Genomic DNA, 576,716 nt, shown 5'->3' on the forward strand with positions numbered 1-576,716 from the left:
TAGACTAATTTCTCTTTTTTTGATAGAAGGAAATTGCATAAACAGTTCTCCAGTTGGGGATAATTAGTAAGGGAGTAATATTATTTCTGGGAGAACACCTGATGGAAAGCATGATTTATTTACTTACTTTTTACATTAGAGGAGGGTGCAGACCTAGGGAGGAGGAAATGTATTCGTGCTTGACTTTCCCATTCATTCCTGGATGCCTGTTTCCCAAGTCTTCAGTTCCTTTCTTTTGTTTATTGTTTACTAGGGGCTCTGAGATCTGCTCTTTCATGTGCCTTGTCCTTTGTTCTTCTGCCACAGGGTGTGAAGCCATTTACTTATTTGTCCTTTGCTCGTGGCCACCTCTAAATGGCCATGTGCAAAAGAGAGAGGAAAAGCACATCTTGTCCATCAGCTCCTCACACATCCTTCAAAAACTGGGTCCTTGATATAAGGAGAAAAGGGCAGTCCCTGTTTGTTTCACAGAGGGGTGCAGTGATTCGTCCCAAACTGTTCTCTCAAAAGACATCATCTGCAAAACTGATCGTTGTTTTAATGTCAACGATTGGAAAGTATCTTTGTTTTTTAGAGCTTTGCTTTCAACTATTGGAACAGATTAACATGCCACTTTCTTGCGTCAAAACCATTCGCTCTTCAGTTTATTTAAGTGTCATTAGTGCGGATTGTTTAAAGTTGTTGTAAGCAGGAAAGAATGCCTCTGAAAAATACACGTGAATAGCATCAAGACAAAAATATATATGGTTTGTTTTTCTGGCTTGTTAAATTACGTGGAAATATTCACTGCTCATTGGGTCCTGAGTCTGTTTCCAAGTGAGAAAAAGCTATAAACATAAACATTAAAATCAAGACATGCTCGGTGTTTCTCTATTTTCAAGCCCTAAGTATCTATCTGCATCTTTAGATGAGTGTTCACTCACAACTTTGTCTCTTTAACTAGTAACACTGTCTTAAATTACAGCATCTCTTAGAAACAAAACTGGCACAAGTATTTTCGCCTCTGGTTGGATTTACATACTATCTAGATGTTGAAAGTTACAGTTTTGCAAGGGGTCTCCCTTCAGAACAGCACCGCGCGTTGGTGATGCCCATTGTATTGGACTCATTGCAAAGGCCAGGGCTGTCCCTTTCCCAAAGTGTCTTTATTTATTATGCTAATTACTCTCCCAGTGCAGCCCGGAGGGGATCAGCCCTTGTGAAATATTCTCGGTTGGGGAGGGGGGATGGGGGTTAGAAGCAAACCTGTTTTGTGCCTGAATAAAACCCCAAATCGATGTGTTTTTATTCAAAGGCAGGAGGGTCAATACCATGGTTGTTTTTGTCCCCGGACAGTTATGTAACCGTGGGGACTTGTTTCATGGCTTTCAGGATTTGCACAAAACACATCACAGCTAAACAATAGGCGGGAGTCCCAGGAGCAACCCTGGAGCTGTGTCTTGGAGTCTGTCCTCCTAGGTTTGGGAATCTCCCGTTAGTTCCTCGCGAGTGCTGACGGCGAGCGAGTGTGTGTGCGTGTGTGTGTGTGTGCGCGTGTGTGTGTGCGCGTGTGTGTGTTTAGTTAGCTGGCACGCAACACACTTCCCCAGGGTTGTGTTTCCTTTTTCCTGAGATTTGGCGAAGGGTAAAGGGTCGGAGTCACATGGATACAAAGCATTTGATTAATGTCCAAGTCACCGCCGGGGCTGCCGGAGCCGCCTCCCCCGCAGCCGGGGCCGCGTGAGGCGGGAGCGGCGGGGCCAGGCGCGCAGGTCCCGGGCCGCAGCCCCCGCTCCCGCGAGGTTCCTCCGCAGCGCCCCGCGCCTCCCGCGCCCCAGCTCCCGCGAGCGACCCCTGCCGCCCCCGCGCCCCAGCCGCGCCCGGGCATGTAAAGCCGCCCGTCCCTCCTCGGACTTCGCGGAGGCAGCAACTTTCCGCTCCCGCCGCAGCCGGGCCGCCGGCCCCGCGCCCCGCCGGCCACCATGAGCGAGGAGAGCCGCGGGGACCCCGAGCAGCAGCTCCGCCTGCGCGTGTGCGTGCTCAGCGAGCTGCAGAAGACCGAGCGCGACTATGTGGCCACGCTGGAGTTCCTGGTGTCGGTGAGCGACCGGCGGCGGGGCCGCGCTGTCCGCGGGGGACGGGGCGGGCCGGGGCCGGGCGGGGCGCGCCGGGGACGGTCCCGCACCCGGGATCCGAGCCCGCGCGCGGCGCTCACCGGCGCGTTGGCCCGCGGGGAAAGCTCGGTGCCTGGGGTCGCGCTGAGTTTCCGGGGCCTCGGGGAGCTGCGGGTCCGAGACGTTAGCGGGGAGGGGGGGGCGCTGGTCCCCATCTCTCTCCCCCAGTCTCCTTTGCCCCCCTGCCTGGCCTGCTCGGTTGCATTGTGCAGTTTTTTCCCTTCGCTTCCTGCCCTGGGGATTTTGTGTTAAGACTTCGGCTGGCTGATTAAAGTCGGTCTGCTACGTTCAAGTACATTTAGTTTTAAAAAGTACTGATTCTTCCAGAGCCGGGGTTCGTTACTCGGATTCCATGGCAGTGAAGGCTCTTTAGTTAGAATAATCTTTGAAGCAGGGGTCTGGTGGAGGGTAGGCTCAGAAAGAGCAGCGGGGTTACGATCTCTAACAGCTGTTTAATATTAAAGCCACACGTGGTGGTCACCCCGTCCTAGACCCACAGTCTCCACCCCCCACCCCCACCCCGGCTTTAAATCAGCTCCCGCTCAGGCCCGGGGGCTCCTTGTTTCCACTGAGCCCAGGAGAGGTGCATAATAAAACTCATGTCAAACAACCTCAGTACTTCCTAGAACTGGCAGGAACTTTGTTTCAAAGTTGCAGCTTGGCTCACTGGAAGTCGGCTTTGTCAACGGTTCATTCATTGTAGGACCAGGAGGGACAAAATTGAATGAAAAAAAACTTCTGAGACATCACTCAAAAGTTGAATTTTTTCTACTCACTGCTGCTAAGACAAAGAATTTGAGGATTGGCTGCTCTCCACCCAGATGCCTGGAGAGCATCTTCCAGACTCAGGAGCTGTAGCCTTTGCAGTGTCCCCCAAATCTAACCTCCTTCCACCGCCCTGTTGGGTAACCCCCTGGTCCAAAGGGAAATGTTTCATAGGCCAAACTTCCTGCTCAGTTTTCTGAAAGATGTAAACTTTATGCTTAGGGTTATGATAGAGGAAAAGGGAAAGAACAGTGTCTCAAGGGATGTGAGAGGCTGGCTTCTGGTTAATTTCTCAAGTTAAAATCAATCTACTTGAGCCCCCAGGGGCCATGTTCTTTGGAAATGTATGGATATTTGAGAATATAATGGTAATGGGTCATAAATGGAATTATACACTTCCATGCAGCAATGTCCAAAAAAAAAGAAAAAAGCATGTTTTTAAGGAGATTTGAGTTTTAATAGCATTAGATTTGGTTTTCATGAAACTTTGGTTGTGACAAAGGTCTTTGACTTATAAAAATAAGAGGCTCTTTAAAAAAAAAAATAAGAGGCTCTTAAATTGCATTCGTTACTCCTTTCTGGAGGTTTATCAAAAAGATACTGTGCAGAGTCCTGATTTAGAGAAATAGCTAACCTAAGCTACCTTAAAAACCAAGTTGTTGATCTTAATTTAAAATACCATTTTCCCCTCCAATCTTAACACCTGGTTATTAAAACTGTAAATGTATTGCTATATAGAGCTAGGTAAGGAATTATGGGAGGTATAAAGTAAATTATGTTTTCCTATTTACAAGTAGATCATCTTAAAATATTCTTTTCATCTCATGCAGGAATGATGGACTTTTTCTTTTGTCCACTATTTGTGCACATGTATGTTCACACACATGCACAGACATGCTTACTGGCCTGAAAGTCATCCTTAACAAAAGTTTACCCTGACTTCTTTATAGTCTTATAAATATCCAAGCCTAAGATCTACTTATAATACACGATTAGATTTTCTTTTCTGGGTATTGTTTATAGTAACATTTAACTTCCATGTATTTTATTTGGTAACCTTCAGTTGATGTAGTCAATCTAGTTTTAATTTTAGCCTAAGCTAATATGTACCAAGAGCTTTAAAAATATTTAAACCCTTTGCCCTAGCCAGTTTTGCTCAGTGGTTAGAGCGTTAGCCTGCTGACTGACCGATCCTGGGTTCGATTACGGCCAAGGGCACATACCTTGGTTGCAGGCTCAGCCCCTATCAGGGCTCATGCAGGAGGCAACCAATCGATGTGTCTTTCTCCCATTGATGGTTCTCTCTCTCTCTCTCTCCCCCCCACTTGCTCTGAAAAGCAATGGAAAAAATACCCTCAGGTGAGGGAGAAAAAAAAATTTAAACCTTTTGGCCTGGTAATTTATCTTCTAGAAGTCCATCCTAGTGGAATAATCAGAAATGCAGACAAACAATAAAGGTTATTTTTAAAAAGTAGCTGTAGTATTAAATAAGTACTGTGATAAATTTGTTGCAAAAATTTGATAGTGCATTCTTAAGTCAAATTTAAATATTTGTTTGATTAGTTATTTAGGTTTCTGTCATTGCTTCAGGCTGTTAACATGGATGAAGGGTAACTTACATCTTTATTATAAAGAGATAGAAAACATGTTTTTAGTTTTACTCCGAACGTATTTTTACTTGTGGGCCCATAAATAAGCCAACTAAAATGGTATTATTGCTTCTTGATTACATGATCGTATGGTCTGAGGGGATAACTTTCCTTACTAAGATTTTTACTTCTGTCTGATTCCTTTCTCTTCTCTTTTCTAACCCTTTGCCTTTAAAGTAGAGCGCACCTTTCCCCACCCCCACACCTAGATGGCCCATGAACATTGCCTTTTTTCAGTATACATAGACTCAATCTATATGTATCTTCTTTCTAGTTGCCACCAGGCACACACTTCTTGATTGAACAAGGGATTGTCCTTTAAGTTTGCTGCTGTCATTTAGAGTGGCTCTCTCTTCCCATGGGTGCCATGCTTTCTCAGGGCTCCTCTTTTGCTCCTCTCTAGTCCTTAGCTACCTGCTGCATTCCTGCTGGGCTTTCAAGGCTCAGTTCAAGTCCTTCAGAAAACCTTTCATGAACCCCTCTGCATCCCGCCAAGGCTTGAGTGCTCACTGCTTTGTACCTACTCTTCCCTGTGGCTACCTCTTCCTTAGCACCAAAGAAAGCTTATGCACTTACTTGTTTATCTTTGTTTCATTCTACTAGAATGTAAGCTTCTTGAGGGCTACATTTGATTCATCTGTGTTTCTCCAGAATTTTGAGACACTGTAGGTACTCAGTACAGGCTTAATGAATGAATGAATGAGAAAATGGGCTCATTTTCTAAACTCCCACTCATTTTTTAAGGACAGTTTTGAAATCATCCTTAAATTTCTGATTTTGTTTTTCTTCCATTTGGTCTGTATAGATAGTGGATTACTTAAGCACGGGCACATATGTATTTATGTAACAAAATATTTTAAATTAAACATTAGTGCCAGCAATTAAAACAGAGACATGATTTAAATTAGGCATTGAGGTATTCAAGACTTTGTAACACACTAGTATTTCAATTCATTGTATTCTAAATTATCATGTGAGACCATGGATAGATTATATTACCTAGATTAATTATTTTTAGGACAAAGATAAAATGGTTGGAGAATGAATGAATTTGCTTGAGCATATGTTCTTGTTTTACTTGGGACATGAAATTTTGTGGTTCATTAGAAATACTCTAAAACACTGCTTCTAAAGAAATGCTATCATGGGTCTAGTATTGAATGTCCAAAGTCTGGACCGTAGTAGGTTGCAGCTGGCTTCCTGTTTGCAACCCAGTCACAGGGCATGCCAAGATCACGATGGTTTCATAGACCCATTTGAGTGGAAGGAAAAAGACAGATCAAGGCCAGCCTCATGGGCCTCACTTCATAGCAGCCGCACAGGGCTTAACAGTCAGAAGGACCTTGAGCTAGATTTAATGCTCTGCCATCACTGTCTTGAAATTCTTGCTAATTTTTTAAAAAATTTATTGATTTGAGAGAGAAAGAGGGGCGAGAGGGAGAGGGAGAGAGAGCAAGAGAGAGATCAATTTGTTGTTCCGCTTATTTATGCATTCATTGGTTGATTCTCCTATGTGCTCTGACCAGGGTTTGAACCTTGGCATATTGGGAGGAAGCTCTAAGGAACTGAGTTACTTGGCCAGGGCAAAATTGTTGCTTATTTTATCTTTGAACTTGTCTTCTGCAAGTGAAGTCCAGTGGGACAATGGAGTGTGAGCAGAGTAAATACACGAAAGAAAGAAAAAGAAATCTTTGTATTTCATCACCTTTAATATTCCTTTTTTCTCTGCTTTTTGAACAAAAGGCCTCCCATTTTTGTTTTGCACTGGGCCTGGAAAATTGTGTAGACATGTTTCACTGTAGCAAGTGGCATTGAGGCCGGACGACCGTATACGTTTTTGTATAAACTGGGACACCTTTGAGAGTGAAAGAGAGTGAGTGCTATTAATAATTACAGTGGGAAAAAGATGAAACTGGGATTGCTCCTGGGAAATGAGAAAGTATGGTTATTCCACACTGTAGGCCATTAAGACAAAGTTATGTGTCTTGCCATAAACCAAAGATACTGAAATTTGTTATCTGTCCAAGCTTTGACCTCAAACACTCCAGAATCAGTCCTGTCTCTAACTTATTATGCAACTTTGGAGACATTCCTAAACTTTTCAAACTCTGTTTTCCTCATCTGTAAAATGGGGAAACAGATGTCTCAAGGTTGCTGTGAGGATGAGATGATGCATGCATTGGGCTCAGCCCAGAGTCTGGCTCACAGGAGGCCCTATAAATAGTCACTGTTATTTCCTCTGATGCTGCGGTGAAATAGGGAGCCACACATGCTGGTCATCCTTAGAGCATAATTTTGTCTCTGTATCTTCTCCCCTACCTTTTTGCTATGTTGCTGAGTCTCTGCTTCCCCCCCGTGTTTCCTTCTGTCAGTACACTCCATCCCATGGTATTCTATAAATGCTCAGTTGACTTTAAGACAGTAGTAACACTTCATACAATTATAGTTCGTATGGTGCTTTTAAATTTACCCTAAACAGTTGCATATTCAATATTTTATTTGGCCTAATAGATCTGTGTCTCTTAGCTCTTTCAAATGGTGCTCCCTGGAGCTCCAGGGTTCTGTGGTTTGGCTTCAGGGGCCTTGCAAAGGGTCAGAGGGGAGCTGGATTGTGTGGATTCAGGCTCTCCACCCTGGCTCCCAGCGTAGCCCCGCCTTCTTCTGATTTCTGTTTTTGCTAAAGCAGTGAGAAAAACCGCTTAACTAGTTGGTAAACCCCGGTGCATTTACTTCCTATGTTCGCTTTTTTTGGCCTAAATACAGCGCTTTGTAACTAGCAGGTGCTCAAGAAAACAAACAGGCAAATAAAACAAAGCAAACAAAACAGTTTGAACGAATCTGAAAACAACTTCTCAAGTTAGCCATGATCTAACTTTTCCAGGCAAAGATTAATTGATTTGAGACTTTATGTTAAGGCTTATGCTATGGTCTGCATTGTGCCCCCCACACCCAATTCATGTTGCAGCCCTAAACCTTAGTATACAAATAATCACAATATGGGGTGGCAGGTGCAACAGTAGAGTGATATGCAAAGTATCAGGGAGGCACCAAGGTGCTCCCTCACTCAGTCTGGGGTCAAGGGAAGTTGTGGGGAAGAGGTGATGATAAAGTTGGCTCCTGAAGGCTGAGGAGGAAGGTGCCAGACTGGGAAGAGAATTTTCCATCCCCCCAAAGTAGCATGTTCAGCGTGGCTTGGTATGTGTGGCATGCTGGGTGTGCTAGCATGACCTGGTATGCAGTGTGTGTGTGTGAAATATTCTTCATTAAAGGAGATAAAAAGCTCAGTGTGCTTTTTGGGTATTGACAGGAGATGAGGTGAGTTCAGTCCATTTTGAGTAGGATCCCATTCTTTAAAATTCTGACTTCAGCTGAAGGCAGTGGGAATGAATTGTGAGGGTATGCTTGATCTTTTTTTAAATAATAAACAAGTTTAGGACCTTCAGGTGCCAAGGTTGGCACGGGGAAGGGGTCTCCCATGGGAAGAAGGTGCCAGGCTAAGATTCCCCGAATCTGTGTCTCATGAGTGTCACCTTCGAATTTCTTCTCATTTCCTATTCCTGCCGCCTCACGGGCCCTCAGCATGCGCCACCTCTTCAACAATCCATACCACACAGAGAAGACCTGTCCTTGCTCCTCTTGATCTGGGTTAGGTTATAACCTTCAAAAAGCATTGTTGTTATTTGCTAAAGGAGAGCGTAGGCCAAACGACATGAAACATAAACATAGCCTAGCTTGTGCAATACAGAATTCTTCTCCTACCTGAGTGATCTTGCTTTCAGAGCCTGCAGACTCTGCCCTGTTTTTATCTTAACCCCCAGAGAGCTTCTGTTTGATCCCCCAGGCCAGCACTACTCCTGGGCTGATTTGACAGGGTTCTTTGTTTTCTAGTCATTAGCTTGAGTATATATGAGGATGGCTTCAGGAAGCTGCCTTTAAAATGTCTTAACTTTTGCAGTAAATATACCATGAACTAAATGGGGTTCATTCATAATTTTGATTTTTGGAGTATTAATCATGTGGCCAGAGCCTACTCCCTACACAGAGAGATGTGACTTTAGTCTACGGTTTCATTTGCATAATTATATCATATTGTAATATGATGACGTTAATGGAAAAAATGGTATCTGTTGACATTAGCTTTGTTTCTTAGTAAGATAATTCTGTCAAGGGGTTTGAGGAACAAAGACTGGAGTCTAGTTGCTCATTAAGAGTTTCTGCCGTTGCAGTGGTTCAGGTAGGAAATGTGGAATGTCTGGTCTAAGGTGGGAGCCATGAAAAAGGTACCAAACCAAACCACAACAAAACAAACGAACACCCGACAACTAGGAGACGTTTCTTGGGTAGAACCTTCAGTATTTGTGTTCACTCAGAAGTGAGGGTAAGTAGAATGCAGAACATAGGCTGGTGCGTAGGCCTCTAGTTTGAAGATGAGATGGGTAGTGTCCTTAATGAGAAGTGGAATGCAAGGGGCAGAAGGGCACTGGGAGGAGGGGAAGAGTGAACTTGGTTTTGGACACGCAGAGCTGCAAATTCTGCTGATTTTTGAAGATAGGAAATTAACTAATCATGTGTGCTGAAGCTGTCAAGTGGGTCAGATGACACGAGGGGAACAATCTGAGGAAGAAAACTTACAAACCACGGGTAGGATGTTGGAGAGCCCATGCTTAAAGGTTAGAGGAAGAGGCGAGTGCCCTGATGACTTGGTCTGAGCCCTCAGAGGCTGAAACAAAGAACCAGGATGGAGTGATCTCTTGAAAGACAAGGAAAGAGCTAGTTCTCAGAAGAAAGGTTTCTTTAAAGTGTCAACTTTGGAGTGTGAAGTAGGTAGTGTGAAGATGGAAGCTCTGGCAATCAGAGGGTCTCCGGGGTTTTGGCCTCAGTAGGGCATGTGAGCAGAGGCCTGAGAATGGGCTGAGACACGAGTGGAAGCTGATGAGGTAAAGACGTTGGAGAAGCTATTCAGGGAGCTTGGTGGTAAATGCAAGAGGGGACATAGGTTAGCATTGTAAGGGAATGGTTTTGCCCGGGATGTTTGAGGATGTTACAGCCAAGGAGGAGACAATGAAAGGGAACCAAAGCAGCTACAGCAGCGTGGCGGGAGTCCGATGCATCTTCTGGCAAACCGTGGCACGTGGCAAAATGGACTGAGCCATCGCGCCGTGGAACGGACCCACAGCAAAGTGTCATTGCAGAACTGAGGCTGAGCAGGCCGTCTCTCGTACACTTTCAAAATTCTGCTGCTTCTCCAGTCTGGAGCTGGTGGAGCTGCTGGGATGGGCTTTGTGCCTCCTTGTGAAAACTCACCAGCGCTCTGCCTCCCACCTGGGACAGTGGGGTGAAGTGCATGATACAGAGCATGGGTTTGGGGAGTCTGATGACCTGGGTTAAAGTCGTGGCATGAAATGTACGAACTGTATGACTTTGGGCGAATTACATAGCTTCTTAGCCCTGGCCAGTGTGGCTCAGTTGTTGGGGCGTCCTACTGTGCACCAAATGGTCAGGTCACAGGTTTGATTCATGGTCAGGGCACATACCCAGGTTGTGGGTTCGATCCCCGGTTGAGGCACATGCAGGAGGCAAAGGATCCATGTTTCTCACTTGCATCAATGTGTCTCTCTCCCTCTCTCCCTCTCCCTTCCTCTCTCTGTAAAGTCAATGAAAACATATCCTCAGGTGAGGATTGAAAAAAATACCAAAGCTTCTTTATGCCTAGATTCATAGTTGGAAAACACACTCGCTGTCTCACAGCGCCAGCCTGAAGTTCTAATCTGCTCCTGTAGGGCACGTCCTGGTGGGTAGGAAGCGTGTTCTTACCTCTCTCTTCTCTGTCTCTCCAACTCACAGACGGAGTCTGGAACTCTCTTAGGCCACCTAGCCTGTGCCTGACCCCTTTCTTTCCCAGCCCTAGAAGCGTACAGGAAGATTAAATAGATACAGAAAGTCCTGGAGGAGGCCAGAGGGGCTTCAGGAATGCAGAGAGGGGTGGTCTTAGAGCGACGGGAGGGGTGGTCTTAGAGCGACGGGAGGGGTGCTTTCCATTGGGAGGAGGGCAGGATGTGAGGCCAAGGGTCAGGTTAGGGGAGGAGGAATGTGGAGGCTTCTACCTGATGGCCTTTATTTCTCTGTGGAGTTGAACTCTTGTTTTCTTTGTGTTCTGTTTTTTTATTTTTTTTGTTTTTGTTTTCGTTTTGTTGTTTGTATTGGCTGAGAGTAATAAAGATTTGGAACATACACTTTCAGGAATAGCCAAGGGACTTGAACATAGGCTTTGTTGGGTGTCTGTGTAATATCTTTGTATAATTATTCTTTTAAATGTGACTTCCTTAAATGTAACATATAAATTTAAAAGTCAAAATAGAGAAATAACTTTTCCTGATTTAGAACATCTATTATGACTAGGTTCAAATCTTAGAAATAATGACGGAGTCATTTATTGAACCATGATACAAATTGTACAGAATTTCTATATTACATTTAATGCACAATCATTGTACATACTTTTTAAAAAGAAACATTGATTTTTCTGACAAGATTTTGGTGTGATTGCATTTTTCTCAGTGTTAGTCTTTTATCAGTGTTCTGCTGAGTGTTCTTTTACTCTATACCTGGTATTATATTTTAATACCAAATAAAATTATGTTTGTTTTGAGTACAATTAGTTTGACCTAAAAATAGTTCTTTTTTTACATGATTTCTTTGAAAGTATTATGTATAACATTTACTTGTCATAATAGATGACTTTTTATTATTCTCAACTTACTAAAATTTCACTAGCTATATTAAAATCAAGGTTTCTTTGATTTATGACATTATATAAACAATAAATATACAGGAAAAACAGCCTTTAGTAAAATTTTCTTTGCTTAAAAGATGGTTGGGTCACTTTTCCAATGGTATTGAGTGTAATCAATCAAATCCTGATGTCTAATAAAAACTTTTTTCCCTAATTTTTTTTCCATTCTTATGAACTATTTCATTTGATCCAGAAGTTCAATGATTGTAATTTTAAGAAAATTGATACATTAAGTTGAGGTAATGATTTTTAAACACTTCTAATTAGTATAGGTGATTTCAGATTCCTTGAATAAATTTGTTGTATTCTAGCCTTGCTGTATAGCTAAGTATAATGTACAAAAAAGGACCTGTTTCGTGGGAGAATATCTAAGCCAAGGACACTGTGTTCTGTCATTAATTCAAAATGCATATTTTCTATTAAAAGGCAAGTCCTTCATTTGAAAAGGTTAAATGGTATAATACTTAAGAAATGACTCCAGCTGCTTAAATTTAGTATACTGGTATAAAAATATTCTCTGGGTTTATAGCAAAAATATAACAATATCGAATATGAATGGATAAACATTTTTATTCATCTTAAAACTTTGTTTCTCTGAGACTGTCAAATAAGGGTTGATATCTGTGCCTGGCTTTGCTTTGCCACTTTTTGTTACTTTAATTATCTATTTAAATTGTCTTCTTGCCAGTAGCAGAGGCTTTATAGTTGGTGACACATTTTTAGTGATTGTGCAAGTAATGCTGATGTTTTCCTTTGATGCATTGAAATGCCTCAGCTTGGCCTTCCTCCCTTGGATTCTAGTTTTTTCTTATTTCCCCCAAAGAAATAAATTTCAGAAGTTTAGAAATTACATCTCCCATTCTGAAGTTTTATTTCTGTCAGTAGCACTAGGGGAGGAGCTATGAAAAGACATTATTTCACCTAAATGTTAGTCCCATACCCACATATTCCAAGATTACTTTAATAGTTCATTATTTTCCCAGAAGTGAAACTATGAGAGGAAAGGGGACTTTCATTTTTTTGGTACACTGTATATCTAGGTTGTGTTTGGCTTTAATATTTTATATAGAAATATTTTTGTATTTATATATTTACATTTCACAACATTTTTGAATATTCTAGACACAATTTTATCTCAATTTTTCTTGTACCTCTTAATAATGAGACCTCTGGCAGAGATTTCTAATTGCCCCCAATATCTAATATTCTTTCCTTCTATAGTGATAAAAGTTTTAGCTCAGTACTTGATTATCCAGTTTAAGATTACATTTCCCAACCTCCTTTGCAGTTAGGTGTGAGCATATGTATTGATTCTAGATGGTGGGATGAGCAGAAGTGCTAAGGTGTGTCCTTATAACAAAGGAGCATACACTCTCCCCCTTCTCCCTGGCTGGTATGAGGTTGTGATGGCAGGTGATGGGGCAGCCTTTTTGGACCACGAAATGTAAGTCACATGTCGAGGTTGACAGAGCAACAAAATAGGAGCCCATCTCTTTATTAAAGCAACCTAACCTGCAACCTATCAAAAATGGGCCTGTAAGATAAATCAGTATTTATTTAACTCTGTCCTAAATAATCTTTTTGAGATTTCACAATTGGCTTCCAAGTTCTCATTGAGTTATGCAAATTATTAATGAATTGGAAAACTTTAATATATTTTTTGTGCCTTTGTCTTGTCAAACTAGGTAGTCTTAATATTTTACATTTACTTTTAGTTTTTCTTTAATGAATCTTCTCTAGCTCACCAATGATTTCCCTGGCTTATGCTAAAACCACACTCTCTTTTTTTGCTATTGGTATACTTTAGTTTTTTCTTTAATGAAAGAACAATAATTTTTACTCATACTTATATATTCTTTCTTCTGAAGACCAGAATTTTTGTGTTTATTATGTATATTTACAAGGATACTCAGCTGCTTTCACTGAGGCCAGATATCAGTAGTTTGAATGACACAGAAGGCTTGTTTGTGAATACGAAAGGTGTATGTAACCAACATGGCTTTGTTTTGCATTCTCTCTTGGAGCTCTGGTTATTTAATTTATTTTTAAAAAATATATCTTTATTGATTTCGCAGAGAGGAAGGGAGAGGGAGAGAGAGACAGAAACATCAATGATGAAAGAGTCATTGATCAGCTGCCTCCTGCACACTCCCCCAACTGGGGACCAAGCCTGCAACCGGGGCATGTGCCCTGACCGGGAATCGAACTGCCATCTCCTGGATCCTAGGTCGACGCTCAACCACTGAGCTATGCCTGGCCGGGCGTGGTTATTTAATTTTTGATACTGTTGTCCAACAGTGTTCCTGCAGAGGGGTGAGCAGCTCAGCTCCATTAGGCCATTCATAGTCTCCCTTTCCTTCTACCTATTGCTCCACCATCCCCGAGGACCAGTTAAATCTGAGTCTGTAGGAGAGAGAGTCAGGCATCAGTATTTTATGAAGTTTCTCCAGGTGGTCCCATTGTGCGGAGAAGGTTGGGGAACCAATACTCTAGTGTCCTTGTCCATGTGGTTGAAGCCGGCTCCCTAGGGCCCCTTTCACATTCCAGCCCCAGGGGGCAGCGGGTATGACACAGATTTCACACATCACTGTCAAGCTCATCCTCTTGGTGAGAGCGTCATGACTTGGCTGAACCAGCTGCAGGGGGCACTGGGAAGTGTGTTGTGTAGTTGGGCAGCCGTGTATACAGCTTGGGAGGTTCTACAGTAAAATAAAGAATTGGAGAATTAACACAGAGGGGCAAAGTGTAGTCTCTGCCACATTTTGGGCGCCCGTGATACTTGAGGCTTGTGTCGTCAGAAAATCATGTATATTAATTCTTAAATTCCTTTACTGTAAGAATCTATTGTACTTAAAATATAATTTGGATTATTTTTCTCTTAAAATAATATATTCTTACTCACATAGAAATCCATGTAATATGTATCTATCTTTTCACATACGTTTGTAAGAGCACCTTATAGTCCATGCCCCCTCCCGTTGGCTTTCACTACAGGAAGAGCTTGGGGGAATTTAGATATTTTGTGTAATTTTTTTATTTTTCTGAAGTCGCCTAAAAATATCCCAGGATAATATTGAAATCTTCAATTATTATGTGTTTGTGTGTGTCAGGCACTGCATGTTCATGTAGACTTAATTACCTTAAGTCTTACATCATTGTAACTCACACCTGAGGACAAACTGGTCAGTTCCTAAGTGGGAGGGTGGGGATTCTGAGTAGATCCATTGCTCAGCTGTTCCAAGATTTAGCAGGTGATTTACTGGCCTGGGCATTTCTAGATTGTGGGAGCAGTGTGATTAATCAGGACTAGGAAAACCAAGGGAGATGTTGGAACCCGAACACAGAACTTGACTCCAGATGTACACAGAAGCTAGAAGCCAGGAAGAAACAGTAGTTCATTTCAGGCAAACTGTCAAGTGCAAGAAAGCAACAGACGCTAATGGTCAACCAAGACAGGCCAGAGCCGGGCAAGTACTCAGGAGCCAAAGATTATCCAGAAGTCAGGAGTTTCCCTCTCAGAAATGAGGATACACAATGAGCCTTTAAAAAGCAGACAACCTTAGTTCTCCTGCTGGTTATCTGTTAATATACATCATTCCTGACACTACTTTCAGCTTAATTTAATTCTTCTGGATCATTTCGGATCTCTCTGTACTTATTTACTTTAGTACTTCATAGCAGATTTGAACACTTGGTTTTATGTGTTAAATATAGCTCATTTTATCCTATACATACTTAAATTATAAGATATTTAAGGCAAGGGTTAATTTTACACACACACACACACACACCTTCTACTCTCCAAAATGTGTGTAACTGCTTTGTGTTCAGTGGATGTTGTATAGATTGCATTGGTAGAAAGCATTAATGTAATTTAAACGCAAATGAAGTGAATCCACAATTAAAATGATCGTTAGTCCTGGGATTCTGTTGACAGGCCTACTTCTTTTTTTTTTTTCTGTCAATAAATTTTATTTTTTAAATTTTTATTTATTGTTGTCAGTGTTAAAGATATTCCCCATTCTCCCCCCACCCCCCGAAGCCCCCACCCCTCCCCAGGCCTTTCCCACACTATTGTCTGTGTCCAGGGGCTATGCATATATGCATATATGTTCTTTGGTTAATCTCTTCCCTTTCCAACCCCTCCCCGCTGACATGACAGGCCTACTTCTTTTGATCTTTCAGATGAAACAGAGTAACTGGCATTCTGCTAGTCATGGAATGAAGTCTGATAAATAGGCGTGTTATGTAGACAGGGGTGTTCTCCTCAGTTTCTAGCAAGGACAATTAACACAACTACATATATTCTTAGAGTCCAAAAGGAATCATGCTGTGGAGAGATGAGTGTAGCTTTCAGTGAAAATATGAGAAGTTGATGTTTCTGCTGTAATTTTTCAGTGAGCTAATAATTCCCAGATATAAATTGTACCTTTTCTATATGGTGAAATTTTCGGGGGTAGCAAATATTCATTGAGATTTAGTTTTTTTCAAGTTTATGTTTGAGATTGACTTAATTATAGGAGCGTAAGTTCGACTGTAAGAAAATTTCAGACTTTAGTTGATACTTGAATGGATTCTTAATTTTAAACGTACACATTGCTATAGTTGAAGATTTGAGTCAGATTCAACTTTAATGGCATTATGAAAATACAAGCAAATGTTAATGAGAGATCCAAGTAGTTAGCCAGGATATGAGAGGGGGAGGCGAAGGGAGAGAGAGAAAGAGAAACATTCATGTGATAGAGGAACGTCAATCGAGGATTGAACCTGCGGCCTAGTATGTCCCCTGACTAGAGATCAGACCCGAAACCTTTTGGTATACCGGACAATGCTCCAACCAACTGAGCTACCTGGCCAGGGCTTGACTAATTAAAAAAAAAAAAAAAAAAGTGCTAACTAGATTGAAAGAGAAAAATATACAGTTGTCCATACTGTATTATATATCTTCCTTACGAATATTTCTTTTCCAGCCGGTCAGGATTCAAAGTTTCAACTCCTCTATGATGTTCTGGAGTTTTCTTTAGTATTTAACATGTGTTAAATAAAATTTTTAGTAATTTTTAAATAAAGACAACTAAAAAATTTGTAAAAATTACCACAAAATGGAATCAGCTTGATTTTTAATTCATTTCCAAAACCAACTTATTTAATTTGTGGAAAACCTTATTTTCAGCACAGTATAATTTATGAGTCCAGTCATTTAAAATAATAACCCAGCATGCTAAGCATTATGCTTTATCTTTCAATAATTGTTTTCAAAAACAAGGTCCAGATACTTTGATTCTTAATGTTCCAGGGCATATTTGTTGAGCACCTACTGTGTGCCAATCGCTGTTCTAGACTGAGGGGATGTATATATAAGAATAAAAATCCCTGCCTTCATGGAGCTCAGACTCTAAACCGGGATACTCAAGACAAAAGAATAAAATATATGATATGTTAGCTGGCTTAACCGGCAAGAAGAATGAAGGAAACAGAGACAGGAAATAAAAACCTGTGTATCTTTCGACATTTTATGGTATGAAAAAGCAGGAATTCACTCCTTTCAGTCATGCTTCTTTATCTGAGTATCTAAAGATATTTGAAAATAACGTTTATTTTTTTACTTTAACTCTTAACAGGCAGTATCCAAGAGGAAGCAGGTCTCTTGTTTAACTCTCCAGTATAATTATAATTTATAAATGAAATTAAACCCAGGTGAACATTGCTAATAAAGTTAATGGAACAGGTTAGCAAAAGCTTGGTGTCTAAGATGTAAAGTTTTCACCGGTTAATTATTTAGCTGTCATTTTTCAATACACTGGCTTCAACGTAATAGTCCTAAATTTTTTGGAGATGCCACCTGAAAATCCACTACCCTGTTCTGTTACATGTTTGGACCATTGAGGAACTTATTTTGTGGAGTGTTTGCCAGTAGGGTTCTGGTCACAGCAGCTTTGTGTCTAGTGGGCACTGTGGCCAGGTGGTCACCAGCATTGGTGGCACCTGCCGAGAAGCTTCTGCTGGAAATGGAATGTCCTTTAGCTTCAGTGGACTGGGGCACCTGACCAGGCTGGTGGGGGTTGGAGATCCGAATGCTCTGCAGCCTCTAAAGCCAGTTTTGTAACTGTCACCTTAGATAATCCCAGGTTGAGCCAAAAGCTAAGGTATGAAGCCCTCTCCTACGGTCTTTCCCCGAGAGGGGACAGGAAGGGTAAGCAAAGCTCCTGGCAGCCCCTCCTTGTCCCTCTGGTATTGTCTCCCTAATGTCCCTGTAGAAGTGACTCTCTTGAGAAGTGTGGACAGCTGGCTGCAGCCCCTTTGTGGCCTCTAAAGTGTTTTTGGGAGCCACTGCCAGACTGTGGGGGAGGGGAAAGGTCACTTCAGGACTGTGGAAAATATTCCCTTTCCCCTCCGCATCCTGAGGCCTTCCTGTTCATGGAGTTCAGGAGCTGGGATTCTGGGCTGAAGTTTTGTTCAGGGTTGGTTCGTTCTAGAAATGATATTTTTAAAGCAGCCTTTTGTGGACCTCATTCTTTAGTTCACTAAATGTGCGGCACAAAGGAGAGGAAATAGATTTATTACTATCGTCATTACCAGCTTCAGAATAGAAATTGGTGAATAATTATGCTTATATTAGATGTTAAAAAAAGTATAACCAAAGGGAAGGGATTTCGCTGCCTGTATTTTTTGATAAGGTTCTGTGCTTTCCCCTTCCGTTTCTCTTTAAAGACCATTCTATGGCTAATACATCATAAAAGTTAAAAGGAAGTCCAAACACAATTACCACAGAAAGTTGAAATCTTTTCCATTCACTTCTTTGTGCTATTTGTGACTTGTCTGCCTGATTGTTTCAAAGTGAAAAAAAAAAAAAGCTGGTATTCTTATCTCTGCTTTATCAGTGGCACTGGTTTTGAGAGTGTGGTTGGGACAAAATCAGCCCTAATGCCAACAGCCACTGTGCTACCTTAACCACAGGACTGGGTACAGAATATAGTCAGTGAGCCTTAAGGGTAAGTAGATTTGTCTAGTGAAATAACCTCAGAGGCAGTGTCGAGGAGGGAAGTCAGATGTAGAGCTTCCCTTTAATTCTGTAACACATGTTCAGTGCCATCAGTAGCTCTCACTTAGGGGCTTTGAGATTTTCTGCTTCACTCTGCTCAGGATCTCAGCACTCAGCCAGGTCATCAGTCCCAAAGCCCCAGGAGCGCTGATGGTGCTCATTAATCACGAGCACAGTGACTGCGATGGGGTCATCGCTGGGAAGCTTGGCTGGGTTTAGAAGCTGGTCTGAGATAACATCTGGACATTTCAGAGGGTCATGAAAGGAAATGGGGTCAAGGGTTAACACAGCTGAGTTCTCTGTGACACAGAGCCAACCGAGCAGCTTTTGGGGATCTCTGCCACCTTTTACTCTTGAGAAATGTAGTTAGTTCCTGCTGCTCAGCCCCTTCTCAGGCTCTCTGGTCCAGTCCCTCCCTTCACCCTTCACTTTCAGGATCCTTCAGCAGAGACACTTTTCCTGGACTGCTGGGGAGCTTAGAGTAAGGATTTTAGGCTGTGATAATGTCTGAGGGATGGATGCTCCCATAATAATAAAGATTAGGACCAATATTTGTAACAAGGAGAGGTAGATTTTAACTGCTTTTATTAAACTTATTTCCTGGGATGATTAGAATAATCATTTGAGCCAATTGGTTTATAGTTACCCCCTTAGTCGATTTTCCGCATAGGAAGGTTTATTAATGTTTTATGATTATTGCATAATTTATAACAATACTTACCAGACACAAGAACCTTCCTTAATAAATCAAGATTGGTCTGAACTAGAGACTGAGCCTTCAGGAAAAGCTTGAAAACATTCCCAACAGTTTGTCTAAAGGTCAGCAGGTTCCCTTTGCTACCCATGTGAACACTTAAAGGGTCTTCTTTCTGTTCACTTATGGTCCCGGGTGCACAGAGGTGAAGTGGGTTGCTCCAAACAAAAGGAACAGAGTCAGAGACTCTTTTGTCCATCACCTGAGCCTGACTCCAGTCTTAATGCCCTATAACACAAGCCTCTGTAGCTCGATTTATTCCCAGCACCTTAAATACTTCTTCCCCTTGATTGTTTATACTGGTGATATTATTAGTTTAGAGATTCAGGAAGTATGAAAAAATGACAGAAATCAGTTATCTCTTTCATTCTGGGAAACCACAGAGCAAAGTGGTTTTGTTGACTAACTTGATGTTTGAGTAACAGTTGCTGAGAGTGAGGTTAAAATCTGTTGTTAGGAGTCATAGTCTCTAAATTTTGTGTAAAACAGGATAAGGTCCAGATACAATTTAGTCTTCAAACTGCCACACCAAACTGAAAACAAAAAGGATTAAAAAACCCCAAGCCCCCAAATGAGAGCCATTCCTACTCATATGAAGAAATGCTATAAATGATCATCAGCCCCTCAGCGACGTGGGATTAATTATCCTGGCAAAATAACAATACCCCTAATCTATTTTCACCCTTCTATGTCTGATGGAATCAATTTACAAATAAAAGCTGACATTTTACTTTGAATTTTCAGCCACACCAACCTCCTACAGAGATTGGGCTGGGCTGCCAGTTTGGGAAAATACACCAAAGACACTTGGAGTTAAAGAGTTCTCACACTAGTAGCGACAAACTCATATTTTCTTAATCAAGGGGTAATCCCACTTTTGACTTCAGAGTAAGAAATGTGAAATAAATGAGAAGAAAATCATCATTCTCTTCTTCTGAGATTGTGATGCAATTGATGTCATCCATGAGGCTACTCAGAACCTTCTAGACTAGAGCCTGGAAGATCAGAACAGAGTCTGGTGGCGCAGGGCTCCTTTCCTCCACCTGCTGACCCAGGGCCTAGGCTATCTGAAGCTATTAAGCAAATACATTCTTATACTAATTTACTTAATGCAAACAGATTCTCTTCCATCTATCATTCAAGTGATAGAGTGAAGGCCTGTGATGTTTAAGTAGACTATACTTTTGATGGGAATTGTTAAGAAGACTGTCTCATTCTTTGGTTTTGCTTTTGTGGAACAGTGATTAAAATGGTCAGACTTAAGGGTTGGTGTAGAGGAAGAGTGGTGGGTGATCATGGTGGCCTGGGGTCAAATGGTGGGGGATAGCCTTTAATGCCAGAAGAAGAGGCTTAGAACTATCAGTAGACAGTGGAGAGCTAGGGGACGTTGTTGAGCCAGGGAGTCACAGAACTGAGCCTTGATTCAGGGGGACTGGCTTTAGATAGGCAATCGATTGTAAAAATGGCTCTATTGGGCACAGGTGGCTGGAAGAGACCAACCCATTAAGCCCAAGAGATGATGGAAAGACTTCGTCAGTGGGGAATATGATGATGGCCTCACTCCAGACCAATTTAATTAGAATCTCAGGATAAGGGGAAAGGGGGTGGAAACTCAGGAATCAATATTTTTAAAAAGCTCTCTAGCTCATTCTAATGTTAGGTAGAGTTGAGAAATACAGGGAAATAAATGAAATGGCATTAACATACATATCGATCAAGGATCGAGATAATGTTTCTCCAGTATGCCCCTAAAAATTTGATCAGTGTGGTTTAAATGGTGTGCCTGTTTCCTTGAAAAGTGAGAGAGCTCTGAGATGACAAAGAGGAAAACAGAACAACTTGAGAACTGGAGAGCATTTACGAAGTAGTTCAAAAATCACCAGCAGAAAGAAAGACATTACTGAGTTGATCAAAATGACTCGAAATAAGGCAGAGTGACCACGGTCATGGCCAGAACAGTCATTCTCTGCAGTTAAATGTGCTTAGGGATTTTCTGATGCCTCCTTTTCATACTTTACTCTAGTTCTCCAGATACACAAATCTCTAAGAAAATAAGAACTTTTCTTTTTTAAGTACTATGTTGTGGGAGAAGTACAGTGAGATTCGACTTCTAGACCTTCCATTGCTTGCGAGGAAAATGGGGAAAGTAACTGATATATGTCAAGTAGCTCCCATATGATGGGTATTTATTATATTACATTATCATGAGCCTGCACAACAGTCCTGTGATACTGGGATTAACCTCCCAATTTTATAGGAAATGAAAGGAGGCTCAGAGGGGTTCACTGGTTTGCGAGAGCGCACACCTACTTGCTCTCTCACTGCCAGCCTCATCCTCCTGAGACCTTACTGTCAGTAAATGACAACTTAATCTTTTCTTGCATCCCTCACCTAATACTGGCAAATCCTTTTAGTACTATCTTAAAAAAAATCTAGACTTTAATGACTTTTTACCATCTCTGTCTACTACTGTTGCCCTGATCCAGCAGCTTCCCACTTGGCTTCTTGCATCCCTATAACCAGGGATTTATACAGTAGCTGGAGTGATTCTGTAAGAACATGTCAGGTCATTTCACTTCTGTGCTCTAAACTCGCCAAATACTTCTCATATCCTTTAGAGCAAAAGCCAAAGTTGTTCTAGTGGCCTGTGAGACCTTATGACCTCCCCACACCCTCTTTTAATCAGTCTTCTCTGCTGATCCTGCAACATGCAGGGCTCACTTCTACCTCAGGGCCTTTGCACTATTGTTCCCTTTGCTTTGGAGCACTGTCCTTCCAGATACCTTGATAGCCAGCTCCTTTGCTTCCTTTAGGTCTCAGTGAGGCCTTCCTTGACCACCATATTCCAAAACTGCAACTCTTGTTAGTCTAACACTCCCCATTCACCTTTCCTGCTTTAATTTCTCTAAAGCACTTGCTAACATACTAAATAACCTTAATTATTTTCTTTGTTTATGTCTGCTGCTTCTCACACTAGAAAGTGAGCTTGTTAGGAAAGGGAAGGCATTCTTGACTATTAGTTTATTGCTCTTTGCTCAACCCCTAAAATGATGCCTAAGAACATAGTAGGTGCTCATAAATGTTTTGGAATGAATTGGTGTGAGCCATACTCAATACCATATTAAGGTATAGAAATATATTTTTTAAATCCTTTGTTGAGAAAAATTCTTGAAACATTTACCATATATTGAAAAGGTGTTGAAGGTCTAGTAATGAGCTACAAACTTGAGTCAGATTTATAAATGTTAAGAGTTTAACAAAGTAAATAATATTGATAATAAAATGAATGATGATGATAAAGGATACCCTGACAAAATTAACTTATAAAACTAAAGGGTCAGTAAACATTGAAGAAGAAGCTAAAGGTAAACGAAATTAGCTAGGAGACTGCATTTATAAGGAGATGTCATTCAGTGGTTATCCAACAATACTTTTCAAAAGTAATGAGAAATGTTGGTAGTATAAAAGATATTGTTAAAGTTTCGATTTAATTTAGGTAGAAAGAAGTCAACTAATTGTTTTCCATGTATCTGAGCAAAGCAATAAGACAGTGGTGATTAGTGGAAAGTACTTTTGGTGTGGGAAAGGAAGTATGCTACTTTGGGAAATAAGGATGTTGTAGAAATTAATATTTTAAAGTCTTTAGAAGATTCCCATAGGGGAGTGATGTATTTCCTAAAGTTCTTTGTTGTGATGAGATATGCAAGGTTATTTTCTAAGTGCCAGTTTGTGAATGTAAGTATCTGTATACCGAGGGAGATTTGAAATGCAAGGAAGCTACTAAGTTTGGTGGCAGGTTCTTAAAGGTTCTCTTTTGCTTTTGTCTCATCCCTCATGTCTAAAGGCATAATTAAAATTCACTGTTGTGAGAGGCTCAAGATGCCTTTGCTGTTGGCTGTAATAGCAATAGTTTGATTTCCAGTTGCAGTAATTCCTGTAATAAAGTCCATTGATGATCTCCTCAGAACTTAGGCTATTACTATTACTGTTCTTTTTTTTTAATCCTCACCTGAGGATATTTTTTCCATTGCTTTTCAGAGAGAATGGAAGGGGGGTGGAGAGAGAGAAACATCGATGTGAGAGAGACACATAGATTGGTTGCTTCCTGCACACGCCCCGACCGGGGCTGGGGATCAAGCCTGCAACCAAGGTACGGCAGTGCCCTTGGCCGGAATCAAACCAGAGACCTCTGCAATTACCCTACCCCACCCCTTGTTTTACAATTACCTTTACATAAATAAAATTTAATTCAAACATATTGCTCCAGTTAAGATCTTGAGTCCTAAGGTTGTGTCTTTTACTTACAGGACATTCCGCTGTATGTCTCACTTTCGCCTTCAACTCATCATTTCCCCCTAGAAGATTCTCATCCTCTCTTTCTCCCTACCTCCTTTCTGAAATTGGCATTCTCCCATCTCCCTGGACCAGAAGGTTCGGTGTCATCTTTGTCCCCTTACCTTTCATCCCTGCCTAACCAGTCTCGATGCCCTACTGATACCCCTTCCTAAATGTCCCCAGGCCTCTGCTGCTTATTCTATGAATTCAACTCCCTTTCTCTGGGACAGATGTAACAATGAGAGAGTAGCTAGAGGGATAGCCATCCAGCCAGCATGCCCAGATTCACCTTCCTAAAATAATCTTTTCACCTTTTTATTTCTTTTGTCATAGATTTCACCTTCTTGAATCTCATGCATCCTAATATCTCAACTTGATATTCTAGAGCCTTTATAAAAAAGTATTTACCATATTTGTCCAAACTTTCTTGCTTTACCCCTAAGAACTCCTCTTGTATGGTTAGCTTGGTTCTCAAGCAGTCCAAATAATTATGTTGCTGACCTACCTTTCTGCTTCTGCTTATACTATTCTTTCTGCTGGGGCAACTTTCTCTTATCCTTGAGAATCTATATTCCACTTGACTTTCAAGACCAAATTTGAACACATCTTTTTGTAATGACATCTCCTACTCTATCCCGTATCATCTCCTATATGTTTTATTACTCACTACACAAATTTCATCACTTCAGTATTGCTTGTCTTGCATCGCCATTTATATGGTGTTTCTAATAATTGTTTGCATGGATATCAATCACAGTTAACAAAGCATTATCATATTTGTGCCTGATAATAAAGCAAGTCAGACATTTTACAGTTGGGAAGTCTAATAGTAGAAAGAGTCTTGGAACACATGGGTAGTGAGATTAAAGATGAAATGGAAGTAGAACCTAAGCATTGACACCAGTGTTTTTTTTCCAATTGTTCCAACTTCCAAGGTACTTTCACTTATTGTAACATTTTACACATGTTTTCTTTATATGTCCCTCTTGCATAGTAGGTGTTAAGTATCTTGTTGGCTGATTGTAATATATATTATAAGTAATCAAGACAAGCTAGCATGTCCCTCTTGCATAGTAGGTGTTAAGTATCTTGTTGGCTGATTGTAATATATATTATAAGTAATCAAGACAATGTTCTCCGAATTATAAAACTGTACTTACATTTACACTTCTGCAACTTATATTGACAATTGGAGAAAGGTGAATTATTACTAAATTTTGCTTTGATGTGCTCTGATAAACAGCTTTCTTAAAATGAATTATAGGAACCTCATGTTTGAAAGCTCCTTTCTCTGTGTTGCTTTTGTGGTATTACTGTGGGATTAAACTGATGAAATATAATTTTGCTGGCATCTTGTTTAAGAAGAACAACGTGATTGTTAGACTGAAAAAGTAAAAATAAATGAAACTGTAGAGTTTTTAAAGCATTCTAATAGTTTTATGAGCATTTTATGCCATATTCTAAAAATATATTTGAGCAGATATATATTATCTCTTTCTATGTATAAATATCTAAAATCAGTAATTTAATACATATTAAACATGCCATGAGATAGTTAGCTAATATCCTACTGAGAAATATTCTACTTTATTAAGTTTTGGAATTAGTTTTTCTATATAAGGAATAACAAAAAGATGAATGAAAGGGAGTTATTTTTATTTATTTATTTTTATAGATTAAAATAATATTGTTAGCCAAGTATGAAGGTGAGAAAATGTTCCTACCATTAATCATGCAAATTCTGAGAATTCCTTTGGGACTGATTATACAAAACTAATACAAAGAAGTTACTCAGCCTTTACTGCAAGTGAATGGTTATGACAGGTTTCCTAACCTAGAGATAATATAATGATGTCATTTAAAAAATAATTGTGCTTCAAATCTATTTATTGCTTAGGTCTCTTTCAATTTTACACTCTTAACCACAAAAGGAGATAAATAATTGGATATTAAATTAGTCATAAAAATAGATACAAAAATGGACAGTTTTTGTGTTCATGTTTGATCTGGTTGTATCAGAACCAGCTCCCTCTTCTTCCCTCCTGTGTCTTTCTCCTACACTTGGGCGGGGCCCTTGAGCCTCTTTCTGGATCTCTCTGAACTGGTTTCTGCTTTTATTCTTGCAACCCTTCCTGCACTGCTAAGAAATTAAATTTCCTAGTGAATGTATGGTCATGGCTTTTACTTTATCCCTCCCTTTATGCCATCAGATTATGTGACACCATCAAACATGTGTAATGGCTCACCACGGTCCATTGAAAAGCAATCCAAACTCACAGTTTTCTCTGGTCAGGTTTTTCCAGTCTTTTCGACTATTACAAACACATGAATCAATGGATCTGATTCATATTACCTATGCGTAGCCTGTGCTTTTCTGTCTCTATGTTTTACTCGTGTTTTTCTCCAAGGATCTGCAAGCAGAAACTGCCTTTTTCAGGTTTTTCTCTCTCTAATTAGTGCTAGTCCTGTAGTGAACCTGGGAAATGACTAAATGAACAATGCACTTAAAGTAAAGCAAATAAATGTTAGTATATATCCTTTATAATCAATTACATTTCCAAGTGTATAGTAGTCTCTTAAGAAACTGAATATAGGAGAAAATGAGAGCAATGGAATTGAGCAAATACTTGGATGGATATTATGAATAGTGTGGCAGGGAAGCAGTGCCTAAGCTCACCTTTTTGCATGTGATTGTATCTTTTTAACACATCTTATATCATCTAGCATACTTAGTATTTATTAGGAATTCAGTGACTAGTCTTAGGTTACATGCATGATTTTTTTCTTATATATATTTTTAAGCTTTTGACTAAATAGTAATTTAATCAAAACACTATTGCAGCTTGTTTCTGTGGTTCTATCTTGTGAGCACCCTTTCTTTGATTCTGGGCTGGCCTTGGAAATTGCTGTTGACCAATGATCCCCAAAGCTGGGTCATAAGAAGCTTTGCAGCTTCTGTCCGGGTCTCTTGGGAGGAGATTTGCTTTTGGGATGCTCCCTTTTGAAGCCACTCACCAGGTAGGAAGGTAGGAAGGGTGATTATTCTGAGATTACCATACTATGAGAAGCCTGAGCCATATGGGGAGGCCCTGAAGTATGAAATATCTGGGGGTCGGGGAGAGACAGAGAGACAGACACAGGCCAAGGTTCACCAAGATGTAAAATAAAGGGTTAAGTCACTGAGTTTTGGCATACTTAGTTGTGTAGCAATAGATAACTGAAACATGACATACAGAAACTTGTAAATCATCAACAAATTTCACAAACTGAATACAATTGTGTCACTTGTACCAGAATCCAGAAACAGAATATTGCCAGCCCTGGGAGCTGTTTCATCTCCTTCCAGGATGCCCTTCTCCTTGAGCGACAACCCCTCTGCCACCCAGCACCCTAGATTAGTTTTGCTGGTTTTGAATTTTATGTAAATGAAATATATCCATTATATACTATTTTGTGTCTTGTATCTTTCCCTTATCATTATATATGTGTGATTTATCTGTAGTTGTAGTTTAAATCTTCTCATTGCTGTAGAGTATCCCGCTCTCTGCATGAATCGTAATATATCCATTCTACTGTTGATGGACATTGGGGTGGTTTCCCACTGTTGACTATTATGGACGGTCCTGCTATTAACAGTCTTAGATATGGCTTTGGTAAATGTATGTACACCTTTGTTTTGGGTGGTTTTTGGGTTGTTTTGTACTTATTAGTGTGAGCTCTGTAAGTAGTCCCTATGCCATTTGAGAGTACAGTGGCTAGGTTTTATGTTTTTTCTTTCTCATCACGATGCCTTGCTAGCAGAGTTCAAAAGAGCTGTTATTCAGTTGTAAGTATATGTTGATTGGTCTTTTAGAACTTTTAAAGCACAAATTCTTGACTTCTCCAAAAACAGTTCTAAATTAATCATAGAGTTTACACTCCAGTCTTTAAGTGAAAAAAAGAAGGAAATATCCTTTTAATTAGCCATTTCAGTTGAATTAATAACAGCTTATTGGAAAATATTTCGTTTACCCAGGGCTATTGTTTGTTGCTTTGCAAATAGCGTGAGAAAGAAAATCGCTTTGTTTCTTATAATGATAAAAGAAAGGATACTAATGAACAACGAAGTTTTCTGTGTACTGTTAGCATACCTAAGGGTTTTAAGCTTCAGTGAATCACTTGTTAGGAAAGCACTAATAAATTATATTGTTGTGTGTAACTTGAAAATAGTCTTAGAGTACATATTCTCTGTTTTGATGTGCTGTGTGTTTAGAGCTGTATCATAACATTTACTGTAATATAAATTAATGGGTACTAAATTTATAATATTTTTTTCTTCACATCTAATCAACTCCAGAAATTTCCTGGTTCTTTGCTGTAACATTTGAATTATCTACTTAAAGAGTTGCAATGATAAAACTATTTCAATATAAATTAATGGATACTAAAATTATATACATATATATATATGTTCACATCTAATCGGCTCCAGAAATTTCTTGGTTCTTTGCTGTAACATTTGGATTATTTACTTAAACAATTGCAATGATAAAACTATTTCAATATAAATTAATGGATACTAAAATTATAACATTTTTTTCTTCACATCTAATCAACTCCAGAAATTTCCTGGTTCTTTGTTGTAACATTTGGATTATTTACTTAAACAATTGCAATGATAAAACTATTTCAAATAAGCTAGGTCTGATTATTTTCAACCCTAGCACATTTATTCAAATTCCATATGGAAGAGTTTAACTCTAATATGCCAGAATTTTTTTTCTTTTTTCTTTTTTGGTAAAGTATAGCTTTTGGACAAAAAAGTGAGTGGCATAGATATTTAAATTAATGTCAGATGGTTTTAGAGCTTGTGTGGTTGCAAACTCTGAAGAATCTGGATATATAAAAAGATTAAAGAATCTTTTTAACTACCACACTTAAAATATATGTATTTACAAACAAATCCATGCATTGTATATCTTGGTTTATTCTTCTTCCTTTAATTGCTAGTATGTTTTCTTGCATCTTCCCATTCATTTATTTATTCAGCAAAGATTTTTTTGAGTGTTTTCTGTGGGGCAGATACTACTCTGGGTCCTTCTATTTTCATAGATGTGAAATACCTGGTATTTGCAATATGATATCTAATAGATGCATGAACAAGGTGTATCAGAGCAACTCATTCTGCCTAGGGGGGTGTGGGGAGTTTTAGAGAGCAGGTAAACTTGGGACTGAGACGTAAGGGACATATAGGAATTTGAACAAAGAAATGGAAGGAGAGATGTATGCAAAGGGAGTGGGGTGATCCAAAGCTGAGCTGAGAAAGGTCTGGCATGTTCAGGAAAATGCGGTAAGTTCCACTTGTTAGAGCTCAAAGCACTGGGGACTGAGGAGGAGAGAAGAAAAGTCCATGTTCTAAGACCAAGGTAAGTTACTGTTCCCACTGCCAGAAACGAAGAGCCCAGCCTCCCCCCAGGTGTCTTTCCTCCTTTTAACTTGGAATATGGTAGTAATCTGGGAACTTAAAACCCTTTCTGGAATTGGCAGGAATTGAAGGAAAGGTAAGCTTTTGATCGGCAAAGAGAACAGGATCGGGTGTTCCAACAAACAAACAAACAAAATAATGTGAAGAAGTGGAAGAATATTCTCAGAACAATAAGTAGATCAGCTGGCCATTCCTAAAATAGGGATGCTACAGATTAAATGGGCGCAGCATTTGGAGGGAAACCTCCATTAGAATACTACAGATACTGACCCTGGTTTTCTTTATTTGTCTCTATCTACTGATCTGGGTGAAATCACAGAGGGCAGCTGGATAGAATAGATGCTAATGTGGTCGATAACAGAGGCAAGCTACAAAAATGATTTTTGATAGGAAGATAGAATTGCCTAAAAACGGGAAAGTAAAATTTAAACAAATACCGAAAAGAACAGTATTATGAGACTGTTAAGGAAGCAGATGTCTTATCAGGAACATCTGGATAAAGGAGGAAGCGTCGACCTGTCCTCCACCCTTTAGTCTGGATGCCATATATTAAGAAATAATTGCAGAGAAAGGAATAGCTGGGGAAGGTAAACAGGGCAGTGAAAGGTCTGGGAACAATGTTACAGGTAATGAAACTGAGGCTAGAAACCCTCTATTTGAATGAAGGAGACAAGACAGTTGTTAAAAGCAAGAACTGTCTGGAGGGAAGATAGCAACCACTAAATGAATTCCAGGTAGCAGATTTAGTTCTAATATGAGACAGTCTTTCTAATGGTTTTCATTGTGAGTAGGGAAGTAAACAACGCTGTAATAAATACAGTACCTCCCTGAAGACTGGGAATGTTCTAGCTGTAAATGAGCACCAACCTGTCAGTAGCGCTGTGAACGCGGGAGTTTTACCTAATGACTGTCAGTGCCACTGGAAGATGTCTGAGAGTGTAAAATATGACACGCTTGATATCCTTAAGATGTGTGGGAACCAGATGGCCTCAGCTGAATGCATTTAGGGGCCCTGAAGCCAGAGAACCCTGAGCATAAGGTAGGGCTCTGTGCTGAGAAGTTTAATCTGAGGTTTGACTGGTGGGAAATGACTTAGTTGCAAAATTGAGATGCAGTCAGTAATCACAGCCACCAGGAAATGAGTGCCTCTTAGTGCCCAATTCTCAGCTGGGTACTTTATATACACTATCCGACTTAATCATCATAACAGACTTAGGTGGTGGGGTTTTTTATTCACCTTTCCTTTTACCAGTGAAAAATTGGGGTTAAACTAATCGAGTCCAGCTCTGGTATTTCCTAGCTGTGTCGCTTTGAGAGAGTGACATAATGTCTCCCTGCCTCAGTTCCACCATCTGAAAGCGTGGATGTTGTGAGGTATGTCATGGGGGTTAAATGTGTCTGGTACAGGGCAGATGCTTAATAAAAGTTTACTGTTATACTCTAATTTTTATTATGGCCCCAAACTCATGCTGTTTGCACTGTGGCATTTTAATTTTCCCTCGGGTAGCAAAGGAATGGAAGCGAATATGACAATTAGCAAAAGAAATATTGAAAAGTATTAGAATCTTCATTCTTTACTGGGAAAATATTAAAAATATATGCATTCCATTTAGGAATTTGGTCAGGAGCTGATGATCACATGAGTGGACTTACATTTTTATGTATAAAAACAGCTTACGGTATTTTCCCCTCTATATTTTTTCTCACGCCTATGACCTCTCAAAGCCATTCTAAAATGCTACCTATTTTATAAACTTTTTCTGATCTACAAAATGGGATGGGAGTATGTCTTCCTTTAACCCCATAGAATGTTCTTATTTGCTTATTTCCTGCCATAAATAGTAGTTATTTATGTACTTGTCTCATCTTTTCCAAAGGACCTAACGCTCAGTTTTGGCCTGGCCTTTGTCGTCGTCTATGTGGTATTTCTTGGAACACCTCAGTTTTGGTATGCAGATACTCAAGTCTTTATTTGAATTGAGCCACATTTTTAAGCTTTAATTTTTATTTCTTTTACCTGATCCCTTTAAATAATACTGAAAAGCATCTTCAGAACATTCACTTTATATAAACCACAGTGGTTTTTAAAAGCAGATAGGCTAATTCTGAAAATTTTATGTTTGTGTTCTTCAAAAACAAACATTTTTTTAATGAAAACAGACTCTGAATCTTTAGTGTCCGAATACTGAAAATTGTCAATCAGTGGTGAAGGAAACAAACCTTGTATCACTCTTACCTTACCCCAAAGGACTTCCTATGAGACAATATTGAATGCTCCTTTTAACTGACCCAACTCCAGGGACACATGGGTCCAGAGTCTCCCCTGCATTGCCCAGCCAGGCTGACTCAGTGATGCCTGAATGTACAACTGCTTTGCAGTATCTGCCATCTGTCCATCCTCACTGTCACTTAGTTTGTATTCTAAAATTCTCATACCTGAGTTATTATAATGGCTTCCTAATTTGAGATTCCTGCCTTCATTATTGACTCAAATAAGTCCCCACCCTCCATGAGAGTGAACTTTCTGTGCAGAGAGGTGACCGTGCTCATTCGCCTACGTCCACGGGAGTTCCATGGACTTAAGCCGGTCTAGGGCACCTTCCCAGGTTACTCCCCTTGGGAATTTCCAACAGCACCCTCTCCTGCCTTCTCCATTCTGCCAGAAATACAAATTAGTTTTTTCATTTGTTTACTCTTGGATTACCCATTAAATATTATTGTGTGCCTTGTAAGTAGTTATTAGGGATGTGGGCTCTGGATCCATATGGTCCAGATCAAAGCTTTGTGATCATAGAAGTGCCCCATGTCATAGATCGTTGTGCATGTTGAGTTAACACAGTGCCTGGCACATATTAGGTGCACATAATTTTCACTCTGTTCAGTCCTGGCCTGGGAGTTTGTATCATCACAATGCCTGTGTTCCTGCTTTTCTTCCTGTTCTCGAATGCTCTTCTCTGTCACCCTGAAGAATTTCTCTCCATTCTTTAGAACCCTCCTAAGGTACCAGCTTCTTAGTACAGCCTTTCTGTGTTACCCTTTCCATCCTCAGAAAGACCTCATCACTCCATCTTCTGTTCTACTTCTGAACCTTGAAAATAAATTTATACGCAACGCACTTTAATTAAAGTATTTTTGTACATATCAGTGTTCCCTACTGGATCACAAAGTCATGAGAACAAAGACTATGATTTATTTGTTATTGATTCCTTAGAAGCTAGCTCAGAGCCTGCCACATAGTATTTCACCAATAATTGTGGAACTGTATGTTTTGAATTGAACAGCAAAGCACTTCAAGACATAAAGTGGTGGTGGTGATATTGAATTTCAAGATGTTGGACTCAAACCCAGAGCACTTTGTCACTATGTCATGCATTTAATAGGGGAGCACATCTGTGTGTCTGTGTGTAGTTTGATTAGTACATGCCCAATCAAATAAAATAATGACTGCTAGTTGTTCATTTATTTAACTATTTTTGGTAGTTTATAAGAAGTCGATTTCTCTGACTTCCTATGTGGAAATGGAAGCCCACAGTTGTGGTGGTTCAGTGCCAAAGATGTGCTGCTGTTCGCCTGGAAGACTCCACGTCCGCTGGCTCGAGCTGTGCTTTAATAAACAGGAGCTCAGAGCACTTGATGATGGGAAATACAGCTGAGGACTCTTTCAAGTGCACAAGCTGATCGTGCTGAATGCTTTTCTGGGTCATGTTCATTTCATAAAAACAGTCAATTCCCAGCCTTCCCGGGAGAGGAAATGCTGAAGGTCCCCATCTGCAGTGTGGCGTGAGGGGGAAACCAAGGACTGGGAGCGGGAGGGGCCCACCGCCTGTCCTCTCCTTGGTGCATAACTGGCAGGCACCGAGCCCAGTCACACAGGTCCCCGCACAACAGCTTTCAGGCTAAATTTGTGCTGCCGCTTAAATGCAGAAGTTTTGGGGTTTTTTTTTCCCTTTTGTAGAGACCATGGTGTTCCAGGGACCAGAGCAACATGACATAGAAGCAGAAAAACACACCAAGTTCTTGCCAGTTGCTAGGCAGAGAAAACGCTTTTTTCTGGTTGAAGTATGCTTCCCATGTTGATTTCCTAATCATGACTTGTTTTCAAAGCCAAATACAATAGCTCCGTGAACACTCATCGGCATTTGGTCGGCTGTGCTGCCAAGCTAATTAACAGATTTCGATTTAGAGGGAGCAGAAGAAAGGGGATGCTTTTGGTAAAGAAGTAGCTTCGTGGGAAATTTGATTTTTCTGTATATAAGGATGGTTATGTCTAAATTTTTGACATGATGTTATACATGCTAATTCTATCGGCCATGTGTGTTTCAATTTTAGCACGCTCAGTCTTTAGATTATACTTAATGTTGATGCCTACATATTTGCAATGGATATTGCCCAAGTTAACTTTTAAAGAATCTGATGAATTATTGAAGAGGTACTTCACTTTGGGTCCAGATGTCACGATTAGAGCAGGCATCTGTGTGATGATTTACATGCGTTCCGATGAGGCTTCCTTTCCCTCACTGTCAGGGACGGGAGCATAGCTATTTGATCTGGGACACCGATGCTCTCCCTGTTAAGCAGCACACCCTCTGAATCCTGAAATAGGAGGCAAAGAATCCCCAGAAGGCTGTTGAGTGTGAGAGGTTGAAAGGGAAGCAGGATGGAGGCTCTTCCCTGGATGGCTTTAAACACATTTGGAAGGGACAGGAGCAGGGAGGCTGCAGCGGCCCGTTTGAGAGTGGTGCCAGGGCAGGGCATTTGGGCATGGCTGGTCCTGGGGCCAGCCATTTATCTGTGGGCGGTGGAGCTGCTCCATCCGTGCAGGCAGCCAAGGGCACCCAGCGGAGATATCCAGAGTTGATGTCTCTTTAATTCTGTTATCAGGAGGGTGAGGTTTTCAGCTGAGTACACAGCTCTGCTTGGGGTTGCAGGAAGCTTTGCGAATAGGAAGACACATGTGGTGGTGGAAAGAGCTCAGGCCCCTGTCGCTTGGGAGATGGAAGTTCAAGGTTAATTTCACTTAGTTGGCAAAAGAGTACTGAGAGAAAAGTTCATTTTCATAATGTTTCTTTTGGCTGGAGGCAGGGGAAATGGGGAAAAGATTAACGTATTTTTCTAGGATCTCTTCTGGGCTAATCAGGTTATACTAATGAAAATGATCAGTGTGCAAGGCACAGTACAAAGTGCACTGTGAATGTAAACTCTTAGTTCTCATAACAGCCCCATGAGATGGGAAATTGAGGTACAGAGAGATTAGCAATTGCCCAGAATCACCCAACTAGTAAGTGGCTGAGCTGGGATTTGAACCAAAGAAGCCTTGTGATAGAGTCCCTGCTCTCAGCCAGTGTGCTCTGCGTACTGCCTGGGCCTTCAGGGAGGTTACATATTACAGCTAGATTGGTCTCTGAGCGCTCAGTAATACTTCCATGGGGCATTTTTCTCAAGGGTTTAAGTCATTGATTTACATTGTATCACTTCTATCATTCTTCAGGGCTTTGACTTTGTTTCCTTGGCACCAATGTGGTGGCAGAGACCTTATGAAGTTGTGGGACACAGTGCCAGCAACCTGGGGCAGAGAGTGGCAGGAAGGTGGGAAGCGTCGAGTGACCTATGAGACCCTTCTCAGCTCTTGTCAGAGGAATAGAGATAGTGTCTTGTGTCTGAGTTTAGAATTCACTGAAATCAAACTTAAAGATGATTAAAGAAATAAAATCATCCATTTTTGATGTGTTTATGTTTGTTTTCTATCATCAATATTTCTGTCTTTCTAGAACTATGTGAAGCCAGTCAACTCTCCCTAAAACTTAAGCTAGCAAGGCCTTTGGCTAAAGGGATCAACTCAGAGCACTGCCTGCATCTTAAAACTTGATGCTTTTACTTTGTATTGTCTGGGCGCCTTGAGAATATTTATTATTCCTCTCCAGCTCGCTGTACTCTTGCAGGAATGCTGGGGTTATCTCTACATGGGGAGATATATGCATTGGGTGCAAAGTTTCAGTTACCGAGTGTGTCCAGAATGAAGTCACAGCCTGGCTCTGAGAGGCATCTGTAACTCCTCTGCAGGTACATTTTCAGGCTCATTTCCACCCCTCACCCCCACCCCCATCCATGCTTTCATCACATGCACTGGACTGATCACCTGTCTTCAAACAGACCTAGTAGCTTCTGCCCTGGGTCTGGCCTCACATGGTTCCCTTTGCTAGAAATGTCCTTTACCCTACATTCCCCTGCCTGCTGGAGCCCTTCTCTGTCTCTGAAACTCAGACTCCACCTCTTCTCAACAGCTGCCCGGGATCACTCCCTGCTCCCTGAATTTCAGGGTGTAGTCCCTTCCCTTCAATTCTAGCCCTCTCTCCTCAGCCTCCCTCACCTAGGTGTGGAATCAGGACCAGATATTGACCCTTTTAAAACACATTTTAGACAGTGTTTTCTAAGCAATTTTTAAGACACAGGTTTCTCCTTTAGTTTTCTAATATAGCATGTAATGGTTTAGGCATTCTTAAAACAGGGCAATATTTTGCAAGAAATATCATTGTTAATGGCATTATAACCTTAGGCTCTGAATAGCAGCACTTTGATTTAGAAGCTGTCAAATGCTTATTTTTCATAACCTCTCACAATGGTTCAGATTTCATTAGTTTGGGTTGCTCATCTGAACATAATAGGAACTGTCTTCTTGTTAGAGGAACCAAACAGTTCTTTTTAAGGTCTGGGGGGTCATAACTGGTACCTTAGAAAAACAGGGACAATGTAATTAATTATTCTTAAGGAAGAAGGTCCTTTGAACACATTTCAATGGTAAACTCTAAGGTTATGAATAAATTTCAGTGTTAACTTTAAAAAATAATCTTTGAAGATTGTGAACTATTTATTTCAGAAGATGAACTGGAACCTATCTTTGGCTTAAGTTTATAAGCAGATTTCAAAATATTTTGATTTTTTTTTAATGGTGAGGAAACAATTATTAAAAATGGTTGTAGACTTGTAAGTATTTATAGATGGATGTTCGTCTAAGAATTCTGGGGTTGTTTTGTTTTTTTAAATAGTGATAATTTCTCAAATTAATGCCTTGCTTTGGCTATTTTTTCTGACTGTGCTTTGTACTTAATTAACTGTGTCCCCTTTCTAGATAATCACATCCATTTGGAGTCGTATGATGATTGAGGATAAAATTTGTTTATAGTTCTAGTTTCTTAGAAAGAATAGCATGGCTTGCAACTACTTTTTGAAATTTTAGACTATTACTTCATTACCTACTTGAGGACCTTATATAGTGCCAATCACCATGGGGATGCTCAAATATAAGATTAAATGCCAAACAAGCATTTTATCCAATAAAGTCTATTGACAATCTATTAAAAAAAACATATGGGCCAAAAGATTTGAGGAAATCTTCATGGAGAAAGTGGGCTTTGATGTGTAGGTCCTGAAGGCTGGATTGAATTTAGCATATAATGGTTAATGAAGACACCTGCACACACTTGTGTGCAGGTGTCCTCATTAATAACACGTGATTGAAAGGAGAAGCAATTGGGGGTCACAGGATGACTTCAGAAAGATAAATGGCTGAGAGGTAATATTAAAATTGATAAATTAAGTTTTGTAGGAATGATGTATAGCAACTATATATAACTTTGAACTGATTATTGCTTATCTACTGTCATCTGGTCCTGGGTGATTCCATTGGTTAAAGCATGGCATCTATTGCAAGCCAGACCATGTTTTCTTTTTTTTCCCCTCATTATCTTTATTGTTGAGAGTTATTACAGGTGTCCCATTTTTCCCCCCAATTGACCCCCTCCACTTCGCTCCCACCCCCTCCCCAGGCCTTCGCCCTGTTATTGACTGTGTCCGTGGGCTATGCATATATGCATATAACTTCTTTGGTTAATGTCTTCCCACCCTCCACCCCCCTTCCCTCTTTCCTCTGAAATATGATCGTCTGTTGCATGCGTCAGTGTCTCTGGATCTATTTAGTTCGTCAGATTCTTTTGTTCATTAGCTTCTTCTTAAAGAAGACCTTTCGACATTTCCTGTAGTGCTGGTTTGGTGGTGATGAACTCCTTTAGCTTTTTCTTATCTGTGAAGCTCTTTATCTGACCTTCAGTTCTAAATGATAGCTTTGCCGGGTAGAGCAATCTTGGTTGTAGTTCCATGTTTTTCATCACTTTAAATATTTCTTGCCACTCCCTTCCGGCCTGCAAGGTTTCAGTTGAGAAATCAGCTGACAGTCCTATGGGGGCTCCCTTGTAAGTAACTAACTGCTTTTCTCTTGCTGCTTTTAAGATTTTCTCTTTGTCTTTAACCTTTGGCATTTGAATTATGATGTGTTTTGCTGTGGGCCTCTTTGGGTTCCTCTTGTTTGGGACTCTCTATGCTTCTTGGACTTGTAAGTCTTTCTTTCCCCAGGTAAGGGAAGTTTTCTGTCATTATTTTTTCAAATAGGTTTTCAATTTCTTGATCTCTTTCTTTCCCTTCTGGCACTCCAATACTATGAATGTTGGGCCTCTTGAAGTTGTCCCAGAGGCTCCTTATACTATCTTCATATTTGTGGATTCTTTTTTCCTTTTGCTCTTCTGGTTGGGTGTTCTTTGTTTCCTCATGCTCCAAATTGCTGATTGGATTCTCAGCGTCCTCTACTCTACTGTTGATTCCCTGTAAATTATTCTTCATTTCAATTCCTGTAGCCTTTATTTCAATTTGGTACATTATTATGTTATCGATTTTTTTCACTTATTTCCCTAATAATATGCTTAAACACCCTTATAAACAAAATTCTGGACTCTGTTAGCTTGCTTGGATCTATTTCACTTAGTTCCTCTTCTAGAGATTTCTTCTGTTCTTTCCTTTGTGACATGTTTCTTTGCCTCCACATTTTGGCTGCTTCCAGGTGTTTGTTTCTATGTCTTAGGTAGAACTGCTATGTTTCCGGGAATTTGTAGGGTGGCTTTGTGTAGTAGGTGTCCTATAGGGTCCAGTGGCTCAGCCTCCCCATTCACCTGAGCTGGGCCTTCTAGGTGCTCCCCTGTGTGGGCTGTGTGCACTGTCCTGTTGTAGCTGAGCCTTGGTTGCTGTTGGCATCACTGGGAGGAATTAACCCCCCCTCCCCGGGGGCCAATCAGCTGTGAGGACCAGCTGCTACTACAGCCAGAGAGCTGCTGTGCTGGAGACACCCCTATGAAGCAGGATTTACTTCAGTGGGGCTTTGGTGTTCACCAAGTGCGCCCCTTGAGTGTCACTCATGGACTTCTTGGGATGCTAATTTTAGATGTAGTCTTTAAAAGTTCCTAAAAGTTGAGCTCATTTCTCTGCGCTCTGACCTATAACAGATTTATATTCCTTCCACAGCTCCTCCAGGTAGGCAAACAGCATACCTGGTCATTTCTCACTTGTGAAGGGCTCACCACTATCTGAAATTTATTTCATTCAGATTTTTTTGCATCATTAACACTCTGAAAAATTATGATTTTTGTCACTTATCCATCTTGTTCTGCTTGATAGAGTGGAAGCAGTGGTGTCTTACAACTTTGTACATGCCAAACGAAACATAGAAGTTCTTTGTAAAGCTTTTAAAAATATTCACTTAAGATTCACGGACAAGAGACTAATTTTCTTCATATAACTGTCCCAGTGGCTCTTTGTTCTAATAGAGGCATTCAGTGTACTGTTTGCAATATATGAACTTACTGGAATATGTAAGCTTATTGGTAATATGTTTGTGATATGTGAATTTAGGAAATTGAGAATATTCTCAAATAGGTTTGTACCTCATCCAAATCCATTCTATTTAAAGTGTGTGTGGCACTTCCTAATTATAAGAAATTTGGAAAATGTCACTAATGCACCAACTGCATGTTGGAAAACAAAGTATGTTGAACCATTGGTTTGAGAAAAGTGGTAAATATTATAGTATGATAACTGTTTTTTATATGTTTTTAATGATTTCAGAAAGGGGAAGGGAGAGGGAGACAGATAGAAACATCATTGATGAGAGAGTATCATTGATCGGCTCCCTCCTGCACTCACCTTGCTGGGGATTGAGTCCGAAACCCAGGCATGTGCCCTGACTGGGAATCGAACCACAATCTTCTGGATCATAGGTTGATGCTCAACCGCTGAGCCACGCCGGCTGGGCTGATAACTGGTTAAATCTAGTTATGTGGCTTTTTGAGTTAGGAACTTGGGATCTATGATAGTGCTGGTTAACATCGTGCAGAGAACAGCTAGCTCTCTGGAGAATGAAGGTGTAGTATAATTGTTATACTGCACTCAACTCTAAAGGTCAGCTTCCAGGGAGATTTTTATACCACTTTTAATTCATTAGTACAGTGTTCTTAAAAGATGTCTGAAGATTATTTCAGGGTTTGGGATTTATCCTAACTATATCCTAAAGGCTTATAAGTCCCCTTATATTACTCTAAGTAGTAGTTTCTTAATACCGTAATTTCTGATTAAAACAAGGTGACCCTTTAAGTATCTAAATTCCTCAGATGGCAAAAGATCATTCAGATGGGGCCACCTTTGCTAAGTGAAACTAGTGAGCAGTATGTAACCAGGAAGACCCCCGCCTGCCCCTGGTGTCAGCTGGAACTTGTTAACTGAAAGTAGGTACTCAGTGGTATTGTGTTTTTAAATGTGGTCTTCTTAACTTACACGCTGCAATTAGAATAAGAAGAAAGGGTTTCTGGAGATTTTTCTCCTATAAGCAATATTCTGTTACAGAAATATAAGGTTACTCAAGTTCTGTGATTTTTACTCAGTTAAGAAATAAGGCAGTGCAATGAAAGTCAAGTAGCCTTAAACAGAAGAGACTTATCTAATTTCTCTGCTAAAAGATATGAAAACAGTGACATCCTTTCCTAGGCAGGAAGAGGAACTTTGGAAATTAAATTTAGAAACTGAGTGTCATTTGGTTTTATCTCTGCCTCTACATGAGGTCTCCTGGCCTGACATTCTGATATACCTGTGAGGAAGTGTGGGTCTAATCATCCAATCAGCAGTTGGAGCTCTGGTGCAGAGCCCAGCAGGGAATGAATCATGAAACCAAGCTTCTTCATTTCCTGGCTGTTTGACCTTGGGGAAGTTACAATGGGTCCTCCAATAATGTTGCTTTGTTTAATGTCATTTTATTAATACATTGATGAGAAAGAAAATCGATTCCGGGGCCACTGCTACCCGAAGTCTACTTGCTGAGGTGCTTGGGACTTCTAGACCTCCTCACTCCCAAACATCGGGCATAGTCCTGATCAAGTTTTAGTTTATCATTCAGTTTATCCTTTATGTTATTTACATTTTCAAGCTACAAGTCTTGCAAATAATTGCCCTAAACCATGTTAGTTATTCATTCTCAGCCCAGGGACAATTTCATTTACATCTCCCAAAGGCTGCTTCTTGGGTACCTGGGATAATGCAGGTCCTCTAATACCAAAAGCTATTGATAGTAGGAGATATTTGTCATTTTTCTGTAGTTGAGAAAATCTGTTGCATCTTTGTAATTATATAACAAATCTCATAGATAAAGTTTGAACACACATTAGCTTTTTCTTTGTTTGTTATTTTACATATCCCAGGCCAGAAAAAAGTGCATGAAATATTTTTTAGTAATCTTAGCTTTTTTTCCTGGAAGGTAAGTTTTCTTGTTTACCTGCATCCAGCTTGCCTCATGAATATTCAGCTGTTGACAGAGCTGTAAGCCAATATCCATGGAAATGAACTCATTAATAGGATTTTGCTTGCTCCTATTTGATTTATGAAGTATGCAGAAGTATTTATTATATTTCATTTTTTATTTTCTTCTTAGTTTTTGAAACTTAATGGAATTGTTGATAATTGTTACTCTAGTCTTGCAGTTGAGTTTATTTATTTATTTTTATCATTTTCTTGAATGTATAAGCAAATGCTTTCAGATATTTTCCTTCTTGCAGATTGTTGATATAATTTTTACATAGAACATTAGGAAGAAAAAGTATAAATGGCTTAAAAACAGTTTTAAATACTTTACATGCTTATATATACACAATACCTATTCCTCTTATTAATGCATTGATTATATAACTTGCTGTGTGGATTTTGTAAAAAAAAAAAAAAAAGATTCTCTTTGAAGGTCTTCTTTCAGAGATGAAGCGTGCAGTTATTTGAAAATAGCATCCGCCAAGTATATTTGATCTCCAATCAAATAGAAAAAAATAGTAATAATAGCAAATAGTTATATATTAGTTCTTGATATGCCAGCTGCTTTACATATATTAACTTATTTAATCTTTAGAGCAAGTCTGCAAGAGTAGATATCCTATTACTCTCATTTGACAAATATGGAGACTCTGCCTCAGAGAGGTAGTTACTTGTGAAATGTCACATGTTTAGTAATTGGCAGACTTGGGATTTGAACCCAGGCTGACAAGCTCCAGAATTCAACCTCTTAACCACTTCACATTCTTTCTTGTCTTCTTTTATATTTTGGCAGTCTATAAACTCGACTGCCTATTGTCTCAACACCTGCATATTCTTTCCTCACTTATTTGAAGTACCACTTGTTGAAAATACTAAATTCCCTTCTACTCAGGATGTTTTCTGGACTCTCTTCCGTTCCATTGATCTATTTGTCTGTATCAGCCCAACAGTAACTCTTTTCATTACTGCACATTAATTCCTTTTAGGAATAGAGTTTGAATAAAATAAAAAAAGGAAAAGAAACAAAACTACAGGCTAAGGATTGGATGGCATATTGAATATTTGGGCATGAGAAAAGGGGAGACGGGGGTCTGGTGAGTCAGAAGGGCAGTGGGATATTGATAGAAAAGTTGCATGTATTAAAGAGAAGGTGAAGTAGATATATAAATTTCTGAATAAAATGTTCCTTAAATTAGTTGAAACAAGTATGTATCATGAAGTGAATTTGAGAATGTTCTTTTCTGTACCTCTAGGGGTTGTATAGTGAGAAAAATTGTGAGAAAAAAGAGGGTAGTGGGTGCCAGGCAGAGACTGGAATCCTCAGTTCTTTCTCTAGGTTGTTTTCCAGCTTTAAATATATTTCCTCCCCCCACTGCTTACATTTCCTTTTCATGGGAACTGAACTCTCGAGTAACGACTTAAACAGGAATGGTGTTCTGCATGCTGAATTCGGGAAATGACCAGTTTCCTGTGCCAGAGAAAATTTTGTGCTTGGGAATATTATCTATATTATGTGCTTTGTACTTCCCGCTTAGCCTGCTCTCTCATTGTGCTGTGTTTTCTAAGTTATCTGATATCAATGTAAATTCCTGAGCAGCACAATATGAAGTATTATATTGGAGACACAATAACCTGCTGGCATCTCTGTATAAATATTTGTATAACATAAAAAATACAGCAATTTGCCAGACATCTTATTAAGGGAAATTTGCAAAAATATATTCATATAAGCTCATAAACTGCCTTCTAGAAATCCATTCTGTCCCATATTGGTCACTAACTGACACCATGAAACATTCTTTTATCTGAAATGCCACCAGAAATTGTGTGATAGTTGAAATAATTTTATATTTTTGTTCTAATTCTGAACTTCATCAAAAGTTTATTATTTTCATCTGACACTAAACTCTTTTACAAATATCATGATTTGTCAGATATAAGGAATAGATTTTAACTTAAGTTTTGCCACCTAGTCTAACATATTACCTTTGTTTAATGGTTCTATTGGTGCTATAAAGAATTGAGAGCATCCAGAAGAGCTAAGGCAACTTCCAGATATTAGTCCTTTTTTCTGCACCTGACTTTTTTTTTAAAGTCTTTTAAAAAAAATTTTTAAATTTTTTCTTTAATATATCTCCATTGATTTCAGAGAGAGGAAGGGAAATGGGGAGAGAGAGAGAGAGAAACGTCAATGATGAGAGTCATTGATCAGCTGCCTCCTGCACGCCCCAGACTGGGGATTGAGCCCGCAACCCGAGCATGTGCCCTGACCGGGAATCGAACCGTGATCTCCTGGATCCTAGGTCGATGCTCAACCGCTGAGCCACACCTGGCTGGGCTGCTCCTGACTTTTCAATAGAGATGTTCTCAGATTAACCTGTGTGATTCTTGTCCATGCCCAGATTTTGTCACAGCTCATTGAAATCAAAGCCATGGGCTGGCCATTACTCCACATACATTGTTCAGCTTTTATTAATACCTTGTTCTCCAAGTCCTCTCCAGAATTATGGAGATGGCCTCTAGTCTTTATTAGCACTTTATAGTTTGATCCTGAATTGATTTTTTTCTACTTGTGTAATTTGTTAATTTTTACATTTCTGGAATGTTTAGAAATATGAATAGAGAGATTGACATTTACCACATTTGGGCACCAGCCTGGAGTCCTGTGCAGAAAAGACCCAATACAATGTGGAAAAGATGTGTGTGTGTGTGTGTGTGTGTGTGTGTGTGTGTGTGTGTGTGTGTGTATAAGTAGGTTTACAGTTGTGAGTATGCAAAACACAGAATTTATTCTTTCCTGTATTATTATCAATTACTATATTATTTTCCATACAAACAACTGTAAATTTACTTTTGCCCCACCCTATGTATATATACATATACACATGTATATATGCATATATTTATATATATTTAAATAAACATAGTAGATTCCCTCCCCCCAAAAAAACCTTGGATTATTTTTTTGAAACAAAGGCATTTTTCAGAAGTTAGAGTCTATTGGATTGACTTACTGTTACTAGAGGAGCAGAAGGGGTTAGGCAGGAGCCTTATCCTTTAGTTCTGTTCTCTCTAGTGTTAGTAATAATTATAATCACAGTAGAGATAACAGAACTATTTCTGTAGATGTAGCAGTAACAGCAGAAATATCAGCTACCATTTACTTGGTCCTAATGTAGCACTGTACAAAGTGCCAACAAAAATGACCTCTGTGTAATTCTCTTCACCTCTTCCTGAGATAGCTATTGTTATTATTATTATTATTATTAACCCAATTAATGAGCAAGAAAGCTGAGGCTTTGAGCCTTGGGCTTCATACATGCTTATCACAGGGCTGAATCTCACCCCTACGAGACATCCTGTGTTTGGATAGGTGTGTGGGTAGGTGTTTCTAGGTGTGTTGGGGAGGTTTAATTTTTATATGTTTCAAAACAGCTGACTACCAAGATTGGGCACTTCTTAATCCTACTTAACTTTATTTAGTTGACTTTTCCCTAGAGTTTGGTGTATCCCTGACTATTCTGGAAAGAGACATCAATCATCCTAATCAATACTAGGAACACAAGATCATTGTGAATCAAATGATATGTGGAATATATAAGCTGGCATGGCTCAGCAGTTGAGCATTGACCTGTCACCCAAGAGATCTTGGTTCATTTCCCGGTCAGGGCACATTCCCGGGTTTCGGGCTTGATCCCCAGTAAGGGAGCGTGCTGGCATCTAGTAGGTGGAACTATTAAATCTCCTAAATGTACAGGACAGGCCCCACAGTTGATCTGGTCCCCAATATCAGTAGTGTCAATGTTGAGAAATACTGGTATATGGGGATAGAAAAGAGAAAGATTATATGATATCCTTATATTCCAAGTTGCTGACTATTTGGATTTGGGGGAAGATATTTAGGGAACTAATATACTATTTTGGAATATTTGGGAAAGTAATACACCAGGGAAATTAACACTATACAGTCTGGTGGTCTTTAGACACAAAAACCTAGTTAAGAAAAAATTCCCCGTTCATTCTACTGAAGTTTATTGAGAGCTGACAAAGTGCTAGGCAGTGCTGTGGGTGCTGGGGATACCCCAGTGAGCAAGAGACTGGCTCTGTCTCCACGGAGCTCCTGTCCCAGTGTGGGAGAGTAGTAAACAGACAAATACATAACATGGGATGTGGAGGAGTGGACAGTGCTGTGGGGTAGACAAAGAGTAATGTGATAGTTAGGACTGATAGGGGTTGGAGAAGGGATGTGTCATTCTGGATGGTCCTGCGAGACCTCTCAGAAGGTGGCAAACATGCTGAGAATTGAATGACAGCAGGAGACAGCCTGAAAAGAGTGGTCCAGGCAGAGGAAGCAGGTGGTGAAAAGGTGGGGGGAGCAGGAAGGCTGTGTGGTTAAGCAGTGGTCCAGAATGGGAAACTGGGGTATGACTACAAAAGAGGATGGGAGGAAGGGAGAGGCTAGAAGTCAGTAATGGGAGTCTGAAGCTCTAGACCAGGACCATCATTGTAAGATAATTATTAAAATGTCTATGATTCATAATTTCCCTGTGTTTCTAATTTTTCTTAGTTTCCTGGTCAAATGAGTCCCAAGAGCTTGGCAGTAAAAATAAAATGGAAGAATACTTGCTTCCTTACCTTTGGAGGTAACTGGGAACTGTAGAGGGAGTTACAGCATCCCATCCCACTGTTGGTCTCATGCAGAGTGGGTGCAGACTGTAATAGCTAAGGAAAGATAAATATGGAAGGAAAGAGAATGGACAGCTTTGGCTGGTGTAAGTGGTGCCATGGATATAACAGGAGAAAGGTCAAGTTTAATCAGATAACAGAGTCGAGTGGTATAGATTTATGGTGACGAATTTTGGGCCCTGAATCTTGGAGAGCCTGGGAATTATTGCAAGGTCTTATATGGGTTTTCAAATGCGTGTAGATACCTTTTTATTATTATAGTGAATTTATTACTCAGTTTTAGCACCTACCATCTAATATACCAAATATGTTTATTATGTTTATTGTATATTATATGTCTCCTTTCAATAGTATATTAGCAGGGATTTTTGACTATTTTGTTTATTTATATATTCTATATGCCTAGAACACTGGTTCCCAAAGTGTGGTTTGCAGACATTTGGAGTTTTGTGAAATCCTTTCAGGAGATTTGAAAGGTCAAAACTATTTTTATGGTATACTAAAACTTTATTTGCTTTTTTTCTATGTTGACATTTGCACTGATGGAACAAAGCAAAGGTGTGTAAAACTGTTGATGCTTTAGTGTGAATCAAGGTGCGGAACCAAACAGTCCTAGTGGTATACTTCACTGTCACCCACTCATGATGGGGGGCAGGTAGGAGGATGGCAGGTTCATTAAGAATGTTCTTGATAAAGCTGTAAAAGTGATTAATTTTGTTAAATCTTGACTCTTGAGCATGTCTTTTTAATATTCTGCATGATGAAATGGGAAGTAGACCTAAGTACTTCTGCATATTCGAGCATTACGGCTATCTCTAGGGAAAGGATTTGTGATTGTTTGAGTTGCTATGGAGCATCATATTTACTGAAGTAACTGTCAGGCAAACTGGTTTCAGCTTCAGGGCACTGAGGTATTTGGCAGATATTTTCTCCTAGGACAATGAAGTGAGCCTGTCACTTCAAGGAAAACAACTGAAAGTATTTGTTGATGATAAATTCAAGCTTGCAAGTGAATTTAGAGTTTTGGAGAATTTGTATCTATGACTGTGAGCTTGAAAATTTTCTAATAAAGACTTTCCTAATGAGTTGGATACTGATATTAACTAATGGGATGAGGTTTTTTGATAATGTATAATGAAATGTGTTGATATTTCAAATATTTGCATAACTCTTAGTTAATCAATGTTAAAAAAATTTACAGAATCACACATGGATAAAAGATCCCTTCAAATCACGAGATTGATCAATGGGTTTTAATGGAACAGAGTATGAAAAGTTCACTGATACGGTTTCAGACTCTACACCATGATTAACTTTTAAGAAACTACCACTTATTTAGTTTTAGTGTTGTATTAAAGAAGAAATTCCACAAATATGTGGAAATGTTATAGCAGTGAACACGTCTCCCTTTTCCAACTATCATTAGAAATATATGTTTCCGAACAACATATCACAACAAGTTGAATTATCTGAGAATTTAGCCATTTTCTATTTACCTAGACATGAAAGAAATTTGCAATTACATAAAACAGTACCACAAGTTATTTTGAAAAAGATAGCTATTTTTCATAAGGATATGTTTTATATAGCTAACATGTAATGGGTTTATTGATTTTTAATAAATTTATAAATGATTTATTGGATAACAAATATTAAAATTTTTTTTAGTTCTAACTCTAATATGTTAAACATTGATAGATATAATATATACAAATAAAAGTTGTTTGTGATTCTCCATAATTTTTAAGAGTATAAAGGAGTCCTGAAACTGAAACATTTAAAAACCACTGCCAAGAACAATGTCTGGCACATAGCGTAAACATTGTTGAATTATTTTCTAATGGTGTTTTCTAATAGTTCTAAATTTTTCTAATAGAATTTTTTTCTACCAATTCCACTGAGAACTGTTCTGGTCAAAATCACCAGTGACTGACCTCTGTGTTGTCAAGCCATGTATCTGTTATTTGATTTCTCAGCACTGTTCAAGCAGTTGACCACACCCCTCATTCTGAAAACTCTCTGCTGTTGGCTTTTGTGATACCACAGTCTCCTGGGTTTGCTCTTACCTTATGGCTTCTTTGGTTTCTCTTCTTTTGTTTGGCCTCTAAATGTTGGAGTGCCCCAAGTTTCTGTTGTGGGGCCTTTTGTCTTCTCCATCTGTATTCCCTCTCCAGTGGACTGGGGCCAGGCTGTCTCTTCTCTCTCTGTACACTTTTCCCGCATTATGTCTTTGTGTTGGGGATCCTCAACTCTACTTTCAGCTCCACTCTCTCCTCAGAACCTCAGATTGGCACAGTTAACTTTCTACTTGAGATCTCCACATTGGTGTCCAACAGGCATCTCAAGCTCAACATTGACTGAACACACTCTGATTCTTCCACCCCTAAACCACTGCTCCTTCAGACTTTTCCATTCCAATAAAACAGTACCACTATCAAGCAGATGCTCAGGATACACTCAAATGACGTCTTTTTTATTTATTAGGACTTTGTTTTTCTCTTGGGAAGACAAAAACAAACTTACCTTCTAAAGAAGTTTGATGTGATAATATTGTTTTAGGTTCAAGAGGTAAAAGGAAAATATTTACCTTTATTTTTTTCACTTATTTTCATGAAATGAGTATACAATTTCCTGCAATAGTGCAGCCTCTCTTAAATTTTTCCTTTTTACCTTTATATATAATATTTACCTATCTCTTTCCATGTGAGATAGCCACATTTTTAAGATGACAAGTTGCTAAGATCATTCTGAATATAGAATATTTATAGGAGTAATAAGGTTTACAGCCTATAGAATATTGTGAAATTCAGATTGGCATCAGGTATCTAGAATTAAAAGTACAGACTATTAAAATATGTGGAACTTTTGCGAGATCTACTGTGTGTGCCTGACAAATGAAAAGAGTGGAAGGACAAAAATGAGCTGAGAGATTATTGAGTACACTGAAATTAGGAAATTCACAGATGTATTCTGAGAATAAAACTCATCATGGACTTTAGTTTTGAGCTATCAGTGGCCCAGATGGGCAGACCAGGGGCAAGGGGATTGCTGTCATCTCCCTGTTGTACCTTAGTGAGTTTTCTTCTTTCTTTTGATTTTTTAGTAGCAAATTTGTGACATCTGTTGCTTTCTTAAACTTTAATTAATACATAGCATTTGACAAATTTTACTGAATACACGATAAGAGGAAAACACTATGTGCAGCAAGTTGAAGAGTTCTCTCTGAGCAGGAAAAAGGCAGCCATGACTGCAATGATATCTAGGAACACATTGTGCAGAATCAAGTTGGGGGCATGCAGGGGAGTGAGTGCCTGCTGACACACCTTCCCCCTGAAAGGTACCTGGAGGGGCCCCTGCGAGCCTCACTTCGTCCAAGTGTGATGTGGTCTCTTAACTGGCTCACCTGTCCCTACGCCTCCCCAGCATTCAGAGGTTATTGAGACCTGTTTACTCCCAGAGTGTGGTTTTCATTATTGGGGGGCAGGGTCCTCTGGTGGGGTATTAGCAATCCCAAGTGGCTGAATGAGAAGGTGTTGTACATAGAGGGAGTTTGACAGAGTTGAAAGTCAAGGTGAAATAAATGAACCCTTTTTTTTCCATTCAGGCTCACTTATTTTTTCTCGAAGTCTGTTTTTTCAGACTTTGGAAGACTAAACATAAAGGAATGGTCATCAACGTCTGGCCTGTAGACCAGCTGCATCAGAATGCAAATTTGCATTTTAGGGAGCTTGCTTAAAATGCAGATTTCTGGGTCCTGAACTAATCTGCTGAATCAGACCTGGGGATAGGCCAGGGAATCTGCATTTGGAAGAAACTTTCTAAGTCTTAGCACATAATAAAAAGTTTGAGAACCACTGGCACAAAAAGCTACTTTCCAGTACTTATTTTCAATATATTTGTATTAAAATGAAGATGATCTAATTCTGTTGAAATTCTGGACCAGTGAGAATGACTGGATGCAGAGATAAACAGCATATTAACCCCTCCCATGGTTCTATGACGGGTATTAATGCTGTCTCGACTGATATGAAACAGGTGAATGCCCCAGTCACCAAAGTCTGAGAGGACCCTATAGATACTGGTTGTTCCAGGATGATTCTGAACACACATTACTTATCTCTGTCTTCAAGAAAGAAAGCATACACATTTTGTAAAAAAAATGTCAACCAGTTTTTATAAGTTTGCACTCTCAACAAACTATCTAAAATCTGTCTTCACTGTTGTGTAAAATGAGGCTCTTGGGAAAAATAAATGCTTGGTCAGAAATGCTAATAAGTTCCAGGTTTTCTTTCGTATACAGTTAAGCAAATAGTTCCACATTGTCACAGAGGATAAGAAGATGGAAAATCAGATAAAGAGATTGTTTACTTTACTAGTTACTATTTCCCCTTCGAACTCATTTTGAATCATTTTGACTGCCTCCTTACTTTAATTTATTGGTTTCAGGACATGACTGAGTTCAGTTTACGAAGATAAGGTTTATAAGTCTAGACTTGAAGTTTAAGCTTTGCTTGCTCAAGAGGTTACCTGTTTACTGTGTGGTCAATATTGAAATGTAAACTAGGCAACTAAACCACCCATGTTATTTTAAGACTAAATGGAAAGATCTAAAGAGCATTTTTGGTATGAGGATGTGGAAAAATATTCAAGAAAAACAAAACTAAAATTAAACAGACTAATACTAATTAAATGGGCACTTAAAGTCAGAAAATCCAAAACCTGTGTTTCCATTGCCAATTAAATGTAAATTTAGAAAATAGTTCAAAAAATTGAAATAAAATAAAAATTAAGGTAATATCTATTATGTTTTTATTCGTTTTATTTAATTCAGCTGAATTATTTTATTCTATGTAAGCTATGTAGCTTTGTAGTTATGGAATATGAAACATGAGTTGGTTGACTCAGGAATAAAGATGGTGCTGAAGCTAATGTTAGGAGTAAGAGCTTGTGGCTCATTTGTTTTGTTTCTTTCAGATAGTTTTTTTATTTTAACAAAAGTTATAACATGCTCACAGTCAAATAGCCTAAAAATAAGGAAGTGTACAAAAGTTGCTTTCCCACTACCTGGAGGTAACCACTGTTTGTGTTTTGGCATGCACATGTGTATATAAGTATATATACTTCTATGTGTGTATATCTATGTATGTGTGTACATATATGTATGTACATATTAAATATGCCACTTTGTAAATTTTTTCACCAAACAATATCTTAGAGACAACTGTTTTAAACACAGATATGTATATATAATTTTATAACATTCCACTTATGATTGTATTTTTGTAATGTATTCTAAAATTTGAATGTATAAAAATATATTAAATGATTCCCTCATTGATGGCCACTTATGTTCCTTCCAGTATTTCCACATTTGTAGTCAATACACTGAAACCCCTTGTCTGCATATTTTCTTAGGATGAATTTCTAGAGTTAAATTTGCTGAGTTAAAGGAGATACCCATTTAACAACCTGAGTTATGCTCTCAAGTTCTCAGAGATGCTGTGCCATTTTAGACTCTTACTAGCAGTGTCCCGACGGTGCTCAAGGCATCGTGACCGATCCTGGTATGCCAGAAATGGGATTCTCACTGTAATTTGTTTGATACAGTGTCCAGAGCTTCCCTAGAGCGTCTCTGTGCCCTGGGGAGTTGGCGTCCTGTGGAGATGGTGCCCTGCTCAGCTATACCCTGACTTGGCAGGTAGTGGGAGAGTCCTTAAGACAGACAAGGGAAAGAATGGTCTCGCATGGGCATTGGGTACTTAAATGGACAATGTCTTGAGGACACAAATTAACTTTGCTAGATGGAAAGTCTCTTCTCCTTTTCCTTCTAAACTTTCTCTTTTGAAGCCCAATATAAATAACTCATACTTTTTTTTCCCCCTTTGCAAAAATAACGGCTTATTTAACCATGGGTCAAAGCTTAATGACCATCAAGAAGAATCCAGATTTTTGAAATGCTAATGAACTATTTGTCTACAATAGAGCTATGCAGAACCCTGAGCTGATCTCAGAAATATAAATTCTGGCTTCCTACAACTTGGGGGAGAGGGTAAAAGGGCAGGGACATCCTTCCATTTCTTCTTGAAGAATCACTTTCACTCCCTCCCTTTCTCAATCTCTCTCAGTTCTAATGGGGTTAATTCAGAATTTCTGGCCCTTTTGTTTTTCATTAGACTTTGGTCTTTTGTGCTTCATAAGACTTAGAAGTTTAGGAAACATCTGACTGTAAATGTTTACCAGAGAACTTTGAGACTCCAGTGGATAAATTTAATTAATATATACGTGATTCCATGTGGCCCTGACCCAAAACTATAAAGGAAATACAATTTTCAGTTAGGAGCAGCAATGCACAAGAGGTCCCCCCTTTATGATAAAACTATTCTACTCAACAATTACTGGATTTTTAAACTTTGGTTTCTTGTAAAAAACTATAATTTAAGTTTGATGAACACAGTTATTTTATAATATCTTTTTTTGTTCCATGCAGGCATTCTTACACCGAATGAACCAGTGTGCGGCATCAAAAGTTGACAAAAATGTCACAGAGGAAACAGTGAAGGTGAGGAGCGACAATAGGCCCTAGGCCCAAACACAAGTTCCCCCTAAAATTTCATCTGGGGGATGTTTCTTCAGGACTTTTCAACTTATCTCAGTCCCAGTATAAATTCTTGTGCCATTCACTTGTGTGGGTGATACTGAGAAAAAGGAAAACCAGGGTTTGGGAAAAGAAATGGGGATTAAGAGAATGGAGTAGAAGACGTAGTAGAGAAAATTTTTTTTTTCCTGAAACCTTGAGAAAATTCAAAAATAAAAATAAACCCAAGACCAGGAACTTAGTGTCTATGAGAGGGAGGGAAGTGAGCTATGTGTAAGGTGATTGCTAGAAGTGGCTCAGGGAGATAGGATGTGGGCAGATGCAGCTTCCAGTCTCTGATCACTAAAGAACAAACGATTTGGATGGTCCATTGGTGCAGAAAAGAAAGTCCGAATAATATCTGGAACTCAGAAATAAATGTATAAGCATTTCCTTTTAAACTGTAGGGAAGGATAATTTTGAAGAGCTTTGGGAACAAAAAAGGGATGGCAAATGAAAATGAATTGTGCTATAGTCATTATTAAGTTGTAGAAATCATCATTGATATTTATTTTTGATGCTAGCCTGCTGTTTTACTTTACTGAAAATAAAAAATTTCCAAAGATTTTATTGGCTCTCCTTACTCTATTTCCCCATAAATTAAATATTAGCTTTCCAATTCTCCTACCATGAGAGTATTTTAGTTTGCGTGCTTTTGCTTATAAAAGACGCCTATTACTCAAATTGACTTGAAGACACTTTGGCTCTCATATTAGGCCTCCAGACAGAAGAGAACCTTTAGGATTTGTGACTCAGGGAGGTTAATAAGATTGCCAGCTTCTCTCTAGCCCTTCCCTCTGCCATCTGGGTTATCAGCTTTGCGCCTGGACTGGCTCCACCCACAGCTGTAAAATGACCCTGGACCTGTCGAGACAAAGCACTTTTCTAGAGGTGGCAAAGGGCTGTCCATTCCAGGGTACCCTCCTTAGGATCAGCGAGCCTTCCAGCCAATCTGCCTCTACTGGTTTACCTGCAGCCCATTCTTACCCTTGTTAACGGGGTGGGACCATCATGCTTGGATTCAGTTACTCAGGCTATCTCTGAGAGCCAGAAATAGGCTCCTGGTTCCCAAAGCTGTGTGGGAGGAGAGGGGATGTCCAGACAGTTGGTAGTCTGCCCGCTGGGTGGGAGGAAGGAATGGATGTGGGACAGATAGCTATCCACTGAAGTTTTCAGCTTGGAAGAGGAAACTATATTTGCATAGACTTTTTTTTAAGAACTTGCTTCACTTTTGCACATTCTTACACATTTATTTATTTGCAGATTCTGTTCTCAAACATTGAGGATATCCTTGCGGTACATAAGGAATTCTTAAAAGTGGTGGAAGAATGCTTACATCCTGAACCTAACGCTCAGCAAGAAGTGGGAACCTGCTTTCTTCACTTCGTAGGATAACTTTCTGTTTATTTTAAATGCTCCTTTCCCCTACATTTTGAGGTTTAGCTTTTGGCCTAGTAGGATGTGGGAATTCAGCACTGGAAGTAAAATCTGACACCAGAAGTTTGGGGTCTTTCAAGGCCAATGAAATCTCCCACTTGCAGCCAGAAAAGGGGAGAGGGCTTCAGATCTCCCATTTTATTCAGTGAAGGGTAAACAGCCTTTTCATTTCACCAGCAAGTTAGTTCTTCACATCCTCTGGAGCTTTGAATTCTAATGAATATTCAAGCTGTTCATAATGAATGGATTTTTATGTTTCTTTCAAACATAGAGCATTTCTCTTTTGAGGCAGAAAAGTCTTACTCTTATAATGGCCTGAGGAGCCTTTGATTAGTCAGAATGTTCCCTTGTTCATCGACTGGTGACAAACCTGGAGGTGAACAAACCCGGTGACTCTAGGTATTTTTCTCAAGGATGGTTTCTCAGAAGGGTTTCCTGAGCAGTGCAGAAGGACAAGTCAGTGTTCAGCTATTTCAGATTGTACCTTGTGCTCGTATGAGCATTTTTATCCCTTTGGATACAATAGCTGAAGTAATCGATTTGCAAAGTGAAAAGCCACCTGTAGATTGAAATTGTTTTCAGAACTAAAAAGCATTTATTTTTAAAAAGTGCTATTTAGGCCATTCCACTGATTCTAACTTTCAGAATACTATTTTGAATCCATATTTTTTCAAAATGCTGTACAATTAATGTTTTATTAAGAAATGGATAAGAGTATTTTGCCATTGAAATCAATTTTTGTTTATTTTAAATTTCTATTTACTCTTTTATAAAAGTAACTATATGTAGTTTGCTTTTTTTGTTCCTTTTATTCATCAAATATTTTTAATTAAATTTCTTGATGCGACACTAATGATAGGTTCATATAGGTTTCAGGTGTACATTTCTTTGATACATGAGCTGTATAATGCATTGTGTGCCCCCCCAACCAAAGTCAAATCATTTTCCATCATTGTATATTTGGGCTCTTTACCCTTTACTACCCCCCACCCTACATGTAGTTTCTAAATCTGTATTTCTATATGTAGCGAGAAGACTCAGTATATGTTATTTTTGTAATCATAAAGATAATTATATTAAAGGGAGAGGCTCCTTGGGTGGAGGAAGATGAATGGCTGGAAGCCAAGCACGTTTGTGTCCACTTAACCCAGGCTGCTCCCCGTCATGAGAGAATTCTAGTCTCCTGCCAGCTGGAGGGGCTGCTGTCTCAGTTTAGTGCTGCACATGGGACTCTTCCCCCCTGACGTTTATTTCCTCTGTAACACACCATCCATCTGTCATCCACGCATTCGGCAAAACTATTTCTGAAGCTTGTTTTATTCTGGTTCAAACCATCTCTTGAAATAAGTAATTCAATACATTTCCCACTGGCTATATAAAATAGCACTCCTGTTTCTTTCAAAATGCGTGTCTTTAACATTTCACAGGACAAGCTTATTATTTTGTTGATATTTTTAAAAAATATTAATTTTTAGAGAGAGAGGAAGGGAGAGGGAGAGAGAGAAACATTGATGTGAGCGCGAACCATCAATCGGCTGCCTCCTGCACTCCCCCCACTGGGGATGAAGCCGGCAACCTAGGCCTGTGCCCTCGGGAAATCAAACCGGCGACCCTTTGGTGCACGGGAAGACACTCAACCAACTGAGCCACACCAGCCAAGGGGACACACTTCTTTTGTAGTATTTGATCAATACATTTTCTATCTTCTTTGATTGGTACTGCTTTGCTCATAGCCACTTAGAGAAAATCTTACAGATAGAGGAAAGCTTAGAGATCATGATGGTGAAATTCCTCCTTTTTTGAAAGTGTCCCGTCTCTAGCATCTGTGAAGGTTGTTTATTTGTTTTAACTTGATCTCTTTTAGTGACAGGTCTAATTGTTAGAAAATCTTTATATTAATCCCGAACCTACCAATCACTGCCCCTCATTCCCTTGCAATTTCCACCTAGTGGTCCTAGTTTTGTGTTTTGGAATTACACGAAGTTGTCAGTTCTTTGCAATATGACAGTATTTAAATGCAGCTACCATTTCCTTATTTTTTATACTAGCATATATCTTTCTGAAACAACCTCTCATATGTAGTGGCTTCCTGACCTTAGTCACTTGTGGCTGAATATTCTCCCACTTGTCAGTGTTCCTCTTAAGCACACAGCCCAGCTCAGTGCCTGTGCGTGTCTAGAGTCCTGTATGATCTGGCGTACACTTTCCCTCTCCCTGCAATACTGTCTTCCCTCTCCCTGCCTGGGAGTCGTGGATTCATGTCTCTGGACCTTTCTCTGATGTTACTTCCCTTTTAAAGCTGTATCTGAATCCTCTCAGCAGAACTAGGGACTCTCTTCTCTGTAAGTGGCTACCACTTGGTTCATTTCCCAATTTTTGCACACATGATATTGGACTGTAATTAATATGTCTAGCTCCTTCCCAAGGCTATTCTTCATGGATCAGGGAAAAGAAATAAATGAAATGTATTTCTACATACATACAGCATAACTCTTAAAACATAGCAGATGCTTCATAAAGTTTGTTCATAAACATCACACAGTTTAATATTTTAAAATGGATCATAAAATGGCTCTAACTTATTCTTACTTGAATTCACAGAAAGACAAGTTTCGTATCTATGATGAATATTGTAGTAACCATGAGAAGGCACAAAAATTGCTTCTTGAACTTAACAAAATTAGAACAATCCGGACATTTCTTTTGGTAAGTACATACTTATATTATTCATTGATAAGCCTACCAAGAGCTGAGGAATTGCATCAGTGTGGTGTAGATACGACTCCTGGGATAGCTCTTTTAAAATATCCAGTCTAGGAAGCTCGAGCCTTTTGATAAATGTAGGAGGTGAGAGTTGGGAGAGGCTAGTATATAGGGACCCACTGATAATGCCCTCTCCTGGTTGATTCTGAATTGTTTGGGAAACCCACAGGTTCCTAGTGAGAGAAGATATTTATATGAGTTCATCAATGCTTTTGTATCCCTCACTCCCTAGGGTTTCCTTTACTTCTGCTAAGAGAGCTCTAGGTTGCAAAGTAACAGGAAGGAAACAAATCGTGGGTATGGTAGAAAAGAAATTTAGAGATTTATCTTTCTTCTACACACTTTCCTTATTCAGTTTTTATAGAAAGAACAAAAATGCATATTTAATTTCTTTAGGATAACACAAATAAATGTGTATTTTGGCAGTTACTTGAACAATTTAATTGCCAATGAGAAACATACTCTAAGTGTAGACTTCAGTGATATTTAGCAAACTGAGGAGTGGAACAGCCATTCCCACAATCCAGTTTTAGAGCATTGTCATTACCCCCAAAAGTCCTCATGCCTGTTTATAGCTCATTTCCACTCCCACCATTAGCTCCAAGCAATCATTGATTTGCTTTCTGTCTCTGTAGATTTGCCTTTTCTAGAGGTTTTATATAAATGAAATCACACCCTGTAAACTTTTTATGCCTGACTTCTTTTACTGAGGAAAAGTTTTTGAGGTTCATCCTTGTTGTAATATGGAATCTAAATTCCACTCATATTTCTTGCTGAATAATATTCCATAGAATGGATATACCATTTTTGTTTATCCATTGCCAGTTATGAACATCGGGTCAACAAGTGACTATGATAATGATGGACTTTAAAGATACAACATGTAAAAAGGTCATTTCAGAGAGAGATTTGTTAATGTAGAAAAGTCAGGAAATGTTTAGTTTGGACTATTATAAATAATGTTTTTATGAACATTTATGTATAAGTTTTCATGTGGACATATATTTTCATTCTCTTGGGTAGATACTAAGAGTAAAATAGCTGAGTCATAGTAAGTCTATGTTTAACTTATTTAGAAACTACCAAGGTGGCTGTGCCATACCCACCAGCAGTGTATGGGGTTTGCAGATTCTCTGTATCTTTGCCAACACAGGACATTATCAGTTCCAATGATAACCATGCAGGTGGATGTGTAATTGTATCTCAAGGTGATTTTTATTTGCATTTCTCTAATGACCAGTGATATTAAGCATGATTCCATGTGTTTATTAGCCATTCATATATTCTTTTTGATGAAATGCTTATTCAAATCTTTTGCTATATTTAAATTGCAATGTTTATCTTATATTGAGCTATAACCTTATTTTGGATACAGTTCCTATACCAGACATATAATTTGCAAATATTTCTTCTCAGCGTGGTTTGTCTGTTCATTTTAAAATATTGTCTTTTGAAAATCAAATGTCTTAAATTTTGTTAAAGTCCAATTTAAAAATTTTTTTCCATGATGGCCGTGCTTTTGTTGTAATATTTAAGACATCTGTATTTAGGTCTTATTTTGTTACATTTATTCCTAAGTAGATTACTCTCTTTTCTGTTGCTGTGATTTGAATTGTCTTAATCTCAGTTTTTGGGTTGTTCATTGCTAGTATATAGAAATGTAATTGGCTTTTGTATATTCTCGTATCTTGTGTAGTCTATATTCTCGTATACTGTGATTTAAATTTATGTATTCTGGACAATTTTGGAGACTCTTTAGGATATTTTACATGTAAGATCACGGAATTTCACTTCTTCTTCTTCAATGTGGATGTCGTATTTTTTTTTTTTCTTGCCTTTTGCACTGGCTAGAACCAGTACAGTACATAGAAGTGGTAAGAACAGACGCTTCAGCCTTGTTTCTCATCTTCAGGGGAAATCATTTGGTTTTTCATCATTAAGTATGATGTTACCTGTAGGTTTTTTGCAGATGTTCTTTTTCAGGTTGAGGAAGTTCCATTATATTTATAGTTAGTTGAGTCTTTAAGACCTTTTTTCTTGTCTAATATAGGTGTTTAAAGCTATGAGTTATGCCTTATATGTGGTTTTAGTTGCATTCCATAAATTTTGACATGTGTTTTCATTTTCATTCAGTGTTTAAAAATGTCTAGTTTTCTTTGACCCATTGTTCATGTAGAAGTTTGTCTTGGGAGGCAATTCGCCATGGGTTTCTTGTGTTTCTGCGCATTTTCCTTTTGTTGTTGTTGTTGACACTATTACGGATGTCCCCCATTCCTCCCCCTTTGCCCTCCTTCACCCAGCCCCCCCTCCTGGCTGTCGCCACATTGCTGTCTGTATCCATGGGCTATGCATATATTCATACATGTTCTTTGGCTATTCTTTTCCAGTCCCCCATCCCCCCACCCCGAGCTCTGGCAGTCCTCCTGTACACCCCCCAACAGAGGATCGAACCTGCAACCTTTTGGTGTACAGGATGATGCCCCCACCAACCAAGCCACCTGGCCAGGGCTCCCTGCACATTTTCTGATTAGGGGAACTGACCGCCTTTGTGCTGCCCACCTTTTAAATAATGCTTGTGTCACAAACAGCCTGAGAGGTATATTGTCCCCCTCCTCTGCAGTGGTTAGACGTGCATGCTGCCTTTATAAAAGATTCATGTTTCCTAAACTCAGGTCTCCTTTCCTGTTGTACGTGAGCACGTGCCACCAGGCCCTCTTTGTGTTGTAATGTGGGAATTGGGGGTTGGGAAACTGGCCCCCAAATAAGGATACTCTGGCTATTGCTATTGCTGTGAGGGAAAAAGAAAAACTTTCCTATATCCCAACCCAGTTGCGTTATTAGTCAATGGCAGAGCATACATGGAACCCAGTTGTCTTTAGACCTGTTCTTCTTCAAAACAACACTTCCTCCCTTTATAAACAGGATGCATCTATGCATCTGTCTATTATTTACCCATCCATCGATCCATTCATCCATCCACCCACCCACCTACCCAACCATTCCAACCATTTCTTCCATTTATTGCATCTGTTCATCCATCCATCCATCCATCCATCCATCCATCCATCCATCCATCCATCCACTTATCCATCCTTCCATCTCTATTTCTGTTTCTATCTTTTTCCTCAGACTTCATACTCAGGAGAAGATATGTGAATTAATTTTCAAGAAATAGATCCAAAACACATTTTGGCTTCTTTAGTGAATAGGAAAGGCAAAAGTATTTCTCCTTCTCTCCCGTAAATGTTATTTGTGACTGAATGTGATCTTAGGGAAAGAAGCTATAAAGAGACATGCTTTTACAACTTTCCAGCAGAAAATTTTATGATAGAAGAAAGTTTTATAGTCACAGGTTTTGAAAATATAATTAGTTATGTCTCTGTTTCCTCCCCAGAACTGCATGCTCCTTTCAGGACGCAAGAACACAGATGTGCCCCTGGAAGGGTATTTAGTAACACCAATACAAAGAATATGCAAATACCCTCTCATCTTGAAGGTATGTTATGTGTTTATTTTATTGTAGCTTTTTCTTGTACCTGCATATTTTGCTTGTGATCTTTTCAAAATTTTCTTTTAAATAGTCTGACATTCTAAAGAAAGGGCATATTGTAGTCTTTGGGGGGAAATGCTGTTTTGTCACTAATTTATAAATGGAGTAGGAAACAAATATTTTAAGAAAAGACACAAAAAGTGCTCTTTGTAGAAAACATACTTGTTTGAATTTCATTTAGAGTAAATGCATTAGTTTCAAGATAGATCCCATTTAAGTACATTATGACCAGTTTATATTCCCTGTTGGTGCATTTTTTGATTTACTCTAACATTGGTGCTAATGAAAGGAAGGTCAAAGTTACATAATTTCAGAGCCTGGTTTTAAATCATTATTACAGGGAATGGAATGGGCCACGTGGGACAGTAAGTGATGAGCATAGAATGACAGTGTCGAGAAAACACTGCCTCTGGAAGATAAGAAATGCCTCAGTAATGGTCATAGGGACATTGACTCATTATAATGACCAACATTTCTATTATGAAACACGTGTTGTAAACTATGAATTACTGCTTGTACTGTGAGGGCCTGTGAATAGATTAGAATAGCAATTCTGGAAAGGGTGTTTTTTGGGAACTATTAATTCAGAATAGGCAGTTGGTGGTGGTGGTTGAGCACATGAGTTCTGAGTTCAAGATCAAAGTGTTCTGCTTACAGCTGTATGACTGAGCACATAATCTAATCTCTTAAAGCCTTGGGTTTTCACTTGTGAGTCAGAAAGGTTAATAATGAAATCATAGCATATACCTACAAGAATGTATACATGTATGCATATGTATATCTGTGTATATTTACATATATGTTCATATATAAATTATTACCTAATAATTAATTGGGCTATTTTAAATAAACCATTTAGCATAGTATATATATATATACCACAAAAGTTAGCCATTATTATTCATATATATTTGATTCTGATTTATTTAATATGTTAATTATTACTTGGTATCTAAATTTAAAAATACTCAGAAATGCTATGGACGTATTAACTGGTATTCTTATTGATTTACTTTTTGAGAATAAATGCTATAAATTTGAACTAAAAATACATTTTTACTATGACTTTTGGCAGCTGTATAAATTTGGCTTCTGTGTAAAATTTCTTCAGAAAGGATCTCTCCTTACTAAAAAAACAAGTAAAGGTGCTTGGGTAAGCCATGGAGAGGCGCTAACACTGGGATCCCCAGTTCTTCAGAGCTTTGGCACAGTCAAGATTGGTGCAGATGTGACTGCTGTCTTTGGGAGAGTCCCTTCAGACTTCCAAGTTGGTGACTCAGATTGACATGTCTACTCATCACTGCAGCTATTCCTGGCCCCGGTTTTGGTGTCCCAGGGATTTGTTTGTTTTGAGAGTCAGGAGGCATAGTGATATTAAGAGAAGTGCTTCATGCCAAGTGGTTGTCCTGAATCACTCATTTCTGAATAAGGGTAACTTCGGGTACTTGAACTGGCCTTTCGAAAGATAGGAAAATATGGGTTATTTCAAAGCACCTTCAAGCAGTGGAGAGATGACACCTTTTCCCGTGTTTGGAAGATTACCTTCACAAACACAAAAAAATGTTTACTTAGTAGATATTTTTCTTTTTGGTCCTTTCAGCTGAAAAATTGTGCTGATGTTCTCGATTCTGGATGGCTTTATTAACTCAGAGAAAAACATTAGGGGATTAGACTGGATGTTAAAGAAAAGATGCATTGGTCTTATTTGTGGAACTTGAAATTATTGGGTTGGCCAATTGGCACAAGGTTCATAGCAGGTAACTGAGAGAAGACTGTTACTAGTTGCTTCTCTCACTATTTCACATGATCTGAATTCAAGTCTTGACTCCTAGATACCCATTGGGTACAATTCCATTGGGCCCCAAATCTCATGTCCTTCAGACTGACTCCACCCCGTCACATAATTTACAATTATTTTTACCCTTCAGAATTTCTGGAGAAGGTTGCATATCTCTTTTATGTATTTGCAACTCAGCATAACATTTTAAACCTTGTCTTGGGAATAATGTAACGTGTGTTTCTTTGGTGCTTGCTCTGCATAACTGAGTGTGAACACATCGAATGCAAGGTCGAAGGTTATGGCAGATTGTTAAAAAATAACAGACCTCAAGAGAATATAGTAACTGCATATTTTCCCACTGTATGTTAAGAATTAAGAAAATCCTTTCAAAGACTTGCCTTAGGATTTCTGTAATTGTGTTAGTTACATGATGATGGCAACTGTAGTAAGGAAACAAATGACTAATTAAAAAGCAATGTGGTCACAACTGTCTAGACAGTGGGTGAAAATGTTTAATTTTGTGCTTCTAAACAACTAACAAGACCTTTTAATATATTTAAAAGATTAAAGTCACTCTAGTTCTGATATCCTGAGTGGGGAAAAACACACATGAATAAAAAGCTAAAAAACCCTCTCAAAAACAAAAATAAAAATAAAGCTATTGAGGAGCATATGGCAGTAGCAGAGAATTCATAGCAGAGAATGAGCCTGATTTATTGGTGAAAAAAGCATAAATTGTTCCTTTAATGATGGAGTATTATAAAATTTATAAGTTATTTTGCTAGAGTATAAGACATTATTTAAAAGTTTTACTTTATTTAGAACATGCTTTTATAGTATCTTCAAAAATTATTAGAAAATAGGGCACTTAAATTATTTTTGAAATTATGGGACATAGTCATTTGAAGATTTACTATTCTGTTAAGGACTCTAGGAAAATGAAATTAGCATATGAAGATGTACTTCTGTTGGAAAAAAAGTGAAACTTAAAAAAATTACATTCTGCAGGTGAGATATTTGACAATTTGAAAAGAGAAATCTAATTTTGTTTTTTAAAATGAAATAATTTTCAGGGAAAAATTAAAGTGACTGCAAAATGTGTTATCAGGGTAACACCTTTTGTTTTTGATCTTAATCTTAGTGGAGTTTGTAATGTCACTTCTGAAAGTAGCTCTCATGATCTTTATAGTTTTCATTTCCTGGTCAGCCTGAACCTGCTGTACCAGAAAGCTGCAGATCAAAGGGCAATTTGTTTTTGTGTATAAACAGGAGTTGCTGAAGCGGACTCCAAGGAAACACAGTGACTACGCAGCAGTGATGGAAGCCCTCCAAGCCATGAAAGCCGTCTGTTCCAACATCAACGAGGCCAAGAGACAGATGGAGAAGTTAGAAGTGCTGGAGGAATGGCAGTCTCACATTGAAGGCTGGGAGGTACATTCACTGTTCTCAACAATTGAGCTTAAAGGAGTTTTGCTGTTTCTCATGCTTATGTGTAGAATTGATTGCATTGGGTGGAACTGTAGATGGTCATTTTCCTAGATAATGAGAGGGGCCTGTAAGCATTTCTGAAAAGTACATTCATTTTTATTTTTAAATATCTTTAAAGTGGCAGTTAATTTGCTTAACCTCAAACTCTGTGATAGAGCTAGTCGACACTGCATGGGTTATAGGCTTTGATATTTCAGCATTTGAACACCATGGTTATCCTTTTTCCTGTCTTAACTTTGGTCGATAAGTACACAGCGTGAATTCTGGAGCAAGTCCAGAAGGGGCCTCAGGCTCCCTACACATGCTGTGGTATTGTCTTCAGACTGTAAATTAGGTGTTTGATGGTGCATTTTATTGTAAGCCCACTTAGTCTCTCTATATTTGAATTTCTTCATTTCTAAAATGAATGAAATAGCTGTGATGTGATTTCTTTCATGTTTCTTTGATTTTAGAGAGGAAGGGAGAGAGAGAGAAACATTGATGGGTTGCCTCCCATATGTACCCCGACCAGGGATGATGGAACCCGCAACCTAGGTATGTGCCCTGACCCAGAATAGAACCCGCAGCCTTTTTGGTGCATGGGATGACACTCAACCAACTGAACCACACCGGCCAGGACTGTGATATGATTTTTAAGGTCCATTAAAGATGAAAAATTTTATGGGTTCATGATTTATTAAAGAAAGAGTTTTTAAAAATGATAAACAAGCAAATGGAAAGTGATATTCAAAATCTGCAATGTGTATACAGCTATGGTAACTTAGAATCCATTACTTCATGGGGTTGGAGCCCTCTATTACTTTAGTGCTATATATAAAATAAACTAAAGTTTTCTGTCTTTCTATTGCCTTAGTTTAGGTAAACATGAGCTTTGAACTGGATAAATTTTTATTATTATAAAGTAAGCAATTATCATAATTTTTTTTAAGTGTAAAGAAACTTTTGAAGTGTTTCTAACCAAATGTTGTAGCTCACAAATCCAAGTGGATTGCTTTTATCTTTAGGCATTATAATTGACTCATTTGTTTCTTCAATATGTTGTTTTCCATTTAGATCTAAAGTGACGGCCACTTAGATTTGCAAAGAATCTCAAACATTGACCTCAGGGAATTCTATTTATCCATTCTTCCCCATGAATTTTTTAAAATGCTTACAGGGATCTGACTTAGCTTCCTCCTCATTTATATTCTTCCATTTCAAGTGTCCAGCGTGACCTCTCATTCAGTATGAACACTGCTTATTCCGATCCATTAAAATGGTTGTGTGTTTTTCAGTTATTCATGATGATAATTCTTTCCCCGAGGAGCGGTTGTCCTGCTGGGGTGAGAAAAAGGGACTCAGGTTTGCTTTTGCTCTTCTGTTGTCACTGAAACACTGGAAGAAAACTGAACTTGCTTTAAACTGCAGGATTTGTCAGTGACATCTGCCAGGCCTTTTACCAAAACAAAAACTTCAGTCTTCTGTTTGGCACTTTATGGAAATGGGATCTGTAATAATTTTGTTTTCTCCTTGTATAGATCCTAAAAATCGAGTCTACTGCAGAAATGAGTGATTATTTTAAAAATGTTGATATTTCTTGTACTGTACATGCCAGTTACTCCAAGGAAGAATGCATGGGGGCCATACTGTGTCATATGTGATCCACAGTGGTGGGTGCCTGGACCCCAGTAGCCTTGCTGGGTGTATAATGCTGGAGAGCAAGAGAAAAAAGGAGCATTGACACAGAGGAAATTGGCAGGAAGAAATCAGATAGGACTCCAGTTACAGCAGGAGATAATATGAATGTTGGGCTTCAAAAAGAGTGGCAACACAAATTCTACTTGAGGAGATTTGAAAATGATTGTGTAAGGCACAGCCATACAGTGATTTGGGAGTTTGGGGACTTTGAAGGACTGCAGTTTGGAGTAGGGGCCAGCCAATTAATTGGCTGACGACTTTTGATAAGAACCAGATTCCTCATCTCAGTCCACTACCTTGGGAGGGGTGGAAAAGCTGTTAGATTACTCAGCCTGGTCCTTTCTGGGAGGTTTAGGAGAAACTGCTATCTGATAGGACTCCAAAGGTCACAGGACGGAGAGACACAGTCATCCAGGATGAATTTCTGCCCTGGGAGAGAGTGGCAATGGTTCAAGAGCTTTCTTCGAACTGCTAACAGGGGTTATTGTTCAGTTTACAGACAGCTTTGCATATATTTAGAGTGACTCTTGTGGAGTTAGGACAGATGTCTGATGGCATGACAGTTACAGGATATGGAGTTTCTCAAAGACTTTTGGAGGTTAGGAGTCAAGCTAACGTTGGGAAACAGCTCCTTACCCAGCTCCTTCCACGAGCTCCAGGAACTAAAATTCTCTCGAATGGGATCTGAGTCTGAGATGCCATGAATTTGCCTTATTTTCACTTTAGGGGGATTATTATTTCAAATAAGTTACTTAATTATCTAGGGTCTTCTTTCCCCATTCATCAAAAGAAGTCTTTTTACAGTGAAATCTCTCAGATAAACTTGCCTATTATAAAAATTAGGTTTTTGTCAGCATTTATGCAGTAACTGCCCCCACAGAAGGTCTTCAGTTGCTTTAATTGCTCATATTTGAAGCTCTGCCTTTTATTAGTATAATTTATTATATCTCAGTCACATGTCTTATCCAACATTTGAAACATTCTACAAGATATTCTACTAAAGGTAATTGTAGAGCAATGATCAATGTGCTTGGAATCGAAGTTGATTAACTCTTTAATCAGAATCATTGATGTATTTCATAGAACAAGACCATTAGTCTTAGTCCACTCTTTGGTTGGTTGATAGTATTGTAACTATAACTGTAATCTTTGGAGCGATGCTGGCCAATATTGACAAAGGAGTATCAATAAACATTATATCATTTAGTAATTCAGCTCTATGTCCTTGATAGATTGATCTCTCAAAACGGGGGGAAAAATCACAACAAAAAGTAAGAGGGTGAATTATTAATATATGAAGATTTTGGAAAAAGTAAGATTCAAGATAAGTATTGTATTTTAGAAAGTAAAAGGAAACTAGAAATTTGATACTTCTTGGTTAGCTTTTACACGGAGACATACGATGACACCAAGACCATTTTAAAATCACCTCTTGTTGGTTTTGGAATCTGTTTGCTGCTTACATTTGATGAAGTTTGTGTCCTACAATGTATTGACTTCAAGTCATGTTCTCTTGTTGTTTCATGTCTGTGAATCTTGCCGAGATTATGGAGAGACCTGGGTTTTTTTTGGTCTCCTGTATGAGGGGTTTGGGTAGATAGTCTGCCTTGAGGTAGAATTGATTTATAGATAGTCTTTGTTGTTTAAGGATAAGTGGTTTGGGAAAAAGACCATTGAAAGTGAATTCACATAAAAGGGGGACCAAAATGTCACAATATGTGGGAGAGAGGAGAAGTTTGATTGGAACATTATCTTGGTAAAATGAAAATTCATATTGTTAGTTTGTTTAATCTAATATATAACCGAATTTAGGTGATAGTTTCAGTTAATAATTTGAATGTCAAAAAGAGTGACTGAAATGCTGAGTCTTTGGAGAGGCTTGCATTTTATGACAAAATCGTATAATAAAACAGTGTGATATGCTTCAGTTCATGTTTGACTTTCAGAGTAGTTTTAAAAGATTTTTTGAAAGAATATTCAATGCTTCATTAATTTTCTCAAGAAACTCCTTTGACATTGGAACTGTTCTCTTATGAAACACCCATCTACTTGTCCTTCTTGTCAATATTCTTTTCTTCCACTATGAATGGGTCCCCCTCTCTTAGATCTTTGTCTGGCAGTACATTATATATGAGGGAGGCAGTTTCAAGGTCTCTTTCATCTCTCATCTTTCTCCATATTATGGTTTCCTCTCCGCAGTCAGTTTGTATTTTTTGGATGCTGACATTCAACCTTCACTTGGCAAGATGAATGAGACAGCCCCTGGTGTTAAGCAGGGAGGGCTGATAATGAGGTCAGATAATAAGTGAATAGTTTCCTATTACAATGATTTTTGCCATCTCATAGCTGCAAAAATCAGCAAGGAACCCTTATGTAACTTATATTAAGATAACTTGTTAACATAAAAAAGAATTACCTTTTCAAACAGTCCAGATATGGTTTAGCAATATTATTTTTATTGTGTTTGTTGAGAAGAGATTTGTTTTATTATTGCAGTTCTTCATAAATTATAATTTTAATGTTTGAAGAGACTTGGAAATTAGAAAAGAAACCAAAAAATAAAATACACATGTTTCTGATTGCCTTTCCTGGCTCTTGTCATTTTCTGAAAGCATACTTTGGCACCTAACATGTGTCCACTCATGAAATTTATCATGCTTCCACATTAAATTCTGTAATGGTGCACTGAAACTTAATAGTTTCTCATGGATACTGACCATATAATTAATCGGCAGCCAATGATATATTTCAAATTATAGATTAAAAATTATTTAACTTCTTAACAAATTAGATTCTGAATTGTTACTATTTCCTTGCTGGATCCTGTGACATGACGCACACACAAGGGGAGATGCTGTTGGTGAGCAGTGGTGGCAACACCGGCTGCTCTGGGCCCCAGTCTATGACCGAAGTCATTGTTTGGTTCGTCCATTCAGGCTGATCTCAGCCACATTGGAAGGTGACATTTAAATGGTATACTTCATAAATTCAGCAAAGAAAATTACTTGAGAATGATTGAAACCTGAAACCACAGCATGGAATGAACTATATAATTAATGATAAACATACATGATCATAGACACATGTAGCCATCCCTGATATTCTTCGCTGTTCACTCACGCCCACTCTCATTTTATTAAATGTTCTGTACTTGCAATGATTGCATGGCACTTAACTGGGTTCACATTTCTGTTTCTCCCACTAGTGTATGTGTGTTTTGGGAGCTGGAGTCATGTCTCAAGCTCTCGGTCCCCAGCATCTAAGACATTGTCTGATACAGTGTGTCCTGAATGGTAATTGAATGCAGATATAATTGCATTGTAGTTATGTATTGTGAGTGGCTTCTTTCATTTTTTTTGGATACTGTTGGCTCTTTTGGTTAATGTTAGTGATTCTGACCTGGTTCTATTTAGAGTCCAATGTTTGTTTCATTCTTCAGCCACTTTGATGTTGTCTAATAATCTTTAGTACCCTGGGTTACGGTTCACAAATACACCTTGTGAGATTTTTGTCATTTCCTTGTTATTAGAGTTGAACACCCTGCAGTTGTTCGAAATTCAATCATTGTAAAGGTATTTCACCTGTACAGGTACCGTTTCTTTTGTCTAATGAACATATACGGGTGGGCTTCTCTCAGTGTATCTCACCCTTTGGGGTCGTGGTGATGGAAGAGGAATGAGATAGGTGTGCACAGCTTGGGGTAGAAAGAAGCTTTTGCAATGAGAGGGGCCTGGATGAATACGTCTCCCACCACTGGTCACAGATATTTATTTATGATTACTTCTTACCTTTCAGCCTTCCTTTCCTGATCTACTGAAAACAGTCGGGATTACAACTATCCATGTAACTTCCTAGTTGGTGTTTTACTATGTTTAATTCTGTGTATGTAATTCATTTCAAACAGGCAGTCTCTGATTTTACATCATAAAGGTAGTTTCCTAAAGGGAAATGTGCATTAAAAATAAATCATCTATGTGATAAAAGTACATTACTTTGGTTATATTTTAAGGAATCACTAAAAGACAGCAGGGTTCTGAATCATATGGGTAAACTCATTATTTAAAATTATCTGCATGAAATATGTGCATATGTATACTACATTATATGTAATGGCTTTTGGACAGTTCAAACTTAATGATTTATGCAAAGCCCTCTTATTTTTTAAGAGCAATTTTTTCATACCTTACCGCTCAGATGTTGGCTTATGATTGTGATATATCACCACACTGTTCAAGTAGCTTATTTTCATAAACAGTATTTTTTCATGGTGACAGTTTTTCCACAGGACAAGAGTCTGCTTCCTCGGACATCTGCATGGTGACCCATGAAACAGTTTAAAAGCTGATTTAATTCAATAACATTTCCCCAAAAAAGTTTTAGGGATAGAGAATCCATCTTGATAGAAATTTCTACCAGGAGAAAATACTTAACACATTGCCTGGCATGTTATAGAAATGTTAAAAACCTGACTTTAGCATTCATCTAGAGAGAAGTGTTTATTATACATGATTGTTCAGTGACTATGTATTTGTGAAAGAATATATTTAAAAAATTAACATCAGTGTTTAAAATGAAGACAAAATAACCAGGTAAAGTGACATTATGCAGATGTAAGTGAATATTCAGTGATGATGAAACATAACAGAGGGATGAAACACACTGGAGGTGTAACTATGACTGTGTAACATGGGATTAAACATCTCTTCTTCCCTGGGCACTGGGAAGCAGCTGGGACTGCCTCAGGCAGGGACCTGTGCTCACCTTTATCTCCATGTTAGCACGAATGCTGCACTGAGCTCTTGGGCACCTGAGCTCAGGTAATCAAGCCGCCAAAGCAGTATTACTTAAAGTATTGATGGGAGACCACAAACATCAGGACCTACTGGATGGTCAGGGACCTACCCCAGATTTATTCAGTTTCAATCTCTGAAGATAATTCCAACCAGAGTTTAACTAGCCCGTCAGATGTGTCTTCCAGACTCTAAAATTTGAGAACCGTTGCCCTAGAGGCTTCAGTCTCTTCTGTTGATCTGCCTGGCTTGTTTGATTTCTTAGCTCACTCATTTGACATTCTCCTTATGATAGACTTTAGCTCTCCTGACTGTTACCTAGCAGTCTAATGCTTGGAGGCATACCTTATTTCAATTTCTCCTGGGAATTTTGTAGCTTGGCTTTTTTATCCCTAACCCCAGAAACTCTCCTGGCATTTCTAGGTAAATGAAAAAAATGCACATAATTTTCAAAATATCATAAGCTTCATATATTTCAAAGATAAAGCTACAAGATTATTGTTTACTACAGAGAAAGGTAGAGCTTATCATTTAAGTGAGGGGAAAATATGAGAATAGAATATTTGCAGTAGCCATCCTTTCATAACATAACAAATTATCTTCCTGCCTTGGCTTTCCTGGGCTACTGTAAGAAATGGTCTAAGGTAAAGTATTTCGTACCTTCTGTAACATGGCTATTAATAAGGCCACTTCTCACAATGTCGTGTAGGTCTTGTGTAGAAATGAATATGATGTTTCCTTTTTTACATTTTAGATACTATTCTATCTTAGTTTTTTTTTGGAGAAAGAGATTGCACTCACTATAAGTAAGAAATCATTGCTACTGGAATTGGGATTTATATTCATATTTGATGACAGTTTTTGCTTAATTATCACATTACAAAGTATATGAAATGGTGTAAATGTTTGACACATCTCCATTTATATATCTACCCTTATGATGAAAGGAAAGAGGAGAGGGAACTATCTAAAATTTAAAATGTATTTGAAATATAGATACTCAAATTAGCACAATGACATCATCTTAGTTAGCTTCCCTCAGTTCACACACAAAGCCAATGCCTGTGTTCTACTCAGTGGGCAGTTTTCCTTTGTGAATGATTCAGGGACCCAGGCTCCTTCTCTCTTGTGGCTCCTTGCTGCTTCCAGTGATTTTTACTTGTGTTAAGGATCATTTTTGTCACTAACTCATATGGGCATTCAAGGCTTACTTAGTGAATGTGTGTGTCTGTGTCAACTTTTAATAACTACAGTGAAAAACTTTCTTTAAATACATAGATTTTTTTTTTCTTCTTTTCTTTTTCCTCTTTATCCTAGTGGTGGAGCTATAAACTGAGTCCTACTAAAAATTTAGACAGTTTCTCATACTTTGCCATGTGTCAATGGAGCTCTTTCCTCATATCAGGGAAAGAGAGGAGGAAGAAAGGAATTTTAAGGACATTAATGTTATGAACAAGTTTGAAATCATTTCCTTTCCAAAGAATAGAGGTAACATGTATCATAGATGTTTATGTATGCATATATATGTAAAATAGCTAAAAGAGACACAGAATCTCTTTTTTTCCTTTTTATTGAATTTATTGGGGTGACACTCTTTTTTAGAAAAAACTTTGTTGATTTCAGAGAGAGGAAGGGAGAGGGAGAGACAGAGATAGAAACATCAATGATGAGAGTGTCACTGATCGGCTACCTCCCACATGCCCCCCACTGGGGTTTGGGCCTGAAACCCAGGCATGTGCCCTGACCAGGAATCGAACCTCAATCTCCTGGCCGGCTGGGCTTGGGTGACACTCTTAATAGTAGTTGTGTCATCTCAGATCGACCAGGAGGAGACTGGAACGGAAGGAGGCCTCCATTCAGTGTATTAATATTTGCACTGTTTGAACTTTATCCTGTCTTTATATTGCATCTTCAAATAAAAACAAATATGCTTTTAAGGAAGAAAAGAATTACACATGAAAGTTTTTGTTAAGTAATCAGACATTATCTCCATTTTTCCTGACTCAGGGGTCCAACATTACTGATACCTGCACTGAAATGCTAATGTGTGGAGTCTTACTGAAAATTTCTTCTGGAAATATTCAAGAACGAGTGTTTTTTCTTTTTGATAATCTTTTGGTGTATTGCAAAAGAAAACACAGGTAAGAGGATAAACAGGTAACACTTCAGAAATTGTTTATCCCCCTCACAGGTTCAACTTTTCCTCTGTGGTCCTGGGAACTCACAATCTCATCGGTAAATGTCCACAGGCTCAGCCCATTCTATGCCTTTTCCCTTCATCTTCTTATAAAACCTAACTGAAATGTGACTGTCATTAGATGATACTCCTCCCCAGGAGCCTTCTGGAGGAAAAGTGGTTGTTGTTTCTAACCCCTACCTGGTATTTCCAGGACCCAGCTGGCACCATAGTTATTAGAGTGTTATTGAGTATACTCCCTGTGCTATACTTCACATCCTCGTGAGGAAATAAAGAGTATTATTTCTTCCATTTTGCTCTGGCTGTTTCTCCTTCTTGGCTGTTGCTCTTCCCTCCAAGGCTTGTGTGGCCCGGTTCTTCGTGTCTTTTAATCTTATTTAAATATCACTTTCTCAGAAATATCTTCCCTGACCACCCCATCCAAGGCAGCCTCTCAGCCACTCTATCAATATCTGGAAAGTACATGCTGATATTTTCTCCATTCTTTATTTGTTTATTTCTGCCACCTTTACAAGGTTAGACTGTAAGGTCCATGAGAACAAGGGTCTTGGTGCTTTTCATTGCTATTTAATTATCCATCCCCAGAGGCTGGAGCAGACCTACCATGTAATAGATACTCAAGAAACATTTGTTGAATAAGTGAATAAATGATTGAATGAATGAAACCCAAGCAAGTCCTTGGTATAGCTTAGCCATCACCCATGTAAACAATGTTATGTATTAATGTCAATTAATGCAATTGTTGTTTGTTTTAAAGCATAGGTATACTTTTTTTTCTTCAGAAGTTACTTGTTTGACTGCATGGTTTTCTTGAAATTTTTGCAGGTTGATTAAGCAAAATAGTAAAGTTGTACTTTATTGGGAAATTTCCTGAACCCATATGTCCTTCTTAACTGTATCTAGGAAACATTCATTTTAATGAAGTGGTACCATGTACCTTGATGAAAGAGAACAGGTTAGGATTCGAGCCAAAAGATAATTAAATTGTTGTCATCTTTGTCTTAGTGAGCTTTTTGAAAAATTGGTTTTGACCTCATGTGGAAATGACCTGTTTATTTTTTCTAGTATGCTCTTCTAAATTCTTTGTGTTTGGTAGCAAGATCGAGATTAATAAAAATAAGCTTTAGGAAGATGTAGGCTGTTAATTTTACTTGTATGTAACTCATTTAAAAATGGTAATGTGATTCAAGTTGTTTAGGTGTAATTATTTTTTCCAGCTTTATTGAGATATAATGGAGAAATAAAATCATAAGATTTTTAGAGTGTACAACATGCTGATTCAATATGTATAATACGTCGTGAAAGGATTTCCCCCATTGAGTTAATTAACATATCTGTCTAGGTGCAGTTATTAAAGGCATTCATTTGAGACTGATACTTTTTTTTAAAATTACAGTTGATCTCATTCCTATTTATATATATGTGCCTGCCTTTGAGCTCAAAGCTTTTGCAAATGAAGACTGTACAAATGATGATATTATTTATGGTCTCAAGGCCTTAATGTTTAAATAAGTTAAACAACAAGAAAGGTTTCATAAAATTAAAATCTCGGGTTTAGCAAATATCCTTAATGTATGTATAGCATGGACAAAGTACATAGTAATTAGAAATGGAAATCACTAAATAGGTCTGTGTCCATCCCTTCCTGAATGATGGGAGTGTGACTCTACCATCTGTTTCCTTCATTTTAGAATACTTCACTTCCTCTACCTTGTCCTGTCTAAGCTCTGATGATCCTTCAGAAAGTATGAGTAAACTAATCTTTTCCAAACGTCCAGAATGTTGTAATTGCAAGAACCAGGGCCCTGATGAATTTATTTTATTTTTAGATCTACATTCAATAAAGACAAGAGCGCTAATTATGTATCCCAGCTGTCCATATTTCTAACACTATTAATCTTAGAAGAAACTGGCATTGAAAAATAATATATTATGTAGTATTTGATACATATAACATGACTGCTTAGTTTGGCTTGTTGATGAGCTTTGTGTATGAGATGGTATCATCATGTATTTAGTTGTCTGCTACTTATATTTTGTATAAGATATGCTTTTTAAGCACTGTATTCATGTATGTAGCAATAGTTTATCTTAACTGCTGCATAATATTCCATTGGTTGGCTATAACACAATTTAATTAATAACATTTTATTTGTTCTCCTGTCTGTGGAGACAGGATAAATTTGTTCTTTCCAGTTTTTCTCTTACTGTGAACATTCCTGTACATGCATCCCAGTGACCATTGAAACACATAATTAGGAAGGAAAGTATAGACTCAAGATATGCTAGTACTCAATATTACAATATAGAGTAAACTTATTGTCAAACCATAGACTTTTTAATCTTTAAAATTCAATAGAGCCATTTTCTGAAGGGACCAAAGATCTATTTGAACGAGGTGTTGCAGTATTAACCACTTACTAGAATTTCATATTGATTCTTATCATCTGTAGGTCAAGAGGAATATAAAAAGCCTGTACAGGGCTAAGAGCCTGTACATTATCACAAAGAAAATTAATACTTTGGAAAATAAGACCCAATTTGAGATTCCATGCCTGTGACTAAAACTGTCATCAAGGATATTAAGCTTTTCAAAATAGGATTGGTTTTAAGTATGATGTTTGCACTTACAAGAAATTCTTTTTTGCAACACACCATGATACAATTTCCTACCTAAGGCATATTAGTTGGCTCTGCATTCTTTATCTTTGGCCTCCAATGATGCCAACTTTCATAGCTACCTGGCTCGAATCCCTAATTTATAGTATTTATTTAGGCTTATTAACGAAGGGTACTTAGAGGTTGCTTTCGGAATGGACATGAGAGTGTAAGATCGTGAAGGCCTGGGGCTGACAGACTCTCCGTCAGATTAATTAATCAATATAGCTAGTTTTCTTTACTAATGATGAAGGACTATAAGTTTGGAGAAAGGTTTAGACAGATAAGTAGGATATATACTATTTTCCAAAGAAGAAAGTCAGGGACTATGAAGACACCTTGTGACACCTCCCTGCACCCACTTCCTCCACTCCATGGCAGGTATCTAACCACAGAGGAGAAGGGGAGAGGGAACACTGGCATTGGTGTGCAATTACGGCTTAACCTTTGCTAGGTGTGTCTGTGTTACACAAGTGAGTAATTATTTCAGCATACAGAATTGTTAGGCAGACTTGTACTAGTAAGTATAGTTCAGGTCAATTGAGATCTCTTGAGGGACTAGGTATTCTTTAATCCTCTCAAATCATTCCTTATGATCTTTCCTTTTAAATTTAATTGAAAAAAACCCAGTTTTTAAAACAATCTCTCCTGAATGTTCAGTGATTCAACTACAAACATACATAATAACCCAATTCATTACTACAAATGTTCATCTGTAAACCTGGATTTTTTTTTACTTTGTGTTACATACTTCTAAAGATTAAAGGTCAATACTGGACACACTATATACAAAGTCTTGGAATGATTTAGACTATTTTGAAAATAACTAAGACCTTTATGAAGGATTCTACATGTGTTGAGAGACTTAACAAGTATACAGTTATCATGTCATAAAAACAATATAGGAAACATTTTCAGCTGGATAATGAACCTCCAGCAGAGTCAATTTTTTTGGTAGAGGGATTATAAGATCTAACTGAATTTTACCAAGGATTGGAAATTACCAGCTACTTACTGAAAATGAGAAATGAAGGTGAAAGAAATCAAATGAAATTTTAACCAACTCTTAGTGTCAGGTGTGATTGGGCACCTCTGATGTTCTATAATGAGCTAAAGCACATGTTTACCTTCCCACCTGTACATTTTCTTGAGCCCAGAGCTCCGGTTTATTTAAAAAACTATAAGTAAGTCACATCTCGCAGTGCACCAGTGCTGTTATGAATGGGAGGGAGGGCACAAGTAAAAAATACCAAGAGCCTAACATTTGATATCATTGATTGGATCGGTATCTCATTTGTCCTTTGCAAAGATCTGATTAAATTATAGTGCTTCAACACTGTCTTGCGTTAAGTAAAGCAGTAATGATTGTGTGGTTTCATCCCTTTATAAGACGGTTGAAGAACAGCAAGACGTCTGCAGATGGACATCGGTACCTTTTCCGTGGCCGGATCAATACAGAGGTGATGGAAGTGGAGAATGTGGACGATGGCACAGGTCAGTGACTGGCAGATGCAGAACGAAAACCCAGTGGTAAACTGCCTCACAGGACAGACTGCTCAGTTGAATAATTCAGTGCAGTGCAGTAGAGCTGAGAAATACTTTGTTAGGTAGAGCAGTCAGAGGAAAAAGGCGAAAGGGAGGGAAGGACTGTTTTAAAAATGAAAAATTATTTTTGGCTGAAACATATTGACATTAAACACAGATACAAAGAAATAGCTGAGTAGGAATGTCATAGACACTCACAGTTCCTAGTCTAGAGAGTGTGAATGCAGAAAATATTTAATGAATGAATTGATTTTAAGTTATGCTATGTGTTATAAGTATTTATGTGACATTGTGTTCCTATATATATTTAATGTAGAATATAGTAAACTTTAGATTTATTTCATCTATACACTGCTAGTAATATATGCAGGTTGTCAATTTGCTTGTACGGGGAAGTTGTGGATGGAGGTGCTTTGTGTAATTTAAGTTCTTTGTTTCACAAAGACAGTAAATTTTTGCTCTGTACAACTGAGGGTATGGACTTTTATAAGTAAGTTCATGAACTCGTGATTAGTCACAAATATTAAGTAAAATGAAGTTAAAATAAATTATTATTTGCTATTTGAAAAAAAGTTGTATATCATATGGATGTTTATTAAATTGAATCACTGTTTTTCCAAAGATTTTAATTAGAATTTCAAAAGTACACTTCTAAGAGGAAAGACAAGATAATATAAAATATATTAATGGTTGATTAATGACTTTTATTCCCATACAGAGAAATGTCTTTATAATATTCAGTTTAAATGTGGGATTGGGGCACAGATCAGCTCTCCTCCCACATACATTTGTTGTCATCCCTGGATCTCAGAGGGAAGAAGAATGTTTATAATCTGTAGGGAGCACAGGTTTTCAAATGCTCACCTGTGTGCCATATCTCCATCTTGTTTATTAGAATCCTAACAAATTATCCAGTACTTAAAATAGTGAACTGTGGTTGCCCCAGGCCAGAGAAAAAGACATGCAACGGGCAGAGTTCAGGTGGTGCCTGGGACAGGACACTTCCCTTGGGCACCAGGTCATGCTGTGGAGACGCTCCTCGCTGGCTGATGGTGGGATGGAGATGGGGAGCTGTCGGTCAGCAGGAGCAGGGAGCAGTCCCACATTTCTAATCCCTTTCTGTGCTGCAGAATATGGTACAGTTGCAGGTGCTCCCCTGATCACACTTGGGACATAGCAGCCTATCTTTCCATGACAGGGTGTGCACGTTAGTCTTTATAAGGTGGCAGAACTCTCTTTAAGGCTTTCTAAGGAGACCGTTTAGTGACAGCTTAGAAATGCTACCTGTCTAAAATGTGAGTATCTCTCTTGCTTCAGTAACCTGAATGCTCAAGAGAATGTCTTAAAGCCCACAGTTTGCTTGGGGTGGGAGGAAGGGAGACGGGGAAAGCACACTCAAGCCTTCACACTGCCCTTTACTGGCCCTGTCTCCCTCGGGGGACCTCCGCTCCCCTGTTGCCTGAGCACTGCCTTTGTTTTCTTCCCCGTGTCTCACTCCCTTCCTTTCCCTCAGTGATGTGGTTGTCAACATTTATACCATCTTCCCTGGTAGCCTAAGTGAATTTTGTATTGATTACCGTGGTTACTGTGCTGATGGGAAACCGGGGCACTAGATAGAGACATGTAAGAATCCAGGGCCTTTGGAGGGATGGGCATAAAATGCTGTCATCAGTGTATCTGTGTCAGATGTAGGGGAGTGAGAGTCTGTGAGAGGTGAGGTGAGAAATGTTCCCTTATCGAGCATTGACTGCATGCAATATATAAACATTTTGTTAATTTTATTTTTTGTGCTTCAACACACACATATAAAGCAAAGGTATTTTGAAGAATTCAGTGGTTTTGGAACTTCTATGAATCAAATGATTGCGTTGATATGGTATTATCTATAATACTTGTTGATTCACCTTTGCTCATTAATTTCCAGCTGACTTCCATAGCAGTGGACACATTGTGGTTAATGGATGGAAGATACATAACACAGCAAAAAATAAATGGTTTGTGTGTATGGCAAAAACACCTGAAGAGAAACACGAGTGGTTAGAAGCTATTTTGAAAGAAAGAGAAAGACGAAAAAGTGGGTATATGAATTGGGTACGAAAAAGTGGGTATATGAATTGTTATATTTGGTGAAGATCCTAACTTAGCAGAAAAGCTAAGATAATGGGCTAAAGTTGTGAAAGACTAAAAAGGAATATAATGTTCACTTGAATTTTCTATGTGATGTAAGCCCCATGCTAAAATACTTTTTGAATGCTTCCAATACTGTTACTTACCAAAAGAAAGAAGAGAGTGATCTTATGTAGTTAGCAAAATAATTGTATTGTGACTGGCAGTGTCTTTTAAATAGTGTCTTAGTGTGTTTGGGCTGCTGTAACCAGCTACCGTAGGCTGGGTGGCTCATAAAAAATAGACAGTTATTCCTCACTGTTCCAGAGGCTGGGAAGTCCCGGATTGTGACACCTACAGATTCTGTGCTTGCTGTCAGGCCACTGCCTCATACAAAGCCTTCTTGCTGTAACCTCACAAGGTGGAAGGAGTGAGAGGGCTCTCTCTGGGTCTCTTTTATAAGGGCACTAATCCCATTCATGAGGGTTCCATTCTCATGACCTGACCACCTCCCAAAGGCTCCACCTCCTCATGCCATTTTATCAGGGATTAGATTTCAACATGAATTTTGGGGGCACACGAACATTCGGTCTACAGCAAATGGTTTCACTTGCTTTAAAATTTGTTCAAGTTTCTTTGCGCTTTATTCTTGCCATTCCTAAAGCATCAGCAGAGTTTTCCTTTGAGACAAACTTCAGTAATGTGCAGCACCGTAGGGCCTCCAACAATTGTTTTCTGCATATTAGAGTGAAAATTCCTAGGTCAAATACGTTAGTGTCCTAATTATAGAATAAGGTGCTTTGGATATATATTAACTTTTTAAAAATGCTACAATGCCATTGAATTTAATGTAATATAACCCATAAGGAGCTTGTTCACATGAAGTGGTCTAGCTCAAATTTGCTTTGTGTTTTTAGCAAGATTTGCAGGAGGTATTTGGTCTGGCAATGTTCAGTTGTGTGGAGTTTGTCTACAAGTAGCCATATTTCTGTAATTCAGTTAAGAAATAGAAATGCTTGTATAACTTCTAGGTTCTTTATCAAATAATTGATAAGAAATATGACAGTGTTTGTTCCTTCCCCCAGAGATTTAGGAATAAAACATCTCATTGGTGATACATTTTAGAGCACAAAGAGCCCTTTCCATCTTCAGATATTTTCCCTTGGAGAATGTATACATTTTCTACCTTGGTTAAAATGTCCATAATACACAGTTGTGTTAAGAATTTCCAAAGCCTTTTCAAATACTTACTCCTTTGATTGATGTTGGATGAAGAACCAGATAGGAATTTTTAACACAAAGATTATGAATGCACAACAGACTCCTAAGTTTTGTTAAATCTAGCAATTAATTCAAATATAGAAAATCATATAAAAATAAATTGATTTTTTCATCAAATTGAAGCTTTATTTTTTCAGAATGGCTATGCATATAGATATGGCAAAGACCTCCCAGAAAGGTTGGAGGTGGGGAGAAAGACTGAAGAAAAGGAAGCACGTTCTATAAATCTGTGTATGTTAACAGGCTCAATTCTTAATGGGTTATTCACTATTACTAACAAATGTCAATGGCTCCTACATTGTAAAAAATAAAATGTTAGCAAGAAATTTTCTAGCTAGAAGACTAAAATAATTCAAGTATTTCTTCCTCTGCAACAGCTCTTCATGAAAGTCCCACTGATGAAGTGTCAGTGTTCCCAGGATTTCCGTCTCGGTACTGTCTCCACTAAACTGGATTCCTTGCCTGGGTCATCTTATTCCCACCATATCACCTTCCACTTCTACTTTGCCAAGTTCTCAATCATCATGTCTAGCCTTGTCCTGTCTCCTGAGCTTCATGCTTACATATTCCACTGACCCCTGAACTCCACCTGAATGACCAACGTCAACTTGCTCAGTGCTGGCCTTCCCCTTACCTGAAACCCTTTGCCCACTAGACCTCCCCATCCCCATTCAGTTGTGTCAAAAGCTTGGGAGGCATCCTGATTTTTCTCTTGCCTTCACATCTACAATCAACCTGGTGGGGTGTCCTCCCAATACCACCTCCTAGATATTTCTCAACAATAATCCTTCCTATTACTGTCTGTAGCGCCTCAAACTTGCCTGAACTTTTGCATTTCCATCCTAATGGTCTCCCTCTTTTTAACCCCCCCCCCTTTCAACTTGTCCTCTGAGCTTAGTTTTCAAAGCCACAAAACTTCCTTTCTTGCACTACCCTGCCTTCTCCCCCTCCGGTTAAAACAGACATTTCCCTAGTACCTAAGGAATGAAGGACCTTGAACTGCAGTTGAGCAAGCACCCTGCCTAACCCACCAGCACATCTCCTGTGCTCTCACCCAAACCCAGGGCTCCGTCTGTATTGTTTTACTTCACTTAGCTTTCTCTCTGCAAATCCTGTTCATACCTGTGCATTCATTCACACAGCGCTCTTCCATGGAGCCTTTCTGAATATTTCTCAGATGAGGGAGCTACTCAGAATGTGCCCCTGTTGTATGACAACTTTTCCTCTCAGGCTGTCTCTGGGACCACACTATCCAGTTGTGCTGAGTCCTGCAGAAGGGGCTCCTAAAGTGTGAGATAGAGCTGCTCTTCCTCTACGGGCCAAACCATGTACCTTTGAAGCTCAGCGTGCACCAAGGCGCCCAGTGGCCCTGGGCCTCTTGCCTCGACTGTCTCCCTGTATCGCAAGAGCTTCCTGAAAATCAGGCCCCTGTAGTCCAGAGCTCTGTGTCCACAGCTCCAGCACATGGTCGACATGGCAATAAATGTTTGTTTACTGAAGGCGTGAGTGAATGAAGAGACTTTTTCAGTTCCCTGTCCTTGGTTTTGTTCTTGATAGGTTTAAAATTGGGAATGGAGCAGGACACCTGGGTAATGATCTCCGAACAGGGTGAGAAACTCTATAAAATGATGTGCAAACAAGGAAATCTGATCAAAGACAGAAAAAGAAAGCTGACTACATTCCCTAAATGCTTCCTTGGAAGGTAGGGTTGGAAGTCTGGGTGCGAATATTGTTTTTACATATTTTCACTATCTTGTGTTAATTTTCTTTGTTTGTTTTTCTTTAAAAATATTCTCCTAAGCAGTTTTGAATATTTCTTTACTATCAAACTTTTCTGGACCACAGTGGGGTGAGGGAATGGGCATGCAGCTGGGAACCATGCAAACCTAAGGCATTTGTCCATTCATTCATGACTTTAGTAAGTTCTGGTGTACTGTGTTCCAAGGGCGAGGCAGAGGCTGGGCAGGCAGGTGGGTTTGCCTGTAGGGGACAGTCTGGCATTTACATGAGTACAGGGCCCGAAAGATAGAAAATGCTAGAGAACTAAAGAAACATAGTCTAAGTTACCAATTTAAAATTTTGACAGTCAGGCTCAGGATGAAGGGCTATAAATAAAGAGTCTGAAAAAGTGGGTCATGCGAGGGGGCAGGCACAAAGCAAGAGGAAGGGAAGTCGCTTGAGTGTTTAGCTTAGATGGACTGTATGTGTCCTTGGGTTTTTGCAGACAACTGTGCGTGGGGAATCCCTGCTGGGTTAAACAGGCAGGGCCACAGGGAAGGGCAGTGCCTCAGGTACATATAGGTAGTCCAGGCTTTGGGTTGGATTCTTCCTATACATTATATCTGATCCTCAAACACATACTTATATTTTATAAAGATTCAGGAACTAGGGATCAGGAAGTTCTGTCCTTTAGTTATCTTTAATATCTGTTGTATACTCTTTAGTCCTTTATGTGGATAGTAACCTTATAATTGAAGCTGCTGTAAGATTTTCCCTTTATGTTTTTAAAAGTCTCCACAAGTTAAATAGTTATTAAGTATGGTTTAGGTAAATCTGAATGTATGGACATGGGTTTTCTAGAGGAGTCCAATTTAAATAACTGCAGGCTTTGTGTATATGAAAAGTGTATGTTGCAATACACTGAAAATAGTCCCTTCTGTTTTGAGACTCCTTTCATAGCTGCTTGATGGATACATGGCACAGATAGACTTCCTGGGGGGAAAATTAACTGTTTAACCTTTTCATTGGGTTTCTGCTGCAGTGAATTTGTGTCATGGCTGTTGGAAATCGGAGAGATTCACAGGCCTGAAGAAGGTGTTCATTTGGGACAAGCTTTATTAGAAAATGGAATTATACACCATGGTAATTATTTTATTAACTGCTTATTTATTCTATTCATCCGTAGATTGCCTGTATCTTAGTTCCATTGATTAGTTTAGTTTATAATAATTCTCCACGTTATAGGATGCTTATGTTTTTTTCAACATTTTTGAATGGCTGATATGTACAGAACCATGTTTCAGGGAGTGAAGGTTTATGGTGATGTATTTGCTAACTTTAAAATGAACTACAACACAGGCAAGAATCAGAAATACAAATGTGTGTGTTGTGGGATCTCAAAGGAAGGGATGGCGAGTTCTAACTAGAGTCTTTAGGAATGCTTCACGAGGGAGCTGGGGTTAATGTTGGGCATTGTAGAATGAATAGAACTTGTCCAGGGACAGGGCAGAAGGACATTCCACCCCAAGGAATATTATATGGCGCTCGGGCATGGGAGTGGGGAAGTTCATGGCCGCGTCTTGGGGAACTAGCCCTGTCTCGTGTGGCAAGACAGTATACTTCCATGATGCATATACTAGGGGAGGGGGTGGGGTGAGAAAGGCAGGTGAACACCAGACCCAGATCTCACCTCCCTGGCTGTACTGTCTCTGGCTGATTCTGAATATGAGAAGCTGGTGGACACTTTTAAGCAAAGGAGTGAGCAGACTTGGTTTAGAGCTAACAGATGCAGCAGTGTGGAGCCTAGAGTAGACAGTAGAGATTTCAGGGAGCCCTTTGCATTGGGGCCCATCCCATCCCAGGAGTGAGTGGCCCAGGGCGTTGCCAGGGTGTGTCAGTGGGCACGAGGAGAAGGGCCCATGCAGAGATTCCGGTGAAGCTGAAACAGCCTATTTGATAGCTGGATGAGGGAGATGAAGAGTGAAGAGCAACATCAGATTATTCTGAGCTTTCTCTTTGGGTGACAGGAAAAGCTCATGAGGAGGAGGAACAGGTTGGGGAGAAAATAAAGATCTGCTGTGGGTTGGATATGAGACAGCCATGGGGAAGGGCACAGCCAAGGTTGAAAATGTGCGTAAAGCTCGGGGTGGAGAGAGAGAGAGATGGATTTGGGAATCATTTCGACAGAGTTATCAGATTGCTCAGAACATCAATACGAAACAACAAACAAACAAAAAACAAGAAAGCAATGATAGTGAGACTAAGAACAAAAGCCTGAAGAAAGTCTAATGCAAAACGTGGCAGAGGAGGAAAGGACCTGGAATTAGGGATAAATGTGGACATTTGGCTGTGTATTTTGATGTTTATTTCCTTTCTGACTTATAATGGGATGCGAGCAAACTAGGTCCTCCCAATCCCCCCCCCCCACACACACACACACTGGTGCTGCTGGTCATGTACAGCCATCTATCCAGATAGGCATCCTCTGGAATTCCTTTCCCTTCCTCTGAAAAGAAAACAAAGAAATCAACAACAGAAGATTTTTTGTTTGGAAGGAATATCAGAATGGGAGAATTTAGTCCTAATCAATTTATCTCCTCTATTTCAGACACCACATTTCTCCAACAATACAATTTTGAAAAAGAAATAGGAGATAAATTCTGGATCAAAATTTATTTTGAAATCTCAAATGCAAGAACCTTTTGATTATTTAACTTGTGAGAATTTAAATCTTTTTGAACAGTGGTATTTATAAGTGGAATAACTCTTTTACTCTCTATTAATACTGTTCTGTTCACCACAGTTTGATTTTAGTGGCCTATGCTGTTACTGTTTGTGGGATTTGATCAGTTGTAATGTCAGATTTGACATACAGGATTTTTGTCACTGGAAATAATATATATTTTTAAGTGTTTGAAACTAACAGATTCCCCCAAACTGGGGGTGCGAACATATTATGCAATTTCACATTAATAATTTTATTAGAATGAAGAAATATGAGCCACAGGTGCTAGTTTCATTAGTATGTGGTTCCAGTTGCATTTTAGTGAAACTAGAATTCCTAAAATAAAGTTGAATGAACCGTCTGTTTTAAGGAAAGCAACAAACAGAGGTAGAAAGTAGACTGTTGTTGCTGTCATTTGAGAACTTCACCTGAGGCAGAGCCCTGCTATACCAGGAATTCAGGGGTAGAAGCGCATGTGCTTTTTCTGTGATATGCTGATGATATTCTTCTTGCCTGGCACTACTATTTACATTGTAAATGCTAATATGAGAATTCAGAGACCTCATTCCTTCTATCCACGGGTGTGCTGAAGTTGGTTTGTATGAGCTCAAGAGAGTGGGTAATTAATTTTTTTTTAAAATTGCAAGGTGGTTGTTAACCATATCTATTATTAAAATAGAGGTTATAGAAACATATAAATACATAAATTATAAACAAAGGTAATACATTCTTAAAATGCATCACTTCCTAATTATTTTACATATATTATATAAACATATAACTACATAAATTGTAAACAAAGGTAATATATTCTTAGAACTCATCTCTTCCAAATTGTTTTACTGTTCACCATGCTCTTTGTGTTACTTATATCTATTATTTCTGTGTGGTGGTGGAAATACTAGATAATAATGTGTCAACACATGTCTAACTCTGTGTTCAGTGACTTTGTTTTAGTACCTTGCATTTGGCCATTTCAGGAGTATTTATACCACGGAAATCTGGCGAATGCTACAAATAAGAGCCCCTTCTTCCCTCCCACCTAGAAAGTCAGTTGTTCAATATTTACCAGTGCACCCTGGTAACATCACATGGTTGTTGAAAAGATGGCAATAAGCAGCCTTTCTCACAAGATGACCTGAACTCAGTCGGTTAATAAACCCTTTTTCCATGTTCAAGAAGTTGAGGGAGTAGGCTTGAATGCAGAACTATTTACTGTTTTTCCAGGGCAACAGCTAAGAGTTGCAGATTAACCCAAGATTAATTCTCGAAGTCACAGGAGTTTGCCTAATGGGCTAGCACTCCATTTTGAATAGGTTAAACCACCACTTGCTTTATTGTGGCAAGAGGCATTTGGGCCCAACATTTTCTTGAATTTTGGAATATCAAGACAATTTATTTCAGTGAATCTTAAGTGATAGAAGTGGGAGTAGGTAGATTGCATAAGAGAACTCAATAACTGGTCTTGAAAGACGCCATAGGAGTTAAAATATTTCTCTCGAATTTTTTTTTCCACACATGCTTTTTTATTTTGGGGTTTAATTTGGAAAAAAGGATGTCAAAAGCCTGTGTTGTTTATCTTTTATTGGGGGGCGGGGTCAGCAATCCTGTCTCAATTTTACGGCTACAAGCCATGCACATGGTTTGGAGAGTTTGGGATAAAATAGCCGAAACTTCGTGTGTGTGTGTGTGTGTGTGTGTGTGTGTGTGTGTGTGTGTGTGTGTTTACAAGCCTTTTGGCATTTTGTTTCTGGATTCACCAAATGTAGTTCATGTGATTTAATTCTAACAGCTTTTCCTCCCCCTTCAACATTGTTAGCAAAAAGTAAAGGTCAGAGTCTTCAACCTAATCATGAAAATAGAGGCCATTGCAGTAAATGATCTCTTCTGCAAATTTGCATTCCCTGTAAAGAAAACATTTACATGTAAACTCTGAACTTCAATTTTAAGTTTTTGCTTTCTAGAACAGTCATTTTAAAAAAACTTAACAGTCTGTAAAATAACTTCTGGAAAAAAGAATATTTGAGAGGAAGTTTAAGAGGAGTCTTTATTATGAAAATCTTATCATAAGGATGCGAGTGAAGAGTGACCACTGTCATTTTCCACTGAGAAAAATAAAAAATTGAGTGACATGAAAGAAAATTTCTAATTTCCTCATTTTTACATTTCTCAGTGTAAGAAAACTTAAAATGTTGGAATCATTTGCATAGCGAAATTATGCAATCTGCTCTGGAGATCTAAATACAGGGTAAATGGTCAAGACTGGTGTATGTGTGGTCTTGGCTTTATCACTGTGGGATAAAACAGATAAATGTTAAAATTCACTTCTAGAGCTAAAACTCAAACCATAACTCACTAATTGGAATAGTGAAGGGTACTTTTTGCTCGACTTTGTGGCATTGTAAAGAAATAGAAAACACACACTTGTATATTTATATAAATATATAAACACACTACACACAAATGCATATAATATGCTAGATCAATGTTAATAACCTCAATTTAGTTCTTAAGTCATTGTATGGAAATGGTAAATGTACTGTATAACCAAATCTTATCATGAATCTTACTGTCTAAATACTGGATTTGCATTACTGTGTTAGGAAAATAAAAGCTTTTGGTAAAACTAATGTTCAGTATTTGGGAATATGAGTTTCACAAATGTACTTGTTTTTAGCTGCCACTTTTTTAGGTTGGCAGTATTTTAATACATTGTTTTTATGTTCTTAGTTACTGATAAACATCAATTCAAACCAGAACAGATGTTATATAGATTTCGCTATGATGACGGAACATTTTATCCAAGAAATGAGATGCAGGATGTGATTTCAAAGGTAACAGCTTCTATAACCTTTTGTCGATAGCAGAATTCATGTGATATTTTAACAAGATAAAATGCTGTTGAGAGATTTAAAATATTCTTCTGGTACAGAAATTTTTTAAATGACATACATAAGCAAACCTCTCAATTTTGTCTTGCTAGTGTAAGAATTCTAATGTTAAATCATTATTCTCTTATCTAGTTCTAAATGGAAATAATGCAGCTGCATCATTCAGAAGTTTTTTATCATTGAAAGCTATTTCACACGTAGCAATAAGTGGTCATGATATGTGAATAAATGAAAACTACAAATATATAAAATTAATGTAACATTTTTTGTACACTTGACAAAATTTATATTACCATGCAATGAACCAGTAGTATGATATATTGCTGATGATAGATCTATTTTCTGTTTATTTTAATGTTTTAATTGATTTTAGAGAGAAAGGAAGGGGGAGAGAAAGAAAGGGGAGAGAGAAGGAGAGGGAAACATTGATGAGAGAGAAACATGGATTGGCTGTTTTCTGCATTAATCCCCACTGGGGATCGAGCCTGCAACTCCAGCATGTTCCCTGACCGGGAACTGAACCGGTGACCTCTTGGTGCATGGGAAAATGGTCAACCTACTGAGCCACACTGGCCAGGCAGATTTATTTTCTGTTTACATTCTATCTTTTTTATTTTCTATTTTAAGAAAAATAATTTGAAAAACCCTTTGTATATGTATATATCATACGTGTATGACAAATTCATGGCACAATTTAATCCTATTTTAATTATTTAAGTTACATTATTTTTATGAGTTACAACATATGCATTATATTGGAATGTAATATTTGAATAACTTTTATATTGATTGAGATTGTGTAATGATTCCAGAATGTCAGTGGTGGATAAATACATTTATTTCAGAATGTCATTTGTATATCCTTTTAGTGATCTTACTTGCTTTTGACATATCTTTATTTTACAATAGGGTGTAAGATTATATTGCCGTCTTCATAGTTTATTTACTCCAGTGATAAGGTGAGTCTGGTTTCTAATTTCTGGGCAACTTATATATCTGGAAATATTTGTATTGCATATTAAGTAAACATTATCTGGCTAGAAATTGTTGGTTTATTATTTTTTTTCCAAAAGTGAAAATTTTACTTTTAAAAATTATTTTAAGTAATAATTTATCTTAAAAATATTCCTAAATTTTCTGTGGCTCTAAATATATAGTTTCTGCCACTCTTTATTCTGACTTCTAAAATTACTTGCCATTAATTCACAGTAAATTATAAACTTGATAATGAAACGATCCATATTTAGTTAATATTTAATAAATAATAGTAGACTGGGAGATTTGGAGGTATGGTTTACTATAAATATTTACCATTATGATTACTTGTCTATTAATTTTTACATTAAATTGTGTAATCTGATCTTAGATGTGTATTTTATTTTACAGTATTTCTTTCTAATGGTCTTTAATTCAAAGAAAAGATTTTATACTTGAAAATGAAGAATCACTTTAGAGTTAATAAATACAATTTAATAATTTTATTCTTCACGGTGTTTTTCCTTCTGAAGAGATATGCTTTTTATTATTTTTAAAAAGAGAGCAATAATGCCTTTTATTTTTTAAGAGGAATCAGGATTAATTTTCAGTTTATCTCTTTAGAAAGACAACAGAAAACTTTGAGTTTTGTGTTATGGTTAAACATAGAGGAGACCATCCAGCAGTATTATTGTGCTTTGTAAAGTGCACTGATATACACTATATATGTAATATACTATATATGTAATATACACTAACTGATAGAGTGTAATGTAATGTTAAGCTAATTTCAAATGGCCAGATATCATACAGAGTTTATTGACTTAAACATATTTTTCACACAAAAATATGGATGTACTATTTCCAGAATGAATATAGAGGCTTTTCAGTTGTGGCTATAGAATCCACATGTTTGATGTACACTGTTGCTATTTTATTTTATTTTTTTTATAATATATCTTTATTGACTTCAGAGAGAGGAAAGGAGAGGGAGACAGAGATAGAAACATCAATGATGAGAGAGTCATTGATCGGCTGCAGCCCGCAACCCGGGCATGTGCCCTGACCGGGAATCGAACCCTGATCTCCTGGATCCTAGGTCGACGCTTAACCTCTGAGCCACGCCCGGCTGGGCGACTGTTTCTAGTTTTTATTGTGGTTTCCAATTCCAAGGAGATGCAGAGCTTAATTAAAAATAAAAACATTTCAGAAGTTAAGTGTATTGGAATGCCCGTTAACGCTTCATAGAGAACACACTGCAGGTTCTGGGGGAGAAGGCAGGATCTTACCCATCACTCCTGAAAGTGCCCCATCCACTTGCACAGGAAGGCTTCACAGCGTAAAAAAAGGGGAAAAGAACCAATATTTGTTGATTCTCTGGCAAAGATTACCTGCAAATACTTTGGATAATTTAATACTAAAAGATGTTTGCTTAACTCGATAGCAAGTGGGTGCTTATTTTTATTTTACTGCTAAACTAATAAAAAACAGTAATGGATAAATTTTTCATGTCACCTGTGTAAATGTAGAGTTTATATGTGAGAAAATGTGTTCTGAAAATATATTTTAGGCATATGGAACTCCTTATCGAGAAAGTTACAGTCAGTGAGAGCTGATAAGAAGGAATTGTTCTTTGGCTAGAAGTGACAATTGTTTATGCGTTGTCAAGGGAAATTTTATGGGAAAAAAGTCCCATAAAACAGATGGAATGTATGATAGTCATGCTTTTAATATGTGTGAACTCAGCTTATGAAAAGAAAAATTACTTGGGTGAAGAACACATGGTATTCAACCTTCTTCTTTCTCATAATGCTTCTGGGGACCAAGAAGAAATGGATTATGAGGTATCAACAAGGAGATAGCGTTAAGATTTTGAAAATCTGGCGTCGATGACTGGCTAACCTAGTGCATTTACTATTGAAATCTCAGAAATTTCAACCCTGTTTCAGGGAACTCTTTATGAGAGTGGGTAAAATGATGTAAATATTAATTGTAAATCTCTGACAGAGGCTAGAAAACTGAATTTAGTTTATCACTTCAAGTTGTTTACAATTTGGATTTTTTTGTCGTTTTGGAAAGACTGTCACTTTCTCATTCCCTTTTTAAATTTTTTAAAAATTTATTGATTTGAGAGAGAGAGAGAAAGAGAAACATCAACCTGTTGTTCCACTTACTTATGCATTCTTTGGTTGACTCTTGCCTGTGCTCCAACTCGGGTTTGAACTCACAACCTTGGTGCATCAAGATGACACTCAACCAACTGAGCTACCTGGCTAAGGCTCTCATTCCCTTTTGATCCAGGTCTACAAACTTAATGAATTGTTGATTTTTGTCTTTGGGGCCTTGTTCTGATCATTAGCACCTTGTTGTATCCAACTAAACTTAGACTAATTTCTCAGATCTAGGAAGTGTACTGAAAGGAGTCTGATGTGGAGATACTTGACTACCTTGATTCCCTGGGGATGTGGTGTCATTGTGACAAAATGAATGACCCGGTTATCAGTGTATTTACCATAGGATAGACCGGCGGTCTTCTAGTACAGCTGAGCCAAATGAGCACTCCTTCAGAGCAAGTCCAGTCTTCCCCGAGAAGTCAGGAGAGGGAATTAAATGGATTGCTTTCTTCTCCATATTTTGAGATGTTTTGTAGAATCTATCTTGATTTAAAGGGGAAAATTTTATTATTCTTTTATTAATGAGATATTATATTTCTAGGTAAGTTATTACCAGGTAATGTAAAGTAATAATCTATTTAGATATAAAAGAAATGTCCTATTTTGTTATCATTGTGGGTTTCTTCTATTGGTATGAGCTGATGAAGGAGTTTTCAGGTATTGTACAGACCATATAAACCTCTCTTATTTTCACATAATATGGGCAATCGATTCAGATTACATTGAGTAAATGTTCCTGTTGCACATATCAAATGAAATGTTTCCCTGTGCTCACTGATCTCCTTCCTTAATGTTTTTGGTTTCTTTTTTTCTTTATAGAGATAAAGATTACCATTTAAGGACCTATAAATCTGTAGTCATGGCCAACAAACTGATAGACTGGTTAATTGCACAGGTAAATAGACAAATAGGAGTTGCTGAGTTATGGTCACTGTTGATGTAAATTTAAGCACGTAATTTAGGTACTTTTTTTTTTTAATCCCCACCCACAGATACACAATGAAATAACTTGATTGATTCATACAACTAATGTGAAGCAGAGTTAGAATTTGAACCAAGATAATCTATTTGACTTCAGAGTCTTTAGCTTAATTTTTGTGCTACATTGTCTTTCAAGAAGATGTTCTTATTTTTAAATGATCAGATGAGATACTTAGTAAAAAAACCAAAAAAACATAATTTGAATATCACTGAAAAGAAGCAATCAATGGACATAGACTAAAATTTTTTGCATGTTTTTTTACTGTTTTAAAGTATCTGTTTATTAGTCTTAACAAGTTATTCTAATCTTCCTCGACTTTTTTCTCTGTTGGATAATAATTGTGCTTGAATACTATGAGCTTTAATAACCATCTCCATACATTTTAAGTAGGAAAGTACAAAATTTGTTGTTTAAAGTTTTGGAACATGAAATTTCTGTGTAATAAAGTTTAATTCTGTAATAGCGTATGTTGGAGAAAGTACCAAAAATTGTGATAATTTAGAAGTGAGATGAAGAAATACTAGATTAGAGTGTTCACACAGAAATGGCATTGACAGAGAGAAGATAGATTAGGGAGACTACCTAAGTGCTAAAAGGACTAGGAAAAATGAGATACTATGTGGAAAGCACTTCTTAAATTGTAAAACATACAACTCTAAGGTTATATACACACATACACATACACATACATATACACTTACATTTTCATACATATGGGTCTATACTTATATGAATAAAGTAGATCCCGTGACAAGAGGTTGCACTGGGCTTTCTCTACGGGTTTATATGCTCTGATTACTTTTTTGGGAATATAATGAAAGAGAAGCTTGCATTTGCTGGTTCAGCCAAAACTTTTACTCTAATAGTTTTACCAGTCACCCTACACTAGTAAGTTTCTTTAGGGGTGTTTAAAGAGCAAGACCATTTTTTGGAAGGGAAGTGATAGCTGAGATCATGCATAATGATTTACTTAGCTTTATTTTAAAGTGATTTCAATATATAGGATATTTCCTTGATGTATAATTAGGATACGAGATTGAAGGAGTAAGACAAAGGAGTCATTTTTGGTAGCCATAAATTTTAGCTACTTATATGTTTTCATATTTAATAAAGTATAGTTTTTCTCAAGAAATATTAAATCTTTGTTTTTCATTTAATATCAAAAGAAGATGTTTTCTTTATCAAGTGAATGATTTATAGCAATTAGACATATTGTAGGCTTATGCAAGCAATGAATACCATAATATATAAATGGCTTTGCCCGTTTAGTGCTGGGAATATCAAATGTAGTAAAGATGCAAGCCTTCGGTTGCCTATTAACCTGTCCACTGCTTTTACGGTTAACAGGGGGATTGCCGCACCAGAGAAGAGGCCATGATATTTGGGGTTGGACTCTGTGACAATGGATTTATGCACCATGGTAAGAATTTTTATTCTGGAAGCTTATATAGTTCACTGTTTTGTTTTTGTTAGGATACTGGGAATATGTCAGTTTTCCAGTGAAGTCATTCAGAGGTGAACCAGCAAGACTATCTGGGCCTTGCCATTGTCCATGTCTCAACATAAAGCCCCAAATTTCTACTGTGCTGTGGGACCACTGCCTCCCCCCCTCTAGCTCCTTGGCTTAATGAATCAACCTGTCCCAACAAAGTACTCTTCAAGGTACTAAGGAAAGATTAATGGAAATAGAAAAGATTTATCTTTTAACACATTTTCACTGCTGTCAAGATCTTGCAGAATACAAATTCTTTCTATTGGTATTTAGCCTTATTTTTAAAAGGCTTATAAAATATAAGCCTTGTATCATTAGGATATGTGAGCAATCTTAGGGATTTGGGGGAAATTATTAATGTTCATATGAAAGGGAAAGAACTGACCTTTGCAAAAATAAGGTTATTTGAGAATAATGCTTTGAAACAAATGAACTAAGAATTAATGGAAACTAAAATCACATTTCACCCAGAAGACATATTTCTGGTTTCAAGTGTTAGAACAAAGTGAGCACAATGGGAATTGCTCAGATACACAAAGACAACACTTAATCCATTTGAATTTTCCCATAATTGTGCACAATATTAAAAACATACTTAAAATGTTTACTACAAATTCAAAACATGGTAGTTTTCTATATTTTGGATTGTATACATTTTTACTCAATATGATCTTTTATTTAAATTTAGGCTTTAATCTGGAAAGTTAAAGACTTGGTTAACTACAAAACTAACACTGAAAAAAGTATACCTTGTATTAAAATAGTCAAAATCCTTTAGGTAACAGTAGCTTAAAGGAAATATTGGCTTGAAATTATAGAAAGAAATAGAAAAATATCTTATGGATATTAGTGAATGTAACTTGTTCTAGGCGTATAAAATTGAGGCCATGGCACAAGTATTACTTTAATGAATGTCTTTCAGTTTGGACAAAGAGTTTGATTTTTGGATTAATTGAAACAATTTGAATCTCTGATTCCTTAGTCCTTGAAAAAAGTGAATTCAAAGATGAACCTCTACTTTTCCGTTTTTTTGCGGATGAGGAAATGGAAGGATCCAATATGAAACATCGACTTATGAAACATGATTTAAAAGTTGTGGAAAATGTTATAGCTAAATCATTATTGGTAAGTTTATTAATATGTTATATACATTTTCTCCTCGGTTAGATATTAGCAGGAGGTTACATAAACATGTTTGGTGATATATATTATTTCATTCTGTTGGATTTACAAACTTTTTTCCTACTTGCCTTACTAATAATGTTAATATTTTGCATTTCAGATTAAATCCAATGAAGGAAGCTATGGTTTTGGGTTAGAAGACAAAAATAAAGTTCCAATAATTAAGTTGGTAGAAAAGGGGTCTAATGCTGAGGTAATGTAAATTAGCATTTTTATTTAAATTTGTTGCCCATGATATATAAATCCAAAATTTCTAAACTAATTGAAATTAGCCTTTTAGTAACCTTATTGAAAATAATGTTTCTGAGTAATTTGATTCTGAGGTTCTAACAAATACTCTTGAGATCTGTGAGAGGGGTCATGTCTGGGTACTCAGGTGTAGTTTTGGGGTGGGATTGGAGATATCTACAGCTGTCAACTTCTTGACCTCCTGGGAGGCCAAATGCCCTTAGGATTTCCCTGTTCACTGATTCTAGCCTGGAACCCTGTGGAAATTGTGTAGGTTGGGACTGTTACTCAAGAGAGAGGGTTCTTCCATTAATTCAAAGGCTCTGTCTTATATTTTCCTTTCGCTTTTGATTGTCATATAAATACAACTTCCATCAGTAAAGCACAATCTTTGATTTATTTTTTTCATTTTAATTCTGATTGATGTTCTCTCACCTCACCAGCCTTTTAAACCAAGACATCTGGTCATTTCATTCATTCTTTTGGATTTATTTATTTGGTACCTATTTTATGCTAGGTGGGGTTCTAGGCTATGGGAATACAGCAATGAACAAAACAGACAAAATTTCCTGTCCTCATGGAACCTACTTTCCAGTGTTATAAACCAAGTTTATCAGAGTTAAAGTTTTCTCACCTTGCTTCCTGACTTGTAAGATGCTTATTCCCCCAGCAAACTTTTCAATATTTCAATCTTTAATAAAGAATGTGATAATAAATGAAACATGGCTTTTAACTTTGAATCTGTTTAGTTAGTAGTAAACTGTCACCCATCCTCTCACCTGCTAATGCCCAAAGTCTCTTGTGCAAGACAAAGCTTCATGTGTAGCACATTAATGTCAAACAAAATAATTCTGGTCAACTCATACTCTGTTAGTGGGCCTGGTCATCAGATGACTATTTTTAGTAATTTTCTGTGAGAATTAAATGTTTCTCCCAGACATTTTTAGAGGATGTTCCTAGAGCACAGCTTCATCTGACTATGCCTCTGATAAAACACCTTCTCCCAGGTTTTCATCACTTATCTGGTAACTAAAAGAGCATATAGTTTATAGGCAGTAGGTTTGGTTAAGACGAGTGACCTGGTTGGCATGGAGAGATAATGTCTATCTATCATCTATCTCTATCTATCTATCTATCTATCTATCTATCTATCTATCTATCTATCTATCTATCTATCTATCTATCTATCTATCTATCATCTATCTATCTATCTATCATCTATCATCTATCTATCTATCTATCTATCTATCTATCTATCTATCTATCTATCATCTATCTATCATCTATCTATCATCTATCTATCATCTATCTATCTATCTATCTATCATCTATCATCTATCTATCATCTATCATCTATCTATCTAATCTATCATCTATCTATCTATCATCTATCTATCTATCATCTATCTATCTATCTATCTATCTATCTATCTATCTATCTATCTATCATCATCTATCTATCATCTATCTATCTATCTATCTATCTATCTATCTATCTATCTATCATCTATCTATCTATCATCTATCTATCTATCATCTATCTATCATCTATCTATCATCATCTATCTATCATCTATCTATCATCTATCATCATCTATCATCTATCTATCATCTATCTATCTATCTATCTATCATCTATCTATCATCTATCTATCATCTATCTATCTATCATCTATCTATCATCTATCTATCTATCTATCTATCTATCTATCTATCTATCTATCTATCTATCTATCATCTATCTATCTATCATCATCTATCTATCATCTATCTATCATCTATCTGATTGTTGGCAGTATTACAGATGTCCCCTAATTTCCCGTTAGCCCCCCTCCTCGCAGCCCCTGCCCCACCCCAGGCTTTCACCACACTATTTTCTGTTTCCATTGGTTATGCCTATATGTGTATAAGTTCTTTGGTTAACCTCTTCCCGTCTCCCGCCCCCCACTCTGAGATATGTCAGCCTGTTCCATGCAGCCATGCCTCTGGGACTGTTTTGTTCATCAGTCAGTTTATTATGTTCATTAGACTTCACATATAAGTGAGATCATGTGATATTTGCCTTTCTCTGACTGGCTTATTTCACTGAGCATAATATTCTCCAGGTCCCTCCATGCCATCGCAATGAGTAAGAAATCCTCCATTTTTACAGCTCAGCCACTGATGGGCATTTGGGCGGTTTCCAGATCTTAGCTATTGTAAATAATGCTGCTATGAACATAGGGTTGCATATATTCTTTCTGATTGGTGTTTTGGGAATCTTAGGATATATTCCTAGAAGTGGGATCACAGGGTCAAACAGCAGCTCCATCTTTAATTTTTTGAGGAACCTCCATGCTGTTTTCCACAGTGGCTGCACCAGGAAGATTGGGATAATGTCTCCTTTGTCGTCTTTTCAGCGTCTTGTAGTCTGTGCTTGTTAGAGCACACTTCCTTGGAGTCTAGGACATTTCTCTCTCCTCCCTGGAGACACTTACGCTTTCTCAGGCTAATGATGCATATTTGGTTGCCATTGATGTCTATATTGAAGTTGAAACTCTCTGAGTTAATTGGATATACATGGAAAAGAAATTAACCTGCGATTTGACTGTAGTTAAAAGGATGAAATGATATTTTTAAAAAACCATAAAATACAGCAGAAGAAAAGGTCATAAGAGGAGTACAATGTTAAGTCATGGAGGGAGGAGGGAGGGGAGAATTTCAGTAAAGACGGGTGATGAAATTTAAAACTAGGTCAGAGAGAATAACTCTGTCGTCTCTCCCACAGTTTTGTTTTTTGAAGTTGTATAAAAGCATTGTAGATATGTTAAAATGTCAAAATCAATGTTATAGACCTTTTTAGATTCTAATTCTGGGGGAAAATAGTTCCCTTATTAAAATATAAGTTGACTTTATTATTATTTTTTTTTATTTTTGTTATTTCTCTCTTAGATGGCTGGCATGGAAGTTGGAAAAAAGATTTTTGCTATTAATGGTGACCTAGTTTTTATGAGGCCTTTCAATGAAGTGGATTGCTTCCTGAAATCATGCTTAAACAGCAGAAAACCTCTAAGAGTTCTTGTGAGCACAAAGCCAAGGGAGTAAGTTGTACGATTTATGTGGGATTTAAAAAAATATATACATTAGGTGAATAAAATAGAAAAGTTAAGCAAATGTCTAGAATTAAACATGTCATTGCTTGAAACATTTAAACCTCACCAACATTGCTAATACTGGTCTTTAAATGATGGGAAAAGCTACATTATTTATGGTGACAAAATGCTTGCTACTTGAATCAGGTAGTTTCAGCAGAAATAATCCTTTCCTTTTGCTGCCTAAATTTTCCTGGTCTGAGTTGGGTTGAGTCTGTCTATGAGTGAAGAAAACCAATAAAACACTTGATAAGAACTGCATTTCCCCATGTTCAGCTCTAAGAATTTCAGGGGCTATGAGTTGATTCAACACACTTATATTTAAATGCTGAAAGGAGATGGGATCAAGACTGGGTGAAAACAAATTCCATGCTTGTGTGAATATAGAAATAGATCCATTCTTTAAAAATATATATCTGCCTATCTATATACCTATGATTAGAAAAAATTCATGTTTATCATAGTAAACTCAGAGTACAGACTTATTCATTGGAAATTCAGTGTTAGTTGAATTTCTTAAGTACTGACACACATGTGCACAATCATATATTTATAAAATGGGATATGCTTTATGATTTTTTCTTTTAGAAAAATTAATAAGATATTATGGATATACTTGGAAGACATTGTAAAGCATTGTTGGTCTCCTAGTCCTTATCAGGTTTCCATTTGTTTAACCAATGAAATAATAAAAATAATGTATATTAAGTACATATCATAATGTATTAGTGTATGTACGTACTATGGTTATATCAAAATTACTGTTTAAGACTTAATTATATTATTTGTCAGCAGTGATAAGCAACTTCATTAATTTTAAGATAAATGAAGGTTACCATGTCAAAAACAAAATGGTTTATTTTAACTACTTACAGGAAGATTTTGAGTATATATAATATAGTCTTCTTCCCTGCCTCAACATATTTATCCAGCAAGGCTTGGTACACTATTTATCTAAGACTTGAAGTGCAGTGTAATGGGCTAGATCATGTAGTGTTAATCAAGGTAGATGCTTCTACCAACAGCTTACCAAGGGTTCTGAAAGAGTAGACCTCATTAAAGTTACTCACTTAGAAGGACTTTGGGCTAGAGAGCAGCAAATAACCATAACAATGTCATCTCTCCAAAACTATGATCTAGTGACCCTCCCTTTCTCCAGGCCATCTAGGATAAGGCTAACCTAGTTGCCTACCTCTGGACACTTTGAGGACATTTAAGAAGAAAGGAATAAGGGAGTGGTATTCCAAAGCAATCACTGGTGACCATGAAGACTCTCCCAATGGCCCCGTGACCCCTAATTTAACCCTATAAATACTGGTCCACTGATCACAAACATTTCAAGAGGTAGAGGACTTTGAAGTCATCGGCTTGAAAACTAAATAGATAGGGCACATCCTCAGTCCTGGAAGTAGTTGTGAGATGAGCAGGGTTGGAACCTGGGGCTTCGGATTCTTCCCTCGGCATTCGTTGCACAGTGGCTGGAACTTGATATTTCTGGTTTAGGTTCAAGCCTCTCATCCACCACTTGCCGGCTAACTGCATTGCTTCAACATCCTAATCCATAAACAAACTGGGCTAGTAGGAGTGCCTATGTCACAGAGCTGCTAAGAACACTAAACAAATCTAGGCTTGGAAAGAACTTAGTGACACATTCAGCTCCCAGTATGTACTCCAGTAAGGTGACCTATGATGCTTTTCTGTTTTCTCATTTCATTTTTTCCGTTGCTTCTTGATTACATCAAGAGCATATTTTACATTGTATTTTAAAGCTATTTTGAGGATGGAGTACTCATTTTTTTCTTCTTATTCATTTGTTTGAAATTTATAACCTTTCCTTTATGTTTTCATTCTGATGTACAATTCCTAGAAATCACTCTCATATTTTCTTGCAATAGCTACTTACAATTTATGAAATATCTTGTTTGGGAGGAAAAAAAAGCAAAAATATGAGAAGTAAATACAACAGATTTTTTTTCTTTTGAATCTAGCTGTATTTTACAATAGATAACATCAGGGAATTTTTCAGCAGGCTTTGTAAAAGATAATTTAGGCATTTGTTTTCTGCACGAAGTAGAGCATCCTTCCTGTATAAATGTAATTCTTCTTTTAATAGGCAACATAGTGTCCCCACCAGGGAAACATATTTTCCAAACATCATTTTATGAATGGAGTCCCCAAATTACGACCAAATGCATCTCATGGTGTTCTATATAAATTTCGGTAAGAAAATTATAATCTCTAGATTAGGGTAGGGTCAAACTTCTGAGCAATATTAGAAAGATGGAAGACCTTGCTTAGAAAGGGTTGAGAGGCCCCTGAATTCTTCACCATCCTGAAGAACAATAATTCATCATGGCCTGAGAGCTTTAAGTTATTTCAGCAAAAGTGAACTCTCACTGATAATATAGAGAAGCATGAGCGACCTCTATTTTTTGTTTCATGCTCAGAAAATTTATTTATTCCCTTTTCTTTTCCTTAGTTATCTTCTATTTTCAAGTGTGTCTTTGGCAGATACTCTCAACAAGTTACTATTCACAGAAAGCAGATACAGCTTTATATACCAAAAATTATTTAATTAAGGATTAAAGACAAATTAGTTCTTTGACGTCCTTCCCACCAATGTGTAGATAACTTCGTAGTGTATAAACGGATTTATAACAAGACTCCCAAGGTTCCCTGGAACAGGCAATGTATATTTGTCGCCGAATGCCAGAGTGCCTGCCCGGGTTATATTTTAGGTTGCAGTGCCGGCCCCTGCCTCAGGCTTTCTCATGCTTTCTCACGTGTTCTAGGCACCAGGGCGCTCAAACTGGCCCAACAACTGTTTCATAAACTGCAAATAAGGCTCGAGACTGTTTAATGTGCCCTTGAAGTACTGCTGCATTTATTTCATGACTCGCTCATCAGCTTTTGGAAAACACTTCTGTTTCTTGGGCATCCAGGGCTATCCATCAACGTTTATTGCATCTTTGTTCATTTGTCCCCGCTCTGTACTGCAATTTATTATACTCAATTTTATTGTTATGAGGTTCCATCGTATCTCCTGTTCTTTGCTTTTCTGTTATATCTGGCTTCTGGCTTCCTTCTATGGAGTAGCTCATTTGTTGGTGCCAAATCCGACATCCCCCTCTGGTTTGCCGTGTCAGCTCCCTCTAGTTCTCCACCCCTTTGTCTTCTTTTCTGCGTGGATCCATTGAAAATTTATTTTTATTTATTCAGGTTTACCTTCTGATGTATTATTCTTTTAAAGTTCCACTGAATAAATGCTAATCATATTCTTAAATTACTTTGATACAGTGTTTGACACATCTGTTCTTTATAGCTACCTCTTTGTTGTGTTTTGATGGAGTTCACAACAGGTAGAAATGTATTCACTCTGTGTTTCTTTTATGTTAATGTTAACAACGAAATTTCACAGTGCCCCGATGCCTTCTTCGTAATAGTAAACGAAGGAGAGAAGCTTCCATTTGGTTAAGTACCTCATAGCAAAATGCAGGGCAGTTGACCAAAGGTATCTCTTTGCACCTCCACCGACACCTTGCGGAGTCAGCTTTACACCATCATCTTTCTGGAAACAGGCTCAGAGGAGTTGAGTTCATTCAAGGTATCCAACTCTCAGGTCCCTAAACGAGGATCCAGAGCAGTCCTCACTCCGGGTGCACTGTGCGGGCCACGGCGAGTGAGGGCGCTGCGGTGCGGCCTGCCCCGGGCCCTTGCCAGGCCACGCACCGGGCGGGGTGCCTGTTTCAAGGGTTTCGAACCCAGGGTTTTTGTCACACAGTCGACCTTCAATACGAATTCATTGAAAGAATAAATGAAGGTGCGGACAACTATTGTCCTGGCCAGTTGTGGTGTTTTAAAGTCAACTTACCCTATTTTTGGATTGATTTTAGGACCGTGAAAATCCCAGATTCAGCTGAGGGGCTTGGATTCCAGATCCGCGGCTACGGCCCATCCGTTGTGCACGCGGTAGGAAGAGGTGAGAAAGCCATCATCCTGCCACATTAACAGCTTTCCAGCATGTTTGCTATTCTTTGCTACACAAGAATATGTTTAAAATGTGCCTCTCATGTTATGAATTTTCTCGATTATATTTTTACTGCATTAACTCTATGGTAGTATATTTCTAAAATAATATTTTTGAAAACCTGTTAAAAATTGTAAGGCATGCCCCAGCTGAGTAGCTCGGTATCAGAGTGTCGTCCTGATACAATAAGATCAGGTTCAGTCCCCAGTCAGGGCACATACAAGAATCAACCAATGAATGCATAAATATTGGAACAAAAGAATCAGTGTTTCCCTCTCTTTCTCCCTTCCTCTCTCTCTAAAATCAATCAATAAAAAAAATTGTAGGGCATTTTTATCTCTAAAAATTTATAAGTGAATGATCCCTTCTAAAACCTGCATGCTTTTCTGCATGCTTCAGTTTAGCCAAAGGATATAATGATTCTTAAGGCCATCTATTTGTCTTTTTCTCTGACAGCAAATAGTTATATTTTTGTCAGTAATTCAGAGATGTGAGTTTTCAGGTTTAAGAATGATCTGTGTGCTTTATAGCCTGTCGCTATATGATTACTTCAAGTATTCCTATAAGCTATGCATTTTATAAACCTTAAAATGCATTTTAAATTAAAAAATTTTAGTGATTAAAAACTTTGTTTATATTTTATTCTCTTTTTGTTTGATGGACAAATTAGTTATTGATATCTCTTGTTATCATATGTATTTTTCTAAAAATTTTTTAAAGATTCTGGAAGTGAATTTTAGTGAGGACAATTCTTGAATATAAATTATGGTCTTCAAGATGTTTATTAATTCTTTCATAGGAGAAATTGCTTGTAAAGAAAGGCTCTTCTAACATACTTATGATAAATTTTATAGTAATTTATATTAATTATATTCATTGTTTTATTAATGGTGCTCTGATTTGCTCAGAATATCAAATAATAATGATTGGAGGGTTCTGAAAATCTTAACTCACTGGTTAGGATATGCCATTTCCATACTTAAGTCAATGTCTGTGCAAATAAATGATGGACAGTTAATGTTATCTGATTAATTTTATTCTTCAGTTCTCTGGTTCCTAACCCTTTGTGCATATCCTGAACTTATTTTTCTTAGCAAATCCAGTCCAATTGTAGTTGCTAACTGATTTTTTTTCCTTAAGAATTTCTTTAATTGTTGGCATTTAAAAAAGTAAAAGTGAATACTATTTTAATTTTTAGAGATTTTGTAAACTAAAGAAAGATAAATAAGGCACGTTTTTGGCTTTCTCATTTGCCATTATATATGCATACTTAGAAAATTAGATTGACATTTTAAAGGGAAAATAACTGATTAGCATTATAAAGGTTACTTTACAAATCTCTTCAAACTAATTCATAGGGAGGTGGGAAAATAATCTGTTAATCAGTTTGGCCTGTTAAGTTGCAGAAAAATTTTGAGAGGGTATTGCTATCAGAACCAAATTTATCAAAAAACATTAGCTAGATCTTTATTATACAGGGTGTCCCCCAAAAACCTATACACTACTAAAAGCTGATAGATCAATTGATGTTTCTTTCTTTTCAGATTTAACCCATTGGAATTAATAATTATTCAAAGTGTGTATACATTTTGGGGGAGACACCCAATATTTAAAAATTGCTTTCCTTATTGAATATGTGATAAAAACAAATCTTTTTCCTAAAATTAAGTTTTGGCAATTTTCTCATTTGTATTTAAAGGAACTGTGGCTGCAGCAGCCGGTCTTCACCCTGGACAGTGTATTATCAAAGTCAATGGGATCAATGTCAGCAAAGAGACACATGCCAGCGTTATTGCACATGTCACAGCCTGCAGGAAGTACAGGAGACCAACGAAGGTAAGCTGCCTCTCCGCTTCTCTAGATCTAATTGCATAGAAACCCCAGTGGACAACATAGGATGTGTCAGAGATGTTTGTGGTTTCCCCTTCTAGGTTCACACTTAAGCACAGCATTGTAAATCTCATCACGACTGCTTTATCAGCATAATGAGTTATGATCTCGATTATATTTAAATGGTTACGTTATATTGTTGCAATATTTTCACCTGTTTAAAAAGTATTCTGGGGCATTTTCATGGTGACTTGAGGTTTTAAGTTTATCAAATTGAAATCCAAATATTTAAAATGTTTTCTTGACCCTTGTGATAGCTTTAGAATATAGAATGGTCATCCTGTGTCTGTATATATGGACTATAAATGCTTACAATGTTTATTAGTAGAATTTTGTGAAAAACAAAAACTTGGGGATTTTTTGGGGTCTGCAGTTGAGTTTTTAATGTATTTATTAGGCAATTGAATTTAGCTCTGAAAAGAAAACACCAAAATGTACTCATTATTTAAAAATTTCAGTACTACCCTCTGATCCAAATTTCAAGTGTCATAGAAAAATAAAATTACAATCCTAATTTATAAGCAAATCTTATTATCTCATGAGGCACAAGTGAATTTTGGACTAAAAGAGAAAAATTCAACTTAATTAACTAAATACAAAAGGATTTTAAACACCAAAAAACTTCAAATGAGAGGATTTGTATTTTTTCTGTCATGTACGATGAAGTACTATCTTCTGAATTGGAGAAAACGACTGTGCAAACCAGAAAGACGAATGCCTATTTTCTCACACTTCAGGCCTGATACCTGCAACGTACTGAACATACAAGAAAATAGCTCATCAATTTTGCTTACTAATAAGGTCAAACTAGCATAGCAAATTAGAATTCACACATTGATGCATAGGTTATTCTGGTTGACAGTAAGTAGTTTAATACATATTTATTTGAACTGTATTATTGAATGAATTTTTAAAAAGGACTCTTCTGAAATTATCAAATCTTCCCCCTTCTATCAGAATTTTAATAAGTAGCTAAGTTGATTTCAGTTTCACTCCTTCTGATTTTCCCTGCCTGCCTTCTTGGAGAGGTGTTGCTGATCAATAACACGAAAAACAATATTTTAAACAAAAATAAAAAACAAAAACAAACAATAAATGGACAGAAAAATTTATGAAATGAATAACATGTTCTCTCAGGTATCCATTGTCACAAAACAGACTGTCCCACCATTTGGTGGCTTAAAACAATAGTGACTGATTATTTCCCTTGATTCTGAGGGTTGGCCGTGTGTTGTTTCCTGCGAGGGCACTGACGTCTTTGTTGTGTGGGGACTGACCGCGCACTATGGTTCCGCTGCTGGTGACCTTTCTCTCTAGACTCCTCCACATGGTCTCCTTTTCCTGTCTTTAGCAGGGTTTTCCTTTCTGCATGGTGTCTGGATTTCAAGAGGGGATATTACAATCCATCAACTCTCTTCTTACATCATGCTTGCTAATATACCTTTGGGGAAAAATCAGATCACATGACTAAGTCCAGGGACCGTGTGGGAAGGAATTACATAAAAGTGAGGATACTGGAGGAGGTGGGTCATTGGAGGCCACAACACGTTACCAAAATGTATTTAAATGATCAAATATTAGCTAGCATTTTAATGATGCATAGCAATAAATAATTAAAGACAATTGTGAAGTTAATAGTACAAGAGAAAAGTGGATAATTTAATTATATCACACCTCGGTAGTGCAATTCAATTTATCATCTTACCTAGGAAAAGTATAAACTTAAAGTAATGCAACTCTGAAAGCATTTACTTGGTAGCTGGTTTTCTCTCATTTATCTAAATAAGACTGAAACTGCTATTTCAATTAAAATAGAGGATGATTTATGATCGCAGAAGATTAAAAGATAGTTACATCACTTGAGAATCCTAATGAGATGAAAGATGTTCTTCCAATTTTTTTATAGTTTGATTCAAAAAAGCATTAAGTGTATTAAAATATATATGACTGTGAGGAGAGCATTTAAATGGTTTGTACAGTTATAGATGGTTGATTCTTTGGAAAACTGTTCATCTAAAATTTGTAATTTTATAATTCACTTTAAGATATACTTGCGGCATTTAAGTAAGACACTTGGGAAATATATCTTACTTAAAAGTATACCATTGGGGGATAAAATTTCAAGCTTTAAAAGGTCTGCTTGTTAAACAATAACAATAGTTGACATGGGCATTCTATTAGTTTCTGACATTGATTTTCTTTCCAAATTTTATTATTTTTAAACAAACTAGAAGGAAAATAAGGTTGTCAGCTCTCTTTCTGAAACAGGTTTATGGAATGGATATGCATTTTTAGGAAGCTCTAATACCTCATGTTTTTTCCCTTCCTGATTTCCAGCAAGATTCCATACAGTGGGTTTATAACAGCCTTGAGAGCGCTCAAGAAGACCTTCAAAAGTCTAACGCCAAACCCCCTGGAGATGAAGGAGGGGATGCTTTTGACTGCAAAGTAGAAGGTGGGTTCCTTCTTTCCTCCTTATTTGTTCATAGCATTTTTCAATGTGCCTGTGCCTAGTCCCAATTAATTGAAAATCTTATACGCTCAAGCCACTTTTTTCCCCCCATTCTGGAATATAAAGCTCTTTTTTTAAAAAAAAGATTTTAAATTAATTTTTAGAGAGAGAGAGGGAGAGAGAGAGAAACATTGATGGGAGAGTGGAATGTCGATTGGCTGCCTCCTGCATGCCCCATACTAGGATCAAGCAGGCAATGCAAGCATGTGCCCTGACTGGGAATCGAACCAGCAACCCCTGGTGTATGGGACAACACCCAACCAACTACTACACACTGGCCAGGGCTAAAGCTCTTTTTAATTATAGTTGACATAACAATATTATATTAGTTTCAGGTCAAATCACTGTGTTATACATTTGTATACCTTACAAAGTAATCACCATGAGAAGTGTAGTAACCATCTATCACTGTACAAAGTTCTTACAATATTATTGACCATTCCCTATGCTGTACATTATATCCCCATGACTTATTTATGTTATAAATAAGTCCCTCTTAATCTCCTTCACCTTTTTGCCCATCCCCCCATTCAAACCACTTCCTTAAGTCATTGTCACCAATAGATGTCATGTCATGTGCCTAAGTAATAACAGCTTATAGCTAACATGTAATAGCTACTGCACTTTGGTAGTCACTTTATTAAGTGTTTTATATCGATTATCTCATAAAGTCATCAAAGGAGAAAATCTTATAAGGTGTGATTATCACCATCCTCATTTTATAGGAGAAGAAATTGAGGCTAAGGGAGTTGCCCAAGCTAGTACGTGGTCGAATGAGGATTCAAACCCAAGTTATAGTGTGTTTCCTTGTCTTGAGTTTAGATGTTGTATGGACCTTCTTACTCTAATGTGGCTTGCAGACCAGCAGCAGCAGCACCTGGAGCAAGAGAGAGATGCGGAATCTCAGCCCCAGCCCAGATCTACTGACTCAGAATCTCCGTGTTAATAAGATCTGACCTGAATGCACACTAATATGCGAGAAGCCCTAGTTTAGAAGGTCCATGGTTTCTTTGGAAATAATTTCTTGATTCAAGCAACGTTTACTGTACTGTAACACTGATAGTAATGAAAGAGGCGAACCAATGTGAAAATGAGAGGAAGACCATTTGATAAGGACTCCTATCTTCCTGTTTTCCCAGTGAAGAGAACCAGCAGATTGCTGTATTGAGTGGCTTCTTTGCCAAGGACGAAGGGGCTGAGGCAATTACATTTGTGATTGCGTTTAACAAATGCCTCAAATTATTGTTTCAAACGTTTTTCACAGAAGTCCTTGAATCCTCTCTTCCATTGTCCTGGTATTTCTCCATTTTATATATTTGTTGGGTGTCTCTAAATATTTATTGTAGTTTTAGTTTCTTCCAAACCAGCACAGATGGAGAATTCACTCTACATACTGCTCCTATGTGGGAACTTAGGAAAAGCTGTTTTCCCTCCACTCGTGGAAGGCTACTTGTTAAGAGCCACTTAGTTCATGGACAGTATTATTAGTGCTCAACCTATTATAGTGCAAGCTTGTTATGATAAATCAGATCTCTTATTTATTTAAACCAGCTCTCTTATTTATTTAAGTCTCAGGGCCTCATCCTGCGGCTTTTATTTTTCATTTATAGTTAGTTTCTGCTAATCATCTTTTCTGTCGCAGTGAAAGGTTGATGAGATGCTTTGGAAATTGATCTCTAGCTATTCTGGGACTTAATTGTTTTAAATGAACTAATATTCCATTTTTGCTTATTTAGTATTTGCTATTAGGTTTCTCAGTATTTCTTATTTGAGATTTTAGGTGTGGGGTTTTGTGTGTGTGTTTTTGTTGTTGTTGTTTTTTACCAGCTGACTGACTGTAGGCCAAAACCTATAAGAAGACATTGCAGATGGAAATGGTATTATAGTGAATGATGACAAATTTTCTCAATGAGCTATCTCTGGAAGATGCTACTTGGGAGAATCCAGGCACCCTCTCTGCTGAAAGAAAAAAGTTTATTGCCTCTCCTTTCTGCTTCTTAAATATGACTTTATATATTTTCTCTGCTTTCAGAAAATATTCATCCAATGTTTAAGGCAGTTTTAAGAATGCTGATTTTAATTCATGCATGCTTTTAATGAGAAAATGTAAAATTGTGTGCATAATATTTATATTGGTGTAAATAGGCATACATATGGTCCATAGATCTAAATGGATATGCAAAGATAAAACGAGTTATGTTAGAGTGGTGAGATTTGGATCACTCAAACATATTTATAAAAAATGTTCTTTTTCTAGAAAAATGTTCACAAGGATAGATGCTTCATTTAGCACATCGGATTTAGCCATCCTTTAAAACACTCTTTAAAAATTATTCAGGGAGACTCAAATTATTTGAAAAGACTAACATAAATTTGCTGAATTAAAATTGTCTCTATCCCAGAGGTAATTGACAAGTTCAACACCATGGCCATCCTCGACGGGAAGAAGGAGCACGTGAGCCTGACGGTGGATAACGTGCACCTGGAGTACGGGGTCGTGTACGAGTACGATAGCACCGCCGGGGTCAAGTGCAACGTGGTCGAGAAGATGATCGAGCCCAAGGGCTTCTTCAGCCTCACTGCCAAGGTAGAGATGGTCCTGGGGACCCGGGATTGATTGTGTTTTCAATAAAGCAGCTGGAACCCTCGCCCACCCCCACCTTATGAGATGTAAATAGCTGTAATAACATAAATAATTCTCAGTTCATTGAACATATTCAGTGATCCAGAGTGTACACGTTTCTGCGCTTGCACACACACACACACACATGCGCGCGCACACACACCTGCCTTACTACTGATTCAAATAGCCAAAAGGATTTACTAATTGAACACGTAATAGGATGCTTTTATCTGCTGCTGTTATCAGATAAGGCTCACACACTGTAGATAACACTGATTGCTACTTTATCAAGAGAACTTATTTTTTTATTCTTTAAGTTAAATGCACTCTCACTACCAGACAAGTAATTTTTTTGTTCTTCTTTAAAATTGAGAAAAAATATGTTCTGAGTAGCATAGGCATTGTGTTCCCACATCAGTGTACTGATTTATCCAGCAAGGAGTCTAAAAGTCTACCCACCTTCTGGAATCCTTTTATAGCAGCAGAAGGCAAAGCCTGAGATGCGGGGCCCACAGGCCCACAGAAGCCAGGGCTTCACTGAACAGAAATACTAGGCAGCTCCAGTAAGACCACGGGCGGTCACTCAGTGTGTTGTGGAACTGCGAACATTTTATTTGGCTAATTTGGCAGGTTTCATTTTCTTGTTCTGTTTTGTGTTTTGTGTATATGCGTGTGTGTGTGTGACTACAGATTCTTGAAGCCCTGGCTAAAAGTGATGATCATTTTGTACAAAACTGCACCAGCCTTAACTCTTTGAATGAAGTGATTCCTACTGAACTTCAGAGTAAATTCAGTGCCATTTGCAGTGAAAAAGTTGAGCACATATGTCAGAGAATATCCAGTTACAAAAAGGTAAAAGTTCTATGTATGTATTTTACATGTAACTATTATTTAAAGTATTGTTTAAGTGTCAAATTTAATTCAATTCCTGGTATTTTCACTACTTATTTTTGTACCAGTTTATTGAAATGATAACATTTATAACATTTTAGAGTTTTGAAAATGCCTGTAAATCTACTACCTCATTTCATCTTTGCAAACCTGTAAGCTAGGTCATTATCCACATTTTCTAAATGTAATAACCAAGGCTTAAAGAATTATATTACCCACTAGCAAAAGATAGAGTTGAGATTTGAATCCCGACCACCTAATTCTGAAGTTAGATTTTAAAATTACGGTACAGTCCTTCTTTCCCTTTTCTCTCAACAGAGGGAACAGAGCTCTTAATCAGAAAGCATGCGGAGCATCGGCTGTTTTAAATTGATCAACTGTTTCATTTACTTGACATATTTTATCGAGCATCTTTTATATGCCAAGCTCTGTTCTTGCACCCAGGAATATGGGGCAAAAGAGAGAAGCTATTTTCTCTCGTGAGGCTTATGTCCGAGTGGGGGAAGCAGTAAAGAAGTAAATGTTTATCTTCAAGGGGGGGGAGTCAAATATTGAAAGGAGTTATGGGGAAATCAAAATAGGCAGCTATGGTGGGAAGTGCCCAGATGACAACTTTAGGCTGGGAGGCTTGAGAAAGCCTCTTTGAGAAAGCTTGTACTGAATGACAAGTTGGACTCTTCATTTAAACTGGAGTGGGGAAGCATCCAGGTAGAAAGAGCAGATGGTACAGAGGCACCCCCTTCAAAGAGGGCCAGGTGGAAGGGGGCCTGCCAAGCATAAGGTTGAAGGCATCGGCAGGAACCAGTATGAGGACTTGTGGAAGCTTTGTACCTTTTGCAAATTCGGAAAGCGTTTGGGTTTTCTTCTTTCATCAACGAGAAGCAACTGGAAGCTTTTAAACAAGGGAATAACTTCATCTGATTGAAGTTTTTGAAAGATCATGCTGACTCCTCTGTAGGAGTGGATTGTAAGGGGCAAGAACGGAGGCGTAGAGACAGATAGGAAGCTATTACAGCAGTCCTGCTGAGGGACAATGATGGGGAAACCAAGGCAATTAGATGGATTTGAGAATATACAGGGGTGGGCAAAGACAGGTTTACAGTTGTGAGTACACAAAACACAGTTAATAAAGCTGTTGTAATAATCATAACTTGCATGTGTTTTTCCATACAAACAACTCTAAATTTACATTTTCCCACCCCTGTATTTTAGAGGTAGAATGAATGGAAACTGATCTCCAAAACATATAGTAATTTTTTATTTTTTTCTATTTATCTCAATAGGAAACTAGCTGATTAAATTCTTTCTTTCAAAATGAGGCTGGTTGCTTAAAATTTGGTACAACCATTCTAGGAAATATAATTTATCTCAAAGTATATGAATATGAGTTAGCCCTATGTGTCTTATGTTCCTGACATAGTAAGTAAAAGATAAGCCCAGGCATGGCATATCCAGTATGTCCACATGAGAAGAAGGAAATGCGTGAATGGATATCGAAGGGATGTCAACCTTGGTTCCCTTAGGTGGAGTGGGAGAAGGGAAAGAGGTCGCTGTATTTTTCTTTAAGCGTTTCCTATAGTGTTTGCCTTGTTAAGTTGAATATGTATTGCTATTATAAGTTTTTATAAGCCTATTCACATGAAGACAATGATATTCAAGACCATTGCTTCACTGTCACGTCTGTTAACCCTCTTTCCATGATTGCTGAGCTCAGTTCATCTACAGTATTTGAGTTTTGGGAAGATTTCATGAACATACCTTGTTGAAGTTGAAGGGCAGATTTTCTTTTACTTCTCCTGTCTTTATAAAATTTGACAGTGCTTTGGAGTAAAATTTAAAAGCTCTAAATGAATGCAAAATAGTGTTCCCCTTTTGAACACATTTTGAAAAGAGAATCATTCTATTGCAGAGATGGATCTGTATAAGGTTTGGTAAGGGTTTGAGCAGATTCTGATTGTCAAACTTGTCACTGTGTGTTTGTTATTTTCTTTTTTACTTTTCTCCATTCATGAAACAAAAGCAGTGGAAGTAGCTTCAAGAAATATACATGGAAATAGGTACACTATATAAATTAAAATAAAACATTAGGGTCAGGGCATAGTAAGTAGGGTATCGATTCAGCTGCTTTAAGACGGACTGGGATAACACGGGCTAAAACAAGACAAAGTTTATTTCTCACTTATATGGAGGCCGAACCTGATAGGAGTCCCATGGGATGGGGCTTGACAGTCTTCTAGGGACCCTTCTATATTTTTGCTCTCTCTCCTAGGATGATGCCCTCTTCCACCATCGTGTAAACCCTCGATCCCCAGGAGGGAAAAGAGGAAGAGGAGAGGAGAGAGTTTCCTTTTGAGGGCATGGCCCAGACGACACTGTACACATGACTCCTGTGGGTCATTTAGTGAAAGAGGCTGGGAAGCCATGAGCCCTGGTCATCATGGCCTCAACTAAAACTCAGGAAATTTTATTACTAAAAGGAAGAAGGAGACGATAAGTACTGGAGGAAAATTAGGACATAAGTTTATAGAGAAAGCTATATTAGAATAGATAGTATAGATCACCAGGGAAAAGGGTCATAGACAAGCAGGTCCTAGCACTATTTAGTCACTAAAGTGGAATATTATATTTAGACTTCAGCTTCCTGATCGCCAAAATAAAAAAGGAAACACAGCCTATTACATACTTATCAGCATCCCTGTGATATATACAAGTTTCTTAAGAGAAGCAAAGCTTTTCTTGGACTGAGTCCTAAAAAAATCTCTCACACTGGATTTCAAAGAGGCGGCACCAGGAAATGGCAGGGCAGTGCCCGTAAACATGTCCATGCAAACGAAGCAGCGATTTGTTTTATGTGGCAGATATTTTTAATGCACTCTCTAATAAAAGCCAGTGACATAGGTCAAAACTCAAGTTCACAAAAGCCAGTTTGTTGCAGGATGGGGCAGGAAGAATAGGGAAATAGTGACTAAATGTGTACCTGTTATGTAGGCAACAGGGCTTAAATCATTTACTTGAGGATGCCCGCCCTGCCACACTTACAACCTACTTGGGAAGAAAAGTCAAAATACATGAAATAAGTAATAATAATACTGACTCCTTAGCCTCCTAGGAGGTGCGATTAAGAATAGTTAGACATGCTGGCACCCCACACCCTGATCTATATGAGGGTGTTCCCTGGAGTCGTGTGGCACACAACAGTTTGTCACAGTCTGCTCCAGGTGTCAGGCACTGCATGAGATATTTTATAGTTTGCATGTGTTATGTAATCTTACCAACAGAGTGATATGAGGCACATTATTTCATCGATGAAGCATCTGAAGCTCAGAGTGGTCCAGGAACTTGGCCAAAGGCACGTAGGTGGGGACGTCAGTGGAATTTGAGCCTTGCTCCCTTTATGCTGGAGCCGGCTGTGGCTCGTTTACGGGCACTGATGCTGAGCTACACGGCTTATGTGCTCAACAGTGTCGTGTAGACTCCAAGGGCCATGGCATTCAGAAACGGAGGAGGAATTGTGCATCAAGTAGTCAGGAGACGCGCGCTGCTGGTGGGGAGATTTGTCAGTGGAGAGGAGGGGAGGTGGCACTAAAGGGGGCGTCCTCAGTGAAGGCAGAGGTGGAGACAAGGCACTGACCTTCCCGGCGAGGACTGGCACCCTGCCTGGGCTAGGAAGGAGGGTTTGAGCTGGATGCAATGAAAGAAATAAACTGAAAAACATCTGATTTTCCTGGTGGTATCTGGAGTGGCATAATAATCAGATTTGTTTGTAAAAAGTGCCAGTGATGGTGACTTAGACTTGGGTGGAAGCCCTGGGGATGGAGAGAAAAGGATCCGTTCCAGCGTGTGCAGGAGGTAAAATATATTCAACTTTATGATGAGTTGGTTATGGCAGATGAAGGTGTTAGTCCCTGGTTTCTCACAAAAATATGGTTTGCGATAAACTGAGGAGTGTATCTTGTGGGGGGTTAGAAGCACAGGGTTTTCCCCCAAATGTTGGGGTTTCTCAAACACATTACTCTGGCGAGTGAAAAGAATAAATAAAAACACATCATTTTTACATTTTCTCAGGAGTCATTGGGATGATTTTAAAGCAGAGATGGAGTGGCTAATGGGCACCGATTTTAGATGACAAAACTGATAACATTGGATTATGGAAAGCTCTTGTATGTACATTATTACCGGAGCTTTGAAATAACCATGTGCACTGAATACGCTTATCACCCCGCTTCTTTCTCAGGGAGATTGAGAATTTTCTTAATGTCACGTAGCTGGCAAGTGGGAGACTAGGTATCAGTCCTGTGGAATGCTCTGCCTTATTTTTGCTTTTAATTTAGAAATAAAAAGAAACTTGTTGTCAAGTAGGGCTTTAAAAAAATGCAGCTATTTTTTTTCAGCATCCCTTCTTGACCACAACATATTTAGAATAATTGGCTATCTTTCTCGCTAGGTAGAGAACCCAGATTAGCAAGAAAATATTTCAAGAATCTTTTCTGTTTGAACAAAGTTTAGATACCTAAGATAATAGCCTTAATAGATCATGTAAGGTTAGTTCCATTTGCATGTCAACGAAAACAGTAGCATTTGTGAATATATATGTTTAACTTCCACATATTTACTTTTATAGTATTATTAGCAACGTACTTTTCTTCCAGATGAAAGCTTCAAACACCACTCTTTCTGTAAAATAAAATGTATCCATAGAAACCGAATTCTTAAAGAGGCTACCTTGCCTTAATTTTGACTATAAAATTTTTAGATTTTAAAAATAGAAAGTTGATTTCTATAGTCTCTGGATCTCAGCCGCTGCCATCATAATTGGTTTTCTGGCCAGTTGTACAGGCCATAGATGCTTTTCAGCCCACCCATGTATGAGAGAAGTTTGGACCTTACTGGAGACCTGGGTGAGTCCTCCACAGGCATTTAATCTCTGGAAGATGGTGGGTGAGCCAGGTGTCAAACCGACCCCTATTCTGCTACCTTGTGTCAGTGTGAAGATTGAGACCCTGTATTGGTGTCTTAGGACACTGATTTCTCTATCAGACTCTTGGCTGTTAGAAGTCTGTGCATTTGAGTCCTAGGAAGTGATATTGGTCACTTAAGTTAATTTCTTTTAGCACCTACCTTGCGAACAGAGTTTCAAAGGAATTATGTACATTTGCTGCCTATATTGCTTTGCTTTATTAAAAATGTGTGGATTTAAAAATAACAATTTAAATTCTAACAACTTATAATTTATTTCACTTGTTCCAGTTGATGTGATTTAATTTTCTTTTGATTTTGCTATGGATGATGGACGTGAAATGTTTGAGTTACCACTGTGCACTCAACTGCTGTTTATTTCTTCTTTAATTTTCAGTTTTCTCGTGTACTAAAGAATAGAGCCTGGCCCACCTTTAAACAAGCCAAATCTAAGCTATCTCCACTGCACAGCAGTGATTTCTGCCCTACCAACTGCCATGTCAATGTGATGGAGGTGTCTTATCCCAAAACGTCGACCTCCCTGGGGAGTGCATTTGGTGTTCAGTTGGATAGTAGGAAGCATAATTCTCACGATAAAGAAAACAAATCTGAACAAGGTATGTTAGTTTGAAACTTGATCAAATCATGAAAAGTAATTTAAGCAATCAATTATTCCCACATCCCTGACATTGGGCAGATTCTTGGTGTGTAAGCAAGTCTGAACTTTTGCAGAGAAAGATTCCTCATATAATCATTTGGATAATTATTTGTAACTATTTATAGAATGAAAATGGAGTATGCAGTTTTCTTATTTTATTATTTTTCCTTTAAGAAGAACTGTTCTTGCCTTTCTTACGCATTTTAGGCACAGCTCATCTTGCTGTGAAAACCATTAATTTGCAATGGCCCCTACAACTATGAGAAAATCAGATGCACAAAGTAATTCTCACCATCACAGCAGGATGTAGGATCAAATTCTACTCCTCCCCTTGAATCGCAATTCCCCATAAGCTTTAATTCCTGAATTAAATTCAGCATTGGGTTGGCATTTGATTTTATGTAAGCTTGGGCGTCTAAAATGAATTGCACTGGATGGTTACTGTTAGTTAAAGGTAGTAACAATTACTATGGGATGATTTCACCTCTCAGGGAAACTGAGCCCTATGGTGTACATTCAGCACACAATCACAACCATGGCGGCGCCTTCAGGCCTGTCTCTGGCCCAGCAGGACGGGCATGGGCTCCGGTATTTGTTAAAAGAAGAAGACTTAGAGACCCAAGACATCTACCTGAAGCTGCTGGGCAAACTCCAGACCGCACTGAAAGAGGTGGAGATGTGTGTTTGTCAAATAGATGAGTAAGTACTTTATTTACTGTATTTTTAATGTGTCTAATAAAACAGCTGTAGAAAATGAAACTTCTGAACATCCATCATTCCCTCTTTAGTTTTTGGAAATGAAGAGATTTTTGGTGACTGTATAAACCCTCTTCTTTCTAACAACTTAAAAATGATAAAATATGGCAAATATCTATAGATGTATCTTTCACAGAAGCTTTAATATCAGGAAAGAGAATGACAAAATTTTATTGTATGGAAAACATTGTTTCAGTGTGAAAATATTAAATTGAAAAATATGATTGAAAGAGTATTAACTGTGAGAGGGATTTCCTTGTAGCTTTTACAGAGCAGAGCACAATATTTGGTGTATATGCATGCGATAGATGTTTAGGAAAAATGTAAAATATAACAAATCCTTAACACACTTCTTAAACGAGTAAATCCAAAACTGTGTATCCTTTGGACCAATGACCAATACCTTTTTTCACTCCTGCTTGAATTAATGGTCTAGTAAGCAAAACCCAAATAGCTGTGCCAATAATTTGAAAGATTTTATCAAGTAACACAGAGGAAGTTAATTACAACTTTTCCAAAGAGATCAACTCTGGATCTTACTGAGGAGTGTGACAGTTGGAGGAAGGCCTGAGCGCCGCAGGACGATTTGCCCCAGCACGACGTGTGATTATGTCTCACATCTAGTCAGGGCAGCTCTGTGTGGACGGAACGCCATGGCATTCGGGGTAGCACAGCGTCTCGTATACAGCAGGGTGGATAATAATAACACATCACAAGTTTGTGGTGAGAGTTATACAAGGTAATACAAAAAGCAGTCAGTATAGTGAGTAGCATCATATCATTCAAGGGGTTGAAATTGTTGGGCGTTTCCAAAGTTGGTAGAACCTGAAAATGGTATAAACCCTGCTAATCCTCCTTTTATTGTACCTCTTTTTGAAGTTACACATTTACACTGCAATCGGGTGTGTGTTGCGTAGTCCACACACACAAACGTCTTCCCATACGTCCATAGATAATTTTGTTTTGACAGAATATTTAGAGCTTATTCTAAGCCTTTGTTGCAATTAGACATTATACTAATGAAGTCTTAACTGACATGGTCTCTGATTTTACACATCTTAGAAATTTAGAAATCACCATATTGGATGCATCGTTTCTATAAGATTATCTTTAAGTATTTACTGTTTACTATGCTATTTTTCCTGATGCTTTTCTGAGTTAATTTAGAATTACAATTCTGTTTTCCTATATCTAATACACTAGTTTTTAAAAAATGACTTACAATATTTGTATATTATATTGTGACTGTCCTATTTACAGATGAATTCAACTGTTTGAGGTTTCTGAGACCAGGAAGCTATTTTTAAACAATTGCAGACTCTTTTGAATTGTCTTAAAATGGCTATGTGGCCTTGTGACAGAGAAGTTTATATTTTAGGGCGTTATATTTTGCTTTACTTAATAAATCAGATTTTATTATATGATATGTTCTATATTAGAAATCAGTTTTTTCCCTCTGAAATATTTAAGAAATGCATACTGGGAGATTTGTAGGCAATCAGTCCATAAATAGAGGTATTGAATCATGTATCTTAGATCTCAAAGGGATTTAGGAGAACACCTGGACCAATCCCATACTTCCAATCAGGCCAAGAGTTATTATTCCTGCTTCTCAGATGAGTCCTTTGTCAGTGGCAGCATTATTGATGTGCCTGACAAGGCCTCAAATGTATTGACTACCCAGCACTTCCTGGCAATTGTCCAGGCTTCATCTGCCTGTGTTAATTTTTTGACTTTTTAGGTTCTAATATAGATTTACTTTTCAAGAAAATGGTTAGAGCGAAGGGGCTCCCTTTACTTGGTTTAAAATGTTTTATATTTAAAGCACTAGTTGCAGAAAGGAGTGATTTTCCTTATCCAAAACTACTTAAAATGATTGCTTATTTTTACTTAAAATTTCCCCACTCTGTTCTTCTAAAAGCCATTACCTAACTGGGCATATTTATTAGGAAAGTGACATGAAATGAGTACATGATTTGAGAAACTTCCTTGGTCTTCTCTGTGTGCACCATATAATTTAATTCTAAATATAAATATGTTCTACATAATTCAATGTGTGCTATAATCACTTTAAGACAGTACAGTTGTCCAAGAGCTCAGATTCCCCATTGCCCTTAAAATTCAGAGATGCTGCAGTGCAGTCGAGCTTGCCAAATTATTTGAAAAGCTAGTTACCGAACAATTTTCTTACCATGTAGTAATTATTCGTGATCACACATAGAAGTCTCTGCAGAGTGGAGAAGCAGATCTCAGATGCTTTGCCAAGTTTTAGGAGAAAATTTGCTAGCCTTTCTAAAAGTCATTCATTCCTGCGAAAGGGGCTGGTAGTGAACTTGTCTTACCCTGAAGCCTGGTTACCCTGTCACTTGGGAACACTTCTCCTAGAAATAAAATTTTATTTAACTTGTAGACATTCCACTAATTCCTCCTACTTCATTTAGGTCCAAGGATGGAACTAGAGGTGAATTTATTGTCTAGTATCATGAAATAAGGTGATGTCATGGATTTAATCAAGACTTTGTGATTCCTGTTTCATTGTGGAACGCTAAATACTTTTGCCTTTTAATGGGCTATTTTCTGATTAATGACACTTAGCTACTAGATGGAAGCAAAGGAGAAAATTATTTGTGGATAGTGTAGGATAGTCTAAAAGCTTTAATGGGATTTCAAAATACAGGGAGGAGATGAATAAAGAGCCTTGGGGGCTACTGAAGAAAGGAAATTTGAGGGCAGACTTCATTTTGCAGATGTCAGATGTCCCAGGATTGAGCCATGAACAAACTGCATTTTAGGATATTCAGTGAGCTGGGGATTCCCGGTAGGAATATGAGGGCTGGTGGTGGAATTATCTCTGAGGTCTCCTGAGCACTGTTCTGGTAAATGTATAAAAGAGGGCTCAGTGTCCCTATAGGCACCGACTTAATCGTTCTCACAGTCCCTCTGTCATGTGGCCTGTGAACCACTGGAATGTATCACAGACACATCAAACTTAAATTTGTTTCCAAAACTGAATTCTGGATTTTCTCATACTCAAATCCATTTCAGCCCCTCCATCGTCAAGGTCTCCCCGTTCTCAGTAAAGTATTTCCCATCCCTTCAGCTCATGAGGCCGGGCCCGGGGTCTCACCTTTGATTGGCCCCTTTCCTTCCCCTTCCCCTCCAGTATTTCATCCAGTCTGCCAGTCAGACCTCAGGATGTGCCCACCCTATCACCTTAGACTGGGTCCCCAGCCTCCAGCTTCCAGCTGTGCCTCTCCGATACATTCTGCATTCACCCGTGCCAAAGGGGTCCGTAAAGGTAAACCATGCTAGTTTCCTGCTTGAAACCATTTGATGGCATTGCAATGCAATTAAAAATAGTATCAAGTGGCTCGTTGTGGCCTGCACAGCTCTACAGGATCTGCTCCTGTTCCCTCTCCAACTAAGCTCATCTCACTGAGTTCCAAGACACTAGCCTCTTTGGCAAACTACCTGGTCTGCCCTGCTCCTGAGGCCTGCCTGGCTGGCCTTGCACACACTTAAATGTCAGGCTAATGGCCAATGTATAGAGAGACTCTGCCTCGTTCCCCAGTGTAGAGTAGATATTCCTGTGTTCTGGTCTCTCACGTTATATTTTCTTAGATCTACTTTTTATACAACTCTTTTTACCCCTTCATTGTTATGTTAACTCTAAAGCCCCACAACAAGGCTTCTTTCTTGCTTACTCTCCATGCCCATGGGTCACAGGATCTCTGCTTCACACTGACCTCCCTCAGAGAGTCTGGCTGACAGCCCTCATCAGCTGGGACTTCTGATTGTCACAGCAGGGAGAGGGAATGAGGCTGACCCTGCTGGCAGTAAAGATTTCCATCCAGAAGGGACCCATGTCACCTCTACTCACATTGAAAGCAAGTCACATGGTCATTTAAATCATGGGGTAAGGGAAGCCACCCAGTCATGTGCCCAGGAGAGCTGGGATGTGGTGGTTCCTCTCTCCAGAGTGTGTCAGTGATATCCAGGGAGGGGGTGTTCTGCTGAATTTGGAAAGTACATGTATACAGCTGTGTGTCTCACCCCATCTCTAAAATGAGGATAATAATAATAATAATAATATCAACTTCATAAGGTGGTTTTAGGGATTGAATGAATTAGTATCTGTTAAGTACTTAGCATAGTGACTGCAGGAAGAGCTCACCAAATGTTAGCTATGACGAAGATGATGGTGATGATATTTAAATGTCAGTGTAAAGAAAAACGCACAGGTCAGTGCATATCCAGTATACAAAACTATTAATCTAGGGCATCAGGAAAAGATTGACCTGGACTGGCAGGCTGCTCAGGATTTTAATTGGGAATTCATAGACCTACTGTAGGTAGCTTAATATTATATATGAGCAAAAGTAAAGGAAAATGTTTCTGCACACACGCATGTTAAGTGTTATGCCTTAGTTGCTTTTTAAAATCTAGAAATTTTATGCAAAAACATGGTGTCCAAAACTGTTTTTCTAACATTTGTTAGCATAACACTTGTTCCCACAGGGTCAATGTCAGCATAATTGCAGCTGTTTCAAATGAAAAGCAAATATGTGAATACAGTCCATATAGCTTTGAAAGAAATGTTTATGCTTAGCCCCATGGCTTCTAATTTAAAAGAAACATAGAGGGCAGAGGACTCCTTGCAGAGTGAGAACTCCTGCAAACTCTTTGGTATTCAGAGCTCATCTGTCTGTGCAGGTTGGAGCTTGGGTAACTGGGGTTAATCTAATGTTTCAATTTTGAGGGTGGAGGAAGTGAATACATATCCAGCCTGTCTTACAAGACATAAAAGTATCGTTCCAAATAGGAGAACTGTTTTTACAATGATATGCAGCCTCACAGGGCCTTGAGCCATGTACCACAGCTTCCTGATTGTCACTGGTGTCTAAAAACCACCAACTGGCAATGTTATTCCAGTGTCACCTCACAGGGAGACCTCGCCTGACTACACGATTTGAAATTCCAGCTTTGGCTTCCTTCCTGTCTTTGTTTTTCTCCCTAACATTTGTCACTATCTGATATACTAGACAGTTTACTTGTTTACTGTTTATTTCCTCCCAGGAGATTTTAAGCTCCAAGAGGTCAGGGAATTTTGCTTGTTTGTAAACTTTGAAATCCACACTGAGCATAGTGCATAGTACAATACATGTGTCTAATTAATTAGTAAAAATCACTTAACAAATCTTTACTCAATGCACTGGGTTTGATGTTATGGGAGATACGTTTCCTTTATCAGAGGTATAAGACATCTTCATGATCTTGAAATAAAACAAACGTGACATTGCTGTGGACAAATGAGTGTCAATAAATGTGCATGTGCTATCAGAATGTCACTGCTATCTGGTAAATGAGAAGATACTGGTTGGCTAGAGAAGCCAAATATGGACCCCTTTTTTCAGATGTGGTTTCATTCAAGTTTATAGCATGCTGTTTGGTAGTGAAGACCGATTCCATTTTTATGTAATTTTGAGTTAGACAGTTCTAACAGAAACCTTTTATAGCCAAGCTGTACATTTAAGGCTAGCGTGGTGGAATCAGTGCTTGTCAAGGTCCAAAATCAAATTTTATACCAATTCAGCATCTGAAGGTGGCGTTTTTAGCCTTAAGCCAAGTTGGAAGAGCCCTTCATTGGGGCAGATTTGTGACATTTCATCCTGACCGATTGCAGATGATGTGGGAGGGAGCCCCTACTTGCTTCCTAGCCTCACCTCGTGTGTGACTTTGTTTCATCTTATGATCACAAGGGCCAGGACTCCTGTTAGTCTGAGCAGTGAGAAAGGACTGACAAATGGAGAAAGCTGGGAGACGGCTGAGGCAGGCCTAGGTGGGTGGGTGGCTTTTTAATAGCTGAGGGTAAGCACATTTAGTGTTTGCTTTAATATTTGGCCAGCCCAAGTATTTTCATATGGTGGTGCTAGTGGCTGATGTCCAGGAGAGAGGTGACGCCCAGTATGTACCAGGAATGTGTTGCTCTCATTTCATTCTCACAGTGGCCCTGTGGGTTAGTCATTCTTACTATTCCCGTGGCATGGATGGCAAAGAGGCTGTCATAGTTTTGCTCCAATAGCAAAGGTAATAAGTGGAGAACCAGGATTTGAACACAGCTTTCTAGTCTAAACTGTGCTCTTCCTATTACTTACTGTGAGGAAAAAAGTAAACTTCGTATGACAGGCTTCTGATGTGGTAGGATACTTGCTTCTTGCGAAGCACAGGTGCATTCTCGGCATATCTGCAAGCCTGTCATAGCCGCCAGTAGGCAAAGAGCCAGTTTGAAAACGTGCGCTTCCTCTTTTTCTGTATCACAATGCAGCCTTCTGTCTTCGATAATGTATTCTCCTAAGTTAGAACGGAAGACGTCCGAGTGCATAGTCCCAACAGACAGTGACAACGAGAAGGCGGAAAGAAACAGCAAACGGGTCTGTTTCAATGTGGCAGGAGATGAGCAGGAAGATTCGGGCCATGACACCATCAGCAACAGAGACTCTTACAGGTAATGCGTCAGCTCCTTGAACTCATGTCATCAGCGAGGTCAAGTGGGATTCTGTGTTTTCCACAGAGGTCTTGAAAAAAAGTTTAATTATTGTTTTTGTTTATTACTCACAAAAGAACTGCTAGCTATGACCACACCCAGACAACATAACCTTTCACATTCTTCCCCTTTATAATTTGAGTAATTTGGAAAATATTTTCCTTTCCAGCTCTGTAGACCTAATGTGGGAAACTTGTTCTTTTTTGGATTGTGTAACATGTATGGCAAATAATCACATTGTGCCTATATTAATATTTTTCTTCAGATATCTGTTTTTGATTATTGGACAGTTGGCTAGTGAATAGGAGTTCTTTTTGTCTTGTTTCTCCCCTTTCTTTTTATATTTTATGTTCCAAGCTAATGGGACTAATCTCGCTTGCTCACCCCCATGACCAGCTTTTTGTATTTTTTCTCCTCTTGTGTGCCTTCTGTATAATTTTGGTAGGGCTGCTGGAACAAAGTACCAAGAACTGGGTGGCTTAAGCAACAGAAATTTGTTTATTTACTGTACTCAGCTCTGGCACTATAATTCCAAAATCAAGGTGTCAGCAGGGTGGGCTCCTTCTGAGGGCTGTGGGGGCAGGGTCTGTCCCAGGCCTCTCTCCTTGGCTTGTAGACGGACGTCCTCTCCTCTGTCTCTTCACATCTTTTTCCCTCCAATTGTGTCTCTCTGTCCAAATATTCTTTTCTTATAAGGACACCAGTTGTATTGGAGTAGAGCCCACCGTGATGACCTCATTTTAACTTGCTTACCGCTGTAAAGACCCGCACTCCAGATAAGGTCACCCTGGGTCTCTGAGGGTTAGACTTCAATGTACGGATTTGGGGAGGACCCAGTTCAACCCATCACACCACACAGCATCCCAGCTCTGTCATCTTCCTGCCAGGCTCTCAAACGTGGCTCCTCCAATGGACTTCCCTAACTGAGAGTGCTTTTTCTCCTTTGCGTCCTTGCACCAACTGAAACCTCACCAAGGACTGTTGCAACCTGCCGTCTATGCTATGTGCTCAGCTTCAGCATCTCTCGCTTTCTTTACATTAATTAAAGCAACAACTCCCTTATTCACTCTTTATTATAGTGTTTTACAATGAAAAGATATTAACTAATTATTGTTCAATCAAAGTTACTCCCACCAGAGATGTTTAGTATATACTAATGGCTATTAAAACATATTTTTACCAGACATGTGGAAGAACAGGATGATCTCACATAATTCCCACCACAATTCTATGTGGCTGGTTCTGATATTAGCTCCATTTTACAGATAAGGAAGCTGAGGCCCACAGAACTTCTCTATTTTACCTATGAGACCAGGTGGTCCGGCCCTCAGTGCTTCTCTCTTAACCACTATCCTATCCCAGTTTCTGTGTGAAAGGGATTTTAGCAAATACATAAGAGTTAACTATTCCTAGAGATTTAATAATATATCATGTTACCACTTTTACCATTTCATTTACTTTTAGCTTCTAAGGATACTAATATACTCTTCAATAGGAACCAGTGGTTTCCTCTCCAGTGGGAAATTACTTGTCTAAAAATACTTTCTCACCTCAAATTCTAGTTATCAAATAATTAAAATTACCCTCACAGTCTCCCACTAGGTGAAAATAGAAATTTTAAATGTAAATTTAAAGTTAAATAAGTCATTTTCATTTATTGTGAGAGGAAAAAATATTTAATCTCCTGCACTATTTTCAGATATGTGTAGTATATTCATATTCACGCACAACCATTTTAAACCTTCTTTCCTTTAACATTCCTGTGCTGAGCTCTGAGGTGGAGTGTCATTGGTAAGTTACAATTTAAGCTACCAGGAAGGGTTCAAAGGCAGAGAACTGAAACAGGACTTAATTTCTCTCTGTTAACAAATTAACTACAGGTATATACCATCAAAGAGATTATGAAGAATTTTAAGTTTGGTTTGACTCCTAGTTTTATAGCTATACATTTAAAAAAAATTTATAACTGTGCATTTAAGAGAATTCATTTAAGATTACATTATATGACAAGAAAATTTGAAATATTGAATTTAAGATACACTTTTTAAAAAAAGTTAGATAAACTGTTAGACAAGTTTATCTTTCTCTTCATTTTCTATAAAACATACTAATACATAAAACTGTGGCATAAAAGTTTCTCTCATAAGAAATTACAGGACAAGCGTAGCAAATGCAATATTAAAGTCCATGTAACTCCCTTTCAGCGACTGCAACAGCAACAGGAATTCCATCGCCTCCTTCACGAGCATTTGCAGCAGCCAGTGCAGCTCATATTTTCACAGTGATGAAATGGACTCAGGTGCGTTTGGTGAGGGCATTGCTGCTTTTCGATGCTAGTCTCATTGGTCATACTTTCCAGGGATTCACTTGCTTGATTCTTATGCATTTTACCTTTTATCTGTCATCCTTGGTGACTGCACATGTTGCATTTCAGTCTTGTATGCTCGATAAAGTCAATTTCTAGTCCCATCGTAAACAGTGAATTAAAAAGAAATGAAGGCAACGAGCTAATTTTTTAATTACCTTAATATATGTTTTGTGATCTTTCTATGGTACCATGAAGAATGATAGGTCCACAGGAGGCAAGTTTTACTAAAACATTAGGCATTGTTGATTGGATGTGCACGTAGGAAGGGCTTCGAAACCAAGAGCTTTAGGACAGCAGACACACCTGAAGTGGCCTTGACCTAGGTGACGGGAGTAATGAGAAAAACACTGGATGATATAAGTGCCTCGTAAATATCTTGTTTTGTGTGTGTTACAAACAAGACTGTAGCCAATTAGGATAAATCTTAATTTTAAAACCTGCAGTTTATTTCAGCTGTTTAACCTTCAGAAAAATGTACCACTTGAAAGAATTGGCATAGTGCAGTGTTCTTTCTTTGTGGCCCACTTTCACCCCACTTTCCAAGGATCAATAATCTGATGTCATCATCGTTATTAAATCTTTTGGAATTCATTTCCTGAACATGAGAAGTAGTGTATAGGAATAAGAGCTTATGTTTAAATATTTTTATTTTATTTATATTAAAATACTTTGGAATGTTAAAAATAAGATTAATGATTTTTTTTATATCTAGGTGATGAACTTCCACTAAGTGTTCGCATTTCTCATGAAAAACAGGATAAGATACATAGTTGCCTTGAGCATCTTTTCAGCCAGGTATGATTGGAACACTTGGGGGTATTTTTTTCTGTAGACTAAACTATAGGAATCCCATTTTCAGATGTAGTGAAAAGAGTTCAGAATTAGAATAGAAAGGCCTTAGTCTGTTCCTCCACCCACTTTAACTAATTTCCACAGTTTAAAATGGGAACAAATATTCCTTCAGCCAGCTAACTCAAAGGATTATTATAATGTCAAGTATTTTACAGTCTTGGGAAAATTATAAAGAGTTATATACACAGGAGTTATTATTGTTTAATGTTTTTATTGATTTTTTTTTTAGAAAGAGAGGAAGTGAGAGGGAGAGAGAGAGAGACAGAAACATCGATGAGAGAGAAACATTGATCAGCTGCCTCCTGCACTCCCCCACCTGGGGATCGAGTCCACAACCCGGGCATGTGTCCTGACCGGGAATCAAACCAGTGACCTCTTGGTGCATGAGACGATTCTCAAACAACTGAGCCACACCAGCCAGGACAGGAGTTATTTTTTAATTGTATGTTTCTTTTTTTTAAAAATCTATCTTTGTTGATTTCAGAGAGAGGAAGGGGGAGGGAGAGAGAGAGATAGAAGCATCAATGATGAGAGAGTCATTGATTGGCTGCTGGCTTCACGCCCGGGGTGAGCCCGCAACCTGGGCATGTGCCCTGACTGAGAATCAAACCACGATCTCCTGGATCCTAGGTCGATGCTCAGCCACTGAGCCACGCCCCACAGGCAATTGTTTATTTCTTTATGGGTTTTTAGAATACCTTATTTCTTGTTCAGTTTTATTCCTGATTTCAAAAAGCACAAGATTGTCTCAGGACCCATATTGGTGTTTTATAGTCTTAAAAATTTTATATCCATAACTAAAATTTATGGTGTAGAAGCTTTTACTACTTTGAAGAGGATTTTGATAACTTTTTTTTAAAATAACTCTAGAACCTTTACTTTTGTGAAGTGAATTTATATTTTGTATTACTATATGGTAGGATAGTAAGAAATGTCATTGCAAATGTTATCAGGTGAGTTTATTTCAACATTTTATTTAAAGGTAGATTTCACAAGAATCATGGGGTTTCAAAGAATGATAATTAATTTAAGAAAAAAATATGTTGCAAGATTTACTCTTGGAAATATATATGATGTGTTGTGAGAATACGAAACTCTCTGAATCTCTGCTATTGTCATAGGTGGATTCAATTACCAATCTCCTAAAAGGGCAAGCTGTGGTCAGAGCCTTTGAGCAAACCAAGTACTTCACCCCAGGTCGAGGATTACAGGGTAAGGTTTAAAAAAGAACTGTTAGAAGCAATGGGGAAACAAAGTGGTAGACTATAGTTATGAAGCAAAAGCATAGTACAAAAAGAAAAGTTCCGGTTGCTCATGTTTCATAATTCACTTAATACTGCTTCTATTTTTATAATTTTTGAATTTAAGTTAAAAAATTTCAGTATAAGATCTTCTAGGTTTCTTTGAAAGTTAAAATGTCTAATGCCTATCAGGGCCAGACTGAATAGAAATGAGTTAATTGAAGAGATGTAAGCGTTGAGTTGCTTGGGCTGAAACCAAGCCTAATACCTACTTGCTCTTTTCCCGTGGTGGGGAAGGGGGTTTGGGGATGTGGGTGGGCAAACAGAATGGGATCTAGACTTTCCACTTTCCAACATCTAGTTTAGGATGTTTAAAGTACCATTTTTCATCTAAATTTGCTCCTTTGTTTAAACAATTGTAAGAAAATAATATTATGGTTTGGCTTTCTGTATTTAACACATTTTCTCCTGTGATATAGCTAAAGAAATTACTACCATGATTATAATTTAGGACAACAGCAAGGCAAACAAGAAAATCCTGAAGCTTACAGTCTTGGTAACCGTTTGGTAAATGGTTGAGAATTAAGAGAGATTTTTTGTGTCTATTAGAATTTCAACAGGAAATGGAACCAAAGCTGAGTTGTCCAAAAAGGTTAAGACTCCACATCAAGCAAGATCCTTGGAATCTTCCCAGCAGTGTCCGGAGTCTTGCTCAGAACATCAGAAAGTTTGTTGAAGGTCAGGATGAAAAGCAAAGAATATCTCATGACATTAGCAATAATTATTTAAAAACCCATTAAAACCAAAAGTTCAGTAATGCTCTGATTACTATTTCAGTATTTCATGTTAAGAGGAAAATAAAAGGACTGTAAAGCATGATGTAAAAAGAGAGAAAGAAGGAAGAAGAGATTGTAGAACCTTATGTTCCAAGGATCTAAATGATCTGTATCATGGAGAATATTCTTAGTGAAGAAAATAAGGGCTTATACTTATGAAGACAAATGGAACACGGAGAGAGTTTCCATGTTTTATAATATGAAACAACATCAGAAAAATTTCTAAAGAATTCACAAAAGAGATGAAGCTAAATTTTATGGAAAGTCTAAAAAATCAAGTGTGCATCTGCATGAGAATCAAAATAATGACATTTGACATGTTTCATTTTTTAGAATTGTTTGTTTCAGTTGATGGTGTTATTATCTACCATGACCATGTTTCCTCAGTACCCTATAATTGGTACAACCTATAATTGGAGATAAAACTTCAAGACAACTCCAATAAGTGTGATGGCATGTTTAGAGTCAGAGTTATTAAGTAGAAAATTCTGAGAGTTTCCGACATGGCTATGGTGAAAAAGATGAAATGAGAAATTTGTTTAATTTTTTAAAATGTCTAGTTCAGTGATTTTATTCTTGATATTTGGCCAGTGGTTGGTGGTATCTGGAGATACATTTTGGTTGTCATAATTATGGATATACTACTGGCATCTAGTGGGTAGAGCCCAGGGATGCTACTGAACATTTTGCAATGTACAGGACAGTCCCTCACAGTAAAGATTTATTTGGCCCAAAATGTTAATAGTGCTAAGGTCAAGGAACCTGTACAATAAGTATTATGCCTGTGTTTAAATTTTTATTCCACAGTCATTTGTATGTCAGCTGGATGTGGTAAATAGTATCAGCATTACCCCAGTCATTGCCATCACTTTAGAGTAAATTAGAGAGTCATATATGGGGGATAGAGAGAGCCCACTCAACAGATTACCTTAGTGGTGCTTGACCAGAAAATTCCAGACTGTTGATAATGGTTATATTTCTAGGAAGGTTGAAACAGCAGTTAAGTCACGTATTAAATATAGGTTTGGTGTCGCGAGTTTTGGTAGCACAAGTGACGCCATTTGAGTTTTCTCTTTTATAATACTTTCCTGATAAAAGATAGCTCTTAAATTCAACAGAGTCTGAGCCTGCCACTTAATCCCTTTGCGCCTCAGTTTCTTCATTTTGGGGGCCTCTTTTCATAAATGACGGAGATGGTTTAAATGTTCTATGATTACTAAATCTTCTTCCTAGAAATATACTCAATATACCAGCTTAGGCATTGTTGAGAGATCAGTAGAAAAGTTTGTACAGATATGAAAAACTCCAAATAAATCACAGCAATTCTATTGTGTGATAAAATCTTTTGTTCTTGACAGCTGGATTTCTTGGCTTTATTTTTATTTTGTAGCTAAACATAATGGTTACTTGTAACATTTTATACTATCACACTTAAAACTCCCCAAAATAATGAATAGCAAAAATGATAATTATATTTTTTAAAGGCTTTCAGGCTTAAGGAATTTAGGCATGTACTTTACAAAGTAAAAGGTCTATTTTCACTGAATAGATGCCAGTATTGTAACACTCCTAAAATTTATAATTCATGGGTCTAAATAAAGTTGTTCTCATCATCCCTGAGTTTTTTACCTTATATTGATTTTAGAGTAAATGAAATATCGATTACGAACAGAGAAATCCTTAAACATTTTTTTGTTGCTCTGACTATTGTGAACCTATCTAGAATAGGATGCAGCCTAACTTTTATTTCCCATAATCTTGGGCATGTAAAAAACTCTGTGGGTTTTTATATTTATGTATTGCAAGTAAACTATTTGCCAATTGGAAGTAAATGGACACTTAACTCATTGAACACATAGCAATGAATATGAAGTTCATACATGTCATTTATGAAACATTTGTGATTGAGCCTGTTTGGAGATTGGGTGGGGAAATGAGTATTTGGAAACATTTAGTATTTTTCTGTTCTTTAGGGCACCATCTTGACTTATAGATAGAAAAGAGAGACCATATATATATGCATGTGTGTATATGTATATGTATATATATATATTTTACATAATCTATAAATATAATCTATATAATTATATATAAACTAGAATTCTAATATATATTGTGTAATATAATATATATAATTATATATAGGGTGTACCCAAATATATATATACCCACTTTGAATAATTATAAAGGCAGTGTTGATTAAAATACATTACATTTTCAAATTGAACTATCAGCTATTAAAGTGTGTATACATTTTTTTGGGACACCCTGTATTGTATATATGATCTTTAAAAATTTAAATAACTAAGAAAAATACTGTTTCATAGTTTATTGATCAAGACTATGACAACTGTAGGAGTTTAGAGAATTCCATGTAAGTTCTAGCAGCTAAGGAGGACCTATGGAGGCAGCAGGATTTGAATGATGTTTCATAGGCTCACATAATTCAGATCTAGGAGGCATTTCAGGGTCTTGAGGAATGGGTACAATTTAATTAGGCAGGTAGGAAAGAATAACATTTCAAGTGAATGGGATTTTTATTGTCTGATGTAATGAGATTATGCTAATTTTTACTATAATACAGTTAAAGTGTGGCAGGAAAAGACTGAACAACTAACTGATATGTTTTGTTGTTTTTTTTCTCTGCAGAGGTAAAGTGTAGGATACTTCTGGCACTTCTTGAATATTCAGGTAATATTTTTCATTATTTTTATTATTGAAAATTATTGTGGACCATGACCTTAGAAGTTTTCTGATATCAAGGCAATGCCTTCAGCAAAATAGATGGAAATGTGATCCCTACCTTCTCTAAAGTCTTGCAAAGATAGAAAAAAACTTAGTTTTAATAAAAACACAAAATGTATACTTATCTTTGATTACAAGTAGAAACATTAAAAAACAAAGTAACATTTATATAGAATATCATTTAGAGCCCTGGCCAGGTCACTCAGTTAGAGTGTCATCCTGGTATGCCAAGGTTGTGGGTTCTATCTCTGGTCAAGGCACATACAAGAAGCAACCAGTGCATGCATAAATGGGTGGAACAACAAGCCAGTGTTTCTCTCCCTTTCCCTCTCTCTCTCAAATCAATTTTTAAAAGAAGAATATATAGTAAAAAGAGAAGAGAAGCGGGTTTGGTACAGTTAGTTGTGCAAATGGGATATATTGTGAAACTGTATGTCTAACTTTTGTATATGAACAAAGATGTAGGTGGGCTCAGATTCAAGGGGTGGGGAAATGGACTGTGCTTTTGATGGGAGAAGTCTCAATCTCAAAATCATACCACTCGGGCATGAATATAGACAGGAGGATTTTATCACCACTTCTACAACCCACCACGACTGGAAAATTTAAATCATAAATAAATGAATGGAGAAGCCAAGTTAAGAAGTTTTGTCTGTTGGTTGTTCTTTGCCTTAAGCATAAATTTCTTACATTTTTTTAAGTTTCTTACATGTGGTTGTACTAATAACCACACAGTTGATGGACCTCATTTTTATGTATTTCATCAGGTCCTCACAATCATTCTGTGAGAATATAATTACCTTTCCACCATTTTAAAAGTGAAGAAATTAATCAGGAAGATCAATAATAATTAAAAATTTAAAATCAGGCAGATTATTAATAATAACTAGTAAGTGGTGTTTATTCAACATGTTTTTGAGCATCTGGATGATGCTTTATCGAGTTACATGAATGAGTAAATAGTAGGTGGCAGATTTGAAATTCAAACTTATGCCAGTTTCAGAAGTGGTCCTGGAATGTATTACTTTATTCATTAATATTCAAGTGGCTGTTCTTACAGATCCTTATTTTGATTTCAATTTTATTTTCTTATCCTTATCATGATCCTTCTGTTTCCTACTTTATTCCCTCAGTCTTTGTTCCCTCTTATATATTGCATGGCACCAAAACAGTAGCCAAATTACTCCATATGGTTGGCTGTGAAATTACTCTTCACTTGAAAAGGGTAGACTGTGTCTGCTGAATACTGTTCTTAACTTGCTTTAATTCCTGTCTCTCTCTGATCTTCTCTTTTTGTTTCCTTGTTTATTTGCCTTTCTTTTTCCTACCATCTCAGAACAATGACTGGGATTGCCTGTATGTCTAGAAACGATCTCATTCTTTTTAGACCAGCTAGCTAACTGTGGAACTTGACCTTTTAAAACTGTGAGATTAAATGAAGTGTTAATACTTCAAAACATCTTTGTAGAAAATGAGTTTAAGTAGGTACTTAAAAACTGAAATGAAACAGAAGCATTTGATATGTTTTTAAAAATCCATTTTTTTAGTCTATGTCCACCACAAGAGAATGCTTATTCTGCAAAAGAAATAAACAAGCTGTCACACACACAAAAAAACACTGCTCTCTGCTTTTCTTCTTTTGCTAGAAGCTGGAAGCAGCAATTGTGATTCTTGCTGACGTTCTTATTGATAAAAATGAGGAATGAGAATAGCTTTGGAAAAAGGTGGACACTTGTGAATTTTAAACAGCTGTATAATTAAAAAGAAAAAACCCTATATGTTTTTTCTGGGAGTTAGCTTATTTTGATTTCTTTCTTTATCACGTTGTTCCCTCTCCGTTCAGCAATAAAACTGAGCACCCACTTACTGCCGGGCACCATGCTAGATGCTAGAGAAAAGAAGAATCACCATAATAATACTGTCCAATTTCACTTTGTTAAATGCTCTAAGTGTTTATATCTCTATCTTTATTGCAGACCTCAGAAAATAGGAGTACCCCATTTTACATATAAGAATCTAATACTTAGGAGTATATGGTTTGAAATTGGTAGAATGGGTAGATGAGAGCAGAATAGATGCCTCTAAAGCCCATGAGCTTAATTCACACGTTATATGTTCTATGCCACTTTTCCTGGCCTTCTGTGCTGAAGGTCCCTGGGGTTCCCAAGCAAGTGAACAGGCTCTCACAAGGACAGGTCATTAGGCATCTAGTACAGGAATGCCCCCAGGCCTGGTGCACAATACAAGTGCACAGTACTTCCTGAAGGAGAGGGGAAATGTCACAGGGAAGATGACATTTTAACAGGCCACCATTTCAGCCATTCAATGAGGTTCAACGAGTTGACTCTTGACCAATGATTAAAAGTTTGCTAATGGAGAGGAGGTAAGCGCCCACAGCCAGAGGGCCAGTGGACCGAGGTGTGAGCTGTAGGGCATTTTGTGCTTGAGGAATGCCGAGCAGTCCTGTGTGGCTCAGGGAGACCTGTACAGCCACTGTTCTGGCTGTTCTCAAATACGTTGTTTTATTATATTCTACGACAATCTTGTGAAGATTTTTTTCTGATTGTCTGGGATGGATGGAGGGAAGTGATGTGTTGAGAAACTATAAATGTAAGTTGGCTATAGACAGAGATTCCTTTCTGCTACCCAGTTTTTCACCTTTGTTATTCTTGGGAGATAACACGTCAAAAGTCCCTTGAAAAGCTCTTAATATCTGATGCGCACTTTGAAGTCTATGCAAACTAGTTAATTACTCTCTGTTGAAAATAGGAAGGGAGCAATTGAAAATCACCCCATGAAGTAATACGCATTTATTAAGTGTTTTTCATTTGAAAATATGTTGGTTTAAGATTTCAATAGCAGTGTGTCTAAAGGCATCTTGCTTATCTACTCTCTCAATTTGCTGGGAGCATAGACATGGCCAAGTGCTCAACTTGGACTTCTTTATACCCCCAGTAATTGGTGCAATGTTTAATTCTTGTGGGGCATTCAGTGTTAAAGTTTGAATTAATGAATGAATGCAACTTTTGTGTGGTCAGTTCTGATTTCATAATGAGGCTGAATGAAAATTTTAATTTGGCTTAAAATGCATACAAAATTTAGTAGCAAAGAGTAGAAGAAGCATCTAAGTATTTATTTTAAGCTAAAAGAAGAAGAAATTTGAGGATTTCTTCTCAAAAGCAATTTGGAGATAATTATTTCTACTAGTAGCAAAGTTACTAACCCTTGTGATCTCTTCTAAAGCTCACAATGGAACCAGGTCCTTCTTTTTCCAGACCTTAGCCTTCCACTCCCGATAAAAGCAATTTCTTTCCACTTAGATTTTTATTAAGAAATTATTCTCAGTTTATAGGTGAGATTATTCCTGCCAAAGCTACTGAAGTATATTTTAAAATTGCCCCAGATGTTCTGTTTTTCTATAGGACAAAATAAAAGAAAAGCAACAATGCACAAGTAAGGTATAGGGCAATTTTTGCTTATTTAGTCTTGGTCTTGAACCTCAGTCCTCTAGCTGTACTTTTGGGCTGAAAGCTCTCTGAAGTCCCCTTTTAAGTCAAAAATAAATCCAGAAATCTCATGAAGCCAGAGAATGAGTTCAGACATTTTCATTTCATTTCATTTCATTTCATTTCATTTCATTTCATTTCATTTCATTTCATTTCATTTCATTTCATTCATTTGTCTGTTAGTTGCTCTACTGGTTTATTATTTTCATACATTAATTCAGTAAATATTTATTGAGTGTCCACATTCTGTTAGAAATTATGCACAACAACAATATAAGTGTTTTGCTTTTTTCTTAATTGAGAATTGGACAGAGTTCTTTCACAGTTTAGTCCTTTGACTTATAAAATGCTCTTTTCCATCTATTAGAACAGGGCACATGGTATAGAACTATTTAAGGAAAATGTCTAACATGCGTTGTTGATTAAATTAGTAAGTTGACCATATGGAATTGCCATATTCAATTATCTGACCTCCTGAAACAACAAGTTCTTATAGTTAAACCTAATAAATGAATATTTTCATTATAAAATTAAATATTTTTAATAATTGTTTTTCTAATAAAATTTTTAGGAGTAGTTTTTGCTAATAGTGAAACTGAGTAACACAGCAATTACATTATGTGTACCCATGCCTTTGATGGTTATTAAAAACAGGTGTTTTGTGTTCTTGGTAAACACCTTAAAAAGTATGTAACATTAATTTCAATAATGCAAAATTTCAATACTGAACAAAGGCAGCCTTTATACTATGTTATACACTGATATTGACAATACTTTTTCATTTCAAAAGATTCTGAGTCCTCAAAATATTAATTTGGCTTAAATAGACTTTTGGGAATATAGCTATTTTTACCTTTGTTGCTCTTTTAGTACAAGTGTTTTTTCAGTGTATATTAATATATGGCTGGTGTTTATAGTATTTATGTACTTTGCATATATCTCAGGCACAGCTTCTTTCCATTTGGAAAAACTGTGACCCAGGAGTGGCAGTTCACATAGTAAACATACCTTCAAAGTGGTTCAGTGGCAACACCAGTCAATTGCAGAATAAGAATCCTAGTAGGCATTTTTTTTTTTACTTTAGTATTAATGATAATGTATTTTATTTGCCAGCACAAACTGAAAAATTGGACTTTGAGTTTCCTTTAGGAAAGTTCTATGCATAACAAATGCAAATTGTCGACCATCAGAAAAAAAAAAAAAGTAAATAAATAAAGCCTTAGTTTTTTTCCCCTCGGACTTTATAAAGCAATTTAGGGATTACAAAATAAAGTCACGATATCAACTAAGAAAAAATTATTTTAATGTTTCTAACATTTTGGGGTGTTTCGTGTTTTCGAAGAAACCAATTTGCTAAAATGTACGTGCTCATTCGGAGCCTCAGCCCCGCACCCTCGCCTGGTGTGAGTCTAGTGCAAGGGCGAGGTGGCCGCGCGTGCGGGCTTGTGGGCTGGTTTGCTGCACCCCATTTCTCAAAACGCCTCTGTTCTCCCGGATCGCAGACAGTGAGCCACAGCTCCGAAGAGACATGGTTTTCTGCCAGAGTCTCGTGGCCACAGTCTGCGCCTTCTCTGAGCAGCTCCTGGCAGCCTTAAACCAGATGTTTGACAACAGCAAGGAGAATGAGATGGAGACGTGGGAGGCCAGCAGGAGGTGGCTGGACCAGATCGCCAACGCAGGTGTCCTTTTCCACTTCCAGTCGCTCCTGTCGCCAAACTTGGTAAGGAACCACGGTGTCTGTGGCAGCTGCAGCATCCGTTGTAACATATTCCCAAGTGACAAGTGGTTATTCGTGATCCTATCAGCAGTCATTCAGCTTCTTCGAAAGAATATATTTTTCCCCGGGCAAGTGTGGCTCTGATAGGCATGTAAAAGGAGCTCTTTCTTTCCTGATTTTGATCCAGTCTCAGAGGCTGCTAAAAGCTGAGAACCTCCATCTGTTATTAATCCTGCCTCCCTAAGCACTGACTGCTAAGGTCGTCGGGGGAATGAGGGCCTTCCTGCTACGGTTCGTTATTTCCAGCACAGGGAAGAGCCTGCTCTGAAACCTAGCCTCCCGCTGAGGCTGATATTCTGGAGCATTCTTGATAGAGAGCTCTGACAACTCGAATGTCACACAGTCTGACAATCTGTTTAAAATTTGCATGTGTTAAGTGATTCTATTTCCTTCCTTTGTAATCATGTTTGTCCTGTTAAATCTAAGAACATTGCCTTAATTATGGTAGAATGTTCCAATGTTTATGCATTAGTTTTCCACAGTGGGTGTGAAGAAAGCATCTCGAAATACATGATTGATAACACCGTGGTGAACTTAGATGTTTTTTACCCATACTTTCTGTGGTTCTGGGAGTTGTCATGGTGTTTAAAGGCAAATATATCCACTTCTAAGTATAAACTTAAGGTGCTAGCTAAATGGAATTGTGATTTTGAACATCACATGTTATTTTATCTGTTAAAGTACACAGAAAATATAGCTACATGGTTAAGATTTTAAATGCATGTATATGAGTTTATACATCAAAATAATGTTTTTCTTCAATGGCATTGAGGGTAGGGAGTCATTGCTGTATTGCATGGTCATAAAAGGTTCTGGAATGATAAGGTAAGGAAGCCCACCTCATTGTACTTCAGAGAAACAATTAGATTCTCCTGAAAAGACTCTATACTCCACATGGGTGATCAATTTCTTATTTGGTTGCTAATACAACCAAATAAGACATTTACTTAATGAAAATTTTTAAATATGGCACTTTTGAAAATGTGTTTAAAAATAAAAATTAATCATTGTCTATAAAATAGAAATTACATAAGACAGGAAGCCTACGTCCTAACATATGGTAGGCATTAAGTGTTGAATGAATGAATAAATGAATGAATAAGGCTCTATTTCTATTTTGTTCTTACTTTAACACTGACATTGTTTAATCAAGTGCTGGTACTTTAACTTTAAACTTAATTTTAGTTGAAATTTTATTTATTTATAATTCATATCTCTGATAAGTGACATATCCAAGTTATATAATGAATTCTTAAAACTAAACAATAAAAAGACAACTCAAAAAGTGGGCAAAGAACTTGAATGGTGGTTTTTCCAAAGAATATATGAAATTGCCAAAAAGCATAAAAAAGATGAACATCATTAGCCATTGGGGAAATGCAACTCAAAACTACAGTGAGATACTCTATCACATGTGATGTGGATGGCTATAGTCCAAAAGACTGTCAATTTTAAGTGTTGGTGAGGTGGTGGGGATGTAAAACAGTGGAGCAATTTTGTAACAGAATTTCCATATTACCCAGAAATTTTATTCCTAGGTAATACCCAAGAAAAATGAAAACTTACATTCACACAAAAACTTGTACACAAATGTTCTTAGAGAGATATTCACAATAACTAAAACATGGACATGACTGAATATCCATGAACTGATGAATGGATAAACAAGTTGTGGTATATCCATACAGTAGAACATTATTCAGCAATAAAAAGGAATGAGGTACCGATACCTCATTCAACATGGATGAAAGTTGAAAATGTTATGCAACATGAAATAAGCCAGTTACAAAAGACCACATATAATGCGACTCCATTATTATTCATTGTGTGAAATAGTCAAATCTTAGAGACTGAAAGTAGGCTAGTAGTTACCTGGGGCTAAGGATTGGGGGTTGGACTGTGGGGAGTGAATGCTTATGGGTACTGAGTTTCTTTTTAAGGTGGTGAAAATATTCTAAAATTAGATGGTAGTTATTTATATAGCTCTGAATATACTAGAAACCCCTGAGCTGTGCACTTTACATGGGTGAATTTTATAGTATGTGAATTACATCTCAAGAAAGCTGTATTTTTTTTAAATTGTTCTTGCAAAACATTTTTTGTTTATTACAGAATTGATTAAAAATCCAAAGGTTACAAGAAAAAAATGATACCCAGAGTCTTTCTGCCTCTAAAACAAGAGCATAAATGCCTCCCAGGACTGTGAAGGGCTCTCTGGGAGCTGCAGGCTCTGCGGCCTGTGTTCCTGAGCTCTGAGCACAGTCCTGGTTGCTTGGGTGTGGCTTTAGTCACATCAGTTGCAGCTTTGTGGCATGCACTTTAACAAGCAGAGTCCAGCCTCTTTGGAACTTTTCTTCCTGTGTGTATTCCTCTCAACTGGAAAAATGCTGATTCTTTAGTCCTGTCTTTCCATTTCCGTTCATGGCATTTTTCGACTGCCTCAAAGGACTTTAAAAAATAGCAGTTTAGGAAACATGTATCCAGCACTTACTGCATACCATACGCTATATTATGTACCACACCAACGTGCAAAGGTGACAATTCTCTTAACCTCTTGATTTCTACTCAGTGATTCTTTTTTACACAATGGAAATTCTTTACTGTCGCCTGCAGTTTCTACTAATGCTGCCCAAAATATATGGCTATAAACATAAAGCAACTTTTAAAACGTGTGTAAAGCATGTTAACGTTATTGCTTAAAAGTATCATTGACATTCTTAAGGAAACAAATGTCACCTTTAAAAGGTAAGCGATATATCATAACGCTCATTATTCTTTCATGAGAAAATTAGTAAAAGACTCTACGTAGTGCACTAAATTGCTCGTAGGAAGGCGAGAACCTAGCACTAGGAAGATGGTATTGCTGAGACAGGCACTGAACTTGTTACCACGCCTGGCCTTACCTGGCCCAGCTAGAAAATAACATGCTGTAAGAATAAAACAAGTGGCTAAAACAGATCAGATCTTACAGGATTCTAGGGTAAGGCCCCATAAGGGCAAGTGAGATGAAAATGGTTCTTATCCCCAAGCCCTTCGAAAGAAAAATCATTACACACATGCAGATTGCTTTGATCACAGTTTTGATAAATTCCAAAATGGATAATGCACAGGTTACCTTATTATAAAATAGGATGACCATTATGTATTTTGGTTTTTTAATAAAACAACATTTTTGCCTTTCAGTTGTTGCATTTATAAGATTATAGAAATTTAGAAGCAAATGGCATGCTGTTTTGGTACAGAGTTATTTGTAGGTAATAAAATAAATATGATTAGACTCTAGCTACAAAATAGGCTAAAGAGTTGTGTAGAACCATTTAGACAATTGAGAAAATTAAAAGTATAAAACTATAAAAGAAATTTGTAACTGAGAGATTTATTAATTTTATTTTAGATAGCAAACTTTTAGTTAAGTGTTGATAATTTGATTTGTATGTGAATAAAACAGGCGAAGTTAGCTTGGGCCTGGAGATGTTATGTTATGTAACGTTATGTAATGTTAAGCTACACAGTGTTATGCTCTGCTGTGTTATGTGGTCTACACAATCCTATTATATCACCCCTGTATTGTTGGTTTTTCTTTCTTTCCAGACAGATGAACAGGCCATGCTAGAAGATACACTGGTTGCACTATTTGATCTGGAAAAGGTTTCTTTTTACTTTAAACCATCAGAAGAGGAACCACTGGTTGCAAGTACGTAGTTAAATGTTTTATAGAATTTTTTGCCGTCAAACAATGTATAGTAGTACTTTGATATTAATATATTTAATATGAACTTCAAATTGTTTTATTTAAAATACAATATTTAGAGAAATTAATTAAGAACAGCAATTTGGAAAGGATAGAAAGTATATATAACTTAAATCTACAGATAATTCCAAACTTTTATATATTAGTTTGGCCTCCAGAACTCTTTGAGTGTGTGCATCAGATTTTGTGCTAGTCAAGATTTTCTTCCCTTCTTTTTAATTTTTGTTATTGTGGTAAAACATACATACCATAAAACTGACTAACCAATTTTCAGTGCAGAATTCAGTGGCATTAAGTATATTTACAATGTTGTGCAGTCATTTCCAACATTCATCTCCAGAATTCTTTTCAGTTTCCCCCTCCTTTAGTCCCTGGTAACCTCTTTTCAGCTTTCTGTCTCTATGAATTCGCCTATGCTAGGTAGCTCATAGAAGTAGGGTCATAGAATATTTGTTCTTTCTACTGCATTTTTATATCAAAAATTTTTTTAAATAAAACGACTGCCCTAATATTTCTGGCTGTGTGGATAAACTCTGTAGCTTCCAAAACTTTTTCTCAAATATGTAGCAAAATTGACTGAACTGAGTTTGCCCTCCGTATCTTCAGATGTTCCTATAGAGAATGTATTAGTGGGCAATGAAAACAAGTATTTAGAGCCAATAAGAAACAGAGGAATCCTATGTTATGCTCACATTGTATAAAATTTAGATCTAAACCAATGGAGAAAGACATTGTAATTATCTGATCTCACAATAATTGATAAAAGTTATAATTTTGAAGTAGACACAGATTCAATACTTTTTGCCAGCTTAAAAATGAAAATTGAAAATCATTTCATCTGAGTGTCAAGAATTTTAATGTGTGTAAATATAATCACAATAACTATCTTGATTCATTTATCTATCCTCTAAAATATTCAAGCTGGCAAAAGCTTTTTCTGTCTTGTTCACTGTTGTATCTCTAGCACCCAAGAGAGTGCCTAGAATGGAAAAGGCAACATTTTCCCCCAAGGAAATGAATGAACAAGCATCAGTTAAGTATATGTACTGCCACAAGCAAAAGGGCTTTACGATTATAAAAGTGGAAGGAAAAACAAATTTAGTGTGAAGAATGAAGTAGAGAACTTGCAACAGGACACAGTTTTATCTAATGTTGCAAAGAAGTTACTTAATGAAATGAGGGACTGAAAAGTATTCCTTTGATTTAGCAATTTGACATCATTAGACCTAATAAAGGCAGTAATTTAGAGATATACTTTCGGAGAAATAGCAATACCTAGGGTTTAATCTCTATTTCTTTTAGTTTCTGCAAGTTACCACTTAACTACTATTTCAACATTGTCATAAATAGGTTTAAAATTTATCTTTGAGTCCAAGAAATCTTTAGCAGTTTGCTATTTTTCTGTCTCTTATTTGTCATTAGTGTGAGGATCTTATGTATTATGGTAGATGTTAACTTCTCCGGAGCTGGGAAGGGTTCTTACTTATTTTCACACTTCTAGTACAATAAATAGAGACTCAATAAATATTCATTTAATCCATGATCTGATTTAAGAATGATAATCATTCATTCATTCATCAAAAATTTCTTAAATTCCTACTACGACCAAGCACTGTTTTAGGTGTTGGATATGGTAGAGAACCAGACAGCCCTCAGAGGGCTGATATTCAAGTGGGGACATATAAATAATACACAAGACAAAATGAGGTAATTTGATAATAAATTAGAAGATAATAATATGAATGTAAAAGGGAAATAGAAGAGAACACGGGATGAAAATTCAGGGGCAGATGGAAGGGTCCCGATGTTTAACAAGCTAGGGAGGGAAGCCTTCCTAAGGAGGAGAGCAGAGACCTGCAGGGGTGAAGGGAGCAAGTCAGCCAGGCATTTGGGAGGGGTGTTCCAGAGTTACTGGAGGCCTGGCATGCTCTCAGGATCGGAAGGAGCCCTGTGTGCCTGGAGCGGAGTGACTGAAGGGAAAAGAGTAGGAGATAAGGGAGAGGAGGCCAGACCATTGAAAGAACTTTGCCTTTCTAGTTAGGCCATGGGGCAGAGGAATGACATGCTCTGCCTTACCTATGGAAGGCTGCCTCCGACTGCTGTGTTGAATAGACCATTCCTGGGGCAGGGCAGAAGCAAGGAGAGCAGTTAGGAAGCTACTGCAGTGGCCCGGGTGCAAGATGAGGGTGACTTGACCTTGACAGTAGCTGTGGAGATGGTAAAAGCCATTGATTCTGTATGTATTAAATTATGAAGATAAGAGAACAGAATTTTATTAAATGTTCACCTTCACTGATAAATAAGAGAGAACAAGAAAATGAATTACAATGTTAGGAATATAGGTTATATTCAAGGGAGAATTTGTCTGCTAAAGGGAATTATTTGATAAGGATAATACTATTTGAACAAATTGTATGGCCTTCTGTGGGCATGTATAAAAATGGGATATATTTTCACTTACTTGAGTAATGTAGGCACAACTTTGCTGAAGGTAGATAAACTCTATTTTCACAATATAACTTAATGTGTTTTTTTCTTCTACATTTTGCCTGAGGAACTATAAACTCACAGGAGCACTGTTTTCCATGGTTTAAATATGACACTTCTGGTGAACAAGCAGAAGAGGAACCAGTATCATAAGCTTGATAAAGTATTTACTATTGAATATCCACTAGGAGAGATTTAACGTTGACATATTGAAAATATACTGTTAAAGATAATTAAGACCATTAAGTAACATTAGTATGTAAATGTAGATGAATCTGTGACAAACACAAAAACTGTGAGATCCATTTGACAATACATTTGTGAAACCTCATTTAGTGAAAGGTCAGATCCAATGCTTTATTATTAGATATTCCAAATAAAATAAAAATGATGATAGGTCCAGCCGGTGTGGTTCAGTGGTTGAACATCAGCCCATGCACCAAGAGGTCACCAGTTCGATTCCAGGTCAGGCCACATGCCCGGGTTGTAGGCTCGATCCCTGGGAGGGACGTGCAGGGGGCTGCTGATAGATGTTTCTCTCTCATTGATGTTTCTATCTTTCTCTCCCTCTCCGTTGCTCTCTCTCTAAAATCAATAAAAATATTAAAAAATAACAATGATGACAGGAACTAGTTATTCTAAGTTAATTTCAGGAAAGAAGAGAATTATTCAGTACCCAAGAGTCATCACATCTTATTTATGCGGTGTAAGGAAACCAGAGCTTTATCATTAATTGCATGTGATTTAATTTCTTTAAGCATAGAAGCAGAGGTGTCAGCTTGACTAATTAATATGTGTCACTATAATGAAAACTAGTTGGCTGCATGTCTATGCGAGAAGGACTTGAGTGCAGAAGGTGGAAGCATGAAGACATAAAGAGAACAAATAGAACATTGACCTTGAAGTCAGGAAACCTTAGTTCAGATCCTGGCTCTGTTCTTATCTGCAAACATGACAATATTAGCTTTCCCTGACTCACAGGGTTGTGAGGTTTATGTATTTGAAAGTCTCTAGCATTATATGAGGCTCATGGTAATATTTGGTAAATATTCAAATCCATCCTCCTTGCTTTATTACTCTGTATTCTTTTTTAAAAATGTTATTTGGCATTATTCATACTTATTTTTATATTAAAGAATAGTGAGAGTCTGAAATACGGCATGGCTAGCATGTAGAATTCGAACGTTTGGATTGAAGACAGTTCATTTGCTTGGAGGAAATAATCATTAAGTGTATGCAACATGCTAAGTGCTAAACTAAATTTTGGGGATATAATGGTGACTCAGTAAAACAAAGTCCCTGTTGTCATAAAGCTTAGAGACCAGTGAGAAATAGAAAGGAATAAATGGGTGATTTGACTCACTTCAGTATAGGGAAAGTGCAAGATGCTTCCCATCTCGTGCTATGTAATTGGTGGAGGAATAAAGGAGCTAAATGATCAGATAGTATATAATTAAATTTTGTGGGAAATCTATATGTTTTTGGAGAATAATATAATGACAGCAGATCTTCCGCTTTCAAATTGTGATACAGGTAATTTTACAGTAACTATTAGGGGAGTGACTATTTCTGAGCCCCCACTCTCTATGTGCCTGGAGCAGTGATGCCGTGTCCCTGTCTTCATGGAGCTCACAGCCTAGTTGGGAGACAAGGGAGGAACTTTGTCAACTTTGTTTTTCATAGTTGATAAATTTCCACAAATAAAAGGCAGCAATTTTCAACTCCACATTATTAAGCATTTTTCAGGCACACCAAATACTTTGAGAGAAATGGCTTTCCATTCTTTTGTGTAGTACTCTTAGTTTTTTACTTCATTTAAAATTCAGTGTACTTGATTATTTCCACTTTCAGTTTCTTAATTTCTGGTAAAGCATCTTTATTTGTTCTTTGTTAGTCCTATAATATGGAACTCAACTGTTGCATTACTATTTTCATTTCAATAACATTATTTGTTTGGTAATGCAGAGGTTGGATACATTGGTGCCAAAGAGTAAAGAGATGGAATTTAACAAAATTAAAATATATATGAAAGACATTATATGAAAAGGAGAGCTAGAAGATACCAGTATTTAAACTATATAAATCTGTATTTTCTTTGGTGTCCATGCATCTTTTTTCCTTTATTTTAGAAGCAGGAAAACAAAAACGGATTTTCCCAATCATTAAAATGCAGTTAATTTCCAACTCTGTAACTGAGAAGTTTATTTATTATTTTTTCTAAACCAAAATCCTTCATCTCTCTTAAAAAAAGTAAAAATAAAATGAGCATTATTAGTATATGCATAGCAGAGACTTGTACATGCTAATACAATGCTTCTATTGATTGCAGAATTACATACATTTAACAAGAAAATTGGAATTTTTATTAATGGTATTTAATCTTGAACTCTACTTTTTTACACAGTTTTATTTCAAAACAAAAAGGTTAGAAATAATAAATATTGAGTCAAGAACATATATTAAATGCTTACTAAATTCTGGCCTTATTTTTTAACTGGGTAATGTGACTATTCTAGGTTTTATGAAAGATTTTACATTCCTTTTTTTTTAATTATGTGGAAATTATTTGTCATGGCGAAGGATCATAAAATGAAGAAGATTTATGACAGCACTGTGAAATACTCCTGCAGCATTTCAGCTTTTCGAATTAGCTGGTTTGTGGTTTTCTTTGAGTAAGTAAATTTAGGATAGTTGGAAATAGCTAAAAGAATTTGGACAGATAATTTCTAATGACTGCTGGGCATCATAGAGATAATCCAATCTTAGCCTGGAGCTCAGGAAATGGAGCTTGCAGTGCCCGAGCTGATTTTGATAATGGCTGCTATCTACTCAATTTCTTGCACACTATTTAAGAAGTGTACCCCGTGGACTCATTTTGAGTAAAATATAAATGAGGCAGCTGGCCTAGGAGATTTCGATTCCAAACCACGTGTAGCTTAACTTCTCGTTTGGTTAAGTGAGACATCTGGTGCGTCAAAGTGTAACGAAGTTTCCTCTTACAGGGTTTTATACAGTAATGAACCTGTTGCTGTAGCTAATGAGAATCTGATTTATAGTCTTCCCCGAATAGCACCGTAAGGATGCCAAGCCTGAACTTGATAGACATGGGTGCTTTTAAGATATTAATATCTAGTAATTTTCAGGATTCGCTTTAAAGGTTAACAACTATGTTATTCAGCATATCCTGATTTTAGGAACTAATACAACATTAATTGTCATTTTAGATGTTCCCCTTACATACCAGGTGGAAGGAAGCCGGCAAGCCCTGAAAGTTTACTTCTACATTGATAGTTATCATTTTGAACAACTGCCCCAACGGTTGAAAAACGGAGGAGGGTTCAGAATTCATCCTGTTCTCTTTGCACAAGGTAAACTGCTTCCCGTTTCATACTTCATGCACCAAAGTTACTTTATCCTGGTCAATTCTTTTTTTAAAAATGAATTTCATTGTAATCATCATCATATTTTTTTTTTCATTAATTTAAACATTTCTGCATAATGCCTAAGTAATGTATTTACTTCTGGGGATGCTTATTAAGAAAAGAATCACATACGGTTTAAATATTTGTAAAGTAAAATTGCAGCATTATTTATCGTAGAGAAACAGGACCCAAGTGGTTGAAATAAAGATAAATTAATTTGGCTTAAATAAATGATGGTAGAGCCATTAAAGTTGTATGATTAAACATATTTTATGAGCCAGGTAGCTCAGTTGTTTAGAGCATCGTCCCTAAGCCAAGGTTGTAGGTTCGATCTCCAGTCAGGGCACATACAAGAAGCAATCAATGAATGCATAGATAGTGGAACACAAATCAGTGTTTCTCGCTCTCTCTCTCTCTCTCTCAAAAAAAAAAGGTTGACAATACACACATGCAGATTATAAAAAAGAATTTATATTACAGTTTCAATTATGTCATACATATATGTATATACTTATACATATGTAAAATGCTTTCAGTATAATTGGGTGATTAATGATTTGTTTATTCTTTGAGTTTTTCTGTATTATGTCAATTTGTTAATAAAAATGTGGGAGGGGGCGGACAATGAGTGCCAACCTCAGTAGAAGAAATTAAGATTAACATAAGAAGATTCTTGCAGTGAACTGGTTTCCAAAGGAAGGTCCCAGATCTGTTTTTATTTCTGAAGTCATAAATGCTGCCTAGAAAAGATCAGAAGTCCAGGTTATTGTGTAATATCCTCTAGTCTATGTCTTTTTTTCAAAAAATTTATGCTGTGGTGACAAGAGTATATCAATTTTTCTGAGTGGTACAGTAGAACATTTCATTTTTTCATCTTTTGAGTTTTCAAGAACTGCATTGGTTTTGCTATGGAATTTTTATATTCTAATACAAAATCAGAAAAGCAAAGAAATAAAATCAACCTCTGTAACTGAGGAGCAGACTGCATATGAAACTTAAATTCACTACCAAGTGAAAATTCTGCGGGTACCACCTGCATATTATGTTAATTCTAAAAACAATGACCACCACAAACCGATTCTTGGCAAGAATGTATTTTAGCAAAGGAAAATTGCAGGGAAGAGATCTTAGGAGTCATCAGAAGGCATTCCCTCCCTCCCTCCCTCCCTCCCTCCCTCCCTCCCTCCCTCCCTCCCTCCCTCCCTCTCCTACTTTCCTTCTTTTTGTGGACTATAGTAGGGTCCATAAAGGTAACACATGAATCTGTAATGAAAAGGAATAAAAAATTTTTTAAAAGCTCAGCAAAAATAGACCTTTGGAGCTATGTTAGGAGAATAGCTCAGCCTAAAAGCCATTTTCGAGACAAAGATTAGGAAGAGAGGGAAGGATGCTGGTCCAGAATATTAACTTTTACAGAGTTTAACCAGAGCTAACAGTTGTTAAACCCTCTTCTCTTCTTTCCTCTATTTGTTTCTTGTTAAAAAGTCTGTCTTTTAAATCATTACTGAGATAACAGATGGCATTAAGCATCTTTTCTTTAAAAAAAACCTTATTCCATGTGTGACAGATTAGCCATAAATAGCTGAACACTCATACCCAGCAGCAGATGTGCATAGGAGAAAGATTACTTCGCGAGTAACCTCTGTTTTATAACTGTGGCTGAAACACATTTTAAAAGAATCCCTAACTATATATTATTTCAGTAAGTACATTATCACTTTTAAGATGTAATTTAAAGAGAAACTACAGTTAGTATTAGCTTTAGTATTCACGCAGCAGTAAAGTAGGAAAAAATGAACCAAGTAAGCAGCAGTGGAAATACTTCTGCAGTTGAGGTCACAGATAGGTAAAGAAGACTGGGAAATAGTTTGTCTCATTAAGAATCTGTCGTTGACACGGTCGTTGACACGGTCGTTTATAGAAAGGGCTCGCAGGAGCTCCTTTGCATTCATAAACCTCCCATGAGGAACCCTTAGTAGCTCTCAGTATTCATCGGATTGAGGGAAGCACCATAAATCCAGCCCTAGTGTGAGTGGACATTTCCATCTGGTAACGGAAAGCGGTGGGAAACAGACGCGATTCCAAATGGGGTCTATTCTGGGATCAGCGTTTATTTGGAGGGTTTTAGTTTTGTGTATATACATGCATATGTGGGTCTTTGCTAGCAAATAAAAAAAATAGCAATATTCCATGAATTGAAAACTCCCTGGGAAATGTATTGATGTCAGCTGTCCAAAAGTTGTCGGAGGTGCTGGATACTTAGAACAGGCAGCGAATGAACTGCCTTCTTCCCAGTTTGTTGCCAAATGGATCCTGGGGCAGAGGAGGGCACTCTCATTGATGGGACACCCTGCAGAGATGGGACCAACAGTTAGATCGGGAATGCCAGGATTGGAGGCAAGGAGAGAACATGTTAGGGAACACATATCACTGAAGATCAGAGCTGAGGAGCAGGGCTGCAGGCAGGCAAAACGAGTGGTGCAGATTTCCAAGGTAAGGGACACAGTCAGGAAAGTCAGCACAGAGCACAACCAAAATGCTAGAAGGAGATCACGATAAAGCCATCTTCTGTAAGTACTTCCTACAGGTTAGAGAATTAATCCTGTTGGGATCCTCTAGCCCTTGCTGAAATAAAGGAAGTAAAAAATGTGAGTAAAGGAGGGTATTGAGGGTCACTTCCTCCCCACTGGCTTGTTTCCATGCTGTCTCCCAGCGATTCCCAGGATTGGCTGCATATTAGTCACCTTGGGAAGGTTTTAGAAAATACCCGTGTTTGGTGCCATACCAAACCAATGACATCAGAATCTCTGGGAGGTGGGGCGCAAATACCAGTATATTTTAGAAGCTTTCCAGGTGATTCTAAATGTCCACTGGGAGTGAGAAAGCACAGGTCTATGTGGAATATGAAACACTGCAATTATCTGGTTAATGTTTGCTTAACTAGTATAAGCCATGTCACAAATGTTGGGCAGCTGGGGCGAGAGGGTGGGTCTTGAGTGAGATAGTTTTCTAGCAAAGGCTGAAGATGCCTTAGAGAGCAGACAGCTGAGGATGTCTTCCGGCCATCCTAGCAGATGGGCAATAAATAAGCCCATCATTTCTGAAAGGGAATCTGAGTGGGTGACTCTCAGAGCATCTGCCATAGTCCACATCTCACACCCTCAGATCCATTCCTTTTTGTAAGGATTGGGAGTGTGTCCTTTATGACTGATGGGCCTCCTTTTCTGGGAGGATAATTGAGAAGAAACATGTTAATGGGGACAACCCATAGCCCTGTTGCTACAGCTGGTCTTGGGCTGCAAAAGATTTTCATTTTTCCATTAGCCTTGTTCCCAGCCTGAACCTCTGCTTGTCTCCATGGCATGGCTAAGACCTTCATCCCTGAGGGTCACTCTGCCCTTCTCAGGTCAGGGTCCATGCAGTTGCCCAATCACCATCAAAAGTGGGCAAGGGAGTACCAAGAGGGATCTGAATGGATTACCTGGATGCTAGACATCCCTCATTATGTAACAATAGCCCTACTTCCTTATGATGATCAGGGTCCGTTAGCCTTGCCAAGATGTTATTTGCTCTTCTTGGCTGCTGGTGCCCAGGTGGCAACCTCAGCTTACAGTTCAGTTCGACCCCTGCTTTGTCTCCTAGGGAAAGTGTGGCCCCTTTGGGAATCAGGACTTTTAAACCCACAGAGCCAGAGTTTCAGGGATAGAAGCAAACATTCCCTAAGTGAGGCATTGGAACTGAATTTGTAGGGCATTGAGTATATTGCTTAGTACATAAAACGTGCAGTGAATGATAAGAGTAGTCATAGGCTCTCTTAATACTATTATTTAACTTAATTCTTTCCCAAGAACCATAATTAGTAGGTATTCTTATTTCCCATTTCACAAATGAGGAACCTGAGGATCTCAGATATTAATTAACATGCCCAAGGTCACACAGCTACTATGGAATGGAAGATGTGGTTTCACTCTAAGGCAATGACTTTCATTATTAGCTTTACAATATATAAGAAGGATCCACATTGAAGTATGGCCATTGATAGATCAAATCCTCCTGAAATATTTGAAGATTGATTTTTTCAGGAAGACTTCTTTTTATTTCTTGTTTGTATTCAGGACCAGAAGCTTGCTGAACCAATGTAGATATTCTAATTACTGTGGAAGCCTTAAGCAATAAACAAAGAAACAATCATTGAAACAAGCTCCATGCTTTCCTTCCTGTACTGAGCTAAATGCAGTAGGCTTTCTCTCTAATTTTGCACAGATGCTTTTCTTGATTATAGGCCAATAATTCCATTTTTAAAATTTCAAATGCAGCAATACTCAAAATTTTGTTGTTTCTTCAATGCTCTAGAATTCTGACTAGTTTAGAAAATATAGCACAGCTAAAATTAGCAGTGACTTTCTTGGTTTTGCCCCCCAAATGGTGATAAGTTTCTGTCAATTTGAGGAAACATTATTATTAGATTTAGAAACTATTGCATTTAGAAGTTTTGAAAGAAGATTAATTTTTAATCAATTTTGACATAGTCGACTGACAAGTGAGGCTCTTCAGTGGCAATAATTTAATGGAGAAGTAATTTACATTGGACCAGATTAATTTCATTGCCATTCTTGTTGCTGGCAACCTCTCTATAGAAAATCTTGTACTTCTGGGCAGTTCTGTGTGATTCATTTCCTCTCCAAAAGGTGAAAAATATCACTGCATAAAGTTTAAAGGAAAAAGAACCACATAATCAAAAATGGTAGTTAAGAAGGAAATCTAAATCCTGGAGATTATTATGCTAAGTGAAATAAGCCAGTCAGAGAAAGATAAATACCATATGATTGCACTTATATGTAGAACCTAATGAACAAAATAAACTGACAAACAAAATAGAACCAGAGGCTTGGATACATGGGGCAGACTGACAGATCAGAGGTATGTGGGGGGGGAGGAGAGAGGAATGGATGAAAGAAGATGAAGAAAAGAAAAAGATGGGGGGGAAAAAGGAAGAAAATCTATACTAATCAAGACTTTTAAAATTGATAGTAGTTTTATATACATTTTATATATATTACATATATGTGTATTATATATAAGTATTTTGTGTATATATATATATATGTTTATTCTTATTCATTTTTAACTAAATTTACTGACCATTGGGGTAGAGGTAGTCTAAAATTTTACTTTATCTATATTTATTTATTACACTAATATTTCATAATTAAATTGCAGCTGTTAAAGAATGTGACTGTATATGGAGAGTGACAATTTTAATTTTTTCACTCATATATGTTAATATACATTTCTGCCTCTCATACATATATATGTGTGTATATATCTGTGTTTATATATTAATAATATATATGATTTTGAGTTTAGCTTCACAAAGAACATATACAAAATGTTTAAAAAAAATAGAAGACAGTTTAAATTCGAAATTACCTTTCCCTACTTAATGGAATTAGCAAATGTTTGCTATTTATTATGAGACAAGAAAAATGATTTTTATTCATTCTTGGTATGGTGAAAGAAAAATTCTTGCATGTATGGTCGTATTTGGTACTATTTAATACATTTACTAATAACTGATAAGATTACACTCAATATGGAGAAACTGAGTTATAAATCAGGTGAAAAGTACATTTACTTGTTTACACAGCACTGGAGAGCATGGAAGGATATTACTATAGAGACAATGTTTCCGTGGAAGAATTTCAAGCCCAAATAAATGCAGCCTCATTGGAAAAGGTCAAACAGTACAACCAGAGGCTCAGGTATGCAATCGTTCAAGTTTTTTTTTAAAGTTTCTCTATTTTGACAGGAGCAGATAGAGTTTTTGACATTATTCATTATATTAGATGATTCATGATATTTCTTTTGATATAAAGTCTTCTGTTTAGGGTTTAATGTTTCAAATATTCTAATGGGTACTCTTTTTCTAAATAAAATAGAAAAAAAATGTTTGTAAACTTTCGTGCTATTGTTTTAATTTCTGTTGAAGATCAAGAGATTAAATATTTATTAGACCATTTCCTGGGAAAAGCATTGATGTTTTACTGTGGCATCCCCTAGGAGGTTCAGTGGACTGAGGGTCAAACAGTTTTCTTTATGTGCCCTTAAGCAGCTTCCATCCTCACAAAGAAAGGAGAATGTGTTTAATATGGAAGGTACCGTAAAACATATACTTTTCATGATACCAAGAAAAATATCTACTTTCAAATACATATGAAGGTTTCAGGAGCGAATTATTTGAGGAAGTGTGACCTTTATGCAGAGATCTGAAGGGGGAGTTGAGGTGACAGTGTTTAGGGGACAGGGAATGGGAGGTAAAGGTGTTGGAAGCAAGTTTCTTAGCAGAGACAGGAGCAGGTGTGAAAATCCTACAGGGCAAAGAGGAAATAATAAAGTGGTGTGGAGGCTGGAATTCAAGAGGAAGAAATGGGTGTGTGAACAGAGTCACTGTGCCCACCTCTCCCTCCTTTGCTGTCAGGTCTTCCTCGGCTACTTTGAACCTAGCTGTCATCCAGGGCATGCTTCAGCTCCATTTCCATTTGAGGAAAGAGTATAATTATTTAAGATCCATCTCAAATTTATCTTTCTGCAGGAAACCTTCCGTTATTACAGCCTCAGCTGGAATTAATCACTTTCTTTAAAACTTAGCAACCTCTTGGATTTCATTTGTTTTATTTTGACTTGTGAGTTATCGGCCTTGCTCAGTACATAGGAGGGCAACCAGGTCCTAGTCGCCACTGTGCTTGGTAGGTAGTAAGCACCATAAAAATAGTTGAATTGGAAATCAGATTAATTGCAGTGTAATGGCCTTCTTTTTTGTGTGCTCTTATCATTTCATTGAATTTATTCTAGTATCCAGTCTACTTTTTATATCCAGAAAACTCTAGGCCATTTGAAGGGCACAGATGCTGGCTCTGTGGGAGACCTCTCTCAAGAAAATTCATCAGCATAGGCAAGGTTTATAAATTTCACATGAGACTAGAGCAGTTAAACTTGAAATGAGAGTGACACTCTTGAGAGCCACATCTTTTCTTTAATTGAAAAATACTATAATTCTGTTAAATGTTGCCACCATTGCTCCCTGAGACTATGCTATGCAGCATTTACATTTATGCATGTAGTCTTATTTAACTTATCCCACTCTACTTACTCTTGTCTGCATTCAGACTAATTCACTTGCCCTTGAAAAGTTGTAATTATATGTAATATTAATTTAACTTTTACATTAAAGGAATTTTTCATACAATCTTTAGATAAGAGCAGCAAATGAGATTTGAATTACTTTACTTTGTTTTCACATTTGGTGATAAGTCTTTATAGTGATAATATTTATCAAGGATGAATGACAAGCAGACGCAGATAAAATCATCTTCAAAAAGAAACCTTTGAATTATCTCTGTCTCTAAGCTAAGAAAGGGATTGTTTTCACCAAAGGGAAGATCAAAGTACTTTGTGCTTGGAATTTCCTCTGGGATAAATGAGAGCTGGAAGTGTTAGAGATTAAATAAGCCTTACCTGAAGATTCAGTTAAGGAAATATACTCTGTGAGGAAAAATTGTCAGTGTTTACGGAAGCAAGAGTGATTTTTATTTATAACTTTGCTTACTTTTTTAGCCCATCACAAGGACAATCAGTCTTTAAAAAATGTATTCAAGGCATCCTAGTCAAGTTCATTGAGTGAATTTTTCCCCTCTTGCTTTTGTTCAGTTCCTTTTGCTGACATATCAGACTTCTGTTTGGTGGATGTACCACGGAAGGTGAATGAATTATCCTCTCAAAGCTTTGCTCCTACACTAATCAGGAAATTTAGCTTGGTCTCAGAGCTTTTGATTTAAAAAATGTAATTGTAACTTGGGGAAATTAATACAGACTTACTAAAAATTATGATTTGTGTGAATGTTTCTAAAATTAGCTATAGTTACATGAACCTCACAACTTCAGTGGTGGGCAAAGTTCTATTTTATATAGATTCTCTATATTCACTCTCTTTACAAATACTTTGAACAAACACTGCATGTGCCAATATTTAAAGTTTTCAGTGTGAGAAATGAGCTGGTTTCTCCCTTAGGGACTAGTCTATATTGGAAAGGCAGCATGGCTTACAGGGCAAAATGTACCTCTAAACTCTTCCCATGCTGGGTTTTTTTTGTGTGTGTGTTTTTTTTATGTCTTTATTGATTTTAGAGTGAGGAAGGGAGAGGGAGAGAGAGGTAGAAACATCAATGATGAGAGAGTCATGCATTCTTTACCCATATGTGGGCTCAGATGGGACCTGTCTGGTGATACTCATTTGTACAAGAGATCAGTATCTTTTAATGAGATTTTATGTCGAATTATTTCCTAATTTAAGTGCTATAGTAGTCAATTGCAATTTAACAATAATACTCATGAGATGCCCAGCCACACCTATAGTCAACTGCTGCACCACTGTTATAATGATATATTAAATCATTTCTATGACTAATAGCCACAATTAACCAAACTTTGCTATAGGGTTGTTGTTTTTTTGAAATACAGAGTAAATACTAAAACCCAAAAGCTACCTGACACAGTTTAGAATATTTTAGGATAGAACATGATATTCGGAAAAGTATAGGTGAGTCTGGCCAAGTGAGAAATTTCCATAATTATTATAAATATAGAGATGATCTCATAAGCAATGATCTGGAAACAAAACAAGAATACAGCAGAGATCTGAGCTGAATACTATAGTTATTATTCCCTGTGTACAGAACAGCAGGGGCTCTTATGACCTTGTCTTCTCTGTTGGAAAATTGGATATACTCTAATGTGCCCAGAAAAGGGAGGGGGGAAGTGCCAAATGAGAAGAATGTCGCATTTGTCATTGATTTAACCTCTCTATCTCCAATGACAAAATTAATAAGTTTCAATATCTTACACCATGCTGTTGCACTGTCTCTCTTTGTGTGAAAACCTGACCATCGCTGGAGCACCAGCCCATCCCTATAAAGCTATGATCCTAAACCTTTAGCCATTTGAGAAAGCATTTTCCTGATTCTTCAGTTAGTATATTAACTTGCTTAACTCTACATAACTAATCTCTATGTTCCCCAAACTCTTTTTCTTTCTCTCATGGCAAACATCAGTTCCCCATTTCCATTAGCATAGTCTTGATATGAATGCTGAATGATGCTTTTCATTTCTAGGGTCTCTTGAAGCTCTAAATTCCCTAAATTTTCATAATTTATGTATCACATATTTCTTTCCATTTATTCTTACTTTTTTGCTGGTAGCTAAATGTTTATTGTGTAGTGCTTCCCCACTGCTTAACAAATTAATTACATTTTTTTAGTTTGCTGCTTAATTTTGTCATAGTATGGATCCAGCCTACTTGCCCACCATTCTCTCTCCCTACTTTGAAACATGAACCTTGTTTTCAACCAAACTGGCTCCATCCATTTTATATCTGGTCTGTTCTTTTTTTTTCTTTCTTCTTTTAAATATATCTTTATTGATTTCAGAGAGAGGAAGGGAAAGGGAGAGAGAGAGAGAAACATCATTGAGAGAGTCATTGATCGGCTGCCTCCTGCACGCCCCCGACTGGGGATCGAGCCCGAAACCCCGGCACGTGCCCTGGCCGGGAATCGAACCGCGATCTCCTGGATCCTAGGTCGATGCTCAGCCGCTGAGCCACGCTTGGCTGGGCCTGTTCTGTTCTTCATGGTGTTGCCTCTGCTTGAAATGTTTCTTTCTCATGTTGACCTGTCCAGAATCCCCTCCATGGGTCAAATTCCAACTTTTATGTCATAGTCTTATGTGGCCTTCTTTCTTCCTCATGCGGATACATCCCAGTGACTTTCTGCACCTTTTAACTTACCTGTCACTCTACCTTGCATTACAGGTACCTGTGCACTTGTCTTCACTATTAGATTGTCTGATATTAGTCTGCTCAAAATTAGCTTCATTGTAGTTATTTGATTTGGATATATTTATATCACTGCTGATGTAACTTATGACATTATTACCTCTTTCATTGGTATTTTAGGCTATAGAGAGTAAATGAAAAAATGTTATTATAATATATCCATTTTCTGTCGCAGAGTTAATTTATAGAATTGTGACAGTGAAGCCTGATGTAATCCAGCATGAAAGGAAGCTTACTGTTCAGCTTCTATAAAATGGAGCAGCACTTTCAAAAGGGTCTCAAGATTTGCTATATTGAGACAAAGGACCATGACTTCATTCTTACTAGTCTCAGAAGCATAATAAACTACAGTCAGTTTGGGCATTAATCCAATTTTACCATTAACTTTCTCATAAATTTTGATTAAGGGGCATTGTAAGACTTTCAATTAAGGGAAGTGCATTAGAAATTCATTTCCTGTCCACAGTTTGTCATATTCTGAAAAATACTGAAATTCTACCTGCAAACCTTGGGGATGGTAAAATATCTGGCTGCACAACCATTTGTTGTTTTGTGTTTCTTTTATGGGGAGTACCTAAAATTAGTTGCAGCCTCAAGTCCAAGTTTTTATTTTAAGAAGTAATTGACTAAAATATTTGTTGGCTATGTAAGTTTCATAAGAGTAAGGAGGTGGCTGTATTTCATGGTTATTTTCTCTAGACATCATCAGCTGATGGATGTATTCTATAATAATTGGTTGCTTTCTATAATCATGGATTCACAAATATTAACTACTTGCCCAGACTGGAACAGTAGTATATTTAACCTTGAATTTGTAGTTGGCCTTCTAAGAACATTTTCCAGGGCTCAGTTATGTCATTCCATGCTTTTCCTATTGTAGTTCTGCTCTATAACAGCTTAGGAAAGATGAGATTGTTTCTGAATAAGGTTTCACTTGATGTGGGCACTTATTCATTTTAAATCTATAAAAGTTATTTTTCTATTCGCTCTCTTCATCAAATATTTTTTTTTAAAGAGGATGCCCCATTAAAAAGTTGAAGATTTCTGCCAAGTCAATTTACATGAATGTAGCAGAACTAGATAGACATGATCCTGCTCTTGAATTTTTATTTTATTTTTTTAAGGAACATCTCTTTCAGAAATTAGGTAGCGTGCCCATCGTGGCCAGGTGTAGTGGCAGGTTTCAGTAGTGGAGTTTTCCTTGGGTGTACTAATGAGCCCTGGAGCACTTTTACAGAATATTTTTCTTCTCAAACTATTGAGAGTAGGATGGAGCTGCAGTTTTCACAACCAATGAGCCCGAGTAAGCCATTTAAATGACACTTTGTTTCTTCCACTCAAAAAAATGTCCTTTCCTTTTAGACCTGAACCTCTGTGCAATGATCTCAGAATGATGCAGATGTCAAACATCTACCTTAATTTTCATTTTTTACATGAATCATAAAATATTTTAGATAGCCTTAGGGGGAAGCAGGACATTTGGGCTTAGATTCCTCCTACTGTGTGCACTTGAATAATAGTTACTGCCTATTAAATGAGCCCATTACCACAGTACTGAGCACTTCAAATGCATTGATTAATCTTCAACATTATGCTGTTGATACATAGGGCAATTTTAATGTCCACTGTAAAAATTAGGTACTTGAGACTCTGGGAGGCTAAATAATTTGTTGACTTGTGTGCTCTTTTTCCAAGTACATGTGAGCATGAGGACATCTGATCAGGGTGTCTCTGTGGCTTCCGGCTTCGGAGAACCACCTACCTCTGTTCCTCACGTGTAGCACTGCTGGATAAAATGTGAAGGCAGAAAATGTAGAAGTCACAGCTGAGGTCATAATTTATCATCTCAATGACCGTGAAAGGAAACAAAATGTGAGCAATTTGTTGTAAGCTGTGCTGAGGCCTCTGGCCTGTTGGCCTCTGGTGATGGACAGAGGGTCTGTACAACTTGTTGAGGGAGATGAGAAATTAAAGTCATTCCACACTAGGTGGAGACCCAGAGCCACTCTCACAGTTTGAAAGCGGAGCATAGAGTCGGACACCTCCACTTCTGAGCAAAGGGTGAGCAATCGGCATGCTGTCTACCGCTGCCGGAGAAGAGACTGTAGCTTTGTGGACTTGAGATGGAGGAGGGAGCTGACATGGCCATTAAACCAGGAACTGAACCAATTCATTCACTGGCTTATGATGGGACTGGTAATAATCCAGATGGCCGCACAATGTGATACTCTAGTCTCCAATATGAAACTGATTACAGACCGGGGTTCTGGGCACCAAATGAGCACAGAATCGTTTGTAAGAGAAAAATAATGAGAGATAAGGGATGGAGCTGTATATAAAAACAACAACAACAACAAAAAACTAAATTAAAAGTCTTCCCCCTTCAAATGAACTTGCAAAACAAATTCCAAAGCACATGAGGAAGCCTAATACTAAGAAGAAGCCAATGAAATTGGCCACTGAAAATAAATTTGACTCAGAAGAAATTAAAATGTTGAAATAGCCTGACAAAGTGTATTTTAGATGCTCAAAGTATAAACAAAGTGTTGCCGTCCATTAAAAAGGTAGAAAGTCTTGAAATAAAAGAGCCAGTTATCCAATTATTTTCTTTTTGAAAAATTTTTTTGTTTTCTATATCTATTTCCTTTGTATTGAATTTATTGAGGTGACACTGGTTAATAAAATTATATAGGTTTCAGGTATACAAATCTATAATACATTATCTGCATATTATATTGTGTGTTCACCACCCCAGATCGAGTCTCCTTCCATCACCATTTGTCCCCCCTATATCCTGTTCCACACCCCCATTTCTCTCTGGTAATCACCATACTGTTATCTGCCTATGAGCTGTGTTTTTTGTTTTCTTAATCCCTTCACTTTTTTCACCCAATTATTTATTTTCAAATAGTTATGAAGATCATGCTATGTTCCACATACAGTTGTAGGTGCTAGAGAAGCAGCAATGAGCAAAAGTAAATGAAGTCCATATCCACACAGAGAGTTTACATTCTCATGCAGGAGTTTACCTTTCAGTGGTAGAAATGAAACAAGAATAGGCAGAAATCTTGGAAATGAAAAGATAATCATGGAAATAAAATTCTCAGTAGAAAGGATAAACTCTACACTTGACAGTTTTTTCATTTGGAAGATATTACAAATCACCTAAAGTGCAATAATGGAAAAATAAAATCTTAAAAGAAAGTGTGCACGTGTGTGTCTGTTAAATTGTCTGTGTATCTGTGGTGGGGGAGGGGGGAGAGAGAAAACACATGAGATTATAAAAAAGATAATAGCTGAGATTATTTTAGAATTGAAGACAAAATTCCCCAAGTTGAAAGTACACTTTGAGACTCTGTCCAGATAAATAAAAATAAATCAATGCCTAGACATTTTGCGGTAAAACTTTAGAATATCAAGGATAAAAAGAAAATCTCAACCTATCAGAGAAAAAATATAGACTAGACCCAAAACAAAGACAGCTAGCTTGAGAGCAGACTCAAAGCAGTACTGAGGGGGAAGATGTGCTGTCACTCTAATTCTAGAACTCTGTGCCCGAGCATGCCCCTGATGGACACTGCCAAAAATATTGAGTAATCAACTTCTTGGGGAAGCAAGCCGACAAAGAAGGTGTGGATTTAAAGGGAAAAAAATAGAAATATTTACCAAATATTCTTTGGTACCTCCACTAGGGCCAACCATATGGGTGACCTTGTAAAGCTTGGAAGTAATAAATGTAGCTTTGGGATGGTGTTTCCCTTGGGAAGGGAGAGTTTGGGACCAGATGGGAGTGGAGAAGGGTGAGCAGTGAAGAGCTTATCTGTATCTAATGATTCACTTTCTTTAAAAGGAGAAACAAAGTGCAAAATGCTAAGATTGTTAAAGAATGGTGGTGTGCGCATGGGTTTTCACAATATTAGCCTAAGTGAAGTGAAAAGGCACTCAGATCTTTCAGGAAAACATGAATTTTTATGCACAGCCATGAAATTTATAACAGCCCATCTTCTGGTGCTGGGACAAGTTAAAACCCAAGTCTTTATCAGGGCTTACACGGCCCTGCATGTAGAGCCTGCTCGTTTCGGCCTTTTTCTAAGCTGCTCATTCATTCATTCATTCATTCATTCATTCATTCATTCATTCTCACTGAGCTCCAGCGCATTGCATGGCTTTGGACCTCATGCAGTTCAAGCTCATTTCCTCTTCTCATAACAGCAATCCTCTCAGAGAGTTATGTCTTTCTGATGCTGGAGAAAGTGTAGAACATTTTAAAATAGCTCAGATCCCTTTGATTTTCCTCTCCATCCTGTGCTCTCATGGACATGGACTCAATCAAGTAAATGAAACTATTGGCACTTGATGGATGTTCCACTTTGCAGTGCTTCGTGTCCCGGTAACTCTGTCCTGAGCTGAACACTTCCCTGGGTTACTCTAGTCCCCACACTCCCGAAAGTGCTATGTGCTCAGGACCAATAGGCAGCTGTGGGATTCGGGCTGAGGGAATAATTTGCCCCTGGACGTGTGTACCAAGCACACTGGAGGAAAGGCATGGGGACATCTGACCAAGGAATCTATGGGTTCCAGCTTTGAGACACCACCTCTGTGCCAAGGTGAAACATGGACATCTGCGAGTTCAAAATGAATTGTAATGAGTAACAAAGACCTTTGGGTGCTAAACTATTGAAAAAATTTTGTTATTGTTTGAATTTGTATTTGAGAGATGAATAAACTAATTCTCAGTAAGAATGAAGATAATTTTCATTGTGGAAGTTCCTTTTTGAGTTAAAGCTGTCCTAATTTAAAGTGTAAAACTTGATTAATCTGTGTTACTTGATCTTAGACAAAAACCAAACAACATTACTACTAGCTAAGATTCCACTTCTTGTATTAAAATAGTTGGTGCCAATTCCATCTTGGTAACAAAAAAGAGCAGCGTATCCTTGAAGAGGTTTCACTTCCAATCTGAGTATATAGTTTAATGACTGAAATAAACCAACTCATTATTTTTTAAAATTAGCTTTTTGAGTATTGTTTCATAATCATACACTTACATAGTAATGAACACTGGAAAATGTTCTCCAATAGTCACAAGAAAATATATTTCTTCAACTTATATAATAATATTAATTATTGCAGATATTAGTGAACACTTACTCTGCTATGTACTGTTCTAAGCATTTTATTTGCATTAATTCATGTAATCTTAACATCCTTGTAAAGTAGATGCTAATGTTATCCTGAGCTTACAAAAGAGGAAACTGAGGCACAGACAAATTAGATAATCTCTCTAAGGCCACACAATATGTAGTGGAACTGGTGGTATCTTTAATCATTTCTTCAGAATTGAAAATTACTGACTTTTTTTGCAGTCCCACCCATCCTAGTGTTCAACACTTTTGGTATTTATTTGTTTTTATAAGTCAGTAAAACTTGTGTGTGTCTTCGTGCATTTTAATTTTTCTCACAATAAATGATAATTTATTCTTTGGATTCTTACAGAGCATTCTACTTGGACAAGTCAAATTCACCACCCAACTCTACATCCAAGGCTGCCTATGTTGATAAGGTAAAAATAGATGATAGCACTTATTTATGCTTTGACATTTACATACCTCCCTTAATTTTTCCACTGTTGTTCTTGAGCAATGTGTATGTAATTGTTAATATTTGTAGTCTCCAATTTTGTTACCTTCATAATAAAATATTTTAGATTATTCATCAAAAGTTATAACAGCTATGAATTATATTCCATCTAAAAAGATTTCTTAAAAAAGAGCCCAAGCAGTGTGGCTCAGTGGTTGAGCATCGACCTAGGGTCCAGGAGATCAAGGTTCGTTCCCAGTTGGGGCACGTGTCCGGGTTGTGGCTGGATCCCCAGTGGAGGGCGTGCAGGAGGCAGCTGATCACTGTCATCACTGATGTTTCTATCTCTCCCTCTCTGAAATCAATAAAATAAAATAAAAACTAAAACAAAGAAAGACTCATGGACACAGAAAACAGTATGGTGATTGCCAGAGGGAAGGGGAGTGGTGGGGGGTAGAAAAGGGTAAAGGGGGGATAAGTGGTGATAGAAGGAGACTTGACTTGGGGTGGTGAACACAGTATAATATACAGATGATGTCTTGTAGAATCGCATACCTGAAACCTATATAATTTTTTTAACCAACGTCACCCCAATAAATTCAAAATAAATAAATAATAAATAAGTAAAAGGATTTCTTCCCACTAAACATGTTGAACTTTACGTCCGTCCCTTCGTTCTGCAGCTCCTGAGGCCTCTCAATGCCTTGGATGAACTTTACCGACTCGTAGCCTCATTTATCGGGTCCAAGCGAACCGCCGCCTGTGCAAACACAGCGTGCAGCGCCTCGGGCGTGGGCCTGCTGTCGGTGTCCTCGGAGCTGTGCAGCAGGTTGGGCGCCTGCCACGTCATCATGTGCAACAGCGGCGTGCACCGGTAAGCGAGCGTCCCCGGGTGGCGGCTGAGCTGTGCCCAATTGCACTTAGTAGTTCTGGTTTACATTTTGGTGACGTGACATTATAACTGGAAACATTCAGAGGACTCAGATGTATTTGGAAGAGTTCAGAAATTAGGTAATTTTTACACAGTAATTTTCTGAGGCTATTCATACAAATGAATATAATCCCACATTTATATCATTGTAGCCCAGAATGTTATCACCTTTATATTTATATTACAATATTTATACTTCAGGTACAAAATCGTGCATTGAGCTTATGCACTGGAGGAACTTGCTTGGTAGGATGATTTTCATTGCATTTGGTGGACATTCCACTCTTCAGTGGTTTGGATCCCTATTACACAGTTGTGAGCTGGATACTGCCTTGGGGTTACTACTGTCTTCCCACTCCTGGCAAAATAATAGTCCAATAATATGTTGTTCCTGAAAATGCAGGGGCCCACCCAGATGGGTCCTATTCAGGTGGTTTGTTTTTGGCAACTGTACTCTGCTTGGGGCAGCTAAGGTAGGTGTATGAATTTGTATAGCTACATCAGATGCAGAAGGCGAGTGGACAGCCACAGCTCAAGTCCTTTTTTATAATTACGTGTTCCTCTTCTGCCATCTCTCCATTTTCACAAGGAAGCGAAACCATGTAGGTGGAAAAATAAGGAAGAATGTAGTCCTCATTGTCATCTGAGTGGGCAGAGAGCCTTCTGTCATCTGTCACTGTCTCTTCTTAGTTCCAAGCCAGTTAGATTTGAGGATGATGGTTAGTATTTATTCAAATGTACTTGGTACTTAACTCATGCAATGGATTGCAGTTGGTTCCATTGGCTGTGTAACAAAGTGGTGACACTCAGGTTAGACACATAAAGTATGAACAACACATGACAGAAAATAACAAAATTAATAATAAATAATAAATAGCAATAAGATAAAAACAATTAAAAAAACAAAATAAAACAAGTTCATCTAGACTAGAAGAAAATGTAAATGACCTAGGAAAGTTATCAATAAAAAATAAGATTCAGAGGTAAAATAGATCTCTGCAATGGTTAGAACTGGGAAGTTTCCATGGAGAAGCTGATGGTTGAACTGGGCTTTGCTGTGTCATATTGAAGAGGTAGAAAGGGGGAGAAAAATGATTCAGGGCAGCAGGTGCTCATGTGTGAAATTCCATTTGACTTGGTATGCCTGAATTCTAGTTTTCAAGTCCTACACAGCATGTTTTGGCTTATGCAATATGGCAAGACTTTATTTTTCTGAAAGTAGCATTACATTTTTTTTGTTGACAAAATATACAGAATTGCCCTCTTTATTTTTGTTGCCGTGTACTTTGTGCTCTATTGCAAGCTTACTAAGAGCTTAATTGAAAATATTGTCTGCAACTGAATATATAAAACTATTTCATATTTTTTATTAGCAGAAAAGTGATCTCTCCCTTATGATCAACTCATATTCATTCATTCTGGCCCTAATCATTCATTCATTCATTATTCATTCGCTCAATAAATATGCATCGAGCACCAGTTATGTGCCAGCTCCGTTCTAATGGCTGAGGATACGGCATTGAAAAAATAAAGTCCCTACTCTCATATAGTGTCCATTGTGTTGGGGGAAATAGATAATAATGTAAACAGATACATATGTGATGTGATAGGCGAAATAAATACAAAAAGATTGGGAGTCAGAGGGGGAAAGGTGAAAGATGGGAAGAATTGGTAGCGCCTTCTGAAGAGAGGATTTCATTAGAGACCTGTATGAAATGCAGAGTTATGCAGCTATTTCAGAGAAAGAACATTCGGTCATCATAGGAAGCAGCCGCGCACAGGTGGGAGCTCAAGTGACAGTGGGCCTGATGTGTTCCAGCAACGAATGATGGCCATGGTGGCCTCAACCAGATGTCATTGCCTTGAGCGTTTGTGTTCTCCTCTTACCCCTGGCGCAAGATCATAGTTTTCTGAGGACTGGATATACTGTGACAACCTCCACATTAATTTACTGAACGTTAATGCAATTAAATCTGCCATTTAATTCTAGGTCCATGACCAAGTTGTCCAAATTATTCTCAGATATTCCCTGAGCAATTTGAGAACTTGATTGTTGTATAAGAGAAAAAGATTGATGTCCCACAGCTGTTTTACGGTTGCTTTCCTTGAAAGGTGTGTTAGAATCACAAGTAACATTGGAATTTCAAAGTAGTTTGACCTTTTCCATTTCTGCGATTCAAAATAAATATAATTTTAGTTAGCTCATTTTGGAGACATTTACTGAGGTGTGGGCACAGATGCCATGACAGGTGCTGAATTGAAGGTTAAAACTATTTGAAAATGGTATGGTTTTGTTTTCCCATTATGCAGAATAAAATCTTTTAGTGAAGGCTATGGTTATATTTTTCATGATGGTACTGTGTGCCCTAATTTCTGTTGGAAACAAATTCCACATAAGACTGGTTCTAAAATGATTCCCTTAGTAATTGTAATTCAGGCAGCTAGAGAGGAACCCAGGTAGATGCACACCTGCACTAACATTAGATGTGGTTCCAACATAGGGGAGAAGTTCATAGTGTGAGAATAAATATTACACACACGATTTCTATTATTTGCTTTAAAAATCAAGATGAGAAGTAGTCAACAATATGATATCCATGTTAGATAGTCAATTTACTGCCTTTTCTGATTTTATTTGCAAGAAATGAATCCAAAATATTTTTAAAGGATTGCATTATGATATACCGCATATGTTTGATAATACAGAGAAGAATATGGTTTCTCAGAATGAACAGGCAGACTTAATTAGCATTAATGTCCAGGTGTTTTAATGCCAACTCAAATTAGATGGCAGAGCTGCATGCAACTCCGAATGTGAGATGAGTTGGAATAGAATTCAGGATGAATTATTAAAATCTGCTCATAGCATTTAGCCTAGCTTTGTTTTTATTAAATTCTCTTTCCTAGGGTAATCCTTTGTGTGAGTTACAATTCCACTGATGAACTTTCCTGCCCACACTCTTCAAACATTCACTTACATTAAATATCTTCATTGCTTTTGAATAATGAAAGAACAGGACTGTCTCTTTTTAAGATCAGGTTTTGCCTTTTAGTCAATATAAACATATTATTAAAAAGTAGTTTAGCCTGGGCCGCATGGCTCAGAGGTTAAGCGTCCACCTAGGATCCAGGAGGTGTCTGTTCGATTCCTGGTCAGGGCACATGCCCGGGTTGCGGGCTCGATCCCTGGTAGGGCGTGTGCAGGAGGCAGCCAATCAGTGATTCTCTCATCATTGATGTTTCACTCTCTCTCTCTTCCCCTCTCTCTTCCTCTCTCTGAAATAAATAAAGACTTTTTTTTTTTAAAAAAAGTGGTTTAAGCCTGGCTGGGTGTCAGGTGGTTGAGTGTCAGTCATCCCAGGCACCAGGAGGTAGCTGGTTCAATTCTAGGTCAGGGCACATGCCCAGGTTGTGGGCTCGATCCCCAGTAGGGGATCCTTTCCTTTCTCTGAAATCAATAAATAAAAATAATTTTTTTTTAAAACCTATAAAAAATAGTTTAATAGTGGAAAATTCCCCAAATTTCCTATCCTGACATGCCTTCTTTTATTTTCATTTTCTATCATCTCTCACAACTTCTATCAAACGACACACATTTGAACAGTTTTATTGGTATATATAGTTTAATCATCTGCTTCATGCTCATAGATCTATATGCATTTCCAAAATGTACACATCCACTTTCTCATCACTTTTATTTGTTACATAATATTCCAACTAGTTGTTATACCACAGCTCACTCAACCACTGTAGCAGTTTAGTGGTTCCTCTTCTTATCCTTTGCACTTAAGAGGCATCTTTCTTTATGTAGCTGTTTATATTTCAATTTTATTTTCCATTAAACTAAAAGAAAACAAAAATATCCTCCAGGTGGAATTATTGGAGTTTAAACCTCTTTGCTTTATATATTATAGTTCAGGTTCCTAAAAGGATTGTCCTCAAGCACAACACAGCCAGAAGCCGGGTGGTTGTGGGGAGCGTTTGGTTCGCCATTACCTTGTGCGCAGAGGGTGTTAAGACCCATTTCTGTGTATCGTGCTTCTCTTCTAAATGTGCATGGATATTGTAGCCATGTTTAAATATACACTTCTTTGCTTAACAAATACAAATATTGGAAGATCTTTTTGAATTTCATTGTCCGCCAAGATTTATGCTACATATTGTCTATCAACTTGCCTTAGAGACAACTTTACTTTTTGCCGAAGTGAATGTTTCTAACTTTTTGCCAAAGTGAATGTTTTTAAAGTATTGAATCAGCACTGTGGCTGGTAAAGTTCTCTTTTGTCCTCGTGCCAGTTATTTGTTACAGGCAGCCCGAAAGCATGCCAGCGGGATTTCTCAATTTCCCTTTGATTTCATACCACAGCAGCCTTCCACTCTACGTGGTATTTCATTCTGTTTTAGTTCTTTATTCCCACCCCTGCTTAATAGCCAACTGTTTTTCTTTAACCGATAAAAATCAGTATTCTGCAAATGTTATAAAACCTGGGGCATGAGTCCTACCGTGTCCAACAGCAAAGATGCCGTTTTCCTCCCACTCCGTCAGCTTCAGCTTCCTTTGCCATGGGATCAAGTGGGTGGAAATTTCCAAAGGCTACCTGAAAAGATATGTCATAGAAATTTCTATTGAGGGCAAGAAATCTGGAATCATTGTTTCTCTCTAAGGACTTACTCCAGAGGGATTTTGTCCACATACTCTCTGTATCTATTAATAATGGGGTTTTGGTGGTGTCAGAGCCCCTGGGATGGCCCTGAAGGAAGGGGGGTCATCTGAGGACAGGCCTCATGTTTCTGACTCACCTGCAATGTCTTCAAATTAAAACCTTGGAGCTCTGCGCATGTAAATTATCTTTTATCTTCATGCTTTGTTTTGAGGGAGAATTTCTTCCAGGAAATAAGGTCCTGCATTTTTTACTAACACCCAGTGGGACTTGTGAACAGCACCATTAGGAGGGGTCCCTGCATCAGGGACTCACCAGCACCAGTCAGTGTCACCACTACCTTCTGTTTAGAGCCATACACAGGTGTGAGAAAGAAACAGTCTGGCAACACCGGCTACTCTCATCATTAAAAACGTAATGATGAACATCAGGCTAGCCACCAGCTGTGCATTCAGGTGTTAGACTGCTTTTTCTTTCAGACATTGTATAAATTAATTTTAACATACATAAAGTTTTAGGAACTAAAGGGATATGGATATAGATATATGAAGTTTCTAACTTAGAAGGGGTCTATTTCTAAAATGCATTTCTCACTTTGTTATTTGGAAATTGAGATATATTTTCACATTTGACAGTATTATAAATGGTGGTTGAATTCTCAGAGTCGTCCTTCTTCCCCTTCTGTTACCGAACTCAAGGGGTTCACTGCTTAGGATTTCTATTCAAGAATTAGATATGGTTGTCACAAGGTAGTTTCTCAATTGCAGCAAGTGAAGGAGACAGGGGATTTCTAACCCAAGCTCTGTCTCCCCGCAGATTGATCGGCTCAGCCATTGCTTATATACACTGTTTGCTTAATTACACCTTGATTTCTTCTTTGGAGTCAGCTATACTTACCCAGTTGAGTTGCTGTCAAGCTAATCCTTTTATAGCTGCATCTGCAAAATACTGTGGTCCATTTTAACATTTAGCAAGAATAGCATTGAGTAAGAACTGCCTAGACCTTAAGACCCTTGTCCTATCTAACATTTTCCCAACTAGCTGAAGCTTATATAACCCAACATGTGACCATAGTATAGGACCCAAAGTATGATTATAAGCATTTGTTAGGAAAATGAAATCCCGGAGTTAAAATACAAAACAACTGAAGAAAACTATGTATTACCAATTCAGTTCATGAAACAGTTTTTTTTTTCCAAATGATGATAAACAATGTGATGACTCTCGATTCATAACAAGCAATTTTTTTTAAAATATTTTTTCAGGTAAATATCAACGAACAATTTTGAAAACCACTTTTGCTTGAACTTTAAAGGACTTTCTCTTAGCGATATTTCATTCTGTCTTCACTATGACATCGAAGGCTGAATTGACAAAATAGGCCCCGATTAAAAAAATGCAGAATCTTATAATAAAAGTGGGGCCCTCAGGGTAACCTGACTTAGGCAATCAAAGTCTAATAGGGCAGGTGATGAAGTGGCATCTTTCTCCACCTGCAGTGAGGTTTGCTCTGGGGATTTCCATATGTAGGTTAGGTTCTATGGGACAGAAAAAAATTTACTGCAATAAGCAAATGTAGGTTTCAAATATATCCATTTACTCTTTGTGCAAAAAAATGATTTGAGAGATTGGTAACAAGATTGGTAGAAATGCTTGAATTTTAAATCTCCAGAAAGATCGCTAAATAGAACAGAAGAAACACTTTTGCTTACTCAAAATACTGCACATTCCCAATAAGTTCTAAAATTATGCTCTGTAGTCAGGAATCTGAAACACATTGGTCTGAAACACTTCTTTTATATAAGGGTAGTAATAGCAATGACAGAGCTGACATTTAAAATTGTGATTAAATATAGCTATAATTAAAAAATATATATATATAGCTATAATTTTAATTGATTATTTTACTTTAACAGTTATAACTTGATTATGATTAAATCAACTGTTCTCATTTGTTTGATATCTAATAAAATCATTAATGAATCAAAACAAAAAAATGAAAAAATAAAATTGTGTTCTAGTCTTTAGAACAGGAAAAATAAAATGCTATAATGGGGCTCTGGGAGAAAGACAAAATATATCCTACTTACAATAGAATATAAGTATGTATATATCTTAATTACTCTGCCAAATTCATAGAAACAGAGCAAAATGGTGAAATGGGGAGATATCAGTCAATGGTACAACATTTCAGTTATCCAAGATGAATAAGTTCTGGAGATCTAATGTGACTATAGTTAACATAATAACATTTATGTGTTTTATTAAGAAAAGTGCCCTCTCTGTTACAGGGGATCAAGGACCCAAGAATTGGATTTTTGAAATCCCTGGGGACCTGTGACAATTTTCTCAAGCTTTTCATTTGTCACAAATGCATTGCTAAGCGTGACCAAGGTGGGAAAGACCAAATAGGTCAGCAGTGGTCTTTCCATATTAATGTCACAGACACTCTGCTTGTGTGTAGGCATAGCAGCCGCTCCAGGACCGATCGGTGCTTAACTGTCTGCATCAGCCCTCAGGTGTACCATTCTCCCTCCGTGTAAGGTAATAGAAGGGAGCAGGGGACGTACAACCGTGTGATATTAAACAATTAGTTTCTTCCATCAGCTGCTTCATTCTAGTTGACAGTGACTTTCACAGTGGTGCTCTGTGCTCAGTGGTTAACAGTAATTAGAAGCCAGAATAAATGAGATCACCGCAGGAATGAACACTCTCTGCACAGAACAGTGCATTTTATACCAAAAAATGCAAATCTGTCATAGAGAAGGAACACAGTCTCCCTTCAATTTATTTTTACTACTTGATTGCCTTACAATCATTATGCTTATTTAACATGCTTCACATCTAGTTCCTTTTTAATCATGATCACATTCATTTTAGTATGATGGGGTCTACATTCATAGTGAAGTGGTTTGGGCTGGCTGAATTAAACTCTCCCAAAACAATGCAGCTGAGCCAAGATTGTGATTGTTGAATTATAGATGTGGGGAGCTGGAATTCTCTAAAAGCTGTCATCTACGTGATACGATTTTGGAATAATGGAAAGGGACCTGGATTTTTAATCAGAAAACTGGTTTTGAATCCTGTGTCTTGCTATGTGACTGTGGTTACATCACCTGGTCCCTTAGAGACTTGTTGGTGAAATGTGAATAATGATTTTTTTCTGAAAAAAACAATTAACACACAAAAATGTGAGGATTTTAGTGAGCAATATATGTAAAAGCATCTACCACAGGACCTGCAATAGTGAATGCTCCATTTTCTCAACCTTAATCGGTATTTCTGATAGTGAATCAGTTAGAAATATGAAATGCAGCTGTTTAAACTGATAAATCCTACTTAGAGGAAATCTTGTGAGAACTGTTTTAAAAATCACAGTAGGTGCTAAAAGAGTAGGTCTTAAATGTTTGAACTACAAAAAAGGACGTGATAATTATGTGACTTCATGCAGGTGTTAGCTAATGCTATGGTATATTATCATTTTGCAATACAGTATATAAGTATCGAATCAACACATATGCACCTTAAACTTATACAATGTTATATGCCAATTATATCTCAGTAAGGCTGGGGAAAAAGTCACAGTAACAGGCCATGACAGTTTGAACAAGGAGTATGAAAAATACAAAAGTTAACTCGTCTGGTCTATAAGAAATAGACTACAGAAAACTCTGGACCCTGAGAGAGCTATTTTTTTTTTAATATAATGTGGTTTTCCCTATCTACTGATTTACATAAACTGTTTAAAACAGATAATATAGTATGTGATTTGTACTTTTACTCATTATACAATTTAGCAATATGAATAAAGAATTCAAAGCATTGCTGTGAATTGAATGCTAGATTATGATTCTTAACTGTGTTGTAAGATTATCCAGGCCCAAGTATGCTACAGCAAACTAAATAATGACAGTCAATCTCAAGTGGCTATGATATGCAGCACTGTGAGGTCAGCTAGAGTTATAGGGACAGATTGGAGCAATGAAAATATTTAGTAATCAGCTCACTATCTAAGAAGTCAGAAACAGAAATCATATGGAAACTGTGATGCAGAAAAGAAAATAAGCAGCAGGAAAGAGAAGGAAACACTGGCAGGTCCTCCAGCCACCCTGTGAGGGAGCAATATGGTTCCAGGGGACCTGGGTAAGTTGTTCTGAAGCTGTTCACAGCAAGAACACTGTTTCTTTTTAGATTCGGTGTCATTTGAGTTGGTACATCTATTGGGTGATAACCCTGTCCTGTAAGGAAATACTAAGCCTTATTTAACCTTTCCTGGAAATTACTCTCTTGTCTGCCTCTGTCTCCTATAATATACTTTAACTAGTTTAGGGTCATGGCTAGGTTATAAGAAGATTTTAAACAGTCCCATTCTACATGGAGCTTATTTTTAGAACCCTCCTTTGATAGCTTGTAGAAAGCCACTCAAGGGCGGCAGAACAGGCTCCCCTTGAATTCAAGGGTAGGAGGTTTTCTTTCCTAGTGTCAAACACCAAGAGTACAGTATATGTTAGAATAAAAACAGATATTTAGAACTTGAACAGAATTAGTTGCTGACATTTGTTTATTCATTCATTCACTGAGGGGGGAAAAAAACTATTTATGGAGCACTGACATGTGCCAAGCATGTGCTACACCAAACCAGAGAGACGAACGCTGCTCCCACCAAACTGTCAGGCGGAGGTCCTGACAAAGGAACCACAGGAGGAAGCCAGGCGGCCACACTGTGTGGCACTGTTTCCCTTTATAACGACGATAGGAGACAGTCAAAGGGTTAGGTTTTTAAGAGGGGTGGATGCAGACTTTTCAAAATACAGCGGAGAGGAAGAGCATATAGTGTTTCATTTTGACAGTGTGAAAGATCTGATTACGTTAGGGTGGCAGACGTATGCTTCTGAAGCTGGAAATACTGCTGAGTGATCAATGGATACCTGCCATCTGCCGTAAGAGCTTCTGTGTGGAGCAGTGGTGTGCGAATAGTGGTGGCAGCTGCTGAGGTGCAGTGTTTTCACCCACTTCGTCCTCTCGGGATTGGAATAGGTGGCCGTTATTCCTCCCACCACTGAATGCTGCCCAGGCAACTTCAGGGCTGCGGTCGTGAAGAAGACAGAGTTGATTCTTGTGTTATTATTTATTAACGATTGTATTATTTTTTTGTACAAACAACGGTAAACCTTCTCTTGTCCCACCCAGTGGGATCACAGGGAACTGCAGCTGATTAGATTTCTAACTTGTTTGTGACAGTCCCTTGAATAAGGGTAATGCACCTGGCTTTTAAGGAAAGGAGACAACTTCATAGAACGAGGGAAAATGACTTCATGTGTTTTAAGCTCTAAATCTGTAAGATTGCAAAATATACCTGTAACTATATAAAGGCATATCAATCGTGTGAGGAATATTATCAAAATAATAGGCTCCTCGGGCTGTCCTTATGCATATATATTCTGAGTGATGCATTTGCCCTGAGGGAACTTTCACACTCTTATTTTCATGACCAAAGGCAGCACCATCGTTAGAAAGGTTGGTGAAAATCTAGTACAAAATCAAACTAACCTTCATATTAATGCGGATGATTCCAGATGAGTTTCAATGTTTAGCCAGTTTATATAGATTGTTAAGGGGTCGTGTCTAATGCTGCCATTTCCACAGTTGATCAAAACTGTTGTGTGGCACATGGTCCCTTAAACTCAGAAAACCCCAGCACAGGCCTTTACACTTTGGGTGTGTGTTTTACATATATCATATTTTTTCCTCACAGGATATTATTTTGCTAATTATACTCAAATAGCACAAAAATATAACATACTTATGCAAGTGCCTAAATTCAATTTTTATTGCATAAAATAGTTAAAAATCACTGCTCAAGTAACTTTTGAAGTCACAACATGTATCCCTAAACCCAGTGACTCCAGTGACTCTTGTTTTTAGGGATAGTTTTCAGTTGTAATTCAATATGTAACATTATTGAGGAGTCCAGTAAAAATTTTGAAAGCAATGTTCAGGCTCATCCTCAATTTAAAAAAATATAGGGGTCATTATCAACAAGACAGGTAATAACCTGTGGGACAGGTTGTGGAGAAAAGGAACCCTCATTCCCTGCTGGTGGCAAGGTAAACTGCTAGGTACAGCCACTATGGAAAACAGTGTGGAGGTTCCTCAAAAAATTAAGAATAGAGTTACCATATGACCTAGCAATCCCTCTTCTGGGGATCTACCTGAATATTTTGAAAATATTTATTCACAAAGATATGCAGCCCCTATGGTCATTGTAGCATCCTTCAAGGTGGCCAAGACACGGACACAACTAACGTTTCCTTCAATAGAGGACTGGCTAAAGAAGATGTGGGACATATATACCATCGAATGCTACTCAGCCATAAGGAAAGATGAAATACTGCCATTTGTGACAGTATGGATGGACCTTGAGACTGTTATGCTAAGTGAAAGAAGTCAGTCAGAAAAAGCTAAGACTCATATGACTTCACTTATATGTGGAATATAAAACTGAAACTCATAGACCCAGACAATAGTATGGTGGTTACCAGAAGGAAAGGGCGTGAGGGGGTAGTAAAGGGTAAAGGGGGCCCAATATATGGTGACAGAAGATAATTTGACTTTGAACACTACAGAACATGACAGAGGGAAGCTGGGATATAAGAAGGCAGCAATGGTAACTGTTTGCAATGAAAACTTTTTGCTTTTGCAAGTTTTTAAAAGCATGTGACTATATAAATATGTTCCTAGGGATCTATACAAGTAAGGGACCCCGAAACTCAACCTTTATTATTTTGTTAGTAAATCCACTTCTAACAGCACCTAACAGCACTTGTAGGTACAAAAATATTTGTTGGATGGATGGATGGATGGATGGATGGATGGATGGAAGGAAAGAGACTTCTTTGTGACTCTTCCATAGTCAAATTAAGTTGGACCAATTAGCTGCAGGTCACATTTATCATAGTAAAACTATGCTAAATTTCTGAATGATGTGGAATCTGTTTTTAATATGAAATAGGTCAAGAAGATTTATTCATTATAAGCACTGATACATTGACCTTTTGCTTTTCCTTTCTATGGGAAATTCATGATCTCTGCATAATTTTGCAGCAATATGTCCTCAGCAGAACTACTACTTGGAATGTCTTATGACTAAAATTATGGAACAACCTTCTTCAATGTCTATGTTATATTTGCCTTTTTACAATGGACAGTTTCTACTATGACCTTGTGTGTGTGTGTATGACTCCCAAGAAAATAGTTGTCTAAAATATTTAAAGTGGTATGGCAGCTAGAAGGAGCTAAAAAATTGAAGGTCCATATTTTCCAGGTTGGCGTGAAAATATAGATTTATTAAAATTTTAATTGTCTAAGGTTAGAACAGAGATCGCAGTAGAAAGGAAAATGGTGGATCAGACAAGAAATCTAGTGCTTAATGGGACTTGCTTAGGATTCCAGCCTTTCATATGCTCCCTTCACTCTCATGGCCAGGGTTAGCAGATCGGTCTCACTGGTAACCAGAGAACTACCTACAAAAGCAGATGTTCTCCCATAAAACCCAACTCTGTGTATACATTCATACACCATTGAAAAACCATGTGCCACTCTTCAGGACCTGGAATATTTTAGACAATGCCAGAATTAAAATGCTTCTTGCAGATGCTGAGGTTTTTTCATTGGACATTCAGATTGAGATAGTTGAGAGAAGATAAAAAGTTATGAGGCCAATAATGGCATATTCACAGTGAAATTGTGGACTTGTGGCTAGGCTTTCTTTCACAAGCTTAATATAGGAAATGGACTTGTGATGCTGTGATGGAAAATCTGAGCCTTCACTGGAAACATCACCTCTTTCCAATATTTCCCACATTGACCTAGTTGTCCCTTTTAAAATGTCTCACTTTCAAACAATTGCAAATTAATCTTGGGACCTAATCGGAATACCTGATGGTTAGTATGAAAAACAAGTATAAATGAAGCTATCTTTTTTGGATATGCTGGAAAAATAAATTTCACACATTATTTCAGTGTGGTTAGAAAAATATAAAGGTTTTTTTTTAAAGCTTCATTTAGCTGATGTAATGAGCATTGTTGATTAAAATGTTAGGATCAATAAGGACTTAAAGCTGAAGTAGAAGAGACCCAAAAAAGGAGAATGACCTGTCAAGTGACCTAACAAATGCTTTGTAAAAATTGATGTTTACACATGAACTGTCGATGGTATTTCTTGCCTTTCATTAGCATACACTGTCCTGCAGCATGCAGGTGCATGGGAAACTACAGTCTGTATTGTTATCAGACTCATACACTAAAGGTTTGTAAACACTGTGCACTACTGGAAGCTAATTATAAAACTTTAGCCTTGGGAATATGTGTTACTAGTGCTTTCTAAAGAATTCTCTGTAATATTAATGAGGAAGCTGCTTTCCAAGTCATTTAACGGCCAATGGAACATAGCATGTTTCTCCTTAGAATACAATTATGTCTAATAATGCAATTGCACTTTGTCAGGTTCCTTCTGAAATTACAGCACTGATATTTTAAATACCTTACTTCTCTTTTTCTTAATCATCAGTATCAAAGTCCACCAAATATTCTAGTCTTTTGTAGTACAGCCTCATAACCTGGAGTAAGTGGGTTAGATATTCCTCACATATAAGCAATTGCATTATAGAACTTACTTTCATTTGTAGGGGAAAACTAGAGATCTAGAAATATACATGTGTAAAACCTCAAACCATAGGCAGGCAGGTAAATGCAGACATGGAGAAGAGATAATCAAAATACTAATAAATTGAAAAATGAAGTAAAAACAATATCCACTAATATTTTTAGGAAAAACATCTAAAATTAATGAGCATTTTAATTAAATGTGTACAATAATTACCACTGAAAAAACAATTCAGAGACCAGCAGCTGAAAATATTAACATATAGTTAAACATAGGCTCTAAGACCTGCTAGAGAGACAAATGTAAAAGAACATAAAAGAAATGCCTTAAAGGGAAAGAAAAGGAGGAAGGCTCCCCATCACTGAATTCAGGGACTGAATTCTGAATTTTCTCGGGGCTGTTCTGGGCACCACATTCCTGTATAACTAATTAAAGCTTCCTTTTGAAAATTTCACAGTGTGTAGATTAAGGCCAAGAAATACATTCTTTTTTCAAATCAATTCTTACCTTGGTGAATATTAATTTCACTGTTTATTTTCTAAGATATTGAGCATAAATCATTATAAGTCTATTATCAGTATGAATGAAAAATATTAGGAAGTCATTTTTTAAATTACATAAAATTTCAATAAAGAATAATATCTGGTAATAAAATTTATTATAATTCTGCTCACTTAGTTTTCTGTGTATAAACTTTCTCATACACATCGTTCATTATGGGTTTGTTTGAAATTTAAATACTTAATTTTGGACCCCGACGGTGTAGCTCTATAATGTATTTTTAAACAGGTATCATGTAGAAAGTCTAATGGTTCATTGTCTAGTTGTGTTGATTCTACCTGATGCATTTTCATTTTGAAATTAGTGTAGGGGAGGAAAATTTGATTTCCCCCTACCCTCCTGAGTTCTTAGCTGAGACCCCTGTAATAAAAGACAGATTAACAAGAGAAAAACAAACAAAAGTTTATTAACATGTATACGTCATGTAAACATCGATGCTACCCAAGAGTAAAGGAGGAGTTCTCCAAGGCGGCAGATTTGGGGGGCGGCAACAACCCCAGCTGTCGTGAAGTGCCTATCGGGGACCGGTGGGGTCCCTGCTCTGCTCGCAGGTGCACCCTGAGCGTGACGGTGGAGCAGGCCATCATCCTGGCCAGGAGCCACGGGCTGCCCCCGCGCTACATCATGCAGGCCACAGACGTGATGCGGAAGCAGGTGAGTCCCCCTCGCATTGCCGGCATTGCTCCATAGGACCTGGACTTGGGGCTCCTTTGTTCACCTGTGAGGTGTCTGACCGGTGCCTGGATGTGACAGGCACTTTCCCAGGCCCAGAGGGTAAGTCATGAACAAGAAACACTCCCGGGGGGGAGACAGCCCAGGTGTCTATCTGGGGTGCTCCAGGAAGCTTAGCCAGCCTGGTACAGGATGGCTGAGAGGCCACCCAAGGAGGAGAGGGGGTGGGCCCGGCACAGTGAGCAGGGGTGCCTCGGGGGCTTATGCAAAGGAGAAGCCACACGTCACTTTCTGGGAAATGCGAGGGACTGACTGGGGAACGGGGTGGGAAAGGGGGAAGAACCATGGGCCTGCGTGCTCCTGGAGACCTCCCAGGGGCTTGCACCCAGACTGAGGCCGTGTGCTATCCTGAGGATGAAGCACAGGCCTCGGATTTTCATGTAGAGGGTGAAGAGCCGCCGTGGGACTCTCTTTAGGTCTCTGAGGTACGTGTGGGTGAGAATAGACTCTTATAAAGAGAATGAACCTTCTCTACAATAATCCAAGAGTGCTCAAGTGTCGTGGCTTGGTTTTTAAAGCTTAGAATCCTTTAAAAACGATGACAGCAAAAATGCGCTAATCTCCAATTTAGTGATTACTAGGAAAATGCACTTAATCTAGTAGAAAAGACACGATGAGTAGAGAGACAAAAGAAGCTGAAAGACAGCAATTTTATATTTTCCTTTGGGCTACCACAGAAAATTGATTTAACCAATCGCTCTACTTACCGACTTGGTTTGAATTGCCCAGTGACAGTGAGTGACTTAATTTTTGAGATATGCTTTTGTAATTATAACTGCTTTATTTACTAAAGACTTAGTGTATAATTCTTAAACACAAAATTGTGTGAGTTTGTTTAAAAAAAATCCCAGAGGCAGCCGTAAGCGAGGCCAGCGCTGGCCTGGGGTCTGCAGTGCGGACGTGAGGTGCAGCGGGGCACATACATTGGTGCTTCAGGTTGTGAGCCCCAGACCCCAGGTCTTACAAGGTCCAAGAGGGATTTGTGACATGAGGGTTAGACCCATGAGAAGCATGTGACACACTGTGGTTCTGCTGGAAACGAGCAAATAGAGCTACAAAGGTAGCAGGACCAGGAGGAACTTTTTGGGATGGAAATACAGATTCAGTTTTAGAAAGTAGGTCAAGGTAAACTTGCGATTAGTCACATCTGGAGTGGGATTTGGGTGCTGAGACATGCAGAAAGAGACTGACCTTTCTGTCTCACTCTTGCTTTTAGATTAAATTTGCAATCAGACTTGCAGAAGCCATCTCAAAATTGTGGTTTATGGTGGACTATATTAACCTTTTTTATAATAATCTAGTGAGGGGGTGATGATGAGTTGGAGCCATATACATTCTAAGTATATAGATTTAAGCACTCAAAACCTTTAACTTCTTGTAACTGAAAATGGGATAAAGAAAATAGAAAACAAAAAAACAATATTTTGTAGGTCTTGATGACTTATTTAACTGGAATTCTATACATATTACATTTGTTCTAATACATGTTACTATATATCTGTAAAATACAATTTTAAAAGACTAAAAAGTTAATGAACTCCTTATAAAACCCCGAATGATTTTTCATTTGCACTGTTTTGTTTTTTGTTTTTTGTATTTATCACTCTGTCTTCCTCTTATTTTTTGGATAAATACATTTAGAACCCTAACCCTTCCTTTGCTGCTTGCTTCTCTGCTCCAAAGTTCTATGATCTCTCCGAGTGCTTGTGAGAGACAAAAATGGAGCTCTCCCTCTTTGTGAGAGATTGTAGAGCCTGGCCCTCTCTTTAGAGACACTGGGGTAGACTTTTGCCATATTCCTTCTGTTACTTTTTTCAGGGAGCAAGAGTCCAGAACACAGCAAAGAACTTGGGAGTCAGAGACCGGACCCCGCAGTCTGCTCCCAGGTAAGTGACTTCCCCTGTCTGCTCTTTCCCAAAGGGCTCTCCACCCCCTCCCAGGCAGTGTCACTCACAGCTAATGCAACTGCTTTTAGACTATGCCCACTGTAGAAGTGACTATAGTCATAGAAATTGGCCTTGTAAACATTTTGTGGCTAAATCTGACTAGGCATAAATGCTCTCAGGATGAAATGGAATTTTAGCTGAAGCAAGCTTAGAGGTAACAAGTGAAGTCTTGACATTATTTAAATTTTACAAGTTTCATTATGAACTCAAAAGTCCACACAGTTCCTGTGAAAATTTATATTCCAGCTGTGCCAACCTACCAAAATGCTATTTTCATTTCTACTGTTCTGACTGCACATGCTGTTTGTTCCCTCTGGCATGATTGCCTTTCTCATCTGTGTCTGTATGAAAAACTCCTATTTAACCACAAAACCCAGCTTAGATATAGTTTCCTCCTTGAAATCTTGGTAGAGTTTCCTTCCTCTTTATGCTTCGTCAGCATCTTGTATATTGATCTATTGTAGCATTGATTGTGTTATAATATATTGCTACATGTCTCTTTGCCCAACATGAATAATGAATTCTTTGGAGTCAGGGAATATGTTTTTTCGATTTTGTTTGTTGCTCTTCATAGTGCCTATGTACAAATATCTGAACTGATTTCAAGAATGTGTGAATAAATGAATGAATGAGCTTTTTGTTTGTTAGCAAACCAAATATTCACAGTTCACATATCATCATAGGAAAGGACTTTAATCCACCTTTAAAATAAATGAACATGGGAACAGCCATCAAAGAAATGTTAATTTGATTTCCCTGGTGACATTAGGATAGGTGGCCATCTGTCTTGAAGTAGGACAAAATTAAGTAATTTCTTTTACATTTGATTGTTTCTATACATTTGCATTTTAATAAAAAGTAGGCTCTTCTAAGCACTGTTGCAGTCAAGACACTCTTTATTTCTATGTACAAAGCAGTTACCAGAGTTAGAGTGATAATTGCAGTGTTTATGAAGTTACATTTCATTCTGGAAAACTATGTGGGCAGTGAAAGTACTTTCAAAAAACAAAACATATTTTCCCCTGAAAATGGATGAAGCACTCATGTTCTAATTCCATTTATTTTTAGGGCTGACTCCTATAGCTATTTAATCCTCAAGTCTTGTTAATGTTATCTTCCATGGTTGATTAGATTAGAATCTAAGACTTTCTTTGCTAAAGAATCATTCCTATAGGAATTCACTCTCTAGCACCAGGAACAGACATGGTACATTCGGATCATAGACCCAGGGCAGTGTTAAAATTACAATAAGAAAATGACATAATAGCTAAGCAAGGTTCTCTTAGCTAGAGTTTATAAACAATAATAAACAGTGAGAGTAGGATAAGACTTCAGCCTCCTAAATCAATAAACCAATAGCAGGCTGAACACAAGAAAAGAAACTGATGGACTCACTCTTTTCTTTATTGGGTTATGTTTTAAAATACTTGAAATGAAACACAATAAAATGTGCCAGCTGTAAAGTTGACATTTTTTTTACAAGGGAATAATGGCCCTGAGAGAGAGAGAGAGCTAGAGTAGTTTTTATATTTTATATTATTTATTCTTTCATTCACTCTACAAATATTTATTGAGGACCTAAGAAATACAAAGCACTCAGCTATCCACTATGCAGAAGGTAAATGTGAGATAGAAATCGTTTCATCTCTCAAGGAGCTTTCAGTTAAAGAGCTGAGATGAGCAAAATGTAACTATAAGGAGAAGTAGAAGGTGAGAGAGTGCTAAGGTCCATAGAGGGGCTGGGATTCCCTCCCAGCTGGGAACCAGAATTCCTTCCCCAAAGACATCGAATGAAGAACACATTCGGCGCTTATGGTCAGGGCATCTATAGGCAAATCTGGGGTAATGTTTCTGCAAATATCTTCATGGAGATAGTGTTTGCTACCTCTGCCTGAGATAATATTTGGTTCTAATGTCCAACCAATCTCTTCATAGTTTCCTAAAACCATTCACTTTCTTTTATTTTTAAAAATTCACTCAGCATATCTATATTGAATTTCAGCTATGTATTTGTAGGTGTCAGGTGCTTTGTTAAAAACTAGGGATACAGCCTCTTCCACCAGTCACAGATGTGCACAGTAGAGTGACAATTGAATACAATAAAAATAGTATTCCCAGTCAGCATGGGAATAGATGTCCTCTGCAGCTGATGCAGTGACACCAGTGCCTATGGACACATCACATTCTGAGATTGACACCTAAATCCCTGTGATTGTTGGTCGAATGTGCTTTAAGAATGGTGCAAAGTGTGGCTGGAGACATAGGCAGGGGCTGGGACAGGAAGAGACTTGGATGAGATATTGAAGGGTTTTGATTTTAGCTTGAAGACAATAGGGATGTATTAGTAAACAATCTTCCTATCTGGAAGATTGAAGTCTTAGAATTTATCTCTGGCAACATGAAGAGGATCCGTCAGAGGAGAGCTAAGACCGAAGGCAGGAACTTGGAAGGAGATTACTGTACTATTGAGGATGAAGATGAGAGGATAGATTAGAGAGGCATTTAGTAGACAGAATTAATAGTCTTTGGACACTAATTGGATGAAGAAGGTTGAGAAAAGGAAGATCCTAGAATGGCCACCAACTCTTTGGCTTGGATGACAAGGGGTAGATGATTGTAGTCATTGAGATAGTAGATCCAGGAAAAAGAGCACGTATAGGGAAAAGATGATGAACCCAGCCTGGTACTATTGAGACTAAGGACCAAGGGAGCATCCATGTGGAGATGTCCTTGTGGGCAGCACAGATGGGGCTCTTCCCCCTCCTTTCATACATTGGCTCTTCAGAGCAATAAGCGTATCTTCACCAAGAACCAAAGATTACATTTCAGTTGGAATGGCACACGAGTCTGTTTTTCTATTGCATTACAAAATCTATAAACGACTGTGTAAGGAAAGCTTGACTTTTCTTTATTTGTATAATTGGGAGGCAGCATACTATAGTGGTTAAAAGTGACAAGGTGGTTTAAGTCTCAGATCCTGGTACGTGACCTTATTTAGTCAGGTTATTTGTCCTCTGAGACAGCTTTCTCGTTTGTACATTGGGGAAATTGCTTTGTGACAAGTGTTATTGGACTTTAGCCTTGGAAGAGGCATTTGCTTTGTGGTTTTCTTTAACACAACTTGTATTTTGCCATGTACACAGTTGCTATAGACTGCAACTTGAAAGTCCTATTCTGCAGATTTAGGTTTGGGTTGGAAATACCAGCCCCAACAGGAAAAGAAGAAAGTGGAGCCAGGCCACTTTTGTGCAGGGCCACTGGTGTGCATGAGTGGAATGAGAAAAGCAAGGGCCCCCAAGTGTTGGGCAAAGACCTCCCATAACCTAACAATTTAGCTGCCAAAAACCAAATGCCTTGGTGTAGAGTAAAAGTCCAACTCTTACCCATTACATTTTATTTCCAAATTCATCTGCTTTCCTAAATTCCCAAAGCCCCACAATTTCCATTACAAATGTGTCTGAACTCAAAGAACCCTGAGTCGCTTCCAAGAAGCCTCACAGAAGCTGAATCTGCCCAGCTTTGCAGTACCCAGAGCTGTTATTTCACTAGGTGATCACAGGCAGTAGCCTGTTCACCAGTTTGCAAGGCAGACAGACATTTCAAAGACTTGCCTATCCAGTGGTATTACATCCTGTGGGAATGTGCAGTTCAAAGTAATGGAACGTGGTGGCTCAGCCCAGCACTCACCAGGTGGGACATGCCCACCCAACGCCGGGTATGCTCGGCGGGAGCACAGCCCCCGGGCCTTCTCACTCCTGGGGCAGTGCGGTTGGGAAATGAGAGGACAGGTGTACAGGGAGAAAAGAACTTTCTGATCAACCTGCTGTTCCAGCCCTGGGAATGCAATTTGAAGCAACACCATGTCTTTTCGCTGAAAAAAAGCAGCTTTGAAGACTATCAGCTCATTTTAAGGTTTTCTTTTCCCCAGGAAAGATGAAATCAGCTTTTCTGATATGCAATGTCCTTATTTCCGTACTCATTTTCTTCCATGGAGAGGGCACGTGGAGCAGTAACCGCCCTCCAGACTTGAAATACATTTTACAAACCTCTACGGCAATAACTGCTTGCATGTGTTTCCAGGCTAGGAAAGTTCATTTTGTTAACTAGGTTTCTACCTCAATATTAAATCCTTCTCATTCTTCCTCTTTGATTTAGAATTAGCATGGGATTAAGTGTTGAAGGGAGAGGAAATTGTTAATTTGCTAAATTTGTCAACAGCTCATTGAAGCTGCGTTCAGTTTAATCTGTAAAAGGGAGTGAATACCGCAGCTATCCCTGGGTTTGCAGTGCTTTTTAAAAGAAGCAAAGGAGAAACCTACACCTTATTTTTTACACCATCCAACTAAGCTCTGAAGGAGAACCAGCGTGGCCATGGATGGGCACAGCTGAGGACCACAGGCGGAGTCCAACATCCAGCCACCTTAGGCCAGCTAATGTTGTCTCAGACCATGCCTTCAAACATGAGTATGCCCTGTGCTGTCACTGTTGCAGCTCTGTCCCCCTTTCCTTTGTTCTGGAGTTAGGATTCTACCATTCAGGGGAATGTGGAGCACTAGAACTTTTGTAATCCGAGGTCAGTCCCCTCAACTTGGTCTCGAGGCTGTACGGTCTCAAACAACAAGACCTGGGATGCAGAGGGAGCATCTTCCCATCTCCCAGCACCTCCCCCAGTTCAGATGGGTTCCTAGACCCACGTGAATCTCCACCTAATTCGATTGACAGGGGAAGGGAGGAAAGGCAAAGCTGGACATATGTTTCCTAGGGAACACCAGCTAATTGCACCTTTGATGTTCAGTACTCGGGACTCTGCCACGGCAGCCATTCCACAGCCAACGGCCTGTACCACCAGATGGTTCCAAATGAGGCAAACTTCTAAAATTGGTCATAAAATCAGTAGATCCCTATGAGGTAGATGTTATTTTGGTACAAAGACAGTCATGATAGACATGATGACGATCATTATCATAATAATATCATCTCATGGGCACTGGAGCAGAGCAGCTGGTGTAAACAAGGCATCGTTGCTCAATCGGTCATCATACTTATGTGCACATTGGTGTTTTCTAAATAATAGAACCGAAATTTGGGAGTTTGCTAATTCATATGCTATTTTTAGTGAAACAGGCAATATGGTCATGCTTCCCAAACCAGTAAATTATTGTCAGTGTGTTTATTATACTAATGTGTTTGTGATACTAATGAAAACATCTCAAGTAACGTCAGTATGTAAGGCCACTCTCACACTATCTCATGCCCCCTCCAGGCTGTACAAGCTGTGCGAGCCGCCTCCCCCAGTTGGAGAAGCATGAAGAGAACCTCCAGGAACCAGGCGAGCAGAGCTCCTGAGCCTTGGACTAGACAAAAGACAGCCTGGCTAAACATTCTCCACCCGATGAAAAAATGATTTTTCCTTCTCTCAGAATCTTTCACCATGGCATAATAACTAATGATCAGCTCGTACTTAGATATTTGTGCTGGGAATGGATAGACCTGCATTCAGACAACTCAGTTTCACAAACTAATCCCTCTGTGTATTGACATGAACTATTCATTTTTAGGGTAAAAGTCATCCCTGGAAATTACAGGAAAAATGTCAGAGAAAAAAATTAACCGTCGTGCCTCATCTCTCATTTCTCAAAATTACTTCATTGTGTTTGGTTTCATCTTCTCCGAATGGGAACACATAATAATGGATCTTTCCATTGGAAGATGTCTGTCACTGAAGACACGTGGCCACATTTTTTCAACTGTGCAGAAATGTTACAGAAAACAGACTGGTGACCTAGTTCCCAGTCCATCATGTGCATCAGAGGAAGTAGTTTCTGGGTGAAAGGTGAAGAACATGCTTTCCTCTTTCAAGGGGTGTTTTGGTCAGTAGAGAAGAAGAGAGCCATTGAGGCCTCCAGCAAGACCTTCTTCCAGCTGCTTTCAGGTGTTCTTCATGTTCTTGGACACTTCCAATGGCCGGTGCTGTCCTGGGTCTCTGAAGTGGGCATGGCTTCCTTGGGCCATGTGTGCTGGTGCTGTTAGATGTGGCCAGGGCTGGGAAGAGGCAGGGATTGGGGAGGTAGAAAGGAAGACTAGGGTCAAGGAGGAAAAAAATAAGTCTATTTAAAAACTCAACCTTTAACTTAGAGAGATACCAAAAGCTCTTAAATTTATTAAGGCTTTCATATAAGATGTCAGACTCTCAAGAGAATACACCATGTCCAGTATTCTTCTATCAAGGTGTATGTATAAGGTTGAAAATAAAGCTTTATTTGTTTAACATTGAAAGGTCTATTTGAGACCTTGATAATCTATGGAAGCACAAGGCGTATTTTGTGCTCAATGTTTTCATTTTAACATTGATAAAATAACATCGTTTTTAGCATAGTGAATACAGTAATATTGAATTTAAGTTCACAGTTTTCAAAATAATTAAAATGCCTTTATTGTGATTGCTATAATTTTATGACTTTAGACTAATATAGTATGTGAAATGCTTTTCATAACTAAAGTATATACAAACCATTATTAAATTTTAATTTATAAAATTTGTTCATGGTTTTCAAGCTATCATTAAAAACCTTTATCACTAGCAGTTGTGTATTAAGTAACAAAAATACTGTGTTTACATATGTATGAGATAGTCATGTACTGGTCAAAGTAATAATTATTGTTATTTGACACAGAAGTTCTTAAGACTTTTGCAGTAATTTCGTAGTTATGATGAAAAATAAAGAAACTAATATCAGAGTTTTTGAAGAAAAAGTTGAACACTTTGAATGTAATAAAGAGATGACCTTAACATAAATATCTATATTAAGTATAGTCTTAACTTTTAGGGGTTTAACATTCTCAATACTATCAGCAAGTGATCCTAAAGGTCCATGATACTGGCAAATTGTGATTTTTCCCAGACTGAAAATTTGAGTATGTTCTATGTAGGGCTAATGAGTGAGCAAAACTGATTAACTAGCAGGTACTTTTCATATTGTCATTAGTGTTTACTAATCACTATCCTGGAAGCAGTAATCGCTTAGGGGGGTGAAAGGGTCGTTTAAACATTCCAGTCACACTTCGTTATATTTCACGGGGGAAATTACCCACTATTGTGGTATGTATAAGTTAGCATCTTTTTAAGGACTTACATTCTTTGTAATATAATGTTTTTAGTACTATTTTAAGGGTTAAACATAGTGTAAGGATACCATCAACTTTAATAAGTGCTTGGCATTTATTAATGCTCCAAAGTTAATAATGCTTTATATTATCATCAGTCATTGTTATTTTTTATTATATTAAAATTGTAGATAACAGTTAAGTAATTACTATGTGCCAACCACGTAGTAATTACTACGTCCAGGTGCTTTGCCCATACTTTTGTTACTGCTTCACTAATCCTCCTGATGCTGACTCGAGGTGATACTCTTTTCATAACCCACTTTTTACAGTTGAGGAATCGAAGCAGAGATTGGCCAGTGACTGGCCCAGGACTACATGACTGACAAGTGATAGAACCAGGATCTGAACCCAGGAAGCCTGCCTTCTTAATGCATTACGCTTCTTATTACCACCAGAACTGTTGTAATGTTACCAATTATTTGTTAGTAAAGTAGGAGTTATGTGGAGTGTGTTGTCATTCAATTATACATGTTATATTGAGAGAAAAACTGAATGGAAATATGTAAAATGCCTTTAACATGTAAAAATCTTAGGATTGCCGGGACTTTTACCATTCTGAATACACATCACATTTTCAGGTAACCCAATGCTGTTGCAGTTTGAAAAAACTAGGTATATTTTTAAAGTCTGGAATAGTACATCATATAAAATTTGACTATGGTTCCAAAGCAGTGGTAACAGTAAAAAATGTCTAATGAATGAATAAAAACAATTTTTCAATGCTATGGTATACCTCTGAGTGACAGTGGACAGCTAACTGGCCTTGAGTTTTTAGAACAGGTTTACATAAATGCTCATATACTCCTCTGTGACTAGTGCACCTTTAAGCGTTGCTAACACCTGCCAACAAGTCTTCCAAGTTCTGGGTTTGGACATCTGCCTCTCACCACCTAAAAAGGGAGGCCATGCATAGAAAATATGCTTCTTAACTGGGGACCAGATTCAAAAGTGCGTGTTAACTAGTAACTCCCAGTCAATACACCTTAAATATTTTATCTTACAAAGATTTCTAATTTCACGCATTACAAAATTTAATATAATATTAGAAGTATGAGCAATTTTAGGAGACTAGAATGTTACATATATTCCCGCTACTATTTAACAAGGGAAAAAGAATTGGAAGAAAGGAAACTTTTGTACTATTTTGCCTTATATTGTAGCACAGCGGTCCCTCGGTTTTCGGATGCAATCCGTTCCGGAGACTGTTTGGGTTCTGAAACGTTCGGAAACCGAGGGATCACCAGCCGACAGCTGGGCTTCAGGATCTTGCCCTCAGAGGAAGCCTCGTGGCGTGTTCGACTTCCGAGGCCTGTTCGAAAACCGAAGCATTTCCTGCCGGTTTACGGCGTTCATAAACCGAAGTGGTCATCAATGGAGATGTTCGAAAACCGAGGCACCACTGTGTATGTAATGATGACTTTAAAGTATAAACTTGATTGTATGAGCCAGTATCCCAGTCTTAGAAGTTTCATACTATTTTCTGTCTCTTTAAATAACATTATTCTAGTGGCTTAGATTTAGTGACCGCTTTTCTTCAGCAACAAAGTTCAATTTAAAATTAGTTTAAATTCTTGATACTATAATATGTAGTTGACCCTTGAACAGCACAGGCTTTTACTGCATAGGTCTACTGACACATGGATTTTTTTTCAGTAAGTGAGTATAGTGCTGTAAATGTATTTTTTCTTCCTTATGACTTTCTTAATAACATTTTATTTTCTCTAGCCTACTTTATTGTAAATACAGTATATGATACATATAACATACAAAGTGTGCATTAATAAACTGTTTATGTTCTCGGTAAGGCTATTAATAGTTAAATTTGGGGAGAGTCAAAAGTTACATGGGGATTTTTGACTGGGAGGTGAAGGAGGTATCTGCATTCCTATAGCCCCCCCCAATGTTGTTAAAGGGTCAATGTATATGATATTATAATGACATTGGTTCTAACTCTATACATTTAAATTTTGTAGTAAATTTAGAATGAAATAAAATTGACCTTGGCACTAACTGTAAAAACCAAGAAAATGGATGGGTAAATAAATCCTGAGGGGCATGTTAGCTAATTTAAGAAAACAAACTACTTTCCACCCTTTGGGCACATAGGAAAAATAATATTTATTGACATGGAAGCATTCAGTTGAGGGTTAGTTACTCCATGTATTTGAAAATAATATATTGGTACTTATAATACTAAAGTGTTCTCCCATTAGTTCATGTAGGTCTTTCACTATATAGCAGATTCTAGCACATATATTTATTCACTTGTGTTTTTGAAAAAACAATATTGGAATTTAAAATAAATAACCTTATTTCAAGTCATCTTACTTTACATTTTACTTAAGGTCATTTTTTAGAATTTCTTCAGTAATGGTGTTTACTAATACTGAAACTAACCTTTAGTATGTGACTAAATTGTTTCTGAACTTTTGTAAACTGTTTAACTTTTAGAGACATATTTTTAAGTGAATTATTGTACTAAATTATAGTTTAATTACTTTCTCAAAGCCATAGTAGTTATTTCAGTAACATGTAAATATATTAACCAGTTTTCTGAATGGTTAGTTGTTCTGCTTAAGTATAAAGGCAAAAGCTTTTGAAATGATTTAGGATGATCTGAATTTGATTAAGAAAAATATTCTGTACCCTACCAAGCTTTTTGGGTTTTAGTGATGAGCCTCAGAAAATTTCACCCTGCATGAAGCTGAAGTGGTCAGGAAAAGTTGCAAAGGAAGCCTGGACCAAGAATGGGCTCAGGCTGATTCCTTCAGTATAGTGGCCACAGTCTTAGGTGCTGCAATTCCATAACTGTTGTTAGACTTTGGTTTTAGAAAAATTTTACTGCTTCAAAGCTGCCTTGAACAGTGATCTCAGCATTCGTACTGCCAAGTTGCACATGCGTGGAAGACCTTACAGTATGGCCTGTGTGTCCTCTAGCTTGTTACATAAACACATGGCCTCCTTCACTCATGGCCTCACTCACTGAGAAGAGACCCCTGAAGTCTACTAAGATAGAGATATATATCTTTATATTTACTACTTTTTTTATAACACATTATAAAAATGAGATTCTTATATCTGTTTTGTATGAAGATTGATATATAGAGTTGTTCAATATATTGAATGTCTGTTTTGTAGACATCAGAGCTGTCTCCATATACAGTAAGCACACCTGGTAGAGCATTTTTTTGATTCCTAACATTAGTTTGCTACTCAATTTGGAATCAATTTACCTAACTTTGTTATCCAGAAGAAATACCGATTAAATAAAAGTGTTGAGTTTTTAAATGAGATTTCTACTAGAAATAGAAATCTCTGGATAGTTAAATTTGGGTGCAAATAAGTGAATAAATGCCATCCACTTGTGTATTCACTCAACAAATGTTCACTGTGTAGCAAGGCACAGCCCGTGGCCTCATTTATATATTGGATATGTTGATTGCCTGTGTCTTTTACTTGAAATAACATTATTTGTATTGCAAACCTATTCTAATATCATGGAGGTATATATACTGTATTAAGTCAAGAACACTAAGTTGATAAAATGCTTTAGGAAACATGCATTTAAATTTGAATACCTAATGCTTCAAGCAAATTTATTAGAGTTTCACGTGAATATATATTTTTGTTACTGCCAAGTAAACGAGTAGAAAATAGCTTTTGCTTAAAAAATATTTTTGTAAGTATTCATTTACACAATATTCATTATTTTAAATAGTAAAATTAGTTCTAAAATAGTAATTCTTTTGAATATATCCATATTTAACATTGTATAACATCCAATGTATAATGGCAAATTTCATCTGAAGGTGTTATTAAAATAGTCTATTCTTTACTTTGTAAAATATACTTGTAACATAGGTTCAATCACTCAGCATTTTGTGTATGTTAAAATGATCAAAGTGTGTTATGTATTTTATGTCATTTATTTTTGTTTACATAAAAGACTAGAATAGTAACATTGTATCATAAATGTCAATAACAATAAAGTATAACGTAGTATGACCATGTCAACTTCTTTCCATTTAAATTTAACCAATTCCTATTCTGTTCTCATGTGTTTGGGCTACAAAGCTTCATGGAAACAGATTTTTCACCCTTTAAGAATTCACAGGCTTTATAGAAGAAAATCGATCACATAGGAAACAAATCTAGAAATATGAGCCAAGGTGAATTGTAGAGACAGTAATTGCTAGGAAGGGGTCAGGAAACAAAGCTTAATATTGACCATGGCTTAGAAAAGCTTCGTGGGAGATAAGAGACTTTTGCTGTTCCTGGAATTAACTAGTCAGCACCTATTATATATAAGCCCTTGTCCTAGTTGCTCAGGGTGTTATCAATTCATATAATTCCCAAAGTTTGCACTTGAAGAGCTTGGTATATACAGATGATGAATGCAATGCACAAACCAAATGATAACTATTGACATAAGCAATACACACTACTACAAAATGAGATGTAAGGCAATGAAATATGTGTACTACAAAATTTCAGAATTTACATTTAATCCAACCTCTTTCTATTGAGCATCTAAGAATTACTAGGTACTGAGCTAAACTGGATATTTAGTAATTATAAACACATATATGGCTATTGTGTAGAGTTAACAGACTAAATGGGGGGAAACATTGACAAAATGATGAGAGAAGACTGGGTCAGCTTTCAGGATTTGTGAGATTAAGCAACAGAAGAAGGGAATGGGGACCTTGTCAAGAAGGGCAGCATGAACACACACACTGAGATACAAATGCACCAGGTATTTTGGTGGAATGGTGTGTGGCTCAGTCTGAATAGAGAATTAAGATTTGTGGATGTGATTAGAAAGAGCTGCAGATAGAAAAGGAGCTTGGGTCTGGATGGTGTAGGTCTCTGCGTGCCAGGCTAAGAAGTCTGGGCATGGTAAGCGTAAGGAAGCTGAGATACCTAGTGTATAACAATGATAAAGAATTATGAAATCCCAGGAAGGAGTTTGAAATTGTGTCTGTTATTGATTGTGTAAGCCAACTCGGAAAAGTCAAAAGAAATATCCATTGAAGGAAACAAAGATCAAGAACTAGATTTTACTTTTTGGAGATTGCTGGTATACACTGATATTGCAAATTTAATTACAGTAGCAAGGACAAAATGGAACCATCTTGCATAGGCTGTCCCATAACAGTATTCCAGATACTGGTGTTCTGGAGAGGCTTTTAGGTGAGACGCACATACAAAATACTTTATGGTCAAAATAAGTTTAAGAAACAGAATCAAACAGCTCTCTTTATTATAGAACTTCTCCAGCCTTTTAATGAACTTTGGAGAAGAGAGGTGGTATGTGGTATTTCCCAAACTTACTTGAAGATAGGCCATGCTTCATGGAAGATTCGTTAATATTTCCTTGGATTGCAAATACTCAGCAAAGCACAGTGGGGAAACTACTCTAGAAGTTTCATGATAACATGAAGGGTAAAAGGATAACTGCATTAATAAGAGGTGGCACAGCTTTTACCTGATGGAGTGGCCATTAGGGCTTAAAGGAAGGAATGACAAATAGTGACATAAATGAACAGTAACAGTGAATTAGAATTAAAAGCAGGTTGTAATAGTATATCTTTTATTCTCACTATTCATCTATGTTCAGGATATTAGGGGTGAGGAAGAGCTTCATCCACAGAAATGCCAATGTCTCCTCTCTAATCATATCAGCCCTATAATATAAGGAGATGTTGGAGTAGCGGACCCTTTATTATGTCAAAACTTGGCTCCAGCTTGCCATGTTTTCTGGACTAAATTTGTCATTGTTGATGGCCATGACCAGGGTGTCTTGAATTAGATGACTTGAAGGTAAAAGATTAATTTTGTCATTCCAGAAAATATTTAAAAATATGCTGAGTGTGGGAATTTTCCGGATTGACATTGGTCAGGCATTTGGACATAATCTGAACGTAGTAATACAAATATCACACTGATTTTTAATGCTAGGCTTTGATACTAGGAACCCCCTGTCCACATCTAAGATTTCTGGGGTTCAGGAATTTTCCAGATCTAAACATAGACCCCTTTGCTATTAATTAAAGTGAATGCCAAAGAAAAGGTTTCAGTACAGGATTGTCTAGAAATTCAGCAAGTCATGGAGTTCTTAGATTCTCTGCCCTTGACTCACTATGTCGCTTTTATTTAGGAGAGACCTGTGAACTCCTTGCCAAAAAAGTGATAAAATATGTTATTCCAGGGCTGTGCGCTCAGCGAAAAAGGCAGAGATCACCCCATGATATAGTAGAATGTTCTGTTTAGGGCACTTTAGTTCAGAAGGATGAAGACAAGTGAGGGTATAAATGATGGTCAAAGAACGACAAAGACATTCAGGGACTGAGGGCCAGGAAATATTAGGTCTACTAAAAACTCTAACTGCCCACATATTGACTCATTGTTAAAAATGTTCCCTTCAGAGGTTAGACATCAAGATGGTACCTAAACCAACAATGAGGGATCTGGAAACTATAACCAAATGCAGAGTAAAGAATAGGCTAGGTTATGATATGAAAAGAGGCTTTTACACACAGTCTTTGAAAACCTTATTTGAATTGTATAAAATATTAGTTGAACTCAACATCACATATGATACAAAAATTAACAAAATGGACCATGGGCTTAAATGTAAAATATAAAATTATAACATTTTAAGAAAAAATATAAAAGAACACCTTCAGGATAAAGGGCTAGGTAGAGTTTTTAGTCTTGACCTCCCCCCCCCCCCCAAAAAACACCGTGATCCATAAAAGAAAAAGTTGACAAATAAGACCTTATCAAAATTTAAAACTTTTTCTATTTTAAAGCAAGTGAAAAGATAAGTTACAGACTAGAAGAAAATAGTTGCAAATTACATATTTTACATGTAAATTAGAACATGTAAAGAACTCTGCAAAAAGAGCAGTTGTGAAAGGTTTCAAATTATTCTATTTATGTAGCATTCTTTAAATGGCAAAATTATGGAAATGGAGAACAAATGAGAAATGAACAGGGAGGACTCACTTGTAGTTGTACATGGGCCATGAGAGTGATCTTTGTGGCGATGGGAAGTTCTCCATCTTGCCAGTGTTATTGTTGACATCATGATTGTAAAACTGTATAACTGTTTTTTCAAGATGTTACTTTTCAGGGAAACTGAATAAGGGGTATGTGAGATTTCTCTGGATTATTTCTCACTACTGCATGTGAATCTACAATTATCTTAATAGTAGTCTCAAGTAAAATTATAGAACGAGTTTTAAATGCTTCTTAGAATGGTGGTTTTAAAGGATGTTTTATTAGTAAAGAAAATATCTACCTGAAAATGAAATCACATTTTGAGATAGAGGCTAATAAACATGATGACTTCTTTCTTTTTTTCCTTTGCCCCTTATAGTTATTCATTCATTCAGTAAGTCAACTGTACAAGTTGAGAACTCACTTAATGGAAAGCTTGGTGTTGGGAGTGAGTACCCTGCCCGCCTTTCAGAGGCCTTTGAGGAGCTCATATGTTAGAGATGCAGCAAGCCTGTAACCAGAGGTGCAGTCTAGTAGTCTGATTTAGAGGCCCACTCCAGCACTTAATAGCTACATGATCATGGACAAGTTATTTCTTTGACCCTCAGATCACCTGAGCTGTAAAATTGCAATAATAATGCCACTTACTTCATAGAGCTGTAACATGAATTAAATGAAATAATGCAGGTAAGAATTTAGCACTGAGCCTAGAACCTAGAAGCACCCTCTAATGATCAGTAGGTAATAGAATATTATGTTATTATGAAGTTCAACTAAGAAGTAGGAGGAAAGAACTCTCTCCAGAGACATTTTCTTTAGACAGATGGCTTATTTGGGGAATAGAGAAATGGGGTTGAAGGGGTTAGCTGCCATTTGAAAGCATGGCATGGCATGTAAAGGAGTTTGTAGTTTACCCTGTAGGTAGTGGTAACCCTTTGGAAGTTTTCAAGCAAGTAAACAAATGAAATAAAAATAGTTACATTCACAGCAATGCAGTTAGAAGGTTGTTGCAATAATCAAAAGAGCTTCTCAGAGTGGGATTCTCAGATTAAGTTCATCAGACTATCTTGAAGAATTAAGATCAGGAATTTAATTAAGCTTTCCAGGTGGTTCTCTTTTCATACTCGGGTTTGAGAATAACTGGTCTAAATGATAGATGATGGAATTCTTAGCAAAATAGTATCAGAGAGAATAGATAAAAAGGGAGTTTTGAGAAATATTTGGGAGGTAAATTAACAAGATTTCTTAACCTATAGGTTGTGGGAAAGTAGATGAAAGGAAATAATCAAGAATGTCACCAAAGTTTTTAGCTTGGACAACTGGCCCCCATAATAAAGATGAGTAGACTTTAGGGGAGAAACAAAAATATATGCACTTTTTGACCATGTTGAATTTGAGAGCATCCAGATGGAGGCATCCAATAGTCCAGTGAAAAAATCTGTCTGGACTTTTCCATTGTACAAGATGTGGACTGAAAATCTGGGAAATAGATGTGAACAATAAGGTCACCCACACATAACTGGAGAGCTGAGTGTGTAATTCTGGGACACTGCAATTTAAGTGAAAGAAAAGATGCTGTGAATGAAATCCAGAAGGGATATTTGAAGTTGTTGGGAGAAGATTCAGGAAATTAGATAATAATGGAAGTCAAGAAAATAGAATTCTCAGAGGAAATTATCAAGTGATTCAGTGATTGGAAGTAGAATGAGGTAAAAAGGATATTTGGCCTTTAAATTAATTTCTTGCATTTTCTTTAATTTTAGTGGCAAAAGTTTTACATGTTTTTATAAGATCATAAACAGTTTTTTCAAAAAAAGTCATAGCGTATAGTAATTTCACCAGAATGCCTATTGCCTGGCACATCTATATATCTAGTATATAGATTATAAAAAGTGATCGATAGAAACCAAAGTCTGAGTGGTTTTAACAAGTAAAACAAAACATTGAAAGATGTATTGAAGCTGTTTAATGTTATAGGTGGATTTCCTGGCCAGGACCAGCCCTCATGGTTAAAATGATGTCATCAGATATTTCTCTCCATCTCTTGACTTTGCTTCCCTCTGTTTTTCCCATTTTCTCAGGCAAGCTCTCTCTTAATGATAGCAAAGTGGCCACCAACATCACTTAGCATGTATTTTATGCAGTTTACCAACTTCAATGGAAAAAAACTTCCCCAAAGTTGTAGCAAAATCCCTGCATTGCCTTCTGATTGGCTAGTCTGAGTCATATGACTTCTCAAACCAATCACCAGAGCCAAGCTGCACTTTTTTTGGCAAGACCAGGAATACATTGCCTGTCTCTTGATTTCAAGAGATGGTGCTGTCAGAGATTCCTAAAAAAATAAAAAAGAATCAGGGTGCTATTACCAGAAGCAGGAATGGATTCTGGGCAGGCCAAAACAACAGATGGCCATGAAAATAGCACTAGAGTATTCATGTACCAATCTTACTTACATGCTTTATCTTTCATTGGCAAGTCTATTAGTACATTTCCTCTTCTGTGAACTTCCTGATTTTATCAAACTAGAACAGGAAAATTGTTAATCTTTACAAAGATACTTGGTTCAGAAGCCAGGTTACAGGGGGTTATATATTGAACAGAAAAAGGGGAAAACAAAGCAAATATAGGTCACTTTTCTTATGAAGTTGGTAGAAAAGGAAAGGAGAGAGCTGGGCTCTAGTTTAAATAAAAAGCAGTGTAAAATGGTTTTTGTTTTTTTAGTTCGTTGGCAATGGATCAATGGTTTATTTTTCTATGAAGAATGAAAATGCTTAGATATGTTTTCCATGTAGCTACTAGGTAAAATACTTTTCATGGTAAAGGTATATAAATATACATGTCTTGGATTTATTTTATTTGGCTTTGGCCCTTGGAGATATATTACTTAACTATAAGTCTTCAGTGTGATGTTACGTTGGTAGAGACCATGTTTTGAGGAAAAGTGGGTTGAGGAGTCCCGGTGCATAAGGGCAGTTTGATGATCCAAACATGAGCTCCAGGCTTTATATCAAGCTTCCTTCAAGAGTTGAAAAGTTGTCAGTATGGCTATCTAAACAGTGCAGGTTTTTACATTTAAATTGCACACAATATTGTCTGCAGAAGGAAAATATTCTTAAAAAGTAAACAGTCAAGAGGATTTGGCATACTATTTTTAATTCAGATCTAAACAATGGATGGAGGGTGTGATTCTGAATGTATTCCCCAACCATTCCTTGGTTTTAAAACAAAATTAAAAATCAGAGGTAGAAGAACTAGATGATTATTACCAGGGTAGCAGTCACTGCATAAGTTAATAAATAAATGTCAGTGGCCTTGAACTTTAACTTTAAAACTGAAATCCAAAAAGAAATGTATCTTGTGTCATTCTGACAAAAGGAGATAATGGAAAGCCATTTTATGGTGTTTTCCCATCTGATGTTATAAATCATGAAGACGTGTAAGAAGCATTGCCTTAGCTTTTCTCAAGCTTCCAGGATATATTTCAAGAATCTTTTGGAGTGACTTCAACCCACTGTCCCTCTATTTCTCAACCAGAGGAGAAAAAGGAAAAGACTGTGATGAAGTTTCATTTTTCCCAGGACCATTTCATCAAAGTCTATGACATAAACTAAACAGTTATCAGATGCCTGTGCCCAGAGTGACAGATGACAAATGATGCCAAAGTCACCTTTAGAGAAGAGGCAGAGTGAAAACTTATCCACACTATCTTACATTAACACTTATATTGACATTAGTTAAGGGAATGGTTGAAAAAAAATCAGTTGTTTCAGGAAACTTAAAAAACGGAGTCTTGATCTCAACTGCTGCTGGTGCTCATGGGAACACGTCATTTGAAATGTTAAAGTTGAATCACATCCCTGTTTCCAAATTCATAATTGTTATTATGTTAAATATAGAGACAGTGGAAAATGCCATGCCAGAGAGGAGGGAGATGTGTTTCTACGTATAAGGCAGTGCTAATTTTATGATTGGCACAAGGACTGCTTCTGACCCCGGCTGACTGAGGGTGGTGGGGCCAAGGGGGTTGTATGAACCGTGTCCTTTATTTTCTGTATTCTGATGCTTTGCCATCTGGGGCCTGGCTAACCCTGGAGTACTGCCCCTCCTGGGATTATTCAATACTTTGAGATATTAAACAATTCACCAGCCGGTGTGCTTTTCAAATACAAGCCAACCAATATAGAACCCACACCCCAATTGCTTTATTTGTCAGTCTGCCACACTCTAGGCCAGGACCCATCTGCCCTACCCACCCACAGCCTGTACACCCCAGGGCCTGCAGACATTATTTAAGCCAGCCAACCCTAAGCCCGCTCATCCTGCATTGCCCATTTCTTCCCGCAGAAACCACAGTAACCCCCCTTTTCCGTCCCCTTCCTCTGCTTCCCTTCCACCCCTGGGGCTTCCCCGTGTGGCCCCCATGTAGCATGGCATGGCCCCTCCTCTGGGGAACTGTGAGCAACACAATATCTTTTCAGTGGCAATCATCTCATGATTGGTTGGTCTCACCATACCTGAATAATAAAACCTTTTTAAAAATAGGGGTGAAGGTAAGAGAGGGGGCAGGAGTAAATTTCTTTTTAGAGTATCTGAAAAGCTGAAAATAAAGCTCTTTTGGCTGGTCAGATTGTCTCCAAAACCTTTTCTGTGACAGTCTTAGCCAGAGATTCTTATTTTCAGCTGTTTGATGGCACCTCCTTTGGGGCTACCAGGACTCTCCAGAGTCATCCGCTGTACTTCTGAGTCCACACTGGTTGTGCTGGTTCGGTAGTTACTTTTAGTTAGTTGATTGGTTAGTTTGTTGATAATATGCTCACAGCTTTGGGCATAAAACTGGATGACTATTTTTTCCAGAAGGGGAAGGACTCATTCTATTTTTAAATCATGTGGTAGGCTAATCTATGTTAAGGGAACAGGAGTCAGGTTGTGCTTCCTGAATCTGGCTTACCATCAGGATCACCCACGGAATCAAAAGACAAAAATACTCCTTCCCCAGGCCTTACTCCATTTTTACTAACTAATTCTAGTGATGTGTCAGGCTTGGGAATTTTGAGAAAATAAAGCTTAATCCAGTGTTTCTTGAACTTCGATGTGCCTTTGAATCCTCTGGGAATCTGGTTAAGACATGATTCAGATTCAGTAGTTATGAGTAGGGCCTGAGATTGCATTTCCAGCAAGCTCCCTGGTTCAATAACCACATTTTGAGTATCAAGGCCCAGCACACAGTGTACCCTGGGGGCCTTGTACAAAAATAAAGATTCCCTGGAATTAGGCTGGAGGTGATTCTGATTCAGCAGAATCATTTCAGATAATTTTATCATAAGATTATTTTATCACTTAAGACATACTAGCCTCAGGAAAAATATCTGTGTCACATAATAATGACAATAACAATAATGGAAAGAATTTATTCATTCAAATAGTTTGTATTAGTACCTACTACGCACCGGCACTGTTCCAGCTACTGTCATAAATTAGAACAGCAATTCTTAACTTCAATGAGGGAGATAGCAAGTGAAAGAATAAATTTACCAATAGGTAAAGCAATTCCCTGGAGTGGTCAGTGCTTTGAACACTATAAAGCATGGTAAGGAGACAGCGTCTTAGAGAATTACTGATGGGTCTGATAACAGCGAAAATAACAGCAACTGGGATCCTAAGGACGGTTAGGAGCAGACTTCACAAGTCAGGGGGTATTGAGGCTTCTACATGGATGACTGTTTCCTTCTCACATCACTCATGGAAGATCTAACACTGTCGTCATTTTAGAGGTAAAGCAACTGACACAGAGCTTTAATAACTGGTCTTTTAAGTTTTTTTATCTTTAATTGTGCTAAAATACACATAACATAAATTTTACCATCTTAACCATTTTAAGTGTACAGTTTGGTAGTGTTTTAGTACATTCACATTGTTGTGCAATTAATCTTCAGTTTTTTATCTTGTAAAACTAAGTGACATTCTATACCCATTAAACATTAACTCCCCATTGCCCCTCCCCAGCCCCTGGCAATCACCATGCTGTTTTCTATTTCTATGAATTTGACTACTTTTGGTATCTCATATAAATAAAGGCATATAGTGCTTGTCTTTTGGTGACTGCTTTAATTCACAGTACAATGACCTCAAGGCGTAGCATGAGACAGACTGTTCTTCCTTTTTAAGGCTGAATAATAGTAGTTCACTGTGTTATGCCACATTTGGCTTCTTCATTCATCTGCTGATGGACACTTGGGTTGCTTCCACCTTTTGACAGTTGCAAACATGCTGCTGTGAGCGTGGGTGTAACAACTGGTCTGCCCATCTGTTTTCAAACACACCAAGGTCACCAAGGTCCTTCTTGCCCTGGGTTATTGCTATTCTTCCAGAAGGCCCTTCCTCAGATAGTCTTGTGGTTCAGTCTGACATTTTACTCAAGTTTCTGCTCAAACATTACCTCCTAAGAGAAGTCTTCCTTGACAACCCCATCTAAAACGGCAGCTCCCTGGCCTTGGCTCTCTGTGCACTTATCTTGTTCTACTGCTCTTCAGAGAGCACTTGTCGGTACTTGGCATTATAAGATGTACTGTGTTTATTTGTTTATTGCCTGTCTCCCCCTATCCTCAAATATTACCTCCAAGAAGACAAACTTTGCTTGTTCCTATAATGCTCTAGCCCCACTGTCAAAGGACAGACCCTGGCACTGAGAAGGTGTAAATACTTATGAATGAATGAATGAATGATACAAGGAAAGAAGGAAGTGTTAAAATCTGCATTTGAATCTAGACCCTCTGCTTCCAAAGCCAGTCAGTGGTGAAAGGGGATAAAAGTGTTGTGAATTAGCTGATTTTGAAACTCTGACTAGAACTTGGATGTAAAGGTGTTTTCTGTTGAGGGAGACAGAAGCACCCAGTTGTGTCTGAGGCCACAGGACAATCTCTGCCTGTTGTGGAAAGGTGGGTATAGCAGGAGCTATGGGGACCTCATTCAGAGGCTTTGTCTGTGGAGATACAAACTGGTTTGTGAAAAAAGGAGTGGCCTCTTATTTAGAGATTACTAGGCAGGTTCAATGTTGGTGTTAACTGGATTGGTTGGAGTTAACAGGCTTGTCAGGGTTAGAATTCAGGGTTGGTCTTCATTCTCAGGACAGAACTGGAGTGGAAGCCAAGTGGACCAGTCAGTGGTGAAAGGGGAGTTGCGGGAATGTGGGAAGAGAATTTCATTGTCTGGCAGCTTGTTGCTCACACACTGGAACTCGGTCTAGCCCTGGAGAGCCATACATACAGCACCCAGGCCTCTGTCACTTTGGGCAAGAACTCTGTTAATTGCAGCATTCTTTACAATAGCCAAGATATGGAAGCAATCTAGGTGTCCATCAGTAGATGAGTGGATAAAGAAGCGGTGCATACCTGCAATGGAATAGGACTCAGCCATAAAGAAGAATGAAATCTTGTCATCTGCAACAATATGGATGGACCTAGAGGGCATTGCACTGAGTGAAATAAGTAAGACAGAGAAAGAGAAAGACAAATGCCAGATGATTTCACATATATGTGGGATCTTAAAAAACAAAATAAACACGCAAGCAGAACAGAAACAGACTCATAGATACAGAGAACATTTTGACAGTTGCCAGATGGGAGGTGGGGTGGGAGTATGAGTGAAAAAAGTGAAGGGATTAAGCAGTGCAAATTGGTAGTCACAGAATAGTCATGGGGAGGTAAGGGACAGCATAGGGAATGTAGTCAGTAATATTCTAATAACTATGTATGGTGTCAGGTGGGTAGTAGATGTATCGGGGTGATCACTGCATAAATCATATAAGTGTCTAATTACTGGGTTGTTCACCTGGAACTAGTATAATGTGGTATATCAACTGTAATTGAAAAATTAAAAAATATTTAAAATAAAAGAATTCCTAAAACATTTCCAAGTTGAGCTCTCTTGGATTGCATAATTGCGTGATACAATCATGACTGTGAACACGCTGAGAGCTAAACTCACTTGGGTTCAAGTCTTTTAAAAGTTACTTATTAGATAGTACATAAATATCAGTGACAGGTTATCGTACCTAACAAAGAAGAGCAAATTCATCCCCTCCTCTGGAAAGTGAAATCTGAAATGGATACATTTTACCTGTCCTCCTACCTACCTTAACAGAAATCTGAAGCATGGAGGTGAACGGCCAGAGATCTGAGCCACATCCTGAATCAGATGAGAACACACGCATGCTAGGTTTTTTTATTTTTTTAAAAAATATATCTTTATTGATTTCAGAGAGAGGAAGGGAGAGGGAGAGATGGAAACATCAAGGATGAGAGAGTCATTGATCGTCTCCCTCCTGCACGCACCTTGCTGGGGATGGAGCCCAAAACCTGGGCTTGGGCCCTGACCAGGAATCGAACCTCCATCTCCTGGGTCCTAGGTCAATGCTCAATGGCTGAGCCACCCTGGCCAGGCTGCATATTAGGTTTTTGACATGTAAATCATCAGGATCATCGAGACAAGTCTCTTGAAAGCATTCTTAGGATGGGTTTCCCACTCAGCATGGACTCCTTCAGAGTACAGCAAACCCAAAGTCCCAAACTGAATTCAAGAAAAGAGAAGAGGGGGAAGCTGGAAAAACCTAGGTCAAAATGGACCTTTTAGACCTAATAAAAGATGAATGTGCTGTATAAAGGCTAAATAGTAAGGATGCAAATAACAACCAAATGTTACCCTCTAGAGGACAATGGCATCATGACATTGATAAGACACACATCAGCCTGGGAACATAGGTCAGGTTTTCTTTGTGTGAAGTGATTTTTTTCTTGGCTTTCATAATGCAAGTTGAGTTAGTAATTCTGTTTCTCAGCAGTGGCTTTTCTTTCTGACTTATTAGTCACTTAAAGCCATCTGTTCGGGTACCAGTATTACTTACCCCAATAAGTAAAAGGTAGGTTTAAAAAATGTGATTGTAAAGCTATACTATTTGATGTCAGAATAAAGTTAACATTCCCTTTTTGGGGTATAGCTGTAGTTTTTTATTTCCATTCAAATTATAGCTGTGTGAAGCTCATTTTTTCAAACAAGAATAAATGTATGTAGAGTACTTAATGTTCTCTACTTTTTAGTGGAACCTGAAAGAGGAAAGGCTTAAGGAAAAGCGCTCAAGAGAGATGTTACCATGTCCCTGGGCCCCTACATCTTGTAAGTTAGCTGACACACACCTCCCCCCCCCACCCCCACCCCCACCCCACACTGCCTCTAACATGGGCTGTCACCAAATCAAACAAGATTTCAGTGAAATGAAATAAGGACCTGGGTCAGGAAAGGTCTTGGTTACCAAACAAGATGGATATCTGCTTTCAAAAGTTTCAATTTTAACCAAGAAAAAAAAAAAAAAGCTAAACTTCTGACCTGTTTTCAAACATTTCCATGGAACATACCTTATATATATTCATATAAAGTTAAATATACTTTATCTCATATAGTAATTATTCCTATACAGTCTTACGTCCCGTGATGACATTTTGGTCAATGGGGGGCCACATGTATGGTGGTGGTCCCATAAGATTATAATGGAGCTGAATACTCCTATCTCCCAATGACACAGTAGCTATCTTAACATCACAGCCATCATAGCATTGTAGCTGGCATTACGTCATGACCAGTGTAACATCTTGTCCTAACCAGTGTATCATCGTAGCTGGCATATCAGCGCATTAAAGTAACCAGCCTGACCAGCTTTGTAATGTCATAGCCCGGTGCATTATGGGACTGCCCCGGGCCTTTACCTTCACTCGCCACTCACCCACCTGCTCAGAGCAACTTGCAATCCTGCAAGCTCCATTCACAGTAAGTGCCCTGTGTGGACGTAGCATTTTTAATGTTTTACACTGTACCTTTTATACTGTACCTTTTCTACATTTAGATATGTTTATATCCACGAACACTTAACCAGTGTGTTGTATTTGCCTACAATATTCAGTACAGTAAGATGCTGTACAGGCTTGCAGCCTAGGAGCAACAGGCTACACCACCTAGCCTCGGTGTGTAGTAGGCTATAGCATCTAGGTTTGTGTAAGTGCACTCTCATGTTCTCACAATGTCAAAATTGCTTAAGGATGCGTTTCCCAGGACATATCCCCATCAGTTAGCAAAGCAAGACTGTTCTTAATTTACATATTTTATATATTTTCTTTCCATTATTCTTAATAATTTTAACCGAATTCTTCCAGATGCAGGTAAAGCCCATTTCCTCTGCTTTGGTAATTAGCGAAAAAGAAAACACCTGCCAATGTTTCCTTCCTAGACTATGCAGCTTTTAATTTTCAGTTTTTTAATATTGTGAGTTAAAATTCAAAAGGAAAATTTAGCAAACATGGATTATTATCATGTAAACCTCAGTTTATCTCCAATGCATTACTCAGTCTCTGTTTTTAAACTGTCAGTTAATTTAGGAACTTAATATAAAATAAATTCTAATTCCTATCAACTTGTAGCAAGGTGAAGTGTTAAGATCCATTGAAGCTAGAATTTTGACTACATAAATCCAAGTGTTATTGATTCTTATCAATCATTTTGATACCAGACATAAGATTTTATATAATCCATTTTCCTTTCCTACTGCCTCTTATAATGCTATTTATTTTAAAGACTTAGTAGGCCTCAGGCATATATTTTCCAGGCCCCAAAGCTAAGATATGCATGCTCCAGTGTTAATGTGCTTTTTGGAGACAATTTCTTGTAAAGTTTCATTTTTATGCAATAATTATTTTTTCCATAAGGCTGTAATTATGAAATACCTTTTCTGGTAAAAACCCTTCAGTAATATATCAGAAACTTTACAACAGTTTATTACTACAGAAAAAGGTCATTTAAATCCAATAAAGTACCATTCTCATTGAGCCTCTTTTATGAAGAGATGAGCTTAGCTATTATAAAACATCTTTCCAAGTTTGGCCTTAAAAATAATTATGCCAACAAATAAAGATTTGGCATTGGGTAAGAGTGTGGATTTTGCAGTCAGAAGGTTTGAATCTCTGCTCTTTCATTTACTAAGCTGCCTAAACTTGGGACAATTAACTCTTCCCCACCTGAGAAATGGAGGCCTCTTGAGCACTCAACAGCATTTGCTAGGAATAAATATATATGCCATAATATATATAAAACACCCTGTCCAGCAACACAGCAAGCATTCAATAGGTGATAACTCTTTCTTTCAACTGAGTTATATTCGTTTTCAGTTGCAACCTTTCCCCATTTTTAAATTTTAATTTTTTAAAAAATGTATCTTTATTGATTTCAGAGAGAGGATAGGAGAGGGAGAGAGCAGGATAGAAACATCAATGATGAGAGAGTCATTGATCAGCTGCCTCCTGCAAGCCCCCGACTGGGGATCGAGCCCGCAACCTGGGCATGTGCCCTGACCGGGAATCGAACCCCGATCACCTGGATCCTAGGTTGACGCTCAACCACTGAGCCACGCCCGGCTGGGCTTTCCCCCTTTTTTTCAATTTAATTTGTAAAAATAGCACCATGCAGTAAGAAGTTTAGGAATGAAAATAGGAAAGGATACTCTCTAAATTTATAAAAAAATTCAAAAGTTAGAATATTTATTAAATTATTTACTTTATTATGCGCCATAAATGATTATACTACAATTACATATTATACATATTATAAATTAATAAAATTGTATATTTCATCGTATATTTATACATGTAAATTATTTTATTTAGCTTACAGCAATGTATTAGTATTTAGTTAAATTCCAAGTTGTTTCTCATAAGTCAGATGACATCAGTTGGGAGTGTGGGGGTGTGGAGAGAGTTGATGGGGGAACAAGGGGGACATCTGTAATACTTTAAACAATAAAGATAATTTTTTTAAAATGCAAAACAAACAAACAAAACTTCCAATTCCTAATACATATGTTACAACATTTAAGGTTTTTCTGGACACAGAATACTAAAATAAAGTAATAACCATCTGTAACCAAGCTTATACAAATTTCACATAGGTGGTTGTTCAATATATTAATGAAGTTTTGTAGAACAATTGGAACTATTTGAATTTACCTAAAGTCTCATTGTTCTTGTGATCACCTGTGCTGCTGACGACCATCGATAGATTAGGAAGAAAACTGTAAAGTAGCTTTGAAGGCAGACACCTGGGGTGGCTCCTTCAGAGTTTTTTTCTGGATGCTAATTGCATGTTGTGTGGGCATGCTGGTCTGCTTTAAAGGAAAACACTGAAAAACTGGGCTTTATTCTGTTACAGTGTGGAGCAGGAGAACATCAGAAAAGAATTTCAGAAATGTTCACCTGGCAGTAAGGAGGAGGCTCAATTTAAGGTTGATCGATTAAAAGCAATAATTTTAGAGAGAAAGAGTCAAAGTCTGACTTGGAGAAATAAGCAAAGAAATGTGAAAGAAGGGGAAAAAAGGATATTTATCTTGGAAATAGATTGGGCATGGAACGTGGCAGCTGGTTCGATGAGATAAGCCTCCAATTAATCTATTTTTTTCATAATTCTTAAAGACATTCAATAATTGTGGAATATACTATAGAAAACCTTATGTCTATTACATGTTTTAACAAATGCCCTCTTTCCTGTTTTGGGCCAAGAGCCAAGATTCTAAATTTTATGATGTTGAACTATGACCAGGAATTGTGTAAGCCCCATCAGACACCATGAGCACAGAAAACTAGAAAGAATAATTTAAAAAAAAACATTAATATTGGCTCAACAGAGTATATATTTCCTTTGTTTTCCATTTCCCTTGCCACCACATTTTGGGTGTTGTGACCGGCTGTGACATCATTTGGGGTGCCTGAAGATGAGGGCCAGCCTTCCACTCAGCGTTTTCAACATTCCTGTTTACTGTCTATATTATAATGGACTCTGATCCCCACAATTCTTGAGACCCAGAGCTAGGCATGTTTTAACTGATTTTAGCAGTATTCCACAATACCTTAAACGTTACTGACTGGCTATTTCAAGCCAGAACTCGCCCTTGCGGCCGGCTACTTTGGTCAGCAAGGTGTTTAAAATGACTTAATGTATTAAGTGCAGACATGAGTTATCTCGTGACCTGTCAGCAAGGTTTAAGACACCACAGGAAGCCTTTGCCAGTTTCTAATGTTGTGAGCAAAAGAGGATCTCAGTTTTATTTTCTGATCATTGTCATCTTCCCCCAACTCTCTCCATGGCTTTTGAATCATTGCCATTTCCTTTTTACAGACTTTGCCCCCAGTTAAACTCTCAAATATTTCTCTACTCATAAGCTCCATTCCTGCTTCTGACCAACATGTATAATCTCTTACCACACTCCAGTGTAGTCATTTGTCCCTTCATAATAGTTTGTCAGATGTCATTTGCTCTGGGGCTTGGAGTACAGGCTGAAATCAATAGAAGACATTTCATGCTCCGTAGGGAAGTGGAATTTAATTCCAGGTTACTTAGGAATAGTAATCTGGAGAGCTGGCTGTCCCCCAGGAAAGGCAGAGATGCTGGAGACCAGAGGCAGCTGTCTGCAGTCCTGTTGGCACTTCCCTGGATGGTTCTGTTGTTGGCAGATGGTGGCTTGATAGATGCATGTTTACCGAGTTGTTGAAAACATTGTGGGCACTGAACCACAGGCAGGTTTTCAGTCCCCTTATTTCTGAAGCAACAAGAAAATATTTTCTGTGTCTTGGAACAGTGCTGCAGATCCCTTGAGACTAGTTTGAGAGTACAACTCTGGACATGTTAGATTTCCTCCCCTTCGAAGTATAATTACAGGATTCAAGAGACCACTGTATCTGTCTATCTACAGCGTGGGGCAAAATAGGTCTACAGTTGTTTGTATGGAAAATATACAATAATTAATAAATAATAATATAAGAATAAACTCTGTGTTTTTCATACACATGTGAACCTACTTTTGCCCCGCCCTGGTATGTATGCATGCATGTATGTATGTATGTATCTATCTATATCTATCTATATCTATATCTATATCTATATCTATATCTATATCTATATCTATATCTATATCTATATCTATCTATATCTATATCTATATCTATCATCTATATCTATATCTATCTATCCATCTATCTATCTATATCATCTCTCTATCATCTATCTATCATCATCTTACCTACCTACCTACCTGCCTACCTAGCTCTGTCATCTATCTGTCAATAGTTATTTGTTTTGGGAAGTCATCACCTAGTTCTGTCTATTTTTATTAGAACTTAGAACTGTGGGATATTTTATCTTTCTTGGCTGAATGAAAAAATAAGAAATAAGTAAATGCACAAATAAAGACTTGACTATTAGTAGTAATTGGTTTGAATTGAACTGTGATTACTATTGGCCAGGAGAAAACAATCCTCACCAAATTCTGCTCTAGCACAACTAGCCAGGAAAGCCTAAACAGGTGTGTGTTAAAAATAGAGAGGGCATGCCCGGCCAGTGTGGCTCAGCAGTTGAGCATTGACCTGGGATCCAGGAGATCGGGTTCGATTCCCGGTCGAGGCACATGCCCGGGTTGCGGGCTCCATCCCCAGTCGGGGGCGTGCAGGAGGCAGCCGATCAATGACTCTCATCATTGATGTTTCTCTCTCTCTTCCTCCCTCTCCTATCCTCTCTCTGAAATCAATAAAGATATATTTAAAAAACAAAAACAAAAAAACAAAAAACAAAACAAAAATAATACAGTAAGCCCGGCCTGCGTAGCTCAGCGGTTGGGCATCGACCTAGGATCCAGGAGATGGCTGTTCAATTCTCAATGTTCGATTCCTGGTCATGGCACATGCTGGGGTCACGGGCTCTATCCCCAGTCGGGGGCGTGCAGGAGGCAGCCGATCAATGACTCTCCTCATCATTAATGTTTCTATCTCTCTCTCCCTCTCCCTTCCTCTCTCTGAAATCAATAAAAATATTTTTTTTAAAAATAGTACAGTAAAACAGAAACTTCTGAATGTATTTTTCTATTGTTTCCCTTTTCATTGTTAGGTTCATTTAGCTTAATTTTTAGAAATTTATTTTTAAAACTCAAATGAATTATTAACTTTTAATAAGTAGTGTTTAAAATGTAATGATGGTACAAAATGTAGAAATTTCTTCATTTATTATAGCAATACTTCAATGCTCTCATAAAATCAAATGAAACCTGTTACTGATATTAAAAAATGGAAAGAAATTGGTCTATCCTGACCATGCTGCCCTTGGAGCTTGTATCTTTGATTATATCTTTTCTATAGGGGAGGCATAAAAACAACTTGTAAATTTTTCATGAGGATGCATAATCACGAGAGTGGAAGGGTCAGCTTAAGTGCCCTTAAGTAAATCATATTAAGGCTCCTTCATACGTCTTACAGCCCTCCTTGGCCCTATTCTGACCTAGGAGGCATTATCGAGAACAGCAAGTCGAAGCCATTATTTAGTTATACAGAAGAAAGGGCAAATAAATAGTAAACCCACCATTGGCCTCTCTTTTCTCTTTACATTTTCCTGGCACTACCAACTGGAACACAGACTGTCTTCTATTAGAATCTGGAAAAGTAAGAGATTTAGTCACTGATTAAAAAATATGTATCTAAGGAAATATCATTATTATAGAAACAGACAAAAAGCATACATTTTATTATTTGATTTGAACCTTGAATCTCAACATATACTGGCAAAGAATGCCTGTGATTAGCTGAGGTACCAGAATGCCATTCTGGCTTAAGCAATACACAAAAAGAGATTTCAGGATTGCACTATTGTGTTTTCTCTCATCCAATAGCACAAATGCTGTTTTCCAGGAAAATAAAAGATAAAGGGATGCCTCCATATGATGAAACTGCATATATAGTGTTAAGTCTTATATTATAGTAACCTAAATTCTTTTCTTTCTTTTAAATTGAGAAAATTTGACCCACCAACATGACACAAAGCACGCACCTTAAAACTGGTCTTACACCTTTAAAATATTAATCATTATCTCCTAACCCATCTAATTTCTCTCTCTGAAGGCCTATTACAATTTATTGAAGGAGCACACAGAAACATTGGAATCCTCTCCTTCATTAGTTTTAAAAGATGTTAATCTTAATGATCTCCACAGGTCGATTTGTCAAAAGAAAAATTAGTTTAATACTTGGTGAGTGGAACCTGAGAACCTAAATTAATCAATTCTGCACCAACATCATTATGGTGTTTGGCTAACTGCAATCACCTTCTTTTTCAAACCCTTGTCCCGTCTCCTGCATCTTCCCAAAGCTCTTTAGCATTCTGTCATTTTTCTCTATCACTTCGTTCTTTCTTACATCCTTATATCTGCCTACATGATATGTTACTATGATTTTCATGTCGTGATTATTTTTAGTTTACTATTTTATGTAACCAAATAAGTCCAAAATATTATTATTTCATAGTGCAATCCACATCAAAATGAATGATGGATTTTATATTCTTGATTTATACTGAGTGTTCAAAATTCAGTGTATATTTTTACACTTACAACACATCTTAATTTGAAAGTTAAATTTTATAAGATATATTTGTTCTGTATTTAGATTTTATAAGATTTATAGTTGAAAAAGAACATTCACATACCCAAGTTGTTCCAAATATATCTTAAAAATTTCCAGTTCTGAATTAAATATTAGTCTTTAGATTTAAATTTAAAACTAATTAAAATTAAATAAAATAAAAAGTCCATTGTTTTTAGTGCTGAGCAGTATTCCATTGTATGGATGGACCACAGTTTGATTGTCCTTTCATTCAGTGAAGGAAATTAGAGCTGTTTCCAGCTTTTGGCAATTATAACAGCACTGCTATAAATACTTGCATGTATGGTTTTGTGTGAACATAGTGTTTAATTCTTCTAGGGTGGATTTCAAAAAATCTATGTTTAACTTCATAAAAAACTACCAAATAGTTCTGCAGAATAGTTATATTATTTTGCATTCCCATCAGTAAGACACTAGTGTTCTGAACGCTCTGTATTCTCGACAGTCTCCATATGGAAATGTTCGCCTCTCTAACCTGTGTGGTGTGAGCATTTCCCTCTTATTTAGTGATGTCAAAACTTGTTTTGTGTGTTGAATTTCCTCTTAGATATCCTCTTTGATGAAGTCTCTGTTCAGGTATCTACAGGTATTTTAGAATTGATAGCCTGTATCCCTGTGGGAAATAACTTTGTTTACAAGAGTACAGAGGTTCCTTTGCCTTTGGTCTTATAGACTGTTAATATTCAGTGTCACTTAGGTCATCTTTCCTCCATCTCAGTTGTTTCATACATTTCATTCCTCCAGTGAGATGTTTCAAACAATTATAGAACTGTTAAAAGATAAACTGAGGTATGTAAAAATTTTGAGTTTATTTATTTGAGCAAAATCAGCTTAAATCAGGCAGTGCTAACCCACAAGTGGCAGACACTCCATAACAGAAGCTCAGGGACAGATTTCACAAAGAAGAGGAAGAAGCACAGGAAAGAAATGATTTGATGGGCCATAGCTTAAGCTGTTGCCGTATTTGGAAAAGCCTAGTAGGCTGTTTGTAGTTGGTTGTCCTTAGGTCTTGATTTCTTAACCTTGAAACATTTCAGGCTTAGGTCTGGGTTTGCTTACATAAGCTATTAAGCCATTAAAGACACCTCAGTCTAATGGCTTCCTTGTGTAATTAATTTAACAATTCATTTAGATTGTTTTGTCATCATCTGCAGTTTGTTCTGAGATCTCTGGACTGCCTAAATTACTTTCCAAAAATTGATTCATTCTTTGGGCTGTAAAGTTCTGTGGGTTTTGACCAACACATAGCATGATATATGCCCACCATTACAGTATATGAGACGCAATTTCATTTTCTGAAATAAATCCTTTGTGCTTCACCCATTCAATACTCCTTCCATCAACAGAAACACAACTACTGATCAATTTATTGTCTTCAATAGGGTATCCCCCAAAATGTACACATACACTTTGAATAATTACAAAGGCGGTGTTTATTAAAATACATTTCATGTTCAAAATTGAGCTATCAGCTTTTAAAGTATGTATACATTTTTTTGGGACACCCTGTAGCTTTACCTTTTCCAGAATATCATATACTAATCAGGATCATAAAGTGTGTAACCTTTTTAGATTAGCCTCTTTTAACTTAGCAATTTGTGTTTAAGATTCATCCAAGTCAGTTTTTGGCTTGATAGTACATTGCATTTTATCATCAAATAGCATTCTATTTTATGGCTGTACTATATTTTGTTTTTCCATTCATCTATTGAAGAACATCTTGGTCACTTCTAGTTTGGGACAATTATAAATGAACATGCTATAAACATTCGGATGAAGGTTTTCTGTGGACATACGTTTTCAGATCAGTTGGGTAAATACCTAGGAGTACAACTGCTGGATCATATGGTAAGACTATGTTTAGCTTTGAAAGAAACCGCCAAATGGTTTTTAGAATGGCTGAATCATTTCACATTCCCAGAAGAAATTGAGCTTCTACTGCTCTGCATCCTCACAGGCAATTGGTATTGTCAGTATTGGGGTTTTAAGGTGGAAATCTAATTTAATATGACCACTGTCCTTGTAAGAAGTGGGAAAGACACTAGGGATCCATGCACACAGAGAAAAGACCTTGTGAGGGCACAGTGAGAAGACAGCCATCTGCTAGCCAAGGAGAGAGGCTTCAGGAAAATGCAATCCTACCAACACCTGTTCTTGAACTTCCAGTTTCTAGAATCATGAGAAAATAAATTTTTGTCATTTAAACCACCCAGTCTGTAGTATTTTGCTTTGGCAGCCCTAGCAAACTAATAAACTAGGTTTCATAGGTTTTCTCCTAGTTTAATATTTTTGACTTTGATTTTTAGGCCTACAATCCATTTTGAGTAAATTTTTGTGGCAGGTGGAAGGTGTGTGTCTAGGTTCATCATTTTCCATATGGATGTGGAATTGTACCAACACCAGTTATTGAAATGACTGTTCTTTTCCCATTGAATTGCTTTTGCACCTTTGTCAAAGATCAATTGGTTATTTTTGTGTGGGGTCATTATGATTTTTATATTTAAATAAATAAATTTGAATTTAAACATTTAAACTATATACTACCTGCAAATATAGCAATGATCTACATAGCTCAATATCAACTATAAAGTATAGATTGATCTATATAACTTACTGAATCATTTATCTCCATATTAAATTTTTTTTAACAGATGAGGTCAGACTGAGCTATTCCTTAGAAGAGAACATTTCAATTTAAAGAAAATACCAATTATTTATATTGGCTCTTGGGAAGTCAGGCTCCAGGCCAAAACTTTATATGTGATCTTTCAGGTCCAATCATAGGCGATTACAAGTCCTTACCTGAGAGACGTCATGGGGGCAAACTGTCCTCCTCACACTGGACTCAGTGGGTGTACGACCAGTCATGCCAGTCATGCCGGACTCTGAAGGGGTTGCAGCCAAGGACTCCCAACCCCCAGCCTTGCCTCCTGGCCATGCATTTATCATATCTGCACGTGTGAACCAGTGCAAAACTTGGGCATGTTATAGTTGCTTTGATCGTATTTTACCCTTCCTGTTTCTTTGATTCTCCAGACTCCATCTGGTTAAGCAAACATTCTCATGGTTTTCAATTCATTTTCTTCATATTTGGGATGAAGAAATTTTTAAGAATTATCAGGAAATTAGTGGCACTTTTATTTTCAGAAATAAATTTAATTTGTATATTATGAAACTTACTCTAGGTACATTTAAAGTGCAAATAGATTGCTTTATAATTTCACTTTCACCTATATCCAGGATCTCTGGGGTTGCTGCTTAATGCAATCTTATGATATTTATAAGAACACTTGTATCTTTACCATGTCAAGTTTCTCATAGCTATGAGGTTTGCAACTACTTGCATTTTTCCCCAAAAAATTCTACAGAATTTTCGGCTAAATTTTCTTAGAGAATTTTTTTCCTAATGATTCAGCATATTCACACGCCAGCTGCTGGGCTCTTCTTCAATTGTATAGGAACAGTGAGGTCCAGAAAAAGTACTGTTCAGGGCTCACTCTATATAGCAGGCCCAGAGTTTGTCACTTACAATGAAAACATTAGCTTCCACAGGTTATAAGTGGATTCCATCATCATCATTGAGTAAAGTTTACAATACTTAAAAAGCTATTATATGTATTTATCCAGCTGGCACCTGCACACATGAACACATATTTCCAAGTGGAAACACATTTGCAGATTCATTACAGAATAATCATCTCTCTCATATTAAATTTCACAACAGAAATCACAGTAGATAAAAAGGCAACAGAGCCTGTGCTACCTATAATGCATGCAGTTGAGTTTATAGAATGAGGCTCTAAATTACCATAACTAACAATTTTAAATACTTGAATGTACAACAGCTTTAGCTAATACTTTTCTAAAATGTTGGTAATCACACACACACGTTTATTTTTAACTGAATGCTATACCATAATCCAAGTCTAAGCTTTCACTTGGGGCAATCTGACTCTTCTTGCAAATAGAGTAGGGAATGCAATTGGTATGGATCTCTTTGGTCATTACTGGAGGTGCTGCCTGTTGGTAAGATAGTTTCATAAAATAACATGAGTCCCTGACTCTATAGAATTCACAAATTAGTAAGAAAGATACAGAGGAAAATGTACTGTTTCAGTTAAGCACAGAAGGGATGAGTTAGAGTGAGTTTGCCTGACAAAGTCAGAGGCTCTCACAGAAGAGAAGAGCACTGTGCTGGGTATTTAAAGAAAGTGGAAGCTCTGTAGCCAAATAAAGAAAAGGGGGCATTTTAGGAAGAAATGATGTTCTGTGCACAGTCACAAAAGGGTGAAAGATTAAGATCTGTTTGACAGAATATAAGGAGTTGGGCGTGGCCATACGAGATACATGTGAGAAAGAAGCCGATCATACTGAGGGTGAAATAAGTTTGAAATGAGGTTGCAATGAAATTAAAGGTGATTGAAATATCATTCCATCACTTAGCATTTGAAACAAACTTTTAAGGTTTCGAGGAGGTTCTTATTTGCTTTTGTTTTGGTATTTAAACCAAAATATCTAATTCAGTCAATAGGCAAGTACTCTCTAAGAAAAGCACAGGAGAGTATAAACCAAGCCTACACAACGTAGATGAAGAAGGAATTTCACCAAAGCGCTATATCTATATGATTGACAACCACCTTAATGAACACTATCTTTTCAGTATGAAAATGATGTCAGGGGATATCTGACCATAGAACTAACCAGCCCGGAAGAAAGACCTGTAGGCCTGCACTCTGGAGGGTCCATCATCAAAATACCCAGAAAAATCTCAGCAAGATGACCCTTAAAAATAGTCAGCCACACTATCGCCATCAGTGTGGCCTTCTGATCTGCCTTCCCATGCATTGCGTTAAAAATGAAAGTGCACCCGGCCAGGCATGGCTCTGTGGTTGAGCATAGGTGGGGATCCAGGAGATGGTGGTTCAATTCCCAGTCAGAGCACATGCCAGGGTTGCAGGCTCGATCCCCAGTCAGGGGGCGTGCAGGAGGCAACCAGTCAATCACTCTGTCATCATTGATGTTTCTCTCTCTCTCTCCCTCTCCCTGAAATCAATAAAGATATATTAAAAAAAAAAGAAAAAAAAAATCCCAAAAAAAAATGAAAGTGCAAGGCTCATCAGACATTTAAGAAAAGCTTTTAACATGAAAGGAAGTGACCCAAACAAATAAATAGGAGAAAGCCTTTAGAGGAAACAAAGAATGCAGAGTAGCAGAAAACTACACTAATACATTACTGGGGTACCACTTTCAGTGTGGTGCCCAAGTAGTTTTTTATTTGGCTGATCTTCTTGTAGATTAGGCCTATAAACCTTGGATAAAATATTTTAAATGTCATATTGTCCATCCTGGGACTGAAAGAAAGACCATTATTAAATACTCATAGGTAATACAAAAACAAATGTTTAATATTCATTATTCCTTTTTATTTATCACATTACACAGTATGTGCTGTGTTTCAGATATAGTTTTAAGCATTTTAATGAATAGTAGCTCATTGGGTCCTTATATCCACCCTACAAGGTAGGTTCTATTATTTAAATCTTCATCTTAGAGGTGAAGAAACTATGGCCCAGAGAGATGAAGTAACTTGCCCAAGGTCGCACAGCTAGTAAGGAACTGAGTTGGGACTCAAACTAAGTAGGCTGTAGAGTTCCTATCATTAATTGCTATGCTATGTTGCAGCATGGTAATTAATAAATACAAGTGCAAAAAGTTTAATAGCTCGTCATAGTTGCTAATTTGATTTCACTTATTTTCTTTATGGTGTCGAACATCTGGGGAATGTTTCAAAATCACTCAGGTGCTGAAAAAGTTCTCAGGCATTTAAGGGTCTGGCAGTACAGATAACTTGAAAACCCTCCAGCTACAAACACCAAGAATTGATCAATAAATTATAACTAACAGCCTTATAAATGCATGGCTGAACTGCTGAGAAAGGCAGAGAGATTGCCTTGGGCCAGAAAAGAAGAATAAACTGAAAACTGGGACAGAGAACTGCAGAGCTGATACTGTGTCTGCAGGGTTAACAGTACAGGGCCTGGAATTTAACACCGGTGTAGGGTGAGGGGGAATGGGGACTGAGACCCACACATTTTCCGTGCTAACTTTTCAGTATGAGTGAGAATTCAGGGAAAGAGAACTCTCAAGTTGTGGGGAGGATTACACATTTATACAACCACTTTGGAGAGCAATGTGACAGTGTCTCATAAATCTGAATTTGTACATTTTTATGACCAAGCAATTCTTTTGCTAGGTTTATACCCTGAAGAAAGTCCAGGCCATGGGAAAAATCAAACAAGGATGAGTATTTTATTGCAACGTTGTTTGCATTAAGTAAAAACTTGGAAGAAAAGAGTGGATAAATGACTTGTGCTGCATTCGTGTAATGGAATATACAGAGCAGCGAAAATCAATGTACTGTAGGCATGGGTCGTCAGGGTTGATTCTCAAAAACTTCACTTTTGTGATAAAGAAAGACAAGTAACAGAGTATTTTTAGCATTACTTCTAAGTGCTAAAATGTAGAGAATTAGAAAGAAGTTTTTAAAATTAAAATTTTTAACCTAAAGAAAAAATAAAGCAAAGGACGTTTAATAATCTCTGTCACAAAAGCCAGTGACACAGGATTGCAGATATAAGTGGCTTCCCTTTGACATGGCACCTACCCTGCAGACAGACCCTCAAAACAAGTCTCTCTGCATAGCAAAAAAGATGGAATGGCTGTTTTATTGAATATTTCTCAAGTAGGAAATATTCTCCTATTCTCATTTATTTCACCAAAATTCAAATCAACTCAACAGAGCTGTAAATCTTCCTCTCCAAACTGCATCTTTGCCTCTTACAGGCCTCGCCAAGTGTCTCTCATTTCCGGAACCCACACAGTGCACATACTCTCAGTCTCAGGCAGTCATTTAATTCCCTTTCGCTTTTAATCTTGCATTTTTATCCCATCCTACTGCTCACCAAATAAAGACTCATGTTTAGGATCTGTTTATATCTCTGTGTGTGTTTTATAACAATATTTTTCTCTATCACAAGCAATTAAATAAATAGGAGTCTAGGAGAACTTTGGAACCAACAATTTAACAATTATTGTTATTTCTTAAAATAACACTTTTATTGAGATTTAATTCACATACCACACAATTCACCTATTTAAAGTGTACAACTGAATGGCCTTTAGTATGTTCATAGAGTTGTGCAATGTCAGCACAATACATTTTAGAACATTTTATCTCCCCTATAAGAGGCCCATTAGCAGTCACTATCCATCCCCTCACCCTCTTCTGCTCCTACATTTCACCCTTCCCACTGGCCCTCCTCTGCCTCCTGTTCACCCACCAGCTCTAAGAAACCACTAGTCTACTTTCTGTTCTATAGATTTGCTTATTGTGGCTACATCACATCAGTGGAAGCATACAATGTGTGGTATTTTGTGGTTTCTTTCATTTAGCTATAACGTATCAGTACTATTTATATTCCTTTTTATTACCAAATCATATTAAATGGACATGCCACATGCTATTAGTTTTCCATCAAGTAATGGATATTTTGATACTTGGATCATTTCCCCTTTTTGGCTTTTATGAGTATTGCTGCTATAAACATTCATGTATACATTTTTGTGTGCTCGTGTGTTTTCACTTTTCTTGAGTATGTACTTAGTAATGGAATTGCTGGGTAATATTATAACTTGATATTTAACCCTATGAAGAACTGCCAGACTTTTTCAAATTGGCTGCACCCTTTTACTTACACACCAGCAGTGTATGACGGTTCCAATTTTTACACATCTTTGCCAACACTTATTACCTATGTGTGTGTTTTTGTTGTTTGTTTGCTTTTATAGTATAGCTATTCTAGTGGGTATAAGTGGTATCTCATTGTGGTTTAAATTAAAATTTTTTTTTTATTAAAAAATATTTTCAGTTATAGTTTACCTTTAATATTATTTTGTAGTAGTTTCAGATATACAGCATAGTGGTTAGATAATAATATACTTTACAAAGTGTTCCCCACAATATTTCCAGTATCTACCTGGCACTATGCAGTTTTTACAATATTATTGACTGTGTTCCCTATGCTGTACTTTACATCCTGGTGACTACTTTGTAACTACCGATTTGTACTTCTTAATCCCCTCACCTCTTTCATCCAATCCCTTAACTTCCTACCCCTCTAGCTCCCACCAGTCTGCTTTCTGTGTCTGTTTCAATTTTGATTGATCGTATATTTTGTTCTTTAGGTTGCACATATATGTGAAATCATATGATATTTGTCTTTCTCTAACTGACTTATTCCATTTAGCATAATACCTTCTAGGTCCATTCATGCTGTCACAAATGGTAAGATTTTACTATTTTTTTATGACTGAGTAATATTCTATTGTGTGTGTGTATATATATATATATATATATATATATACACACCACAGCTTTTATTCCACGTGTCTATTGATGGGCACTTCAGTTGCTTCCATATCTTGGCTATTATAAATAATGCTGCAATGAACATTGGGGTGCATGTAGACTTTCAAATTAGCGGTAAAAATATATACACCCAGGAGTGGAATCACTGGGTTATAAGGCAGTTCTATTTTTAATTTTTTTTTCTGAGGACCCTCTATACTGTTTTCCAAAGTGGCTGCACCAATCTGCATTCCCATCAATAGTGTACAAGGTTCCCTTTCCCCCACATCCTTGCCAGAGTTTTTTGTTTTAGACTTATCCATGATAGCCATTCTAGCAGGTGTGAGATGATGTTTAATTGTGATTTTAATTTGCATTTCTCTGATAATTAGTGATGTTGAGCATCTTTTCATATGTCTATTGGCCTCGTGTATGTCCTCCTTGGTGAAGTGTCTATTCAGGTGCTTTGCCCATTTTTTAATTGGGTAGTTTGATTTTTGGTGTTGAGCAGTATGAGTTCTATATAAATTTTGGATATTAACCCCTTATGAGGTGTATGTATCATTGGAGACATGCTTGGATTTGAATTTTGGCTATATCACCAACTAGTATGGTATGTTACTGAACAGCTACTGGCCTTGGTTTCCTCATCTGTGAAATGCAGAGTGATAATGGTGGGTGATTGTGGGCACACTGTTGTCAGTAAGTTGCTGGCCTATAATTCAATCTCAGGTTTGACACCAAAGCCAGTTTAACTATCTTTGAGAAAATTACACTCTAAAGGAGACAAAAATGTCAAAGGACAGCTCTCGCCTATGTGGATCAGTTGGTTGGTGCCTCACTCATACACTAAAAGGTCACAGGTCCAATTCCCAGTCAGGGCACATACTCAGGTTGTGGGTTTGATGCCCCAGGTCAGGGTGTGTATGGGAGGCAACCGATGGATGTATATCAATGCTTCTCTCTCTCCCTATCCCTTCCCTGCTCTCTCTCAAATCAATTAAAAAAACATATTCTAAAACACCACCCTATTAAAAACAAACAAATAAAATGTCAAAGGACACTTAAATGTGTAGATAGCAACTCAAATACTGAACAAATACAAAGAGAGCGGATAGAACAGATATTAGAATAACTCAGTTTTGCACATTTGATTTTATAAAGTACCAGTCTGTTACTACCTATTAATTTTTTATTGGAAGAAAATTATTTTAAAATTAAATATCAGTGAAATATAGAAGGTTGACCATATTTCCTTGTTTCCTGCTTACATTTTAAAATATTCTTACTGTCATTGCTACATTAAGACAACTTTTTGATATAATGCCATTTTTTTAATGAAATGAAAATGAGAAAAATGGTTTTCTTTTGATAATGGTTTTGGCAAAGCAGAGTAATCAGGAATACTGAGTACAGAAGAATCATCCTAACATGTAGAAAATCTTGGGTTCAGTGACAATGACTTTATATTAAAATATGCATAGGGATATGACTGTCAAGATCAGCATTTATAGACAAAGGGATCTTACAATACATTTTAGAAAAGTGATGTAGCAGAAAACATCTGTCATCAATCCTAGTCCATTGGTTTTCACTGACCACTGACAACTGCATACTCATGTTTCAGGCTCAGGCTACAAGATGGGTAACCCTCTTTTTTAAAAAAGAAAAGAAAAGAAAAGAAAAAAGTAAGAGAGAAAGAAAAGTGGCAAATTGGAGAGGGTAGACTCAAGAAACACATAAAGACAAATCAATGCTGTTGTCTCATTGAAACAGTGTCTAAATACTTTATAAATACTTAGAAGAGTCTACTGAACAAAACCTATTAGACTTTATCATGCAAATGAAAACAAGAATTTAAACATAAGTGATTGAGAACTGGTTATTGGATATGCTTCACAGTTACCTAATGAATCACCAGCATTTTATTCATTTAGTCTTTCTTTAATTCTTTTATTCTACCATGTACCCACCTGTTCATTCATTCATTCATTCATTCATTCAATTTTTGGTTTCCATATCTTCCCAGGCAAAGTTAGCAAGTTTAGCTGCTATTACTCATGACCTCATCATAAATCTTTTGTGGCAGATATATAAGTCAGTGTGACTTCTTGACACATGTGGAAGCTTAGTATATGCTTAGACATCATGAAATTCTCTGTCCCCAAGGATCAAAACCACTTGAGGGAGGGATGATGGGTATTATCAATTGGGAATGGACCAACATTTGACTTAGGAAGGAGAGAATTTGCTAAATACTTGGGGTGCTATAGTATTCAGTGTTTTTGCAGAGAATAATCATCTTTTTTTTCTTTTAAAAAAATTTAAATTCCCTCTAGGGCAGTGGAGGTTCCACTCATTCTTCTAAGCTGTACATTTAACCTTTAGTGGGGGCTTATTGTGAGGGGCTGCATTGTGACTGAGCATTAGCTGGCATTGACAGTGATGCACGTTCAAGAACAGGTCCCACGTTACTTACTCCTTGGTAGCTGGACTGGAGCAGTAGCATGACCTGTCCGAGGCAGAGTGCCTGGAGCCCCACAGTGCACCCCAAGTAGAATTGTTTTTCCTTGCCAAGTCATCTTTTGTTTGCTCAGTCCCTCTTATTTTCTCCTTCCTTTCAATAAGTCCAGTATCACATTACAGTATTTTGTGACATTTTTCATCATCTAAGTTATTTTTCTTCTTAACAAAGACTCTCACTTTATTGGGATGAAAAATTAAGACAGTATTATTTTGGAAATTATAAGCAAAAAGTATGTCAGGCTTACCAATTTATTGATAACATCAAAGGTATCTACACAGTTTGACATCTGTAGATTTCCCTTAAGTGATTCATGATGTAATGCAAATAAACATGGTAGGAAGCTATTGACATAAAGTCTTTTAGATGATTATTGTTTATAAACATCCCACATATTAAAAATTAAATATTGAAACCTAATATTTAAATGTGGAAATTAAAGAGACGTGCCACTTGAGAAGGCAGCATCATTTGGGTTCATCTCAGTTTCAAGGAATTGATAGAGATGGTGGTGATAATTATTATGGTGTGATGACAATAATAGCACTACTAATAAAATATTAGCATTACCCTTTATTGAATATTTATTGTGTCCCTGGCCCTGTATTGAGTGCTTCCTGCACTCTCATGTAACCCTCATATTAAACTTAGGAACTAAGTGCTATTTGTCTTCACGTTACAGATGAGGACAGGATAAAGTTTGCGAAGATCGCCAGCTAGTTGCAAAGCCTAGACTCTGTCCTGGGCTAGAACTCCAAGGTCAGTGTTCTCAATAACTGTACTTGGTAGGCTCCCAAATAATGCGTCCATCCCTTTTAGCTGGACTGGAATCATTACCTAAGACTAAACAAGAAAACACTTTCTAAGTTTTCCTTAGGAGCTATTAAAAAGAGAGAATCAAATTCAGGGGAGACTTAATGGCCCTTCATGTTTCCTAACACAGGTAGGAGCCCTCATGTTAATCACACATCTAACAGTATGTTAGAATTGTCAGTATCTTTGTAACTGAAAAACACTCTAATATGTGAAATGATAACAAACATTCTTGCATTAGAGTTAAAATATGCCCAGGTATCTCTTGAATTGTTTCCTGAAACATATACTTTAAAGTTACCATATATAGACTATCCTACCACGTAAGAGTTTAATGTGGCTTAAATCCTAATCATCATTCATTTTCTGACAATTCAGAATGAAATAAAATGACATTAGGGAAGTTGTTCACTCAAAACTATTCCACATTTCCACTTTTATCTTTTCCAGATCCCCTTTATTTCTGTCTCGGATGCAGCTTCTCCACCTTACGGCTTAAAAATCAAAATCCTGATGATACCTTGAGTTCTTTGGGAAGATATTTTTCCCTGTTTGTTACAAAGGGGCAAGGTGAAAGAGATACAGGGAGGGGACAAGTATGCTTCAGGCTAGTAGCCTAATTCCAGGAGCCTGTATAGAACTTCTCTGCTCTCTGATTTCAATATTTAATTAATTTCAAGGGATTACATTGTTAATACTTCCTAATTAGGTCAACTGGCCTTCACCACTGTTCTCTTGTCTCTCATCAAAATTCATTTGTGTAAGGAGCTGTGCAAGGTGTCTTACAAATGAAGTTAGACAAGGGCTATCGTACGTCCTATAAACTGGATTCTGTATATTTGTAAATTATGCTGACAGGCAATCCTATAACACAATGAAGTCAAAACAGTCTCAGAGAAAATGGCCTTTACATGCTGTACTTAAGCCCTCCCCATGCCCCCCCAAAAGGGAAAGGATCATAAAGATACCATGTAATGCATGGGAATGGTTAAATTCAATCAAAGACAATGGTTACTTTTCAGATTATCTTAAGGGGACTAAACGAAATAAATTCTTAAAATGTACAGCAATAGGATATTAATAAAATTAAAGATATGTTTATGAAGAACCCACTGTATGAAAATATGCTGTTACATACTGTAAAGTATAAGAAAATCATTAAGATACAGTTCATGATTTTAGTGAGTTTGCAATTTAAAAGAGAGACCAAAATACGCATGTAATTAATTAAATGGAACAAAATAGAACATAACAGAACATAAATACCATCTGTCAGATGCAAAATTTTGCCTGAAAGAACATAGCTGGATTGAATTGATCTACTAAAATGTAATTAATTCATCCAACTGCAATTTATTGAGTGCCTACTGTGTGCCAGCATGAGACAGCCCTTCCCACTAAGGGAAAATGATATTTGCAAACTAAATTCTTGACTAATTTTCAGGATACAGGATAGAAGATTGAAATAGCTTCAGCTTTGGAGTTAGAGAAACCTGAATAAAACCCGGCCTTATCAATTATTCATTGGGTGGCTTGGGAAAATAATTTATAATCTCTTAGCTTTGCTGTAGAAATCAGAGGATCATCTTTGATTCCCTCTTCCAACTTCATTCCACAAATAGTTAATCAACATATTAGTCTTCAGATATTTCTTGAATACATAGCATTCTCTCTATCCACACTTCCAGTTCTAAGGCTGGCCCTCATGATTTGTTTATGGATTCTGTGACCCAAATTGGTTTTGCCATCCCCATATCATTCTTCAATTTGTCATAAATGTAATCAAAACAACCTTCTTTTACCTGACTATGTATAACACTCCTCTGCCCAAAACTATTTAGTCACTTCTCATTCCCCAGAATATGCAAGTCTAAACTTCTTAAGAAGGAAACAAAACTTAAGCAGCAAAAAGACTCAGATCATGGTGGCTCAAAAATTAAAAATGATCCAGAATATTTTTAACAAGGACATATAGGACCTGACTGCCTCCCATGTACCTGTTTTTTTGAGTACTAATAATTCAACCTTGAATGACATCTAATGGTCTTGCCCTGTCCCCAGTGGTCTACTCTGTTCAGCAAGACAAATGCTGACCCTGAGACTTCCTAGGAATGAGCCTTCCTAGCACCCTGGGACACTGTTATCCAACCAAAAGGTTGGTCACCAATGCATCCTTTGGATTGATTTATGACCAAAAGGGGAATGTGTGGATGAAAAAGGGCCATATGCTAAACCTGACAAGCTCAGGGAAGGCCTGCATGGTGGCCTTGCAAACTCAGAGACCTAAAATAACCACTAAGGATGGTCTGAAATTAAAACTTTTTAAACATAAGCAGTTTATGGTTGGTAGCCATGTTCTGAGGCAATATTTTTCCCTAACAAAGGTTAATTTTTAACTAAGACTGTCCATTGTCTTTTGCATCTGAGACAACACACCTGATTAACACAGGCCTTTGCAAAACAAAGTAATTTCCCCCTTTTCAGGGCCTTCAATGCACCAGGGCAGAGACCAGGAATCTTCTCATTGTTATTAATATCTCCTTAACTGTTGACCGTTAGCTATCCTGTACCCACCTATGTAAAAGTATGTATCATTTTACTTTTTATCCAATCCCAGAGGTTTCCCCGCTTTACTTTCTCCCGCCTCCCTAATGTATCACCAATGGATTTCACATAACCCACTTAGGCCTCCCCCTTTGATTGTAATCTATAAAGCAACACGCAAAACTGCCATTCTCCAGATCATTTTCTCAATCCCTTGAGCTCTTGGCTTCCTGGCAACAGTTTGGCTTAAATAAACTCATAAAAATTCTTCACAGGAAAAAAAAAAAGACCTTTAACGAGATGAACTCTGCCTATATTTTTGACCTCCTATGCCAGTCTTCCTCCATATACACCCTATGTTTCTCTAACCCCCAGTCTGTTTTGTCTCTGTGCATTTGCACGTCATTTTTTATGCCAAAGCCTGAAATATCCTCATCCTTACTCTACCACTCCTGATTGGAAAACTTTAAAATTTTACTCTTTGTTCAACACGTTGCTCAAACATCATCTCCTTTATGAACCATTCCTGGATGATCCCGGCACAGGTAATTTTCCATCTTTAGTATGTGCACAACATGTTTTATATATCTACTATATTAGCGCAGTGCACTATAATGTCGTTATGTGTGTCTGTGCCAATGATCTCAACAAGACTGAACACCAGAGAATAAAGACAGGCCTTTCACCTTTGCATCATCAGTCCTAACGTAATGTCTGCCACGGAGAGGCTGTGCAATAAATATTTAGTGTAGTGATGAAGTCAGGTTTGGGGGTAAATGGAAAGAACCAAGAAATGCTTTGTGGAGGAGTTGGTATTTGAGGTAGGCCTTGAAAAACTTCTAAAATATCTCCTGAATTTTAAAAATGTAATTTTGGGAGATGCAGTGTATTAACATACACGAATGTATATATCCTTATGATTCTCCCTTTAGTAAGTATTTTGCCAGTGAAGCTTTGTCTTTTATATTCAAGGCCCCAGGTGCAGTGCTTTGAGCATGGTGAAGAATCAGTATGTTAATTATCTGATTTTAAAAAGCATCTTGCTAATGCCTCCAAGAGGATGCCAACCCTTGACTTCAGAAAAGGTACCACTCTGATTCTCCAGTACTACATGGTATCAAAAATACTTGACTTTTCACCTGGGTCATAGATGGCTGCACACCATACCTTAGAGCAAAAATGTTTATATTCACTCTGTATATTTAATTTCTCCTGAACATGTTTAAAAAAATATAAGAAGGTACATCTGTGATCCACATGGGAAACACGTAACAACCCTGAGCACCTCACTGCTATTCAATTTAACTCTCCCTGGGCAGATCACTGAATCCGATTGTCAAAGTAATAACTTGGGCATCTTCTGGCTCCAAATCCTATTTCAGGTTATCAGTGATATAGCTATTAGGTATCCTAGTGGATTTCTTATCTGAATTATTTAAGTAGAATTAATGATTCTTTCTGGGATATTCCATTCTTATCTTAACTATTGCATGTTTCCACATAAGTATATAATTTAAAATACAGATGAAAAAACACTGACACCAATAAAGAAATTATGAATTACAGAAATCCAGAAGACAGGGAAGAAAGATAAATGTATACTGTGGCAGTCCGCTTCAAGGACAATTATTCCCTTCATTCTAAACCTTCATATTTATTAATATAAATCTTTTTATTTTGGTAGCATGTCATGGTTAGGGGCCAGGCATATCATCATTGGAAGCCTCAAAAGTTTTTTTTGTTTGGTTTTTTTTTTTTCCCCACAAGAAAGAGAGCTCCTGGAAGAAGCCTCTGTGTCTGTAGAGCTTCAACTTGAAAATCACTCCTTGATAAGGACGGTATTGGCTAAATTTGGGGAGGTCCTATAGTATCTAGAGGAACATCGTTAAGTGGAATAGGGTGGCATCTGAGATGTCGCTATATAATTAGACGGAGACATAATTATATGTGGATTCGGAAGGCAAACGTGGAAGGGAGGGCTGGCTTGCTTTTCTCTCTTCTTTCTGTCAAAAGCTGAAGAGTTGCTGCCAACCCTTGGGAATTTTCTGCTGGGTTCTCAGCCTGCAGTCCCTGCTGACTTGCTCCAAGTCAACCCAGATTTTCTTAAGAAAGGCAACCTCATTTTCGTGGCGAACCGTCCGACCCACGCACCTTTCCTCAGCTCCGCCCGCTGGGGCCCTGAACCAGTGTAGGGAGAGCGGGAGGTGGCGAGGGGGGGGCTCCCCCGGGGGAGCGGGGACGACCCCCTACGAACTGTATTTGCAGCTGCCAAAGAGTAGCCAACAAGCACCAGATTTATATGCACTTGGAAAGAAGCCCCTTCACCATTGGCTTTCTGAGCGGCGCTGTCGCTAGGGAGCGGCGGCGGGGCGAGCGCGGGCTGGGCGAAGCCGGGCGGCTGGCGGCTGCAACCTGGAGAGGGGCGCACGCGTCCGGCACGGCCACGCACGCTCCCGGCGGGCTCCCGCCCCGCAGCCCGGCCGGGCCGAGGGCGCCCCCCAGGTGCCGCTTGGGGCAGAGCAGCAGCTCCCCGCCCGCCTCCAGCCCCAGGTCCCCGCTGCTGCCCCCCAGAGTAGAAAGGCTCCGCTGCTCCCATTCCCGGGCGCCCGCGCCGCCGGCGGGGCGGCGCAGCAGGGGCGCGGGAGCGCGGGGAAGGAGTTCCCCCCTCGCCTCCGAGTTGTCTGAGTTGGCGGCGCCGGCGCCCTGCTGGGCTTCCGGCTGTGGGCGCCCCACGCGCTCGCCCTCGGTCCCGGGGGACCCGCCGCGCCGGCGGAGCCAGGCTCGCGAGCGCCCGTCCCGGCCCCGGTCCGGCGAGCAGGCGGGTGCCCCCGGCGGAGGCGCCTTCCGCCCGCCCCCCGCGCGGCCGCGGCTGTCTCCATGGCGTCGTATCAGCAGTCCCGGATCCAGGCTTACCTGGAGAAGAACAAGATCGGCCCCCTGTTTGAGGTAAGGCGCGGTGGAGGAAGGGGTGCCCAGATCAAAGCAGAGCACCCTGGGGGTGTGTGTGTGGGGGGATGGAGAACCTGCGCGCAGGAGGGGCGCCCCTGTGGCTCCGGGTCACCGGTGCTGCTCTCTCGGGGCCAGGGGTCCTGGAACGCGGCCGGGCGGGCACTTGCCTGGTTACCTGGGCGCAGACAGGTGAGCTCGGCGGGGCCCGGCCTCAGCCTGGCAGGGGAAGTTTGAGCCGCCCGGCTGTCCGGCACCTCGGAGCCACACGCCCAGGACCCCGACATACTGAGACGGGTGGGACACACATACACACACTCCCCCCCCCCCCCCCGAATTCACATTGGATTTTTTGTAATGTGGGCAGTAGTAGAACCCGAAAAGGCGGAGGGGTGCTCAGCAGTGGGAGGAGCGCGGTTAACCGGGAGGGAGCGGACCCGGCCAGGCGCGGGCTTCGGTGGGCGCGGGCGCGTTGGCTGCAATTGCTGAACGGAGGCGCCCGCCGACGCCGGCGTCCGGAGCGCGGAGAGCCCTTGGCGCCGCGGACCCACCTGGCCGGGGGGACGGGGCGGGGAGAGGTTCGGGGACCGCACACGCGCCTCCATGGGAAGGAGGCGTAGCTCTGTGCCGGGCTCCCTCGCCGGAGAAAAATGACAAAAATACAGTAGGAGAAAGGGAGAGCGGGAGGACCCGAGAGAATGAGAATGGGACACAGAAGCCCGGCGCGGGCCAAGTGTCCCAGCGGTTGCCAGGGCCCTGGGCAGATGCCCAGGCAGGTGGGAGGGGCGCCCACCGTCCCTCCTCCTCCCGGGCTAACCGCCCAGGTGGGCACCCGCGGGCAGCGAGGGGGTGGGGGGGGGGTGGGAGGGTCCTGATGCTCTCCCTAGCCCTCCTCCCAAAAAGCTGTTGTGGCCATTCTTGGGGGTTCCCTGCCCTGGCCTCTGAATGAGGCTGATGCGTAGCAGGGGCCAGAGATACCAAGAATGGAGAAGCTTCTCTAGGACCAGAGAGGGTGAGAACAGCCTAGAAAACAATAATGCGAACTAAAGCCCCAACACAAAAAGGGAGGGAGACCCGGGCGTGAGATCAGATAGGTCCTTTCTCTGGGGAACACGGGTTTGAAATAACCGAGACTGCATGATATCTTTAGTTTTCCTGCCCATCCTTAAGGGTGTACTGGCTTGAAAGACTGACGGTAGTTTCTACAGACACTCACTGTTGTGGAGTCAGAACTCCCTACATTGTATGCCTTGATTTTTGTTTCTGCTAAAAGTGTTAGCAAAGGAAGTCCACATCCAAAAGCAAAGTAGAATTGCTGGAGCTACAAGATTTCTTTTCTTTACCTTTAGGGAAATAATTGGAGACTATAGGCAATGCCTTATGTATATGTTTAAAAAGCAGAAGCATAATAACCCTTTGTGACACAGGGTATTAATTGCATCAAAAGAAACATAAAACCAAATACATTTAGTGTTTCTACTCTCATAGAATATACAGTACAATTTACCAGGGAGGATGAGTGGATTGTTTTTAATAGATACTGTTCTCATTTAACATATTTTAAAATTCCAGAAAGTCTCTCCAAGTGATAACAGAGTTTGAAATGTGAAGTGTATGTAAACTTTCTGCATAATTAGAAAATAAATCCAACTTGATATTTATCAAGTCCTCATTTTTTTTTTTTTTTTTTTTAAATACCAGCTAGTTCTGCACTGATGAATTTTAAGTGATGTCAAAATTTTCTCAGAAAATCATTAGACCTCCTCACTGAAAAATGACAAAATTATATGCTTTGTGGACAGGGACAACAGGGTGGTAATTGGGGGTAGGTGGAGGAGGATATGGGGGGATAAATGGTGATGGACAGAGACTTGGCTTGGGGTGATGAACACACAAACAGTGTACAGAAGAGGTGTTGTGCAATTGTGCACCTGAAACCTGTATAATTTTGTTAACCAGTGTCACCCAATACATTTAATAAAAAGGAAAAAATATATGCTTTGAATTTTAATGATTTCATTGATGATATATTACATACATCCCACATGCAGTGATGAGTAGTTTATTTTTAAGGATGGATGTGCACTTTAAATAATTGAAGGGAGAAAGTGAGTAAGCTCTCTTTTACGAAAAGCAGGTCCTTATACAAAAATTTTGATCTTTATAGAGCTTAGTTTTGAGAGTAGAATTACACATACTTCACAAAATTGGACAATCTCATCAGCTCGTGGTTGCCTGTCTCTTCTCACGCTAGAAAACCAGTGACACTGGTGTAACACGGGTATTGTTGACCTAATGTTCTCCTCAACCATCCTAGTGCTTTGGTGAATGGTTCTCATAAGAATTGCTCAGGAAACCAGAGGATAAGCCAGGAATCCAAATTTAGTAAGAAGAGGCATAAATGATTATTACATATTTAATTCCTGGACCACATTGAAAGAAACAGTGGCAGAGGCTAAAATCTCCTTTTATCAATCACACATTGAAGTGGTCAGGTGTCTCTAAGTTTTATTATCTGTGCTTTGTTATGATTTTTTATGTGTGTGCTGAGGTACTGCAGTTGGTGACATGGTTTTACTTTAGTTTTGAAAATATACAAGACCTGACATTATATCCCCTCTTACAGATGTTGTAAATTAGGAATGTTTTTTGAAAACATTTTGGAGGGAGTGACTTTAAAGAGAGCACGTGAGTGTTATTTAAAACAATAGCAAAGGTAACATAAAGTATTATTGTGAATACTTGTATACTGTTTTTCCACCTGCACATCTTATATACTTAGTTGTTATTTAGTTTATTTCTTACTTGATTTGTTTATTTCTAACATTTTATCATTTGAGAAGCTTATTGCTGCACACAATATGGCATTTCAAAAACTACTTTAAATTAAAATGAATCTTGTTTTTAGATGATTTAGTAGTATAAATTTATACTACCTTTAAATGCGATTGAAGATGTTTTGAAGCATTATAAAACCATGCCTAGAAATCATTGCACTAGAGTATTCTTGGGTAATAATGTGTGTGTGTGTGTGTGTATACACACACACACACACACACATAAATATATATATATATATATTTATTTATTTATTTATTTATTTCAGAAATGGCAATTGTAAAGAACTATTTATTCTTTTTAAAAAATCTTTATTGTTGAAAGTATTACAGATGTCCTCCCTGTTTTCTCCCCACTGCTCACCTCCACCAGGTTCCCACCTTGCCCCAGGCCTTCACCACCCTGTTGTCTGTTTCCATGGGCTATGCATATATGCAAATCAGTTCTTTAGTTAATCTCTTCCAGCCCTCCTTCCCTCTTCCCTCTGAGTTTTGTCAGTCTGTTCTGTTTCCATATCTCTGGTTTATTTTTCTTTTTTAATTTTTTGAAGCTTATTTATTTTTTTAATGTTTCTTTATCTCTATTGTTGAGACCATTACAGGTGTCCCCCTTTTAACCCTACTGATCCCCTCCACCCCACATCCATCCCACCCCTAGGCCCTCCCCACACCAATGTCCCTGTCCATGGGCCATGCCCATAAACATACAAGTTCCCTGATTAATCTCTCCCCACCCACACACCCCCACACACCTTCCCTCTGAGATCCCTCAGTGTGTTGCAAGCTTCTGTGTTACTGGATCCACTTTGTTCATCAGTTTATTTTGTTTATTATATTGCACACATAAGTAAGATCATTTGGTACTTGTCCTTCTCTGATTGGCTCATTTCACTTAGCATAATACTCTCTAGCTTCCTCCATGCTGTGCCAAAGGCCAAAAAGTCCTTCCTCTTCACAGCCGCATAGTACTCCATGGTGTAAATGTGCCACAGCTTTTTTATCCATTCATCTACTGATGGGCACTTGGGCTGTTTCCAAATCTTAGCTATTGTGAATTGTGCTGCTATGAACATAGGGGTGCATAAGTTCTTTGCGATTGGTGTTTGGGGTTCCTGAGGATATATTCCCAGAAGTGGGATCACTGGGTCAAATGGCAGGTCAATTTTTAATCTTTTGAGGAAACTCCATGCTGTTTTCCGTAGTGGCTGCCCCAGTCTGCATTCCCACCAGCAGTGCACCAGGGTGCCCTTTTCTCCACACCCTCACCAACACTTGTAGTTCCTTGACTTGTTGATGGTAGATATTCTGACAGGTGTGAAGTGCTACCTCATAGACACGTCTCCAAATAGGACATACAAATGGCTAAGAGACATATGAAAAAATGCTCAGCGTGGCTAATCATCAGAGAGATGCAAATTAGAACCACAATGAGGTATCACTTCACACCTGTATCAGGTAGGCACCTGGCAGGATCTGGAGGTTTGTTACATATGAGGTAGGGGAGTGTTGAGAAAATAGGTAAATGTATTGAAAATGACACAAGCCAGCTCCCTCACTGACGGAGATGGGATCACAGATGCCAAAAGGAAAAAAGGCGAATGGACCTTGTGGTGTTAGAATGAAACTGGAGGTTTTAACGTGATCTCATGACATTTAATGATAGAAATAGATGATGCAATAGAAATAGGTATAGATTTGTGTGTATTAACATATACATAAATGTATACATTTATTTCCTTACTCTGCCTTACTGCGAAGGCCTGAAAATAGCATCACCCAGTAGCAGTGACCAGATTTGGGATTATAAATACCATTTTCTGTCAAGTGGAACCAGGTATCCTTGGAGAAATGGTTGATGCCAGCTTTGGCGCCGGGAAAGTACAAGATGAACCTGGAGAATCTTATGCCAGAAAGTAAGAAAGTGGCCAAAGAAAAATAGGTACATGTCAAAAGAACATAGAAGGCGGCTTAAAGAAGCTCTTATTAACTAAGCCTGGGACAATGTAAGAATCCAAATAAAAAAATGATAGCAACAAATTGTCTTACTGTATAAAATAGGAATAATTTATTGCACAGAGATAATAATGAGCTACATGGATATATTCAATTTATAGGGAGAGGACAAAGCTTTATCATATAGTAGAATGCCAGTTAATAAAAATAGAAGGGATGGTGGAATAAGAAAATCACTGCTTGGCAACCTTTTTCTTAATAATTCAGGCTAGAAACATTGATCGATGCTAGAACAAATGGTTGAAAAGTGGATGAGGAATGAGATGTTACATCATCTCTAATATCTTTTCACAGAATAGTTTTAATTATAAAGGGAAAAAGTAACTTTATAGTGAAGAGACCTGGCAGATACTACTTTCCTTAAATAATAGGACAAACCAATACCCTGTCCTGTCTTATTTTTAATAATAGCCAACCTTATAGGTGTGTGTGACATCTCATTATGGTTTTATTTTACATATCTCTGATGCCTGATGTTGCTGACCATTTTTTTCATGTGGTTATTTGCCTTCCATATATCTTTGGTGAAGTGTCTACTCAAATATTTTGCCCATTTTTTAATTGGGTTGTTTGTATTTTTGTTTTTGAGTTTTAAGGGTTCTTTATAAATCCTAGATACTTTGCCTGTACCTCCCACCCCTGGCAACAATGAGGTATTTCTCTCCCTCCCCATTGGGTCATGTCTGAATGAGGCCTAAAGAAGAGGCAGGACTTTCACTATCACCTAGTGGCAAAAGCCATTCCTGCCATGATATCTATGCCAAGATTCATGAAAATAAAACTTCTGAAAAAAAGACAAGAAATATCTTGAAAGCAGCCATGGAAATGCAACTCTATACCTATAGAGCAGGGGTGGGGAATGGCCGGCCCACAGGCCATGTATATATATGGCCCCAGAAATCATTTGGTCTGGCCCTGACCAGGTAACTGCAGGTGGGACTCAAAATTCAATAAGTCTAGGAGCTTTTTTCACAGCTAATTTTTTAAGTTGATAATTTTGTACGGCTCCTGAATGATGTTATAAATATCCAAATGGCCCTTGGCAGATAAAAGGTTCCCCACCCCTGCTATAGAGAAAAAAAATTTCAAATGATAGCAAATTTCTCAATAAACCCATGGAGGTCAGATAGAATTGGCACAATATTTTTCCAGTGCTGAAAAGACAACAACCCAGAATTCTATATTCAGAGAAAATATCTTTCAGAAATGGAGGGGAAATCAAGAGAACTTGTTGTCAGCAGGCCTACTTTAAAGGTATGCTAAAGAAAGTTCTCTAAACTTAAAGAAATGATAAAAGAAGGAACTTTAGAATATTAGGAAGGAAGAACATGGAAAGAGCAAATCTACAGAGTAAATATGAAACATTTTTCCTCTTGAGTTTTCTAAATTATGTTTTGTTGAAGTGAAAATGTCTGGTGTAGTTTTAAATGGTGTAGTTTTAAATATTTAAGACAGTTATAAGCAGGGAAGAAGAGTAAAGGGCACAAAGATGGTCAGGTTTTATATACTCCACTTGAACTGGTAAAATGATGACATCTGTAGATGAATTGTGTACGTATAATGTAATACCTAGAGCATCCACTAAAATACACACACACACACACACACACACACGCGAGATGCCCTCAAAAACTGTAGATAAATCAAAATGGAATTCTAAAAATTGTTCAAGTAATGCACAGGAATAGGAAAAAGAAAACAAAAACACAGAGAACAAATAAAACAAGAAATAATATGACAGACTTTAGCCTAAATATATCAATAATTACATTAAATGCAGATGGTCTAAATATACCAATTAAAAGACTGAGATAGAGTGGATTAAAAACCATGATGCAACTCTGCTGTCTCTAAAAATCTCACTTCTAATACAAAGATATAAGCAAGCTAAAAGTGAAACAATGGAAAAAATATTATGCAAACATCAAAAGAAAGCAGGAGTGACTATGTTAATGTCAAATAAAGTAGACTTGAAAGGATAGAAAATTACCAGGGACAGAAATTGTCATTGTATAACAATGGAAAGGTCAATCCACCAAGAAAAACAGCAATCCTAACTGTGTTTGCACTGAACAGCAGAGCTGCAAAATCTGTGAGGCAGAAACTAATAGAACTAAAAAGAGAAACAGGCAAATCTACAACTACAGTTGGAGACTTCGGACCCCTCTTTGACAACTAATAGTACAACTAGACAGAAAATCAGAATGCTATAGAACTCAACAGCACATCAGCCAAGACAACCAAGTCAACATTTGTAGAGCATTCCATGTAACAGCAGTAGGATACACATTCTTTTTAAGTGGGGAAATGTATACAAAGATAGACCATTCCCTGAGCCACAAAACAGACCTCAGTTGAAACCATACAAGGTGTTTTCTCCATCACAGTGGAATAAAACCAGAAATCAATAACAAACAGGAAAATTTCCAAAACACTGGGAAAATATACAGCACACTTCTAAGTAATCTACTGGTCAAAGGAGAAATCTCAGGGAAATTTTGAAAGTGCATCAAACAACAAAATGGAAGATGTAACATATCAAAATACTTGGGTACAGCTCAAGCAGTACCGAGAAGGAATTTACAGCACTAAGATGCATATGTTAAAAAGAGTGGACTGATGTGACTGGTCTGAATAGGGGCCCTGCTTTCTATGCCTTTCCTCTGTGCCCTCCCTAGAGTGAAAGATGTGTTAGTATAGTAATCTGCTGACAGTAGGTATATATTTATGTATTATATCATGTCTTGTATCTAAAGGTAGATCTGAAGCTCCTGAAGGTTATAAAGCTCAGTAGATATCTGTTGTATTGAACAAAACATTGACTTGTATATGTTTTTTCCTTCTATGGAAAAAAAAAATCCCTGCATTAAAGACAGAACCAGCTAGCAAATAGCATCTTAATATTTATTTCTTTAGAGCCTAGAGCAAAACATCCCCTATCCCATTAATTAGCCTTTATGTATAGTGAATAACTTTTAATTATGTACTTAAGTGAATTAACCTAATTTAATTCACTTTCAGCCATATTTTTTTCTTTTTAATATCCTCTTTTTGGAGAGGGCTTGATAAATGAATTCACACGACTGTGCAAGGCTTCATGCCTAACTCCCCCAAGGGCATTTGCATTTAATAGAGAGGAAGGGGCATGACACAGTTATATGGGGTGGGGCTGGTGGCCTTTGGTGATAACTCCGACTTGCTGGTCTCTTACTGTCTGCTTGACCTTGAGCAAGTTACTTGATCCCTGTGAACATCTGTGTCTTCTTCTGTATAGTAATGCCTAAGGGGTATTTTATGAGGAATACGTGAGATGAAACAGTCTAAAGACCCCAGTTCAGCGCCTGCCACTTGGTGAGCACCCTGTCAGTTTTGGCTGCCATCACATTACATGCTACTATTATTTCTCTTTTCCACTGATATTAATAACCCAGTGACAGACCGTGTTGAGAGATGCTTTTGAAGATTAGGACAAACTCAGAGTGTGCATCTACTTTTTCTGGTCATAGCTTTGGTGTCTTTGAAAACACATTGCGGAGAAGGTAGAAATGTGACCAGCACTTAGCAGAGTAAAGTGTGTATGCAGGCTGTGTGTGTGTGTGTGTGTGTGTGTGTGTGTGTGTGTTCATTGGTGGAGGCAGGGGAGGCCTTGCTTGTTGCTGTATCTCAACACTGACAATATACTTTGGCAAAATTTGGAAATATTATATGAAATTAATAAACAACCCAGAATCTTTTATTGTTTCAGACACACTCCTCACTCCCCATCACTCTCTGTAATAGGATTTTGGTTTATTTTTCACATCCCTATTGTTATTTGATATTATTTCATTGGATTTTGTAAAAATCCAATTCAGTCTATGTTTTCTTCCTTCCACTAGAATATAACTTCTTAAAGGCAGATATGTGGTCAGTTTTAACTGCTTGTATCTTTGTGCATAGGACATGTCTGGCACATAGTAGGTAGTCTACTAAATAGTTGTCCATACATATATGAATGAAAAACAGTCAGGACCAGCCTGTCACATCTGAAAAGTATGGTTTGTGTAGAAATGATCATTTGCACTGGGAGTCTGGGAATATCCTCAGCAGTTTATGGGAGATTTCACCTTGAAAATTCATTATGACTTTATCATCTTTTCATACTAGATAGTAAATTATTTGGTGCATAATGTTTGCAACTTTATTTCCATTCCTTTGGTATATATTTGTTGAGTACTTACTGTATTACCTACTGAGAAATATAAATGTAAGTAAAACATTTCCTGTCCTCAAAAACTCATGTGTATTTAGAAAAGACTGATACACTTGGGATACTTTCCACTATTCTATTCTCATAATTTTACAAAAGCTACCTTGGTTTTCTGTTTACAAAAGCTACCTTGGTTTTCTGTCCATTTTCATAGTCACCAGTGCATTCCATCATTACAATATTAGAAGTAAGAAACTCGTATTTGCAATTCAGATTTGGAGATTAGTTTTCAAGAAATTTGCCATAGCATCAAGTGTGTAAACTGAATAAAGTCAAGGGCAGATTTGTTAAATAGTTTCTATTGTTGTAGTTTTTGTTCCTGGAAGTTCTTAGCAAAAATCAGACATTAAAACATGAATTATTAAAAATTTCTAAATGCTCTGATTGTTGGGTAGTCTTCTATATGAAACATTCTGATAGTGTTAGGTTGTAAGTTGTTCCTTTAACATAAAAAAGAGGAGGTTGTTTTTGAAGTACAGCCTGGAGCGTAGAGCAGTATATATCTCCTGCTATTTCTTCACTGTTTGATCGTATTCACAGAAATTCATGGTGACAAGCCATGAGTTGAGAATACATTTGGTTTATCTTGTACTTGAAATAGCATATCTATATGTGCGAAGTGAACTTTATTATATAATTTTTATTGTAGCTCTATGTTATTGAAATATTATTTTTAATTTAATGCTCTTTTACAAATTCTCTCTAGAGGACCTGATATTGTTTTGGTTATTTTATTTCTTTATTTTGTATTTTACTTACAAAATATAATAATCACCTTAGCATTATATAAATGGTAGTTAAAACCAGCTACAGTTTATTAAGCACAGAATATTATTTTATTCTGACTAAAAATATTTATTGAGACATTCCCTAGTATCTTTCCTCTTAGTGGCATAGCAAAGGAGTGAAAAAAAACACCGTTAAATTTACATAGAAAACAAATACTCTACTTTGTGGAAGCTCATACAGAGTCCCAGCTTTCACTTACTTTTTTTAACTTTAACCCTCACTTAACATTCTGTTAAGACATTGAAGTCTGTGTACAGTTGGCAACATCCCATTGCTACGACCTGCAGATTGGTAGAGAATCCAAGACAGAGATCAGTGCTACTAGGTTCATCAGTAATTCGGTTTTGAGAAATAATATTTAGGGAAGAATTCATGAGGGTCATATACATAGAGTTCTCAAGTTATTAAAAATGTATTTTGGATAAAGTTAGTTGAACAGTGACTTGGATACCTATTCTGCATGAGGCCGACCCATTGAAAACTTACTTTCGCTGAGTTGTACAGTGGAGTGATTTAAGGAGACTCTACTAAGAATCACTGAAAGAACTAGATGATGAAAACACAGTTTTTTCTCTTCAAGGATGCTGTATTCATTACACCAGGCAGCATCCTCTTACGGGAACTACTGCTTATTTCTATAATGACAAAAATAGTGTATGACTATTTGAAATTGTATAACTAATAGCATTCCCACCCTCCTTTCCCATCCATGCACCCCACCCCCAGGTTTCTGGAAAACTCATAGCCTAGTGATAGGCAGACTGTAGGCCGTTATCATGGGCAGTTACACCCTTATTCTTTCCCCCATGTTGTCTTCACTTGTTTTACTCTATCATTTCCCCTTCACTTTGTATTTATGCCATTTGATCATTTATACTTCAATGGAAAATATCTTAAATTCTTTCTTAAGTAAGAAATATAAACATGTTCTATAAATCATAAAGCCACCTACTCATAGTCCAAATAATTTAGGTACATTATAAGATATATTCAAATGATCTATTTCCTTTTGATACACACTATAGCTGGCTTTCTTTGTAAACATATTTGGCTCCTTCTGGCTTGTTGAGAATTTACTTGCAGGATGATGATTTCTCTCCCAGGATGAGTTTCGTGAGTAGCAGGGAAGAGGCTGCCTAACCCTGCCTGTGTCTCAGGGCCTTTGCATGGTCTGTTTCCCTGCCTGAAAGTTCTCCCAACACCTCACATGGCTGGCTCCTCTTGCCATTCAGATCTCAAGTTAAACTTCTCATCAGACAACTCACTCTCAGCAGCTTCCCAGTGAGCCTCCATCCTGCCGCATTGTTTCATTTCTACCACAGCACTCATCAGTCACTGGCATTTTCTTATCTATTTGCTCAGCATTTGGCTCCTCCCATAATACAACCTCCATGAGGAAAGGGGCTTGGTCACCCTGTGCTTTGAAGTATCTCCATGTCCTTCAGTAGCCCATTTCCTGTAATTGGCTACTCATTTTTATTCCTCTTACTTAACATTTTTCAAAAAGGGCTAAATAAACTTTTCCCTAGATGAGATATTATGGAGCCATTAAAAATATAGAAAAGATGAATTTTATATAATATATACAATATTGTGACAACTGTGTAAGATACACAAAAAGAATGGAAGATAAGAATGGTTTATAGCTTTTAGTTGAGGTACCAGGTTAATGGACTGTTTTTGCTCCCAGAACCCATACAGCTTTCCAAGCTCTGTATTACTGCTATATATTTTTTAGATGATTTGGTCTTCTAGGGGCCGAGCCATTCATTTTTGTGGTTAACCACATTGTTACTTAACTACTTTCTGAGTTATGACTTGTCTCTCTAACTATATTGTTGGCTTTTTCCCCAACATTTCTTCAAGGATCTATCTTGTACTACATACATCATAAGAATTTAACTGAATGCTTGTTGATTGAATAAGTGCATATAAAACAGCATGTTCTACAGAAATACAAAACAATTTTTGCTTTATACTCAAAGTAGGCTAAACCTTTCCTCTATTTCTAAGCCTCACAATGAAAATACACAAAGACTTCAAAGAAGGGTAAAAGATGATCCCTCAAAATAAAAAGAATTAAAGTCTATAGTCAGTTTTATGAGTCAACTGATCCCCTTTTTTGAGTGTGTAAACCAGACTAATTTGAATTTTCTATTATTTGTTACATGCCAGTCAGTTATCTGTGTAGTTAAAAATATTGTGATTTATATAAAAGAACTATTTTCATGATGCCATTCTGTCATACAAGCCTAAGAAAGGTGCAGCTAACATGAGATTCTTAAATAGGGGTTTTGTTATATTTCATGCTGGCTTGTATTGATTAGGTAATAAAGATTATTCAATAAAATCATACAGTTGGTACATATTAATTATGAATTCTATTTAATACCTAGCAGAGCCCACATTTGCTTTTCTTTAATGTAAAGCAAATGCATTACTGAGCTAACAATACATCAATTGGTCATTTTCACTCTACTCTGGACTAGTGAAGGTGCTACAGAATATCTATTAGTTTACTTTCTTCTGTATGTTAATATACTTAAAAATGTGATTTTGGAGGCTCATCAGTTCAATAAAGTCATGACTCTAAGTGTTTCCAAATGCCAACTCTGTGAAAGCAGCCTGAGGGGATTTTACCACAGTTTATTCTCTGGATTAGACTAGAAAGTTGATTTAATTATGATGCAAGACATTTTGGTTCTAAATGTGCATTTAGAAATATGCTATGTTAGTTTTTTTACTTAGCTTGAAATTGTTTTGAATTTTTCTTTGCAGAGAGCCATATTGTTGGTGAAAATGGCAGAGTTGTTTCTTTTTAGTCATTATAGCTTTTACTTCCTTTTTTTGGAGTCTCCATATGATTATATGATAGCTACTATTAGTGGAAAATAGGAAAAATGACAGTTTCTTTTCAGTCTCCGTGGCTTTTATGTCTTTTTTTGCTCTTACTCTCTTGGCTAAGACCTCTAATATAATGTTGAATAGAAGTGGTAATACATTGTATTTTTTGTGTGTGGGTCCTGATTTTAAGAGGAATGATTACTGTAATCTTATTAGTTTTTTTTGATAGAAACCTTTTATAAAATTGGGAAAGTTTACTTCTCTTAATAGTTTGCTAGGATTTTTAATTTAAAAGTTGAGTTCAATAATATTTAAAGGTGTTTCTTTGTATATTGAAATTATCATATGATTTTTGTCCTATATTCTGTTAATGGGAAAAAATATATTACTGAATTTTAAAAATGTTAAAACAACTTTGCATTTCTGGAAGAATTTGATTCTAATTAAAATGTATAATCTATTTTCTTACATTGCTGAATTTGGATTGCTAATAAGTTATTTAAGATATTTTTCCCTCTATTTTTTGGAAGTTTTAAACTTAATTTCTTTCTTTTGTGGTTATCTCAGAAATGATAGGGTGCATGTTCAGCTAAAAAATCTGAAGTTGATCAGCATCGTTATCTTCCTCCTGAACAATGCAAGGACTCTGAGCGCTTTGTTTACAGCCACCACTTTTTCCAGCTTATTTGCTGTTGTTCATTATTTCAGTTCTCTCTCCTTCTTTTTTTGGTTCAGACCCACAAAACAGACAAGAAACAAATACTTTTATACGCATTTTAAGGTGTTCTTTCCAACACCTTTCCCTAGGCATTCTTGAAAGCAATCTACCAGTTCTGTTCTTTTTAAATCTCTGAGTCATACCATTTTTCGCTTTCCATAAATCAGTAGATCCGTACTTCTGGCAGCAGATCTATTACGTGGACAAGTAAATATTCTTAAAGCTTGGATGCTTTTCTACCTGTCTTTTTAGGAGACTTATGAATGAACCTATAGTGCTGTAATAGTCCAACTGTCCACTTGATTTTATGCCACTATATCATGCAAGACCAGGTTTAAATCAGCCTCAAGTTTTTGTTTTTTTGTTTTTTTTTCTTTTTTTCTTCTTAGTCATGGGTCATGATGAATTCCCCATAAAGACATACGTATGGATTGAGGGAAAGGAGGCGATGTAGCAGGAGTATGCATTGAAGGAGTCAGAGAATACCTACTTCATAATGGGCATCTCAGGTCTCGTGGTCAGCTCATATTCCACAGCTAGGTGTTCTTACAGGGTCCGGTAACAAACCAAGGGGTGCATCTCAAAAGGAAACTGACTATCTGGAGAAGCAGGCAGGACCTCACGAAAACCCCCTAGGTCTGTGCTGTGATTCTCCTATGCAGGCTTGCCAGCCACTCAAAGCAGCATCTTGCTTGGCACAGGCACTTTCAGCATCATTGTATCTACTGGGGCGTGAGGATTGTGTGCTAGAGCCGCGTATACTACAGCTGGACCTGCTGCAGAGTCTTGTCTCGTTCTGGACTCGAGTCAGAAAGGGTAGCCCAATGGATTGCTCAGTATCTTGTGGTACATCATGCCTCCAAAATCCAAAGAGGGCTTGTTCCTTCGTAGAATTAGGTGGTGGGGGTGCAGCAACTTTGGAGAGGACATTATGTAGGATTAGTGCGCTTTCAGGTGCTTCACCTACTTGGTGCACCCACCCCTAAGTTTTCACGAGGCCAGACTCTTCATTGTGATAACCCAAGTCAGGTTCCAGCTTACCAGATCCAGTTTCTTTTTTCTGTTATATAGATTGTTGTATTTCCATAGGCTGCCCTTCTGTTTCACCTCCAGTGACACCATGCTTGATTACCAGGCAATATGAAAGATTACTGCTGGTCAAAATATTTTGCTTATCAGTTTGTCCCTCTTTCTTATTATGGCAAATATGTCCATCTTGTCATGGACGTTAAGCATTGCCACCTGGTCTTTGCTGGTCTGGAAGACATCACCCCATTTGGCTGCAGAGCCTATGTGGTTGACAGCTCTCACTGCCATCTCTGGCAGAGCTTATCAAGGGTATTCTCTTGGTAATGAAAAGAATGTCCTCTGGGCCTGTCTAGAGTTAGGAGTGAGTGAATGTACAGTTTGCACATGATAAATTCACTCTACTCTTCTTATTTTTCTAATCCTTTTGTAGTCTTTCCTTTATATCAAAAAATACTGGGACATCTCAACCTCATTGAATATAAGACTCTGTTGAGGCCAAGTGTCAGTCAACCACTCCAGTAAATTGTTAGAACATGAGAGCTAACACTTCACATAAGGAATCTCTAGCTTCTCTCATATCAATTGACTCACATGACTGTGGAGGCCGGGAAGTCCCATGATCTGCTTTCTGGAAGCTGGAGAGCCAGGGAAGTCATGGTGTAATTTATTGAGACCAAATGTTTTAGAACCAGGGCAGTACCAATGCCCAAATTTGGGAGAATATGGATGTTCCAGCTTTAGGAGAGAGAGCAAATTTGCCCTTCCTCAGCTGTTTTGTTCTGTTTAGGCCCTTAACAGATTGGATGACACCCATCTGCATTGTTGAGGGCAGTCTTCTTTACTCAGTCTATTGATTCAAATGCTAATCTTTTCTGGAACACCCTTGCAGACACACTCAGAAATATTTTATGTTATCTGGGCATGGCTTAGCCTAGTCAAGTTGACACATAAAATTAGCCGTTGCAATATTTACTTTTCACCCACTGTTCTCAACTTTAATGCTTTAGCCCAAAATTCTGAGGCAGCTGAAACTGTCTCATTTCACACCTTATTACATTGATTCATTTGGTAATATAATCTACTTCCTTATTTCATTTATAGTAGCATGTGGCTAAAACATTAAAATGCATTTTTCATACATTAATTTAGAAATAAATACTTTTCTTGTAGTTTAGTAATCTTGGTATATCACACAGTTAAAATAAATAGAGCCACAAGGCATTATTATTATTAGCAAAAATCAAAATGATATATTACAATTTTTTTTCTTAGTAAAATAATGGTTATACTTTAGAATTTTTGCTGTGAAGCTATATTAGAAACTTGCATTGAGAGGAGATATTTGTATCTCTTCTGGTGTGTTCTCAGTCAATCTACAGCAAACACAGGATGGGAGGTCATAATCTTTGATATTCAGGCTGTTATCTCATAAAAACCAATTTAAAATAAATGTTTTCTCCTATTTCTGACTATGGCACAGCAGGCTTGAATCTATTTTATTATTCACATTAGACAGGATTTGTTGTAGTTCAAAACTGACCAGATGTGAATATTCTTCAAGGGTCCAGCTAGCCACCAAAGAGATAAAAATATTTGAACTTCCTTGTAATTATTCAACACAAGCTTTGAGATTCAGAGAGTTAAGCCCAAAGGAACAAAATCATCACACTTACATGCACTTATACTATTTATATTAATAAACCACATATATTTATGTAACTCCATTAATGAAAATAGAATATTACACTGGTTTGTAAACAGTAGCCTATAACTAAGTTTGAAGAGTAATAAGATGGTGCACTGCTTAGGCCGTTCATGGGTGGTTGAGAATCAAAGACTTTGCACCTGCCGGAAATCCTAGTGTAACTTTAGTTGTCAATCCCTGGGCCAGCCCATTCCTGGTGGCAAGAATTCCACTCTCTTTTGAATGAAACTCCAGGGGGGACCCGCTTCCTTCCCCACAAAGGAAGAATGTCTGAGACAGTTTTCACATTCCTGCAGGTGGATTAGCCAAGCACGAAGTTTCTCTCCCTCTTTCTCTCCTTGCCCTCCTCCATAGCAGCGCTGACTTAGAGAAAATCTATCAGAATATCATTTTAACCATTGTTGGGACTCTTGCTTTTCTTTCTTTCGTCCCACTGGTGCTCTTGCTGCAACTGCATCCATTCCCTTTCCTCCCATTGCATCCAGGGCTGGGGCCTGCCCTTCATTTCTCTCTGCACCATTATCTGATTCCTTCCACCAGTCACTGATTCCTGTTCAAAGAAGCTCATGTGAAAAATCCAAATAAAATAAAACCTCAACAGTACAGGACACTTTCTAGCAAATAAGAGAAGTCACATTGCTGTCTTGAATACAGATCGGCCAGGACAGCCTTCTGTTCCTCACGGACACATACGTATCCACCTCCACCTTTTGTCTGGTTGTATGTTAATCCAAGGCTCTGCTTACGGTTAGAGAAAATATCTTTACAGTCATTGAGATTTGTAATATGTCCCAATGTGCCTTTAAAGTCACTTACTAAATTAAAAAAACAAAATGGTAGCCACATTTTTTCCCTGACAGGAACAAGATGTACTTGAAAGACATTGAGTTCAGCCCAGAAAAATACATCGTAGTGAATGAAAGAAGCTTGAAGAGAAATCTAGCATTTAATTATGTTTAATTGTCACTGTCCAAATTTCTGTTTACAGTATTGTCATTTCCAAAGATATATTTTCGGAAGTGACATTTCGGTTAGGATAATTTCCTGCTTTCAACATAGTGTGCTCTTAGCATTATTTGGTTCAGTGGCTGTAAAGGCAGCAAAAATGTTGTCAGGTTTTTAGAGTGGATGGATGCAGCCCGAGGTCTCAGTTCTCACTGGGGCTTATTGAGTGCACCACTATTTCATTGATATCAAAAACACTTTTGCCACACTGACTGAATTCAGTCATCCTGCTTGGGAAATAGATATACATCAGGCAATGATGAGTTCAGCAAACATTTTACCTGTGCAGATAATTTGGAAAGAAACTCAGGGTTGAAACCCAGAGTTGGAAGAATACATATATGTATAATTCCATTCAAGGCAATAAGATTTACAACACATGGACTGTCTTCAGAAGATTCTTTTGGGAAAACATTAACTCCTTTTTATGTGTTAAAATATGCCTTGAGGCTAAATTCCAATGAGAGTCCATATTTAGTAAATTAGATAATAAAATGCAAGCAGAAAGATGAAAGCTAGTACGTTAAGTTGTCCTAGGAAAAAGACTTTGAGGTGACAGAATTACAATTAGGAATTCTACAAAAAATTATGAATAAAGTGTGAAGGATTTCTGTTATTTAGTACAAGAACAGGTTAATGAATATTTTAAGAAGTGCAACAAGAAGCTTGACTATATGACTAGTTTAATGGTCATATTATCTGAAGGAGGAAGATCAGGCTGTAATTCTCTAACAAGAAGGGAAAATAATAAACTTCATAAATCTGTATTCAAAAGTCTGCTCTAACTTTAAATCTTCCAAAGAGCCTTTGTAGATTAACTATCCAGGCTCTAATTAATCCACTAAATCTCAGCCTTTCATATACAGTCGGTATTACATTTTCAGATTTGTAAATGTTGCTTTTGGAATATGCTATTATCTTTGGGACATCTGCACCATTTCTATCCTATGTTTAAAATACTAAAGCATTTAAAATAGGCACAATAAATGAGTGACAAATTATGTGTCTTGAACATGGTGTATGGGTGTTCCATTTTTTTCCTCTTAAAATTATCTAAAACAATAAAGAAAATGATTTAAGTAACCACTGGTTAAAAACAGAAAGTAAAAATAGTAAAAATAAATATAAAAGTCCTCAATAACCCCATCATCAGAAATCACTTTTGTTAAAATACTAATACATATTTTCCAATAATTTTGTGTGTGTATATATATTCATTATTTAACAAATTTGAATCATACTATACAGACTGTCAACTTGAAAATTTAAATGAGAAACATATCTCACATAAAAATTCGATTGATAAATTTAATGGCATTTCATATAAACACATTGTAAGGTATTTAACAAATTTCCCATTTTGGGCAGCATTTGTTTTCCCATCTTTGCAATTATAACTATTGCTGTCATGGTTTCATATATAGATCTGATTACTTCCTGTGGGAAATTCATATGAATAGATTTGCCATATAAAGATGTGCTCAGTTTAAGGCATTTTTCTTATATTGCCAAATTGCTTTCCAGAGAGATTTTTACAGGTTATGGTCTCAGCAATGTTGTAGGTTACCCTGTTCTCCATATTTTTGCCTCTATTTTCTCATTTGTAAAACAAGAATAATGGTGATAACAGAATTCTGTCCTTTCTAGGCTTGTTGGAAAAACATTTGCAACCACATGTGAAAATGGTTTATGTAAGGAATTAGAATTCCAGGGTCCTGGTGGAGTTCTCTCCAATAACCCGCAGTTCTCTGTCTCACTGTGGTTTCATTCAGTCCCTTTTGTGGTAGCTGATTCATTCTCCACCCCCCACCCCTCTCTGTTTCTTAGGTATTAGACACTAAGCCAATCACTTTACATTCAGTACAAATAAGATAATAAGTCTGAAAAGATGATATTGTGACCCACTCAACAAGTCAGTTAGTGCAATTTATCTCTTATTAATCTGCCTAATCCTTAAAGGCTGCATGCCTGATAAGTTGGAAATAACAGATCTCCTTCCCAAATTTTCTAGCCTGCTCTGGGTAAGGCCCAGGAAAACCTAAAGGGTTATATAATTTAAAGGATGGGAGAGGGTCAGGCCATCTCTTCGTGTACTCTACGTACAAAGGGCTTGATTTATAGACCCATCAGTTTTTCCTTCTGAGAGAGACCATTCTTTTTGCCTCTGTGTTGTTTACTCTTCTGTGTAAAATACCATATATGATCCCAAGGAATGTTCCCATCTGCCCATCTAAGGGAGATGATCTTTCATAATTCTAGCTGGTCTTTTAATTTCACACAATTTCTGAAATACCGTAAAACTTTTGTGTTTAAGAAAACATATAGGTATAATCTCTGGCAGGGAAGACTGCCAGTAGAGTACCTGCTACAGGTAGATAGATGGCAATCATCAGAGAATATCATTTTAGGAAAAGTCATTGCAATCGGAGCCTTGGCGTGTAAAGCCCAGAGACTGGTTCTTGATATCCTGCATGGGTGACCAACCCCTGAAAAAAATAACTCAATCCTACCAAAATGCATACCAGCCAGAGGGGGATAGCAGAATGCCAAGTGTACGTTACAGAAGGAGCTTGATAACTGTGTCCTGGACCAGCAATACTGGTGGCATGAACAGAAGGATTTTGTCTTGGAGTCAAGCTTTATGAGAAGAAAGCTGTTATTATTCAAAAACAATTTTATTGATGTAAGAAATCTTCATTACTGGGACTAAAAATAGGCAAACTATGTATTTTCCAGGATTTTCTCTCCATATGAATATCTCTTTGTGAGACTCAGGAGATTCCTTAGGAACATTGATTGGCCCAGTGGGTCCTAGATGTGCTGGCATCAGGCTAAGGTGGCATTAGGAGACATTATATATATATATTTGTGGTGGGAACATTGAAGTCTACTTTGTTAGCAAGTTTCAAGTCTATAGTATAGTATTATTACCTATAATCACCATGCTATACATTAGAAGCCCAGAAATTCATCTTATAACTGAAAGTTCATACCCTTTGACCATCTCCCCACTTCCCCATGAAATGAGCTTGGGAGTTTTCCCTCCTCTTGAATTTTTTGGAGTAGTTTGAGAAGGATAGGTGTTGGTTCTTCTTTGGTAAAACTCACCTGTAAAGCCATCTGGTCCAGGACTTATGTTTGCTGGGAGTTTTTTCATTACTGCTTCAATTTCATTAATTGTAATCAGTCTGCTCAGGTTTTCCGATTCTCCCTGATTCAGTTCTGGAAGAATTGTATGTTGTAGGAATTTCTCCATTTTTCCAGGTTGTCCATTTTGTTGGCATATAGTTGTTCGTAATGGAGGCATTTCTGCTCTTCGCCCTTGCTGGCCCCCCAAATATTTTGCACAGTGAGCTGCTGGTCTCTGGGCTCCTGTGCCCCCGCACTCTCCCGGCTTTCCTCCCTGTTCTTTAGGCAGTTTCTTCTCACTCACCTTAAGGAACTCCACCCATGTCTGCTCTTGAATTGTTGAATATTCTCAGGGCTGAGTCCCAGAGCTCATCCACTTCTGTGGATTCCAGTGTTTTATATTTGCTGACAGTTCTGAATTCATACTTTTACTTCGTATCATGTCTTCTGATATGTCTACTTACATCCTTGCCACTTGAATTCATTGTCAGCTCCATCTTCCTGGGAAAGAGGAGTCTCCTTAGAAAAGAATTAGAAAATGAGAGGATCACTCCAGTGATCAGAAGAAGGGTTATCTTCCCCTTTGGACTAGACATTGGGTTTGTATACCTGTGAGGCTATTCAGCACAGCAGAGGTTAAGGACAGCGTCAGGCTAAAATCAGGAAAGGCAAAAGACAGACTAGATGTAATGGTCATCCCGGTACCCACTTGAAAGGAAAATTATCTGAGGTCATTATCACAACTATTCATATTCTTTTTCTTGCTTCCTAGTCTTTAGTAAAATTTTATTGAAAATTCTGAACTTATTTCAATTGCACTGAAATATTGGAGCACATTAAGGAGAGAACATTTGCCTAAATTTGTCAAGAGTGTTAACCATGAAACTGTTCTTCATCCCTCCATTGCTGCTGCAGACCAGTGTGGTGGTGATTGATCATTCATGAGCTTCTCCAAAGGTCTGTATCTTGCCTGCGTGGTTCTGATCTTTGCCCATCATGAAAAGCTCCTTCCAGTGTTAACAATGCAGTTTAATTTTTATGTTACTAAAAGTGAACATTTCCTTCAAGCTGCCTATTGAGCGGAAATATATTTGGGTCTAGAATGTTCCTTTGAGGTTTCAGGTGTAATATATACATCTACACTTGCAATGTGAGAATGGTGAATATGCTTCTCAGTTACCGTGTTAGATTTATGCTTCAAGCTGTAGAGTGTGCAACAACGCATCTTTCTGGAAAAAAAAAAAAAGGAACAAAACTCCCTCCGTCTGATCTTCACTGCAACCTACCCTGATTCTTTAATTTATGGTGAGAATTGCTCATATTCTCTCTGGAGTCACTGGTATCTCCATAAATATTTTGCAGCATTGTGCCCAGGAGAATATTCTGGCAGTAACTAGGTGCTGGAAGAATATTGACTGATTGAGATAATTCAAGTTTGTATCATTACCAGTCTATGTAGTATATGGAGCTGGCTTCTGTTTCTGGTTGCCTTTGTTGCCAATGTATCATTTTACTTTTTAAGCGAAAGAAGACAAGATTAATTAGTCAATATTTAAGTTCTAAGATTTATGGTTAAATATTATATAATAAAAAAAAATTGAGGCTAAGAGAGCAAAAAAAAAAAAAAGAAAGAAAGATACTTCCTGGAAGCCAGTATGAGTTTACTATATAAAGGCACAATTTATCCTCTGCTCTTGCTGCTTATTACCAGATTAATAGGCTAAAGCTGGTTGTTAAGAATATAATAATACTTTGATAATAAAATTGATTCAGTCTTTATATGTAGGCATAACTGTTATATCCACTCAGCCAAAGGTGGTGTTCTCTCTCTTTGCATAAAGTTTAAAGAAATGGAAATGTAGGTTCTAATAATATCATGATGAAATGAAGCCCATGGTGTGAGCAGATGGTGAGATTTTAACAGATGACATGGAAAAAGTGAAATCCTTCAACCTTTATTTTGCTGATATATTTTCTATCAAAGAGGATTATTTTTAAATACAACAAAATAGTGTGTTCTTGGTTAAGAGAAAGCTGAAGACCAAGGAATGATAGAAAAATAATGCACTATACTTTTACTCAGTTAAAAGTCTCTAGTTCTAGAGCATTGTATCCTTGTGAATTTAAACAACTTGGATTGAGGTCATAGAATCACAGTGTTTTCTTTAATTCATAATAGGACATCTAACCACAATTACTATCTGTCAGTGACTGTCAAAAACACTAGGATATTACTCATCCAATTATTATACAGAGATTTATGAAATCACCCCTTCCTAGAAAACGGAGATAGATTAGTGAGCAAAATATTGTCTTCATGGAGCCTGCAATGTATCAAGGAAAAAGAATAGTGAGTAGGCAATTATAAAATTCAAAGACATAGTTTCCATCTCAGTGGCTCAGAGTCATCCATGATCTTGGGATACTTCTCAGTTTTCACATCTGTGATGATGAAAATCTTTGCATAGTTGCCATGAATTAGATGAGGTATCATAAGTGCCTTGTATGATATCAAACGCTACTTAGATGTAAGATATTATGCTTCTGGTGCATGTGGGATAGACCATGATAGCTAGAAAGAAATAGATGACTATAAGGCATTGTGATGATGACTTATAAGCTCATTTTGAGCACATCCAACACCTAGGTATACTTGCTGTCCACATTGTTGTCCATGGCACACAAGCCTCCCTTTTTAAAGGCATGGCTTTATTTTGTAATTATTGTATTGTAAAGGGCCTAGGGATTATCGTCTTCTTAAATTGTTGCTTAGGAACTCAGAATTTATCAGGCACTTGGAGACTTATTCATCTAAGGAGTTATATATTAAAAATCTAAAGGTGAGACCAAATAAAAGAAAATGATCTTTTGATATATGGAAGAGATGATTTGATGATTTCATTTCTATTTATTTTCCAGAAGTCTTGGTGAACTTATGTGGTGAGAAATATATTTACTTTTCACATAAGAAGAAAATCTAGTTCAAGGACAGTTTCTTCAGATGAAAAATATTCTTAGGCTTACATAATCCTAATGATGACCACTTTTAACCTCTTTTCTAAGATGCTTATGTATTAAGGCATATGAGTAAGCATTTTGTGAGCTAGTTCCTCTCAAAGTGATCACCGCCACCGTTACTATTAGTAAAAAGGCAACTCCTCCTTTTTCCAGATTAGTGTATCCTATTTAAAACCTGAGTGTGTTTTGTCTTTTCCTTACTGTGGCATCTCTCCTTTTGGTGATGGTTGTTTTGCTGTGGAAGGAAGCAAAATGCAATGAGCATACACTTGACTGAGGATGCCGGTTATGGGTTCTGCTTCTGAGTATGCTAGTCTGTGTCCTAGACCAGTGTCCTAAAACTTTAGCACCTTGAGTTCTGGGTCCAAGAGTTAAGAACCATGAACTGAGTTTCTTCTTCCTGGAAAGAAAAGTCTGAGGTAGCCAAATTTGACTGATTAAATCTTGGAAAATATTTGAACTTAAAGGTGTAGCTCCTTGCTCTCTACCTAACCCATAAGTGGATCAATAAGAAATAGCTAACAATAAGACAGTGTACACGAAGGCAGATGCTCTGGTAGAAGTTAATACAAATCAGAAGGGATTATGGATGGAGACCGCTTCACATAGAAATCTTTAAAAGGAGGACACACTCTTCCCTCCCCCCCCGCCCTATTCTTTCATTTCTTTCTTTTTCTTCCTTTTTTTGTGTGATAGAACTTTTACCAAGTTTTGAAAATTCAGTTTCTGTACCTCCCCCAGGCCATGAGCTTTGGAACCAGGGGATCCGAGTTTGAATTCACCTCTACCACTTGTCAGCTCAGGTTTTTGTCTGTGAAATGGAGATGAAGGTTACCTGTGAGTGTAGCTGTAGTCTGGATCAGTTAGGCTTCTCCAGAGAAACAGATCCAACAGAGATTTATCTTAAGGAATGAGCTCGGGCAATTGTAGAGGCTGGCAAGTCTGAAATCTCTAGGGCGGGCTGGAGTTAGTGCTGCAGCCTGGAGACAGAATTTGTCCTTCGGGAAACCTCAGTTTTTGTTCTTAAGGCCTTTGACTGATTGGATGAGGCCCACCCACATCAGCAAGGGGTAATCTCCTTTTCTTAAAGTCCACTGATTGTAGATGTTAACCATACATGCAGGGGACCTTTACAGATGCACCTCAATTAGCATTAGACTAAATAACTGAGTATTTATCTGTCTAGCTAAGTTGACAGATAAAACTAACCACCAGAGTCAGCATATTAATAATAGCTAGTATATACTTTACTATATACTAAGTGTTCACGTGGAATATTTCCTTTCATTCTGATAAAAACCACAGGAGAGGTTATTGTAATCCTAGAGAGGGTAAAACTTGCCATTGTCCCACAGTAATTTGCACAGACACCAGAGCCAGGCCATGTCCGGGTCAACCAGAGTTCTGTCACAAAAGTTTTCAAATTCAAATTACAAAAGAGAATTTTTTTACCATCTCAAAACTCAGGACTGTCCTGATGTGCTGGTGGCCATCCCCCCCACCCCCCACGCTGTGGAGCAGGCTGGTTGAAGAGCATGGGCCAGCGTGCTCAGAAAAGTGATGATGAGAGTCAGAGAAAGGTAACCATGGATGTTCCAAGAGATCTTTCCTCTTCTACAATTTGACCTTGTTAACTAATTGTTGCTTTTCCTTTCTTCTGCAACTTTGAGTTGGGTTTCTGTCACTTGCTATCAGAGTCTGGCATGAAACTGTCATATCACTGTCAAACTGACAGGTACCAAACAACCATAGAATCTCAGTGGCTTGAACCACAAAGGTTTATTTTTCACTCGTACTCAGTTTTCATCTCGGGTCAGTGTTAGGTCTGGTCTCCATCATCTTTATTCAAGAACCTCCACTGTCTGAAATAAAGCTGGCACCACAGCAGAGGGACAGAGCATGGCAGATAGTGCACTGGCTCTCAGAGCTTCTGCCCAGAGTGATGTCAGTAACTTCTGCTCCCATTGCATTGTCCACAGCAAATCCAAAGCCCCCTCGAACTGGGAAAGTGTAATCTTACCATGTGCCCAGAAGAGGAAGACCAGGAAAACTGATGAACATCACTAATAAATACTGAATAGCTCATATAACTTTTCACTCATGTAAAACACATTGGCTGGTTTTACTGGTAATAAGGGTAACTGATTTGAAGAGAATATAAATTCCAATTTCAAAATTATGATTTTTTCCCCAATTTTTTGCCACAATTTTTGTTTCTTATCTGTAAAATATTTTCCTTCATTGAGGCCACAAAGATTTTTCTCTTACATTTTCTGTGTGGGTTTGTTGTTTTTTTTCACTTAGGCTTTTGTATTTGGTTTCAATTAGGAATCTAATTTTAAAGATTTTAAAATAAATATATAGAAAGCAAATTGTCCCAATACCCTTATAATATAGTCCATTTTTCTCCTCTGATATATAAGGTCATCTCTAAGATATATTAAGTTCTCCTGTTTACTTGGGTGCATAGAGGATTTTAATTTTTCAAAAACTGGAAACAAAAATAATGTGTGGGACTTCTGAGTTTTGAGTACAAGAATGATTGCTGAATTGGTCTTTGTAACTTTTTGTATGTTTTCCCAAAATATAAAAATATAATGTTTTGCCAAATCTATTTTTCTTTGAAAGATTTTGAAGATATTACAGATAAAATTTTGTTAGAAATTAACTTTGCTTACCAAATACTTTTTATCCTCAATTATGCTTTACTTTAAACAATACTGAATATGAGTGTGCTAATTAAATGTATAAAACTGGATAGCCTCTGAGAATCCACTTTAAAGGAGACTCACCCCAGTTCATCCTCAGTTTCTTCTTGGTTTGAAGACTGTGCCTGTGTTAGGGATTTCAGTCTTATTTTCTCTCATAGGTTATTATGATTTTGAAAAGTGATAACATTGTGTTCTTGGCTTCAGGGAATAAAGACAGCTTTGGAAAAGGCCCAATGGTTGAATGTTGACCTTGGAAAGGTTTCCTAAGGGAATATATTAGAGAAACACATTACTTTTTAAATTTTGTTTAATCCATTAATCAAAATTTTATTTTATTTGTAAAACAAAGCGTGCTCACTCATGCTTTAAACTAATTATTTGGTGCTGGTTAAAGAAGGACATACTGAAGACTGAAATTGATGTATATCCACGTATTTAGTGATTTTCCTACAACTGAATAACCTTTTTGAGAGTGACATGAGTTGAATTCAGGAATTAGTGGGTGCTGGCCAAGTCTAGTCCTTCTGAAACTGAGGGGTAGTCTCACAATAATTCCATTAAATACAAGGAATGCTGGCTTTAGTAATATGACGATCAAAAATAAAAATGTGGGGAATTGATGCATTCTTCTTGGCAGAATTGTTCATTGTTGCAAAAAATAAAGACAGGCTATCCTGAAGCAAGATAAAATACACCAATATCTTACATTTTGGTAGAACAAAACACGGGAATGTGAGCAGATCAGTGAAAATGAGGAATTTTGCAGCGAACGTAAGCTGCAGCGACAAATTGGAAGCTATTTCACAGCCTAAAAGTCAGGTTTCTGCATGACTTTTGCTCTCACTTGGCTTCCAAAGGATGGCATAGGGGAAGAAAATGAACATAATGGCAAATAATAGAGGAAGGACAACCTTTCAAAGAAGATTTACCAAAGGGAACAAGTTATTTCAGTGTCGAGATTGAGAAGAGAGAATTAGCAAGAGATGAAATTAGGGAATCCAGCAGCAATCAGTTCCTGCAGGTCTATATAAGCGTCTCTAGGAGTGTGTGCTTGATTCTGAAGGTGAAAGATGCCATTGAAGGGCTTTGAATAGGTGAGGGAAGTAATTAGATGAGAGCATTACAGATATACCCTTGCTTCACTTTGAAAATGGATTGGGGGGAGCAAGGCTGAAGGTAGCGATACCTGTTAGGAGAGCATGACAGTGACCTAGGGGAGAGATGGTGGGTAGGACAAGCGAGTGACATCGGATTGGAGAGAACTGACAGGATTCAAGATAGTTATGAAGAACCCGCAGTCGGACTTAGTATTTGACTACCTGTGGGGGCGAGAGTGAGGGAGGATTCAAGGATAACGCCATGAAGAGTGACATTGGGTGGGTAGGCATGCTATCTCTAAGAGAGGAAACACGTCCATTGGCAAATAGTGCCTGATTTTAAAGTGCCAAGTAGTGTACAAAGCAATTTTGTTTCAAAATTTATAACATTTCCTACCATTTTAATGATGAATTTCGTTTTGTTTTGGGCTCATATGCTTTACAGTAAGCTCATAATTTCTTATTTCAAGTGAAGGCTGTGATCTCAATAATTTAATACTCAAGCCCAGCGGGGCGTGGCTCAGCAGTTGAGCGTCGACCTAGAATCCAGGCGATCAGGGTGCGATTCCCGGTCAGGGCACATGCCCGGGTTGCGGGCTCCATCCCCAGTAGGGGGCGTGCAGGAGGCAGCCGATCAGTGACTCTCTCATCATTGATGTTTCTATCTCTCCCTCTCCTCTCCTTTATTGATTTAATAAAGATATCTTTTAAAAACAACTCAAAGTAATGACATTTCTGCTGTTGCCATCTAGTGGCCACTAGTAGTTATGGCACCCTTCATTTAATGGTGTGCTCAAGATTTTATTTCTTGAATTTTATCTCTGAGAAAAAGCCATGCTACAGTACATATTAACTGTTAGAAAGTCAGCTTCTTTAGAAATGCAGTAGGTATCGCTGTAATTGAATGAATCATACGAGGTAGAGTGTTAGTGATGTGAAGATACTGTTAAATTTTGTAGCTTAAATTCTGCTTTTTCTAGGGGTAGGACATGAAACAACTTATTTTAGCAGCTTTAGGGAGAATTTAACAACAACAAAAAAATCAGCAATAATTTGAATTCCTTTATATCATTTCCAGTAAGAGGATGTCCCTAAATGGCAAATATGTGGGAAAAGGTACAAAGGGAGTTTTTGCTATCAGTGTGCAAATACGTAGTGAGCAACTTTTAGGTGCCCAGGGATTAACATTGTCACACTCTGAGGGGACACAAACGAAAAAGATAGCATGGGGTTTTCCCTGGACATATAGCTGTACTGGAGGAAGGTAGAAAAATATACTCTTTATTTTTACCCTTCTCTGAATTCAGCTGCCCACGCATGTACCCACGCATGCACGCGGCGGAGCTGCAATCAAGTGTCCTGGGTTTGATTCTGACCAAGGCCACGTACCTCTGTTGCTAGCTAGATCCCCGGCCCGGTCAGGGTGTGTGCGGGAGGAAACCAATCGATGTGCCCCCCTTCATTTTCTCTGAAAAGCAGTGGAAAAATATGCTCGTGTGAGGATTAAAATAATAATAATAATCCAAAATTCCGAACCTCTGGAATGGGGCCTCCTGTTCCTAGTAAGAATCACTGGTCAAATACTAACTGTGAGCTCCTTGATGCTAAGACATGTTCTGTTTTATACTTCTTAGGTTTGACTCACCATGTCAAACAAACAACTAACATAAAAATTAACCTCCTGACCTAATTACTACAAGTCAGCAATATGTACTATGAGAAATTTAGAAATGTGTATGAGCCCAGATCCTTATGGTTCAGGAGCTTACACGGGGCAACTATTGTGTTAGAACTATATTATTAGAACAACTGTATAGTAGCAGTCAAGGGAGGTGGGAGAGGGGGTCAGGAAATCTCCTCTTCCAAGTAGGACACCAGTCAGCTTCCAGTGCCAATGCTGGGGTCTGATGCAGGGGAGAATCCAAACATCCATAATCTGTCCAAGGGGTTCAGTGATAAGGCAACCTGCAGGTCCTGAAGCAGGGAAACAGGAAGCATGCCGGTACTCCTAATGGTACTTTACATATAATAAAACCATATACTTTCTTCTATATCTGTTTGTCTGGAGGCTGTACTTCTAGAAGTTTAGCAATTTTCACACTAAATGGTAACTTTGGGAACATATTTTTGTCTTAATCTCTGCCCCCAAACAGTAGGAGACATGCCCCTCTCTCAGGCCCTAACCTGCAGTTTGGCATGTGGTAAAAGAAAAAAATAAAAGGCTCAGTGTTTGTTTACTGAAGGTTTCCAAATGGATAATATTTCCTAGAGTGTTAGTGATGAATTCATTGATCATTAATAATTTTGCAATAAGTTGATGATGCCTTCCACCTTGTACAGTGTACAGCACAACTCCTGATGGCTTTGTAAGCTCAGACGGGTCAGCTCATCTCTGTGGCCTTTAGTTCCCTCACCTGCAGAGTGAGAAGTTTGCCCAGATCATTTTGCTGGTCTTCTCCAGTTCTATGGATCTTAGAATATCACTCTGATCCTCTCACCTATTTCCCTTCAGTGCTTTTACGTTGAGGTCGTCTCCTTCTTCCTAGCCTCCCAGATATTTCTCCATTCTCGTTTCAGCCCTCATCTATTCCTAAATGCCATCCTAATTAGTCTCCCAGCTTCCAGTTTACTGGATCAATATCTCAAAAATCATAAACTGACTCTCTGTTTGAGTGTTTTCATTTAGCCATTTAACTTGGAGAAAGATCCCTATGAGTATATATAAGCTGCTTTATTCTCTAATACTTTTGAAGATATTCCAAAATATGGTGTATAATAATTTCTTTAGCTAAAATATTATCAATAGAGTTTTAGGTTATTTACCATCTTTATTTTAAATAGTGCTCAGTAAATATCCTTGTACATTTGTCGTTTTGAATTGCTAGATTGGGATGCTCATTTTAACTTTGAAATGCATCACTAAATTGTGCTGCACTAGTTAAGGAACTTTCCTTTTGCCCTGTACTGTCACTGAATGTTTTCTTTTTACTGGTTTCTTTTAGACTGTTTTTATTCTTTTATGTGTAACATATTTCTAAAGAAAAGCAAAATACGTGTACCACAGGTAAAGCAATTTGCAGCCCTTGAAACATAGATTATAGGAATACAAAGATACTAACATATAACTTGTGGCTTTTCTGTGACCACCTTGACTATTAGAAATCTTCAGGGCCTCTTACTTAATTTAAAAGTCAGCTAGGTATCCTTAAACAAAGCTAATTAGAATTCACTTGCAGTTGAACCAGGGATTAATATCTGTGAACACTATCCCATTTATGTTAAATATATACTCACAGGTCAATTAGCATAAACCTGAAGGGAATATGTAATCAATTGTCAGGAGCAAAATACAGTATACTGGAGTCATATTTTAAAATCCAGTAGTTTTATCACAGAATGGAATTGTGTTGGCACAGAAGCATTTGCTTATATAATCCCGATCAAAGAAATGATTTTATAGCACTTTGAAAAAGTTTCAAGTACTCTTGAGCTATCCATGCTATATGTGCATTATTTTGCCAAATAGGCAGTTTTAGCATTAGGGAAATTTACTGAAAAAGCAGTTTACGGCACAGCAGCATCTGACTCAGCAACTCTTAACGCTCTCTTAGCCGGGGCTGGTTTCATGGTGTATGACCTGGGCCATCACGCAGGCCCCCACGCTCGGAGGTCCCCATACTGGATTTAATGCTCTGCTCTTGCTGTCTTGAAATTCTTAATACTTTTTGAACAAGGTGCCCCACATTTTCATTTTGTACTGGATCCCACAAATTATACAGCCAAGTCCTACCTTTAGTATATTTTTCAGGATGAAACTGTATTTATTAGAATATATTCTTGAGTCAGTATTAATCCTAATTGCAGTGGATATTTTAGAACTAAATCCATACCAATAAGTCTATTTTATTTGAAACCAATGACCAATGAATGAGGGTTGCAAACAAAATCTTCACCACCGTTCCAACCCCGTGTCCCCTCCCCAGTCAGTGAGCAGCACCGGGCACTGGAAATCCCTTGATGAGGTTTCCTGTGGTTACCAGAGTTTCAGTGCTTCCAAGTGCCAAGTTACTTCCTAAAGACCCTGACTCCACCTGGAGCAAACATCAACAAGGAGCTTTGTGATGATATCTTTGCAGTAGTGGGCATGACTTCTCTTCCTTGGTGGGCAGTACGCCCTGGGGGAGGACATCTGGAGGCAGGAGTTCCTGCAGACCGGCAGTGATTCCTGTGGCCCTCAGGGCCTGCTCCATCCCTTGTTGACATGCTCATTGCCATTGGTTGCTCTCCTCTTAACCTGTGCTTTACTTCCCCGCCTTTTGGAAGCCCCAGTTACTACACGTGAGGGAGTCCATTTGGCTTGTGATTCCGTACATTCGTAAGGTGCTTTGATGACCATCTGTTAGTTGGAGCCTGACGTCAGTGTTAGCTTAGATTTGACTTATTTTGGCATGAGCGTCCTACACTGGACCTTCATAGAGAGCAAAGAAATTCTAGGTCTCTCAGGATATTTGAATCCCCAGAGCTTGGGGCTACGTTGAACCAAAGAATTTGGTTTATCCTGGGCTCTCTGTGCTTGCCCAGGTTCTAAAATAAAATATTACAAGTCTGTTACCTAGCTTGGCCTAAGATATTGTAAACTCCAACGTGTGGGCCATTAGGGCAGTTCTCATAGACTCAGCACGAGAACTGGTACACTGACAGAACACATAGCTGGGCTTCTTGTTGTGTGATAGATTATGGTTCATGTGTCATCTAAGGTTTTGTCCAGGGAGGGTCTCTTACCTATGACAGTATTCCAATCTGTAGTCACCTGTGCCAGACACTGAGAACTAACTCACAAGAAAACAAACATTTGCTTTTTGTTTCCAATCTCACTTTTTCCCATAATTCCATGAGGAACTAAAATAAAGGCAAATCAACTTTAAAAAATAGCAAAGCAGGTAAAAGAAACTCTCTCCTATTTTTCTGCTACAGTGAAACTATTATTGTTGGATCCCAACTTTTATATTTCCTGACTTTTTCTGACTACTTTGGCCATGAAAAATATCCAAAAGGGCACAAAAATTTGCTATTGGAGGAAGGAATCAAAGGTAGAGGAACATAAAGACCATGTTGCCAAATAAAAGGCATAAACAACTATTTACAGGAAGTATTTTTATTTACAGGGTGGATAGTTGAGAGTGAGGAGGAGGGGAGTGTGGCCCTGAAATGTAAAGCAGATAATTGGTACTGGGAACTCATCCATGGGGCTGGAAGCCTGCGTGGAAACAGAAAGGAAACACATGGGAGAGAATAGGGACAGTTTGATCTGCTGGTCCACTGGTAGCTTCAGTTTTAGTAAATTTAAACATGATTTTCATCTTTCTTCATTCTGTACTATCATAAAATACAGAGGAAGGATCTGGAATCATAAAGAGGGGTTGAAGATAGATTATATTTGTGAATAAACCCAAGACTATGGGCATGACAGCCCAGGTGATAAGGTGGGAGGCTTGTGTTTCTGTTGATGACAATCAGTTGGGAGAGTTCTGTGGTGTGATGGATCCTCCTGGGGACCTTGTGGATGAAGGAGGGTCATCTGCTCACTCTGGGTCAGGAGCTTCTTGGGCAGTACTGCTCTCCCCATGATCCGTAGTCACAGTGTCTCAGAGGACTGCTTTCTTGGGTGGAGTGGAGCTCACAGGGCTGTCTGATGGAGTTGTGGTGTGGGTGGCTCAGGGAAAGAAAGGTCAAACTGGGGCAGGAGGCCAGGTGCTGCTCAGTTATAGGATGTTGTCGAGGCTGAAACATGAGGTGTGGAGACACTGCCTCTGTCTTGTGGCTGCAGAACCACGTAGAGTGACTGAACCCATATAAATGGAAAAGTTATTCACCTTTATTGAAATATTATCACCTGAAGATCTTACCTAAGGTCTAATTCTATGTTGAAAAATTTTTTTTCTTTCTAGAATTTCCCATTTCTCTACACCTGGGTGCTTCTGGCTTTTATATTCAAATAATATTTTTTCTTAGATTCCTTTTTTATCTTTATAGAGTATCTCTTCTTAAACTTTTTTTTTTCGTGTGCAGTGTGAGAGATAAATTCTCTGAATTTCATGTCTGAAAATATTGTGATTTTTTTTTTTTTACCCACACATTTGATTTATAACCTGACACATTCATAGAATTTTATGGTCGTTTCCCTCACTCACCCCAGTTGAGGATGTTAAAGGCATTGCCCTTTTGTTTTTGTTTTTTTTAACAAAAACATTGTTTAACTCTTGAAAAGTTAAATATCAGTCAGTTTAATATCTCTTTACTTTATAGGCAGTATTTTCCCCCTCTGAAATCTTTTATTATTTTGTTTTTGTCTGCAACTCATTACGTTCAACAGGATCTTTTTAGTTATGGGTCTTTTCATTATTCTGAGCTCTTTCGGTCTGATGCTTTGGGTGTCTGTTCAGCCTAGGGAGTTTTTATTTTTATTTTTTTAAATTTTCTTATCTGCATTTTCACCGTATTCTTCTGAAATGCTTCTTCAAAGGATGTTGGGCCTTCCATATCTCACTTCCATGCCTCTTAGTTTGTATTTCCCCTTTTTTTGTATTTTTGTTTCTTTTGTCATTAGATTTACTCAACTTTTGTTTTTAGATCACTAACATTGCCTCACATTTATTGGGTCTTTCTATTTATATTTTGACTTTAGCAATCCTGTTTTAATCCTCACGAATTCCATATTTACTTCAGATTTCTCATATTTCATGGCAGCAAGCTCCTGTTTTGTAAATGCAACATTCTTTCCAGTGGTTTCCTGAAATAGCTCTGTTTCTTCTTGGCTCAGTTGTTCTCTTTGTTTATACACTTGTACAATTTTTTCCTGAAATTTCTGGTGATTTCTGGTTGTTGATTCATATATATGAATGAAAGATGAGGTTGATTGTTATAGAAGCTTGTACCGGTTTCTCTGTACTTGAATAGATTCCCCATTTGACCTTGTCCTTGCCTAGGAAGGCTGGGTGACGGCTTAGAGAGTTTAGCAATCAGGCTTCCTCGAGGACACATCAGTGGGATGTCACAGTGCCTAACAAGGAGGGCCCTGCGCTGGGGGTAGAGCGCTTTCCTAGGTCCACTCCCGGGCATCTGTCCTCACTTCCCTGAGATGCGGAGTCCAGTGTTACCTCCAGCTCGGCTCAGTTCTTGGAGTCCAACCTTATTCCTGGAGACTTTCTCAGACAGGTGGCATGGGACAAGAGCCTCTGGTTTTGCGCTTTAGCTTGAATATTCTCTCTGGCTCTCTTGGAAAGAATATAACTTACTTCTATTGTCTTGGGCTATAGTGTCTCCCATGCTTTGATGTAACCGTAGTCTTATCCCACCTGCTTCATTTTTCATGCTTCTAGAGTTTCTCAAATCTCTAGTCAAGTGATGGCACCCTTTTTTGTTATCTCTTGCTATTACGTTTTCATTCTATAAATAATATCTTTTCGGTTATTTTAATGGGACTTTGGGATGTGAGGGAAGGGCTAGTCAATGTGTAGGTGTGTAAGATCATTCCACTTTATTATACAAGAAACCAACATGTACTTAACTTGTTGCACAAATGGTACAGAACCACATGGCTTCCAAATAGTATCTGTGGTCTGAATTTAGTGTTGAAAAAATGTTTTTGGTTAAATAAAAATATATAAGCATACACAGCATATTTCATATGTGAAACGGTCTTGGAAACAGCTGGCAGTTTTCATTGCTTCATCAGAAAATGGATTTTACTGAATGACTATGAATCTTTCTAAATCACCTCTTGGTTTACCAGCTGCACTGCGCTCAGTCAGACTCAGTGAGGGTTTGTTGAAACTGATTGATGCTTATTGTTCATCAAGGGATTTTAGTCTTAAGCACATGAGGTCTGTTTTTATCAAAACATATATATAACTCTACTCAACCTTATATAAAGCATATATAAACAGTTCAGCACATACCTTCTGTGAAGGGGGTATTAGTTGTCTATAAATTAGAAATGTATTTCCAGCAATACCGAGGGTACCAATATGCTCTTTCACTTTTCATAAACCATAGGGAGTATATGATGTCAGAGTGCTGCTGAATTTAACTTACCTAAACATTTCTGTCTATGCCTAATGCCACGACTTTAGTTTAATGTAAATTTAGTGTTAAGTGCTTTATCTGTTAACTTTTGTGTAAATTGACTTGGTGTTCTGCATATTAGGTACAATTTTTCTTTGAAAATGAATATATAAATTTGAATATTCATGTAATATTTTATAAGTTTGGATTTTAATGGTAATAGTATAGTTTTCCTAGCTGAGAAAATATTGTTAATAAAAGGAAAGATTAGTACTTAAATGTTTTAGACTTGCTAGATTTAAGAGCTATTTTAAAATATCTTTTTAACTCTGTATCTTCAGATTATATGGCTCACTGCCCCTCATTTGTATTTTTTTTCTACAGACCCCTGGGTGGTTCACCTAGATTCTTCAATAGTTTTAATTGCTAATTATTGCCACACTCTCTAACGCTACACCTCTATTCCTTCTTGACAATTTCCCTATACTTGTAGATGGCCATTCATCATCTTGGTGTCTTTACTGAACTCCTCTCGACCAATGATTTTTACCTGGTTTTCTGCCTCAGCCACTCTGGTTGCTATTACCTATAACTGCAGACTCCCCATAGTCTCACTTCAAGCAACCTTCTCTCTGACCACCTCCTTTGCTTCTAGCTCACTGCCTCTAGTATCCCAACTCCAGTTTTTTCCTGGCCCTACCTGGACATCCAGTTCATTGATCCTACCACATATTCATTTTATCTCCTTGATGTCCTCACTCAGCTTCCTGTCTCTCTTAAATTCTGGGGCCAATAAGCAGTTATTATAATTGCTCCTTTGCATGTACTCTCAAGTGCCTTGCCTCTCTCTCGGATCATTGCACTCACTTAGCAAAACCTCAGCCCTGCCTATATATACATTTTTACCTCTTTCATGCCTGAACCTGGGCAACTGAACAAATAAATAAAATCATTGATATTCCAAGGGAAGCATTAAACTATTAATTTAAAAATTACTATGAGCACTGTCATATCTCATCTATCTGGCTTCTTCACAGCTCCTTTTATTGTGCCCAATTTGGAACTCTTTGGTTTTCCACCCCTAAACTACCTCTTGTTCATTGTTTGTGTCGTGGTGAGTGGCACTAACATCAACTCATTCATTCAAACCTAACACCTAGGAGATTCATTCTTAGTTTGCTTTACCCACTCCCTCCCAATGTCAGATCTGTTTTCAAAATCTATCAAGTTAGGCCACTGCTTTGCACCCTCGCTGACACTACCACTAAAGTTCAGTAGTCTTTGAACAGCTCTTCCTGCTTTCTCTTTTAACCTTTATATAGTGGTCAGAGAACATCTTTTAGAAGGATAAATCAATATGACTCACTTCCTTAACAGTATTCACTGGCTTCGCACTCCATTTAAAGCAATATGCAGACTCTGTGCCTTAGCTGACAGGCCTCTGCAAGGCCTAGCATCTGCCTACCTCTTCACCTCACACACGCTTCCATCCCTACTGGCATTTCAACAGCTCTTTAGACTGTATCAAGCTCTTCAGTGCCTAGGAGCCTTTATATTTACTATCCTGTCTTCCTGGAATGCCAGCTTTTTGAATGTCTGGTCCTAGTATTACCCTCAGGTCTCAGTTCAAATATCACCTCCTCAGAGAGGCTTTCTTGATCACCCTGTGTAATATATACCCCCCCCCCCATTTTTCTCTCTTATGTTACTGTCTTTTTCTTTTATAGAGGTTTCTAGAATCTATATCTATTGATTTATTTGTTTATTATCTTATGTAAGCTCCTTAAACTTGGGGTCATATCAATCTTGTTTGACATGAGGGATTACTATAAATATGTGATACGAAAGTGAAAGATACATCAAGGACACTTTTGCTATCTATAGAGTCTAAAGCTAGAGCATATTATCATAAAAAATGAAACTGCAGATTGGGAACAGTTTATAGACAGTTTTGAATGCCAAGATAGGAGTATATATATTTTTGTTTTTGCAGGTAATATGCAGCTACAGAAGGTTTTTAGTAATGCTATTGACATAATTTATTCATTTATTCATTCTTTCTTTTATTAAATGTGCCAAGAACTGTTCTTTGATCTTGGGAAACAAAGATGTCTAAGACATGTTTCCTGACCTCAAGAACCCTGCAGAGACCTGCACTGGGAAACACATCACTTAATACAGTGGGATGAGTGTTACTTAGAATTTTATTCATAATGTTATTCAAACGCTTATTAACACTAACTCTGGGCTGATCAGAGCTATTTTTTAGAACTTTGAACAGTAGTTTTAATAGCTGTTGCTGAAAACTATGAGCCATTTTTACCAAGAGTGGAGCTTGGTCAAGGTCCCATATGGAACCTAAATCTTTCCTCCATCCTTTCCTTTCCTCGTGTTTTAAAATGTGCCAGAATGTCTCAGCTTTCCGGGGAAGGTAACAGCGCACCTGCGCTTACATCTGGGTCTGGGTGTGGGCCTGCGCCTGCGCCTGCGCGGTGCCCCTTCCGCAGGGGCCAGGTGGCCCACCTAGCAGGTGGCCAGGTGCAAAGACTCTACCTGGGTTAGGCCCTGGCGCCCGGACAGTTTCCATCACAGCTGTTACACTCATGGTTATATGAGCCGCTGCTCCCGCCGTGCGCTCAGGACGGTTCCCTAATAGCACTCAGCCTCCCTCCTGGACGCCGGCTTGCTTACTCACGGTGAGTGATAGGCTGTGGAACTTTCTGGAGTGTGGTCTCCGTCTTCAACCTGACATTCCAGCTGCATGACTCCTTTTCATCTCAATCTGTGAGCCCCTTGTTCTGTCTCCGTGTAGAAATCCTTGTGTGTGTGTCCGGGCGCAATCGATCCTTTTATTGCCAGGAGCATCTTTGCAAAACTCAGGATTGAAAGTTTTATATTTAGGAAAGAGGCTTCTGTCAGGTTCAAACCCTCAAAATCATTCAAGTCCTAATGCCAGTGGATACATGGATTGAGTGAGAGGAAGGTAATTACTCTTACGAATACAATACAATTGACCCTTGAGCGACATGGGGGTTATAGGCACCCTCCCCAGTCAGAAATCCCCATATAACTTTTGATTCCCCCAAACTTAGCTACTGTATTGAAAAATTTCTGTATATAAGTGGATCCAAGCAGTTCAAAACCATGTAGTTCAGGGGTGAACAGTTATCACAAATTAGACTCTGGCCCAACCAAGATGCCCAACATACCTTATTGCAAACATTAACTATTTTCATTTTGATTATGACTGAATATATCCGTTCTTAAATCTCATATATTCATTAGTGGAATATAAAGATATCCAAAATTAGTTACTAGAATGATGATTTAAAAAATTTAACGTGATTACTTTGTTTATTATGATGGTATAAGCCATCTCCTAAAGGTAATGTAAGAATGCTTCAGTTTATTTTAAAAGAAAAAAAAACACAAACCCACAGAAACTTTCCATCCAATTTGAAAAGTTTAAAAAAAAAGAGTGCATGAGGTCTTCAGAAGTTTCAGAATGGAAATTGCTGTGGCTTTAAAGCTGTTAACCTGATCTGATGTTGCTCTGAGTGCCCAGGCCTTCTGCGTGACAAGAATAATCTAGTCGGTACTTGTATTTATCTTTTTTTCTATTTTTTCATAGCTTTTGTAATGTACAATGAATACAAATAGAACACAACACATCTCTTTTACAGAAGCAAGATCCAAAATGTTTTAAATTGCATTCCACTGATCTATAACTGGGGCTTAATTGAACCCTCCATTGCTTTACCACAATAGAGGAATGACCTCTAAAATAATAATTGATTAAAATAAGCCAGGCAGAGAAAGATGAACACCCATGATCTCACTTATATGTGGAATCTAAAGAACTTAACTGATGAACAGAATAGATTCAATGACATGGAAGCATGAATCAGACTGACGAATCTCAGAAGGAAGGAGTGGGGTGGGTGGAGTGGGGTGGGTGGGGTGGGGGGGAAGAGATTAACCAAAGAATTTATATGCATATATGTAAAGCACAAGGACACAGACAATGGTGTGGTAAGGGACTGGGGAGGGGGTGGGGTGGGGTAGAAGGGGTCAATGGGGAGAAAATAAATAAATAAATAAATAAATGTTATCTGTGGCCTTAGAATACATGAGAAATAAAAATAAATAAAAAATTTGGTATTTTAAAAACAGAAATAAAGAAGACCTGTGTCAACTGGTTGTTTGCTTACTTGTTTTTAGAATATTAAAAGTATTACATTTGTCTGGTATTTTGCTTCATGGTATATTTGTGATATAATTCCTTCGCTCCTTTTACTTCCAATCCTATTTTAAGTCTGTACAGTTTTGCGATACCTTGAATTGTTTTATCCATGTCTCTGAGATGACTTTGGAATCTTCTCATCTACAAAATCCATTTGGCCTCTACTCATATGAATCTCTGTGTTCCTAGACTATTATAAATGTCAATTAATATCCCTGAGATATCATGACAGCAGTTTCTCGTATAGGAGGTCAGAAGGATATATTTTGCTGGGCTAAGAAGTCTCTGCTTGAAATATTGTTTATTAGGCCCTGCTGGGAGTGGCTCAGCGGTTGAGCATTCACCTAGGATCTAGGAGATCTCGGTTCGATTCCTGGTCAGGGCACATGTCTGGGTTGCGGGCTGGATCCCCAGTTGGGGGCGTGCAGGAGGCAGCCAATCAATGACTCTCTCATCATTGATGTTTCTAGCTCTCTCTCCCTCTCCCTTCCTCTCTCTGAAATCAATAAAGATATTTTTTTTAAAAAAAAAAAAAGAAAGAAATATTGTTTATTAGGACAGGAAGGCACTTTAATAACTAACACTTACCTGTGGTCAGTAAGCTAAACATTCATTCATTCATTCATTCATTCATTCATTCATTCATTCATTCAACACCACCTATGAGCAGTAGAGTTCCAGGCCCTAGGGAGAGAGTTTAGATCAAACCAGGCAGTCCTTGTTCTTAACGCTCTAGTAGAGAGGAGTAGAGACAAGCACAAACAGATGAGCAAATCTTAAATGAGTTGATTCTGGAGAGTGCTACATGATGTGAAGAAAATAAAAGAAGGAAGTGATAAAGATTTATGAGGATTGGTATCTAAGAAGGTATCATTAGAGATGAATGAGTACAAGTCAGTCAACCTCTGAGAGAAAAGCGCTCAAGGCAGAGGAAATAGGCAACCAACAAAAACAATGGGATGGGAAATTTCTAGTATTGGTCTCGTTAGCACTCAGATATCTGATTGGCCTACTCACAAGAACCACTGCCTCTCACAAATTCTGAACTTACAATGATAATTGACAGACTAAAATTATGGGCTAAAACCCACAAGATGAACTGTGAGTGTTAAGAATATAAAATGGTGCATGGAAGACCCATTACACAGCACATCCATGTGGTTTAGCAGCTGTTCATATGAGAACAGCCTGGGGATTCTAACTGACCACACATTGGAGCTTGCTCTTTCCTGTTCCTGACAGGGAAAAAAAGGTGTAGATATTACCCTTAGTCAGATTTCTGCCCAATTTAAGACATCATTAGAGCTATCAAAAAATGGAACAGTCTGTTTGACAGGTAGAGGAGTCTCCCTTGCTTAACTGGTTAAAAAAAGAAGAAAGAATAAATTCCCATCAGGGCTTTTGGAGAGAGGAAATTCTGTATTGTTTGGAGTCCAGTTTGAGACACTTTTTGGTTTCTGTGACTTATTACTTGTTCATTTAATTCCAATTAAGTTTTCTTCATTTTTTGAATATTTATATGTGGTTAAGAAGAAAAAATACCATTGGTATATAAGGTATATGGTAAGGTTTAGCAAGTTTAGTATATAATGGTATCTCTCAGAATGGTAATCTGAAGTTTCAAGTTCTTAGACCGTAATTTTAGAGTTTAGATTAAATTGCCAGTATATCTTTGGCCAAGTAGAATAGTAAAAATAAAAATGAAAAGTCTATACCTTGGCGTTGCCATGTGTTAGCTGTGTAATATAGACCACTTACTTTTCTGCACTTCAGTTTCCTCAAAATGAGGTCAAAAGCATGTACCTGCCTGAAAAGATTGCTATTAGGATTAAATTAGTTGTTGTACATAAAGCAGTTAGAACAGTGCCTGGCAATAGTAAGTGCTAAATAAGTGTTCACTGTTATTATTAGATGTAAATGTGTTTTCTATTCTGCCTTCAGGAATTAATGACCAAATTAATAACTGAGACACCTGACCAGCCAATCCCATTTCTCATTGACCATCTTCAGTCCAAACAAGGACACCGTGGACAGCTTCAGAGAACTTTATCTGGATCTGCAGCCCTCTGGGCAGAAAGTGAAACATCGGGTAAGTGAAGCAATATATTTTATAGTTAATTTTGATATATTTAATGTAAAAATTTACAAAAGTCTTTCTGATTGTAATAAGATAAGTCTAGATGGGGTGACCTAGGGGTCCATGTATTAATCTGTAACTTCACCCCTATGCCAAAATTTGTCATAAAACATTCTTAAATTTGAAAATATTGTTAAGTATTATGCTTCAAAATATTAGAATTTGTATCAAATTTTATAGAAATAAGATTCAATTTTCATGAAAAGATTTAATTTCATGTGAATTCAAGTTAATTATTCTAAGCTTCTTTCTTTTTATGAAGAATTTGAATTAAATGCTTATAGCTCATCTGTAGAGAGGTAAACAATAGATTTCTACTTTCTTGTTTCCCAAACTAATGATTATTCTCTATTTCCCTCAGCCCCAATTTTACCTGTGTAGTAAGTTCAACCTTAGGAAGATTCATTTACTCTGAACATTGGGGAACCAGCTTTACCATGAGGCAATAGCCTCATCTTCCTAGTAAGCACTGGTGAGATAATTGGATATTATCTCACCCTCTTTGATTATAAGATGACCTTTTTTCTTCTACACACTGGTCTCTTGGTTTGGCATTTACTTCCAAAACCAGATGCCCCCCATGCCTGTTTCTTCAGTAGCCAATTCCTTGCCTGATTCCCATGGGAATCTGACTGCCAGGCCTCCGAATGCTTTGCTGGAATGACACCCTCACTTCTCTCGCCCTCTTCATGATCTAGTGATCCCTTGCAAGGATTTTGGTCTCTTTGGCTGTATTCTCATATTGGTACCTTTTTGAGACCATGTCTCCAAACAACACTAAAGCACATGAGGTTTAGGGGATTCCTTGAAGAATGTAGACATCTCTGGTGTAAGGTATCTATATGGAAGTTATCTGCATCATACAGAAAACTAGGATATGACCTTTTGGCATACGATAGAGGGAAATCTTGTTTTTTCCTGGCCTCACTTTCTTGGGTTTAGGCGCTGAGTAACTTGGGTATATAGGCATGGACTCTGGTTTGTAGGCACAAAGAAGGCATTCATCGTGTTAGGGCAGGACAGATGAACGTCTGTGAGCCCAATGAAGCTCATATGAGCCTGTATTTATGTTATAGTATAAATAGGAGAGGCACTAGGGTATAAAACTGCAGCTTTAATCAGCATACATTTAGTATCTCACAGTTTCCATGGGTCAGAAGTTTAACTAAACCCTTTGTTTAATCTTACAAGTCTAGAAATCAAGATATTGGCTGGGTTACTTTCTCATCTGGAGTCTGGAATAAGAAAGAACCTGCTTCCAAACTCATTTATGTTATTGCCAGAATTAATTTCCTTGTAGCTATATGACTAGGGGTCCCTGTTTCCTTGCTGGATTTCAGCCCGGGTTGCTCTCAAATCCTAGATGCTACGTGCAATTCTTTGCCACATGTCTCTCTCACATTATGGCAGCTTACTTCTTTAAAAACTAGAAAGGGAATTTATCTCATTCAAGCTTAATAAGATGGAGTCCTATATAACATAACATAACAACATAACATAACATAACATAACATAACATAACATAACATAACATAACATAACATAACATAACATAACATAACATAAAACATAACATAACATAATCATAGCATTGACATCCCATCATCTTTGCCATATTCTATTGGTATGAAGTAAGTGAAAGATCCTGTCTACACTCAAAGGGAAGGAATTATGCAAGGTTTAACATCAGGGTACAGAGATCATGGGGATCATCTTAAAATTCTGACTGGCACAAGTACTTAATGATGCATTGCTTAGAGAGGGTGAAGGAGAGTCTTATAACTCCCAGTCTACTGACTTGAGTAATGGCATAAATGCTTGTTTAGTAAAGTAAGATGGGAACACAGGACTAAATTTATGAATGACAATAATAAGTCCAGTTCCTATTGATGAATTTGAATTTCTTGTGGGACATCTTAGTAGATAATTCCAGCAGGCAGGTATGAGTCTAAAACTTTTGTGATGGGTCAAAGCCAGAGTCACAGATAAGGCATTCATATCATACACAAAATCATTAAAACCATGGGAATGAAAGAAGTTGTGGCTAAATTAATAGATTGAGTAGGAGATGGACTGGGAGAAGACCAGTGTGAGGCCATATCTGATACCTAAAATTTTGTCTGTTTGTTGAGAGGTGGGTTGGTTTACTGAGGACAAGAAGGTTGAGGATTGGATAGGGGAGATTGGAGTGATGCCAGTTGTGAAAAGTGACCAAGGGAAAGGAAAAAACAGTTGGCAAAATGAGAATAAAAGACTGTAGGGAGTTCTGTGGCCTATTTGAAAATGAAGACGTGACGAATTCATCGTGGAAATCATTGTAAGACTGTGATTTTTTCAGTGCCCAGAAGTACTGGGAGGGGAGCAAAGAAAACAGTTGGAAGGACTGACTGAGAATTGTGGTTGTGCCACAGTGAAAGTGGAGGGTGGAAGAACAGTTTTGCAAAAGAGTTGAGGACTTTTGTGAGAAAGTCATGCAAGTGATCAAAGCATTTGGTCTGGTATGTAAGGGGAGTGAACAAGGAAAGGAGAAGGTTAGACATGAAAAGGGAAGCAGAGAGCTGAAGACCTGCAGGGGGGCAGTGGAAGGGCAGGTGCAGGGAAAATATGAGAGGTACAGAAGGCCAGCAGGTTGTGCTTTTTGAGACTCTTGAGGTAGAATAATTCCAGATGATGAGAAAGTCCTGTGGGTGGCCTTAATTTGGGAGTGGCTTAAGCATCAGGGTAGTGAAGCTTTTAAAGTTGAGGAAGACAAGGAAATCTGAGGCTTAATGCATGGTTTGTCTAAGGATGAAGAGGCCACCAGGGTTTCATCCAGGTTGTTGAAAGGTCAAGGGGGACTGTGCCAGTATCTTGAGCAGGGCCTTGAGAGACAGATCAGGGACAGAAAGATGGCAATAGTGAAGAGTGGTGAGTAGTGTAGACAGGCAGCATTAACCACAACAGGAGGCACTTTCAGCCTAACGTCGATGGACCAGGCAGACCCAGCCTGGGCGAGTGCCACAAGGCGGGATGAACCCTCTCCAGTCTGGGAAGCTGCAGGGCAGGGAACACTTGTGGGAGGAATGAGGTGTCTCTTAAGGCATGAAAGGGGAGGGGATTGAAAACAGTGTGTGTTTACCATGAAATATATGCTCCAGAAGGCGAAGAGGAGGGAAGAGTATGACAAAAGGGAGAAGGAAAGCATAGAATAACTCACAGATCTGAATGTAACTAAAGAAATTTTAATTCGGCTGAAAATAAATAATGCCAGTTTAAACCTTGACTGCAATTTCGAGTTGTTTCTTTTGGTTTGTGTCCTAATTAGCGAGAAAATGTCTCAATATTTAGAGTAAATGGGTGTAATTATTTTTTAAAATATCTTAAAATGTCCTCTTATTGCCTTTAAGTGTATCTAGCAACTTGGGACACAACATCCTTTCAAAAGTTTGTCATTTAATATTGTCAAGGACAAACCTGAAAGCAGCCTTATTTTTATTCCTTTTTAGATATTCTAATTTTCTTTTTAAACACTAATGGGATTTGCTTTCTTTTTATTTTTGACATTCAAAAGTTTACTGGGAATACATCTACATGTTTGTCTCTTTTCTTTAACTTTTCTTTATGTTCACTGAATCCTTTCAACCAGCAAATCCAGGTCGTAAGCTTGGAACATCTCCCTTTTGTGTACGTATCTGTTGCTTCTATTTTGATTTCTTCTTAAGGAAAATCAAGTATGTGGAAGTACTGTTCTCTCTTCCTCTCATTCCATTTCACGTGGTATTTGCCTTTCTCTATAGGCTAACTCCTAGGGGGATTTATTTGTCAATGTGTTCTCTGTGTCACCGATTCAATTTCCTATAGCATCAGTTTTCTCTTCCTGACTTTGAACACAAATTTAAGTGTCCGTATTGCATTTCAGCTCCCTTTCTGTATTTCCTTATCTCATCTTTTTTTATTTCTGTCTGCACTTATATTTTTATCATAGGCTGGTTAGCCTATCTCCCCTCTCATTTCTTTTTGGTTCAAAGAATCCATTGTCTTTTATTTTTATTGACAAGTTAACCACAATCTAAAATTTGAACACTTTCAATAATAAATCTTTTGTAAAACTATCAGTTTCCTTTGCATCTTGAATGTTGTATTCTTGATTTGTATATTTATTTTCTTAAAATCATATTTTTTGTTTATTCAAATTGAAATGAAGACTGTTCTGCCCAGTTTTATGATTGTCAATAAATGTATAGGTGGGCTCTAATTTGTCCTCTCACCATATAGCTTAGAACTTTTTGAATACTTTTAAAAATTTTAGAGAGAGGTAAAATCATAGCTGCTACTAAAATTTCCAGTATCAGTCGAATCCTGTGGGTCTCTGCTAAACTGATGAGTGACTTTCTGCCTCATTTCTTTTCAGACAACTAAATAAGAAAAATATTATTACTAGATTATTTAATGTGGACTTTTTTCCTTGCCAGTAGCAGAGAATTTAAAAAGTCACAAAGTCCAATGTATCTTTTCTCTCTGGTTCCTTTTAGCTTTTCTTTGTATCATGAGATGCTATATTTTATAAACAGCATTCTTTGTTCCTTTACCCATATTGCATTAGAAGAAATTATGATGCTAGGATGGATGTAGAAAGAAAAATTCTGAGAGATTATGAAACAACATAAGGAGATAACTCTGAGATAGGGGCAAGCTTTGTGGATGTCTTGAAATCCTCCAATATCTTCCTGATTCGCCTCTCTTTGTCTTAATCCTATCTGTAGAAATACCAGCTCGGTTCTGGCAGACCACAGACAAATATTTCAGTTCCTAGTGCTTTAGAATATTTATACCCCTTTTGGTATTTAATGGAATGTCAGAGATAGAAAAATTGGATAACACCTAGTTAAGTACAACCTTAACATGAACATTTGAGGAATCCATATGATGTATCATGATGTCTATTTGGTATTTATAAGAGGGTGGCCAGAGAAAGATGTATGGGTCTTTCATAAAGGTAGGGTGATTTGGAAACTTATAAATTTAAACAAGAAGACAGAAGGAAACTCTAAAGAATACCACCTAGATGAAAGAGGAAGGTGAGGAAGCAATGAATGAGACAGAAGGAGTAGTCAGGTTAATGGGATGAGAAGTGTGTATGCTTATTTTAAGTAATGGCAACCCATGCCTTTAAAAGCCTTTCAAATAATTTCACAGTTTAAAATGATCTTAATCATATTCCTATACAAACTGATTCATATCAAATTGATAACTAAAATTTACAGGGGAAATTAAGCAACACATGCTTTTGGATATTTGCATTATATTTGCTGGAAGGTGACCTATAGGTTTTTTTGAGTGCACCTAATGAGTTCATGAATTTAGTTTTTTATGACTCTTGAAATCATTTATTACTGAGGATATATATTTATATGTTTGTTTGTTTGTTTGTTTTAACAGAACATAAAGGAACAAGAAGGGATTTGAGAAGCTATGATAAGCCTTGGCAATTAAGTGCAAAGAAGCCAAAAAAGTCAAAAAGTGACCTTGCTGTGTCTAATATTTCTCCACCATCACCAGAATCCAAATCATGTAAGGAAGTTTGTCATTCAAAAATTACTTAATGTATATAAGTCTATGTTATTAATAAAGCAAAAGAAAAGGTAAGAATAGAAGCTGCACTTTCTATTTGATATTTCTGGCTATTAATCTTAATGAATTTTTTATTTATTTCAGCATCAGCATTGAGCTTTATTGATATCCAGTAACTTATTCATATTCTTTTTTTTAATTTATTTTTTATTGTTGACAGTATTACAGATGTCCCCCATTTCCTCCCTCCTCTGTCCCCCTCCACCTAGCACCTACATATGCGATAGGCTTAGACCTTCTTGAGCATACTCTTAAGAATGCATATTGCCTGGAATGGGTCCCTTGCCTCTTATGACGAGTTGCAGCATTGTATTATATTCAAAGCAACACCCACCCTACATTTAATAAAGTACATGAAGGCAAATTAAATCTTTTAGAGGAGTGAAGGAGATTTGCACTCAAAACATTTAACAAAATTTTATAAAGTCCTTCACCCATTATTTCCCTGAAGTCCTACTTATTATTTATTACTGAAGCCCCTATCTTCCTCCCTCCCTCCCTCCCTCCCTCCCTCCCTCCCTCCCTCCCTCCCTCCCTCCCTCTCTCTTTCTAATATATCTTTATTGATTTCAGTGAGAAGAAGGCAAAGGGAGAGAGAGAGATAGAAACATCAATGATGAGAGAGAGTCATTGATCGTCTGCCTCCTGCACGGCCCCCACCAGGGATCGAGCCTACAACCCAGGCATGTGCCCTGACCAGGAACTGCACCACAATCTCCTGGGTCCTAGGTTGATGCTCAACCGCTGAGCCATGTCCAGCTGGGCCCCTATGTTTATTTCTGTTTCACTTTCTCTTTGTGTCTGTCTGTCCCTGTCTTTCCCTCCCTCACTCATTCCCTTCCTCCTTACCACCCCTCCCCTCCCCAATGATAAACCCATAATGCTAGAGGCTTACCAGTTTTAAAGGGGCCAGTACTGGATCCCATCAATTTTAGAGAAGAATGCTAAAAGGCTGCTCATTCTACAGAGCCTGTGCTCCTTTCAGGATGCTGCCAAGTCACAGAATGTTGCTGGTGATCTGGCATCAGATGATATCTCCTTCTGTTCAAGTGACCTACTCCCAACCTCTGGTTCCTCCCAACTGTTAGCTTTTTAAAGCAAAATTAATAACAAAGTGAGTTTTTTATAGTATATGTAGAGATTACATATATAACAATAAGAACATAGGATTCAGAATTATTAATTAGAAATACATTGTCAAAATATATTAAATTGTTCCTGAAGTAATAAAATATCTTCTGAACTTATACTAGGATAGGTTAAAGTGCATATTATATGTAAAGCAACACTACGAAGCATAAAATGTCATAAATAAAAAATCAGTAGATGAGTTAAAATGGGATGTCAAAAGAAAAACACAATTTATGCTCCCAAAACATAGGCAGTAAAAGAGGAATCACCCAGTGTAGTTGATTAGACCATGATAATACTGTGGCCTTGATTGTTCTAGATTTTGGTTTCCTTGATGAATTGGATATATATGTATGTATGTATCAAATCATCACAAGCTACAAAATATTTACATTTTTCTGTAGTTCCTCTTGATAGTTGCTAAGGAAAATCCTTGAGTGTTGTATCAGTTCTCTATCATAAATCCTCCCTAAAACTCAGTGGCTGAAGAGAACATCAGTTTATAATTTCTTATGATTCAATCGATTGACGGGGCAGTTCTTCTGCTGGTCTCATCTGGGCTTGCCATGTTGGTGCATTCAGTTGGTAGGTCTGCAAGGGCTGGGATGATTTGGCAGCTGGCCATGTCTGTTGGTTATTCAGTAATATTAATTGGGACTAATTTTTCAAAAATTTATTTTCTTCTTTTGTAAATTAAAAAAAGAAAATTCTTGATAGTATATGGTAATTTCCAGCCCTCTTTCCTCTTGCTACAGTCTTGGCTCCTTGGTTCCTAGCCACTTTCTCACCTGTCTCCCAAGATTGCTCTTCACTGTTATCCCTTTTTCTTATGGAGGACCACCTGTTCCCTGAGTCCGAAGTCTTTCCACTTTTCATTCTGGTGGAGAACCTCTACCAGGAGCTTTCTGGAAAAAAAAAAAGTGCTTGCAAAATAAATTTTGAGTCCTTGCAAGTATCTTGATTGATCCTTTAGTTGGGTATAAAATTCTAAGTTGGAAGTAATCTTCAGTTGAAATTTTGAAGGAATTTCTCCCCTGTCTTCTGGGGAGAAGTGTTGCTATTGAGAAGTCTGATGACAATTTGATTTGCTGTTTTTTTTCTGACAGCTTTTAAGAGCTTTTCTTTATTGCCACTGTTGTAAAATTTCATGATAATATGCCTTGAATTATACTGGACATTCAATGAATTTTTCCAATCTGAATAACTTCGTAAACTTTATAAAGTTTTTATATTTTTATTCCTTTCTCATTGGTCCTCTATTGATGCTTTAATGCTTAAATGGTCTGAAATGTCCACTATTGGAGGGCATCTCTCTCTTCAGGGACTAGATTTCAATATTCTCTAGTTTGCTGAATTTGTTTACCACTCATCAATCCATTTTGCATCTTCCAATAAACTATGGTACTATTTCTTGCTTAATAATGTCTTCTCTCCTGGTTTAACTAATTTGTTGTCCAAAATAAATAAATAAATAAATAAAATCCCTTTACTGCAACATACTTTTAGTGGTAGTTTGGAATTTGAAGGGAAATGAACATAAGTACAATCTTCTATGTTTTATTAGAAGACAACAAGAATGTCTTAGAAATATTTACTAATTGCTGATAAAGAAGTTAGTGATTATTTTTAAGCTGCCAGAATATAAACATAATCTATTTTACTTATATGTTTTCCTTAAATTATATAAATTATGAGTTTTAAATCTGTACCTGAATTTTCTTTTTTCTATACACACCATCACACTTCCCTCTACTTGTTCATTTAAAACATTTCTTAAAACCCAGCTTTATAATTCCCCCACTGTTTGCTTACAAGAAAACCATTTCTAAGACAAACATTTTAATTCTGTACATGATCTTGATACAATCTTTCACATAATGATGAATTTTGTTTTTATCACTATGTAGCATGCTTATGAAGTAATCATTTTTTTTAAACGTAGTGTCAAGGTCAGTAGATCATCCTAAGTGGAACTGGCGAACTAAACCAGAAAACCGTGATTTTGATGAATTGAACCACATCCTTCAAGAGAGCAGGAAGCTGGGAAAAGCCCTTGAGAAGCTCTCTCGAAGTAAGTTCAGTTATTTAATTATAATTGAAATTCCTAACCAATATTAAAGTAGAAACATTCATTAATATTGTCGATAACACATTTCCAACATCCTTATTAAAATTCTGGGAAAGATTGAGGAGTTCTAAAGGAAAGAGATTGGAACTGAGGATTGATCTTGCATATCACACAGATTAATGGGAAGACTATTTATACAGAATAGGAGGCGCTATAGACATCCCCCTCCCCCCATGGTTATTTGACTCCCTCTCTCTACAATGTATGTGTTACCAAGGTGTACACCTAATGGTGTCTTATTCATTCTTCTCTTTTGAACACCTTTTGATTTATGCCACCTTATTTAACACACACTCCTATTGCTTCCATGAGTTTTTAATGTCTCTACATTTCTTAAGGCTAGTAACTGGGCCAGATTCTTGTTAAAATCCTTTCAGAGCTTAGCACAGTGTCTTGTGACATACTTTTTGTAAAAGCAATGATTCTGTAATCCAAGGGCCTAGGTTAGAGGTTTTACTCTGCCACCTGTGATTTGCTTTTGGAGCAAAAATGATAAAGTGAGTTTTCAGTTTATTGCTATACTATGTTCGTGAAAATAACTTTATCCTGTTAATATGTCAAGGGTTTATACTAATATCTATAAATCTTGATGCGATACCGTAGAAAATTTTGTTTATATCAACCAGCCTATTGTAAATTGGTTTTATTGTATGTCACTTGGCTTAAAATTGCAGAACCTATTGGTGACATTAGGCAAGGACTAACTGTCTTTCCCATTCAGACTCTATATGCTTTTGAAACAAAATGCCTAAAACATATCTCCACCTGGATATCTCACTGCCATGCTAAATTCAATATGTCAGAGTAGATCGTATCTCCTTCAGGCGTGACCATTCTTCTGCATGCTCTGCCTCAGATGGTGGCGCCATTGCTTACTCACCCACCTGAACTGGAGCCCTTCTGGACTCTTTTCTCTCCCCCTTAACTGTCCAAAATCAATTCTTACCAAATCTTGCTCATTTTCCTTCTAAAGTATGTCTTGGGTCTTAGTCTCTTCTCCAGACCTATTAGTACCCCCTAGTTCACATTCCCAATGACATTGCCTAGATCATTGGTTTATCCATTTAACATGTTCCATTTCATTCCTGCCCCATGTCAGGAAAAACAGGCACAGTCCCTGCCCTTACTGAGCTTGTGTCTGGCTATATTGCCATAACCTTATGTTAGGGGAGCCTCATCACCAAAATCTTGTGGTTTCATACAATATAAGAACTTTCTCACTCAGGGAATAGCCTGTGAAGTGAGCCAGTGGTGCAGACTATTTCCATCTGTTATTCTGCCATCTTCAGCACATGACTTCCAGGGGTCCTGCTGAAGCAGAAGGAGAGAGGAGAGGATTACGGGGGAGGCTTCTAATGCCTAGAAATGGAAACACAGAGCCTTATATTTGCCCACATTCCACAGCTAAGGGTAAGGGAGGCCAGGAAATGTAGTCTAGCTTGTTTGTCCAGCAGAACTATTGGATGGTTCGAGAAACAAATAACTGTCTTGCCCACACTCTTAACTTATTTTTTCTTCCTCATTGGCTCTCACTGCCACCAGTGTGATGGATCTAAAGTGAAAACCTGACACTCACTTGTCTCAGATATTCAATGGCTTCCTGAAACCTATAGAGGGTGCTGTATGACCTGGCCCTAATCATGTCTCTGGTATTACCTCTCATGCTTACCAGGCTATTTATGCACCAGCAACATGAGAATTTTTCACCCTCACTGATGTTCCTTATTTCATGCATTTGCTTATGCTGTCTACGTCCCCTGAAATCTCACCCCTGCTTCCCTCCACTGCTTCCATTTCCCCCAAGTGAAATCCTACTCCTCTCTTTAGCCTCAGCTCAAAGCTTCTTCCTCCAAGCTGATTCTCTGTTGCTGTCCCCTCTGGACTGAATTTGATGCCTGTATTTTTGTGCTGCTGTACTTTTCTCTGAATATACTTATCTGCTATTATCTAATGTTCACTTATCCCCTCTCTGGACTCTGAGCTTCCTGCGGGCAGGGCCCTCTGAGCCTGGACTCCCCAGCACAAAGCACAATGATTAGTGCATACAGAACTCAGGATTCGTTACCTCTGGCTTCGTTTCTTCCTGACCCCTCTTCTCTGAGACCCCACCCTCACTCTTTCTTCACTGCAGGTTCCCCATCTTCTTCTCTAAGTGTGGGCGTCTGGTCTCAGATTACATGTGTTTTGGTGTTTATAGATTTAATATCTTTGGCTTTTATCGTGGCTTATCTATTGAAGGAATTGTGCTTAAAAATAGTTAAGTAAATAGGTAAATAAATAAACTAAAAGCTAAAGAGCAGCAGCTCCCTATTATATGACATTGGTCAACACAACCCTTTGCTCATGAGGTGCTCTCCCAGGGTAGCAAGACTTCTAATACTTTTTGAACCTAATGCTTTTGCTACTTTTGGCAGATTTCTCTGAACTGAGGCAATGATACTATAAATCTTCAGTCCATCCAGGCATTGATCTGTAGATCATAGTTCATGTGACAATACTGGCTGGAGCCTTACCAAGGAAAAATGTAAGCTGTTGGTAGAACAGTGGACAGATATTTGTGCTCCATGACTGATAATAACAATCTGCATTCATCCAAGAAAAAAAACAACACATGGTTTTGAGTATGTCAGTCAAGAACATACCCAGAAAGTCTTGTCTGACAAACAGCCTGAGAAGTTCGAGCAACAATTTTCAACATTTCTCATCTCATGGCACACATAAACTAATCACTAAAATTCTGAGACACACCAAAAACTGTATAATATTTTTTGCTGATCTGACAAAAAAAAGTATAATTTTGATGCATTTACACTGGATGGCTATTGTGCTGGCTGCTGTCATTTTTATTTGGCAGTGTAAGGGAAAAGAGGTCAGTGCTCATGACTAAATAGTCAGGTATTGCATGTATTAAAAATTCTTGTGGCACACCAGCTGAAAATCTCTGAGTTAGAGAGTATCAGCCTGTGCAGGAAAATCAAAGCAGATAATGTGGCAATTGTTTGTTCGTTCATCCCAGCATTCATTTATCCAGTCTCCAGGCATTTATGCGGGAGTACAGAGGTGGTCACTACGTGCACCCAGACCTCGAGTTTACCTTTAATGGGGAGATGTTTGCAAAAAGCCTTGCGAAGGGTGCTTTGGGAAAGCTCTGGAGGCATAGAAGAGCCCCCAGGCTCAGGGATAACCCGCTGAGGGTATACCGGAATAGAGTCTAGCCAAGGTAAAAGGAGGCTGAGATGTTTCACGGAGAGGGATGTTCTCGTAGAGAGAGAAGCATGTGTGTGAGAAGGTATGTGAAAGAAAAGAAAATTTTGTGTTGTTGACGCATCAAGGATGAGACTGGTAATAAAGGCCATGAAAATGGAAGTCTGGGTAGAAGGGGCGTGGGGGGTGGGGACTTCTGTGCTATAGGGACTTGTAGCCTGACTACTCTGTTTGGACAAAATTTCCTTTAAGATCTCAGTTTGGTGTTTAGGAAGACCATGGGTTGCAGCATCGAGTCCCACCATCAAATCCTGGGCCTTTCTCCTTTACAACGTATTGCAGAAACCCACTCACTACATTTTCTCGTACATATTTTCTGTTCACCACTGCTCCCAAGTTCCTACATCTTTTGAAAATACTATCTTAAAATAGTATGGCTTTTAAGAGTTCATGAATAGCTGTGAAGGTTGTGCTAGGCACTAGGAGAAATATCCTGGCTGCTCACTGTAAATGGTTCCCATTGGAGCTTCATGCTTCTGGAAAGAGGCATTTCTTTAAAATTCTTTCAACTGCTTTTAGCCAGTTTAAGTTTTGATTAAAAGCAAAATTAAAAAAGTGAAAAATACTCTAAGTAATTAGACGTTGATAATAGGGAGCGGAAGTAACTATGTGTAATAGAATGGAGAATTATTTAGATAATTTATTAGGCAAATCATCAAAATATGTAAATGTTTAAAAAATATAACAATGGTATCTGAGCAAATATGTCTGAGCAAACACTTCAAACTATTAGAGGCATATTTATTTCCCCAAGACAAGTCTCCCATTTACCTAGTTTGCATTTTATTCTGGGACCCATCACTTCTTAGTAGGTTAGTATGTCTTCATGGCAACCTTTCTCTTCATCTCCATTTTCCACTGGTAACATTTCTTGGCTTTGCAAAACAGCTACTGATAGTTGCTAAAGCTGAGAGTGGTGGTCAGTGGACAGAGGATCCAAGGAGCTAGCTCATGGGTGACGGGCAAGTTCTGTGTGACACAGATTTTGACTATTCAGAGGCCTTTTGACTTACTTGTTTGTTCTTGGCTACAGTCTAGATAGATGAAGTATTATTGTTCTCTTTATGAATAATGGATTTATAAACTGAGGTGTAAAAGAAATTTAAAGATTAACTGATAGCTTTCTAAAAATTTAATGAGAAAACTCTTTTTTGCAGGGCCAAGGGTATTAATGCAAAAAGTTTAAAAAAAAATCAAGAGTGTTTCAAAAATCTCAGACAATGAGATCATGGGTTATCTAAGTCCAACAATCTATGTTTTATAAAGCCTTTGGATGAGAAAGATAATTTTGTTTTATGTATCTACTCTTTCCCTCTTTTTAAAGTAGATAAATCTTTTAAATATTTATTTTTAAACAATATATTCAGTTTTAATCTTGAATTCATATTGGAAAGGAACATTTTTGTTGTATTAAATGCAAATGTAAGCATTTAAAATATTTATTTTGTTTTTATAAACTGAAATTATTATTTTAAATATATTATAGACTGTGACATAAACCATTTGGTGTTCTCTAAAATTTCATACATTATCCTGAAATCTGAGTTATTCCAAGTGACCATTTGTAATTTTATATGTATTTTTAAACCCAAACATTCATCGATGTGTGCTTATGTTAGGCTTTTACAAATGTTTATAATTGCTCCGAAAGCCTTGGGATCTCATTGCTCTCACGTGCCCTCCCCCACCGTGAACCCATTATGTCCCCGAGCCCACCACACACATCAGTACAGATACTGGCCGGCTGCAATGCTGCTCGTTCCCCAAGCCCTCTCTCCTTGCAGTGTTCGAGGGAGCTAATTAATACAGCAAGTCCTTGAATAATTGTTACGCTTAGGTCACCCAGAATTCCCAAAGTGGTAGCTAGACTCTTTTCTTAGTGTAGTAACACATAAAATTCTTAGTTGCCAATTACTTTTACTGAAAAAAAATAATTGTATAGAATATTGCTATGACGAATGAGTCTCAAATAATACACCTGTCCTTCTAGTCTTATCTATAAGGGGAAGAATGTGCCACTTCCTGAGATGTAGCAGGACAGTCTTTTTTTGCTTTGTATGTAATTGATTCATTAGGTTAGTGGAGTGGGAGAGGATCTAGGAACCCATGAAGTACCCCTTACAGACCTTCTGTGCCTGAGCACGTGTTTACTCAGGCATATTTTCTTTCTTTAAAAAAAAAAGTGTACATATATATATATATGTGTATATATATATGTGTATATATATGTGTATATATATATATGTATATATATTTTAAATTAATTTCAAAGAGAGGAAGGGAGAGGGAGACAGAGATAGAAACATCAATGATGAGTCATTGATGGGCTGCCTCCTGCACGCCCCCTCCTAGGGGTGGAGCCCACAACCCGGGCATGTGCCCTGACCGGGAATCCAACCGGGATCTCCTGGTTCCTGGGTTAATGCTCAACCACTGAGCCACGCCGGCCGGGTAGGCATATTTTCTTGAGACTATGTTGAGGATCTCTTTCCTAACACAGCTCATTCTGTCTTGTACTTTATAGTCTGCTGAATTTTAGCTAGCTTCAATCTCTGTGTTCCCTTGGATTTCAGACTTCAGACCTTTCCTTGTCTCTTTGCCCACCCCACCCTGGGGTTAGAAACCATATTCCCCTGCCCTGTGCCCCAAACCTGAGGGCTGGCCACCCTAGCTCCAGTGCCTGGCCACAGGACCACTGTTTAGCTCTAGGCACAGTATCATTTAGAAAAAGGGGACGTGATATGAAGGGAGGGTGATGTCTTTGGCCTGATATGTTGAGACTGAAACGCCCATAGAAATTCAGCAACTAGCTCAGGAAGAAAGTCTGTGCTGGAGATAAAGACTTGTTAATCATCACCATATAGAGAAATAAAAATGTCAATGGTGTAGGTTAGATAACCCCGGGAAGTATATCAACTGAAAAGAAAGACAGCTCAGCAAAGAACACTTGACATTTCAGGAAAGGACTCCCTTCCCCCAAAGAACAAGATTCCTGTGAAGGAGACAAGCCGGAGAGTAGAAAAGAAGACAGCGTTTCAAGAGAGGGAGCTTAACAGCATTTATTATCACAGAAGTAAATTCAGGACTAAACTTTTTACCTTGCTGGCTTAAAAAAATTTTGGAGGAATGGTAAAGACAGAAATTAGACAGATGCACAGTGAGGAATGTGTGGATGGTGAGAAGGGGATTTGTGAGGAAGAGTCATTGGTCCATTGGCTTAAGAATCTGTGAATCTAAGAGACGGTGGAACAAATTCCTGAAGCTCTTTAGCCTGTAACTTCATCTGCAAAATGAGGGAATTAAAATAAATGACCTCCAACCACCATTCTGCCTTAATATTTTATCACTTCAGGGGTCTCAATCAGTTCACAAGCATGAACAAAACTGTAATGAGCTAAGTAGAACGTGGTTGTCATTATAAAATAAAGGCTGCATCCCCACATTTTTTTTTGTGCATTAGCTGTGCATCTAACAACGAGTATGGTACTTGCTTTGGTTTTGTTTCCTCATTTTCATTGTTTCAGCGGTTTGTGCTGTTGTAGTTGACTTAAATTTCTAATTTGTTTTCATGAGTAGAAAGGATGTGCCACATTATTTTGAAGCACTAATAAAAAAAATAGAATGGAAAATTCACTAGTTTTACAAATAGAACTTTTGTCTTTGTTTTTAACATTAGATTATTAAAGATTGCTTCTAAAACATTTTTATAAATCTCTCTTGAATCCCAGGTATTGCAATTTCAGATGAACTCGATAAGGTAAGTTGAACTATGCATCTAATGAAAATAACATAGAGAATTTAGGTTTTAATCCTCTGTCTAAATGAAAAAGTTCTTGAAACAAAATGTTCAAATATAATTTATTTGGTGCTAACATTTTAAAATTTTCAAAGTTTATATGCTTAGATTTTTAATGAAAGTTGTTATATGAAATATATAATATCACTTATTCTTTTGAGTTAAAGGTTTTTGAATTTGGTTAGAGAAAACTGAATCATTGTGATAATTAACAACTATATTAAAAATGAAAACCAATACTATTGTATTATTTAAACTATTTGGATTCTACTGTGTTTATATTACGGTGATGATGACGGTGATGATATGGAAGACATTTGTTCTTTTCTATAGCTACTCTTTGTAAACCTTACTCAGTACGTTTTTTGTTTGTTTGTTTGTTTAATTTTAAGATGCCAAGAGTATACGATGATGCCTTGCCCTAGTGATAGTTGTGAGGGTAGTGAGAAGTGATATGATTAGCAGTAGCATCAATGGAACTTGCCATGAATTGGATCTGGGGAGTAGTAGAAGAGATCAGTCAGTGATGATTCTCAGGTTTAGGAGATGAGAAACTAAGTGAACTGTGGTGCCACTTAACAAAATTAGAAAAACTGGGGAGAGAGTAAAATTGGCAGGTTGGGATAGCATCAAGAGTTCTCTTTTGGATTATTTTGAATTGTCTGTTAAACATGTTTATATGAGTTGTTGCTCATAAGAAAGATTTGATTTAGAGTTATACATTTAGTGTTATACATTTAGTGTTACACATTTGGGATAGAAGTTCTCATTTTCTTGGTCTTGGGGCCCCTTTACAATCTTAAAAATTATAGAGGACCCCAAAAAGCTTTGGTTTGTGTAAGTTAAATCTGTTAATAGTTACCATGTTAGAAATTAAAACTGATTAAAACTTTACATGCATTTATTTAAAAATATCTGTGACAGAACCATTACATTAACAAAAATGCTTTTATGAAAAAATAGTTTATTTTTCAAAGTAAGGTACTTGTGAGAAAGTTACATTATTTACAGTTTAAAAAATCCCTTTACAGTTTAAAAAATGCCTGGCTTAATTGAAAACTGCTGAATTTTCATATCTACTTCTGCATTCAATCTGTTGTGATATGTTGTTTTGGCTGAAAAAATTTTTTTGACATGAGATATGTAGTTGGAAAAGGGAGAAGCACCTAGAATTAGCCATCAATATTTGGTGAACATTGATACAAATATCTCTTCAAACAGAAAACGTATTGAATTTGGCTTGGTGGCTAGATACATCAATAGAAAGAAAATGGTAGAAAGTATTTAACAAAATGCGATCATACAATCATGACATTTTAAAATAAACTATAATATAATAATTATATTATTTTTATAAAAACAGTAGTTAGCATTTTTCTATCCCAAACAGGAATATACTTTTTGAATTTAATAAAAATACATATACACTAAATAAATAAATAAAATTTATGAATATATTCTTAAATATGAATTCCCTTTAATAAACTACCTAATGATATTAAAATTATTTTAATTTCCATCTGTATTAACTCCATGAAAAACTAGATCATGACTGTGTACAATAGCAGGTGGAGTAAGTGACAGATGGTGTGTCTGGCTTTGTCCTGTTTTTCTGGGCTTCCTCTGTGCGTCCATCATTGTCTTTGCCCAAACTGATCTCCTTCTTATGCCATGATCTTCCTTCCGGTTTGCAGAAATGTAATAATCCGTATTTTTGAAGACATACTCTAGGTTCATTTTAAGTACAAAGACATAATCATCATCATTTTTAGGTTCATTTGCGCCTCCCAATATATTCGGCAAAGTCCTGGATGCCTTAGCCATAAATTAGTTTGTGTGACTCTACTTGTCCTTCCCTTTGTTCTGGGCTCTGGCTTGCAGTTGAGTTAGTGTCTACACCATTTTTGGTGAGATAAAGAGCATAGTAATTGTTCTTTGAACTGAAAATGGATTTCACCTTCACTGGATGACATTGTGGCTGCCCTGATACTTGGATCCAAGGATTATCCCCAGGATACATCCCCTCTCCTCTCTTCCAAGCACTAGTGAGGAGTTTTCATTGAACTAAGTTGCACACATTGCTGATTTTCATTTTCTTTCTTCATATTAATATTTTTGAACACTTTATGAAAATTGCTGAAATTTATTGCATGTTTATTTTTTCATTTTTATTGAGGAAGGCACAAATTATCATGCTAAATAAGCTTTTATTGAAAAAAAAATTATGTTAGTACAAAAAAAATATTCCCACTCTCACTCCTGATTTTCAAGAGTACCAGGTAATACAAAAGAAACAGACTTCCAGAGTCACAGCCACCATCCTTTGCCTTCCTGGAGCCAACCTTGGAGGAGAGGGACAGCCTGCCCCATGGTGCCCTCTGGTGACCACAAAGCTCACAGTTTTCCTCAGTAAGAAAAAGTGTCTCAGGCAGGTACTAAAAAAATAGTCAAACAGAAAGATTTACAGTTTGTGTTGAGCTGACACCTATGTCTTTAATATAATAATAAAAATAAATACATCCAAAAAATGTTATTTTAATTTATTACTGGTAAACAGACTATGTTCATGAAATTTTAGAGTTACAATAATTTTTTAAAGGGGCAGATATTAAAAAAGCTTTGTGCATTCCATAACATAAAAATAATACAGTCACATTTTTTTTGTCTATAAAATATTCACCTCCTAACTCTTCTGACCCTGTTTGCAGCTCTTTGTATTGCTTTCCTCGTCAGCTATTTCTCACTAAATTTCTTCTGCCAGCTGGAGTTAAACAGGCTGCATATCAAACTGTTTATCTTTCTCTCTGTGCTCTGTGTTCCAACAGCAAAGGCATCTCTCATTTTATTTTGTTTCCAATAAGCAACCAAGGAGTTTTTCTTCTCATTCTCTGTAGTTCTCAGCTTTTGATCAAAGTCCACTCTAAATCCTATTTTACTCTTTCCTTTATAGTGCCCGAACCTACTCATTGCTCGTCACAATGGTCAGTTTCTTATCTGTTGAGCCTACAGTAAGACAAATCTTTAAGCCCAATTCTGCCCCGTGACATAAATGAGAATAATAAAATGGAATTAATTATCCAATCTTTGAAATATACTATCTATAAAATAAAACCCTATGGGATGAATCCTGCCTCATCAATTCTCTGCGCTGTTTCTCTGCCCATATTTACAAGTAAGCATCTATTCTTACCCACCTGGCCCATGCCTGTAGTTCCCTTTACCGTTTTTTTCCAGGTATATCACACGTAGAGAAGTGGTTTGATATAATTCACATTTTTAAGTGATGGTCTGTCTAGCATACGTACAGAATTCTTTGGCTTCACTGTGCTACCCTAATAATTCATCTGATACAACAGGTTTTGTAATTCCCATCATCACCATTTTACAGCTGGAGAAAATGAAATTCAGAGAACAAGTAACATTTCAAAGACACACACCAAAACTCATTCTGAAGCTGTAGATATGTTTATAGATTTTTTTTCACCCTAAAACATGTCTCTGTCTCCATTTTCTTTCAGGCACAAATTTAGGTTTAAAATTTAACAATATTGATGCTAATTTTAATTCTTGTACTTCAGATATTAAATAGTGGCAGATGAATATGTCTTTCAAGATATTTCAAAACATTAATTTGATTGCATGACTTCACAGCTGAAAGCCATAGTGCTTTGATTTTCTGACTCTGGGAATATAAATATGGAAGGAGTTCAGAATAGTTGCTAAGTTATGCAAACACTGTTACTAAAATATCTGCTACATCTTCATATAGGCCAGGAATTAATATTGAGATATCCAAGTACTTTCTGGGCTTGTTGTCACTTGGATAAATGTTCATCCAATATGTCCTAATCCTAATCATATTTCACATATTGCTTTTGGTGTTGTATTTGTATATTAATTAACATTACATTGTATATGATGTAATACTGTATTTGTATTGTATTGTTTTATTTGTCTATTGTTTTTGAGAACTGTAAAGACTCAGAAGGCCAGGTCTAAATTTTTAAGGACTTTTTCAAGATTCTTGTAATGCTAAAAATTATAGCTAAACATAATTTAAGCAAAGCCCATGTTCCTCAGATCATGATATTTTTAAATTGCATTTTTTCTCACTATAAGACTAATGTACATTTATCATAGAGTATTGAAAAAACATGGAAATGCCAAAAGAAGAAATTAAAATTAACCTGTGGTTTCTGCATCCAGATAAAACTATTAAATTTTAGTTTTACAATTGTTTTCCCCAACAAATTAAGCAGTATATGGCACATAGTAGGTCTTAATAAAGATAAGAAAATGAATTAATTGATTCCTGTATGAGTGATGGATATACATCTATTAGAATTTTTAAACAAAATTAGATGATACAATAGGTTTTGTTTTTTTAACCTGCATTTTCCACTTACCAAGATGTTCCTAGCAATTACACGTATCAGTATTATCATATCATTTAAATCGGGGTGGGGAACGTCTGGCTCTCAGGCCGTGTACAACCTTCAAAATCACTTGGTCTGGCCCTGCCAAGGCAACCACAGGCAAGACTCAAAATTCAATAAATCTAGGAGCTTTTTTCATAGCTAACTTTCAAGTTGATAATTTTGTATGGTGCAAGAACGATGTTATAAATATCCAAATGGCTCTTGGCAGAAAAAAGGTTCCCCACCCCTGATTTAAATGATTAACTGACATGTGGAAAAATATCATTTAAAGAGCCACATCGTATCCAAGTCTCTGAAAAGAGGTCACTTTAACATGTTTTGAATTAGCATCTCATACCTGTCATTGCTCTTGCCCTGGTTTAAACTTCAGCTGGATCCCTAAAGGTCTCGAACGCTTCACAACTGGAGGCAAAGCACCTCCCAGGCCTGTCTCCTCCCTTCTTTATTTCCTGACTGCATTCCAGTTTCCTCCTGCAAAATCATTTCCCATTTCCCAGCAACACCAAGCTCCTTCACTCTGTGGGCCTCAAAACACACCCTTCCTTCCACCACAAATGCTCACCCCCTCCCTCCTTCCTGAGAACACACCTGCGGCCTCCCAAATCCAAGTCAGAGACGTCACTGTGACAGTGACCTTCCGGAATCACCACAAAGCACACAGAGCGAGTCATCTAGTAGAGACGGAGGGAACTGAAATTTTACGTTAATTCAGTAAGTCATCTAGTGAGATGGAAAGCACCGAGGTTTCAAGTTAATTCAGAAAGAAAAAAGGAACGTTTTGCTTTGAGGAAGCAGTTGAAACTCCAGACAAATTCCCTCATCCTATTGATAAGAGGAAATAACCTGAGCTGGCACATTCTTTTCTCATCTTCAGGAAACGGTGGCGTTTAACTCCTCTCTTCTGAGACCCCGTGTGATCGGAGAATGGATTGGTCGAGAAGAGAACGATGCTGATCCGTTAGCGGCCGAAATGCTACAGCCCCCAATTCCCAGAAGTAAAAATGAACAATGGGAGAGTGAAGATAGCAGCTCCAGCCCCGCAGGAAGGTAAGACCAGATGGCATCCAAGGTTCCGAATATTACCAGTCGTTACAAGGTGAAGGGAAGACAAATCCAAGTGCATGATTTTGTTGAAATAACTCTTAGCAATTTTATATGGAAAATTGTGTTGGATTCCACAAGATAAAAATTAATTTCTCTGTTTTCAAATTAGAGTGCTACTAGATTTGCTTTTAGATTTTGGTTTTGATGTTTTTTTTTTCTTTGCTTCTAAGAAGATGACCATGTCTTTGTTACTAATACCAAATAGAGAAAGGATTTCAAGGATATAAACTGTCAGTTGAGACTTTCTATCATACTGGGCAGGGAATGGCTGACTGTTAAGAACTGGAGGTACATGTATCTTTACGAATAAATGTTTGTGTCTTTTCGGGTAGATACCCAGAAGAGGGGTGGCTGGGTCATATGGTAGCTCTGTTCTTAATTGTTGGATGAACCTCCATACTGTTTTCCATAGTGGCCGTGCCAGTTTACGTTCCCACCAGCAGTGTGTGAGGGTGTCTTTCCTCCACATCTTTCCAGCACTTGTTATTTCTTGACTTACTGATAACAGCCATTCCAACAGGGGTGAGGTGGTATTTCACTGCGGGCTTCGTTTGCATTTCCCATGGAGCCAGTGAAGTTGAGCATCTTTTCATGTATCTGTATGTCTTCTTGGGAAAAGTGTCAGTTCATGTCCTCTGCCACCCTTTTCTTTATTGGATTGTTGCCTTTGTTGTTGTTGCGTTATATTATTATTAGTTCTTTATATGTTTTGGATGTTAGCACCTTATTGGAGGTAAGTTTGCTCATGTCTTCTGCCATTTGGTTGGTTGCCGTGTTGTTTTGTTGATGGCTCCTTTGGCTGTGCAGATGCTTTTTAGTTTGATGTCGTCCTGTTCATTTATTTTTCTTTTACTTTCCTTGCCTTTGTGGTCAAGTTCACAAAAAATCCCTCTGAGACCAAGGGATATAAAACAAAAAACAGAAAATTCATAGACACAGACAATAGTGTCGTGGTTACCAGAGGGGAAGGGGAGTGAAAAGGGGACCAAGAAAGTGAAGGGGGTCAAATAGATGGTGAGGGAGGAAGACAAGACTTTGGGTGGTAAGCACGCAGTGCAATATACAGACGGTGTATTATGGAATTGTTCACCTGGAATTTATATACTGTTATTAACCAGTGTTTCCCCAATACATTTAATTTAAAAAAGAATTGAAGAGGGAGGACTTCTGATGGACAAGAGACATTATAGTCAACAGGGAAGAAAAAACTATTAAATGTATAACAGACCATACAAGGCAATGTTAAAGTGGAATATAAAGAGAGAGAAACCTTTGTTTAGAGCCATTTAAGTTTAGAGTTAATAAGTATGATTACATATAATCTTTTACATTTCCTTTGTTTAATGTTTAAAATAATTATGATTTGTAATTTGAGAGTCCATATTTCATTAATGGTGATGAGAGATTTGCCTTAAGTTTCCATATGCTGATAGAAGGGAAATGTTCAGATCATATTTATTAGGAAAAGTCTATTTCAAATAGCCATTTTTTATAATAACAATGGCAATGAGTAAAACTCTAAACAAAAATGAAAACTTCTATAAGGAAGTTGGAGTGAAAGGCGTTATGTGAAGCATGGCATACCCGAGATTGAGAGAATGGATATAAATACTCATGAGCCGAACTGGCAGGACCTAAAACATCCTGCGAATGTTACTAGCTGAGCACCACAGAAGAGCTTTTCCTATGCATAGCGTAGCCACAGTAACTTTGTATATCCTATGTTAAATTTAGCAGCAAGCAATAACTATTCTTTCTCAAGGAGAAAATTGTATTTTCTACAATGTAATAGCTTTCAGGGTTTTTTTACTTTGACTTATCACTTGGCTGGAAGGAAGGAAATTCAGAATACTCATTAATGTGCTTTAGGCATATAGAAAATGGATTCTATTTCCATGAGAAATAACTTTTAAATTATTTAAATAGTTTGAGTTTCTTATGTAAGGAGAATAAAACCATTTTTAAAATTCCATTTACCTTCTTTTGTGAAATGCCAGATCAATTTCACCTGTCAATGGGGGTAATTTTATTTTTAATATCAGGCTTATGAAACCTGCTAGACCTTTATCTTTATTCATTGCTAGATCTTTAGTCCTTAAATGTAAAATAGAGAAATGTCAATTTTCATTTTGCTTTCATTTAGTCATAATAATAATCGGAGCTATTTATTGTGAATGTCAGTGTTTCTTTTTTCTTCCTAGCTTCAGTGGGCCCTTGTTTCCTCCTGAATACCCATAAAGGGAATCTTTCCTGTAATTCTAGTTCAGTCCCTTACCCATAAAAACTCAATCCATAAGTATCTCTCTCAAATATTTGTTTAAAAAAATGTTTTCTGTTTTATTTTTCTCTAGCTTTAAATTGTGAGTTGAGGTATTACCTATGAAAGGAAGAAAGTGGCTCAGTCCTGCCCAGATGCCCCAGGAGAGCTGAAAGAATGCATGCGTATCTGAACTAAATTTAAAGAATAGCAATAAACTGTGGATTAGAAACTATATCTCTCCCGTCTTCTAATATAAAACAGGATTTCTGAAGTTATACCAGGCACTCCCACAGCATTAGATTTGACTTGGATGAATGAGAATGGGTTGAGAAGAAATTTTTAAATGACTCTACAGTTTGCAGCTATAGTGTTAGCTTTGCCCTTAAATAGTAATGAACTTGTAATGTAACTTAACAGTCATAAGCATTCACAGACTACATGATATTCTAGAATCCTGAAAGAAAAGCTGTAATTTTCAAAGATGACTTCTTCCGTTTTTCTCTCCCCGACTGGGCCCAGCACCCTGTCAGTAGACATCTGTTATGTGAGTGAAGGAGGTACCTGGGAGGCTTTCGATAGACGTCTGCTAAATGAAGCTTATTAATAAGAAGGATCGTTTATCGTCCACCTTAGCTTTTTGCCCCTTTTTCTATCTTAGCCTCTCCTACTGTTTAATGCTCAAATCTTATTTGAATGGCTAGCCAACTTTCCCTTTCATTCGGATACTATATACACAATAGGCTGGACTTTTACCTTTATTAGAATTAAATAAAAGGCATAGTGAACCTTAAGAGTCTTATGGGTAGAAACTTACCCACAGTTTTTCCCTGGAGCTTTTTTTTTGGTATACCTTATCTGAACTTTTTACCTTAGGCTCTGCAATACAGCACTGTATGGAAAAGGTCAATAATTTTAGTACGCATTGCTGTTACCTGAAGGGTTATGTGCTGGTTCAAACAAAGGCAATTATGAAGACAATATCGAGAAGCTATTAGAATAAGACAAAAGCTACTAATATGGAGTTCGTGACCCCTATATGGCCTCTGTATGGACTCAAGAGATCTTTGGATCTCTTGAAATTACGTGCAAAATGTCGTGTGTATGTGCACATGGACATTTTCCTGTATTTTTATGCCACATCTTTCATAGATGCTCAAAGTGGTTCTAAATTAAGACAGTTAAAGAACATAATTAAAGCATCTGAGCTATAAAAGAAAGAGTGATCACAAAAGAGAGAGGTGAACATGTTGGGGAATGATTGAAGGTTTTCCACGATTGTCAGATACTACCAATTGGCATTAATTGCTATGGTTTGTCTAGCTATTTAGGGGGAAAACATATATGTTTGTTGTACAATTAGAGTTATTAAAAATAATCACACATTTGTAATATAAACTAAACAAAAATTAAGTTTATAAAACTATATAATTCTATCTTAAGCCCCATCTTAATTAGACTTTGCAATAGCTGGGCAATGGAGTTCTTAAAATTACTTGCTGAATTGTAATGTGAATTTGTAAATAGGCTCATCAAGACCTGAAAGCCTAATGAAGCTTCTCTAAGTTGAACCACATCATTAAAACAAGAACAGTATCAATAGATAATATACATCTGGTTAATTAGCTTTATTTGCTAACTGAGCATTGTTATTAGATGGTAAATAGGCTATAAAATGAATAGAAAATCTTATGACTTAGAAAGATATTATTATTAAAATAAAAGTCAAAATCACTTTCCATTAAGAAGTTTCCCTTTTCATTAAAACTCATCACTGTTTTTCTATATCTACAAACAAAGGCTGGAAATGTTCCCCTTTTCTTAGAGTTCCTTTTATTGGTAGCAAGAGACAAACAATGAAACAAATGAATATAAAAATATAAACCATAAATTCAACTAGTGATAAGTAGGATGATAGAAAATAAACCAGAATAAGAAGGGAAACAAATGGATGGAGGGAGGGGACTCTTTTACTAAGAATTCCAAGGACAAAGAACCTTAATATGTTGGATTTTGACTATGTAGACATGATAGAAATATATAATACATATGGCAGAGACTAAACCAAAGTTATTAATTTAGGAATCCTCTAACATGTAAATTTTAAGCATAAAAAATGTTGATTAATCAAAAATCAGCCTGCCAAAGGAATTAAAGAACAGAAGCCTTAAAAATAGAGATCCCAGAAATAGCCCATAAACACAGTAAACTAACCTTGGACAAAGGAACCAAGGCAATCCAATGGAGCGAAGGTAGCCTTTTCAACAAATGGTACTGGAGCAACTGTACATCCACATGTAAAAAAAAGAGTCTAGACAGAGACCTTACACCCTTCACAAAACTTAACTCTAAATGGATCGTAGGCCTAAATGTAACATGCAAAACTATAAAACTCCTAGAAGATAACAGTACACAACCTATATGACCTTGGGTATGGCTATGACTTTTTAGATACAACACCAAAAGCACAACCCATGTAAAAAATAATTGATAAGCTGGACTTTATTAAAATGAAAAACTTGAGAAATGAGGTACCAAAGGATGTCTAAGAAAGAAGACAGGGCCTATATATTCATTGTCCTTGGGGAAAACTTTGCTTAAAAGTCCATGCATTTGCATAGCAAAATACTTGAGTAAAATGTTTGTCGATTTTCTTTACTCACCACAGCTCATGCATCATGCCACCATCATTGAAAGTTAACCCTTAAATATTTCTTCAGCTTAAAGGTGGAACCCAAGACTAAGGGGTTAAAACAACAGCAACAGCAACACAAGAAGCTGCTGGCAGCAATGCTCTCCCAGGATTCTTTTGAGTCCATCCACAGCCCTCCCGCATCTGTAACAGAAGACGACATTGATAACGAAGACGAAGCAATGGAATTGCTGGGTAATTTTAAAAATTAATCATTTCTCTTTTTCTTTTTCTCTGGCTTTGTAAAAATGTGTAGTGATTCAGAGACTTTGAAAGTTTTGAACAGTTTGGTCGTAGGGGAAAGACAGAGCATGACACATAGTTTACTTATATTCAGCTTTTATGCGGTTGCATCTAAGAACGAAGGTGACACCCCTGAGCATGCGGATTAAGAGACTGTATTTTGCACTCTGTACATACAGCCCTTTGCCTTCTGACTGTTTAATCAGGCTTTATGTGCAATTGTGATAAACATTCAAGTCTGCTTACTTTATTCTCTGACTAAAGTTGCCTTGATCACATCTTTTGTCTATAAAATGTATCCAAAGTACACGTTTCAGTTCTTATCCCGTATGTCCCCCTGTTATTTCAAGAGTGTTTCATAAAAATAGGTTAAAGAGGCAGAGAGTAAACTAATGCTTTTTGTCTTCCATAAATGACAGGAAAGTATGTAGAGATTTCAAGTTTTTTACAGGCCTTTCATAAAAATCTTATTAATGTTGTATATATAGGAAATCCTTTTATATCTGTTGATGAAGTAAATGTATGTTTCTGTGTCATCAGAAATCTTTTCATAGCAACTTTTAAAAATTGAATTTCCTTTTGGAAAACCATTTTTCCAAAGGAAGGAATGAACTTTTTTTTTTCCTGGAGAAAGCGATCCACATATAAAACAATGTTTTTATTTCAGGGATATGTTATTCTATTCTAAATAGTTAGACCAATTTTAAATACTTCATAACAAAATACTAGTAAGAGAATAAATAGTTTTAGTCATTTGAAAGCTTCAAATAAGGTTAACATATAAAATATGGAGTCTTAGAAATATACAGGTATTTTAAATTTTTTTTCTTAAACCAGATTTCTTGGTTTTAAGTATTTATGACAGTAAAACACTATCATAATAAATGATGTAGGTCTCCATGCATCGGTCCGCAGAGGTGTCATTTAACCAGTGATGGCAGGATCACTGATGTTTTCTGATGGTATAATTGCATTCATTCCAGCATTGAGGAGACTGTATCATGGTATTTTCACCTCAAGCTATTGGTCTCTCTCTCTCTCTTTCTTTTTAACAAACAAGTAAGCCTGGGTGCCTCTTAAGGAATCTCCTCTTCCCCACCTCCAAATTATTAGTGTGGCAGATGTACCACATGTGGTGGGGGGACCTTTTTCAGTCAATTTCCATTCAGCAAATATTTATTGAGCACTTATTATGTGCTAGGCAGTGGGCTCGGTCCTGGGGACATAAAAATAAAATACTCACGATCTCTGTTTGCTGGAACTTTCCCAGCAAATACCCCATTCCAGCAGTGCTTGCTACAGGTCTAATCTGATTAAGTTCACAGCTTTATACAGGGATAACCCCTAATGCAGGAGTAGGGGGCGGCGATCATGTTTCCTAAAGAAACGGATTCCTCTGAGGTGAGTCCTGAAGGACACGTAGGTATATGTTTAGCAGGCAGGGTGCGGTCGTTACCCTCGCAGGTTTGCTCCCGGAGGAGTGGACTCTTGCGGTTGTGCCCCAGGGCAGTGCTTGTAATTGCTCCTCTGCTTCGGTCAGTAACAATGAATTGCCGTCGGTTGTGCCAATACCCCCTCCTCCCTCTCCTTTCCCGTAAACGACAGCTCCTGGTCAGCTGTGTCCACATGAAGGCAACTGTATCTTGCCACAAGAATCTTTTGAAGAAACCCAGGCATGCTCAGAGTCACTTTGGGATCCCTGACAGTCAGGAATACGTACACAGAGTAGAGGAAAGCGCAGAACTTCAGGGATATCTCAAGGGACCCTATAAGGAGACCCCGGTGTCCACTCAGTGCTGGTACCTGCTAGATCTCAGCTGCTCTGTTCTCAGGTTTGTGGTCTCGCAAGCTGAAGACCAGAGGATTGGGTTTTGAAGATAACCTAATGTGAGCAACTAATAGCTGGTCCTCAATTGTTTTTTCTCATTTAGACATTTTATCCTGTGGCTTGAGCAAATTTAATCATGGGAGACAGTGGAAGGATTTGGACTTTTTCCTTGTAATTCTACATGCCTCAGCATAGATGGCTGGTGCTATCTAATGCTGAACTCTAGGGTGTGAGGCTTCCTTGCAATAACACGGGTGTTCCACATCCACTGGTCTGTCCCGTAAAATAATGACATATGCAGCTTTCCCTGCTGCCTAGTTGTCTCAGTGAACACAGGGGATATAGCAGAAAATTCTATCCAAAGATGGTTTTGCTCAGAAAGTTTGTCTATTAAATAAAATATGATTTGGATATGAAATATGTTTGACTTTAAGTCCCAAATACTCCTACCCATTAATATTGTTTAATTATTTTAAAAATACATCTTTAAAATATAAACTCAGAGTTTTCTTAACTAGTGTATGTAAATTTATTGCTTACAATGTTACGTCTTTCACTAAGGTAATGGCTCATCTTTTATATGAAATCAATCAGATGTACAGTACATGATAATTTCAGTTAGTACAAGAGTTAGGAATTTTTTCAGTCATGATATAATATACCAAGTATGGATATAGCATAAATAGCTATTATTTATTTGAAGACCTGACATCTTGAATAGCCATGTATATCTCTTAATATTTCATTGTATTTCAGTGGGATCATTGGTACAATACTAAATCTATTTAGAAACTATAAAAACCTACCTTCCTAGTCCTTTTAATATTAGATTTCCAGTATTTTGTCTATTATTATAGAATTTTAAGACAATATTTTTGAAACTCTGCTTCTAGAGAAATGTGTGATTGTACTTATTTGAAGAAAATACAAATGCTAAGTTCTCGAAATTTTCATGAAATCAAATTGTAGTACATAGAATCGGTGTAAAATGAAACAGGGACATCTGGTATTTAGAATATCATTGAATCTACCATGCTTTGTAGAATGGGTTAGCTATAGTTTACGTGTTTTAAGGGTTTAAATTGTCATTATGTATACCAAGATTTAACCGGCTGAAAATGTTATTTATTATGCATGTGAAGCACTCTGTAAACTTTTCAAAGTGATAGATAAGTAAAAGGCATATTCACTAGTTTATGTTACTATATAAAGAATTATTCCTTAGTAAGACTGGTTGATTAGAAGAGAAAGAAAGCCTTTTGGTTGAAGTAGTAAAATTTAATAAAACTATTGATCCTTGTTTTGTTTATTAAGAGATTTAGCATTGTTAGCATTTACTAATATTTAATTCTCTATAATTGTTTAGTTACACTTTTGTGGGTTTCTTTTCTAAACATATTGGGTATGTGAAAGTGTTATAGTATAGCATCTATAATTTTTTTATATAGATTAAATATTTTCTGTAGGATTGCTTTAAACACTACTTATAAATTCATAGGATAAAAGTAACAATATGGAATTAATATATATCATAAAATAAAATATCAAAATTTGTGGAATGTAAGATATACTAATTTTAAACACCTCTGAAATTGGTTCTTGGATTATAGAAGATATTGAATAAAATATCTGCATGTCACCTTAAATTAAGTAACTCTCAATTTCAAATATAAGATATTCTCAGCTATTTTAGTAATTGTGCTAGAAACTAATGACCACAATGAATAAAACATAATGAAGAATCTTTATGTTTTTTAAGTTATTAAAATAAATATTTTTTAAGTGTAAGACAAGTTACAGTGATACAAGATATAAAAATCTTTATATATTTTATTTCATTAATTTTTACAGAAAATTTGAGGGACTTCATTAGTTTCAAAGATTTCACCTTATAAATCTGAGCCCATTTTCATTATATTCCATGCATTTTTCCCTCTTATTTTTGGTGAAATGCTAATTGCAATGACATGTTCGATTATTCTCTATATGGTTTATACTCATTTAAAAATATCATCAGAATTATTTGAGAGGCAGAACTACTTTTACACATTTTAGTATGGGATATTACTTTTAAAAGGTTTTTTTTAATGCTTTCTCAGAATTGATGAGGCTAATATCTAAAAATCATATTCCAGAGGTGCTGAAAAAGAAAAAAAACAGGATTAGCCATGTTTTCTACTTTCTAGTCTTAGGTCATAGTCATATAAAGATTAAAACTAAAGTTATATTACCAAAACATACAAGGCAATTGCATATCTATTTTATTTGTTTTAAATTTGATAATTAAGAACAAGTATAATTATACTGGTATTCTTTGCAAAATACAATAATTGAGTTTCTAAAACCTCAGTATCTTACCAAATTCTGTAAAATATAAAAATTATTAGAGGGACTCGTTACATTAAAATGATCTTTTGACAAATTCTTTTGCATTTTGAAAGTAAACATCCACTCTCTGTTCTGTTTTTGTTGTTGTTGTTGTTGTTTTTAAATTGGAGACTTCTTATAATAGAAAGCACCCATTTTTGAAAAATAACATGAAATTCACCTAAAGAGAAGTGGGTGCTGTCACTCTATTATGTTGAGTATGTGGAGGAGAGAGAGAGAAAGGGAAACAGGCTTAAATGTAAAACAATAATCTACCTACCTACCTACCTACCTATTGCTGTACCTCTGTTTTAATGATCTAGAGTGTGTGAAATAGACTGAGGCACATGGGAGTATACGTGCACTGTTTCCTTTGAGTATTGATCATTGGGAATATCAGGACAACAGAAAAGTTGTCACTTTAGAATGAAGATTCTTAGTAGAAAAGATTCTGTTAGAACGTAAGAGGACTTCCAAAATTAAATCTATAGATACTTTAAATTGTCTGTAAGATTGCTTTAAATACTGCTTAGAAATTTAGTCAGCATAGTACCAAAATAACTTAGTATGGAATTAGTACATATTAGAAATTAAAATATCTAAATTCATGGGATGACAAAATAAAACAATTGTGAGCACCACTGAATAAGTGCTCTAAATCTAGGACATACTGAACAAATTATCTTCCAAATCACCTCCTTCTAAGTGACCTCATTTTTAAATATAAGATAATCTCAGAAATTTTAGTAGTTACACTGGTAATTAATGACCACACTTAAACATTATAGAAAATCTGCACATATATTTTTAAATGTTCACTGACAGTGTAATAGAAAAACTAGATCCTCACACAGATGTATTTATTTCATATTCTAAGTAATAATTATTTCCTCCTGTGAAGCCAAGTGATATACAGGGGTGGGCAAATGTAGATTTACAGTTGTGAGTACTCAAAACACAATTTCTTCTTCTGTTATTATTTATTAATTATTGTATTATTTATTTGTATTACAGCTGTAAACCTACTTCTGTTTTAAAATAAAGTGAGAAAAGTAATATGAGATATTACTGGTCTTATGATGGTTTCAGGATCTTAGCCTTCTTAGTTCCCTCCTTCTCTGAGTGTTCAAATATGCACACTATCAACATGATTTCACAGTTTGTTACCTTCCTGGTAAGCAAGAAATTTTAGAAATTTGAAGAAAGAGTGATTATTTTCAGGAGAACTATTAGCACTTATAAGTCAACATAGGCTTATTTTAGGGGCTTTTAATATCAAATCTTTTGGGAGTCAAGTTTCTTCTAAAATAATGTTTTTGTTTGATTATTAAAAGTAGATATTCAATGTAAAGAACACGGCATTACAGAAAGTAAATGCAAATTGAACCCACGTAAGTTGAAAGAAGGAAATAATACAGTTAAAAAGAGGAATCAATGAACTAAAAAGCTAACAGAGAATATTAGCAATGCTGAAACTGACAGACACAGTTCAAGTAATACTGACAAAGAAAAAGGTAGAGAAATACAAATTACCAGTATTAGAAAGGAAAGACAGGACCAGACTTCACTATAGGCCTTACAGACACAAAGGATAATTTAAAAATATATGTTAAAAATAACTTTATGTCAACATATTTGATAACTTAGATATAATGGGAAAAAAATCTAGCAAAGCACATCACACCAGAAATAAAACAAGGAGAAATAGGACATCTGAATCATTCTATGTTTGTTAAATTGAACTTGTAAATAAAATCCCTCCCCAAAAGACAACTTCAGGTTCACATAGTTTAATTGATGAATTCTCAAATATTTAGGGAAGAAATAATGTTAAATGCGACAAACTCAGGAAATGAAGAAGAGAGAAAACTTCTCAGATGGTTTTGAGACTAACATGTCCCTTATGGACATAGATACATATGTTCTCAACAAAATATTATTAAATTAAATCTATAATCCAATACAGTCTCAACCACATTTCTAATAGGCTTAAAAAAAAAAGGAAATCAATGAGCTAATTCTAAAATTTATATGGAAATAATGACCTAAAATTGCCAAAATCCTCTGGGAAAGGGGGTGTATCTCTGGAATTTAAGTATCTGATTTCAGGACTTATCAATAAGCTACAATAATCAAGACAATGTGGTATTGACGCAAAACTTGACACACAGATCAGTGATATAGTTAAAAGTTTAGAAACAGAACTGGTCAATTAGTTTTCAACAAAGGCATCAGGCAATTTGATATAAAAAGAAAATATTTTCAAGCATTGGCGCTGGAACAATGAGATAAATGTAAAGAAATCATACCATAACAAAAATTATTTTAAAATGAATTATAGGCATAACCTTGAGGCAGGCAATGATTTCCTAGAGATAACAAAAAACCCCCACTAAGGATAAAAGAAAAATTTGACAAACTGGACTTCATTAATATTATACACTTTAAAACAATCAAAATTATAATCACTAGGAGAACTTATAAATAAATTGTGATATATTTACACAATGGAATACTGTTAAATAATAAAAATGATTTAAGCACTGATACCTGTGACAATCTGGATGAATCTCACTGTTATGGACTGAATTGTCCACCTGCCCCTCTCCCTATCAATTCATATGTTGATGCCGCAGCTCCTAATTTTGATAGTATTTGGAGAGAGGACTTTCAGGGATAATTATCAGGGTTCATGAGGTCATCAGGGTAGGTTCCAATAGGACTGGTGGCCTTATAAGAAGAGAAAGAGCACCCTCTCCCTCTCCCTCTTTGTGCACATACTGGGGAAGGGCCATGTGAGGATACAGTGAGAAGGTGGCCATCTGCAACCCAAGGAAAGAACTCTCACCAGACATTGACCCTACTGACACCTTGATCTTGGATTTTTCAGCTTCCATGACTGAGAAAATAAATTTCCGTTATTTAAGCCATCCAGTCTAAGATATTTTGTTACTGCAACCTAAGCCAACTAAGACACTTATAAACATTACATTGAACAAAAGAAACCAGAAACAAATGACTACATACTACACTAATTTAATCATAAGAAATTTAAGAACAGACAAAACTAATCTATGGTGATAGAAATCAGAACATAGCGTGTGTGGGGGGGTGAGGGATTGCTATGAAGAAACTTTCTGTGGTGATAGAAATGTTTTATATTTTCACTGAAGTATTCATTACATGGGTATATATATTTATCAAAACTCATTACATTGTACTCTTACTATCTGTGCATTTCCTTGTAGATTTGAATTTGAAGAAATAAAATAGAAAATTTTATGTATAAAAATCATGGCTGCATAATGTTACATCATGAGAATATTCAAGGAGTCAAAATTAAATTTGACATTTGTTTTTGTTCCTAAAATAAAATGATTAAGTTTTATAGAAACACAGATGAAGTATGAAAGGTAATTTAAGACAGTAATATAGGCATTTGCTGTGGACATGTCTCAACTGTGACCTCTGATAAGTTTTCTAAAGTCTGTGCCTATTGTAAGCATCGTGTTTGAATAATCCTGAACAGAAACAGAAATTGTCATTTTAATTTCATAGTTGCACTTCAGAAAGCAGAGTTTGATCTTTGATGATAAATTCCCTAGTTTTGAATTCCCAATGTGGTCACACTATCTTTTATCTGATATACTGAAATTTCCTTTCCCACTGATTTTCTTGTGATATAAAGAGCTAAAGATGTAGGAATTTACCCTGAAAATGTCCTTATTATCAACTGGAAATGTGCAGCACTATAATGTGAATCTTCTTATATTCTTTGTTTAAACATCTTTACTGAGGTACACGCACATGACAAAGTGCATCCATTAAAAGTGCACCGTTCAATGGCTTTTACTATGTTCACAGAGTTCTGCAACCACCTCACAATCTAAGTTTGGGACATTTTCATCACCCCCCCCCCAAAAAAAACCCCAATTAGCAGTTACTCCATGTCCTCTAGGCAATCATTAATCTATTTTCTGTCTTATGGATTTGTGTATTCTGAGCATTACATAAATGAAATCATATACTATGTACAGTCTTCTGTGAAGGGCTTCTTTTACTTAGCATAATGTTTATAAAATTTATTAATATTGTAGTTGTATTATTCCTTTTTCCATTTTTTAATAAAAAAAAATCGACTAGGTTTTAGAGCATTTTTAGGTTCATAGCAAATTGAGCTGAAGGCACGGGGATTTCCCACATACCACTGTCTCCCACATATGCACAGCCTCCCCAGTGAGCAACAGCCTGCCCAGAGTAATACATTTATTGTAATAAATGAACCTACATTGACACAATATTATCATGCAAAGTTCATACTTTTATACCTGTGTTTGTTTTGGGTTTTGTATATTCAATTGCATTCTATTGGTTATGAAAACTGTATAGTGACATGTGTCCACCAGTAGTTTCACTGCTCTAAAAATCCTCTCTGCTTCTTCTTTTTATCACTCCCTCCCCCATAACCCCTGGCAACCACGGATCCTTTCACTGTCTTTGTATTGTCTTTTTCATACAGCTGGAATCACACAGCATGTAGGCTTTTGAGATTGGCTTATTTCACTTAGTAATATGCACTTAAGATTATTCCATGTCTTTTTATGACTGGGTAGCTCATTTATTTTTAACACCAAAAGTATTCCAGTCTGGATGTAACATAATTTATCTATTTATCTACTAAAGGACATCTTGGTTGCTTCCAAGTATTGGCAGTTATAAATAATGTGCTAAAAACATGTGTGCAGGTTTTTGTGTGAATGTAAGTTTTCAGTTTATTTGGGTGTATAACAAAGAACATGAATGCTAGATTGTATAAGTATGTTTAGTCTTGTAAGAAACTGCCAAACAGCTTTCCAAAGTGGCTGTGCCATTTCGCATTCCCCCCACCAAGGAATGGGAGTTCCTGTTCCCTCAGGCCCTCACCAGCATTTAGTGATGTAAGTTTTTGTTTTTTTTAAATTTTGGCCACTTTAATAGGTGTGCACTGTTATCTCATTGTTATTTTATTTGCGATTCCCTAATGAGTTGAGAAACTTTTCATATGTTTATTTGCCATCTGTCTTTTTGGTGAGGTGTCTGTTCAGATCATTGGCCCATTTTTTAATTGGGTTATTTTCTTATTGTTGATTTTTAAAAGCTCTTTGTATTTTTACCTCCTTTACCCATGTCATATATGTTCTTTGTATATTTTGTATAATAATCTTTTATCAGGTGCATCTTTTGCAAATATTTTCTCCCAGTCTGTGGTTATCTTTGTGTTCTCTTGATGTTGTCTTTCACAGAGAAGTTTTCAATTTTAATGCAGATCAGCTTATTCTTTCTTCGTGGGTCATGCCTTTAGTTTTTTATTTAAAAAGGCATCTTCTTACTAAAGCTCATCTAGGTTTTCTTGTCATTTTTTAAAGAATTTTATAGTTTTTCATTTTACATTTAAGTCTGTGATCCATTTTGAGTTAATTTTTGTGAAGGGTGTATGTAGAGTCTATATCTAGATTCATTTTTCTGTTTATGTATCCCCAGTTGTTTTAGTGTCATTTGTTGAAAAGACTACATTTTTTTCTACTTTATTGCCTTTTCTTTTTTGTCAAAGTTCAGTTAACTATGTGTATGGGGGTCTATTTCTGGCCTCTCTATTCTTTTCCATTGAGTTGCATATATGTCTGTTCTTTCACCAATGCCACACTATCTTGATTACTTTAGATATATGGTAAGTCTTGATTTTGGTAGTCAGTTTTCCAACTTGGGAAAAACTGACGTCTTATAATATTAAGTCTTCCTATCCATGAACATGGAATACCTCTCCATTTAGTTAGTTCTTCTTTAATTTCATTCATCCAAGCTTTATAGTTTTCCTCATGTAGATCTTGTACATAGTTTGTTAGATTTATACCTAAGTGTTTTCTTTTTAGAGGTGCTAATGTAAATAGTAACTGTTTTTAATTATACATTCCACTTGTTCATTGATAGTATCTAGGAAAGCAATTGACATTGTATACTAACCTGTATCCTACAACCTTGCTATAATTGCTTATTAGTTCTAGGAATTTTGTCAATTGTTTTGCATATTCTCCATAGACAATCATGTCATCTGTAAACCTACAATTTCATTTATTTTTTCCCAATGTTTGTAGATTTTATTTTATTTTATTGTCTTATTGCATTAGCTAGAACTTGAAATACAGTGTTGAGAAGGATTGATGATAGAGCACATCTTTGCCTTCTACCTGATCTTAGTGGGAAAGCTTCAAGTTTCTCACCATTAAGTATGATTTTAGCTGTAGGGTTTTTGTAGATAGTCTTTCTCAAGTTGGGGAAGTTTTTCTGTTTCAAGTTTACTGAGAGTTTTTATCTAAAATAAATTTGGATTTTGTCAAATGCTTTTGCATCTATTGATATGATCATTTAATTAAAAAAAAATTTTAATATGATGAATTACATTAATTGATTTTTCTTTTTACATCCTCGATGCGTGATTTTTTTTTTTTTTTATAAAGATTTTATTTTATTTTTTCAGAGAGTGGAAGGGAGAAAGGGAGAGAGAGAAACATTGATGTGAGAGAGGCATATCTAGTGGTTGCCTCCCACTTGAGCTCCCACCGGGGCCAAGCCTGCAACTGAGGTATGTGCCCTTGGCCGGAATGGAACCTGGGACCCTTCTGTCCATGGGCCAACATTCTAACCACTGAACCAAACTGGCTAAGGCACATTAATTGATTTTTTAAAAATTTTTTATTTTATTTTTTCTTGATATTTAGCTTTTAATTATTTATTTTTTACCCCACTGATCCCCTCCACCCCACATTCATCCCACCCCCAGGCCCTCCCCACACCAATGTCCCCGTCCATGGGCTATGCCAATAAACATACAAGTTCCCTGATTAAACTCTCCCCACCCATCTACTGATGGACACTTGGGCTGTTTCCAAATCTTAGCTATTGTGAATTGTGTTACTGTGAACATAGGGGTGCATAAGTTCTTTGTGATTGGTGTTTGGGGTTCCTTAGGATATAATCCCAGAAGTGGGATCACTGGGTCAAATGGCAGGTCAATTTTTAATCTTTTGAGGAAACTCCATACTGCTTTCCATAGTGGCTGCACCAGTCTGCATTCCCACCAGCAGTGTACTAGGTGCCCTTTTCTTCACACCCTCGCCAGCACTTGTATTCCTTGACTTGTTGATAGTAGCCATTCTGACAGGTGTGAGTGATATCTTGTTGTGGTTTTAATTTGCATCTCTCTGATGATTAGTGACATTGAGCATTTTTTCATATGTCTCTTAGCCATTTATTTGTATGTCCTCTTTGGAGAAGTGTCTATTTAGGTCCATTGCCTGTTTTTTAATTGGATTGTTTGTCTTCCTTTTGTTAAGTTGTATAAGTTCCTTATATATTTTGGATATTAACCCTTTATCTGATGTGTCATTGGCAAATATGTTCTCCCATACACTGGGCTCCTTTTTCGTTTTGTTGATGGTTTCCTTTGCTGTGCAGAAGCTTTTTATTTTGATGCAGTCCCATTTGTTTATTTTCTCCTTAGTTTCTGTTCACCTAGGAGATGTATCAGCAAACATATTATATGAGAGATGTCTGAGATTTCACTGCCTATGTTTTCCTCTAGAATATTTATGGTTTCATGCCTTACATTTAAGTCTTTTATCGATTTTGAATGTACTTTTGTGTATGGTGTAAGTTGGTGGTCCGGTATCATTTTTTTGCATGTATCTGTCCAATTTTTCCAACACCATTTATTGAAAAGACTGTCTTTACTCCATTGTATGTTCTTGCCTCCTTTGTCAAATATTAATTAACCATAATGGCATGGGTCAATTTCTGGGTTCTCTGTTCTGTTCCACTGATCAATATGTCTGTTCTTGTGCCAGTACCAGGCTGTTTTGATTACAGTGGCTTTGTAATCAAAGCCACTTGATATCTGGTATTGTGATCTCTCCAACTTTGTTCTTTTTTCTCAAGATTGCTGTGGCTATTCGGGGTGTTTTTTTTGGTTCCAGATGAATTTTTGAAGTGTTTTTCTAGATCTGTGAAATATGCTGTTGGTATTTTAATAGGGATTGCATTGAATTTATAGATTGCTTTGGGTAATATGGACATTTTAATGATGTTAATTCTTCCAATCCATGAACATGGTATATTTTTCCATTTGTTTATATCTTCCTCTATTTCTTTTTTCAGTGTCCTATAGTTTTCTGAGTAAAGGTCTTTTACATGTTTGGTTAAGTTTATTCCTAGGTATCTTATTTTTTAGTTGCAATGGTAAATGGGATTATTTTTTTAGTTTCTTTTTCTGAGAGTTCATTATTGGTGTATAAAAATGCCATCGATTTCTGGGTGTTAATTTTATATCCTGCTACCTTGCTGAATTCATTTATTAAATCTAGTAGTTTTCTGGTGGAGTCTTTAGGATTCTCTATGTACAATATCATGCCATCTGCAAATAATGACAGTTTTGTTTCCTTCTTTTCAATTTGGATGCCTTTTATGTTTTCTTCTTGTCTAATCGCTGTGGCTAGGACTTCCAGTACTATGTTGAATAAGAATGGTGAAAGTGGACACCCCTGTCTTGTTCCTGTTCTTAGGGGAAATGGTTTTAGTTTTTGCCCATTGAGTATGATGTTGGCTATAGGTTTGTCATATATGGCCTTTATTATGTTGAGGTATGATCCTTCTACTCCCACTTTGCTGAGAGTTTTTATCAAAAATGGGTGTTGAGCCTGGCCGGGCGTGGCTCAGTGGTTGAGCATCGACCTAGGATACAGGCGATCAGGGTTCGATTCCCGGTCAAGGCACATGCCTGGTTGCGGGCTTGATCAATGACTCTCTCATCATTGATGTTTCTATCTCTCTCTCTCCCTCTCCTTTCCTCTCTCTGAAATCAATAAAGATATATTTTTTAAAAAAAGGGTGTTGAATTTTAATGAATGCTTTTTCTGCATCTATTGATATGATCATGTGATTTTTATCTTTCAATTTGTTTATGTGGTGTATCACATTTATTGATTTGTGAATATTGTACCAGCCTTGCATCCCTGGAATAAATCCCACTTGGTCATGGTGTATGATCTTTTTAATATATTGCTGGATCCAATTTGCTAATATTTTGTTGAGGATTTTAGTGTCTATGTTCATCAGGGATATTGGTCTGTAATTCTCTTTCTTTGTAGTGTCTTTATCTGGTTTTAGAATTAGGCTAATGCTGGCCTCCTAAAAAGAATTTGGAAGTGTTCCTTCCTCTTGGAATTTTTTGAAATAGTTTGAGGAGGATAGGTGTTAATTCTTCTTTGAATGTTTGGTAAAACTCCCCTGTGAAGCCATCCGTGCCAGGGCTTTTGTGTGTTGGGAGCCCTTTGATTACTGCTTCAACTTCATCAGCAGTTATCGGCTTATTTAGACTTTCTGACTCTTCCCGACTGAGTTTTGAAAGGTTGTATTTTTCTAGGAATTCATCCATTTCATCCAGTTTGTCCAGCTTGGTGGTATATAGTTGTTCATAGTATTTTCTTACAATCCTTTGTATTTCTGTTGGGTCAGTTGTTATTTCACCTCTTTTGTCTCTGATTTTGTTTATTTGGGTCCTCTCTCTTTGTTTCTTGATGAGTCTGGCTAAAGGTTCATCAGTCTTGTTTATCTTTTCAGAGAAACAGCTCTTGATTTCATTGATCTTCTGTATTTTTTTTTTTTTAGTATCTATGTCATTTATTTCTGCTCTAATCTTTATCATTTCTTTCCTTCTACTTGCTCTGGGCTTTTCTTGTTGTTCTCTTTCTAAGTTTTTGAGTAGTAGGGTCAGAGAGTATTAGAAGTTTTTCTTGTTTTTTTTACGTAGGCTTGTAGTGCTATACACTTCCCTCTCAGGACTGCTTTCATTGTGTCCCATAGATTTAGAGTTGTGTGTTCATTTTCATTTGTTTCCAGGAAGTTTTTTATTTCTTTCTTAATCTCTTTGGTAACCCATTCATTGTTTAAAAACATGCTTTTCAGTCTCCATGTGTTTAAATGTCTTTTAGTGTTTTTATTGTAGTTGATTTCTAGTTTCATGCCATCGTGATCCGAGAAGATGCTTGATATGATTTCAATCTTCTTGAACTTATAGAGACTTGTTTTGTGTCCTAACATGTGGTCTATCTTTGAGAATGTCCCGTGTGCACTTGAGAAGAATGTATATTCTGCAGCTTTGGGGTAGAATGTTCTGTAAATACTGATTAAATCCATCTGATCTAGTGTGTCATTTAGAGTTACTGTTTCCTTGTTGATTTTTTGTCTGGAAGATCTGTCCAGTGATGTCAATGGGGTGTTAAAGTCTGTGAGTATGACTGTATTGCGGTAGATCTCTCCCTTAAAGTCCTCTAGAATTTTTTTTATAAATTTAGGTGCTTCTATATTGGGTGCATATATGTTTATCAGGGTTGTATCCTCTTGCTGGATTGATCCCTTTAGTATTATGTAATGACCTTTCTTGTCTCTCGTTATGTCCTTCATTTTGAAGTCTATTTTGTCTGATATGAGTATCGCTACCCTAGCTTTTTTTTTCATTTCCATTTGCATGGAAAAACTTTTTCCATGCCTTTCTCAGTTCTGGTGCTCTTGGTTGGGAAGCCCAGGCTGGGGTCTAGGCCCCAGAGTCGTCAGTGGGAACCCCCACAGCTTAGCTATCCCTCTGGACATTCAGCTGCTGTCTGTGGGAGCCCAGCCAGCCCTCTCGAGTCCACACTTCCTACCAGTCTCTTTGCAGTCTCCACTTTTCCTCTTTGGTTATGAGGGTGCTCTCCAGCTCGTCTTCAGTTGGTTTTCAGGATGTTTTTTCTGTGTTTTAGTTGTAAATCCAGATTAGTCCCGGGAGCATGTCAGTGTAGCTTCCAGTCAGTCTGCCGCCTTCTTGGATCTACCGTTAATTGATTTTTGAATGTTGAGCCAACCTTGCATACATGGGATAAAATCTTATCTTGTCATGGTTTATAATTATTTTTATACATTTTTGGATTAGATATGCTAATATTTTGTTGAGAATTTTTGCCTCAATGTTCATGAGAGGTATCTGTAGTTTTCTTGGATTGCTTTTGTCTGTGTTTGGTATTAGAGTAACACTGGCCTCAAGGAATGAGATAAGAAGTATTTCCTTTAATTCTACCTTTTAGAAGAGGTAGTAGAAAATTGGTATAATTTCTTTCTTAAATATTTGATGGAATTCACAAACTCACATTTGGGCCTGATGCTTCTTTTTTTTGGAAGCATATTAACTATTGATTCAATTTATTTAAAAGATATCGGCCTATTCTTATTGCCTTTCTCCTATTTCTTCTTATGTGAGTTTTAGAAATTTCTGATTTTTAGGGAATTGGTCCATTTCATGTGGGTTATCGCATTTGTCTGCATAGTTGTTTATGTTATTGCTCTGTTATCCTTTTAATGTTCATAGTATCCATAATAATGTCCCATTTTTCATTTCTGTATAAATACTCCAAAATTTGTTTATCCATTTCTCTATTCATCAGTTTCCAGATTTAAGCTATTACCCTCAGTGCTTTTATGAATACCCCTATCCTGTCTCCTTGGGCAGCTGTGCTGGAGTTTCTTTTGGGTACCCACATAAGAGTGGCACTTGTATGCAACTATTTGGACTTTATTAAATATCTCATTTGTTTTTTGTATACATGTGTTAGTTTCTCTAGGGTCTGGGTAATCGTTCTCAACCAGTGTGAGTGCTGTACCAGCCATGTGCATTTGTGAATGTGTGAAGGCATTTTTATTTGTCATAATATCTGTGGGCACTATTGGCATTTAGTGGGCAGGAGCAGCATGTTAAATACCCTGTATTGTAAAAGATTACCTGTTTACTGAAAAAGTGTCCTACTTAAATACACATATTTCTGTAGCGTATGTGCTTAGGAGTGAAATTGCAATTCATGCCACATGGTATAAACATCTTCAGATATGGTCCAAATTGACTTACTGAGCTCCAAAATGATTGCATCTACTTGCCGTCCTACCAGCAGTTAATAAGTGTTTCTGTTTTCCTGCAACTTCAACTATACATGATATTATATTTCAAAAAACCTTTTACTGTATACATCAAACTAAAAAGCTTCTGCACAGCAAAGAAACCATTAACAAAATGAAAAGGAAACTCAATGTTTGGGAGAACATATTCACCAATGGTACATTTGTGAAGGGGTTAATTTCCAAAATATATAAAGAACTTATACAACTCAACACCAGGAAGACAAAAAATCCAATTTAAAATGGGCAAAGGACCTGAATAGACACTTCTCCAAAGAGGACATGTAGATGGCCAATAAACATATGAAAAAATGCTCAACGTCGGCCACTAATCATCAGAGAGATGCAAATTAAAACCACAATGAGATGTCACCTCACACCTGCTAGAATAGCTACCATCAACAAATCAACAAACAATAAGTGCTGACGAGGGTGTGGAGAAAAGGGCACCCTAGTGCACTGTTGGTGGGAATGCAGACTGGTGCAGCCAGTGGAAAGCAGTGTGTAGCTTTCACAGAAATTCAAAATGGAACTGCCTTTTGACCCAGTGATCCCACTTTTGGGAATATATCCTAAGAATCTTGAAACACCATGCAGAAAGAATTATGCACCCCTATGTTCATAGAAGCATTATTTTCAATAGCCAAGATCTGGAAAAAGTTCAAGTGCCCACCAGTAAATGAGCGAATAAAAAAGCTGTGGTACATTTACACAATGGAATACTATGCAGCTCTAAAAAAGGAGGAACTCTTACCTTTTGCAACAGCATGGATGGACCTGAAAATTATGCTAAGTGAAATAAGCCAGTCAGAGAAAGACAAATACCACATGATCTGACTTATATGTGGACTCATGTGGACTCTAATGAACAAAATAAACTTACAAACAAAATAGAACCATAGGCACGGATACATGGAACAGATTCACAGCTGTCAGTGGGGAGGAGGCAGGGGGAGAATTGGATGAAAGAAGGTGAAGAGATTAGCCAAAGAACTTACATGCATAACCTGTAGACACAGACAACTATGAGGTGATGGCCAGAGGAAAGTGGGCGGGTGGGGACATTTGTAATACTGTCAATAATAAAAATAAAGTTCTAAAAAAGAAACAAACAAAACCCTTTTACTATGTGAAGTGATGGCTGTATTAATTACTTTATTGTGGTAACCAATACATATATTAAATCATGTGTACATTTAAAAATCATGTTATTCAACCTAAAAAAGTCTTTATCAATTTGATTATGAAAGAGCTCTTCAAAAGTTTTCATTTCTCTAATAACTAATAAAGTTGAATTATCATATTTTCCATATCCTTATTTATCTGTTGTATTATGGATGATATCTTTAGATATTTTGCTCCATTCTCTTTGTTTGATTTATTGTTACCATTCCTTTGATAGTTTTAGTTATTATATTTTTCATATCTAGTAATTTTATTTTTTAATTCAAATCTGTTCTTGTTTTCCTGTATATTAACCATTTTCCCTTATAATTCCTGAATGCATGTTCTCTCTTTAAAATTTTAAATAAACTTGTATTTAGTCTTGGAACTGAATCTATCATCTCCAGTTCTTGGGGTGTTAATTCTTCTCTTGTTTTTACTGGCTTATGCATTTTTGGGGTAATTTTTTTTAATGTGGTTTATAATTTTTAATTGTGACCCAGGGCTGTAGGAGCACTCATACAAGGTGGGTTTTCATTGGCCTCTTTTAGGGCTGTAGGAGGGCTTGTCAGTTGAATTTTCACTTTCTCAGCTTAGGGTTTCCTCATCACTTGCACAATGTAAATTAGGACTTTATGTCATCATGTAGCATAAGTCTGTGTTTCCATTCCTAATGATGTCTCTTCCAACAAGAGTCACCAGTGATCACAAGCTTCCTTGCCACTGCTATGGCTGAATGGAAGAATTTTTCTGATCCCAGTGTCTGATCCCAGATTAATGTAACTTATAGCTCGTTAGAGTTCCCAGCTTTATTCAGAAGACTTAATTTCACCTCCCCAATTTACATGAATGGAAGGCCTCATCTCTTTGCTTCATAAATTCCTCCCTCTATCCCAAAGGCCTGGCCAACCCTAGACCCCTGTAGATTTTAATTTACATTTTCTGATCTAGATTTGCTCTTCTTTATTTCTGTTACATGAATACTTCATTTCTTTTAGAACTCATTGGAAGTTATTTTATTTTTTTAACTTTATCTAGCATTTCTGTATTTGGAATGACAGAAAGCCTTTTGTGACATTTAGTTAGCCATATTGGTGGAAATTTAAATTATTTAATTTCAAGGAAATCCAAATACTAATAAAAAATAGAAAAGAAATATATAGGGAAATACATAAAAATAATTTGCTTTCAAAAACAGGTAGCAAACATTATGTATGTCATCTAATTTTTAAAAAAAAATTGGTCAAAATTGTATAAATTTATATGAGCTATAAATATATAGGTATCTTTCCCTATCTTTATGTATTAAAACCAAACTACTATCCATGGTTAACTTAGGGGAGCAGAATTAAGGTAGGAGGGATTTTTCATTTTTCTACTTTATGTATTTCCTCGTTTGATTTTGTACATAGGCATTTTAAGCAAGAAAAAGATGTTAAAACTAGTGGTAACTTTAAGAGGAGGTGTTCTGTAATCCTCCTGATTAGTGTTTTGATAATTACTAACAGTGAAAACCCTGTGAGCCTAAAGGGCGGACTGTGAACTTGTTTCACAGACTGTGCTGTAACGGGTAAGTCGGGGGGCATAGCCAGCCTCAGTGAGAACCCAAGGACCTGGGAGCAGGAGCAGGTGGTGGAAGTGACCAAGAACAGACCACATCTCAGAAGCCTGCTGAAGATGAGGACCACGCGGATCAGACCATGACCGTGACCACCCATGGGCCAAGTCAGATCTACCTGTTCCTCCCAGTTATGTCAGCCCTATGGCACTTTGAGTTTCTGTTAGAGGGCCACACAGTTCTTAAGGATTTAGAAGCATTTATAGTAATGCAGGTTGTAGGTAAGAGAGATGCTGTCCACAGATGACATTTAAAGGGCAATTGCACTTCCCTCTTACAGCTAACACCGACTTCAGTTCTGGTAGCCATATACTCCCTTTACATTTTCTTCATTCTTAGCCAGTCTTCCACAAGCTGTATTTGATTCATCATAAAATAAGAAGTAAGAATGCTTACAATGAATTTCCCTAAACCTAAGTTTTTTTAACTTACTTTTGATTCTACTTAATGACCATTTTTACCATACGTATAACCTACGTCATTCACATCAACAGACAAAATGTGTCTTTTTTTTAATTTCAGTATATTAATAGAACCAGGGAAAAATTCTTGCTCTCTGTACATACTAACTGAACAGTAGTTCAGGCTACATTTTTTTCCTGCAGGGTAAAATAAAGTTTGTTAGCTTCTGTGTTTTGTAATTAATTCATTACCCATTTATATTTGGTATCTTACTTAGCACTTAGTTCAAGGAAAATAATTTTACACTGAAAAATCCATTAACCATCTCTGTGGGGGGCATCATTTTCTTGTAAAGTAAATTGCCTAATTAGCTGATCCTTTGCAAGCTGATTCTGAGCTTGATCCCCAAAAGCTTAACCAAAATGTTTCTATTTTTAAAATAAACTACTTACAGATTACTTGTAAAGATACCAGATTCAAGTTTCTATCAGACCAACCATGAGGTTGCTAATCCTAGGAATTAAGTGACTCGCTAAGACAAAACTCTTTTTATATTTAGTTAGTACTTATCTACCGTGTGCCCACCCAGATCTTGGAAGTAAATAGAACTCCCCCCACCTTGCATGTGGGCTACCAGTGTGCTTTGGTTTCCTCACAGACTGCCTTGGCTCCAGGACAGCCTGTAATAAAAAGTGTGACTTTATCAAATCAGCTTCCTACACCAATAAGGAAAAAAATTCCTAAAGAGTGACTGAGAGGGATTCTTATTCCAGGAATACTGTGACTTTCAGTATGGTCTTTACTATTCAATCTGTAATGATGGCGATGTTTTCCTTTGTCCTCTTTATTCTAATGGACTTGAGTGACGGCCAGGTGCTCTTGTGTCTTTCCCGGCCAGGTGCTCGTAGCATCAATGTCAGAATGAGTGGCATGGCCCTTCGCAGTCAGAGATGAGAGGCTATCAACTAACAACAGATGTGAGTTAGTAATGAAATATCTCAGAGTGTTCTCTGCCTCAGGTTTTGGCCACTTGAATAAAATGTTTGTGTAACTGGAAAAAGAATAAGTGGTAATTGTTCACTTAAAATATGACAAGAAGACCCATGGTTCAGTAGGTGCTTCTTTATGAAGCTGGTTCTCATCTACTGGTCCTCGTTCCTGAGTTCTGACATTTTTTTGGATGAAGATTATAGGAGAATAGATGAAAATTATTCGTTAGCCCTCAGTGTTTTCATTCTGAGTCAACCAAGAACAAAATGAAGTAGTCCATTATTCAAGCAAACATAGATGATGTAGGCACCTAACTTAAGAGTAAAATTAGAAACTAATTATTCTTCATTTTTGACTTTGAGTCTAATTTGATGACTCAAATTTATTTGCCACTTAAAAATTTTTTGGAAAGATAACGTATGTTGCTATTTTTCTAAAAAATAATAAAATGTAACTTTCTTACAACACACTACAATGTTCTCACCAAACAGGAAATTTCTAACCATGTAGTTTCTTTTTTTCTCTCACAGAAAGTAATAACTTGTAGAATTTAATTATTTGAAAAAATTGCATAGTTGTTAAGAATATGGTGGTAGGGCAAGGGTGGGTACAGAAGAAAGACACAGAGAGTGAAATATCAGACAAACATAGGAAAAAAATGTCAGTCTTCAAGCAAAAAATGTTTTATGTTTTTTGTTAAACATAAAAATAGGCTAATTATCTTTATGATAATCTCTAGATGCCAATGCCAATAGAAGTTTACGATTGTATTTCCCATTGCTGTCGAGGTCATTGATGATGCCATGCCCTGTGCTAGGTCCTGGAAATACAAAGCCAAAGGAAATGCAGTCCCTCTCCAAATATAACAATAGAGAAAAAAGAAAAAAAGTATAGATCTAAACCTATGTGATATCTACAATATCAAATGTACGTACAAGGTAAGCTGTGATTCAGGGGAGGGCCTGATTGATTTTGTTAGTGGAAGAATCAGGGAAGGCTTCACTGAAGTCAGAGATTAACAGTTTTGACTGATGAAGATGGGTTTTCTTGTGAGAAGATTGTGTGGGGGAGAAGATACACCAGTAAGAGTGAACACTAAGTGCTGGGTTAAAAGTAGTAGAGTGCTAAACAAGAAAACATCAGATTTGTGTTATTGAAGTTTTTCTGATGGTTGTGGGAATGATTTGATTAAAGGGAGTTATGTTTTGGAGACCAGAGGTAACTCATTGCAAGAATCCAGATGAGAGATGACAATTATACTAGGGAGGCCAGGGCGATGGAGGAAGGTCTAAAGTGATTACCATATGTCAGGCCTGATTGAATGTTGGTGTCCCCAACCTAGAAAAGGAATACAGGAAAAGTAATTACCTTTCGGTCTCTGGATGAGAAGTACTTTCGTGTTAAAACAAGTTTTAAAGTGTGGTGTTGTTTTTGATATAGCTGTAAATTATAAGGCATGTGTGTAAGTAGATGAAGATAGGATAGGAAATTTAGTTTTGTAAATTAAAACTACTTAGGGAGAGCTTCAAAATATAGATAGAAGGAACACTAAGGGAGGCCTGAGAAATAGCAACATTAGTCATATAGCAAATAATTGTTATTCTTTAGCCGTCGTAAGTACCTGTTTTAATACAGCAGAATCAGGTACATGCAAAGATCACCTGGATTTGTTCTTATTCATACATGTCTCCAAACATCTCAGCTTAAAATGTTAAACCCCAACAAGATTTAGGTATCAAATTAAACACATAGCCAGGAACTTCAGAATTAAGACATAGTTTGGTAAACAGTTAAAACACACCTAGTGATCGATGCTGTGATGCAAGAGCGAGATGCTGTAGAGACCTATGGAGGGGGCTCCACGAGAATGGAAGAGGGTGAGTGTGAAGAGGGATTCATGGGGGTGATGATGGAACAGAGTCCCTAAAAACCAAACAGGCGCTAAGAAGAAAGTTACCTTTTATTTTATTTTTTTATCTTTACCCTAGGACATGTTTATTGATTTTAAGAAGAAGTGAGAGAGAGAGAGAGAGAGAAACATTGATGTGAGAGAGAAACATCAATGGGTTGCCTTCCGTAGGAACCTGGACCAGGGATCAAACCCACAACCTAGGTATATGCCCTGACTGGGAACCAAACCCACGACCCTGTGGTGTACAGGATGATGCTCCAGCCAACTGAGCCACCCAGCCAGGGCAAGGAAGTCACCTTTTAGATGAAGAGAAGAGGGAAGTATTCACACTTGGCAGGAGTTCACAAGGCAGGAGGCAGATGATAGAAAGTGACTAGGTGGACAAATTGTCAGATAATGAAGAGCCTTGTGTTTCACAATAAATGACTTGGATTTTCTCCTGCTGTCAGTGGAAAATTGTGGAAAGATATAAGCAAGGGAGTCATGTGATTATATATATATTTTAATGAAACATTCCTCTAGGGGCAGCCAGGAACATGTATTAGAAAGCATTATGAACAGAGGTAGGGGGAAACACACACAAGCACAGGTCTAGGTAGAGAGAAATACTTCACACAGGTGGTGGGGAAAAGGAACGGGAACTTTCACCTCTGACCTTTCCTTGTGTTCACTTAGTTTCATATAAAAATAGTATTAAATTTGATAGGCACACCTTTTCAACATTTCAAATCTAAGTATTTGCTTTCACTGTCTTATGCCATGTCCAAGTTTGCCCTGAAACCAGGACCTAAATTAGTGACAGCAGACTTGCGTCCATGTAACCATTTGGTAGGGTGAGAGCATGATACTAAAGTGAACCTGATCCTGTGTAACCCTTTCCCTTTGGCTGCTTTCCACCATCACCATATTTTAGCTGCTCTTTTAAGTCAATAAAGGGATTTATTTCCACTCTACATTCAATAAATCCTTTCCACAACCTAACTGTGTGACAGATACTATGTAGACACTATTTATCAACCTCTGAGCCTCTGATTATTTGGAAGTTGGAAGGAAAATGTATACAATTCCAACACATGTGGTTTTTGAAACAGTGATGGGGAAAACGGGAACTGAGGAAAAAATAGCATGAGGGGTTCCATAGCTACAGGGACCATGGAGTGCAGTTTCCTCTACCGGAGAGACTGGAATGGGTACTTTTGTTGCTCGTTGACTGATCATCAAGGCTGATGGAAGAAGCTGTGTCTGTTCAAGGGCCTCGCTGGGAATGGCACTTGCCCTTAGAGAAAAGAAGGGCTCTGCAAGAACTTGTCCACCTTTGGGAATTAGACACTGAGAGCATGTACCTGGTCCACCTCAGTGATCTCACAAAAGCCATTCCAGCAAGACCCCCCTCCCTGCAGGAGTGCCCTGTGCCTTTGACTACACCTAGATTCATTTAGTAGCAGGGCCATATTTATTTGTTGGTGTGTCTGCTTCCCATATAATGAGACAGTTTTAAAATCTGTGCTTAATTTGTTCATAAGCAAACCCCCAGAAGGAAATTACCCTTTGGGACCTTTGTATTTGAGGAAGACTGTAGTCAGTCTTTTAGGTCTGAAGTTGAAGACAACTGTGGCAGTGGAAGCAATGTCAAGTTCATCAGGAACTATCCATCATCCCTTTCATCTAAAAATAGGTATGGCCCTGACTGGGTGGCTCAGTTGGTTGAAGTGTCGTCCCATATACCAAAAGGTGGCAGGTTCTCTCTCTCTTTCTCTCTCCCCTCTTTCCCCTTTCTAAAATCAATTAAAGTTTTTTTAAAAAATAAATAAATAAAAATAGGTATGAATCACTCACAATCTGTAAGATGCTTTAAAAGTTACTATTAACTCTACTGTGCTGGCTGTGCTAGTGGTTGAGCATAATGCAGGCAGGTCCCATGTGCCTGTGAGTGGTATAAAAAAGAGACAAGCAAAAGTGCTTTCTGTGTGAGAACATTCATTACAGCTGATGTACCACAGGGGAGGGAACATAGAGAAATTGCAAATTGGCCTTTTTATGCTTTAATGCCAAGGGTAGCTAGGTGTTCACTTATATTGCTCACATGGATTTCAGTATATGAACAGGTGGGCCTTCTATCTGCTATGAAATGTGAATATGTGGATTTTTAATACTAACAGTAGAGATAAGTATAAACTGTTATATATATATATATATATGTTTATATATAGTATTTCAAGCAAATTGTTAAATAGTACTATTTAAAATGAATTTGATTGCTTTTTAAAATGTTTTCTACTTGAAAATATCATTAAAACTGTATACTAGCTATGTATCTTACATTACCCATCTGACATAGTGATACTGTAAATACATAAAGATTTTTGGAATAGTGTTGCAGTGTTCTTGTAATCACTATATGTTTGTGTATGTGTGTGTGTGTGTGTGTGTGTATATATATATATACACACACACACATTTTTTCCAGAATATATATATAGTAATATAATTTCCAGGGTGTGTATATATAATTTTTATACACACACATACATGTGTGTATATCTGTAATTTCATACACACATATATGTGCATGTGTATATGTGTGTGTGTGTGTGTGCATATGGTACTGATAATCCAGAAAACAATCCATTTTATTTAGTTTACATCTTTTGATTGATATGCGTGGTGTTTTTCTTATCAGGTTTACAGAATAGAGCACTACTTGAAACTATACTTTGGGGCACTGTTAAATGTATTTTACTTCTATTTGTCCAGATTTGATTACTACACTTCAGTGCACCATAAACACTATGGGTTTTATGGCTGATGTCTGGTTCCTGAAAGTGCTAAGCTCAGCAGGATTGCACTGTGATGATCATTACTTTGAATCTGACAGATTTTATGTGTTTGAAAACAACTTTAATGATAATATGTGACTATATATATATATATATATATGGCTGGAATTTGCCTTTCTATTATTTCAGACTCCTGGGGCAACCCTGAATAACTCTGGGCTCCCTTCATATTCAGTGTTTAGTTGAGTAGAGCTGTTATAGATGTGTCAAGTCTTCTTTCCTTCTGCTAAGCACCCTCGTTTTCTTTAATTACTCCATACTATCCTGACTTTTAGGGCTTTTTCTAGCCCTGGCCTCTCTTCATGACCTACTCTAGTTAAATGTGTGTTAACAAATGCATGTACTGTATGTTACGTAGCGTTGCATTTGACTTTTTCTGTGTTCACATTACAAACATATTCTTGCATATAGACCTGTTATAGTATATCTTTTACTCATTTGATTAACCTTTTTGAATATGAACTAAATATGTAATTTTAGATAGATCCCTGTAAAATTTCAGTCAAGTCATTTGGCCATTTGTATGTACCATCAAAACAGGCATCTCATGAGATGTGATGTACTTGAAAAAATTCTATGGTCAAATACATCTGTAAAATTATTTGTACTATATTCCTGTCTTGCAGATTTTCAATGACCATTAGATAATTAAAACTTCTGAGAAGTTCTACAGTTAAGAAACCAATTTAAAATGTATTTGACTGCTGAATTATTTTTGAGTGATATTTAGCGAGATACCATAAAGCTGGGGTTCTGCCCAATATAGCTTGTGTGCTGTTAGCCTAGTGCATTGGAACCGTTTCGTTTTGATTAGATTTTTCAGTCATATTTGCTGCTATTTCAACATCTGTATAAAAATGTAATGTATAAAAAAGGGACGACATTTATCTTCATCAAGATAGTAAGAAAAATGGTAGAAAGCGTCATGACGACCTACTAGAGTGCTTACCTCAGCGTATTATCTGTCCCATGGTTATGCAGTATTTCCTGAATGTTGTTGTTCAACCAGAAATCACTCACCTACCTGATGTGTAATTCCTCTCACTTCATCTTGTCACAAATTTAGAATAAAAATATTATCCATGGTATTAAGATCAGGATATTTCTCCAATTAAAAAAAAAAATCTAGTGTATAGCAAAGGCCATCTCTGTTGTATTCATTGTGCTTTAAAATTTTCATAACTGCAGAGTAGACAATGCATACTCCTTAGAGATTATATAGAGGAATTAGTAGTATCTAATCCACAGTGGAGATCACAGTAACAGATCCCGTTATTTTTATTTTATATGTAATAACAGTGCTTGTATTTGTCTCCCATTTTATATAAACTCAAAGCACATGCACAAGGAGCCACTGTTCTTCCTGATGGAAGATCTTATTTGAAATTCTTCTAGATACTATAGTTTTGTTTATCAAAATTTGACAGCAGTGGTGATTTCTTCAGAAGTATAAAGAAGCACAAATTAGTCCATATTGGGAGGTTTTCTGGGCTTGAAATATTTCTTCTTCCTCCTACTCTTCCTCCTCCCTGTTCATAAAAAAAGAAAAAAGGAAATAGGGATATCTGAATTTATTACTTTCATATGTATAGAAATTTGAATAAATATCAATCCCACAGCTGGAAGCTAGCTGTTCTAAGTAAAATGATAAGTGTATGCAAAATCTAAACTCTAAATGACACTTTTATGTTAATTATACTGTCTTCAAAGATAGAAATAAAAACCACTAAATGTTGGAAATATCATTAGGAGAAAGTGTCATAAAGTTTCACTTGTAAATATGACTTGCACTTAGCTAATGTGATGCACTCATAGTCTTTGTGAATTATATTAAAATGCCAATAAAATGATACTTTAGTCAGTGTAAACGAAGTTTCTAAAGCTAAAAGTGGTTTATAACAGCTACTCCTTAATCACTCTTTTTGTCAAGCTGTTACTCTTCAGTTTCTGTTGCCGCTTCTGGCAGCGTAAACAGTGTAGTGTTCCCATGCTTCACACTGTCACTTCCCGCAGTGACGGTGTCCTGTTACTGCCTACTCATGTTTTCAGTCCCATATGTGCTACAGCCTGCAGTGGTACATTGGACAAGAGTTGAAAATGGCATTACAAATGGGTACTTTCTTTTCATCTTGTGAAATAATTGGAATAGAAATAAAAAAGTTATTTTAGAATAGAGGTGTGCTGGCTCTAGAGCTCACACACAGTGATGACACCCTAAATGTGTCTCGAGGCTGACGTTCCCGGCACCTGCCATGGGCACTGACTACCCAATAATGGGTTGTCTTTAATGGGGTCCCTGTTAAGAGTGACAAAGGCAATGGGATGAGTCCTCCACATGCCGTCTGTCCCAGGTGGCTTCCATACCTTAAAGAGCTGTCCTTCCTGGTCTTTAGGAACACATCATTTTTACTGGGACTGAAGTGTCATCATTAGCTCCAAGTGACAAGGTAAGCTATTTACCTGTCTAAACCTTGATTTTCTAATTTGGACAAGTTGGATGATAATACATGCTTACTTTTTTGTATGAGGGACTTATACATGCTATGAGGTTTTTCTCCCTTTTCTTTTTGGTAAAATAAAATTGTGTTGTTTGGATGTCAACACATCCCAATGTGTCCTGAGACCTATACAATGACCTTGCTTTTATTCCTATCCTGAGATTCAAAGTGTTAGGTCATTTACTTATCCCCAAATGCTCTTTTTACACACACACACACACACACACACACACACACACACACACCGTTCTGTATGTTATAAATCTGTTTTTCTAGAAATATAGATTATTAGAATATTAGAAGTATATGAAAATATTCAAAAGGAAGTAGTGTCTTTTCCCTGAGGATTTAAAGCTTTAAGTACTCTGTGGTATAGGATAAAACACAGACAGTAAAATGTATTCAGCTAATGTTCAAGTCATTGTTTTCCTTTAAAATAAGGTGCTAAATTAGCAGTGGGGAGTTATTAAAACCAAGAGTCTTTAAAATACCTGCTTGCTGTCAGAGGTGATAAGCAGAGTGTCCCTTAGCAGAAGGAAGCACCGCCATGTAGTTAGTTTTTCTCAGCCACAGTCCTTTCAGTATCACTGTCTGCATAATCATTCGTGAGTCTGTTACAGTCAAGGGCTTTGTTTGAATATTGGATTTGATGGAATCACGTAATAGCTAAAATTTATGAAGATTTGTTGTGTGTCAAGCACTGTGCTAACCACATTGGTCCTTTGACATTTGGCGCTAATCAAAGTTCTGTGGTCAAAATTCATTATTCTAATTGATTTTCAATCCAAGAGTTTCTCTGTAAAAATCTGCTAGGTGAGAAACATGTAAATGTAAAATATGTATTATAATAGTCTTTTGTTTCCACATTTAAAAATCAAAAAGGCATAAGAGAAATCCACTTGGGAATTTCCTTTGAATTTATTAATATAAGCTAGTACATTAAAATGCACACAAATCAATTAGTTTAGAAAGGTATTTCTCTTTTTAACATTCAATAATTTCCAAAGGATTGTATCTTTATATTTATTATGTAGATGGTTGTGCAAAATACTTCTAAATATTTTAAAATGCTTTATACAAAAGATGTAAATACTTTCTCTACCTAATTACTACACAAAATGTATTATTCGGACCAGTAACATCAGTATCTTTAGGAAGCTTACTAAAAATACAGAAGTAAGACTCCACCCAAACCTATTGAACCAGAATATGCATTTTAACAAAACCCCACCTGATTCATACACACATTTGAAAATTTTATCTGCTTTTAAAAAAGAAATTAAAGTTCTCTTAAAAATTCCATTAACATAATGTCATAGAGAGAAAATATTATATAGTGTTAATATCATAAATATGTAACAAAGTATTAAAGTTTTCTTTAAATATGTGATATTTTTAAACATTTTTAATTGACTTATGTTTTGTACTTGCACTTTGAAATGACTATATTTAGAAATTTTAAGTTATTTTATGCATTGTTAAAAAAATGAATGAGAAAAAGTGAGGGAAGTTTAAGGAAAGCACTCCCTTGCTGCTTAAAATTTGTTATACCACAAGGGGGTGCTAATGCTTTTGATTTGCAATATTGAAATTTTACATCTAGATAAAATTAAGTTTTCAAAAAGAAATGAATATGTGAAATATATAAGTAAACCCCACACAGGACAAAATTGTGTAGGTTATTAAAATGGAAACCTGAGGTGTAAATTAAATTTGTTTTACAAGTTTCCTTTATGTAAAAAAATAATTTAAAAACTTCTTATTACTGTTTTTTTAATTTTCTGCAAAGTTTAAAGAAACTGTTTAGTTTTGAAACATTGAAGAAAATATGCTGAGATATGACCAGTGGCTCTCTCATGTGACTAGCATTATAGGAGATTGTTGTCTTCTATATGCTTTTGTGTATTTTCCATTTTATTTTCTACCATGGTCATGGGAGATTACATTTATAACCAGAAAAAAAAAATTAAGGAAGAGAAAGAGGGAAGGAGGGAGGAAGAGAGAGAGAGAAAGAGAGAGAGGGGGGGGGAGGGAGGGAAGAAAGAAGGAAGGAAGGGAGACAGAGAGGGAGGGAAGGTTAATTTAGCACTCATTTGCCAAGGTATTTTGTGGCTAAAACTCAAATTTTGCTCGAGATTTACAAATGATTTAAACATAGTTAGGACACAAGAAACAAAGCATTGGGAATCTTGTGAATAGGATTAAGTAATAGTTACAATATCTGGATACCTGTCTTCATGCAGGACATACTGAGGCTGCAAGGAAAGTAACATGACTTCATTTGGGATTCCTGCTGAAATTGCTTAAATTGGTGTGACCGTAGACATTTTTTTAATAGAAACTTTTTATTGAGTGAAACTAAACCTAAACTAGTACAAAGTGGTCCTCTGGCAGGATGTACTAATTCCTTTAAATCATGGGGGTACTCTTGGTGTGGTTGTCTTACTAAACCTAGAACACACTTAGCGGCCTCTAGAGGTAGGTTTCCTAAGAGGCTTCATTAATGTGCTAATAAATAATTGAGGCCCAGGAGCTACAGCAAAGTATTTAGTGAAAGATATCTATGGTTTATTGTAATGAAAATATGATAAGGAAATGTATATCTATTCTTTAATACTGGTCTACAGTCTGAAGAATTTCACTAGTCAGCAGGTTTTCCTTGGTTTGCCATCATTTTCCACTAGCATATAAAACATACTTGAATATCACTACTATATTTGAATTTCATTCAGTTGTATTTCTAATCAAAATTTCATCTATTGCTCTTCTAATTTTGGTAGAAGATCTTGCTTAGAGGAAAAAAAATACAATATTGTTCAAAAGCTCAAATCAAACAGCTGATCGCAATTCCTAAGCATGCTACTTTTACTTTGCTACTGAAGTATTTTCCAGAATCTGTCCCCAGTTATTTGGTATATTAAATAATCAAACCTGTTTTTTTGCTCTCGGATAGAGCTCTTTAGATGTTCTATCTTTAGATAGAGTATAAACCTCCTTTATTAAAAGAACATAGCACAACTCTTCCAAAATTGTGCAGAAAATATTTTTTAAATGTCCAAATGAGAATTAAGGAGTAATATATATTTATGGGAACCAAAAAAAAAAAAAGGAAATAATTGATGAAAGCAGGTGCGTGTGTTTTTAACTTAAATTCACTTTTCCAAAGCATCTCCATTCTTAATGATGCAAATAGAAATACTGAGCAGGTATACTTAGACCTAACCTAATTTACCTTATCCTAATATAAAGACACTATAGTCCCAAAAGACCTACTACAGAGAAATTACTTTTTAAGTGGCTGCTCACAAGAGTATTGCAATATAAATTTATAGTAAGACAGAAACTAAAACAAAAATATAATGAATGAGTGGCAAGAGTTGACATATCTGTAGTGAGAGGATTATTCAGTTCCAGAACTTCAAAGAATATCTTGCACAAAATCCTTGCAGACCAAGAGCTTATCTTTCTTTAAATAGAGAAACAATATCGGAGCATTAAGGGATATTGGATATCACCCAAGTCCTGCCTTTTAAAGTTATGAAAAGAAAAGATGAAAAAGAAGGGGAAGAAGATGAAGTGGAAGGAAGGAAGGAAGGAAGGAAGGAAGGAAGGAAGGAAGGAAGGAAGGAAGGAAGGAAGGAAGGAAGGAAGGAAGGAAGGAAAGAGGGGATCTAAAGCACTTATTTGACTTGTCAATAGTTGTATTTATTTATTTTACATTAATGTATAATCATTAGACTTGGGACTTTTACTTAATTGATTGGAAGTAATTAAAAAAACCCAGGTGATTTCATAGTAAATGCTGTGAGTTCATTTATAACATTAAAATATGGCCCCAATCAGGTTGATTAAAGTTCAAGTTGTGTTCTCGGCTTTAACATTTAAATTGCAGAAGGGGACAGAAGTCAGGAGAATGGTAAGTAGTAAAAAATTTGAATTAATAGCTTATATTTACCAAATATAATAGTAACAAGTTATGAAAACATAAGCTTAATTACTGCTGAGAAAATGAGACATTAAAGAATTTGTATCAAAGTTATTAACCAGATAGTTTTTTGTGAATCATGATAAGATACCAGAGGGGAAATATCCACTATCACCCTCCTGTCTTCCACATTTCTTGCTAGTGGGTCTCACTGGCGGAAGCAATTACATCCAGAATCCTAGCTGCAAGAGAACCCCAGTGGGTAGGTCTCAGTCTTACAACTCCTAAAAAACTCGGAAAAGCATATAAAAGGATAGGAAGTGGTGCTGAGCAGAAATAGACAACTGGGAAAACATAGGAGAAGAATAACTTGCAGGAAAGAAATAGTACATATATATATACATTAGATACCTACCACTCATGAGAAACTGTAAAGGATTTAAGTTATTTAATTTAATATATTCAACAAGTTTTAAATTATAATTTATACTGATGCCTAGAGGATTTAAGTAACCTGTTGTTCACCTAACTAGTAAATGAGAAAGCAAATATTTAATATTTGAACCCAGTTTTCTCTCAGTCAGAAATTTATTCCCTGTTCACTATGTGGTGCTAACCTCAATGGATTCTTCATATAAGTAATGACTCAGGCATATTTAAATTATTACCCATTTCAAAATCCCCACTGTGATATTTTTCAATGTATTAATCCAATTTCATTTCTTTAAAAGTCAATACATCATATCCATAAATGGTTCTTAGCAACAGTGTAAATCTATACTCTTATGCCATCAACAGTTGTAAAGAATTTTGTTTCTTTACAAAATTGTTTTTGTTTTTTTTTACAATTTGTAACTGATGATAGCTTAAAGAACCTGTGATTATAAATGATGCCTTTTTAATTAGAACAGACTCAGAGTTTTTCTAAAACCTCATCATTATCTCACTTCCATTCCGTTCCTTTCTTGAGAAGCAGAAATGAAATGCATATTTGGAGGATTCTGTATAAGATAGTATAATTTATTTAATCAATTTCACACTCATTGTGACTAGCTTTTACTGGTGATTATGAATCTTAAAGTATGTTACTTATAACTAAGTAAAAAAAAATTAAGTATAAAACTTCTAAAATTTCTGGATATATCTGTAGAAGTATGTCATCTATGTGAATTTGATCTGCCATGTGAAGGTAATGCTTTTACCATGGAGGAAAAATCGTTCAAAATTACTCATGCAGAATATTGAGGACAGCTTTTTTTCTAGCTGTGGATTCATAGGCGATCACTTGGTGCATTAATTCTTTTTACTAATCAACAAATATTTATTATATGCCTACTATTTGTAGTGCACTGCATCGGTAGAATTAGAAATCTGCCACAAATTCTTAAATAATACCTTCAGACAGGTCAGTTCTGCTCCATTTTGTCCCTAAACTCACTTGAGATTTCTACCAACAGCCCTCCATCCTGACTGGATTCTCTAGTAGGAAAAAAAAAGTCAGATGGAACCTGATCAAGGAGAGATGAGCGAAACAGAATATTCATATGAGTATCCATTTTCCTTAGGAGGAGAGCAGTTTTATCCCACCAACTGAGATGCATATATCTTTCTGTAGAAATCCTAGTTATATGCATATAAATATACATGTCCATATCTTCAGTGTCCAATCTCTCAGGCACCACATCCACAGAAAGAGCAAATGCAGCAGAGAGAACAGCTGGGAATCATTACTCACAAGCATCGCCAGGATCAAGGTAAAAAACTCGTCAGGTGGAGTGTTCTCTTTGACAAAGTAGTCCAGAAATCTGGAAAGAGAAACATTGTTTAAAACTCAGGTCTTAAAATAAATCATGACTGTAACTTCCTTTGGTCTTGGTTTTCCTTCTATTTTTTTAAAGACCTGGTTCTTATTGCTTAAAAATGGAATATTTGGCATGATAAAAATAATAAACATGAATTGAGTTGTGATGGGACATAGAATTAGATAGAACCCTTTCCCTCTGCCTCTGCAGTTTATTAACATACCAACATCATTTTTTGTTTGAAAGTGGTGATGTGGAAATAGGACTGGATGAAATAGAATTCCTGGAATCTAATGCAGACCTGTCATTATGCAGGCTTGGGAGGTTGCTTACTCTCTCTAGACCTCAAATATTAAGACATCTGAACTAAGATCCCTTTAAATTACAAAAATTTGTCTTTGAGCTTGATGTTCAGCCTTGTGCTACAGGCAGAAACCTGAAAGCCTAAAATGTGAACTTCGATTGCCCTTAGGATGCTTACAATTCAATGTATTGAGCAAAATGTGGACAAAAAAGTAGTGTGGTGAGTGGATGTACAGAATGGAGAGAGAAAGAAAACTACAAGGTTTAATGTAGCTTCTTGGAAGTGATAGTGAAAAAGAAGTTTGAAAAGGTAGGGAGGAATTTTATGGGGTAATTTGCGGATTTTGTTTGATCAAGAGTGGGATAAAAGATATTTTCAGTTATGGTTGAACAAAAGACTGGATCCTCATATTGGATAAAAGGTGTATATTAGGTAAAATATTGAGGAGACCTTCATGCAGTTGTTTGTATTTTGTTTTGTCATAAGTTGCAACAATGGCACAACAAATTATCCTAAAACCTAGTCGCTCAAAAAACAAACATTTTTATCTCATAGTCTTGGTGGGTCAGGAACTTGGTAACAGATTAGCTGGGTGGTTCTGGCTCAGAGTCTCTTAGGAGGTTATGGTTAGGATGTCAGCCGGGTTTGATGGGGCCTGGGGCATCTGCTTCCAAGGGGGCTCGCTCACATGGCCGTTGGGAGAAGGCCTCAGTTCCTCATCATATAGTCTACTCCATACAGCTGCTGCAGTGTCCTCCTGACATGGCACTATCTACACCCGGAGTGAGCAATCCAGGGAGAGAGAGACAGACAGACAGACAGAGTCAGAAGCCACAATGTCTTTTATGAGCTACCCTCAGAGTTAAAATACTGTCACTCTTGTCATTTTCTATTAGTCACCCAGTTCATTGTGGGAGGGGACAGAGTGTAAATACCAGGAGACAGGCTCATTGGGGAGCATCTTGAAGGCTGGCAAATACTAAATACTAGTATTTATTATACTAAAACAAAATACAATGCTAAGGACTGAAGACAGATGAGGTTTTGATTCTAAGTATATGCATAAAAAGGAGAGGAAAGATTTTACAGAGGAAGACATTTAACATGTCCTTTATTATGCCTTTTATTATTTGCTGAGAAGAATGCAAAATATTATCACGTTGAGCTAATCTGTAGTTAAAGAATAAATCTGAAACAGATGGAATATCACTGAAATGGACTATAAATTCAGATTATGTTACATATTTGACCAGTTTAGGCATAAATCCAAAAATTAAGTGCTTTAAACACTGAAAGATATAAAAATATTTTTGAAATACTACAAAGTTCTCTCTGAGCCAAAAAGCCTTAATGTTTCTTTCTTTCCATTATATTACATTAATATTTGCTATCATTGAATCTAGGTTGTAGCAATCTGTTACCCTAAAGTGCTTGTATCTTTTTATTTCAAAAGTTTCAGTGATGATTTATAAGACTTAAATTCAAGGTAGTTTGAATTTCTGTTTGAACAACAAATATAAGATTCCCCTATCCACCTGGAAGCCAGTGGCCTCCCATGATTTCACATAGTTGACTTGAGATTCCCATCAATGATTTCTTACTATTATAAGTAATCCTATATTGCTTGTCTCCTTGCCAGGAGCCTTTAACTTAAGGGTTAGAGTATAGGAATAATCAGATTAAGGTTATATTATTGCTTTAATTTCAGCGTTTGACATATATTTTGAAGTGCATACTCTGTTCCAGGCACAATGCAAGGCACTGGGTGTGTAACTATGGTCCCTGCCCTGAACGACCATTAAATTCTGGTAGGACAGTGCTCTCCAGCTGTTTTTGATTATGTCCCTTCTGCGTTAGAGGGGAAAAATGAAAATCTATGCATGTATATATAATTATTTACAATTGTCCAAATGTCCTTTATCATCAGTAATATTTCAATGAAAGATATGCACTTATATAAAAAATCTGTACTTATTGTCAGATGTGCTTAGGTGATTATTTCTTTACTTCTAAATGTGGCTGACAAAGATCTTGTACCACATAAAGGAGAAGGGTCAGTTCTGCCATTTTTTTATTTCCTTATGTTTTCATTACTAGTGTTATTAGTGTTATCTTTAATCTGTAGCTTCTATTGAGAAACTTTTAAAGCCATTTCTCTATTTTGTGAGGGCTACTTAGTTAAAACTGGATAATAAAATCTATTAATCCACTTAATCAGGACAGATAAAGTTTAATACCTATTAACTCACCAAGAGTAAAGACACAACGCCCACTGCTATTGCTCAGTGAATCCTACTAACCCTCAAGATACCTCAAGCTCTTTCCCTGAAATGTGACCTTAAGACAGAGACAGAGCGAGGGCACCAGCATTGATCTGTAAATAAAGATTAATTTATCTCCTTTTGGAAAACCAAACAAAACAACATAGCATACTTAATGTTTTCTTTTGTACTCTATTGAACCAATTTCATGGTTAAAGAGTTCCTCAAAACTGGTTTTACTTTGGGGGATGAGTGAAGAAATAGGCACATGCCATCTAGATCAGGGGTCAGCAGACTGTGGCACAAGAATTAAATATGAATCTTTGCCTGTTTGTAAAAACAGTTTTATTGTAACTCAGCAATAGACATTTTTTTTCTATGGCTACTTTCATGCTACAACAGCAGAGTTGAGTAGTTGCAACAGAGACTCTATGGCCTGTGAAACTGAAATTATTTACTATATGGTCTTTTAAAAAAATATTATTAACTTCTGTTCTAAGTGGTTTAAATGAGTGTCCAGAATACGTGAGTGTCAGGTAAACTTGAAGAAGTGCAGCTTAGTGATTCAAGACACAGGCTTTGGTTAGTCACATCTTTTCTTGAAACCAGCTCTTATCCTCTCTGGTCTTATGACCTTGGACTAGTCACTTAATTTTTTGGAGTCACACTTCTATAATCTAATTTAGAACTTTTTTTGAGGATGAAATGTTATATGTACAAAGTGTCTAGTACAGCACAGTGTGTAGGTATTGAACAATAGCAAAATTTTAGACAGATCATTAAACAGATGACCTCTAAGCAACAGAAATAAAATGAATGACAAATGCAATGCAAATACCTTTGAGCAAAAGCATTTTACCGGCTTTTCCGTTATGTTATGTTATGATTTTATAGAATCTGTGTTGGTTAATTGATTTCAATCTAGACCTCAAGTGGAGTTCTTAGGAATTGCCTGTAGTCTTTTTTGAACATTCTGCCAAAACTTGAATGATGACAGACAAAGTGCTTATTGTATTTATGAGTGACCCAAAGATAGGAAACCTAGATAAGTGAGACTTGGAATAAAGCTAAGAAAATGAAATTTCAGTGATGTAAATAAAAAAATCCAATTTCATTTTAGTAACCACTGCAGAAATACAGAATTGGGATGCTCTGCTTAACTGCTGCTCATATATATGACAAAGAAGAACTAACCGAATAGCATGACTGCATGGGAAAGGGAGAACTGTGAGAACAGCAGGGCTGCTTGTGAAGGGAGAGAGAGGAGTGTGAGAAAGATAGTGAGGGAGAAAAAGAGAAAATATGGACTCTTAGGCTCTATCATGAGTGTACAGATCAAAGGATGCATGTCAGGCCAATCATATTTTAGGTATTTGTGTTCAGTTTTAGATGCCATGTTTTGAAAGGGACATTGAGCCCCAACAGGAAAAGTTAAATTATATTTACACAGATTATTTTAAAAGTTAGTGCTCTCTAACAACACTAAGCTAGAAATCAGTGACTTTTTCAGTAAAGGACCAGATAATTAATGTTTTAGACTTCCCAGGCCATATGGTATCTGTCACAACTCCTCAACCCTGTTGTGTGGGGCAGCCACAGACAATATGTAAATGAATGACTGTGATCTAAAAATACTTTATTTCCAATCTAGACAGCAGGTTAGATTTAAATTGAACTCATCCACAAGGCTGTGTGCTGAAGGGGTCAAACACAAACAAGTTGGTTGTCTATCAATCACATTGACCATGGATTTTGAGAATGAACTAGAGAACATTACTGGAGTTTCCATAAAAATCAAGGGCAGTGCAGTAGTAGGACCTCTAAAGTTTGGTGGGGAAAGAGCTAAACTATAGGCTAATTTAACCTATTTTCCCCTACATATCATAATCTATGCCCATAGATAATCCAGGATTCACTAAAATATATATCTTGTTAGATATTATAGATAATACCTGCCTTGTGTGAGGAAATATGGTTTCCCAAGCACTAGTGCTAGGCACAAAATTAACTGCTTTTACATGTATGTGTTCATGTAATTCTCACAAGTTTATAAAGCACATGCTATTATTTGTATTTCTCAGATGAATAAAGTGTGATTGAGAAAATTTAAGAATTTCAATGAATTGCCTACAGGAGCTTTGTCATTTCGTGATCTGAGCCTTCTTTCATAAGATTGTTCTTCAATGGAAACATATATAAATATGCATAGGGTGAGGTTACTATTTTAAAAAAGCAAAAGAAAATAATGGTTTTTAAGAAGTAAATAATCCTTTCCTTACTTACCTTTAAAAAAACACACAACTTGTCAGTGTATACACCTGCCTCAGTTCACTACACATTGTCACATGGGTCCCTGCAATGTCCCTCTCCACTTATTTTTGGAGTTACTTTTTTTCTTTCATCCCCTATTTGTATTTTCTTTCTTCATACTCTTCACATAGGCATCCACAGCAATGTATTTATAACTTTTTAAGAATTATAACTAATTTTTCAGTTTCACAAAAATTACCTTTTAGGGTTTAATTTGGAATTGCATTTAATCTATAGATCAAATATGTAGTGGAGTCTTCTGGCAACTCTTATTCTTTTATAACTCTCATTTTTTTCTTATTCCATCCTGCCAAAGATGTATCTATCTTATTAGTCTTTTAAATAAGTATCTTTTAGCTTTATCAAATTTCTTTTTTTGTTGTTATTTGTTTTCTATTGTGTTGATTTCTGACCTAACCTTTATTATTTCATTTCATTCCTTCTAGTGTCCTCAGATTTATTTTCTTGTAGTGTTATGAGATTTGGCTCTTTCTTGTATTCTAATAAGTATGATTAACTCTCTAATACTCTTTAAGTGCTGATTTTGACATACAGTGCCTTCATTTTAATTTAGTTTTAATTATTGTTTGATTTCCCCAAAATGTTCTGTCCAGGTGAGGGTTATATAATAGTTGTCCATTTCAATTTTAGACATGAGTTTTTTTCCATTTATCCTTCTTAATTTTTTAATCATTTTTTAAGGAATAGTTTTATTGTTCTTTCTTTGGTGTTTATTGAATGACTTGTGCCCATGAAAGATTTTTTAGAAAGTTCAAATGTCCCTGGTCAGTGCTTGGGAGTGTCCAGTTCTCTATATCTGTTTGTTGAGTAGTGTAAAATATGCTCTCATATATTCTGCTTCCTTTTTTGTCCTCTTGACCTGTAAATATCTGCATTTATCTATCTCTTCCTATAGCTCTGTCAGATGTTGCTTTACAGCTTTGAAGACGACGTTAGATCCATATATGGGAATGATGATTGTTTCTTGATCTGTTGCTCTCCCTTTATTTAAATATGAGTCTCCTCTTCTGGTTAAGATGGTTTTCTACATTAAATTCTCTTTCATTTAAAAATTTTTAAATGGGTACTATAGAATTTATTGTGTTTATATCTTCATAGTTTGTTATTTTTATATCTTTATGTCCTACCTTCCTGATCTTTTTATATTTATAGTTTTCAACCATTATAATTCTGGATCTTTTAAAAATTCAGCCTGAGAATCTTGGTTTTTCAGCAGTAAACTAACCCTTGCACCGTCATTGAATTACTTTCTCATCAAAAAATATTTCTGCTATCCTGTTTTAAATTTTCTGTTCATTATTATTTTTTTCTTCTTTCATATCTTCAATAAAATAGATCAATTTTACTCCTGGTCATTTAAAATTTATACATTCTATTTTACCTTCTAGTGTTTCCCCTGCTTTATTAAAATTAATTCATATTTTTGTCTTTTCTTACCAATTTTTAAGTTAAGACAAGTATTTTTGCTTCCTTTCACTTCCCTCTGAACTTCCAGCTTTACTCACTGGCTGGTTTCATGTACATTTTTTTAGTTCTTGATTTTTTTTTAGTAATACATTTTGTTTGTTTGTTTACAAAAATAAACTTTTCTAAGTGATTAACTTACATTCACCCCTGAAACACTTTTAGTACCCTCTTTAATTCATTTCTCTCTTTATAGGGTATTTTTCTCTAACAGTCTTTTTAAAGAAGATCTTTGGTTAAATAATTGTCAGGGCTTATATGTCTGAATACAACATTTAAATTATTTTTGCCCTTACATTAAATCAATGACAAATATAAAATTTAGTTTGAAATGTTTTCTTCAAAAAATACTAAGTACTGTTGATGTTGAGAAGTCTGATGCTGTTTTGATTGTTTCTTGTAGACAATCTACTTTTGCATTTCAAAACTCTTAGAATTTTCTTTGTTCTTAGGGTTTTTACATTTCTCTATAATGTTTTTATAATGTATCTATTGCCCTTATAAATCATTTGAATCTGAGGACTTGCATGTTCAAGGGAAATTTCAGGCATTATTTCTTCAAATATTGACTCCTTTTTATATTGTTTTCTCTTCAACTAAGACTTTCATTTTATAGAAATTGATACTTCTGTCTATATTCTCCATATGTCTTAATATTTTCTTATTCTTTTCATCTTTTTATCCCTTCCTGAAACATTCTGGAAGAGACCCTTAAAATTATTTCCAGAATACTAATTGATGCTTTGCTTGTATCTGTGCTTATATTTCACAAATTCACTATTTATTCCAATACTGCATGCTTTGTTTTTGTATCCAAAATCTTCAAGTGGTCTTTTTTCTTATAACTACTGTTTTTGCAACGTGTTTCCAATATCTTTATCTCTTTGCAGACCTCCATGGTATTCCTTATGGATGTTTTGTTTTTGTTTTTTGTCTTTTAATTCTACTTCACTTGGTATAGTGATCTAGTTTGTGTGTGTCTTTTTATTGTACTTACACACCTTGAATGCCACAAGAGTTCTTTCTCCATGAGTGTATATTCCCTTTGGCTAACTTAATTGGTACCTATGCAAAGGGGCTAATGCCCAGTCCCCAATCTATAGGTAAATTCAGGGATTGGGGAATGGGGCTGAGATAAAGAATCTCAGTGTTGCAATATGAGTGAGTGCAGCTGATACCCTTATTAAATAATCATATTCCTTAGATGCTTTGTTTTCTAGGGGTTTTTCATCTTCTATTTAAATAACATGGCCTTATTCTGAAAACATTTACTTTTAATATAGTCCTCAAATGCAAGCATGGGTGTCAGACACTGTGAAGGGTCTGAAGTCTTTACCCTTTATTTTAAGCCAGTAAAATAGTCTGCTGCAGTTTCTTGGATGCTGGCAGAAGACATGAGATGCCTGTGTTAGAGATAAAGGCCAGTTATTACTCACAGCAATAGTAATAGTCAAAGCATCAGCATTTTCTTATGCTGGTTCCTCACAGCCCAATTCACACATGGCGAGGCCAGGTAACCCCTGCATAGATTTGGGTTGTGTGCAGGAAATTGTCTCAAGCCTCTTGTCTTTTATAATGGGCTGCAAGCAAACCCGCCCAACTTCTGTCCTGGAGATACTATCTCTAAACAATCCTGCGTTCTGCACCTTAGTGACACACTCTCTATGTTCCAAGCCCCTTTACTATACAAACATACTTGAAAAGTGAACCTAGGGCAAGAGGTCGTAGAGGCACGCAGAAACACAGTGCTTTCTGAACATGGGTGGAAAAACTGTTTTGAAATTCAATTCAAAGAATGTCCCAAAACTTGTTTAGTTATGGATCCTCAATAAATATATAGGTGCTATGAGTCATTTAAGCATTTAAAATATTTTCTGTTTTATAGCTGATGGATGACTTTTTCACTTTAATTAAAATAATCATGTTTTGCAGTCATATTGCTCCTTGGGAACATACATGCTTTCAAAGCCACATTTCACATTGTGTTGGGAAGTTCATGATTTTACTGGGGATTATTAACTAGACCACCATCCTCCTCAAAAACATACCATATGCCTATAGAGCAAGACTTGGAAAATCTCTGCCATTGTCTAAGAGGCCAAGGATGGATGAGGTCTGAATCATTTCAAAGAGAATTTTGTTTTTCAGAAAGTGTAAAAACACAATGAAACTCAGAGGGAAGCTCTCACTTAGAATTCTGACCTCAGAGCAGCAGTGATGTTAGAAGATATCCCTGACAGGATTTCAGGTGAATCTACTGTAATGAGTGTGCTCTCGAGGTCAGAATACCCCCCACGGAACAAGGAGTGAGTGTCGCACAAAGAGGAGCATTGTGTCAGTCGAGGGGAGGGTGACTAGTGTCTCAAATGTGAACATGCCCCTTCTCATTGGCTTTCTGACTGTATTCTAGTGGTTGAAATTTTTCATATGTGTGAAATAACCAGATGTTTATTTTAAAATGGTTTTATAAGGAATATCTTTACCCTTTAAACAAAGGACCTCATCCATGTGCTTTGGAAGAGTCGTTGAATTGCAAGGACATGAACTTTACATTGAAAACTCATTTGTCTATTTTTCTAAGTAAAAATCCTGGGGAATCAGAGAAGCTTAAATAAATTCATCGTGCGGCTCAGATAATACATGTGCCAAATCGGTGTGTGTATGTGCATGCTTGTGCACACCAATACAGGAAATATGAATGGATTTTCCCCCTCCTTATTTTGACATCCAAGGAAGAACCCCAAAGGGACTCTCTTTGCTAGAAAATTGATACTATAAGAGCAATTTTTCTCATATTTCAGATAATACCTTTAAGCCCACTTTAAGCCTTAAAGTAATATAACTACTAGGAAAGAGTAACTTTATTCCTGTTTTTTGTCACAGTCTGACGGCCAGTAGCACATATGTCTTAGTTCTAAGTTTGTTTATACTAATTTTTAAAAAAATGAAGGAGGTGATATTTTAAAACAATTTTTTTTTTCTTCTTCCCACAACTAATTAGGTTTAAGCACTTTGGAATTCTGATCTTCCCTTTTTTCTTTACCACACTCAAGAATATTAACATTTTGACACAACTCTGATGAGGTAATTTTCAAATTCAAAATAATGTTAATCATTGTTTTTGAAAATTAAAAAGTGATATTGAGCTACGGAGAATACTTGAACATATTTAAGCAACCTCCCTCCCATATCAGAGTAAGCAGTCGCTGACAACCAAGGGGGAGGGCCACCGATTTCCATAATCCTTGAAGTGTTTCTGCCAGAAATAATATAACAGAGATCAAAATAAAGACTCCACAGATCAGCTACAGCTCCCCTCCCTGGACAGTAATACGCTGTTTGATTAATATCCCCAAAATGTCTAAAGGGAACATGAGATGTGTGATAATCTAGCAACATACCATCTGGGATTAGTTTTGCTACTGGAGATAAAAGCAGTGGGTACTGGTGATACTGGGGGTCCCAAAGTTTATAGGTTCTGTCCCTGGTATGACAAGGTTAATGACAAACTCAAACGTGGAGCACTGTGTCCCGCTGCCTTGTGGCAGATCAGTGCATTGGAAGTGGAGGTCACCTCCTTGGCCCTGCTGATAGCTTTCTGGTAGAGGGGGGAACTGACTCACACCACCTCATTGACTCCAAGTGGGGTGTCAGCAGCTGCCCATTGGGCCCACTGGCTCTGTGGATGGGGAAGCAGAAGACTGCTTTAAAAAGCCTTGTTGTTGTAGGATGGGAGCAGAAGTTTAGCCCAGAACTGCTGACCAGGGGCGGGCAGTGCAGATAAGGACTGCCCCCTATTCCCACTATCCGTCACCTTCTCACCCATTGATACAGGAGGGGGGTGAACCTTCGGCTTCCTGATGGGCCTGCTGACCCCATGGGGAATGAGTGAAACAAAGAGAAGCAGGTCCTGCCTCTCACGGCCGTGTTAAGTCTTATTGCTGCTGGGTGTGGTGGAGGCCCAGCTCACCCCTAGACCCCTGAGTGCTGGGGAATAAGAGATTCACCTTCTCCTGGTCTCATTAAAGTCATGAGGAACGGGCAATTTTTCTCTTGACTTTTGGTTAGAGTAGAGCACATATTGCCAGAAAGGTTCTTTGTTTAGTTAGGCCACCTTTTTCCTGAACCCTTGGGTAGAAGACACAAGCTTTACTTGGAGCTTTTTAACTGTCTATGTGTTGGTAGTTCTGGGTTCAAGGCTTGTGTAATACCCTGTCCAGTATGTAGAGAAGGCAATAAGGAAAACCAGGGGAATCACTGCCAGACCATTCTTCAAGTCCTGAGATTGCTAATTAGTCCACCCTCTTTCCACCTTGCGGCACCTTTCTAATGTTTTTTAGTGTACATTCAAGGTTATTTAGTTGTAAGAGGATCGACCTGGGAGGAATGCAGCTACTTCATCTTGGCCAGAAGCAGAAGTCTCATCATTAGTGCTGAAAGCGTACAATGGTACAAACAATTTGGAAAGAGACTTAATGGCTTCTGATAAAATTAAACATACACTTACCCTATGACCCTGGTAATTAAAGATACACTTACTGTAACAATTCCTCATAGGTATATGCACAAAAGAAATAAATTATATGCTCCTGATTATATTCATAATATCTTTATTTATAATAGACTCAGACTGGAAACAACCCAGATGTCCACTGGAAAAACAAATTGTGGTATAGTCATACAGTAAAATATTACTTAGCAAATTTTCAAAAGAAATGACCCAATTACTGATACATTCAACAGTATTGGATAAACCTCAAAATTTTATGTTAAGTGAAATAAACTAGATACAAAAGAAACCATATTGTATGATTCCATTTACATGAATTTCAAGAAGAGGCAAACATTTTTTGTAGGGATAGAAAATCAGAATGGAGGTGAGGATAATGAGTGCTGACTGGAGGGGCATAAAAGAACTTTCTTGTGTGATAGAAAATTTCTGTACTTTGATTTCAGTGCTGGCTACAGACTAAATTGTCAACTTTATAAATTACACTAAAGATCTGTGCATGTCCCTGCATGTAAATTTTACCTCGATAAAAGAAATAACAAAACAATAATATAAATGTTCTAAACTCGGAAGACCTCTGAGTCTTTATAATAAATAAATTATTAGGCAGAAAATTAAATAAGACAAGAAAAGAATTTAAGAAAACTAAAAAGTGGACCTATAGAATTAAAATTTGTATTGGAAATAACGGCAGAAAAACACCAGGGGAAGTCAAATTATTATATGGAAGGCACTGTTTTTACAAAATGCAGAGGAAAGGAGAAACATGATGGTGAAGATAATGAAAGAGATAATGTCATATGAAGTAAATATAAAGGATATGTAACATGAAGAAGAGACCAGAAACCAATGGAAGAAAAGTCAGTCAGAGATCCAAGGGTAATAAAAAATCCCACACACCTAAGATGTTCCTGTGTACCATGCAACATTGAGTTTTTTAAAAGCAAGTATGTAGACAAATTTAATAACACTTTTTAAATTTAAGGAATAAAGGATTTCAGTGGAGAAAGGCAAAGAATGTATGCTTGTTGGACAATGGTAGCAAATTATTCTGTTAGAAAATACAAGTAAAAATAAAGTACAAAAAAGTTTTAGATTAAGAACACATCAATCATGATGATAAATGTAAATTTATGACAATAAATCTTTTTCATGACAATTTTCTTTTTTTAATTTTTATTTTTTATTATTATTTTTAAAAAATATATCTTTATTGATTCAGAGAGAGGAAGGGAGAGGGAGAGAGAAAGTTGAAACAACAATGATGAGAGAGTTGCCACTCATCGGCCGCCTCCTGCACGCCCCCTACCGGGGATCAAGCCCACAACCTGGGCATGTGCCCCCGACTGGGAGTCAAACTGTGATCTCCTGGATCCTATGTCGATGCTCAACCTCTCGGCCGGGCAACAATTTTCACTGTTTAAAAATATGGAATTCCTCATAAAGTCAGTAATAAGACAAAAGTATTATACTTTTTCTGTAACTCTCAACTGATACCATAACTAATAGAGGAAACAAAATCATGATTATTTGGAATTAATTCTGTTATCTAATGAGAAAAATGCAGGAAAAAGCTATTATAATTAATAAGTATTTGTTAAAGTGATGTATTTAGTAAAGTATTTGGTAAATTGGCTTGTATTCAGATTGTGAAAGAAAATAGCTTTAGGAGTGTAGGAATTGTGTCTTATTTCATTTCATATTCCAGTGTTTGAAATAATGTGTCCAACAAATATTTGTTGGGGAGAAGATAATCTCTAACATATCCTGACCAGCTATTAACAAAATCATAAGTAAAATATTTGTGGATAAATCGTGGGCCATAAATTACAGGAAGGGGTAATGGAATAAAGAATTTTATCATCTATTAACTCACTCTTTAATAATCAGAAATTGTCTGTATTTTAAGAGCTTTGATGTCACCTATTACCTCAGATCTCAAACTTCTGAAAGAAGCTAAATTGTATTTGTTGGTATTTGGTTTGGATCTAGTAAGGTTAATGTCATGAAATAAATTTGTACCTAAGTCAGCACATGCAACCTGATATCCTGCCTCCTAATCTTTACTATTTGTTGGAAAACTGTTGTAATGAAAGGGCAGTGCTCCTTGGATTTTTTTGTAGGATGGTGGAAGGGAGGTGTACAAGTAGTGGGTAAGGAAGGGCATAGTTGGGATCATACATAACATCAAATTTAAAAAATCTGGTGTTTAATTAATACCTGATATTAAGATAGAGTTTTGGTTGGATTTTACTTGTGTCTTGCATATTTTGAGTTGAAATAAACCAGTGGAACTAATTTAAGATCTCCGTGTGTCTACCGTCAAAGCACTTCTGGCCAGAGAAGTGAACTTTTGCATATTAGGATCTCTCAGGAAACATTTACCCACACACTGCACATCTCCAGATGTTTAGCATTTGTGAGTATCTGAAAAAATGAAAACTACCATATGTGTTTCTTACTTTCAATCAGAGCGTATCACCAACAGCTGAAGGTATTCCCAGGCTATTTCTAAGGCTTTCTTGATCCAAAAAAAAAAAAAAAAAAAGGCAGAGAAGAAAGATTAATTTTCTTTCCTGCTTCACTGGTAGCAGATTTATGTTTTCCTACAATAAATACTTTATTATAATAAAATAGTCAAGGCTAACATTGTTGCCTATGCTATTAGTTTACTAGGACTGCCCTAACAAAGTATAAACTAGGTGGTTTAAACAACAGTGCTGGAGGCTGGAAGTCCAAGGTCAAGACGTCTGCAGGGTTGGTTTCTTCTGAGATCTCTCACCCTGGTTTGTAGATAGCCATCTGCTCTCTGTTTCTTCCCTATGCTGTCTCTGTCCAAATTTCCTTTTCTTAAAGGGCCCCACTCATCTTGGATTAAGGCCTACCCTCATTATTTCATTTTCACTTAGTTGCCTCTTTAAAGACCCTATTCCAAAAGCAGTCACATTTTGAGGTACTAGGAATTAGAACATCAACATATAAATTTTGGGGGAACACAATTCAGCCCATAACACCTACATATTCATCTTGAGCCTAAAAATCTAGATTTAATGGAAAGTTGGAATCATTCCTGGCGCAGTGTAAATGAACCTCCAAGTCTGTTGAATACCAAATCTGAAGAATCTCTATTCTGTTACTTCTCACGTAAGGTTTTGGCATCAAAGGGAACCAATGAATAATATCATTCAGAGGAAAGCAGATGTGTCTAGTCTTGATCATGATTTGGCAAAGTTTATGGCTAAGATATGTTCAAAATGATATGGTTGAATTGTTTACAAGACTCTAAAGAATATGAATTGTAGAGCAACTTTGGAAGTCTGTGTGGTCAGCCAGGCCAGTGAAATTCCTAACAAGGAAGTAAACAGAAAGAACTTCTTGATCCAGAATATAGAAAGATATGTAGTAGCTTTTTATTGATTTACCCATTTTTTCATTTCATTCAGCAAGCCTACTGATATTCTACTATGTGCTGGTCAGTGAGGTAGAAATTGAGTACAGAAAGAGCAATAAAAACATGGCCAGTCACCTGAAGTTTTTCACTGTTTATGTGGGAGAGAAAGACATATCAAGCAAAAATTGTAATTCCATGTGGTAAAGAGAAGAGTATAATAGGAACATAGAGAAAAATGAGCTAAACCATGCTAGAGCTATGAGGACAGGGTTGGAGAGTCTTAAGTTGTGGATAGAATTTCTCTGGTAAAGAGGACAGAGATGATGAGGGGCTGGAGAAAGGAATACAAAGCTCAGGGAGCAAATACACAGTGCTAATAAATAGCAATGATGTATGAAAAGAAATGGGAAGTCGTTAATCAATGAAGCTAGATCATAAAAGCAGGAAAAGAAATTGAGAAGAAGGCAGGGTGTCACATCATGCAGAGCCTCCTGTGAAACCAAAAGAGTTGAGCTGTGTTCTGTTGTCAGAAGGTCTAGGTAATGACACGGTCAGATGCATATATTCTCTTGATCATATGGCAGCTGAATGGAATGTAGATCTGAGGGGACAGAACAAGAAATGAGAAGAGTTGAAGGCTTTTGCTGCAGTCTAAGAGCTTTAATCCAAAGCAAGTAAGAAATACTTGGGAAGCAAAACTAGCAGACCTTGATGAGAGGTTGGAAGTGGGGGAGAGGGTAGGTGAGGGTAGTTGAGAGTGAAGATGGACTTCTTATTTCTGTGTTATAAATTCAAGTGCCCATTGGCTGTCTAGGGCTCAGCAAACTGGAGATGTGCTTAGGAGTTACTCGCATGTCTGACAGTTGGGACCCATGGGGATTAAAGTGATCTTCTAGAAGAGAACAGAGAATAAGAAAAGTAAGCATGTAAGCTTGAGGTATCTCAAAGTGGAGGGGACAGAGAAAGATTTAACAGAGAGCTATAAGGAAAAAGAGAAATTGGCATGATTTCAGAAGCAAGTGTGTAAAAAGTTTTAAGTATACTTTGTGATTAATGGTGTCAAACTAAGATGGAGACTGATTAATCTTACTGGGTTTGACATTTGGGAAATCACTGGCTCTACTGAGAACAGTAGTGTGGTGATAGCAGCATCCAGATTGCAGTAGATGAAAAAATTAATGGTAGGTAAGAAAAGAGAGAACACTCTCTTGAATGGTCTGGATGACTCATCTAGGGAAAGTGGTTAGGTTCCATTAATATCCTTCCTCAGCTTTTGAGGCCTATAGACCTCAAGGGAGAGGCAGACCAGATAAGCACCGGTTATGGTTCAACCACTAGTTTACTGGAAGATGGAAAGGGACTGGATCAAACATAACAAAACTAGCGACGTGGGGCCAAATGGAGATAAAGAATAATGATGTAAATAAGGTGGAACAGAAATCAACAGTATCAACTAAGTTATTGGGAATTTTTGCCATTTGCAAGATTCTTCCAAATGAAATTAGGGCTACGGCAGGGCTGAGGGGCTAAGCATGAAAACCAGTGTAGTGTGATCTCCACATTCACTCAGGGAAAAGTATAAGAATGTAGAAGTGAAGTTCAACTTCAGGCATCAACTTCTAACATCTGCATTCAGTATGCTTATTTGATATACATATGACACAGGGCTTTTGATGGGTAGTTCATGTATTTCTACTAGTTCTAGAAGAGTAAATACATGAGCGAGGGAGTTTGGCAGGAAGAGAGTAATCCATGAAATTAATTACCTGGGGCAGTGCATTGAAGAGCATACTGTTTGTGGCAGTGTGTGTACTAAGAGTTGGTGTTGACATCTGTATGTAAATGGTCATCATATCATTTACGTAGTGATTCTCTCTAGTGAGCTACTGACAAGAAGTTCACTGATTCGTTCCTGGGGAATAGTCAAATGAATGTTCGTGTAGTAAATCTGTATTAAGACCTCAGAAATACATATGATATTACAGTCTAATGTAATTGTATTTAGAAGATTTTTGTGATTGTTTTGATTTATATGCCTTTTTCTATGCTGTGTTCTTATTTGGAAGACCTACCCCTTCTTATTTACCAATTGAAAAATCAGTCTTCAAAACTTACAGTAATCTTGTCAACTGAAATGTTTTGAAAGGGTGATTTTCTTAAAATAATTGCGAGGGATGTTTAAACTCATGGTCTCTAAATTTTTTAATAAAATAGCAGGAGTGGTGATCAAAATTATGCTCCTGAAATAAATATCTAAGGCCCTTAATACCGCTATAAAGATGGAGTTCGTGTATTCATTCTTTTTTTTTTTTTAATCTCTTTTCCATTTCTTTATCTAGATATAGTTCTTTACCTCTGCCAAAGGTTGAACATCTATTACTTCATTTAAAAGGTCAAAACTAGGGGGACAAAATTTAAAACTGTAAAATCAGCTCGTAGCTCAGAAGCTTTCTATCAAGCTGATAGGAGTTGAATAGACATAGTGGGGAACAGGCAAAAGATGATCCATATCTATTTGTCAATTCTCAATTACAGATGTATGTGTCAATGAATGAGCTAATATTGAAAATTAAGTGATAATGCAAAGCAATATACTATTAAGCTTGGAATGCCATGGGTTAGTGTGTCACTAAAGTTCAGTGGAAATAATCACTGTGAGCTAGGGTGCTGAGAAAGTCTTCATGGAGGAAATACCCTTTGTGCTGAACTAGGGAGGAGCAGTTTGATTTTTATGGGTAGAGAAATCATTAGAGGACTTTGCAGATGAGAGGAAAATCTGAACAAGGACATGTAAGCTGCAATGAACAGGGCATGTAGGAAACAAGGTTATCATAAACAAGAAGGATTATGTTTTGCCTTTAAACTAATGTGTTTTTTAAAATTTTTAATTATTTATAAATTTTTAAATGATATTTTTCTGTTGCCTTTCACCTCAGGGGAAATGAAGTATCACCTAAAAACAAGAAGTTATTTACTGATGAGCGTTATGTTCCAAATCCAACTTTTTTGAGGGTAAAGGGCTGCAGCCATCCTAAAGCAAGATCTGTAGAGAGAGAAAGATATTTTTTAAATTCCAAAAGCTCCCCCTTTGTATCTTCATAGCAAAGCTCCTCGGAGGTTTGATCTTGGGTCATATCTGTAGCAGAAAATGGGATGTTGAGAAAGTACCCACCTGCCAAAGAGTGAAAGAGAAATGCCTGTACAGTTCTGGACAGTGGAAAAAGACAGAGAAAGAGCAAGTGAGGGGTCAGGGACAGGTGTCCTGGCTCACCCCTCAGAGCAGAAATCCTGGCAGTGCCGGGTGCACAGGCATTCAGATGGATTAGGAGTGAAGAGGAAGGTGACAGAATCATCACTCAGAAACCTTAGGCTGGTTGATGTAAAATCGGGAGCTCCTGGGCCAGGGGTTTCTATTTCTGTAGAACAGAAAGGAGTAGAAAGGAAAGGACCAGTAAGACAGACCTAAGATAGCACCTACAATTCTCCCGGAGCTCTGTGTTATACAGAGGCCCCGCCGCTGCAGCATGCCCTGCGAGGGACATGGGGAGACCGGGACGGGGTTGAGGTGGTGGCACTCAGATGACCCACAGTAAAGGGGGAGTTGGATCAGGGCTGGAAGGATGGATCACCAGGCTCCTGACTATGCTGAACACAAGCAGTGCCCAGACACCAGGCTGGGTAAGTGTCCAGTGAGGGACACAGAGAAGCATCGGGACCTGCACAGAGAGCAGCTGCCTGAGGCCATTGTCACGAGGACACGGACAATTTTGCTTGTTCTGTTTTCCCCATTATTCAAAAGGATGGGTGTTCAGATTACTCAGAAAATAAAGAATGCTACTTTTTTATTTTTTATTTTTTTTACCCATCTTAATTATCGGTCTAGGCAGTCTGCTTGTGTTTTGGAGGCTATGAGTAAACCAAACCTCCTAGAGTGGAGTGTTTGTGTTAGGAAATAGTGCTCCATAGAGTTGGGAATCTATAAATATTTGTCTGGATGTGGGAACACCAATATATTGAAGTTGGGTCTGGAAATATATTCAATATGTTTTACATGAAAAGGTTTTCTAATCTCAAAAGTTTCCGTAGGTGAACCCCAGAAGTTTTCCCCTGGCTTTATCTAAGGCATGGTGTAGTCTATCTTGAGATGCTGAGCTAGGACAGTGTGGAACGTCATGGGTCATGCAGGGCTTTAGAGTGTGTGTGCTGTGTGCATGTGTATATATGTGTATGTCTGTGTATGTATGTGTATATATGTGTATGTCTGTGTGTGTGCATGTGTATATATGTGTATGTCTGTGTGTGTGCATGTGTGTGTGTGTTCTATGAAAAGCTGCTACAAGCTGACTCCATTTTTTTTCAGAGTGTGTTCATGAAAACCACATATTGTATCTGAGACTCACAAAATGAATCGTATTTTTCCTACCAAAACAATATTATAATTTTGGATTGAATTTAAAACACAACCTAAGATAAATCATAGCTGTAATCAACATTAAAACACAAGGGGAAAAATCAGTTACTATAAACCTTTATAATAATTAAAATAGCAAAATTATATAAAAATATTATGAACTGTGGGTAATAGTATTATGTAAAATGATTAGAGGTGGGACTTCAGTGTGCTGTAAACTGTATGTAAAATACCCTACAGACAACTTAGCTATATCATAAATTTGTCCGAATATTAAATTTTTATAATTATTAATTTTATTTGCCATTTAGAAATTAAAAAACACTTTAAGGAATAATTTGAATGACCAGGTCTTTTAAAATAAGGTGGTCTGGAATTTTAACTCTTTGTCTTTTATATATTTTTATATATCTCAGGTTATTTAATGTAAAACTACTCACTAAAGTAATTCTTTAAAATCTCTCTAGGAATTTTATTCTACATAATTTGGAGAAAAGAAAAATTTCTTGAATGTTTCATTTGTTGTCTATAACTGTGTAACAAATAGCCATACATCTATCATTGTAACACAGCACACATTAATTATCTCACAGTTTTTTGGGTCAGGAGTCCAGGCACAGCTCAGCTGTATTCTCCACTTCAGAGATTCTTACAAGCTGTAATCAAGGTGTCAGTTAGGCCTCCTGGAGTCTCTGATGAATCTCAACTGGGAAAGGATTTGCCTCCAAGCTCATAAGGTTGTTGGCAGGATTCAGTTCCTAAAAAGTTGTTGGACTGAGGGCCTCATTTCTTGGTTGGCTGTTGACCAAAATTCACCTTGAGCTCCTTGTCACACGGGCCTCCCTGACTTGTTTCATCAACTTGCAAGCCAAAAAAGCAATAGAGAAAGTGTGCTAGCAAGATAAAAGGCATGGTCTTTCATAACCTAATCCCAAAGTGACCTCCAGTCAACCTAGTTTCCTTCTCTTGGTTAGAAACCGAGTCCCTATGTTCAGCTAATCTTCAACAGGAAAGAATTAGACAAGGGCAGGAGTACCAGAAAGCAGGGATCGTGGAGACACCTTTGAGTCATCCTGGCCCTGATGTGTTCAGTATATTAATCTTATCTCTTCCTCTTGTTTTCTTTTTTGGGTACAGTGCTCTTGCAAGGCAAAGAAACCACAGTGTACTGAGAGGGAAGGGGACCAGAACGTGTGTGCTTTCTGTATTGCTGACACAGCAGAGTGGTAGGTTGGTGCTATGGTTATAAGTTTGAGGCTTTCATAGTACCAAAAGGCATTGTAATAAATGGTCATGGCAGAAAATACTTCATGAGGGAGATAAAACTCAAGGTGGAATCTTCGTTTGATTAATCATGGTGTTGAGTGGGGATGCAACTGTAAGTAGGTTCAATTGTACTTCAAAAGGACTGCAGATGAGGCTGCAGCCAGGGAATTAAAGGTGGGAGAATGGATAAAGAAATGGCATGCAGACTATGAAGCAGCTATAGGGAGCGAAATGTTGTGAAAGAACCAAGATGTTTAAAGATGATTTAGGGAAAGTTTTGCTGTGCAAAGTTCAATTTAACTGTCTCTTTCATACTCTCATGAAATTTCCTGTCAAATTCCCTATTAGTAAGATATCCTTTGGGGTGGGGATACCATGATGAGATACTGAGAATGGTGCTACCAGTGTTAAGGTAAAAGCGGAGTAGCCCTAGCAGACTAAGTCATCTGTGTGTAACACAGAGTTAATCAGTACTGTAGTGTGAACAAGCTGTTGTGCTATGGTTGGGAAACTATCACCTGAGCTCAAATCTAGGCTGCACCATATACTAGCTGTGTAACTTGATCAAACTAAAATCTGACTTCAATGTCAGATCCGGTAAACTGAACTTGACCTCCTCCCCCCTCCTCTCCCAGTTATGGCAACAAAATATGTCTTCAGACATTGTCTAGTGTCTCCTGTGGTAGAGGAAGGAAGAAATCACCCATGGTTGAGAGACACTGCCCTGGAGGGTTGTTGTGTAGGGCAAAATAAGATGTAATATATGAAAGCACCTAAAAGAGTGATTAAAACTTACTAGGCACTCAACAAATGATAATTAAAATTTTGACATTGGAGGGTAGTATCTTATATATAGAGTTAGCAAGATCTAAGTTTATTGAAACATAAAAGGCAAATAATGCTGTTAATAACTATAAAATCCCTAATTTGAGAAATTGCGTGTTGTAGGTATGTACATACAAAAGCTGATCGTCAGACCAATCAAGAATTAATGGTTGCCTCTTCCAATACTGTGTATTTTGGGGAAATCATTCGACTTTCTAAGGGATCTTATCTATAATATTCTTTACCTATAAAATGGAGATAATAATGGCAGGTATATCATCTGTTAGGATGATTCATTCACTTATTTAATTAATATGTACCTGCTGAGTACACATTATGTTCCAGGGACCCTATAGGAAATGTGAGACAGCCTCTGCCCTCCTGGAAATTTCTTAGAGTCAAATGATGAACAGATAAATATGTAATGTAATTCCAGGATGTAACAAATGTTATGGAGATATTGATAACAAGGATTAAAAGTAATAGAAGATGCTCTTACAAGGCAATATTTGAGCAGAGACTTGAAAAAAGAGAAGCACAGTGTGGTGTTACTTGGGAGAAGGGCACCCCAGGTAGAGGACACGGCAAGTGCAGAGACCTAACAGCATTAATTAATATCCTTGGATTGATCCAGGCCCAGAAAGAGACTAGGATCGCCGTATATGGAGTATTATAGTTAATTTGTACATATTTAGATTTTTGTATTTTTACCTTGTTACCAAATACCAATTTTTAGGAAACTCAAAAATTTTATACAGTGTAGGAAGTGAGATGAGGTTCTCTGGTGCCATCGTGCTGCGTGTTATTAAGGAACAGTTCACAGAGGCAACTCTCCAAGAAAATGGAACAGAGTTGAAAAAGGTTTTGTTAAATTTCAATCGGGGTGGCACTGTTTCGTGCCTGGAAGTGTAAGAGATGAGAACAGCATGTGAATTCCAAGAAAGCAGCGCAAAAAAGTGGATTTACAACGTGTTCAGACAGGGTGGCAACATCTTGTGGCGTGTGGCTCGCATCTCAGTGATGGGAAAGGTCCGTCCTGTGCCTGCCTCTCTCCTGTGGCGCACCACAGGGAGAATGAGTTGGCAACCGCAGCCAAACACATCAGCAGCAATTTTAGTGTATGGCCAGCCACAATCTTCTTCATCTTTATTTTTCCTAAAATTTGATTCCTTATTTATCTTGAAGAGTTGAGCATAAGACAGAAATAAAGGAAGTTTGGGGAGGTGGTGACAATGGGTAGCTATGATACTTAATATTGTTCATAGAGGAACCATACTGGATTTAGAATCCCAGCAGATGAAGAAACATGATGAAATACTTTTCTTTCCTTTCCCCCCCTTTTTAATGAGCATTGAGTTGTTTAATATTGTCTCATTGTGATGGATCGAAAATCCCAATATCAATGGCACAAAGTTCAGAGAGGGAAAGTAGTGAAGTTCAAAGGAAATGGAATGTAGGGCAGTTGAAACAAAAATAGTCTATATGATCAAGGGTTTAGGGAAAGAAGATACTACAAAGCTTAAGGCTTAAGCAAAAATGAAGATAGAATATAAGAGAAGAAGGAGGAAAGGAGGGCGGTGGTGGAAGATGTGAGCCATCCAAGACTTGTTACACTTGAAATCCAGAAAAAAGGAAACTAAGAATAAATCTTGAGTTTAATCACTGATATCACATCAATTTAATTTTGTGTATTTGTGCCATGTATATAAAGTAAACTGACTTCAGCAGAGTCAACTTGACTAAAGATAAGTTTAGAGCATGGATACAGAAAACTTACCTGCTACTGTCGGGATTGTAACACTTAGTGTATGAATTTATTGTACTCTCACCAAAGGGCTTATTTTGAGATAGCAAATTGTATAATCGATGCTGAAACACTCATCAAAATGAAATCATTTAATACTCCTGGTCTGGATCAAGAATCAAAATATCATCAAACGTGGTACAGGGTACAGTGATTAGGTTTATGGTCAAAGTTCATTGTAGTCAACAAATTAACACAGTGAACATAGGAACTTCTCCACCTAGGACTTTATTCATTTAATCCAGAGCTTATGGGAACATAAAGATTGTATTAAAGAGGGCTAATAATTAGTTTAGAAACAACAAAAGAGTAAATGTAAGTAGAATGAATCTCTTGTACTGGCTGAAATAATGCTTGCGGTAACATAATGGTGCCTAAAAGGACCAGCAGTCATTCCATAACTGAACTATTGGGATGAGAAGTGCTTTCTCACATGAGGGTTTTAGCGAAGGATACATCCCATGGGAATTAAGATCGACTAAACACACTTTCAAACAGTAGTTAAAATGATAAGCTTTTGTAAGCAAGATTGTGCAGTGATTTGCATATTTGAAAAAAATTACACATTTTTACCCATTGCCCTATAAAATTACTTAATCCAGTCCTTTAAAAAGATTAACCAACCTTTCCCCAAGACTACCTAGATATCATCTTTGCCTTGCTCATGTCTACACTGAACATTTTGTCTGGTTTGCCTCATTTTCTGTTTTCCAGTGTATTTCTGAAGACCTCTGTGCCCAGTTCTTCACTGATCTCCTGTCTGTGCCCCGCCTACTACCCCTCAAACCTGGTCCCAGTATTACTCCTTTGACACTGTCTCTAGATTTCTGAGCTGGTCACACCATATCTTCACTTCAATTAGGGCTGTAACTGGGCTTTCAGTTTTACAGGGCAGTCTACATATATAACCTTATTGATGTGAGTCCACCTGGAATTTCGGTTATTTTTTTGAAAGAGAATTATTCACAACCTCTATCTGTCAAACCTTCAGAGGGTAACAAAAGGATCATGAAAAAAGTCAATGTTTGTGTGTATATAATATAATCTCTTGAATTTGTGGTGGGTGAAAATTAAGAAAAATAAAGATGCACTCTGATGCAGAAACCAGACTTTGGGGAGTGTTTAGATTTGAATTTGCTGGAAGCAGACATATTCTTCCAGACTGGGAGAAGAAAACCACTCCCAGATGTCTTAATTTTTCTGACTAACAGAAAAGCCTGCACAATTTATATAATGATGGGTTCAATTAGCACAAGTCTTGTGATTCATTTGCAGTCTAAGTGAACAAATTCTAGCCTATAAATTGTTACAAATGTTTGCGGTCATCATGTGTTCGGCTATTGATGGTTCAAGAAATTAAATAGGAACTGGTAGCTAAAGAATAGATCAGGAGGTTTCTTGCTCCTTTCAGTTAAGTATAGAAGGCACAGAATACATGTAAACTTAAATTTACTTAAACATTTTTGGTAACTTACTGGTCTAATCACTTTCTTTGTTTATTGCTATATGTGGTCAAGGAAAGTAAATATTCCATAACATCCTCTTATGTTATTAAAAAGGGAAATTTCAGCTTAGCATTTCAATTTCATAAGACTTTTTTCTTTCAAATGCAATTCTAGCTTAAATTTTAAAAATTAAAGTTATTTTTAAAAATTACAGCCCCAAATTTTGGGTATCTACTACTTTTTTCTTAATATGTATAAATTCAGTTCAGTTGTACTGTTCTGATGTTCTAAGTAAGAATGCTGAGCTCATATTTGAGGCATGGTTGTAAGAAGAGGGAACCAATAGAAGCATGGCCTTAATTTCCTTCTTCCACCTTTCAACCAGAATTTGTCCCAGGAAAGTGAATTATGTTTCACTGTTCTTTCTTTCTTTCTTTCCCTCTTAAGGAAGTATAGCTCTCTCACATAGCAAAAAAGTCTTCATAAATATTTTATTTAAACTTGTCTAATTTCTTATATGTTTTCTTAACATTTGTTTTATTTTTAATAATTCACTCAGAATATATAACATCTGCATAAAATATTTGACCAAATCAACTCTATTGACGTAAATCAACAAACCAATTGCAGTGCAGGGAAAAACTGTCATATAATTCTTGTGTAACCATCACTGAATCACTGTGAAGGGACTTGTGTTTGGAAAGCTTTTAATTTTTTGTTATAAAGTTCCTAGAAACAGATGTGAAAATTCACTCACATCCCACATTGTCTAGTTCAGGCAGCTGTAAATTATTTCATGGATTACACTTGAATGAAATGAAAGTCCTGGGTTTATTTCATCAAGGCAGCTGTTATTTCCTTAAATTAAATCAAAACAATTCTTTGCTTGATTAATTCTTGCTTATTTGAATGGTATAAAGATAAAGTGCTGACATGTCTTTAGTCATAAATTAGTTCATTTTTCTCAATTAATGTCCCTGTGATTCAAAAGTTGCATCACAATTTTATAGACTACTTTTAAAAATGAATTATTGCTTTGGGCTTTCCATTGTGGAAAAAATAGATACGATACTCTCTTATCTTTTAAATATAATATTCATATAATGCACACATTTTACTTGTAAAGAAAGTTAGACATAGATGTCACTGCTTGATTTTAACTGCTGAGCTGATAACTGTACCAGCTTTTTTCAGCCATCTGGTCTGTCGCTCCATTTCACACTCCCTGCCTAGCTCCAGACTTGTCCTTCTAACTGTCTACCAAACATCCATATGGCTATCTTGAAGGTAGCTCCATCTCAGCATGTGCAAAAACAAAGGTATTATCTCTTCCTGTATTTCTAAAAGTGGTAATATGGAGAAACCTGCTAGGATTTCAAATTCAGTTCACTACAACCTATTGACTCTTCCTCTGAAATTACCTTCCGGTATATTTCTCTCTCACCATTTCACCCTCTCTCCAGACTCTCAGAAGCTTATATGGGCAGTACTGACACAGGCTTCTTCCTGCCTCATCTCCTTGTTTCCAGATTTTACCCTTCCAAGTGGCTGTAGGCAAGTGCAACAAGTGTGTTTCTTCAAAAACTAATTTTCCAAAAGTCAATCCCATGTAAAGATCAATTGGTCAAATAATCAATTAACTAAGATTATCAAATTATACAAAAGCTTTATAGTCAGTAAATATCAACAAATGCCTACTCTGTGCTAGACACACTTCTAAGACACTGAGAAAGACTTAATTTCTATCTTGAGGTATCAGGAAAGAAACACATGTTTTAAATTAAATGAATAATTGTAGATGTGTGTGTGAGTGTGTGTGTCTGTATATGTACATGTATGTTTCTGTTTAAGTATGTGTGTATATAGATCTATATACCTATCTATATCTGTCTATCTACAGTTATATAGTTAGGTAATAATTGCTATGGGAAAAATAAAACCAAGTAGGATAGCAAATATTGTAAGTAAATATTCTTTTGAATAGAAACAATGAATATGATTATGTTATTCTTATAAATATTTTTGGATATATGTAAATGTGTTCTATTTGCTAATGCAAATTTTTATTTAGTCTAAAGCTGTACAATATAAGATAGTTTATTTTACTTAAAAATATAATCTTATTGAGATATTCATGAAATATATGTTCTAGAACAGCAACTGTCCTGTAGAAATATAATGTGAGCCACAAATTGAAGCAATGTATATAATTTTAAATTCTCCAGTAGTCGCATTAAAAAAGGAAAAAGAAACAAGCAAAATTAACTTTAATAATAAATTTTATTTAACTCAGTATATACAAAATATTCTAATTTCAACATGTAGTCAATATAAAAGTTATAAATTGGATATTTTGTATTATTTTCATGCTAAGTCTTCTGAATCCTGCTTGTGTTGTACTATTACATCGTATCTTAATTTGGACGAGACACATTGAAAGTGGTCCATAGCAACATTGATACCACTGATGTTTTAAGATTCTAAGTTTCTGTATTTAAAAATGTTCCTTGTATTTTCTTCCTTGACATATCCAACATTAAGAAATTCCTTGGACAGGCTCTTACTCAAATTCTTTAATTTGTTTTCTCTCCTCTCTTTCAATTTATGCAAACTTTCCAAATTTTTCTAAGCTTTGGATTTCTGTTTCTTTCCCTTGCTTATTTAATTCTTGACCCCTGCTCCCTGTAAAGTTATTAAGGAAATGGAACTGTGGAGACCTAGATTTGTATTTTATTTGTGTTCTTTATAAACTAAACATAGATTATTAGTACTCTTCCATGACTAAACGGGATGGAAGGTTCTTTATAGTTGCATCACCCTTTAGAGCTTGGTAAGGAAGCACATTGATCTTCCTTGAGAGAATGAATGTTGGTAAAGAGAGACTGAAGGAATGAATATTTATCCAAGCAAGACCTCTCCTAAGACTACAGGAGCCAGTTTCGATGCCATCATCACAGCTGCGTTTGACACTTTCATGGCCATAGCAGTTGGTGAGTTTTAGCTTGCAGCAACCTGAAGTCTCAATGAACAAGCAAATAAATTCCAGAACGCTTCCGACTCTAGGATTCTCTTTTTCCCCCGAACTGTGACAGCTATTCTGAGCTGGGTAGAAAGAAGTGGGACCTGCCCTGGCCAGTGTGGCTCAGTAGGTTGGGCATTGTCCTGTGCACCGAGAGGTTGCCTGTTTCATTTCTGGTGGGGGCACATGCGCAAGTTTCGAGCTCAATCCCCAGTAGGAGGCCTGCAGGAGGCAGCCGATTGATGTTTCTTTCTCACATTGATGTTTCTCTCTCCCTCTCCCTTCCTCTCTCTCTAAAAATCCATTAAAAACAAAATCTTTAAAAGAAATGAGACCCAGATGGGGATGAGATGATTGGGCAATCTTCAAAAATGTAGTTATAAAATTCATGTCTTACTACTTTCTCTACATACATAAAGCACCTACAAATGCTTAATTAATTATCATGAAGCCTCATACCCCCTATTCTTTATCTTATTAGCAGAAAAATGGTGCAGAGGCAAGTAGAGAGTGAGGGTTTGGCCTTGAAGGTAAGGGGTAGCCACCATGTCTATTTCCTATTGCAGAATAAATCACATAATTTCTTCATGTCAGTATGAAGAATAACTCAGTACTCACTTCATTAATAAGTCAGCGTGGTGTGGCTCAAAAAATAAAACTGAGGAAGCAACTTTTTGGTCTAATTCATAGCAATATGGCCTCCAAGAGATTGTTGCTTCATTTAAACAAACAACCTGGTTTTAAACATTCAATTTACTCTTTTTATCAGTATCATATATGCCTTAAATCCATCGTAGAATTGTAATGAGAAAGTTTGAGGGAAGCTTAGATTTGGACTCAACTGGAGAGATCATTTAGTACAATGCTTATGCAAAATTCTAAGTCATCCACCATAAAGAATTATCCAGCTTCTGCTTTAAGCACTTCATGGATGGGGTACTCACATCTTCCATATAGCACTGTACAATATGCTTTTGAACAGCTATAAATGTAAGAAGATTATTATGTAGACCCAGAAATATCCTTCCCTCTTCTAAGACCCATTTCTTCTCTGAAGTCATGGGGCAATTGTGATATCTCTTCTGTATGACAAAGCTTTTTATATTTAAAGGTTACCGTTAAGGAAATAAATAAAGACCTTTTAAATGAGAACAAGCAGAGGCTTTTTATTCAGAGCTTTTTATAGCAAGGCAGTCACCCACCATCACTCTTATTTGCCAGAGACCCAGAGTAAGTAGGAAAAGTGGGAAAGCGTTATAATAAAAAAAAGGGGGGGGGGCTTGAGGTATATTCTGATTGGAAGTTGACATGGGGAGGCAAGAGACAGATTAACTAGAAGCAGACTACCTTATGCAATTGATTTGGAGAGCATATTTGGATTTCTCTGGTTGGTTCTGAGTTGGAAATGAGGGTAAAGGAAGGAAGCCGGCCTATATAAACCAAATACTGAATATTTTGGGCCAACTGCTGCAGAGATTGTGGTTTGGCCTTTCTGGTTAATTCCAGCAGAGGTTGTAGGTTACTGTTCTAATAGAATCTGTGATCTATCCATTGTGTGTTTGTGCATTCAATCTCTCCGTTCCCTCTTTTGGTGGTTCCCTTGCAGGAAGTTGGCCAAAAGGTGAGAGTAGAGATCCAGATCGTCACGGCTTGAGTATTCACTCATCTCCATAGTCAATTACATCACAAGAGCTTCTTAACTTTCTGATGTTGTATTTACTTTGGTGATCATCTGACAAGATAGTACTTTACAGAAGCATGTAAGACCTGTACCAGCACTAAGATTAAGTGTCAAGATGAGAAAACTCAATGGACTGGCATCATGATCACTATGATAAAAACAAGACCAACTAAAAGTCCATTTAAAATGCTTCAACCTGGCTGCTGTGGCTCAGTAGTTGAGCCAAGAGGGTGCTGGTTCGACTCCCAGTCAGGGCTCATGCCCGGGTTGCAGGCTTCATCCCCGGTAGGGGGTGTGCAGGAGGCAGTCTATCATTGTTTGTCTCCCATCAATGCTTCAATTTCTCTATCCCTTTCCCTCCCCTCTCTCTCTCAAATCAATAGAAACATATATATATATATATATATATATAATTTTTTTTTCCCCCATTTTTTTTTCCTCAAAGATACTTCAGAACCAAATCTGAATTTTTTAACCAAGGCCAAGAAAACAATCCCATAGGTCATAAGGATCAATCTTAGAGAGACAGCTAGTTTTTCTTTAAGGTATTATATATCCTTTTCTACCTTAGCTATTTAATTGAGCCAAATACAGCAAGGAGTATTAGCAATGGCACAGAATCTACCATGACTAGTGAACATGAAATCTAGATTATTCATCACTATTCTTGCCAAGGAATTGAAATGGACCTGTATTTCACCTAGGGTAGAGGTAATATTATTTGTAACTTCTGTTGGAGTTAAAATGATACATATTCTTACATATCATGTTCATATAATTCCTATTATTGGAAATACTGCTTTGATTATTTGTATAAACAATGAATCAGTAACTCCCCCAATAACTCCCTCTGAATAATCAAGGGTAGCCTCATTTGGAGCTCACGTCTGAATTATAATTTCCAGTTTGATGATTTATAGGATTAGGGTGTCTGTATACAGATAATTTTTGTAATACTGTTCCTAATGTGCGTGAGTTATTAGTATGAGGAAAGTAAGCGTAGCCATCCTGGCTGCGAAGGAAGTAGGATCTGCTAGGAACATACAGGTACCCAGGAAAAAAGGAATTATTCGTGACATGATGTTGGAACGAAGACCTTACATTAGTTGGATAATCTGAGATTGGCATTAGAATGATTATGCTTTGATCTAGCAATTTTAATAAGAACAGAACAGAAGAGGAGAAAGGCCATAATGGGTAGGTAACAACCAGGAGTCTACAGAAAATGAGAATAATGATTGTAAATAAGCAGATGGAAAGAAAAAAAAAGGAATTAGAAGGGGTTTTGATCCAACATGGGCAGAAGTTGTCCATTATCTGAGGTCATTGGATTGTTCTGAAGAATCCTGTTCGAGGTCTCCTGTTATAGTAGGCTTCTTGTTTTGTTGATTCAGGATTGCTTCTTTAGTTGTGAAATGTGAACCCAAGGGTCTACTCCAGGGAGTTTTACTTCTGTATTTGTTGTTAATAGTATTTGATAAAATCTTTTCCATAAGGTTCAAGAGCAGTTGGGTTTTTTTGTTTGTTTGCTTTGTGTGTGTGTTTTTCAGACATATCTTCCAATAGACAAAATCTCATACTTGAATATCATGAAGAGACTTTTTAAGAAGATATTTTGAATGTGACCCTATCCTCTTGGTGATAGGACTGGGTATGGTACATGGGGAACCAGTTACCAGTTCATAGTAAACAGTGTACATCAGAGAGTGGACCATACTGACATAAGGGCAAGTGATACTATCTTTGCCCATGGAAACTTAAGGGTTTCTGAAAGTTTTGTTAAATTCATTTAAGAATGTTATTGATTGTTTCAATAATAAGTTTGTAGGTGGTAAGAGGTGTCATGGTTTCTGAGTAAGGTTTTTTTCTATCATGTTTCTTGTGAAGTGTGTACCGTGGGTGCTTTATATAAAAGTTTGTGTTCCCAAGATTGAAAACAAAAAATCAGGCAGCTTTTTAGCAACTATAAAGACTATAGCTTTTTGCCAAAGAGATGTTTCAACCCATCCTGGAAATAGACATACAATAACTAAAACATTAAAATCCTGTGGAGTGTAAAAGCTGCATAAAATTCATCGAGTTCGAAGGGCCTGTGAAGCTTTGGTTCTTGTACATATCCCACCTTATAGCTTTTCTAGAATTATGTTGTTGACAAAGGACACATGACTTAAAAATGACCACAACTGTCTTTGAATTAACCAGAGAGGTCATGTTGATTTCACATAGTAACCAATTTATCTGTACCGTGATGAGTAGTTTCATGGAGAAATTTAGCTACTATCCATTTGAAACCATGTAGTGTCACCCAGCAGCTATCTTGAGAACACCAGAGCTTATCTGAGTGAAGCTAAAACCATAATTTTTTTTTTTTCAGAATTAGGGGCTAAATGTTGATATTCATAATAGTTTATTTGAATTCCTTTAAGTATTTATCCTTGAAGAGTTTAGATAGCATGATAACCTTGGTTAAGGTTGCTTGTTTGGCAAAATGATCTGCTAGAGTATTTCCTTGAGCTTCATTATTATTTATTTTTCCATGAGCTCCAACTTTTATAATAGCTACATCTTTATGAAGTAGGGGTGTATCTAAACGTGTCTTAAACAACTTGTTCACTTTTGATAGGGTTTTCAGCAGATTTGAGAACACCTTTGTTTCCAATGCAACCCAAAGTCATATTAAAAAAAAGGGGGAGGTTTCCCTGTATATATATTTATTCTGTAGTCTTTGACTAGTTGACAAGCTCAAGTAAGTGCAATAATACAAAGGATTGTATTCTAAAGGCAAGCTTAAGTTGGTGATAGCATATTCTGTTCCAGTTTCAAGTTTTGATGTATGATCTATCAACAAATAACATTAGGTCAAGTTTTCAGTGGGAGTTCTTAAAAAAACTGAGTGAGGTAGGCAAATTTCCTAACTGAGGTAAGAAAATCACAAGGCTCCCTTCTGGTAGGATCAGGGTGTTGCAGTGACGAAGAGTAATGTGAGTGGGAGAGTTGAACACATTCTCATGAGAAGTTAATTAGCTAGCTGGAAAGTGCTGTATGTTCTCAGGCAATAGTAATGTCTGTATTGCATGAGTAACCAGGGGAACAAGAGGGGAGCTTGTAACTAGTTAAGCAGAATTTGGAAGTGGCAGCTATTTCCCTAAAACAAGGAAATAAGCCTTTGCAACCAGGTCAAGGAAATGAGTTTTTGATAACTCCCATGAAGTTGAGTTAAAACCCTAAGGGCTTGTGCAGATTATTCATTATAGATGAAAGGATTTTTGGTTGGGGATGGCTATGGAAGGGTTCTGTGGACAAGCCTTCTTCAGATTACAGAAGGCCATCATGACTTAGACTGAGAGTTGTCAAAGTCTCAGGAAAATTTGACACTTGTTTGAAGTATCCAGTTAAGCCTAGAAATCCTCTCAGTTGATTTGTGAGAAGGCTAAGATGTTTGAGTAGTCTCATGATAAGGATCATGAGAGAGTGACTGCCCTCCTTATATCAGTTATAACCTCAAGAATGGATTATGTTTTGGCAAAATTTTATTTTATCTTTTGAAACCTTATGTATTTTTTTTGTCAAGTCTGAGGACAAGTAAATGGAACACCTTTTGTAGGATTCTTTGGTCTCTGAATAAAGCAGGAGATCATGTACTACTGTATCAGGACTGAATTACAAGGGAAACTTAGATCTTTGAAGTCTTGACTGAGAATTTGGGGAAAATAGGAAGGGGCTTGAGGGAACAGCTGAGCGTGACTATCCCTGTATACTATTCTCCTCCCCAGGTGAAGGCAAAAGGGAAAGGTTTAGAATGGAAAAAGAGGAAGTTTCTGATATGCTCTGATTGGAGATTGTTGGATGAGAAGGAGACAACAAGCTAATTAGAAGCAAAGAATCTTATGTAATCAGATTGGGAACATATTTGTTATTTTCTGGTTGGCTCTGAGTTAGAAGCAAAGGCAAAAACAGGGAAGCTGGTAGTCATTGACCAAGTCCCGACCATTTTGGTCCAATTGCTGCAGAGGCTGTGGTTTGGCTTCCTGTAAATCTTCTCATATAATTTGTCTCCAACTACATCTAGAAATGATTAAAAAATAATTGATGCATGAGGTAAGATTTTTGCAAAGCGGAAATGTAATGTTTTCCTTTACAAACTACTTGCAGACACCTGAAAATGTGGACTTCTCTCCTTAGTACTATTAAAATTAATTTTTCTCTCTGTAATTGTTTGTGTTGTTACAGAGGATCTTGATGATTTAAGAATGGAGGGAGTAACTACTCTGGTACCTTCTGGGAGCAAATTTAACCAAGGTCGTGCTACTTACCCTGCTGAGCCTCAGGCCAAGGTCACACTGAACATCTGTTCAAGGTGTGCCAGGTAAAACATATTATAGGTATATTATATAAATGTGAATTTGATTTTTAAAATCTAACATTTTGAGGCAAAGTGTGTACTTTGTGTAAAGAAAATCTTTTCCTTCTAGTTATCTTTTGTGCGAACATTGGCAAGGGAGTTGGTTGTGTCATTGATCCTTGTGCCCAGTGCCACTCAGACCAACAATGAATCAAAGAGTTTAGATTGTCCTTACCTCACAGTTTGGGACTATTTTAAGTTTTTCTGTTTCTGAGTTTCATTTGCTGTCTGCCTGTCTGCTCCCTTTCAAAGGAAGATTCAAGGGGGTCTAAAATTTCAAAGCCACTTTTAAAGCACCTGCATAAAGCACAGGTTTGCCCAGGTACTGTCTAAGATCTAATATTATTGGCCTCTTAACCTGCTCCTGATCTTGTTCACCTCCTGGAAAGAATTTAATCAGCTTGACGCTTTTCAGTTTTGGCAGCTGGAAGCAATCTTTGCATATGCTGTATGAGGCCAAAGAAGTAGCTTAAGTTACTGCCAAGTCAGCTCCCAGTGCTGGTCCAGCAGAAACTCACCGAATAGCTAGAATTCATTCTTTTGTAGGCACTAAATCTCATTTGCAAAGAGGCTTTTAAGCCTGTTTAAATGATAAAACAAGCCTTCTAACCCTTATGTAAATGGTGCAGATTAGCAAGAACAATGCACTGGCTGGCCAGTTTTATCTGCTTTTCTTTATGTCTAGCTATTCCATTGTACTGTTTGAGAGGGGATTAGTTGCTTGGAAATTGGGAGGCGGGGGAAGTGTAGGAAAATCAAATCAAAATTTTTGTAGCCTTTCCCCTTTCCCTTTTATCTCTTTGGAATTTTTATTTTAATTGTGCCATAGCACAGTGAAAAGACCAATGGAAACATTGCTCCAGATGAGTGATATTTGAGTCAATTGAATTTTTGGTTATGGCTGTAAAGAAAACTGGTAATATTTGTGTGATGATAGTTATGTTACCATTGTAATTAGCTAGTTATTAATATTAATAATAGGAAAGGAGCAAAGGGAAGTACAGACATTATGAGCATGGCCATCTGGGCAGCTTCACCAGGAAGCTGGAATTTCACACTCGCCAGGGAACCACTGGCCCTTTCCTTGCAGATCACTGGGGAAAGGGACTGGACAAATGTGAAGATGGACACATGCACAGTGAGTCGGCGTGACATAAGGAAGGTGCTTATCTGTCTGTCTAACCTGGGAACAAAGATCATTGGCTAGAGGGGTGGACCCCAAAGCAAGCCCACACAAATTTGGGAATACATAATCCCTAGACAAAGGAATTCTCTCTTGTTCCTCTGGCTTTGCTCTTATTTCCTTGCACTTGCTCATGTTCCCACCATAGCCATGCTGCCCTAGAAGCCTCATGGCCATGGGTCATGAGGACCCTACACCCAATAGACTACAGTTGGGAACATAAGCTAACCTAGCCAGATGCTGGATTGGACTGGGCAAATATGGAGCAGAAACTCTGGGCACTGGCTTTACATTTATCTCTGCTGAAGACAAAATGGGACTTTTTTTCTTGGTGGGATGGAGGGAGATGGGACCTTGTAAACTCAGGGGTTTAATTCCACAGAAATAAAGCTTTCCATGATATCTCATCCTCCTTTGGGGGTCTCTGGAAACTTTTATTCCAGCAGTACCCCAAGAAGCCCACTTCTACTGGCAACGGGTGGGGGTGCGAAGGACACCACACAGATAACAGTTAGGCATCCTGAGTATACAAGGCCTTCTATGGAAGAATAGTTTGCCACTTTAAATAAAGCCTTTATTTGTACATTTTGTACACATTTGTACATTTATAATTTTACTGGAGAGGGGTTTGTGCTTCGTCTTCCATTCATTTGGAAGGTTGGGATATGAAGTGTTGGTTTTTCAAAAGGGAAAGGCTATGGAAATAATATGTCTTTAAACTACTGAGGATTTGAATTTAGAAAGGACCAAACATATACACAGCCCTAAATTATTTACCATTTATCTTCCAAGTGATAGAGTTAGACTGTAAATTACAATCTGCTTTTAAGGTGAGCCCTTTACTGAGTTTATTGAAGAAATATTCAGTTGAGTAACTGGTTACATTTATTGCACTCTCATTATGTACCAGATACTATTCTAAGCACATTAAATATAAAAACTCATTTAATTCTCAAATAATGCTGGGAGTTAGTTACTATTATTATTCTCATTTTTATAGATAAAGCATGTTAATTAATTAACTTGTGTACAGGAACACAGCCAGTAGGTGGCAATCACTTCGCACCCAGGAGGTATAGCTTGACTGTTGAGCTCTTCTGTTGGATTGCCAAGCACCAAGCTATTCTCTGAAGGCAAAGGTAGAGGCCAAAAAAGATAAAGAATGAGATAGGAAGACATTTAGGTGTTTGAAATGATGGGATTCCATGATTGTTTTGATGGAGCAGAAAGCAATGTTGTACTTTCAAAAGCAAGACAGATATATTGATTCAGGGAAATTTGGTAACCATTATAGAAGACAGTAGGCTTTTAATTTTAGAGTAGCTGCTATAGCCAGAGTTTAGAAAAACTAATATCAATTTTCAAGACCTTAGAAGGACTTGAGACTTTACCCTATTTGCAACCTAACATGTTAGTCAGCCAATGTTTTAAAGATGCTGGCAGAGACATGAAACTCCTGGATCAGAGACCAAGGGACTTAGTAAGCACAACAGTAATAATTGTCAGAGTATTAGCATTTTCACTGCATCCCTGAGGCACAAGTCTCACAGACGAACACAAATAGGGCAGTAGGTTGCAGTATATAAGAGGAACCCTGAGTTTAGAAAACATGAATATTTTACAATGGGAAGTAAGCATTGCTCTAGAGACACATTCCATATCTCTCTTCCAAGGCTGTTTGTTATATAAAACATTCCGGAACAGATTGCCTGAAACAAAGGCTGTCAGTGTCTCTGCTCACAAGATATGTAGAAACATGAGAGACTCACGGAGAATTGTCTCCCTATATTAGTTAGAGAAGACTACTTTCGTCATGCATTGATGTGGTTATCAGAAATTTCCATAATTGATTCTCAAACATCAGTTTATGTTGCTGACTCATCTCTTCTAGTGTGAGTAAGGTTTTTTAAGTCTGTGAGAATAATACTTTTTAAGTCAGGGCTAAACAATTATCTGAAGCAGAAGTCATAAACTCCAGGACTGTGTGTAGTATACAGGTTTGTGTGTTCACATAACATTTAAAAGTACCACTGGATTAGTTACTAATTTTATATAAAAATTGGGATTTTTATCTTCTCTTAAAAATCCTTAAGGGTGATAACACTGGTTCCACATTTTCAAATGTATACACACTAGCAGCTTTCCCCTCTAGAGCCATAGACCCAGCAATTCTGCTCTAGTTCACCTCAGATTGTCTGTCCAACTTCACTCATTTACATGACCTGTGGAGCCTGTAAGGCCCTTGTTTGTAACCTCTGACCTGTGGAAACATTGGAACTCCAAAGATAAGCAGTGAATTAGGACTGGAGGAATGCAGGCTGAGGAGCCTGGGCAGGCCCCTGGGGGAAGGATCTGGTGCCCAGAAGAGACAGATCATACTGTCTCAGGGCACTAGGTTATGGGCAGGGATTTACAGTAGCCAGGTGGTAGTCTCAGAATGAACAGGCAATCTCTCAGAACTCAGAGTGAGTCGATCAGAAATCCAGCTCTGCAAACTAAACCAACATGGAGAAAACAGTTGTTTCATTTAGAGAGCTGTGCCCATTCCCATTCCCATTGCTCTCTTTGTGGGCACTAGTACCAGCCTGGAAGAGACCTGTGAGAGAATACAGGAAGCCTGACATTGGGTTTTGGACCTGGGATCAGGACTTAATTCCAAATCTTACTGAATTGGATACAGTGTGGGGCTAATGGACAAGAAACTTTAGATTAATTAATGTTAAGTTGTATTGTGTACTTACCAAGACGTTTCAAAGCTTTGCAATAAAGGTAGACTACAAAGATAACTTTTTCTGAAGATTGACAAAGGGATTGAATGGAATGTCCACACTCTAAAGTACCTTGTGTGTCATCTTGGGGAAATTATACAAATATTCAGAAAATCTGGTCCCTTTTTTGTGAAATGGAGTTCATGTAATCCTGGAGATAATTTCTAGGGCGGATAGAGAGCACTGGACAGGATAATGCATGCAAAGGCAGCTAGCAAAGTGTTCACAGTGCAAGGCTCTCAGGGAACAGGGGGGTTCCTCTTCTCTTCCTCTCACTCATGGGATAATTACCATGTAAATACTTAAGCAGTTTAAAACACTTTGAGCTTTCCTTTTATCTATCTTTTTGAGAGGACCACATGAAAGTGCTCAGGTATTGAGGAAAAGGAGCCTCATTTTACTGACATTCAGGAACTTTCTCTTGCCTTAGGTTTCTGACTGACTGGGGAGAAAACTATTGTCCACCATCCAGAACTTCTTGTGTTCAATACAACAGTGTAAGGTGGAGACATTTTTATTAGTTAGTTTGTTGTTTCTTAGAGTGTTAAGGTCAAGGAGTCATTTTTCCCATAGAACTGGAGAGGTAAAATATATTAAGTGAGCTTAATGGATATGTTGTGATCTTGAAATAGTACTATAGCCCCAAGATACTATCACCAACAACCTCAATATAGAGTCAGTAAGACTCAAGTGATGTTCAGAGCTTCTGCAAAGAACCTATCAATAATCAAGTTAGTGTAAAGAGGTGCAGTCTACTCTTTAGTGTGTGATTTTCCTCAATCTCTTTTTCAAGCACTACAACACTCCTGAGCTACTTATGGTGTCACAGTAGCTCCAAGTGTGTGCCCATGATATGTACAGAACATTTTTGTTCTATCAAGTTGAGGGCATAGAGCCAAAGGCCACAGAGCCCTTCTCATTCAGAACCCACTTGGAAGACATGATCTGTAATGAGACTGATATATTTTACTGGGAATAATTGAGAGGTATAAGATATACATGAATTTCCACTTTACAAGACATCAGGACAAAAGAAATTCAGCCACATTAAGTTGTTCTGAAAGGTTTTACAACAAAGTGACTACAATATCAAGAATTTCAACAAGTTTACTGATTTGCAGTGTCAAGGAATAAGAAGATCAGAGAATTTTTAATAAGTATTTTACACATGGTTAAAAAATATAGATGGAAGAAAGCTGGTTTTATAAACTGGAAGATTATGCAGGATAGTGTTACTTCTACCGCTCTTGGTGACTTTAGTCTGATGTGGACATTGCTGCAAGTTGTGTGTTTTAAACAAAGAGATGGCAGCCCCTGGCAAGTGGGAAAAATGAGTGGCTGATAGATATGTGACCACCAAAATGCATTAAGATTTTAACCCAGAAATATCTGGGTTAAATGCCTTTTCCTTCTCAGATTAGAGGGGAAAGAGGTCATTATAGAACTACAATTTTAAATAAAGAAAGAATTTTCTATGTAGAATACGGCAGTGTCCTTACAATCAACAGCCTTATTCATTAGGAGGGAGATTTTTTTATATATTCATTGAGTGTTTTGGCTAGACTTTTAGCAGATTCCACCAAGACATCTACAGATCCTTGAACAGTGTGAGCAAAACAAGTTTCATTTGTTGCCTAGGAGTCACACCTAAGTCATATCAACCAAAAAGTAAAGTGTTGGTAGGACAATCTCATTCAAATTATCAGGAATTGTAAACAAAACTTTTATGGTCTTAAAAAATAGTGGTTTGCAAAATTAAATAGTGAGTTTCAAATTAAATTTCTCCATGAAAGGTTCTGAATTTTCGTTTTAAGGTAACAGTTAAAATAAAAATAACAAGTAGCCAAATGCTAATAACAAGGCACCAAATTACTGTTTCAGTGAAGTTTATAAGCCATTTTTCTGTAAGGACCACCCATTAATTCTGTCTGCTCACTGCCATTCTGAAGAGTTAAATCTTGTTTTTGTGGACTCCTGCTAGGGCATTCCGGGTGGTAAGAAGATATTTGTTTTTGATGGTGCAAATGTTTGCATTCATTCATGCTTAACATCAATAGTGCACAAAAAAAGGAACCGAGAGCCATTTTAAAAGAAATTGGATTATAGAGGACATGGGGTGATCCTGCCTCAGAAACCACAGGATGGGAATGCTAGGAGCTATTTGTTTTCAAATAGTCTCCTGCTGATTTTTAACTGATTTGCCTCATGTCATTGTACCAAAACTTGTTCATTTTTCCTAAACATTATGACACTAAAATACCGAGTCTAGTTGTGCGTTTACTAGATAAAGCCAAAGCAGATCATCATTGGTGATGAATTGATGAAAAAAAGGTCAGTGTCAAACCTTGTAAATGTGAATTAATTTCAAACTGTCTATATTAGGATTTACTAATTCACTTGAGGAAACCTATATAATATATAATTAATCATACATTCAATTTTGTTTCACTTTCCTATGCATTTTTATTCTTGCTTCTCAACTATTTGTATAAGGTTTAAATTCATCCAGTTCCCATTGGAGAGAAAGGTGAGCAAAACTGACATGAAGAAAAATGACTAAGGAGAAAAAGATACTGTTATCTCTTGTTCACACTGAAAAGTTTTCCGCAAAATTGACATCGTAATCCTAGAGGGTTAAAAGGTCCCATCTGACTCATGAATATAATGCAGCACCTACTGCCATGTTTTAAGGGACAAAAAGATTTAATTTGAACCAAAGTGCATTTATAGAACACACATTCTATGTCAAGTACTGTGATAAGCTCTGAAAATAAAAATTAACACCCCTGACCCATAGGAACTTACAGTTCTATCTGGGAAAAGACATGTAAACAAATAAGTGCAACTCCACGTGTCAGATGGTGATAGTGCTATGGAAAAAATAAAGCCCGGTAGGATGGCTGGGTTACACGGCGTGTGACTGACGGTTATTTTTACGGGGGCTGTTGCTGTGGGCAAAGTCCACACCCATGGAGAAATACTGATATATGGCTTTTATTGTTAATTCAAGATCTGCATGAAAGAAGAAATGAGAGCAACAACACCTGTCCAAAGCTGGGGACCACTTCATCTCACTTCTTAGTATAGTAATTTCATAGTTCTTTTATTTATAAATCAATGCAAGATTCTCCCCATCCTCACTTCTGTCAGCAATTGTTTTGAGATTCGTAAGGGGGGGAGGTCCTTGAATGCACATGTGTGCATGTGAGCACGCACACACACACACACACACACACACAATCTAAAGAGCTATTTTCTTGTTGTGTTACAAAGAGCTGGGGCTTTAGAGCAAGAGAAACCAGGGTTGGATTCCCAAATTGGCTATTGAACAACTTTGGGAAATCACTTAACCTCAGTTTTCTATTTGTAACATGGGGGTTATCATTTCTGCTCATGGGATCATAGTGGAGTGGGTGGCTGGCTTAGTTTTGAGATCTCTACAAGTGTTTTTAATAAAACAGCCTTATAATTCATTTGTAATATAGGTATCAGTCCCTCTCAAGTATGAGGGTAGTCTTTTACGCTTAGATGTATTTTAGAGTTTCCTGAGAAAAGTTTCTGTTGCTTGCCGCTTGCCCTTAATTGAGTTTCTGTGGCCTCTTCTGGGTATTGGTGAGGGAGGCAATTACAGTTTTATTTGTGTTTGTTTGTTGTTTTAAGTCTTCTCTTCATGGTAACATGATTCTCTCTGTCTGAGATGGGGAGTTGGGTATTTCAGGACACCATGGTACCGAATTAAACCAATTAAATCAAATAAATTAAGGACAAATAAAGGAAAAGAAAGAGGAGGGCTGGGATACCCTCTTGACCCTAGGATTGAAGAATGCACCTGGAAACCTGATGTAGCCTAGGGACAAAGATAGTAGTAGGTCCCTGTGTTTTGTTTATTTTGTTTTCTTGAATTCTTTTTTTTTTTTTTTTTGGCTTGTTTGTTTTTCTTGGGTAATAGAAGTAACATAGGTCACAGTAAAAAATGCACACAGGCTCAGTTTATGATTCGTACCTGAAACAACGAAGTCTTTCTGATCTGAAAAGAGCTCAAGTATGAATCATAACCCACTCTTCCCTGGAAGTGAAGAAAAATAAGGAAGAAAACATGAAAATAAGAGCTTGTCTATGTCCTGTAGCCTGCCTTTGCTATTCTCAGGGTCTGCATTGCTCAAATTTTACCTTGGTTATGTGATGTTTGGTGCACAAAAAAACCTTTTAAAAAACAACCATGACTCAGTATCTTGAAATATGGATTATGTCATTTCATGATCATCCGCAGGCAGGAAGAACTGAGGTGAGGTACTCACCCAGCCTCTGGTGTGAAGATCTTGAAAAAATAACAAGACATATGTAGAAATTTTCTAATCTTAGAACAGCAATAAGGATGGTGAGGAACTGTGAGATTTAGAAATCTTTTGAGGAGGGAGATGATAGGATTTGCCAATAGACTTAATAATTGTGTATGAGATAAAGAGATGAATCACAGATGATTTCAAGGTATTTGTAAGAGTAGTTGGAGTATGGTGTAACCATTTGGTGGGGCAGAGAAAACTGGGAGTAGCTTGTTGAGGATGCTCAGGACTCCAAGGATTTTGCACATGTTAAATTTGTAAAGCCTATTGGACATACGTGGTCAAGATCTCTCCCTCAACAAGAGAACTGCTGGTCAACTGAGTGAGAGATTGTATTCCCTTTTAGCAACACTATGAAAGAATGAGAGTGTTTTTCATATCTTTCCAGAACAGTCTTTGTTATTGATTGTCACTAGCATTGCTGCACCAGCTACATTTATCAGAAACCACCTTATGTCTCATAGCTCTTCACCTCTCCCAGCATACCTGGCTCAAGGTCTACCATAGTGTATTTGGCTTGAATTTCTTTTTTTAATTTATTCATCATCCCTTCCCTCTTATTAAACTATTAACCCTAGGAGAGTAGGAACAAGCCTGTCTTGGTTCACTTATATTTCCTCAGTACCTTAAATAATTCCTTACCCACATAGTCATTAAATACTTGGAAGAATGAAATCTTGGAGGAACATAAACTGGAATCTCTCTTTCTTCCACTTCTCTGTTTCTCTTTCTCTCCATTTCTGTCTCCAGACTTGACTTTCTCTCTCTCTCTCAATCTCTGTTTTTATCTCCAGATTTGACTTTCTTTGGGGCTGCTCCATGCGGTGAGAAAGATGATCCCGGAAGCTGGTTGCTCCAAGTTTATAACATCCTTAGAGCTTGGTCCCTTTCTCTCTCAAAGTTTGTATGATAGTTTTTTAATAGGTGTTGCTAACCTGTCCCCTAGAAACATGCTACCAGAGATCAGGCACTGCACTGGGGTGATGCGGAATCTAATTAACCCTTCGTCTTGGTTTTACCTGTCTTAGGGGAAGAGGCACCCCTTACTTTAGTAAGGTGCTCAGTCACTCTCTTTGAATAAAACTTATTATCTTCTATTCTTTATCTCTATTCTATCTCTATATTTACCCGCCTTGGATAAATGTTATAGATTCTCAATTTGTTTTCCGCGTTGTCTTATGTCTCTTTGATATTTTTCAATTTTCTTATTTTTCTTAACTTAATTCTCTTTTAATTTCTGGTCTTACTTTTAACTACCCAAATTATCTCTTTATGTTCAATTTAAACTAAATATAATCTGTGTTCTTAAATCACGTAAACTCAATTTCCCCTTTTGATACATGTTTTAAAATATCCTCTCCTCTTTCTTTAAGATTGTTAGATACTCATTTAAAGTCTCGTTTTTGTTTTCTAGGCTAACGTAGTCTTTCCATTTTATTTTCAGTTGGTTGGCAATATTTCATGGCATATGTTATTTTCATGTTCTTTGAAGGTTTGTAAACCCACCTGGAGGGGGAATTCTTTTCTCCCCCTCTCCTCTTTGTACCCCTGCCTGTGTGCTGGCTTTTCAGTTTCCTTCACCTACCCCTCTCTGGGGTGCCCAGTATAATACTAGGCCTTATACTGGACCCTCAGGGCTCTCAGCCAGCAGCTGGCTCGGTTGGGTTTCTCACTGATGGCTCTTTCTGCTTCCTTGAATCATTCTTTGGCCTTACAGGCTGACAGTGGTTTTGCTCATTTCCAGCCTTTGCTCACCAGTGAGGCATCTCATTCAGCCCCATCTTACACCTTAAGCCTGATTTCAAGAACAGAGGATTTTTCCATCCCTTTCTAGCCATCAACTGAATCTGCTGGCAGAGTTAAGACATTTACCTTTACAATCATGTCTTTTACTAAATCTTACCTACAAACTCCCAGAGAGGGAATCTGATGGAGTCCATCAGTTAGCACTCAGTACTGCGTCTGAACGTGAGGAGCAGAGTTCTTATTCCATATCATCTTGATTATCAGTGCCTCAACACTGAGAAATTTGCGGTATAATAGCTTGGAACTAGAGGATTAGGGACACTGAAAAAATGAGAGTACTTAAGTTTTAGTAGCCTAATGAATACCTTGTCCTGAGCAGTACTTAGAGTTTTAAGTTTAGTTCTCTATCTAGAGTTTTTAGACTTTTTTATTCAACAGAAATAAGTTTTGCATTCCCCCTTCCGACATCTCCTTTATTCCTGCCATGTCATTCTTCATTTCTGACCAGTCATTTTTCATAGTTTCCATATCTTTTTTTATGCTGTTGAGCATCCTTACAATCAGTATTATGAACTATGTATCTGATAGATTGCTTATCTCCATTTCATTTATCTCTTTTTCTGGAGATTTCTCTTGTATTTTCATTTGGGAATTGTTTTTTTTGTTTCCCCATTTTGGCTGCCTATTTGGGTTTGTTTCTATGTATTAGGTAGGCCTGCTAGGACTCTCAGTCTTTTTGTAAGGTCTCTGGTGCAGGCCAATGTCAGATGCTGTTTGTGACTGGCCTTGTGTACCCTGTTTAGAGTTATTAACGACACACAGCTTGAGGTCCCCTCTGTTGGGGCTGGGAGAGAACCAAGATGCACACCAAAGTCTGCTTTTCCAAGGCCCGGGTACAGAAGCAGATCAGGCAAAGACTCAAAGCATTCTGAGGTCCACTTCTGCCTGCAGACTGATTAATCTGATTCTCTTAATGAGCCTTGGGCTGTAGGAACTCCTTGGGGTAGGATGAGAGGTTTTCCAGTGGGGTGGAGCAATTGCTTCCCCCTTAGGCAAAAGCTGCTAGGATGGTAAATGTCTGACTGTTAAAGATGTCTTCTGCAGTCTGGGGCAATGACTAGGCACAAGAATCCAGAGGGGTTCAATCTCTAGAGTCCACAACCCTAGATTCTCCTCACACAGCTCCAGTCCACTCTGCCCTCCCTCAGCTGGAGCCCAAGGTGAGTGGCTGCACAGGAAACTTTGTGCGTTGGCTCTTTAAGAGGGTGCCTGCAGTTCCAGCTGCCTCTCCCTGGCAACAAAAACCCGGCTGCTTTTCACAGCCAGATGTTATGTGGGCACCCTTCTCAGTTCTGGTGCTCTGGGCTGGGAAGCCCAGCCTGGGGTTTAGGCCCCAGAGTCCTCAGTGGGAACCCCCACAGCTGAGATCTCCCTCCGGACCTTCAGCTGCTGCCTGTGGGGGCCCAGCCAGCCCTCTCGCATCCATACTTCCTTCCAGTCTCCCTGCAGTCTCCACTTTTCCTCCTTGGTTATGAGGCTGCTCTCCAGCTAGTCTTCAATTGTAGTTGATTATTCAGGATGTTTTTTCTATATTTTAGTTGTAATTCCAGTTTGGTCCCAGGAGAGTGTCAGTGTAGCTTCCACTCAGTCCGCCACCATCTTTAATGTCAGTTTTGCATTATTTTTTGTCAATAATCAGCCATCCATTCGTGGCAAGATTAACCAGATGCCTTTTTCTTCTTCCTTAAGCCTGAGTGCACCAGGGTGCCCTAGTCCATCCTCAGAGAAAGCACCAGGGAATCACAGCATTGCACATCCTGCTGTGTCCATGAGGAGATGTGCTGATGGCAGAGGAGCTGCTGACCTAGGAGATTCATATTTCAGCATGATTCACCATGCCCATTAGCCATAAAAGTATTCTATGATGGGGTACAATTCACACTTTAAATCACACAAAGTTAGGATTGGAAACTTTCTGATCTAGATCTTAGTATATCCCCTATATTTTTACAATGGAGAGAATCCCTAAAACTTAGATTTATAAAAACATCATTCAATAAAATGATACTCAACGAACAGGCTGTGTTGTAAAAGTTAATTCTCTACTGCCATAGATTCAGCTAGGAAAATGTGGGTTCAATTTAGTGGTGTCATAACGTTAGGAGAAAGATCTACGGCCAAGATGAAATTCACATTGGTGTAATGAATAGTCTACTCCTTCGAGTGTGTTAATGTAGAGATGTTTACAGCATGGATTAGTAGATCAATTTTTATTTAAAGTATAGATGGAGCCTGGTCGGGTGGGGCTGAGCAGTTGAGCATCAACCTAGAATCTAGGAGATTGAGGTTTGATTCCCGTTCGGGGCACACGCACTAGTTGTGGGCTCGATCCCTAGTCGGGGGTGTGCAGGAGGCAGCTGATCATTGACTCTCTCATCACTGCTGTTTCTATCTCTCTCTCTCCCTCTCCCTTCCTCTCTCTGAAATCAATAAAGATATATTTTTAAAAGATAAAAAATAAAATGATAAAATAAAATAAAGATGGAAATAAGGAAGGCAACTTTAAATTGTACCTATACAGACGACGTGCATCAGTGAGTGTGCCCAGTTACCTGGATATTTTAGAAAGATACCTCTTATGGGAGAGAGAGAGGATTGTCCTTTAGATCCGGTCACTCCATTTCATTACTTTTCCTAAAAGGAATTCCTGAGATAATTACTGGACTCTCTGGCTTTCCCAGAAGAAGGCAAAAGAGTGTACAACATCCCTTTCCCCGCAGCGACCTCACCTCCAGCTGTGGTCTTCCTGTATTGTTGCATAAAGGCAGCTGGGTGATATGTTTTGCCAAAAACACTGAACCCTGCTTAAGTGTCCGTAAGTGGCCGGTGCTTCCTTCCTTCTACCCTTAGATCGCCTGAATCATTCTTCCCTTGCTCCTGACCAGCAATAACACTGGCCTTCTGGCTCGTCTAATAGGTCAAGCACATTCCTGTCTTGTTCATCTTTGGCACTTGCTATTTCCGCTGATGGGCGTGGGCTCTCCTCAGACTCCTGCAGGACCTACTCCTTCATTTTAAATGTCATCTCATCAGACAGGACTTCCCTGACCCCAACTCCATTTGTTTGTTTCTCTCCTTACCCAACGCTTTTCTCAAACTTTCATCACTTATTATTTATTTTACTGCATGTTCCCTCTATCCCTCCCTGATACAGTATCAGCTGCATGAGGTCAGGGATCTTGTCTGTTTTGTTCACTGCTGTAATTCCAGCACCACTAACAGTGCTTGTAACACATATAATTATTGAATAGTTAAATAAATTAATGACAAATGCATGAGGCACATTACTTAGTAAAATTTGGAATAATAGCTAATTTTTATTGAGTGTGTTCCATGTCAGGTATTTTTCTAAGCACTTTATATATCTACATTAATTCATTAAGTACTGGCAACATTAGAGAAGTTGGGTAATTTACTCAATGTTACACAGCTCATAAGCAGCAGTGCAGGGAATTTAACCAGGTCTTGCTCCAGAGTAGTCACTCTTTCCTTTTTTGCTGCCAACAATAATAATGGGGGGAAGGTAGGTTTGAGAGGAAGGAGAGGTAATGACTGTGTGGCATGAGGCTATTATAATTAGTTAAATTTTCCATAATAAGTTATCCCATGACTTCCTCATCAGCATGATGAACAATCAGTGGGAATGAATTTGTCCATGTTGCTTTGCCTATCTTAGTCCTAGCCCCCTTGGGAGTATAATCTAAACAGATATTGCTGTTTAAGGTAGAATGAAGGGCTATTCAGAATTATCAAGAAGTCAGAAATGCTTCCACTTAAGTAACTTCGCTGTAATTGCTTAATATAATTCATCACATCAACAAAGTTAAAAAGAAAATTCACATGATCATATCAATGAATGCAGAAAAGCATTTTACAAAATTCAGCAGCCACTCATGATAAAAACTGTCAGTAAACTACAAAGAGAGGGGAACTTCCTCAACTTGAGAAAGAATATCTACAGAAGCCTTACAGCTGAAAATCATACTTATTGGTGAGAAGCGTGAGCCTTCCCATTAAGATCAGGCATAAGGCAAGAATGTTCTCTATCATCAATCCTTTCCAACATTATACTTTAAATGTTCTAGCTAATATAATAAGACAAGAAAATACAATAATTTAGATTGGGAATGAGGAAATGGAATTGTCTTTGCAGATGACATGGTCATCTGCGTAGAATATGTGAAACAATAGGCAAAAAAGTTCTAGAGCTAATAAACAATTGTAGCAAGGTTGCAGGATACAGGTTACTGTGCAAATGCCAATTGCTTTCCTAAATACCAGCAATGAAAAAATGGAGTTTGAAATAAAAGACACAATGTCATTTACATTAGCACCCCCAAAATGAAATACTTAGGTATAAATCTAACAAAACATATACAATATCTATATGGGGGAAAAAATCAAAATTCTGATGAATGAAATAAAAGAAGAACGAAATAAGTGGAGAGAGATTCCATGATAATGGTTAGGAAAACTCAATATTATAAGATGTCAGTTTTCACAACTTGATCTGTAGCTTCAATGCAGTACCAGTTAAAATCCCAGCAAGTTATTTTGTGAATATTGACCAGCTGATTGTAAGGTATGTGGAGAGAGAGAAGACCCAGAGTAGCCAACACAATATTAAAGGAGAACAAAGTTGGACAACTGGCACTAAAGGACTTCAGTATTTACTGTAGAACTATGGTAATCAAGACCGTGTGGTATTGATGAAAGAATAGACAAATAGATCAATAGAACACCCAGAAATGACCTGGGTAAATACTGTAAACTGACTTTCAATAAAGGAGCAAAGGCAATACAATGGAGAAAAGATAACCTTTTCAAAAACTGGTTCTGGAGCCCAGGAGGGCGTGGCTCAGCGGTTGAGCGTTGACCTAGGATCCAGGCAATCGGGTTCAATTCCCGTTCAGGGCACATGCTCCGGTTGCAGGCTCGATCCCCAGTTGGGGGCGTGCAGGAAGCAGCTGATCAATGACTCAAACATCAAACATCATTGATGTTTCTACCTCTCTCTCCTTTCCTTCTCTGAGATCAATAAAGATATATTTAAAAAAAATATTGGTGCTGGAACAACTGGACATCCAAATGCAAAAAAATGAATCTAGAACAGACCTTCACAAAAATTAACTCAAAAAGGATTACAGACCTAAATGTAAAATGCAAAACTTTAAAGCTGCCAAAGATAACATAGAAGAAAACCTAGATCACCTTGAGTACGCTGATGCCCTTCTAGAAACAACGCCAAAGATATGACTCATGAAGGAAAGAATTGATAAGCTGGACCTCATTAAAATCAGAAACCTCTGCTCTGTGAAAGACCATGTCAAAAGAATGAGAAGACAAGCCACAGGCTGAGAGAACATATTTGCAGAGGCATGTCCATAAAGGACTGTTATCCAAGTTGGCACAAAGAAGTCTTAAATCGCAACAGTAAGAACAAAAGCAACTTGATTAATAAGTGAGCCAAAGGCCTTAACAGATCACCAAAGAAGATATACAGATGGCACATAAGCACATGGAAAAAAACGCTTCACATCATGTGTCATCAGGGAAATGCAAATTAAAACAACAATGAGATACCACAACACACCTATTAGAATGGCCAAAATCCAGCATACTAACAACACCAAATGGTAAGGATGTGGAGTAACAGGAACTCATTAATCTCTGGGAGGAAAGTAAAGTTGTAAAGCCACTTTGAAAGACGTTTGGTGCTTTCTTACAAAACTAAACGGACTCTTACCATATAAGATCCAGCAATCATGCTCCTAAATATTTACCCAAATGAGTTAAAAACTTAAGTTCACCCATAAAACTGCACATGGACTTATTCACAGCAGCTTTATTCATAATTGCCAAATTTTGGAAATGGCCAAGATGTCCTTCAGTAAGTGAACAGATAAATTGCGACACATCTAGACAATGGAATCCTTTTCAGTGATTAAAGGAAATGAGCTATCAAGCTATAAAAAGACATGGAGAAACTGTAAATGCATATTACTAAGTGGAAGGAGCCATTCTGAAAAGGCTACACACTGTATGATTCCAACTACATCACATTCTGGAAATGACACAACTATAGAAACAATAAAAAGAACAGTGGCTGGCAGAGGTCAGGTGCGCTAGAAGTTGTGAATAGACAAAGCGCAGAAGATGTTAATACCAAACAAATACTCTACATGATATCATAATGGATACATGTGATTATACATCTGTCCAAGCCCATGAAATGTACACCAAGAATGAACCTTAATGTGGACTATGGTCTTTAGGTGATTATGATTTGTCAATGCTGGTACATCATTTGTAAAAATGTACCACTTTGGTGGGTAATGTTGATAATTGGGGAAGTTACACATTTGTGGGAGGAGGGTGCATATGGGAAATTTTTCTGTGGGTCTTAAACTGTTCTAAAAATATGAAGTTTTAATAAAATTTTTAAAAATAAAATGAACCCAAATTCATCTATTGTTTATGGGGTGAGTTACTATAGTCCTATAATTTATGTTAACATATTGTTTATTTGTTTAAAGATTTATTTTTGCATGTAGAAAGAATAATTCTAACTGTGAAAGAAGAGCACTCATAAAACTCATAGTGATAGTTATCAGGATATAAAATGCCTTTCAAAATCAAAATATGATTTTCTTTGCAAATAAATAAAATAAAAGGATACCTCCCTATTTGTTTAAAGTCTTATTGGCATATTTAAATATATATGTAATAAAATAACAAAACCAAAAGCTTGTATATTCTTTTGGTCCCTCAAGATGTCCCTTAACATTTACTAAGTTATTTATTCCTTAGAAGTGAAAACAACTTTAAGGAGACTTTTTTACTTTCTCTTTTTAAAACAAATCAAACCAAACAAGAACCAAAGCTGCTTACTTTATATATCTTCTTTCCTGATTGCCAAACCCTCGATTTCAGTTGGAAATGACTTGTTAAACAGATTACTGTCAACAATTCAGTTATCTCAGTGGTTTTAGAATTGTATATTTTTTGTCTTCTGTACCAGATTTTCTTGGTGTGTAACAACAGCACCTTGTTTAAATGGAATCACTATTTTTTTGAATGCCCTCCTCAAGGAACAATGGTACTAACTCAAGACAAAAATAAGACCTCATCTAGGCTGCAGTCTCATAGATTGGATGTGACAAATACTTCGATGACTATGATTTAATAACTGGCCTATTATTCAGTATTCTGGATCCATTTTAACTCATTTTCATTGTGAATGAAAAGCATTTTACACCAATATTTCAGTCAGTTATCCTAATAGGTGAATAGGTGCTTATATTGAAGCCATTTTTTTAGTCACTAAAGAATTAATAGGCGACTAAAAGGAAAACTGTTCAGAGTAAATGTTTCTGCTTAGTGTGAAGGAACCTGAGTTCTCTATCACAACTGATCAGCACACTTCAAAAGAGACTTTGTAAAGATATGAAATCGAATCACTTTCTGACAGCTTTAATTCTGCAAAATAAAACCAGAAGAGAAAATAAAGTGCCTTTCTGAAACATTTAGCAATACACAGAAGAAATTTTAGGTGGGAGTTATCTAGTAATTTAGAAATAATTGAGAGCTCAGAAATTCCAGAAAATAATAATGTAGATATTGAAGAGATAATCAAGGAAAAACCCTTTTATATTTTAATTTAAATTATAAATTTACATAAAAGGCATTCATTTTTTTCCTATATGTCAATATATGGCTATAATATTTAGTCTTAAAGGTGCATTTTGAAAAAAAAAAAAAAGGAACCTCCATTAAAAATTGCCTTTGGGTCTAAATAACAAGTTGTTCAACACAGGAGTAATATAAAATTTTCCTCAGCTCAGTGGTTCAAGAAAATAGGAGGATTTCAGGAGTTTATATTGGAAGAGAATAAATAGAGTTGTGCATATTTAAAGGGCAATCCCATGGAAGAAAAAATATACTTATTTTTGTTGCTCCAAAAAGCAGTACTGGCACCTAACTAAAGGACACACTGGCTCTACTTCAACTAAAGAAAGAACAGTGGGACAACTGGAGGGGTAGAAAGAAAATGGAAAGGTCTGATCCTGGCAACTGTGAGTGCTCCATTCCTTGAAACATCCAAGCAGATATTAAATAACTGTCGGTGGAGGGTCTCTGTGGAGTAAGAGATTGGGTAAGACATCTGGAACGAAGACCCTCCAGTACTGTGTGAAATGAATTTCTAAGCCACCCAGTCTGTGGCATTTTGTTATAGCAGCCTGAATGGCTAAGACAATGTTGTGTCCATTTTCCTGATCCTTGAATAAAGCTCTGAGTTGAATTTTAATTCATACATCTCTCACTCACTGAGCCAGTTTTTACAGCCCAATCTGTTGAGCTCCTTTGTATATCAATGAAGTCTTTCAGTTCCCAGGAAGAGATGCAAACAGCTTTCCTTCAAGGTCAGTTATCATCTGAGGAGGCACTGTCACTTCAGGATCCCTTTTTCTAATTCTGGCTTCCCAAGGAATTGAGAAAGATGCTTTTCATTGTTGAGGACAAGTAGCATGAGTTCAATAACCTGCCTACCTGTGTTCACCACGCAATCATGCCTTCCAGATACAGGGTTAGGGCTGACTGCTTTGGCACCATGAATGGCGGTGAAGCCTCTGTAGGGAGAGAAAGGTGCTGCCCACCCTGGTCAATAGCTGTCCCTTTTGTCTTATCTTCACAATTTTTCTAACTAGATTAGGTCATCTGATTATATTGATGACTTGGCACTAAGACTTCTTACAGCACTTAAAAATGGTGACAAACCAATTATACATTTTAACTATCTGGTTTTTCTCCTCTTTTTAGAGACTGGGCTGCATGTAAAAATTAGAGTGACTCTCAAGACCTCTTTTATTCTCTGTTTCTAACATAACATAATGCACATACTATGTGCTCAATAATATTTTGAATAGCTAAATATATAATTGCACCAGTACTTTCCAAAAGTGAATTGCTGTGTCTAGGGTCACAGCTAACGCCACCTCTAAATTTTATAAGTAGCAGTGAGTTAAGGGGGAAATGTGACTTCCATTGAAATTCTGTGGACTAATCCAGGGTCTTTCAAGCTAAGTTTTATTTTTTGGATCCACACATTTTTTAAAGAACTGAAACATTCTGTATTTTCATTTTAAAGATGAATTAAAAACTATGAACATATCCTGGATCATATGGTTGACCATCTGTTCACTGAGAACTATCACTTTTCCAGTGCCCATAGGTGTTTAAGACTGTGCTGGTGCCACTTAGTTTCAAGTCATAGAGAAGAGAATCAGCTGTACCTAATACCTCTGTGACATGTTAGGGATAAGTAAAGGCCAACAAGGTCTCGGTTCACCTTAACATGTAAGTTTCTCTATGTATATAACCCATAGACACAGATAATAGTGTGGTGAAGGCCTGGGGGGAGAGGGCACAGATGTGGCAGGGAGGGGATCAATGGGCAAAAAAGGAGAAATCTGTAATACTTTCAACAATAAATATAAATTTTAAAAAATTTAGGGAAGAAAATCTAAGTTTCTCAGTAGTTAAATGGAGAATAGTAGTAGAAGGACATATGAGGACACACATAATAGCCTAGGCATGCTGAGTCCAGAAGAGCTCATACTGTAATTGTCAGCACCACATTTACATTAACAGTTTAGTTTTAGCCAAACCCACATTCATAATTGCATTAAATTATTGCTGAAAATTTAAATTTTTGTTTTATAATTTAAAATTTTTATAATTAAATAAAATTTGTCTAAGGAGTTTAATAGTTACACTAGTGCATTCAGGACCCAGATTCACTGTGCTAGAGGCAGTAATCGATGAGCAGTTGTTAAATCAATTTACACCAAAGTGTTAATATGAAAATTAAAAAATTACGTTTCAGAGCATAGTGATGTTAACAGTATTTTCTGGCTAAAGAAATTTTATAATTGCTTCATAAAATTCTTTTCAAATCTTGTTTATTTTTTCCAAATTAAGAGGAAAACCATTATATTTCTATTGGGTTTTTAGGAGGAAAAAATATTTTGTGCAGCTGTAGTTGGAAAGACACTCCTAGAGATCCCACATGTTACAGACTTGGAGGAGCCAAGTGCCAGCAAGGCAGAGTAAATGCCAAGCATGGCTATGGAGATTTAACACTGATTTTGAACCCAAGGAAGACTTTTAGAATAGTCATATTGAACAGAAAGAAAGTAGACTATTTATAGTTAAATTAGACAACAGTGAAAATTCTGCACTCTCAGACTCCTGGCCCACAGGTACACTTAGTTCACTGTTGTCAAATAATTTTACACAAGTCTATCAGATAATTTTACACAAGTCTGTCAAATAATTTTACACAATTTTAAACAATGCTGTTTGGGGAGCTCAGATTTTGCTTAAAATGATATTTAGAAGATTTAGACAAAATTATGGCTTAGAATTGATTTGTGAGCATCAGTCTTGTTCACTCTTAAAGTTTGAGAAATGGAACTATAGTCAGGCTTCATCAGGTGGTAGGAAGCTTAAAATCAATTCCTGTGAGGAGGAACAAAGACCCCATCAAGAGTGAGCATGGAGTATTGATCAGTGTCTCTACTAAATGCCTATTTCTCAAGTACTTGGAGAAAGGGTGCAGTGAAGAGGCTATAACTCTATTTTGCTTTGTCCCTCTTGATAGTAAACAGTGAAACTAAACAAGCAAAAAGCCATGGCACATAAAAGTTTGAAACATGGGTAGAAATCAAAATGACAAATACCATCAATCTAGAAAGAGGTGTCTTCGGGAAGAAAATATATATCCCAACAGCTTTTAAATATTTATTATGGTGAAAAATCAGAATTTAGTTAACAGTTTTTACAATAATTATCAGAAAAAATAAGTTGTAGTTAGACAACAATAAAAAAAGATGTTACGTTTATTAGCTTTTGATACCTGGCTTGGGGGAAATTTTTCGCATTCCGATTATGAAAATAATCCGAAGAGTCAGAAGTGAGTAAACCCACTCGTACCCCCGGCATCCACCAGGCTGTCTCCGCACTCCCTGTAACCCCCAGATGGCACGGAGACGAGCTGCACGGTGCTTGGCTTCAGAACTGTTTTAAAGATTGGCTAATGTTTTTAAATTGACTTTTAAAATGAAAAACTTATAAAAACAGTAAGCATTACATAGAACATCCAAAGGAGGGTCAGTTTGCTTATTTCTTTTTCTGTTTCTTTCATCTCCTTTGTTTCATGTGTTCCACTTCCCTCTTCTTTCACCGCCTGAATGAAGTCCCATGTGACCAGCCAAGCTTTGTTTATTTTAAAATGTCCAATGAGCTCATGAAAATACAGAGTGTGATGGAGCTTTCTTTCGACACTGTGTGTGACACTCTTGGCCCAGGATATGCCTGCTTCGTGACAAAATAAAACACAAGATCACCAGTCCAGAAAAGAAAGAAAATTGGAGGGGCCTTGAATACCTTCTGTATAAGATAGCTTCACATCATAGAAAGAAAATCGTTTATAGGCATAAGGAATTAGGATTTAGGAGCAGGTTTGGGTAGAAACGGGGATCGAAAAATTTGAGTTGTAAGAAATATTTTAAATTCTGTAAAGGAAGATATTGCTCTAAGAGACAAGCCACTTAAATAGCCAGCTATTCTCCTTTCTCGAAGTCATAAATTGTCATTACATCTTTCTAAACTTGTGTAAGTTTAGACCAGAACATGTTTAACTAATTCCGACTGATTGCCTCAATTTAATCTCTGACATTGTGTGATTTCTAAGAATTATTTAAAAATTAGCATAATACCTAACCTTCAATATTCATACCAGTAACATGTAAATCAAGTTTATTTAAAAAAAATGCTCATCTAATATTGTGTAACTTTCTAGAATTTAAGGAAAAAAGGAGCATTAAAACCTATTTAAAAAATTTTTTAAGTTTTGTATGGTGAAAAGAAAAACAATAATAATGTTGAATTTCGTAAAGTAAATGATAAGAATTTAGAATTATTATTGTTTATGTAATGTTTATTATATTATTTCTATTAATACACAATAGATAAGATGATAATATAATTATTCACATAAGTTATTATGCAATTTTCAAATATTCTAGTATAGTAAATCTCAAAAGTCAGAAATTCATACCAGCTGTTATATCATTATAACATAACTTTGAAACTAAAGTACTGTATAAGCAACATAGTAAACACTTTTCTAGAAGAGAATGACCTATGATAATGGAACTGGTGAGCGAATCCATGAAGAAACACAATGCATGTTTAATGGGTGAACCTATTGCTATCCTAAACTTGTCACTCTCTCTCCCCCTCCCCCTTTTATAACTAGAGCTCCTTTTCCTTACCAGTTTCTCTGGGTATCATAAATTCAGATTAAATTCAATAGTCTGTTAAATTCTCGAAGTAAAATGGTCAGAAAAAATGGTGGGAGGGGGATATATAAGATGTGGTAATTCAGAGCCAGAATTGAAATTTACTGAACAAGTAAGACTCACAAATCTTGTATCTGCAAAGTGCTAAAACTGATGATGAATTCAGTTAAAACTCCCAGTGAATGAATTCATCCAAATTGAGCAATTCAGTGCCCTCATATGTAGTATTGGAACAAATACGTACCTTGAGGCATGAGTTTGGATATTGCTTTAAAGAGCACATTGACAGTGTCTCTCACTCCACAGCATTTTGAGGTTAAGGTTGTTCAGAAGCACCAGCTGTGTGTACCAAACACCACATTCGGTATTTAGAAACATGGTCTCTGATCCTCACAACAATTCTTCAAAGTAAATAATTTAGCTTTATTTTGCAACTGAGAAATGAAGTTTGAGTGACCAGGTAAACTGATTAAGGTCAAAAGGCTGGTGAGTGGAACAGGTAGAATTTGAACCCTGCTCCATGTGACTTAAAAACTTAATTCTTGCTACTCTTACTGTGCTACTTCCTAGTTTTAAAGTAGTCAGATTGTTGGTCCTATTTTAGAATTAGACACATTCTTCAAATTGATTGTACTGCCTAATTTATTTTGGGGATAAAAGACTAATAGGGTCAAGTCAGACATGTTTATAAGAAATAAAAAACCTATTTGTCAAGCTATAAAAGTTCAAAGAAAGCAAACATAATTTTTTAGCCTACATTATTGGGATAAAATGATTATCCTGTTTTAATAGGCTGTGAGTTTGGTAATTTATATACTACACCAGAAATTTGGGACCAATGTAATAATAAATAACTTCAAACAGAGAAGTTGAGTATTTATGCTTTTTCTAGTTAATGTTTTAAGATAAAATTATTTAATTGCTATTGTGAATGAAAACACTACAAGCATGATGTAGTTTATAGGTATCTTGATTCTAGTTTTTTTCGTTTTTCACATAAGGGGGATAAAACTGTGTTTCAAATTCTTAGTGGGTTTATTTAAAGTTCAAATTCTATTCAGGTTTCTTCTTATGAGAATTAGCTTGCCAGAAGAATATTTAGGTTCTAGGGTTGAATATTTGTGTCCCCAAAAATTCATATGTTGAATCCTAAGCCCCAAAGTGATGGTATTAGGAGGGGCCTTTGAGAAGTTATCAGGCCATGAGAATGGTGCCCTTACTTTCAGATTGAGTTGCTGTGATTTGGTAACTGATCCAATAAAACGATTTTTTTATCTTACCAGTTAAGAGTTGAGCTCCTGAAAGCAAGCACGGCATGGTGGTTAAGACCTTGAACTTCAGTGTCTAACAGTGCCCCAGTTTCTCCTAGCTAAGCATACTTGGACAAGTTGTTTAATTCCCCGGTGACTGCCACACAATAAGCACTGTGCGTGTGGCAGCTCCCATGCTGTTGTAGATGACTTTTAATTCATTTAAGAAGATGGTACAAATCTTGAAGGGGCTCCACGAGAGTTGAGAAATACTGCAATGTACAAGCTGCTATATTTTTGTTCAAACAAATAATCTCCCTCAACACAAGCAATATTTCTAAACATCTACTGATTTGCTACTTAGATGCTCTGAAATTCCAATTTTTATAAACCTTTTTCTTTAAGCACCCCTAATTAAAAATTTTTATTGAATGTTTTCTAAGGGCTACAGTTTTAGAGATAGGAAGACAATTATTCCATAAGCAAATTAATTATCCAGGAAAACAGACTGCCTTAAAAAATCTTAAGAAAATAAGAACAAGAGGCATTAAGTGCATTTGGCTTTTTTTTTTTTTTCCTTTTGGGAAGATTAGAACAAGCTGTTAGAATGACACACAGTAAAAACATATTATTTAAGTAATTTGGGAAATGATGACAATTTGGTTAAGAAAAGATTTATGCTTTATATGGTATTTCTGTGAATAAAAGAATCATAGAAATTGCCATGACTGAAAATCATGAGTTCCTCAATTTTGTGCATATAGCTATTACCAAAAATATCATAGGATATGAAAATAATAATTTTTGAAAGTATCCTAACATCTATCCTTGCTTAAATACCCTTCCTAATACCATAGTAGCAATAGCACAATTGGACATTATTTTGTTATATATGGGAAGATTAATTTATTTTTTTATTTAAGTATAGTTGTTATACATTATTATATTAGTTATATTAGTTTCAGGTATATAATACAGGGATTCAACATTTCTATACCTTACAATGTGATTGTCTCACTAAGTCTAGTAATCATCCGTCATCATGTAAACTTATCACAATATTATTGACTATATTCCCCTTCACCTTTTTCACCCATTACCCAACCCTTCCCTTCTGGTAACTGTCCCTATGATCTTCTGCTTCTGTGAGTCTGTTTGTGTTTTGTTTTGTTTGTTCATTTATTTATTCTTTTTTAGATTCCACAAATAAGTGAACCATACAGTTTATCTTTCCCTGTCTTATTTCACTAAGCATGATATCCTCTAGATCTATCCAGGTTGTCACAAATGCCAAGAATTCATTCTTTTTCTTTTTCTGCATAAAATCCATTCTCTCTCTCTCTCTCACACTATATCTATGTATATAGTGTCCCCAAAATGTATACACACTTTGAATAATTATTAATTCCAATAGGTTAAATCTGAAAAGAAAGAAACATCAATAGAACCATCAGCTGTTAAGTGTGTATACATTTTTGGGGACACCCTGTATATATTTCCATACATACCACATCTTGTTTATCCAGTTGTCTATTGATGGACACCTAGGTTGCTTCCATATCTTGGCTATTGTAAAATAATGCTACAGTGAACATAGGGGTGCATATATCCTTTTAAATTAGAGTATTTGATTTCTTTGGGTAAATACTCAGAGGTGGAATTGCGGGGTCATATGGTGTATCCATTCCTAGTTTTTTGAAGAATCTCCACACTGTTTTCCATGGGGACTGTGCCAGTTTGCAGTCCCACCCACGGTGCACAAGGCTTCCTTTCTCTCCACATCCCGCCAACACGTGTTATTTGTTGACTTTTTGATAATAGCCATTCTGACTGGTGTGGAGGTGCTTTCTCATTGTGGTTTTGATTTTCATTTTCCTGAGTATTAGTGATGTTGAGCATCTGTTGGACATCTGTATGTCTTCATTAGAGAAATGTCTTTTTATGTCCTTTGCCCGGTTTTGCATTGGATTATTATTTTTTGTTATTGAGTTGTATGGTTTTCTTACATATTTTGGGTAACAGTCTTGTATAAAATATGTTCATCTGCAAATATATCCACCCATTCAGTAGGTTGTCTTTTTGTTTTGTTGATGGTTTCCTTTGCTGTGCAGAAACTTTTTAGTTTGATGAAGTCCTATTTGTTTATTTTTGCTTTTGTTTCCCTTGCTCGAGGGGATATATCCAAAAAGATACTACTCTGACTGATGTCCAATAGTTTAATAGGGAATATTAATTTAAACGACTCTTCATTCTTCCATTTTTATTTCTCTACTGGCATAATATGAAGCAGTTTATCTGAGAAATAGGAACAAATAGTGAAAATTTATATTTTACTTTTTTATCCATTATCTGGAAGCTTCTTATTTATTCACTTGTTTGACATTCTGGACCTCCCTGGTATACATTCTAGTAAAATTGGAATTGCAATTACTTTCAATTACTTGTTATAGTAATTACCCTTATAATTGGATAACAATTACTGAATAAGTCATATCAAATGTATAATTATATTTATACTATCTCTATGTATATGTCTTCTATAATTTATCTTTATAACCACTGACCAGTTAACTAGTCTCAATAATATAAAAGATGTATTTTAGAATCACACCAGGCTGGATATATTATTACTACTAAAACAAAGAATACTAAGTATCATTACATTTTGCATTTTCTTATAACATTTCAGAATAAGAACAAAAATTTACAGAGTATGTATTTATTTTCAGTGACAAATGCTAGTGCTCAAAATGTAGTATAAAATACCTAAAAGGAAAAGCAAATAAGTTTGATATTAATGTCATGCATTATGTTTCTATAAGTCTGTATTTTTTAGGAAATACCATTTGAGTTTTTTATTAATAGTTTTTTTCAGAATTTTAAATATAGCAATCTATTTTTTACTTAAAACCAGCAAATCTGTAACATCATGCCATGTAAAAGTAAAAAAACAAAACGAAAAACACACAAATGAAATATGTGAAAAATAGCATGACTTGAAATATGATAATCATACAACAATGAATTAAATTGAGAAATAGTTAAGACTCCTTGGAAAAATTTTATTTATATGCTAGGTGTGGTTACTAATGCAAACCAGTTTTAGTTTTCCAAAGCAGAAGGCAGAGAGAAAAAAGTTCCATTATGAACAAATTCTATGATCATTTTAAGAGATGAAACATCAGAAAAATAAGTTTTAGACTAAGGTAGTTAAAATTTCACAAAGCAGTATTTATATTTCCTGGTAAGTCACTGAATATATTTCTTCTATTCCAAAATGTATCTTACCATCTTTATGTCTTTTATTGGCTTTTCCAATTATGTAGACATATTCAGTGTTGTCCTTAAGAATTTTAAAAGCATTGTTAAAAGAATAAAAGAAGCTCTTTATCTTTTCTCTTATAATCTTTTCAAGAACTCAGTGTACAGTGAAACCTCAGTTCTCAATTGTCTCCCATCTCAAACAATTCCATTCTCTACCAAGTTCAGGGAAAAAATGTCTTGGTTGTGGAACAAAACTTCATGTTTTTAAAAAATATATATCTTTATTGTTGAAAGTATTACAGATATCCCCTTTTTTCACCCATTGATCCCCTTCTCCTGGCTTCTACCCCCCCACAATGGGTTATGCATATATGCATGTAAGTTCTTTGTTTACTCTCTTTCTGCCCCCCCCCCCCTTTCCTCTGAGATTCTTCAGTTTGTTGCATGCTTCCATGTCTCTGGATCTATTTTGTTTGTCAGTTTATTTTGTTCATTAGATTCCACATATGAGTGAGATCTTGTGATATTTGTTTTTCTCTGACTGGCTTATTTCGTTTAGCATAATACTTTCCAGGCCACTCCATGTTGCCTCAAAGGGTAAAATGTCATTTTTTACAGCTGCATAGTATTCCATTGTGTAAATGTACCATAGCTTTTTTATCCACTCACCTAATGATGGGCACTTGGGCTGTTTCCAGATCTTAACTATTGTAAACAATGCTGCTATGAACGTAGGGGTACACATATTCTTTCTGATTGGTGTTTCAGGCTTCTTAAGACATATTCCTAGAAGTGGGATCGCTAGGTCAAATGGCAGTTCCATTTTTAATTTTTTGAGGAAACTCCATAGTGTTTTCCATAGTGATTGTACCAGTCTGCATTCCCACCAGCAGTGTACTAGGGTTCCCCTTTTTCCACATCCTGGCCAGCACTTGTTTGTTGGTTTGTTGATGGTAGTCATTCTGACAGGTGCGAGATGTACCTCACTGTGGTTTTAATTTGCATCTCTCTGATGATTAGTGATGTTGAGCGTTTTTTTTATATCTCTTGGCCATTTGTATGTCCTCTGGAGAAGTGTCTAATCAGGTCCTTTGCCCATTTTTTAATTGGATTGTTTGTCTTCCTGTTGTTGAGTTGTATGAGTACTTTATATATTTAAGAAATTAACTCCTTATCAGATGTATCATCCATTGGCAAATATGTTCTCCCATACTGTAGGTTCCCTTTTTATTTGGATGCTGGTTTCTTTTGCTGTACAGACGCTTTTTAGTTTGATGTAGTCCCATTTGTTTATTTTTTCCTTTGTTTCTCTTTGACCCAATAAACCTTTCATGCTCAGACACAGAGGAGAGAACTCTTTTGTTGCTGGGGAAATGGACAATTAGCACAATTTGAAACCTAAAGAAGCCATCAAGAGTGCTAATGTAGCTAAGGATGTGTAAGTGCTCAAGAAACCACAATCACAGGGAACTGAAGAGGCAGAAAAACTATGTTGATTTGGATAAATGAAGAACAGTTAGCTGGCAATAGCATTTCTAAGGCCATGATATATGGAAAAGTAAAGATGCCGCATATTGACTTCCTGAAAGACATCCCTGGAAAGACTGCTGAAAGTGATTCGTTTAAGGCTAGTAGGGGTGGTTCATAAATTGCAGAAAAGAAGTGTTTGTTTATAGATTAAACAGTACATTAGACATGTACTGTATATAAGAAATGTTAAAGAGGGGAGTTATTTGTGGGTCTGGAACGGATTAATTCAATTTACATTATTTCTAATGGGAAAACTGACTTAGTTTTCAAACAAATTGCTTCTAGAACAGCCTTCTGGAACAAATTAAGTTGGAGAACTGAGGTTCCACTGTACTTATTTCCTAAACCAGCTTTGTTTTCCAGATCATCAACTTGTCTATCAGCAAATTTCAGTATGCTGTTTAAATACCAAAACACAAGGCAATTTAATATCTAGTTATTAAAAAAACTACTTGTTACCCAAGTTTGTATTTACTACACAGGATTCTGTTAAAAACAAACAAACAAGCCAAGCTTCCTGTCCCAACAAACTTAAACTTAGAAAATATATTATTCTTGGAGGAAGTACTGAAGTAAGACATTCAAATTGCAACTGCTTATTGGCTGTTATAGGTACATCGGTGCTACATTAAAGCAAAGCATTAAACGGGGGAGAAGATTAAAGGAAAGAGAGACAAAATTATGTTTGTATGCTTAAATGTCTTACACTGGCCTATATCTATTGGAACAGAATGCTACCTTTATGGAAAAGCGAAGTCATAAAATCCCACTTGAGAATGCCCCACAACTGTTTGATGTGGACCTATGCTATCTCGCCTTCCTTAGGTTTCTAAGGAAATCTCAGATTTTTCCATTTTCTATCTCATTGCTCCTAATTAGATGGAACTCTGTGGGGTTTCTTCACTCCTTTAAAAAATGTACAACTTTATGAAGAAGGATTTCTATGTGGCTGCCCATGGTTCATTTCTTCATGCTGCTTCCATATCTAGTAACAATTTCTCAGAATTTGAGGATCTCCTATTGCTGGCAACATTCTCTCAGCTGCCATCTGTGAGCAGATGCCATCTGCTAAAATATTACTTCTCTCTGGTACCAAGTAATATGATCTGTAATTTGGGAATTTTGGTATGCCTAATAATTCTACTAGTTATCACAACTTAATTTCAATTATTCCTAATCTTATGCAAAGGAAAAAGCAAAGAAATGAACATAAAGTATCTGACTAAGGTAGGGCAACTATTGTCACACCCAGTGCTACTGCATAGAAAAGTCCAACAGTGTTCAGTGTGCTTTTAACCACCAGGGCGAGGTAGAGATTGGCTACACACAAAAGAAGCCAGCCATCTGACAGATGCTTCCAGGGCAGACAGAAGACAAGGCGTCTTCCATCAGGTACATGTGTGAGGCAGCCTTTGGTTTCAGTACCGTGAGTAAGGGGTCTCTGATTAAAGGAAGGAATGGCTAAGGAAGGAACAAAGTTTTGGCAGTGTTTCAAAGGGTGTTTCGGCTCCCACACCATCCCACATTTCAATGTGTTAGAAATGAGAGCTGTAAAGACCCTTCACAGCTGCTCCTGAGCTAGATGCCTGCTGACCAAGCCATTTTTTGATGGCGTCTGACTCTGAGATCTTTAACCTCAGTAAGATGCAAATCATACCTGTTTGGAAATAAAATGCAGTGTTCAGCTAAAAGTCAATACCCAGCAAGTTAGAGAAAGAAATATATCAACATCCTCTGCTAGAGTCTTCTCTGTTTTTGGCATTTGAGACACAGTACAACGCTGCTACCGCAGTGAGGATGGATGGGAGGTCCCTTTCCTTCCCTAGCTGTCAAGAGGAGGCGCTACAGAGGGCTGGCCCCCAGCCGGCGGGATCAGCACCACCTGCGAACCGGGTAGGAACACCAATTCTGGAGCTATACTCCAGACCTGCTGAATCCAAAACTCCGGGTGGAGCCCAGCATTCCATGTTTTCAGAAGTGCTCTAGGTGATTCCAGAGCACCCTAAAAATTGAAGAACTGATTCTCTACAGTGTCAAATAAGGACCTAACTGCCTATTTCTATTTAGATAGATTTTAAAAGGGTTCTCTCTAGCAATGATGGCAGGGCAAAGGCATACCAACGCCTCACCAGATCACTGTATGGACATGAAGTCTAGCTGAGAATGTGCATGAATGGCAATGCCAAAGGAAGCCTGAGGATTCCAGTGCCCAGGGCTGCCTCTAGCTCAGAGGTCACTTGTTTGGCTGCTTTCTTTTGGAGTTTCCTTAGCTCCAGAGCAGTCTGGCAATTTGAATTTAATCCTGTCTCCTGGGTGCCTCAGATTTCAGGAAAGTTGTAATGTTCCTAGGCTCATCCTTTGTGTGCATGATAAACTGGCCAAGGTGTGTGAGTCAGTGGCCCACATTCCAGTCATATCTGCCTGGAAAATCTCTAGTCTCCCAAGGTATGCAAAGAATCATCCTGCCCCTGCCTGATCTGCTCTACCTTATTGTGGGTTGACATTTTACATTGGAGTTGAGGTAAAGCAGAAAAGCCTGAAAACACAACATATCTGTTCTCCATGAGTGCCTCCTTAGATTTGGTTTTAAAATTCTGAAGCCTTTGCCAGGTGGGTAATTAGCTGCAGAGATAAGAGGCCACCTATGGCAGCTACGTGTCTGCATCAGGTATGCGGGAGAGAACTATAAATTTCATTAGAGAGATACACATAGTTTGCTAGTCCACATGTCTCACTTTTAGGAGATAGGAAGTTAAAAGGGGAATTTAACAGGAAGGAGCATGGCTTTTATCTCTCTGTCGCCATCGATCATGATATTTTAGAGGTGAATGCTCAGAGGTGCTTGTGTTTGAGAGAGAGAATTTATAAAGCAGGGTATAAAGAAAGCCCTCTGGTGAGGGAGAATGCTATTCAGATCCATCCTGCTCTCAGGAGAAAGGTGCTTCATCATGATGTGTTCCTTATCCCTATGCCCCATAAACAGCGGGAGTCAAGAAACAGCAAGAGTGCCGCTGATGAATGCTAGAAGGAAGATTTTTAAACCAATATAGTACTAAAATAAGAAGGAACTCTAGGTACTGCTAGGGATTTTCTCTGGCAAAGGAAACGGGTGGGGAGGCGGGGTATTTGTTGGAGCTTCTGGGAGGTAGAGCTGTGCCTGGTCACAGAGAAAGCTCTTAGGGGACTAGAGGGACAGTGCCAGAGGGCCAGAGTCAAAGTAAACAGACCAACCACCCAAGGGTCAAACTGGCATGACCCAGGTAAGGAAAAATGCCTAGGCAGAGTCAAGGGTTTGGAAAGGGAGTAAGAGGAAGGGGTCCAGGTAATTAATTCCCTGAAGAGCTGGGCCAAGGGCTAAGGGCGGAGAGTTCCATAGTGCAGCAGTGACATTTTCTAGGGTAGAAAAAGAACGATGACAAGCGCTTAGTGACTTCAGATAGCTGCCCTTTAAATCAGATAGTTATTCTGCGGGGGAGGCAGAGATGTAAATTAATGTGCTAGGCCCTCATCGTGTGGAGGATGTCAGGCCTGGTCTCTGACCTCAGGAAGTTTGCAAAGTTAATTGGAGAGATCATGCAAATTCACACAGGCCTCCTGCCAGATTGCAGGCTCTTTGCTCAAAGGAGGGCTTTGCTTCCAAGGTGCCCAGTAAATTTTTTATGTTGATGACAATTTTGGCTTTTTTAAGGCTTCAAAATTGAGTAAGTGACAATAAATTGTTATAATTTCCCTCAAAAAATAATTCCGGAGATGCATGGAATCTTACAATGGAAAATGAACATTTAGAAAGAGACTTAGAAATAACTCAATTGCTGATGTTATAAAAGAGGCTTCGTGAATTAAAAGCAGACTTTGGAGGGGAAAGGTAAGTTAATTTTCTCACCCTTTGAAGAAATGGTTCAAAATGTCTTGAAACCAAAGCTGTTTATTGTAGTTCCTCTGACCTAATCGACATTTGGTAAGATATGCAGTTTATTATCCAGTGAAAGAGAATGTCATATTCTTAAGTTCTTTATAGAGACTTTGGAACCCAGAAAGGACAAGCCTCACCCCACAACCCAGTCTGTTCAGCATCTCCACGTGCATATCCAACTGCTTCTTGACATGAATATGAAAATCATTCAAAATAATAGTAACACTTGAGTTGCAGAAGAAAAATTTAAGCCTGAGCAGAGCTTTCATGGCAGAAAGATGACAGGTCAATATTTATAATCCCTTGTTATCTGAGGTGGAGAGGTTAGGCAGCCTTCCTTAGAGACGAGGTACTGTACTCTTAGAAAAAAAGGGATGCGATGGTCTTAGAAAAGTTATGACAAGAAGGAGCAGGACATATTTTGTTGCGAGGCTGAGAATATAGAAGAGTGTTTAATACAGAAGAGGAGTTTTAGAGAGCAAAGAAAAAAGTTTGGGAGTATGAGTAAAACTCCTGTAGGGAAAAAATGATTTAACTTTTATTAAGACTGTATTTCCTGAACTTGCCCACACAACCCTTGTTTGTATAGCACCTATTAACCTCTTACAGAAGTAGTGCTGTGTGGATTACAGCTTGGGAAACCTTGGCAGAGCACTCAAGGATAGCAGGCTGTGAAGCATTCCACAGCGGCGCTGGTGCCAAGTCACGGTGAACTCAACTCTTACGGTATCTGAAGGGCGCTGCTTGGACAAGGAGGAGCCAGGTTCAGGGCCACCCAATTTGTTGGGTTGTTTTCATGGCCACTTCTTTTCAACTCAGCTAAATTGTGACCTCTGAAATGAGGGACAGTTGTAATTTCTTTACAATCTCTACAGCATTTGGCTTATTATTGAGCATATTAATAAATGCTAAATAAACATTTCTTTTTACTGAAGCTTGTGGTGAGCAAAAAAAATTTACAACTTAGTTATTTCTTTCCTTTTTCTGCCTGTGTTGGAGATTTATTTTCCATTTAGGTTTTTAAACCTAATGTTAAATACCCAAATGTGTTGGAGCTCATTGTCCATTTTTAATAATTTTGACTTACACCTTTTAATAGCTCGTGTGTCTGTGTATGTTCTATCTTTGATAATTTTGATGAAGTGGGCCTAGGAAAAAACTCAAAAACGAATATTTGATATTGCTGATTGGAGAAGTACTTATCCTAATTATTAGAAATAAACAAGATAAAGAAAAAATAGTTGGGCAGATTTGAGATGTAGCTAAATCATTCATTTAAGAGTTGAATTTTTTTTCAAGTAAAAATTAAAAAATTAAAAGTATAAAATCTATTTTAATTTTTTGAGGAACCTCCACACTATTTTCTATAGTGGTTGTACCAATCTGCATTCCTACCAACAGTGCAGGAAGGTTCCCTTTCTCTGCATCCTCGCCAGCACTTGCTGTTTGTTGTTTTATTGATGATAGCGATTCTGACAGGTGTGAGGTAATATCTCATTGTGGTTTTAATTTGCATCTCTCTGATGATTAGTGATGTTGAATATCTTTTCATAAGCCTATTGGCCATCTGGGAACATAACTGAAGAAAACTCGAAACACTAATCGCAGCATTACTTACAATAGCCAAGATCTGTAAGCAACCAAACAGCCATCAGTAGATGAGTGGGTAAAAAAGCTGTGGTACATTTACGCACTGGAATACTGCGCAGCCGTAAAAAGGACCTCTTACCTTTTGTGGCAGCATGGATGGATTCAAGGGTATTATGCTCAATGAAATAAGTCAGTCAGAGATAGACAAGTACCACATGATTTCACTAATATGCGGAATCTAATGAACAAAACAAACAAACAAACAAAATAGAAACAGACTCATAGACAAAGAGAACAGAATGACAGCTGTCAGATGGGAGGGGAGTTGGGAGACTGAGTGAGAGGTGAAGGGATTAAGCGTACAAATTGGTAGTTGCGGGATAGCCACAGAGATGTCGATTACAGCATAGGGGATATAGTCAATAATATAGAAATAAATAGGTATGGGGCCAGATGGCTACCAATATGTAAAGTAAATTATTTTCTAACCACTTTGCTGTACATATAAAACTAATACAGAATAATATTGAATGTCAACTGTAATTGATTAAAAAATGTATAAAATATACACATTTGGCCAAAAAGTGTTATAACTGTCAGGAAGTTATCCTTGAGAATGCTTTAATTAGCTTATATAATACAGTAAATGTGGTTTTGTGTATATGTAAGTATAAATGTATAATATATACAGAAGTATGTAGAATTTAACATTATAGGAATACAAATGAAAATATAATTTACAATATTTATTATTACACAAAAGATAAAGATTAAGAGACATGCATATATGTTTGAATATGCAGAAGACAAATGTAAATTATTATGTGATTCCACTGGGGCATATGAAAACAAAGATATAAAATAGTTGAAAATGTTAACTTTTGAGAGCGGTGCAGTTATGAATTGTACTTGATTTTTTTAAATGTTAATGCTATTTGTTATGTATTTATTAATATTCTTCAATGACAACATTTGTCTTCAGCTAAATACAAGAAAAAAAATAAGGGAACTGATTAAAAACTCTAGTCTCTGGATTGTTTGATATAATGCCACCAACATTAACAGAGCTTATTTGGCCATTCTTAGGACAGAATTCCAACATTTATTGATGAGCTCTACCTCCTTTGATAGAGAAGTTTCACAGTGTAATATAAATCCAGACTGTTTGAATTGCATTTTGCTGGTCTATTTTTCTCACTATACAGATGTGGATACAGAGGCTCGGGAATATATTCTCATAAAAGCACCCATACAGCCTTCCTCTCCTGGGAAAGATCTAGTGTCTTTGAGAGTCCTGGGCAGTCACACATATTAGGAATCTTTACTCCCACTATTGAGACTTATCTTGATATGCAGGCCTTAAAGCTCAGGTTTGACTAATATGGAGAATTGTGTTTGGTAAACCTCCACATGGAATGGAAATCTTCTCGTGCCCCTGTGCCCAGAAATCAGCTGAATATGCTGTGTTAGATTCTGGTTTCTCTTCCACTGACTTCTTTGCTGTAGTTTCCATGAAAACATTTGCTTACAAGCCTTCCTCCACTCAGGCTAAGAAGACAAGCAGTTACTATCTAGACTAACTTCCCATCTACAGAGGAAAAAGAAAAACGAAAGAAAGGCTATTCAAGATTAGAAAAGCAAAACACCATATTATAAAGGCTTTGGTACACTTTTGTTTCTACTCTGAAGAAGCATGCCTGATTTTAGAGTCTAGAACTTCATAGTCACATCCCCTAGAGTATGTAGTTCACATTTTTAATTATTTCTAATTATTTTTTAATTATTTAGACTTCAAGGAGACAACCTGGCAGAAAGAACAGAAGAGACGTCACAAACACTTCATTCTCTAGATGAGAAAATCCTGGATTCTTTGAGTAAGTTTTAAACCCAACAATATCAACCTAGCTGCCTGTCGTATGTCCACCACTCCTATCAGGAGGTTAAGGGCAAATGAGTGTGTATTCTGAGGAGCAGCCTCTTAATGTCTGTGCCTGTTTAAGGTCCAAAACAGGTCAGCTATAGGTTGGCTACTGCCAAAATTTTGTCGCCAATTCCAACTTGTTTTGGGAACTTTCTATTGCTTACTCCCATTCTCACATCATAGATCCCTTCACTCTTCCTGGGCAGAAGTATCAATATGAACCTTGATTTTGTGCCCTCTCTCACCTTTATATTGAACTGTTCTCAAAACATGTCAGTATCACTTCAGAATCTCCTCTCCAAGCCAGTCTCCTCTTCATTTTCCCTGCTGCCGCCTAGTCTGTGAAATTTTCTTCTTTCTCTGTCTAGTGTCACAGCCCCATTTTTACCTTAAGTAGTATTTGTACTTATCTCACCCCTCTTTAGTTCATTATCTTTCTAAAAACAAAGCTGCTTATTTCACCCCCATTTTTTTATAGGACAAAATTCAAACTCCTTAACTTAGCATATTAAGTTCATGGCAGGGCACTTCAAAATGTTTACTGAATAAATACAGAAGCACATGTAGTGCCACTACAGTGGCATGGAAGGTACATCACTGCTTTGTCATTCAGTGTCCTAGCAGGAAGCAGTCAGACATGCAGCTGGGATAGTTACAAGAGAAACTATAGGAAAATATTCTTTTATATCTGGATAGAGGAGGACTTCTTAAACAAGATGGAAAATTCTTAACTATGAAATAAAAAATCAGCTATAGAAAGTTAACTGTTCATCAAAGAAGGCCATAAAAAGTGAGGAGATAAGCCACAAAATAAGAAAATATATTTGAAATATATTTGTCATTGACCAAATATTACTATTCAGAATACATAAAGAGTATCTATAATTTAATAAAGGTCAAAACCAATAGAAGAATAAGCAACAGATATGAATTGACATTCCACAGAGGAGGAGAAACACAATTGGCCAATGAACATTTGAAAGATGCTTAACTCCTCTGGTAATCAAGGAAAAGCACATTAAGACCACAGAAAGATGCTGCTTTACAACCTTTTGTTTGCCATTAATTAAGAAATTTGGCAAAACCAAGTGCTAAAGACAGATGAAAGAGAAGTCATATACTACAGGTGGGAAATGAACAATTTTGAAAACTGTTGCATTATCTTAAAATCTTGAGCATTTATGTAATCTAAAACCTAGACACTCCACTTCTAGGAAAATAACTTAAGAGAAACAAGTCGTGTATATGAGTTGTGAAGAACCTTTCTTAGTGTGCCCCTAGACAGGAAAATGGATAGACACTGTGGAATTGTTACACGGTAGGAAATTGAATGCATTTCAACTACACATAAGATGGATGAAACCAATGAAATGCTAATAAATATTAACAACTGTTTCTTTGAAAAGAGAAAGCCCTGATTTATAGAGATTGATCGTTTCCATGCTGTAGGTGCTCCCACTGAAGTTTAACTCAAGTAACCAATCTGAAATGGCAGTTAGGTCTCCCAATTCATATGTGTGGGTTGTAGCTCACAACAGCTGAATAAATCTTAAAAGCACGGTGTTGATTGAACAAAAGCAAGTCATAGAATGACATTTTTGCAAAAGCTCAAAACTAAGTAATATGTTCTTAAGAAGACGTACATAAGTGATAAAACTGTATTTAAAGAAAGGAATGAAAAGCTCAGAATGGTGGTTATTGTCAGTGGGTGGGGGAAGCAAGGAGGTGGGAAAAGGAAGTTGCTCATAGGTATATAAAGATTATTGGAAAGTTCTAATTCTTTTTTTTTTTTTTTAATATATCTTTATTGATTTCAGAGAGAGGAAAGGAGAGGGAGAGAGAGAGAGAGAAACATCAATGATGAGAGAGTCACTGATGGGCTGCTTAGCCCGCAACCAGGGCATGTGCCCTGACCGGGAATTGAACCCGCTGAGCCACGCCCGGCCGGGCTGGAAAGTTCTAATTCTTAAGTTAGGTGGTGGTTGGGGTTGTTGATTTTATCGTGTTTTGCTCGATACATTAAAATGGAACACTTGCCATCATTTAATGATATGCACTCTTCTCCAAACTTTTCAATACTTCCTATCCCATTTAAAAGAAAGAACACAAAATGGTAATTCTATTTTGTGGCCAGGAAAGAAAAAAGAAGACAGTTGATGGGTAAAACAAATAAACATAAAATTACAAACCAGTAAAAGAACATTAAATATGCCCCAACAATTAACTGAATAATATACTAAAAGAAAGTTTGCTCTATCCAAGATAACAGCAGCCCTTGCACTTCCTAACTTCATTGTGTGCTACATTAGAAATTCTTAACGTTTTTCATAGGTGGTCTTTACATTCTATTTTAACTCATAAACACTGTGATTTTTCAACAACCAGTTCAGTCACCTTAATAATCTCATAATAGGCTTGTATGTCAGAGCTAAGAAATATGTGACTGTAATTTATTCATTTTTTTATTAAAATAGATGCTTTACCTGGGACTGAAGAAGCATTAATGGAGGATGGTGGAGAATTTGAAATAGCATCTAAATTAACAGGACCTGTAAGTATATTCATTTACTTATTTTTTAATCTCTAAAACTAATTTATTTCACTAATAAGAAAATCTAATAGAAATAGAAAGGACTAGGAAACAATATTCTTTAAATTGAAAAATATTTCAGATATACACCCAATGTTTCCCTCACAGCCATGCAGAGTGCTTATTTCAGTAGGCGGCCAACTTGATTACAGGTGTACAGCAAGGCTGTGCTAAAGTCAGCAGTTATGGACGATTGGAATGAGGTGGGAGACACTAAATTCTGCTATTAACACCTGTTTGCTTGTGCACATGAACATTCTATAAGATTGAGTTGCCATCTTAAACTTCAATAAGCTTACACCTATCTTGATAGAAAAATAAATGTTTTACATATCCAGAAAGTTTACATATAACTTAAACATGCTATTATTAGTTGTGAAGTCTTTGTGAGATTTTTGTTAAACTGTATCTCTTCAGTAGAGTATATTGGGGAAAAAACAATAGGTTTAAGATTTTCAGTGCAATATAATGTTGAAAGAATAAGTACCAGATAACTGAAATCTACATACAAATTCTAAATACATTTATAAAAGATTCCGAGTTATTATAAAAATGAATATGCCATTTTGCATCATCCTAAACTTAATACTTAGGCTGAGTTTATATGCTACAATATTCTCTGTGTTGGTTTGCTGGGGCTGCCATAAAGAGCAGAATTTTATTGTCTCACAATGCTGGAGGCCGAAGTCTGAGACCCAAGTGTTGTAAGGGTTGGTTTCTTCTGAGGCCTCTTGGCTCGCAGATGGTCATCCTCTCCCTGTACCTTCATATCATCATCCCTCTGTCCATGTCCATGTCCTGATCTCCTCTCCTTTAATAACACTAATCATATTGGATTAAGACCCATCCTAATTATCTCATTTAACTTAATTACCTATTTAAAAACTTTGTCTCCAAATAGTCATATTCTGAAGAACTGGAGGTTAGGACGTCAATGTATGAATTTTGATGAGGCATAATTCAGCCTATAACACTCTCTGATGAGATTACAGTTTGGTTTAAGGCGCCACATTTTCCAATGGATTTCATAATAAAAAATTTTAAAAATTACTGATGAAACTGTATCTTCGTTTATATGTCACTTTCTCATTAAAGTTTCCCTGACCCTATTTAAAACTTCAAAGTTGTTTTCTTTATTTTTCTATATAGATCTTAGCACCTTCTAATATACTATGTAATATACTTGTTTTGCTTATGGTTCGTCTCCTCCCGCATAATATAAGGTCTATGAGAGTAAGAATTATTGTGCATTTTTTTCACTTCTGTATCCCTAGAAAATTGCCTATACATAGTAGACACACAGTACATATATATTGAATAAATAAAATTTTTATCAATTTTTCATCATGACATAGGAATATATTTTTCTTTATTATAAAATGGTAGTCTTAGAAATTGAAAGAACCACGGCGCCATCTAATTGAGCCTTTCCTCTCCCTTACCTCAGTATTCTGAGCTGCTTACCCACTTTCGTCCACGGTGAGGATATTCATTTTATAGAGAAACAGAAAATCAGAGAAGCTTAGCAACAGGACTAAGGTCCCAAAGCTAAAAGGGCGAGGAGGTCAGGCGTTGAGTGCTAGTGAATTTCCCTTTTATTGCACATCTCTGGTATTCCTGATGCTTTCCTGTTTCTTTCAGAAGTTTATTCCTCTTTGTTAGACATTTTCTCATATTCCTCACAGCCACCTGTAACCAATGGTCTTAGTTCTGTTCCTTGGATAATAGCCTGAGTCCAGTCCTCCTTCCTCTTAACTGATCACATATTAGAAGCAGTTAGCATGTCCTATTTGAGACCTTTGCAGCCAAAACACAATCTGTTCCTTCAACCAATTCTTATATTGTGTAGTTTGCAAAAGATTTCAGCACTTTTGATTCTTTCCTTGAATATATTCTTGTTTGCCAAGTCCCCTGTAAAGTAAGGGTTATGTCACAACCAAACCCAGGGCTCCAAGTAATGTTCTCACATCAGAGACTATAATGGGGCATGTACTTGATGCAAATATTATTTTTGGACTATGACCTGGCATTGTACTAATATTTTTTTAAAGGAACTTTCTGACATTTATAAACTTCAGTATATTTCCATAATCTCATGATGATAAAAACATGTCATCATTCAGGCTGTGATAATCTGTCATTCATCACTTTTTGTGAAGTTTTTTTTATCATCTGTGAATTCCACCAAAACCCATATTTCTTCCTAATATCTAAAAGGATACAGTTAGATTCTTTTTCTAATCACTTTCTAAAATCCAGGTATATTCATTCACAGTATTTGGCTTACTTAATTATACCTAACAACCCAAGGAGGAGGGAAAATTAAGCTTTTTTGGTCAAACTTTTCTTGAGTTATTACAAACTGGCTCTTAAAGATTTTTGCTTTCTTTTTACGGTGTTCACATAGTGCTCTTCTATGTAGAAATTTGTTCTAAGTCAGTGTTGCTTGTTTTCATTTATTAATGATTAAATTTTGAATTCTTGAAGATTTTACAATTCTATTTAATTTCAAGTTAATGCTTTAATTCTTCTTGGAAATATGTGGGATATAAAAGATACAGGGGTAAATTAATACCAGGGTCCTGAACATAATTTCTAGTTGATAGCTGCTTTTATTAAAAAGAAAACATGGGTTTTTAAAAATTTAGATCAGATTGATGACATTTTAGATGCAAATACCCCAAAACATACTTCTATAATATTTCTTAGGAATGTATTTTTGGTAAATCAAGAAGACAATTATAGCTTTATCTAGATATGAATGGAGAATTGGAACTAAACAGAACTTTTTTCTTTATTACCGTAAGAAACGTAAAATTTGCTTTGAAATTTTGAGTCAGATATTGCAAAAATATAAACATGCCACAAATGTTGAAAACCATTTAGAGTAGTTTCAACACATGCTGTCTCTATTTGCCAACTTTCCATGCTGGGTATTGGATATTAATAAGTGGGTAGCAGAATCTTGGAAACTTTTCCCCTAGTGGCTTCACCTGTGTTTAAAATACTTCACGAATATTTTGTGAATATTTGAAGTGAAGTAAAGGCAACATTTAGATTTAGATTTTTATCATCTCCCTAATAAGCAAGTCATTCTTTTGGAATTTCCCTCTTCCCCTCCTCCTTCTGTGTTCTGGAATGTCTCTTAATATATCCACAGCTGTGAAGATTAAAACTGAATTTGTTAGATAAATCTACTTGTTAAAAATGAACGAACAACAGGAAAATCTTAGGAAGAAAGTACCAAGAAGCAGATATTGATTATAACCTTTTAGTTCATAAATGTAGTACATATTTTTTCCTAGATTAATGATCCATAAAGACATATCAGTGATATTTTAATTTCACAATTCTTATGGCATTCTTAATCTTAAAAATTCTGTATTGTTTCTATTAAACATACGAGCATAATGGGAAAATGAAAACATAATTACGAAAGACATTTGATGTTCAATATCTTACTTTTTTCTTTTTTCTTTGTAAATCTGCTGTTTATTGTATTTATTGGCCAGCACTGACTAGCCCATCATAAGCAGACTCTTTTTTTTCTTGTTTATTGAATTGATTGGGGTAACATTGGTTAGTAAAGTTATATAGGTTTCAGGCATACAGTTCTATAATACACCATCTGCATATAGTATTTATACTATTTTGTGTGTTCACTACCCCGAGCCAAGTCTCCTTTCATCGCCATTTATTCCCCCTTTACCTTCTTTTCTCTTCTCCTACCTCCCTTTCCCTCTGCTAATTACCATATTTTGTCTGTGTCCATTGACTTTTGTTTTGTTTTTATTGCTTAATTCCTTCACCTTTTCCACACTGTCCCCCAATGCCCCTCTTGTCTGACAGCTGTCAATTTGTTCTCTGTGTCTATGAGTCTGTTTCTATTTTGTTGGTTAGTTTATTTTATTCATTAGATTCCACATGTAAGTGAAATCATATGGTACTTGTCTTTCTCTGACTGGCTTATTTCACTTAGCATAACACTCTCTTGGTCCATTCATGCTGTCGCAATGATAAGATTCTTTCCTTTTTACAGCTAAGTGGTATTCCTTTGTGTGTAAATGTACCACAGGTTTTTTATCCAGTCATCTACTGATGGGCACTTGGACTGATAAGCTGACTCTCTTAAGACTTTATGTAACTGGCCATCATTAAAGTAGAAGAAAAGTTAAAAGGACTCCTTTAAGGAAAGGTTTTCTAAAGTACCTGGAGTTTCTAAGAGTTTTATTTTCAATACATTTTCTTTCTGAAGAGCTTTATCTATTTGAGGAGAGATTTACAACTAACTAGAATGATAGTAGTAATAATGATAATGAAATCACATATTTGTATGGTACTTTTTAATTGCTGAACATTTTCATGTATTTAATATCAATTGTCTCTAAATTTTGCAATTCCTGCGACTTATCTCTGAGGCTTGCCATCCTTTCTGTGAAACAAATACTACTCTAAGTTTGAGGTGAGCATACTGAGCTGCCAGGAGATCTGGTAACTTGTCCCAGGTCACATAAATGGGGAAAAGCCAAAACTCATATTTCCCAGTGCCTAAACTCTCTTTCATAGAATTTGTTACGTTCCATACAATTATTAAGGCAATGAGGCCACTGTTAAATTGGACATGTAATATAGAAGAGAGGACATTTTCAGTAGCCTATATCAAAGATAGAATTATTCATTATGTTAATTAGATAGTGAAAAAGTAGAAGTTTGAGGGACTGGATCAAAAGACAGGCATATTTTTATGAGAGGAAGGTATCAGTAAGTTTGGAGCATGAAAGACTAGTCTTGTGTGGGTCCTTCACAATTGCAGGAGTCCAAGAAACCAGGCTGGCATGACAAGAAGGGGACCTTAAAATTGGGAGGGTACTCAGAAGGAAAATGAAAAAGAAAATAATACATGTCTCGGAATAATTTCCTGTGGCAGACTTGATCCAAATTTTAGTCATAGGTGATTCCGGAATCATCTTAATAAAGGGTCTACTTAGCTGGATTAGAGGTAAACTTAAATTACTTTTAGGCTTGATTAACATTGTGCTTTGTTGATTTGTACATAAACAAAACATTTTTTTTTTATTGATGTTCTAGGGAAAAGTGAGTGGCTTTCCTTTTTTCCTTCACTTTTTGCTAATCTTTTCTACTTCCACTCACAAGTAGTAAGGGTGGAATTTCTAAAGGAATTTCAAATTGTCTAAAGTTGGAATTTCCCACACATACCACCTTTTCCCAATAGCCAATGAATATGAACTTTAAAAAGTACAAATTTGGGTTAGATGTAACTATAATTCTCATTTGATAACAGCTATAACTGGCAACCATGATGATAAAGAAACATTGATGTGCTTATTTCCAGTAACACATACAAATGGCACACAAATTCAGAAAAGGGTTTTGACAGGAAGGATATTGTTCTTAAATGAATTTCTTGTGACTGGAAAGAATTAGGTGAATTGGCTTTTGTTAATTTTTAAAAATTTTATTCAGCCAGTGAAGTACATAGGTCAGCAAAGTTAAACCTGAATTTCTTTTCCCTTTTACATTGTTAGTTTGCAGTACAGTGGAATCCTTATAAAAAAAAATCCCTGGTGCTCTTGGAAATTAAGAAAGGAATTTCACTACACATGATTGTATAGTCTTATTGCTAAGACTTAAGGAAAATTTCACAATCTGCTGAAATCATATGACTTTTTATAATATGTAGATTGCACAATGCCCTTTTTTTCCTCTATTCTAGAAATCTCCATACTACTTTCAAGACAAATAGCATGTGTCCCCTTGGAGATTATTCCAGTTCTTTCCCAGATCTTTACCTCTTCTAAGTCATGCCAAAAAAGACCTGTACACCCCAGTCAGTGTGGCTCAGCAGTTGAGCAAGCGACCTATGATCCAGGAGATCGGGTTCGAGTCCTGTTGGGGCACATGCCTAGGTTGTGGGCTTGATCCCCAGCAGGGGGCATGCGGGAGGCAGCCGATCAGTGGTTCTCTCTCATCACTGATATTTCTCTCTCTCTCCCTCTCCCTTCCTCTCTCTCTGAAGTCAATAAAAATATATTTTTTTAAAAAGACCTATATATTTAAAAGAAATAAAATTACAAAATTATCACTTAGAGTTGACAGCAAGCATAAAAAAAATTGTACCCGTACATTTCCCATATAAAATAGGGTATGAACGTTAATGGACCTTTAGACTATTTCTTTAACTCTGAATTTTGATAACCCTAATTTCTACCTTGTTTCTTACTAAATACTGTTCCTCCCTACCCATAACCCTCCCCTTATGACAATTTTGACTATTTCATCATCCTTATATTTTAAATGTTTCCAGTAAAACAGCTTTGATATATTTTTTCATACCCAAGTATAATTTTATGGTAAGTAAATTGTTGCACATATCTTAGAGTGTTTTTAATTCTATGTAAATTGACTTAAATAGCTGGTCAAGGGAGGCAATGCCAAATGAATAAGTTAATGAACAAGTTGCAATTTTCTCGCATTATATGTCTAGTGTGGAAAAGTAGACACACAGCTAGCATTTATGGAATTAAGCAAAACATTTTAATTGGCACTCTTGTGAAGTGAAAAGGAAAATAAAATTAATGATGTTCATTATCATCTCATCAAATACGAGTAATAAATTATGATGAATTTTGTCTCTTAAAAGATAGTGTTGACAAATTTTTGGCAGCCAGTTGCACCAATGAATTTTCTGCTAGAGAAGAGCAATTAATACACATTTTGCTCAACCTTAAAGATTTTTAGTTTCTTTTTCCTTCTAGTATGTGGAATTTTGCTTGACTATTACCCCTCACAGATTTCAGATGCCACTAAAACTGCTTCAAACCAAGTGCTATAGTGGGCAAGTTATCCAACTAAAATTTAGGATCTAGTGGGATTTTTCCTTTGGACATTTTAGGCCTGTTGATTTCCAACACATTGAGGATGGAAATATTTGGCCAAACCAATGCAAAATGTTTTTAAAAAATCTTCTATGAATTTTTAAAATGTAACTTCTAAATATCACATATGCATAAAAAAAAGTGGCTTGAGAGGATTAAGTATGACACAATTGTTAAATCATTGATTGTACTTGTTCTAATTAATCATCTCTTTACGTAATTTCACTGTTTTCTTTAGTAAAATTATGACAATATTTTTTGGAGTCAGTTAAATTCTGCATTTTATTTTTAAGACAGTTGGAAGGAAAAGTGACCTAATGTGCATTGATATAGAACAAGGACAGTGAGTTTCTAAGCAAATAATACCCAAGAAGATATGAGACAGCGCACTATTAATGTCTTGGTATGGTAACTCATGGAAAGTCTATTAATTCTTATAATTATGGTAGACAAAAGAAAGTGTAGTTTGATATTTTCAGTATTATGAAGTTATTGCTGATTCTTTATCAAAGTGAATGCCAGCTACCACAAATATCATTTGGTATATAAATAGAGTGAAGAAGAAAAGAAGCAGTATGGATTATGTGTGTGTATGATTTTTTTTTAAATATAGGTTTATGGTTTGATCTTTGGAGAGGAGGTTGGCTTATCACTTGCCAGAATATAGGAACCTACTCATCGGTTTCTGCAGTTTATTTAGTTTGCATATAGTGATTTTTACAGAGTTTCCAAAACAAAGCTTAATATTCACATGAATCTTATAAGTTAGAGACAGAATTGATACCTTCATATCCAGTTATTTTGTTTAGTATTTTGCAACATTTTGATTCATAACTAACACAAACTTTTTGGGAAAAAGGGAAGCTGAGTAATTTGTAAGTAAATATCTCTATAATGTCACAACTATAAAAATTACTCATATTTCTTAAGAATCATGAATCAGCTGCCTGTAGCTCATTTAAATCTGAATTTCTGGAACTTATCATTTCCCTTTTAAGTGTAATTGATGCTTTTCACTGTTTATTAAGAAAGTATTTGCATTTCAATAGTAAGAAAGCAGGCAAGTTTTAAAAGAGGATTTCTGCAATGATTCTTTAATCAAGGAAAAAAAAATAAAGGGTATATTGCATAAAAGAGATAAACCTCAAATGTAATTAAGGAAAAGTAATAAAGAATTTGCAAATATCTTTACTTAGAGACCACAAAAGTTGAAAAATATCTATGGAGAGTCTACCCTTCTAGAAAGATGGGACAAAAATATCCCAGCCTGGAGGACCTGCAGACCAAGGACAATAAAATGAGAGGGAACAGTAGTACTCAGACCTTAGTTCTGCAAGTCATTTACTCTGCTGGGGATGCTGTTTCCTTAAACTTGTTTCTTCCTGCGGTTCCACCACTTAAGACCATGTCAGTGATCAACTTGGGGGAAATCAATAAGGTTTTGGTGGTCTTGTCTCACTAGATTGTGTTTCTGGTGGATCATAGGATGAATGAACTCTCCCTGCCTCTTATTTTGCTTGCAGCCTTTTCCATGCCCAACATATCTTCCACCCACAACTCTTCTCTTTCCATCTCTTTCTTCTGGCCAGTCACCCCCACTCTCCGCAGAAACGTCTTCCAATAGAATACCACCACTGTTTCTCCCAGACAACTTGCCTAGCAATCAGGGGACCATCCTAGATTCCTCTGTCTGCTTCAACCCTGGATCTGGGCAGTGACACTTACAATCTTAACACCTCTGCACTGCTCTGTTTGAACTTATTTGTCCACATGACCATCCAACCCAGGAATTCTCCTCTGGCAGATTATGTAGTACAAACCCCTCTAGGGGGCTTGCTTAAAGTTCACTGCTATAGGTATTGATAGGTGATAAGAAGGGGAAACTAGTTGGGAATGGCTAGAGAGTCTCCTAGACTATATTACCCTGGAGAGCAGATACCCTGGCCATAACCATGTGAAATGCTTTAGCTTCACCTACATTAACTTATTTAAAATTGTATAACCATTCTGTGAGATAAGTTTGTTTATCTCCATAATTAGAGATACCAGGTCTTAGAGAAGGTAAGTAACTACAACTATTGGTGGACATATAATTGGAACCTGCTATATGTGTTGAAACATATTCCTCCCGTCCCCAGTGAAATGGTATTTGAAGGTGGGGACTTTGGGAGATTAGGTCCTTTCGGTGGGGCTCTCACGAATGGTATTAGTGCCCTTATAAAAGAGACCCCAGACAGTTCCCTGCCCCTTCCACAAGGTAAGGACACAACAAAAAGATAACTATGAACAGAAAGTGGGCCCTCACCAGCAGCACACAGAGTCTGCAGGTACCTTGATCTTTGACTTACCAGCCTCCAATACTGTGAAAAATAAAGTTCTGTTTTTGTAAGTAACTCAACCCATATTATTTTGTTAAAGCATCCTGAACAGGTTAAGACAGAACCCAGGCCTCTCATACTTCAAGGCCACTGTTGTCCTCTCTGTGTCACTGCTGGCATTCAAGTCGTTGCTTTTCCACTTGGTTTTCGAGGCCAAGGAGCATACATGTGTGCTTCAAGGCACCGTCCCAGCCCTGCTCCCTTCAGCCAAGGCAGCTCCAGTGTGATCTGTCTTATATGTAAGGTTCGGGTGTAAGATTTGATTTGAAAATAAGAACTGTCCTGCTATAAACAGACTTTGAAAACTACTGTTTAGATTATTCAGGAGCTTGAGTAGTCTGTTTTCTTATAGATCACTAACATTAATATGTGGCTCTTTGTTCCTTTTGCATCATGTGAATGTTTGTCTTTTTTATTAAGCAGTTTTAGGGCTTAAGGATTCAGAGAATTATAAAAGCTGTTTCTTTACAAGAAAATTTATGTTAGAGATTTTTATTGCCTTTAAGGCCCTGGAAAATCATGTTTGGTTTGGTCCAGTAACAATTAAGCACATTTAATTATATTAAGCAAAGAATATTAAACACTTTCAAGACTGATAAAATTAGATACAGGCGGTCACAGCTATAATTTCTTACTCATTAAATTAACTGCCAATATGTCTGATAAATATAGTCCTTATAGATTTAAATAAATATCTGACTTCATCTTTGGATTACTCCTCTGCTTGAAAGAGGGGAAAGAAATAAAACCTCATAAATGCAATGTCGTGAATAAATGAAAGTTGTCAGAAATGCCTAGGAAGTGTTTTATACTCTGGAACTGATCCTACCCAATCTCATCACTTCCACTCTTGTTGTTGTTGTTGTTGTTATAGATTATTTTATTAAATTAATTTTTATAAAAAATTTTATTTTATTTTTTTCATCACCATATATCCACTCTATGCCCCCTTCCTCTCCCACCTCCACTGACTCCCCTCCTGCTCCCTGCAATACCACATTGTTGTCCATGTCCATGAGTTCTTTCTCTTTTGTTTTTTCCTTTCTTGTTCAATCCCTCCATCCCTTCAACATCCCCCCTCCAGGGACATTACATTTCAACTACATTACTTCTAATCCAAATTTGTAACACATCAAATTTTTACTTTCTCTTTATGTAAGACTTGAATTATTTAAATTCTGTCCTGGGAGGCTAATTCTACAGAATGAAGTCAGTTCTTAACCTTCAGCTCAACACCTCTGTAACATTTAGGAAAACCTCCTTATTCCCTTATTCCCTCCTTATTCCTTGTTTCCTGCTAGGAATGTTCTCTATTTCTTAGACTAGTGACTTTTTCATACAGCTATCGACATAAAAGGAAAGCAAAGAAAATTAGTAAGTCATCTTTTGTATATTGGAAACTCAAATGTAACATACTCATTTTATCTGTGGTTTCTTCAGTCTTTGCTCAGCCATGATGTACAAATGTCAAATAAATAGTTGACTTTTGATGTGTTTTCACACATCAAAAAAGACTGTAACAAGGCAAACTTTGTCTTTATACATCTCTGTGGCTGGGTTTCAGAAATCAATAACTAACTTTTATGTGTGTATTTCAGCTTCTAAAATGCTTTCATATTATTCCAACAATCCTGTAAGTATTGTTATTCACATTTTAAAGATGTGGAGAGAAGCCCAGAGAAAATAAGTTGCCCCAAGTCATACAGAACTAGAATTTCTTTTGGGTCATACTGAATATCCTTTACATTTTTAACAAATACATGGCAAAGTCATCAACCCAATTATTGTACCCAAGTTTGATGTGAATCCACAGATTTCTGTGATATGGATTCTGTGATTATCAACATCCAGATATTTTTACCAATAATATAATAAAGTAGAAAATAGAATTATTATCATAATGAGTCATAGGTATCTCAAGATATGTAGCACCTAGCACAGTGCCAAGAGGAGGAAATGTTTAATTAATGCTCGTTGGATTGAATTGAAGGAGGAAAAAATCACTCAGAATATTTGGGTATTCTTTCATTCATTAGCCACATTTTCCAAAGGGCTGTTGTCCTAAGTAGAATATAGTGACTGTTGACCTAAACATAACATTACAACGCTTTTAACTGTACTTACAGCGGTAGGTTGTCTGTCTTAGGTACATCCCAGTTCTCTGGAGCCTCTTGCTTAGGCTAATGGTGATCAGATAGCATGGGTCTAAATGATTTCCATTTTGTGGCCTATAATTTCTTTTAAAATTTCTCCTTTTATCTAATTAAATGATATTACCTCCTAACCAGATGTTTGAACAAGATATGATGTTATTATCATTGTGGCTATTATGTCAATATAACTATAAGTAATGGAACTGTGCTTAAGTTGGCATTGGAAACCAGGAGGTCCCTGTACCTCTAAGACTCAGAAAGCTCAGAAAGCACTTCCCAAGTCAGAATACCCTTGAAATTGTCTTATTTTGAAACCTTATAGAAAACAAAATATTTCATATCTTCAACTCTTTACCTATAGTTGTCTCCTTTTTCTGTCCTCAGTGGAAACCTACTACTTCCCCAGACATTTTTCTTAACACTTGTTCTTTTACGCAAATACTGATTATTCTCTCATACCAGTTATAGGAGGCAATATTGTAATTATCCTAGTTTTCCTCTGCAGCTTTCTGGCAATTCATTTTCAACTCTGAATAAAAATTTTCTTCTTTTGAGGTTCATACTATGTGATCCAATGTCAACTTCCTGATCCCATTCCTCAGTCATTGAAGATGTTGACACTTGGCACATGCTTTCTTCTTTTTATTCTATCCCTCAAAGCATCCATCCAATATCTGACACCTGTGGACACACCTGGACCTTATTGGACCAAGCTCTGTTATATCTCTAGACTCAAACTCCAGTGTGTCAACCTCTACTGATAATACCCTCCTTTTAGTTTTCTCCTGTAGTTCCACCACTTCCCATCTTTAACTTCCCTAAGAACTCCATGCCTAGCATTGCCTCTTTCTGGCTGTCCTGTCTGGCTGAAGCCTCAGTGTTGCACCACATTGATGTCTTGCCAATTTAGCCCTCTTTTGCTGCTAACTTCCAGTCTTGCATCCATCCAACATATTCACACTCCGTATTTCAACACATAGGCAGACAAAAAAAAAAAAAAATCACAGAATTATGGAGATTGTTGCAATGCAACATTAATGCCCTCTAATTTTATTTCTCAATTCATCTTCCCTAAATCAGCTTCTAAATCTCATTTTCCATATCAGCTATCCCCAAACTATTTCTGGCTCCCCACTTCTCAAGACAACAAAGCTACAAGCAAAACCAAAGAAAGAAAATTGAGTCCGTCAAGTGTGAAGTCTCTGAATATCCCATAAACCTATACCCATGTATATAATCAGCCCCTCTTCTTTATTTTTCATTCAGTCTCAGAGGAAAACATTTGAAATATTTTGTTTCAAGATTGCTTTTAAGAAAATTTTCCCTCCCTCCCTGCCTCCCTCCCTGCCTCCCTCCCTCCCTCCCTCCCTTCCCTTTCTTTCAACATCTCTTTTTTCTGCTGTATATTCAACCCATCCTTTCTAATTTCCTACAGGCTATGGGCATTCTCAAGCATCTCCCAATAGCAAACAAATACATGAATTATTTCATATTTCAACATTAGTGAAACAGGCCTCTGTCTCTCTCATGTCCTTTACATCAAAATCCTGGAGAGACTCAGCTTCCTTCCCATCGATTAATTCTTTAACCCATTTCAAAAGTGAATATTTATTTCTTCATATCCAAGTCCAATGAACTACCATCTGCCTTCAATTTATTTAACCATTCTGTGAAAATTGGTATACTTGACTATCACTTCTTTATTCTGGAAGCTCCTGCTTCTTTTGTTTTCTCAGACACCATTCTTCTCTGATTATCTAGCTCTCTGACCATTTATCTTTGCTCTCTTTGCTAGTCTTTTCCTCTGTCTGCCTCTAAAATTTTGGAGTTTACCAATAATCTTCTCATCTTGCAAACAAATTCTCTCTCAGTAATGCCTTTTACACCCATGACTTCTACTGGCTTTAAGTCCAGTTCTCTCTTCTGGATCTCTCCCTGAGGATCAGAATTATGCACACCAAACCAAACCAAACCAAACCAAACCAAACCAAACCAAACCAAACCAAACCAAACCAAACCAAAACACCACCACTACCGCAAAGAAGAAAACAACATAGAACTTATTCACTGGATGCCCTATTAGCTTTCAGTCTTAAAATTCAAAGCTGACAGTCTTAAATCTACCTTGTTTTTGCCTTCATTCAAAATCATTGTATCCATCTTTGATACAAGCTATTTTAAAAATTATCTTTATGCCTTCAGTCTTATACTCCATCAATCCATCTACTCAAAACTAAGATCTGTCAAAAATAAAAATGTGATCATGTTACTGTTTCTGGTGGGATAACATTCAAAGTAGTTGCTGGTTTGACATACATGATTCTCAAGTTTTCTAGCCAGTTTATCTCACTACCTTGTATCTTGGCCCTCCAATCATTATAAATTACTTGCCATCTTTGGTATCACAGATGTTAGTTTCAAGCTTTCATACTTAGATATTCTATATTCCTAATTAACGGAAGACTCTCTTAGCCTCTTTTTCACTTCTTGAATCACCAGGAAACGCCATCTACCAGTGTTAAGCCTTCCAGATCCTTTCCTGATTCCCTTTGCAACTTTCCTTTGGGTCCCAATTGCTGTTACATTCTATGCCCATCTCAATTTCCTGTGCAATTCTTTAAGGAATTTTGTTATTAATCCATCTATCTCAGTCTATTAGATCCTAACCCCCCAGGTTAGAAACTGGTCTTATTTATTTTTACCCCAGGGCATAATTATGTAGACAAAGGAATGAATGAACGAATAAACGAATGAATAAATGATGCAACTATGGGCTTCTGGAAATAAAAATTTGTTATTTTTCTGTTTGCTGTGACTCATTGTGTTATTTCATGTTGCAGTTGCTCTCCGACTGATGTGTCCAAGTACAGACAAGCTAGATAGGATAGACATTCAGGCAGAACTGGAAAGAAACCAACAATTCCATAGTACTCAGCATAGATGCAGAAACTCTGTCCTTCAGGATTTTTAAAAAAAAATTATTTGATCAATCAATCAAGAATTTGATCAGTAGTTTTCTAATCATTGTGCCTAATGCTGTGGAGAACACAAAGAAATATTGGGTATAATTTCTTTTTCTTTTCTTTTCTTTAATCCTCACTGGAGACTATGGTTTTTATTGATTTTAGAGAGAGAGGAAGGGAGAGAGAGACAGATACAGAGAGAAACATCGATGTGAGAAACATCCATCAGTTGCCTGTTGCCTCCTGTATGCGCCCTGACTAGGGACCAAACCTGAAAGCTAGGTTTGTGCCCTGACTGGGCTTAGAACCCACAACCTTTTTGGTGTAAGGGATGATGCTCCAACCAACTGAACCACCTGGCCAGGGCAATATTGTGTATAATTTCTATTCTCAAATATATCATCTAGTCATAGGATTAAGAAATCTGCTAGAAATCAGTAGGATTAATATTTATTACAGAAAAGTAATATAATTTGTAATAACAACTGTGTTTACTGATTTGCTTCAATGTTCTCGTTGCTGCGCTGTGTTCTCATTTATGATCTATAATTTTAGCGACAAATCAATGACAAATTATCTGTTTTATTAATAAGTAAATTAATTAAAGATTAATTAGACTTGCTCAAGGACAGAACTCGTTTAATGTTCCAGCGATAATTCAAACCCAGGCGTCTAGTCCTCAAGCTCTCTCTAGCCCAATACCATCTATGTTTAAGAGTAAAAATGAAGGATTAGGACAAATATTACCACAGAACACTAAAGTAGGCTTACAAGCATAGTAAAGACCTCTTGAAGGAAGGGAAACTTAAGGGAAATCTTAAATGTTGGGAAGGCTTTCTGTGTACTATGAGGGGATAAAGCACACTGGGTAAGAAAGAGGCATGAGGAAGTCTTGAAGTTGAGGATGGTTGGTTTTATTGCAAAGGTCATAGAAACCTGCAGTGTTGGAGCAGGTGATTTTTTATGAGTTGTAGAAATAATGGTAGGTTGCGAATCCTGAATCCTAGGTTGAGGGCAGTAGAGATCACTGGACACCTCTGAGTTTGTTCTATTAATTTTGGAATGTTTGAAGTAACAGCCTGGTGGCTACTTGATATGGTGAAAATCGAATGGAGAGCAGTTACAGGGGTGACCCAGACACCAGCCCGAGTTCTTGCAGTCCTTGAGTATGATGAATTTTTGAACACAGACCAGCAATGTATAATGAGGAGGAATAGCATGGCTTTTTATGTAACACTTTCCCTTATGTGACTGTTTTCACTCAACTGATGTATAATTTATGTATCAGAAAATTCAGACATTTCAAGCATGTAAATTTAATGACTTTTTGTAAAAATCATGAATTGCGCAACCATCATCATAATCCAGTTTTAGGACATTGTTATCATCCCAATAAGATTCCTCATGCCCCATTTACAGTTAATCTCCATTTCCACTCCCTGTCCTGGGTAACCACTATTCTACTTTCTGTCTCTATAGATTTGCCTATTCTGGACATTTTATATACGTAAATGGAATAGTATAGCATGTGGTCTTTTGTGTCTGCCTCTTGCACTTAGTATAATGTTTTTGAGGTTCATCCATATTCTAATATGATTACTAGCTCACTTTATTGATGAATTGTAGTATTCTGTTGCTGGATACACTACATTTTGTTTAATGGTTCATGAGTTGATGGACATTTGGGTTGTTTCCAACATTGGACTGTTATGAATAATGCTGCTATGAAGATTCACATTCAAATCTTTCTCTGTATATATGTTTTCATTTCTTGTGCGGCATTCCTAGTAGTAAAATTGTTGGGTTGTATGATAAGTTTATATTTAACTTTTAACATTTCTCCTTTGCAATTTTAAGGGTACAAAATTAAAGATGTGAAACAGAATTACCATATGGCCCAGTAATTCCACTTGTAGGTATATACCCAAAATAATTGAAAACAGGTGCTAAGAAAATAGTCCAAATGTGGAAACAATCCAATGTCCATCAACTAATGAATGGAAAAACAAAATATAGTATATCTACACAATGGAATATTATTCAGTTATTTAAAAAGTGATGTTGCGATACATGCTACAATATGGAAGGACATTGAATATGTTATGCTAAATAAGATAAGCCAAACGCAAAAGATCACAAATTGTATGATTCCATTTATATTATATTTCCAGAACAAGCATATTCATAGAGACAGAAAGCAGAAGAGGGGTTGCCAGGGGCTGAGAGAAGGGAAGAATGGGGAGTCATTGCTTCATGGGCTTGGGGTTTTCTTTTAGGAAGATGAAAAATTTCTGTAATGACATAGTGAGGATGGGTACACACATTGTGAAAGTGCTTAATGTCACTGACTTGTACACTTTAAAATGATTTAAATAGTAAACATTGTATTGTAGCACAATAAAAAAAAAAAAAATTAAAGCTGTGTATGATCCACAAACAGAAAATTCTAAAATCCACATCCATAGAGCAGATAGATTTGCTGTGGTGCACTGCTCTGAGAGAGTCAGAATGGTCAGGAAAATCATCTTTTCATAGAATCAATTAATGATCCTCATTATCATCACAGCTCATTAATTCAGTATCTACTCTGTTCATGCATCGGTCTAATTTGCATTGTAGTCCAGCTAGGCAGTTATTATCTCTAATTTTCAAGATTAGGAAATAGAAGCTCTGAGAAGTTAGTATGTCCATAGTCACAGAATTAGTAAGTGTTGGAACTAGGAATCAAGAGATATTCTCTTTTACTCTAAGGCCTATGGATTTTATACCATATTTTGTTCTTCCAAAATTGCGCTTGTACTAGCTGGAAGACACCACACACAAAAGAATAGTAAAATGAAGCAGCATTATTGGAGAAGGCAGAAGAACCTGGAAAGGGCCTCTGTGATTGGAATCCTCAGGGTTTGGGGAAATTCACATTGTGTTTAGTGCTCGTGGGCTCCTGGGTAAACTGGAACAATGACCATAATTCATCCCACATTGTAACATGACAGTTTCTAGCTCAGTATTTGCTTCCTATAAGCTGGTTTCAAATATTCTGGCTTACCTCCAGGAAGAACACAGGGCTTGTAATTTCAATTACATGGCATTTCAAGTAGAACCATGTCCTAATATTGGATGGAGGGATTAGAGTGGACTGCCAGGACAGCAACAAGGTTCAGAAAAGGATTATTATTTTTAGGTCACTTTACGCACCAAGTGGACCAGCTTACCCCTGTGCTTGAAAATATTGCAAAGGCTAATGGACTTAATACTTGCTGAGCCTAAATTGAAAAATGTAGGTTATGTGAAGTGGTTGTAGTCAGGGTCTCAACAGAAAGCTGACGCTGGCGCCCGCGTTGTGTTGAGTGGCTAGGGGCTTGAATTACAACCAACCTCCTAAACTGTGAGTTAGGATTCATTTGACATAAAGATTTACCAAGAGTTGTTAGAAAAATATGACATTACTTTGAAAAATACTTGACTACCCTAAAATAAACAAGCAAAAAACATTTCCAACCTCGAAGAGATGAAATATATGGGTTAGAAAAGATATATGAATTATTTTATTATGACATTACTTCCTGAAATTATTAGTAAAACTTAAGTTGGATTGAAATTTTAAGAACATACAAGTTTCATATCAGTGAATTTCTAAAAAATTAATTATGTTACAAAATATTTCATGAACTTCCTTCAGATCACACCATGAAAGGGTTAAGGTTCTCCTCGTTTCAGTTTAATTGCAGTCCCAGCTTCAGAGCCTCAAAGTATATGGAGAAGCCTAACAGCTCCATTCTCAAACACCTAGGCTGAGGTCTTCCAACCTTTCCTCGACTTCTCCAGGTGAAAGGAAACTGAAGCCTCAAGCTAAAGCATGCATCTGTTAAACTTGATAGAGAGCCCTTCCTTTATTTAAAGTGGTCAAAAATCGGGTCCCTTTTACCTTCCACACATTGTGTTGATATCTCATGAAATTCAGTTTCCCTCCCTTTGAATTCTATGAACAAACAACTCCTTGAAACCTTTATCATAACAATTTCTCTGGCAAGAACTGCCCCTGGAAGTTTATTCCTTACCCTCTGGGACCTTCTCTTCCTTCGACCAGATTGTTAGGAGTAGCATTTTGAGAGGTGCGCTGGAGCTGGCTCACAGTGGCTCCCTGGGGCTGGGAGTTGCATCTGCTCCCAACCCTGTGTTCAGTGACAGCACACTGGTATCTGAAATCAGCTCTGTGAAAATCTTTACACTGCAGAAAGCAGCAAATGTTGCCTCATACGAGCTTTACTTTTTCCCCTTTGAGGACTGATTGTTAAAATTTTACCAGCACATCACTGATATAAAGAATCCAGGTGAGAAATACAGAGAATGATGTTGTATCACTGATGTAAAGAATCCAGATGAGAAATATAGAGAATGATGCTGTAAAAACTGACAGGTCACTTTCTTGGTGGAAAAGGGTATCACTGGCAAAGTTTATTTTGAATGTACAGCTTGGACTCCAGAGCCCGCCTCCAGGAACTTGTATCCTCATAGGGTCTCCCACAGAGTTTTGTATATAATATGTGATTAGGATTTTTGTAATTTAATTAAAGTGAAAATTTTTTCTTCCATTCTTACATAAAATATCAGTGAGATACCATGCTCTATGGATTAGAGACAGGCTGCATGAGTTCGAAAATGCTTCCCAATTTTAACATAATGTGGTAGGTTTAGACCAGTATTTCTCTTTAGGTAGCTCTTGAATTGTGTTTTATTTTGTTTTGAATATTGGGAAACTCCCCATAAATTTGTAGGTAGTTCTTTTTGAGAATAGCATGGGTCCAATTTCCTACCAATCCACCAGCAAATGTTGAGTTTTTTAAATGATAGTATCTTGTGAAGCTCAAACTGCTTCACATTATTTTGTTCTTGCAGGAATGCTTAAAAGAAAATTACAAATAGCATATTTTATGGGCATAGCCCTGGAATATTGAAAACACGTTCTCTTAGATACAGCAAATGATTACTGTTTTGTAAAAAATGAGCAACCTTGGATCATGTAGATGTGCTTGTGAGCACTGAATATGAAATATAATACACTATTATATTTATTATATGTACACGGCTTTGTTAATTAACTGAGATCTATTTATTAAGCTAATAATATGGTCGCTTCCACCACACTCATTGCCTAAAACCTCATAGAAGAAAATTGGAAAGTGAAATGGTTTTAGCCCTAAAGACATTCTGGTTCTCTTAGGAAGATTATCCAAATGTACCAAGATGAAAACCATTAAGTAAACTGTATGATAACAGATTATATACATAATGTCATGCTAGAGTTAGGAAAGCTTTGCTAGATAGGTTGGATGAGCTAGATAAGATTGCAAGGGAGAAATGAACTTGGTCTTCTTGCCAAATAAGTCATTTTTGATCCTTTCCTTCCCTGCTTGCCTTAGTATGTCTTTCTATCTCTGCAAAGCAAACAAAGAAGATAGAAAACTGAGTTTCAGGTACATTTTAGATGACCCTCTTCAGAAATTTGAGGATGTATTTTACCTTTGTCTCAAACAGGCCCTGTCCGACAAATTATAATTTGAAAAACATCTTTTTTTTTTTAGGAATGTGGTTTTTAAAATGATAAAGAGGATTCTGATGTGTGAATAACATGCTCCACATTGTTGAAATTGACTAGTAACTTTGATCTGTCATGCATGGCCCCTATGTGACATTTCTTGGTGTGTGTTCTGGTCCTGGCGAGAAACAGTCACTGCCAGCGGTGCCAAGCCCTTTCCGTGGCTGCTGGAGGGCAAGTCATGCTCTAGTCAGGATCTGGAAGCTCTGAGAATGAGCCTCCACATTCCGTGCAGGTTCCCATTTCTGTGGTTGATGGCTTGCACTTGGTTTCCATGTTCTTTCAAGCAATTCTGTGCATGTATTTACTAAAAAATCAACAACAGAAATTCACTTTTTAAAAACATGCAGGAGTAATTTGGTTAAACGAACTGATTAAAAATTACACAGCTACGTGGATCATGCTATGCTGTGGGAAAAACCAAACTAATAATTCATACTGTAAACTAATAACACGTACTGTTGACCTTAGAAATGGAAAAGTATTTCCTGAAAGTGTTACTTTTGCATTTTTTTTCTAGAGCTATTTTAAATTGTTACCTTAGTTCAAAGTGGGGAAAAGAAGCCAAAACCTGCTACCAGGAGGAAAGTTGACAAGTATGTTCTTTCATGATTACTTTGTATTAAGGCGTAAAATTTCTTTTCTATGTAAACAGGGCTTTTAAGAATCTCGAAAGGAATGTTAAACAACAGGTGAAGGTTGAAACCTTGAGGCCAAAGAAGACATTAAGTAAACTTAACCCACCCAAATTACCCTGGGATTTGAATAAATCTAGCCTGGAAAAGAGTACCCGAGGCTCTCCTGGTCACAGTGAATTAATGTCTAAGTTAACTGAAGCTGTACTATTTGCAAGGAGAACTTCTGAGATTTTTAAGAAGACAGAAAGGCAAAGACAACTCTAATAGACTCTACCTTTGAAATTCTAATTTTGGAACTTTTAAAGGGATATGAATGCCATAGTCTACCAATCACGGAAAAAGTACACCGAGATTTGTTTACATAAAATGTCCACTGTTACATGAAAACCAAGGTAGACCAGATTTCTCAAGGCAACTACACTGTATATATCTATGTAATTTGCCTAGCTATAGGATAGGCACATCAAAACATTTTTTAATGGCTACTTAATCTTTAATTAATAAATAATACGTTAATATATTTTTCTGTATTCAAAATCTTCTTGGAAATGAGGAAATCTTCTTAAACTCATAGGAAATTCCTAAACCTATAAAGCTGAACATTTTATAGCACAACTGAAATGCATATTTTGGTGGTTTATTCTGATAAAATAGTGTGTGCTATGCCATTATAAATATTCACATCATTTCAAATGTCTTTCTTCTTATAGTAATTATTTCTCACCAGGCATGTAGACAGGATGTTTCTAGAAGATAACAGGATCACTCAGGGTAACTGGCTTCACAATCGAGCCCAAGTTCAACCCTGGAAGAACTGCCATGATTTCGCTGTCAAGGGAAAATTTTTTCCCTGATTTGTGAGGTTTCCTGTTGAAAGTCTTCCTGACACTGAAAATACTAAATCTTCTGTAACTCCCTATGGATTCCAGCAGAAGAAACTGGCATAATGGCAGTGTTAGTAATAACAGTAATAGAATAATAAGCCGTCATTATAATGAGAGTTGCCTTTATATATTGAAAATGTATTATTTGCTAGTGACTACACTGTGTTCTTTACAGATAATATCCTATAAAAATCTTTGTATGTGATAGGCATTGTTATGCCAGTTTCACAGCTGTAGAAACTCTTGTCAGCAGGCTCAGTAATTTCTCAGCACCATTAGGGAGTAGCAGAGCCAGCTTTGACACATTTCCTCAAGGTTCCACAGCCCACACTTTTAATTCCAAAAACTGCTGCCTCTCTCTAGATGCCCTACCACACACAATTGCCCAAGCTACCAAAAGGAAATACATCCTTGGCATCGTAAGAAGTCACTGCATGCACAAGTGAATTTGTGGCTAAAACCTAAGAATGACTGTCCCCAGTAGATAGTATGCATGTGAGAGCTGCAAGCATCCCTGCATTCTCTGTTGGACCATCGATGTCCCTGCATTGAGTACACTGCCCTGACACAGGGTGTGCTTGATTGAAGAAATAGGCATGTTGTGGACTCTGTTTTCCCTACATTTGTGGCCTGAAAGAGATATACTCTGATGCTATAGCCAGTTATACAGAATTAATTCCATTAGGAACTAATTTATTCTCTTTTGAAAAGCATAATTCTGCTAAATTTCAGGCCTACTATTCATGATAAATGTAGAAAATGCGCCGTTAGTTTTCTTCTCAAAAAATTATAATTTACATTAACTCATTCATTATCTCTCATATATTATTTATACATTCATATCAGTATCCCCAAATATTAGCTCAGCACCCATGCTGGGTGTTCTGCCAAATGTAAGTGTGCAGTGCTGAGGTGGGGGTGTAAGTGGGGAGATGATTTTGATTTTAAATTGAGTCTTTAAGGGTGATGAGACATCTATGCTTAATGGAAAATAATTTTATGAAGTAAGAAAATTTCAATAACATCTCAGTTAAGTACCTTGCATATATTTTTTGGGTTTTGTTTGTCTTTTATGTTCAGTATGTTACTTGGAAGGTTATTAAGGAATGTTCATCTAAACAGGACTAATATGGGGGTGAATCTGCACACCACAGCACTCCAGAAATTCTATCTGTAAATAAATATTCTGATCCAGATCTTGAATAACTTAAATGGTGTTGATTGATATGATTTTGAACAGGACTAGCTTGTGTCTCTGAAAATCTGGAGTCTTCACATATGGATATGTCTTCCTGTAGATGAAAGAGAAGCCTTATTTAGTTAAATACAGTTGACAGAAGGCTTCATAGATGATTTACACATAGGGTGATCAGATGCGTACCAAGAACACTCTTCGTGAATCAAAACACATCTTCCTCCATAACGTTAAAGAAAGGGTATCTTAGCAGTGCATTTGCATTTCATAGTCAAAATGATTGTTAGAGTGGAAATGAACTTTATTTCACTTTAAAGTCTTACTGTGCAACTGATAAAAGGCAAACCTTTTTCATTATTGATTTATGATTTATTTTTGCATTTTTCTTACACTGAAGATCCTTCAAGCCAACTTCTAAAACAATAATTAAACCTGTACTGTCAGTAAGGAAGTTCTGTAACTTCTGAGTCCCTGCACATTTCCTACTAACAGGCTATGGAAGCAGGCAGTGGGGCAGGGATATTTTTTAACCAGCTCACTTTGACAAGTTTGCAAGGTTAAAAATAAAAATATTGCCTGCATTGAATATTATACTGAGTCTGTGCAGTTTTTTTTTCAAATTTTAAATCTAGGCCAAGCCAAATCTTATATCTGTTCCGGGAAGTTAAAACAATATACAATGTCCAGGTTGGGCATTGCTCAGCAGTTGAGCGTTGAGCTAGAATCGAGGAGATCATGGTCGATTCCCAGTCAGGGCACATGCAGGGTTGAGGACTCGATCCCCAGTCAGGGGTGTGCAGGAGGCAGCAGATCAATGACTCTCTCATCATTGATATTTCTATTTCTCTCTCTTCCTCTCTCTGAAATCAATAAAGATAAATATAAAAAAATCCCAAAACAACAATGTACAATGGATAGAATGTGGATACTGGAGTTCTACAAACACAAGGTCAAATCTGGCTTTAGTGGTTTTCAGTTCTCAGACACTGGGCAATTAATATGGTCTTTCTGAACTCAGAATTTTTACTCATAAGACCAACTTTTACAGTTGTACGAAAGATGAAATGAGATCATGTATATGTTAAGTGCTAAAAATGGTAGCTACTGAGCTTCTTCACAGTTGCTCCAGGTTGTCCTGGGCTCTTGAATTGAAATAGTCCAAGAGTTCCATTCAATCAGCTGGCAGATATTTGCAGCATGTCTGTTGGACGCCAAGCGCTCTGAGCTCCGGGAACACAACTGTGATGAGGCTTAGCCTTGGTTCTTCAGGGGTTTCCAGTTGACGGAGGTCATGAAATGATGCTCACTTTGGCAGGCCTAGGATGCCCACTGTGATGGCGATAGGGAGTCACAAAAGCAAAGCTGCTCATTTTTTATTTTTGTTTTTGTTTTTAAATTATCTCTTATACAAACAGCAAAACTAGCCTTTTCCCCCCACGTGGACTTTGTTGTTTTTTTTTTTTTCTTCTTTTCTGTTGCCTCAGTGGTTTTTACTAACCCTACTCTTTGTATTTCCAAATTCCCAACTACACTGGAGTCTGGAGGGTAACACAGGATGACTCTTTTATAAAGTTGAATTCAAGCCATGTTCCTTAGTCAGCAGTTGGTTCACTGCTGGGACTATCAGGCCAAATATCCTCTCCGGAAACAAGTGATATATGAACATATTTACGTTGGTTCTGAGAAATCAGGGAGTATAGCATCATTATTAAGAACTATCTATCTTTAATTGAGCCTTTTCAAGTCTTGCTAACTTGATTCCAAAGTCAGGCAGGAAGAGTTACGAGGGACCCTGGCGGCCCGCCGTCCTCGTGGGAACCCGAGTGCCTTTCGGAACCGCGTGTCTGCAGCCGGCAGCAGGGATGCAGGGCGGCAGCCTTCAAACCCCTTTCACCTCCTGGCACAAGCAAACCAGTTCCTAAGATTCTGTGGCACACCAAAGAACGTAGTATATTTTTTTGCTGACCTGACAAAAAATAGGTATAATTTTGATTCATTCACACTGGCCGGCTGTTGTTGTGCTGGCTGTTGTCATTTTTTTATTTGACAGTCTAAGGGAAGGAGGTCAGTGCCCCTGACTAAATAGTCAGGTCTTGCATGTTTTAAAAATTCTTGCGGCACACCGGGTGAAAATCACCGATGTAGAGCATGCTAATTATTCTTAGACTTACCTTCTTGCTCTGTTCTTATAGGTTTACCTATTTAAATAGTGGATTCTATTTAATAGGTAGGCTTTCTTACCAAATGGTAATGACTTTCCTCAAAGGTTGGAAGTTGTTCTAAACTCAGCAGTGAAAGCTATCGGGCTTACATTTACTTCCCTGTGACTATTCCTAGTAACCTTGGCCTGGCTGTGACCCGGCTGTCATTCCATACAATAATGACAAAAATAAAACTAATTATTTTTGCTTTAACTATTTGCATTTCCAAGAAGAGTGCTGGAGCTTTTGATGAAAGCACTATTTAAAAATTTCTATATAGACACTCATACATACATATACACACATACATCTAAGCCATTCTAACAAATGTTTGCACATATATATCTAAATTCACACTTTTTCACCCATTATATATGTGTATCCATTTTACTTAAGGGAAGAAAAAAAATATTTAATTATCAGTCTAATTTAAAGTTAACATCTAGTAACCTTATTAGAGGGTACTTCATCTTCATTCATATGAAAACAACCACAGAGGATCTAGCTTTTCTTCTTCTAGAGGGAGTGAAAATTAGAAAAAATCGAATTTTGAATTTTCTTTTCCCCCTACCTCTGTCTCATTACCCTTATTGCTGGACTTCATAATGTGTCTGTCAGAAGTGAGAGCTCCCCCAACATTGAACTCCTAAAAGTCTCCTTGGCTGTAAAAGAATTATAGTATTTGGATAAGTACCTGCTCACATGGATTGGGTTTATTGAATATATAATACATGTGGAAATCAATAAGTAGTATCTTTATTTGACTTTTAGTGAAAAATCTAGAGACATTTATCTTGGATTTTTCTGAATGCCTTTTGTGTTGTCTGTTTACTATGGTCTGAATGTTTGTCCCCTCCAAACTTCATATGTTGAAATCCCAATACCCAATGTGATGGTATTAGGAGATGAGGACTTTGGGAGGTGATCAGGTCATGAGGTGTAACCCTTATGAATGGGACTCATGCTTTTATAAAAGAGAGCCAAGGGAGCTCCGTTTCCCTTCCACCATGTAAGGATACCACTAGAAATCTGCAACCCAAAACAGGGTCCTCGCCTGACCGTGCTGGCACCCTGATCTTAGACTTCCGGCCTCAAGAACTGTGAGATGTAAATATTTGGTTTTTTATAAGCCACACAGCCTGTGGTATTTTCCTATAGCAGCCTGAATGAACTAAGATGCTTGAATGTATGCATTTGTTTTAAACCTGTTGAATTTTTAAATAAGATTTTGAGAGAATTGACAGATAAAACTAGTCTTAGAAAATGATTTGGAATAGCATTGAAACAATATGCTATACAGTGGTACCTCGGTTTTCAAATGTACTCTGTTCTGGAAGACCATTTGAGTTCTGAAACGTTAAAAAACCGAGGGATTGACAGCTGACAGCTAGACCTCAGGATCTTGCCCTCAGCGGAAGCCGTGTGGCATGTTCGACTTCCAAAGCATGTTCAAAAACCGAAGCACTTCCTTCTGGGTTTACAGTGTTCGTAAACTGAAATATTCGTCAACAGAGACATTCGAAAACCGAGGTACCACTGTGCTGACCTTCTAGGTTTAGTGCATTCATTCATTCAACAAACATTTATTGAGCATCTTCTATTGTAAACCACTCTGTGAAATACTGGGGATCTGGAAATGAAAGATTTACTTCTTGCCATTAAAGAGCTTACAGTGTGATGGGAAGGGCAGCACAGTGAACAGATGTTGGTGAGAGCCCAGAAACGCTCTGACAGATATATACATAGCACGCACATGGGAGGAGGAGGCATCTAGTGTAGTCTGCAGGGTGAAAAGTGATCAAAGACAGCTTCCAGGAGAAGGTGGTCTCTGGGTTGATGGCTTAGTGAGTTACTGGGAAGGTTCACTAACACGGAGGGAGAGAAAAGTCTGCCTGGGAGCCCACATGTAGTTCAGCACAGCTGGAGAATTAGATGGAGAAAGGGGGTGGGGAGAGTGAAGGCTATGATGTTGGAGTTCTGGGTCATCATCAAAGTAGGAGCAATTTATTGAGTGCCTAGCACTGTAATTTATAGATATTAACCCTATTCTTTTTATTGAAAGCATTCATATTCTTTTTATTCTTTCCACAACTGAAGAAGGAAAAGCTTGGGAGTCTAAGTGACTTGACCCAGAGGCCACATGCCTAATGAGTAACACACAAAAATAGATTCAGACCCAATCTTGTCTCCAAAGTCAATGCTCTTTCTAATGGTTTGGGGGCTTGGCCTTCCAGGAGTGTTGAATGACATGTTTACATCCTGTAAGCCTTGAAGAGACACTAAAGACTCCAACATTTGCCCTTACTTCCTCCTCATGGCAGAAACAAACTAATTTATCTGGGTATGGAGTTTTCACAATATTATTAATTAAATCCCTATAAGAACCTAACACAAGCTTTGATGATTAATAAAAGTTGTTTTTTTCTTTAAGTTACTTTCCATGTATTTGAATGGGTTCATTTTCCACAATACTAATTTACATTCAGGTTTAGTATAAATAATGTGTTGGGGTGGCCCTGGATTAGCAAAACTGAGAAGTAGAAAATAACAACATGAGGTAACTGACAGAGAACTGGATTAGGAGTCCATGCAGGGGCTAAAATCAACCTCTGTCACAGTTTAAGCATTCGATTTGACTAATACAGTGGTTGATTTCATTCTCTGACTTCTAGAAAGTTCATAGGCTTCAAGACCGTAGGATTCAAAACTCAACTCTTCTTTGGTATTTTCTTGGTCTCAGTTTCCTCATTTGTAAAATAGAGATAATTGTTTCACAGAAATAGTGTGAGGATTGAGTACAGTGGACCTGTGCTGGATCTATAGCAGCTACTAGATATAGGTCACATTTCTAAGAGTAGGAAATTTCACAGAAGAATTTTTGTGTGGGAAGAATATAGGGCAACTTCTTCCTCAACGAGGAACTCCTTCGATAGCCCACTGCCTGCTCTTGCTCCCAAGGTTTCAGGCAGCCGCTCTTTCCTGAAACTTCCTGTTCCCATCCTTATTTTATTACTGCTCTAGAACAATAATGCCTCCTTGTTTTGAGGGAAAATCTATCTACATGAAACTTTCAGCTATATGCCTTAATTTTGCTCTGTGAAACAGGAAAGAACTCCAATTTTCCCTCCATCTTTGAAATCTTCAGTTAAATGTCTCAATCACTCTCTTCTTTGCCCTTCTGATAAAAAATGAGCAACTTCTTTAATTATACCTTATGTGACCTGACCTTCTATCTAGACCTATGTTTTAATCACTTCTCCTTCCAACACACCAAACCAAACTGAGGCACAGTACTCGAACCTGATCAGCACTGTACAATTCAGCTATTAACAATGTACAGGAGTTGATTGTGCTTTTATAACGATGCCTACTATTGGAATAGCTTTTTCAGTAATTTCCACTGCACTATTATTGTAATTACCTAAAGTTTTCCTCTTATTTTTTTTATATGAATTGCTATCTAGCTTTGTTTCTTTAATTCTATAGTTATGTAATTTTTTAAAACAGAGCAGAGTATTTTGCAATTAATTTCATTGGATTAGTTTCAGATTCTTGAAAAATTTGAAAATGTATTAGTTTGCATTGTTTTATCTCATTTGCTGATGAAACTCTTTCTTGTCTATAGAAAAGACAAGAAATTTGCCTCCACTCATCTCTTTGGCTGGGGCACACTGTGCATGATTGTATGTGGAGGTCAGCCCTGAATCTGGTACGCAGCCAAATGAGTCATTACAGAGTCTCCCAATATTCAAAGGCAAAAAACTCTGGGTGGCAAGTGCCTTGATTAGCTTGATTTGTGTTGTATCTGGGCTTCAAAAATGCATTCTACAAAAGTAAAGAGAACTATTTCCCATGAGACTTGTTATCTTTAAAAATATTGAGACTGCCTTTTCATGAATTGGCTTTATTAAATTGATATGTTTAACTAACTGGCAGTGACCATAAGATGAGTTACACTTAACTTCTAACCTGCAATGTTGCTACGAATTTGAGACAGGGCTAAATAGTTTGGCTCTGAAGTTCATTGTCAAAAAGTATCCAGGATTTCAAGTGTTTATCGCAATTAACATTGAGATTGTGTAAAATTAGGCTACACATGTTATAAGAATTATTTTTTTCCTCTTGAAATTTTTGCCTTTTAGATTCCCAGACCTGGCAGGCAATCTTTTTGGCTCTTCTGCTTCTGATCCTAGCTGTTTTCGCAAAATGCAAACACATGCAAAAACATTGTAATAAACCTCAATGCTCAGTCATGTTCAGTACGACTTCAAAAGATGTTTGCTTTGAACTTGGTTCTAAAGATGGGCATACCTTCATGAGAATGGAAGATATCTTCTTACAATCTATGATGTGGTTTGGCCCTTTCAAGGGCCCCAAAGTAAGCTTTGTTCTGTAAGGCACATTAAATTCACTTTTGGACTGAGAATTAACATAGAAATTTCCTTCTATAGAACATCTTGGGGCTCTAGTCTCCAAAGGGGCTAGGGTTTTCGACCACAAAGGAAAAACTGCTCTGCATCAAAGAGACTTGGAACGTCATCATGAGCTCTGTGCCCTGTCTTAGATTTAATGAAGCATTTGGGTTGTGGTTGGTGAGGTGTTGGGTGTCGGGTGATCTGTATAATCTCTGATATCACTGTGTAGTTTACAAAAACATAAGACTAGGCTGAAGGGGTGTAGTATGCCCTAGAGTTAGCAGAGTCTGATTGCAAAGATACCTTCTAAGAACAGGCCCTTCCACATCCTTTCTTACTTTGTTTCCTTTCTAAGTTTCATCCAGCTTCTCTAATAATCACACTGCAAAACACTCTACCTGTCCTAGAGAGAACCTTTGCCTTTGATCTCACCTAAGATAGACCATCTTAGCAGGTGGGACTGAAGGTCTCTCTTTGATGGACAGTTTTATTGGCGCTCACTCCTTTATTGTTATTCTTATATTCTATTGGTAGTTTATTTTTGTTCATCTGTATTTTGGGGCTGTTATCCAACTCAGAACATAGTCAATTTCTTAAATGTCTTTCTCTAGTTCATATTTGGATGGTAGTTTCTGTGGATTCTAAATAGATCTAAAATATGACTTCTTGCTACTAAAATCTCCCTGATTTTGTCATTTCTACAATATTCAAAACATTTACATAAAGCCTTTGTCTTTCCATGCTTCTAACCATATTTTCTACTACATTTTGATTATTCAGGACCTTAAATTAGAAATGTGTGCCTTTTGTAATAACCTTCATTCATTCAATAAATATTTTGGAGTGACTCTTAGATGCCAAGCCCTGTGCTAAGTATTAGAGACAGTTAAGAGTAGACATGTCTATAATCAGAGAGCTTCTATGGTAATCTTAGACCAGTCCAAGGCTATGCCCCTCTGCATGGGATGAGAAGTCCCTTGGGTCAAGGGGGCATATCCACTTGGAGCCTGACCATGTGCTATGTACCAGGATCCTGGAATCTCCTGCCCAAATGATCACTAGCCTGCTTCCTGGACCTGCCTGGGGCTTTTTCCCTAGTCTATCCTTCCTGAAAGCTCAATTTTTAGACCTGATCAGTGGGCAAGAGGCAGCTGTTTTGGGAGGGTTTAAATGAGCTTGGAGAAGCTGTTGGCAATAGCTACACCTATGCTCACAAAGCCACTTGTGGTGCAGTGTGGGCTGGGGTAGGAGAGGGGCAAGGATGTGGGGTTGGGGTCAGCACTGACTTCCTATTCTCCCTTTTCTACCAAGTTATGCTGTAGAACTAGAAGGAATACAACATTCTGAATTTTAAGATGGTCTGTCAAGTCTGATTGACAGTCATAATGTGTTTTATGTCAGAGTTGGTTGGCAATGTGGATCTCTGTTGACCTCTTCCCTCAGGCCCCGCAAATGGTAAGGGTAGGTCTTTGGAGTGAACAATATGGTTGAGACTATGTCAGGCCAAGGCAGTCAGCGTGGCAAATGCTGTAATTGTTGGAAGTAATGGGTACACATGGTGGAGTGGGATGGGGGCAATGCTAGCACGCGGGTTAGGGAAGTCTTCCTGGAACCACTGGCACTGAACCTAGACTTGCCAAGAGTAGAATCTTACTAGAGGACACCGGCCAGATGGCATGAAATGCACAAAGCAGTGGGTAGAGGAGGGAAGGAGGGACAGAAGGAAGGATGAAAGGATACAGAGAGATAGAGCTGCTGACTACTGGGGGACCTGGAGTTTATTCAGTATCACTGGAGTATGGGGAAGGGTCTTGAGTTGAAGGATAGATGGTCAGGAACAAAGTCTGTTACGGATACAGTCTTACTCCATTTTCTCAATTAATTTCTCTTGACTTGTGCCATTCACTTCTTTGCAGTCCTGATGTCCCAGGCTTTTGAAAGTCCCCTTTATCTTACCCTCAGTCGACCTTTCAAACTTTACCCATGAATTTACTGCTGAAAACTTATTTGTATGTGAAGCCATTCAATAATTAACTGTCATTGAAAGTGCAAGATTATTTTAATGAGTGACACAAAAATAAGAATAGATAAATTAAAAAGTGGCATCTGATTTTCCCACATTCAGATCCCCCTAAAGGCTGTATTCTTAAAGAAATAAGCATATCTCTAATTTTCCTGCCTTATAGAGTATAGGGTTGATTTTTTGTCTTTCATTCACTGAAATTCTGCTAAAACTGATACTAATACTTTCTATCCTGATTAATCATGATGACAGCCAGGGTTTTATTCTCATCTTCTATGCTCCAAAGACATTATTTTATTTAATCATCACAGTAAACCATGAGGCACATGGTGTTATAACCATTTACAGATGAGGAAATTGAGACCCAGGGAAGTTATGTAACTTGCCCAGTGCACATGCACATGAGCATTAGTGGTAGAACTGAGGTATGAACACATATTTGCTTCATTCCAAAGCCTGCGCTCTTGCCTTTCTAGGACATCAACACCTTTTGCCACCTTCTGACAGTACACAGAACCCAGGCCAAGTCTTAGTGCTGTGCCCAGCCCATGTTAAGCAGAAGAAATACTGTACATAAACACAGGTGGTGAGTTTGGACTCAATAGTGGAAAATGCCTTTTGGAATTATCCTAGAAACGGGGAAAAGTTCAGAGTTAGTAATTGTGATACTTTTAGTAAGTTAAAGACCCCCTTGTCTTCCCCTCTAAGTTACCTCACTTACTTATTTGGAAGTCACCTTTTTTTCTTGGAAAATTGATTATATTTCTACACATTTCCCCCACACAAGTCACAACTCTACTAGTGACACTGTTTACAGCATCAGCTGCCAAGTTTGTGACAGGCTAGATCATTTTAATTTATGCATTTTGTTTATTTGGTTTGAACCATTTAAGGAATCAATTAAAAAATTAAAAATTAGCCCCTTCAAATAAATGTGTTAAAGATTAAAAATATACCTTTGAACCGAAATGTGCTTCTGCATTATACTGCCTACATTTATTTACATTTACAAGTCAGTGAAAAACAATTTTTCGTACAAAGTTTAAATTATTCTATAGCTCATTATTGTGTATTAAATAATGCAAAGGCGTCTCACATGTGAAACTGGCCTTTTTTGTTGTTGAATTAAAAACTCAGAGACATATGTTAACAGAAACAAACAAAAAATCATTTGTGTCCATGCATCTATTAGAGAAATGTTTCCCTCAGTGTAGAGAAATGTCTAGTACTATTACTTATCTAAAGAATCAATCATTTTTTCAAATTAAGGAAGCATGGGCTGTGAACAGGAGAGACATAAAAGCCTTGGCATTTCATGAGCATGGGGCATATCAGTTTCCTGCACGCTCCCATCTGAGTCAAGTTCAGGAAGCTGGTCACCTTAGCCATTCAGCCATTTTGCAAAGACACAGGTTAATTTAATTTTAAAAGAATACATTGTATGTTTGGTTTAAATTATAAGGCTGACATTCATATTTCACTGACCTTGGAGAATTTATGCAGGTACTTTACAAATTCCAAAGTGACATCTATTGATTTTTTTAAAAGCTTAATGGAAGAGAATTTAAAGGCTTAATTATTTCAAATGGTAAAAATAAAAATCTTCAACTGATTTTTATGAGGTCATTGTCATAATTAGATTAGCTTAAGATTCAATCAGAATGATAAGAGTGTCCTTTAACCACTTTTCTAGAGGTATAACTAGTCATTACCTCTTTACATAGACCAAAAGATTTGGATCAGCGATGGATTAGAAATGTGACCATGGAGATGTAGCCAACAATAGAAAGAGCGTTATAAAATTTGACTCTAATTTTTCAAGAGTTTCATTTGTACCTTACATGTATGCCTGTAACAATATAGTTAACATTAGAAATGGTTATCAGTTTACTTTTAAATATATTTTTTTACAAATAAAACACAAATATAGAAAAATCCCCCAAGTCAAATGTTTGGTTTAATCACATATTATGATGAGAGCACTACGTAGGTCAAGAAGTAGACCTTGGCTGACCACTGAGAAGTGTCTTCTGTATGCTGTGTCCCAATCACAACCTCTGCCTCTTCCCACAAATAACTAGTCTGACTTTTATAATAATGAACACCTTGCATTTTAAAAGTAGCGTTGTCACCCATATATGCATCCCTTGACACTATTGTTAACATCGCCAACTTTTTAAAGTTAGATATGTCCTTAAGTCTCTTTTAATCTATAGATTCCTCTTCTATTGCTTGCATTTTCTTATAATTTATCTGTTGAAGAACCCTGCCCCTTGACCTGTAGAGTTTTCCACAGCCTAAATTATGCTAATTTCATATTCTTGGTGCAATTCAACATGTTCTTCAGTTCTTAATATTTTCCTGAAAATTTTCTGGAAACTGGATAAAGCCACAATAAAAGGAGACACATAATATCTCGTTTCTCATTTTATCATCTTAGCAGTCATTGATGCTTAATGCTAATAACTGTTTATTCACTGGTAGTTGCCAAGTGGTGATATTTGAATTCTATGATTTATTTTGTATTTGTTTGTTGGAATATTTGTGTTAAGAAACCCTTCATTTACTATTTGCTTAGCCAAGAAATCAGTTCTCATAAGAAAGGCAGGATAAATACCAAGACTTGAGAAGCAAAAATTAATAACAATTTTTGCCCTCCAATATCTTTAGAGTTAATGGGGAAAAGAGCAAGTAAGCAGTGATTACAATAGTGTGATACGTATTTTGAGAAAGGTGTGTGCAGTGTCAAAGGAAAACAGGGCCGAGTGGCACACAGAGGAGGCAGGGAACCAGTAGGTGGGTGGGGCAGTAGAGACACCCACATTTATTTACAAAACAATAATACTGCACTTTACAGTGTCTAACTCTTTGAAGTTTTTGGCACTCTTTTACATTCCCAGTCTCGGAGGAACCACACTCTGTGGCTCTGCGGTCTGTACTTTCTGTATGAGGGAACTCAGCTCCAGAAGAAAGTTGTGACTCTTCAAGGCCTTATGGCTGATAATGTGTTGTGGGGCCACATCAACCCATTTTAGAAAGAATGAATACTACATTTTTTACATAATAATAGTGAAATGGTATTAATAATTGACATGATAAGTTAATCAACACATATCAGAGAAGACACACATAACTAGTACAATGAATTTTTCAAGGCCAAATGGATTTTTCTATAGTCAATTGACCAATGATATATACCTTAATCTAATTTTTAAGTCAATGCAATTCAAATTTTTATTTCCAGAAGGTAAAGAGGGTTAGAGTGGAATCCAGTCCAGAAATACCCTGCTTAGCTCCTTTACTTTAAACCCTTAATTCAGCACGTCTCAGCATTTTTCAACTTATGTATTAAATCGAGGATGGCTTACCTCAAGTCATAGTGAGAAGCCAATCAAATGAAATAATATATGTGAAAGTTCTTGAAAAACTAAAAAGGACAACCCTCGAAGAGTTAGAAACAAATGTAAGCTTATTCACACTTATTTAGTTATCTTTTAAACACATATGGTGTCCTAGAATTTATCATTTCAGTGTATCTCATAATTTATTTCCAAATGTCTCTGGCATGTAGGATAAAAATTGATCCAAACTAACAAGTTGTTTGACAGTTTTGATCACCAGTGTTTGGATGAGTTTGTGATATATGTTTAATTTGTTTTAAATGTCAGTGATTTGAACTTCAGTGGTTACTATCGTTCAATGAAGTGCTAGTGCAAGGCAAAAATCATGGAGAATTAACTAATAACATATAAAGTGAGAAAGGCTTTATATAAACATTTGGGAAAAGGCAGGTTAATGACCTGTACTCTTTCCTAAAAATATTCTTAAGTCCATATATTAGATCCTAAAACACATTTACAGAATACAGAATCAGTGACTTTTTTCTTAATCTTATTGCAAGAGGACATTTACAAAATTAATAACAAAGCTTTATACTACTCATTTAGCATCCCATCCCAAGATTTAGTTAGCTACTCTAGGTGGTTATATGTTTATGTGACCTAAAATTACTTAAACATATACTGTTGCCTTGGGGGAAAAAATCTCCTTCGTAGCAAGAAGGTGCCCACCTGATAATCCCACAAGCATCAGCTGAGATGCTGGGGAATAGTAACACTTTGGTGTTCTCCCAGCTTTCTCTCTTCTCCATGACTCTCTTCTTTCATCCTTTCTCCTCCTGACTTTGTCAACCTCTCTTCCTCTTTGCCTCTAGGGAGAAGCCCCCAGTGGAGGACAGTCATTGAAAAACTACATGGAAGAAGTGAGTTTTAAGGTGGTCTTCTAACATAGTCTGAAAGCAGGTTATCATCCATCATATAGGGTGAAACCCTCACGTGGACTTTCTCCATCTGCCTGAAGGGTTTCCCGTCTATGCCCACTCACTGGTCATGCCCACAAAAACAAGATAACAAATCATGTTATCAAAACATTCCTTATTGGTAGGGAGATACTGTGTATCAGTTCATCCTGAAAATGAAGGTAAAACTGCATAAGCCCAGTGCTATCATGTATTTTCACTCATAAACATTTGCCGATATCCTAGTAAATGAGAAACACATTTTATATTGGCTATGTCCAAAAAAAGACATGATCATTGATCTTATGATAAGAGCAGTCTATACCAACTGTCTTAATTTAAATGTATGGTAGATTCTTGTTGTGAAACCATTTAGACTTCTTGATTTGTTTTGGAGATATCCAAGGGTGCTCTGTGTCACATGATGTGTCTTTGTGCTGCCTGCAAATGGTATTTGGGAACTTTCAGGTAAACCAGTGCATAGAATCCATAAAACCTGATTTGAAACCAATCCACAGTAGTCACCTATTTAGCCACCTGAACTTGTTGCAGATAAAGGGAACTGGAAGACAATTTGGTGATGATGTCATAGAAGTACCAAACATTTGGTTTGAATATTGCTTCTCAGCAAGCAAATCTGTTCCTCTAAATATTCTTGCATGCACAAATCCATTGAAAAGCCATTTTGATTGCCATACTAAATGTACTATGTGGTTGATTCATTTATTCAGAATATGGAACCAATACTTAAACTCACTTTTACTTCCAGATATCACTTGGAGAGAAAAACCAAAGTGCATAGCACCCCTTTAAGTCTCTAACATTTTATTTTATTCCATGCTTGTTTGGAGGTGGTTGGAGTTTTGTAAAAGGTACATGGAGAAGGGGTAACAAAGAAAAGAAAGGAAATAACCAGGCAGATGTTTTGGGTTCAGGTTAGAAAAATCAAAATACATGGGGCAAAAAATTAGAGGATTGGCGCACCAACTTTACATTTTAACATAATGACTTTGATACAGAAGTTGATTAGAATACATTCAACAATTAATGTTGCCAAGGAGAGGCAGACACTATTTTCAACGTGTACACCAATAGAATCTTCTTTTAGGATTCTGTGGTTGCTCAAGCTCTTGGCTCAGCATTCCCCACTTTCTGGTAGGGTCGGGGGGGGGGGCACCTCCACAAGAAGGGTGCCTGATGCCCTTGTAATGTGTCCTGCGTGGGTCTAGCACTGTAGAGGAAGGGGAGCATTGAGGTGCCGATACAGGAAATGGGCTGCATACGGATGATAGAACTTAAAGTATCTTATTCTAATTTTGCAATTCTAATCCAAAAAACAAATCCTTCTTTTCCTCATGATTACGAATGTGCAATCTAAATATACATGGTGTGCGCACGACATGTAAATACTTAATGTGACAAAAAGACTGAGAGACTGTTCCTCCTCAGTGTGGTCCTCTGACTAACTAGCAGCATCGTCATCACCTGGGGGCTTGTAAAAATGCGAAATCTCAGGACTTACACCAGATCCAAAGAATCAAAATCTACATTCTAATAAGATCCTCATGTGATTCATAAACACCCTAAAGTTTGTGGACATAGCCCTAAAGTGTTCTTTCCAATGTTATTTCTAGACAGTAACTTCATACATCATGGAAAAAGATCAGTTTTATAGAATATAGGTAGAGGAAACTTTTATTAATAAATTTATGAGTTTTGTTTATTCATCTACTCTGAGGGACAATATTTTTGGTTGATTGGGGGTATAAAATCTCTGTAGCTTATGAGATTCATTACTGACCCACAGTTTGAATTTACAAGTATGTGCGAACTGCCCAAGGTAAGCCTTGCCTTTCTTAGGGGTTCAGTTTCACAGTGTTTTTATCTAATGTTGGTGGGTATTTAGCTTCTAGCTCTTTTTAAAATCAATAAATAGCCATCTTTTACAGTAAACTGTAAGTTTGATGTTAGTGAACTATTGACTCATTTAAAGTTTTTTTTGCAGACATTAATTCATTAGGTCTTTAAAAAATATACTCAAACTCTTCTTTATTGTGAACAAGTTAAAAATGTGAGGCAAAAATTGATAGTTTTTATTTTTTCTCACTTATGCTCTTATTTCACTTTTGCCTTCTTTCTTCATATTCCTAAAAATCAGCAAACAATAAGGAACAGTATTTATATATGTTAGAAGCATTGAAGTTAAAACTGAGCTAGCAAACATTTGCTTTTATTTAGTATACACTAAAACTCAAATAAACCATAGTGTTTACATTTTTAATATATTTAACATTTCTTGCTAAAGTTTGAACAACTCTTTGCAGATCAAAGTCTGTTTTTTTTATTTATTTAGTCTTATAATTAGACAGAATCATAACCACATGAAGTTAGACAATTCTGTTTAGACCTAACTCAAAACTAAAGACACAATATGGTCTTCTCAAAAAAGTAAAGCTAAACTGGAATTTCTAGCCCATATTTTCTGTTGGTTAATGTGTAACTTTTCCAGAATAGAGTTTGTATTTTTGACCAAATAAAAAAACAAGATATTTTATAATAGTCTACTTTTTCTAATGTTCAAAATTGTTCTGACAATTTTAAAAATTACATATTCTTTACTTGTTTGGCACTTAGTAACTCAAGGGAGAAATAATAATTTCCCATTGCAAAAATTTTAGTTTTTGGAACCATAACATCAACATTCATTAAAATATATATATAGATAATTTAAAAGAACTTATCAAAATCAAATACTTCCAAAAGTCGTTTGTAGAGAAGTCTATTTAAAATATCATATTTCCTAGATTAATAACTAGAAAGAAGCATAGTGTATTAGTTAAAAATTCCCTAATTATTAGAGAAATATGTTAATTTAAATATGTATAAATTGGATAAATGTTATGAAATTAAGTGGTTTGGAAGCTGTGAAGAACTAAAGACTGAAGTTAATGATTTAAAAAAGTTTTTAAGGAACAACTTAGAGCAGTTCTTCACAGCTTCCCAAAGTTATTTGGTGAAGGCTGGAGGCAACATACACAGAGTGTGCACTAGCTCAGGGTGTCGGGGGCAGCTTCACAATCTCTAAGGGCGTCAGACAGGAAAGGGAGCCTTTAAGCAGCAGACCTTTCTCAAATCTGTTGAGGTTGGCTTTGCCAGCTGTACCATCTGAACTGGAAAGGGGATCGATTCTATGCAGCAAAATATCTTACAGTCACTTTTCCTGCCAATTTTGTCTCTCTTTTCCCCCTGTGTTGTATTCTGTGATTGTTACTGCAGTGAAATTCCAACTATACTTCTGAAGGAGAGTGCATGACATTATCATAAATAAGAGACAATTGATTTTTTATTATGCGCAGGGATTTCCTTTTTAAAAATTGAAATAATTATTATTCAGTCTCCGTTTCATTGCACTTAGGAAACTAGGGAACAAGGATTTTTTTTTTTTAAAGGAAACTTTAATTTGTCACTGATATTCACTGACAATTGATGCATGTTGTTAAAGGATAACGCTTTTGTAAAAAGTTATAATCTCAATCCATTGAGATTTTGCTTCCCAGCTCAAATGAAAGTCATCTAAATTCTTACAGGTTTGGATGCTTCTTATGTTGATATTATAAAGAATAACAATCATTATTAACCAGTTTGTCCTTATTGTAGTGGCCTATTAAGAGTGCTGTTATCTTTATGAAATCACCAAGAAATTTTAAACTTTTCCAATGGAGTTATTCCTCTTCATTAATTGGATTATTGTTTTTTTAACGCTATTTTTTTTTTAATATGTTTTTACTGATTTTTAGAGAGGAAGGGAGAGGGATAGAGAGAAACATTGATGAGAAACATCTGACTGCTTCCTGCACGCCCCCTACTGGGGATTGAACTGACAACCCAAGCATGTGCCCTGACCAGGAATCGAACCAGTGACCTCTTGGTTCATGGGTCGATGCTCAACCACTGAGCCACACCGGCCGGGCCGTTAATTGGATTAGTAAACAATCCAAAAGCCTATTAGAATCTTCCTCTTCTTAATATAATATCTCTTTGGGAATAACCTGAGTTTTGTGTTACAATTCATTTCTTAAGGCCAGGATAATTTCTATCTAATAATTCCATATTAAAAAGTTATAATTATGGCTCTCATACAGATGTAAAGTGAACACTTGTCAAAGATTTATTCAATCAACTCATTAATTAATGAGTGAACCAGCAAGATGTTGCAACCAGTTCAAAGGTGATTTTACACCCTCACATACATAGTTAAATAAGGAATGTTGAAATGAAGTTGTAAATAAGTGCAAAAACTAACAACTAATTGATACCCATATGATAATTAATTGCATTTAAATGGACACAATTTGCATTCGTATGGACAAGAATTATTTGTACTACTATAAATTTTTATAAATTACATAATTGTAAAATAGCTCAAAGTCAGTGAACTGACTCAAAACCTCCATCAAATCAGATAAATGGAAGGACATACTAGAAAAATTGTCACTGGCCCAAAGTCCATGTGCCTGTCACTCTGAAAGGCCAAAATTCAAAAGTTTGGAGCGAGGAAAGATTTATTGATCCAAGAAGGTGCCAATGGAGAAGATGGGGATGCTACCAGTTTCTCAAATTCATCTTTAGAAAGTACAGAGTTCAGGCTTCTTTTATGACAAGTGATGAGAAAATAGGAGGGGCTATTTCTGTAAAAAGTCAAACCCCAAGTAGAATTACTCTGATGATTAGTGTGTCTAAAGTAGGAGCTGTTAGCCTGAAGACCATTGAAACAATGAAGGCCTGAACAACATGGAGTGAGACACACCAAGCATTTCACTGTGTTACAAATGACTTAGTTTTCATTGACTACACCAATGTTTCATTCATTTCAAAGCCTTTTACAACTTTATCCTACAATTTATTTTGTAATATTTTTCACAATCTACCATATTTTTTCAAACTTTATTATTGATTCCTCTCTTTTCTTTTCCCAGTCCTATTAGTTCAAACTCATAGCTTCCCAAACTTATCACTTCCCTTTTTAGGTTTTAATTACCCTTTTGCAATCCTCATAAGAAAGGAGCTACCAAAGTATAATTCACTAAGAAATTATGGATTTCAGCCTGATAATATAGGATATTTCAAGAACAAAAACAAAATTATTTCCAAACTTTATTCACTTAAGTATGTAAATTATATATGGAGAATTTCATTTTAATGGAAGTAGAAGCTTGATTCTTTGTCAGTAGAAGCAGTCTATTCAATGAATCTAGAATGGAGTGTAATTTTGTTTTGATTTTATATACAACATGCTTCAGGGATCCTTATTTTATAGGGATCCTATGGTTATAGAAGCAAAATGAAAGTAATTAATCCTTTTTAAAAGATGGAAACTAATATTTTGTGCATTAATTTTATTTATAACCAAAGGGAAAGTTATATTTAATTGCCTAAATTAAAGTATCCATTGGTGAAAATTTGAGCAAAGGTGCATTTTTCTTTTTCCTAAATATATTGAAGTTTCAGGGCCACACATGACATAAATCACTGATTGATTGCATTTAAAGAATCCAAAAATAAGCTATCCTTGTGGAATAACAATACTGCTGAAGTTTATAAAGCACTTATTCTGTTAGCAGATAGAATGATATGTTGACACAAGGCTAGCAACTGCTTTCCATATGACACATGTCACCATTTCCCACCATTCCTAGTCCCTAGACATTTGCATACTTATGGTGAAAGTGTTTTGGAAAAAGAATGAATGGCATTTCTTCTAAAAGCAATCCAAAGAACTTGCTCTTGGGAATATGAAAGAGTTTGTACTATACTCAGACCCAGCTTAATATTCTTGTAGAAAAGTTTTTGAATAAGTGGGCAAAGAGGAATATGTCAGCTGTTGTTTTTAAATATATTCAAGATTTTAGCTCCTTGACCCCATCAAAAAGAATTATAAGTAGTCTGGTGGGCTGAACTTTGGACACACATTGTACTGTCTGTTGTCATTGATAAAGAAAACAGGTGCATCACTAGCTGCATTCAAGAAAAAACCAAAGCAAAACATTTAAGCAATATATTAATAGTAATATTTGTACTATCTTTACAATTCCAGCAACTCAACATTTTAAAGTCCTTCCTAAACTACATATTTTACTGAGCTGATTGATGTTCCATCTGTATTTCATGTAATTTGCAACTAACGAAGAATAGTTGAATGGTGCTTATCTGCTCAGGAGTAAAGTCATTAAAACCAGAAACCAATGGTAATATGAATGAATATTCTAAACTATTGTGGAAAAAAGTAATACAACAGACTTATTAATCATCTCCTCTTATGAAAACAGAATTTAGTATTTGGGCCTAAAAGCTAATTAATACCCTCCAAATTGAAAACTTTTTTTCATGATTACTTTAAAATTTTCTCATTTAAATAAAGAGCTTTAGACATTCGTGTTTGTTGTTTTGTGTTTTTTGTTTTGTTTTGTTTTGTTTTGTTTTGTTAATCCTTACCAGAGGATATTTTTTCCATTGATTTTAGAAAGAGTGTAAGGGAGGGGTAAGGGGAGAGAGGGAGAGAGAGAGAAACATTGATGTGAAAGAGTCACATCAATGGCTGCTTCCCATATGCACGCCAGGGACCCGCAACCCAGGTTCCATGCCCATGACCGGGAATTGAACCTACGATTTTTCGGTATGCAGGCCACTGCTCAAACCATTGAGCCGTGCCAGCCAGGGTAGCTATTTGATTTTTACCTTATAAAACCAAAATGAGTACCTTTCATAGTTCTTCAAACTTTAGAGACTACATGTTCTATTTTTTAAAAACTGAGGAATGTGATTTTTTTGTCTGTTTCATGAAAATTTTTGAGAATTGACTTCTGCTATCCTCTATACTGTTAGGGAATATTACATCTAACATTTCTCACATTTATGCTGCTTCTTTAGTAAACACTCCAAGACCAACTAATTGATAAATCCAATAATTGATAAATTTTTTCCCTCATGTCCCTTTCCTGTCCTAAGTCCCCATCCAAGATATCATGTTACATTCGTAGTTATGGCTCCTTAGGCGCTTCTTGGTTGTGACCATTTCTCAGACTTTCTTTGTGTTTAATGACCATAGTAGTCTCGAAGAGTGCTGGTCATAGATTTTATTGATCATCCCTTAATTGAGATTTGTGCAATATTTTCCTTATGTTTAGACGGGGAGAATGTGTTTTGGGGAGGAAAACCATAGATGTAAAATTTTACTTACATCCCATCCTATCAGAAGAACATACTGTCAATAGGAATTATTGCTGTTGATGTTGACCTTAATCACCTGGCTTTAGGTAGTGTGATTAAGGTTCTCAAGTTTCTCCATTGTACAGTTAGTTCTCTTTTTGCTTTCCCTTTCCACTCTGGATTCTTTGGAAGAAAGTTGCTAAATACAGGCCACACTTAAGAAGAGGGAAATTTCTCTCCACTTCCTTAAGAAAGGAGTGTCTCCATAAATATTTGAAATCTTCCTGCACGGCATGTTGATCCGTTCATTTATTTGTTCAGTCATTTATTTTTACCAGAATGGACTCAGATATATTTATTTTATACTTTGAGCTATAACCTAATGCTATCTTATTTATTTTTCTTGCTCAAATTGTTCTAGATTTGGCCACTGAGAGATTTTTCTGTTGGCTTTCTTTATCCCTTTGATAGATCCTCATTTGTGTGTGTGTGTGTGTGTGTGTGTGTGTGTTAGCATTTTCTTTCTGGCACTACCAGATGCTCTACATGTCTTGTATATTTCCTGCTTCAGTCCAAGAATCAGTTATTTCTCCAAGAATATGGTTCTTTTATTGAAAAATGGTATTACGAATTAGACCTGGTGGTAGTTGTGTTCATTGCTATTGTGGTGTCATTGTGTTTAAGTCCTCTCTGCTGCCAACTCTAATACATTACACCTGGATCATTCTTGCCTTGTTTACTTGTAATATATTTAGAGTGGGAGTTTATACTATATATGTGTGTGTGTCTGTGTGTGTGTGTAGTGTTTTTAGAATTAACGTGTAGGCCCATAGAAAATAAGTAATCAACTACAGTACAGTTCTTATGTACAGTTCCTTTTGCTTTTGGTCTTACAGACTCCACTCATTTTCAGTTACTCAGGTCAGCAACTTACTCTCCCACCCCCTCCAGTGAGTGTTTCATACATTTGTAATGCATTTAGATTATTTTTTAGTATTTTGCCTTTCATCCTGTGGTCCTCCGACCTTCTAATTTGTTTTTTCATTTGCAATCATTAACATTCCCTCTATGCTGTGAAGTTCTATGGATTTTGACAAATGTTTAATGTCTTGTGTTTACCATTAAAATACCATACAGAATAGTTTCACCTCCCTAAAAGTTCCCCATGCTTTACTATTCAACTCCCTAACCCCTTCCAAAACCCTTGGAAAATTGTGCCTTTTTGAAACTCTAGATTGGGCCTAAGCATCTCCAGAAGTAGCCATTATAATCAAGGAATGGCAGATAAGGTATTTCTCTCATAAAGGAATTGATTGATTGATTGATTGATTGATTGGAGAGAGAGAAGAAGGGAGAAATAGAGAGAGAGGTTGATGTGTTGTTCCAATTATTTATGCATCCATTGTTTGATTCTTGTAAGTACCTGACTGAGAATTGAACACAGAACCTTGGCACACTGGGATGACACTCCAACCAACTGAGCTACCTGGCCAGGCCCATAAGGAATTTTTTTAAAACAGAGTACAGTTAAACATTTAATGTTTGCTGATGTTGTGTTTCTTAGAGATCAGGATTTGTGAGCCTTTATTTTTAAAATTTATTTCCAGTTACAGTAGGCATAAAATATTATATTAGTTTCATGTGTACAGCATAGTGGTTAGACATTTATATGCTAAATGACCACCCTGATATGCCTAATACTCATCTGACTATGTGAGCCTTTATTTTTACCTTGCTGGTATTTACCTAAGCAAAATAAAGCAAACTATCTCAAATTGGAGGAAAAGATCATTAAAAGAGGAGGAGGATGATGAATGAATTTGAGAGGAAAAGGAGTGAATTGACAGGTCATATTGATTTTGTGTTTTTAATTTTCAAAATCTGCTTGAAAATATTTTCTTGAATCATGATTCAATGAATTTGAAATTGTTATATTTTATTCTAAATGGGGTCCATCCCCCCTTTCTCCTTCCTTTCTACCCTTCACCCTCTCCCCTTTTTTCTTCTTTACTTCCTCCTGCACAAATGTTTACTGAGTGGATATCTATTTTTTGCCAGGTACTATATAATAGATGCTGGAAACACACAGGTGAAAAGTTATCCATGTCCTCAGGGACTTTCCACATTATTTTTGAGGCAGGAAGATATGAAAGGACAATTACTATATATAGTAATTGTTCTATTGGTGCAATAGGCACATGCAGGAATAGGGGAGTAACTCTGTCTTGGAGGATCAGGGGAGGCAATAGAGATGACACCAGAATCTGAAGGAATGTTCATGTTTGAGACAGATAAATAAGTTTAGAGCATTCGAGGCAGGATGCGTAACATGTGAAAACATCTTGGCAGACAGGCAGAATGACAAAATTGAGGAGCTACCACTTAATTATAGCTGGAGAAGCAGTGTCAGTTGAGGTGATTGGAGATGGGATTAGGGCAGATCAAGTGGGCCAACTATGGCTCTTGAAGGGCCTTGAGTTTAGGTCATAGCCTTGGAATAGGGAGGAGGCCATCAAGGAGAGAACAAGGGTTTGGCATTTTGGAAAACCCACTTTGGCAGGGAACTGGTGGGAAGAAATAGGGAGCATATGGAACTTGATCCTAGAAAACTTCACAGTGGGCTATTACTGCAGTTGGGATGGCAGATTATGCGGGTCTGTTCTAGGTTAGTGACAGAAGGCACGGAGCAGCAAAGAAAAACGTGAGAACTATAATAATAAAAATAAGGAAAGTGAGAAGAGGAAGGAGGTAGTGAAGCAGTCCTGCAGGGTGAAGTTGAGAATGTTCTCTAAGTCCTACTAAACTTTATTCTCATTAAGGGGATGTGAAGCCTTGATGACAAAGAGGGGCTATTTGTGCAATTTTATATTGAATATTCTATTATTATGTCCAAGAACAAGTGCCAACATTTTCACAAATATGTTAACTCAGGAAGGAGCATGGTCACGATATTTTTCTTATTAAGACATTAAATCTTATTAAAAGGAAAATGCAAAATAAAAAGAGTTTAGAGTTTGTGGCATGCCTATGACATGAAAATGAATTTAAACTTAGAACTCTCCTCTGTTTTAAGGATATTTTCATTGGGGTTTGCTGGACATTTAATTCATGGAGGCTAATGGATTCACCCATTTTGGTATTCACGTTTATTCTAAGAGTTTAATCTGACATGAAATTTTTCTTTGGCAGGATGAATCTTTAAAGCAATTGCAGGTGGTTCACCAACCCTGGATTTTGCCAAGTGACACAGAAAGTGAAGGAGTGGAAGGAGAACAAGAGAAACGTGAGTAGAACCTACAATTTATTGACAAATTGCTTTTAGCCAGAGAAAATCTACAGTGAAGGTGTACCCCTTTCATAACATCAAACGAAGTCTGCAAAATTCAGACTTGATTAGGGAAAACATGCAAAGATAAGCTATACTTCAGGCATATAGATCTTGATTCAATGAGGTCATAATTGTGTTGCAGAGGACCATAAACTATCTTTCTGAAAACAGGTACAGTACCTTAAAAGGAGGAATTCTTCTTGAATACTAATATAAAATGTCCATTTGGAATGTGATCTACTATAAATACAAAATTAGATCAATGATAACTTGTATTTTTTTAAAAATCAAAGTATGTTAGGATCAGTTCATTTTATATATGAAATTATTAGCTAAATGAGTAAAAATATAGAGTTAGCCCTTAAACAACTCAGGGATTAGGGGCGTCAGCCCCTGTGTGGTTGAAAATTTGCATATAATTTTTGACTCCTCCAAAACTTTACTAATAGCCTAGTGTTGACTACATGCCTTACCAATAGCTTTAACAGCCGATTAACACCTATTTTGTATGTTATATGTATTAAAGGTTGTATTTTTACAATAAAGTAAACTAAATAAGAGAAAATGTTATTAAGAAAATCATAAGAGAAAATACTTTTACAGTATTTACTGAAAAACCCCCGCATAAGTGGACCTGTGCAGTTCAAACTCATGTTGTTCAAGGCTTGACTGTCTATAGAAACTGTTCTAAGTTCACAAAACAAATTAGTACTACAGTACTTAAGACAGAATCTATAGCTCTTGATTTAAGTGGCTGGATTATAATCATAACAAAGAACGGGTTACTATAATTTGGCATGACTTGGTGTATGCTCTCCAGGGCTGTGCTGATATTGTTAGATGTATGGGTTCAGCATTCTAGATGAGAGGTTAGTGTCTGAATTATATAGAAAAAACATCAATTTTAAAAATAATAACTATCAAAATTTACTTTTTTTTTTTACCAATCGTAGCCAGCAGAGAAAAATAAAGATTGTAAGTGATAATGTAATACTTGTGATCATTGGTGTGAAGTGATTAATTAACAATTCTCCTGAGCCATAGTCATCGGAGATACCTAGTGTGTTACACAGGTAGCATTATGATTCTATACCCGGGGGTTCCAAGAAATTCCTCTTCCAGGTTCAAAAGCATTTTGAAAGCTCACATGGCCAGGAGGGGGCACAGCCAGGAGAAGGGACCTAGGAGTCAGAGTGCTCAGGTGAGAGGAGGAGGCAGAGCGCCCAAGTGTCCCTTAGATGGCACATTCAGAAATATAGTGAATAATACAGTGACATTTTACAGATTCTATGGGAAGGAAACAACACCTTCTGTAGAAAAATACTATGAAAACTCAGAAAGCAGACTGTGCTTTAAGCAGGTACAAAAATAAGAGTGTTTTGGAAGATCTTTACTGCTAGGAATCCTAAGTAAAGTGGTTGAGGAAAAGAGAATCTCCCAAATTTGAAAGAATTAATAGTGTCCAAGTCCAAATTTAGACTTATTTCTTTTTACTCCAATCCATATGTCTCCAATCAGTTTTAAGTCTTGAAAATAACTAGAGGCTCATTTATTTAAAATTTATGAATGCAGTAAAGGACAAGATCCATCATTCCAACGTTAACACCTGTTTCTTGACTCAGTTTCCTATAATTTATACCTAAATAATTTTATGAAATTTTCTAATTTCCCCTGAGATAAAATTATCATGGTAGAAAGTTTCCAAGTGATTTTTGCTAGTGTTCTCATTGCTCTTATAGAGGAACAGATTTTTGGAGATCCCTGCACTCCCATTCCAGGAGTGCTCCTCCCCTCCTGTTCTTGAATTCATGAGCCTAGTTTTCTCTTTTTAGGGGAGTGGGAGTATGGTATCTTTGTAATGAGCTATAGAACCAGACAATATCTGCTTCTTTGAGTCCTAATTTCATGAAAAGCTATACAAAAATTTTTTATAGTAAAATTCATTTTGGGAAATTCTACATATTATATATGAGAGACTCTCAATTGTAAGACGTAACATTGCTATACCAACTTTTCAAGGGGAGCAAAGCAGCTGTACAATTTTAAATGGACAGATGAAGTGTAATCAGCATCCTGGCTTAAAATGAGAGAAAATATTCTCCATTGTTGACTTAAAAAGATACTATATAGTATTTTCTAAAATATTTACATACTAAAGCCACTGAGCAGTCCTACAGTAACAAGATCTGCTTGACTATGTTTACCCCAGGGTTTGCTTTGTTTTTATCTCCCTGAGTTACTTTATTTTGTTTTAATCTTCACCCGGGGACATGTTCTCATTGATTCCAGAGACAGAGACAGAGACAGAGACAGAGACATACATCTATTGATTGCCTCTGACAGGGAATCAAACCTGCAATCTTTCAGTGCATGGAACGATGCCCCACCCCACTGAGCCACACTGGCCAGGGCTACTTGAGCAGTTTTTGAAGAATGCCTATTAATTCCTATTTTCAAAATGCTATAATTTGCAGAATGCTGAAAGAACAAGTGTTCTGAGATTTTAGGAAATGCTAGTCTAATCTAATCTAATCCTCTCAATATTAATTCTTTCCATTTAGTGAAAAAGAAATTAATGCTCCAAACAATTGTAGGCTTGTTCATATCCCCTAGTTATTAGCCAAGGGAGGAGCAGAACCAAGGGCTCTTGTTCGGGCCCAGTGATGTTTACCCTCATTGCTTTATACTTCACTCACGACCTCCCTTCATTCCTCTCACCCCAGGGGGTGACACAGCCTATGCTGTCACTCTTGAGAGTCAACACGCTTGGGATAGTATGGGGCTATAGGTTTCTGCTATCTACCCAGGACATGGCCAGACTTTTCACCTTGAAGAAAAACCTTGCTTCTCCTGAGCAGAACACCAGGCTCTTTCTTTCCAGGTGGCCTCCCAACACTTGTATTTGTGCAATGCTTGAGGCAGACAAAAGATAAGGCACTAACACACTCTCAAATGAAGGAGTAGAAGAGGTGTGTTGGAAGACAGTGGACTGTAGAAAGCATAAAGACCAAAATAAGTTAATAGCCAATTAGGTCAGAGAGGTGTCAGGGCTTCATGAGACTTGTAACTCTCAGGATTTAATAGTATTAGGTTGTGGCCTCAGAAATAGGGACTATATACCTCAGGAGATAAGTGAGACAGGACTTAGATATTTTGTTCTTATTTAAAAGTCAACTGGTTGCCCTGGCCTGTGTGACTCAGTTGGTCAGAGTGTCATGGCCCGTATACCAAAAGGTGGTGGGTTCGATTCCTGGTCAGGGCACATAGGCAGGTTTCGAGCTCAATTCCCGGTGGGGGCATATGTGGGAGGCAACTGAACAATGTTTCTCTCTCTCTTGCTAATCAATAAAATTTTTTTAAAGTCGACTGGTTTATCTCACACAGCACATGTATTTGTAGAGAAAAGACATACACACGCTGGAAACAACAAAGAATAAAACAGTAATATTAATTCAACCAAAATACCACAAAGATAACTAGAAATACGAGATCTCAAAGTAAAAGAGACACAAATTTCTGGCAAACTGTAGTTATTTTTGAAGGCCAAATAAATCTTGATAATTTTAAATCTTACTTTGCATATTCAATCACCTGAGTATTCAGAAAAATTCTAAGAATTTCAGGGCCTCTGAATTGGCGCCAGGCAATAAATCCTTGAAATTAGGCATATCAACATTTGCATGTTTGGTAACTATTATCATCATAAATATTTAAGGATTTATCTTTAATCAATAAATATAAAAGTAAGTTAATAACTACTGTTAATTATCTGTTAGAAGAAAAACATTCTAATTTCAAATTGCAATTTTTCTTTGTAATACTGGTTTTAAAGAATTATTTTTTGGTTATAAATATAATTTTTGCAATTTCTAGAGGCCAAATGCCTCTGAATTATTCATGTGACATTCTTACTTTGAAATGTTTCCCATGTCTGTGGTAAAATTCTGATATTATGAATGGTTCAATTGATTTCTGCCCTCCTAGAAAAAATTTAAAGGGTAGCATTTAATGACATATAAAACATAATCTCACAAACTAAACTATTATTAAGTGAAATGGGAAAATGGGTCAGGTTGCTCAGCAATATAAAGTTGCATGCTTCAGACTACCTGCTTTGTTTATTAAAATTTCCTTGTCACATGCAATAGTAGTCATAAAATTTCATAACAAGTATCAGAGAAGACTGTGTTTAAACAACAAGACAGCCGAACTGCTATTTAGGAGTACAAAATTCTTTGAATTAGAGCAGCGATTTTCAAATATGTGCCTCAAGAATTTTTAAAATGTGCAATGTACCTGACTATTTAGTCAGGGGCACTGACACCCTTTCCCTTAGGTTGTCAAATAAAAAATGACAACAGCCAACACAACAATAGCTGTCTGGTGTGAGTGAAAAAAAATTATACCTATTGTGTGTGTGTGTGTGCTATGAGATGAAAAAGGTTGAAAATCGCTGGATTATTATATGGAGTTGAATTCTTTAAAATTAAAAGTTGGATACATGGTCCAATTTTTTGATATTTTTTAAAAAATCACAAGTATGAATGAATAACACATGCTTTTAATACTTTTACCGAATACTTTTTATTTGTCTTAAAAATATTCTTACATTTGCTCTAGGTGTGACTACAATTACAAAATAGAACAATGAACACTAACTGAAGGGAAATCTAGTTTATTCTTTAACTTTGATGGATTTACCTTATAGGGCAGCCTTATATCAGATGGAATAGTATATCTTTCACAAATGAGAAGAATGTATTGGCTGGATACTAGTAAAGCCTGTTTGCTTATTCTCTATGGATTTTCAAGTTACTGCAGGAACTTGAGCAAGTTCACACCAGCCGAATCACTCCATGATTTCCAGGGCTTGTTTTCCAACATCGATCCACTTCACCTGCACAAATTAAACAGACCTGGACATTTTTGTCTGAAAGCAGGAACTTAGTTAAGATTCTCCAGTAAGTTCCATATGCCCCAATGGTCAGATTATCACCTTAGAACAATCATGTTTATGGATCTAGAAAAATCAACATATTTGTTTTCTGTATGTTTAGCCATATAATAATGCATTTTGAACACTAAAGTTTAGAATATTTTGGTTATAGTGGGAATGCTGGTCTCATTCCTGATCTAAAAAGGAAAGCTCTCAGTATTGGACCATTAAGTATAATATTTGTTGTAGGGTATTTTGTTTTGAATATATACTAAGAAATAGAGATATAGGTAGAAAATATGTAGAACAAGATGGATGTTTGCTTTGCAGATTTTTAGCTTTTATTCTTTTCTGTTATATAGGCTTAAGGTTTAAATGTTTTCTCTAAGTCCAGCTTTATTTTCATCCTGTGTTCACTCTGGTCAAAAACCAAGCTCTGCATGTATGGTTTAAATCATTGGAAATGTGTTGAGACTTTTTAATGATCCAATGTATAGCCAGTTTTAAACAAATATTTAGAAGCACCTAGTGCTTGAAAAAAATGAGTGGCGTGTATTTCATGGTTGTTGGGTGGAGTTTTCTTTGTGTTCAATAAGTAGAGTTGGTAGTTGTGTTGTTCAAATCTTCCATATCTTTCCTAAATTATTATTATTTTTTGGTCTTCATCATCTTACTCCTTGTATGTGTTTCTAATCTCTATTGTTGTCTCTTGGTTTTTGATCACATAGTCTTGTCACCATGTATGCCTGCTTATTTCTTATTAAGTATTGAAAGTGCATATGAAAAATTGCAAAGATAATTTGGGTCTAGGATGATGTTAGCTTCTTCCAAGAGAAGATTTTACTTTGCTTCTGAAAGAAGTATTGGGATACCAGCAATTCTAGATGATTTGGAATTAAACAATAAATTGAGTTTTTAAGTTGGGCTTTATTTGTCGAGAGGGCTGCCATATTTCCATGTTGGTCTTACTCCTACAGTGGTGCTAGGGAGTTTATTTGGTCACCTTCCTCAGTAACACTGGGGGTCCAGTGCTTGTCCTGCCAGCCTTGGAGCTTTTTGAAATCTCTCTTTTGGTTGTCAGCCTCTCAGGATTGTCTTCTGTAACTGACAGGTACCTTTAGAGGAAGCATGTCTCCAAATTCCATTTTCAAGATTTCTGTTTATTTTCTTATTCTCCTGTATATTGGCTATTTAATACTTTATTGTTTTGAAAGGTCTCTGATGCCTTCTCATATGCTTTTAAAAACATTTTACGTATTTGTAGTAGAATGCTCTATCTGAACAATTTACCCAACAATTCCTAAATTATTAATTTCTCACTTCAATATATTTCAACAAATGTGGGCATAATTAACACATTTTCAGATTATTGCATTTTGTTTTTATAGGGTAATAAAAGACTTATTTTTTTTATTGCTTTCATATGTGCCAAACATAGTGTCAGATACATAGCATGTGCTTGGTAAATATTAGTTAATTCTAAGTTCTTACTTTTTCACTTAGCATATAACATGTAATATAGATTATATTTATGTAAAAAGGTTAATGATAATATTTAGTTTATCTTCTATCCCATAAGGACTTCAGTCTCTCACTTCTTATTAGGCTCCTACTTACCTTTGCTAAGGTTTTTATTAATGACATTGTGTTCTTACTCCTGCTTGGAATTGGTTCCCAGACAGTTGTTAGGTTCTCACTGTAGTTAATTAATGGACTCACTTTTATATGTGAGCATATACATATCATTTAATTATGTCAGTGTGAGGCTAACTTCCTTTTCTAGAAGCTATGATAGAGAGGGGGAAACCTGGGAGTCAGGAGACTCAGTGAAGTTCCTGCTGCTTCCCTGTGGTCCTCAGGCTAGTGCTTGCAGAGAAAGGGCTCACACTCGTGAACCTATGTTTGCTCAGTTCCCAGATTTTAACTATCAGGTACATTAAACTACATGAGAATGAAGGAGAATGCCCTCCTCCAACATCCTTTGCAAAATACTTTCTGCCTTTTACTTACTAGGAAAAATTTATCTTTTCATTTGTAAAGCCTAAGCTCATTTTTCTTAATTATTCTATGGCTTTTGCATTCAGCTTGTTGCCTCTAGTATACCGTGGCACTTCAGAGGAGAGAAGATTATTTATTCCTAATTTGGGGCAAAAAGAGTGACCTCTCCCCTGGGCAGGCTCATGGGTGATATCACCATTGCATGCGGTGCTCTCACAGCCTCCAGGCTGTATGAGCTCATCTCACGCCTTCCAACTGGGGCACCTGCCGCCACTCTGTCACTGATCCCAACCTACCTTATTATTTCATTCTCCTCTTTCCTCCTACTTCAGACTTAAGTACTTACCTTTCTTAAACTAAAAGGGGGGGGAAATCAATGTTCTAAGCACAGAACTTCAAAAATGTGGTATAATAAGCCTTTCTCACAGAGAGATAATTAGCATATATTCTAATAGATATTAATTTAATAATAAATTGGGAAAATCATCGCATAGCCTAATATAAAACAGAACTACAAAGTCAATGTGGGGGCTATATTTAGAATTATAGAATTCCACTTCCCCTTAAAGCCTATTATGAGTAATTGACATTTTAAGGTTATATATAGAAACACATGTGTCTCTAAAAGAGGAGGAAATGGGAGAAGACTGACATTTATTAAGTTTTTTTAGTGTCTCCTTTTATCCCTGTGACAACTTAATGTGTGAGTGATAGTACTCTGATTTTACAATCTCAGGTTTGTTAAATATCCTTTCCCAAGGATACACAATTAATAAGTGCAATTTACATTCTAACTTAATCCGAGGTCAAATGTTCCACTTCGAAATGTCATCCCTTCTCTAGAAGCTAAAAGAAGAGGGAAGGTGGGGAGACTGTGCATATAGATAGTATCAAGAGAGGAATTACTTCACTGAGCATGGAAAGAGTTTGTATCATAAAGAAAATACTATGAAACATGAAAACAGGAAAAGCGACATATAAAGAAACAAGCAGTAATACATTTGGGTTGGAAATCTGCTTTTAATATAACTTCAACTTGATTTAGTTGTATTTACACTGTGCTCCAAATTATTATCTACAGGCAAAGTCATCCAGAAAATTAAAGGAGGCATATTTGATAAACACAAAAATTAAAATTTTGACAGAATAAAATAAATAACATTTAGTGATTACATTAAGCATGTTTTCAATCCCATAATAAGCTATTTAAAATAGAACAACTGTTCAATGCATGCTGCCAAATTTCTTCAAAATGACTTGTTATGAAATATTGACTAAAGATCCTAAAACTCTGTATCAACTTTAGTGTAATTAAACATTCTTCAGACCAAAAACTTAGTTTTTTTTAATATTCCTAAATATAAATTCTATGTGACTTTCTCCTTCATATCAGGACAGAAAGGATTATCCATTTGTTAACATTCAAAATAATTTTAAGAAAATTTCCACTAGTTATATAGGCTTTATAATTTATTAATTGCTTCCACATATTTAATTCTAAAAATTAACTTACTAGGGAAAATTTAGGCTTAATATTCATATTTTACATTGTAAGTCTTTAATACACATTTATTTCATAAATATTTATGCATTCACTGTTTACTTAATAATATTTACTAAATTAATTGAATGAATGAATGATTAAATTTAGTTCAAATTGGCAAAGTGACATTTGAAGATCGCTGGAGAAGTGAAGAGCCATGTCCCCATCTTCTGATTGTTTAGGGAAGCTGTGATTAGAAACATGGACGAAGTTATGTAATAAGTGGTTTATTGGTACACACAGCCACGCGTGATATGCTCAGCGACGGTTCAGATGTTCCCGGTGTCACTCATCTGTGTAACGGTGGCTCAGTTGCAGTGAGCATGGTGCTTTAACGCAGACTTTACATCAGTCCCTGCTCACGCATTTGTGATGTGTTGCCTCGGGTGGGCTGTGTTGCTGTTTGTCACCGAATAAGCCTGTACCTACAGCATTGGAGAAGGAAAGAAGAGGGTTCTAATGTGCAAACAAACGACCTTTATTGCTGGAGTTCACGGCTCCTCTCTCACTTGCTTTGTCTTCCCCCCGACAAAGTTGCTTCACTGCTCACATTTCCAGGAGCCTGGGAAATAAAGGGCTGTCCCCTTCTATTTAGCCCTGCTTCCCAGAGGGAAGCCACGTGAGGCTGGACACATAAGCTGCCATATAAGACTAATGTTATGCCCAAGTTCAAGTCAGAAACTTGAGCTCCGTTAGATCTGTCTTTTATTCCTGTTACCCTTGGCCACTCTGCCTTGCCCCACTGCCCTGTCAAAATACAATCATCTCATGTTTTGTATCCTTAACCACCATTGATATATTTCCCAGAACTTTCCCTGGCGACTGTGCAACTGGAATTTGATTTGCAAACCAATTGTCCTTCAATGCTATTTAAAGAACACTCTCCAGACCCCCCCCCCTTTTTTTCGCCTTATTTGAAATGGGTTCTTCTAGAAGACATGGCTTCCCTTTTAGCCTTCACCAGGGAAGCTGCTCTTTCTTTCAATTGTCATGTGTCTTGATATGGTGCTTGCACCATGAGAAAGCATTAACAGTCTACTTGAAATTCTTGTGTTTTTTTTAGGCTCATGTTATTTGTCCTGCTATCCCGTTTCTGTCCTTGTCACTATAATCCTAACATCACTTCTGTTCTTTCATGTGGAGTGCTTACATTCGTTTCATTGTTTTTCTCTCTACCACAACTCTTATTAGGACATTTTAACTGCCAGTTGGGTGACTTATCCAATGTCCTACCATTATCATTCCTTGGCTCTCTCAAATTTAGCAGTCTTTTATGGCAATGTATTTTTTTCCTTGTCAAATATGATATATTTTAGATAACTCTAAAATTTTAGATGATGATAATTTACTCTCTGTCCCAAATCTCCAGCCCTTAAGATTCTCTATTTCCTACTAACCCTACACTTTGATTTCGTTTGGTACCCTGACACTTCGCTACTCCTTTTTCTTCAAGTATGTCAGGCCACAGCTGGCTTCATCTTTCACCCTAAATACTATGCTACATAGAACATTAATACTCAAGGTGTCATCCATAAACCAGCAGTATCTTGGGAACTTGTAGAAGTACAGTTTCCTTGGGCTCCACCCCACACTTACTTAAGTCAGAAACTCTAATAGGGGAGCCCATGGCATCTGTGCTTTAAAAAGCTCTCCAGGCAATTCTGATACCCTTAAAATTGGAAAACCACTAATATAGAGCAGTAATTCAACTGGTCTCTTGCCAGCACCTTTAATATCTTTGGGTGGTAAGGAACACCCAAATGTGAATGCATCATTTTTTTATTCCAAAATCCTTCCATGTGTAAGATTTCTAAAAATATACCAAGTTCTCCAGCTTTATACCCACTTTCCATATACAATCACCACCTTCAATCCAAATGTTCTTTGTAGTTCCTATTTATCTAAGTTTGAATACTGTAAAACTGTCAAATGCCCATTACTTATTGAGACTTCCAAAGGCATTTCCCAGATAACCATCCTCAGTGGAGGATCCTGAGCAATACTAACTGGTTTAAGGTCACCTATATAAGAAGCAGTACCTACCAATGGATGTCTATAGAATTTTAAAAAGTGTGTTACATAAAAGTCTATTATCAAATCACTTTGATAAATATCAGGTTAAATAGTTTTGTTTTTTCAAAATTGTAGGGCTTTTAAGAGACTTTAATATATTTTGTGTTTATTGATTCCTTTATTTCATCAGCTTTTATTCTCTTTTATTTGCTCATGATTTTAAACTTAGACATTGCTTTCCTGCCTCAGGGATGTGTTCAGGGGAGTTACATTTAGCAAACAATGTTATAGATATAGTGTATATGTATGTATATGCACTACTTCATGTAAATCTCATAATAACTTTGTGATGATGACATGAAATTACAAATATCATAGCATCACAGTACTGTGGCATGTATATATCCAATCCTGAATAAGCTATGTTAAGGTGAGAGTCTGTAATGTATCACTTTCCTGCTAACCTATGCTGAACATAAGAATTATGACTTGGATTTAGATAGTGTCTACCTGCAACCCACATGTGTATTCATAACACTATCCAGAGGGGCATTTTGCACTGGGTTTTATTTAAAAATCAACAAAAGTTTAAATTGAAAATGACCCAATTATGAAGTGAAAGTACAACCACTATTAGACAGTTAACATATATAATTGCAGCTCACTCTATAGTATAAATGTAGTTTTGATATTAATTTCAATTAACCTTTACTAGAAGTTGGTTATACCCCTGGGGAATTCTGTTTAATAGACCTGTTTCCTGGTCCAGCATGTTATCTCTCTTTCTTTCATTGTGCAGGTTCTACTGACCTTCTCCTTTGTGTTCCGTGCTCTTCTTGTCCTACTCTCGTCTACTCTGGTATGTTTGCTCAGGGCACTTAATATCAATGTCAGGTAATTTTGGGTACTGTCCTACAACTGCTCAAAGTTCAGGTTTTTAAAAATAGATGTCTTCAGGATCTATAATGAGAAAAAGATTTGCCTCCAAGTATTCTGCACAAAGTTTCCTTCTTTTCGTGATATTCCACGGACCTCAGGCTCCTCACTGAGTCTGTATTCACTGAGGACCTGGGACTGGGGTTTTGAACCCCTTCTTCTTGGCAAGTAAATCACCTCTAAATATATGTGAGATGAAAACAGATTCCCCCACGTGCAGACCAGGGACTCTATGGCGCCATTAAATATCTCCTGGAGATACAGCATCTCAAAACAATTTCAGATCCATGGACATGAGGCTGTGAACTGAATATATAAAGATGAACAGTTCACAGTATCTTCTCTCAAGTATGTCACAGAGAGAAGCAAAGGTTGAGTTTGTTCTTTGCACTCAAGAGTCACAGCTTATCAAAATTAGAAAGACGATAGAGCCATCTACTTCTCTTCCAATAGAACACTGCCTGATTCTCTGCACAACCCCTACTGAATGGTCCCCCAGTCTCTGTATAGAATGAGAACTATGCTACCTCCTTTGGCAGCTCATTCAGTTTTGTTCTGCTCCAATTGCTCACTGACCCAATAATTCTATATTGATAAATCACCTGAAAAACAATTTGTGCAATGCACACTCTGTAGTTATCAGAATATTATGTTCATTGCACATGTTTTATAAGAAAACATGGGAACTGTTTTATAATAAAATATGAAAAACATGTGAAAAATGAAAAATAACCTAATGATTAACAAAAGAGGGTTGATTATAGCAATCTATATAATGAAAAATAGTGTGCCTCTTATGAAGGATGAGACATATGTTAACTGGACATATACATGTATTTATACTAATATTAACTGGATCTATCTATCTATCTATCTATCTATCTATCTATCTATCTATCTATCATCTATCATCTATATCTATATATATCCTGATGTTGAAAAATTCTTATACTATTTTTACATAAAAAAGTGAGTCACAAAACAGTATATTAAATATAATTTATTTTTGTTATGTCTGACACATAAACACTCAATTATATATTTACATCTGCACAATACTGTCTAAATGGTTACAAACAAAAATGTCTCAAAAAGCTTATGCACCCCCATGTCGATTGCAGCATTATTTATAATAGCCAAGAAACAGAAACAACCTAACTGTCCATTAATAGATGAATGGATAAAGTTCATACATCTTTTTTTAATATGCTACATCATAGACATGTCATTAAGCACATTTTATTTTGTTTTGTTTTGTTTCTCTCCTACAGGTCTGTGAAACAGGCAGAGGTTGCAAGTGGTCCTTAAGAAAATTGCAATTATTCAAATCCTTATGTATAGTACTAATTTTATTTACCATGTGTAATCATTTAAAGAATGGTTATTTTTATAATATCAATAACAAACAAGTAATCTTGTAACCAGGGGGTGCCTAAGTGTGTAATCAGAGAATACTAACCCTGGCAAAGGATTCTGGGGTGATCAGAATGCCTGTTGCCTTTTGACATGGTTAGTGTCCTGGATTTAGATTACTTTATATCCAGCTATCAAGATTGCTGTTTGATACAGTAAATATTGCCTGATTCAAAAGATTTTGCTTAAAATTTTTCTGTATTTTAACTTGTCTAGGGTTTTCTATTTCTTCTATTTTTATAATATTCTCATTTTTTTAGATTAATAAACATTATACTTACTCACATGTGCCAAAATGTGCCACTTAGGTATCTCTGGGAGTTAGCTGTTCGGTGTCATGACCTGTCCCATGTGTTTTGTGCAACAGTGAGGCATATTCTCCACCACTGCTCCTTTCTGCAATTATCATCCCTACTCCTAGCAAAACAAATGATTGATATGTTAATTCAATAAAGCCAATCAATAAGGAATGAAATGCATGCCCCAAAGCATATGCAATGAAAATTGTTTGACCATTTATCCAATTTTTGAACCCAATTAAAAATATCCATTTTAAATTTGATATATGCTTGCTTTTGGAATGTGTTATGCATTGATGCTAAGTGAATGGATCTAAGTGAATTTATTGAGTATCTCAACTGTCTGTTTTATTTAATTGTCTTAACCTAAGTTTTCTTTATGGACCTTTAAGGCATATGATTAAATTATAAAACTGCCTGTATAACTGTCAAAGAAACGAATGTTAAAGGCCAGAACATGGCTAAAAAATAAACAAAGAAATTTGGATCATATGAATGAAGTCATAGTCCTAAATCAAATAACACATTTTCTTAAATTAACATTTTCTTGCGCATAGAAACTCATTAGACTAATTTTCATAAATGGTGTATTTTATAGGTAGAAACAAATGACTTAGAAAACAGTATATATTTTTTCAGCAGAACAGAGAGAACACAAGAGAGTAAGTTTACAGGACCAGAACAGTCCTCTTTTTAAATATCCTTACCATGAAGAATATTTCTCCAAAAATATTTAACTGAGGATCCAAATATTTGCCGTATTCATAATAATCTTTCTTTAAAACGTGTTACCCCTCATGCCTTCATCTGAGCCATATTGTCCTCCAACCATCCCTTGGTCAATTTTTGTCCTTCTGTTGTCCACTGACCTGTTTCTGGGGACAGTCATCCTACTAAGTGCCACAGCAACCACAGGAATCAGATCTACTAAGATATCAAGTATATATTTCAAAAAATACTACCAAAGACAAATAAAGCCAGACACTGATTGAAGTGGCAAGAGTAGATTTTAATCTGTGGTAAACTATTGCCATAGGGAAGAGGGTCCTGCGTGAACTGAACTCAACTTGGACTTGTGCAGAGGTGACTGGATGTTCTGAAGGGTGAACGAGGGAGTAGGGATGGGGAATTGCCTGGGCTTGAGCAGAGTTGGGGAACCTGAAATTTCTTAAAAGAAAGGAGTTGTTCCATGTGAAACTCATCTGGGTTTGCCCACTGTTGCTTATCAAAGTTTGACTTCTAGCCTCCCATGGAGACTGGGAACAGGGTCTATCATCAGGTGTTGGCTGGAACAATCAGTAAATTCTTTTGGCAGCCTGGAGCTTTCCCAGACAGGAACTTAAGGGGGCTGAAGTCTTCATCCTAGGGATGCTCCTTTGAACTATTAAAAACTATATAAGTGTTTGTTCAAGTATTATAATATGAAGGTGTGTTGGGGTGGATGAAATCATTTGTATGAGAGTCTGTGGTTTTTATAGGCCTAGTTTCAGGTCTCATCAAGAAGAGGGCTCAGAGAAGCCAGGCTAGAGCTTTACCAAGGAGAGGCTCTTCATCAATGCGAACTAGACAGGACACATGCACACACACATACGCATACACACACACACACTCTCCGCAATCTTTGCTCTCCCTTCTTTGTCAACTCCAAGGACAGAGGCCAAAGCCAGGACACAACTAGAGCCCAAATTAGGAAATTCTCTAGATTGCTTTACTAACTCCTATTTCAAGTGTTATGCATGAAATCTGAATCTGTTAGTACTCATCTGGACTCCCATTACTCATTTTGCCTCTTTTGCATTTCTTAACAAAGACCCAGAGTCATTACAGTGGTAGGGCTTGAAAATCCCAATGGGAAAAGGGGTTTTAGAAATGTTCCTCAGATTCCCTACTCTAACATCACCTCTGTAGACAAATGGCTTTGGCTCTAAGTCATGCCATGGCCTCTGGGTGTCCCTGACTGGTAGTCTCTGACCTTCCGGACTTGGAGGCCAGACCCTTACTCTCTGGGGCATCACAGTCTATTGGGGGAAACATACGTATGAACAGATGATTTAAATAAAGTGTGGTAAGGTGCAATGATGAAGACATTTATAAGCGCAAAAGAGTAGGTGTGAACACATCTGGGATCTGGACTTGGAAGAGTATGAGTTGTGGGGAAGGGTCCATGGGAAAAGATAATGCCTCAGCTGCTTCCCTAAAGATGAGATGGAGTCAACTGAGCAATGAAGGCAAATATGAGGGTCTTAGTGGGAGCAACAGAATGAACCCAGTGTGGAGTCTGAATGGGCCGAGGGTACATGAGGCTGAGAATGAAAAGCAAGTGGTATTTATTCTTGGAGCACATAGAGTGTGATATGAGGCGGCTGGTGATGGGACAGAGAAGTGGACACGAACTGGGCTTGGAAAAATTACATATGGCATCCTGTGGTCTTCAACACAAGTCACTTATTAGAATCACAGATGCTTAAACCCCACTCTCTGAGATTAAGATGCAGTTGGCTTGAGATGGACCCCACTCACCAGTATTTATTTAAAAGCTTTTTACTTGATTCTGTTGAATAGCCAAGGATGAGAGCCATTGCTGTAGACAGCAGCTAAATATTTTCCACAGTAGAAAGGAGAGTGACACGGTCAGGTGGATAGATAAAACAGCTCGCTCTGGCAGTGTGAGGAAAATGACAGAAGTAGGAAACCCAGGGAATGGGCAAACGTGGAAATGGAAAAACCAGTTAGGAAACTTTCAGGAGTTAAAAAAAATAATACAGGCTTATTTAGATTTATTAAGGCAAATATTTTAAAAATCTAACTGTGGTTGGGATTTGTGGAAGGCCAGGAAAATGTTCACCTTGGATGGAGCCTCTAGGGAAGAGACAGGAAAGGACTGTGACTCTCTTCATGTAATGTCACTACTGGCTTCACTGAGAGACAGAGAAGAGAAATGTCACATGACATGACTATTGCTCTACCTCCTTTCTTTAGAAAAAGAGGATGATAGCTCCTCCACAGGCCTCTGAGAATGTCAAGTCCCCCACCTCACTTTATCTAACTTATTCAACAAATGTCTTTCAAATGCCCACTATGTACCTAATACCGCATTCAACTGGGCACCAGAAGTAGTGGGGCAGATGTGGTTCTTGCATTCACAGAGCTAGTGGCTGGTGTGGGCACAAGTGACAAACAGTCACTTACTGTGGAGCTTAAGAGTGAAACACAGGATGCGAAGGAACCACACCTGAGGAACATCCAGTCAACATTCCAGATAAGAAATCTTGGGTTTTGGTTAACCTGAAACCTAAATGAAGGTGGTGATTCAGTTGAAACTGGGGGAAGTCGAGGGAAATTAGGGATAGTAATAGAGAAAGTTGCTGAAGAGTACTTTGAGAGAACAGCATGTGTAAAGATCCAGATAGGAGGATAGCATAGCATATCAGGTGGCATGAACAATTGAGCATTGCTGGAACGAAGGGCATGCACATCACTGTCCAGTGATGCAGATGAGAAGTTAGTAGCAGTGAAACTCTTAAGGGTATTATAGGATATATTACATTCAGGGCAAGTGAGACACACAGAAGAGTTTGGGGCAGGTGAAGAGTAAGATTTCCATTCTAGAAAGAATGTTTTGCTTCATTGTGGAAAATGGATCATAAAAGGACAAGACTGGAGACCGGGAGAATGGCTAGGATACTTCCAATAATCAACATCAGAGATGGAGAAGCATTTAGTAGAAGAGGGATTTAGACAGCTGATGATTAAAGATGTGTGGGAGGAGCTGCAGATGGTAGAATTTCTGGCCAAGACACCTGGTAGGGAAATACATTTGGAATGAGGGAGGATGTGAATGGAGTTCAGTTGGGGACATGTGCAATTTAAAAAGACTGAGGAGATACTCAAGACTTTGAGCAGCAGCATCCTTAAAATAATCAAACAGCATGCTAGAAATTAAGACAGTAGATGGCATCACTCAATGAGAGTGAGGGCAGTGAAAAGCAGATAGAAGTCTCTGGAACACACCAGGACTTAAGGAACTGAAAAAGTGATTTCAAGAGTAGAGATTTTATGTACACTGGACAGAGTGGGTGGCCCACACACTGTTTCTAGGATCCAGAAGGTCAAAATCAGTGCACTTCAAGGTCTCCAGTTCCTGTAAGCACAGCTGGATTTTAGGGGAGAGACAAGCATGGGCTCATTTGTTGAACAACTTTTAGTTGTCTAGTTTAATGAGGCTGTAGAAACTTCCTGTGGCTGGATGGAGTAAAAAGCAGCTATATGGGAGTGGGAGGGGGGATTAGAGAACATAGAGTTTTCCTTATTTAGGAAGGAAAACTAAGGCACAACCAATTTGGGGTCTTTTGAATTGGTGTTTAGAGACATTTACCTTGACAATTCCTTTTTCTTTGCTTAATAGTGATGAAGAGGCAACTGAAATCTTTAGGAAGAAGCTTAAGAATTAGTCCTGCTGCAGCATTTTTATCTTCCGTTTTTTTCTCAAGCTAATCAAACATAGTTTTGATGGTTATAAGGAAAATAAGCATTGCCGGCTGCTGAACTGAAGTTTATGAGGCACTCCCTTGAGGGAGAGGGGGGAGCATCAGTCATCTTCCTGGGTCTTAGGGACAGAGCTGTTCTCCTGCTGCAAATCGTGGCTTGCCTACACGAGAAATGTTTGTTGGTTTTTCAACTTGCACTTGGCTCTCTTACCACTATTCTTTCTGTTTGTTTGTTTTTTTAAATGTCTACAGTGGTTTCTTGTCTCTTTTGAGTCTTTGATGTTTATGGAACCCATCTCTGCAGAGCCAACATAAGTGGATTTGGAAATGAGCAGGAGCTGTGATTTGGCGGCTCTTCTCACTATTATTATAATCATTTAAAATGTGCCTGAAGATCCCTAAGTGCTACGTGCACGACAACAATGGTAATATGACCCAGTGCCTGAAAAATACAGCAATTTTCTCTCAGAAACTGCCTCAGTAATGGCAGGGGGAGGGAATGACTTTGAGGTTGTGAGTGTACATGACTCTTGGGGAAAATGGTCAACCTATGGTTTAAAAATGGAGCCTCTGAAAGAGCTTGCAACTAACCTGGTAGACTTGGCAGTGGCCTGTGAGTACATTACAGCTGTGTCTGAAGGGACCTTTATAAACCACAGGCATTTGATTGAACGACTTGGCCAAGGTTTACCACCTGGATTCTGAGTAAAACGGGAACTCTTGTGCTTGTGGAAATTTTTATTACTATATTTTTTATTACTATATTTTGCCAAACTTTTTAGGTAAAGATAATGAGCATGTACAGGAAAATTTCCTTAGAGGATAATCAGAATCACATCATCAGTGGCTTAAATCAAGCTACAGAAATTTGTGTTTCATTGTGGAAAACAAATATACATCTATCTTAATAAGTTGTAAACTGAGGTTTTTAAAATACTTAATATACTTATTGTTTGAATTCATTATGAGATATCTTTCTTTGGGTCTTTGATAAACATTAAGATTGCTCACCCTATCTAGTTCTCTCCTTACTGGGGTGTGGAAAGATTTCTCAGGCCTTCGCTGTTAGGCAGGGTTACATGACTAATTCTGACCAATGGGCCACCAGTGGCAGTGACATGTAGCACTTGCAGCCTGAGGCATTTAGTAGAGGTGTGAGTTCTCCACACTCTTTTCTTCTGCTGTAGTGAGCCTGGATGTTATAAACTGAGATGCAGTGTTTAAAGATGTTTGGGTTCATGACTATGTGGAGTAGAACTCTTGCTGACCTTGAGTAGACAGGTAATATGAGTGAAGAATAAATCTTGATTTTACCACAGAGAGGTCAGATGTTTATTTGCTACTGCATCATGGTATGACTTAGTGTCAAACTTAGTGTTTTGGCTCATACTAGATTAAAGTCTCTCCTTGCTGAAAATGATGGCTCCAAAACATGCAGTCCTAGGTCATGTTAACTTAGGTTTGTAGACATTTCTGAGCTTAAAGCAAATATAACCAATCACGATCCTTTTAAAGAAACTACCAGATGCATTCATAAAATAGTGTCCATCTAGAACAAGTCAACTTATTCTAAATGTTTTTTATTATAGCAAAGAATTCATCATTTATATGTATTAATATATATGCAAAATGGGCAAGCTATTTCATTTAAGAGTATATCTCATGCATCTTCTGTGATTTTGGATTTACATGACTCTAGAACCTCAAGATAGAATCAGTTTCAGATGGAAAATAAGGGAGTTGGCTTCTTAAAACTATGAGGTTTGTCAAGTAGAGTAAAGGGGATATTACATTTTGTAGGTAGACCAGAGCTTAGAACACCAGGTTTTATGGAACTGATTATATCATTTAATATGCATTATTAATACATTTTCACCTTCCTTTCTATCTTTGGTTTATTGTGTTCCAAAGACAGAATTGTGTACTTTGGAAAACTCTTTTGGTACTGACAGTTATAAAAGTCATTGAAAAATTAAGTTTATATAGGGGATCTTTGCAAATGATAGCCATATTTATACATAGCCTTCATATTACAGGGCATATTCTTGTGCCAAAACAGACACCTGTTGAAGTGGAAAGGCAAGGGTGGTGTACTGTAGTAATAAGACTATGTGGTTTGTTCTTCAGAAATGTGTGTCAATACCTGCTGCATTCCTCAGAAGCCATGTAGATTTAGGTAATATCATCAACCTCTCTGAGTGTCAGTACAATATTTATGTTGTTGCTGCTATGGTTCCAATGCTTAGCATGGACTTCTGCTGCACCTTGTATGCATTGTCTCATTTAATTCTCACCACAGTTCAGAGAGACTTAGAGGAGTTAATGGATACACCCCTACTCTTGTCATTAGTGTGAGACAGAGGCTCAGTCCTACTATATCTTAATCTAGTGCTATGAATCACTTTACTAGAGAGCTTATTTACCTATAAATAGTTATAGCCAACACTTAGATGAGGCTAGAAATTCAAGATTAAGGTGCTAACATAATCTGCTTCTGGTGAGGGCTCTTTTCCTGGCTTGCAGGCAGGCCCCTTTTCACTAAGCCTGTGGAGGAGAGAGAGAAAGGACTCTGGTCTCTCTTCCTTTTCTTATAAGGACACTAATCCCATCCAAGGACACTAATCCCATCCTGGGGCCCCCACCCTCATGACATCATCAAAACCTAATCACCTCCCAAAGGCCCCACCTCCAAATGCTAAAATGCTATCACATTAGAGAGGAAAGCTTCAACATATAAACTTGGGTGGGGGGCACAAATGTCCAGTCCATAACAGATAAAGTAAGTGCTAAATAAGTGGTAGTTGTTTTCATTTTTTTATAGTAGCAATATTATTGTTATTCATCTTCTTAAAAATGACTTTAGAAACACATATGTCAGCTATAGAAACCTGGGTCTTCAGTGCTCTCTGAGGGTCCCATGACTGGACATATATCAGAGAATTATGATTCAGTTTCACTGTAATCCATGTTTTTCAAAATAACCTGCTTGGCTATGACTCCCCATTACCATCCACAGCAGCTACACTACAAAAACAAGATTGGATTAGAGCATGCAGGTCCAACTTAACTTGAAAAGGACCAGCTTGTACTTGTCATTCTTCTAACCCAAGTTGTTCTCAAAACTAACTGTACCCACTTGGAGAGAGTTTAGAAAATATTCAGGGCTGGAATCCAATTGCAGAGCAATTAATTGGAATATTTAGTGTTTGTGACTCTCCTGATGATTGTTATATACAGTGAAGGCTGAGAAACATAACCTGAGCTACTGTTAACAGTGATGTGGCTTATGAAAGAGATTTGAAGATTCTATTTGCTCAAGCAAAAGTTAAGCATACCTTTAATTTGCTTTGCAAAACAGATTTTTGTAAAATTACTATTTTTTGTTAGAATTGTGTATTGAGGGCTTGTCACGTTTCAGCTACTTTCCTAAGCATTCTATGTGCATTGTCTCATCTAATCTTCACAGCAGCCCTAAGCTGTAGTGCTATGATTACCCCCATTTTATTAATGAGACAACTGAGGCAAAAAGGATCTTAGTTAGCTCATCTGGGATGATACTGTGGTTTCCAGGCAGGTTTATGAACCTCAAGAGTCCAGAGGCCAGGCCTTTACACTGTGGTCCACCAGGATGGGGGTGTAAGCCTTTAATACTTTGTTATAACTTCACAAAATTTAGTTTGGGGAGATTGATGACCTAACGATTCTGAATAGTACAATATTCCCCCATTCTTCAGTTTCACTTTCTGAGGTTTGTTACCCGTGGTCATCCATGGCCTAAAGATATTAAATGAAAATTCCAGAAATAAACAATTCATAAATTTTCAAATGTGTGCTGTTCTGAGTAGTGTGATGAAATCTTGGGTCGTCCCACTCCATCCCACCCAGGGCATGAATCATCCCTTTGTCCAGTGTCTCCATGCTGAAGGCACTCCGCACCCATTAGTCACTTAGTAGCCATCTGATTTATCAAATGGACTTTCCTGGCTCCTTCGTGCTGGTGTTCAAGTCACCCTTCCTTTACTTCATAACAGCCCCAAAGTGCAAGAGCAGTGATTCTGGCAATCCAGATATGCGAAAGAGAAGCTGGAAAGTGCTTCCTTGAAGTGAAAAAGGAAGTACAGTGTCATAAGATATTCTGAGAAAGAGACACCACATTTATATAACTTTTATTACAGTGTATTGTTATAATTGTTCTATTTTATGATTAGTTATTATTGTTCAGTCTCAGCCATTTGGCTTTGAAAAACTTCCCTAGCGATCACCTCTAACTCATCCCTGTATACCCAGGGGTAGTCCTGTGTTTGTACATAGTAGGTTCTAAAAAACCAAACAGAACAGTTAAAATAACCAGTTGCCTTGGGGATTTTCTCAAACTGGGCTCTTTCTTGGGGAAGCTACAAGAAAGAGTTTCCCCTCCCTAGAAGTGAGGTTACCTTATCTTCTCACCTTGAAAATTCAGCAACTAGACTTCAGGCAATACCCTCACCGCTTACATTGGAAGGACTGATGACAAGAAGAAATGAAAGAATATGAATAAGAATATTAATACTTTGGATATTAATGAAAAACAACCACATTAAACCAAGGAACCAGAGCTGCAAGGGATACCGCTGTTTGTAGATGGGGCAAGGCCACTGATGGGCACCTGGGCACCAAGGAAAGAAGCAGGTTGGGATGTTAAGAAAGCTACTCCGATGTCCATGAGCACATGAGTCCAGCCAGGCGCCCTGAAATCTGGGGCCTCTACTGATTAAAAACGCTGTAACCTGGAAGCATTTGTTTCATAACATATGTTGGGAGAGAATTAATTTGGCATGTTCAGGAATAATAATAGCTACCCATGTTCAGTGCTTACTGTAAGACGAAGCTTGCACTGCTCTCACTCACTTATTCCCTCACAGCAAATCAATTAGTTATTATTTCCTCACTTGATGAGTGAGCAGATTAAAACTAAATGCTCTAAGCATTGTTAAAGCCAAGAAGTGGTGGAACCAGGATTCGAACCCCAGTTGTCTGATGGTAAAGTCAATGATGTGACCATTATATTCCAGCCCCTCTTCTTTAGTGCCTGTAAGTACATAGGCTTGGCTTCAAAGACTAAGTAGTCTGATAAAACCAAGGTGGGAGCCCAGTTTTCCCACCCCCTCCTGGAAGAGCCTCCAACACCATTTTTCCTTTGATGTGGCTGAGTAGCATGGGATTCAAAGTAAATATTTATGATTATTCTCTGGTCTTCAGAGAGAATTCCTGGTTCTCGCCATCTCTTTCATTCAGACTTTTTGACAGGCTTTGAATACATGTATAATTCAAGACAGGCAAAGTTGTATGGGTTTCCAGGCCATGGACGAAAGGCAGGTAGGTACCTCCTTAGAGGCCAGCCGGCCAAACTCTTTGCTGTGCAAAGAAGGCAAAGGATTCCCACGTGGAGCCACAGGCAGGCAGCTTTGAACTTTGATCAGTCTAACGAAGGAGATTATGGCTAATCCTGGCACACCTCCCAACTCGGCACCTCATTCCCTGACATTCCTGGCTGCCTCTAGCCCATCACACCTCATTTTTTTTTTTTTTTTTAAATTGTGGTAAAATACTTAGGAGGTTTTGTTTCCACGTAGAAGTTAATGCTGCATTAGAAATGGCCCTTAATTGGGAAGGAGGGAATGGCTTCCCGAGTCGACCCCTGCCGTTGGGCTCTGTTGTATGAACCCTGCCTGGGATGAGCACCTTTGGCAAAGTCACAATGAGCTCACAGGATTCCTTCTTGATTGTTTTTTAAGTTGCATTTCAACAGAACAGATCATCTTTGGGGAGTAAAAAAAAATGCCTTGTATGCTCTGATCACAATTTCATGGGAAACACACCAAATTTGCTTTAACTACAAGTTGAAAGTCTTCATCTGCGAAGTTGATTGGTTCCAAAAGCAGGTTCACTGCTGTCTGCCAGTGCTCCTCATATGAGCTGACAGAAGCCACAGCAACACACTGAAGGCCTCAGCTCTGTATCTGCGATGGACTCGTGCCCAGTGGGATGTGCGTGGCTGAAAAGGAACAGGGGGCGCTTGAGTCAGTCTAAACTACACGAGGACACTTGCCATGAAAATCAAACCAGATCCTCGCTGAGGGTTGAAGCCATTCGTCAAATTCCCTTCCTGTTTTCTTTTTCATGCTCTTTGTTTTGTTTGCCTGATCCTTTGACTTCATGGTTCTTGCGGAATCGGAAGTAGAGAAATACCACAGAAGAAAGTGAAGCGAGCTTGTGGTGTTCCCGACAGAGCCAAACCCAGGAAACCTTGGAAATATCCGCTGCCAGCCGAGTTTGTGAGATTTCCAGCCCGATAGCCAGACCAGAGAGGTTTGGAGTGATGTGTGGGCGTCCTCAGGATGAACCTCTGCCAGGGTGCTGTTTATTATTTCACTCATTTGTCACGACATTGACTTTTTGGATGAACCTTTCTCTTTTTCAGAGCCATTAAGTAAATATACTTTTAATAATCCAAAACACATCACTATACAGGGTGTCAAATATGATGCTAATTTTTTTCTCCTCTAGCAGATAGCAAAGTTCAGTCATAACCAGCCTGCATCTGCAGTTCTGCATTTATCAAAGCCCCGGGAGCTGGTGTAAAAGCAGGAGCTAGGGATGTGTTAAGGCCAGTCTGGGCACTGTGTCTAGCAAGCTGATATCCCATAATTAAAGGCCCCAGCATGTAGTGTATAACTCACCAGATAGTGTACCCTCAGTATGGCTGATTCCAAGATTCCAACGTGTCATCACTCACCATACAGTAGGAAAGATGCTTATAATAAGCTCTCAGCAGGTGCTATGAGCTGGCTCCAGTGTCCCACTCACACAGCTCACCTGGCTGTGTCTCTGTAGCTGATGCATGGAGATACTCTATGGGTGCCCTCTTGCTGGGCAGTTTGGGAGAGCTAGAGGTGGGGGGTGGGCATGATGACTCTGTGCCATCTGCACATCGTCTCTGAGATCATACGCTGTGGTTTCTAGGTTAACACATGGAGCTATGGAAAATTAAAGAAACAAACTGTCTCTATTTCCCTCTTTAGACCACTATTAAAAAGTGAAGGAAAGGTTTCCAGTTTGGGGCAGTGAGTGTTGACCACTTGTATTTTTATTTATTTTCCTAATATGTCTTTATTGATTTCAGAGAGAAGAAAGGAGAGGGAGAGAGAGATAGAAACATCAATAATGAGAGAGTCGTTGATTGGTTGCTTCCTGCACGTCCCCTACTGGGGATCAAGCCCAAAACCCAGGCATGTGCCCTGACGGAATGGAACTGCGATATCCTGGATCATAGGTTGATGCTCAACCGCTGAGCCGCGCTGGCCAGGCAACCACTTGTATTTAAACTGGGACTGATTTCTAAGGTGCTCCTTAATCCTGAGAGCAAGAGGGAATGAGAGCTCTTAGTTGGAGTCTAACCCCTATGGTCACAGAGTGCTATATACTCCAAATTCAGGCCAGACTGTGCATTGTAGTATACCACATAAATTTATTAAACTCTGACCCAGTAGTCTAGTCTTATTAGCCATGAGCCTGTACCTTTCTCATTAGCATTTGAGGCTAGTTAAGCGGGAGAATATCACAACCCAGCTCTCAGTAATAGTTCTACATTACCAGCCTCCTCTACCAGGCAATATTCCAGTTCTTTAATGTATGTTATCTCTAACTCTCTTTCAACCATGTAAGGCAAAGGCTATCTGCATTTTATAAATGAAACTGAATCCGGAGAAATTAAGGTGCCGAAGTTTACATTGATAGTTAGACAAGGGCTGGGATTCAGAGCCAGTTCTCTCTGAAGTCAAAGGCTTTAATTCTCTCTCTATGAAGGTGTTGTCTCCTGAGTATGTTTATTTGTATAGAGTGCTCCTTTAAGCCTGATTCTGGGCCAGGAACAAAGATGCCAGTCCTTGCAGTGGACTGACAGCCTTTTATGAGATGATCAAGTCCAGAGGAGAAGAATTCAAAGAAGTTCAGAGTTAGTGGAGGCTGTTCCTTGAGAGGTTCTGGTCCACTGATACTCTGAGCAGGAAAGTATCAGACTTCCCTGCCTCCAGAACAGTGAGGAAATAAATGTTTGTTGTTTAAATCACTCAGTCTATGGTGTGTTGTTATGACAGCCTGAGCTAAGACAATAGGAACCATGTAAATAACACAGAGAAGGGAAGGATGTGCAGTACTCTTAAAAAGTTTTTTTATTAACATTTTGACCAGTAAGTAGATATCCTTGGAGTTTAATGTTTAGAAAACTGGAGAGTGAGAGGAACTCAGGGTCAGGTTGAAAATGTCTTTCATGCCATTGAGAAGTTAACACTTTACCCTGTAGCAAGTGTGTCTGCATCTTGAGTTTTTGAACAGGAAAATATATTCAGTAGTAAAACAGTACTTTAGCAAGAATGATCCCATACAAGTGAGAAAGATGAATTTTAAAGAGCAGAGAGATAAGGTAGAAGGTTGTTGCACGAATGCTATCAGAGCTGAATGCTAGATAAAAGATCATTTTCAATCTGTATCAAAAGTGAGCTTTGTAACACATCACACTCCTGCATTTCTGCCAAGAAACTCAGTGAATGCAGCAATTAGTTCTATATTCTGATTTATCTATTGCTCTTACTCCATTAGATGGCTTATCTGTTTTATATTAGGTATATTTATTCATTCAACAAATATGTACTAAAACCTACTAAATATCAAGCCCTATTCTAGGTGAACAAAACAGCAATAAGAAACAGATTCCCTGCTCCTGTGAGCTTGCATTCTAACAAAGAGAGACAGCCAATAAACATAATAAAAATGAAAGTTATATCATAATAAAAGTTATACAGAATAGATCATACATAGTATATACTAGATAACTTTATTATATACCTCTAATATATATTAGAAAGCTTTTCCATAAGTTCTATAAAAAAAAAAAAAAAAAGAAGTTAGCTAAGAGGTGTGGCTCAGAGGTTGAGCTTCGACCTGTGAACCAGGAAGTCGAAGTTCCATTCCCGGTCCCAGTCGGGGCGTGCAGGAGGCAGCCCATCAAAGACTCTGTCTCATCATTAATGTCTCTCTCCCTCTTCCTCTCTCTGAAATCAATAAAAACATATTTAAAAAAAAATAAAACTTAGCGATAAGGGAGATTAGTAGTGTCAGGAGAGCAGATGGCAATTTTAAATACGGTGGACATGGTAGGCCATACTGAAAAGGTGACATCTAAGCAAAGACTTCTACCTGCATCTCATATCACAAGCTAATATGAACAATTTTTTATAAAAGAATAAGGGTTTAAAATAATACACAAAAAGAAAAATTTCAGTAGTCAAGCATGCAATAATAAAGGCCCAGACCAGTGTTTTAGTGGTGATGAAAAGCGATCAGTATAAGGGAAATTGCTAAAAATAATTGACAGCTAAAAAAATAATAAAATAAAATAAAATAAAATAATTGACAGGTAAATAACGAGCTCATCCTTCATGTTTGCTCTCCATGTTTAGGAGGGTGGCTGAGGTTTCAGACTTTGATGAATAGGGGATTTACAGTTTCATTAACAGAGGTAGGGCTTTCAGTGAATTATGGTAATATACTTGTGAAATCTATTACCCTTGCTGAAAGCAACGCAAAAGAAAAAAGGGGAAAGAAAGAATGAAAAGAAAAAGAAATTTCTATTTGAAGTGAAGATGGAGAGGAGCTACTTCCCTAAACCACAGTCTATAAAGAATATCTGCCAAACATTCTGAAATTCAGATGAATTGAAGGTTGCTTCAAGCCAAAATAAATGAATATTTCACATCTTGAATGAGGTATAGAATTCTCTAAAATTAAGTGAGAATCCTAAGGGAGTGTGGGTGGGCTGAAGTAATAAACATCCCTGTGGGAGGTAGGTCTCTTTAAAATCTGGGCTCCTAAGTAGGAGAAATTATTTGGATGTGAAGTCAAATTAAGAAGAAACAGAAAATACTAGCTCCTGATCAAAGTCAATGGAGCATAATAAGTTAAGTAAATTAAGTAAACTAGCAGAAGATAAATACGATGCTTAATTCTGAGCTATGCTAACCTATCTGGATGGTCTTTTCATGTCTTGAAAAAATGTGTCCCCACGGCTTAGAATAAAAAAGATATGATGTGTTTGAGAAAATTCATCTCATTTAAAATTGCTGGCAGCCCCAGATTACTTCTTCTGCTATTCTGTAAATTATGCTTGAACAAATGGGAGAAGTAGAACTGTACTCATTTGAAAATGAGCACTAAGACTTCCACTTCTGGCCAGTATGGGATAACAAGGACCAGATTTACCCTCCCACCTAAAAAATAAAAAACAGTAGACAAAATATATGATGTAATGAGGGTCAAGCTGTTAGACATCAGGCAATGAAAGGCAATGATTACTTACAGTCAGAAAACAAACAAAGGAAATCCTATAACTATCCCAGTTTATGGCCTGGAGAACATTTCCAGATTCAAGACAGTGGCACAGGGATGGAGAACCCAGGCAGAGTTTGCTCATTTCTCAGAACTGAGGAGACAGAGCTGGAAGTCTAGGGAGGTGAACAAGCTTGTGTTCAAAGACAGAGAACTGGAAAGAGAGAAAACTCTTCTAGAGCATTTCACTCAAGTCATCAACTGAGTGATGATTAGCACATGCATATAAAGAAACTACCCCAAACTAAGAAAAGAACTGTCCCAAAAGATTGGTTATGCAATACTTGGAGCTCCCCCATGGCCTAGAGCGTTTCCTGCTACGGAAGACCTCGTAGTTCACTGCATTAGGTAGAGTACTCAGAAGGATTTTGCCTCTGCAGCAGGGCAAAATTAACACAAAACTGACTGCTGCTGCTGTTTACTAAAGCTTAACATCAAGACTTGGGAGAATCAAAATATTTCCCAGTACTTAACTATGGCCCAGAACAAAATGTAGGAATATTTATAGGGGTAAAGAGATATTCAGCACTCAATAATGTAAAATTCATATTATAGCCCTGGCTGGTATGGCTCAGTTGGTTGGAGCATCGTCCTGTACACCAAAAGGGAGCAGGTTTTATTCCTGGTCAGGGCACATACCCAGGTTGTGGGTTTGATTGCAGGTCAAGGCCAGTTGTGGGAGCCAGTCGATACATGTTTCTTTCTCACATCTCTCCCTCTCTCTCTCTCTCTCTCACTGTCTCTCCCTTTCTCTCTCTGCTCCTTCCTCTCTCTTAAAAAAATCAATGAAAAGCACATCCTTGGGTGAGAGTTAAAAAATAATATTTCTTTCAAATAAAAAATAGTTAAATATAAAATTAAATTTATATTCTATCATACCATTAAAAAATTATCAAATTTGCAGAGAAACAGGAAAATATGACCCAAAATGAAGAGTAGAATCAGTCAATCGAAACTGAATAAGAAATGACACAATTATAGCATAGTAGACAAATACCTTAAAGCAGTCATTATCTCATTTTCTATATCCTAGAGATTAGAGGGGAGATTGAAAATGTTGAATAAAGACTTAGAAGATATAATAGATGATTAATATCAAATTTTTATATAAGAAAATATCAGCGAATGATGAAAAATACACTGGGTTGTTTTAATAGCACTTTGGACATTGCTGAGGAAAAAGATCAGTAAACTTGAAGACCGCAGTAGAGGGAATTCAGAATAAAACAAAGAATGTAAAAAAAATATTAAGGACGAAAAGGAGGAAGAAGTGGAAGGTGAGAAAAGGGAGAAGAAGAAGAAGAGGGAAGGAACAAATTAGTGAGCCATTAAGGAATTTTCTACGCCCTAGAAATGCAGTGAACCTTAATTTACGCAAATTTAAAAGTATCTTTTGAAGGGTCAAGGATTCCAGGAAGGAATGCAGAGTTTGCCAATAAAATCTCTCACAAATGTGTTGAATGACCTCACAGAAGTGGGTGAGGAGAGGAGGTGCTGAGCTAGTGTCCCTGAAAGGAGTAGAATCTCTAAAACTACAGGCAAAAGGAGCTACACATACTCTAGTTGGTAAAGTTGTTTCCTATGGGATTAGGGGTTCACAATACTGATATTTTTACACATGTATAGTGAATGGGACAACAGTAAAGTAAATGGATGACAGATGGGGAGAGCCAGGTCTCTCACAGTTAGAGCGGGAAGTTAACAAGAAAAGAAAAGAAAAAGAAGAGAAAAAGAAAAGAAGAGAAAAGACGAGAAAAGAAGAGAAAAGAGAAAAAAGAGAATGAATCATCCATGTGGCCGTGGATCAGAGCTGGTGACATAGGATAAACTCACGCTGAGCTTATATAGATACATATTGATGCATACAGAAATATTTATAGATATGTGTATATACACAGGTTCTTATGAACATGTATTTTTGCTTTGTCAACTGAGAGGACCTAAAAGAAATGACATCCAACAGCAATAAGCACATCTAGCACCCAGATCTTGGTTTCTGATACCATCCTCTAATAAATGGAACTAGTTTTTTGTGGAGAAATCACTAATTTTAGGACTGGGCAGAGAATACCCATGATAAACCTAGAGTATCTTGTAGTGCCAGAGAGTAAGGAAATGCTAAAACAAAAAAACCCCACACCTTGGTGGGGTATGTCAAAGGAGCCCAGGCGACAACTGAGAGTTCCCAGTGCCAAATTTGGGGGAACAATTTGAGCAACAAAATAATTAAAGTAGTGGGAAATCTTCAGCCAGTGTTTTTTTGACTACTTTTTCAGTCCCACCCACTTTCTCCTCTCCTTCTACAACTCTGGTGATATGAATGTTAGATCTTTTGTTATAGTACCGTATGTCCTGTAGGGGCCATTCAATATTTTTTCTTTCCATTTTCTCTCTTTGTTCAGATCGAGTAAATTTCTATTCCATTTTTCACCTCACCGATTCTTTCCTTTGCTCTCTCCATTCTACTTTCGAGCACATTCACTGAAAGTTTGATTTTAGTTATTGTATTTTCCAATTCTAAGTTTTCTATTTGATTGACCCTAAACATATAGAGAGGTTACACATATTCTCATTGCACACTCACACACATTATTGTAAATAGTTCTGACACAGTGGTTCTCAAAGTGTGATCCCAGACTAACAGAGACAGTCGCTGTGAGGCCCTTAGACACCCACATCTCAGGCCCCACCCAAGATCTGTGCAGTTAGCGACTCTGAGGGTGAAGCCCAGAGATCTTGTATTTTAACAAGACCTCCAATGATTCTTATCTAAGCTAGAGCCTGAGTCTGTTCTTCTGGGAAATTGGTTTCTAATATCTTCTTCCAGACCTACTCCCACTCCCACCAACACACACACATACTCACACGAGAGGACACACACACACATACACATACAGAGGCGTAGCTTTTGCTGAACCTTGAGTGATGTCTATTTGACTGCCAGCCAAGAGAGGTCCTGCTCAAACTAGGACCCAGGATAGCTAGAGGAAGCTTCTTAGTTGGTACAAAAGTTGGTACAAAAGTTGGTCTGGCTCACATATAATGAGTGGCTCACACATAATGAGTACTGACAAATAAGAGAACTTTTACTCCTCACTCATGTGCACTATTAGTAGTGCTACACACTCTATCAACAAATTTGGATTTTGAAGGGGCTAAATAAAAAACACCCCTCTTCCTCTGGCTGCTTTCTGCTCCCAGGTTCTGTACAATATTAGAAATGCAAAAACATATACAGATGTAGCACCAAAATCAACTTTACAAGAGACCTGGCTTAGTGAGAGCAAAAAATACACTTGTTTACACCCTACCCTCCTGTACAAATTTTGGAACTGCCCACCAAAATGAAAGGTCCAATCCATAGAACAGGCCCACTCACTCAAGTCTGCTTGATGAGGAAGGGGAAGAGACCCACTGACCAGGCTGGGGATTGTTGCTAGGTTACCCCCGCGCATGAGAGAAATACAAGCAGTAGCTATTGCTCGTTCCTTAGGTACCAGTATTTCACACAGTGGACAGGAGTAAAGAGTGGGGCAAAGATCCCAGAGTGTTTAGGGACATCTACCTTATAGAAACGAAAATAACTTGGAAAGCAATAACAATAATTGCTGACATTTACTGATATCTTACTATGGGTAAGCTATTCCTCTTTGCCATTTGTTATATACACATACACACATATACATGTATATATGTGTGTGTGTGTGTATATATATATATATATATATATATATGGAAAACTATATATATATACATACACACACATGGAAAACTATTAGGTCAGTGTATTTGTAAGCCCATTCTGCAGGTGGGGAGACTGATACTAGGAAGTCAGAAATGGTTTCTGCATAGAGTTGGAAGTAGAGCTACTGACTGTACAGTAGTCTCTGCTTTTACAGGGAATTGAATGTTATAAATCAGCTCACATAAATCATGAAAACCAGGTGATCAAAAGAAGAGTTTCTTACTAAAGGCAAGTGGCAGTTTGAAAAGTCTGATAAGACTTGGAGGAGAAAATTCAGCAGCATGAATCAGTAACATAAGCTTTGATTTTATCGAGGCTAGCTTATTGCTTTTACATACTCTTTGGCTCTTCTTCTCCATGAAAAGAGTTAACATATTGATTATAGGTATAAATATTCTCTAGTTTTGTTTTTCTTATTATAAGTAATTTGTGAAAAAACTAGGAGTCATTTGAAAGGGCCTGTGTACTCACTATTCCCAATGTGCAGAATATATTTAATAATGTTTGTTGAAGTGCTAATGAATATTTTCCATGAAAATAAGAGTTGCTTATAGAGCTCATATTCCTAAGTAGTCCGAGAAATAATTGTTTTCTCCGATGAGCCTATTCCAGCCACAATACACTGAAGATTTCAGCTGGAATCTATGCTAAGGCCCTTCTATAATAATTCATTGAACACAATGTCTGAGGCCTCAAACTTCCCCAACCTTGAATTCCCTTTATTGCCCTAGCTTTATTGCTTCTAGAACAACTATCTCTGTGTGTTCCCCCACTGGGAGTGCTCTCACATAATTTAGCTCTCCCTTCTCAGAACTACAAGTGCTGAAAACTGGAAATGATCTTGTCTGGGGCATGTGAATATATGTGCTCATGAGACATCAACCGATCTGGGAGTAGCCACTCAGGCCATAACTTCAAATCCACTGCGTGCTAAGGAAAACAAGGCACCGTGATAGGGGGAGGGCTGCCCTTGCTGACAGAGCCATTGTTTCCCCAAATTTCTGATTCTTATCCAAGCAAATCCACTCGAATATATTGTTGTCATAAGAAATGCGTAGCATTACAGTATGGTTCATCTTTCAGTGTCTTGAGGGTATTCTTTGTTGCTCCGTCAGTTTCTTGGCTTTTTCCTAGAAGTCAGAGGGATACAAATACTCAAAGCAGAACACCTTGGGGAATCTCCCCCTGAGCAGACTTGTGGGAAAGTTTAGGACCAGGTGATATTAAAGAAATTATCATAATTCTCCTCAGATGCCCTTTAAACAAGGCCAGCCGTTTGGAACATGAGGAATGGGATTTGTGTCCTGGCCTCTCAGGGTCTTAAAGACTGTAACTCTAGTTCTAGAAACAGGGTGGGTGTGTATGCGTGTGTTTCTAGTACTCCATTAAGCAAAATTACTTCAGCACAAACCTTTCCTCTTGGGTGCTACCTTCTGTCATCCAAGGAAACTTTACACATATACACTTTTGCTTGTGATTATATGGCTTAACCCTGAAAGGTCCTATGTTGTGTTTCTGAAAGTTCAGTTATGTGGGGATTTAGAACAAATTCTTATATGAGATCCATTTGCTAAAATGGCAGATTAGAGACATCTCTTTAGGCAGATAAATTTGCTTGGCTTCACGCCCTCATATTCACCCAGTGACAGCATTAATATTAGAACAAACTTTCTTTTATCCCAAGTAGGACAATGGCAATGTTGTTTTCTTTCAAGGACTTAATCACAGAATACTTATTTACAAAAGCACATGGGTCAGAATATGCCTTCTTAGTGTCTTAAAAGGGTGACCTATCTGCTTCCTGTTCAAATGCAAAGCTTACATGAATCCCAAGATCAAAGAAAAGGCAAATTCTAAAGCCAGGCTGCTCTTTTACAGATCTATCTAAGTAAGTCAAAAGAAAAGATCTATGGCCCTGGCTGGGTGGTTCAGTTGGTTGGGCATCACCTTGTGCACTGAAAGGTAGCCAGTTAAATTCGCTGTCGGAACACATGCCTGGGCTGCAGGCTTATCCTCTGTGGGGGGCATGCATGAGGCAGCCAATCGACGTTTTGCTCTCACCTCGATGTTCCTCTTTCTCCCTCTCCTTTTCTCTTTCTAAAGATCAATTAAAAATATTTTTAAAAACAAAAGATCTATGAGTAATCCAAGAAACCTGGGATTTGGAAATTCTCACATGACTACAACTATGAACCTTTCATCCATTCTTGTGTCTTAGCAGCCCACTCTAATTCCACCAGCAAAAAGTCTATATATCTAACCCTTCTCTCTTATCCCCTGCAGCCCATTGGACAGAAAATTCTAATTAACTCTTTAATATAGGTTTTCCCTTTCCATCCAACTGCCACTGCTTTAGTCCATGCCTTCTCATCTCTCTTTTGGGGTGTTTCCACAGGCTAATTCCTATTAGTATTGATTCAAGTTGTCTTTCATGGAGTTGCCAGTAACTTTCCTCGAAGATTAAAAAAAACCTCTCTGGGCTACTTCTCAGACTAAGAAAACTTCACAGAACCTGTTCTTAATGCCTATTGTGCATCTCAATTTGAGGAGCCTCTGTATCTCAAGACAAAGTGGAGGTGCCCAGAGAGCCTGTGACTCAGCCTAGGACACCTTCCTGGAACACCAGTTCAGCTAACATTCAGAACCAATATAATTCCTGGGTCTCATACACCAGGCATAGTAAACTTTATTCCTTAAGTTATAATTTCACATTATCAAATTAAAAACCATACCATAAAATGTTGAGGTAAAACAGATGATTACAGCCAATTTGAATATTTCATGGAGAGCTCTCGGACTCCCTCAAACACCGAAGGGCACTTCCCCAACATCAGAAGTACTTTGGAAAAATGATAAAAACGCAAATTCCGTCACTGGGACCAAGTTCCTCAAAACAAGACTCTAAATTACATTTCCCACGTCATCTGACAGTTTTATACTGTTTTACAGTCTCTCACAATGTCAAGCCCCTGAAGATGTTGTGAAATCTGCTTTTGATGTCCTTTTACTTGTATTTTCCTATCTAGCTCACATTCATTCTTCAACTTCCTTTCCTTATATCACTTCCACAAGGACTTCTTTGGATTTCCTCAATCCAATTAGTTGCTTGCTTTTTATACCATAAAAAAGTTTTATCACAATCTTTCTGTAAATTTATGTTAGGAAAAACTGGGACAGGCTTCAAATGGGGTGGGCAGGGGGATCAGTGGTATCCTTTATAGAACACACTTCTAGGTTGTCTGCTTTTTTATGGTGTGAGCTGTTTAAGACTCACAGTAATGCAAATTGTTCTCTTCATGAAATACAAAGTGGGCCTTGTGGAATGGAATTGACTATTGCCCCGTGGATAGATCATTTTCGCGTAGATTTATAAATTTGTTTAGCATCTGTATTGCCTATATTTGCATAGCCGTGTGGGGTTTTTAAAATCTGCTCTGAACTGGTTGTAACATCTTACCGATCCCCTCATTAATGAGTGAACTTAATAAAATCTTTTACATGTGCTCATTTCATGTTTTTTGAGAGCCATGCTTTTACCTTTTAAAAGTCACATCCCTTAACATTCATATGACCTTAGTATTATAATTAGCATCTCTTCCACTGAATTGTCATTTCCTGAGGGGCGGGATAACATGATAAGTACTCAATAAATGTTAAATAAATACAAAGAATACATGTGTTATTTTTATGCTTTTGGATATGGTCTGAAATAAGGAGAGCAAGTAGCTCAGTTGTTTGTTACACTTTTATAAGTACAAATGTCCTTTGAGAATCTGTTGAAAGTGTGGAACTCTTACGAGAAAAGTACACATATGTATAGACAAACACAATACAAGGAATTTTAGTCACTTAATGGTATTTCCAGGTTCACCCCGGCCCCACACCACTCTCCTATTAAAAACAACTTTAAATGCTGTGAGTTTTGTTACCTTTGTAAAAGGAGCCACATTTTGTACCCCTCATGCTCAGTTTCATTTCTTCAGCTAAGAAAAACAGTTCAATAAAAAGAGAACAACAGCTTCTGTCTCACTTTTAAATCACTGTTATAATAGGGATGATGACAAACTATTCTTTAGTTTATAACAGAAACATTTCAAATATTATTCTCAGCCAGTTCCTCCAGCATAACTTAAGACCAAACGACCAGATATCATTCAAGGGCGTGGATAGACATGAGACACGGCAGAATACAGATCTCAGAAAAAGATACAAAGAGCTAAAGCCTTTGGAAAGGAATCAGATGTCCCAGTTTCAAAGGACTGGAGACATTTGCCTTCTGAAGGTGTCTTGGTTTTGTAACTATCCTGTAGGGCTTCTATGAATGCTGTTGTGGGCAATTACATAATCTGTTAAAAAGGAAAATAAAAACCCAGTCTCCCAGCTAACTTAGAATACAGGCTCTGTTCAGTATTATTAAGTCAACGTGATATTCTTATTTATAAAAATGAATATGTAGTGTCCTAGGAATATTCTCAACCAATGCAACTGAACAGTAATCACAAGGCTTAATCACATTATTCTTTTCAAAGACAGTGCTAGGTCTTTTGGTATAGTGTACAGACAAGATTCACTCCTATTTTCCTGGAACAAAATTCTATCCTGCTAACTTTATACATTATGTATATGGTGCTATCTTTTCTTTCCTTTGATTAATGTAAAATGAATAAGTATGTGTTGAACTTCATCCTCAGCATGATACTACGACATCATTTTCTGTTTTTGAATTAACCTTAATTGTATCTGTGGAACTGGCCAAAATGATGCCCAGGAAACAAACACCATTTTAAAGCATTTTAGAAGTAATATTGTCCTTGGAAAGTGGTTTAATGTACTCACCACTATGACTCAATCGCAGTTTTCTTTAGGAAAATCTATAGCTTCAGAGCTTATTAAATCATGTATGTTAGTAAAGCCTGTTTTCAGATTTCAATGCATTTTTCTTGAGTTTGACCTCTATCAAATCACTATTGAGTTCTGATCTAAATTGCTATGGTCTTTTCCATGACTCTCCTCAATGACAGAATACAGAATTAGAGATATTTGTTCCTCAGGGCTCTCTAACACCCACTGAGCCAGTGAAAGGATCGTTTCCTAGGTAGTTTGGTAAACTTTTATAACTGAAATATGTGAAAGTCAGTAGCACTTTTATTCATATTCATAACTGATCAGCCTATTAGAAATTTCATTTTTATTTTCCCCCCTAACCCCCACCAAATGCTGATGAGTTCAAGCAATATCAGCCAGGTATTTTTCCCAGTCTTAAAGAAGAGTGGGGAAAATGGTGCATGTTTTTTTTAGGAGCCTTGGATACCATAGCTATTTAGATACGCAATCAGTTGATCCCTGTGCATGGATCATAGGCCTATTTTTAATCAAAGGCCTCATTAAACAGGTATTCTCGTGGTTGGTCATTCTTTGCTCTCCTGCCCACACCCATTACTCCTTTCACCCACCCTCATCCACTTTTGAGAAGCTGCCTTCGTGGTTAGCCTCTTTCCTCAACACCTAAATAATTGTTGCAGAAGTCATAGTGACATGGATCTTCTTAGCTAAGTAACCAGCTAACTAATTGTGTTAACTCTTTATGGGTGGTGTTCTAATAGCTGAGCATTTTATCATCATTTTTGCCCCTTTGATCTTCAAGCCTTCTCTTAGTTCTAATTGCTAGTTTGTGTAATTTTGTTATGTGGGGTTCCCAATTGTTTTATTATTAACTCTGATCCGTGTTCCCTTTAATACTATTCCCTTAGCAATTTCCTCTAACCTCATGTTTTAAAGTGATATCTTATATTTAGGCGATTCTCAAAACTACAGTGTCATGGACTAAATCATGTCCCACCTCCCCCTAAATCATGTTAAAGTCCCAACTCCCAGAACCTGAGAATATTACCATATTTAGAGATAAGGTCTTTAAAGAGGTGATTAATTTAAAATGAGGCTGTTAGAGTGGAGCTCTAATCCAAAGGGCTGGTTCTTAGAAGAAGAAACACCGGGGGGTGGGGGGGGGGGTATAGAAAAAAGGCCACATTAGGACACAGGGAGAAGGCGGTTGTTGGCACACCAAGGAAAGAGGCCTCGAAGAAACCAACCTGCTACTATGGTCTAAATGTGTCCCCCAAATTCAGATGTTAAAGTCCTAATCTCCAAGGGGATGATACTAAGAGGTGGGTTGGGAAGTAATTAGGCCATGAAAGCAAAGTCCTTATGAATGGGATCGGTGCCCTTATAAAAGAGGCTCCAGAGAGCTTGTTTGCCCTTCCACCAGGTGAGGACAGATCTAGAAGCAGCAGTCTGCAGCCTGGAAGAGGGCTTGCACCAGAGCCCAGCCATACTGGCACCCTGATCTTGGACTTCCAGGCTCCAGGCTGTGAGAAATAAACTTCTGTTGTTTAGAAGTCACCCAGAGTGTGGTACTTGGTTACACCAGTCTGAATGGACTAAGATACCTGCTGATACCTCGATCTTGCACTTCTACTTTCCAGATCAGTGAGAAAATTAATTCCTAGTGTGTAGTATTTTGTTAAGGGAACTCTAGAAAACTAATACATACAACTTTCCATTTCTAGAAATCTTCTGAATATCTTTGATACCTTCAAGTGCCATTCCAAATGATTTCTATATTTTTGATATTTTTATCATTATCTGCTTCCCAACTGGGCTTGAAATTTCTGAGCAACTATTCTGGAACCAACTGGTAAACGGCAGTATAGGCACACGTCAGAGATATTGTGGGTTTGGTTCCAGACCCCTGCAATAAAGCAAATATGGCAATAAAGCAAGTCACACAATTTTTTTCGTTTCCTAGTGCATATAAAAGTTCTGTTTACACTATATTGTAGTCTATTAAATGTGCAATAACACTATGTCTAAAAAATGTACATACCTTAACTTAAAAATACTTTATTGCTAAAAAAAAGCCATCATATGAGCCTGTTAGAAAAATGGCACCAATAAACTTGTTCAATGCAGGGTTGCACAAACCTTCAATTTATAAAAAAAAAAAATACATCTATGAAACACATAAAGGGAAGCACAATAAAACAAGGTATGCCTGTACAATTTTGACACTACCCACCAATAATTAAGTGTCAGACTCCACAGATTAAAGGGCACGGTCCCTAGCAAGACTACCTTTTACTTCAAATACCAGCTAGACTAGAGCTCCACAGGCCACCCACTCTTCTGTCAATTACAGCTTTTATTACAAATGATACAAATCAGGACCAGCCAAATGAAGAGACTCATAGGGCACAGTCTGGGAGGGTCTCCTGTGGAATCAGCACTCCTGACTCTCTGGCAGTGCATTCATCAGCCAGGAAACACCATTAGGCTTCAGCATGTAGAGTTTTTAGTGGGGCTTCATTATGCAGGCATGATTGATTCGATCATTGGCCATGCTTCAGTGCCAACTCTCTAATCACAAGATTGGTTTTTCTGCCGACCAGCCCAAACCCTGAGCCATCTCATCTCTTAGCATAAATTCAGGTGTGATCCCAGAGGTTGACGAATAAGAAAGTTACTCCTATTGATACCGTTGTAATTAGTGAATTTTTAATAATGGGAAGGGAGCAAAGGGAAGGCCAGACACTATCGGCATGTTCCCTGCAAAGCCATGGGTGAAGGGTATTGGACAAAGGGAAGATAGACACATGCCCAGTAAAATTGGGGGCATAGGAAAGATACTTGCCTGTCAATCATACCTGGGGAGTGGGATGGTTGTTCAAAATGGGAGTGGCCACTGCAAGCCTGAGAAGATTTGGGATATTTAACCCCTTAAACAAAGAGGTTTGCTCTCTTCTGCCCTTGGTCCTCTTGGCACTCTGTGCATGACTCCTGGTCCCCTGGCATTCACCCATGTGGCCCTCGGCCATGTGGACCCCGCACTCACTGGACTCATGGACTGCAGCGAGCCTCGTGCTGTACTGGGCCTGTCCCCAACATGGAAGGGAAACTCTGGGCACTGGCTTTGCTTTTAGCTTTACTGAAACCCCAGCTGTACTTCTTCTATGACTGGACTAAGGGAAATGGGGCTTTAGAAACAGAAGAATTTAATTCCATGCAGATAAAAATCACTCGTTCTCCCGTGCAAGTCTTAGAAAATTCTTTTTATCGGCATATTGTAAGAACTCGACCCCCAGCAGCACCCAGTGTGGAAGAGGGACCCCCCCGCCTCCCACTTTCTCTGATATCACTGTTACTTGGAAAAGTCCAAGGATTTAAAGTTTCCGTTCTAGGAACCAGGGATAAATGCCAGTCAAATTTTTTATTATATAACAACCTTTGGCTTTATTCCTATTTTGTGAAACCATACCCAATTATCCAATACTTCATAGCCAAGTTTCTTAGATAATCCAATAATTCTGAGACAGTGTTTCTTATTTCCAAGCTAGTTCAAACTCTATTACACCTTGCTTAGGCTATTGCAGTAAGTTCCAAAGTGATTATTTCTCTTTAATTTCACCACTGTCCCTATTCTAAATACAATAGTAAAAATAACGTGCATTGAAAAATTTTAATTATTTTACTACCCTTCTAAAAAATCTGCCTTTAAAAAAAATCTATTATTTAATAAAAGCTCTCTTTTATCTGATCCTACCACATAGTTTCAGTCCCAACTTGAAAATGATCTATTTTCTACAGACACACCAGTCTTTCCTATGGACAACATAGTATAGTGTTTACTAGGCTGACTTTGGAACTGGACAGATCTTGATTCAACAAGAAACACTGAATTTATTTACCAGCTGTTCACCTTACCCAGTTAACTTTACCTCTCTATGCCTTGGTTTTTCTATTTTATTAAATGGATATAATTCTTACTTCACAGGAACACTTTGGGGTGAAATGACATAAAGTATTTATTAGAATGCCTGGCACATGGTAAAATGCCAACAACAGGCAGCAACTTTTGTCTTATGTTATCCTCTGGAACGCTTCCTCTCTTCCCGCATGGAGGCCCCCTACTCATCCTGCTAGATCCGACTCAAAGATTTCCTTCTTCCTTTCTGAAGGTCTTCCTAATTTTCCCCCAACCAGATGTGGATTTTGTCTTTCAAATTGCAAAGCACTCTCAGTTCCTCTCGGATAGTTTTCACGATGTCTTTATGTAATAATGTCCTTATGTTGGCCTCTCACAACATTGGATCATTCGGCCACTGAGGGCAAAGCCCTTCCAATGCATCTTGAATTTCTCATAGCACCCAGCACAGTCCTCACACTCGGGAGTCACTGTTGGATTAAGTCACCTGTAATTCAAAGTTTGTGAAAGATATTTCATACAAAATATATTAACTTAAATGTTAGAACTAAAAATCCAGGAATATCTTATTCTTTTGTGGTAATATCTTACTTTCCTTTCCGTTTTTTCCCTTAATAGTATAGGTGGTAAGTCACAAATTGTAAGTCTTTTGCTTTAAATACATACATACCCACAAACAAAAGAGCTATTTGTTTTTTAAAAATCTACTAGATACATGGCTTTATTTCTCATTTTCAAAATAATTAGTTAATTTGAAGTAGAGTATGTGCATTTATAGATTTAAAAAAAAAGATTTTGAGAAGTTAACTAAACTTTAGGTTGCTCAATAAGCGAGTGGCAGAGCCAGATCTCAAATACAGGTCCATCTAACCCTAAAACCTGTCCCACTTCCAACATTCATTATATTGCCTCTTGGCGAAATTCCTACCTACTTCTGTACAACACATGTAAAGGAAACAGCCTTTAGGCTAAAGGCTCAGTTAAACCTCTAAAAACAAACCAGTCAGGGGAGTGAGTGACAAAATAAAAACAGAAATGTGGTAATGCTTCCCAGGGCTCACAGTGATATTGTGCGGACATGAAGTGATTAAATACCGGCATCCTATAAGAAAGGCTGAATTCAGTCAGGGAACACAGGACTAATGTCTTGGGCAAAGCCTTGGCTGAGGGCCATGTTGCAGAAACTCTAAAACAATGAATATATTGATTGAAAACCATCTCTGAGTTGGAACCCCTGAGTTGAGTTAGAGCATGTAGGAAGGAGACTGGCCTTCTTAGGATGGTGGTTTGGTAAATATTATTAGAATTGATAATATTTCAAGCAAGGTGAAGCTTGTGAATTGCTGGGCAACTTATTACAACTATGTCTATATCTGGTTATAAGCATGTTGGTTTATCTAAGGAAACATCCAAAATTATTTTTGAGCAGCATTAGAAAACCAGTGGGATATGACATGTCTACTTCACAATAAAGCCAGTTAGAAATCTTATTTATGGTTATATGTGTATGAATGAACAACAGAGCAATGAAGTAAAGATACATTGTGGTTGGCCCATTCAGACAGTGAAAGGTAACCCTTGTCTATGAGCCTTATGGACTCTGGGGGGCACCATGAGGTAGGCTCAACTGACTAAGTGCCAGTAAGAGTCTATCCTAGTACTACACATGTGTGACTTCCTAAGCAACTGAGACTGAACTCCTTCTGAGATAGCAACAGTCACCCAGCAGACATTTAGGCTTTCCCTGACACAGCAAATAAAACTCACATCCAACTCTGGTGGTTCTAATTCCAATCCAAGTAAACCCAAAGGTATTTTCTCCTGGGGTTACATGAGATGTGCAGAGGTTCTCATGCAAAAGACAAACCCATTAGCAAATGCCTCTTCTACTTAACTCAAAATGAAAAGTTTGCATAGTTAGACAAGTAGTACAGACTGTACCTCTTGACTGTATGTCAAGCTGTCCAGAGAATGTGTATTCAACTAATTCTTTCTAGTGAGCAAACAGAAATGTGTTTATATAAGGCACTATGCAGGTGAAGCTAAAACAAACCATTCTTATTTCGCTTCACAAATATTATCTTTGTCTTGCAATATTTTCTTGCAACATTATTATATACACACTACTTGAATGACACAACTTAAATGTATGTACTGAAAACATTCTGTAAGCCTTGAGTTACCTTATACTACCCTTATGCCATTCAACTTATTCTTTGCTGTGCAGTTACAGGCCTTTATGCTGTCTAAATTCCTTCTTAAATTCCTTGGTTAACTCTTTATTGACTATGGGGAAATCTCCTTACCTTTTAAAGTGTATTTATTTTTAGAGAGACATAAAATTCTAGTTGGATTTCCCATTTTAAGAATGTGACATACAGACAGTTTTGCTATTTGAGTATCTCTTAAAGATTACTCCTAGAACCAAGAGAATGAGAGACAAACACACACACAACATACACAAAATTAGTCTCTAGAGAGTTGGGGAAAATGTATAAATAAAATTGATTCCTCACTTTATGTTCAAAAGTTAGCCCATTAATTCAAAAGCTGAAAAATTGAGTAATTCAAGTTTATCTTCTTAATGTTATAAAGCTAAACACTACAAGAACCAAGAAAATAATATAATCAAATGTTATATGTGGTGTGAAAAAAAAAAAAAGAAAGGAAATAGAACTGAAAAGAAGTATGGTACATTAATTTCTTTTTTTTTAATATTTTAAAAATGTTTTTATTGATTTTTAAGAGAGAGAGGAAGAGATAGAAACATCAGTGAGAGAGAACATCGATTGGCTGTCTCCTGCATGCCCCCTAGTGGGGACTGAGCCCAAAACCCAGGCACGTACCCTGACTGGGAATGGAACCGATGACCTCTTGGTGCATGGGTCGATGCTCAACCACTGAGCAACACTGATTGGTCCAGTACATTAATTTCTTCTTTTTTTTAATCCTTACCTGAGGATATTTTTTCAAGTGAGGATATTTTTTCCACTGCTTGTCAGAGAGAGTGGGAGGGAGAGAGAGAGAGAAACATCAATGTGAAAGAGGCACATCAATTGGTTGCCTTCCACATGTGCCCTGACCAGGGCCAGGATAGAGCCTGCAAATGAGGTATGTGCCCTTAGTCAGAACTGAACCCAAGACCCTTCAGTCCAAGGGCCTATGCTCTAACCGCTAAGCAAAACTGGCCAGGGCCCAGGACGTTAATTTCTTATGGTCCCATAGTGGAGAACCACTTGATATTCTCCAAATAAATAGAACATTAAGCATATTATATTAAATTATAGTTACAGAAGTAACTGCTAAGAGTTCTAAAACAGAAAGCAGACCTTCCAAATTATAATAGGTCATCATACAAATTCACAAAGCATAAATAAAGAACATTTATTAAGTCACTAAAAGAAAATGACTAAAAAGAGTGAAACATTTTTTAAAAGATGGAAAAAGTGTTTCAGGAGATGAAGTGGCCACAATTTTAGAACCTGACAAGTAGATTCAGAGTGAAAATATTGAACAATATATGTTTGTAATAATAATGAGCACAATCTCTACAGATTATATAAATCATCACTAAGCGCCAATTATCTAAAATCTAAACTCATGAAGCAAACAGTGGGACAGAGAAAGGGAGAGAGAGAACATACTGAGATATTAAGAGCAGGAGAATTTTGCTTCTTGTTTTATGACAAGTCAAGTGAGGAAGAAATATAGAGAAGACTTAAGTAACAAATAACTTACATTTTAAAATTAAAAATTATGTGCATATGAATAATTATATAAATTAAAAATAGAGCATGTGCTTTCTTTTCAGGTTTTGAAGGAACATTAACACACACTGATCAAGTATTAGGCCTCAAAGGAAATCTCAGTAAGTTCCAAGATATAGGACATAGACAATATTCTCTGATTATATTTCCATTATGCTGGATAATATAAATAGGAAGGGGAAAAATATTAAATTACTCATCAAAATTGAAATTGCAAATTATATAGAAAATAACTATAATGAAAGCAAATCAGAGCTGCCTGTGCTCTGTCAACACTGCTTTAAGAAAAGCCTTAAATAATTACCTTAATAAGTAAGAAAGATTAAAAATGAATAGATCAGGCATTCAATTAAAGTGGTTTGAAACATGATTAAAAAAATAAAAGCAAAGGAGTATTAAGAAGACATTTAAAAGTAAAAACAGAGATTAATTCTCTTGTCTATTAGGTTAATCTAGTTTTATTACCCCACCCCCATGAATTTGGAAATAATCCATTCTATTTCTGTCCTTTTAGTGATTTCCCTTGAAGTCCTCATCAGTCTAAAATGATCTAACATGAAGGATTTGAGAACACACAACAGTAATTATCAACACTTCCCCTCCTTCCTTTTGCTCTGTTCTACTTTTAAACATTTATACCATAAAGTATAAATCAATTTGCTCTTAACTGCCAGTTCTTGGGGTGCCAATTCTCCCTTGTTGTATATGCTGATTTAACCTCACGGTTTCTCTTGTGGTTGTGAATGGGGGTTGTGAACTCATGTTCTGCAGGGGCTGCTTGTGTGCCCTGGGTCCTGACTGTCTTCTCAGAAGGTAGTCTCGTTGCCAGCACCTCTGGGGTTTGCTTGTCTCAGGTTTTATGTTAATACTTGGCCTTAGGGTTCTAGCAGGATACATAGAGGCTGGGTACGTTTGAACCACTCTGTCACATGTGGAGCTGGCTGAGTTTCAGTTTCACGCTGGTGCCTTTTTCCTTTGTCACTCATGGTCCCAGGTGGATGGCAAGATTCCTTTGCTGCCATCCAGGGCTGATGTGTGGATTATTTTCTGTGTTTTTTTTGAAACAAAACCAAGGAAAGCTTCTGAGGCCCTACCTATATGCAGAGTGCTCTGCACCAATTCCCTTTCCAAGACTGGCCTGTCTGCCGTGATAGAACGCTAACTGCAGGCCAGAAAATGCATCTCCTTCCAGTACTGTTGGAGACTGCACGAGAATCTCTCTCTCCTCTCTCACATACGTACACACACACACACACACTCATACACTCATACACTCTGGATGGTAGTCCTTTGTCTGATTTTTAAAAAGCCTCAGTGTGCTGATATTTTCTCAAAAGTTTTTTTTAACAGTTAGACCAATCACTCCATTATTTTTTCCAACTTTGGGATTCAAGTTTTCTGTCTGTTGCATGTGTTGTCTCTCCTTGAAGAAGGTACATGGCTAATAGCTGTGTTAAAATGTGAGCCCATCTTTGGTGGAATGATTTTTGGTGGAACTCCCATGAACCCTGAGTTATTGACTCATTTCTACATACTTTTTGCATCTTCCCGGGCCCTGCGATCCAAACCCGCTGTTACGTTGCTTTGTCCATTTGAGTCTCCAGACCATGGGATGGTATACGTTCAGACCTCACTCCTGCATCTATTACTGACTGGGCTTTTTCATTTCCCCCTCTCAGCAGTCCCTGAAAATAGAAATTCCTTAGATAGTGGGCAGAATTTTCTAGTCCCAGTTTCATGGAAGCTGCATTCCCACAAGCCTGCCAGCTTTGTTCAGGGCACTCTGGTTGTGATTTTTCCTGTCCCCTTTCACACAGCCCTGACGCTTTCTCTCCTGTCTCAGCTGAGGTCCGAAAACTCCACCCTCAAGGGCCTTTCTCCAGATCCAGTGCCCCCACAGCTATAGCTTTAGATTGGCATCCACTCTTCCTTTCTGCATTATGGAGATTTTTCTTTCCGTCTTTTAAACTTGACTATATACTTAAAATTACTTTCTTATTATGTTTGATCCAACATTTCCATTAGTTTGGAGGGGGGGTGTGAACTGTGTGATTTCTACCTTCCACAATGCCTACAAATAAAGACATGAAGATTTGTCAGGATCTGGAGTGATAACACCCAATCTTGCTGAAGAAAGAAGTTTTAGTATGTTTTCCTGAAATCTAATTTTTTCATCACAAAAACCAGGAAAAAAATCAAGAGGAAGGAACAAAGGAAAAAATATTACGAACTAAGGCAGCGACTTCTTGCCTAAATTATGATGCATGGTAGAATATGAAATCATTTGTGAATGTAGTCTGTGAAAATTTATTTAGCACCTACTATGTGTCAGGCAGGTCCTGTGAGTTTTTTTTTTAATCTTTATTGTTGAAAGTATTACAGATGTCCCCTTTTTCCCCCCACTGATCCCCTCCACCCCGAATCCACCCCACCCCCAGGCCTTCCCCACACCAATGTCTTTATCCATAGGTTATTCATATAAGCATATAAGTTCTTTGATTGATCTCTCCTCCCCCACTCCCCCACCCCCGCCTTCCCTCTGAGATCCCTCAGTCTGTTCCATGCTTTTATGTCTCTGGATCTATTTTGTTCATCAGTTTATTTTGTTTATTATATTCCACATATAAGTGAGATCATGTGGTTCTTGCCTTTCTCTGACTGGCTTATTTCACTTAGCATAATACCCTCCAGGTCCCTCCATGCTGTGCCAAAGGGTAAGAGACCCTTCTTCTTTACAGCTGCGTAATATTCCAGGTCCTGTTTTAATCTCAGTAGGCCTGGGATATTTAAGTAACTTGATAAATATCTTACATCCAATAACTATTGGTGCTCATATTCAACATCAGGCATAATTAAGCTGCACTTTCTCCACTTTAATGTTAATTCTCAAGCCTGGGTGTTCACAGACATATTCCAAGAATCCAATAACGTATAAATTATAAACACCAACTGCAATTATAACTTACAATTGAAAGCCATTGGAATACATCTATTCTTAAATCAATGTTTTTGTAACTGGAGTCTGAAAAGCCCTGATAGCAAGAGAAAATGTCCCAGGACACTATGAGGGATGGGAGAGAAATATTTTTCCTTAAAACAAGCCCATACTTGACTCAAGTTTCCGAAACACCCCACGCCTCTCAGTGTGGCAAGCCTTGTGGGCTTTTTGTCTTATTTCCCTGAGAAATTTTTTTGTTTGTTAATCCTAATCTTATTTGTGGTGCAGTAGGTTGAAAATGGATTTTCTCACATCCCTTTTCAGGTAGGTGGGGACATCAGTTCTGCCAGTGACCGGCTGGCTTATTTCTCAAAACTCTCAAACTCTCAGAAAGGTCCTGAGCTGAGGGGGGCGGTCTAACTCAGGGGCCATGAGACCCAGGGAGCAGCAGCCAGAGCCTTCTGGCCTCAGCTGCATCCTCACGGCTCATGTTCTTGTCCTTCAGAAAGTTCAACCCTGTGCTACCCTCCCTTTCCCATTAAGATCCAGCATATAAATTTCTCCAGGCCTATAGACAAGGTCAAGTGTGTCAATAAAGTATTTAATCTAATCTTGTATCTTAAACTAAGTTTGTCCTTTGTAGCCTTTCTTTCTGTGTCTGGCTTCCTTTTCTTGCTGTTGCCATAATTCATCGCTTGCCTCCCACCACTCCCCCACTTTTTTTAACCATAAAGATATTGATAAGATTGGGGGAGGCAATAACAAAGGAAATAACAAAAAACAACTGAAGCTGTTGGCTTATTTATGTGGGAGAACTGAGGCTGGAAGGAATCCTGTCATTTGAATGCTCTCAAATACCCCTACGGTCTCAGGGGAGTTAACATATTTAAAAAAAAAAAAAAAGAAAGAAAGAAAGCTTTGTTTTGTGTGTGTGTGGTTGTTGTTTTTGAGGATTTATAGATTTTTAGACAGAGATCAAATTTCTATGATTTTCAAGATGTTTCTGACTTACATTTGCAATCCTCTTGTTACTTTCACTGTCTTCCTGGGCTTACTATTTCCCATATTAACAGTGAGAGACATAATAAAGCCACCAGGAAAGACAAGTAATTTTCCAAGTACTTATGATCTTTATGTTTGGCACATGGAAGATAAAGAACCAACATATAATAAAGGGGAGACTGAGAGAAACAAAATATTAATATCATCTCAAAGAGGAAGTCTTTTGAAGCTTCTCCAGAATGTAGATCAGTGAGTGCCCCATACTCCCCATTGGCCGAGGACAGTGCTGGGCTCTGGGATCTGGAGATGATTCAGATGGAGGCCACGTGCTAAGAGAAGTCTCGTTTGCCTCTTTATTACATGAGAAAACATCGGTTTGCCTCTCAAGGATCCAACCCATACTCAGCACAATGAGAAGTGAACGTTTGGAACAGAATCAGCCTTTAAACCCCAGTGTATATGTGTGTGGTGGGGGTATGGGCACTGCATTAGTTTTGTACGAGTTTCTGCTTCATCATTTTACGGCCCTCCTTCCATCTGACATGTCTGGCTTCTTGGAAAGTCTGCCTGATTTAAAACCTAGTTCTATGTGAATGGTGTTTAGACAGGAATAGCCAATTTCAAAATAACAGCTTTAGTACAAATAGAGCAATAGGGACAGGTAATATTTTATCACAGCTTCTAGTTCACACTCAGTTCATAAAACTACTTGCAGTGAGAGCCAGCTTCTTAAGTCATTCAGACTCAATAGAGCTACTCACCGGGGATCTTGAAAGAGTAGGGTTGACTTAATTAGGCAATGGAAAACCTAGCTGGGAATAATGGGGTTCCTATGTGCACTTGGATGACTTTGATAGGCAGCCCTTACCAGAGAACAGGAGCTCCAATGTAAGCTAACAGGGCTGGGAGCCCTGGTCGTACAAACCAAGCACACTCACTGCTTTTCTAACCTGGGACTTTGTAACTTTCAATCAGTCAGTGGTTTAATGAGTTCTGAGTGTGTTTTTGGCATTGAGTTAGAAGCCGATGCTGATTACAAAAGAACTATAAGATTTGATTCTTGCTATTAATGATCTTAGGTAATTGCAATAATATGCAAGAAATATAAGCATTTTAAAGCATAAATATAAGGATCTTCCTGGGTGCCCCATGAGTGTTAAGATCTGTTGAAGATTGAAATCATTTACATTTTCTTCCATGGCTAGGAATACAACTGAGCCGAATCTACTAGAAGTTTGGGGGTCACAAGGAAGTACTTATTTCACCCTCTCTCCTTTAGACAAAACAGGGCTCCCCAGATTCACTGCATATTTATCTCCAAGTCATAAATACTCCCAGGTTAGTTATAAAAACTGCTGTCAAAACTGATTGTTCCTCTAACTAAAGAGGGTAAAATATAGGATACTTCACATACATAGACATAGTGTGAAGCTGATCTCTGGGGGGAAAAAATACTTAATGGCTAGTTTGTGGATTTGCTAGAAATGTTTCTATGTCATTTGTAGGTAATATTAACTCATGATATACATGGAATTTGGAATTTTCAGGACTTTTATGCTAACATTTTCTTTAATATTGTTGCCATTATGTTATCCCTTGGTTGTAGCTCAGAAAAATCTAGACTTTGGAAATGTAAGCGGCATTTTTCCTTCCGAAACCCCAGTATCACTTACAGCCCTTTTATGGAAGGAATCTCTGGGGGGCAGAGCACTGTGCACGGAGCTCGTGCTGCCTCTTCCTCTTCCTCTTCCCGCCCCTCCTGAGTCCAGCTGGGCACACTTGCTCAAGAAGAAACCTCTTCAACTGGCCTTTCTACGGCCTCCAGAGCCACCCACAAAGCCTCTGCAGGCCCCTTTCACCCTCATTCCCATGTGTGATGAATTTTCTTATCAGAATATATTTCCTTAAACAATACCATTTTTATTACCCTGTTGTCTTTTAACACCCTCCCCTTTGAAGCCCATGTAATTGGACTATAATCTCTCTCCCTCTTTCCTGTTTCCGAAGGTATCTGTCAATGTCTTTCTCCCCATTCAAATACTTCGGTCACCCTGTCTCCACGTGGATGTCCCATCCAGGACCCTCGGTCGTTGTCCATTTCACTTCATCACTGTAGCCAAACATTCCCATAGCCACACGTGGGCCTATAACAGCTCCACAGCAAAACCTTACTTACAGCTTCTTGGTTTATCTGCCCCCACGACTGACTTTCTGTAAGGATATGCAGACCTTTATCTAAAAAGCCCTCATTTCTCCCTCATCCCTCTCATGGTTAGGGCGCTGGCCCTTAACTGGGTCCTTTGCCAGGAAAGAACCCATTGTCCATCACGTCAACAAACTTTTTTTCAATACTGTATTGCCCTTGGTATTCAGGTTTTTCATCACTCATGTTTAATTTAAAATTGGATTTCTGCGAGTATGATTTATCATTTTATTCTTCTACGCAGGCCGGAAGTCACTAGATGGTAGGGCTTCAATATAAGTCTGTTGACACTATTCTAGTTATTGATATAAAAACAGGTATTATAATGTTTTAAGTACTCTCTTAGTACACTACAAGTTGCTGAACTGTATAGATCATCACACAAAGGTGACATTGAACTTAAAAATGCAGTGTATGCCCATTCATTTGTTTGCTCAACAAATATTTATTTAAAGTCTGGTATGCCATAGGCACTTTGTTGAATGGTGGGAATTCACTGTTGGATAAAACCAGACACTGTTTCTCACTGCCTGCCTATCTGAAGCTTGCAATCTGATAGAGAGGAAAGGTCAACATTGCTAGGAAGGTATGAAACATGGTGACAGTCTTATCAGAGAGGTTCTATGAGGAAATGACATTTGAGCTTAGATCTGAAGGATGACAGGACTGCAGAGGACAGGGGTTGTTGAGGAAATTGCCATTTGTCATGTGCTTCCAATATTACACTGATGAAATCATGCAATATTTCAACTTTTGGTTTAATAGAATTGTGGAAATATTATTTATGTCTGAGGAGTATTACCTGTAAAAGTTATGGATGCATTGAGAATGAAATTGAAAACTTGTTACTATTTAATTAAATACATAGAAAATTAAATATTACCCCATTTCTGTAAGCCACCTAAATTGGTAAGGGCTTGTCAAAACCTAAGATTATCTAATTGTCACTACAACATGGGCTGCCAAAACTTTAACTCTGGGGCAAGTGCCTGGAGGCTGGGGCCAGTAGCTGGCTGTCAGGATCCCATTAGCTCAGCTCAAGTGTAAACACAGACAGCATTCCAGGGTAAAAAAATAATGGCCAGAAAAAGGAACATGTATCCAGAACATGCCTGTGAAGGAGCCACCACAAGAGTGATTCCCAAAGTAAGTCTAGAGCTCTGCTCTCCGCTTCCCAGCCCATTCAGCAGCCTTGCTCAGGGAAGGCTTCCTCATCTGTGTCACCACTGAGCAGTGGCCACCGGCCTTCTCCAGCTGTTCCCTCTCCATGGCTGGTGAAAACTACGAGCCTCTTCTTAAAATAAGTTGCTAGATGCCCCCAAATAAAATACCTAGGACTACAAAGGAAAGTAAATTACACATAAAAACACATTTGTTATATGGTAACCTACAGGCTTTTTATTAACATATTAGATAACCAGAGGTGATGATAGGTCCCATGATTCCAGCGTATATTTCAAAAGACCTACAACACTCTGTTAATAATAATGGTAATGACCATGATAAAGCAAGCCATTGCTAATCGTCTGATGGTTTGTTGCCTACATTCAAGTTCATGAAACTTCTTAATCTTCTCAGTGGACTTTCAGTTTCCCATGTTACCAATGCCTTGGACTCCGGTAAAGGGCCAATGCCCTAACCATGGCTAAGTTTGACCCTTCGAATCTGTGTGTGATCAGAATGACAAACGTTCAGATGTTAAGGGAGAAGATGCCCAAGTCTGCAAAATCAGCTAATTAACAGTCACATGGTACCTGTGTCTGTTGGATCAGTGTTGAGAACTGAATCTACTTTTCTTTTATTTCCAAATGGACAAATGGTAAGTGAATGTTGAAAGGCCAGTAGATGCTGCTGACATGTTCTGTAAGGAATTAGAAATCATAATAAAGTTGGCTGCCCAAATACTCAGAAAACACTCACTTGGAATTAATATGCTCTGTGACTTGGACCATGAGAACAATACCTAGAACTTAGCAACAGCTTGTCAAATGGTAAACGACAGAAACCTAATAATGAAAGTTATTAATAAGATAACTTAAGTAGAAAACTAGTAAATAAACAGCCTAATGAGAAAAAGAATAAAATCTGATTTTATTTATTTCAATCCAGTGATCTCATTATTCAAGAACTTGAAAGTAAATAGAAAGAATAGGTGGCCACCGCAATGCAAAAATCCCTGCCATTATAATCACAGGAACTTTTAAAGTAGTTCTTTAATGACAGTTATATTTTCAAGACCCAAGAAACAGCCTGAAAAAATATGTACTTGCGTGTACAATTTTTCATAAAAGGACCATTTCAAAGTTGTATTAAAAACTGGTTATAATATTTCAAATAACTGGAGGCTATCCAAAGAACCTTTTAGCTAATTGTTTAGCTCATAAAAAGATTTTTGAAGTAAACTCATGTTAAGAAAGTATCCAGCTGATTGGCAAACAGGTAAAGTATTAATATATTTACTTGTATCTCAAGAAAGAAAAGGAATTATTTCAGAGTCTGGATATTTGTTTTCATGGGAATCTGAAGGCTACATACAAGCTCTTGATTCCAAAATGTGCTGCTGTATAAAAATGCTTCTGATATTTTCTTTTCTGAAAGGAGACGCCCATATGATGCTGAAGTCATCTGTAATCACTTCCAAGATAGAAAACATAAACACATTTGATTACTGCATTACAGACCTTGTTTTAATGGGAACAACATGAGATGACTTATTAACAGCTACTTCCCTTTTGGTGACAAGACACCAAACACCATTTCTGATTCTTCAAATCCAATCTCTCCCGTACAATACTTGCCTTTGGTCAAAAAAAAAACATCACCAGTCCCTAACCATATCACACCTGCATCTGGTTCATTTGCTAAAGAACTTTTTCCTCAGCAACTCTAATAGAAAAAGACCCATAATTGCTGCCATTCTCTTGCTTATTTCCCCCATTAACCAAGAAAATTAGGCAAATGTTTCTTTTATCATCATAGATATTATTGAGAAGAATACAGTATTAAATAAGGGATAAAGGAAAGTAATATTTTGTTTATAAAACTTGTTCTATATTAGTCACTAGTCAAATGACAAAGTCAACAGTAGGAAAAATTAATGGATTTGTAGATGTAAGTTGCTGTTTTTTAAATCAGAAGTATCAAAATAGTTTTATAATATAATGAGCTCTGTGCCTTAATAATACTGTTCTGTGAAGGAAAGTATCGTCTAAGCTTAATAGCCTGGTGGGAATTCACAACTTAGAAAATCAAATTGCTTATTTTACTGGTTAACTGTCAAGAAGGTTAATGTGTTTTCTTTAAAGAGCCTTCCGGTTAGAAAGCAATGCGGCCCATACACTACATGAATGTCTTTGTTTCTTTCTGAGGCAGTGGAGCCATTTGCTGTAGGTCATTCAGGATGATCTCAGAGCAGCATCACACATTGCCCCTAAGTTCTACTCTCTAGAACTTCATATTCTGCAATATGATTTGGAGCATTAAAACAGATTTGGCCATATTGAATGGTTTGTATTTCTTTCTGAAAGTGCATGAATCATTACAACGAAAAGATATGTACAGACTGTGAGTGCAATTGGAAATCTATGGGTAGTGTGCTTTCGATTATTGTAATTGTAAAGGGTGTTTAAAATGTTTTCTTTTCTGGAACACAAAGAAGGGAAACACCATGGAATTTCGATTTGCAGTCTGTCTACAAATACTATATATCTTAACTGTTAGTGGCAGAAATGTCTGTCTATTCCTAAGTATTTATTTTTCTTTGAAAACACTGTGTGTGCAAAAGAATCTGGATTGGGTTTTGCGAGTGAAAAAATAAATGGAACAAGAAAAACAGCTTGCAGTGATGAATATTGCAGCACGTAAATTCAATTCCTAATGAGGTAATTTGGCAAGTCTCTTCTTTTTCAACACATAAGCTTACATGGAGTAAGCTTCATGGAGTAAGCTTCATTCCTGTGGACATTTGGCACATCCAACAGTTTGTTCATTTTATTTTACCTTCTGATATCTGAGTTGATAGATATGAGCACTTGGACTTGGGTTTCTCTCATATGAATGTCTAGTCACAGGTACAGTTAGGTGATGGCAGCTGCTGGTGAAATATGGCTGCAGACAGGAAGGTGTTTTGTTTTGTTTTTAAATAGAAATATACCCTGATTTGGAGTTCTTGATAACAATAGTTCCTCATTTTCTATTGTACATAATTATGCTTCTTAATTTGGGTTTTTTGTTGTTGTTTTTTCATAAAGACATTCAGCTCTTCCAATTTTCTTTTTCTGGATCACGTTCTGAATGATGGCTCTCTGTGCATCAGTGATACAATGGAATGATTCAGGCTGCACTTTTTCTTGGAGGACAGTAGCCTTCACTACTGATTTATTTGATAGACAATCGTGTTTCCAGGTCTAAAATAAATCCAAATCATCAAAGGGTAAAATTTAGATCTATCAAACGATTTTATTCATAAATCTTCTTTGATATGAACTCTTTAAGGACTTGGGAATATAAAGTTTCAACTGCTCTGTAACTAAAAAGGAAATGTCAAAACTCTTTTAGTTCTTCCAAATCCAGGTGGAGGCATTTTATAAAAACTTTGTAAATGTCTCTGAACTATTTCATCCATGCCAGTTTTGTTTTATTTGGGGAAAAATAAGTATCCGAAGCCTATACTCTCTAGCGTGAAATACAACTACTCTCCTAATTGTCTGTTAGACGCTCACAGAGCCCCATTCCATTGGTTTGTTGAGATCAGTCAATTAGAACACTGGATAGCAGATTCTGTGTTCAAAGTTTGATCACTCATAGACCTTCGTGATTCCATCATTGTGCTCTGTGGTCTCAGACTGTCCTATAACTCAGGCAAGTTATATGGCAGATGTGTTAGGAGAGAGGGCTAAACATTTTAGATATTTCGGCTGGGTGGTAGCACCACCACCAGGGGAAATCAGTGTAGTATGTGAACATTGATAGTATGTGGAGGCTGATACATGTGCACATATTTATTGACATATACATTTGGCCATTCAAAAATTATTTTAATCAGTTTTATACTAAACTTAAAGATATAATAACTATAATATATAAAAAAGCAACATTTATTATTTCCATCTTCCCATTACAAAAATATGTTAAGAAAACTATTGCAATTATATATAAAACTTAATTGCAAACTTCCTGTGAGCAAAGACAAACCATGGAACTCACATCGTTGCATGGGTTTCATTATATAAGAAAAGCAAGAGTGACTTAAATTAATGTTTCTTTAAGTTGCACCATGAACTCAATAGTTTGAAGAAATTCTAGGCAGAAAAGCTTAATATATATGAGAATATGTCCATAAATGAAATAGCATTTCTTTATTTTTTACAAATGATTTAAAAACCTCATCTATAAAAACATTCCTAAGGATATCATACAGAGGAGCACACACCTTTCTTAGAGTATCTACTTTTAGACACTGTATATATTTTTTTCATATATTCTGTGTATATCTAATCTTAGAACGATCTTGCAATCTACTACTGAAAGCTTTTTACAAAAGCTGTTGTGATTTCAGAGGTCATAGATAATTTAGTTGGCTGGTCAGGTTGAATACAATGTGCTTTGAAAAGCTTTTTATGGTGTAACTTGAATGTTTCATTTGCCTTTAATGTCATTTCAAAAAAAGCATAGATTTCTATAATGACTACCCATGCTTGCCTATAGTATGTATGCCTAATGTCTAGAGATATGTGTATATACATTTCATAATACTATCAACATTGACTTTTTATGTATATGGAGTATTTTATATGGGATATTGGAATCGCTTTATGCTCATTTAAAATACTGCATACTTTAAAAAGATGATGCAGTGCTATTTACAAACTTAGAACAATTAATTTTTACTCATACATTAATTTCCATTTTATTTTATTATATTAATGTAGTCTAATTCAAACAATACTTGTGCTAATACATTGGAGAAAAAGCTTGATGTTTAACAGAATTTTGTTAATAGTTAATAATACTTGTTTCTGGTAGGCTATTGTATATTATAATGAAATAATTGATTATGCAGTCATCTTTTTAATCCTAGAACTTCTACGTATTTTCCATTGCCTCTAGGAATAGTGTCTAAATCTACTTTTATCAGCCATGGATTCTAGGCAAGATCCCAGTTATCTCTTAATGGCCCTTGTTATAAAAAATATATAAAAAGTTAATTTGACAGCTAACTTGAAGAGGATTATCTGCCATCCCAAGTAGATTTAAAATATAAAAATCCTGTTAAATGTTTCTGTTTCTACTTAGTCTATATTATATATCAATGTAGCTTAATAGACCAGTCGCTCTTTCCTTGTGGAAACAGACTTTGTTCTCTGTGAGTATTAGGACTGAAGTGTTGGAAACATAAACCAGCATTCTCACTGGGCTGCTTTTGCTCAATTGTGACATTATTCTAAGATTTGCCACACAAAAAAAAAAAAAAAGAAAAAGAAAGAAAAAAGGTAGCAATCATAGGAAAATTGAGAATGTTTGTCTGGTTCCCAGTTATCTAGTGTAAATCTCAGGATGTCTGTGAGGCTGCATATTTGTCAAAACAGTTTTCTGCCTGGATAGTCCTAAACTTCCAGCCAGACTGTGTTGCTAATAGGAAGGAGAGCCCCAATTATCCTCTGTGATGATATGACTATATTTAGGATTGCTTTCTGCCTCAAAGTCAGCTGCCCAGCCTGTTAGATTGTTTTGAGGAACCCTAAGTTCATTGTGAACATTGGGATATCGTTTGAATTGTAACAGAACTCTTACCTCGGCTTATATCAATAATCCTATAATGGCAGGAAGTCCGTCTTCATCTCGTTATCACTAACATTGGTGATAAGGTTTTCAATTTTTATGCACTCAGTAAACTATGTGTCATATAAATGGGGAAGATTATTTTGAATGGACAAGGAATCCAATCAGCCCGCTCAGTCTTTCATTCAGAAACATTTCTTGAGTGCTTGTTATGGGATAGGCTCTGTGCCAGACACAGAGCATACAGTGGTGGACAAGACAAATGTGATAATGCCCCTCATGTTCCTTACAGTGGCCCACACTTAATGGCTTTTCCAAAAAGGCCCTGAAGAGTCCTGTTTAAAATCAAGAGTCACCCTTTGATTTCTAAGGCAAGCCAGAAACAGTCATCCTTACTCTCAATGTGGCTGTGGTTTCCGCTCTGCCCATTGCTCAGACTGAAATAGAATCCAGACGTGGTTTGGGGTGAACTTTGAAGGGGGAGCAGATTAGCGGGGATTCCAGGGGCGTTCGTGCTGCGCGATGCAACGCTCTGGGGGATGCTCTTCAGATGCGCATCTTCCCAGCTCCAGCCCCAAGCTCAGGGCGTGACCCGTTCAGCTGCTTTCAAGTGAAGGTCCATAGAGCCAGGTTTTCAGACACTCCAGCTCTGGCCAGTGTCCCTCGGTTCTTCTTATTGGCTGTGACCTATTGACTTCAGAACATCCTGAAATCGAGCTTCCTGTGTCTTCATTCTCTGGGAAATTATTTATGACCCCCAATTCAATTGTTCCATCTGGTTGTGGACTAAAAGTATATAAAAAAAAAGCCATCAGGAATTCATTAACATTTTTTTTTTTTTGTAACTGGAGATGCTGTAAATGCTGCTGGCATTTTATCAGTTAGAAAAGCATCGTGATTTGGTTAAGTGAGTGAGGCTGATGCAGTTTCACCTTCATTCCCCTTCCCCAGCCTACCTTTGCTTTCTCTGACTGCCACTTTACTTAGGAGCATGCACAACTTGTCCCGACATTGTCAATTGCCTGGCACCCACTTTAATACAAGTGAGTGCTTTGCTGGTTCAATGCTCAGCTTAGATGACACAAAGAATGCAAAATCACAGGAGTAAATAAAATTCCAGTGGTACCTTTTGAAATCCTTCAAAGTGATTATGCCAATATAAAAACATAAATGATAACCATGTGGACTGAGGTAACTATTTTCATGGAGACATTTTAAATCGTCAGAATTAAAAAGTTAAAATAAACCAGATCTCGAAGTTAAGAATTAAATAATAAAGATGTATAGGTACTAAGATTCTTTAGGCATATAAACAACAACAACAACAGGTGCGAGAGGGAGCAGCATTGATGAAATCAACTGACATCCAGAGTGAGTCTGCAGTCATAGTCCATCACACGCCGTCACTGTTAGGAGTCTGGGAAGAGTAGAATGAACTGGAATGAAGATGTTGGGTTTCCGCCTGAAGTGATCGCCCCGCTGATTGCAGCATCATGGGAAAAATGAGTAAAAACTCAATTTCTAGTTAATGTGTTGAGGGTCGGGTTTCAGTCACCGAAAAGCTGTGAGATTGGGAATCTCGGTAATTGAGAATCTGATCAATGCTCAGGGAAGAAATTGCCCTGAATTACCTGAAAATGTATTCTGTCCAACCCCCAAATAAGGCCTGCTTTAATGCAATAGCAAGTACATTTCAAATAAATTAGTTTTGCCTAAATCTAATTTACAATTTGCAACTACAAACATTTCCCTAATCAGATAACAAGGCATATTTATGAGGCTGTTTAATGCATAGATTACAACAGTAAAATGACTTGTTTTTAAGGCAAACTTGGGGTATTTTAGCAAGAAAAAGCTAATGGTGTTTATTCCAGTGCTTGATGGAAAAACAACAAATAAACAAACAAACAAACAAAAAACAACCTCCTGGGATAGTGTGTTTTGAAATTGCTACAGGAGAAGCACATGAAGATAATGCATTTTGGAAACAATACTCTAAGAAAACAAGAACAAAGAGATGAAAATAATAAATTGGGAACCAAAAATCTCATTCCATTTTTCTGTTGAGAGAAAAACCACAAGTCCTATGTTGACATTATTAGTCATTTAAGAATACACACAAAGATTACATAAAACTGACCCTTATTGGTGAGAAGTTGCTGGTAAGGACAGGACTCTGAGCCAGGCTACCTGGGGCTCTCCCTGTCTAAAGGCCTTTGATTTTCTAGCTCATACTCTTTCCTTCTCCTAAAATTAGTTTTCCTGCTCACTCTGTCTTAACATACTGCCATGTTTTCCATTGATGAATTATTGGAATTAAACAAGGTAGGCAGACCAGAAAGAAAAAATAAAATTTGGTATGAGCAGTCTTAAATGGCAGTTTGAAAACTATCTGTAACTAAGCACCCATGATCTGTTCATGTTTCTGTCTCTTCTATCTATTCCAAATACTTTGGAAAAGTTCTCATTAAAAGTATGTGCGATTTATTGATGATAGACATTCTGGCAGGCGTGAGGTGATATCTCATTGTGGTTTTAATTTGCATCCCTCTGATGATTAGTGACTTTGAGCACTTTTTCATGTCTATTGGCCATGTGAATGCACTCTTTGGAACAGTGTCTTTTCATGACCTTTGCCCATTTTTTAATTGGGTTGTTTGTCTTCTTGGTGTTGAGTTGGGTAAGTTCTTTATATATTTTGGAAATTAACCCCTTATCAGATGTAACATTAGCGAGTATATTCTCCCATTCAGCAGGTTGCCTTTTCATTTTGTTGATGGTTTCTTTTGCTGTGCAAAAGCTTTTTAGCTTGATATAGTCCCATGTGTTTATTTTTTCCTTTTTTCCCCTTGATTGAGAAGATATATTGGTAAAAATATTGCTACAAGAGATAGCTGATATTTTACTGCCTATGTGGCTACCATCAATAAATCAACAAACACGTGTTGGCCAGGATGAGGAGAAAAGGGAACCCTCATACACTGTCAGTGGAAATGCAGACTGGTGCAGCCACTGTGGAAAACAATATGAAGTTTCCTCAAAAAATTAAAAATGCAACTACCTTTTGACTCAGTGATCCCACTTCTGGGGATATATTTGAAGAAACCTGAAACACGAATTTGAAAGAATCTATTTACCCTTATGTTCATTGCAGCATTATTTACAATAGTTAAGATCTGGAAACAGCCCAAGTGCCCATCAGTAGATGAGTGGATAAAAAAGCTGTGGGACATTTACACCAGGGGATACTACTTGGCCATAAAAACGAAGGAAATCTTACCCTTTGAGACAGGATGGCTGGACCTGGAGATTATTATGCTAAGTTAAATAAGCCAGTCAGAGAAGACAAATACTATATGATCTTACTTATATAGGGAATCTAATGAACAAAATAATTTAACAGACAAAATAGAAACAGAAGCATAGAACAGGTTGACAGCTGTCAGAGGGGAGGGGTGTTAGGAGCCTGGGTGAAAAAAAGATGAAGAAATTAAACTACAAAAAAGTATATATATGTGTGTGTGTATATATATATATATATATATATATGTATATGTGTGTATATATATATATATACACACACACACACTTATGGCAGATAAGCAGGGATAACAGTCTTGTGATAGCCAGAGGGAAAGAGGGTAGGGGGAGGTAGAAGTGGGCAAAGGGTGTATGGACAGAAAGAGATTTTATTTTGGGCAATGGACACACAATGCAGTGTGCAGATGATGTTTTATTGAGTTGTACACTTGACACCTGTATGGTTTTTTAACCAATATCACCCCAATAAATTCAATTAAAAATGTAAAACAAGCAAACAAAAATAAATAAATAAAAGTACGTGGGACTAGAGAGTCAGAAAAAGCTTTTGCATTTATCGATTTTTTTGACGAGAGTGCAAAGACAATCCGATAGAGAACGGATAGTCTTTCCCACAGATGGTACCGACACGACTGAATGCCCATGTGCAATTTTTTAAAAATTTAGCCTCTTACCTCATGCCATACGTAAATGTTAATTTCAATTGCTCATAAACCTAATTGTAGGAACTAAAACTAAAGTTTCTAGAATAAAAATGATAAATTACGGTGACCTTTGATTTGGAACCTAAAGCAAATGCCATAAATGAAAAAAGTGGATAAATTAGACTCCATCAGAATTAAAAATTTTGCTCATCAGAAGTTATAATTAAGAAAATAAAAAGATATCTGATAAAAGAGATATGAATGCAAAATAACTTTTTTTAATGGAATTTTTTATTTACAAGTAAGAAAGGAGGGGAAGGGTAAAATATAGACTAGTTACACACCAATATCCTTGGAGCATGGTCTTTCATGTAGCTGTTCCTCCCTCTTTTGGTTCTGGGCTGGGTTTTGTAATACAGGTGGCTCTCACGGTGCTCTGAGAAAGCATGGAGTCGGGGCTCTTGAAATGATCCTGCCTTAGACTTACTTTCCTGACCACCTGCAATCCTGGGGCTAAGAGGACTTACAACTCAATAATAACAAAATTTAAATGTGGTCAAAATATTTTTATAGATATTTCATCAAAGAAGATATAGGAAAAGCAAATAACTACCTGAGAAAATGCTTAATATCATTAGTCACTAGGGAAATAAAAGTTAAAACTATAATAAGATGCCACTTTACACCCACTACAATGGCTTTGATCCTTCATAATGAAAATACCTAGTGTTGGTGAGAATGCGGCGAAACTAAAAACCTCATACTCCCTCTGGTGGGAATGAAAAATGATAGAATCACAGTGAAAAACACTTTGGCAGTTTCTTAAAGAGTTAAACATGTACCTACCATTCAACCCAGCAATTCCTCTCCTAGTTTTCTACCTAAGAGAAATGAAAACCTGGGTCCACACAAAGGCATGCATGGGGATGCTCCTAGTGACATGATTTATAACAGCTCAAGCCTGAAACCAATCTCGATGTCCATCAACTAGTGAATGAATTCACAAAATGTGGAATATTCATACAATGGAGTACTATTTACTAAGAAAGAGGTATGGACTACGGATACATGCAACCATGTGGATGCAACTCAGAAACACTATGCTAAGTGAAAGAAGCCAGACCCAAAGGAAAATATTGTATGTTCTTGTTTATATAAAATTTCTAGATAAAGTTAGTTTATAGGGACAGAAAATAGGACAACAGTTGCCTGGTAGTGGGAGCAGGATTGACTGAAAATGGGCATGAGGGAACCATTTGAGGGGGAGGGGGTGGAAATGTTCTAAAATTATATTCAATAAAAATCACCAACTGTTACACTTGCAACTGGTGAATTTTACGTTGCATAAATTATACCTTAATAAAGATATTAAATTTTTTAAAAGTATGTGGAAGGCAGGTCTCTGCTAACATAACTATTTTTTATACTCCTACGAATAGACAAACATTAAGCCTATTAGGAATACAATGTTTACAGAAAAATTTGAGTAATTTATTTCTTCTCTAAAAATTATTTCAAAGTCTAAGGCTATCACTGTTTCTTTCCTAGCAGAGGGCAAGCAAGCCTCAGTGGACTATTTTCACATGGACTAAATCCAAATAACATTGTCCTTACCCTGGTTTATCTGTAAACTCACACAGTAAATCAGCAACTTCTAAGATTAATGAGTTTATTTTTTTACTTAGTATCATGTACCAAGGATTATTGATATCTGTCAAAAACTGTTTTTGAAATGTTAAGTGCAAGTTACCTGCACATCAGCTGCTGAAGAATTTTGAATCAAGACTAGAAAGGACCGCGCATCATAAGTCTCTGTTTTAGAAAGAAAAGAAAATCTTAACAAAGATTAAGCACAGAGAAAATACTTTTTTTTCCTTCTCAGACTAACATTCCCTTTTTGACTCATTCCACATAGAGAAGCTATCAAAGCAGATGTGAGGAGGGGAAGGAGAAACGCGAGAGGATATTTTGGACAGTGTTCAACAGTAAGGAATGCAACTTATTTTAAGATCTTTCATTACTGATTTTTTGACATGTTGCTTTATTTAGTTGTCTTAATTCAGTAAAACTAACTATATCCATTTTCAAATATCAGGCAATTGTTTTGTCATACCCATCATCACATGATCCTTTCACTGCTATTCGGTTTTAACTAGCCACTATCTATAGAAATTCAGTTATATAGTGGAGGAGAAGGCAGCATATGTTACTCCATGTTTAATGTATATTCTGCTCTGGTTAAGAAAAAAGTGTTCTAGCACCAACAAAGTTTTGCCAGCATAGAATCCATGAAAAGAGAAGAAAATAGCTTTCTTATGAAAATGTTTTGGTTTTAAGATATAACCTGGTGGAAATTATGAGTAGGGGGATCAAAGGAAGGGAGCGTTGGGTCCACAGTCTATGGCTAAAGGTTCACAGTAGGGAATGGCCACATTTGAAAGATATGTTCTGCCAGCCGGCGTGGCTCAGTGGCTGAGCACAGACCTATGAGCCAGGTCAGGGCTCGATTCCCGGTTGGGGCGCATGCCTGGGTTGAGGGCTCAGTCCCCAGTAGGGGGTGTGCAGGAGGCAGTTGATCAATGATTCGCTCTCATCATTGATGTTTCTATCTCTCTCTCCTCCTTTCCTCTTTCTGAAATCAATAAAAACATAGTTAAAAAGAAAAATATATATGTGCCAGATTAGTAGTGATATTTAGAGACTGTGGGAAATGTGGGCTTTGCACAGATTCAGTCCCTTGGAGGAAACTAGGTGTTCTTCAGGGGATGTATGTGAGCTGAAGGAGGAAGCTAGGAAGGACCATCTTGTGGGGTTTGGGATGTTTCCAGTTTCAGTATTTCCATAGTCATGTTGAAAAGTGATGCAAGATCCCACTTGTGAAGTTGTTTTTGGAGACTCTTGGGAACATGTGAATGCCTTTATCTCAGTCATTTTCCTTTTGTTTTCACTTTCAGTGAAAATTCATGTTGGAATATGAACTTTTGTTGAAGTTGCCATCACTCTTGTATTCTTATGTGTGAGCACTGAACGTCTCAGATAAACTTACTGAATAATTCAGTCTATTAACTGTTAATAATAACTTGACCATTTAAATTCCACATTTCTTCATAGTCTTTTTAGATTTCTAAAATGGGTTCCCTACATCCTAATTTCTTGTATAGTTAAAAATCAGTGTGAACCTAAGAGTTTTCAAAAACTTATCTATGCCTCCCCTCTCCATTTTTTCCTAAGTCAAATTAATTGACTTTTATTATCTTAACAGATGAGGAATTATATTAACCATAAAAGTTGAGAAAAACTTTGCCCAGTATTTATAATTTAAATTAATCAATCTGTTTTTGGATTGTTCCTTATTGCATTCTTCTACTTGGTTCTCATAAATCAGCCTGTAAAAGAACATTACTACTTATTTACTTGCACATTAAAAAATTTTAAATTACAAGTAGGGTAGTCATGTTACATAGATGCATTTTTAAATAGGGTTAAGAAAAAATTTTATTCCTGCCAAAGCTGTTCATAAACATCCCTTATTAGATTGAAATGTGCCTTCCAGTCTTAGAAATTGGAATCTGTCAGTGATCAGGGTTCATGATGTCAGAAGAAGGGAAGGGGTAACTCAAGGAAGCATGAACACAGTTTTGGGAAATTTATTTCTAAGAAAACATTGTTCCTCCTATTTTCAAAAGCATCTATTGTACATTGTAGAGAATTTTGTGACTTATTAGGTGAGGATGCAATAATTAGGATCAAAGTATATATTCTATATTGGAATCAATTGCATTTTTAAAGCTGGCCCATGAACAATAAACATTTCTCACATGAAACACAGAAAAGATTCTGAAAAGTTTAAAATGGAATTTTACTCCACAGCAGTTGGGAAGTCATTTGGGAAAGGGAAATGGCGAGGTAATGGAGGAATTGTACATGTTTTCCGGCTCCGTTTAAGCTTTCTCTTTGGTCTCTAAAACATTAACCAATATAGAGCCGGCCGTGGCTACACTGGGTGATCTTCAATGTTTTATTACTTTCTATATGCTGACAGCAAAATACTTAGGCTGTTTGTTCAGTATTCAACTCTAATGGTCCTAAATCTAAGGGAAGTTGGTAATTGCTTTGCAAATATTAGAGATAGAAATGGCATTTTGAAAATCGACTTTTTGTTCCTTCTGGTTTCTTATGTATTTTGCCCAGAGGTAGACTTTTTAAGGATTATGGGGGTTGTATTTTGTAATTTTGCCAGGAATGTATTAATGAACATGAATTGAATGAGATGAGATGCTAGAACTGTGTTTGTAATTTAGGAGAAAATAAAATACAAATATGTAGTGTCCATTTTCTTCAGGGTACAATACATCCCAGAGGGAACAATTTTTACATATGTTTTGCAATCTATAGTCCCCATTCTCCTAGGAAATAAAATGAGAGTTGGCTATATCTCAGTGATGTTGTAAACTCACATCCTGAAGAAAGGGTACTGTCTTCTAGGATGTGACTTAGGCAGATATTGTTAATGAAAAAGAATTAGAAATAGAAAGAGGGGATGGGAGATATAGGTGTTAGAATTAAAAGGAGGGTGTTTTATTTAGGTGTTGTATCAGTCAGGATAGACTAGATTATGCTCTGATAGTTAAAAAAAGACATCCCCAAATTTTAACTCAACAGAAGTTTGTATCTCAAGCCCATTATCCAGCTAATGGGGGCCAACAGGGAGTTCCAAATATCTTGGTCACTCAAGGCTTCATCCTGACATAACTCCACTGTGACAGTGGGAAGGGAGGTGTGGCACATTTCAAACTGGCTCTTAAAATGTCTGCTTGGATTTCATTGGTCAGAGCAAGGTACTAGGCCAAGTCTAACTTCAGAGCAGATAGGACAGCACAGTTATACCCCGTGCCCCAAAAGAGAGAGCCAGAAATATGTGGCTAATAGCACTAATGATTTAGGCAGTTTTATAAATGATCTTCAAGGTACGATTTTTTGCAGATCTAATTGATTACATGTTAGAGAGAGAATCAGTTTTACTCCCAATGTCTTGCTTTGGTTTCTTCAACTAGTCTGTTTATTGGAAAAAGAAACACGGTTATGAATTGAAAAGTCCCCTGCGGTGTATACCATTTGCATTTAGTCTTGTCAACGGGAGTTATTTTGATTTCTAATTGAAGAAGAGAAAGTGGGTAGTCTTGCCCTAACTAATATTTTCATAACATTCTCTGGAATAGGTCTGAGGCACACATATATTTCAGTAGGCATGAAAAGGCTCTTAAATATTTTGCCTTGCATAGATAACTCTTATGGAATATAAATTATTCTCATGATGTTAGGCGTAGTGACTGTGGCAGGTGTTGATCCTTAAAACAAAACTAAATTACAACTAACATAATTATAGTCTATTGGTTTGTCAGTTTATGAAATATCACATCATATCCCTATTATGGGCCATTAAACACTGTCTAGAAAAAGCATTGCTCCACAGCCACACACCTACCCTGGGCTCCAAAGTATGCTCACAATGGGCCAAGGTGTTGACAGTATGGATATTTTGACACTAACTAAAGTCACCATATTTTTCACTCCAGTTGCTAGAATACTTGGAATAAAAGATGATTTTTGTGCCACCTCTATGCATAAGAGGTAGTCTACAAAATATAATTTGGATGCCAGGAGCACAGTAGGTCCTCAAAAGAGATTTGAAAATGAATGTAAGAAGAGTTAATTTTCTGAAATATTTTCATTTCTGTGGCAATGCAGTACTGGAAAGTATGTGATTATCTCCAAAAGTACATAACCAATACATTTTATGACATCAATCAGTCAGCATTGCTAGCCAAGCAAAATGTAAAGAACACACTTTCTTGCCAATAATCAGTACTGGAAGGAAACCTGAGGTCAGATCCTCCATCCCTCTCACACTAGTGCCAGAGCATCGAGGTATAAGAACACCCAATTTGTCACTGTTAGTTTAATGTAGCAAGTACTTTTTAAATACTGCAGAAAAAATGGAAAGAAAATGTGCTCAAATAAGGCTTTTTAAAAAAGAATTAGACATACAGTCAAGAATGAACAGAACATCATTTAGTGGTATGGGATGCAGGGTAATTTATTGTTTTCATAATTTTTTTTAAAGTCACAAGGCCCTGTATATTGAACTAGAACCTGAACAGGAAACACATTTTCTTTTGATTTGGTGTCAAAGGAGTCCTGAGGCTGAGATTTTAAACTCCCCAGTAGATTTTTGGTTTTACAGTGGTTGGCAAAGTTATTTGCATACACCACTGAATTAATAGTGGGATGTTTTACTTGAAAAATAGAGAAAAATAAACATAATAGAAAGTATAAATCACTCATAGCCTTTTAAAATTTTAGGCTCTGAGTGAAAGTCCCTTTGTTCTCTTTAATCCTAATATTTTTTTTCTCTGTGCTTAAGCAAACATACACACATAAGAATATATCTTTAAGAAGGGGATTGGGGATGCAATGCACACCAATTTTAAAGTTTTTTTTTTAATGTACTATATCATGCATGCCTTTTAGGTCTACACATGTACAGTAATCTTGCTGAGTTAACTAGTTAGTATATCACTATTGATGGTCTCTGACTTATCTAGTAATTCCCCTATTGATGGACAGTTTTGTCACTTCTAATTTTATATTTTTACAAATAAAGCTGGAGTAAGTATCTTTTTAAACATTGTGACTACTTAAAAAATGTCTTCATTACAAGAACATGTATAAATTACCAGAATTATGGGGTCAATAGGAAGAAAATAGAGAGAGACAAGAGAACGAGAAGAAATCTTTGTTGATGAACAATCAGCTTGAGAACTCAGTACATGTTGCTCTCTATGGAGTCATTCTCAGAATATTCTGTATATAATGTCATTGAGGCATGAATGGTATAGTCTAGCATCATGCCACTGACCTCTGTGTCCTAAATGTGTCCTCCTTCTAGTTTCAGTGAGCACTTTCAGTTATCACATGGTTTGGAAATGGATATAATAAAAGTGAGAGATATTAATTGGGTGGACTGCACTAACAGCTGATAGTTAAGGTGACTAGGTCCCAATATAAGATTTATGTTTGGTTCCTAATGCAAAGAAGAAAAATATCTCTTGTCCAGATGCTACTTGAGAAAACATAAACTTTAAACTTTAGTGTCCAAAGTATAAACCCAGGTGATATGCACTTTACTATTGATTGGCCGAGGTTCATCTTAGAAAGGCTCAGCTAATTTACATGGTAGGATTATTTTCCATATTTTCCATGAGGTTTTTTTTCTCCTCTAGTAACTTGCAAAACCAAACCATCAAAACTCAAAATAAAACTTTACTTCAGAAAGGAGGTGACTTTTTATAAATTTAGATGAATTTCATGATCAAATCTGGAAAAGATTCCGTTATTTTTAAAGATCGCATGTGAAGTTAGGCTTTGCCAAAATCCACATTTATTTTAAAGAGATTCCGGAACATTTTATGTCTACCTCAAGATCACCTAATCTTCCTCATGGTGATTGTGATGGGTGTGATATCTCCAACTTTCAACTGATTGTTTAGTTTTACATGCTGCTTTTACTATTAATAATATTATTTAGACCAGATTTGGGTAGTTGTGATTTTCCCCAAAGTACTTAGCAACTTTGTATTAGGAAATTGAGAGACTGGCTTATTGTCAGTCTGCTTTAAAATTCATAGTTGAATCCTTGTATGTTGTCATCAGGTAGGAAGCAGAGAATATGGGAAGGATTTATTAGCTTCTTAGCTGTTGGCTTCATAGACAAGGAAATCTACAAAAGCTGCACTTGAGAATATTTAATTTTAGATCATGGAAATATATGCATTATATTCAAGTTTTAATTTTCACAATTTTGATTTTAGTTTAATAGTTAGAGAATACCATTAAGCAAACCCATACCTTGATTATAAACTTTTAGTAGCTCTATATCCTAGTTATATTTTTGTCTGTTCCAGAAGGAATCCAAGTCCATAGGGGCCCATTTGATGTTGGTCCTCCTAATTTAGGGGCATCAACGAACCAGTGCAAAAATTCATAATAAATAATGTTTGCTAATATTCACAACTTTTCAACTTAATGGTGAATTAGTACAGCCATGTTAAAAATTCAAAGTCTTGGTGGGTGGGTGGGGTGAGTGGGGAGAGATTAACCAAAGAATTGATATGCATATATACATAACCCCTGGACACAGACAATAATGTGGTGAAGGCCTGGGGTGCGGGGAGGTGGAGAGGATTAGTGGAGGAAAAAGGTGGGATAGCTGTAATACTTGCAACAATAAAGATAAAATTTTAAAATAAATTCAAAGTCTTAAGCTACCACTAGTCATGTGATCTAATTATTACAGATTTACACTTGAAAGTCTATCCATGTTTTAAAGAGTTGATTTCTTTGGAGAAAGTTACATAGCTATCTTGTGCAAAATAATTACAACTGGCTGTCTTTAGGTTGACTTTATGCTCTCTGGTTTGCCTTGTCACTAGCACTCTCGATTTTTATATTTAACTTAGTCTGTCTCATTCATATATCTTAACTGTCTGGCCTTTGTAAGTCTTCTGAATATGTTATTCATATCTTAAATAATCCTATTTTGTTTTATAAGATATCATCCAAAGAAAATTATCTCCTAATTGACTCAATGCTATATAGTATTTCCAGTCAGTTTCAAGCGGGCATTATAGTATAGTAGTCATTAGTTTAGGTCACCCAATGTTTGAAGCCCCTCGTTATGTTTGGAGAGTGCCCCATCCAATGATCTCCATGGTAGGGAGGAACTGAAAATGTCATATGCTCATTGTCTCAGAAGCCCTTGCCGCTGAGGGACAAGCACGTGAAGTAGGAAGCTTTCTTAGCCTGACCCCCCTGCCTCAGACACTCTCTGGCAATGGCAGAAGCCAGGTGAACCGAGTCCCGGGACAGATCAGCGAGGTTAGGGCTGGGCTCCATGGCCAGCGCTAATGATATTAGCGGTGCAACTGCAGCATTTAACACTTAGTGGTGGCGATAGCAGTGGGATTCTAACTGGGCAAGTTCTACAATGTGATTTTCAATATTGTTCTGAGGTAGGCAGCCCAAATCAGCTCTCCACCCCTCTTGATGAGTCTGTCAGCTACTCAGTAGCCATTAACAACTCTCTTTTCTGTTTAAGCTAGAAACTTGACTATCTGGTCTCAAACTTTGTAAAAACTTTCTCTGCTACAGATCAGGGAACCTTCTGTAAAGAACCAAATAGTAAATGTTTTTGGTTTTGCATGCTATAGGGTCTCCATTACAACTACCCAACTCTGCCATTGCAGTGAGGAAGTACTTTACAGTAATAAACCAATGAGCATGGTTATGTTCCAATAAAACTTTATTTACAAAAATGGGCAGTGGAAAGGATTTGGCCTGCAGGCTGTAGTTTTTCCATCCCGCTCTACTACTTAATGACAGAGCTTGTAGGGACTGAGCTCATTGACTCTTTGGTTGAAACCATGGCCTCCAGTTCATCTATGCCTGTCTTCTCCTTGTTCAATGACATTTTCTAACTCCAACAACTTTGTAACTTCTAACACTTTTCTGAGACTCAGTCCCACTTTCACACTATTAACTATACATATGCTACTCCTAACTCTCAAAGTAAGTCCTTAAGAAAACACTCCTAAGAGATTTTAAAAGATTTTGCATTGCTTCAGATGAGATTCTTTGCTTTAAGTAGTACAGACTTTTGTAATTTTAAAAGAAGACAAATTAGATGATACTGTAGAAAAATCTCATCTGATGTTCTTTCATATATGTCAGTATCCTTGTCCACCTACCTTAAATAATAACATTTAAATAAATAACAGTCAAATCCACAAGAGAATTTATTTCCTATTGTTAGGAGACAATTCTCCATGATTCTCTCACGTTTCTGCACTTCTTACAATTGTGAAGAAAACCAGCTTAGAATATATTCACTTAATATGCCAACATCTAAAGGGCAGGCAGAAGAAGAACCTGCGAGTAAGGAACTAGAGAGGTAGATAACTAGGGGGAAAACAATAACCAGGATTGATGAGTAATTGTTTCTTTTACAAAGATGTGTACTTTATATAAGCAGAGACTGTCTAACTCTAAATAGTTAATCTTTTCATTCCAAGGGAAAACCTTCCAGGAAAATTTTTATAAAGTGTTTTAGCTTAGTCTGATTTGGAAGTGAAAAAGATCCACTTTTTCTTGGGACAACATGAGATCTGGTCATATTGGGTTAGCTATCAAGGAAGCCCATTTAGAAAACTCAACTAGAGCCCAGACAACCAAATTCTCCCTTGAGAAACTTGAATTCCTCTGAATCGATTTGACAGTGAAGCAATCACTTATGTATCTATTAAAACGCTGAATTATTCTCTTTCAGTGTGTTATAAAATTCTATCTTAGCATTTACTGTGAATTCTTAAATATAAAACATAAAAATCATTTTCTTAGCTTGACATTTGGAACAGATTAATCTGTAGGGGTTCAGCTCTCTCAAGATAGAAGGAATGTACAAGTGCAAATGGACACAGTGAAAAGGGAACAGAAATGTTTGGGGTAAGCTAACCAAACCCTAAGGTTAGATCGTCAAAGGAGTTTCATAAAGATGACTTATCAAAGTCCACCTATATTAGGAAAGCTAGGCACAACACTCCTTGAAGACCCAGTGAGAGTTCACTCCAATTGAAATTAATATTTGGATGCTTCCCTTTTAGAGATCACATGGAATACCCATGGTGAATGCGTGAAGCTTCTTACTTATAAAATCCTTCCTTCTCAAAGCTGACCCACCTATTCCCCCACTGGCTTTCCCTTAAACTTCCATATTTTATTAATATACCATTCTTTAATTTTTGGCCTGAATTTTGTTAAAATTCGATTACTTTGGTTCTCCTGTGTTTTTGTAGGGTTTTCAGTCTCTCCACCTCCCTCACATTTTGTCTATAATATCTGTTTGTTGGCTGTCATCTAAGATTAGACCTCCACTTAGGTAATTTTGGCAAATGTTTTTCAAAGACAGCTCTACATAGAAAGTAGTAGACAAGTAAAATTATTGTTGGATCTTTGCCATGAGAAAAATATACAGAGTTGTCCACAAATACCAACTCAGACCTCATGATATTTCTGTTAAATGAGGTGTGAAGCAGTCACAGATATACACCAACTAACAGATAGTGACTTTGGGTGTATTGTTTTACCAGAATCATAAGAATATCTATGGTTTAAATCATAAAACACTGAATGCTTGAGTCCATGTATTAATGATGTCCTTTTTACAAATTGCAGGAGAAGTTTTAAGGTTAATAGTATATCTGCATTACTAATAAAGCATTAACAATACAGTAATATTTTTACAATTGGAATATAATACATATAATTGTAATGTTTTAGAAGATAGGAATTGAAAATTGTCCCAATCGTCCATTTTGAGAAAAATAGGCTATTTTTGAATATACATTCTAAATCATTTTTTTAAAAACTACACATGGCAACATTTTTCTTTTTTTCTTCTCCCCACTCCCAGCTTTATTGAAGTATAATTCACAAGAAAAATTGTATATATTGAAAGTGTCCAACTTGATGATTTGATATATGTATACATTGAGAAATGCTCACCACAATCAGGCTTAATTCACACATCCATCACCTCACATAGTTACCTTTTTGTGTGTGTGGTGAGAATGCTTAAGATCTGCTCTCAGTAAATTTCAAGTATACAATACAGTATTATTAACTCTAGTCCCCATGCTGTACATTAGACCCTCAGGACTTATTCGTCTAATAACTGAAGGCTTGTGCCCTTTGTCTGGCATCTCCCATCCCCTCCCCTCAGCCCCTAGTACCACCATTCTACTCTGTTTCTATTTCAACTTTTTAAAGAATTTCTTTTTAGCCCAGCCGGGCGTGGCTCAGTGGTTGAGCGTCGACCTAGGATCCAGGTGATCAGGGTTCGATTCCCGGTCAGGGCACATGCCCGGGTTGTGGGCTCGATCAATGACTCTCATCATTGATGTTTCTCTCTCTCTCTCCCTTTCCATTCTTCTCTCTGAACTCAATAAAGATATATTAAAAAAAAAAGAATTTCCTTTTAGATTCCACATATAAGTGAGATCATACAGTATTTGTCTTTCTCTGTCAGCATAATAATGCCCTCCAGGTTTATCTGTTTTTGTAAATGCAGGACTTCTTTCTTTCTCATGGTTGAATAATATTTGTGTGTGTGTGTCTGTGTTATCCTCTTTATCCATCCATCTCTCTATGGACACTAAGTTTTTTTCCATATATGAACTATTGTAAAATAGACTATTTTGAATGGGAAAATATTGAATAACTTCAGAAGAGTGTCACTGAATTTTTAAAAGATTATTGCAGTTCCCTCATTTTCTCTCTCTAACATTTGTGCACTTATCTATATCTTGATATTATTGTTATTATTAATGAGTGTGTTTACATGTTTGTCATTTTTAAAGATTGAAGACTTTTCAGCAGTAAAATTTTAATTTATCTTGACCTATGCCATAGATATAATTTACTTGCAATTACTATATCAACATCCAGCATTTATAAAATATGGGCTTGGCATATAATCCTTATAATTTCTCATTCTTATCATCTGATGACACTGATTTTTAATTGTACTCTGGGATGCTCACTCCGGATGCCCCAGATTTTTCTCTTGTGTCAGTTTAAGAAAGAACTGGTCATGAGGATTTTTAGAAGATTCTTAGAGATGGGGGTCAGCTCTGGAAATGAGTTTTTCTGGGCTGTTGAAGGTTCGTTAACAGCTTCTACAAAAGTCCAGGTAGGTAGGATAAAGCTCACAGTCTCTAAGCAGAAAATGTGTTTTTTTGGGTTCCTGCAGGGGCCCCATGACCAAGAGAGTGGAGTGATATTCAGGCCCCTCTAGGTGTGCCCAGAGAGGTTGTGGTCACCACTGGATAGTCAAAAACTCAGGCTCAGTAGTTGGCTCAACTTTGCATAGAAGCATAGTTTCTTATTTTGAATCTCTCAACTGCCCGTCTCTTCCTCCCAGAATTCTGCTTTTAGATCATTTGTCAATCCATTTCAAATATTATTTTTCTTAAGAAACATGAAGAAAAATTATTTATCAACATTGCCAAGGTTTTGTTAAATTATACTTCAAGCTCTCAAAGTTTCAGAATATCATTTTGTGTAGTTTTCAAGTGATACCATATCAGATTAGAGAGGTCTACTAAAAATATTTAAATAGGTGCAATGAATATAAATTTCCTGTGTAGCTTCTGATCCTACCTGACATATTTTCTAATACCTGTCATATGTTGGCCCTGGTTATATTCTGTGAGTAAACAAAATGTTGGTGACTTACCTGAAGAATGCAATGAGCAAGTTATTTAAATGGGATGGGAGGCAAAACTTTGAACTTTATTTTTAAACGCAATTAATTTTATGCTATATGTAGGCTGTTGAAATTTTAAGGAATGTATTTAGGACTTCGTTGTTTCTCACAAGTCACTAAATCAGATGCAAGACTGACAAGGCCAGCCTCATGCACTAATGAAAATGAGAGACATTTCTAAATATTCTATTTTTGGGTGTGTTGTTTTGTTTCCAAAGACAGAACCATCACATCTAATATACCATGCTGTCTTTTTTCAATTCAAACTTCCAATAACAATAATTTTAAACTTTTAATTTTCGTTATTAAATAAATGATAGCAAAGTTTATCTGGTCAAGTGAAATCCGAACCAACCAGCCTTTCAAAAATGTTGACTGAATGATGATGAATAGCTTCAGATTTTTATAAGTGCCACAAATTAACAGCTACTTCAGGGTCAACATTCAGCTGAACTGTTATTCCTGTACTTCTCCTATGTTCTGAAAGGAGAAATGAGTGAAATGCAAATACCCAAATACAGAATCTACTGGGCATTTGATACTGAGCCCAGGGACTGCTCAAGTTAAGAGTTCAGGCTACTGGCATTTGGGTAAAGATATACCAAAATCTAGCAGTGAGACTTGAAATAGTTTTAGATCTGAACCAAAAGACCCTAAAAATTGACACATGGACTAATTTAAGTAAAGGCTTGTTTATTTTATGTTTAGAGGCAGGAATCTGAGAAGAAAGGAAGTTTTGGGTCAAATGGGAGAAACACTTGGGAGTTTGAAAACTCCAGGATATTAACAAATACACAATGCTTCTCTGAGGGGTCTTGTTGGGGTTCAGGAAGTACATGTGAGGGTTGACATGGTGGTGATAAAAAACACACAAATGTACAAAAGCAATCTGCTTAATTTTTTTTAACTTGAAATAGTTGGTTAGGAAGAAACACAATCTAAAAGTTGAAATCTAAACTTTGACCCTTTGGGTATGATTACAGAATTACTTCTAAAGGTGTTTGAAGAATTATCATTTTTTCCCCAGGGTAGATTAAATTTTGGCAATGGCTTTCAGTTTTGAGAGACTAATACTGTTGCCAAGTATAACTTGAGAGTACAAAATGCATTAAGTTCATTGCAAATGAAGATAAACACAGTATGCAGAGCTGTGTGTGTGTGTGTGTGTGTGTGTGTACTGTCAGAGATGAGGCTGTGTTTCAACAGATGGAAACTGAAGCAAAAGTGCCTTTGGTTTAAGAATTCCTGCAAGTTATGGCTCTGAGTTGTCCACCTCCCTGTCATAATGGGATTAAACCTCTAGGAGTGAGACAAGGTGGGCCTCGTGTCCCGGCTGCCTGCACTTGACCTCTTTCAGTGTCTTCTGAAAATCTCAGATGCAGACTCTACTCCTGAGACTTGGAATAGAAGGAAAAGAATGATTTTCATTTGTGCAAATGGAATCCCTGGCTTTCGCCCTTTTCCTCTAACCAACTCATTTAAACCTAAAATATTTTTCTTAAATATATATTTTGTGATGGAAGATGAAGGATGATATCCCTTAAAAAAATCAGAAGAAAAAGTAATGCTGCATAGAAAAGAAATTGCTGATGATTACAGAACTTGGGCAAAATAGTCTCATTCCAGCTTCGTGCCCCAGAGCTTAAAACAGGCAATAATAGTAAGATGATGTAGAAAAATAATTAGAAATGATGGATTTTGTGTGCTTATTACTATTTTTAGTATATAACATATTTACTTGTAGGTTTTTTGGTATGCAAAAGCTGTACATCAATGATTAATACAATTTGGTGCACTTGGAGATAAGCATACGTCCATGAAACCAACGCCACAATCTATGCCTTAAACCTATTCAAAAAATGTCCTCCATCTTATTTGATTACTATTATTACTCTATGATAAGAACACTAAACTGTTATAATTTAATATTTGTAATGGGCGTGTGTAAGAAGCAGCTTGCAAAATTCCTAAAAGGTGAGCCGTCAGCTCTGGGGAGCCAGTGAGTGAGCCCCAGCGCGTCCCTGGGTTCCCTGTACCTGCTGCAGATAAGGAAGGAGAGGAGCTTTACAAGTGACACTCCGAGATCCTGCGGGAAGGACCAAGACGCTGACTGGAGAAAAAGAAAATCTGCAAAGTGGGACATCAAGCCGTGTGAGCCTCAGTTCCGAGACAGAGCAAAATACCTTCAGTGCTTCCGATTACTGACTTCTAGGACATAAGCAAGAAGCCATTCATGAACCACATTGGATATTTTACAGACTTATGTGAATTGTGGAAATAGCTCAGGGTGGGACAAAAGCAGGTTTACAGTTGTGAGTATGTGAAACACAGAGTTTATTCTTGCATTATTATTTATTAATCATTATATTATTTCCATATGAACAACTGTATACCTACTTTTGTCCCATCCTGTACATATAGGTGGGGCAAAAGTTGATTTGAATTCACTTGAACCAGTTGTTGAAATAGATAAAAAGTACTCCTATTTGTGGGAGAAATCATGTTTTGAAATGACAAGTCCCTGACGGCCACCAGGCTCTGTTCCTCAGTCTGAAAGCGAGGTCTTCCTGTAAATAACCGAAATCTGAGAACAGAATCAACTTCACAGTGTTTGTGCATCTGTTTTACGTACCTTCGTGTGCTTCCTATAATATTTCAGTGTCTAGACATATTTATTTCAGTAAAGTGGAATATAAGTTGACTTCTATTTGTGAAACACGAAATGATGTGCGTTGGACAAAAAACATGTTATCAATTAAAATTTCATTCATGAAATTCTATACATGTTCATGACATAAATAATGTTTGTTTTAATTTGCTCAACCCAGCCTAAATTAAAATAAATTCATTAAAATGGAAGGTGTAAAATATTTTATTATGTATTTTAGGCCGATAGTGGATGTGTTAAAATATGAATAGAATAGCACATCAGGTTCTGACGCTAAATATTTCTCACACGGCCTCTGTCACTCAGTAAAGACTCAGCATCAATGCTGTGTCCAGTATAACCGGAGGAGGTTCTTTGATGCTCTCATTGTAGATTCTTGTCATCCAAGGTATTCTTTGCTGTCTTTGTTTAATTCTAGTGAAACAGAGTTTTCTTCTCGTTTTCCTTCAGTTTACTTGCTCAGTTTTCCATAGCATCCAAGATATATTCAAAAATTTTTAAATATCATCAAATAAAAGTCAGGTTTTTTCCCCCCGATATCATGTAATTTTTTCTGCAAATGATTTCAGTTAAAGTATATTTACTTTTGGGGGAAAATTAGTTAATAATGTGTCATTTGGGGGGCACAAATCAATAGAGATACAAAAACTCTGTTTCTATGCAGAGAGTGGTAGTTTTGAGAAGCAGGTTATGTTTGCATTTGAGTTAAAATCCCACTTAAAGCTGTGATTTCTCAGAGGACATTCATATCTGAAGGTGGAGACTACTTCTAAATATGAATAGCTCTTGAAGGTACAAAAAACCCCAGCTCTGATGGTGGAGTGATGGGTGGTAGGGCTTCTGTTTTGGTAATGGGACCCGTGGTGGCAACTCGAATGAAACAATGTTGACAGTCACCTCCCTCCTGCTTCCTGTCTAGCTCTCACCCTGGCTTACACATTCTTGCCTTACATCAGCTCTGCTGAAATCCCAGTAAGCAAAACTTTACTCTCAGTCCCTCTGTGGTTTCTCCCTGGTCTACGACAAATGCATCATTTTCTCTGGACATATGCAAGGGTAACAAGGCAACACCTGGCTGGAAGACCTAGGAAGGCAGGAACCTTATCAGTTTTACTCTCCCCTCTATCTAGTGATGTGCTACTAAATATTTAACAACTGACTCTGAAAAAACAAGCCCTGATTTGTAGTGTTGCTGATTGCTGTGGTGTAAATACTCCTTCCGTAGTCAATTTCAAGTTACCAACATGACGACACCAAACACAGAGTAGGGAAGGGATGTACACAATTGGATCTTGTGAGTGTGTGGATCTGGCTCCAGGACACCCTAGCCTCTATTCCCAGTTTCTACCCAGATCCCTGGCAAACAGCAGGTGCTCAAAACATAAGTATTTAACAAGTGAATGAAAATAGATCCATGTGAACCTTTTACCATCACTGAAAAAGCAAGTCAATGGCATGTGGCATTGGTGAGGAAACACGGCATCTATATATGTGGGTTGCCCTTTTCTTTAATCCAGCTTCAAAAAAATAAACAGTTGATATCAAATTGCATAAACATTTGTCACATAATCAAAAACAGCTCTGTTCCTGTAAATAGGTATAACTCAACTATTGAAACTCATCCCAAAATAATTCAGTACATGTAAATTAATAAGAGCATATCATTTCAGAGCAGAAATGGTCTTTATTTTAACATGTTTGAAATTGTCATTGAAGCGGGATAATTACATTGGTGAAACTGGCATTTGTAGACATGACATATTTTTTCCTTTTTAGCTCATATTAAGGATATGTACCATGATGTGAAACTCACATGATCCAGTGCCTCCGTGCATATTTAAAATTCCAGTAATACCTAGGATAAGGATTCCCCCCTTAACTACGTATTAAGACAAAGGAGTATTAGTTATCAAAAGTTTTCAGGATCAGTGCTTGTTCTCTGGTACAGTTTTATATCCCTATTTGGAGAGAAAAGTTACATGTGTGTTTTTTCTCTAGGAGTGGAGCTGATATCTGTGACTTCAAAACATGTATTTTGACTACAAAGCTTTTGTTAGCGTCCCTACAATCAGATAATAGAAACCACTGCTGTGCCTCCCTCCCCGCTCTGTTCTTCACTTTTTAAATGCTCCCCGTGGGTGTTCATGTTCCTGGCATTTCCTTTCAACAATTCCTGTAAGTTATCCTTTCTTTGAGGATAAGTAAGAGTTTGCAAAACTTTACACCCTTATTCTTCAATTAAATAGTGACAGGGCGCAGCAGTGCGGAGCATGCTAATCAGCAGGACCTCCCTGTGGGAATCTGAGCGAGGAGCCTGCTTGGCATTGAAGGCAGACCGCGCTGTTGACACTGGCTGTCACAAAGGCCCCCCGCCTTTGAAAGGAAATCTTAATCTTCTTTGTTCATGTGTGAACAGGTCCAGGCCCCCAGCCCGGGACTCAGATGCATTGACTGTTTCAACCCCAGGTTGCTAGGCTTTGGGGTAGACTCTGTTTGCTGTGTCTAGTTCCCCCGAATGAATGGGGACTGAAAATTAAAATCTGTCTGACACAGACCATGGCTCTTCTGTCTGTTTGAAGAGACATGGCAACCTAGGGCGAAATGAAAAGGAATTTTATTGAGCGCAAAAGCACTCCATGTTTAAATGTCGGATGGGAGACCCAAATGGTGATTTGGGGCAGCAGGGAGATTGTTTATAGACAGTGGGATGGCTGTCCATCAAGGCACAAAGACAAAATCTGTGTCAGAAAAAAAAAATGCTATTCTAGTGACTGAAATCCCTGTTTCCTGTTGAAATGTTCAACTCGAGGTATAAAAAGGGTTTTTTCTTGAAGTTTCCAAGCACAAAAATTTCTGAATAGCAGAGATGCTGTTATTGCTAAACATTGTTTGATCTGGGTGGTGCCGTACTTAACAGTTTAAAGATAAGTTATGCCCAAAAGATCTCCGATCCAGTTTTTCTTCCTCTTGGTTTCATCTCTTTCTTCCGCATTTTTTACAAATAGAAAACAAGTTGAAAATTATCAAAGATATTTGGAAACAATATGTACTGTAACATTTTAAAGAACTCAATACTAAAAGATCTTAAGCATACATTTGATTTCATTTTAGAACTCATTTCTTTCTAGGAACCTGAAATTTTCTTGAATACTTTTTTAGATCATTTATGAAACATTTTTTATTACTGGCAGTGAAAATACCATTAACAATGCAAACTAGATTCTCAAAATAATCACTAACTCTATGTTCCAAGAGAAATCTTAGGGCTTGCAAGTAATATATATTCTATTAACCTAGTGTGTTAATCTAATGAGTTTCTTAACTTAATTTTTAAAAATCAAGATTTGAGATCTTAGTAGATAATAATAGACTGCAACAAAGCCTCTAATTCTCTGAGGTTTTTTTGGCTTCTGTGTATCTGGAGTAAGCTTTTCCTACATATGGAGACAGTGGTGCTGAGTCACTAGTATGAACATACACATCACTGCTATTGTTCTAGGAGGACAGTAATTCAACTCAGCTCCCTGGTGGATTCTTGCCATTTGTAAAATGACTATTCACGGATATGGGTTGGGTCCTTGACAAGGACAAGGAGGAGACCTAAAGGAAGGTAGGCCAGCATGTACATTCTGAGGTCATTTTTGGTTTGGGAGCATGATAATTAATCATACTCCCTGTTCCCTACAGCTCTGAACAGCTTGAGAAATAGTTCCAGGACTATTTCTGGGATTAAAAATTTGTCAAAGCCAAATTGGAGAACATGATTTATTCCCAAACTTGATTCAACCCTATCACTACTTCTCTTGACCAAAGTCTTTCCCTGGGACCTCTCTGATTGGATTCAAATGTGGGTGAAATTCTGTGTTTACAGCCCTGAGTAGGCATACCAGATAAGTAAAATAGGAGTTCTCTAATAGCTGGAGAAATTTTATAAGATGAGGCTGGACATGAGACAGGGGTGGGAAGAAAGGGAGAGAACACACCCCAGGAACATTTGTGTTGTCCCAAGAAGCTACGAGAATTCCTAGAAAACTGAATGGAGATATATCCAACTTGGTCATTTTCACCCAGTATAAAAATACAAAGGAGAAATGTGGAGCCATGTGTCCATGGTGTCACAGTCCGCACTTGGAGAGAACTAACACCCAGATTCCCTGCATCCCATCTGCCACCAGTCCCACCACCCCAAGCATCTCTGCCAGCTCTCTGGTGGGAAGAGGTAAGAATGCTGCCACGTCTCACCATAAATCTGAAAACTATTGGTTCCACTGTGCTGGCAGCTCCTGGAGACTCTGAAAGTGAAGATAGGTATAGGTTTCTATACAGAGTTTCAATGCTGAGAGCTAGAAGATGGTCTGACAGACATTGCTAGAACCAAAACCATAAAGGAATTAAAGGTCCTTACCATTTTCCACAGCCCCTCCAAACTTCCAGAGTAAAGAAAACTTAAATGTCCTGTACATACACACTCCCTCGAGAACTAGGAACAGTAAAGTTACCATGTCTTCGCGTTGGCATTTTGGATTATTGCCTTTGGCTAATTTAAAGTTACTAAATCACCTTGAGCTTCAAGGAGGGCAAAAAAAAAAAAAAATCATGAATGTAAATAATGTTAATACAGTAATAATAATGTGGACACCCTGGGGATTAGGAGGAAATATTTGGAATTCCACAAAACAAAAAGGGCTTTGAAACGGTTAGCCAAACTGTCTTCTGCCATTCAATTTCCTTGTCCCAACCCTATCACTACATCCTTTGGGTGTTTTAGCTGCTACCACTCATTGCTCCTCTGAAATTATAACTCAGGGTGTCATTACAAAGGACCAGGAGAGACTTGCAGTCTTGGACAGGAAAAACATTCCTCTCTTTTCTGGAACTATTTTATCTGCCATTTCTGGGCTCATGTCATCTTCTCCCACCCGCAAAGAAATGGAAAATTTTTGAGTGATGTGATAACCCTAATTTCCTGGGCTTCTCCAGATTTCAGCCTTTGGTTATAAATCAGCCTTAAAAAAATTAACCCAGCATTTGAAATTGTCTATGACATTACTATTGATTTCATCTCATTTTACAAAGGTTACTGTTCCCCCATTCTCAACATTCCAAAGACCTTCTGAATAGCCACATTAGGGATAGAAATGAAAATCAAAACAAACTACCCTAAATTGAAAATGCTAAGGAAAAAATTATATTAAGTTTTCCATGTTTCAAATCAAAATCAAGTTATTTGTCTTAAAAACAAAAACTGGAAATGAACTGTATATTTCAAAATTGTAGAACATAATAGTCACATAATTTTATAAACAAAATAATAATATCACTGAACACATGCATCTATGGGCAAATAATCTTGACCCCTCTCCCTTTCATCTCAACCAGAATCCACTCAAGGAGAAAGTCAGGAACAGAGCAATGGTTTTTTGTCTTTGACTAACCATCACATTTATTTATGTAACTGGTTCTTTTTCTTTCTTTTTTATCCTTGGTATGTGTTTCTTATGGCTTCCATCAGTACTTTCCCCAGTGCCTTAAGGCTTCTTTTGGCTTCCAATGTGTGTATTCTCACTAGGGAATTTTCTTAAAGTTTTATTCAGTAATACTCTGATTTTGATGCAGCCAAACATTAGGTCCTGATATGGTTGGGTTTGGCCTGCTTTGGGGGGGCAGTAGCACCATTTCTCAGATTCTGCAGGTGTCTAATTGGTTCTTAGAGAAGCCCTGTTGAATCCTGAAATGAGGACAGACAGTCTTTGTCTGTGTTCAGTGGAAAAGGAAATGAGTTAATAACTGTGGTCTGACGTCTAACAGCTCAGTGAGCATACTCTCCTCAGGTGAAATCTCAGGGAGTTCCTTGGCTAATCTGGTTTCTTTCAGTCACCAGAACAATCTCTTTTTACTGACAAAGTCTCATCTTAATATTATCTCTTCAATTTTTATCTAATGGAAAGCTCCTCCCTTCCCCCAGCTTGGAATCACGTTAGGCTTGAAAGCCTGAGGTGAGTGAGGGATGTGGGGACACAGTGGATGACATCCTGTCTCTTCCTGGCTTTGATGTCTCTATTACCTGCAGCTTCTATTGGTTTGGAGTTGATGGGAATTAATTTAGGGCCCTGACTCTTGCCTTATGGGCCATTCTTATGGGTGCATATGCATGTCACTCAAGAAACCCTGAGTGCAGTTTCCTTGACCCAGCAGAGCTTCCCCAGGCTGGCCATGTCCCCTGGTCTTGGAACATCTCGATTACTAGATTCTCACACTCACTCAGACACAAGGGTTCCCAGCCAACCGAGGTGGGAGCTGGGCTGTGAGGTGTTTTATATGAATTCTGTGATTCTAACCTGCATTCATACCTGTGCCTATGGATTTATTCTCAGGAAGCTTTGTTATCCCCACCCCCCACACTCTACCCCTGTACCCCAGAAAGCCAAGTCTCACTGCTATGAAATGTTACCCTCTCAACTACATACAGTGATTTTCCTCACCAAAGAGAACAACAAACTCCTCATTCTAGAACGTCTGTATCCCCCCTCCATAATGAAGGCACTTTCAAATTTTTTATTTGAATATTAAATATGCTGGTTTGGGTAACTTTCTCAGCCATTTTTGAAGAAAGCAAATTGTTAGCAAATTGTATCCCCTTTTCCAACTTTCATCACTCCAAGCCTCTTAAACTTTTTAAAAAATTATAAACCTGACCTTGGGGAGAGCACTCAAAAACCGAGCAACTCATGGCTGGTTGCTGTTCAAACAGCATAGCTCTTCTGTCAACTAAGGAGAGAGAAGACTGCATCAGCATTGGCTTCTGTAAAGCAAACAAGGCAAAAGAGAAATCAGCAATAAAACTGAACGTCCGATGAGCTGTGACTCATTTAAATCAGATGTTCTTATAGGTGATCTCCTTAAGTGGGAAAGGTAATTAAGATTAATTGCCTGGGAGTGCCAAGGAAACCTTACATGCCATAATAACCTTTCTGAAAATGCCAAATAGGCATTTACTTTAATGTCCTTTAAAAGATACTCTTAATGTGAGAATAAGTGCCCTGTCAAAGACGGCATCCATGCTGTTTATTTTCCTAAATGTGGATCTGCAGTGAGCATTTAGAGTACCTTAAACAAAGGCATAAGACAAAATATTCCCATATACACACATAGCTCTTTCCATATGGTCCCAGGCTAAACATGACTTTAAAAGCATATAAATTGTTGGCAGGCTTTAAAGTGGATTGATCATAACTTTGTAGACAGCTGGACTGAACTGAAACGCTCCCTCTTTGGCCAAAACGTCAAATGAGAATTCACGATTGTCAAATTAGGATAATCCTGGAAAAGAAAATACAATAAGAGATTCACCAAGTTCAAAAACAAAATGGAAACTGTGGTTCCTGGCAGGAACAACTCAGACCGGATACATTTTATAGAGCAAATCAAGATCTGGCTCCTGGTTAAGGTGACATCAGCATAAAAATAATAAAGACAGGTCATGGGATGTGTGGGCAGATGTCACGGAATGCAGGGCATGAACCCCAGGCAGCTCAGTCCAATGCCATCTCCTTCCCAAGCTTTCCATTCCTCTTCTGTCTTCTCATAACAACCCCTTCTTTACCCATCGACATCTGTTTTTGTGCAAGAATAAAACATAGATTTTTTCATTGGTGGTTGGATTGGAGCCAAAAGTCATGCCAAGCCTGACCCAGGACACACTTTCTCACAGCGAAAAGATGCTTTTTCTAGGCGGAGATGACTACTCACAGATGCACAAAGCAGCTAGTCCTCAAGGATTTCATCACATTTTTTAAATGCTCTGTATTACCAGGTGCTTTTACAGCAACAAGGACCCCAACAATAAACTAATCCCTCTGAAACCATGAACCTGTGGAGCCAGCTGAATCTGAGGTGGCTTCCTGTGCCTCTCAGACAAAGGCTAATTGTCCTTCCTTTGTGATCATTGTACATCTTGCTATTTGCTATGACGATGTTGCTTGACAGGGCCCTGCTTTGTTTCTCTAACTGCAGACACGACACTGGAATTGCTGATTTCTAAAAATAAGGAGAGTTGAATTGTTTCAGATGCTCTGCCCCAATTTCAAGAGTGAGGAAGTTGGGTGAATTCCTCTGTAAGAGGCTCAAGGTTAATGTCTTTTTGGTTTTCTTTTCCAGGCTATTGTATTGTTGAGAATAATTTTTTTGTGACTTTTCACAAATACACAGTGTTCAGTTCTACCGGCAACACACAAAGCATGGATAAGTAAGAAATCCCCTCGCTACTGTATCATCAAAGACTACTATAAGAAAAAGTAGGAAATTGTTTTAGTTGAGAAAGTACAGATAGTAAATAGAGAATGACTTCATATATTAATGCTTACTTTGCACCAGTAACAGGCACGGTCTTTTGAGTGTCTTATATACATTAGTTCTTTTAGTGAATAAAATACAGATGAGATAGGTAATTACTTTCCATATTTAATAGATGAGAAAGAGGAGATATAAGAGAGTTAACTTGTCCAAGGTCATATGATAGGGAGGGACAGAGGCATGATTTGATTTGAGTCGAAGCCCTTAAAAATGATGCTCAAATCTGGTTGTTAACTAATGCAGGGAGTTTTACAAGCACAAACTTTATTCACAAAATTGTGTTTGGAGGGGAATTATATCGTCACATGGGTTAGTTGTGAGGACAAAATATGAAAATGCACAATTCCTGACTTGAAGAGTAGCTCTCAGCATCTTGGAAGAAACGGAGCAATTATCCCCATGCAGGGTAAAGCGACATTCTTATCGAGATTATTGTTGTTGCTACTGGAAAGCTTCGGTTCTTCGGTAATTTAAAGATCTTGGCTCCAGAGTGTTAGCTCTGCAAAGAAGAATGAAGCAGACATGCTGTAAGGAGGGGCACAGAGAAAGGAAAACTAACAACAGCGTCCATTTCATTACAAATTACAAAGTGCTAGGAAAGACCAGAGTGTCTGCGGTGAACATTCTGGTGTTTCTATGAGAGAAGCAAGGCCTCCTTCCTCCGGCCCCCGGGCAGCCCCTGCAGGCCCAGCTAATAGAAGCTGCCACCGATTGTCTTCATAGGTCCCCACGCATGTGCCTGCTGAGTTAGAGGCTGATTACAACGAAGGACAAATCACGTTATCATATTTTCCTCCTTACTAATGCGCTTAGGGACCCCGTCATTTGATCTTTGTGTACAAAGTAGGATAAACCTGAGAACCGTGTTTAACCTTCTCTTGACAATCATACAGTTTAGAGGCTCCTTTTCCTCCTAATATTCATTGACAGCTCAGAGATCTTGATCTCTGCCAGAAGTTGGAAATTTGCATTTTGCCTGTCCATAAAAACTTAGAAGTTTTCCATTCATTTGTGGAGGGTTTCTTTAAGGTCTGCTGATGAATCTTGTCTGAACTGGAAAATTAACCACGTGTAGTAACACATACAACAATCCTCTAGGTACTTATATTACTTTTATTGTCACATTTAGAATGGAATGTCGTAATAATAGATGGTTCACAGATTCTAGGAAATGTCGCAAATGCATGTTAAGTCCCTGCACCAGACTTCCCACTGACAGAAAAAGAAATAGTGGTCTCTGAAAATTACTTCCCTGTTTTTTTGTTTCAAACACAGCTCACCAACTTAGAATAAGTTGAGTTGATACCATAGTAATAAGTTTTAAACTAGCCAGTATTGGCACCCAATAGAAGATTCCATTTTATCCTCTATCAAAATGTTTTGTTCCCTAAGATACTGGTTCGCTGTCAAATCAAGGACCAGTGGTTATTCCAGAAATTCTTTGATGGTTGAAAGGCATTGCTTAGGGAATGCAATTGGATGGCAAGGGGTCTTGGAACTTTTCTTGAAGCTGTGTTAATAATCACACCATTTTTAAGTATATGTCAGGGCAGATGGGATAATGGAGTTTATGATGGCTGAGTTCACTGCCCAGTCCAAATCACTGCACCCACCATTCCATAACTCTCAAAGGCCCAGTATGTGGCAGAAATCGTAGATGAGAGGTTGTGAAGGTGGGATTTCACCCCTCTAATACTGATATTCTCGAGCTTGTCTTCTTTAGTATGGAGCAGCACTAGGGTTGTGTGAAGGAAAATGCTGCCAACTCTGGGAAGTTTGTGAAGACAGAATAAAAAAATCGAGACAGAGCTCACGTCTTGCCAGAGCACTGAAGCTGCTTCCCCTTGGCTTTGCCAGATCCTACCAAGGCCAGAGTGTTGCTACTGTTCAGCAGTAGACATTTATTTCCTTTTTCAGATGAGTCATTCTGAGTTTCCAGTGTTTATTACATAAAAAAGCAAAATGTACTTTGCTAAGTGTATAGATAATCATATAACTGCATTTGTGATGCAAATGCTGCTGCTGAGAAAGCCCCAAACACAAAATTTAATGATTGTCACAGTCTATGGCTGGATCTGTGATTTAGCAGAATCTGTCTTCTCTGCTGTCAGTTATGTCTAGTTTCCCATCAGACTGTCACCTTGGACACCTTGATGCTCCAGGGTAAGTTATTTATCATGCCAAACTTATTTAACTCGTTAATTAAATAGGGTTAATAGTACCCAGTGATGTGAGAGAGCCAACTCACACTGACTCTTGAGAGTGAGTGTTAAGTTTTCAAGAATTTTGTGAGCTGGTTGATGTCACTAATGAGCCACAGTGGGAACAGTTAGTCCATAAAATTTTGCAATGCTCAAATCGAGGCTTTCCTCCTTCCCCACAAGAGTTAGTTGTTAAAGTTTACCTGCACACCATTGGTATCACCAGTCCCATGGGACTGCTATCGTAGACACATACCTGTGCATGGAACCTGGGAAGCAAAGAAGTTCAGGGTCTGCTGATCCCTGGGGTGAGTAGGGAGGAAGGCCAGAAAAGCTTCACCTAGATGATTTCTACTGGGCAGGAAGAGAGAGGAGCAAAGGTTAGGTATTCAAGTTACTTAGCTTCCAGCAGATAAACTAATATTTTGAAAGCCGTTTTCTACTGTTCGATTATGTAAACCTTTGGAAATCATACTGCCCAAGTAGCAGACACAGACATCAGTTTTTATCTTTTAAACCAGTGAAAATCATAGATGAGCAACCTTCTTAATGCAGGTTCACACTCTGAGTCATGGGTTCATTGTGTTGTGCTCTAAGGATGCTTTTTAGGACTTTCCATACATTTATCAGATGCATAACCTACAATTATTGGCTCCTTTATACCACCTCAAGATATTTAATGATTTTCTTATTGTATTTGGTTAAACTGCCAAGAATATCATAATGTTAACAATCAGCATGTAGGAAGCCTGTATCCAAATCTATGAATATGAAAAATAAGCGCACAGTAATAAGCAATCATGAAAGAGTCAGTAATAATATAATGAAAGAAGAAAAGGCTTTGGAGTCAGAGAGTTCAGAAGTTGAATTCTGGCTCTGTGTTTTATGAGCTCTGTGACCTTTTAATAATGTTATCTCATATGGTTGCTGTAAAATTAAAATTAAATGACGTGGAGAGACAGATTGGGCACTAGAATTAGAATAAGTCTCAGATTTCGTTTGCTAAGTTTGGCTTCTATATCAACAAAATGAAGATAAAGTAATATACATTACGGAGTAATAGGTATGAGTTGATATAACCCATTCTCAGATGACAACCTAGTCTTGACCACAGGGTTCCTGTCACAACTACTCAGCTCTGCTGATGTAGCAAGAAAGCAACCATAGGCAATATGTAAATAAAACCTGCCTATGTAAAGATGTCTATGTTCCCCAAAAAACAAAACAAAACAAAAAACTATGAGCCCTGTAATTTGAATTTCACTTATCATTCATGTGTCATGAAATATTCCTTTTTAACCATTAAAAATGTAAAAATCTTTCTTACCCAGTTTTCCAAGCTGTGACATATACCATATGGAACAATCCCCATATCTATGGATACCACGTTGGTTGGTGTTGATAATGGCTAGTTGCTATTGGATTTTTTTTGTGTGTTTATTTTATTATAATATTCCTGGAGTATTTGCAATGTTTCAGATCCTGGGTTAATACCTACATTATCTTATTTAACATTTCCAAAACCACTACGAGGTATTTTTTTCTATCTCTGAGCTGATGAATAAATTAAGATTGTAATGGCTAAGTAAATACTTATCAGTTGTCTGCTATATTCCAAGAAATTCTTGGTAGGGTGGAAGAGTGGGTCATACAAACGAGGTCACTGCCCGCGGAGAACTTACATTCTGAGGAGGGGCTACGTAATAAACAAATGAAAATAATCGAACCATAAAATCCTTACAGATTATGACAAATTATATGCAGGAAATAGGAAGGTGAAAATAATAGAAAAAAAAATCATCCAAATAAATTCTTTGGATAGAATGTTCAAGGAAGGTCTCTGGAGTAGTGACACTGGAGCAAAGATCCAGTCATGGAAAGAGTCAGGGCAAGCCCCAAGGATGGCATGGGCTTGAAAACACAAGTCAGTGCAACAAGAGTAAGATATAGAGCATGGGGAGAGGTGAAGTTGGAGAGGTAAGCAGGGCAGTTTACGTAAAGCTAATAAGTCATACCAATAGATTTGCTTTTTATTATAAATACAATAGGAAGTCATTAAAACAGTTTTAGAAGGAGAGTTGCTACTGTGTGGGCAATGGTTCACATAGGTTCAAACTCAGGAATCAGGAGTCCAGTGAGAAAGCTATTGTACCAGTCCTGGAGTGAGAAAGTGGTGGTGTGGACAGGGAGGTCACCACGGAAGCAGGGAGCAGTAAATGGGATTAACATAGAGTTTGGACACAGAACTGGTAAGATTCGCTGACAGAGGGAAATGAGAAAAAGGAAGCAACCGAGGGTGAGCCACAGACTTCTGGTTTCCATACCTGCGTGGACTGTAGTAAGATTTATTGATGTGTCAATGGACCAATTTGGGGTGGAAAGTCATGACTTTTATTTTGACAGTGGCATCTTTAATGTGGCAATTCTATATTTATGTGGATATTCCAAGGCAACAGCTGACTATATGATTCTGGAATTAAAACAGAAGTTAGAAACTAGAAACATAAATTTGAGAGTCATCAGCTGGTCACATCATCTAGGGAAAATAGAGATGGGAGTCCAGGGAAAAGACTCTGGACATTTCAAATTAAGCGTTTGAGAACTGAGGACTGGCCAATGTAGTAAAATCATGCAGTGTCCCAGAATCTATGTGCAGAAAGTGTTTCGATGAGGAAAAGTTGATCAGGTTAGTAAGTTAGTTCATTCTGGAAAGAAGCATACCCAATATAGGTATTAGTAAGAGGAACTAGGTTTAGGATTACACTCTCTTAATCTGCATCCTAAGGGCTTTCTACAGTGTCCTGCTTGTGAACTAACAAATAGATTTCCCAGTTCACTCATGTATTTGTTTTCTATAATTCAAATTCAGATACTCCTCTTAATGTCCACAATTGCCTCTCAATTAAGTTGATAATGTTCCATTTTAATTAGAGAGTCTAAGTTTTGCAGGATATTATTTATTTTAGGTCATGTTTCTGCCTTCAAATTTGGGGGTGATTTATTTGTTTAAATATTAATGGATTATCTAAAATCACTCACACTCAATTATGTCTCTAGTTTTCTTTTTAATTTCAAGACAGAACAAAAATATTTTTATGTGCCCTTTCCAACTTCATAATTTTATTCTACTTGGATATTTAAAATAAGAAATATGGAATTCTTTCTTATTCCTTTGTTAAAAAGTAATAAAATCTAAAGTAAATGTCATTATTCCAGGAATACAAGAAAGAAAGAACTTTGACATTGTTGTTTAAGAATGAAGAATATATTTTATAGTACTCACTCATGATTAAGAATTGTGTACCTTGGTTCTGTAATTGAACTGACACTGTAAAATATTACTTGTAATTATGTGAGTTAAATACTGCAATTCAATATAAAGGTTATATAGTCATAAAATAGATTCATAATTGGAAAGTAAGGCTAATTGCATATAAGGCAAGTGGGAAAGAAGAAAATTATGACACTGTAATAATGACTTCACAGACTATTGTAAATCTCATAGGATAATACTGTAATATGATGCTTCAGACTTAAAATGCCATTAAGAGATTCTAGTGCTCCAGCTCAGGAGCAAAATAGATTTAAACTACCAGAAAATTACTATTTATTTTTGAATGATCTAAATGATGTATTTTTTAAAATTAACAATTAAGAATTTATAATATTTACAATGAATGCATGAAATAACTGGGCTAAAAGCTTAATATATATTTTAAAGGACATATAAAAATATCACATACACTCATACACATTCACACACATATAGACACACACACACACAACTTCCAGAAGTCCCTTTATACAAGTTTATTATTTGTTTAAATTACTCACATTGATCAACAAGAAAAAAAATTAAGAACTCACACTAATCCACCCCTGTGTGTGTTGTATGTCTTTGCATGTAGCTTAAGAAAAATTTTATTTCATTGTAATTTAAATAGTCCTTTACAAAAAAAAGAGCTTTCTAGTTCATTGTTTATAACTCTATTTTTATACCTAGGTTGTTTACAGCTCTGTATTCTATTGTTCTGTTTGAGCTTCCATACAACGTTTACTTTAAATTATTCAACCAGTTTTTCCCTTATAAAGCTTTATGTTTAAAAACTTTTTTCCGACATATGATTTTTTTAAAGCCTTTCAAAGTAATCTCAGACACTGGTAGGGCTTTATAGGGCTAAATTCCAGTAGTAAATAGGAAATGCATCATTCAATTCCTGCACAGTAAACCAGCCAAGATTTATTTAAGGTCAGCCAACATTTATTGACTCTCAGCTGTGTATGTAGATATCTCATCCTTGGCATCAAATTTACACAATCTCTGTCTACCATAGAGACCCATGAAACAGCTTCAGGACACATTTACAGAGCAATAAATTTATAATGTAAGCTAATACCGTAGCTGAGAATCTCTGTCCACATGTGCTGAGGAGCACCAAGCACAGGAATGACAAGAGACAGCTGATGGAGGTATCCAGGCTGCTTTGGGACTTTTCACCCCATATTTCTCTGTAGATGAAATTACTAATAAATACCCCTGGGAATTCTCTCTCTTTCATGCATGTTTAATATTACAATAATATGTCTTTGCCGATAATGGCAGATTGACTATGAAATTTGCCACATCTTAATTTATATAAAATAAAGATGTACTAATTAAATAATCTGTTTAGCTTTCCCTCCAAAGATTGCCTATAAAAATAATGTTTTATCCAAAAGTTTTTAAAAATATGTGTTTTGTATAGCTTCAAGGAGTTTTTATTTTATTTATCATTATTATTATTGTTTAAATATGTCTTTATTGACTTCATTGAGAGGAAGGGAGAGGGAGAGAGAGAGGAACATCAATGATAAGAAAGCCATCGATCGGCTGCCTCCTGCACGCCCCCCACAGGGGACCGCGCCCTCAACCCGGGCATGTGCCCTGACAGGGAATCAAACCAGGATTTCCTAGATCCTAAGTCGGTGCTCAACCGCTGAGCCATGCCCGGCCAGGCAGGAGTTTTTATTTTAGAAAAATTAAGATGACTTTGAGTGGGGTTAGTAAGTTATATTTGTGGATAAATTGTTGATATACATAAAGTAATATCTAAGGGATATAATGCAGTGAATGATTATGTCCTAGAGAAAGGACTTAAGTTAGTGTTATCTTAAGACATTACAGACTTACAGAGCTCAAGAGGAATCTTAGAGATTATAAAATATAAATCTTATTTTATAGGTAAAAAATTGGAGGCACTCAGAAGTAAATTGTGTTTCAGAATTGGTTTAAAACTGAGGCCCCCTACTTCCAATTCTCTGTTCTTTTGCCATATCATGTGGTCTATAATAAACCTCTATTGAAAAATTATTAACCAAAATAATGAATGTTTTATATAGTTTTTGTTCTTTACAGATGGCCAACTAGAGACTTTTTAAATTACATATTATTTTATTAAGTTCACAAAGTTCACATCTATTCCAAAATACACATTAATGTTTTTTTGAACTCTACAAATGTAAGAAAAAATTTTGTGAATTTCAACATTCAGTGTTGTGCATTAAGAAGCTGTGAATGGGCACATGTCTATATAGGCAAATGAGAAGGATGGGGCATGGTCTCTGAGTTCAAGCAATGGTTCTTGATAAACTTCATTTATGTAGCATAGACAATTCTGCCTTTAAAATATTGCCAGTGTTGGGTAGGGTTATTTTATTTATTTTTTTTAATCCACATGCCCACAATATAGGATTAGTTAGTGCTGAGCTTTTCCAACAAATGGATTTCTATGAAAGCTCTAGGGAAACCTGTATTAAAGAAGAGTGGCAAGTTCTGTTTTATGAAGAACCTCAGCAGATGGGATAAAGGAGGGCCCTGTCACAAAGTTTAGGGTCATTTTTTCCCCAAAATATTTTACCATCTTCATAAAAAAAATCTTTTTCAGAGTTCCAATATAGTTTGATGTCATATTTTTGTATCTTTGGTCTTCCTATGCTTGCCAGAGAGAGTTAAGGAGGCACATGTCCAAAAGTAATTTCCAACACCAACAAATTACTGTATTTCACTGAAATGCTACTCAGCCTTTACCTTTTAATGTTAATGGACACAACATTTCTGCAGCTGAATGTGCATTCTCCTTTAAAAATGATGAAGACCCAGGAGTGAATTCATTCATGTATGCTCATAGTGAACAATCGATAATCACTTATCCTATTAAAGAGTCACTGGGGAATTTTACAGTGGTACACCTCCTTCATATTTAGAAGAAAAGAAAAAAAAATACATTAAAGGGACCCTAAGTAGAAATATGACTTACATCTGATATGTTTGGAGGGTCTCCAAAACCACAATAAGATCTCTTCCTCTGATCAGCTTCTGGTGCTGATCTTGGCATGATTTAGTTATCCAATGATTTTAATTCTCTTGACAAAGGCACTTTTGACCTATCTCAGAGCTGCTCTGTGTGACTCATGGCCATAATTGTATTTCTTTCATAGCATGGTGCAAGATCCTTTGTTTGGGGAGTTTATGATGAATATTTCTGCCTCTTGGTTGGAAAAAAATAGACATTTTTAAAAGATCAAGAAATCACCATAGGTATAAGACTGCATTTCTAAATATTTCAAAATTTAGAAGCATTTGCTAATATAAATGCTATGCATTCTATGCAAGTGGAGTGCCATTCCACAGGATTAATAGGACATAACTTGGCACTGACTATTTAGACAGTAGGAAAATAATAAGGCATAGTGCTTAAAGCTTAGACGGTGGGCCAGATGGTCAATAGTTCTATCATCTCAAGTATGTAAAGAGTTTAAACTAGTTAAACCTCAATTTACTTGGTTGTAAAATGAGAAAATATGACCAACTCTGATCTAAATGAGAAAACATTTTAAAATTGATTAGCAGAATGCCTAAGACAGAGTAAGTGCTCATTGAAAGTTAGTTGTTTCATCATTATCATTATTATTATTAACTAGTAGATACCAATCAGATATTTTCATATTCAATAATACATATTGCAAATTAAACAGGAGAAAAAGACTAATTAAAGGAAAAATATTATTAATTTGGAAAAAGGTGATTCAGAAATGGTTCTATTATTTAGCATCAGGTAATCTTCTATTTATTTATTGCTATAAATTCTAGAATTCTGGAGTATTCAGAAAGCTCAGGACATGTTGTTTACTTTTGGAATACTCTAGTACAGGCAAGAGTACTTATAAATGCTTTGAACGTAGAGGATTTTGAATATGAGATGGAACTGACTATAATATATCAATAACCAGAAAAGATGGCTCTGATGATAATTTCTCCACAGTCATGAGGCCATAGGGCCTCCAGATTAGAAGGACAATTTAGTTGGCGCTGCTTCATCCCAGTGCTAACTAGACAGACACATGTATATATGTTAATTAACTGCCTAAGCGTTCCTCCTGGATGGATGGGAAGGAAAAATCTCCTCTAAAACCATACTTCCTGGATGGTTTCCAGATTCACAAATCAAGGGAAGGGCATTGTCTCTGTGGGACACATTTACTGCCTGATATTTGTACACCATGTAGTGTGGGAGTTTGGAGATGTCCCTCCCACCACCACCAAACCCTTCTGAGTCTCTAATCCAGGATAAGAGAATTCATCTCTGCTTAGAGGGGAAAAAGAGAAAAATGCAACACAGGTGATTGGTGTCAGCAAGAGAAGATTTGTTACGCTGCATTCTGAGGAGGAGGCAGTGAGGTCAGCTTTTCTTCATTCCAGCCTCCAAGGATCTGAAGACACTAACCCCCCTTTCCACCCTCCCACTGTCCTAATTTCCACTCTCCCACAAGTTCCTCAGGAAAGTTCGAGGAATTGGTTAACTGACAGCTTGAGCAGGAGTCTGACCAAAAAACGAGAAGCAGACAGGACTCACAGGGGAAGGTAAAGTGGTAGAAAGACAAGAAGGACTTGAGGGGAGAAGACAAGGAAGACGGTGCCACACCAGGAGGGAAGGACTGCCTGGTACCAACCTGAGATAGGCACAGTATGGCCTGAAGTGGTGACTTGAGGGCAAACAGGAAGAAAAATGTATAGCATTAGGATTCCTTGCATGAACTGAATTTTTTTTGTGTGCACGTGGGTTACGCTCTCTTGCCTTTCCAAATGTGAACATAACTAAGGACTTTCAGCTCGGGCTGCTGTCGCAAATTACCACAGACTGGGTGGCTTAAAGGACAAACTTTTCTTTCTCATAGTTTTGGAGCCTGAGAAGTTCAGGATCAAGGCACCTGTGGGTTTGGTTCTTGGTGAGGGCCCCCTTCCTGGCTTGGAGACAGCCATTCTTTGCTTTATGTCCTCACATAGGACAGAGAGAGAGGAGAGAGAGAGCTAGAGAAGGAGCCCTGGTCCTACTATCCCCTCATAAGGGCACCAGTGCCATCAGGGCACTCTACTCCCATGACCTCATCCAAACTCACATCCAAACACCACCGTATGGAGGATTAGGGCATCAACATATGAATGGGGGTGGGGCACAAACATTCAGTCCATAACAATCACCGAGCTGTGACTGTCTCAGGAAGAGGGTTGACCTTTCCACTCCCCATCTTTGGTTTCTAGTTTTCCAACTGGTTAATACAGTGATGTCATTTAGTGTATAAATATAATACATCTCTATAGTAAAATGTTAAGCATTATTTCTGTAATAGAGAAATAACAGAGAGGGCTAGTTTATTGTCACATCTCCCTTTCCCATTTTCCTTGTAGAATGTAAGTAATGCTTGTGTACTCACATTTTCAAAGATCACTAGTCTACTTTTCTGTTTCTTCCCATTTCAGAAATACAGTAACACTAGAAGCACAGTATAGGCTGGGTGATGGTGTGCTCAAAAACATAGACAGACCCATGTTTAAATCTTAGCTCTGTCTCTGAGGTTGGGTTAAATAAACTTTCTCTAAATCATTTGCTCATCTGTAAAATTTGTAAAATTATAGAGTTGGGAAAATGTAAGAGAATTTAGCACAATGCTTGGCACATAATATGTATGAATTGAATGGCATACAATAAAGTCTTACTGAGACAGTTTTCTTAGTATTTTCTGCTTTCCTGTATCTGGTAGGGCTGGTAAATTAAGATTTTGCTGTTATATTAATATAACCAAAATTATAGATTTGCTCTACTGAGGTTAAGGTAATTTAAGTTGAACAAATTTACAGACCCCCTGAAAAAAATTCATATCAACACATAAGAGCATGGCAACCATGTAAATGTTATTTCTGCACAATTGAGATGTTTTTGATCCATCTTTAGAAGTCTGCTTCTGAATTATTTCTCATTTGTTAAATGTTACTATATTTTCTAGGAGTTGTTACCTCTTCCTCTCCTTGCCTCACCTTCTCACAACCAGTAAAGTCCTTTTAATTGTATCCTTTGATTATCTTGGAAACCCGTCCTCTCTTCCCTATACCCACTGCTATTTTTGTCATTTATTGTCTGGGTTATCACAGTGGCCCCATAACCAGTTTGGTTTTTTGTTTCTTTGTTAGTTTTTTTCACTGCCACTCTCTAACTCATCCTTTGCACCTTGGCATTTTAAAATTAAAAATCTGATTGTGTTCCTCCCTCCTAAAACCTGCCGATTGTTCTCTATGTCTTATGGAATTCATTATAAGATTCCTAGGTTGCCCTGCCATGTTCTGCTAGTTGTCTTCTAATTATCCCCTTTCCTTTAGTAATAGAACCTCTCCCCTCATGTTTAGGACACACATAGCTCCCCACACCGATGATTCGATTCCCCAGCTTCCTTTTAGTTCACTGTGGCCATATGGCTCAGTCCTGGCCAATGGAATGGAAGTAAAAGTGTCACGTATTACTTGTACCAAGTGTTCTTAAAGGGAGGCAGCTTGTCCTTTATTCCTTTCTATTTTCCGATGACTGGATTGTAGTTGTGAGGGTTGGAGCTAGCTCACCTCTGAACTTGAGAGGTGGGATGCTAAAGATGCTGTAGCAAAAGGAGAGAGCCTGAATCTATAGCCATCAGAACTTCCAAACTTGCCTTATGTGTGACAGAAATAGACTTCTGTCTTGTATAAGCCAATATTATTTTGAATTTATGACACATTTAGGCATGATAAATCGTAATATATGTATCCATTATCTTCCAAAGTCCTGGCTACTTTTCATATTTCATGTTCCATCTCTTCTCTTGGACTTTCCTCTGCAATAATGAAGGACATGTAGGCCCCCAGATCTTAGAATCGTTTCAAATCTTACTGCTTTTGTTCATGTTTTTCCCTTTGCCTAATATCACATACCCTGCAGCTCTAGTCCTCTTGATTTGAGTTTCAGAATTGGTACTTAATTTTAAATACCCTGTTCAAACATTGTCTCCCATAAGGAGCCATCACCGACAATCCCCTCCACTCCATGCTCCCAAAGCTTAATTTTGCTCTCTCTTACAACTTGCTCAGTTGTACATTTCACATTTTTTCCCATTCACACACATTGACAGTTATTTATACATGTTCTTTTCTTCATTAATCCTTGAGGGCAGTGATTCTGTCAAATACATTTGCAGTGTTCGGCAGTATCTGGCAATTAATAAGTAATCAATAAAAATTTGTTGGAATATGGTTTTGATTTCATAGGGCATAATTATATTTCTGGAGTTTTTAGATAAAACTAATGTTTCATAGGCACCATTTCTGAATTCAAAGTGAAAAAACACATTTATTTGTTCCATTAATGGCTATCTAAAATTTTTAATTTTTTCAGCTGCATGCTATTAAAAAGACTGCACAATTTTATTTCAGACTGTTCTGTTCTGAAATGCTTCCTAATAAATAATGTCACCTCAGATCAATATTAGAACATTAAAGTAGCATTTAGTTCCAGTGTAATAAAATTTTCTATAATCATCAAAGAAGAATTTTACATATATATTTGAAACATACTTTTTAATAGTGTTTTTTTCTTCTATAAAATGTTGTACCCAGCTTTTTCCCCCCCCTAAATGTTTTTGGAGCATTTTCCCATGTCTTTAAATTGTCCTCAAAACCATTAAAAATTACCTGCATAACATTCTACTTTATAGCTACAATACTTTACCTAACTAATCTATTTTCTGTTCTCATGGATTTGCCTATGCTGCACATTTCATATAAATGGAATCATATAATATGCAGTCTTTCGTGATTGGTTTCTTTCAATTAACATAATGTTTTCAAGGGTCATCCATGTTGTAACATGTGTCACTACTTCATTTATTTCTTTTTATTACTTAATAACATTCCATTGCAAGGCTATATATACCACATTGTGTTTGTCTATTGATCAACTGATAGATATTTAGGTTGTTTCCATTTTGGGCTATTATGAATAATAAGGATGTTGTGAATATTCATGTACAAGTTTTTGTATAGACACTTTTCCATTTCTCTTGGGTATATTCCAAGAAGTAGAATTGAAGGATCATATAGTAGCTCTATATGTAGCATTTTGAGAAACTGTCAAATTTTTTTCTAAAATGACTGCACCATTTTACATCCCTACCACCAACGTATAAGGGCTCCAATTCCTCCACATCCTCACCGATGCTTGTTATTGTCTGTCTTTTTTATGGTAGTCCTCCTAGTGTGTGTGGAGTGATATCTCATTGCGGTTTTAATTTGCTTTTCCCAAATGACTGATGATGTTGAACTTATGGCCAACATCATCTTTTATATCTTTGGAAAATTCTAATTTATTTCTATAACAAATCTCACCAGCACATTTTTATTTGTAGAACTTAGTGTGCAATGCTCCAGTGCTAGTACATTCTTGATAGATTTAATATCATATAGCAAAATAGAGTAAGAAAGGATTTTAAGAATTTTCAAGTGAAGTATCTTTAATTTATAGTTAAAAGAATTAACAGCGGAAGGGGGTAAGTGATTCCCACTTGAGATGAAGTGGCCTATAAATCAAAAGAAATATTACTTTCAAATCACTATGGGCTCTTTGCAAAACAGAGAAGCAGGGGGGTACCTGGCCAATGTTATAAACTCTTATTTTATAGTTGAGTATATTGGTAGCAACAAAATTAAGTATAATAGTAGTAGAAAGTATTCTGCTTTACTTTTACCTACTGAAAGAAACTAGTAGTAGTAGTTTGAATCTGTATAATTTATCTCGGCTGATAACCTAGATCTAGCCATTTGCCCTCTGTGCATAGCAAAGCACAGAATTGATAGGTTTAAAACATATCACTCAAGGAAAGATATCTAGCTCATCCCTTTCTGGATTTGGACCAGGATATTAAATTCCTGAATCCCTGACTGACTGGTAATCTTTTAGCTAATCTCTGAGCTGTACCCATGTCACTTGGAACTTTCCAGGAAGCAGAGTTGTCTGTAGCCCCTGATGCAATAACTCTGGGAGTTGTTCATTTCTAATAAAATCACTCTCAGAAAATGTTAAAATGATAAAAAGGAAGGCTGTGCATAGCGTGCTGTTTGAATAGATGGCATTGTACAGACTAAACAGACTAGCAGGTTCCAATCCATTAGAGTGTTTTCTCTGACATCTACTTCTCACGTGCTAGTATTCATGAATTTCTAAACCTGAGACCCGGCTGAGATACACAGGAGCAGTGTGGTTGACATGCAGTATCGTGTTTATCAAAACCATCTTACAGCCAAGATATTAATGTTATTAACTCAAACAAAAATTTAATTCTAATCCATTCTCATGCTATATACTGTGCTGTGTTTTAGGAATGCAAAAATTTGCAAAATGTAGTCCTTCATTTAAGTCTTTGCAGTCTTGTTCTGGAGTCAGATAAATAAACAGATGTTTACTACACAGTTTGACAAGTGTCATAATAGTGAAAACTCTGGAGTCATTAGAGAACACACAAGAGTGAGACTACAGTGGCCTGGATATGTTTTCCAGAAGAAAGAATTTTAAGTGTGGTCCTGAGGTTCTGAAGGACAGCATGGATACCCAGGTGGACAGAGAAGGGGTTGAGGGTGGGAAGAAGCAGTCAGAAGGAGCACAGGCATGGTATTTTTATGTAACTATGTGGATGGAGATGAACCTCCAAAACCTTGATGAAATGTAAAATCACTGTTTTTGTTATCTAAAAACCAATAGAATAGACACTCCAAAGTGAAGCCCATTGAGTCATTTTCATCTCCTCTTTTATTTGTGCATTGTATGAATTTTTACAGGTCCATATTTCTTTTACATTCATGAAATAGTTTATCTTTCCTCCCAATTTATTAGAACTGTGTTAACCTCTAAGGATATATCACCTCCTATTTGTGATCCTAACTAAATTAATGAATACTTCTGGGAGGCCTGAGAGAACCGTAGAAAACTCAGGGGTCTGGACTGAGAAAGAAGGAACATATGGTGATAAAAACATTTTTGTCTAATATACGCTTAATGAGATAAAGTTGCAAAATTAGGAATTCTACAAAAGTATATGTGTTATCAAGCACCCACTTTTATTTATTAAGCAAAAATAAATGACTATGGCCATAAAGCTATAAGGGTGAGATTTCTTCTTCCAACTATGAAGGAGTAGGCGGTATAGAACTTGCCCTCTGACTATAAATAATAAAAGAACCTGGGCAGTATATATTATACAGTTGCTTTCAGGAATTGGGACAATAGGCAGAATTTTGATTCCTGAGAGAATGGTGTCTAAGGAGGCAAGTCATACAATTTCCAAGCTGTCTGCCTGGACAGTTCATAGGCTGTGGTCCAGAGAGAGAATCCAAAGTAGAGCCTGGTGGTCTAAGGTGATGGAACTGAATAAAAATTGAGGAGGCTGAGATGGTGGAACACCTGCCTTCATGTTGCTGGTAGAATGTGAAACGGTACAACCATTTTGGAGAAAAATGTTGCAGAATATTTACAATTAAACATAACATACTTGTCTTATGATCTAGTAATTCTCCTGCTAGGTAACTACCCAAGGCAAATTAAAACATATGCCCACACAAAGATTTGTGCATGAAAGTTCATAGCAGCTTTATTCACAGCTACAACTAAAATATCCATCATCGGGTGAATGAACAGACAGATGATCCATATGATAGTTTCCAGTTCAGCTGAAAGGAACAAACTACTGCTACACACAACATCATAGATGAATCTCAAAATCATTGTACTAACCAAAAAGGAAAAAAACAAGACACAAATCTATCTGACTTCCTTTTTATGAAATTCTAATTTCTATGTAAACCTATAGTGATGTAACAAATCAGCAGTTGCCTGGGGCAGGGATTGGGGAGACTGACAGCAAAGAGACACAAAGAAACATTTTTACTAATGGAGATATTTCATGTCATGATTGAGGGAGTGGTTATATAAGCATATCTATAGGTCAACACTCAATAAACTGTACACTTAAAGTTGGTACATTTGTTAGATATAAAGTAATCTTCAGTAAAGCTAATTAAAAATAAGATTTAAAAAATTCATGAGAAAAATAACTGAGATTGAGATGTTTCATGACATAAAGTAAATTTTAATTAAATGAGCAGATGCTTTGTTTTGAATAATTAATGGCCCAATATCTATGAGCAAGTGTGGTGTTTAACTCATGGTTTTATGCTTGGTCTGAAGATGATGTTGAATTCCATATCATCCCTCAGTCCAAACCTGATCTCACTTTGCCATGTTAGATGGCCCACTACTTGAGTTGTAGTCACAATCAAGATTAAGCATAAGAATGGTTTGAGAATGTCTATGTCGATATAAGGAAAGTGACAATAGTATGAATTGCTCGGATGATTATTATTAAGGACAACTTTGTGTACCGATTTAAGCATATTCCATTCCCAGGATTCTCATTTGTAATTATTTCTACATGTTTTAAATACTCAGGCTTTAAGGCTTTGATATCTCACTCAAATATAAAATTAGCTCAATTATAACAGAATTCTAGGATAGCATGAACAGGACAGTAGAATATATTTTACGTGACCCAGGTGGAGATACATAAATGAATGCTTTTAAAGGTTAATGCTTCCCCTATCTGTTTGGTAACTCCAAACACTGACCCCACCCCAATTTTAACCCAGCACATTTAAAATTACTCACCATAGTGCCTTTGATAGATGAAAAGAACCATGAATAATGAAATACTGAAAAGGAACGCACACCTTCATTCCTCATTTCGCTTCTATGTTCATCATTCTAATCACTTACCAGAACTATTCAATTACATTGCAAGTGCTCAGTAATGATGATGGTAATGAAGCATGGCAATTATTAGGAGAGGAAGTATGATGAACAATGCAGTTTAAATTTTTTTATATTTTTATATATTTTTTATAAATATTGAGAAAAATATGAGTTAATGGAGAAGTAAATTTATATGTATTTTCAGAAAAAAAGAACAAGAAAACCAGTATTATACAGAGAAATATTCAGAATTTGTTTAACCTGTCAACCTGGTTCATACCTCGTTTAATGAAGTACAGTTATAAAACATGCAGTAATTATGGCAGAATAGGATAAATCCATTAGCTCCATTTGTGGCATTTAATGATTTTTCAAGAGAAGATGCTGAACAAAGAGTATGTACATTTAAACCATATAAGGACATGATGTTGGTACTTTGCTAAACTTCTGGGCTTTCATAACTAAATCGTGATTCAGATATGAGAATTCAAATGTTTTAGATTCATTGAGTTCCTCCTTAGGACTGAATTCCAATGGGAATCCTTATAAGACTCTTAGGCTGTAGAATAGACTATGTGGCCTTGGTTACCACTGAGATTTTTTTCTTTAAAGATGAACATTTTAAACATCATGATAAACATCAGTTCATGGTATTAAAATATCATACAATGCTGGACCAAATTTACAACCTTAGGATATGTGATGCCCAATCCATGTACGTCTTTATTAAGAAATCATGCTTTATAAAAAGAGTCTAAACTCTGTAATACAGAAAATACTCTCCAGAATAAATAAAAAGAGCAATCTGCTGGGTAATGAGAAGGAACACTTTAGACTTTTAAATCACCCAAGTATTCTTTGTTTCATGAATTCGAAATGAACAATTTTTAAATGACTTTAACAACATCTACTAAACAATGAACTTCTGCTAATCATAATTGGCATTTCTATCAGGAAGGAAGGCATTTTAAACCCATTTTATAGGATACTCAAATTACAGGGACTCAACTGAATAAAAGTTTTGTGTTTTTTTTAATGAAACAAAATGCCTAGAGGTAGACTGTTCAGAAGTGATATAGAGGACTCCGTAATCCCATCAGTGCTGCAAGCTCTTCCCAACTTTCTGTCCAGTAGCCCTTGGAGCAGCATTCACATATGGCTGTTGCCTCATAGTCACATGTTGGATTCTCTACATCCATCATTTTAGACAGTAAGAAGTAGAGGAACAAAAGTTGTATACAGGTAGTATTGTGTCTTAAAAAACAAAATAAAAGCTTTTAGAACTTCCACCCAGAAACTTCCATTTCCTCTTCATTGGCCAGAAATATTACATGGCCATTTGTAGCTGCAGGGGAGGCTAAGAAATTCAATTTTGCACCTGGCTACATACTGCCTCAATCAAACTCATGCTGTATCAGCACAGGTGGAGAATAGACATCGAGTAGGCAATCAGAGGCATCTGTCACAGCAAACAGAAGGGCACAATTTTAGACACTGCATCTGTCCGACAAGATGGGATTATTATTATTATTTTTACTTTCCCTAAGAACAAAACTCTTTTATACTTAAATTTCAATCTAAATTATTTGCTGCTAGAGCAAATGCTAGGCTTCATTGTTCAGTTTTAATAATCATATGAGTGTGTTTGGAAACAATTTGTATGCTAGATTTGAAATAAAAATAGATATGCTAGGTATTGGCATGCTTTAGATGTACCTGGACCAAATCTATTTGTCATATAGATGAGATGAACACTTTTGCCAAATTATCTCATAACATTTGATGTACTTAGTGAATATTTTCTCAAAAATCAGTTTTGTATACAATATTCCAAATGGTTTGTATTCATTAAAAAAATAACCTGTTAAATGACTCTGGTGTACTACTGTGATGAGGTATTTCCTAAAGCCCTTGTAACTAAAATACAGCACTTATAATTAATCCCTTTAAAATGAATTGAACATGTGTGTGTATTTGCATTAAACATAATTAGCTAACCACAGCCCACAGCTTAGGTCTGTGCAGTGTATGTAATCTGTTTACAGAACAGAGCAGATGACATAATGTAGATTTTGGCGAGTAATCACACTCTCCTTCCACAAACATCTGAAATGATAAAAACAACATACAGATGAATAGCTCCCAATAGGTAAAATCATTATAACCCACGTTAGCCAACATCATTTTAATCCCGTTCTGTTGGTCAAATATTTTGAGAGGAAGGTGCATGATTCTTGCATATGGTTCAATAGTTCACTTTAACAGAGAGTAGCTCTCAGGCATTAAGAATGTGGGACCGGGAAACACTGGAGTTAGAAGCTGAGCTATTGGAGGAGTCTCAGGCCCCGGGTGACACGTGCTGAAAATGCCAACTCCATGATTCTACACAGTTTAACCTCATTGTTCCCACTTCCTTGTCCTGTGAACAGAGTTCCAAAATAGGGACTCCCCCCCAAAAAAAATGTCATGTAAGGATAGAGAGTTCTCTCTTCTGCTTTGCTTCCTACTATAGGACTGTGTGGAAACCCCTATCGCAGCACGGCGTGGAAGGGCACGTCTCTTCCCTAGTTTTATTTGAAGTGATGAATATTAATTACTGATTTGTCAATATGTCCTTCTAGGATCTTGACTACTCTTTTTTTTTTATATTATGTTTTTATTGATTTCAGAGAGAGGAAAGGAGAGGGAGAGAGAGAAACATCAATGAGTCATTGATGGGCTGCCTCCTGCACGCCTCCAGCTGGGGATGGAGCCCACAGCCCTGGCATGTGTCCTGACTGGGAATCAAACTGTGACCTCCTAGATCATAGGTTGATGCTCAACCTTTGAGCCATACCAGCCAGGCTTGACTACTCTTAACTGGAGTTTCTTGAAATATATATGTTTTCCTGATTATAAAATACTTTCTATTCACTGTAAATTATATCAGACACTTAGAAAGGTAATGAGAAATTAATTTAAATTATCTAAAACTAAAAGATAATTGTTAGCATTTTTATATTTACCTCCTTTAATATATACACACACACACGTATATAACTCAGGCCCTATCCTCTACATACAACTGAAAATTGAGAAAATATTTTATTTTCTAATGCCATTCAGTAATTTTTGAAATATTTATAGTACTTTAGTGTTCATGTCTTGTCATAATCATACTACTCAGACTGCTATTGTTTTCATTTTTGATATTATAATTAACACTACAATTTTTATATAAAAATTACAAAAATTATATCTGTGTTTCTGATTACTTTTTAAAGCTTCATATATCAGTTGGGATATTTTCAGTACAGAAAAGAAAACTAAACTCTAAGTAGATTTTTAAAAGAAGAGATTTACTATCTCACTTAACAAAAGTCCTACTATTACAGGGTAGTGTATAAAATATTTGTTTAAATCCTGACTTCAGACAAAAATTTTTTATAGGAAGAATGTGCAGTGAAATATACTCTTAAATCTGGCAAATAGACAGGATTCCATTTCTCTTCCATTGTTCCACTAGAGCATCCAGAAAGCGGCTGTAATGCACTTCCTGCAGGTTCCTGCAGGTTTTCCATGCTTAGCGTCCCTGTCAGACCCTGAGATCCCACTTTGAACCATCAGGTTAATTGTGCATTGTATTTCCTGTCCTAATTTCCTGGTGTCCCATGGCCTCTTGAACATAAGGAAATGACTTTATATATATCAGGCCTTCCAAGGTCCTTAAGGTTAAAATACTTAACCTGATCTGTGCTACTATATACCAGGTGATGACCTAGCTAAGACTCTCTACAACTCTGTAAGGTATTTAGACATAATTCCCCTTTGAAATAAAAGGCAAACTCATACATCCAATAGGCTTCACAAGCAAATTGTTTACATACTCAGCATTCCCTTCCCACCTACACTTTATGGTCCATGGTTCCCACATGGTAGCATTTTGTGCTTTTATTTTCATGAGGATTCAGTGAATTTAGGATGAGGTCTCAGAAATAGGCACTTGGACCCCTCTCAGGTGATTCTACCTGCGGACCATCTTTTGAGAAACACCTTCGAGTGCTCTGGCTCCTTTACTTCTGGCTGTTTTTATTTCCTTGTGCTGGCAAAATAGATATAGATGGAGCATGTTAATGCCTTTACTTCCACAAATGATCTATTCAATACATCTAATTAATAACAGAGCTACTGAAAAAAATTTTTTTATTTACTTTGGGTTCAGATTAGATCTGTCCCTTACCTTAAAAGACATAGTTTGTGAGTAGTAAGCTATTATCAATATGGAAGAAAGATGATAAACATAAACTGGTGTATATACCCAAATGGAAAATACATTTAAAGGCTTTTCTTTTATAAGGTTGTATTTGGCAAGAGTAACCAATCTAATATTTATCACCAAATTACTGATCAAGAATGTTCAGACTCTACCATTGATTTTTAAAACAGGCTATTCCTATGAGACATTTAAAGAAATTTTTTTTTTTCTGTAAGTAATACCTTAGAACAAGGCAGAGTGATTTCCTTAACACACCATATGTTGTTTAATTGGCCTTGCTCAATTTTCTGGAGGTGGTTTTTAAATATTACAACTTGGGGAATAAGTGTTATCTAATGAACAAACAATGTTGCAATCTAATTAATTTAGAAAGATTATAACACTATATTCCCTCTTCTATCTTCATTTAGACATAAGTGAAAATTTTGGATCAACTTTCCAATTTCACTTTATGTTAGGTGTTAATAAATAAAAGTAGAGCAAGCTTCAAAAAAACCCAGGTTAGCTAACTTTTCTAAACCTAGAGCTTGCTTACATGTAAAATGGAGCAAATATTTGTGAAAATAAAGTAACAATCGTGTTATATTCTAGACCAAAGAACTGGCACAAAGTGAGTTTTGATAAGGGTCACTTTGTTATTCTCCATTGTGACCCTAAGTATGAATATTATTATGTTTAGTTCACACAACAGGGAACTGAGGAATATCAATTAAGGTACCAACCAACTTATCTAAAATCATGGAGCTAAAAAGTGGAAAATCTAGCCCTAACCAGTTTTGCTCAGTGGTTAGAGCATCAGCCCTTGGATTGAAGGGCTGTGGATTCGATTCCGGGTTTGAGCCTGGTCAAGGGTACATATCTCAGTTGCAGGCTCAATCCCCAGCCCTGGTCAGGACGTGTATAGTACATGCCGGAGTTCTCTCTCTCTGTCTCTACCCCTCTCTTCCACTCTCTCTAAAAACATCAATGGAAAAAATATCCTTGGGTGAGGATTAATAATAATAATAAAAAAAGTGGACAATCTAGCCAAAACCAGATAAAGACACTACAAAGAAAGAAAATTATAGGCAATATTCCTGATGAACATAAATGCTAAAATCATCAACAAAATGTTACCAAAACAGATCTAGCAAAACATTAAAAAGATCAAGTGGGATTTATTCTGGAGATGCAAGGTTGGTACAATATCCACAAATCAATAAACATGATACACCACATAAACAAAATGAAGGATAACAATCACATGCTCCTATCAATAGATGCAGAAAAAGCATTTAATATAATCCAGTACCCACTGATGATAAAAACTCTCAGCAAAGTGGAAGTAGAGGGATCAGACCACAAAAGAATAAAGGCTACATATGACAAACCCACAGCCAACATCATACTCAATGGGCAAAAACTACAAGCGCTTCACTTGTAGCAGTGATAGATCTGGGTTCCCATCCTGGTTCTCTCACTACTCAGTGACTATGGCAAGTTAAATCCCATCCCTGGACCTCATTCCTCAGCCATAAAGCAGGACGGGTAGCCAAGGTGAACTCTGAAGACCATCCCAGCTCTGGTGTTCTCCGGGTCTGTGTTATAATGGTACAAAGCAATAGCAAAAGGCAGCTCCAGTGAAAGAGTCACAGTCAGAGTAGAGCTCATCTCTACAAACAGAGGTAAGGAAGTAGCCCCAAACAATGACAGTCCCCAAAGGAAGCACAGCCAGTGCGCGTATTGCAGATGTTGGAGATTTAGAAATAAGAGATGTCAAGTATATATAAATGTGAAGTCTCAGCCTCATGTCATACCAAAAATAAATAAAATTATTTTTTCCTGAATTAAGAAGTGGTTAATTCCAGAAGGAAAAGAACGAATTTGCAAATAAAATGAAACTAAAAATAAATAAATAAATAGAGATAATTCTCAGCAGCCACATGTTTGCAAGTCAGATGTTTATAAAAAGCTTAGACTTTAAATTGATTATATCATTGAGCTGGCTATTCTTTTGAAAATATTACATCAAATAGTTTGAAAATGGAAACAGATGTAGTTGCTTCTTTGACATTATTGGGAATGTAGGAACAAATGGAAGACAGATCATTGCATTAAAAATAACTAAAAACTGATTTAAGTTTGAAATAGCTGAAACAATTTTAGTGTGAAATGCATGATATGTAAATTAAAAAGGCAATTAGTTTATTTGTAATAGTGGAGGAATATATTGGCATTACAGCTAATCATTGAAGATTAGGTTATTTATGTGATAACTCATCCCTACAGGGTTAATTGACTCTTCTAAAAGAGACAGGAAATGTGTGAAAGTTTCATGAGTGGTGAACTCTCATAAGTACATTACAATAGGTCTTTGTTTACAGAGGCAAAGAGATTAGGAGACTTCACAGTAATTGGAGAGAGCATTTATTTAATTATAGATATTTTCACTGTAATTTCAGAGGAAATACCACACAATTACATAAACACTGAATATAATATTTTTTAATTTGCATAGTATGTGGTTAGATCTATACTCTAAAATAAACCAGAGCCATAATTATATATACTTTTGAAGTTAATACCTAATCTTTTCACCAAATATAACTATTATTTTATTTGTAAATATGTTAGCATATCAACACTTTTGAGCCACTAATATATGGGGACTTGTTGAGAATAATTATTTATATTTCCTTCCCCTTTTGAAAATATCTACATGATTTCACCTGGTTAATATTTTAGAAGAACATAATTGGCGACATTTTTTAAAATTCCATGTTTTAAAATTGTATCTAAAGTTCTATGTGGAATCCACGGCTTACTGTTTGGAACCTACCAGTCTTTATTTATTTCAAGAACGTTCCTTTCCACTTTGAAACCTAATTGATATGTTTATTCTGCTTCATAATTTTATGCACACTGAAGTGGTTTGGGTTCAGTGTCCATTGCTAATATAATTTTAAACTTTTTCTATAATGTAATTTTTATAACTGCCCGATCAAAGAATTGATTTACTTATTTGGATCCTCTACAATATACAGTGGATCTTTGGAAGAAAGAGGAATGTTTTCTAGCCTAAATGAAAGAGTTTCTGGGGATTGAGTGCACTTCATTTTTGAAAACTTAATTATCTTAATCCATTTTCATTGATCATCTACTATGATCAAGGCAGAGGAATTTACACAGGAGCTGGAATGATCTCTGCCTTCAGAGAATTTACAAAGTCTGGAGGGAGATATGACAGGTGCACCATTAAATAGGATAGAAAACAAGACAGAAGTGAAAAGTTTTATCACCAGGAAATGAACAAATTCAGAAAAAATGAAACTGCAAAAATGTTGAGAGGCAAGAAGCAAAGGGGTTTAGGCCTCTTGCCCCTTCTCACTAATCGTCATACCTGGCAAAGTGCTACCTGGCTCCCTTTTCACTGAGGAAACCAAAGCAATCAGAGGGGAACTTCCACTAAATACCACCACCTCCCTGCACCCGTGCCATCAACGCCACCTTGCCACAGGCGACTATGAGTGACCTGTATCTCAATCAAGGCCAATTCTTCCATTTTCTCTGTAGATCCCATTCCCTCCTTCCTTACAAGAACGTTTTTCCCTCTGCCTCCTGCATCGTTAAATTCTCTCTCTTTGGGTCGTCCTCATGAGCATGCAAACATCTGTAGTTTCATATATATATAAAAGTAAACTTCTTAACTTCATTCTCCTCTCTGGGTGATGACATGTTCCCTTTATTCACTGTCTAAAACTCCTTGAAAGAATTGTCTCTATTTGCCATCGCCAAAAGAATTCTGAACATACCCTTGGTCAGATTTTTTTTTCCTTCACAACCCAGCAAAAAACCAAATTGTCATTAAGGATACAATTAAGAATATCTTTTTTGACACATACCTTCTCGGTCTTCATCTCCATCATCCTTCAGTTATTAGCAACAATAGGCACCGTCGATCGCTCCTACTTGAAACCCTCCCTTTATTTTGGCTTCCAGAACACCACACTCACCCCGTTTCCCTCCTAACCCTCAGTCCTCTCCTTAGTATCCTTGTCACCTGACCTGTGCAGTGTACACATTGAGTGCCAGGTCTCCATCCTTGGGTCAGTTGTCATTGCTGTCCATGCTCACTTTCTTTTATGATCTCATCCAATCACGTAACTTGAAAGATGGTCTTTAGGTTGATTAGCCCAGCCTGTGACCTCTCCTTCATTTTCAGGCTGCCCGCTTAATAGAATTGCCAGGTTTATCAAATAAAAATATAGGACATCTGGTAAAATCAGAACATCATACAAATGATGAATAATTTCTAGTATAAGTATGTACCATAAAAATATTTGTTTTGTATTTATCTAAAAATAGTTTTTGCCTTTATGTGAAATTTTAATTTAACTGGGTGTCCTGTATTTTATCTGACAACCCTATCACTCAGTATCTCCATATCTCCACTTTGAAGCCAAGAGGCATCTCAAATATAAAATATCTGAAACTGAGCTCCTGACATTCCCTCCCATACCAGTTCATCGTGCAGCAGTGCTCATCTCAGGGAAAGGCAACCTCATTCTTCTAATTGTTTAAACCAAAAACCCTGCAACCATCTTGAATATGTCTTTTCTTCAAATCACAGCTAACTTATCGTCAAATATTGCATATTTAGAATCTGACCTTTTCTCATGGCGTTGATGCACCGCCATCTCTAGCCTCCTAATCAGCCTTCCTACTTCTGCTTCTACCCTCCTTCTGTCTGTTCTCAAAATAGCCACCAGAATACATAAATGGATGGATAGGATTAGTGTCTATACAAAGTAGGCAATTGTTTTAAAAGATAATACCAACCTTGGATGAAAAATCTTTAGAATTAAAGAAATACTGACTTCAGTCTTGTACAAATTGTTTTAAATAACTTTTTTACAAATAAAACTCTGCTGCCCACTAAAGGTTTTTCTTCCAGGGTTGATAGGACGGTAAGCCACCTTAACGTATTTATATCATACTGCAGGGAAAATGCCGAGGTTGAATTCTTAAGAAGATTATAGGAAATTTAAAGATCAACAACTCAGATGGCTATTAAGTGGCCGTTTTTCTCTCCTGTTTTCTTAAAAATAATTATAGATAACACTTATTGGCCGTTTACTGTGTGACAGATCTTTTTCTACATATTTCACATAAGTCTGTACTACTCTATCCCCATTCCCACATGAAGAACAGAAAGCTTAAGTGACTTGCCTGGGGCCAGCAGTATAGCTTTGGAGTCCAGCATGCTACATGTAACACAAGCAAATCAAAAGCTCCTTCACCTGGGTTATATAGAATCTTCTGGAAGCTAGAGGCACAGTAAACATGTCCATGTTTTAGTTATTTGGAGGTTGTTTTTTAAGGCCCGTTTCAGCATGGCTTCTTCTTTGCATCCTTAGTTACAGGAGTTCTGTTCAGCTAGTCTTCAGGTGGTTCTCAAGTGTGGCTGTTCTATAATTTAGCTGTAATTTTTAGGTGGTCGTAAAGGAGAGCACAGTGTTAACCTATTCCACTATCTTGACCTTGACCGGAAATCTGGAGTTCTTATTTCCTTTAAAAATTCCCTTTGCAATAGTTTACTTCTGATCTGATGTCATCAGAAAAAGAAAGAAAAAAAAGATGTCAATAACCCTGAAAATATGAATTGGCTATTGAAATCCACATACCGATACACACACACATACATTCTCAGAGTTTAAAAGGGCTGTTATGTTGACATCTACAGTCTCAACCTGCAGAGATATGCTTAGAAGATTAGAACTTAGTAATTATGCTTTTCTGTGACTCCTTGAAATTATGTTGGTTAAACAATGCAATCATATTGTGAAACCCAACGGTTATTACTGATGAGTTAAATACCATGGCTTAGTATTATTAGGGGGTCTCTCATGTGGTGCTTAGGAGGATTAGGCAGCTGTCCTCTGTCTCTTTTGGAATCCCACAGACCCAAGAAGAAGGCTGGCAGGAGCCCATGATGGAATTCATCCAGAGGAGAACTACATTCCTCACATCCTTTACTGGCCACACAGGGGGCACTTTTCCAACCTGAACAAAGACATTCAGTAAAAATTCTGATCAGCAATGATGAGTCAGCAGTTCTGGAGTTTAATCTTGACTGTGCTCATCATCTGGACATAGAAAATTTTATCTTTATTCAGAGCCCTGGGATTTCTCAAGAAGAGTAGCTCACGCAATTATTTATGGATCATGTCACATGGTGACAACAGAGTACAGTGGCTGTGGTCATGTGGGCTTTTGGCCTCACTCTCAGACAGGCTTTGTTTATTTTTAATGAAAGAAACTAGATTAAATAAAGCCAGTTGCCTTGGATATAATTTCACCCAGGAGGGAGAAGAGAGAGAGTATTGTATATTTGATGTCAAAACATCATGTTGATTCACTTAAAAGACAGAAATAGCCAAATTAATTTTTTGTGCTTCATAACAGCAAAACAAGTGATTAGTAGACTGTTTTTTGTTCACTTTCCAATTATTAAGCACTATATATTCTTCTGTGAAGGAAGCAGAAGATGACCATTATATTGGCTAGACTCAATTAACTCTAGTTGACTTTTTAACTAAATTGAAGACATGCCCTATTTTTTCACCTTAAAGTAATACCAGTAGTTGATTAATGAAATCATCAAAAATCAGGGATTGATTCTCTCCACATTTTGTTTCTAGTAAAAGACGTTTTGGCAGTATCCATTAGGAGATTGGAAAATCCAAATGCTACTAAACAAGTCAGCATATTTAGAAAGACATTCTTGCCACATCGTAACGCTGCCTGTTGCACTGGTCACTTTCAGCCCTGTTGGTGTTTAGAGAGAAATGTTTGCGCCCTGACCACACCCACTAAAGAATGCATAAGGCAAAGTGTTTGCAAAGGTTATTTGCAGTATTTATTGAATATTTCCTGTAGCAAAATGAACCCTACTCTAGCCAATGTTTCACTCAGTTCAGAGTTTCTGCTGGTAGACATTGTGTAAGAGCTTATACTAAGTGGTAGCAAAATGTCTTATGTTTGATGAGATGAAAAGTGCACTTTAACATTAAAATTTCTTTTAAGAAGTATGATTGTATTAAAATATGCTCATACATTATTTAATACATCTCCCCTGAAACAGAGGAACTCAATCTTCCTTCTCTTAAGACAGGGCTATAAATACTGACTTACTTCTAACAAATGGAATACTTCAGAAGTGACAGTGTGGAACTTTCAAGGATGAAACATAACAGGCATTGTGGTTTCCTTTCTAGGATTTTCCACCCTGAACAAAATTGAACTAGCCTGAGACATACCAACTGAAACCAGGGCATTAAGGTATGTCATAATATTTTAAAGGTTGATATATTTTTTATTAATATCGTCCTATGATGCCAGAGGAATGAAACCTAAATTGACAGATCATTGGATTGGACTGTCTGCGATCTTCCTATCCAGCTACCTCTCCTTTAATTCACTCTCTAACCTTTGTTATCTCCAAATAACTTTCCCCCCAAACATCTATTCTGCATCTTACCGAATTAGAGCAGTATTGTATTTATTATTCTAGAAACACCATGGACTTTGGGGTCAGAAAGATCTGGGTTCAAATCTAAATTCAAATTTTCAAAGTTGCTATAGCACCTTACCAAAAAAAAATGTTTAACCCCTTTCAGCCTCACTTTTCTTTCATATAATGTGGGATTCATAATACTTATTTCCTACCGTTCTTGTAAAGATTAAGCAAAATAATATATATGAAACTTTGTTCAGGGCTTAGTCACATTTGGCAACTCATATATTGAAAGGAATGGTTGTTCCTGTTACTATGATTATAACTTAATACTTGCTCTCTTCTATTTGCCCCTTCTAAAATGCAAGCAGATAAAAGGGTGAGTTACTGCCTTTCTATATCATATCTGAAGGAAGATAAACAGAATTGTCCAATGAATTATTCTGGAATCTCAGGTTGCATGGCAATCAGCCCTTTGAAATTTGGGGCTTTGTCTCTCTTTGGTCAGTGTAGAGGGATTTACATGCTCTTGATAGAAGAAGCTGCCCCTGAACTCAAGCACTGAACTCAACTTTCCGTGGAAGTAGCAGAGAGGGACTTCCCTCACCATTCAGCCTGAAGCCCCTTCCTGTGAGATTATCCAACACCAACACCCAGTGTTATCAGACAACGGCCTCTACTTAGGCTTTTTGGTGGCAGAGTCCTGACTGGTGACTAGTAGACATGCACAAGGCTGTTCTCACTATAAAAAATGTGATAAGGGACCAGGCTTCATTCTATGGAGCATAGCGCCGTAACGTGTCCAGAAGTATCTTGAATGTGTCTGTAAGATAATAAGAGAATGGAAATTGTGTGCCTCCTATAATGATTCTGGGCTTTTATATTTCCCTAGTAAAGTCTGACTTTTACATCCATACTCTGTGGTGCCATCACACATCTTGCCTGTCTGAACAAAACAGAGAAAAATCCTTGCCCTTGGAGTGTATATTTCATTGAGAAAAAGAAAACAAAAACAGAATATGAAATAAGTAAAATAACTTATATGTATATAGAAAATACATATTTACATATATGTGAATGTGAAAAATATGTATTAGGTGAAGATAAGTGAAGAAAAATGAAGTAGACTGTAGGAGTGATGGAAATATATACACATCTCATAAATTGGTAATTTACTAAAAAGTATGCTTACCTACCTCAACATATGCTCTAGAAGACATCCACAGTGAAGCTTGTTCCAGTAATGTTTAAAGTAAAAAAGAAAAAAGAAAGGTCTAAATGTCCATCTGGTCACCTGGTAGTGATCTTACAACAGAAAGATCACTGTCATCAAGTATGGGTGATGGATGGAAGAGAGGCAAGTTTGACACCCAGGAGCCTTGGTGGAAGATCATTGAGGTAGTTTAGACAAAAATGATAATTACAGGTAATAATTTTGGGTTCTTACCATGTGCTGGGTGATGTCCCAAGAATTTAATGTAACTCATTTAATCCTCACGACTCGATGTAGTAGATATTATTAGTGTCCGATTTACAGATGAGAAAACAGAGGAAAACCGAGGTTGGGGGACTTCCTGAGATGATACCTTAGTAGTAAAGACTATGCCCTGTGTTCTCAGCAACCATAAGAACAGGAAAAGCATGAAGAATTCCACAGGAGAATTTTTCTGGGAAAAAATTCAGTTTCCTTCTTCCTAGTTGCCATCATTTGTGTTCTCTGATTCCTGAGAAAAGCTGCTGCACAGAGAATAATTGTATATAAAAGGAATTTTAATAGTAATGTTTGAGAAGGTAGTGTTTTCCTGCCCCACAGTCAGCTGACAGAAAAAGCTCCATCTTCACCAATGCCTGCTTAGAGCAATTTGTCTGCTCTCCTACTTAGGTTTAGAAATATTTGGAGGAAAAACATGAGTTTTATTATTATCATAAAAATATAATAGTCTCCCATCTGCTCTAATGAGAGAAATGTCATTAAATGCTAAATTCTGAAGGCTAAAAGTTTAACAGTGGGATTTTTCCCTTTGTATTTTTTCCTGTATATGTTTTCATGTTAGTGTTTTTAGCTCTTGATTTACTTCCAGGTTACTTTTTAGTTATTCCATTATCGTTATCATCATCTCATAAATCTAACATTTTAATGAGATGCCAATGGCTTTAAATCAAGCACTAAGTGTTTTAAATTATAATGGGCCTGGATTTCTTTTTTTATTGCAACCCTCCTTTTCCGTTCAATTATGAGATCAAGTGTGTGCTATCTAGTAAGGTTATTAGTTCCAAGACTTATAAAACTGCTATCCTTATATCAGAAATCACTTTGTACATGTCTATAGCAAGGCTATTGTCAATTTTGAACATAGCACGCCTTCTCTTAATTTCACCTTTACTATGTTTATCTTTAGACAAAACTTATTCATTGCTTGGCTGAAAAAAAGAAAATAAAAGAATCTTTTGGATAGATTATTGGATTTATTGGTCTAATCAAATCCACTCTGGAAGAATAAAAACCTTATTTAGTCATTAAATATTAAAATACAGTATATTTGTTTTTACAATTTTACCTCATGAGCTTTATGTTACATTGAAATTTTAAAAACTTCATAAACTTTCCTACCTTGAAATAACTATACTGTTCAGCTATAAAATAGTTTTACTTCTTCCTAGAGTATCTCAAACATGTCAAGCCTTAAAATCCTGTGACATTTCTCTGTGTGTAAGCAGGAAATAATCATAACACAAATTCATTCTCAACCCGACCTAGTCATTGGGAAAATTGAGAAACATATCCTTCTGTGAAAAATGAATGCCCAAATTTCCACGAACTATGGAAAATCACTAAGAATGATTTCTATTTCTTCTGTGCAATCACCTGGAAGAAAGGGCAGACCTTAATGACAGAAAGACCTGGGTTCAAGGCTCACCTCTCCCCCTTATACTGTGAACTTAGAAGAGTCTTGTTTTTCCTTTTTAATTTTTGTTAGGCTAAGTTTCCTTGCCTGCATTTGTAAGTATGGGATAAGTTGTAAGAGCTGGAGAGTTGTAAAGAAAATTAAATAAAATCAAGTAAGTATTTAGTGTGGTGCCTAGAATATACTAAGAAGACCATAAATGGCAGATATCATTATTTTACTCTATTTTTTAAATCTCTTCCTTCATGATATCCTGGGGTTCAGTTTTCCATGCATGCATGGTGAGTTGGAGAGGAATATTGCCTCTCCAAACAGAAATACTTTACTTGAATGTCCCAGGAAGCCAGATGCTAGGCACCATCACAAAGACAACATGACCAGCATATCAATATAAAGCATGATTTAATATGCAGATAGTGCACAGAGTGGATTTCAGTGTATATCATATCATAAATTAACCCTGCTTACAGAAATAAAAAAGATCACAGGAGAACACTATGAACATTTATATGCCAACCAATGAGATAATCTAGATGAAATGGACAAATATCTAGAAATATAAATTATCAAATTTTTCCAAGAAGAAATATATAACCAGCAATGAGATTGACTTAGTAATGTGACCTTTTATGTCTGGTTTCTTTCACATGTTGTATCATTTTGTTTATATAAAATATCCAGAATAGGAAAATTTATAGCGAAGGAAAGCAGATTGCTGGTTGCCACGGGCAGAGGGAGGGGAGTCTAGGGTCACTGCTTAATGAGTATGGGATTTCTTTGGGGGTAATAAAAGTGTTTTGGAATTAGATAGAGGTAGTGGTGTTACAACACTGTAAATGTGCTAAAACCCACTGAATTATGCACTTTAAAATGACTAACTTTATATTATGTAAATTTTGCCTCAATTTTTTAAAAGTAAAAAAGAAAATAAAAATTAACCCTACCCCTAGGAATCCACACCATCTAATGGCATTTTATATAATCAAAAACCCTGTAAATATCAGCACCCCGCACTTATCCAAAGGCAAAATCTAGTCACTATGACCAGGTACAGGATTATTTCTCGACTCTTCCTCAGGTTTCTGGGCTCTGAGTCAAGCAGAACATCCCTAAACTCCCTTGAGTCAAGCACCTCTCCCAGAGTCTCCATTTTTTTCTCTTACATGTATCATCCTAATTCCAATCACCATCAATCCCCACAACAAAAGAGTTCAGAGAGCTATCTAACTGTTTCATTCTAGCCCTGAATGTAAGCCTGCAGCATTAAAACAGAAGCCCGATGACAATAAGCTGCTCTGGGTTACCCTCACACACACCCCTCTGTCACACAGCCCCTGCCCCGCAGCCCAGGATTCCCTCCACAGTCTAGCCAGATAAGCTTAAATATCCTTTTATTCCTAAAGCCAAACTTACTCAACTAGATTACGTGGCTTTACAGCTCTGCTCCCTAGCATTAATTCTTTTTGAGACTAAATATATTCAATAGTATTATTTAAAGCCTGCTTGGCTTAAGTTAATTTCTGATCCTCTTCTAGGAGTTTCTGGCCTTGGGCTTTAATTAATCTCTGCTAAGAATGTTAAACCCCGTCTTTGCCACCCTCCCTTATTTAATAAGCTTAAAAATGCTAACACAGCTACTCCAGTCCATAGCATTATGTCTGTGTCCAAATATTTGGTTTGTAAGAAGGAAGGTGAAAGGGCTGCATAAAGGAAGGGCATGGTTTTTGAACTTCATGAAGGAAATTACTAAAGTGTAATACTGGAAAGACTTGTAAAATTTTTGGTTCAGAAATGTTGGGCCAATAGTTTGCACAAAGTGAGTTAGCAGAAGGGTTTAAGCATATTTCAGTCACCAAGTAGTAAAATCACCACCCTCACAGAGGTCTTTGGTTTGGAGAGAGTCCTGTAGGACTAGGAAAATAGATAAAGTCAAACCATATAATAAGATCCCTTTGACCATTTCCATTTTGCTTCTTCAGGACTTTGGCCCTATCTAAGCCCATTTAAACATGCAGCTTTTAGGACTCATAAACTTCCAAATGACAGTTGCTTCTATAATAACTAGCATTTATGATTACCAAGTAATTTCACACGCACTGTCTCACTCGATAGAGTAGAAAATATAAATGTTATCACCCTCACTTTAGGGAAGAGCAGCCTTAAGTTCGAAGCATTTAAATAATAAACTGATTAGCCACAGATCTGAAAACCCAACCCAGATCCTCTGGTCCCTCAGTACTCAGCTCATTACACTCATTCTCAAATGACATGTTATACCTGATTGTCCCAAATATCTGTTCATCTCTATTACTCATGTCTATTTTTCCTGGAAGGATTTTAGGTACATACAAAATGGATACCCCATATATGATAATGTTGAATTCAATCAGACAATATTTTTATTAATTGGCTAATGCATAGAAAACACTGCCCAAGATATGTTGAAAGATTAAAACTAAAATAAATGAGTACAACATTGAAAGGAATCTAGTGAGTGATAAGATTTACACAAATGGCTAAAATACACATGAACAGTATTTTCCAGATGTTCCCTGCAGCAAAACTCACGCGGGGGCACTTAGGAAGCCTATGGAATCCCACAGACCCCTCTAAAGATTCTGATTCAGTATTGGTATGTAATTAAGTATTCCATAAGAATTCAAGGTAATTCTTATGATAGGAAACATTGAGTTACAGAATAGTAATAGCAAGGAACGCTGAAGTCCTATGGCACCTCAAAGAATGTAGAGTTTACCTCCACTTGTGGAAATTTACAAAGGTCACATGAAGGAAGTGATATTTAGGTCTTTGTAGCTAGATAAGATTTCAATAGCAGAGGAAACTCAAAGGCAGAGACAAAATGTCATGATTATATACAGTACATTTCGGAATGGAAATTATTTCAGCATAACTGATGCCTGCAATAGTGTGAGGAAGCATGAGGCCATATTGGAGGGGCCTTTGACAACTCATGCTGCGGAATTTTAGGTTAATTCAGTGTGTAATGAGAAACACAGTGTTTGTTTTTGCAGAAACTGAATCAATTGATTGTCTAAAGTTCTCCATGTTATGCCTCTAAAGTGACCTAAAAGTAATCACTTATTTCATCACATAAAACCAAAAGTGATGATTTTTTTTAAAAAAGGGGAAAAAAACCCATTCTTGCCAGCACTTATCATTTGTCTTACCCTGTGAGACATCATGAGGAATATTATGCTAAGCCAAATAAGCCAGTCAGAGAAAGACAAGCACCACATGATTTCACTCATGTGTGGAATCTAATGAACAAAATAAACTGATGAGGAAAATAGAATCTCAGAGGGAAGGCAGGGGTGGGTGGGAAGAGATTAACCAAAGAACTTATATACATATAGGCATAACTCATGGACACAGACAATAATGCAGTGAAGGCCTGAGGGGGGGGCAAGTGCAGGCTGGAGAGGGTCAATGGGGGGAAAAGTAAAGATAAATTTAAACTAATTAATTAATTAAAAAATTTAAAAAGAGAAAATAGTTTATGTACTTTGCTGTGCAAGTGAACAAATCATTCATATAAATGCAAGGTTACATGTGTAACTATAATAGATGAGTATTATACTTTATATATATTCATAAATATTTATAAATCTTCCCTGGTGGACTGGAGCTAAATTTATCACATTCCTCTCTGTAAACCACTTGACTTATTATACAGCAAGTTTATGAGTAACGTCATTTTGTTTAATGTCGTTTCATTCAACGTTGTTTCATTATAACGCCAATGAGATGCCATAGGAACTTAACTCTTTTTTTATGTCAATTAGCTTATGGTCAAACTGGTTTCCTTGTGTGTCTTTTTGCCTAAAGCAGAACCTATCAACAGACACCGTAAAGTAAGGACACACTGTATATCTATTTTATTTCCCTTTCACATCCTAGTGCAATTATTTCTTAGCATCCAGCTGAAAAGTCATATCCAACTACTTTATTAAGTAAAGTATTTTGTATTCCAGGCTTATTTTCCCATGTGATCGGATCTAAGGAAACCCAATAATGTGAAAAAAAAATCTAACATGCAAAAAAGTTATCCAAATATTTATCAATTGCCCATTCTACACTAAGTACTGAAGTTAGCAAGACACAATCTTATCAATTAGGAGCTTGCATTTCAACATAGGAAGACAGAGGTACTAATAAATGACTTGCTACAGAACTGTGGTAGACAGAAGGGATGGTGAAGAGGTAAAGAATGGTGTGTTCAATTTTACATGATGTGGGAATTTGGAATGAAAACAAATGAGTGAAAAGAGCAGGATGAGAGCCAGGCTGGTGTTGCTCAGTGGTCAACCCAGGAACCAAGAGGTCACCAGTTTGATTCCCTATCAGGGCAAATGCCAGGGTTGCAGGCTCGATCCCCAGTAGGGGTATGCAGGAGGTAGCTGATCGGTGATTTTCTCTCCTCAGTGTTTCTATCTCTCTATCCCTCTCCCTTCCTCTCTCTCTAAAAATAAATAAACACATTTTTTTAAAAAGGCAGATGAGAGATAAGAAAAGCTATATAGAGCAGAGTCTTAATGATATTTTATAAGACAGCAGTAGTTTAGTTTACTCACATTTTGAAGATGATTAAGCTGAGGCCTACTGAGGTTATCTAGCTTCCTTGACATTACAGTTATTTTATTTGTAGAATTCAGTTGATGGTAGTCACTGTTATCAGCCTCAATCTACAGTGTCTCTAACATCTTGAATTTGGCCAATAGCATTGGGGAAAGAGAAGATGGGATGGTTTCAAGCAATCTGCATTGACCTCATCCACCAAAAATATATGGAGTACCTACCGTGTGTCAATTACTGCCTGGTGCTGAGGGTACAGGAGTGAAGGAGACACCCAAAGTCCCTGCCCTCTTGGAATTTACATTCTGGTAGAAATAAAGAAGACAAAATCCATAGATCTTTACCAACTCATGAGGGTTGTGAGAAGGAATAGAATAGGTCTAAAATGTATGGGTCCAAGATACTTGGGAAACATTCATTCCCAAAACACTACTGAGTCCGTATTATGTGACATGCATAGTGACATGCATAGTGCTGGCTGTTGAAGATATGAAAATACGGAGAAGACAGTCTTCCCTTTTTAGAAGCTCAGACTAGCTATTTTGAGCAGCAGAGCTTAGGAGAATCATTAAGCATCAGTGAACACATAACCCTTGCTTCTGCTTACCCAGGGACATTCAAAACAGATTTGCCTTATTACACAAATCATGACCTGCAGCTACTTACTCAGAAGAAAATTTACTGATCTTTTAAAAATACTCACACTGGTCCCCTAAAGTAAATTATGAATTTGTAAGCATTCAAATGCATTTATATTTTTAAATCAGACCATTTTGAAATAATCTTTAAATGCAGTGAGATATATCAAAGTTTTTTTGCTTAGTGAGTTTATAGACAAACTAGATGCTTTATTACATATAATGGCAAAAATAGGAATAAATCATTAAAAAATTTAACATTTCAGATCCCAATTAAATAGTAAAGAAAGACGGGAAAGTTAGCATTTGTGATATACATGCACCACCAATAATAATAGGCTATAATATACCACAAAGTGTTCCTTGTTTTAAGCAAAAATGTAGTTTGGACAAAGTTGTGTGTTGGGAAGTTTCACCTGGTATGGCATGGATGAAATGAGGAGAGAGAGGACCTGGGGTGACTGCTTAGGGGACTAACTGGCAAATTCTAGGTGAGTACCAAGCACTCTGTCAGGCTATTGAGTAGCCTGGATTATAGGACAGCAGGGTGAAAGGAAGGATGCTGGATAAATTAGCAAAAATAAAAAGAACTATTGATTACATAAAATGTTAATTTTTAATATTAATTCAGAAGAGTCATTTTTAAAATATTCCTGTTGATTTAGGTATGGGCAAATCAATTTTTAAAAACTGTAAATGTTTAGAATCATTTTGCATTGAGATATCTTTGAAAGTATATTTAAGATTTAAGTCATAGCCTTACAGAGTTGGTATTGGAATTTATATATAAGTTTAAGTTTTATAAGAAGAACTGTAAGTTCTAGTCAGTAGCAGATCATCAAAGAAAATCTTTTTTTCTACATCAAAATATTGGTGAATGAACATAGAATTATGATCTAAAGTAAAAGAAAAATTTTATGATATGATTATATATCATTTTGTTGTATATCTTCTAAACTTTTACAATCAATAGAAAAATCACTGTTCTTGTATTTATTGGGTAAGAAGGTTTCTACTAAATATCCAAAAAGAGAGACCCTCAAGGCAGGTATACACAGGTTTTAATTGAACTCTCCACTCTCAGGAAGATGATTTAATACAATGTTTTCAAATTGTACAACCCATATTAACACTCCAGCACCTTGAGGGATGAACATGTTTAGAATATTGGTGGAAAAGGGAGGGTACCTGGGGATTTCTTTTAGTCGATATAAATGTAAAATTCTTCAAACAGGCAAAGGCCTTGTCTCTTACTCAAGAAATCTCTTGCTCTAGCCTCATGGAAACACAGTAGTTGTTTAAATGCCTTTCAGATGCTAATAAAACATAAATTTACTGAGAAAGGAGAATAATCCCAGTTTCATGAGGATTGAAACTATTTGTCAAGTTTGACTTCATAAAAACGATTGTACCTTCAGAGGAAATATTTTATATGGCTAAAATAATAAATACCTGCACATCTGAAGACTATATCAAAGAGCACATTTAAGAGAGAGGATTGTTTGAAATAAAACATGTCCTATCTTTTCCACCCTATATGCAATTTTACTAGAATAAGATAATAAAGTAAATGCCAGCAGAAGAAATAAGGATTTGAGGGAGGTGAGCCAACCATGGCTGCCCACGTGGTTAAGTGGCTTCTGTGTGACCACGTGTCTGCTGTACACGGACTTGCTGATTTTGTGGTGGAAACTCCACGATGCCAGGAAGAGAATATGGCTTTTCATTACTTCCTTTTTCCATCCCAAATTTACTGCTTTAGGTACATGGAACGGGATGTATACTCATTTTCTCTCACCATTATTTGGCTTCCAAAATGTTAAGGATAAATAAGTAGCATACTTCAACTTTCTTCATTAAAATCAGGCATCCAGAAAAAAAATCAAACTAAATAAGGAAGCAAGCAATATTCTATTTTTATAAGCCACATTTTCAGAAAGTTTACCCATTTTTTAAGTCATTTATTTATCTGTACCACTGGCTATGGTATCATATCATGGACAAGATCCCATTATACACACTCTGAGTATTGGGGATGGTGTTAATACTTTGATACCTCTGTGGAATATCTGAGTGAGCTCATTTCTGTTTCTCAATATAAGAAAGGGTTTTAAACCTATTTTGAGGCATTCTACAGCTACTATTGGGATTAATGAGAAATAGAGATCAAAATTTGGTTGTCAAAGGATGTGAGGGACAGAAGTTCATCAATAACCTGTTTAAATATATTTCAGCCACTACTTTTCATTCTTTTCCCCATTCTCACTGCTCTGCCACTGTCACCAAACCATTGGTCAAACACAACTGCCTGCACAGTAAAAAGGGAGAGGCTGTGTAGATTTGTTGCACATCCCTCCCAGATCTTGAATATCTTCTACTGGAGATGCTATAAGATGCTTTCCATAGGGCAGAAGGAGCTACCAGCACATAGGGAAAAACAATTAAGTGTATTGCAATCTCCATAATTTGGCTGCCTCTGTTTCTAGGCCCTTGGAAGAATGTACTGCCTACAATAAATTTAAAGCAATAGATTATAGTATCTCAGTTGCATTTTTCAGTAGGATAGATTGAAAACCAGAAAATAATCAGCAAAGTTGTTCATAAAAAGCAGAGTCCAAACTCGTGCATACTTCACACAACTCCTTCTGCTTACTTTGCCCCTTAGCATTTATTTTTAATCTGTAGTTTGATTGGATTAAATTTCCTTTATTTAGACTTCATCAAGAACAATAAACATAAAGAAAGGTGGGGGAGTAGAAACTTAATTTGACATTTTGAACAAGTATCAGATGAAGGCATTTGTTGCAAGACTCCAAGTTTTTCTATTTTTGTTGTGATAATATGCTTTTGGAGAATTCAGTTTTCCTTTTTTGTTCCATTCATAAATATCAATTATATTTAAAGGGCTTAAAATGAAAGGCACTCGATATGGAAGTCCTTTTAGTCATTACCTGTACTCTGTCTATCAACAATGTAAAGAATGTCTAGAATGTTTTCCTGTGTGGCCTAGTCACTCTGGCTCTGTTGTGATGTTTCTGTAGAAAACAAAGAATTAACTAACGAAAGCAACCTGTAACAAGAACTAAAGACTGCTAGTCAAGGTATCACTCTTCCAAAGAGTTTATTCTCAGATAGATTATCACATTTGAACTTAGCAAAGACCATAGACAGTTTTTTCTGGTTGCTTTGTAACTGCCACTCTGCACAAACTGCAAAGAGGTTTATTCTCTTCTAAGCAGTAGTCTTATATTTTAGATATAAAAATTCTAACCCTTTTAGAGTCACACTGAGCTGATGCTTACTATGTAAAAAATAGGTGATAAAACCATCTGATCATTTTGTGAGAAATTTAAAAAAAAAATAAAAAACATTAAAGTAATTAAAATTAAAAATTCTAAAAGAGGAAGCCCTAACTAATACAACTTAACAACAACAACAAAACCAAAAACAAATAATCTGATTTTAAGAGTGGGTAAAAGAACTAAATAGATATTTTTCTAAAGAGGACATCAAAATGTCCAACACACACTTGAAAAGATGCTAATCATCCGGGAGGTGCAAATCAAGAGCACAAGGAGATACCACCTCACCTGTTAGAGTAGCTCATCAAGGAGACAAGAGACAACAAGTGCTGGTGAAGATGTGGTGAAACAGGAAATTCTTGTACATTGTTATGGGAATGTAAATTAGTCCAACCACATGGAAAACAATATGGAAGTTCCTAAAAAAATTAAAAATAGATCTATCAGACAACCCATCAGTTCCACTTCTGAGTATACACCCAGAAGAAATGAAAAGGGATTTTGACAAGATATATGCACACCCCTGTTTATCCCAGCATTTTACACCATGGCCAAGATCTGGGAACAAGCCAAGTGCCCATCAATGGATGAATGGGTAAAAGATGTAGTGTATGTACACAGTGAAATGTTATTCAGCCATGAGAAAAGAAGGAATCTTGCCATTTGAGACAACATGGATGGACCTTGAGCATATTATGCTAAGCGAGATTAGTCAGAGAAATAATTAAATAAATTAATTTAAAAATGCAGAGAGTAAAATAGTGGTTACCAGGGGATGGGGTGGGGTGGGGAGTAAGACCGATGGTGTTTAAGTAAGGATACAAACTTGTAATGAGTAGTACATAAGCCATAGAGATCTAATGCACAGTATAATGAATATAGTCAATAATATTGCACTATAATGAAGCAATGTGATAAATATTGCTTCAGCGGCAGTCATATTACAATATATAAATGTATCAAAGTAATATGCTGTACATCTTAAATTTCCAAATTGTAGCATCAAATTTATCAAACGAAAAATAAAATAAAATAGGGACTCCCGCACTTAGGCTAAATAAGAATAAAATGTACCTTTTTTTTACACCAGTGTACATTTACTTTGTAGAAATATTATAGAGAGTAATATTTGAATGCTTATTTAAAATGGAGTGTTAGAATTTTCAACAAACGATAGTCTGAATCATGGAGAGGAATGAGAAAATATTTTTTGTAAGGGGCGGGAGAAGCTCAGAGATATTCTAGTCCCATGACTTGTCTCAGAATAGCAGCTACTCGGTCAGCCACACTACATTTATATGGGTATAAAAATGGGTTGTCTTCTTACTCCAAGTTTCCAAACAGTGGACTGAATCTCACTTTGAAATGTCCCTTCTCTCACCAAACATACTGAAGAAATCTTAATAAGCTCCCAAGGAAGAAGTCGAAAGGAAGGTTTTTGTGGTAAGAGAACAAGGTAATTATTTTAGAGAGTTACAGAATAAGCTACATAAAGTTCTTAGTAATTTTGGATGGAAAATTATTTTCCACCCATTCAGTCACATAAATATATCTACACCACAGGATTAGAACATACTAAAGAGGAGAAAATCATGCATATCCTTTTAGAATATATTCATATGTTCTCACTGTATAATTTTCTACTTTTATGAAGTCAAATAAGGGAAAATCGATTATTACTGGATTTTTCTTTTTTTAGTATTGGCCAAGTAATGAGGTTCACAGCACTAGGATTACCAACATAGTCTTTCTCCATCTTCTTGAGTAGGATCTGACATATCAAAATGGACTTTCCCCTGATAATTTCATTTCTTTAAGGCTTCCAGGAATTTGTTTCCTATTTTTGCATTTCTTATTAACATATAAGCAAATGTCCATTCAAATTTGGTTCTGAGGGGCTCATATTCTAAAATGGTATTCATAGAACTCTTATGCTGATAAAATTTTTACTTCATGCATCTTTACATTTGTCTGGAAGTGGGGTATTTAAAAACAAAAGAGGCCATAATTGGGACATAATAGAATGGGGACTTGCTGCTTTGCAAACTGAAGACAGAGGAAGAAAGCAGTGTAGAAGATAGGATTATCTTTAAATGCATAAAAAGAGCTGAAATACATTTTTTAAAACTTTTTGGTTGTATTTTGTCTTAGTAATGGGATAAATTTCAAATGTCAGGAATTTTTTTCTTGTTTCATTGAAGTTAAAAAAGAGAGAGAGAATGAGGCATTTCTCCAAGTTGCAAAGGTCTCTTTTAAAGAATAGGGTTCTAATGGATAGCCCTTCATTTTTTTATGACAAAAATACAGGAGAAATAGTGAGGTGTCAACGTGCATTAAAATAAAAGTAAACACATTTTTAAAAGATGATAAAAGTCTGTAGGCATTTTACAATAATCTGGTAAAAGAAATGTTTTAGAAATTCAGCTTCATGTGGAATAGAATATATGTCTAGACACAATTTTTCTGAAAGGTCAGGGCCTTTTTTAAATCAAATAAGAGAGAGCTGACTGCAAAATTTTGTTAGTATAATATAAACTCTCTCTTACTTTGAGCACAACTGTGCAATTGCTATCTCTAGAATCCTACTGTCGAATGTCACGTCAACATCAGTAATTCAGTGGGACCTCCTCTTTCTGTAGTTGATGATAAGAATTTCAGATCTGATTCCAGAAGTACATGACTCATAAATGAAATTGTGTGAACGAGGAAAATTCTACAAAATCTACAGCATTGAAAAAATTATCCCATTTTAACTAATAGTCAGCTATCACCTAAGTGAAAATAAAATTTCTTTTTTTCTTTGAGAGAGACAAGAAATAAAGATACATGGCTAATAAACTGTTGTGGTTTATCAACCCATTATCATTGTATGTTCCCAGCTGTGTACTAGAAGCTGTGGGCAGTGGTTTTCTTTCTTAACTTCCTTACTTCCCTCCCCTCTCCCTTCCTTCCGTCTTTCTTTTCTTCCTTCCATCAGTCCTTTCTTATTTATTTATTTATTTATTTATTTATTTAGTTAGTTAGTTAGTTAGTTAGTTAGTTAGTTAGTTAGTTATACCAATAGACTATGTTTGTAAAACTTGTATTCCAATATGAAAAACAAAACAGTGAAGCAGGTTATGCTTTAGTTTGGGTAGAGGCCCAGAGCCCAGGCCACCATTGCCCCGTCCTCACTCCTACAAACAACTGCTACGAGATATACAAGAAAATTATGCCAAAGTTCTCACACTCAGAAAGCATATGGCGAAGTCAAAGAAGTAAAACTAACACATATGAAGCATTTACATAGTGCCCAATACATAAAATGTGCTAAATTAGGCCATCTGTACCTCTCGCCTGTGTTTGCATGTTGCGCCATCCTTCATGGTAAATTTGTTTGTGTTACTTTCCATAGAAATGGAACGCACATTTTTAAAAACTTAAAGATGCAAATTGCTAATAGAAACTTTTAAATATTAGTAAACTGCGATGAGGCAGCAATTGGGTGTTCCTGGTGATCAAAGAGGCAAACCACCTGTTTCACTGGGAAAATCAGTAATCAACAAAACATTCTAACCAAAGAGAGCCTTCTGTTTTAATAGCTTTTATCAGCATAGTAGATCTGAATAATCTACCCTGAGTTTTTCTCAGAAATGGAAATCTTAAATAAAAGATTAGCAAATTTATTTCAACACTAAAATAGTAACACAACATATGTAATAAACTACTTCAGGATGCAACATTCGTTTAACATTTTAAAATCTAATAATATATTTTAGCCATTAATAGGCTAATATTAAAAAATTGAATTATCTGCATAGATAAGGAAATAAAATTTAATAAAACTCAATAAAGATTTCTGTTAAAATTATAGTAAAACCCTCTAAGAAAACTAGGAATGGAAGAATGATTTCCCAAAAAGATACAAAAAAATAGTAAAAAATCATAACTTAATAGTACAATACTGAAGTCATCTCTTAATTTCAAAAGCCAAAAAACTGCCCAAGGATATGCAATAGTCAATAGAAAAATGAATCAGCAAAAAGAAATGGAGAAGGCAGAGAACATGACATATAACAAATAGAGATGGTCATTTAAACCTAAAAAACAAATAGTAATGTCTAAAACCCATAACCAAAGAACCTGCCATACTTCTAATTTAAGGAATGCAAAGAACCCATGAAATATTGTGCTGAATTAAGAGCTGTTTAGTTTAGAGTTAATGGACCTGCAAAGATCCTGGTTCCTCGAGACCCATTATCATCGATGAGCAAGAAGATTCCCTGGGTGGGGTGGGCATGGAGGTAAGGTTATTCAGTGAGTTTAGTGGACAACATTCTCTTGGGAAGTTGCTGACTAATTCCAGATATCCTTGGATTCTACTTTGATTGCTAATTGCTAGGGAACCATACAATAATTTTCAATTGTAAATGTTTGTATAGAAAATATTATAAAGTATCATTCTAGTTCTTACTATAATTTAAGACTAGTCTGTTGGCATCTTACACTGAGTGATACAATCATATTTATGTCATAAAAAACAAAGAACCTGAAAATTATGACAAATTGTTGCTTGAAAAAGTAAACTTTTGAGATTATTTGATTAATGATTTATTCATTTTAAGTGTCCTAAAAAATTATAAAATTAATCTTTTAGAAATGTTTATCAGAGATAGACAATATACAGTTATGGGTACAAACATTTTTATTTTTTAACCGATTGAAAATATTCAGAATAAATTAAAACACTGCCAAATTGGACATATGGAAGTTTCCTGGAATTCTCAAATAATATCAAAATTATTAAGGCTTTGCTTGGAATAATGTCTCTTTTTTATATCAAGGTTTATTAGAAGGTTAATTATGCAGAGGCATCTCTGATATTTAATATGATCTTATATATTCAAATACTTAAACTCTAAGCCTTCATGTCCATGAGAGTAATTACTTCTAACCAATTCCTTACCTGGGATAATACTTTCCATTTGTCAGCTATAACTCATGTTTTAACTTTAAGTAGCGGGCTCCTTAGTTTATGATAGTCATTATAAAGGAGATAATGTCCTGGAATTTCACAAGTGTGTGCAGAACTCAGATATTTTCATTCTCTGGCGGGAACTTGTTTCAGTTAATATTTTTAAAGAACCAGCATTCTGAAGCTGGCAAAACTATCTTTAATTTAAGGAAATAAATGATTAATTTCATAATGGGATGACAAATAGAACTCTAATTTATGAATTTGATAATATATGACTATTTGCTATTGAGGGCATGAGCAGTCACATTTATATAATAGCTGAGAATTGCTAGCAGTCAAGATCAGAAGATAGGCACTAACACATATTCATTGGGAAGCCATTTATAGTTTTTTTATACAGGAAATTTAGTGGTTTGTTCCAGATCTTCTGTCTTAATTCAAACTGCATTATGTAAATTAGTATGTGAAGCTGGGTCCCTGCCAAGAACTATATCATGTGAAATGTGCTCATCCTTGTAGAAATTCAAGTGCATGTGCCTAAGTTATGATTTGTATAACCAAAAAACTAAAGTCTACCAATTTCAAAGGGGAAGAAAAGTTTACGGTTGACACTAAGCTATCATCACATGGATTATTTTTCTGAAATCAACCTTATAGTGTCTGCATAGATGTCCAGGGTACAGACGATGGTCAATACTTCACCCTCACCTTTAGACATTCATTACTTTGAACTGTTTGTGATCCTCACTGAAATATAAACATCTCCGAAGGGAGTTAC

General features: G+C 37.1%; 2 protein-coding genes across 12 annotated transcripts; both read left to right on the forward strand.

Annotated features, from left to right (window-relative positions):
• The first annotated feature begins 1,713 nt into the window (after positions 1-1,713).
• PREX2 (phosphatidylinositol-3,4,5-trisphosphate dependent Rac exchange factor 2) lies at positions 1,714-185,408 on the forward strand. Of its 3 annotated transcripts, none has more exons than XR_013997400.1 (40): positions 1,714-2,078; positions 51,796-51,867; positions 53,206-53,328; positions 55,981-56,085; positions 59,537-59,638; positions 62,742-62,903; positions 71,435-71,568; positions 75,673-75,776; positions 77,752-77,901; positions 80,772-80,916; positions 81,976-82,076; positions 86,389-86,492; positions 87,459-87,508; positions 90,518-90,593; positions 92,028-92,100; positions 93,155-93,297; positions 93,455-93,547; positions 96,514-96,662; positions 100,607-100,692; positions 102,440-102,576; positions 104,968-105,085; positions 107,545-107,729; positions 108,456-108,617; positions 114,010-114,229; positions 114,762-114,969; positions 121,352-121,531; positions 123,775-123,869; positions 124,651-124,733; positions 125,912-126,002; positions 126,641-126,769; positions 129,517-129,558; positions 134,698-134,838; positions 138,487-138,589; positions 144,358-144,501; positions 150,203-150,317; positions 159,938-160,004; positions 160,705-160,895; positions 175,391-175,493; positions 177,390-177,457; positions 182,781-183,103. XR_013997400.1 is itself a non-coding variant. In XM_081116258.1 (40 exons), exons 1-40 carry the CDS (start codon positions 1,962-1,964, stop codon positions 182,824-182,826), a joined length of 4,794 nt encoding a protein of 1,597 aa, XP_080972384.1. In that variant the 5' UTR covers positions 1,714-1,961; the 3' UTR covers positions 182,827-185,408. The 3 variants fall into 3 exon arrangements, 2 of the variants coding, with proteins under 2 accessions (XP_080972384.1, XP_080972385.1); XM_081116258.1 differs by having other exon boundaries at positions 134,621-134,838; positions 182,781-185,408; XM_081116259.1 differs by having other exon boundaries at positions 1,722-2,078; positions 53,206-53,304; positions 134,621-134,838; positions 182,781-185,408.
• A 34,417-nt stretch (positions 185,409-219,825) lies between these two features.
• LOC308547006 (uncharacterized protein C8orf34) lies at positions 219,826-458,480 on the forward strand (the record flags this gene model as incomplete). 9 transcript variants are annotated; one of them, XM_081116582.1, is made up of 14 exons in its annotated part: positions 225,285-225,434; positions 266,827-266,974; positions 272,441-272,572; positions 275,706-275,834; positions 282,884-282,912; positions 288,265-288,437; positions 293,472-293,638; positions 359,984-360,119; positions 395,956-396,041; positions 398,563-398,639; positions 434,234-434,281; positions 444,713-444,806; positions 456,141-456,200; positions 457,549-458,480. In XM_081116582.1, exons 1-14 carry the CDS (start codon positions 225,366-225,368, stop codon positions 457,554-457,556), a joined length of 1,356 nt encoding a protein of 451 aa, XP_080972708.1. In that variant the 5' UTR covers positions 225,285-225,365. The 9 variants fall into 9 exon arrangements, with proteins under 9 accessions (XP_080972713.1, XP_080972714.1, XP_080972708.1 ...); XM_081116583.1 differs by having other exon boundaries at positions 359,984-360,110; XM_081116587.1 differs by lacking the exons at positions 225,285-225,434; positions 457,549-458,480 and adding an exon at positions 219,826-219,890 and having other exon boundaries at positions 456,141-456,223.
• Between the last annotated feature and the right edge of the window lie 118,236 nt (positions 458,481-576,716).

Source organism: Miniopterus schreibersii (assembly GCF_964146895.1).
Source record: "Miniopterus schreibersii genome assembly, chromosome: 17".
In the NCBI taxonomy this organism is placed as follows: Eukaryota; Metazoa; Chordata; class Mammalia; order Chiroptera; family Miniopteridae; genus Miniopterus; species Miniopterus schreibersii.

Coding starts and splice junctions, on each gene's coding strand:
- PREX2 (XM_081116258.1), top strand. CDS start 1,962: ATGAGCGAGGAGAGCCGCGGGGACCCCGAGCAGCAGCTCCGCCTGCGC. Junction 96,663..100,606: donor GTGAGCACAAAGCCAAGGGA/GTAAGTTGTACG, acceptor GATTGATTTTAG/GACCGTGAAAATCCCAGATT. Junction 160,005..160,704: donor AGGCTGCCTATGTTGATAAG/GTAAAAATAGAT, acceptor TTCGTTCTGCAG/CTCCTGAGGCCTCTCAATGC.